We start from the raw sequence: 576,716 nt of genomic DNA on the forward strand, positions 1-576,716 counted from the left end.
ATAAGTTGACTAATTTTTTTTTTTTTAATTTATGTGCCATGTGTATTAACGGCTGCACGTTTAACATCTGAGATCATATGCCCAGCCGGTTTCATACAAATTATTATTAAAATTAATTTTATTAATAAAATATATTATATTTAATTTATTAAAATATAGTATATTTCCCCAAAAAATCCAAGAATTTGATCGAAAACACGGTCTACGCAAATTTTAAATACATGTAGTATCTACTAAAAACACAATAATTTATGTTAAATAATATTTTGATAAAGCAAACACCTAATGCAAATTTATTTAATCCCCTATTGTTTAAGCCATAAACTTTAATAAGTAGGCGTTTATTAAAATAAATAATTTTTTTATTTTTACAAAAGATAATGCAATATTTACAATTATAAATCCCTAAATATTTAATTATAATAATTAAAAGATAATTATACAACAAACGTTTAAAATAATATTTAATGATATCAACCAGTTATTTTACGGAAAGTTGATAGTTATTACCAAGATTTTATTAACTCGGTCTCTTGTATACCAATATCTGTGTGTTCAGTACCTACTGTTAATCTTTTATCTAAAAATTAAGGATAAGGTAGATACGGTAATATTTACGTTTTTAAAACGGACAAAAAAATATCAAATAAAAATTACGTTTAATATACCTCGTTCTTAAACGGATTAAAGTAAAATTAAATTAAATTTAACAGGAATCAAATAACCCTTACAATTTAACATACTTACATATTTCTAAAACTATTTAATTATGGTATTCTTTTTAGTCCGTATTAAGGTAATTTCTATCTCGTGTTTATTTTGATTAAATTTTTTTTGTGGATAAATTTAAAATTTAAAAATGGGTAATTTTTAAGTACAGTTAAAATTTTATACTTCAAAATCGAGTCTTGAAAAAGAATGATTTTTATCAGTATGACTAAAAATTCATGTCGATTTCGAGTAGACTGTCGATTTTACCATATATTCAGCTCAAAGTAATTTTAAAAATGTTGCATATTATATTACTATCCTTAATAATATAAATAATTAAAGTATTGATATTCAAGCACAGAGCTTATTATATCACATAAGCTATTTTAGTTAATTGATACTAGTGGGCTAAAAGCGTTATTAACGTACGCATGCGAAATTTGCACAATTGTTCGTCACTCGCAGAAGTACGTTAATAAAGCGTTATCACAGCGCTAAAATATAAAAATAGAAGATAATTATTATTTATTTGTCATGACTTATTGAGAAAAATAGAAAAATTAAAAAAGTTACTATCGTAACTAGTTATTAGTTTACATTTTGACAGTAATTTGGAGTGTGATAATGAATTCGTTACGATACTAGTGCTACTAATAATTCATTGCGACACTAGTGCGGTATGAACTATTTTTCCGACGCATGGTCAGTGATAAAAGCAGTTCTTATCTCACGGACGTAGATAAAAAAAATTAACATTTAATAAATAATGTGTTGATACGAATTAACAGCATGTGATTAATTACGTCAGATAATATGTAAACAAAACGTTTTAAAAGAAAACACCAAATATTTTGAAAATGGAATGAAAAAAAGCTTATCTATATTAGGTCTTTAGGTCTTCAATAATTGCTTTGAATATTGGCAGATTATTAAAACTTTTACAAATGTATGTTATTTAAACTTTCAAACAACATTTGTAATGTATCCCTCTAATTTTCATTCACGTTTATTTGAAATATAGCCTCTGGCCGATAGTATGGTCACTTGATCTTGAATTTGAAAAGCATTTAAAAAATGTTAGGATCTATAAAATAATCTTGTTTAACAGTTTATTTCGCGCTTAAATACCTAAAAATTTGTACGCCATTTATCAATTTTGTTTTTGTTTCGCATTTTCTTATCGTCGATGGACGATAGAAATCAGATTCAATATCAATAAAAAATGAATCGTTCAATCGCGTTTTTTTCAATGGATCATTATTGATAAATAGGAGAGAAAATTATCAAAGGATGGTGCTATTGTAATTTGAAAAAATCCAGATTACTGGAAAGCAATCCATGAACAAATTCTATTAAAACAAATGAAAACAAACAATTGACTAAAATTGTTGAAATATCCTGTATAGAAACTGTTGAATGGGAGTGCTTGCATTATTTTTATAAATTTGAAGAGATTAAAAACCAACAAAATTATGACGGCCATTCGGCTGACATTTATTTGGTTTTCAAAAATTTGGAAAAGTATTTTCTAGAGCTTTTTTCGTTTTTTCGAGAATGCCAGGTGTACCATTTTGCATAGTACATCGGTATATTATCTGATTTTAGAATAAGACATTAATCAAATTTTTTCTAGAAAGAGTGTAGCAAGTTGTACATTTATTTAATTTCGATCTTAAAATAGTCAATTTTAACTATGCAAGCAAGTTCAACTTTTATTAAAAATGAATTTCCTCATTTCTCATTTAAAAGGATATTCTTTTATAACATTTTTGGGATGACTCAAATTTAATTTCTTGCATGTATATATAAATTTGTTCCCTTTAACCTGATATGATCTCGTTTTTCCACAAACTCAACAGTATGAAAACTGTCTTTTTGTTATTAAAATATTATCAAAAGCTAATATTGCGAAAGCTTTTTTAAAATGAGTAAAAAAGTTCATTTTAATCCCATTTAAATAGCTTCACGGTTTGTCATTTCACCGCTGTACATAAGCTTTTCTGAATATTCCTATAGTACAAGAACAACCAAAACTAACAATTTTTTGTTATTTCCTGCTGAGTTAGAGGGTATTTGTTCCCGAGCTAAATTGCTATAAAGTAGCAGCAGGTTAGTCTTATCAAAAAACTTTAAATTAAATAATTTATTTTTCTGTTAAAATTAAAAATAATATTTAATGAACTTAATATTATGATATTAAAAAGTAAATTAGTGATGCTTAAACACACTGACATAATAAGATTATGGATTATAATTAATAATATTTTTCATGTAATTAGTATAATTTTGATAATAACAACAAAAATAAATAAAAAATATTCCATGTTACTAACTATAATTAATTGCTTACTAAATTGTTACTATAAGCTTTAAATATTAAATTACAGGACAGTTTACATTTTAAAATTTCATATTTATAATCATTGCTTTCATCATGGAATAAAAAATATTTTGTATTTTTTATAAGCGAGAAAAATACAAACATTTTCTTTGATTTAGAATACAAATAAAAATTATTTATAAATGATTTTTAAATTGTAAATACGTTCAATACAAAGTTGTTTTTATGTCTTGTTATTTATTTTCATTCAGGTTTTCATTTTTAATTTAACTATTTAAATATTTCATTTTTGGCTTTATGGCAGTCTATGAATTTTTCGTTCTTGTGAATGAAAAGTGATAGCGATCTCAGATTTTCGCAATCATTGCGTAATAACATCAAGATAAATTGAAAAGAATGCAAAGGAAGGTGCGTAGAAATTGGGACACTGAAAAGGGGGAGAAAAATATAACTAGAAATTTTTCTGTCAATACTAAAAAAATGGAAATTTTGAAAATGAGTAAAGTTGTAAAAAATTCTTTAAACAATAATTTACTCCGCGATTATTTTTCTGTAAAACTAATATTTGCGGTAATACTTACGGTAATTGATTTTAGGAAATTAAAAATTTCAAATAACTAGAAAAGCGAGTACCTCTTAGCCACTCTGTTACAACAGAATATTTAATATTGAAGTATTTTAGGCAGTTATAGAAAGAAAGTTAAGTAATAAGTTCACAAAAAAGGTTAAATTTTTGACTGTATTTTATGTTTGTCATTGTCCCAGACAATATGTAAAAAATTATAAGCTTATAAATTTAACCGATGCATCCTTTATCAGACTATCCTGTATATTCAAGTCGAATATATACGATCAATTCAACAACAATGATATTTTTAGAAAAAAGCAAGTTTGCCCTTTTTAGAAAATTCAAGAATTAACAATCCATTTAATATCTATCTATTCTAGAACATTTATAATCCAAAACGGTCGTTAGCCCATTTAAGTATCCCGCCCTCCACAAATGACAACTCTGGGCGGCAATTTATTTGTTTACTACTTGAAAGTTTCCTTTCCTATTTTAGTGAATCCCTGCATTATCCTGATTGCTCAGTTCCTCGATGCACGTATGCTGCAAGAATATTGAACTCAAAAACTGTTGAATAAAGTTCAAATGATTCTGTATTACACGTGCTGTTGTTCAGTTGGCAATTTGTTTCGAAAGCATTTGAACTATTAAAGAGTAAGAGAGAGACGAAGTATAGTAGAAACATAAATTGAGTTGTTATATATTCTTGACCCACATATAAGTATAATAATAATAATAATAATAATACAAGTATTTAGTGTAAAGAAAACATAGTGCATTTGCCAACTGCATAAACATAAATAAACTACGTAATTTTATACGATGTGAATAAAGTTAAGTCTTCAATTTTTCTTAAAGTTATAAATATATGTAATAAGCGTATCGTCAATATATCGCCGTTTACATACCCTTGTGCACCAAATTTGTACTCACAACCTTCAATTTCCAATTTTCGGAAAATGATTGGGGCTGTAGCAAAAAACAAATATGAAAACAAAAAAATTTGCACATTTAAAAAGGCTGATTTGACTTATAACCGAACCGAGTAGGAATCCATTTCGGCTAAAATTTTTCTAGAAATACCTCTTAAAGAAACAAACAAATCCGGTAACACAAGAATACCGTCAACCATGCGAATTTCCTTTCAACAAAAGTGCGTAATCCAATAATTAAAAAAGGATTTGTATTCAATTGGATTGCTTAGGTCTAATCCATTGTAGATTCGTAAGAAAAATGCAAAGTGATACGTGATAAGTATTTTTTTAAGTCAGAAAAGAAAAAGCTCAATGAAATTTTGTGATATGAAAATTTTACATTCAATGTATGTTTTTTTTTATAAATGTCCCTACATTCTTTTGATAAATGTCCTTGCTATAACCGAAAGGGGTGCAACAACGTCCCCTAACCCCAGACTCAGTAGAAGAAAATTGGTGAACAATTATTGTTATTGTTAAAGTATAGTTTGCAAGTACATATTACCAGCACTTAAGTTTTCCATCACTTTTAGTTTGTTTTAAGATTTGGAAGGCGAATAACTGTAGTCTGAAGCTACCATTTTGCTATTTCTTGGGTTGAGGATATTTTTCAATATGCAAACAATACACAATATATTTATCAAAAGAGTGATACAAAAATTTGATTTTTTGTTTCAACATCAACAGCATTAAATATTAAATTTCATAAAAATGTCGTGAATATTGTAATATCAGCGAAAAATTTTTCTTGTCATCAAGTAAGATGTTTTTTCATTCAACACTTTATAAAAAAGGTGTTTATTTTGTCAGTAGCATGTGTCTTAAGTTATAACTTACAACCAAGACAGATGCATTAAAATTATCACAAACTCATGGCAAAAAATCTTTCAATATATAACTTATTCTGCGGAAGCTATGTTTCTTAGATAATTTAAATAGATAAAGTATGAAGCAAATATTCCAAAAAATTTCGGGAAAGGATCCTAGGCGATACTTTACAGGCAAAAACCCACTAGTCACGTCATACGTAAGTACCGCCATAGAGATTACATATAAAACTTTGTTTTGCTAAAAGGAGATGTGCAACCTTTTAATGCAATCTTTGATTGCTTAAAATTTCTTCGTTTTTAATCAATTTTGATTTCACTTTCAAATTTTGTCATGGTATCAAGTCCAGTTTTACATTTTTACGGGTAATATGGCTAATTCGACATCAGGACTTTCCCTCTATTAGATTTTACGTAGAATATTAATGATACTACATCCTATATATAGCACACGGTCTTCACCCCGCGCTCGATCAAGTTTGTCAACCTAATTTTCGTATAGTTCATTCATTAAGCGAAATTTACTAGCTAGTTTGTAAATAATAAAAGTTAAACTTAATCTGGATTATCAAAATTTCTTATATTGAAGAAGCATTTTATTATAATTTTAAGCATGTTTATAAAATAATGTAAATAAATTATAAATTTTTAAATACTAAATTTTCACTTGTTGGTCCTGATTAATGTCAGGGCCAAGTTAACACACACACATAAACAAAATTGTCTTTTATAGCATGTGTTACAAATACATAAAATCCAAAAATAAATGTTTTCTTCCGTATCATATGAACTGTGCGTCTAAGTATATGTCTACCACGTTCATACGTGCGATCAGTTTGTTCATTTATATTTTTTGTGTCTGAAATTAATAAAACTTTGTAGTCTCATTTTCAATTTAAACATTTAAATTAAACCCTACATATATGTAATATATGGTGAAAATATTAAATTAACGCTTAGAAATATTGATTGTACAAATATAATTTTCGTACAAGTGGTAAATAAGTTATCCATTTCTACTTGGCTGCTCGTTAACATGGTAACTTAAGCCTTATGTGCGCAAGCAACTACTCTTGCGTTGATGCACATTTGGGGGACCTGGATTCCCACCTCCAATATTAGTAAATTGATTTAAGTATTTGAGTAATCACAATTAAAAAGTAATTAAGATGTATGTGCGTTCAAAAGTAGCACCCTGAATTTTTACTTTTTTTAAATAACTGCTGGCTGTCGTTTCACCTTACTTTTATCAAACAAAAAGATTATATACAGTTTCTGTGGAAAGGAAGCAGGTATACAAAACTTGGAGTAGTAGGGATTCTGGTAACATCCGAAATATATATATCTATAAGATTTTCTGTAAAAGCTACAATTGACAAAGTGCGGTACAAAAATTTTGCAAAATCAAATACCTCTGGCTTCTGGTATATGAAGAGCTGTTGTTTTCTGAGAATAACAATCGAAAAAATGAGATAATTTGATAATTAAATAAAGACAACAGCTTATACCAATTAAATCAGTTTATAGTTTTCTTCATATCGTTAAATGACACCTACTACTTTAAATGAGTATCATTGGCAATTTTAATGAGTATTATAAACAAATTTTTCAATTTTTTCCAAAACCATTTCTTCTAAACTAGGCCTCAGATCGGAAATTGGTAAATAACTTTTTCCTTTGTCTTTATGACCTTATCCAAGAAGTCCAACGTTTTGTAATCAATTGTAGAACATCTTGTGTACGGTTAATAAAATTACAATCAGTATACAGAGTGATTCAAGTTATAGAAGAAGGACACATCAAATGGACATCAAGACACATCTTCTCAACTCACTGTCAAAAATTGAAAATTTATCCAAGTTTTCTAAGCATTTGTTTTAGCAAATATAATTCACAAAAATATTCTTTTTTTCAAAAATTCCAAGACCTTGTATCTAAAAAAGTACGGGTAGGTATTGACTTCCTGAAATGTGATTGATGAAATTCTTTGCTACTAGAATACAGAACTCGTAAATATGATAGTGGCAGTTACCTATTACATAAATGCAATCCTTTAAATTTTCTGTTTTCTGAAATAATTTGCTAAGTGTAGCTTATTTAAGGTAGTAGGCACTATCGGTAATAGACTTTACATTCAGAATTAAATGAAACTTGGTATAATTGTCCATTATTATATCATAATTAACCAGTTAAATTTTAAGGGGCCCTCAGAGAACTGAAAATCTGAACGTCCAGTTTTGTGAAATAAAATAAAATCAATGATTTCCCATAAGGATCCATGTTAAAATATTTTTTTTTCAGTTCTCTGAAGGCCCCTAAAAACTGGTTAATTATGATATAATAACGGACAACTATGCCAAGTTTCATTAAATTCTGAATGCAAAGTCTATTACCGATGGTACTGCCTTAAAGAGTGTACATTCTTAACTTCTTAATTTTACTGTGAGCATGGAGATGCTTTATTTGTTGCTTTTATATATGTTGACTTGTTACAAATAAAAATGTTTGCTGAAATTGTCAACGGGTTTTTCCTCGAGAACAATAACAATAACAAAGCAAAAAAACCGTAAAATAAATAATTTTATGTCTTCTCCTGAGATAGTCTTGTCTAAGTTTTCACTCTTCTTAATATTGTAGGCGTACCTGCATTTTTTCACTTTCTAACATTTATAAAGATAATTCGATTTATTTAGGTTGAAGATATTATAGACATTCGAGTTTTTATTTTATGTTATCGATAACAATAAACCAATTATTTACTAATTCGAACATCATTTTGGTATCAAAATTAAGGCCATAATAAATTACTATGACAAAGTTCAGAGGTTAGTGATCAAAAATTAAAAAATAAATAAAGACCATATTATGTTTCTTTGTTGTTTATAATAAAATAAATTATAATCATCTTTTCATATACTTCATAAATTACTCATTTTTTTGTGATAAAATTCTCGTTAGTTTTATGGATATATGATTCATGTTATTTACAAATTATATTTATATTACACTATGTTTGATTAAAATATTAAAATACGCCCACCAAAAGAAGAATTAGTGCAATTTCAAAATTGTCAAATTTACTACAAATTTTAAGAAATAATGTTTTTGTGATCCGAATGAAAAATAACGGATTTAAAAGAGGTTTTGTAATTGATATCTGATTTAAAAGACGATAGTAATATTTAGCGTTGCAATAGCATAGTTTAGCCTGATATTCCTCTGTAGAGTTGCCTACAAGCCCTCACAAAAGTTATAACTTATAGAGGAGGAGTAGGTGTATGTTATAAATTCGTTTCATAACCTGTAGAAGACACAGAGTTTTGGAAATTATATTTGTTTTTCGCTTCTTTCAGGCATCCCTAGATTAGAAATTTCTATGACTTTGAACTACAGTACGGTCTCCCTAAGTTGAGCTAGAGGGTTGAAATTGGTGATGAAGACTCTTCATTCTCTTTGGGATAAGGGGTTTTATGTGGATTGAAGTGTAGGATTAGTACTCACTAAAGATTAGATGCCCATTGTGATATTCTATATGTGTGTTACCACCTTTTAGATGAAAATTTCAGCATAGTGGTACACCGCCTTCATACATATAGCCATGCTTTACACCAGGAGATACACCCACCAATAACAGCTATTAAATAAATTACTTTTAGCTTTGATGCACGGTAAAGGAACCCGAGAACCTAGACATATCGCGTACTGTATTTTTAACGCTTTAACAAACTGATCCAACTAGGAGTTACTTGGCCTAATAAAATAAGATTTTTGAAATTAATATTATTTCCAGACTAAATATTTTAATATTGATAATAATTAAGGGTAATAAAAGCTGTTAATTTAAGTTTTATGTAAATTAATATAATAAAAATGAATAATTATTTTGTTAACAAAATGCTATTACTTATTACGAACCTATTTTTTTGTTATTCAAAGTATATTGATTATACGAATATTTATTGATGTGATGCTAGCACAAGTTGGGGTAGAGAACCGGGCTATTCATAATGCTGTAAAACAAAAACCCATCTATTTTTCAAATTATTATTTTTTAAATTATCTTAAGGACGACAACCAACGCAATTTCAAATAAAAAGCTTGCTTTTTTTAATATAAAGTTGGACTAAGTCTAAATCAATTCCTCAAATTTTTTAAAGGCTTGCCCGATTATTTAAATAAATAAATGGCTTCAAAAGTAGGCATATTTAACATTGGTTTTTTTATGGTAAAACGGTAGATGGGTGAAATGTTTTTATAGTTTTCTCCAAAACTAATCGGTAGAAATTAAAAAAGAAAAAAAATATTTGAATTAGAGTCTAACTTTAATAAATTATTGGAAAAAAGTAAAAAAAAAACCGTTGTGCCCGACTACTTAAGGATGTATGAGTACGGTGTTGGGGACACAAATTGAAAAAATATATATTTTCAATTTTGATGGTGAATTATGTTATAACTATACAATAATATAAGACGAAAAGTAATAATAAAATTTTTCGATATCTGGAGTAATTTTCAAAATATCGAAAATTGGAAATTTAGTTGAATTATGTAACTTCCAATATTTCAAAAACCATGGCAGATATCGAAAAATTTTAATCTTATTTTTCGTCTATATTCAAGAAGTTTAGTAAATTTTATAATTCTATTGATAATTTGTTTATAAATACAAGGTAACTAATTTTCATATCTTCTATAAGTGTAAAAACTTAAACCCAAGATTAGTGTAGAGTTGGTTACACTACGATTATCCACTCACAAAATAACATGAATTGATTTCAATTAAACTATATATAAGAATTGAAATGTTTACTTACTTATAATATGTATCATAAATGATGCAAATACAACCACCCATCCCCATCCACCGTCGGGAGCTTTAGGACCATCATTAATACTGTCTTCTTCATCATCAATTGTATTATTCTTGTGGCGTTTTGTTGTAGCACCGTGTGACATTTTTAATTTTATATTAATTCTAATTTAAAGTTACAATAATAAAACTTTTGTTTTGAAAATATTGATTGTCGTTTTTAAAAAAAACTATTTTCTTCAATTTTCATTTTTTACTAAGTAAAAATAATGCACTTTTATTTCATATTGAAGTGTTTTTTTGATTAATGTAGAAAAATTCTGGAATCTATAATGTCGTTAAATGTATGTTTTAAAAAGCTTAACATCACAATTGATAAAACTTATATTAAAAATTTTACACTTTACACTTTTAAAATTTAGTCAAATGAAATATCTGACGTTAATTGTTGCTTTGATGTTGGATGAAACAAATTGTAAGTTGAATCTTGATTTTGATTTATATTTATTCTGAAATTAAAAAAAAAATTTATCTTAAAATGAGATGAATTTTGTGTATAAAACAAACATAAAATTAATAGATAAGAGTCAGTATTTTTTTTTAAATTTTTTGGAAGAGATTAACATTATTTGTATAAGTATGATTTATTCTGTTATAGTAACTGATAAGTAGATCTATGTCAAAATTATTGTATTATTTTTAACCCCCCACGACGTTATTTAAATTACTCGATATCAGCCTTTTTCAATAAAAGTTTCAAAAAATTTTAGGAACTTTCTTTTTAAAAATTGCAGAGTTGTTTTATTTTAAATAGCTTATTTTTATTTTTATAAGCTTTATTTTAATTTAGGAGAATATAAGTTATTTTCATAACTGATAAGAAATAGATCAAGATGATAATTTTAACTACAAAGTTTTTGGCCACAAAAAACTTGTAATCTTTCCTTGGAAATATTTTCGTCAGTCATCTGAGCATGTTAAAAGACAATCAAATACATCTTACTGAACCACACTGCATGTCTAGTTTTTATATGACCCAGGAAATTTTCTTAAATTAAATTTTAGCTATATTCATAAAAATGATTAATTAAACAAAAGTATCTGGGCTAAGATCTGTATTTAATAGAGGTACTCGCAGAAATTCTGTGGACGCTGAATGATTTACTCGACATATAGATAGTGTTATCTCCAAACATTGACCTTTATGATCGACTTTTGATAATTTATATGAGCTTTTGTTTAATAACCATAAAAAATCGATACAACATGTCAAAAAAATAGAAAAAATTCTCAAGGTCGAGAAAACAGAATTAAATAGTTTTTAACATTTGCCCGAAACATATAGACATAATGAGAAAATAGTATCAAACTCGTTACTTTTTTATTTGAGGTTGAAATAAAAGAGCATGTGAAATCAAATCTTAGGTACTGACGAAGAAGAATTAACTCAGCTGGTGTCTGATTTATTTTATTTGTATAAAATTGCTTTGCAACGTAAAATTTGTTTTCTTTCAAATATTCAAAAGCGGATGCTATGGATTCATCATTATACGTAGTCGGTAATATTACTTAATTTTTTTTTTTTAAATAGGGAAGTTATTGTTTTCACCCCGTTTTGCCAAAATCGACTTTTCATCAGATCTCGACGTTTTAAGGTAGCTTCCCTGACTACTTCCGCGAGGGTGTCTGTATGGCTGTATGTATGTATGTATGAGTGTGTGTGTGTGTGTGTGTGTGTGTGTGTGTGTGTGTGTGTGTGTGTGTGTGTGTGTGTGTGTGTGTGTGTGTGTGTGTGGATGTATGTAAACCTCTCATAACTTTTGAACGGCTTGTCCGATTTGATCGTAGTTGGTGCCCTTCGAAAGGGCTTGGACCGATTCGAACCGATAGATTTCGAGAAATCTCAAAAAAACTGCAAAAAAAAATTTTTTTTTAATAACTTTTAAACGGCTGTATCGATCAATTCCAAAAACTAAGCAGCTCTCAACATCAAAAAACCACGTCGATCACCACCAGTCCGGTCAAAATCGGTTGATTCGCTCGTGAGTTATCGTTGACGAACGAAAACTCAAAAAAGCGTTTTTTCGGAATAACCTATAAATTTTTTGTTCTATCAATTGAAACTTAAAGATTCTTCATGAAGCTTCAAAAACTGCGTCGAATGTCACCAACCGCGTGAAAATCGGTTTATTCATTCTAAAGTTATCGCGATTTGAAAATTTAAAAAATAGTGTTTTATCAAACGTCTATGAAATTTTTGATCAGTCAATACTTAGCGGGAAGTTACAGGAATGACCTGCAGGGTCAACCGTTTTCCAAATTTTTTCTCCAAAATTCAGGAGGGTTTCGACATTTTGAACACTAAATATATGGCTATATATCTCACACACACGTACGTCGAGACCATCTACACACGCATTCACATTTATTGGTTTTCTACGTTATTAATCAACACATTATTCCTATGCGTACACGCAATTTAACTTACAATCGTAAATTCGTACAGCTTGTTTATTAAGAAAAGTCAAGTTTCCTGGATTCCGACACGACCTATGTGTAAACCCCACGTATAGACGTGATTGACCAACAAAGAATTTCTATTATTTGGTCAGGGTCAAATTTTCAACAACAACGTTTATTTAATTAAAATTATACTTTTCATAAAAGTCATGGACAAGGCTACGCACAGGTCACTTATAATAATGTGAATTCATTGATTGATTTTATTATTTAATTAAACTAAAACAATAATGAATATTCATGAATGTGTCAAATAATTAGTGTCATTAATTATTTAATACTAAGATTTGACCATGAATGTATTTCAATGATAAATGAAAATATTAGTAATATTGTTTTCTTATTATGGAAATAAACTGAAAAAAGTTATAAATGAAAAAACAAAGAATGGATGATTTATCAGATTACTGTATATTTGTCACCATAAATTGAAAATTTATTTAAAAACATTTGAACTAATAAATTGCTGATGTTGAAATTGATGAGTTAATTTTACAGTTTTCATAGTTATTGAAATAATATTAAATAGGCAGTGCTGTGCTATGAGATTTTTAACAAGGGACTCGCTAGTAAAATTTTTGTTCATTATAAAATTTTATATTAATGAATCCAAAATAATATTAATAAGGCTCATTTCGTATATTTTGACAAATACTTTTTTCATATTGCATATGTAATCTAAAGCGTCATAGCATATAAGGCAATAATTTCGGGAAGGTAAAAGCTCTAGGATAAAATCTACTGTCGACGTCATGGCGACGAAGAAGTAACGAAGAGAGCCTGCAGATGAAAATTTTTAAGGAAATAATGTTTTATTTAGTTTCTTAAAATAAAAGTATCGTAAAAATTTTGTAGTGTTTTATTATTAATTTTTGTGTATCCAATACCGTTTTCGAATAGGGCATATCTCACAAATGTAAATTATCCTTAAATGTGTACATGTGATCTTTGCTATATGTTTATGCATAGATGGGATTTTTTTGGATTTCTTAGATGCGAAACGATTGCTGAGTTCAAACTTTAAACACAATCTGTTTTTATTAAAAAAAAAACCAAGAAATAAATTGTTCTTAAAAAACAGCATTCTTGAGAAAATTTAATATATAATTTTCTAAAATGTGTTCTGAAAAAAATTTGCAACAATGCATATTTTCTTTTTGCTTGAACTGAATTTATTTTGAATGAATAGAAATGAACAATTCTTTGTTCATATTTTATTTATGTTTTTCTTAAATCCACCAACTTTCTGGCATTTTTGGATTTGTTGTGGAAGTTTTCGATAGCTTAAGCTATCAGTGGAGAAAACCATGATTTAATAATTAAGTATATTACTAAGCAATAATATTTTACCTCAATTTTGAAAAGTGTGCAAAATGATCATCTTGTACACCAGGCGGGGTGAGTAAAGGAAATGTAGAAAATCTACATTAAATATTTAATACAGAAAACAATCAAGATCAAGCAAGGCCAAACAAAAATAAGTATTATCAAGGGTAGGTAAGAAAACATTTTGTTTTTATGCGTAGTTTTGTATTAGAATCAGTGAAAATACTTTCCAAACTCGAATGTGCTTACAGAAATCCATTTTATTGCTGCTGTCAGCCTAAGACATTGTTTATACGCAAGATGAAACGATGAGCGACACCACCTGTAGCGCATTCCTTGCTTTCGAGTATGCAAAGCATGGTCACCGATACTAAAGTGCAACTTTGAAAATGTTTTCCTACCTACCCTTGATAATACTTTTTTTTGTTTGGTTTTGTTTGTTTTCTGTATTAAATATTTCATGTATAGGTTTTCTAAAATCCAGATTTAAATGAGGTATTTGCCAAATCTACCAAAAGCCTCTATAAAATTGAGGCTTTAAAAAGTTTAACTGAAAATCTTTGCTCTACTCAAAACCCTGCCAGTATATGCGCAGTTTGTGTATGTAGAGTGGTAAGGGATGAATTGATCCGAGGTATTATCTTGTACAAAAGGTTAATCCCTAAGATTACTATGTTATGAACAATATTTTAATCAGCTTACGCCATGAGATCATTTTTACTTCCCATAATTTATAATTTTTTTTAATGTTCTGCAAAATCATCCCTGATGACGTGAGGTTAGATTTGTTAGTGTCATTTGTCAGCGAATTCATTGTCGTGTGATCAATTCTCTTAGAATCAAAGGTTGCGGCATATAAAGCTATTTAAAAATCTCAATGTAATCGTTTAAGATCGTTTCTGGTAAGGCATATAATACAATAAATTCAATAGCCTCCAAATAGCAAATAAATTAAGATAAAAAAAACTTTTACCAAAAAGAAAACCGACTTCAAAAGAAAACCTTTTCCAAAACAAATTAATATGTACTTAAAAATAAAAAAATAACGATAATATAATGTAGTAAAAATTATTGTTATTTTTGCAGTAAGCTAATGTAGCAAACTGCCCTGTCAGAGTTGTTATCTTGGCTGACACCGACTGCAACTCTTGTTGTGTATACTTAATACAAATTTAAGACATTTATGGTTTTTCATTAATGCCGTTGTGAGAACTTTACCAAAATGAAATGGGGCCACACGAGAAACACCAGCTTTCAAATAGATAAAGAAGCATTAAAATCGGTTCACCAAGTCGAAAGTTCTGAGGTAACACACATAAAAAACTTACAGTCGAATTGATAACCTCCTCCTTTTTTGTTTAAAGTCGGTTAAAAACAAATTCAAATTTTTTGTATAGAATATGGCACTACTTGCTCAAATTACGTGTGTGCATACTAACAAAAACTATACATAAAAATATTTACCTTCACAATGTTGATTTAAGAAATATCCTCTTGCTTTGAAATAATTTAAAAAATGTTTCTAACCGTTCTGACAAAATATTTACATTGACTTTAAAACAATTGCGCAAAAAATTGATCACATATAAACATTTATATACACAGTACATGAATTATATTAAATATTTTTATCAAATAAACCACATTCAAATGATTAGAAACACACTATTTTATTAAACAATATTGAACCAGATTTGATTTTAAAAGAACTATATCACACAAAGTCACTTATTGATTCATTAAAATATTATTGTAATTAAAAAACAACGCGTATTTTACTCAATTACTTAAGTTTTGATAAAAGTCAACTGACTTCTATATCAATAATAATGTTTTAAACAACAATAGAGTAGCGTCCTTTTTAAATAATATAATCGACGTCGTTTTTGTTGTCTTTGTTAATAGTACATGTGGCGATGACGTTCTTTTCACATTGTTTTGAATATTAACGTCGTTTTCTTGGTGCCGTTGTTCAGTATGTTGTTTTATACTATCATCGTTTACGATGTTTAAAATAAGACTGCTGCTTCTAAAACATAATAAAATATATTTATATATAATATAAAAAAATTTTTAATAAAAGTCGTATGTATATATAGATAATGAATGTTTATTAAATACAGTGTGTTAATTAGTACATACTGCTAATTGATAATAGAGAACTTGCACTAATTTTTTGTTGTCACATTCATGTATAATAAACAAAATAATAATTCATCTAAAGTATATTTAAGTAGTTTTTTTAAAAATTAATAATTAATTTTTTTTTATTAATTAAAAATTGCTATATTTTTGAATAAAAAAAACGTAGTGACGTATTACGCCGGTTGAGGCATCGAGCCAATCGGAGTCATATTAAATTCACATTTTCAGTTTGTTTCTATGGAAAATTACGTTATAATATATTGAAAGCAACTTTTTGAAACAAAATATTTATTATTCTGCATGTTATTTTATTATTTTTCCGTGCGGTGGCGTTGCTAAAACGATGTGTTGACGTCATTGACGTTTGAATTTATAGTTTCGATAAACCATTTTCAATTGTAAAATTTTTTTTATTTTTCTTAGGAATTTTTAGTAAACTTTCGAAAAGAATTGAAATTAAAATACATGCAAGTTCTCTATTGTTTTGGTTTATAATTTTTTTTAACTTTAACATTGTATAGGGTTTCCTAATGAGAATGATAGAATTGTAAAATGTTATGCTAGTGAATTTAAAAAATACTAGATTATAACTTAAAAAATACTTTCAGTGGATTTTGTCGGTACTGTTTGACATGCTTGACAAAATGTACCATTAAATGGGAGTAGACATGAATTACTCGGTTTTTAATTGGTAGTAGGACATGTCCATTATCCTCAACTTTGGACACATTTCCCACTTCAATTCAAATCGTTTGGTTTTTTCTGCAATTCTAGATAATCTCCTACTTTTTTATTGCAAAAATTAAGCTCATTATGCATATATAATTGTATGAATAATTTATGAACTTTATCGGAGAACAAGGCTATGTTGTGTTCCTTTGATCAACTACCCTTGCCTTTCTTTGTTTATAGACTTAAATACAAACTGTGATAAAATTTTATTAAATAACTAAGATTCAACACTTTTTATCTGTATAAGACAAAAAAACAGCGAACTTTAATTCCGTGCAGTCTGGCTATAAAGTTTATTTATATTTTCAATTTGCAATCACCCAAGTTATTTTCCTAAAAAATTCGTTCAATTTTTAATGTTTTCTTTTTAATGAACTTTTTATTATTTCCTTTATTAGAAAAACTTAATATGCAAATTATTTGACACACGGTATACAAATTCTTTTATAAAGTGAAAAATTTCATAGAATAGTTGCTTTGTACAGTGTTCATACTTATTTATTTTCTTTTTTGTGTATATTTTAACATTTACTAATTTTAAGGAATATCTCAATATTAAAACAAAATTTTTTTTTCTGTAATTAATCTTTCGCAATCAAAATAAAATTTTTATTAAAAATAACTCTTATCTCGTATGTACTACATTGAACATATAAACAAATAAAAAAATTTTATTTCACAAAAAAACATCGGGGTTAAATAAAGCATTGATTTTCAATGTCACTAATGTGCATTTTAAAAAAAAATTATTAATAAGCATTTTATCGGAAGTATTCGACTAACATGTGTGTCATGCTTTATTTTGTAAATCATTTTTAATTCCTTTTGTTTCTTAACAACAAAAGACTCATAAGTGTGATCCAATTATCTGATTTTTGTTCCTAAATGGATTTTTTAATCCTAAATGTTCCTAAATTTTTTTAAAAATTTGATTGTGTTTGGATAAATTTAAATTTGATACTGTAATTCGTAAAGCCATTCTTTGTAATTTATAATTTTGTGATCTTTAAGGTAGTTCCTCCGCGACCGTCCAGTCAAAAAGTTTTGGACTAATACTATCATTCAGTGCATTAACTGTGCTATGACTATTATACATATACCATATATTATTTTCACAAGACTGTAGTTCCTCACTACTGTTTCTAGTATACATATAAACACACACACTATGACATATGCCTTTAACATTAGTCTTCATATCTTTTCCACAAAAATCATCGCTAAAACGAGTTATTTATTTAAGTTTTTTATCGAAACTATATGGTAAATAATTTTTATTTTTTTTTATATATTTTCTAAATATAGTATTCTACATTATATTAGTTTTTCATAGAGATGGTGGACGTCATTCATTGGTAAATAAATATAATATTTGTAAATTTGTGTATTTTTATACACTTCTCCCATGTACACGTACAAATTGCGTCACTTTTAATTGCTAATATCTCATGTATGGCATGGTAAATCATCTTCTAATTTTAACAGCAAGTGTATTATGAATTAAATATTTTATATTCTGAGTTTTGAGAAATTCTTGGAATATCACTTTCGTGTAGGTACTACCTTAAGTACCTATAGCTAGATATGTAGGTACCACTAGTTTTATCGATATACCTACACTAATTAAATTAGTTCAGCACACGATCGAAATTTGGTAGAATTGGCTCTAAAACATCAAAATTTCATCATTCTCTGTGTACATATAAATATTGTTTGCAGATTAAGAGTCGACTAAAGCCGCTAATTATATAATTTGTGAATACGTTTTGTTATCAATAATAAAAACTTACGAACTATTATTATTAGCCAATAATTAAAAAAAATTCAAGGTTACTTAAATTATCATTTTCAAAGGAATGAAACAAATGTATATCGATATACTATTTTTTTAAAATTATTAAAAAATGATTATAAAAATAATTTTTGGTAATCAATATTTGTTTATCTATATTTCCATCGCATTTATACGATATAGAAATACGAATTCTACAAAAACTATACATTACGTAAAATTGTGCCATCCACTATATCAAAATTTGCCTCTAGCTTATAATATGAAAAAAAAGAAGAGGTGTAGACCCATGCACGTAAGATAAAACGTGAGACAGATTGGGTGCTATTTTAAACTATTAATTCACACTGGAAACTTCGTGAATGGTTTCCTTTTGGTGAATCTAATAACTTCTCTCTTAAATATGCCGTTATCATGCTTACTTGAACATGCAGCACTTTCGAAAAAAGTCGTAGAGACAAAATTTGTAGACTCGCCAACAAGAAACCACTCACGAAATGTCAAGTATTTATTAATAATTTAACACAAATCACCCTTTCTGTCCTACGGTCTATAAGGAAGTTATAGTTATTTCAAGTTATTTGACATAATATATAAAAACTCAAAATAGCTATGAAATTTTATTTCTATCGATATAAAACACTTGCTGTGCATATTGAAACTGTAATGTGTCCACTTTACCGTTAACCCTTATTAAGTAAGGATCTTTTTTCTTTCAATTCTCTACAATTGCCTTCCATTTTTTGAAAACAAGCTGTAGAGCAACAAAAGTATAGGTATAATCTTATATATTATTTCTTTAGCCTGATTTCTGCCGGTCCGCGAGATGTTCCTTATTCCTATATCAAATTCCGTGGTTTACCCCTCTTTTTAAAGCTTATTAGGCCGGCTATTGTCGAATAATAAACCCGTGGACTAAAAATATACTGTACTGATTTGGTGTGATCTGCGGAATTCCCCACGGGTCGACTAGTATGTTTATTAAAACGCTTATCAATATTCAATAATGAGGCATAGATTACATATTTTTGACTAAAATCACGATTTGGTAAATCGGTTAAATTTATAGTTGTAATGATAATGAAAATGTTAATCTTTGTTTTTTGATTACCTTATTTTACAAAATAAGTAATTTTTACGATAAAATAATGTTAGAGTCAGAAATGATTTTATATTTAATTAAAATATGCAAATTTTAACCAATGTTTTATAAATATTCGAATATAAATTCCATAACAGATTGAGGCCAGGCTTGTAGAAGGATAACTGTATTTTTTAGTTTATCGATCATCATACTTGTTTCTTTTGCAAAAAATTGGAATCTGCTGATTTTGTGTGTAGTTGATAGATTGACTTTATTTGAGTTTTCAAGTACTTTAAATAATACTAGTTCAGAAGAGTTAAAGACCTCCGAAACTATTTAAAATAGAAAAGTTATTATATAATTATTTAGCTAACATAATATTTTCTTATAAGAATGTTTGTATTTTAAATCTAGGTTCTTTAAGATTCAAATAAACGTTATTCAACGATATTGAAAATTAGAAAGGTAATGGAAGAATTGCTGACCCAAGTATATCAATCTTTTCAAAGCAAAAGCTCATGGAAAATAGAGAGAAAGTCAGTCATTGTTTTCGTTTCATTTCTTTCGCATTGTGGCATGACATTTGTGGCTTTCTCATGTTGGCTTATTGTATTTGTGATCTAGTCAGTGCCCCTTTTATAACTGCAAAGGCGTTATTTATGCAGACTCTTTGAATGAAATGTTATGTCTCGGAATGTTCTCGACCTGCGTATATTTTTCAGTATCAGAATTCCGTTCTTCTCGCCATTTAAAAGCAGCCTTTTTAAGTAACTTACGGCTAGTTATTTAATAGTAGCCCTTTTAAGTAACTATATAGTGGTCTATATTTTATAAAAACTTTGGGTATAAGAAAGCAAATTCTCTTAAGATGTTTTTCTTTCAACGGAACCCTTTTTCTATATCACACTTCGTGTAAAATGAATAATTAAATGATCTTTATGTTGCCGTACTTTAATTAGATATATTACTATGCATAGAAAGATATTCTTCCTTCAAAGTAATTAAAAGTTATTAATTATGCAAGAACTTTTAACTATTAATATAATTAAGTTAAAATCCTCATCAAAGGTAAATATTTTTATTAAAAACAGTGTCAATAATATTTGAACATATATAAAAATAATTAAAAGTAGTTCAATTAAAAAATGTTTGTGTAAATGGTAAAGTTTTCTTGTAAAAAAACAAGTAGTTTTCCAAATGGTTTATTTTCACTTATATATACCCTTAGAGGAGATTTATTGAAAAGAGTAAAGAGTTGAACCTTTCGCATAAATGATAAAATAAGATAATAAAAAATCCAAGTCGACTAAAAGAAATTTTGTAAGCTTTTTTTTTTTTTTTTTTTTTTTTGAAAATATCATAGGTTGGACTCTAAATAATCGCAAACACTCTTTCTGGCTGACTATTGTTGGTTCGCACATTGATAAAATAGTGTCTCATTTATTATTTTAAATTGCCTAAAAAACTTTTAAATTGGACCAATAAATGGGCCTAGCTAGGGCATATCACTCGTATCAATGATGTAGGAAGTTAATGAATTGCTCATGCTTATAGATAGAGCTGACGCTTCCAATATGGGTGTAAAAATTTGTTCGTGCTTTTCCATTTTTGACTGATTGGAAATTATTATTTCCATTTATTAAATATATAACTAAAGTTTTAACCATTGTGATCATTTCGAGCAAGATCTTTTTAAAAATTTAACCAAAATTACAGGATTGGCTGACAATGTAATGAAAATTAGACACAGTAGAACCTCGAAGGACCTGATGGTAGGTGTAGGTATTGTGTGCTCATTTTCAATATTACCGAAGAACTAATATCAAAGACAGTCATTGTTTTTAATGATACATACAAGGAATTAAAAAAGCAAGACAAATAAAACTGTTGAAGATAAAAAATGATTTATCAGTATATAAGCAAAAATTAATCAGCTTCACAATTAATTAAAATAACAATCCATAAAATTTTTTTAAATAAATCTTTTTAAATTATGTGAATAGGTATGATAACTATTATCAAGTGAAATTACTGGATTAACTTGAAATTTACTCTTTACAAAATTCTTAAAATCAATGAAGGCCGTATCAAATGAAGGGTTTTTCAAACTATTTCGAATGTTGGAAAAAACGTTGACATAAGTGCATTGTATTGGGCGATTAAATGATAATTACTTTGGATGTGATAATAATTTATTTGGAAATATAAATGAATATTTTTTAATTTTTAAACAAATTCATTTTATTTTTAGAGCACACAGCACCGCGGAGTTTTCTAAAAACAAATAATTATGTGAAATTTGATGACCAATTTATGCTAAATGGTAAAGCTGTTATATAAAATTAAACTGCGGTTCGAATGCGGTTAAATATGAAAAATAAAGATGTGAAAAGGTCAATTTTTTATAATATTTTTACATGCTGATATATATTTTCCAGAACTTAACTATCTCGAGTTTCCTAGCTCATCACCAATAGCAATACTACTTAAAATAATTGACAACGACAATGCTCAAACAATCCATCAAAATTGAAGTAAGGTTATTTGTTCAGTGCTTATGAGAGCTATTCACTAAATAAAAATACCTTGGAATTTTCCATTCAATCAAAACACACCTGTGTAGGTAAAGCTGCCTATTCAAGTTATATGATAAAATGGGCAAACATAAATCAATTTATTATTTTATATTTTTTTAATAACGATAATCGATAGTACCACATACAGAGAGATAACGTAAATATTTTTGTTTCATATATATTTATACTAGCTATTATCCGCCTATTTCGCTCGAAAATTAGCTTTTTCCCGAATAATGCGGAACGAAATAATAAATCTTAGCTATTAAAAACTATATGTAACTTTATATTCAACAGAAAATTATTCATTTCTTCAAACACAAAGTATTCACTTTAAAATATGACGTTTTCATACAATAAAAGTCCATTTCTTTGTTAAAAATGCCACGATTTTCAGAAAACTTGCGAGATTCTGTATAATTTGACATCAAATTTATATATTCACCAACCAAAAATAGCTACTATAGACCACGCTTTGGACTCTAAATAAATGAGCTTTATAATCTACAGAAAATTATACATCTCGTTAAGCACAAAAAGTATTCATCTTAAATTATGGTTGTGTCATGGTGTCATGGTGTGACTTTAGACAATCAATATTTTATAAGTTTTTTGTCAGAAAACATGCCAGATTCCATATAATCTGACATCAAATTTATATTCACCGACAAAAATACCTACAACAGCAGACTTTGACTCTGCTTGATAAATAAATGATCCTTATTAACTTAACAATCAATATCATCAATATTTCTAAGCGTCTTTATATTATATTTCTTACTTAAGATTAAACTTAGTATACTGCTGATGTTACTTCGATGTCAGTTATAGTAACTTGCGAAGTAAGTCGAGAGTGTGACACTCCGCCAAAGTGTTGCAACAAATTTTATAATAATATACCAAAGATAATTAAGTATTTGAAGGAAGCAATCCGAGGGAAATAGAGCATCAAACTATTAAAATGTTCCCAAAATTGGATTATTAGGATAGACTACTGCATATCCAACCGAAGAAATTATTTGAATGAAATGCTATTAATAACTCTTGAAAATAAAGTAGATATTCACCAGCAAATTCTTGTTACTTTTTTTGGTGCACCGGCCTTTATGAATTTGTACACAACTATATACTTTATTACAGAAGAATAGTAGGCGTGATTTGATAAAAGTAATGAATTGAAACAATTAAGAAAATTGTATTAGTCAATCAAAAAGAAAAAAACGATTCCTTCCATTAATTTCTAATTAATTTATCTAAAACGGATGTTTTGTTCATATAAAATATATAATTAGTTGTAATGAAAGCTTTTTAAATAGGCTCTTTGAAGAAAAATTTTTTATCACTTAAATAAAATTAAATGTTAAAAAAATTAAATTAAAATTATTAAAGAATCTTTCTCAGACGCTTTTATTAAAATTAAGCATCTACAAAAGCAAAAACTTAGTAATGTGTTGTGAAAGCTAAGAAAGCGTATCTGTTCCTAAGAATACAATATGATACAATAGATATTGTGTGCATAATTAAATGTGAACAACAATAATAAGTAATGATACAATAGATGTTTGTATTTTTTTCACATAAAAATAAAAATATTGTATTTGCGAATTTAATTCAAAAATTCGGTAAATAATATTTCTTTTTCTTAATCTACGAAAATGTACATACCGAAACCACGAGAAAAGCACCACAGCTGCCGCGCGTTGCAATGAAAAATGCTTTTTTTAAGTACATATTGAAGTTTACCTGAGGTAAACTCAATATATTGTTTCCTTTTTACAAACTTTTATTTAAATTTTATTATTTTCGTCCGAGTGAAATCTTGCAACTCAATTTTGAAGAAGTTAAAATAATAATCTATAGCAAAAATCTTAAAATACTTGGGATTCATTCAATATTTATCCAATTTGTAACTCAAGCAGTCTAGGTGATTTATTCCACTCTCTGTTTAAATGCCCACATTATATGGGTGTAAGAAATAACTCACGCTTCGTAAAATATATTCCAAGCTCGACCACATTGACTTGTACGGGCTTTTTATTGTAGAATATAAAGTGCAAATAAAAGAATGTGCCAAAAATCAAAACACTTATTTTAATGGAAAAATTAAAATGAAAATCGAATCAACAAGAACCTTTGTAAAATCTTTTTTGATTGAAACAAATAAACTTATTATTATTTACTCGAGAACTGTAGCAAATTTCAAAAGATTTCTGTGCTTATTTGGATCATAGTATCACGCAAACGCTGCTCACCCAATTTCATCCCATTTCAAAGTTTGTAAAATTTAGAATTATCAAGCAAAAAATAGGTTTTTTAAACCTTGGGGTGAGATTTTAGAAACTTTTGACTTTAGTGGCAAGAATAACGTTAAACTATCCCTAAAAATTGTGGAGCTAGTCTGACCATTTTCGAATCAGGCCACATAAATTTTGCACAGTCTAGTTTAGCCAGCACCTGCTTTAATTGTACTACTATTTATATTACACTTGAGTTTATAAATAAATAAAATTAAAATCAATGTATCGAGTGAAAAAAAAATTATATACACCCAATTGGGTACCCAATTGATCAATTTAACGGAAAATTAGAAATCCATTCACTGCGTTTTTTACAATATAATCATAAAAGAGAAAAAAATTCAAAACTGACATTATTATTATAAAATGTCTCTATTTCTAGTCTATATTTCTAAGAATTTCCGTATAAAGACAGCTTTCACTACTTTCTTCAGACCGTCTTCACTGCTTTTACTTACATCGTAATCATTAGCCCAAAAAATGGAAATGGCTACATTTATAACAATTTCCCTACAATCAAGAAAATAATGAAAATCGTAAATCATTTGAGCGCCTTTATGAGGCGTTAAATTTATCAACGTGCCTATTATTTTATAGGCTTCTATTTATATTTCCACAAATCTTAATATCTTATTTCGAAAAAACGCTTCGAAATGTGGTAACACGGACACGATTAAGTATATTAAACAAAAACAAGCAAGGTAAATTTTTCCCCACTCTTAACTAATTCATCCTGTATGCAACTACAAATAAAATCACTGCAAATGGTTCCAAACAAACTTCCTTCCCCATTTTGCATCTTCTTATAGAAATTTAGTAATTTCGATTTTTTATCAGAAAGGTCAAACCTAGCCTTAAAGCATTTATATTCAAAAGAAACAAATCCACAAATTAAGCTTTTTTAGTTCTTTCACTTAAAATTTCGAATATGGTAGAATTTTATATGCAAATACAAGTGAAAACAAACAATTGACTGAGTAATTTGTCGAAATACTCTGTATAATCTAAAATGTTGAATATCAGCATTATTTTTTATAAATTAGAATATTTTAAAAATCCAAGTTTTTTGAGAATGATTTACAAAACCAGTAATTGAAGCTACTTGGTATTTTCCAACCCGATTTTTTTAATAGTTTTGGAGAAAATGGACACCAAAGTTTTGATCTAAGATGGCTAGACAGTGATGTTTTGACATTAAACTTTTTGTCCTATCTTTAACGGTTTACTTAAGATTTACTCCCACCACTCAGAACGCCAATTTATCAAACCCAAATACCAATTTCAGCTTATCTGAACAAATTGAACAAAATAAAGCTACTGAGATGCCTAAAAGTAGCGGCAAAAATCCAAATCGTGGGCGTGGAAACATGCAACTGATGTATTACACTCCACCGTCCTTCTCCGTTAACCTTAGATATTATAAGTCTTTATTTTTGGAGGAAATATGAAAAACAATAATTGTAAATATAAATAAAATAAAAAAATTATCTAGATACGTTGGTATTAAATTTCATTATTAAAGTGCTCTAAAAGCTTTTTAACATTAAAAAGTATAAATTACCTATTATGTAAATGACAGCTTGTAAATTTATGCACTTATTATCAATGCAAAAATTCCTTGTAGGTACGTATCGCACATTTTCAGTTTTGTAGGAAAGTAGCGCACGTTTCCAACACTTTGGGTAGCATCTGCATGACAAGACGGAAAAATTCACCAATTTTCGAGTTCAAGAAATTTCAAAGATAGATACTTAAACTTTTCAAATAATATGGCCATGGTTTGTATACAAGTATTTTATATCTACCATCAGTAGATAGAAAAGGGAAACCGAAAATCACTCCAACTTTAGCGCTAACTCAACACCAATTAATGAAAATCAACCCATAACGATTGGCCCTTTTTTGGAAGCTAAATTTACAATTTTACTTGAGTATGTTGTAGGTTACTCAGTCAGGTAAACATATTCTGCCATACAATCCTTAGAAATAGTCCGACATTCAATCTAAGCAGGTATATTCTATTCTAAATTTTGCAAATTAACAAACAAAAATATTGTTTTAAACTTTGAAAGTAATATTTTTTTTTTTAAATTTTGGAGTTCAATGTCTCTTTTGATTTGGAAACCCACTAAAATTCGAATCGGGTAAAAACGAGTATTTTGAATATAGTTATATGGGTTTGTAGTTTCCAGGAATATAGAAATCCTGGGATCTTCTATATGCGAATCTGTTTGAACTGATCTAGTTTTTCATATTTTGCATACAAAACTCTCTTCTAAATGTCCTCAAAAAATATTAATTTCTGATATTTCATTTAATAAGGTCTTTATGGTTCATAAATACATGTTCATATGTACGTGCATTATAGGTGACAACAGTAATGTAAATGTGCAAAATACTTAGACGTTGTGCATACATATACTCCTCAATACACACAATTTCATATTTATAAGTTTTTATATCGAAATATTATGTTTTTTCATGGTTTTTGTGGCTTTAATCATCAGGATAGCTTTTCCAAATTGAGCTAAGGAGTTAAAAATCAGTATGTTGGTTAGAGTAAGTATAAGAGTCTTAAATATCAATGTACCTGTGGAGGTATAAGTGGAAAGGGAATGGAAAATCTCATTTCAATAAAAATATATTTAAATAAGAAATATACCTAAATGAAAGGAGAATTATGACTTTGTGATGGATCTCTCCTGCTTACGATTTTTTTAATGGTATGAAATAAAGCATATATCACAGTGATATAGTTACTCGACAATAATTTTGGGGCTAATTTGTATAGTAACGTCCTTATATAATATAGATTTTCCGGACCACTTTTAACAATTAAATCAAATTTTTTTCTTGTTGCACTGAACAATTTTTACTTCAAATCAATTACAGATGAGAAATAATTTTGTATTTTGGTGAAACTCTAAGCTTGTGAAGTGTTTTAAAATTTGCATGCCGCTTGAATAAGAGTGTCGCACTCATGAGAATTTTCGTAGAGAAAAAATCATTGCGACTAGCATAAGAGGTCACACAATAATTTCTAGAGGTTTGCATGTCAATGGCATCAAATTCTGAGAGGTACCGAAACAACTGGTGAACTAAGTAAAGAATATATACCAAAATGTTTGGTTTTATATTTGGTTTTTTCTCGGACTGTCAATGTACATCAATACTCCGGTTGGAAAAATTCAGAACTAGTTAGGTAGGAAAATGACGAATATGTAGGAGTTTTTATGAGACATGAATTCAGAAAATAAATGCTGTCATGAAGTAGACGATAACCACCAGACTGCGAATCCGACTCATTAGCTTTGTCGGACTATTTTATTTCTTCTTTTTCTTTCTTCCTATGTTTAGAGTAGGGACCATCAAAATGGTTGCTGATTGGAATCCAACCTTCTTTTTTTTGTTGATAGATTAGCTCAAAGTCCGTTATAGCAATTTTGAAAAATGTATTATAAAAGTTTATAATTTATGCAATAAGTGAAAATAGAATTATCTTGATAATTATTACAAATAATATGAATATACTCGATTGAAAATAAACCAAGAAAACTAGCCAATGTATGCGGCAATGAGGCAATGTTGATTGCCGTCGAGATTGAATCATTTTTGTAAAAACGATTGCCTCATCAATTTTCGATGTGTAAAAATATCGCTCACATTAAAGTATGATTAAAAACCATGTATGCACATGATAGCAAAAAATAAGCACCAGGTTAAAAATTGTAAGTGTTGTTAACATTTAAGATTAACAACACTTAGAATGTATTCCCTGGTGCATATTTTATGATATCACGTATACATACTTACAGTCATTTTTATTTATTTCCAAAAAGAATTTACAAAATTATTTTCAACTTAAATGGTGTCTTCCTATACAACAACCTGCCTCAACATTATTGAAACACATATGTTGAAAATATGAACTAATTTTTCATAATAAAATGCCTATGATTGCTTTTACTGCCCCAACATTATTGTATCACATATGTTATGAAAATATGAATTAATTTTTCATAATAAAATACGTACGGTTGTTTATAATTTTTACATCAATCATGTTAATTTAATACTGTAAAGAAGAATTATTAAAAATACGAATGTTTTAAATCGAATGAAACATCCAAAATAAATGCAATTAACATCAATGTTGCTTATTTAAATTAAATAAATAAAAATTTATCTATATATAAAAATAAGGACAAAATATTATTATAAAACAAGGATAGAAAATAATTATAGCAATACCAATTGAATTAACATTTAAAATATTAAATAAATAATGAAGGAAAACATTCAACTTACCTATTCTTAATACATAAATATTTTACGAATAAAATAAATATTATATAAAAATAATGCCATATTTTTATATTTTTTATTAATATGAAAAATAAATAATTATGTACAATAATTATCAAATAATAACCATCAGACACGGCAGCCATGCCTCTAAACGTATAAACTATCGAAAAAACCGAATATTATGTACAAAAACTACGTCATTAATGAAGCAACACTAGATTTCGAATAACCCGGAATATAGCCAAACGAGAATTGCAGGTTATATTATGACATCATCATGATGATTTTCAACAACATTTTAATATGTGAATGTTGTGTGAGTTCGACGTCATTTCTCATTTCACATGAAACGATAACAGTAGAGAGTAACATAACATTCTGATGGTCGTCGTGTTTTTCGTGTTGTTCTATTCCGCTTCGTTCGTAGCATTACCGATCATTTCGTTTATATAACGTGATTCAATGATAATGCGGTATATTGTTGCTTTATGTAATGTGCAGTCAATTAAAAGCTGTTCAGGTATACTAAACATTCTTCATGGATCAACACACAGAATGAATCGTTGGCTATGGACAACTGCCGAAATATGAGAATTGATTCAACGGAAAATTAAACCTTGGCGGATTGAGAGCAAGCAATATTTTTAATTAATTTTCTTCTATGAAGCGTTGTTAATTTTATTCGAAAAAACTAAAAGTTAAATCATCACTGTAAAAGTGATGAAATATTATTGGACGAGTGAAATAATATAAATAAAACCCAATAGATACAAGCAAAAATATATGAATTGAGCTTTTTTCTGCTGAAGAAAGTTTTCGATATAAATACCTCTGAAAAAGTTGACTCTGATATTCTGATATTATGACTTTCTCTCCAAAGATATTACATTCTAACAGATATCCAGTAAAAAAAGTGTGTTCGTAAGTATTTTCAAATGTTTTTACCCGACTGTGAAGGAGAGCTTATGTATGTTTGTGTATTTGTTTGTAAATTTCATTATTACCACATATTGTACAAACTACTCGAGGGATTTCGACATTTTAGGTATCGTTACATTCTTTATAAAAACACAAATGTCCTCAGGTAGGTGTAAAAAAAAAAGGAAAAAGGAAATGGCGGGTTTTTGGCGCGAAATGCGTAGTCATGGTAGGGACAATAAAATCGGTGCCAGTGCTTAAGGTGAAAAATTTTGGCGATAAAGGACGCTGTTATGACTAATTTGCAATTCTTTACATGTTAATGTTATAGAAAATGTCAAATAAAAATTATTGAAAAACACTAATTAATTAAACTTAATGCATTAAAAATTGTGAAAATAAGAAATCAAATTGCACAAATATTATTTTTCAAATGTAAATTATCATAATTATTTATTTAAATTTGTGAGACAATACTATTAAATTTTCAATGTAAGTTATAAATGCAATCCATACAATTCTATAATAAAGTAGTGTATCGTTATCATGAAAACGCCTTCAATAAAACTCACGCACGGTGCGAATAGGAATGATAAATTTGATTACAAAGTTTAATATATTGTAAAAAGATGGTTTTTAATACCGAGATACTAAAAAGTCTAAAATAACATAAATAATAAAAAAATTAAAAAATCCGACTATGTTTCATAAAATCTGAAAAGAAAGAAACAAGTCCAGGACTTACATAGCGACTTTAACAGTCGGTTCCGATTATTGGGAAGATTTGAGTCGGTCCAGAATTTTCACGAGCCCCAACTGCCAAAGTCGAAATGAAAACTACTGTGCTTGTTTTTTCAAAATTTTGTTTAAGACAGTTGCGTTTTTGATTTTTTTATTTATTATTTTTATTTAATAAAATTTTACGAGCATTACTATAGCAAAAGTACTTACGAAAATCCATTTATATTATAAAATACATCAAGTTGGAAAATTTAAAAAAAATGAATGCAGAGCATTAATTAAACTGATTCCAAAATCTGGTTGGGTTTGAGAGTGTTTGAAAATAATCCGTTAAAAAAAATTTATAAGTTCAACTGAAACTGAAAATAAATTGAATTTAGCATACCTAAACTAAAACGACATTTAAAGGCATTGCTGTATACCAACATCAAATACCAAGGTATTACATGTACATGTAATATACATACATCATCCAGCATAGGAAATTCGTTCTCTGCCTAGTTAAAAACTAGGTATGCCTTTTGTTTTAGGCTGTCAATTTTATTTTATTTACTTTGTAAGTTTAAAACACAAGTATAAATTAAAAGAGCAAAGTGGATGGATAAAAATGCATACAGTTATAATAAGTTCTATTTTCTTTATCACTAGTTATTGAGATTAACGCGTTTTGCTTTTCTTAGTTCTTAAATAAAGAAATTTGAAAAAACTTCTAGTGATTTTCATGGCTATCTACTATTTGAAAGGACTATTCCATTTTACCAAAAATCTGGGAAAAACAAATTTTACAAGGTACTGATCAGTATCAGTATTAAAGTATTAATGTACACGACTTTCAAAAATTAAGTTTACGAAATCAAGGACATCACCGCAAAAAAATTTTTGTTTTGGAATTTGATGAAACTCGGTGGATGGCGTAATTTTGATCCAAAAAGTATAAAAATCAGGTTTATTTAATGATCAGATGCAGAGTTTCTAAGATATCGCAATATTTGGATCGATTTTAGTCCGTATAACAAAAACTATTCGACCAGTCATCAAATGCACCCGATTTTTGTACTTTTGGGGTCAAACTTACCTTATATACAGAGTTTTATCGAAATTGGAGATTTTATCGTCTTCTTGGTGAAATGTAAATACTTTAAAGCAGGTCCCGAAAATTGAGGTGTAGAAAAATAATTTTCAATCAAAGGGGGCTTTTTTCAACCAAGAATGAATCCTTACAGAAAAAAATGTGAAAGAAAAATTATTGACCACAAAATATTAGTAGTATTATCATCATTCCCCGCAAAATAAAGCAAATACCTGTTTTTCCAATGTTCAATTTTCCATTCCGTTTCCAAAATATTAAGTTGCAATCTTTTATAAAACCTGAAATAGCATGTCGAAGTTCAAATAACATGTCAAATAACATGGCGAAGTTACTGTCATATGGAGGTATTGGAAAATTGGGAAATGGAAAATGAAAATAAGAAACCAGCAACTTTTGCTAGAAAAAGTTAAATGTTAAAGTTGTAGCTAATGTTATTTTGCCATTTTATATTCGACTTTCTTGGATCCAAATTGGCTGAAATATACTGCTTTTTTTCATGGTTTTTATTATATAAGTTGATATTTGCTAAACAACAAATTTTTCGCGGCATATTTTTAAGCGGAACATTCAGTCGAGTTGACGTACCTAATGACTCATGAATGGGCTATTGCAAAACATTAAGGTATTTACAATGAAGTCAGTGACGCTACATATTTTATAACATGAAAAACTAACACTCTTGGCTTTTCCTCTTTGGAGCTATACATATAAATATGCAATATATAAATTTACTTGTGATTAGGAAGCGTTAAATATTTATATGCCAAATACTCCCAGTCAAACAGTTTCTTTTCTAATCATACTTATCCCTACATCATAATAATATATACCTACCTTAATATATAACAAAATATTCCTATTCGTAGCGCATGTGTGTAATGAATATAAAATGTGTTATTTGCGTGTGTATACCTTTTTAGAGCGATCCTTATCTAAACATCAATTTTTAAATGATCCTTTAGACGAAGGCAATACAATGGAAATCTTATAATACTGCAAAACACACAGATTTTTTTCTATTTATTTTGCACACACCAGCTGATATTAAACGAACATAAATTATATATCTTAAACAATAATACAATAAGATAAATATTATTCATCTTTTCTTTTTATTGACTATTTAGTCGCATCAATGAATGTTTTTAGTCGGGAGTCCTCAATGGCAGCTCCGATTTTGATTTTTTTTTTCAAATTATTATTTTTGTATATTATTTAAAATCAGAAACATTTCAGATGAGGGAATAGGCAATGTCGCGACTGATAAATCAACGCCCAGCTTGAATCGCTAATAATAGAAGTTTGCAATTTCAAGAAGATATTGATTTTATACTGTAGGTGTCACATAAAAAAGACTTTTTCGAAATTCATACCCTAAAAGGGTGAAATAGGGGATGAAAGTTTGTATGAAAATATATATAAACCGTCATTTTTGAGTTCACTTATACTTAACTGATTTTAAAAATTCTTTCATCTATAGCATGCTTTACAAGCTTCTATCATTAGCGATTCAGTCTGGGCGTCGATATTTTAGTCGTGTCATTGTCTATTCCCCTTACAGATTATTTCCCCTATCTGAAATGTTTCCGATTTTAAATTATATACAAAAAAAATCATTTTTTGATTTAAAAAGGCAATTTTAATCTAAATTTTTATTTTGATAAGAAAGCTGCTCAACCCCTTAACTTCCAGGCCTATTTTAAGGCCATTAGCTTCCTGCGGTGCTAGTATGATTGATTGATCTCAAATACCATTTAACTCTCACAAAAAATGTTTTGATCCAAACTCTTCTCGAATCTGTATATAATTACGTGAAGATTTGAATTTACTGAGTAAGTTGAAATTGAAAAATTGACTGGGTTTTGAATATATGTTTGAATTATTTTCATAAATTATTAAACTTTATAAATGGTTCTGGCTACCATTTCGAAATTTTGAAAAAGTATTTTCAAGAAACATGTGAGTAATTTTTTATAATTTTGGAATGGAAATGAAATTCTTTGACCGTTTATATTATCCGTTCCATTGGGTATTAAATAAATACTAATATACTCAATATTTGAAGCTGGATAAAGTTTGGCTATAATTTGTGCCCTAGCTTATGCAAAGACGAAAAAATATTTCAAACAAAAGATATTCGCTAAAAGAAAATACTTGTTTCAAGACTATTATTCTATTTTTATTAGTGTAAAAGATGACCCAATTGGCCTATGTTGGTCTTTTACAAACTCAAAGTCACTTTTTACGTCCTGATTACACTATAAAATCAACGGACGGACAAATGGAAACGGATTAATCCGGGGATTTTATGAATACCCATTCCAACTTTTTTTTTTGTCGCATAAATATTTCTAAGCGTTGCAAAATTGAGATTAAACTTAGTATTCTCTGATATACTTCAAACAAAGAGGGTATAAAAATGGTTCGTGTATACATGTAAAGAGTATCGTCGTATATTAACAAAAATCAAATTAACAAATTTTTTGTTGTTGTAATATGCTATATGAGCAAATTTTGTATATCATTAAAATAATTAAAACGTCAATCGTAAAAAGAATTATTTTAAAAGAATTATATTAAAGTACTCAAAAGAGTACATTTTAAAACATATTATAATAGGTCTCAAGAATGTGTTGTTCAGGTACCGCAAATAATTGATAGCTAGCGAAAAACTGACATAACAGCTGAAAAGAATGACTCAAAATTCGTGGGTTTCGAAAAAAAATTCCAATAAGATCGGATCAAATTTGCTTGTGTTATCAAAAAAATAACAAATTTTTAACTTTATGACGTCATCAGAATCCAAAAAAAAAAAAAAAAATTTTGCGTATCACATCCAAACTTTAACCAATTTTGATAAACCTAGTATGTAGTCCTACTAAATTTGGATCATGCTTTCCAAATTTGTGATCAAAATTAATCTAGCGCTAATAAGTTTCAGGAATGTGGTGTCTTGGTCCCGGAATTAAGCAAATAAGCGATTGCTAGCGAAAACTGACATCACAGCAGAAAAGAATGACCCAAAATTCGTGGGTTCCGAAAAAAATCCCAAGAATATCGGATCAAATTTGCCTGTGTTATCAAAAAAATCGAATTTTTAACTTTATGACGTCATCAGAATCCAAAAAAAATAATTTTGCATCACATCCTAATTTTATATAATTTTGATATACCAAGTATGTTATCCTACTAAATTTGGATCATACTTTTCAAATTTGTGCTCAAAATAAACCTAGCTCAAATAGTTTTCAAGGATGTGGTGTCCTGGTCCCGGAATTAGCAGTTAAGGGATAACTAGCGAAAAACTGACATCACATCTGAACATAATTTTTTTTTTCCGCAATTTCTGCAATCTGTTAATAATAAACCAATTTCAAAAAACTATTCTATATTCTATAAAGTTGTTCATCATTCAAGTTGTTAACAGTATTTTTTCAATTCAAAAGTTGATATGTTAAGGTTGAATATCCATCCTTTATCATGAACTGAAAATATTAGTCTGAAATCTAACCATACTAAGTTGCGAAACATGGAAATATATTATCCTGTTAGAAGACGACAGCCAGCAACAGATGACGTATTTTCTAATTCAGTCGTTTAAGAGAAAAAGTTTACTTGATCGAAGTAAGTGAAATTAAAATTTCGAGATTTTGATGTGATAAAATAATCGTTCATCTTAAAATCTTTTTTCAAATATGATTTTCCTGTACGAAATTCTATACTACGATATTTTGTTCAGCCACCTATTATTATTGCAACGATTTAAAGTACATCCAAGTTTCGAACCATTTGATACCAAAGTGCAAAATTATACGAATGAAAAACAGATGTTATTTTATTGTACAAATTTAAAATAGAAAATTATACAAATATTTAATATTTTAATCAAAATTTATGAAGAATTCATTTTGTATTATTAATTATTATAACATATTCTATTATTGTTGAAATTGTTATTATTTTCAAATTAATTTCCTTTATTATTATTTATAACAATAACAAGTTTGTTATTGTGTTTAGTTAGTTATTTTATTATTTTGGTCATAGCACATAGTACAGTCGTATAAGTATGTATTGCATAAATGTTTTTCTATAATATCCAATACCCAATATCTAACGTCCAATGTCTAATGTCAATTCAAAATTTAAAAAACTTTGAATTGATCTACAACGATCTGCTAACCTATCGAAATTGGAAACCGAAAAAAGGTAATTTAATAAAGAAAATTATGGTACAGGCTTGCCGTAAAAAATCGTTCCTGGAAAAAATTGATTAAAATTAATTTAATAGCCATGAACACTTTTCGATAGAAAACTATGATAGGAGTGTTAAAAAATCAATAAAATTTCATAAAAAATATGTCTAATCTGGTTATAAGACGGGTGAAGTTCGAGCTTATATTGTCTCTTGTACTATACGTACATATATTATAATGGAATAGCAAAATATCTTTTTCTGCCACCATCGATGGCGGCGCTTTCTACACAGAAAAAAGGAAGCGCACAAACTCTTACATTTTGAGAAAAGTTCGAAGACTCCGGAGATGTTGGCAAATTCTAAATAACTATTTTGGTATTATCCAAGTTCTTAATGGTACAATTTCAACTGAGGTTCATGTTTCACAGCATCAAAAAAAGAAAAATTCAAAAAAATATCAACAAAAAAAGTAAATTAACTTTTTGTTGTTGAAATCAATCGGAATTCAGTTTCGAATACCAGTGATATCTTGTGAAACTTGTTTATAATTGAAAATGTATCCGTAACTTTCAACGATTTTCATCTTGAAAACAAAATACAATGACACAATGTCATATACAAATTAACATTTATTATGCATATGCTGCGTTGTTGGTTGTGTTATGTTCTGTTACATAATTCCTGCTTGTTCCTTGTTCACAAGTTAATTGGTGTGTTATATTATATGCTGTACGTTATATACTTTATATAACATATTGTTTCCAAAATATTGTTATTGTTGTTTATATTTCAGTATATAGAGTGTTAAGAAAGCGTATTTGATGTCTTTAATGACCACTGGTAAGTAAATAACAAACATGTTTTAGTTTAAACTTTTAATATTTACGAAAAAACGATTTCCATTTGACATGTATTTTATAGGCATAATTATCCAGACAAATTACACTTTGAAAGTTACAAAAATTCCCATAGAGCTAAAAATTGGTAGGAATGTTCGGAATACTATTATAAATGAATTGTGAAAAGTCCCCATCAATCCCCCTTGTGCAAAAAATTTTATTAAGGGGGGAAGTTTGCAAAAATAGGTTTTTCGCGTTTTTAAGCAAAACGGTGAGTTTAACAGCAAAAATAGTATTTTGAACATTCATACCAATTTTTAGCTCTAAGGGAATTTTTGTAACTTTACTTATATTTTATGAACTAATTTGACTGGATAATAATGTCGGGAAAATACAGTAAAAAGATATTTGCCGTAATTTATCCATTAAACGCAGGCATTTGCCTCGAATCTGAGAGAAAAAAAATTGCGAGGACTGCAAACAACTTCCTAGTGCTGTAAAAGTAAGGAAAAATCTAATACCCGATGCATACGATGGTTACGATGGTTACGTTACTCGTTACTTTTTATACATATTCCCTAATATTTATTTTAATTCATGCACCTTCTGTTTCAATTGGTAAGATTTTATGTCAGTTATAGTTCAACTGCCTAGTCAAAGTGTATATATTCTAATTTAAAATTTTCAGTTACGAAAAATGGGTGTAACGAGATAAATTCGTGAGTAACGTTTCAGCACTCAGTACTAGATGGCGTACCCGTTACTCAGTATTCGGTAAATACGGTTTGTTATATCTCTACAAATTACCCGTGAAATTTTGACATATATTGCGACTCTGTATGACGCCGACATAGGTGTCTTGGAAACTATACTTGAATTTGTTTTATCCAGCATAGAAAGACACTTACAAAACTCAAAATGAGATTAAATTTTGTCGTCAAATATCCGTGATATAAATAAATTACCCGTGATAAACATAAACATTTGCCTATTCGTTTATATAATGTCAAAGATATAATAAAGAAGTGAAAACAAACAATTTCCTGAGTTAATTGTTGAAATAACCTGTACAGTTAGATGTTAAATGCCAGAAAATCGAAAATTTTTGATAGTATTTTACACGAAACTACCAGTTGAACCTACCAGCATATTTTGAACTGTCTATCATTTACTGTTTTGGTGGAAATGGAGATCAAAGTTTTGTCCTAATTTGCGCCCTCAAGGATAAACAGTGAAATTTACAAACAAATGTTTCAAACCAAAGTTGTTTATTTTTTTATAAGGAACCTTTTTACCTTTAAAATTTTGTTCTTTCTCTAACGGTTTACAAGATGGATGGATGGAGGTCAACACCTATGATGGTCATTTATGAACTTTTTTCGACCAGAGCGCGCTGTAAAAATTTCAGCTTAATATCTATATCTCTTTTAGTTTTTGAGTTATCGTGATCACAGACGGATAGACGGACAGATAGACGGAGAACCGCCGTTTAGGCGTTACAAACATGGGACTAATCTTGTATACCTTGATACATATTACATATATACGGGGTATAAAAAAATGATGGAAATGCAAGTAACTTATGTAGTTTTTTCATAGTGCAAATATTCATAGGTGGATATTCATAGTCATAGTAAATGTTTCAACATCACGGATACACATTTAACATATTATATTTTACGGATGTTTTAAACATGCTGCGAGTCTTGTATGTACATTTTGGTACTACTATTTGATTTACACATTTCCAGCGATTTTCAGTTCTCCATGCCATCACGAACTATCTTAATTTACAAAACTTGATTTTAACACTCGATACAATTGTGAAAACCTTACATTAGATTAGTGTGTTGAAAATAAATAATTATCTATATTATGACTTTAACTACCAAGTTGTTTGTTGTGACATATTTGGTTCATATCCATTTATTTCAAAAACAATTTTCACTTCTATATTTAATTCTACTGCTGTAGAGGAAGAACGGATTCTTGGTAATAAAAAGATGCATAAAATACGAGACAGTAAAAAATTTATGAAAAATTGTGGACAATTGGTGAACAGTTGAATAGTTGCCTTTACAATGAGCAAAAGGAGTTACTAATAAACACCAAACTTTTTCTAATACTTTCTCTTAGGAATGAGTTTTCATTTAAGCCAAATTAATAAACACCAATTGTGACTGGCTGCTGCAAGTCAACCTCTTCACATTAGATTCCATTTATTGAAGATCACTGATTCTTTTGTAATACTGGTCAGGTAGGTGAAATTAAATTACCCTTTTAGTTATCGTTTGGATTATGTTGACAAAAGCAATAAAGCATTTTGGTATGAACGTATTTATAATAATGGGTTATTTTCTACATCAAAATTTATTAGTGGAGCGCCGTAACCTTTATTTATCGGAATCCAAGACCAGTCAATGAATCTTATTAAAAACTGTTTGACTGCATGGTTTAAAGGTGTTATAAAGAAGCTAAAAAAATTTTTTGTGCCATATTGGGTCTTGCGTCCGTAGGACCCATCTTGAAAGTCGTAAAGGATACAACAAATATTTAATAATAATAAATGTTCCTTAGCGGAAGATACTTGTTCTTCTGAATATATTTATTAGAATATTCTCTGATAAAACCTTATTGTTGCCACTAATACGCCTTTGCATACAGTAGCGAATTAACCTCTACTGCTAATGAGAGTATACTATACTCTAAATATGATTGTGTTTAAACACTAATATAAATGTTTTGTTAAATGGTTTTTCAGATTTAATAATTAACTTTTATTAAAAACAAACACTCTGCTATAAGAAATATATTGTGGGTATAAACACAAATAAAACTAAATTGAGAACTGGAACAAATCGTATTTCTATCTTAATATATATATTTCTTGTGAGCGTGTGTATGTAATTGAACTCCTCCTAGACGGCTGGACCGATTTTGATGAAATTTTTTGTGTGTGTTCGTGGAGATTGGAGAATGGTTTAGATTTACAATTTGGTCCAGTACAACTGTTTTTGAGGGCTCCATACCAAAAAAATGAAATTTCATTAAATGGTGGGAGCGCATATAAATCATATCACATTATGTATACTATGTGTACTATGTATTTTTAATAGTATTCAGGTATTGTCAATAGGCATTTATTAGAGCCATATGCGAGCGCAGCGAGCTCTACTATCAAAGGTCAGGCCAAAGGTCGAAGGTCAGGCCACTCCAATAAATAGGAGTTAAATTGGGGTTATCGGGATGGGTTTAGCGGACAGGCTAAACGTAGTATAGGTATTCATGAATTGGAGTTACGTTTTTACGGGACAACGTCCGTCGGGGCCGCTAGTATAAATGTAAAATTGTAAACATGTTGCATATTATTATTACTACTATGTATGTATGGAATGTGGCGGATAAACACAGATAAACATTCGTTTAGTAATCATACAGTACCAAAAATGTATGAGAGTTCAGTTGGCTATTACAACATATATACAAATGTCATAGCATGTTCGATGTTAATGTACCCAATCGCCCAAATTTCCAAAAATAAATCCAAGAAATTGAGTGTCTGAGAATAGATTTTATGTTAAAAAAATGAATTTTAATACAATAAAAGATTATCCTATAATTGCGTATTTTGTCAAATTGGAAACACAGGCGGGAATCTAAAAGGAATGTAAAAATTTAAGAAGATTATAGAAGAATTTATTCATAACATTTTTCTGCTATCTTTTTCGTCGTTCTGACGGTGTGTCGAAACTAGATGGGTAGCTAAATAGTCAAGAATTAACATAAGAAGAATAATGCCAATTGAACAATCAAAATTAAACGAAGTATACTTTTTTGAAGTAACTATTCAGTAAAAAATCTCGATATGTACGAATCGCAGTGATTATCCAATGGGTTTCAGCTAGTATACATAAATAAATATCAGTAAACTTACAACCAAATTGGCTTATATGATCAAGGATTTGTTTTGTACTTGTTTTCTTTAAAATTTCAATCTGTTTCTATCTATAATAAAATCTTCATGTTTCCTTTAGAATGCAATTTATTGTGCGTAAAATCTTGATGACATAAAACTTAAAATAAATTAAATAAAATCATATTTTCCTTCAATTTATAAGTTATTATTAACCATATTTTAATACCTAGTATACAATTTGGATAAAATATCTATCTGAAGAACAATTTAGAAAAATCTGAGGAACATTTTTTGAGCAAGTTGAAAAAGTTTCACAGAAAGACATTCCTAATTGTATACTATAACTGTAATATATGCGTAGTTTTGATCGTCTGTAGCTCGAAAGATACTCCTTAAAACATTTTGTAGCAATGAAAGCTTTTGATCAGAAAAATCCGAAGACATTTTGGTGGCGGTTGTAAAAAGTTTCACAGAAAGTGCGGGATCCTTTAGTCTATAAATTTTAAAAAGTGTATTTTTATAACCTGTTTTAAAAAAATATATCAAGGTATACTAATTTTTATACCTTAGTTCATTCCCCATTTTCCGTCTGTCTGTCAACACGATAACTCAAGAAAAAAATAATAATAATTTGAAATTTTTAAAGCGTGCTCAGGTAAACCTTTGGTGTCCATTTTCTCCAAAAATACAAAAGATAGGGAATTCAAAATTTGCAGGTAGCTTCAACTAGTGGTCTTGTGAAAGACTCTCAAAAAATAAAACATTTAAGAAAATACTTAATACGAGTGAACTGGCTTCAAGGCTTCTTTTTTTGACAATTCATAATGCACTTTTCCTGCGTGAAAATTAATTTCGAAGTACTGGTGAATAACTTTTCCTCATAAAACTACTCGTATTGAAGTATAAACAGACCTACCTAGCTATTTATGTTTATAGAAATACATTATTAGAAATGCATTTTACTTAAGATATTTATGAAAATTGGGTTTTGGTATTTTCTCATGTATTGAATATTGAATATATCATTTATTTAAGCACGAAATATGTACAATTTTCAAAATTCTTATACAGATAAATATCATAACAAACTCTGTTTACAAAAAAGTAATTTTGTTTAGTGTGGAAAGATAATCATTGACAACTTGTGTGATTCTTCGAAGTAGTTTATACTTTGATACTAAATATCAATCAATACTCTTATTAGTTGCCGCTCTTATTCACTCACTTAATATGTCAATAAAGGATCTTGTCTCGAATGTTTTGACTACTAACGAGGAGCAATATCAGTTATTGATACTATCTATATTAATAAGTTATTGATAATTACTATATAAAAACTATTTTTATGCATTCAAAATAATTAACAGCTTTGAATTAATGATGTACACAGAAACTGCTTAAATGATGGTTTAGTTCATTATATTTATAAAACAATAATGCTAAAGCTTTTCATAATTATTATTAAATTTCAATAGACTTGCTATTTGTGGAATATTTTGGATAATTATTACATTAAAATTTTAATTATTGTATCATTATACTTTATTAATGAGTTTATATTTTAGATAAATGAAAACCATTACAATTAGTTACAAAATTTATTGACGGCAAGCGACTAAAAATTTTTTTTAATGAACAATGTATATTATTCCTAACTAGACGAGTGTAAATTTTTCAAAAAAACATTCAGCCATGCGAGGAATGAATTTGTTGGTATAAAAGAACACCGCACTGGTTATTTTACTACTTCCCACAATATCTTTCCTTTTATCACCGGGCATGTAAACTATCATGTTTATAATTTTTTCTTAAATATCTCGTATTAAAAAATTTTCTGATTACTTTAATGTTTTCATTTGGGTATGATTTAGGATCTTTAGAGTTTTGCTGAAACAACAGTCTTTAAACAATATTTAGCAGTTTGGGTTTCTTCGAAATGTAGAAATAGGTTTGATTAGAAGTTTCTCAATTCAAACCGTTTAATTATTGAGCGAGAATTATTTGAATTTTGTAATTTAAAGTTAAAGAATAGGATTCGCGATTTTGAAAGGAATTTTTTTTAAATTTGGTTAGGTTTTTTATGTTTTGCATTGTATAATCATTTAACAAATTGAACAACCTCAATATCAGCTGTTTGATGACTCTCTTTTCCTTGCTATCTGGGTTGATGATTTGTTGATTCGTTAGGAGGGTCCCTCATAGGGGACTTAAACTCTAATTTACTTTTTTATTTGAGGTACAATTTCATTAAATACATAGCTAGTCTGACAGGAAGCAGTCAGTATATACGTGTTGTTTTCTGTTAACACCAGATTGAAAGAAAGAAGAATACACAATAAAAAAGATTAAAAGAAATAGGGTAATGTGTAGTAAGCTGGATACATTGTCCCACTATAGTCTACTCACCAAAGATTACTATTTTTAGGAGATAGTTTACTTTCTTCAAGGTAAACAGTCGAGAGAAAGATTATATATTCATGAAACAAATTTAAAATAAAATAATTAAAGACTTTTATTTTTCAAAGCAAAATTTTGCTTTTACATTACCTCATTTAGTTGCAAGTTGACCATTGTGTTTTTTTGTTTATCTGAATCGTTGTTTATTGGTGAGTATTTTTAAATACAACGTAAAATGTTGAGAAGATAATGTTTAAATTTTCTCATTTGGTATAAATTACCATGTTTTGATTAGTCGTGGTATATTTGGAGAATGAATATTTCACTTACCCCGAAAAAATTCTAGTTGAAATTGTTTTTGAACAATCAGAGAAGAGCATGCTTGTTAAAACTTGTATAGTCGTCATTGTTTCAATAACAAGCATTATATGCTGCCGTTTCTTATAGTGAACCATTAAGATTACACGGTGAAGAAAGCGCTTTAAGGTTTAATCGGAGGGGGAAGAACTAGATACATAAGGAGGTGATAATGTTCCATGGACTAAAAGATTTTTACTAAAGCTGTTAAATATTTAAGATTAAAAAAATACATAGTGTGTGGGAATAACAGTGAAATAAGAGAGACTCTTTCCACTTGTCGTTCTTAACACTAAGACTGCATCGCCACGAGTAAAAAAAATGTTAGTCTTACTTTAAACACTCAGCTGATTTTTTCATAGAATAAAAAGACTAAAGATGCCTACTTCATTATACATCTTAATGTGCTTTTATAAAAAACATTTACATTTTAAAACGTGATTACATTTTGTTTCGGACAGTTTACTAAAAAACTAATACGATAAAATGAATAATAAATATCTTTTATCGTTGTCCAACTTATTACTGTTTGTCCGAAACAATAATGAATTGTAATTGAAATGAAAAGGTCTATTGTCACTTATATAAACTTTGTAATCTATGTTGTTAAATATTTTACATATAACTTTTTCATACAAATTTATGACCTAAAATTTTATAATTTTTCAATTTACATTTTGAACTCAGCTTAAATGTTTTCATATACATTTTTTGTTTTAATTTCATAGTTGTGTGTAAAATTTTTATTTCCTGACTACAATTTGGATATTTATGAAAAATTAACTCGATCTTTACTTTTTTAACCGACATAATAACCCAAATGAAAATAAAAACAATTATTTTAATGTTTTATGTAATTCTTGAACAAAATTAATGTTGTAAAAATCGTTTAACCTCTTTTATATGTGGATGGTATGTATGTATGGTTTGCATGATTTTAGACAACATTTCCGTTGAATATTATATATCTATGGAGCTATATAACTAAAGTTCTATTTTCTATCGCCAGATAGAGTCTTTATTAGTATTAAAATCTAATAATACTTTTATCAAACTCATAAATCTAAATTTTGATCCCTGGTACTACACTCTTAATTACTCTTTGTGCAAACACCAACAATGTTTTTATTATAAAATATAAATGGAAATTATATTTTATATAAAATGTTTGAGTATAACGATGATGATATAATATTGTGATATTTGTACCCTTTGTTTACATTCGAACGACAATGTGGCATAGGTCATACGATGGTTATTATAAATATTATCATTATATTCTTGTAGTCTAGTCGACAAATTGAAAATGGGGTGAAATATAGAGATACTGATCTTAAAAATATGAGGTCGTTAGATTCGGAATGATGTCTAAAAAAATATACCGTATAGTTTTTGAACGCATAAAAAACACACAAAAATTATAAACAATTAAAAATGAAAAAAGAGGTAGGTATATGGTTTTTCCCCAATATTACATAAACTTTTCCGGAAGTTTATCTCCATTTTAATTTTGATTTAAAGCTAAAAATTCGTCTCCGCACGTCATTTTAACTAAAAATTTGTGAAACACTTTAAAGAAACTTGAAAGAATTTATAGGTAACCGTTGGTATATATTTAAGTTAATTTTCCAACAAGTTAGATAATTGTTTATTAACAAGATTTTTTTCGGATTTTCGCCTTCATTGTAAACTAAAAACATGTTTAAATAATTGACGTAAAATTTGTTGTCTTCATGCAACCCTACTTACCCTATATATATAATTCAAAAGATCACGTCAAAAGAGTCTAAAAGATTTGAATACTTTGTTTATAATAATTTTTTTAACTCTTTTAACGTGATCTTGTGAAGTATATGTTTTAAGAAGGACTCCAAATTATTTTAACAATTTTTTTAGTTTACAATGAAGACGAAAACTCGAAAAAGTTTTCTTAATTTAAAAATTGTCTAACTTGTTGAAAAATTAACTTAAATATAAATTTCCAACGGTAATAAATTTTTTAAAGTGTTCAGAATACACGATAATTTTTACAAACTTTTTAATTAACACTTAATATTTTAAGAAATTTGTCTAGTGTGGGATACTCGTTTTTAACGCTGCTACAAAAACTTAAAAATGAAGCGCTGAGATCTATTTTCACCGTTAAATTAAAATTATAAATATTCCTTGTTTTATTCTTTGTTTCCTCCTCTTTAGGGATTCAAAATTTTTTAAAATATTAGTAGTTTATGAAATATTGGCGAAAAACTATTTATCTTTTTTTTCATTTTTAATTGTTTATTACTTTTGCAATTTTTTGTCTGCTAAATAATACTTTCGGTACATTTTTCTAGATATAATTCCATATCCAACGAACAATCGCTCATTTGTTTAAGAGTACTATCTTTCTTATTGACCATTTTCATTTTGTCGACTAGACTACTGTGGTAGGAACTAGTAGAGTAGCAGCCACTCATATAGAAATACTTTTGTAGTTAGTTTGTCTAATATGTAAAGAGGTGTGCGGTGCATATAGCAAATATCGATCCTATTTTGTACATAATATCAGCGAATATCAAACATAACGATAATATATCAGAAATATAAACATTATCAGAGATGGTGATATCTAATAAGCAGATACTAAGGAAAATTGTTTAGAATATGAAAAATTTTAACAAAGAAAAATATTTAGGAGTTTTTGGTAATCTGTGAACGTGCAGACGTTAGCGCTAGCGTGTGTATTTAAACTTTTGTTCTAACATCAATTAAGGTTTGTGTTCATTTAATGGTAGCTGATAAAGTGGCAGCAACCATGTTTATCATTTTAATTCAGTCCAAAAAGGTGTAAAGCAACTATTTTTTGTCATATTTTTGACTCTCAGTCTATATTATAAAGACCAGGGGCGACAAATACGACAAGATATAGATATCGATTTGGCAAACTATGTTATTAAGGGGTGTCGATTGTCATTTGGGCTGGAGCCGCCGACGACAACAAGTTTTTCGAGTTATTTTGACGGCTAGCATTTTTTGTTTATAAATCACTGTTATATAATAAAATGTCCAATGGCGCCATCCAAACGTCCATTTATGAACTACTACTAGGGATAAAATTGTTCATTGGTTCAACAAATAATATAATAAATATTATGTGTATAGTAGTCAGGTTAAAGTCTAATATAAACTTCACATGTATGGTTTAATATACATATATTTATGTTGTACATATATGGAAAGAAAATTCTACGTAATAGTTTTCATTGAACTGGCATGCGCAATGAACGTCAAATGTATAAAATATATGTACAGGGAGTGTTTCCTACGTTATCATAGAATAAGAATATTGTTTGATTATTTCTCTCTAGGTATTACTAGTAACGTTCGTATATATAGAGGTTAAGTGGTTTAATACCATAGAATATTGTACATAGAGAACGCGAGGGATATGATGGCCTGTAAGTATATGAATTAGACCAAGATACAGGGGAACTTACTGGCAGTCTTCTCTCTCGCTTCGCATATCGCATATACTTACAGGCTAGAGTTCTCTATCTTCATATCTCTATGTTTAATACCACTACAGTCATTTAAAACAGATAATTCCACCACCCTCTCATTTTTTCCAAACAAGGTAAACTTTCGATGGCATGCAGGATTTGATGAGTAAAGTTCAATACAGAAAATGGCATATCTCTAACAGGAGTCCAGTTTTGAACCTTTTCGGTCCAGCAACTTTGGTTGCAAACTACTTAAAATGGAATTTAGTTTACGCCTGTATGTAGCATATTACATAAAAAATACTCGAATAGACCATGATGTAAATATCGTATGCATAATTATAACAACAATAATAAGTAATAAAAATATATGTATTACCAAATTAAAGCATATACAATTTTCTATAAAAAATTTTCATCAAAAATATATCATATCATATTTTTCTTTTTATTTGATACCTTACACGGTATCATTAAATTACAAATTTGTTTTTAATTAATGACTTTTCTCTAGAGGGCGCCATATAACCTACCTATTTCGAGTGAATGATCAAGACACTTTCAACGAAATCTCGTTTACCAAATTGTGATAAGTAATTAAGAAGTTATGAGGGAACATTTGAACATACATGCATATATGCCGATAAAAAATACATGATGCCACCAAATAAAAGTTATGGAACTGAAGTAACGTTAATTTTTTTTACCCATGGTGTTTTAAGAAAAAAGTAAACTTAGTTAGGGATCAGAAGTGTAAAATAGTTACATGATTTTCTTAAAGGTTTCTACATCTACCATATTTAAGACCTGGCTTTCACTGGAACTATCCTACTAGTAGCACGTTCACTCATTTTCAGAAATAAAATTTGTTAGTATTATCGAGAGGACTAAAATTCAATCAGATCTCTTGGACCATATTTTATTCATATCTAAACATCATGTCTAAACATCATGTGAGTAAACATCAATGTGTTTGCTCACTATTGGAAGCATTTTTATAATAGGAGTAAGGTTCTGCAATATGAGTGCGTTATTGGTAGAAATGCAAGTGAATACAGAAATTGGGGGAGAAAAGTGGAACAGATAGGAAACCAAATTGACGTGTGGAACGATGGAGAAATTACGGCAAATGTTGAATTGTCTGCGCAAATTAAAATAAAAAGAGCTCTTAAAGAGTGGGGATACTTTAAGTTACTGAGTGAAATTCATGAAAAATCAAATTTGAAGTATTTTTCACAATTGGCACATTATGAACAATGAGCTAAATACTTACTTTATAGTGATTTAAAACATAGGAGAGAATTGGCTGGATTTAGACTAGGCACCTGGAAGTATATCAACAGAAAAGATGCATATGGTAATAAAATATGTGTCATTTGTGAACAGGCTGAAGAGAGTGAAAAACATATTTTATTTGACTGTATTGGTTTGAATGAATTGCGAGCTTCCGTCTCTGCAAAAGTAGATTTAAGTACGATGGACAATGGCTTGCTTAACGACAAAGACGCTCAGAATATTTTAGCAGTTTATATAGGAAAAATAAGACATATATGGAAGGAAAGAGTTTAAAAAAGAAAAATGTTTAGTTTTGTGCTTTACTATATTTTATTTTATTTTTTTACAGTATTGGACGATTTTATTATTCGGTTATTATTTTTGTCAATTCCAATGCATATGTGTCAATTCCTGTGTATTGTGTATGTATTATGTGTATTTTATATTATTATAATTGTATATTATGTAAATTTTATGTAACTTGAAAAGCCCATAAGGGTAAATCAATAAATGAATACTAATAATAATCTAAACATCATCAGTATTCAATATTAGTCTAACGTTAACTATTTTTTAAATTATTTATTCACATACTCGCCAAAGTTAGCCGAAGTAAAGCACTTTAGCCACTGCATACTCGTCTTACTACGCAAGTAGTCTCATTGCTATGGCTGATATCGAAGTGGCATCAACAGCTGTGGCAGCTCTTTGTGCATTATAAAAAACTCTTGAAATGGACTGCTCAAGTAATCACGAGAATATGGAGATGATATTCGCTCGTACATACTCGTTAATACTTCTTAATGCCTTTGACTCGGGTACAAAAAGTACTGTAAGTAGGGTAAGTAGAAAGTCAGGTAAAGCGAGGCGTGTTACTTTTCCTGTTTATTATTCTTAAAAACAAATTTTGTAAGCAATTAATTGCAATACAATTTCGAGAAACATATCTTGGTTTTCGGCTATATAGGCTCGTGGCATCTTTATATTGTAAAATTTGAATTTCAAGAAACGAGGCAATCTATGTCTACGACCGGCGGGAAATCTCGATGCCAATCTTGAAAACATTTGAATATGGGCGTCTCTCTGTGAAAGCATAAATATATATTATGTATAAGTTCGACTACAGCGTCGCCGCATTTCTGAAATCTATTTTTGTTATAAAGTTATACAACCCGTAATACAGTAATGCTATACATGTTGTCAAACGGTATACAGTAATCAGTTATAGAATACCAACAGCACGTTTCATATATTCGTGAGCTATTCGTGTGAATACATCGTTTTTTCGACGTGACCACCAAGTATATGAGCTATATGTATTAATATTGCTAACGAGTGAATTTATATACATAACCGCATTGTTAATTATATTATATGTATATACCTATAAAAACCATTAATAATTAAGTAGACGTCATAAAGCAGAAACTTTTTCGAGTGCTCGAATTTTCAGTAAAAATTTATTTTAATAATGTTTTCGTTTACTTTAAATAATATTCGTATTGTGTTTTATGCGGCAATTATTGTATTTGGTATGGCATTTTCATTCGATCCAGTTTCATCACGTGCGGTAAGTTTTGACAGTTAAATATTCTCTTACATTTCAATTTAAGCATTATTTATTTTCGTTTTCCGGTGATACTCTAAAAATGATATCATTTTATAGTAAAATAATACATATTTCACCAATTTTTTGGACTATGTTTTCGAAATTTTCATGTTTGTGAGATTTAAATTGAGTTGAGACTTAGTTTTTTTGATTAAAAAAAGTTTTAACGTGATCAAAACATCAAATATATGGCTGAAACGATGACTGATGTTCTTCTACGCTTGTTCCACGGTTAAAATCGTTTAAAAATGGGTAACTTTGAGCTTGTCTCGAAATTACTCTTTGGTTTGTAACAAAAGCATTTTGATTTGGTGAAATTATTACCGTGATTGTTCTACCTTTTAATGATTTCCGACTAGTTGCTGCATAAACGGCAAACGGCAAAATAAAAGGCAAACGAATAATTTATTTAGAAATGGAGGAAACTCTTTAACACATTTTCCTGCAAATCTGTTAACATGAATCATATTAATTTAAAAACAAGTGATAACAAACAATTGACTAAGTTTATTGTTGAAATATCATGTATAGACAATGAATACGCAAGGGTTTGTTTTTTTCATGTAAGAAAAGACAGATAGCCACGCTTATACCCAAAGTTTTAAGAGTAGCTTCCTCTCATTTCTTCAGTATACAGGTGCCTATATACAAGAGGTGCCTACCTGTATACATACTATATAATGTTTCTTAACTTAAATTGTGCCCTAACGGGTAAACAATGATGTTTACAAAAAAATGTTTCAGACAAAAGTTGTTTATTTTTTTATAAGGAATATTTTTAACATTTTTAAATTTTTGTTCTATCTCTAACGGTTTACAAGATGGGTCGTACGGACCCAAAACCCAATTGATCTATGTTGCTCATTTTCAAACTCGATCTCACTTTTTATGTCCTAATCAAGCTTATTAAATTTCAGCTCGATATCTTTTTGCGTTTTTGAGTTCCCGTGTTGTCAGACAGATTGATGGGCAGACAACCGAAAATGGACTAATTAAGTGATTTTATGAACACATACCATTATTTTTGTAGTATCAATATTTTTACATACTTAGGACTAAATTTAGTATACCTTGATATATTTAATATATTCATGGTATAAAAAAGCATATGAGATATTAATGTAGGATGTGAGTGTACTTTTGGCGGCGGGCTTGTTTTTCTTGTTAAATGTATATTGCTGAATTCAAAAGTGAAATTCTACCGATCTGCTAGCGGGACATGTTTCCTGGGGATCTGGAGAGATATATTCGAACATGTTAGAACTTACAAAATCGTTACCTGTTAATCAAAAATAATATTTCTCATTCTAGTCAAAATTGGTATATTTGTAGTCCACTTTGAGGCAGAGGCGAGAAAATGATGCACTTTGATCCGGCATCAGCTTCAGTTGAGTTTGAGAGCGTGAAGCAGCTTATCTGCTTAGTTAGGCATTAAATAATTAATGTGTTTTCTTTCCTTTAAATGAACCTTTTAAACTATACCAAATACGAAACATTATTATGTAATTTTCTAATAGTTCTTGTGGATAACTTCATGGGTGTTATATTGCTGCGTTGAAATTCCGGATTCTTGTATACTATATTAATGCATCTCCTCGATTAATGACCATTTTTCATTTACATCTATATATATATATATATATATATATATATATATATATATATATATATATATATATATATATATATATATATATATATATATATATATATATTATGTTATGCTACTGTATTTTATTCTATTGTATCGGAAACAAAGTTGTCTTTTTTCCACGAAGTTCAAGTTTAATTAACTAATCGAACTTGTTTAGTAAACAGACAGACAACAATAAAAGTAAAAGTGAACGTCTTTATTAAATATGGACTCGAAGTTTTTTAACTCCTTATTAAAATTTTGCATTAAAAAATATTATCTACCATGTAATTTATATTTAGGTCTATACCTTATGCTATTGTATGCACCAATATTGTCTCCTACAAGTACTTGCTTTGACCTTGATCTTGGTAAAATCTGAAAAAGTCGCGTGCATTATGAAATTCCAAAAAATTTTATGCTTTTGGTGAGATTGTGATATTTGATTAATATGGGAGCCGAAAGTCTAAATATATCTGATTGTGATAAATATTTTTTTAGCGCCATCTTGGAAAAACTATTACAAGTTTGAAATTTTAAAATATGGCGACTTAAAACGCATTTATTATGATTTTTCTGAACATTTAGGCACTATTTTATTATTCGGAACTATACATGACTGTATATGATTTTTTAAATTATCTATGGCAAGTAAAACATGCATTTATCACAATCAGATGTACATACATCTTTGATCTCGGGTCTAAAATAATATTATAAGCTTCTTCTCAAAAAAATTTTCTGTTAAGAAGTGGCACAAAAAACGTATTTGTTAGACATTTTTCCGCCATTTGATACGATATTCAGCCTCTTGAAAAATTTTCTATTATTTGATACCAAACTTGATATTTTGGAAACTTTTTATATTTTTCCAAGTTGCAGTGCTGGATTTACACTAGGGTCAGTCGGGGCTAGTGCCCAGGGCGGCAAATTTTCTAGGGCGGCAAAATTTTGAAAGTGAGAAAACATTTTCTATACAATATATAATTAACTAATTCTTTTAAATAAACATTTTATCTTTCAAGAAATATAATTTATTTATCAAATTAAAATTTTGTATATTATAATATATTAAATTTAAGTGAAAACTATTAAAATAAAATTAATTTATTTCCATAAAGGTTTGAACAAATAAAATTTGATACTTTTTTTTTTCTGGAATTGATAAATTAATATAGTTTTTTTTGAAGAATTTAAAAAAAAATTTTTTCTCATGTTTATCGAGAACTGTAGACATAAAGCTGAAGATTTGCTAGTTACTGTATTATCTGTTCTTCAGTTTTTTGATCTTGATCTCTCAGATTGTCGAAGTCAGTCATATGATAACGCGAATAATGTATCAGGGATTTATTCGGGCTTACAGGCAAGAATTCATGAAATTACATCTTGCAGAACATGCTCCTTGTGCTGCTCATTCTATGAATTTAGTTGGAGTTGCGTCATTCTTTCATACAGTACAAATATAAATATTATCGAAGATAATAAATGAGAACTCTAGGATATGTCGAAATAACTGATCTAGGAATTGGGGCAAAAATCGAAATTTATTTATACAGTACAAACTTTATACAACTTTTTTACTGCATCGACGCATCGCTGGGAAGTCTTACAATCTCATACTGAAAAAAGAATTGCGTTAAAAATTTTATCTGCAACTAGATGGTCAGCTCGTTATGAAGCGGTTCTTTTTTCTGCAATTAATTAGTTATTCTAATTCTTAAAAAATAAGATATCAAAACTATTAAAATAAAATTTCAGTCATAGGGCGGCATTTTCTTCAGTGCCCCAGGGCGGCAGTAATTTAAATCCGGCCCTGCCAAGTTGGCGTACCTATTATTCATTTCTCATACTTCGATTTGTCTAAACTTTTAATATGCTAAAAAGAGACTAAAAGGAACTAAAAATTTAAACTCCGCCTCTGTTTCAATTAGTTTTGTAAAATCTTTATTGGCTAGTATACATGTTATATAATGTAAAAAATATTGATTGAAGAGTTATTATAAAATAAAAATATAATAATAAAAATCTATATTTATATGCTGGAATAATTATAAAAAGGAAAACTTGGTGTGAGGTTTATCATATTTTATTTTACAGTTAATTAAGCAAACGACACATGCCAATTATAAATTGAGTTGTTAAAAGCAATCTATTGGTTTTTTATTTTTACATTATTAATTTTATGAAAAAACTTTTAAACAAAAAATAAAAAATAACCTACTTAAAAAAAATTATTAATGAAACACTCTTATCAATCATTAACTTCTTTACAATAATATTTGAAATAATTAGCTCTTATATATGTTGTATATTCATCGCAATTTCATTTTTTTTTCAAATTTAATCATTTTATAATATCAAATGGAAAATTTAAAGAAATCCCCATTATAAATTAGGTTTGATCTATTCGTTTATGGCATCCAAACTCTTAAACCGATGAACCGACTTTGATTCATTTGTTTGTTTGAAAGTTAATTTCATCGAGAGTGTTTTTGGCTATGTTTCAAGAAAATTTACTCAGCCGTTTGAAGATCATCACCTCTTTTCTAGTTGTTTCGGGTACGAAGCTCTAAACTTGCACTTGAAACATGGGTAAGAACACTCTCAATCAAAGTACTTTTCAAACAAAGAAAATCAAAAGTAGTTCATTCGTTAAAAATCGACAATGCGACAGACAGGCAATCGCGGTTTACCCACCCCGTATTACAAAACCGTATTGAGTCTCCGTTTTGAAGTCGGTTTAAAAAAGGAGAAATTATTATGTTTTTAATTGGAAGTACTTACCTGATTCTTTCTCCCTTTTCTTTTTAATTAATAACTAATACTCAACTTATTAATCGGTAGGTACCTTATTAACGTTTCTTGAAAATCATTGTTATATCCTATTACTAACATAGATATTTGTAGCAGGTTACATTACCTATGTTTTCTTTTATATGTATCAATGGGGATATATATGGGCTGTTAATGATCCTGATTGCGGCCCTAAAAAAACACACACACAAATAAACAATTTATTAGGTAAAGGAGTTTTTGGAAATTTTTAAGCACTCGTAAAACTAGGCTTACATTTTTTTTTTTTATTAAGAAGCCTTTGATTAATATCTGAAATCATTTTGACGAGTTGTGACGTTCTTCTGTACATATATATATATACACGTTTGTACTCTTGTAACCAGAAAATGCTAAAATTTTGGAATTAGGATTGTTGTATCATTTAGCTGAATATTCTTATCAAAATCAAAAAATAGAGAATGTACTGAAACGAGAGATATACCTTTAATCGAAAACGAGAGATGTAAATTTAATCTGTCTTCAATATCCTATTAAAAATTGGGAGATGCAACTTGCCAACTGGCGATAATAATTTTACTAATTAAAATCAGAAGAAGACCCAAATTCGGTAGTTACAATTTCGATTACCACATGGCATTGCTTGTACTTATATGGCACGCCATTTTACTATTTAATAGGCTAATTTTTATCGAGAAAAAAATTAATTAATTATTTTTTTTCAATCAGAAATTTTATATTTTATATTTTATATTTTATATTTTGTAAAATAAATCTTAGTAAAAGAGAGATTGATATAAGATAAGGTGAGAAAAGAGAGATGAGAATTAAAATTATGATGATAACATAATAAAAATGTATTATTATTATGTATCATCATAATAATAATGTATTATTATTATGATGATGCATAATAATAATACATTTTTATTATGTTATCATCATAATAAAAATGTATTATTATTATGATGATACATAATAATAAATCAGTTAATTTTATTTGAATTAGATTAAAAAAAAATGATTGAATTAAAATTATGTACATAATGGAAATAGAGAATTAAAATTATGTATATAATAAAAATGATTGAATTAAAATTATGTACATAATGGAAATAGAGAATTAAAATTATGTACATAATAAAAATGATTGAATTAAAATTATGTACATAATGGAAATATATGGCACGCCGTTTTACTATTTAATATGAATTAAAATTATGTACATAATAAAAATGATTGAATTAAAATTATGTACATAATAAAAATGATTGAATTAAAATTATGTACATAATGAAAATGATTATTATTATGATGATAACATAATAATAATGTATTATTATTACGATCATTTTTTTTCGGACATTAAATAGTAAAATGGCGTGCCATATACTTACGATTTTTTAAGACCAATAAAAATATCCAAATTCAAATCAGAAAAATCCCGCCTACTGTCGATAAAACAGTTGTCTATTTTGTCCTATTAAACAGGAAATCAACCGCTTTTTCAGAAGTTCCAATTCAGACCACCTGATTTCTTACCATTTATCAATAAACAAAATTTTCCAATTAATACATCATGTTTCTTATCATACAAGTTTTGTATTTTCGTATTTTTCATGTTAATATATTGAACGACGAAATTTAAGTCCTGTATTGTATTAAGGTGACATTCATGTTAATATAACTACCATTTAGCATAAAATGACTATTTGCAACGCTTGCTTTATGCTAAAGTATTCGCATGTTTCCGGACTTTCATCCAATCTTGTAAACGTAAACAACCATTTATTTTTATCAAACATTCGGTTAGTGTTGAATATTTGAATTAATAATTTGAAACAAGAAAATAATTAGGGTATAAACTAGTAATTAGTATATTTAATGTTAATTCAGAAAAAGGATTTTAATTTGTAATACATTTACACATTTATTTTATTTTTCATTACATACAGCATATTAGCACCAATTTAAATACATCCATGTTGTAATTATTATTTTATGATAATAATTATACCTACTGAAAAAAAAACACTCATGAGCAACATAGCTCTATCATTGAGGCCATATTTTCCCTCATTTGATACTTTTTATTGACATTTATTATTTTTTGTTTTTGAAAATATACAATATCTACACGAAAAGGCGGTGAGAAGGATTGGGAAGGTAATTTACCAAAAGAAACTTTCTCAACATTAACCCCATTCATAAACAAATTTTCAATTTTCTAACTTAATTTGGTGGAGCTGTAAATGTGCCCAAAGTATGAGAAACCTTGAAAAAATTTGCTATTTTGACATAAAAGGACACTAGCTTAATTTACACACAAATTCTTCACATTTTTTGAATGAATTCGGACGTGCGCAGTGCCTTTAAAACAAAAAAAGTATGATATTTTAAAAAGGGGATAGTGACACTGAAAAGTCCACTCCCAAAAAGGCACTTTTTTGAAACTAATTCAATCTGAGTAAAAATTTTTAAACCACTAGCTCAATATAGAAAGTCACGTTCAAGAGATTGTATTGCTTAGCATTTAAGCTCATTTGAGCTAAAGAAATCGCTGGAGATGTTGAACTGTAGTGGGGAATCAAATATACCCAAAAAACAACAAATCGAGTTATAGGGATTATGAAACGGATTTTTTACACACATCAGCCCCTCCCGGTTAACCGTCCTTTCAGAGCATAAGTCTACATTTCCAGGGGAACAAAAATACAAGCAAAACATACATCATGAAAAATATGTTATTTTTTTTACATAATTTTAATAGATTTTTGTATTATGAATAATTAAAATGTATGTCAGTATTATTAAATACAAAATATACATAATCATAACTATAACATAGTAAAAACTGTTTTTAGTTCCAGATCCAATGATTCAAAATCATAATATTCCCATGTCAGTCGATAATTTTGTCGAAAAACAATTTTCACGTTCATGTAATTTTGTTCAGTATATTATAAATTATGTTGAATTGTAAGCCAAAATATGTTCCCGGGAAATTATTTCAGGCATACATCATAAACGGTATTAGTTTTGAATTAGTTTATATTTTTTTGAAAACACATTGTGTCTTGAATTTTCATAAGCTGTATGTATAAGTATTTATTATTTAAGGTAGGTGTCTACATTCTCATGTAATAATTATTTTTAAAGTATTTTTATTTATAAAGTTGATTTTAAAATGATATTATTTTTCGTCAGGTGAAGAACGATGATAATTACTAGCTATTGTTAAATATTGCCATTTTTCATCTATAAAATAAAAATATAACTAATGCACATTTATCAAAAAACATAGACAATGACATATTACATGAGTCATTTGGCTTTTGTATAGACACTTTTTATAATTAGAAAGTTTGAGCCGACAAACATACTTGGCTTTTGTATAGACACTTTTTATATTTAGAAAGTTTGAGCCGTTTGAACATACTGCAGCAATTGATTGTTTTATACCATGTATATATGAAATATAGCAAGGTATACCAAGTTAATCCCTAGTTTGTGTCCATAAAATAACCTAATTAGTCCATTTCCGGTTGTCGGTCTGTCTGACAACACGATAACTCAAAAACAAAAAAGGATATCAGGCTAAAATTATTACAGCATGTTCAAGACGTAAAAAGTGAGGTCGAGTTCGTAAATGAGCAACATAAGTCAATTGGAACTTGAATCAGCAGGACCCATCTTGTAAACTGTTGGAGATAGAACAAAAGTATAAATGTAAAAAATTTTCCTTATAAAAAAATAAAAAACTTTTGTTCGAAATATTTTTTCGTAAACAACACTGTTTACCCATGAGGGCGCAAATTAGGTATTATATAGTATGTGTGTATTTTATTAACTATACTCACATTTATTGTATGTTACGTGTTTGTTTATTTTATAGCTAATAATATGTTTCACTGAAGAAGTGAAAGGAAAGATACTGTTTTTAATTTGTGTGTCAGAGTGGCTATCTTGCCTTAGCAACACTGCCTATACCATGGTATTTCAACAATTAACTCAGTCAATTGCTTGTTTTCATATGAGCTAATTCCGATCTAAACACCCCCAAAATTACAATAAAAAGAAAATTTACGTACTCTACTGAAAAATAGAAGAAGCTATCGCACTAAAATCAGCATTTATTTCTATACAAATTTCAACTTTTTTCGTTTGAAGAAAAAATGTTTTGGCAGGTCGATAGACAGACAAGCAGAAAAACATAATTGAGAGCAATTCTCGAAGGGTTGCTATAAAGGAAAAAAAAACTAAATACATAAAGCTTAAAATGATCTCATGACCGCACTCTATAAAAGTAGTTAAGGTAAAATGAAGTTATTTTAATATTTTAATTAATAATTACCATTTATATGTATTATGCATATAATATTTACGGATCCCACCCACATTGGTAGGTACATATATTCGTTTAATAAAGTGTTTTGGTACATGCTTCACGAATCGTAATATATTCATAATTTGCTGACCTGTAAAATAAGGATTTTAATTTTACACATTATACTTTTACTCACACGTGTGCTAATACATTTTCACATTCGTAGTTGGTTATTCATATTCATAGTATTCTCATAGTACTTTACGAAAGTACGTTTACATATGTGCTTTTAAAGTAAATTAACGTGAAGAGTAAGCATTAAATTCAGAAATGATGAATCTATGACGTTGTGTGTTTTTTCTAATTGATGACATGCGTCATGTTGTTGTGAAATAATGGCGAGGCTAGTTTATTTACAGGTTTCTATGCAAATTCTTTAATCATACAATAAGTTTTCCCACTCCCAAAGCCCAACAATGATTTCCGAGGTCACTGATTATGAATTCGAGGTTAAAAAACAACTGAAGATGGTTTCAACCCCATTAAAATCACCCCAAGAAGTAATAGATATAAAATTAATTTATTAAACTCAAAATTTCACATCGAAAATCGTCTCTTTGAGGTTTTCGGAGTAGCTAATCACAACTTCGAGATCAAAAGACAACTAAAAATGATTGCATTCCCATTAAAACCACTCCTAGTAACTCCGAAAACTGCCAAGAGACGATTTCCGAGCTGAGATTGTTATTTTAAAAATTTTTTATGTTGTCACTTCTAGGGGTAATTTTAATGGAGGTGCAACCATCTTGAGATGTTTTTGGATTCATAATTAGCAACCCCAAAAGACCATTTTCAGAGTGAAATTTAGAATTTTTTTAAGTTTTTTATCACTTTTACCTTTGGAGGGGAAAAATTACCCTCATTTTCTCATTTTCTCATTTTGTGGCTGAATGTTTGTGAGAGTCTAAGAAACACGCATTTTTCCACATTTTCCGGTTTATAAAGTGTACTATTTGAAGCTAAAAAGTCACAATTACTTCAAAATGTGTAAAATTACTTCATCTAGAACTTTTCTTCTATTTATATATATTTTGTTTTTATTTGGTGCTGAAGTGTTTTCTTATTTGTAAAAATCTGAAAACATTAATCAAATTTCGTATTTATTTTTGTCCCAAATGTTAGACTTCCTGCGATTGGTCATACTCGGATTACAAGCATTTAAACCAAATACAGAAAATAAAACGATTTCCAGCTTGCTGGTAGATAACTCAAAACCTTTTTTTATAGATTCCATTTGATTTGCTTAAAAATTGAAAATAATTTTTTGTGTATTTATTTTTATTTTTTTAACCCAAACACGAATTATGAAATATTAAATATTTGAGTATTAGATATTTGGAAAATATAATCCATATACACGTATTATACATCATATATTATTATCGTCTTCAATTTGATAAAAGTCAAGTGGTAGTTTTGAATTATTATTATCAAAATGAACACAACATGGTTTATTTACCTGCAGTTGACGATTTTATAAAATAAAATGAATATTGTAAAAATTGTGATATTAACTTGTACCACATCTTAACTTATGAAGCATGTACTACATCTTGACTTGAATAAAAAATTACTTCTAAATATAATATGAAAAGAAAATTATATGATATTTTAAGGTACAATCCTAGGTTAGGCTAGGCTAGAGTGGCTGTCTAGCAGTACTCCATTAACTATTTGGAGCTATTTAAGAACAGCAGTAGTACTTTGACGTCGACAGACTTTAGGTTGGAGAGGTCATCAAAGAAAGTCTGGCTCAAGCAAGTCCATCTCCTCATGGCAAGAGCTGGACAGTGATAGAGCAGATGAGACATAGACTCCTTCTTCTCGCTACTGCGTTAACATTAAGCTACTACACAAAGCTAACGTTTCTTTCGCGGAATAAACCTTACTGAAAAAACCCAAGTTTTAATTTATTTCTCCTGATTTGTTCATTATTTTTGATTGAATGTTTCTAATTTTATTTTTAAGATATCTGAAACGAAATAAAAATTTATTTTATTTACCTATTTTGGAAGTTTTGACAACATCATCAATTTTCAAATTCCATTAATTTTTTGTCTTCGTATTAAAAAATATTTTTCTTCATTCATTCATTTATTATTCAGATAATAAATAACATTGCTATATTTAAAATTTAAATGTTATTATCTGAGTTTGAAACTTTGTTAGCCGCGGCGTCAGAATGATGCAGCGTTATGAAACTTTAGAGACACTCGGTTTAAAAAAAAAAACATATGCAAATTAATAAGTTTAAAAAAATTTAATATATTTTTTTTTTCTGTATAAAAATATATGCACCTATCCACTACAAACAATTAATATATGTACTGAAAAATAAACTACTAAATGAACGAACAATGTTTTGAAAAAAACTTGTTTGCAAATATTTCATGCTTTTATACATTTTAAATTATTTTTAATATTTGTTTGATAGTTAAATGAAGTAGTTGGGAATATTGTAGAAAATATAATATTAAAAATGCGGAAGTACTTAACAATACTTAACTGGTCTACATTGAAGCTTGACTGTAACATCCCAATAATAAAGCATAAGGATGCCCAATTATACTTACAACTAGTACAAGTAAGCCCACCTAATCGTGCATACAACAGTCGTCGAGTGCATACCGTTTAACATACCGATTCGTACCCCATATTTTTTACGAAAAGGTACGTTAAACGGCATTTGTTATAATGTAAGAGACTTGATTCTTACGCCACTCTTATAGAAAGTTTGCAACAACTTTTATTTTTTGTTTGAATTTGTCCTTAATTCAATATTTGGGCAGCAGTTTTAGCGTTTTTTATTTAATCATTCTTAATCATTCCCAATCAAATGAGGAAAAAGTACAATAGAACGTCTCGTGGGACACTAGGTAGGAACTATGTCCTTTTTTATAACACTTATGTAACACTTTTCTTGGTATTACCTTCCAACCCGCTAACAAGTCGATAACGTGCAAAAGAAACATAATTCCAATGTGTTTGAATAACAGTGTGTTTGAATTTAAAATAAAAAGGGAATGGCAAAAATTTTGAAATCTTTAGCAGGTTTCTTTTATAAATGGAATTTTGTTTTTCATTGTTGGGTGATTGTTTGATTATAGTATACAATATTTTAAATACAATGTAAAATGCTAATGTATCTGTCTGGCATATCTGCAATTTTAAACTACATGTCATATGACTTTCTGATTGAAAATTACTGTTTAAAGCCAGAAAATCACATTAAAAGTATTTATGTTTGATGTTCTTACAATGTTTAACGCCAGTTAAATAAAGTTATGTTTATTATCTGAAAGTTATCTCATGAGAAAAATTATATCTTCAATTTTGTGTTATGTTTGAGAGTGGGATTCTATATAGATTTGTTATCATAATCAATATATTTTTTTCAAATAACAATCAAATTCCGTAGAACAAAATAACTTTGTAATATAAATAACTCTTATATTTGTTATCATTTTAGAAGAGTTGTATTTTCAACGAATCCGAAAGTCTAGATGAAATCTTCGTAAAACGACACTCACCAGGTAGAAAAACTTTTGCTTGGGTCATTTTTATCGAAAAAAGGTACAATGTTGAATAAATATTTAACTGGAGATAAATAAACGGAACATTCTATTGTATAATAACTAAAGTTAAATATATAAATATCACAAATATATTAGCGATTTAAGTGAAATACACATTTTTGAATTACGTTAAATAACTGTTAGTAAAATGACAAAATTTTTATTATCAGCAAAGTTGTAGAAGGAAAATTATACATAATTTATAAATTAATATAATTAGAAGTGTATTGATCGAACCTCTGGAAGTCAATTACACCAGAGAGAATATCGTGCACAATCAAGTCCGTGTAACCACTATAATCGATTCAACCAAATGTCAAATAAACTTTTTTAAATTTTATATAAATATTAATATTATTTAATAAACACATTAGTAGAGACCGTTGAAATATATTTTTACAATATAAAATGTCAAAATGCTAACTTTATTAATATATTCAAGTTTTAATTTAATTAATTAAAAATTTTATTTTAATACATAATTTGTTTAAGAGATATTCACTCTCATAAATAATGCAGACCCGCAGATTTGCTGATTTATTTTGAAAAGTGTTGCAATTCAATTGTTCGATTTCAATATAATTAAAACTAAATTGAAAAAGTGAAATTAAATATGTACCTAAATAATATTTCCAGAACACTTGTGAATAAGTATGTATGTCAGACTTCAGTGATTGAAATTTAAACCAACATAAGCGACCATTTAAAAGTGTGTGAAACGTTTTTTGTGTGAAATGCTTTTATAAAAAAAATGTATCAAACCCTGAGTGTAAAACTCCCAATAAATAATAGTACGTATTCTGTATAAAAGTTCTGTCCAAATATTTTGACCATGATCATGACTGATCGGCGCAAGATTGTAGGATACATCATATATTATATAGGATACATAATTGTAGGATACATAATATTATAGGGTGCCCTATTTTAGCCTCTCAAATTTTTCCACCAAAGTGCTTTTGCAGAAAGTAATTTGAGCAAAAGTTGTTCTACTATGGGCTGGTATATCTTAGGGATGTAGGGTTTTCAATATTTCAATCATACACATTGTATGATGCTGTTCCTTAAAGTGAACTTTAACGATAACATATTGAAGAGAGTGGCGTTCAAGTACAAATACTAGGGGTGTTTTTTGGTACATTAATATATGAGCCCTGGTAAAGATGATGTAGTACCGTGGTTCAGATGTTTTGTCGATAGTTGTTCAATATTTAAACTTTCAAAAAAATACCCGACGAAAAAGAATATCAGTGCTATAAAAAAAACAATTCCCATTGATTGTAATGCATGGCTTTAACAAACACATTATTTCAGTACAAATAAAGTTTGTACAAATAGTTATACAAGACAAAGGCGTGATTATGAAAAACCCTGTTACGGTGACAAATGTGTCGATTGAGCACCTCGAAGTCAGCCATCTTTATAATAAATTTATAAGTTGTAAAACAATTAATTCTATAATGGAGATAGATGAGAGAAATCTAGTTTTGTAACCGCGGTAAAAAAGTATTTATTGAATATTTGTCCATATTTTCTAGGCGAAGGGTTGCTTTGAGCCTTAGATAAAATTTTTATTTTATTTGTAAATTATAGATACAGGCACTTTTGTTATTAAGTAACTTACACATTGTTTAGCAATTTGTATTATGAATGAATTTTGTTCCTTAAATATTTGACTTCTCAGTTGAATGGATGATAATAAATAATACTGAATATAAATCAATAGTATTGAAGTTTAAATTATATTGGTTTCATTTTTAAAAATGAATTTTTGTCTTTTTTATTATTTTTTTGTTATCATGTATCTATTCAACTGAGAAAATGTTTTAATTTGACTTACGTGGTAATTTACAGTTTTTGATTTTATGTACTTTATCTGAGTGCCATTTTATGCTACATCTTAAACCGAATTACACTAGGAGTTTTATTTGGGAGGCAAGTGATTTTATGTATCAGGTGCTGGCTATCCTACCAATGATTTTCCATTAGGTTTCCACAAAGATGAATAACGGGATAGTTCCTAACTAAGCCAACGATAGCTGCATACGTCCGGCTTTCCTGCATTTTCCTTATCTCTTTTTATGACATGTTCTGTACACTGTTTGTATAGTTTGAAGAAAGAATGACTAAATTGAATTGAATTTAATAAGTTTTGATTCTAGGTACTAAGCCCTCCCCTACTATTAAAAACTTACAATGAATTTTTAAATATGTTTCTCTCTATCTCTCTTTTTGTCTGTCGTTAAACTGATAAAACCATGTCCATTCGTTTTTATAAAATATACTAGGTACGTAATGCATGAATGATTTTTATTTGATAAATAAATTGTTTTTATAAAAAGTAATTTAATTAAAAAATATATACATACAACAACAATATAATATAAAATTTATATGGATGGCTATGTAATTAGATATTTTAATAACTCATCTCTTTAGTACCTACTACCTACTATACAGTTACTACTTTTAGTACCGCTACTAACTGGATGGATCTGGATAGAAAGTTTAAAAGTAAAGTTTAAGGTTAATAGTGGTTTAAATGTATTAAATACATACTACTTAAGTAATAATAACAATATAAGGTTTTGTGTATGTTGGTAAGTGCACGGTTGGTTCACTTTTATTACATTTACTTATACAGGGATGATTTTTTAAAAAGTTTCTAGCTGATTTTTTTTTTTTTTTTGAATGGATTGGAATGTTATAAACCGGTAAAATCCGGAGATTCCTTCCGGGTCAAGTTTTTAAAACGTGATTAATTTTATGATTTGCTTATATTTTTATAATAATACTTCATAAGAAAACGTTTATTTTTATAACATAAACAAAAACTTGAAAAAAAATTATTAAATGCAAATTTATTAACATTCTTTCATTGTGCTTGTTACTCAATTATACATAATTTATAACGAAAGGGGCATAGTTCTTTACCAGGTGCCCCATGACACCTCTTGTTCTTCTTTTTTATACAAAAACAAGTAACTTATGCCTACAGAAATTTTTTAGACAAAAGTATTTGGGATCCTTTTTTCGGGTCAAAGAATCAGATGATGGTATAAGAAATAGGTAGTTTATTTAAAAAAGGAAAGTTACCCATTGATTGATGCGGAAGGCGTCCTAGGAAAATGAAACTAGTCACTTTTTTCATTCTCTCCAAAAATAAGAAGACCCAGATTTTACCGTTTATTGACGTTTCAATCTTTTTTTTTTGGAAAAATTAGCTGTAAAGTTCAAAATAAAAAATAAAAAAAATTCACCTGTATATTATGTTTAAACATACTACAGTTACAGAATATAACAAAAACTTGTGTCTGCTTTCATCAAAAGTTCATGCTACTTTTTTAAACAAACAAACCACTTCAATTTGAAGCTTTTTTCGTTAATTCAAAACATTGTTATTTCTTTTACATTGTGTTTGTATTTGCTATCAAATAATTAATGCTTGTAAAGGGTGTTCAGAAATTACCACATTCGGACAATATAATAACTGATAAACATAACAAAACACTAAGTAAGAAAATTCTAGGGAACTTGATGTGCATGTACGGATGTTGAAGGCATGTCTTGATTCACGAGGCAAGCATTCATGAACTTTAAGTAGCTACACCAATTATTTCATTTTAGCAGTTTTATAGGAGTGATATGTTTCCATAAAAAAAATTTGATAATGGTAATGTTCTAGTTGATTAAACTATTTTAACTCAAACCCTTTTGCGGAGATTTTATTGTACACTTTCTAATTAAACATTTGCGCATTTATATTTATACGTTTCTAAGTCGGAGAGAGTCAAAATTTTACTAACCGTCTCTAAGAAGAAAAAAATGAATAATAAGAAATTCAAAGTAAATTGTGGTTTTTTTTTTGGTAGCCTAGAAGTTATGTTACGCACAACATATCATTCCAATGTCAGTTTTGCACTAAAACTAGGTATATTAAAACGTAACACTCATTAAAAATTAAAACGTAACTGTATTTAAGTTCTTTTTGGACAATGTATTTCTCTAATTTAAAAGATAGCATCTTTTTTAGTCGGATAAACGAATACATAAAATAGTCATTCTTAGGGAGTCCTCATTGGCAGCTCCAATTGATGATTTTTTTTCAAAATAATTCTTTTTGTGTATTATTTAAAATCAGAAACATTTCAGATGGGGGAAATAATCTGGAGGGAATAGGCAATGTCGCGACTGATATATCGACGCCCAGCCTGAATCGCTAATGATAGAAGTTTGGATTTTCGAGAAGATATTGATTTTATAGTGTAGGTGTCCCATAAGAAAGGTTTTTTTGAAATTACTTTTGGTGCGGGACCTTAATTTTTTTGAAAATAAAATACAGCTCATTTTATTTGCTGATAATGTAGTATTTTATGTGTGAAAGAACTTTTAAAATTGGTTAAATAGTGAACTCAAAAATGACGGTTTATATATATTCTCATACAAATTTTCATCTCCTATGTCATCCTTTCAGGGGATGAATTTCGAAAAACCCTTTCTTATGGGACACCTCTTCTCGAAATTTCAAATTTCCATCATTAGCGATTCAGGCTGGGCGTCGATATATCAGTCGTGACATTGCCTATTCCCCCTCCAGATTATCTCCCCCATCTGAAATGTTTTTGATTTGAAATAATATACAAAAGAGGGCATTTTGAAAAAAAAAAACATCAAAATTGGAGCTGTCATTGAAGACTCCTGACTAAAAACATTGTTGCGACTATTTTTACAATATGTTTCTCCTATTTACTTGGTAGTATTCTATTGAATAACCCTGTATTTTGCATTCTCAACTCCTTACAAAATCTGATATAAAGCCAAGCACAGATTAGCACTTTATTACTCCCAGTATATAACAAATGATACTTAGTAAGAGAGTTTATTTTAAAATTTAATGCAAGATTATACACAAATGTGTCTATTTTGTTTTAAAACGTATAGCCTTCCTTGACTAATATTATGTGTATAATCATATTTCTCGACTAAAAGCTCTTTCACGAAACTTTGACAGCATTACGTTTGTGTCTTTTTTACTATGTACAGAGTTATTTATTCATGGCAGGATATAAAATTTAGTAATAAAAACTACTACAGATTAATCCTCGAACTCTTTAGATTAAAAAAAAATCCTCAAAACAGTAATTAATTGTTAATAAACATACGTTCATCTCTCTATTGGAATATTTTCACTTTTACGCTAATACAAAATTATTTTTAAATGGCTACTTTCAGTCATACTAACAAGATGGTCCAAGTTAAAACAGTCAGACTTCACTAAATGGTCGATGTTTAAATAATGACAAAGGGGAGCTATAAGTTTGACCGCTCTGTGTATCTGTCTATCTGTCTGTGGCATCGTAGCGCTTAAACAGATGAACCGATTTGGATTTTTTTTGGCTTTGTTTGAAAAGTAATTTAAAAGAGAGTATTTTAAGCTATGTGTCAAATGCGAGTTTAAAGTTCCGGGTGTGCTCTCACTCTGTTTCGAGAAAAAATCTCTAGTAGGTACCACTGACTTTATTGGAAATTAAATAGCGTTATAAAATATCCCTTGCTTTGGGCATTGTGTGCCAAATATCCAAATTTTTTAACCAGCAATTTTTTTTTCTTTTTTTTTTCCGCTAAAATTTCAACGGCTTAGATCTGGAAAAAGGACGCTTTTCTGGGGTATTATGGTGTTAAAAGAAACGGTCATTATTTTAACGTTATCTGCTATTTGATGTAGTTTGACCATTTGCTGTTTGACCTTCCTGTACAGTTGTACTTAAAAATGCTTCAAATGATTCCACAAGAACTATCAATCCCACCTTGCATGTGTCATCCTTTCACTAATGTCGCTTCAAAGTACCTACATAGATTACAAAATAATTTTTTATGAACTTGATCGGTGTATTATTTTGTTCAATATGAACGAACTGTTCTGTATAAAAAGTAAATTTAACAACTTTTATGATTGCGTAAAGCTTTTTATCTGATTATCTGCCTACCAATAAATTTTGACAACACTATAATAAATTTTCTAATATTATACATGAATAATGCTGTATATTCAAAATCTGTTATTTTTCGTTTATATAGTAATAATATGGTCGTAACTTTACACATAGCTCAGTACAATACCTATATATAATGTGATACGTATATAGATAATTGGGGTACGAATGACTGACCCATACCTATATATTAGTTAGCTAAAAGCTTACTTTAAACTTTAGTACCTAAATGAAGGAATTATTTGTAATAATTACAGCTTGTTGTCATGTCAAATTCAAATATTGGCGTTTAGGAATATAACCAATTAATGAAAAATCGATAACAAACAATTATTTGACTAAAAAACACATGATTTAATAAATTGATCAATAATTAGTGAAAAATTCTTGTATTTCTGGTAAATTTTATGTGATTTTATGCATTTTTAACATTTAATTTCTAGGAAGTCTTTGGTTACTGGTTTAATTTTGAAGTAGTCTTTGGTTAGTGAAAGTTCTTTTACTTTTGCCCCAGATTCAAATCACTGCCTGTTTTGTACAAGTTAGAAGTACATTCCTGTATCTAAATATTTATATATTTACAAGAAAATCCATAAAAGAAGTGTTAATGAGCGAAACCAAGATCAAGAGCAAAACCCAAACTGTATTTGACCACCTTTGTTAAACGAATTTAGTGTAATGGATTTAGCTTAAAATGATTTATATTTATAATTGAGTAAATTGAGACACTCTTGCAAACGAGACGAAGACCTTAATGTGCAAAACCAATAGGAGGAGCTCTTGTATATAATAGATTAGGGACTTTATTGGCGGTTGAAACAAGAATCCATCTACTTACTCGAATAGACCTACCATTATAGTTTGACTAAAATGCATACATACCAGGGGAAAAACAAATATTGTATATAAATTTAAGCTACCAACGTATAGTAAATGTTAAAGTAATAAAATCTACCTTCTGCATACCAACCTAGTGAACTGATTCATTGCTTTTGTATTTCACTCTATCAAAAATAAATTTTAGAATACCTCAGTTTAGACGAAGAAACGAAGGAAAAATGTTCGAAAAATTTGAGCAGTAAATCGGATTTGAATGAGGTTTTCGGCATTCGATTCGTTAGAGCGTTAGGAAATTTTGTGATTTGTCCTAGTCTGATTTATAAGAAATTAAAAATATGCATAAAATTAAAAATATAATTGCATTTAAAATTGACCGTTAATATTAAATTCACAATTCAGTTAATAGTGATGAAAATGATTTCAAACTTGTTACACGGGGGTTTTGGGGTCGCTGAACCCGAATATTGTGACAGAATTGGTCTCAGAGGTACCTGGTGTAACGGTACCTCCGCCGCATCCTGGAGTTTTCCAAAAATTCTTCATGTAATTAGTCCAAACTCGTTACTCGGGGGTTTATGTTGTAGCTGAGCAAGAGAATTGTGGCGGAAGAGGTATCTGGGGTGCTCAGCGACCCCAAAAATCCCCGAGTAACGAGTTTGGACTTATTATATGACGAAATTCTTGAAAACTTGACGATGCGACGGAGATACCGTTTCACCAGGTACCTCTGACACCAATTTTACCACGATACTCCAGCGACCCCAAAATCCTTCGTATAACGAGTTTGGACCGATATATAACAAATTTCCCGAAAACTCCCCTAGACGACGAGAAACCGTTTACCCTGAGCACCAGGTACCTCTGAGATCAATTATGTTACAATAGTCATGTTCAGCGATCCCAAAAACCTCCGTATACCGAATTGTGAATTAAATTTTAACGGTCAATTTAAAATGCAATTATAAAATGCATATTAATTGTGCTAATTCCATATTTTTAATTTTAATAAATCAGAACAGGACACAAAATTTTCTGAAGCTCTAGCGAATCGAATGCCGAACACCGCATTCAAATCCGACTTACTGCTCAAATAGTTCGAATTTTGATCATATTTTGTGCTCCGTTTCTTCGTCTAGATGGATTCCAACCATACAGTGTGCTGTACTGTATTAGTATAAGAGATAGCTAGGATAATATTATTATATACTAGTGTATATACTTTTTGAATAGTAGTGATATGTTATTAACGTCTCACCTACTTTCAATTCTATTTTAAAATAAGTTTTCAGTTGCATTTATCCTATCGCATACACATATCACAATATATACCCCACATCTTTCACATCACTCATTCACTATTCTATCCAGGTATTTTCTTTACTTATCTATATCGAGTGTGTCCGAATTATTGGCAACTATGTATAATCTTCTTGGGACGAAAATTCCAAGCAAAGTACTGCCCACGAAAAGCTAGGTGTTCATAAAATTACCTAAAACGTTCATTTTCGGTTATTCGCCCGTCTGTTCTCAGGAGATAAAAAGTTAGGTTCAAAAATGACAACGGAGGTCAAAGTCTTGGGTCCATAGGACCCATTATGTAAGCCGTTTGAGATAAAACAAATATGTAAAAATTGTTTCTTATAAAAAAATAAACAACTTTTGTTTGAAACATTTTTTCGTAAACATCACTGTTTACCCGTGAGGGGGGCCAATTAGCTTAGAAACATTATATAGTATGTATATACAGGTACCTATTGTTTATATTTTTAATTTATACGTTACATATATTATGTATATGTTTGTGTGTTTATCTTTTTTTACTTACATGACGTCAAAAAATAAAATAATGCGTAATCAACACTGTCTATACATGGTATTTCAACAATTTATTCGTGCAATTGTTTGTTTTCACTTGTTTATTGTAAAATTCAATGTTTACATTACAATTTTTACAATATTGTCACCTTACTATTTTAACAAAAGTTATCTTTTTGAGTAGTAAAAATTATTTTAGACACTAATTTTGAGATGTAAAAAACTGGAAAATTAAAAACAATATGATTTTGGGGCAACCTGTATACAGCATAACTATCGAATTTATTGTAATTAACATTAATCAATAAATTATTAAAATTTTAAATGAAAACAAGTGAAAACAAACAATTGACTGAGTTAATTGTTGAAATACCATGCATAGTCAGTGTTGATTTCTTTATCACATTACACATACAAACATGTGACACATACATAACTGATAATCAAGTATAGTACATATTATAAAATTTCCGCCTAATTGGCGCCCTCACGGGTAAACAGTGATGTTTACGAAAAAATGTTTCAAACAAAAGTTTAATCTCAATTTTTGATAAGGAACATTTTATACATTTAAACTTTTGTTCTATCTCTAACGGTTTACAAGACCCAATTGATATGATGCTCATTTACGAACTTGACCTCACTTTTTACGTCCTGAGTACGCTGTAAAAATTTAATCTCGATATCATTTTTCGTTTTTGAGTTATAGTGTCCACAGACGGACGGACGGACGGACGGACGGACAACCGGAAATGGACTAATTAGGTGATTTAGTGACAACCTATGAGAAAATTTTTTTCCTAGCATCAATATTTTTAAGCGTTACAAACTTGGGAATAAACTTAATATACTATGTATATTTCATATAAACATGGTATAATTAGCGATGCTTTTCCTATTAATGATGTTCAGAATTTCAGATTCAAAAACATTAAAGGACTTTTTTTTTTGTTTTAGAATTATATCATCTTTTTACGTTTGTTTTCCGCTATTTATGACCTTTGGTATTCCCTGTATACCAAATGTTAGTGCTAAAAAAATTAAGGTCATTAAATAAACATAAAAATCAATCAATTGCAAGTTGCTTAACATACCTAGGTAAAAAAGTAATAGGTACTTACACACATTCAAGCATGCACACGCTTACACACTCATACGCAAACAAACATACCCAAATCCCCTATTAGGGGGGCTATTCAGAATTAAGGTAGTACCAGCATGAAATCACTTTTCGACAGATTTGGCCGAATTTTTTTTCTCGGGTTTATAATAGCTTTATTTATGAATTCCTAAAATTTCATAATTTTTGACCGTTTAGATCGCGAGATATTTAAAGACAAAGTTCGCGATTTTGAGGTTCATGTCCCATTTAAAGCATGTAAAATGTCCGGTCTCTCCAACTATTTTTTATGATATTATTATATATTGAAGAAAAAGTAGAAACAAATGTTTATACAATACAATTCTAAAAAAAAAAAATTAGAAATTAATTTTCACTTTCGAGATATTAATTTTGACGTAAATTGATCGAAATTGGGACGTTGGCATAATTATTTCCCATTTTAAACGGTCAAAATTTCTGAAACTTTGGGAATTAATAGTAAGCATTATTAAATTCTTAAATTTAATTTTTCGTTAAATTCTGTCGAAAAAAAAATTGTACCATTGCTTTAACATAGAAACTGCAAATACCATGCTGGAACATCGTTAAGATTGGTATTCATCATTGTTTAGAATCAAGCAAATTAGCATCGAACAATAACATCGTTGCAGCCTTTGGGATCATTAATTAGCCAAAAGCAGGTGCAAGAAATAAATTTAACTTTACGTTCTTTTAGCGCCAGGTGATGTTTTACCTCGATCGACACAAATATTACTCATTTATTACCGTGTATTGTATACTTGTTGTGCATAGTATGCCATATTATATATTTATTAGGTGGTATATTTAATAAATAGCTTTGCCACAATCCGGATTTGAACCAGTATATGCGCGCTTATTATAAGTTAAACAATACCATTGTAAAATGCTTTATTCGCACCGTATAAACCTCTTTTATAAAAGCAGGGGAAACTAAAATAAAGTGCTTTGCCAATTTTGTTTACGCTGGCGAACCAAGTTTCGATAAACAAATAGTGGCCCAATCTCGATTTCATCATTAAGCACTTCCTACATTGGTATATTCCCAAACATAAAGTTAAAATGACACGTGATGTATTCGTTGTGTGCGTAGTCATGGTAGGGATAATAAAATCGATGCCAGCGCTTTAAGTGAAAAATTTTGGAGATAAAGTGGGCTGTTATGACTAATTTGCAATTCTTTACATGTTAATGATATAGAAACTGTCAAATTAAAATGATTGAAAAACACTAATTAATTAAACTTAATGCATTAAAAATTGTGAAAATAAGAAATCAAATTGTACAAATATTATTTTTCAAATGTTAATTATCGTAATTATTTATTTAAATTTGTGAAACAAGAATATTAAATTTTAAATGTAAGTTTTCAATGCAATCCACACAATTATATATGCATCCATTAATTCTATAATTAAAGTAGTGTATCGTTGTCATGGAAACGAAATTCACGCTCGGAGCGAATATTTATTTTTGGCTCAACATATATATAGATTTAGACAGGTATATATATAGGCATAGTTTTAGCAAATATATACATTTATAATGATTTATATGAGAATAATATGATAATCTGTATTGTTTGTTCATGTGATGATAAAATTATAAATATTTTGTGGTTTATTTGATGGTGTTTTATAATATTCATCTTTGATCCTTTAAAATTGGAATACCTGCCTATACAAGGTATCATCATTTATATATAATTTTATGGTTTACTTGATATACATATATGTAGTATATTATTTATTATTTTTAGTACGGGAAGGTGTAGGATCAGGAAAATAAATTTACACATTTGTGTTTTCCAAAACCAACTTTTAATGTCTCACCATCAAAATAGTATCAGTTTATAAACAACACTGTACACTGTTATATCTCAAAATACTGGAACTAATGCATCAGGGTGCTATATTCTAGTGTTACATGGGTCACATCCTAATGTACCTAACTTCAACCCCACCGATTGTATCTGAAAGTGCACTCTAGAATTTATTACAGTTCACTCTAGGAAATACAGTTAAGCAGGCCCATCCAGACATGATAATGTATAACACAGGAGAAAATCATTGTAAAATTTAGAATCATGCATTCGTGGTACGTTGTTTCTTTTCAGGTACATCACAGCGCGTTTTTTTGAAGGCAAAACAAAATAACCATGCTAATAAGTCCTGGTCCAAGTGGGAGCACCTGAGCGATCTGAGTGGGAGTATTTGAGCGATGCTCGGTTTGTGACCTAGAAAAGAAACTTTATGTTAAAAAATCAAATAAAAGTAAAATGTGAGAAATGATAGCTGCTACTTTTGTTTGAAGTAGATAGCTGCAACTTTTGTTTGTTTTCGCATAGTTTTCAACTTCAAGAGCCTTGTACCAAAGTTAGTCCGATTGATCCCTTAGGATAAAAGAGCATACCCCTGTTATCGTCAGAAATTTTATAAACAGCCCGAACAACACATTACTAGGTTTTCTTGAAACTCCGACATGTATCAATTTCTGGAGGTTAATTTTCTTCCAGCTTAGTAGCTATATTTTTCGCATAATTGCTTCTCTTGTAGACATTAAATACTCTCGAAAAATTAGAGATTGAACTGTAAAGGTACACTGAACTTTTGGTACCTACTCCTCCATACCCTACCATAAAATTCACCTACATTTTGATTTATTTATTATTTTATATTTAAATCCTAAAAACCTTAATTTTAGTACAACAGTTATAGGCCAGTCCTTAGTCCAAAAAAGGGATCATGACGCAGTTTACATCAACTGCTGTAATTTCTTCAAAGAAAACATTTCTAGCGTTCTCCGATAGTTTTCATACACGTTTGTTTCAAATTGTAACAAAGATTAACATTTGTTTTGAAATTTTTTCGCTATTTATATCAATACAAAACGGAAAGTACTTTTTTAAAAATGCGCGGCGCGATACATGGGTTAGTCACTTTTCCGTGAATTTCGAACGGATTTTAAAAATGATTTCTTTTATAATATATACAAATTCAGTCGTCATTACCTATTCATGTACTTCTTTTCGAAGTAAACATGAATAAAAATTGTTGGAGTAGCCTCGAAATGTGCTTTAAATAAAATTTCAGCAATTTCTGTATGATCAGAGTCTCGACTCATTTTTCGGGTTAAAGACTAGTCTATTAATAACAATATATATTGAAATTACCGTGGTATGAAATCCCAATAATAGTATCCGATGTACTAAAATTAATTAAAATAGAAATAATTTATCTACAGCAAAAATATACAGTGATGCTAAATTGGCGAATATATGATAATGTTGTGTTTTAAAGCTTAAGCTATCGGCATTTACCTTCCACTCATCGAAAAACATTTTTCTTACGATACTCTTACGTCTCGTTGACTTAGCACTACACATAACGATGGGTAAAAATTTGTGAATTACTTGCTTTTTGTCGAATAAACTTTTAAAACAAAGGTAATCACTAGAAAAAATAAATTATTCTCTCTTAAAGTCCATTTTTATATGGCCGGAAACAAAATTTTATACCTATTTCATAAACTGAGCACCACTTTTTAAATTATCCATAATAGGATATGCTGTAGAAACCGGACTTTTCAGGCAACATTTTTCGGTGTTTTAAAATAAAAACAAATTTTTCTTGAATATTTCATTCATTTATATCTTCACTATTTTAACTTGTGCTCTTTACATTCTAGTGTAAAACGTAACGATAATGTTGAGAAGGTTAACCTTGGAAAGGCGTAGTTTTGATGTTAACACAAAGTTTACATTCTAGAGAGCAAGTCACGTACTTTGATTCTGACAACATAATGTACCATTGATGCAAAGGGTAATACATCAGCAATAAATTGCATAGTTATTTTCTTCTTTGCTTGATTTGATACTTTCATTTGGTTATATGATGTTATTTTTATACCATGAATACATGAAATATATCATAGTATATTAAGTTTAGTCCCAAGTTTGTAACGTTTAAAAATATTAATGCTACAAATAAATTCTGGCATAGGTGTTAATAAAATCACCAAATTAGTCTATTATATAAAATATGTTCCTTATATAAAAATCAGCAACTTCTGTTTTGAAACATTTTTTTTTGTAAACATCACTGTTTACCCACCAGAGCGCAAATTAGGTTTAAATTTTATAGTATGCTATATGGGTATATCAGTTATGATATTATGTGATGCTATCTAAGAAAGATCGAAGAGATTCTTTGCTTACGTGACGTCAAAAAACGATTGCGTCATCAACACTGTCTATACATGGTATTTCAACAATTAACTCAGGCAATTTGTTTTTTGTATAAAACGCTTTCACAATCAAGCAGTGCTGGTGATCTAAGATACAAAATGGTGTATCTTATTCTTATCCATGACACATTATGTTCTTATGGGATGGATCCCATATCTTGGTACCTATATACCGATTTAGATATCTGAATTACTACACTGTGTATAAACACACACGTGTTGTACAAATAGATTTATAGATATTTGAATTATTACACTCTGTATAAACAATTAATTACTAATATTTATTTATGCTTACAAAATATTAATCATATATTTGTAATATATTGGAATATAATGTCAAAGGTATTTATTATCAATACTATTTATTAAAATTATTGATAATCATAATAATAATAAAATTAATAATATATCAATTAAACAATGTGTATAATGGTATTATCTGTGTACTATTTTTGATCATAATAATTCTACTTGTAAGAGATTACATAATCATATTATTTAAGCTTCTATTTTAATCCATTGACAATCAATCAATTTAGTTAGTATTCATACTGTCAAAATACCTATGTTCATGTCAAAATAAAACCTTATTCGCAATTAGATAGATAAATTTTTCTATACAGGTTGACCAATCAAGGATAGCTAGTAGGATTATTGATCATAGAAATGATAGTTGTCATAAACACATAATGAATTAATCCAAAAAAAGGTTTAATTTAAAAAGATTTTATTAATTTAGTTAAGACCAGTAAAATAATGAGGCTTTTCACTGAAAAATCAAAACCGTTGAAACTTGTTTTAATTTTATTCAGGTTTAAAAACTGCTATAAAATTATTCTTAATTTTTATATATTCACTAGCAGATACCCGCCCGCTTTGCTGGGCAATTCCTCCTTTAAAAACAAAGACTATCACGCTATAGCCCTCACTTATCCTCCCTTGTGTTTCAATTTTATGGATTTTTTGCCTATGATACTCGCTGACACTGTAACTTTCTATAGGTCCAATCATTAGATTTTTATACTTTTTGTATCAAAATTACCCATTACACTGAGTTTCTTTCGTTGAATTCCAAACCAAAATTTTTTTTGCTATTTTCGCGATTTTATCAAAGGGATAACCCTTAAAATAATTGCAAAAAATCAAGAAATTTTTTATCTCCAATTTCGATACAACTCAGTGTATAAAGTAATTTTGGCCCAAAAAGTACAAAAATCGGGAGCAATTGATGACTGGTCGAACTGCTTTTGAGATACATACTAAAATCAATCATTAAATTAACCCGATTTTTATACTTTTTGGATCAAAATTACCCCCATTCACTGAGTTTCATCAAATTTCAAAACAAAAATTTATTTTTAGTTTTTATTGATTTTTTCAAAAGGGTACGTTCTCCTTAAAAAAATTGCAAAAAATCGAGAAATTTTTTTAATCTCCAATTTCGATAAAACTCTGTATATAAGGTAATTTTGACCCAAAAAGTACAAAAATGGGGTGCATTTGATGGCTGGTCGAATAGTTTTTGAGATATGGACTAAAATCGATCGAAATATTTCATATCTCAGAAACTCTGCATCCTATCATTAAATTAACCTGATTTTTATACTTTTTGGATCAAAATTACCTTATCCACAGAGTTTCACCAAATTCCAAAGAACCCTGTCACTAAGATCTTTCTGGTTTTAAGATATTAATAGTGTAGTTTGTCTTAAATAAGCGGACGAATTGCGCTAACAAAAGAATAAATTTTATGAAAATATATCGAGATAATTTAAAAATATATCTAACATCATAATGAAATGCTTACTTACTTTGAGATCATTTGCGATAATCTGATAATGATTCACTAAATAAACATTTTTATTTTGACTATAATTTTTATTTTATCTACGGACCATAATTACAAATATCTATATGTTAGAGTTTGGATTAGAGTAAACCATCTGAATAAGTATAATAAATGAATCGTGACTTGAATTATGAATTCATTTTTTTCTACGTTTACATTAGCTATTTTTTTTTCTATATTAAAGTGATGAATACCATATTATGAAAAGTTTTCTTTTTTGTAACTTGTTTTTAAGGTTACATATTCATCATATTTCATCGCGAAGGAAGATACACGTTTACGTATTTCTTTTAAAAAATGGAAAGAAAAAAAAAAGTTTAAATCAACGAAGTTCCAACATATTTCATTTTTCGCGTATTGATAATAAGCACAGTCTGTGTGTCTATCAATAGATTTTAAATTTTTATTTGATGATAAAAAGATATCAATTGTATGTAGATATTTTTAACCGACTTCAAACAAAAAAGAGGAGGTTCTCAATTCGACTGTATTTTTTTTATGTTGTTACTTCAGAACTTTTGACTGGGTGAACCGATTTTAATGATTCTTTATATATTTGAAAGCTGGTGCTGTGGTCCCATTTCAATTTGGTCCAGTTCTGACAATGGCAATAATGTGAAAATCATATAAGTCTTAAATTTGCATTAAGTATGTGCGCGACAAATGGACGAATAAGTCAGTATCACGTCAATAGATTTCGATGAAAAAAGAAACTTTTAACCAAAAAAAACCGTTTAACTTGAAAGATTATAAAATAATAGGATACATTTTCAAGATCAAAATCAATTTCATAATTAAATTTGTCTTTTTAAAATTTAACTGCTATAAAGGTCATTTTTTGATTCCTTGCCACAATATTCATAAAATTGGGAAATACAGTACTTGTAGGACGCTCTCTGTACCTACATAAAAAATAAGTTTTTATTATTTAATAATTTCCATAACATGTCTATATGGCTATGTTTACTCAAATTATAAAATAATAGACAGTGTTTTCGACATTAAAAACAAATTTATTAACATTTAGTTTTTATTAGGCATTGCGTATTTGAACCGTTTTTAAACTGTATTTTATTGTGTTTTTATTTTTATTTATGTCATTAATTTAATTAAAATTAGCTCCGAAGAGAGATGGGCGATATACGTAAAAATCACAACGCTAGTGTTATTATAAATAAACTGAATATGAACAACTGTATATTAATATTAAACTGTCCGTTTCATGGCGTTTAAGTGACTATAAAATATCATAAATCAACTTTCGTAAATTTCTGAAAGTGATGACTAATAAAAATTTTTATGATTTTCTTTCGCCAGTTGAAACAAGGGCTTAGTAATGATATTAATAATATCGTATTAAGTAGAGTACTACTGTGCGATCCGAATTTCGAATGATTATATTATCGTAGTGAATCAAGATAATTCTAGGTCAATTTTGTTTGGACTCACAGTTTTTCATACTTGCCTTTCAAAAGATCTTTCAAACTCTAGAAGAGGGTTAAAGGTGTGGAAAAAAGGCCACTTCCGACAAAAATGATTAAGTTAATGGTTTTAATGCTAATACCATCACAATAACGAACTAAATCAGTTCTAACAAAAAAATTGTGTGCTCTTAATGTGCTCATTAATTGGTCTATTCGCGTTTGAGAAACAAAATCGACAAAAGAGAAATTTTCAACTCTCTATCTTTTATAGTTTTGTAGAAAATGAACACCAAAATTTTGTCCTAATTTGCGCCTTCACGGATAAACAGTGACATAGGCAAAAAAATGTTTCAATAAAAAGTTGTTTAGTTTTTTATAAGGTACATTTTTTTATTTAAACTTTTGTTCTATCTCTAACGGTTTACAAGATGGGTTCTGCAGATCCAAGACCTAATTGACTTATGTTGCTCATTTTTGTACTCAACCTCACTGAGCACGTCGTAAAAATTTCAGCTTGATATATTTTTTCGTTTTTGAGTTCTATGTCCACAGACAGACGAGCAGACAGGCAGATAGACAAGCGAAAATAAACTAATAAGGTGATTTAAGAACACCTATACCAAAACTTAGCATTGATTTAATATTAACAAGCGTTTCAAACTTGGGACTACACTTAATATACCTTGATATATTTCATATATACATGGTATAAAAATGATATTTAATGTTATCAGGGAGAGTTAACTATGCTCAGCTTTCCTTATTAAAATTCATACATCGCCCCTGAAACTTTGAATGATTGAAATGATAATAAAAAGTGGAAGTTTGAAATAATATGCTTATATCTATAAGAATTTAAATTATTTACGTAGCATAACATTTCTGGATTTATGTTGTTCATCTTAATTGCTTAAGAAAACCCATTAAAATTGTCTTTGCAATTATAAAGATTGTATCGGCTAATCTATGTTAGAAACGTGCAAATAAATACTCGTTCGAAGGACATTCGTCTTTAGAGACCAATAAAGTTCAATTGTAAAATGGTTGACAAAATAACATCACAATCTATGGTTGCTATGCTATAACTTAAAAATTTTCAATCACATATTTTTAAATAAAAGAACCAAAGTACAACTGGTACGGTTTTGTTCCAGTTTATATTGAAAGAAAATCATATTGACAAAACCGACTAAACACAAATGGAGATACATCCAATTTATAACCAACCACAAAAAAAAAAAAAAAAAAGAATAAAAGGCCTACGTGCGACATACTAAAAAGGATGAAAAAGAAATTTGTTTTCTTTCAAATATGCTTCACACATAACCTTTTTTTATTTACCCAACATACATACCATGCGGTTCAAATAAATCTTTTATAAGTGAAATTTACAAAATTTAAAAACCCTCGATAAATTCGATTTATTCCTTATAAAATGTTCTGAAATCATTATCAAAGTGATGGTCAAGGACATCAGATGAAATGAAAAGGATACTTAGAGAACTATCATTTTTTGGGACAAATTTTTGAAAATATTTTAATTGAAATTTGAATTTTTAATTATTGTATTACTTAATTATTTTACCATTTCAATTTTCGAAGTGAATGGATCCAGGTTTATTTGACCATTCATTTCCATAGTAATTATTTATATGTTAAAATTATATGTCATACCTTTTCCAAACTGAATCGATCTTGAAGATCATCGCCAATTTTTTTTTATGTTTTTCGGGTACGGAACACGAATCTCGAACTTGAAACATAGCTAAGAACACTCTTCGTTAAATTACCTTTAAAATGAAACCAAGAAAATTAAAATAGGTTCAGCTGTTTAAGCGCTACGACAGACATACACATAGCGGTATAACTTATAACACCCCTTTTTTTAGTTCGGGGGGGGGGGGGGTTAAAATAAAAACATTCTTCTTAAGGTACCTCTAAACTCTTATCGCCAAGAACTTCACGAAATTCCTGATGAATGAATTTTCAGAAATCAGTTATATTTTTTGTAGAATTTATCACCATGACGTTCTTGAGCAAATCGTTACGAAAGTTGGGGAAATTTAACATGCACCTCCATAACCATCGTGAAATAAAATCCACAATTTACTTCAAAATCTCTCAATATACTCATGGTTGTTCACTTTGGCGCATAATTTTCTCGAACTCTGGGAAAATGACCATCATTTCTTTCTGTTCCAACCGATAGATATATTCTTTTTTTGTTCCAACTATACCGATTTTTATTGACGAAAGTGTAAGTTTATAATACAATTTTCTTGAGACGTTCGGTTTAACAAATATACGTTTTATCTCAGTTACACACTTTCTAAATAAATGTTCATGCCTTTGTCAAAATGTTCATTACACACTTGTTTTGTTGTAAAATACGATGAAATGGCCATATTAGAAAATTCCTTCAGGTTCTTATGTACAATATAATCCATTTTTGTTTTATCATAAGTGTAAAGATAAAATAAAAAAAACATGAACATTACAAGGTTATTCTATTTTATTTTAATAAAAGTAACATAATCTGATTGTTTTTAACAGATGTTGGCCATGATATTAATTTTTACTAGACTTAGGTTGGACAGTTTCATAATCAGAGTATTTGTTGGTTGGTCAAAAAGCTTTCTATTCCTGTAAAACCCGACATTAGCGTTTTCAAATTTTAGAACGATGAACATGATAAAAAACCGGGAAAAAACGAAAATGAAACTAAAAAAAGATCGAAAGAAGTTGTGGGACACTCGGTAGGAATTATTTTCCTTTCGTACCATGGTACATTAGAAATGTAGCGCTTCAGAAGTCAAATATTTATTTAAAGCTTTAAAGAATTTAATTTTATAGCTTCTTTTAGTCTTAATTGTATGAAATAATTGTAGTATTTGTTTAAAAATGACATACTTCTGATTTAGTAGTCAACCCAATGTGTGAGTACATTACGTTTGGTTTGATAAGGATATTTAATATGACATTACATAAAACTTGCATTGTACTTATCTATTTTAAATTATCTGTTTTCTTTAACTTCTGATAACTTTCACAACTCAATTTTTTTTAAATAATAAAACATAAAATTACTGTTATAAAAAGATTTTTTGTATTTTCGCAAAATTCATGGTCCATACAACATTGACTTCATTATGAGCTCAAAATATATGTCTAATATGCAATAATTTTCAGATTAAATAACATTAATCATTATTCAGCTCCGTACGCGTATAATAATAGTAATATCTGCACGACCTACTTTAACACGTAATTAACTCTACCAGGTAATCACAAGTGCTTATATGTGCTTATGAATGCTATCTATATAACATATTATATTCTCTGAAGATGATGAATTTGGCATAATAAAACTTTGAATATCTTGGGATTAGGAAAATCAATTATTTTCTTGCTTTCAATAAAACTTTTGATTTTCTATAAAAACAGAAAGTATAATAATAAAACAATGAAGTTATTTTTCGTAAATTGATCAGATGAGATTTAAAAAAATTAGATACAACTTTTCAAGAACATACAAAATATTTTCAATTCATTTGAAAGTATGTTATTGACACAAAAAGTCAATATTCTAAATTTTTAAAAGCTTTTACAATAAACTGACGTTCCTAAAAACTTTCAAGATAGAAATTAAATAAATGTATTGTAGACAAGCTGAGAAATTGTTTTCGCTGATAGAGATACGGGCAAGTAATAGTATCTCTCACTTATGTTCAGGGATACCATTTGAACAGGTAAAAATCAATATAGGTACCTACATCGATCTGTTAACCAATCCAATAGGTATCATAAAAACGATAATTTAATTACAAAAATATAGACTTGCCTGTAAAAAATAATTGGTTAAAATTAATTTAATTAAAAATAGTCATGAACACTTTTCGATAGAAAACTATAATAGGAGTATTTAAAAATCAATAAAATTTCGAAAAAATATGTGTCAACTGGTTATCAGATGAGTGAAGATCGACATTATACCGTCTAAGTGCTTCTAGACCACTTCTAAGTGCACACATACGTCATTTAAGAAATGTTTGTGTAAAATTTCCTGTAACGTTTCTATAAAATTCAGTACATATTTAAACGTAACTCTATTAGTAGTTCTGTATAAAATTTTCTTTCTAAGATATTTGATTTTTTAAGAATTATTATACTGTTTTTCATACGTCCGTATATATCGACTTTCTTGGAATGTTGAATGGAGCTTATTAACGGTAATGTGATCCGAAAATTATTTCATAATATTCGGTTGAGTTGTTTCGATTCGATCGAGCTATTATTATTTTTTACACTATTTAATATGGTGGGAAGTTATTTGTGTGGACCTTAAGAGTCGCACCAGACCCTATCCACGGCTTGTTGTTGTTATTATTATTATTATTATCCTTATTATTAGATAAAAAATCTTATGGAAATATACTACTACTACTAATGTAAGTAGTAGTAGTATAGAAACGTCTCTTAGACTCCGTAGTACTTGCGTGTCAAATTTTTAAAAATTTTATTTTAAAACTCTTATTTTGACTGTATTATATGTGTAGAATCATACTGATTAAAATCAAATTTATTAGGTGCTTAACCATTACACATTGTGTTTTAATATGTAAATTACTGTTAAACAACCATTAGGTATATCAATAAAAACTTGTACAAAAAATAAAAGCGTAAACGAAAAATTTGAAAACCACAAATTAATGGATTATATTATACCTAATATTTTAATCATTAACCACACTGAATATTATCCAATAGCACATGAAAATATAGAGAGAAAACTTTTAGTTATCGTAAATTTAAATTTTCTTGTAAAAAGTGAATTCGTGTACATTCATGTTACAGTTAAAGAATAGTTAAATGAAGTCTGTATAGATAAGATAAAGTTAGATAAGATAAATTAACCTTTGAAAAGTCTTATGGCTTGGAAGTGGGCATTAATGTTGACCTTCATTTTTAACTTCAAGATCGTTTAACAGTTAAATTAAGTAGAAACAAGTTGTTCACGTGAATGTGACCATTTTGGTTCACATCATCGAGTTCTCATATAATAAATATTAATTATCTTGTTATAATGAACGTCTATAGCTAAGAGACTAAACACATTCTTTGCAAACAAGAAGACCTGGGTACAACACCCGTGACTTGGCATGTAATTGGCGTTTTCCAAGGTTTAAGCAAACAATGGGAAACCAAGTCTTGGATTTATTATTAGTCAAGGCTTGCCCAAACAATTGCAAACAGAGCCAAGCTAACGACTGAGAAGCCACAATCCAAATCTCTGGGCTTCCAACTCAAATATTGGAATTACAAAACTGTATTTATTGAGAAAGACATCGAAAAGAGAGCTGGTAAACTAAAGCCTGCTGAACCAATGATAACGCAGCCTTGATCCCGTCTTCGGCAATGGCAGATTTGATATGAGTTGAAAGTCTGTTGTTAAATATTCCCCGTCAATAATTAGGCGGGTAGGTATTTGTTGTAAATAAGAAAGATGCACAGTTTTGGATACGTTAAACTTCTATACAATGATTAAAAAAATTTCAGGAATTCCGATTATCGAAAAGACCAACCTTCCAAATCCATTTACTTTGTTTAACGGTGTCACTCTTCTCTGGGTTCAACTGAATATAGAAAGCCTTAAATTATAAATCCTCCTTATAATGTTGTTATATTTTGTGCATTTTTTTTTATGCGCCTATAATTCTGTACCATACAATGTTCATCTAAAGTATGTTCATTTGAGTGCTTTACTGTACAATTTGTTTTCACATAAATAAGACTTAGTGCCTCCATAAAATCTCTTGATAATAATTACTTTATTTTTATAGTGATAGTAGTTATTATTACATGTTTATCAAGGGATATTTTGTTGTTGAATCAAAGTTTGCTTTCTTTAAAAGTTTTATAATTTTAAACGAATATTCTCCTTTGCCAACTCCAATTTAATTTGTAAAAATCATAGACTTATAAAATCGTAAAAAATTGTATTAATAATTCGTTAAGATATATTAATATAATTGTTGTATATACTCGAAGGAACCAATTACAATTACATTTTAAAGCATAAAAAGTGAATTCGGCATGCTTAGGTATGGATAAGATTAGTTGTAAAAACGAATGCAAATTAGCAAGTTCTTTGATACTAGCAAAAAAGTTGGATGCTATCAAAACATTGGTAGGAACCCAACTTTGAAAGATCGATACTTGGATGAAATCACACTAGCTACTAATTTTACATTTATTAACTATTAAAAAAATTTGGTTATTAGGTAAAAAAAAAAGTTTCCAACGTTAAAAAAACAAAATTTCCATCATTGTACACTTATTTCAATATATTTTAAGCACAATATAAAGATAAAATAAAATATCATTATTTTTATTTTTTATTTTTATTGGAAATGGAATATACTGCCAAAGGTATCCACGTTGTACAAACTTATTCCATCAAGGATTTGACAAAATACTTTGTGCATTTGAAAACATGTGTTACAAATTTTTTTTTAATTATTCAAAATAAAAACGAGTTTCAAAATTTACATTTTACCAGCGCTCCCGCTGGTAAAATGTAAATAAAAATCGAGTATATTTCTTTACACTACCTCCACAATGTTTTTAACTACGTATTACGTATGTTCGTAACTCAGAATCTCATTATTATTGGTTAAGATGGTACCAAAATCTTGTATTATTTAAGTGTAGATTAAGTATATTTTTGTTCAACGTTGACAACAGCTATGGAATAAGAAATTTTTAAATTTTATTAGGTCTACAACCTTATTTTCTACCTTGCGTTATCTTATACGGGAATCTTATCCAGAAGCTATGTCAAATCTCATGGATCAATTCATTTTCATATTCCATGCAATCATTGGAGTATCCTTTCCTCTGCTCCAAATCTTTAACATGCAGTTTTACAATGTAACTGATACATTTTTGCCTGCGAATTGTTACGATTGGCTTGTTATCGGTGGTTTTCTTTATAAGAAGTTTCAAAACTTCAATATTTCGAGAACTTATCAAATGAGGCGACAAATCGTTTGAATTGAAAAACGTAGATCATCTAATAATAATTTTGTAATTTTTTACTTTACAAAGTAGGTATATCTAATATACATTTATAGAAAATTGGAATACTTTAAATAAAAACAATGTTTTAAAAATTTCAAACTAGAATTCCATGGTTGTTTAAATGGCAGGGGTAAAATGTTAACGTATAGAATGTACTATATTCTTAGGATATTCATTGAATAAGTCAAAGCTATTTTCTGTGCATCACAATTTTTCTACTTTCGTGTTTTTACAGTTTGTTTTTATTTCTTGTTTGACAAATATGTTTTCTTTTGTGTGTATCTAAAAAAAAATTGGCTGACCCAAACCTAGCTGGAGCAACTATAAATACTCTAAAAAAAGATTTGTTTCAAGATTGTGTTATCTCTTTTCTTCTTTAAGTATAATCCAGCAGAAAGTAAAATTAGGTGTTCTCACAGACATTATTTTTTATTAAGGATAAACTTTATGAAGCCATAACAAAAAGTAATATTTCTGGTTCCTTACGGCGGTTGGAAAATAATGCCACAGTACAGCTTGAAGTCGGTTATAACTGAAATCGAATAAAAATCAATAAAAGAAATTCAACCTAAGATTGGAGGCAGGAAATTTTCCGACTCTTTTATTTGGTCCAGTTAGATTTCACTCTCAGATCAATGGCATTGAATTATATTTTATTGGCAAGGATTTAAATAATTAACCTACTAGTAAACTTATTATTTATTAGCAAGGATCTTAATATAAATGAAAGTATGAAAATCTTCGGGGGTAAAAGTAAATAATCATAGCTTCTTTAAATTAAAATGTAAGTAATCATAGTTTCTTTGACTGAAGAAGTAAGTATTTTATAAGTTGAAACTATTTGTTGCGTCACTTAAGCTTTATTGCCATTTTTTCGTCATATCCTCTCTAAATAAGATTTGTCGCCCATTTCCCGTGCAAGTAATTTCTTTACACTGAATATGTTGCATTTAAAATTTGTATCAATATAACTTGTATAGGGCTATTCATTAAGATCTTTAGCGGTTAATTAAGCAAAAGTTAGCACCTTGCTTAAAAAGTATATGTTCTAGAAAATAGTTCTAAAAATATTAAGTTTGCTACATGTGGAGCAGACATATAAGTAAGCTAGTAGCATTGAAGCATTTTATTTCTTTCCAAACAACTAAAGTTTTATTTTATTTCATTATATAATTTTCTTCATAAAAACTACAAGATTTTATGAAGTTTCTATTCATTTTCTTCCAATCTTGAGAGGATTTTTTTTATTTTTACTCTGTGTTTGTCGTTTCTTATGTTGCTAACTAGCAACTCTATCTGAAGGACATATTCAATAAGATGAAGAAAGATAGCAAAAAAAAAAAAAGGAATTGAATATTAAAATAGTTAATACTTGTTCTCTACTTAAATATTACTTTAACTTAACTTTTGCTAACTATTTTCTGATGAAACTTTTTTTACTATAGTGGGTGTATTAGAATAAATGGTCAATATTCAAGAAGGTGCAGGGTATGCCGAAAGAAGCCTTTTGGTATTACTAACATGTGGTGCTCAGAGTTTCGAGATTTATCTTAAATTTGTATCGAATTTGTTCCGCTTTGGAAAATTTCGAGCAAAAGTTATTGGTATTTTTATAATAATTTTTGTAATTGAAAGTTTTAATCTATCTCTCACTGTTTGTTAAAGATGCAGCATTTTGTCCGAAATCTATTAAGAGACATGGCAAATTATTCAAAAATCGTTACGATGTACCAAGATTTTGATTAATGTGGTTTCGAACACTATAGTTTCATATTCAAATGCTTTGTTGTTCACAATTACCTGCTATAATCAGGAAAATTTTATCGGAAATGTCTCCATTTAGATTCATAAACTTCGCTTTTTAGTTTTAAATTTAGTGAAAAAGTATAGTCTTCCGGATACCTGTTTACTTTGCCAAAAAAAATTGTTTTGGCATTTCCTTTTAGTTCCTTTAATGTTAACCATTTATTCTGATACACTCGGTAGGTATATCGTTTAAAATAAATACAAATATGAGTATGTTGAGATAATGAAAATAATTTTTCTAAATATTGTTAAATTAAATATTAATTTTTTTACTTTAATCTTACTTACGAAGCACTTTTTATTTCTCCTTCACATTTTCTCTGAAAATATACTTATGTGCTGTACGAGGGTCAACGTGAAAGTGTTGGAAGAGGTAACAAATATTTACGATAATTGATTTTATAAATTTGTATAACATTAAAAAAATACTTTCCCCAATGGCGGACAGTACTTCTTGCATAGACAGCGCATGTTTAGCCTCTTAGCTACGCTTCTCTCCAATATAATTATTTAAAAAAGCACTATTTTTGGCAGTTAGAGAGAATTAGTTTCATCATCTGGGAAGTTGTGTGGCAATAAGATTTGCGCTCATACAAACATCTTGTTATTTATTGAAAGAATCATCACTAAAGCAACTTGCTAAAAAATTAATTAAAAATCAATAATTTTCACTTTTTGAATATTGGTGTTAAAGTGGTACCTTTTGGGAGTATCAATTTCCCCTTTGCCCTTTTATATAAATCTAAATATATGTAAGCGAAATATCACTAAATGACTGATTGATTCGAAAAAAAGGTTTTTTTTAAATTTTCCTCGATAATTTTGAGATTATGGTCAATAATGTTTAATCAGAAAGTTTAAAATTTTTTTAACATCACAACTATTGCATTTAATATTTTTTCTAACAGCATTGGTTCTGGGCTACGAGTAATATGGGCTATTTTTAGAAAAATTAGGATTCCGTACCAAATGCAATGAACGTTTGTACCACAAAAATCTTTGTATTTAAAATTGAAGTTTCCCAGCAAAGTGGGAGGTTTGTTGGGAAAACAGATAGCATTTGATATCGGCAACACTCACCCTAACCGATAAAAGAGTTTTTGATGATAGTTCTTTAATGCATTTATTTTCGATTAACTATGAATAATTTTTTTATACAAAGGTGTTATTTTTATATAAATTTTTGTATCGTTAATTTTTAAAACACGTAGAGACAGTAAAATATGATGAGAAAAACGTGAAACAAAATATGAAAATACATTTCATTTGTTAGTATTTTTTATTAATATTTACTGTCTCTGTATTTATGTGTATGTTTTATATATATTTATTAAGGATAGGAGAATGTATAGCAAAAGCAAACCCCTAATATTTATTCATGAATATTTTTTCCTCTATATACATATATTCATTGTAGACAGACAGAGGTACTTCCTAGTACAGGGTTGTCCGTTAAAATTAAAACGAAATGACTCTTAGTATCTACAATTATTCTAAGTATATACATCGTAGGCATACTGGAATGTCAGTAACATTCCAATACAAGTTGCTAAAAAATAAAAATGGTTAAGCCATCACGTTCCTACTCAATATGCACTGAGTTTACTATACACAACATGGTTAATTTGAGCCAATACAGGTTGGTTTTTATACCATGTATATATGAAATATGTCATAGTATATTAAGTGATTATATTAAGTTTAGTCCCAAGTTTGTAAAGATTAAAAATATTGATGATACGAAAAAAATTTTGGTATAGGTGTTCATAGAATCACCTAATTAGTCTATTTCCGGTTGTCTATGCGTCTATCTACCCGTAAGTACAATAACTCAAAAACGAAAAGAGATATCAAGATGAAATTTATAGCGTGCTGAGGACTTAAAAAGTGAGGTCGAGTTCGTAAATGAGCAATATAGGCCAATCTTGTAAGCCGTTAGAGATATATGCTGTCATATAACAGACAATAAAACAGACAATAATTTGTCATATTGCAAAACATTTTGTACATTATATAACTTCTACTAAAGTTCACTTTGAAGATATTTTTATAATAATGGGAAGATCTTTTTACGAACTTAAAAAATGTCGTGTTAAAATTTGTCGAATAAAAATGAAAATGTGCAGAATAACTCCAGCTAAAATATTTATCTATTTTACAGTTAATGTATCGTTTTCAAGTTGTTGGAGGAAAACTATTTTTCGTTTCTTAATATTCCAAAAACAACGTGTGACAGAAACTGACAAGTTATTGTACGTCCATGGAACTACCTAAAACAAAATTTTCAACGAAATTTTTGTGCCCAACATCTGTATTAGTTATAGCAATAATGAAATTCATTCCGGGTATCACTCGGTTTATGTATACTCGATACATTACAAACAAAATGGAAAAATAAAAAAATAAAAAAAACGGAAAAAGATAATTTACAACCTTAATTCAATATAATTTATGCTCATTTTCTCATATATTTAAACCTTTTCTGTATATACTGGTAATAATAATGAATTTAAATATATATTTTACAGTTAGTGGTTTACTAATCTATTTTTTCCTCTACATAAATTTTTGCACATATTTTTATTTTCACAATATATACATACAATGCGTGTACAATAGATTATATATATAAACCTTGTATTATATACGCGTAAGCTATAATAAAATTTTGTTCTTCGCACAGTGACATTCATCAATTATTCCTATCGTTTTACAGCGTGTTCCAAATGGACTTAAGGCCAAATACTGTAAGTATTGTAAATCCGAAACAGTTTTAGAGGGCTTTAAGCGTTTGAACTTTTGACCTAGATAATAATAACGTCCTAATTGAAAAGTTGAAGAAAATGATTTTAATTTTTATCTTTTTATAATAATTTTCAAGTTATTTTTAAGAAACTTTTAAAATAAGTAACGGAAACGTCCCTAGGAAAACTTTTCCTATAAAATCGTGTAATTAATCATTCCAAGTTAGAACTGAAATTTTTATCTTGTTATGTGAAATTATGAAAAATTTGTAATTTTCAATTAAAAATAATTATCCTTTTTTGTTTTATTTCAATTAGTTATACTATTGAAAAGCAAATCTACAATATCGTATTTTTAAAATTGTATGTTATTAAATACAAATAAAAATGAAATAGATGCACTTACATTGTCATGGTGACTAAGAGTACATCAATTTAGATCCATATTTAGATCCAATTTAGATTCAATTTAGATTGATATTTTTATAGTATGTTTAAAGTAAATTTACTTTACAAACATGGCAAACTATGTGATATTATTTTATATATTTTAATAAAATTATATTAAGAAGTACATAGCTTTTTAAAAAAACTTTTGTTGGCGAATTCAAAATGACGAATATCTGGTTTTTATTTTGTTATTCTTATATGAAGATTTATCTAAAACAAATGAAAAAATTCGGAAGAAATATTTTTGTTCAACTCCCGAAAAAAGTGATGCTGATAATGTGAAGCTCTGAATTGTAAACGTCTTACCATGGACATGCTCCTTTGTTTTTTTGTACGGAACCCTAAAATTTCACTTGAAACATATCTATAAACACTCTCCATTAAATTACCTTTTTCCTTAAAGTATTTTCCAAGCTGAGTCGATTTTGAAGATCATTGCCAATGTTTTAGTTTTTTTCGCGTACAGAACCCTAAACTCGCACTTGAGCTGAGACACACTCTCCATTAAATCACCTTTCAAACGAAATGAAAAAAAATCAAATCGGTTCATCCGTTTAGGCGCTACGATGTCACAGACAGACACACACACGCATAGCGGTCATAGTTATAACACTCCTTTTTTTAGGTCGGGGGTAAAAAATGGAATTTCTTACCCAGTGTAACTGATGATTCCAATGACATTTGTTATAATATGGACGCATATCGAGGTATCAAACAAGAAATGTTTTGCCAATATACAATTTAAATGTTAATTAATAAATTTTTGTGTAAATATTTTTTAAGAATAAAAGTAATATAAAATATGTACGTAATAATATGAAACGTGAAACTTTATACTTTTCATTCTTATTATTTGTTAAAATATTTTTTAAAATAGCAAAAAATTATAATTAATTATAACATATAAAAAATATTAAAACAAAAGAAGAATATGAAAAAATACATTTAAAAAAAAGTCTTTTACAAGGCTATTCAACAGCAGCGAATAAAGAACGAATAATGGCTATAGGTTCGGGGGCCTGTGTTTTTTGGGTGTGAGATATGTAGTCAAGTGTATAGTCTTGTGAAAATGTTTTGTTTTGTCTGTACAATACTTGGTATAATTTTAATATTACACAAAAGAAGGGATTACAATGAAAATTGTAATGTAAAAAAATCATCTCAATGATCACTCAAATTAAAAGTTATTCTTTTTCACTTTCATATGCTTCATATTTCAAATGTATGTATGCGAAGAATTTAAAAATTTAGAAAAATTAATAAAAATTTTTCAAACAACTGTATTTCAATTTTATCAATTATTTGTGGTTAGTTATTAAGAAACGTGATGACGCTTGTGATTTAAGGTCATTGAGATCTTCAAAATTAATCAGAACCATGAAAATACATCGAAGAGGTGTCGTGGGACACTCGGTGGGAACTATATTCTTTTTGTATGCGTATGCATTATAAATGTAGCGCATACTTTTTTTTATTAACTAGATATTTTTCTGAAAATTTAAGGTATTTATTTTAGAAGTCAAATACTTCTCTGATTCTTTAAAAGAATTTAATTTTATAGTTACTTTTAGAATTTATTGTATGGAATAATTGTAGTATTAGTTTAAAAAAGATATACTTCTGATTTAGTACCCAACTCAATATGTGTATACATTACACTTGGTTTGATTATGATATTTATTATGACACATAAAAATTGCATTTCTTTCCTTTAAACTTTCTCTGTTTTATTTAACTTCTGATCACTTTCACAACTCAATTTTTTTCAATGATAAAACATAAAATTTTGACAATTATAAAAATGTTTTTGCATTTTCTCAAAATTGATGGCAATTTGTATAAGTAGTTTAGAAGCTAGGTGGGAACAGACGATAATACATACACTTTAAACTATTTTGCGGTTATAATTTCATGAAAAAAGTATAACAATATATATGTTTTTGAAATGTGCTAATTACGACCTTTAATTTAATACCAAACACGCTATCATTAAATCAAAGTTTGTTTTTCGATTATAACTTTATGTCCTCGAGAGGCGCAATATTTAATTTAATGTGATGCCACATAGCCTATAACCAGTGGGCGATCAAAACTCAACTATACCTCATTTGTAACTATACCTCATTTGTCAAATTATGATAACTAACTATAACTATAAACTCATTTGTCAAATTATAATAAGTAGTTTAGATGGTAAGTCAGAACAGATGAACATATGGGTCATACACATAGCCCTCGCCTAGTCGGAGTAAAAATAGTGTTAGCATCATAAGTATCGCACTCAGCTTAACGGTTGAATGGGCATATCTTAATCTCTAAAAGGCAGCTTTTAATCTAGAAGGCCATACAATATTATTTGAACTTGAATACCTTCAATTTATTCAATTCATAAAAAAACAATATTGTGAAATAAACATTTTTATTTAAATATAGAATGCCTTTCAATACTTTAATATACTTACTTACACAATTGTGTGATTCTGATACTCTTATTAAATTTTCCATAGAATTGTCTTCTTAATAACCATTTGACTCGATATAAGTATATAAAAGAAAATACTTATACTTATATTCAAGTGGATTTCATTAGGAAATTAAATATTTTTTTATTTTTTAAATAAGTCTCGAAGGATACTTCCTGAATATGAGACAAAAGAATCATGTAATACACCAAGGTGGATAATATTTCTAGATAAAAATTATATTTTTTTTAATTGTTCGACACAAATGTTGAATATTTGGTCTAGCAGACAAAATAAATAGTTAAAAGGTTTATTTTCGACCGTCAATGAAAAAAAGTTTGTGGGTTAAAAATTTGTTTGCACCTCAATTTTAATTACTACCGTTCCACGAGAGAACTGTTAATCAATCCGGTGAATTTTTCAATAGACAAGACATCTTTTTTTGGGGAGGGGGCACTAAGAAAGAAGTTCCTTATTATTACTTTTACTTAACTTTTACTTTTTTGATATAGTTTAGTTATTCTAGATATGTACTTAATGATATTGCCGAAGTGTATAAATGATAAAATTGAATTCTCGAAGAACTCAATTGGGCTGGAAACAAATCAGTGCAACATCAAATTGGTACAAAAATTGGCATAATACCTTCCACAAGCTGTCACTTAGTTTTCCCAGGCACAGAATTACATTGTATTAATCACATGACAAAATAAAATTAATCGAATTTGGTTCTGCACGCAACGCAAATGTTCAACTTAATAACATAATTGACTTGTTTTTTTAACCCCCGAACTAAAAAAAAGGGGTGTTATAAGTTTGAGCGCTAAGTGTGTGTGTCTGTATGTTTGTCTGTCTGTGGCATCGTAGCGCCTAAACGGATGAACCGATTTTAAGTTTTTTGGTTTCATTTGAAAGATAATTTAACGGAGAGTGTTCTTAACTATGTTTCAAGTACGAGCTTCCGTACCCGAAAAAAACTAAAAAATTGATGTAACTTAAAACAATAATTCTAAAGAACAAAGTCAACTCAAATATTTCAATTTCAATTAAAATATTTCCAAAAATTTGTCCCAAAAAATGATATCTCTCTAAGTATCCTTTTCATCTCATCTGATGTCCTTGATCATCACTTTCATATTGATTTAGGAAGGAGTGTTATAAGTTTAAAGTGTTTATCTGTGCGTCAGTGTGTTTCTCAGTAGCATCGTAGCCCATAAACGAACCGACTCGATTGAGAACATTTTATAGCAAGGTTACCAAAAATCGGTTTACAAGGAATAAATCCCATTTGTCGGTGGTTTTGTAGATTTCACTTTTTAAATGTGCATCACAGCGAGAGTAAATTCAACACTAAAGACTTTTTATTTTACACCGACGCAGAATTAACTCCTATAATATTGTGTATTTACTGTCAATAGAACTTGTTTCTGTTACCTATATTTGGATGTTTCAGCTACCCAGTTGCATGGATGATTATAGGTTATTTTTAATTTCCATGAACTGGATGATAATGTGTTCCAATAAATTATTAAAATTAAAGAAAAATTAGAAACAATTTAGTGGAATAATTGCTATTTTTTTAATGATATTTAAATATATAAGTAATTTTTCTTTTTTTCAAATAAGTTAGTTGATGGAAAAGTTTCCGATTGAAATATTATAGAGAAGTAATTCAACAAGAGATATATATCACAGTTCTTTTTTGCATGGAACTAACAGCCGGAAAATTATGTGGCTTATTATGTTGTGTATGCTTCAAATAAAATACAGAGATTATGATCTTCAAACTTAGTTTTGTATTATAACTTTTTCCATAGTTTCTTTGTGGTATTTTTTATCCAGTTATATACCATGTAAATATTTCCATCGTTTTTAATTATCACTTCGTAAGTTCATACATTATATCCTGTATATATGTAATATATATCAAGGTATAATAAGTCTCAAGTTTGTATCGCTTAAAAATATTGATGTGTTCATAGCATTCAAATTTTGGTATAGTTGTTCACAAAATCACCTAATTAGCCCACGATAACACACAAACGAAAAGGGATACTAAGCTGAAATTTTATAGCGTGCTCAAGACGTAAAAGTGTGCTCATCTTGTAAACTGTTATAGATAGAACAAAAGTAACTTAAAAAATGTTCCTTATATAAAAATAATCAACTTTTAAGTGAAACATTTTCGAAAAACAAAAAAAAAAATTCTAGAAAATAATTTCGAAAATTTTCGAAAACCGAATAAATGGCAGCCTTTCGGTGTTTTAATTGTAATTTGTCCTATCAAAACTTTCTGTCAAATAATAAAGGATGGTATCTTTTTGATAATTTTCGTTATATTGATAATTGGCACATGTTACCAATCTGGGATGGTAATTCTATAAACATAGAGATTGGTTTCTAACCTTTTGTAAAAAAAATTCTTGGCCGGCTAATATTTTGTTTTTATCTCAATTAAAAATCAATATAAAAAAAGGAATCTAATAAACCGGAAATATGACCTCAGAGATTGAAGGAAAGTCACAAATGTTTTGAGACATTTATGCATCTATCCTATAGAAACACAGAAACCATAAAAATTTTTGTATTAAATCAAACAAAAGTTCACTATGAATAAACAAGCCTTACATGTTTATTAAGAAAGCATGGTCGAATGGAATATACATACTATAAAGAAAGAAATACAATATTTTATTAATGAAATATCGTCATTTTAACAAACATAACTCAAGAAGTACAGAAGATGTAAGATGTGTCATAAATTGTTAAAATTACCTATCTCTTCTACGGCTTGTACAAAATGTCGCGATATAAAATGAATGCATGTTTATACTACAACGTATTCTCGACACAGCCTGGGAACTTTGCCAAGTAGAACAGAATATATGCCACTTTATACAATAACAGTGGTATATTTTTACTTCATTCTATTGACATCTTCGAAGCAGCAATACAATTATAGGGTGTCACAAGTTAACCGACAAATAGAAAGATTACTATTTTGCAAATATTTCTCTTCACAAGTCTGTTGGGCTAAGTAGTTTCTAGGGAATTAACTTTCTTGCACTACTAGCAGTGTAGTTATATGTCGGATTCCGACAAGCCAATGAACTAGAACAGCTACAATACAGATAAGTAGAATATCCTTACACTGTGGTAGGATATAATCCACTCCATTTTATAGTTACGCAACTATGCTTTAACACAACATTTTTACGCAACTTTGCTTTGATTTTTCACATTGAATCTTTAAATCTATAAGTTACTATGTTTCAAATGCCAGTTGTGAACTTTGTATAGAATTTATCAATTTTTTATTGATTTCTAACTCGAATGTTTATGATTTCTAATTAAGATAATTAAAAAAAAAAAAAATAAATAACCGAAAAACCGAAAAACGGTTGGTAAAATTTGGCTTGCGTATTCTCCTCTATTGGGCTTTATAGATTAAATAATACATAATAACTGAACAAACAATTAGATATTGATAACTATGTCATAGTCATGATGAATACTTCGGTTAGAAATGGAAATTCTAGCTGCCGATTTCTATTTGTATAGGGTTGAACTTACGAGACATTTTAGATGATTAGTCATTTTCCCTCGAATCACTTCAAAATCTTGCCATGTTTTTGAGATTGACGACTGAATTTTTTTTCGAAATCGGTACCAATGATATTTTGGAAAAAACATGGATTTTATTAAATAATTATTTTAAATATAGTATATTTCCAAAATCCTGATAATAATATGTTAAGATCAAGAAGTAAAGTTAATTAAATAATCTTGAAATGATATCAACATGAATCTTCCGTTCCTGAGTCATTTGTAAAAGTTGAGAATAGTAAGCCTTCGGGATATCATTTATAATACTAAATCGACATGTTGTACCACAATATCCAGCTGCTTATTCCATCCAACGCACCAATATCTATAAAAGGATTACTGTCTGGATACCATTTCATAGTTGGAAAAAAAATCGGTCAAAGTTCAATTTCACCATTTCTACCCTTTCAAAATTTTCTCTCAGTCGGGTCATTTATATATCTAGACATTTTATGTGACATCCTGTATAAAAATGATAAAGAATATACCATAAATCGCAACGCATGAATAAAACGAATGATTTAAATTTTCCTCTAAAAATTCTACTATTATATTACACGTCAGTCAGGCAAAAGCGTTGTAGAAATTCAAAGATTACGCTATGTATTTAGTATCAAGAAGTATTATTGCTATGGAAAACAACAAAGAAAATTTGTGCTGGGATGAAAGATTATGAAGTCACTTTGAATACTTTTTTCAGTCACGAAATGAATAAAAATGATTATTTTCTCGATTTTTTGCAACAAATATTAATGTTACTACCGGTAATTTTATTGAGGCTACTCATAAAGTTCACCAAGTGACAGAATTATCATGTGCTTTCAGCAGCCAGTTTAGCTGTTTCATTGAAATCAATACAGGTAATAATCTATTTTCCTTATTCTTTCAAAGAAACCCTACAACTTAGTTAACTGCCTTGGGGATGAGACTTATACCATCATCTATCCCTATCAGTCAAGAAAATACTACTATAAAAGTTTCTAAGAATATTGTAGAATTGGAAACTTTTCACAAGTGCGATTTTATATTTTGGCAGTGAATAATTAATTATAGGGTACTAATTTAATTCTATAAAAGTCTCATCCCGAAATCAATTAAAGAGGTATTAAAAAGGATATCTTATATCCTTGGCGAACGCCATACTGATTTTATCATTGAGGAAATAGTAATAGTAGCAATAGTTATGTTTTACGAGTCCATGCAGTATGGGTTCTAACTCTTGACTTGGGCTCTTGACTATGGGCTCTTATTCTTGACTTGATGTGATTATTGTTTTGAGGGAAAGCACATCGATTTAGATATCGAGGGTGAAGTTCAAAAATGGTAGCTCAAGAATTTTAGGTTTCATTTCTTATCCTCTAGACACCACAACTTTGAAATTTCAAATGGCCCTCCTTACTTTTTTTACACCTTATTTGAAAGGGCATAACATTCTCTATCCAATCATGATAAAGAATTAAATAGATCGATTTGATTCATTTTTGGGCAAAATTGCGTAAAGTACAGGGTTTTAGTAGTAATTTAATCACCTACTAAATGCAAATAAGTATTTTCCATGAAAAATTATTGTCGATTAAAATTTCGTCTTAAAAATGCAAGTTATAAATTTCAAAAGATTTGTGTCATAAACCTGCCTTTTTCAATAAGTAAATCGTCATAGTCGTATAAGTCATAAACGGTTATTGATATAAAAAAAAATTGTTTTACAAAAAAAGGTAGGTAATTTAATTATCTTTAACAAAGGTTATTACCATTTTTGGTCTAAAGTATACGGTTATGGAGATATAGCCTAAAACGGTTTTCATTAAAATTGAGGCACTTCCCCCGCCTATTTTTGTAAGGATTTTGTGCATTTACATTCAGTACGTGATATTGAACCTATTTAAATAATAAAATAAATCCTGTAATTGCATTATGGACAAGAGTAGTTAGTTTCTATATAGCCTGTATTATAAACGAATTATGAATATTGACTATCTATATATTTCGTGAAAATGTTGTTACCCTTTGTGGGTTTACCTCGTAATAACAATAAATAATTGTAGAAAAAATGTTAATGTATTTATGTTGTTAAATTGTATTTTTACTATTATTTACCCTGTTATATATGTTTGACAAACCTAATAATAATGTACAGCGTATGAGCATGGATATATACGTCATACGTATATAATAGCCAGAGGTCATTACACTTGGACTGTGTTAATATTATCAGTTCATAATAAGTTGTTCATCTATATAAAATATGCTGTTAGGGTATTTAAAGTTTAATGGTATTTACCATAATCAATTTTGAATAACATGCTAGTAATTTCAAATACCAAAAATGTTTTAATTAGTTTCACATGTAATCACTTTTCCAAACCATGTTAAATTTGTAAGTGTAGGTTATTTGAAAAAGTACATGAGTCTAGATAAATGCAAATACAGGAAGGGTCATCTTCGATATATGCTTTAAAAACAGCGGATTAATTCTAAAAATTTATTGAAAACTCAATATCGATTGTTTGTAAAATCCTGTACTACCATTTAACTTATTATTTATACATAATGCTCAAAAAACAAAAAAAAGCTTTATTATTTTCAAGTTACAATTTATATTAATTATGCAACTTCAATGTATTTCATTTTAATGTAAATTTTTGAAATTTTTATCTCTTGAAATCGAAATTTCTGGAGGGATTTAAATTTTCCGAGGAAAGCATTCGTTTATTTAAATTTTTTCCTATTTTTAGATTCTTAATATAAGTAAAGAGAGAAACTGAAATATAAATTTTTCTATTTGTATTAGCACTTTATAGTAAAATCATAGAAAGACAGGTCTGTTTTGCATGAAAGCCTGTATGGCGCTCTTAGAAAGTATTGACCCTTGAGTATAGTTACAATAGGCCTTTTCATCATGTCATAAGCGCAAGTGCAGAGTTTATTTTTTCGTACTGACAGCAATAAGTAGGACTAAGATAGAAGATATTTGTTATTCATTTTATCACATTGGTTATAAATCATTTAGTACGAAACAAATGTGACTCGTGATTTTAAAATGAAAAGCCCTATTGCGTAATTTTGCATGTCAAATAATTCAATTTGTATAAATATTGCTTCTGAAAATTCACAGTTTGTAACACAAAAATTCTTAACCTCCGACGCACAAAGGGGGGGGGAGGAGTTTATAAGTTTGGCCGTTTGTCTATTTGCGTGTCCGTCCGAGGCATCGTAGCTTCTACAATGATGGATCGATAACGTGCCCAAAGTGTCTGTGTATTTGTGTGTCTGTCTGTATTTTGTCTGAAAGCTAATTTAGGTTATGTTAGGTTAGAGTGGCTGTCCTGGGATGAGACACACTTAGACCATAGGGTAAAGGTAATATGATCGAGAGTATTTTTAGCCATATTTCAAGTTCGAGTTTCAAAAGGTTCCGAAGATTTTCCTGAAACATGCCTAAGAACTCAATCGACCAAATTACCTTTCAAACTTTTGGAGCTACGATGTCACAAACGAATCTATCAGACTTGGCTTTATGTGGCATCGTACCTCCTATACGGATGATTTTTTTTGAAAATTTTTGTTTCTTAGGTAATTTGATCGCAATATGATTTTAGTCATATTTCAAACGCGAGTTTAGCATTCCGTATTTGATAACAACTATAAAAAAGGTGATGATATTCAAATGGATGAGAAGATTTCCTTGTTTTTTTAAAATATACCAAAGCTCTCAAAAAAAAGTCAAAATCGTTTCATCCGTTTAGGAGCTACAATGCCACAAACGGAGGGCGGCTACACCATTTTTAATTTAATAATATTTTACATAAGAGTGCAGATATATTATCTAAAAACAACATTTTTGTCAAGGGAATTCTTATATTTTATTGAAGTGTATGGCTACCCATATGAATGGTTGTTTCATATAGTCATAACTCTTGTGTGTGAATTTTAAGGGAGAGAAAATTTTGATGAGATACTTTTTTTCAAGCTAAAAGCTGTTAAATGAAAACTTTATTCAAACAGTCCAATTAAATAAACTTTTTTACGTGTTTTTTTTTTTTTTTTGGTAAATTTGAAATCAAGACAATAGCAAAGTTGACTAGTTTTTTCATTTCCGTTATTATTTGTTCTCTCTTATCTACACATTTTCTGCAATGCTTGCCATTTTTTCTTTTACTTCTTTCAATTTCCAGGCGCACAAATCGAGCTATGACAGTTTTATCTCGATCCTTCTACATTTTTGTTTGTGCATTGAAAGAACTTTGGTGCAGGAGTTTATCTCAATTAACCTTTTTCCTCTGATGATTAAAAAAAATCCTCTGGGTGGCAAGATATATTTGTACACCCCCCCTCCCTAGTGTTGCCATCTAGCGGATCTTTTTTTAATCTTCTGAGTAAAAAGGCTAATTAACAAGCGAATCAATGGCCGAGAAATCAATCCTTAGGAATTCTACTTAACTAGATAATAAAAGTAATATCAAAATTTTTCACATATTGAAATGATAATGCATTTTAAATTCTATTACTAATATAAACCAATATAGACTAACATTTTAATAATATTGTTCTTTCAATAGCATATCATCTTTACAAAATAACTTCTCAATAAATCAGAATGTTGTGAATATAAATAAAACCAGCCAATCCTTAGCAATAAATGATTATTATATGTGGCATGCCAAATAAACATTACGATATTTACTGTCGTACACATGGAAATAAATTGCATTAGAATTGTTTACTACGATATTGTAACGTATTATAGAAATTATGAATGAAACAATTTTTATGGCTATTATTATCATTATTAAATCTTGCTGTAATAACCCAAAAATATTTTAGTTAGTTTAATTCGATGGGCTCGTATAACAGTGATGATATTCACTCACAGAAATGTGACCGATTGCACTTTTGTGTATTATAAGCCCATACTTCTGAATCCTTCGCTTTGGACAACTATATATCGAAAATTTAAAGTCTCCGATCATACACTTACAATTACCTTTTTTCTTATTTTTCCATAAGGTTATCATAAAATACGTAACATTATTCCAGTACTAGTTTTAATATATTTCTTTCGACTGTAAGTTTATTTAAATTTTTATCCTGTATATATGTAATATTATTGATGCTACCAACGAAATTTTGGTATAGATGTTCATAAAATCACATAAAGAGTCCATTATCGGTTGCTTGTCTGTCTGCCCGTCTGTGAACACGATAATTCAAAAACGAAAAGAGGTATCAAGCTGAAATTTTTACAGCGTGCTAAGGACGTAAAAAGGGAGGCTAGGTTCGTAAATTCATCTTATAAACCGATAGAAATAGAAACAAAAGTTTAAGTGTAAAAAATTGTCCTTATAAAGAAATAAATAACTTTTATTTGAAACTTTTTTTTGTAAACGTCCATTTTGGTGTCCATTTTCTCCAAAACGATAAAAGATAGGGATTTTAAAATTTAGAGGTAGCTTCAACTCGTCCGAATACCAAATAAATGGTGACCAAAAAGCCGCCATAATTGTTTTGGTTTTTTAAACGCTTCTAATTTATAAAAAAAATAATGCACTGATATTCAAGACATTCTATAGACGATATTTCAACAATTAACTCAGTCAATTGATTGTTTCACTTGTTTTATTATTGATATTATCATTTTTTTAAATAAACTTTTTTCGATCTTGTAGAAAATTACACTAGTTGACTGGTATCGAATTTGCTACATTACCCATCTTAATATATATATTTCTTGTGTGCGTGTGTATGTGACTGAACTCCTCCTACACGGCTGGACCGATTCGATGAAATTTTTTGTGTGAGTTCAAGGGGATTGGAGGATGGTTTAGATTTACAATTTGGTCCAGTACAACTGTTTTTGAGGGCTCCGTACCAAAAAAATGAAATTTCATTAAATGGTGGGAGCGCATATAAATCATATCACATTATGTATACTATGTGTACTATGTATTTTTAATAGTATTCAGGTATTGTCAATAGGCATTTATTAGAGCCATATGCGAGCGCAGCGAGCTCTACTATCAAAGGTCAGGCCAAAGGTCGAAGGTCAGGCCACTCCAATAAATAGGAGTTAAATTGGGGTTTAGCGGGATGGGTTTAGCGGACAGGCTAAACGTAGTATAGGTATTCATGAATTGGAGTTACGTTTTTACGGGACAACGTCCGTCGGGGCCGCTAGTAAGAATGTAAAATTAGACTTGCTACCATAACAAATTTTGAAAGTAAAGTTAAATTTGATTAAAAAACTAAGAAGCATTCAAAGATTGTTACCCGTCTCATTCAGTCAAAATAGAGTTTTATATAAAATTTCTATGGTGATACCGTTCAATGACGTCAGTATTCTACGTCTTCTTCGTTGTTTTATTAGGAGTTTAAAACTTCATATTTTGCAAACTTCTAACAATTTTCTAAAAACTACTTCACTTTTCTGTCCATGAAGTGAGAATTCTGCACCTGAAGTGATAAAAAAAAATTTATTCATCATCCCCATTACTTAAAAATAACTTAAACTATTTCACATTTCTAAGCTTTTCAATCAATATTTTTTCCGCTTCAATATTACCCTCTCAACTACTCAAGAGAAGGATATTTGCTTTTTCTTTCGTGTATCTTGAGGCTGAAAGAAATATCAATAAAATTCATCAGATTTTTAAGAAGCAGACATATCAATTTTAGTTTGCTTAAAATACATAATTATTAAAATAATAACCGTCGTTTGCAATACTTGTTAATTTTCATAAATTACTTGTCTAATTTTATGCTAAATTCAACTACTTAGAAATAGATATTACAATATTTGTAATAACTGACATAATGTGTTCCGTACATTATATTGAGTTGTATTTTAATGTAAAACACATTTATAAGTACATCCATCCAAGTTATAAGATACATACAGATTGTATCAAATGTGAAAGACCTAGTTATATAAGTGCAAAATATGTTAATATTAAATGAGGTGAATATATGGCCATTAGAGGCCAAACTAATATCTGGCTGATAAATCTGGTTATACTTTTATCTCGCTGATTATTTTATTACTTTCGAATCAATTGTTAAATAAATTTTTTTTCAACAAGAGGGAGTGTTGATTCAAATCAAAGAGCAGATTAAGGTGGGGGGGGGGTGAATGACCTCCTCTCCAAGTAGAATTTTTCGTATAACTTTTTAATCAAAAAAGTATTAAACTCACTAATACCCCTGTAAAAGTAATAAATTTGAAAAGAATGACCCAAATTTAGAAGGATTACATACTTGGTTTGTCTAAATTGGATAAAATTTCGATGTGATAGAGCAAAATTAAATTTTTTGGATTCTGATGACGTCATGAAGTTAAAAAATTTGATTTTTTTGATAATACAGGCAAATTTGATCCGATCTACTTTTTTTTGAAATCCACTAGCTATCACTTATGTGCTTTATTCCGGGACCAGGACTCCACATTCTTTAAACCCATTAAAACTAGGTTAATTTTGATCACAAATTTGAAAAGTATGGTCCAAATTAAGTAGAATTACATACTTGGTTTATCAAAATTGGATAAAATTTCGATGTGATAGAGCAAAATTAAATTTTTTGGATTCTGATGACGTCATGAAGTTAAAAATTTGAATTTTTACATAACACAGGCAAATTTGGTCCGATCTAATGGGATTTTTTTTTGAAAACCACTAACTTTGGGTCATTCTTTTCAGCTGTGATGTCAGTTTTTCGCTAGCTATCACTTTTATGCTGAATTCCGGAACCAGGATTCCACATTCTGGAAACCTATTGGAGCTAAGTTAATTTTGATCACAAATTTGAAAAGTATAGCCCAAATTAAGTAGGAGAACATACTTGGTTTATCAAAATTGGTTAAAATTTGGATGTGATAGAGCAAAATTGAATTTTTTGGATTTTGATGACGTCATAAAGTTAAAAAATTTGATTTTTTTGATAACACAGGCAAATTTGATCCCATCGTATAGAAATTTTTTTGAAACCCACTTATTTTGGGTCATTCTTTTCAGCTGCGATGTCAGTTTATCGCTGGCTATCACTTTCATGCTTAATTCCGGGACCAGTACTCCAAATTCTTGAAAAGTATGACCCATATTTAGTAGGATTACATACTTGGTTTATGAAAATTGCCAATATGGTACTTTTGATACCTTTACATGAACAACGAATATATTAATAATAATTACAAGTTTAATCCAATTTTGTTTGTATTACTCTCTATTATTTACTTTATTTATTATCAACAAAATTTCGATTTGGAGGTTTGGCAAATCCGACAATCATACGTAAGTTTAGTCCAAGATAGATTTAGGCTGGAAAATGAAACAATTTTTGAATACCTATAGACTCACTGTATAAAATTTATAAATGACATGACTATGTGTATCACATTATATATTATATCTCATTTCAATTTAAATAATTTACATATATATCTATTCTTATTTAGATCATATTTCATTTAAATCCCCTAAAGGGTTATACAGGAATAATATTCTTTTTTCATATCCTCCATAATAACATTTTCTATTTTGTGTCTTTCTCTAAATATATTCGTAAATGTTTTGTATTAAATGTGTATGTGTACTACATATTATGTTTTATATTTGTATATATTTGGTTTTAGGTGCTTTTTTTCTGGTTTCTAGAAAAATAATGCGGAAAAAAAATTATGAGAGGATTACTTAAATTAATAAAATATTTAATTGTTTTATTTTTTTTTATATTTTGTCTGTATATTTGCGTTTTTTTATCATGCCATGTTTTTTTCTCTGTTTGTGTGTATGTATTTTTTACAAATATATGTTAATCTATAGGGAGTTTGTATGGAAAAAATTCTTATCAACAGACACCATATTAATCTTGCGCTATTGATCTCCTTTTTTTCAATGTACGTATATTCAACAATTATATAAATATTTTTCACAATTTGTTTGGATAAACTAGTAACACCTCTTGAATTCATCCCCATTTTAGAGCCCAAACCATTACGATGAAAACAAACTAAAATTTAATGAATATTTTTCCTTTGTTCTTTTTCGTCAAACATTCTTGAATATAAAAATGGATAAACCAACAAAGAAAGAACGATTTTCTTGGTGACAATACGCCTGCAATTTTTTCTATACCGTCCTGTACAGTTTTCTTCATTTCCCATGTATCCATCCAATGGCCAGTTGGGCAAATGAGTGGTGGCCATTATTTTCAATAGTTATGTCATTATATCTACTAAGAAATATATATAATGCATAATTTCGTATCAACTCGATCTGATAATATTAAAAGGGTACGTGAAAGTAGTTGATTTTTAACCGACTTCAAACAAAAAAGGAGGAGGTTATCTTTGAAAGCTGATGCTTCCCGTTTAGTCCCATTTCATTTTGGTCTAGTTTTGACAACCTTATCCATGAGAAAACCAAAAAAGTCTTAAATTTGCATTAAGTATGCACGAAAAAAGGGCGAAAAACTCAATATCAAGCCAACCGATTTCGATGATTCTTTTTTTAGTGACAAATTAGTTAGTGTACTTCAGATTCACTAAAAATCACAAAATAAAAAAAACTTTTAACAAAAAGAAAACCGATTTCAAAAGAAAAACTTTCAAAAAAAAAAAAATTTATATGCACTAAAAAGTAAAAAAATTACGATAATATAATGTAGTTAAAATTATTGTTATTGTTGGAGTCGGTGTCAGTCAAGCTAGTGTAGCAAACTGTTCTGTCAGAGTTGTTTCTTTAGCTGACACCGACTCCAAAAATAACAATTTTAATAATTTTAACTACCTTATATTATCGTTATTTTTTTACTTTTTTATGCATATTAATTTGTTTTGGAAAAGTTTTTCTTTTGAAGTCGGATTTTTTTTTCTGAAAAGTTTTTTTTATCACAAGTATAGTTCCCACAGGTATTGACCGAAGCAATTGAAGGTAGATGGTTCCAAATTTGTGGGATGCTACGAATAGTAGCTTAACTGTATTTATCACTCAAAATATCTCAGTTGTTTTCAATAAAATTATAATGAGCCTTCTTATGGCTGTAGCGTTTATCAGCAAATGGTTTGTGACTATTTATTAAAGTTGATAAGTATAAAGATTTAACTTATCAAGATCTTGTAATTAATACACTTCTTTGTGAATAAATGAATTGTTTTTAATTAACACAGTCATTGCATAAAATAAGTACATTAAATAGACATACCATATATCTAAACATAAATACTTGGGTACAGACATTTTTTATTCATAAAATTCAAGTTTATTAATTTGATCAGTGGAAAATTGAATTTTCCACTCTAACTATTTCTAATTTATAGTAATGTACAAAATATTATTTCATCATAAAATATGTGTTGTACTAACGTGTTAGCAGTTAGTTGGTTTAGTTGATGCATCAAGAATAAATTAATCACAACTCCTCAGAACAACTCAGAAAAAAGAATATTTACATACAAATTTATGCTTGAATAAATTTATATAGGTTATATCTTTAAATAAGACTCCAAAAGTTTTCAAGTAGCGCATGCAACTTAAAAAATTTCCTGTAAATAACTCTCGAAACTATGCTTCATTTTGCCTATTTTTGTAAAATAATTTATTTTTAAGCACTAGTTGTTGTTATTTTTGGAGTCGGTGTCAGCCCAGTAGCAAACTGTCCTGTCATAGTTGTTTCCTTGGCTGACACCGACTGGAAAAATAACAATAAATGTAACTACGTTATATTATCGTTATTTTTTTTACTTTTTAGTGCATATTATTTGTTTTGGAATAGTTTTTTTTTTAAGTCGGTTTTTTTTTGTTAAAAGTTCTTTTATTATTTGATTTGATGTTTATTTAATTTCATTGGCAATACGTAAAATTATGTTTTACATAATGCTGATCTTTTTATACCATGTAACAGAATTTTGGTATAGGTGTTCATAAAATCATCTAATTAATCCATTTCCGGTTGTCTAATACAGACGCCATACAGACGTCTGTCTGTCTGTCTGTTACCTGTCTGTCCGTCTGTCTGTCCGTCTGTCACGATTACTCAGAAACGAAAAGATATATCAAGATGAAAGTTTTATAGCGTGCCTAGGACGTAAAAAGTGAGGTCAAGTTCGTAAATGAGCAACATAGAATCCATTGGTCATTAGAGATAGAACAAAAGTTTAATTCTAAAAAATGTTCCTTATAAAAAAATAAACAACTTTTGTTTGAAACATTTTTTCGTAAACATCACTGTTACCCGTAAGAGCGCAAATTATGCGCAAATTGTATAATATCTATTATATGGGTATATCAGTTATATGTGTGACATGTATGTATGTGTAATCTGACAGAGTAGTCAACACTGTCTATACATGGTATTTCAACAAATAACTTAGTCAATTGTTTGTTTTCACTTGTTACAACGTTATTTAAAAAATTTTATTTAAAATTATAAATGCAATTGAAAAATTTATTCGTAATAACAAACGAGAAAAATTTATAAAAGTTAACAAGCTTTCATATAGACAATAAGAAATTTTATCTAAAATCCTTGATTATAACACTAAGCTAATTAAACAAAAAGGTCATGAATGCGATTCCCTACAGGTACGTTATCTTTTATATACCCATTCTTTTTTGAATGAGATTGCATTAATTCCATATAGACTTTATCAAAACAAAATGCAAATTTAATCTAATAAACTCACGTATTTGTGAAGGTATCTACTAAAGCAGAAGTTATACCTACACCAATAATGCAGTATGCTCAATATTATATCAACTGCCATCACCTGACAAACTAAAAGATTATATAACAATAGCTGTCTGCAATATGTATTATATAATATACAAATGTCCCATGAGTACATGATGGTTATCTGGTTGTTCATGTTATAAAATTAGTCCCCTCTGACATGCTACAGAAAAAAATTCCAAATTATGACCATTTTTCATAAAATTTACCGAAAAATATCTCATTCGTATGGTACATTCAAAAGTTGAATAAATTCGAGCGATACATTAGGTTAGACATTAAGTAGGTTATATTTATATTTGAAAGTATTTTTTGTCCGAGAATAGTTTCTCTGTAAATGGAGCAATTAGTTGCCTCGGGACAAGTTTATACAGGCAAGTCTAAAAGTACGAGAACAGTCCAAGAACTTGAGAAAGGAACATAGTATTTCGTTTCTTTCAAAAATATTTTTCAAAAAATTAAAACTTTTGGCAACTAATGCTAGTCAAAAACCGCTTCAAATAAGCATCTGTATGATAATTTCATGAGAATGGATTGAATTTTTTTCATAACTCTCTTCAAAAATTTTGAAAAAGAAATATTTTCGAGAAAAATTAAGTAATTTTAAACGAAATTTTGTTTTAATTGATGAATTATCTTTATTCTTCTCGGCAATTTTTGTCTAAAGAACAGACAGACTAACGGATAACAGGAAACAGACTCTTTACAACCGGAAAACTATGATTATATGAACCGTTATACCAAAATTTTGTTCATAGTATCAATATTTTTAAGCGTTACAAACTGGGGACTAAACTTAGTATACCTTGATATATTTCGTATATACATGGTTTCGTATAAAAATGGGGGTTTCCATTTAAGATTTTAAAGTTTATCTCAGCTCCAGCCCAAGAATTTTTTTTTTAAAATATAAGATACCTATTTTGTTTCGTTTCGTTTCTAAAACAAATTTTCTTTCTGAAATTCTTCGGCTGTTCTCATAGTTTTTGAATGCCCTATTCAAGACGGTATATACTATTCTTTATATTTCATAATTAACATTCAAAGGTAGTTAATTATTAAAAGGTTAGTTAATCTAAATTTATTCAGCTTCGAGTAATCTATAAAATAATATTTATAATTTTAATAAGTTATTATGTTCAAAAACTTGAGAAAAAAAGTTTTTGACTTTCGTGTCGATTATAAACTATAGTTGAGTTATTATACCCAGGCCAACCTTCGTAACTTCAAAGTTTGATGCGGGCCTAATAGTACAATTTAATTTATTCGAATTTATATTGTTGCTAAATTAAAGTTATTTTGAAGCATAATTAAAAGATCGAACCACTTAAATTAAACTGTGTGCTTAAATTAAAAACATGCTTTGTTTTTTTTCAAGGTTGGCCTTGGTAAAATAACTCAGGTAAAGTAAAAAAGGAGTTAATCAGAATGAATATTTCTATTGAAATCTTAAGAACTCAAAACATAATAAAAAAAATTTCAACGGCTAATGAATATAGCTATTTTTTCTAAGATGTTTTCTAAGAATGAATATATCCGTTGAAAGCTTAACAGCAAATGTTATCGTAATTAAAATCTATACTTACTAGGAAGAAGTAAAAATGTGGACTAATTAAAACAAGCAATGAAATATTACCACTTCTATAAATCAAATTGTAAGAGTAAATTACAATAATCTATTATGTATATTATCATTTTTCAAACACAGATACTGGAAAAATTAACAAGTTATTAATTCCACTTGACAAAAACTTTATACATTATAGAGCAAGATCCAATTCTATTATAGTTTGTAGTGGGAAAGCATTATCACCTACGACAAACATCATTGGCATGATCAGTGTGAAACTTTATGATTTTTTAAAGAATCCTCTTAAATATTCATTTCTGGAAAAAAAATTTATAAAGAAAAGCATTTTTCCACATAAATATGGTTAAAGTTACAATTGAATATCAGGCCCTGCGACTATACCCTTTACTATCGATATGAAATTTGGATATGTTATAGGTGTTCATATTCTACCTGCCTTAGGTATTTTTCGAAAATCCTGACAATTTTCCCAATTTTCATTGTTCAAACCCAGGTACTTTTTCTTATTCCACTGTACCTGGATGTGAACAATAAAAATTGGAAAAATTAACAGGATTTTTGAAAAATAAAAGTATCCAAAGCAGATTCTACCTCTAACATATCCATATATCAATTTCAAATGGATAGAGTAAAGGGTATAATCGTAGTGCTTGAAATTCAATTGTAACTTTAATCATTCTTATCTGAAAAACCGCTTTCTTTATAAATTTTTTTAAAGAGAATTCTTAAAAAAATTGTAAATTTTCATGCCAATCGAATAATGATTTTACGCTAATCCAAAATATGTAAAGAACAGTCTTAACTGTAATTTCTATATTTTTATAAAGCTCCTCATTACATATTATTTAAAATTACGTATTCGCACTGGCAGGAGTACATAACAACTTCGAGAACTGTCTGGCTGTCTGAAAACTGTCTGGATTTTGAGTTTTGCACATATAAGATTTGAGTTTTTGTACCTATATACAATTGACGACAAATTTTAATATAATTCTTACAAGCGGCTCTCGGTCTAAAAATCGTAATATTTTATTTTAATTTATGAAAATTAATCACTTAAGTATCAAGTGAAAATTCTTTTTTGAATAAATAAATATTATTTAAATACTTACCATGTAGTAAAAAAATCGATATTTTAAACTTAGATAGCAAAAAAGAAAATTACGATAAAATATATTATAATAATTATATTTTAATTTATGAACATGTTTTTATGAGCAGTCACGGAGTCAGTAAATCTAGGGCATAGACAATCTTTAAGAAAATATATTGTCGTTATGGTAGCAATTCATTATTATTATATCTTTATATATAAAAGCCAGATATTGTTATAAACATTAATAATTTTCTAAGCTTCTTATATGTTCAGCTCCTAATAGTTTGTTATCCTATACTGCAACCATAACTGAGTTGAATAATGTAAGACGTACTGTGATATATTCACACAGCCTCCATTTAGCAATGCAGTCCAATTATGAAGATGGATTGAGATAACAACACCGTTGTTGAGTGACCCCGGGGTTGTTTATGGTTCCTTACCTTGGACAACAGAGGTTGTTCTTAAACAAAAGTAAAAGCCCTATATATAGGGTGTCCTAGAATCACCAAAAAAAAGTTATGTGTTCTTTAAGAAATTCTAAGAAAAAACTTCATTTGACGTTCTTTTATCCGGCGCATCGTTAACGATTTAAGCCTCATGTTATTCGCCAAGCTACTGAAGAAAACATATGGATGAGTTGTTTGTATACAGAATGCTCCTTTTAATTTATCACCTGCACAATATTTTTCCCTGGATACAAAAATGACCTTGATGAAATTTGTTGAATTTTGAAGGGAAAGGGTGGGGGGGGGTAAAGAGATAAAGATACTCACGCGTTAAAAGTTATATTGATTAAAATAGAGGGACGGTTATATTCCAGTTGTACGATGAATGTATTACTGGAAATTATCGCCTTTGAGGCTAGAGTCTCTTATATTTTGGAAAAAATGATTCAAACAAAATGTATTTTTATTAAAAAAAATGAGCTTATGTCTCTCATGGGTTGTGTATCAAGACACATGTACCTTATACCAAAATGGTTGTTTCAGAGTACCCTATGATTTTCGTTATTAATTACCATTTGGTCAGATAAGCCCTGTAGATCGTTTGAGTAAATGCGAATTATTTAACTCACATGCCTACATTTCGTCTAATTTCATCGAGTTCTAATAGAATTAATTATCTAAGTTCATAATTTGAAATTTTCTTTTAGGAACTACTGGTCTAATAACTAATAATCATTCATTATTTTTAAATGTTATTACGTAATAATAATATAGCAATTAAAAAAATTCATCGGAATCAGTGTTTAGAAATTTTTTTTTTTCGGTAAATGTAGAGGGTGTAAAATCATATTCGTTTTATATTTACAAAGATTTTCGTTCAATTTTCTAAAATTTAAATAGATCCTGCAGTAAATTTGGTGAATTATTTAACATGGCAATCAAAAGAGTTCTGAATTTTAAATAATAACATTAGTTTGAAATTTTTCATCAATACTTACAGGGCTATATAATATACTTATTTAAAGAAATTGAAAACTTAAAAAAATTCACTTAAATATATTTTAGGAACTAGCCTTTTACCCATGCGTTGCAAATTTTTTCATTTTATAAATATCAGCTTTGTTTATGCGAGACGTAATTAGTTTGAAAATATGTCTTATCGAATTTTTCTTTCCCAATGTGGTGTGTTGAGTGTAAACTACCCTTTTGATAATTAAAACTGACAAAATAATTAATTTGAAATTAGAAGTTCCAACACATTTATTTGGTAATAAGCGAAACAGTTATAATTTAATATGGTATTATATTTTAACCTAATTAAATTTAAATAAATTTTGGGGATGTGAAAATCCCTAAGGATATGTATAATTTTTTGAGGGTATTAACTAGGTTACAGTGTGTATACACTCCACTTGTCACTACCTGTATTACAATAAAGGTTTATTAGATTTATGTGCAAGCCAGCGAAACACAAAAAAGAATAATCATTCCTTTTCACGATCCAAGGAAACAACATAATATGGCTTCATTTTTTCAGAAAAAGTAAATATTGAATTGTACTAGTGATTGAATTTAGCAAATACTTTACAAAATGTCTATCAATCCTAACGTGATGTCTAGGCGGTTCAAGTGTATTCAAAATAAAATATTGCAACATTGGGTTTATTATTAAAATACGGGTATATACATATAATTCCTTGAACAATAACTTAAGTCTAAACTTTATCCCACTTGAAAATAAGCAGTGTGAAAAATAAACAATAAAATGTATCAAAGTTGAAAATAAGTTACAAATAATTACCACCACAACTTTCCTTGGCGCTCGTACTGCCTGAACTGAAATATTGCTCCACAAAAAAGCTCCTTAGCTATTGAAAAAAAAACACTAATTACAAAGTATAAGGAAAGAAACTACACCACCAATTCCATGGTAACGATCTACATATGACTTACTGGCAATGCTAAGTAACAATTGTTTCGTTGGTTGACTCTTTCGTTGATTCATTTTGTTGTTGAAATATTAACTGCGTAGTAGCTTATTTATAATTACTATAATTACCATAATGAATATTATAGAAAGCATAAATAAGCTCTGGCTCCGACGGTTTTTACGTAATCACTACATAGTATAAAACAAAGTCGCTTTCTCTGTCCCTATGTCCCTATGTCCCTTTGTATGCTTAAATCTTTGAAACTACGTAACGGATTTTGATGCGGTTTTTTTAATAGATAGAGTGATTCAAGAGGAAGGTTTATATGTATAATAACATCCATTAAATAGTGGAGAAGTACTGCTATTTTTGAGGTTAATAGTTAAAAATGTAAAAAGTAAATAAGTAAAAATGTAGTGTATGAATTTAGATATTCCAAAGATAGCAGGAAATCTTCATGGTATAGGGAAAGGGGGATTGTTTTACTCCAAATTTAACGCGTGCGGGCCACGAGCAGTAATGAATAAATCAAAAAAACTGGATCGATTTTAATCACATAGGCTATATATTTTATACCCGTGCGAAGCCAGAGCGGGCCGCTATGTTTTTATATACAACGTTCACAGTTTTTCTGTAGTGTATTTAGTATCAGCATTGCACCCGTGCGAAGCGGGGGAGGGTCGCTAGTTTTGAATAAACCAAGAGAGTAATGTAGTTGTATAACTGCAACAATAAGTACAAATTGTCCGGAAATATGGTTTTATCGCTCAAGTTTTCAACTCAAAAATTTTGAAAAATTAATTTTTGTGTGACGTTTTAACATATACACAAAGACAGACAACGTATTATAATAGTTCACAATTATTTTTAAGTGTTCAACTTTCCACCTGTTTATAAATTTGTGTTCTCCTGTAATTTTGTCGGAATATGTATAATATAATATAGAGTATAATTTTTAGCATAGTGTTTCATAAATGTATATTTTATTTTCATCGCAGGTAAATATCAGTAACACATGGATACTGCCGGAGGAAGGATTTCCAGTATTCTATCGTTATTTTCGGGATCGCATATCATGGTATGAGGCCGATGCTGTATGTCAATTTCATCATGCAAATCTTGTTACAGGTATGTTAGTCAGTTTTACATTTATGTTATACCTAACACCAAACTATATCCATCATATTATGTACTTGGGGTAAACTAGGTTCGTTTATATTAACTTGATACATTATTAGGAATGGGTAGGTTATAATACAGCAGTGGCAGTCAAACGGATAAAGTGACAGACTCACTCTTTTTGTAAATCACTGTTATTATAGTAGAATAAACAGAGGCTACAAATATGTAATATTTCGGAATAATTAAGGATATCTTCGATTTTTCTAAAACTTTTGATAGAACTTTTACACACTTTAAAATAAAAAGTTTTGTTTCAGAACATTAAAGCAAAAAATTTCTCTGAAAAAGTAATCCATTATTATTATGCTATTTATCAACAAATGGCAGAGCTACAAGAATTTGAAGGTTTTTAATTAATTATAAGGAAATTATTTTTTAAGTTTGAAGGTGGAACCCTCGAAATGACCATCTACTTTATTTTAAATACCTATAGTTTCGGAGATATAAGCAATAGTAATTTATTTAAAATTACCTACTATTCGATAAAAATTTTATTTATAAAAAAGACAAAACTTGATAAATTTTAGGCAAAATGTGCTCGGATTAAGTCTGTTTTTAATTAAATCGCTGAAATATATTATGATAATTGGAGACCAGAAAAATGAAAATTATTATACGAAAAAGTACGCATTACGTATGGAATTTTATTTGCTTCATTTATTTGAATTGTTTTCGAAATTTTAACAAGATAAAAATTTAGAAAAATCACTATCACCAAGTTAATTTACTGAAAAATTTGATTTTATCAATATTTCGAAAAAAGTTATAAGCCCCCGAACTAAAAAAAGGGGTGTATAAGTTCGACCGCTATGTGTGCGTGTCCGCCTGTCTGTGGCATCGTAGCGTCTGAACGGATGAACCGATTTTGAATTTTTTTTTGTTTCATTTGAAAGGTAATTTAACGGAAATTGTTGTAACGGAAGATATGTTTCTAGTGCGAGTTTAGGGTTCTGTGTCCAAAAAATTGGTCGGGTTTTTTTTAAATTTTTTAAACTTCATCTTGCTATTTTAAAATCTTACTATAAACCTTATATTGGATAAATACCTGAAAATTCTTATTTTAAATATTCTTAACGTTTATTTCATAATTTAATTTTTAAGGCAAATTCAATTGAATTACCTAAAACCTTCCGTTTCAAGCTAGAAAGATAAGTGTCACTTGATAATTTTATCAAATTTTTCCTCACTTCCAAATTCTTTAATCTTGAAGGATGATATTTTTTGTAATTTTTTTATTTTTTGACTCATCGCAAGCTTTTAATGTGACCAGTTTTTCTTTATGCTTACGAAAATTATAATTTGAAATCAAATATAATAAAAAAAATAGATACCTTTGAAATGTGATGATATAGAAGAGTAGTGAAAATTTCCTGGAAAAATTAATACATTGACCATAGTGATTATTTCGGTCCAATAAATATCAAAAAATCAAAGGAGCTATATTTAGTAAAATTCCAGCAAATAGAACTATTGGATAAAAAAATTACCAGGAAAGCGAAAAATATGGACAAAAGTTGTCTCCAAAGAATCCTCCATTCATTCATAAAAAATTCGTATACAAATTTATTACTTAATGAAAATCGTAAATTATATTGATATCATATGTAATTATTCATCATATATCAGTATTCATATCGTATATAACTATTATATACATTACAGACTGTACGTTTAGCATTGTAAAGAGTTTCTAAGTAATAAATGGAATAATATTATACTGGGTGTTCCAAACCACCCGTCCAGGCTGATTATTCTGAATAGTTTTCAAAAAAAATTGAAACGAAAAAACACGTATCAAATATTTTTTGAAACTCTATCTAACCATACCAAAAACACTCTCCACCCTCAACCCCTGTTAGGGGTAGGGGGTGTAACTTGAAAAAATCAAATGGTAACCCCTATTTTTTTCTGCAGATTTGAATTCTTCAGAAGAAAAGACAAACATTTTGTCTAAGAAATTTTTCCCAATTTTCGGTAGATCACGCTACAATCGACAAAAATCGTTCTTTTAGATTTGGCATTAGAATTGCAGTTCAAGTGAAGGCGAGAAAAGTTTTTTGAGTCGAGAATAGTTATTTTCAATTTTGTTTTTGTTTTTTTGAAGAAAAGACTATTCTGTTTTGTTTTTCATATTTTATTATGATTTAGAAAAATTATTTTTGTAAAAATGTTTTTTTTTTTTATTTTGGAAAGTCTGAAAAAAAATTAAATCTAAAATGATTCATATCTAATTCTTTCTAAGAGCTTTATTTAGTATCCTCCCAATTCGACATTTTCGCTTCTCTTTTATTTTCGTTGAATTTCTAACTTTTGTGTTGCTTTTGTTTTGTTTTTGTTTTGGTTCTGTGTGTTTGTGTTTTTATTTTTTTTTACTTTTTCGTTTTGATTTTTGAAATTGAACGGCGCAATTCTTATGCCAAATCTAAAAGAACGATTTTTGTCGATTGTAGCGCGATCTACCGAAAATCGGGAAAAATTTCTTAGACAAAATGTTTGTCTTTTCTTCTGAAGAATCCAAATCTGCAGAAAAAAATAGGGGTTTCCATTTGATTTTTTCAAGTTACACCCCCTACCCCTAACAGGGGTTGAGGGTGGAGGGTGTTTTTGGTATGGTTAGATAGAGTTTCAAAAAATATTTGATACGTGTTTTTTCGTTTCAATTTTTTTTAAAAACTATTCAGAATAATCAGCCTGGACGGGTGGTTTGGAACACCCAGTATAATAAAACTAGCAACGGAATTTCTAACTGCACACAAGATCGGAGTTCGAAGTACGAATGAAGTGACTAACTTTTTCTACGTACAAGTTGTATACGACGCCATTCTATAGGAATGCAGGATAAGTTTCCCCTTTTGGAACAATGTGCAATGGCAAACAGGTAATTATATACTGCGCAAACCAAACTTGTCGTACATTCACGAAAAAAAAAGATGATTTAAAATTTGCCCCACAAATGATGTAAAAATTTGATTGTACAAGTGATGTTAGTTTCAGATTGAGGTGATACAAATATTGTATCACCGTGATGTGGATTTTACTTCACTGTGAAGTAAATTATGCGTGCCCTTAACGCATGCGTATGCGACTACCGGCGATCCACATATAGTATGTTTTGCTTTGCCCGCCTGAATATTGTTTAGGTTGTATTTATTGTTGACAGTTCGTGTTGTATGTATGTTTATTTATTAAAAGTTTATTATAAAAATTAATTAAAAAATATATATTCATGCTAATTTTAGGTTATACATTGACATCTGATACTACTGACTTGTGACAGCCACTGAGTAAACTATAGCATCTATAGTTTAGTCATGCCAAGTTAGTCCCCGTTTAAAATACATTAGATACAAAAATTGTATCATCAGGTGATACAATTTTTGTATCACCTGATGAGATTTTTAAGTCACTTTTTTTTCCGTGTTTATAGTAAACTACAGTGATACCCACCCGCTTCGCTGGGTTTAAAAGTAAAGATTGATAAAGATTGCTCTCGCTTATCCCCTTTCTATAACACTGGAAATAATGGTAAGGATTGTTTTACACAGGTAAAATTTATGTATGGTTTTCTATTTTTTTAAATGTATAATAGTATTTATTCATTGAGTATATCAGAAAGATGGCCGTGAAATATTTTATATTGACTATTTTTACAGAAATCTGTAATTTATGGTAATGTCAAATTAAATGAATTTAATTTTTTTTAATTAATATATTTTTATAAATTATATCTCATGTGTTATTCTGAAGTATGAGCTATATTGCAGTACAGTTTCATGAAAATCCAATCGCCAGTTTTAGCTTGAAAGCGTAACAAACAAACAAACATGCTTACTTTCGCTTTTATAATATATAGAGATAACGAAGGTATAGTAATCTCTAAGGATTCTTTAAAATCTGTTATTATTTACATTAACAAAATTTGTAGCGAATGTTGTATGTCAAATACCGAACAGCCATGCGATGCTCGTGATGTGATATCTTGCATACAGGAAACATTTCATTATATTGTGTAATATCTGCAACATATGTGTACATGCATTAAGAATAAAAGTAGATAATTAAATAAATATTCCGCATGATAAGTTTTTGAATAGAATTGTTTTTTAACTAACTCTAATGCATTATTTATAAATTATTAAAACAATAATAATTAAAAATTATAACCAAACAACACATATAAATATTCTCAAAATATCGTACGTTCTACTGAAAAGTTTTCATTTATAGCCAGAAAAGTTATCATTCAAAATGCATTGTGCATTTAAAATTAAAATATACCAACAATTTAGTTCAGGATGTGTTGTATAAAAACATAACACGGGATGAATGAATGAGTTTTAGAAGTTGAAAAAGAGAAACTTTATAAAAACACAAGAAAAAGATATGAAAATAAATTATAGTCGCTTAGAGAACATACAAATAAATATGTTTTACAGGATGTGACTTAAATTGTATGAATGGTATTGTTTATTTTATTTTAGCACACACAGTAACATTGCGTACACATACAATCAAATTAATTGAATCCAATCAAGTTAAAAATTGCTTATGACTCATATCTTATAGTACTCTCGAAAGCATAAGAGTGAAGATCTTTGTCTTCTGAAATCATATCACTCTTTAGCTGAGCTGTAAAAAAAATTTGCAAGCAGCAATAATCAAGAAATTTTTTTTTGAATTTTATATGAGAATCTTTCAACATTTCTTTTATCTCCAAAATGACTACACATTTATAAGAACTTCCTTTCTTATTGCTCTGAAAGGAATCATACAACAAATTTTTCAATTAATTAATTTGTTTTTTTAGAAACTTTATCCTTGTATACCTCAAAACTGGAAAGACTTCTAACCAATGTTCAATTCAAACTTTTCTCCTTATTATTTTGGTCTTAAATTTTTTTTGAAGCTAAGTTATTTCTTGAATTTATTACTTGTTTTATATCTGTTTGTTGAATAAATCTTTGAGGGTATAAAATTATTTTGGAGTAGAAAAATATCCTTACTTAGTACTTTTTTTTGTTTGGTAGTATTATTTTGGAGTAAGTATAATTAAATTAACCTATATTTATTAAAAACTAGATATTATTTTAATGCAAAATCAGCAATTAGATAAACAGTATATTTCTTTTTATGGCTTCGGCTGGACACGGCCTTATTACTTTGCAACAAATCTTGAACTATTTATTACTAAGTAACGGTTGAAAAGTAAAAGGTTACATCTTATCCACATTTTTATAAAATTAGGTTTACAACAAAGTTTTTGAGTCATTAGCCAACCGACAAACCGGTAAAAGGTTGGAAATCTTAATTGTTTTAAACTGTGAAGCTGATCACTTTAGATTTGGCAGGTATATCTGTCAACTCTGTCCAGTCAGGCTAAATTTGTTGTAATTAATCGTGAAAAATCGCATTTAATTCTGCAGTAATTTACCTTTATAGTTAAATTAATGTGTTTGAAATCCCTCCTACGTCAGTTTTTGATGGATTAAACCGTTAATCGATAAATACATATCTAGTTGTATTTTATCTGTGGGAAGGTAGGGTAGATACTTCGAAATTTTAGAAGTATGAAATCCACCTTGTACATACATATATACATATGAAAATAAAGCCAGATTTACACATGCTATGAAATTTGGGCTTAAGATTGTATGTCAAAAATGAAAATGGTAATTAATGCAATCTGAGACAAGTTTTCATAACTGAAAAACATGGAAAGAATTCCAGTCCAATAAATTAATTGTAATATTGTATATCGATATCGAACAAAAACAAAGAAATATATAGAAACGGTTATAGAAACTATTTCAGAACGCTTCCTGAAAGATTTGACGAATTGCTCATATACGAAGGTTATTTCCAGCAAGAACTACATTAGAAATAATGATTTTACTGAGCAATATTTGTTAAATAAATAGCCTTTACTACATTGGTATGCCTGTAACTGACATGTGCGTTCACACAGGCCTTCTGGAAGTGATTTACCGCCCCCATCACCTTACTATTACTTATTTTGTGCTATCGTCTTCCATACCAGTGGGAGGTATGCCATTTAACAGAATAATTATGCAAGTAGCTGGAATGTACAAAGGAGCTGGTATCCAGTTGTGCAAAGAACTGATATATGTAAAGCCAGCTTTATGCATGTTTTGTACGGTATGTATATGTATATGTATTAGGATAGTTTTACGTTTTTGTATCTTGTTTTTGTTTATAAAATATGAATTATTTATCACTGACATTAGTGACTGTTTTTGTATACAGTTTAGAGAGATGTAACATTGCACTATGAATATAAATAAATTAATGGTCGGATAGTTTTACTTACTGTGTGTGTCTGATAATAGTTCTGCAATAATTACATCGGAAGAATAGAAAGGTTATCAATTTATACAAATTATTATATATTATATTCGTTTTTTCTAAATAAACACTGTAAAATCTAGTTCAGAATTATTTTGGAAAATTTGTAACCTGTTATATTAGGTAACTGCCAGCAGTGATTTAAGTTCTCAATTTTTTTTAATTCAGTTTTAAACGTTACAATAAACCGTAAGTCTTATTTTTTATGCCAATTAACTTTTCTGTGCTACTTTAAAACTCTAAACTATTTTATGTTAACAAGTAAGCTTTTGATATCGTCAATTTGTTTGTTTTGCAAAACCAACTGTGGAAATAAACAAACCTTTTACAATTTATCCACACGCAATGTCGTAATATCAATTAATTATCCAAAATAATTTTCAAAGAATTTCATGTCAAACGTAACCGTTTCTAGCTTTTATTTACAGCTACAAAATAGTAACTAAAAATTGTATCTTCTAATTTTTGTTCATTTCAAATTATTTTCTGGATCATTTGAATAAATAAAAGCCACTCTTAATTTTTTTTTTAAATATTCTTAAGACTTAAAATTTTAACAATTTCATATTTTTCCCATTCTATTTTTAGATTATCGGCTAATTGAAAAACCGCACAAGTTAAAGAATAGGTCTGAAATATCTATACAAGTTATTATAGCACTAAAATTATAAAATAAACTTTTGCCCCGACTCACCCAAGTGTTATATGTGAAGCCCTAAGGCAGTTGATTCAATGACGTGTAATTTCATCCTCATGGCATGTAGGTCTCAAGCTTTTACTTATTGAGTTTTCCAGCTAACAGACAATCTATCTAGCGTTTATAATCCACATCATCGCTCACAAACTGTTGCTCACATCAACCAACATTAGTAGTTTTTTATGTTTCAAGGAGTGCTTTATGATTCGATTAAAAGTATTTTTTCAGTGTTTATATTTTTTGTTAACAGTTTTTTAAATTTTCTTAATTTTTGTCCAAATTTTTCAAAAAAATAGTTACTTATTTGGCATAAATTAATAATCATTTCCATTTTGTAATTATTTTTTATGGTGTTAATAATATGTCTTAAAACTAGTAATATGTCTTAAAAACTAGTTCTTATTGTAAATCAGTTATGAACAGCTGATTCGTTGACGATATTCGTGTTAGGATGGCTCCAAAATGTTAATTAAAAAGTTCAAGGCAATTACGGACGACATATTAGGAAAAAATTATTTGTAATTTTTAGTAAAATAAAAGCACACTTTATATTTTCACAAGCAATAATTTTCTTACTGTTGTATTTAAAATTCAACTCTTTGTATGACCGGAAATTCATAGGAAGCTTTATTGCCAAAAACAAGATTTGTACTGAAAAAACAAACAGACAGGCAGATATATAAAAGAGAATTCACAAGAAACTCTTAATAAGAAAAGTTTAACTTTCACAATGAAAATATTAGTAAGTTAATTGTTTTCCTTATATTCAATAAGCTTTGTAACATAAACTTTTCATGTAATCTGGAGAAAAAACATGCCGTGGGATGGGTCTGGTACGACCCTTGATGTCCACACGAATAACTTCCCACTAAAACAAAGAGTCAAAACTTTCATTTTATTAATTTGGAGTCTAACTTATATTAAGATCCTAAAATATGTTTACCAATGGTAGGAAGTTAAAAAAGCCATAACAAAACCACACAGGTAACATTTTCTGTCATTACTCGTACTCATTGCAGTGTTTTGAAATTGTATAATTATTAATGTGAAAATGTTTGAAATAACAGTCACGTAAAACATCTTCAATGTAACTTACTTGTAAACGTTAAGTAATTACTACAATACTTTTGTACTTTTGTTTGTATTATCATATGGAAAGTAAATTTTCGCATCAAGTCAGTTTTTGTATCGACTTTTTCTAGCGCATGGCTTTTTCCTGCTAAATCAATACCTAAAACACTATCTTAAAAGGAATATCTATGTGTATAATAAATAGCTTCATAGATATTTGATAATACAATTTGATACCTAAATTATTTTAATATACTTAATTATAAGCTTCCGAAGACGTGTAAGGCTTCAAGACAAGGAAAGCAATTCCTAATAAGAAATAGAATTCCTTACATGTCCTGTAATGATCCACAAACAAGTTCATCAATAGCTTCGTTTTATTCTTTTATTGAGCTTAATTTTATGACTATCTGGTCCAATCACCAATAGAGTTGCTCGATGCGAAGGAGGAGACTTGTTCAAGAATTATCTTATGGTAACGAAAAATATCATTTCGGTACCATCCACCTTTCAATTCACCTAGGTCTTATAAATTATAATCCATGCAAAAAGCCAGAATGGGAAAAAAATTCTACAGCAATATTTTAATTGACATGTGGTACATAAGATATATTGTATACTGCATTCTGCATCATCCATATTGCAACCATAGTAGATATATAGATCTATTTTACTTACTATAACTACAACTATCTATTTTCTAGAATACGTTGTTGTTTAAAAATATAAGTTATATATTATATCTTTCTGGTAGAAAGTTATTGTTAATATCCTGAAAAATGCAATCAAAATATTACTTTTGAGTTGTTCATGTTGTTGTAATTATATTTTTGAAATGCTTACACTATTAAAATAACATTTAGACTAAAAACACACAAAAGGCGACTTGCTAGGTTTTATATAGGCAACAAGTAACTATGATTATTAAATTCGCAACCTACATATAAATTAGTATCCAGAATTAAACTTTTTCTAAAAGATCTGAGAATTTATTCTTTAGGTAAGTAAAGGTATTTTTTTACACTCCTACATTTTGTAATATCTAAGACCGCATAAAATTTCTTATTCCGCATAAAAATTTTCATCCGCATTAAGAACTTTCTTTTTTAGAGTTTTCCAACAGACAAATTTTATTATTTTCTTACATTTTCTGTAAAAGTCGTCCGATCTAATACTTGCAAAATATATAATATGACGTTACTCTGTGACATTCATATTTTTGCCTGTACTTCCCGTGCAAAAAAGGCGCTTGGTGCTTAGACTTTTACATATAGAAGAATCTTTTTCAACATGATTCCTGGTGGATGATAATTTCAGCCGTAGCATAGGCTTGTAGTCTATAAACAAAGTTTTAGAGAAAATCTTTTAATATAACTAATCAAAAGATTTCAACTGTTGACTGAACTAGAAAGCTAACAGGGTGAATTCCAAAGGCGATAGCTATGACGAAGGCTTGTATTTTATGTTTTCTATTTTAAAAATGTATAATAATAAGGGTAATAATATTACTAACAATAGTGGCTGCTGCAAACTTATATAACTAATTTTTCATTTTGATATATTATATCATTTAAATTTCAATTAGAAAACTGCGCTATACAGTTTTGAAAGTTTTAATGTGATTTTTTTATTTAACAAATCTTTAAATTTTCCATAGCCAAAACTATTCGATCTAAAAACAAGAAAACAAAAGGAACCTAAGCACACACTTAGAAAGTCTTTACAGGTTAAGTATAGTAATCATGCAAAAAATAATTTGCGTGTTTTCCCCAATATTGCATGTCAGAGGTCCGGATCTAATTTTTCTGTTTTAAGTAAGATATGATTTTCACGAAATAGCAATTACAAATTTTATAAGATAACAGCGCTGTCCTATGATTTACATTCACTATCAATACTCCTTGCCGCCCAGCTCTACATTTTTATGATACCCATTCCATAAAAATTATAATTAATTAGTTTTATATTCATTGCGATGATCAGATAAACGTTTGAACGTGAAAGGAAAATATATCCTCCACTATTTAAATTTCTCTTACATATCTTGAAATTTCGAAATGCAACTACTCCTTTAAATCCCAGCTCCTGCTCCAAGTTTTGTAAAAAAATTATTATAATTTGCAGTAGAATGTAAAAAATTTGTAGGTAAATTGAATTATTTTCAAGGAAGTACTTTTTGGTAGTAAGAACTCCAGAATCCCATTTCACCTCTTTATATCAGTGTTTTATCAGTCCTATTATTGATCCTTGAGCTTCCTCGTTATTACGAAGAAAAGCAGTCAAAACTACACTTTCTCGTAGGTACCTTCTACAACATTGCACGTGGTATAATTTACTAAACTTAAAAGTTTCAGTTTTTTTGGTATCAATTTGTAAATTTTATTTAACTTTCAAGAAATATTTAGGCACAACATAAAATAAAGGTACAAATTCAACTTAAGCAATACAATATTGACATTAGATACAACTAGCATCCATAATATCTACACTTGGGGCTCCTTTTCGATATAAGTTTATATTTCAAAATAAACAATTTTCAATTATTAATTAATATCTGGTAATAAATTACGTAAACAATAATCTCTTAATTATGGTTATTATTGTTTTCAATTTGTGTTATTATAGTAATCTAATATTTATCAACAAATTGCTTACATATTCAGGAAATTCCAGGTGTATATACTAAAAGTTATTTGTATTGTGGAGGATTTGTAATCACTAATAGTATAAGAAAAGTACTTGCAGAAATGAAACACTAAAAACAAGTGTGAAAAATTTGAATAGTAAGAAACTTTGTGACCTAAATTGATTTGTAAGAAATTAAAAATGTGGATTTTCCAGAAATTATATGCATTTTATAATTATAATTTAAATACTAAATTTGCAATTCGATTAATAGGGATGAATATTATTGAAAAATTTGTAACTCGGGTTTTTAGGATCGCTGAACACGAATATTGCTACAGAATTATTCTATGTAGTACCTGGTGCCCAGGGCGAACGAATGCACCCGTGTAACTTGAAAATACTCGATTATAGTTCACCCGAAGAAAGGCACCGATGACCGCCAATATCTCGAAAAACTGTTAAATTTTGGACCCATTGACACTTGTGATCAATTTACTGTGCAACTATTCCTCACTTAAAATAGGCTGTAAATTATAGCCAACAAAATGAGTTATTACTTTTATTTCACCAATTTTAGCAACTTCACCAAAATTTATACATATATCATTGCTTTATTTGCATAACTTTCAATATTTAGAAAATACAATTTTAATCCATCAATTAATTGATTGAATATTCAATTTTACTGACAGTTTGAGATACTATTCGAATAAATAAATAATGAACATAATATTTGTATGCGAATTACTGGTAGTCAGTCGTCACGTCACGGCTGTCGGTACTTATGGTAGATACTCAAATGAATGTCAATGAAATGATATATGTATACATATACATATATTATTTATAAATGCACTTAGAGTTGCAATAACTAGATTATTATGAGTAGTATTAGAGTAGATGGTTATTAATATTCTAATAATTGTATAATAAATGTTTGCAAATGCACCTAACTTAACAGATACATACTAGAGATCGGATTTTATAAGATCAAATGCTGAGTAACGGAATTCTGTTTCCTCTTAATTATACATGTTGTTTTCATTAAGTCTATTGAACTTTCATTTGTTATTAGGAGAAATTCTAAAATTAACTTTAATACAAGAAAATTGAAAATATAAACATATACTAGAAGGCACCGGGGTAGTCAAACCGAGGTTTATTTCAGGATTTCTCGGATCTATGTCTTAGCCAACTAGCCTATAGATATAGCCTATAGATGTAACTAGCCTATAGATATAGCCAACTAGCCTATAGATGCTGTTAAGGCACTTGCCTGACTTGGCATGAATATACAATTAAGCACTATTTTTAATGAGGTTCTCTCTCTATTACTGGCGCTTCCAATCAAATTTCGAACTATTAACTTTTTTCTTAATATCACTCGATCTCTCTAGACTTTTCATTATACAGAATCGGTCCTCTTTACCTACTACCTGCCAGATACTATACGTTCAATGAAGAAAACAAATTGTACCTTCAAATTGAGATCTGGCAGCATTCACTAGCATGAAAATCAATGAAGGTAAAATTGATCGAATTGATGAATTGAATTAGATAGAATTTCTGAAAAATAATATTATTTTAACAGCTTCGTTTATTTTAAAACTATTACTTCAAAAATCATTATGCCTGAAATTTCCCGGGTGTAGAGCTTTTATATTTTTGAAGTCGAAGAGTCAGAGAAAATATTGTAAAAACTTTTTGGTTTTGTGACCTTAAACCCATTTCACACCTGTTGTTCAGACTAGATATCGGACAGTGAATAGTGAACGTTGAACATTTGTGATGGTTCAACGGGTTACCTCATTATGTGTGTTGTTCAAAATAGTTTGTATTTGGTCTAGGTTGAACATACTCGCTCCTGTGCGTGTAGTACAATTAAGTATTAGAAGTTGTGTTGTAGCAGTCATAACGCACAGACGTGCAATCAATCAATTAGGATTGAAATGACTACTAACAAAAATACTAATGTAACAAGAATTTATGTAATTAAATCGTAATGAATATTTTCCAATTTGAATAAAGTGTAATTGTTAATTTGAATCAACAAAAGTGAATTAAAGAATTATTTTCTACAAGAATAATTAAATCAACATCACGTGTTTCAATTGTGCAACCCATAGCAAATTATCCATCAATTTCCATATTAGTTGAATCCAAACAATCCTATACAGTGCACAAACCCCCCTTCAAGTAGCTGTGCCGCTACACCTGTTAAAAAAAATATGTTTCCGGCACAGACTGTGAAGTATTTATTTTCAAAATCAAACAGGATAAACAATTGCACGAAATCCGCTCTTTAGATGTATTATGTTTATAGGTTACTTCTTGTAGGTAATATTAATGTGAATTTATAGTATCAACATATATTTGCCGAAGCTCAATTCACACTTATTTGAAACATTTTGGTTTCGAAAACCTCTTGAAGCTTGTTTTTAAAGTAAATGGTTTCAGCTCCCTCATTTGAAGTTTTGTATAGCTTCAAAATAATTGAATCTGTTTGTTTGTTCCAATGAAAAATAGAAAGTGCTTATTTTAATTTTTATGTTATTAAAAGTTTCTTGATGATAAACTAGGTAACCAGAAGAAAACAAATTTTGTGTGTGTTGTAGTACAAGAAAACTGACTGTTGTAATTGCTTAATCTGGTCGCCTGTTTTTCTCGGCTCCTTCGAGCTTTTTATGGTAGATTGGATGTTGTAAGTTGTGTCATCTTCAAATACATTATTATACTGTGAAAGATAAAATATATTAGATAAATATAGATATTGTTATTAGTTTTGCAAACAGATAATCCACCTGGTAATTCCTTAGGTACTTGAAAAAGCAAAAACAAATTTGAAAATGTTTTTGAGTTATTGGTAAAAACAAGTGGATTTTATACTTTTACTATTGCTACTATAAGTTTTCAAAATGTGGTCAGTCTTTTGCAGTACGTACTCTGTATTTTGTAGCGGCTAAACTATTTTGCCGATTTTTAACAAATGTAATTTTTAGGGAATCTAATGGAAACCTTATAGAAAATCTACCTACCCTATCTTCTTCTCAGGTGTTCAAAATATCATTGGCCATTTTTTTTCAAACAGCGGTACAGATACGCTTTAACCTCTAGACAGTTGTCGAAATACCGAAGCGAAAATGTTACACGATTTGCAAAGTCACGTTTGTGATATTGAACTTTGTGTAAAATAAATTTCGTTCTCTTGACTTGAATGTATATCCAATACAGTAAAGACGAAAATTTTTGCAGGGCTTGTCCGTCATAATAATCTTGATATATACATTTTGATCAACTTTCTTGCATATGGGAACATATTCATAGTGAATTAGGCTTTATAATTATAATTTAACAAACATGAAGGTGCAGATACAAAAACAGGCTCGTCATAATAAACACACGAGTTTCAATGGTGTATTAAGTAGCGTTCGTACAGATATTGGAATATTCATTTGTGTTTGTGCATTCGACATCCTTTTTATACTATGTATATGAAATATACCAAGGTATACTAAGTTTAGTCCCAAGTTTGTAACGCTTAAAAATATTAATGCTATGAACCAAATTTTGGTATAGGTGTTTATAAAATGACCTAATTAGTCCATTTTCGGTTGTCTGTCTGTCTGTCCGTATATCTGCCAAACGATAACTAAAAAACGAAAAAAAATAACAAGCTAAAATTTTTACAGCGCACTCAGGACGTAAAAAGTGGGGTCAAGTTCGTAAACGAGCAACATAGGTTAATTGGGTTTTGACCTATGGGTCCGTAGGATCCATTTTGTAAACCGTTAGAGATAGAACAAAAGTTTAAATGTAAAAAATCTTCCTTATCAAAAAATAAATAACTTTTGTCTGAAACATTTTTTCGTAAACATCACTGTTTACCCGTGAGAGCGCAAATTAGGCGTAAATTGTATAATATGTATTATATATGGGGACATCAGTTACGTATGTGTGACATGTATGTGTGAGTAATGTGATAGAGGAATCAACACTGTCTATGCATGGTATTTCAACAATTAACTCAGTCAATTGTTTGTTTTCACTTGTTTATACTTGTATTTATATTTGCTAAAAATTTTTGAACATGTTAAAGAAAAACATTTGCTCTACCCATTTTATAAATTAAAGAGTCCTTAATTCCTTCTGCCTTATATAATCTTATGCTGAATAATTTTGAGGATATATTTAAGCAACGAACGCCCAATCATCGAACGCCCAAGTGTTTGTTGCTCTATCACTCGCAAGCTATGAGAATAATTGAAATGAAAAGAGTTGCAGTGTACTCCAGGAAAGAGAAGATAGTTGGCATTTTGAAATGTCAATAAATGGTGAAAAATAATGATTTGTCATAAGCTAATATTTTTCAAAAATTGTGTGCATGCAATATTTCAGCTCAATCGGAAACTGGAAATTGGATCAAATTTCACGATTTTAATATTAATCAAATATCAATAAAAATATTTGAGCTTTGGTATATGATGTATGAACAATGGTGTAACGTCACAAATACAATGGCTCTCATTCTAATGCTTCCAAGAATACTTCACTAAGTTACTAATAGCTATGTTTAAGAAATATTTTAGCAAACTCATCTTCACTGACTTAAAATTAAACACTGACTTAAAATTAAAAGTGTTGTATACTTTCGAGGTACTCATCTAGAAAAATAGAAGAGTTTTATCGATAATTTCCTTTAATAGATTGCCTTGTTAAACATTTTTTTCTTGTCAACAGTCGAAGTTTACTCTTTTTAAGTTTTTTATTTGCAACGGAACCGATACAAAATAGTCTTTCGTAGAAACCTTACTTAATAAATATAAAATCCCATTAAAATCCTTAGTTGTATCCCTGTAAAATGCATATTTTATGTTAAGTGTATAATACTTGCACTTATAATATAAGTGTATTGTATATATCGTTTAGATCAAATTTGCAAGATAAAGATGATATTATTGTTTATAGTACAAGATCCGAATTAGGGTCGACCTTCACCCATCTGTTTACCGAATGAAAGTTACTTTTTATGAAATGTAAAATATTAACAAATATTCCTGTAACGGGTTGCCTTTAAAAATATGGTCCAGACCATTTTTAATATAAATATCAAAACTTGGAAAGCTTGTAAACATTATTTTTGACCAATATTTTGTGGCCAATCATATGCCACCGTAATTGTAACAAAATTATCTTTATTTAGATATGCGAGTCAATGAATTAACAGATGCACGTAATTACTATTTTCAACTTGTATAAATGCGATAATAGTGAACGAAAAAAGGCAGACAACATAGCTGCTGCATATTCTTTATGGCTTTTACTTTCGAGTAGATCAAAATTCGTAAGATATGCAAGTCAGTGAAAAATTTCTAAAAATTTTACTCTTGATATTTTCACTAAAAGTAGTCTGGACCACATTTTTTTAGGTAACCCATTGCAGGGATATTTGTTAACATTTTACATTTCATAAAAAATAACTTTCATGCGGTAAACAGATGGGTGAAGATCGATCCTAATTGGGATCTTAGACTATTATTTTTGATTTATTTTAATTAAATTGGTCATATCATAACTATGTATGTATCTATGTATGTATGTTTGCATATTGTTTATTATTTGCAAATTAATAAAATATATATCGATACCCAAAATAAAATCATCAATATACGCCATAAATTATTTGTGGTTTATCATTATTAGTACCTACCTATTTGATTAATTGCTTTTTATATTAAGTTTATTCGGTTAATATAAAATATACAAAAATTTCTTATTTGAAATTCAATGTGCGAAAAATTGAGTGCGACCATCAATATAAATGCATTAAACGTGTACGCTCCAAATTCGAAAGAGAATCCATAAAAATAAATTTTAAACTGTGTTAGTAAAAAAAACAGTAAGTTTTTATTAAAATATTCAAAGAAAAGTTGAAATTCGAAAGTGTTCAATTTTCTTTAACGTGAAGGTTGTACGAAAATTCGTAAAAACATATTCTACAGAGCATAGAAAATGTTTTAGCATAATTTTTGCGCCCCGTGAACGCTTTTCAAGTTCATAGAAAACTAACAGATAGCTCCTTAATTCTTAGGATAATAGGATTCTTCCAATCCTCTACACAAAGAGGTAGGTAAATATGATAAACCAAATTTTCAGCACCATCTTCAAAAACTGAAGAGTTTGGGATTTCGAATGACATGTATAAGAAATTTCGAAAACAATCTAATATCTAGCGACAATTGTGATTTAGTAATCGAATTTATTTTACTGATTAAATATTTTTATGAAAAACTTTAATTAATTATAACAAAAACGAAAATGTTAAAGTTATTGTTTTTTAACTCGTTTTAATTTTTTCTTATGTTTTTTAAATTTTCTTAAAATAAAAATTATATAAAGTGTTTGGTCAATTATTTTTATTAATTTTAAAAATGGTTACTATACTCATATAAAAATCGTAACAGAATCCGTCGATTATTCAGGGCAGTCCAGGATCAGCTTAAATTCACAAAATAATATTACGCATATAGTATTTCGGATTTTTATACAATAGTGGGATACTTCCATCTTTAAATCTCCAATTATATACAATAAAGCTTTAGTTCTCTAAATGAAAAATGAATTGTGTCTTCTTGTATGGATCCTTAATTTAACAAATGGCTTTTATAATTTTATGCAATTCGCACCAAGCGTGAAATTTTTTGGAGGCGTTTTAATGGTAACGAAACACTACTATAATCATAGAATTTTATGGATGCATATATAATTGTATGGATTGCATTTATGACTTACATTGAAAATTTAATATTATTGTCTCACAAATTTAAATAAATAATTATGATAATTTACATTTGAGAAATAATATTTGTGCAAATTGTATGGATGCATATATAATTGTATGGATTGCATTTATGACTTACATTGAAAATTTAATATTATTGTCTCACAAATTTAAATAAATAATTATGATAATTTACATTTGAAAAATAATATTTGTGAAATTTCATTTATTATTTTCACAATTATTAATGCATTAAGTTTAATTACATGCAAAGAACTGCAAATTAGTCATACAGCCAAAATTTTTCACGGGAAGCGCTGTCGTCGATTTTATTGTCCCTACTATGAGTACGCACACAACGAATAGCTGATTCGAATGATTCATACTCTAAGTAATTATTAGATTCACTACAGTTTGTTGAAATAAAATATGCCATGCATAAAGTAACTTAGATATTATATTAAAACTTTTTTTTAGAAAAATAAATAAATTACAGAGTAAATCGAAACTTTTATAAGCACTCAAAGCCATTGAAAAGCTTATGGTAAAAAATTCTAATTAGTGTTGATAAACAATATTTTGTTGATCACAAGTTTTAGAACAAATGAATGAAATTGACGTTATTGATAACTGTTATGCAGTTCAATCATTAATTGCTTTCATGTGTTGTATTATAATGTTTTTATTAATTATAATTTTATTTCATAATGTTCTTCAGAACGCCATAAATTAACGTCAAAAACAAACGATATTTTATAGAGTAGATTGGTATTACCTATATTATTTATATATAATAAAATATAGTTTGTTTTGAAAAGTTCTATTATGTTAATGTTATAAAATTCAGGGAAAATTCGACGTAACTTTTTGTATTCAGACTTAATACATCATCGAGCATTATATTCAGATGCTGTCATTCAGTTTAGGTTAGGTTAGGTTAGAGTGGCTGTCCTGGGGTGGGACACACTTAGACCATAGGGTCTAAGTGTGAATCATTTGTAGATGTGTCTCCATGAACCATTTGTAGATGTTTAAGAACAGCAAAAGAGCTTTGACGTCGATGGCATTTAAGACAGAGAGCTCGTCAAAGGGAGGCTGGCTCAAGTCCATCTCCTCATGAAAAGAGCGGGGCAGTGACAATCGCAGTGAAAAGAGCTGAAGAGACATTGTCTCCTCTCTCCCCCACTGTGACAGCTCCTGCAGTAGTCGTGATACACTGCCAGGCCCAGGCGTTCAGCATGCTTGCCGCCCAACCAGTGTCCTGTAATAACCGCAACAACTATGCGAACAGAGGCCCTTGGAAGTGATATAAGATCTGCGGAACGCCTGCGATTGTACTCAGATCATATCTGTCTTGTAGTACCACAAGTACGTCTCTCCCTCCATCTAAGACTGGCCCTTTTTAAGATATCACCTTTGAGGAGCAACTTGCAGTTCGCAAATGGAACTCCCAGTTCGCAAACTCGTTGGCGAAATTTCCAGGAATGTCCCTGTATCCTGGTACCCATACCAGGTTTACATTCATTTGTTCCGCCAGCTCATTTAAGGACATACGGCAGTCCTGTGCTACCTTTGGCGTTAGATAGACTGAGCTAAAGGATTTAAGAGCTGCTTCGCTGTTGGTGAAGTTTGTAATGTTCCTGTACCTAAGGGTGTTCAGTCTTATATATTCACATACCTCATGAATAGCCATCTCTTCCATTTGATACACGCTACAGTGATCCGGCAGCCGAAATGTGTCTTTAAGTTTCATAAGTCTACTTTTGAGTGCTTTCCATTCTTCTATATAGTGATTTAAAGCTTTATTGTACATAATCGATAAATATGGAATTACCCGAGTAATATATAAAAATCCGAAATACCGAAATACTATATGCGTAATATATGCGATCCTGAAAGAGGGAAAAAACAAAATTTCAATGAACTGAAAAGAACATAAACTTTATGAAAAAGTCCTAATAGGAGTAGTTAGTCTATAATACAATGATACATTCTTGGCAGGGATTATATTGCATGAACACGATATTAGTCTCTGATTCTTATTAGCAAAAAATGTAAAACGAATGGAAAATATATAACGTATAATGAGGAGTTTTTTAATCTTTCGAGCAAATAAGGATAATAAAATGAGGTGTTTTTTAACAGATTGACTATCAGCAATTTGTAACTCATAAATAAAAGCATTACCTCTTGATAAAGTAACCTCATTGTAGATTAATAATCATATTTTATAGCACAAATAAAGCATAGAATAAAAGCATTCTAAATAATAATTAGATATAATTCAAATAATAAATGCAACTACGATTAGCTTGCGTGCCTGACAACGGTGTACTGGAAATCTACTACCTGACTTTGGTTGCGTAATGGACAGAGCGCCGTATTTGTGACGTCCCAGGAAATTTAAATTAAATATCTAATTCCGAGATATAATATAATTATAATAAAATTTGTTTTAATAAATACAAAAATATTTAAAATATATATATCCTACATTTATTGTGAGCTTCTAACGTTCATATTTATTTCATAATTAAAAAAATAAATAAATACACACTTTTAAATGCAGCACCACGATTATACTGTTTAATAGTACAGTAAAATATGTTAAAAAATTGATAAATAAAGGAAATTGAAAGAAATCGCTTGCTTTTTGCTAAAACTTTATAGAATGTGCTTCTTAGGTTTCAAATATCATTAGTAACGCATGATTTAGTGACAAAATTGTTTCTTTTTGTTAATAAACAATAAATTGTTAAGTCAATGGAACGGTTAATGTTTAAGTTGGTTTAATAAATAGGCAACTTGAATTACGTATACTTTATATATGTATAATAGTTTTCGACTGTTTGACAAACACTTAACATTTACTTTATACAAGCTGGCCTGCTTACTATTCGTTAAGTGAACTTTGACATTAATCATTTCATTGATATTTGACACCTAAGAAACACATTTCATGAGGTTTTCATCAAAATGCGAGCGGTTTCTTTCATTTTCCTATATTTGTAACTGTACTCTTTAACTGTACTGAAAGGGCACATACTTTATTCGAAATTCAAATATAACCATTATCGACAAATATTCACGTATTTGTTTAAATTATATTTTGTACATTATTTTGTATACAACAACTGAATTATGAATTCTCTCTATTCTCAAGTAAATCAGAACACCATTCAAGCAATCGTTCATGATTTTAGTATTTTGGGCTACCAATAATGCTATTGTTGGTAACATTGTGTACATCCACTGTGCAAATTGTAATATGAAAGTTTGTAAATAAATAAAGTAATCGGTAGTAAGGATTGTAAAATACTGATCACGGCGTTTTCTGGTTTTCTGTAAAATGTTAAGAATGAACTTATTTAGGTTTTCTTTTAAGGATAGTGTCAGTTAAATTTCCCGTTGCAATAATTTGAAGAATGACAGGGATGTCCGTCATTTTAATTTTTCCTTTCGAGTTTACGAAAGCATTGTGAATCTGTAAGGTGCATTTATAAGGTTCATGTTAAAAACGTACCAATGAGATAATTTAATCATGGTTGAATGGTTTTGGAAGTTCACGAAGTTTTTTAGGAAAACTTAAATGTATCTAAAATTTACTGTTCTAATTCAACTGTTCCCTAATAGCAGCCACATTTAATAATAATACAGATAACCATAATATGTTAATTGCAAAATTTTGGAAAATATTCACCCTTATTTTTCAAATGAATGCAATAAGAATAATATTATTTATATCATACATTAAATATTAGATCGTTTATTGCAGATAAAGAAAAAATGCAGCTTTTAATAAAATGATAATGACGCAATCTTTAATGTTCAAACCCATATTTTCAGGAACAATGTGTATGCAAGTTATTATTAAACACAGTGTTCTACGTTTCTGTTAAATAAACTGTCTAAAAGTTACATAAAATTACGTTTGATACATTACTAATGTTCTTATGAAGAACGAATAACAATCGACTTTAAAGCTCAGCATTATTATATTATACCGTACTACCCTCCCCCTTTCCGTAGTCTTGACACAATAAAAGACCTCTAGATGAATGATTGGAAAATTTGCGATACTATGTTTATCACAAAGGTGCATTAAATATTCACACAAAGTAAACTACTTGTAGCACTGCACTGCGATAGCATCCGTTCACAATGACTATTCATAGAGGACTATTTTGTTATTTTCACAGCATCCATACATTTTCGCATAAGCCGTTTACATGGAAACCACGTTCTATGTTTGTGATATTCGCACAGCTACCTTTGATGTTCAAATTAAAACCTTTGTCAATTGGAAAAGACCCTTCCACATCCAGCTACGATATCAAAATCGTTACACTATCTCCTTCTTAAAGAGTTTTCGTTCCGAAAGAAATGCCAATAGTCGATTGAAATGGACCATTCGAGAATTTTTCTTCCATATTTAACGTAAGAAATGCAATTTTATGTAGGTTGTAACTATATTTTTAGCCTTATGCTTCTATTGCAATAAATAAATTAAATATTTTTTCAAATTTCTTTATTTAAAATTTTTTTATCAAGATCGTATAGACCAAAATATCCTTGAAAAAAAATAAGCCAGGTTCATTTATAAATTTAAAATTATACTTATAGTGCATAATTTCAACTGTCACAAAAATCAGTTTACCTAATTCAATATTTTTCTACAAATGGCACCATTAGAGGAACATTTCTGTGATAGGTGGAGCTGTATGGAGTCATATCTCGCATCCGTTTTAATTGCAAGTTATTGCGATTATTGCTTATGCGATTATTGACTACTTATCATCAGATTTTACTTTAGCTTAACGTTTATACTCTTAGCACAAAACAATATACTTTATTTCATGAAATAAATAACATATTACAAAGTTTTCCATAATGCAGTCAAGTTAAGTTCTATATTTGTATTTATTTACAAGAATTATTTATGGAAAATCAATAAATTGGTATTAGTGGTTTCAAATATGGACCAACATATTAACCAACTAGTTGAGGTATTGAAAATGATGCTTTTATTTAGTTTCTAACTACTCCAACATATACATCTGATGAATAATGTAATAAAATTCAACATGCATTTTATATTAAGCTTGTTTTACTTATTTATGATTGGGTAAATGCATTAAAAGCTTATAATTATTTGTTGTTCTTAAATGATTGAACATACATTCACATTTGGACCAGGAAAATAAAGGTTTTTCTTAAAGTAAAAATTCTTAAGTGAAGTTTTGTCACCGGGTTTACTTTTATTCGAATGCAAGAAATGACCTATTCAAGGTCAAAGGTCGCGAAATCGATTTTTTCATATATCTCGCAAATTATTAAGCTTATCGCTGTTTTAGCTGTTATAAAATTTGTTTGCGAGTAATTTTACACAAAAAAATATTATTTTGAAAATTTCCGTAGAAGCAATAGTTTTCGAAATATTTAACTGAGAAAAGTTAAAGTAAGTCGTATACTTCGACACGAAAAATATCAAAAATATTTCACAAATTAAAAATATTAAAAAAATAAAAATAGTTTTTTTTATTCTTTTAAATATTATAAATTAGGTATTTTTAAAAATATTTTATTTTTTAATAGGACATTATTTTGCAATGGACTTTTCAAAGGCGATTTCTTGCATCCTAATAAAGATAAACTTCACTTGGATTTTTTAAGAAGATCGACTTTTTTATTGTCTTATTTCTCGGGGCTAATTTTCGACATTCATTTTTATTATTTAGCTATTTAATCATTTAATTTAATTTAAGGTCCAAGTTTGTAAGCCTTAGAAATATTGAAGATACGAACAAAATTTGGTTATAGGTTTTATATATATATATATATATATATATATATCTACAAAATCACGTAATTAGTTCATTTCCGTTTTTCCGCCCCGGCCGTTATCACGATCACTCAAAACCGATAGAAATCAAGCTTCCTAAAAATAACTCTGACATTCAACATTTTCTTTACAGGGTATTTCAATAATTAACTCAGTCAAGTTTGTTTTTACTTGTTTGTTTGTTTAAGTCTTGTCAATCAGAAACCACTTTCCTCCGATGGCAACTTAGGAATTTACGAGCTATAATATATACAGATACAAAATTTATTCCGACTATTACTTTCATCTTGTTCTTCAAAATAAAATTAACGTTTTTCAGTCAAAAGTTATGGTCTATCAGAATAGAACTGAACATTTTATTGGAAATTGTGATAGGCTGCTCATCTTTCTCCAATTTTCTAAGAATGGAAAATGAATACATACGCTAAGTCATTTAAAATAAATTTAAAAAGGAATCTCTCTTATATGATCAATTTCTATTTCTAGGGTTTGCAATAAAAACTACTAATCAATTTCAATAAAAATAAGTTATTGTTAACCCACTTTTCATTAAATTATAAAATTTAATAAGCTTTGGAGTGTTAAATTTTATTCAAATTACTGCTACTTGTGAAAAAATATTAAAACAGAAAATTTCCGACACGAAGTATCCCTGTAGTAAAATATTCCAATATAGAAACCAACGATTACAATTTATTTGTATATAATTAAATCATTTCAAAATTTCTATTTTCCCAATTTCTTTCTCAAAGTTTTCACTTCAATCATCGTAAATTAAATTTGCAGAAATCGATAAAATGCTACTGTATTATAGGTTTACAAGGAATAAAAATGAAAATTCTATATCATAATTATCTATCTTTCTGGGAAAATATAGGTAGTTTAGTTTATTTTTCTTATGTTACAAACTTTTTCATCTTCGTATATATAATATGATGAACAGAAGTTGAGAAGATGAAGGAGAGAAACCTTTCGTGTAGGAACACGTATTTCGTAAACTAATAATAAATATCTAATAATATATAGACTGGTTCGTTTACTTACTTTGATTCAAATTAAAGGTTCTTCAAGTAAAAGGACTGGCTTATTAAAATATACAACTAAGATGGGGATATAAATTATCGACTGGTTCAGAAAAATATTTAATTCTTTAATGAAACATCCCTAAAGCCCGTCATTTAAGACGCAGAAAAATAAATGCTAGTTTCAAAGTGACCTTTTTTAATTTTCTATCTAGTAAAAAAAAATAATCTTTAAATGAAAATTTTACATTTACCGTGTTAAAAACGTAGATGAAAAAAATTATTTTAGATTTAAAAACTTGAACTATCAGAGAGGAAAGAAAATAAATAAGATCCGGTCGTACATTTCTTGATTGCTTCAGACTCCAAAACTGATCAAAATTTAGCCTAATCAAACTTTTTATGTTAGTCGTTGGTACTGTTGACGTCTGAACTAAAGTTCAACCCATATATATTACTTAAACAACGAGTTTTCAAGTTTGAAACTCAGCGAACGCTCAATTTCAATAAATATGAATTCAATTTGATTACGAAATCCAAAAAAATTCATATGAGAACTAGAAATTTCTTATGAGCCACGATGTAAATGTATGATTATTTAAACAGGTAAGTATCTGTTTCATTTTAGTTTACAAAATGTAATAAATTCGTAGAATATCTCAAAGATGTGTATTTGTACATAGTGTAAAAGATATCACAGTAACAAGAAGGTTTTTGATATATATGTATAGATGGGTATAAAAAGTTCGTAAAATATGGAAATTTATATTTCTTTCTAAAATTTAAATTGAATATTTAACTAGCTAATATAATATTATTAAATTTCGATGAATTTTTAGAACAGTTTTGGATTTGGTTTGACTCCAAATTTTGAATAGAAAAAATCTTCCTTCTAACTCATTTTGAACCTCCGGACCAAAAAAGAGGGGTGTGATAAGTTTGACCGCCTGACAGGTATAGTGGACAGTGCACTATGTGACAAGAAAATCCATTCAGTTGGGAGGGAGCTACAAAAAAAATCCATTTATTGGGGATTTTTCAATTTTATTTGTTAAATAAATGTCAATTTCTACTGATGTACCAAATGAGCTTTGATCTTTTTCTCGCATTACGTGCACTACAGGTAAATTTTGATATTTCCATACCAAGGCCGAGAACAAAATCAAGACCAAAACAATACGCTCAGTTCTGCAAGATTCTTGAAGGACATGCTAATATTTTATTTATCAAATTTGTTTTCCGAATTTTATGAAAATTTGATAAAAGTGAATGCTGAAGAAAATACAAAGAAATGGATAAAAACTCTATAAGTGACAAATAGAAAGAGAGATTATCCTTCGCTAGCCTCCATTAGTGCCGCTGTTACTTGCCTGTATATGTATAAGCACTTCTGTTACCTCTGTATATCAATAAGCAACAGAGGATCGATTATAACATCTGCTATAAATGATCCATTATTAATTAAATAACAAGTTAACTTGATTAGTATTGAATACTGAAAAATGTATACCGAAATGTGAAAACTACAGTTTTTATGGTACAAAATGTATTGAAGACGGTCGATTCAAATGTAAATTTCACGGCTGATTGTAAAGTTCAATTGTTTTCGTAAAGTTAGTGATAATTATTAAATAATATTTTCCAAAACATTGTAATAATTGAACGTGCTGGTTAAGATCTCAATATTTTACAAACTTTTTGTACGAAACAGTGGTTAGAGGGCTAGAATGCGAGGCATAAAACATGCACAAACCAAGTAAGTTGACTTTTATAGCATCGTTCTGGTATATAATATATTATTGATAAGATCCCCGAGTTTTATTCACCGACAATATTTCCTTCCGTTTTTCATTATTTATCCAACAAGCCAGCATCACCAAACAGTGTACATATTATACCAACCACCCAACCAAGTTCAAGCCAATATTTTTTATAAGATTTTATTACCTATCGATACGTTTCGATATCTATTGCAAGAATAATAACGTGTATATACATATAAATATTATGAGTTTGACTTGTATACAAAAAACGTAAAAGAAAACACTATTTTTTATTTTTATTATAAATATTTTTGTATTGATTTCCGTGGTATATTTCTTGGGTTTTTACGTTTTTATAAAAAAAAAATTATTGCGACCGGATATTTACACTTGAAAGATTTTTTTGAATAAATATTGATTGAAAAGGTATCATTTTTATAAATATGAATTTTAAGGTAGATTACCCGCTTCACTTGTTTTCGAAAATATTGTATACTTGCATGGTTAATAAAAGTTCAATTTTTTTAAACTATATTGAACAAACTGTTAACAAATTATATGTATATTAAAACTGATTGATGAAATTTCATCAACTTTTGGCTTAAAACAATTTTTTATAAATGGTTTTTTGCCGATTTCATGAAGTATATTTTATCATAAAATCGTGAAGAATTTTGACAAAATTATATATTGATTTGTTTTCATATTAATTTTTGATGGAATGAAAAATTGAATATCATGAAATTTTTGTATAAAAAGAACTTAACTTATAAGTTTGAAAAGAATAATACTAATATAAATTGGATTTTTGGGGCACATCTCATAAATTCATAAATCTCATAAACCTTATGAAAAATTTCAAAATAAATTCATATTAAATAATGATTTATATTGAATAATGCTACAAGCAGTATTGAAAAAGATAGTTTTATTTATTGTAGATATACAGTGTTTGTTGTGCAAGAGTTCAAAATGTTGAATACATGCACACTTAGGGCATGCAAAAGGTTATTAAGATGTTTTTGTAAAGCTTAAAGAAAAAATATTATTTTTAAGACCAGTTGTTATTATACTAAAAAGTAAGAAAATGTTTTTTTGGGAGTCATTCATACATGAATATTTGTAAAAGCTTGAAGCTCTAAATAAAAAAAATGAGTTGCAAGATTCCAGCCAAACCAATATGTTTACTTATATACATGGAGGTGTTCCAGATTAATGTTGATATTTTAAATTTAGCGTCTCAAACTTTTACAAATAGGTATGTATGAGTAACTACTAAATAATTATTTTCTACTTTTTAGTACAATAAAAGCTTGCCTCTAAAAAGTTTGTTTTATTTAAATTTTTTATTTAAGATAAACAAAGGATGTATATAAAATGTAGTGGAAGCGATGGGAAAATAAGGACGCTACTTTAACATGCATTGTCGTTCAAACTAAGCGTGGATACAAAATTTCAGCTCAATCGGTTCAGGATAACTTATAAAAATGAGACACTTATTAGGTAAAATTATCTGTAAAAATTAAATTTTTTATTTAAGCCTCAAAAAGTCGTAACGTGATAGAATGGTGTATTTAAATATTTTGATAAAAGTGCTTTTTGAGTACAAATTTGATGATCTTGTCCTGATTTAAGTGCCCAAACTATTTAGCATGAAATCGCGATTTGTAATGGGAGTGCATTGAGAAAGCTAGCGCACCCCCTTTTATATCGCTATTTCTTGCTAAACGGCTTGAGAATGGTACGGCTAAATGGTAAGAACCTAAATTTTATTTAATTTTTTAAATTGAGCTTTCTTTACAAAAGTAAATTATTTAATAAACATTAAATCAATATAATTGATACTAAAACCGATTTTGAATATTCTGTTTTGCAATTTCCTAACACAATATTTTAACGAAAAAAAATTTAATAAACTTAATGACACCCTTCTTAATATAAACCAATAAATTCTTTATATTATTCCTCGAAAGATGTATATTCGGTCCAGAAATAAATTTACAGAATAACACAGATGTTACTTCTAGGTATAAATTATATAAGGCCATTCCCAAATTATTCCTCTATCTTTTCTCTATTCACATAAACTACGATGAATTTTCTACGAAACGATATCTTTGTAGGTATGTTTGTATATAAAAATGTATGTTGTGTTCAATGACCGAAAACACGTAACATCAACGAAAACGTCCAGAACGAGATGTAATGTTTTTATATTGTTTCATTAAGAAAACTTTGTGAATTCTGTTTATAATGGCAATTATTTTTGTGGAATTGCTTATGCATTCTTGTCACGTCATGCTGTGGCAAAGGACTTATCTTGCAATATCGTATTTCTTGTGATAATCAAAAACGTTCTTCGAAAGGAGAAACAAGGCAAGCGTAGCGGTAGCGAAGTTGTAGCAACTTACAATTAATTCATTGATCCATTGTTTTTTCGTTCATCCAAGTGTTTTACTTTTTAACTTTTTTATTATTAAGTCGTATCTTCTTTTATCGTATGCAAGTCGTTAAGATCAAAATTGTTTACAAGGTTCTTGATCATGCCCCTTTGGTTATTCAACTTGAAATTGAAAAGTGAACAAAAATATTTATTTATTTATTACTAGCAGACACCCGCAAGCTTTGCTGGGCAATTTCTCCTTTAAAAACAAAGACTATCACATTATAGCCCTTATTTATACTCGCTTTTGTTCACAATTTTATGGATTTTAATTTTTTGGTGGGGAACTAACTTTTTTGAAAATGAAGTTTTGCCCATGATACTCGCTGACATTGTAACATTCTATAGGTCCAATCATTAAATTAACCTAATTTTTATACTTTTTGGATAAAAATTACCTCATCCACCGAGTTTCATCAAATTCCAAAACAAATTGCAAAAAATCGAGAAAATTTTTTTTATCTCCAATTTCGATAAATCTCAGGGTGCATTTGATGACTGGTTAAAAAATCGATACAAATGTGGTCGGGTATAACTTACCCGGGTGGTTTTATCAGACGTGCAAACTCCACCGTAATCGCAGCAACACAAATAATTACAAATACGTTCACAGAGGCCAACTACCGCAGCTACTGTGAGCGACAAGTACCCCATGTATTTTGTTTTACAGGTATTTGGATTTTACAAATCGTATTGTTTTAGATACCTGGCAAGAGTGACACATCGGGTTAAACTAAAACCTAATACGTATTTTACCAAATGTGGCTACAAAACGATACAATAATGAGAAAGCGTTATTTAGCATATAACGCATGTATAATAGTGACGTATTACAAATTTATCAGTAATAAACAATAGTTTAGTAAGTAGACACAAGATTAACGATTAGTAAAGCCAGAACACCATGAAATCGGAAATTTTGTTTTATTGTGAAGGCGTCTTTTTTCTTGAATGATTGTTTTCCGGTTCTGAGTGTAATTTCAACAACATCTTAACGTATATTATTTTCGAACAAAATTTTGTGCAACATATGTGAAGTGGTACAGAAAAAAAAACTGAGCAAAAAATCATTAAAAATTGTATATTATTCCTTCAGGACTCAATTTTCTTGTTTATTTTTCTCTATTGAATTAAATGTTATAAATATATGGCTTCATAAGATAAAAATTGCTATACTCTCTAGATACGGTTCATAATAAAAATTTGGTCAGATACTTTATAAGTTGGCAATATTTCAAACTACAAAGTATATTATATTATATTAAAAATATTTGAAAATTTTATCTGAATCACAAATATCCTACATCAAAATATATGAGTAAAATTGTTAAAATGGATTTTGTTGATACGGAAAGGCATAAAGTTGTTATGCAATAGCTGTTATTTGGAGGCTGGCATCAATATTTTATATAGTTATTATCATATTTATGTTTCCAACTAATATAAAAATTAATATCAAAGCCAAATATTTAATGATTTTGAAAATTTTATAAAACAATATGGCCAAAATATATATCGGATGTTCATTCTAAATAAACCTGACATTTTCTTTTCAAATTCATACAAAAGTTGATTCGTTGAAGGAAATTAAGCAAATCAGTTTTTTATTATCGAAGGCATTTAATATGAACTCAGTAGAGACGTAATTTTTTTTTAATGGAAATTTACATTTATTGTAGGGCAGACGCGTTTTGTGTAGCAGTAACAACCACAGTTTTGTTTGAATCAAATTTTTGGCAAGAGAAAGCTAAAAGTAATTTAATTTATTAAAAAATTTTGAATTAGATACGGATCAAAACAAAGGTATCATATTTTTGGGGAAAACATTGAATCTTGAACCGGCCTTCTATTGAAAAACTAATATACAACCTAGTCTAGTTAACTAAGTTCAAATTGGTGAAATGTAGAAATAATTTTTGGATTCCAAATGATGTCTAGAAAAGTGATCCACAAGCATTTTTCAGCAGATATAAATTGAAAAAGTTATATTTCTTAAATGTTTTATGAAATATTGGTGAAAAACGATATACCTTTTTGTTATAATTGTTTATAACTTTTACAATTTTTTATGGCAATTTTTTATGTGCTAACTATTACCACAAGTATTTGAACGATCAGTATTTCTTTATTTCAAATATTTGAACTTGTTAACTAGACTAATAAAATAAATCAAGTTTCGAACGAAATTTTTTTTCAAAAATGTATCATTGAGAAGAATATTGCTTTCTTGTAGTTTAAATTGAAATTCTAACATGATAAGTCCCCGGTCTAACAAAGAAAAACACATTTTTTTGTCAAAATTCGTTTTTATTATTCAACATAGTTCCCTTCAAGAGCGATACAACGATTATAACGACCTTCCAATTTTTTGATACCATTTTGGTAGTACTCCTTCGGTTTTGCCTCAAAATAGGCCTCAGTTTCGGCGATCACCTCTTCATTGCAGCCAAATTTTTTCCCTGCGAGCATCCTTTTGAGGTCTGAGAACAAGAAAAAGTCGCTGGGGGCCAGATCTGGAGAATACGGTGGGTGGGGAAGCAATTCGAAGCCCAATTCATGAATTTTTGCCATCGTTCTCAATGACTTGTGGCACGGTGCGTTGTCTTGGTGGAACAACACTTTTTTCTTCTTCATATGGGGCCGTTTTGCCGCGATTTCGACCTTCAAACGCTCCAATAACGCCATATAATAGTCACTGTTGATGGTTTTTCCCTTCTCAAGATAATCGATAAAAATTATTCCATGCGCATCCCAAAAAACAGAGGCCATTACTTTGCCAGCGGACTTTTGAGTCTTTCCACGCTTCGGAGACGGTTCACCGGTCGCTGTCCACTCAGCCGACTGTCGATTGGACTCAGGAGTGTAGTGATGGAGCCATGTTTCATCCATTGTCACATATCGACGCAAAAACTCGGGTGTATTACGAGTTAACAGCTGCAAACACCGCTCAGAATCATCAACACGTTGTTGTTTTTGGTCAAATGTGAGCTCGCGCGGCACCCATTTTGCACAGAGCTTCCGCATATCCAAATATTGATGAATGATATGACCAACACGTTCCTTTGATATCTTTAAGGCCTCTGCTATCTCGATCAACTTCATTTTACGGTCATTCAAAATCATTTTGTGGATTTTTTTGATGTTTTCGTCGGTAACCACCTCTTTCGGGCGTCCACTGCGTTCACCGTCCTCCGTGCTCATTTCACCACGCTTGAATTTTGCATACCAATCAATTATTGTTGATTTCCCTGGGGCAGAGTCCGGAAACTCATTATCAAGCCAAGTTTTTGCTTCCACTGTATTTTTTCCCTTCAGAAAACAGTATTTTATCAAAACACGAAATTCCTTTTTTTCCATTTTTTTCACAATAACAAAAGTTGCTTCACAAAAGACGCTCTATCTCACAAACTAATTGACTTACAGACGTCAAATTTTGACACGAATCATTTGAAGGTTGGTACTATATAAAAATAATATGCATTTAATACTAGCGACGCCATCTATGTGTCAGACCGGGGACTTATCAGCCAACCTATTATCTATATAGACGCACGTAATGTATATATAAACACAAGTAAAAGATCTCGTGATCTCGTGATCAGTCAGTCAGTTTGTCAGTGAGTGGTATTTCGCGTAAATATATTGATTATAAATTTCAATTTTGATATTAAAATAAGTATTAGGTTAACGCTAAGACATTTCCACAGTTAAAATGCCAATACCAATGATGCTCGAATATTGTTGAGCAATCAAGGTTATTATTGAATATACTATTATAAGATGTCCCAAATAAACTCTATTAGTGGTAATAAATTTCGATTTTTGCCCCAATTCTTAGATCAGTTTTTTGTATTTTTAAAATACGTATTTTCGACTACCAAGTAGTCATCATCAGTAAGAATTAGCTAGTGAATGTTACTCTTTGCTAATTTGGTGGCGGACTGCACACTGTTACATTCGTGTTTTTACAATTTAAAAAACACGAATGTAACAGTGTGCAGTCCGCCACCAAATTAGCAAAGAGTAACATTCACTAGCTAATTCTTACTGATGATGACTACTTGGTAGTCGAAAATACGTATTTAAAAATACAAAAAACTGATCTAGGAATTGGGGCAAAAATCGAAATTTATTTCGACATATCCTAGAGTTCTCATTTATTATCTTCGATAATATTTATATCTATTAGTGGTGTAGAATGATATATAGGACTTAATTTTAAGAAGAAAGCTTTGTCTTTAACACGCTTTTATTATTATTAGCTTCATACGTATGTTAGTATATTAGTGTTAAGTTGTGAAAAATTTTGAACATGAATTTGACCCCATTCAAAACGTTGGATTCATTCAAAATTTGGCACCAATCAAAGACCGATGACAAAACAATAATTTAATAAAGTTATTATTTGATTATCCTGACCTGTATCCATTTTTCTTCTTCGTTAAGGCTGCGATTTTGAAGTACCAGATTGATTGATCGGTTTGGATAGATTGATAGATATGAAATAATTCATGAGCTTAGTAAAAAATAATTTTGACACTCATAGCTTTATCCAACGAATAAAAAAATGGTATGGTTCCTTTTTCAATAAGCAAGCTAGGGTCATTTTCAGAAAAACCTTAATCGTTTTGCAATTGTTTTTTATTGAAAGAAATGCGTTTTAATTAACTACAGCACCAACCCTGAAAATGAAACTTTTTAATAATTAACAAATTAGCCAATTTGCCATGAATGCAAAGTCACCCGGTATATACTATAAAATCAGCTGACAAAAACACTTACTGTTGTGAAGCATGATAGAATCGAACTTTTTAAAAATTATTCCAGACAACATTTTTTTTTCAAATTTTATGTAAAGAGATATAAATTTTTAAATTATAGCTAAAAAGCAATAAAAAATCAATACCTGATCAAATTTTAAAACTGAAATCAACTTTGTAAATATAATAGTACGAAATGTTTCAATTTCGTATTAAAAACAAATAAAATGAAACGAAAAACCAAATACCTAGAGGCAAAATACTGTTAGCAACTATATACCAGGTTAGCTTCTGTTAGCTAGGTTAGCGAACATAGAGATACTATTGTAATGTTATTGTGAACGATGGATATGTTTTTCCTCATTTCGAGGAAAATGTTCGTAATCGTGTGTGTGTATATGTGTGTGGTAGGTATATACACATATTCTCGTAACGAATTGAGTGTTGTAAATAATTTAGTTAGATATCGTTGAATATTGTACATAGTGTATATGTAGAAAGACATAGAAAGATGTAGTAGAGGGTATGTAATCAGTTTGTAGTGGTAGTATCTAAAACCAATTGAAGCGTTAAAAACAGATATAGAAATCTAATATCAATTCTACGGTCAAAGCACATTTTAAAATATAGTATAACACAATTCATTCTCTAAACAGTTTAGTACAATGTGATTCATGAAGTATTGTGTTAATGAATTATTAAAAAGTTTAACTATAGTTTAAAAATACAATAGGGAGCAAACAGCAGAGAAAAATTATTTTTCCAATTATTATAAAAGTTTTTGTCTTTTTTTCAATGTTTGTATCTAAAACATAGTATCTTGTCGCTCCCAAATACTATATCCGATCCGCCTGCCTAATATCTGTTTAATTAGTTTTACATTTTACGCGACTGGTGGCGCAAGGACATTAATAAATGTTTTTATTAGTCTGTATGGCTATGTATGTAAGGTTGTTTCTTTGCAGCATAATAGACACCAGCGTAGCCCGATTTTGATGATTCTTACGTCTGTCGATTTGTCTTAATCTTGAGAGTGTCATTAAAGGAATGGTAAGAATGTTAATGCAATGTATACCACTCTGTGGCATCATAGCTCCTAAACAGATGAAGATGTTTCAAGAAAATTGTTTCAGTTAGAATAAAGCTACATGGAAAAAACCGCATTTGTGGAGTTTATTTTAAAATTTGTAAAGGACCCCGCAAGATTTGATGGGAAAATGACTTTCTGTGAATACACGGCCACACTGGCTTTTTCACGGCCACAAAATTTTATAACGGGTATCTATCGAGCTACGGGTGATTATAGCTACACATACATTATAGTTATATAGCTCGTAGTTCGAAAATAACCCGTTAAAAATCATTGTGGCTGTGAAAGCTTTTGATAAGAACGATTCAAAGAACATTTTGAGGACGGTCAGAAAAATTTTAACAGGGATCCATTTTTCTAGTCATATGCCAAACCTATTATATATCCGTAGCTTTGATCATCCCTAGCTCGAAAATTACTCGTTTTAAATTTTATATGACCGTGAGAGCTCAGCATGATCCAAATCCTTTGGATTAGAAAGATCCAAAGAATATTTTAGGGTGGGTTAGAAAAAGTTTCACAGGAAGCCATTTTCTATCTAATCTTGCGGGGTCTTGTTTCATTTTTCTTTAAAAGTATTTCAGTTTTATTATTGTAGGAAGCAATCTTTTAAAAACATCGTTAAATGAGAACTTAAGTATAAAATATATAGGTCATAGTGTTATTATTATTATTATTATTATTACATGAACAATAAAATTTTCATGTGTATGGAAAAGAATTTCAATTTCCAAATTATATGATATGACACCTATATATAGACGGCGACAAAGCAGTAAAATAAAAATTAATGGTCTCATGATATCCAAACATAATCGATTTATAAATATACAGTATGTTTTATTTATATTTACCATGTAGCTAAAAAAACGCCTTTTTGACTTTGATAATGTAAAATATGAAAAGGATAAAGATATTTTTACAGCCTATTTTGGATCTACAATGTTAAATATAGAAGAAGAGTTTAAATACAAAAAATCGCCAATTATTCTTTAAATTTTTTTCATTAACTCTATAAATGATCTTTAATTTTTGTGATTTTACCCGGTACAGTACTAATAGTTAAGCCGAAAATTATCATGAGAATTTGGGGATAAAGAATAGTTACCTATATGTTCATGTGAAAATATTGAATAAATTTTTCTCAGTAGACAGTTAAAAATTGTTCTTGGAATAAATTATTGTATGCATTATGAAAATCGCATATACAAATCGTATATTGTATACAAACAGACAAACGACACAATTCTTATCTCATGCACTCATAAATGATTTTACTGGAAAAACAAGTGGTTCTTGCTTTAGCATGTTCTACATACGTATGGTTGCTTGTATGATCTATCCAACCAAAATATACAGCAAACTCATCTAAAATACATGGAGCATCAAGTATAACGTTAATATCTAAATAAAAAAGTACACACGTCATACGAAGAAAATGTTACGATATACTTTTTTAAAATAAAAACATAAAACTTCAAATGGCATGCCTTTTAAAGTTAGATTTATAATATAGAGTTTGAAATGTTGAATGGAAAATTAAATGTGATAATCAAAGGTAAACAAAACTTTTACCATCTTTTTTAAATTTGTTTCAAAGATTGCAGTCAAAGGATAATGCATCTAATAATATTTAACCTATATATATATATATATATATATATATATATATATATATAGCTGCATGATATTGATTTGATGTTATGATGTTATTCATTTATATATTTTGCGCAGTAAAAACACAACGAAATATGGCAAAGACTTAGTAATGTTAGTAATGTCTATAAGTCTGAGAAATATGTCTCATCGGGTGAGCTTCGGGGGGGGGGAGGTTGTTCATAAAAGGATTCGTTTGTCTTAATAAGGTCCACAATTAATCCAAAGAAGTAAGATCCCTTAGTAGAAGACAGTCGCCCTATTAGCTCAGTTGGTTAAGGCGTAACCAATCCCGTCCATGGTATGCTTAGGGTAGGGGGCTCGATTCCCGCCGTCGCAACAAAAAAAATTGATAGTTGTGATGGGTTGGCGTGGTGCATGGTATATGCATGAAGGAGGTGCACTGAGCCTTTGAAAATGAGGAGTTGATAAATGAAATTATCAGCGGAAAGGTGGTAAAACATATATATGGTATCACAATGGGATCTATAGCCTATGTGTGTCCTTCCTTATTCGGCAAATTTTTGAACTTTGAACTGTTGTAGCAACTTCTTGTTTACTTCCCCTTTTTCATTTCACGTTTTGTTTCACGAACAATAATTTCACGTACCAAGTGTCCACACAATAAAATTTTAAAGAATAATTGGGTGTTACAAAATAAATTATAGCTACACCAGGTAGTAGAAACGTAATAAAATAAACTCATACCTAATGTTTCTTCTTTTCTTCACACTTCACAGTTTTCATCAGTCGAGAAACAATGGTAATTTAGCATTTTGGATTCGTGATTTCAACGTTTAAACGGATCCCAAACTTCAATTAGCAATAAAACTGCAACCAGAATTTACCTTGAAAATTACTTGTAAAAATGTTATTTAACATGATTTATTCTCAAATGCCTCATGTTTATTTTCACCAACAAAAGATTAAAGTCATTTTTGAGAGTTAATAATAAAAGAAAAGTTTTCTTTTAGAATTTTTCATCTATATATATAAAAATGAACCCTTATTTTTTCAGATAATCGAATCACTAGTGAACGGATGGAACAATTCCACTAATTATTTTGTTATTTGTTAATTATTGTCAGGTTCTTAGGAAAGAAAAAAATTAAGGAAGTTGAGCGGAACATTCAGATTAAGAGAAAATATTAAATGCAATAAATGGTGGAAACGCAGATAAATTATGAATTACATTACATCTTCCTATCTACTTTGTATTTTTTTGCGCTCCCACCATGTTTATGTAGAAGAATAATAATATCTAATAGTTTTGAGGTATTATTTATTACTATTCAGGTTTTCTGAATAGGTTTTTATTAGAGCTACATACTAGCTCAATGAGCTCCACTGTCGAAGCATTCAGCTTGGCCGAAGACCTGTCTAACAGATGGTAAAATTTGTGTTTAGCGGGCGGGCTTAGCAGGGGGCGAGCTTGCGGTTGAACTGACTTATTGGGCAAACAAAGTATAGCTATAAATGAATTGGAGCTGCTGGTTAGTTAAGACTAATAATCGCTTATCAATAGTTAAAATACAATAAATTGTAGGTGAAACGTAGGAGCTATATGCAAGCGTGGCGTGCTCCACTTCCAAAGGCTTCACCCAGGCCGAATGCCTATCTAAGAGAAAATAGTAAAAATTATGTTTAGTGGGTGGGCTAAGCTGTAGTATATCTGTGAATGAATTGGAGCTGCAGATTAGTTAAGATTAATAATCGCTTATAAATAGTTACAATTAAATAATTTGTAGGTAAAACGAAGTTTACCGGGTCATCTAGCATTTACAATGTCGATAAATAAATCGCAAGGGCAGTAGATAAGTGTTTGTGGTATCAATCTTGAAAATTCATGCTTTTTACAATTGTAAGTCGCCTTTTCCTGTGTTGGCATACCAACAAATCTATTCATATACGCACAAGAAAATAAAAACAAGAATTTTGTGTATTGTAGAGCAATACAATAATAAACACTATGTTTTTGAATATTAATTTTGTTAATTAACTATACCAATTCGAATTCTATATTTATAGTTATTAGTCAGCTAGTAGTTAATGAATTTGAAATTTGAAAAAGTATTAATACCAACTATCTTAGTATATACAGGATATTTAATAAATCAACTTTGTTATTTTCAGTTGTTTTATTTAATTTTACATTTACGAATTATTATTTGTGTAATAATGATTTCGAAATAATACTAATACTATGTAGAGCTGGCTAGAGGTTGTAAAGTCAAATAGAAATTGTCTAACAGAATGTTATTGTCGATTTAATTTTGTACCATATAAATTTCATGTGCAGATACTCTTCAGTTGAATAACAACAATGTTGTCTGTATCTATTAAGTAATATGTGAACAGATTACATTCAGCATACGCAAATTAAATTCAGCAGAAGCTATTTAAAATGACTTCTGGAAATTCTGTCTCGGTTATAAATTGTGTAAATGTAAATTGTGAATGCTATCTATATATGGTGTTTGGTAAAAATAAATTCAACCAAAAATTGTATTGCCTTTTTAAAAAGATAACTTTGCGGCTTAAAGTTTTTGCTCGCTTTGGGTACAAAGTAAAAGTAATAAAAATTGGTCTAATTTTTGAACAAGCAGGCTCATTGATAATACTTAAAATAACAATTCCTTAAAAATGATGTTGATATTAAAAAGTTTATAAATCGATTTTTTGTTTGTTTTTGTTTTTGTTTAGGCATTTGTTTCTAACCAGAGTTCGTGTTTTATAAGCAGTTGTATTTATACAAAAAAAAAGACAAGAAGTTGACCTTCCTGAGGCCGTCTATATTTATTTCGAGTTCACAGTAGTATGTACTTTGTTTGAAATCTTTTTCAAAAGAAATACTTCTCTGGAAAGTCCATTCCGCTACTTTTCTGAACGTTTATTTTGTTTTTAGGCAATTTTTTCGGTTTATTGAAAAGTTGTAAATAGCAATTTGTTTGTGTGTCGATATCTCTATTTGGTAATTGTTAATTGAGATCGATATAATTTTGAAAATGTTCTCTCTCGTTGTATCAAATAATGTATTGTAGCGCTATAATTTTGCGAAATATATGTAAATTCTCATTTAATGTCTTTAGTTTAAATGTCTTTAGATAGTCAATCTGTCATTGACTATCATTATACAAAAGTCTATAACGTCTTTTTTAATTTAAAAAAATTTCCACTGAAAATAAATGAAAAAATTAATGCAAGTTTTCAATATGTAGGGACAACAAAAGTAGGCACAACGTCAAAGAACACATATATTTTTTTATATTTGCTACCTTAATTCAGCCATGTTTATTAACCCCTGTCGATTGGAAATAGCAGCGATGTATGTTTAGAAATTTTATCTAGCGAGCTAGTTGAAAATGAATGTAGACACATACTTATAAGAAACAACATGTTAGTATATAATTTCACATGATATAACTATTTTTTTTTTTAAGTTTATATATTATTTGAGAAGTTCTCTAACTTCAAAGATCTATTTAATTTTAGACAACGCATTTATGAATTGAATTTACACATAAGAATAAAAAACAAGATGGCCATGAAAAAGATGCTGGATATTTTTTTTATTTATAAAATTTTACAAAACTTTATGCATATTCCTGAAAATAGTTTTGTACAATGTTTATTGGTTTTGATACTCGCTACATTTGTTGAAAATTTTGTGAAAAAATTTTCCTCTATGGAAACATTCTAATAAAAAGTCTCAGTCGGTGCAAAGGCCGACTATAAACCATTTCGGAGTAATTTGAGTCCCAGTCTCTCATACTTAACATTTAAATCTTTGATATGGATATTTAAAATTTTGGTGAATTATACACATACTCTACGGAATCACAGGCACTAAATTAATCGAGTTTGTAGGAACTCCATGTATGAATCACAGAAACAGATTTTAGATTTACGCCTAGGTATATATTAGATTTAGTTTACGCCTATAAATCTTATTGATAAAAAAGCACTCAGCATGTTTTATTTAGTATTTGTGGACATATATGACAGTTTTGGTAAGTCGATTAAATTTAATAATGACATATTATTAAATCGTATTTCCTTCGAAAGCTAAAGTTTTTCGAAAAAATATTTTAAACAAAAATTGTAAATTTTTTTTTAATGAGGATTTTATTGCCATTTCAGAATATTAAATTGATGCCTAGAATTTCATGAAAACGGCCCACTAATATTAGAGCATAATGAGATTGAATTGAGATTTGATCGAAATGTAAAAAAAATTGACAGTCATAGGGACTGCCGATAGCAGTGAAAACTTAGAACTTTTAGTATAAAAATCTGAAATTTCATAATATTTGAATTAAAATTATCAACATCAATCAGGGTTTTACATCTATTGACACAACGAGCAACAATTATATGCATGTTTGTATGACAAAATATAAATACAATTCAATTGAAATAACAATTAATATACAATCATATGATTTGTGGATAGTATTTGTATTTACATAAATTCCAATGTACTTGTTTTATAAGCAGCACTAATGTTACACAATACGTCAGCTGTATAGCTACAGATATACTGCTATAAGCATGTCGGCGCGCGCAGAGTATGTCGGTAACGCGAACCCATAACATTTTAGGTAGGAAACTCATAATCTTTGTGTATGCAATATCTATTTGACCGTATGTGTGCGAAGCTCTAGTAAAAATTATTTTTCTTGTAAAAAAGACTAAATAGTTGTAAATGTTCTTTGAACCATACAGTAAAACTACACCAATGTTATTGCATAACGAAACATAATCTCGTATATGCTATGTATCTGCTGCACGATGTACATAAGCTACTAGTATTTTATTTCCTTTCTTCATCGTACAGTTTTCCTATATCTTTTGGGTTTCTTTACCAAAACACAAACCATTCTATAAAATAATAGTTTTATGTAGTGTTCTCGACTTTAACTTTGGTATTACACACATTGGTCCTGTTATGTTCAGTTGTTGTATTTCTAAATGTGTGTTGTACTGCTTGCTACTTACAGAATGAACATACAATCTTTTCATGGATATATATAAACTTGACATAATATGTATGTTTGGGTATCTAGAACATATTCGAAAATCCCACTTTAAAATTAGTTTTCTCTAGATAAATATTGTATTGTTGAGACAATATTATTTGATAGTTTATATGTACCGAGTGTAATAAGAAATGTGACAATTTTTAGTCATTAGAAGTGACTGGTAAGAACTAAGAAACTTTTTTGCATTGAGAAAAAAACTGCAGTCACAACACGACTGTAGAAGACTGTAAGCTGTCTTAGTGTTAAAAGAGGGTTATGCAGGAAGGACATTTTTGAATACTTACTTAAAAAATAATAAAAAAAACACTTAAAAAGTCACTATATTTCACACATAATTTGTGCTATGATATAGTAATTTTATTTTAATAAACTGTAATTGTAATTGATTAAATAAAAATATGAATGGAGGAAATATACAGACACCAAGATTCGACCCGGGGCCGCTCAGATTTATGCCAAGCGTTTTACCAGAACGACCATACCTATATGCTGCTACCATTATGATTTTTTTCACTTTATGACGAATTTATTTTGATTGTTTGTCAACATTCACCAATTTTTAAACAATCTTTCGATTTTTAATAATGTTCCTGATACAATGGGTGTACATTATAACTAATAAATTTAGTACACAATCAAAAATAATAAGTTTAAAAATTAATTAATATTGAAAAACAAACAAAATAATTTCGCCATTCAGTTTAACAAATGGGACTTAGGAAAAATAGACCGCAAAAAATAGACCAAAACAATTTCTCATGCAAAAATTTTTGAACAAGCATATTTCTAAACTTGTCTTAGACACCATTTTTCTATTGATCAAAAATCACCGTAGGTAACGCACGTTCTAAGTAAGACTTTATTTACAGCTACTTTATTTCATAATTGAGGAATGGAAATCCAAAGTAAATCCCAGTGGGTGTTACAAGAAATGGTATAAATATGTAAAATAATATCGTTAATTGTAACATACAGTATGGGTTTTCTAAATAGAATCGTCTATATAATATTTAATACAAGTTTATAGAAGTTTTTGGTGTTTATTGTAACGTAATTAGTTTTAATATAGCTTAGATTTAGTAATTAAACAGAATTTTGAAAATTTATTTGTCTTGTTCATTGAAACTTCATGGAGTTAGAATAAAATAAGATGTTTCCACAAATGGTGTTATATATTTTACGCCAAAAAAGCCCATGACACAAAAATTTATTTTAAAGTACAGCCATCACGATTTATTTTATTTGAAATTTATCCGAATACTCGGCAACTCTCAAACGAAACTTTAATAAATAAAATATATCAAACTGTTTCGCTGTTACGTGGTATTAAATAGTATTCTATACATGCAGAGACGAGTGTGAAAAACATCACACTTTTCGATTCAGACACATGATAAAATTATCTACTGTAGAGAAATACCACCATAAACTAAATATGAAATATTACCCAAAATTATAAATAGTAGTAGCAATAACATTATATTGCAAAATTTTCAAGACAATATATTATAAATTTTTGAAGGTTATTGGATACATTTTCGAATATAGAAGAAATTTGATATTTTATGTAAAAACATTAAATAGAATATCCATGACATCACTACGTCGTACGTAGTTATTATGTGTACAGGGTAACCAATATTTGACGAAACCCCTCTCTTTTTTCGAAGTGAAAAATACTTTTTTCGGTCCATAATCTTAGTTGAGATTTTTTTTCCGTATTTTAAAAGTACTAGACTTGCTGAAACAAGCCCATGCTGAAATTTTTTGGGTGAAATCACCCACTAGAAATCATGAAGTAAAAGATGCTACTATATGTAAAAGTAAGTTTAAGAACCATGTATGTACCGAGCTAGTGGATACTAACTCTGTATGAGTATTCGAAGCGAACTACATAAATGACGTACAGAAATGTTTCTGCTGATGAATTAAAAGATATTTTCCCACTTAAAATAAAATGAATAAAAAGTGATTAAATAATTATATTTGGTTTTTTCCAAAATTTCGTACCCTAAGAAAAAAGGGGGTTAAGCGTTGAAAGCTTGTAACATTATGTATTTTGTATAAAATTCAAGTTCAGAAGAATCGATTATTGATAATATAATTATTTTGAAATTGTAGTATTTGACAACATTGCTACTACCAAAGCCACAAAACTATAAAACAGTTTCAAATATAACCAATATAATAGATTCGGTATTCTTCTGCATAATCGTCTTATAGGCCCTGAATTACAAATTGTAGGACGTCCAAAAATTATTTATGAGTGTAATATATCTGAACAACCTTTTAATCCAAAACCTTTTTAATTAAACCAGTATTTGTATTGAATCAGGAAATAGCAAATAGCATAATTTAAAATTATTATTCATCTTGACACTCTCTCTACTGCACCACAAGTCACTTTAAAACCCATATGTCCAGAGTATTCTAAGAACTTCAAAATATTAAAGCTGCAATAGAAAATTATATTACCATCAAAAATAAAATAATTCTTATCCTGTGTTTATGTTGATACATTTACAACATTTGTTTCTTTTTTAATTACTTTTCTAGTGCTTTCAGATTATACGTAACTAGAAAAGCTTTTCAGTAAATAATATAATTAATACCACATAAATACATTTGAAAACGTATTAGTATATGAAAATGTGTTATAATAACATATAACTAGCTCGACTCGCGTCCCATTCTGTAATGGGGTGTCCATGGAAAACACGCGTTGATTGCTAAAGTTAATATTGGTGGAAAATGTTATACAATTATTTCAATTTGAAATATATTCTCCTAATAAACATGATTCTTTAATTTGTTAGTTGTTGCATTCCATCGCAGCTTCATACAACTCCATCCTGCGATAAGGGTCCACAGCCAAAATATCTTGGTGTTTCGTATGTTACTTTGAAACTAAGGTGCGGTTTTTCACCAACTTCTCTTATTGATTTTTCTTGTCATTTGGTACTAAACTACAAACTGCTATATTTCTCTCTTCACTTTTTAGTGGGTCTTCCTCATTTTTTTGTGGCAACTTTTACAATCCGATAAAAAATCATATTTCTCAAAACAGTGAATATTATTTACAACTGTTTGAGGGGTTGGCGATCATCAATCTTCATAAAATGCCATTTAACCATTTGAATTTTTTGCATTGTTGTATAGTAGCCCATTTTTGAAATATCGTAATAAAACACACAAGTAAAAAAATTACAACACACATTGAATGAATGAATATAATCGATCCAAGTAGTGTAAGATCAAAATCCCTACCACTGTCAAGCCTGATCAAATGGATAATTGCGCGCCTCTATCTCTCTATTTCTTTGTTATATACATTGATGTCCTTAAAAACGCGCGCATCTTTTACTTTGTCTTTTACACAAGAACGTTCTTAAAATTACATCATATATTTTAAATGGCTTAATAAGACTTCATGCATATACACATATATTGCATTGGCAGGTGTGTATATTATATGTGATCAATATTGCTACTAACCCCGACAAATCTCTGTGTACCATTCACTATCAGATTTGTACATAGTACATAGTTCAAATATAGTTCACAGTCTCTATAAAAAATTTTATATTTCTGAACATAACCTTTTATTATCTTTTTTTTGATTTTGACAAGATTTGAATTGAGCGAGGGATACAACCGAGACAAGTTATAGTTTAAATTTACTTTAAGAATTTGAATTCTTTGCGTTTACCGAAAAAAAAAAAAAGAAAAAAAAATTTCCTATTAATACCAAACGGTCATTTCATAATCTATATCTTTGCAATTAAGTATTTCTCTCTTTTAAAAGTTTAAAAACAGTTCCACTTGGAACGAGATCCATATTGTCCTAAGCAATTTTATCGTTTTCAACAATTTTCACGTACCTAAAAAAATACCTACAGAGATAATTCAAGATGCTATATACAAAATATTGATGATACACTGTAAATATACTCGAATTCTGATATCTCCTTAGCGCCTCCAACTGAACAAAAGTTATTATTGCTCCCGTTGTTCTGTAAAATTTTGACTGAATATTATTCCTTCAGAGACTTATACATTCGATGGAAGCTTATAGAAGTTTAATTTACATTCTTGACCAGTAATTGTTTCTGGTCCATACGGTAAATATATATTCGACGTACATATTTAGGTACAAAATACGATCACAAAGAAAAACAGTTTTGCATGCATTTAAATTCAAAGCATGTTCACTATTTTATATCTGTAGATATAAATAATATGTACATTAACTATTGAGTGACTCGCTAAAGCAATTGATGAGAGTGAAAAAGTTTTTCAAGATATGTTAGAATTCTGCTAATATTTTGCCGAAACATTTTCGAATCAAATATTTTCGTAATCTTTTATTTTTATTTTTATTATATTCAATTATCTTTTTCCTTGCCCTGTAAAAGAAAATATTGATATTTCTTGTTTAAGGTAAAAATTTTCGCATTTGACGTTCAATTAATGAAGAAATACAAAGCCAGTGTTTGAAGAAGTTTGAGAACGCTGTTTACTTCAATCAGTTAATATTTTTTACATACAATTATTCCAAAATTCAGGGTGCTTGAAATATGTCCCCTTTTAGCCCCATATTTTTTGTTTGAAATATTTCTAGATTTTTACTTATCGATTAAAATGTACCATCCTATACATATTCGTTTTATATATTCGATACTATCACACATAAAAATAGACGTAAGTAAATTAGCAATTATCTCCCGACTTCAGGGAGAATAACCTTTGAGGTCATAACTCTCTAATAATATAATTAAGAAAATTAATGATATTTCTTATTAGATCGTTTTAAAAATCGCATAAAGCTCTGTACTTTTTTCGTTATTTGTATGCAAGGAAACTAGCCAAAATTTTTTTGCAGTAACTATGACACAGCCTATAAACAATTTGTTTTCACTGCCCACCAGTGTAACTTACGCTCAATAAAAATGCAACACTATATATCAGATAGGTATATTTGTTGTTTGAAAAATGCTCATTTTTTAATTTGTGTAGTGCTACCAAATAAATCTGATAATAGATAGTGTTGCGTTTTTATTGAACGCAAGTATACATACATTTAAAAACAAAATATAAAGTAATTTAATATCCTTGAACAAATAACACACTTTGTTCACAAATAAAATGTAAAACAGATATTGCAGAGTAGTTAGATACTTTATTATATAACACATTTAAACATAAAAGTAAATAACATATTATATTATTTGTATACTATTTTATACCATGTATATGAGTTTATAGTAGTCAGTCAGTCACCAACCAAATTTACATCGGCTGGCTCTAGTAGTTTACACCCTCAATATTACACAGGTTACAGGTTGATATACAGCAAATCATATGAAAAGCTGCAAAACTTTGACAATCAATAAATCACTATATCTATTGATAGAATTAGTTGTCTAAATATATTGCAAATTTTTGAATATCTATCATTGTTTGAACTGTCTAAACAAGGTATTGATAATACCTAAATAGCAGAAAAACATCAAGAGGTGACGTAAGACATTCGGTAGGAGCTATATCCCTTTCGTACCTATAAATGTAGCGTTTACTTTTTTTATTTACAAGATATTTTTCAAGTCAAATTCTTTAAGAAATTTAATTTTATTGCTACTTTTAATTTTTACTGTATGAAATAATTGTAGCATTAGTTTAAAAAAGAAATACTTCTGATTTAGTAGTCAATCCAAAATGTAAGTTTTAATTTAATTTTTGAAACTTTGTTCATTTCAAACTTATTTGAACATAGTTGCATTGAAGACTTCATTCTATACATTTTTGGTTGTATAAGACTCTTGAAGTTCAGAAACATAACTTCAAAATATTGAACCATTTTCTACAGTTTAAGAAAAATTTTTGGTTCGTAGAGGAAAATATACACAAGGATGTAACCTCATGTTTCAAAGAAGAAATCGTTAATGCCCTTTGCAACACTCTACGTTGCATTTTATCAAGCAAAGAAATTTTTTCAAATAGCTTCACCTTAATAATTGACCTTTGCAAAGTTTTCATTGACACAGAGTTTACAGTTCCACAGACAGTCTATAGCCGTAAAATGGTTTATAGTTCCACGGCTCGCAATATTTGGAATGATAAATTCATTAAAATCTTAATGGAGGATAGTATAAATTTTCATTGAAAACCTTGTACATTGGATTCACCAGATATACATAGAAGAAATTATAATGAAAATTTAACGTTCAATGAATATGTTTGAAAACATTGGACTTTAATGTCCGATTCATATGTTCACTGGTTTTATTACGCTATAATAACATAATATCTTTGAAAGATAATTCAAATATTTGTGGTTTGTTTGTAATGTAATAAAAGTTCGGCAATAAAAACCTAAAGTCTAGATGTGTACCTAAAATATTTGTTTTGTGTAGCAAAGCTTCTGTCAAGTTCTTGCAGATAAAGTAGGTATAAAAACATAACTCAAAAAATAAAAGCTTGTACTAGACTAGAGATCGAAATCATTGAAGACAATGTTTCCTTTCCCCAACTTCAATCAATGTAAATTTTATTTTTCGATATCAAATATAGTAATTCTTTTTACACTTCGCCTGGTAATCTGCGTAGCAAAGCTTTAGTGTTTAACGACCAATAATGGAAACTAGTTGTAAATGATGTTATTCTTACTTCCTTCGGTCAATACAAAATAGATCCATTTCGTAGTACATTTGCTCGTAGAATTCTTAAAAAATAAATAATAATCGGGAATAAAACCGCGAAGTTTTTATGTTGCTTGCTTTTGCTTATAAGGGTGATCTTAACAAATTTTGATGTGATTTGCGGATAAAAGTAAAGCCCACGGAGAGTGTACTTGAATTGAATTTTGTTAAATCTGCGTGTTTAATTAATCGATTATTCTATAAATGAATAATATTTAAAATTTGTGTATTTATGCCCATGTATAGATAGGTAACGGTATGGAACAGGTATTATGAAGTCCTACACTCATTTGCGATGTGATGTTTATTTTGACTGTACACAGGCTGTCCAAAAGGATTGCACAAGACTCATTTCTTTAATTAAATCGCTACTCGTATGTCATAAGTAAAATTATTACAGATATATTAAATAGAAGATACGTGGATACAGGAAAACTTAACGTTAGCTTTTCGACGAGTTTCCTATAACGTATATATAAATTCATTTCAAATTACAAAACTTAATCAACAAAATATCAAGGCCATGCCATTTAAATTAATACTTGAATATTATAGAATAGTCTATAGAGTATATTTAATAGAATTGATTGTTCAAATATTTACAAAATTGCGTTCTAACTAAATAATATTTAATTAATATTTGAAAATTTAATATTTTATAATGTTTTTGATATGGATATTAAGTGGAAGTAAACATAATAAATATAAGATACGATGTTAATTATTAAAAAATTTGTAATATATATAAGAGTTGATAATATCCAGGTACTTAAATTTACCTAAAGCAAACAGTTCTGTAATAAATATTGTTAAAGAATTTATAATGAATAAAATATATTCCATTCTATTCTATTCTATCCTAGTCGGTGTATTAACTCTTCCAATTTTTTCTATACTTGAAAGTCGGAATAAATATCAAAATGATGCTTAAAGGAGACCTATAACGAAAGTCCGCTTAGGGACATGAATGGATAAAGTAGATTCGAATTGATATATCAACAATAAGGGAGGTAATGTATGTTTTGTGCGGACAGGAGTAATCATCAGGGCAATTTTTCTCTACTTGTAAGGTTAGGACGAAAGCAACAAACCTGATAGGGCTTGATGAGCCATGTGATTTGATAACCTTGTTGAACGCAATTCCAATATTGAAACTCTGCGAAAATTAAGTTATTCAGTTGATGATAAAATTGACTTATTGGTAGAAGTAAAATTTAAAACTCGATATTTGTGTGGGAAGGACGATGTCATGGTAAGGGCAAAAGAAAAAGGATAAAATATAAAACACAGTTACTACGGTACTACATACATTCACAGAAATAAGAGACATGGTTCGAACTTTTTCTCATGAACGTTGACGCTAAACATTACCAAAATAAATAATGACACATTTTCAATAGACCTGAACATAGAACAGAGAATATTAGACAGAAGATGGTACATAGTAATTATAGATAAAAATAATTATTACTTTATTGAAACATTTTACGTATCATTAACTCACAATCAGGTAACCATTATAAATACATTTATAGAACTATATGAGGATTCTAGTATTAGGATAATTAAACATTATTTAAACATTAAGTTGTTAGATTATTATTTACCATCGCAATCGTCTACTTTGTTTACATTATCATTGTTATTTTATATTACGTTAGTTGTATGAATATTGATAATAAATGTAGAGGGTCGTTTATCCATTTGTTAAGGTAATTTAAAAATATTTTAAGCTTTTTATACCATGTATATGAAATACATCAAGGTATACTAGGTTAACTCCCAAGTTTGTAATGCTTAAAAATATTGATGCTTCGAATAAAATTTTGATATAGGTATTCATTAAATCACCTAAAGAAGATGATCAATTTGTTTTAACATTCATTTTAGTCTGTCCGACTGTCGTAAAAAGTGAGCTCGAGTTCGTTAATGACCAACATTGGTCAATTGGGTCTTGGATTCGTATAACCCATCTAAACCGTTAGTGATGGAACAAAAGTTTAAACGTAAAAAATGTTCTTTATAAAAAAATAAACAACTTTTTCTGAAATATTTTTTCGTAAACATCACAAAAACAAACGATTGCGTAATCAACATTGTCTATATATGGACTTTTAACAATTAACTCAGTCAATTGTTTGTTTCCACTTGTTTATATTTTAATTAGTTTTAGAGACCGAATTTATAATTAAGCGGAATTTCTACGATTCTTCTTTGATACTATTTAGACGATTGATAAAGGTTCGTTGAGCAATACAGAAAAATGTATATGGACGTTTTTATTTTGTATACCGATTTTGTGGATATACAGTCATTGATAACACACTCAAAAAGCTTATCTATATAAACAAACAGCATTTTTCTTTTGTTTGTTTATACAGATAAGCTTTTTGAAAATGGATCTACGAAAATCGATCTTGAAAAATCGAGAACCTCCATTTTTATAAATGCGGTACTCGTGCTACGCTTAAATCCCCGAAATGGCAGAAAAGAATCATAGAATTTCATTTCACGGTCTATTTACTTGTAGACTTGGCAAGGGTAACTTCTAATTGAAAAGTGTTCTGTTTTCAATTAATCTATTTCATTTTAAACCTCGCATATATAATTTGGACTGCTATTTTCCATATTTTCCTCCAAATAACAATTTTGTGTCGTTTGTGAAAGGGCTTCTATTGTAAAATTTTCTTTCTTCAAAATGTTAATTTTTAGGTGATATTCTCTTCTACCTACTAAAACCTTCACTCAAGCCTTCAAATGACTTAGAATATTGCACCGGATACCCTGTTTTATTGAATGTCGGTCAAAATAATTTTTCCATTTGTTAATCAATGGTTATCCTGTTAGATTGGCAAAACAACGTATATCAATTTCAGTTGTTAGTAAATATGTAAGAGTAAAATCTCCCCTGATGTTATCAGTAAACTTTGGATTTGGAGAGAATCCATTATACGGATTAAGAAGTTGTGTGGTATTAATATTTTTATTTTTAATTCAAAAACTAGTTATGCTTTAATAAATTGATCGAATATCTAGACATTTATAGCTGTATATACATTTTTAAAAATTCTTCAGTTTTTATGATTGGTATACAGAACTTTTCTTCATAATTCCAGTGATAAACACAAATAAACAAAAAACAAAAAACAACCAAGCTGCAACATATGTGACATGAAAACATGTATGACAGACAAATAAAGTAACTATTTTGACTTGACTTCGAAGACAACTCAAGTGGTTTACATTTCTCGTAACATTTCAGTCATAAAAATATTATTTATTACAATAAAAAAAAGCATGTTTATAGCTGAAGTATGGAACTGAGGTCGCCTATAAACTATCTGGTATATTTTATTGGTCTACATTTTATCATCGTATAACAACTTCCATGTATTAACATTTAACTATGTAAGACTTACGTGAAAATTTATTTAAACAGATTGAATCAATAAATAAATTCTGGTATTCTGTATCTAAAATGGATATAGACTCAAGATACTAAAACAACAAAACTCAAAGCCTTTGTCCTCAAATGAGAGAACAATATCAGGAAAGAAAATTATTGGGTGACTGAAAGATGATTTAACCTGCTATTTCTGAAATACCGTTTTCCATATTTAAATAATATCGTAGGGTCTCTGATTAACTGTATTGTATAAAACTAATTATTTTGCGACTTTTGTTTTTCAAAAACGCTACAATACAAATTTTTAATGATAATATTTTTGTGATATTTGGGCCTTAAAAAATGGTATTTTGACATTTACAGGAAAAAATTGTTACTCTGCCTGACAATGTTCAAATTCGATTTCTGTAAAAAACTCGAATAGGCAACATAAGTTTTGTAAGCAATATTATTTATATCGATGTTCTTTCTATATTATTTAACATGATGGAAGACAATCGGTAAATTTTTAGCCTTACAAAATTTGAAGTAATTTTTTAAATTATATTGAAATCTAGATATTCTGGAAAACTAGTTTTTCTTTAACGGTATACCCAAGAACTTGATAATTGTTCTTAATATACAATTTAAAGCAACGGAACAAATGTTTTTTCAAAAATTTTTTGATAATTTTTATAGAGTTGTGATACATTTTAGATATAAGTCTGAAACTCTTTGATATATAAAATACTTTTGTAGACGAATAAAAAAATCGCTCAATGCATAACTATATTACTTCTACAACTTAGGCAAACTTAAAAATTGCTAGAATCCAACCACTTGTATAGTGTATACAAGATGGTTTAATGTTTAACTCCAAATGGTAGATAATGTTAAAGTAATGACCATTTCTCAATACAAATATAGTCGGGTAAGAGAGGGACTTATCTAAGGTACATATACATGGTGTTGAATTTATAGAAGAAAAAGAAATTATTTTGAACGCGATCAACACGTCTGCTTAGAAAAGTTTGAAATTTGGCAGGTTATGTTAATAACCAGAGGTAGAGGTATGAGATGTGAGTGTGTCATCACCTCGTTTCGATAATGAATGCCTAGTGACGCTGATGTTTTGTAAATAAATAACGCTATGTATACTTGGCTATGTATGCATTTTGTCATAAAATTTTAATATTTACTAAGTAGCCACTCTGGCAATATTTACAATAATATCCTATTTCTCTAAAATTTCAACACCAGGATTGTAGAAAAGAGTGCTTTCCCGGCCATAAGGTTATTGTCATCATCAAAAATCATCATTATTTTAAGGTTATCTATCATTTGCTGAAATTTGATGTTATATACCATTTGAAGAAAACCTGTATGTCTGTGCAAACTTTCAAATCAACGTTTCTATAAATAACGAAAATATGACGGTTTCTGCATCTTAAATGTGACACACTGTGTAGGTGTCCCTGTATAGGTGGCCCATTTTTTGACAATATGAGAGTCTAATAGGAATTGCTACTGCCATCCTATCTATAGGCCGTTATTACTACGTTATAACGTGGTAGTGTATAGAAAATAAAAAAATGTCATATTACAATAGATATATAAGTATGTACATCTACATAGTTATGGTTTTATTACTACAAAATACGTATTATTCATTTCAGTTTGCTAACATGTTTTGTATTTACATTCAGTCAGTAACATTAAGTTACATTGGTGTAAGTTAACGCCCTTTCTGTCTCTTATACAAATACTTCAGTTACTTGTTTCAACTTCATTTATTCTCAAGACGTTATTAAATATATATATTTTTATAATAAAAATACAAATCCATACAAAAGTCACTTTAAAAAGATAGAAACAAACCATAATATACAGAATGTAACAAAAGTACTGCAATGAAAATTGATTATATGTAGGAGATTGATAGATCTCCACCAAATATTTTACATGTATATTTTTAATTTAGTCGGGAATATGTAATTTAATTAAGTAAGGATCGCGGGTGGTGGCAGAAGTAAATTATATGATAATAATAATAATGGGGTTTAACCTCCGTTTTTCTGACATATATGTCTATAATAGGCGCCACCCACAGCATTATTTGTTAATCTTTATTTATTTAATTAAATTCATATATGGAATTACATTTATGATGTGGGTGGATTCGGTTACTTCCTTTTTATCCCAGCGCAAACAATGTGATCAATTCTACCGCCCCATTAATTTAATTTTAATTGCACACACTGCCGCTGCCTGGATTTGAACCCGCAACCTAAGTCTAAGTAAACAAATGGTTAAAGTCTATCGCCTTAGACCGCTCGGCCACTTCGACTCTCTCTACTAATTAATATTCCCATCGAATTAAAAACATTTTTGATTTTGGAGTCAGTTTATCAAAAAAGACTGTATATGCTATGAACGTTCACCCTAATCAGATCTTCGTGAGAAAATGATCTAAGCGATCTCTCAAACGGGTTATTAATAGCTCACCCTTCGAACATTTTCAACAATTAAATTATGACTTGTATTAGTAAAGTGGATGGATAATTGAATTAGTGTGTTTATGAACAAGTGAACAAGTTTAGTGACATTCTAACATTATTACAAGAATTTTGCAAGATCATGAAAATGAATATTTTATATCAAATATCTATTATATTAAGATGATATAATAAATTAAAATTTTATTAGATTTATTTTTTACGATCTCAAATACTTTTTCTAAAAACCTTATTATATTTAAAATTTTAATGGTTTTTTTGTTTGTTTCAGGTATATATTTGTTTCATTATATAAAACTTATTGGAAATATGTAAGTAATTTTTTATGAATTTCTATTTTAATGTGGGTAATATATATTGAATAATATCAATTCACCTTATAAGTAGAAATATTATTTATCAATGAATTTAATAACTAGCACAATCATACTTGAGAAGATTTCCACTTGTTTTAATTAATACGTAGATCTTTGGCTATACTGATGTAAAATTTTTAGCGAAATTTTTGCGATTTCTTTCGCCAATTAGAGATTTAGAAAAGCCAGTTAATTTCGAAAATTTTTAAAAGTTGTTGTACGGACTGAAATAAGGCGATTTTTCTGACACAAAAAATGACCTTCATTTTAATAATATTTTGCAGAACTAAAAATAATTTTTCTCAGTTCAAGAAATTTTTCTTATGAGCCACTCGTCCGTAATAATTTTAAAAGCTGCGCGCGCTAAATTCAATATATAAAGGATGATTTGGAGCGCTTGAAGCTTTTAAAAAGTCATTTATGACTGGCTTATTTATTATTACTATTATTTAAAATTTGTCATGGCTGGTTGAGAAAAATAGAAAATTAAAAAAGTTACTATTGAACCTGAATTCATTACAGCCCTAGTGAGGGAATGAATTCATTATCACACTAGAGCGGCAATGAACTATTTTTCTCGCGCATACTGAGTGATAAACGTACTTCGTTCCTCACGGGTGCGGGCGTAGATAAATAGAATTGCATAAATATCATAAACCGTGTGAAGTTCAAAATATTCTAGAGCAAACTCTTCCATATACATAATTGCATTATCTATTTTCCACCTTGCAAGTTATTCGGAAGGAAACAACCTGTATATTATTTTATGAATTCTTATAAAAGTGTACAGTAATAGCAACATGATGAAAATATAAGTTTAATGCGTTACATGTTAAGTGTGACATTAAAATATTTTAATAATATGAAAAAGTTTTGTTAAATAATAAAACTTTTAATAAACAACAAAATAACTGCCTTCAAAAAGTGAAATAAGTACAATAGAAACCATCTCAACGAAATCATGATTAACTTTTAGCTTTTTAGCAGCGAACATGGAGATGTTGTCGTCAAATAAATTAAAGTTAAGAGTCGTTTTAGAGTTTAGTGACACTTTCCTTCGATTTTTATTTTTGATATATACATTTTTATCACGTTTTTATTAGCTTCATTCTTATGTTAGTATGTTAGTATGTAAGAATGTAACGGAAACTTTGAACATGACTTTGACCTTTTTCAAGGCGTCGGAATAACTCGAAATATGGCATACTTATCAAGGACCGATCAAAATACAATAATTCAATTAGTTTTATTTGTTTATCCTGATTGAGGATTTTCAGGAATAACGATTTCCATATCTGAAAATATATTTATTTATTTGCGCTCCCATCATATTGGTACTGTATTTTGATAAATAAATAATAGTCTAAAAACTAAAAAACACAAAATAATTAATAATTTAAAAAAACTAGAAATACGCTTTTGTAACTAGCTGAACTAAAAGGTAGAGAATAATTTCTATTAATTCAAAAAATCATTTTATCGTAAAAAAGCATGGGATTCTTTTTAAGATATTTTATAATGACTTGACTTTTACCAATATCTGTCTATAAAATATTTACAATTGAAATTTAGCACCCCACGCTTATTTACGATAAAATGATTTTTTTGAATTTGTAGAAACTATTTTCTACCTTTTATTTCAGCAAGGTACTCAAGCGTAGTTTTATTTTTTTTAAACATTTATTTGTATACCCTTAAATAAGTAGGGTCCATCAATAACTCTGATATTTCAATCCCATTCTACCTCCATCTAACAAGTTTGGAATCATTTTTATTACTATAAACCTATTTGTGAATCTAGTATATTTACGGTTAATTTAAAATACAATTATAACATGCATATTATTTATGCAAATTGCATATTTTTAATTTCTTATAAATTACTAGCCGGCAACCCGTCCGTTTCACTGGACTTAAACGTAAAAAACACCGCATTATAGCCTCCACCTCTCTTGATGTGCACATTTTTCAATTTTGTTAAATGTAAAATAGTCATAATTCATTAAGTATATAAGAAAAGTTGGCCATGAATGGTTTGACATTTACTATTTTAAATTTTAACAGAATACTTTAATTTATGGTTCAAAATGATGATTATAGATCGGCTCCATCTATAATCATCGTTTTGAACCATAAATTACAGATTTCTGTAAAATTTAAAATAGTAAATGTCAGAGTAAATTGTTTTTTTTTTTTTTAAATATAACTTTATAAATTATAGCTCATGTGTTATTCTGAAGTATGAGTTATACTGCTGTACAGTTTAATTAAAAACCATTCGCAAGTTTTAGTGGGAAAGCCTAACAAACAAACAAACATTCTTACTTTCACATTTATAATAATAGAGATGTCTCAAAATTTCCTGACGCTCTAACAAATCGAATGGCATTCAAAACCGACTTACTGTTCAAATTTTTTGAACTTCAATACTTCGTTTCTTCGACAACTTTTCGAATTGTCGGTTAATAATAAAATAAAGTTATTGAAAAAATAAAAATAATAATACAAAATAATAATACAAAATAATATGTTAATTAAACAATGTAAGATATATTTATGACAATTATGAGTTTTTTATATATATAAATAACTTTCTTGAATAATTTTCACAAAACTTTTGTACATTGTTATGTGTTTTTATTATGAATTGTGTGTTATATTATCCCTAAGAACATAGTTAAAGGGTTGTAGATAAAAATCAATAACCTTTGTAAGCTTTAAGACGTTATTATACTTATAATAATAGGTACTTTATACAGGAATATCTATGTCTCGAGGGTACATTGTTATATTTTAATCTTTCGTATACATTGTTCTTGTATAATTGTTGGGATAATTATAATAATCGGTTAAAATCCATCAGCTAGTTAACATTTTATTTACAACCCTAATTCTAACCATGCACATTACGAACCTTCGCCGAATTCACTACGTCCCAAAAAAGCGTTTATTCGTCTTTTATTTGTCTTTATAAAACTACCTTACTAATAAAATAAAAAATTTCACTAAGGAAAACCTTCTGAGAAGAATGAAAAATAAATCATACTGTTGATCGTAAAATCCCAAATATTTTTTTGAGTAGTGTTATCAGCTCATCAATTTGTCTCTTAATGAAAAACTGTGAGGCAGATTTTTGAATTTAATCAATCTGTAAAAAACTGGGATGCTAAATTTGAATTTTGAAAATAGAAAGTTAATTTTTCTGCTTATAAATTGTAAATATAACATTTTCGTAATTTATCCCCGGATTAAAATTAGAGTAAATAAAATTACCTCCAAACAACATTAATGAGGTTTTTTCTTCTAACAAACCATTTTCGCTATCTAAAAATTGCTGTTCCACTTCCAAAGTATAATTTTTTTAAAGACTGTTATTTAGATAAAAACTTTGATACCACGCCGTTTTTTGTCCCTAAGGAGATCTTAGAGTTGAATCATTTCACTTCCCATCTCTATCATATCTATTACAAAAAGTTTTTGTTTATGAATAGTTGAAATTTTTAGTAATAAGTAAAACAGGCAAAGATTTTCAATTTTCAATGTTCCACTACAAAACAATATTAAGTTTGGAAGAAAACAAAACTACCCAAATTGGCGTATATAATTAGTTGTTTATAAATTTCCGTTTTGCACTCAACATATAAGATTTTTTGAGAATATCAAATTCTTTTCTACCTCATTTTCGGAATGGTAAGTATTCCAAATCCATAATAAATATATATAGTTGCTAAATCTGAAGAATTTTTTTTTTTTTTTTAAATTTAAAGTTTGTATGTTACTGAAGGTCAAAGTGAAATTGCAATCAATATAAGAACCTTTGAACCTTACGACTTTACATGATAAAGTACTGTAAAGGTGTTAGTGCGTATTACTTGCAAAACGAAAAACATTTCGTTATTACTTATGAGGACTCTGGATATGAAAATTATAAGAATAGAATTGTCGTTGTGTCTTATTATTTTCACACACACACACACATATATAAGTGCGTTGTATATTTTACCACAAGACAAACCTTAATTTATACCATTGCAGAGGATGAAATACACAACTTAATACAGTATGAATAACAGATGTGAAAAAAGTATTCTTCTCAAGAACATTCAATTTAAATAATTCATTATGAAATTTTTTGTCATGAATGGACCCCATATTATATGGTTTGAATACACGGCTAACGAATTTCACGTATATATACAGTTGAATAAGGTGTAATAAGCACAAAAGTAAGTCTTATTTAAAAATCAGCTGTGAACATCACACAACTTCTATATGCAACTACAATGTCATCCTAGTCATGTGACAATCGTAGTCAGTCTAAATTATTTTTATTGATAAAAAATTCTAGAACGAAATAACAGGACTATAAACCAAACCATTCCAAATTATACACAATATATCCTTTTAAATCAGGAAACATAAAAACGATTAAATTTTTTTATATTCCTGAACCATTACATAGCTCGCCATCATTCTCAAGATAGTAAAAAAAAAGAATTTACCTTCAAGATAACAATTTGAATCAGTCCAGGTAACATAGATATTCCTAACAAACCCATCTTTTTTTTAAATTGCCTCAAAGCCTTTTAAGCACCTAATTTTTAATTAACTCTCCTAAATTGTCCCTAATCGTGAACATATTTTTTTTAAACTTCGAAATGATAGGTCAGCCAGGAGGATTTCAATTAAAAAATCTATTAACTATTCAAATATCTTTTCAAAATTCTAAATAAATATGGTGGGAGCGCAAAGAAATACATAATTACATAGTAGGTAATACAAATGCATTATTTATATGCATTTCCAACATTTATTGTATTTCATATTGTATTGTCTCAAATTTTTTAATGTTCCTTAATTTTTTCTTCCATATGACTCCTTTCAAATGTATCCTAATAATAATGAACACAACAAAAAAAGAGTTTGTTCCTTTCTCAAGTTAAGCGTGAGGAGAAATATGGGTTCATTTGTATATATTATTATTTCATCACAATGATAGCCAATCCAAACTGTTTGAAATCGCGTGACAACAGTTTTCGTACAAATTCAGATTTTAAAAATTAAACACATATTGTGTAATTGCTTTAGGTTTTAATAAATAAAACCGGACATTCATTTAATTTAATGGAGAAACCACAATGTATTAAGCGTCAGACTATATAAGATACCTATGTGGTCGAATCGTTTCTCTTCAATATATGAATAAACGAAAGCCTTTGACTTGATGCTATCGTTTCAGAATTTACTATACTAAATTCATGAGTAAATATCACTCCTTTTAGTTCATATTTTGGATTCATATATTCATGGAGTAGTTAGGTTTTCTGGTGTTTTAATTTTAATTTTTTCTGTACAAATAATATATTTTGGTATTAAACTTTTTTTATGCAATGTTTCAATCTCATTAGTATATCTGCTTTCCTGATTTTTTCTGCCAAAATTCCTATAGATCTATTGAAAAGAGAAAGAAAGTACGATTAGTTTAACAAATTTTTCTATTTAGATCCATAATGACGATTAAAAATAATTGTTGCCACAGAACGAAGAATTTCCTAGAAACAAAATGTATTTATAATATAAAAGATAAGCTTTTGTCATGTAATCATTTTTCCTTTATTTACTGGATATTCGAAATATCTTTAGTTTTGTTAATTTATTGATAAATATTTTTATAGTGGCTTAGATCATTCTAGATCTAAAAAGATCTGGAATGGGAACCGTGCTCTGACTTGCTAGTTCTGTTTCTATTTAGGGAACTTGCTTCAGTTGCTCCATGAATAAATACCATGCATTTATATCTATATAGAAGTAAAATATATCGTACAATACGTACAATACGTGGTAAATAAAACAGGAAAAGACTACTGTATGTATATGATACAATTTCCAGCGACCCTCACTGTAAATATGGTAAAAGTTAGTTGGCAATGTTTTTTAAATATGAATTTATTTTGCATATATGATATTTACTTTTTTTTACTAAGGGAAAAGTCTTTTGTTTTTTATTTATTTGGTATTTTTTTTCTGTTAAGTTAAATAAAACATGATTTTCTTTTATGTGTTTAGATAATCTAAAAAGTTTATAAATATCATCCTTACTTGGAAAAGTATGTGGGTAGGATTATGTTGTCTTTTCTGTGTTTTTTTGTACTTTACAGTAGAGTTTATCGTGACAATTGACAAGCGAATAGAAATATTTCTTAAAGATGCTGGTTTAGTTAAACTTATGTTTTGTAAGCCTTTGCAAACTAGGACTCATCAATATGCAAGAAAAATCTTTAATATTTTCTTACCGTTGTGGTCTTATTTAGTTTTCCGTTTCAAAAATAATCGAGTGTATCTGCTTTAAATATTGTAAGCAGAGCAATTGATGAAGGATCATTATTGCATGATAAATCAAGCCGTGGATAGAGTCTAGTGTGACCCTTGAGACCACACAAATAACTTCCCAGCATAATAAAAAATAAAAAATAATGAAAAGTCGACCGGTTCGAAACGACTTGACCGAATGTTATGAAATTCCTTTCAAATCATATTGTCGTTAATATGCTTCTATCGACACCTCAACGAAGTCGATATCACTTTTTGACCGCGCGATATCGATGACGAAAAAAATTACCACGCACACAATACTTCACCCAATTGGTGTTACTGCCTTGTCCTAACCATGAAACGTAAAGATATGTTGAAAATTTCGATTTCGAAAATCGGAACCATTACAATAACTTCCTATAGTAGGAAGTTAAAAAACTCTTTTAACATTATACTATATATACTACGCAGTTAATCCGTATAAATCTGGTATTTATTTTGAATTTGTATATTATTATGGAGGTTGCGGGTTTGAGTCCAGGCAGCGGCAGTGTGAACAATTATAATTAATGGGGGTGCAAAATTAATCACCTTGTCGTCGCTTCGATAAGAACGAAGTAACCGATTCCATCCACATCATAAAATGTAATTGTATATATACGAATGTAGTTATATAAAGAAAGATTAACAAATAATGATGTGGGTGGCCTTCGATAAGGCACATGTCAGAGAAACGGAGGTTAAACCCCAGTATTATTATTATTATTATTACTTCCTTTTCTCAGTTCTAAATACGAACAATGCTCTATTTTACATAATTAATAGACTGCGTGTTCCTTTTGTGATTTTCTCATCAATTGGTAGTAAAATTTATTGTCCTAAAACTAAAAGTAACATTTCGATTTCTTTGTGAATATTAAAAGATCATCATCGGAAGTTGGGTGTAATTTATCAATTTGTAAAAAAAAAAAAGTAAATATATGACCTGAAATGAATCAAGGTTGTATTTTTACTTTCAATAAATCAATAATCAATAATCTTAATATGGAGGTGGTATGGAAAGTACAGGCGAATGCACATACCTACTTATAAATCAAACACCAAATATGCACTGAGTACAACTTTAGCTACATACTGAGAGACGAATGTTTGTTTAATTGCTAAAAACTGAATCTTTTTTTACGAAATAAAAAATACTGATCTATTCAAAAAACAAAAAACACGCATTTTTTAAGAGAAATAATGTGAAAATCAAAACGACTCCTAACAATCAAATGAAGATTCTTCCATTCCGAAGATGACTGGACTATTTCTGTTACTTTATATTCGCAGCATATCTGAATCATTAATCAAACATATGACATAACAACTTCTATTACGAAAATTTTTTAAATACAAAATATCATTTTTCAATATTATTGACATCATGTCGTGAGGTTGTTAAAAATCGTCGTTATTTCTAACATATTAGACTTTTTATTATAATAATTGACTTATTTTCTTAAATAATAATAATTTCCGCAGATACTTCCTAGTTTTTTTACAACGTTGTATCGTACACAATTTGACACGAGGCGTCTTTTAACCACATATTAAAAAATTAATTTTAATTAAATCTTTTAAGTGTTTACAAGAAGATCCCGCCCACTTTTATTCTTAAAAAGGTTAGAGTACGCGTAGTTGGATATTTGAAAAGAATTCTTAAATTAACATATCAGAAAGTTAGAAGCAATTAATTTTAATTTAAACATAAACTGGTTTTTTAAATTATCAAAACTGACAAAGGTGGATTAATCTGTTTGTATGTATGTACACAAAAATCAGATAAAAGTAAAGAGCTTCTTAATTAAAGCTACATAGAACAGAATAATCATTTTCTAAATCGTACTTATTTCACGGTTTAGTAAAAATTTTCGAAAGTAACGAAGAAATATGTCCTTGTATCAATCAGTGACTGTCATAATCATTAAGTTTGAAATTTGAGCCTAAAAATAAGGTTTTTGCAAAGGAAATTTCTACAATCTTATAATATAATTAACTATGAACATTCTTCGATCCACCTTTCAAATTAAAGAAAACTAAATCAAATCGGTCCAACCGTTCGGAAGCTACGATGTCACAGGAAGATTCATAAAGAATATATTTATTGCTTTATGTCAAAATGATTACACTCTACCAATACCTTCTGAAAAAAGTATTGGAGATATTGATGAGAAATTGCCTTCTCTAAACTTATTTAATTTAACTGATACTCTACAAGGATATACTCAATATGGAACTTCACTATCAATAATCGTACTCACTAACAGGAAATACGTTTATATATGGCGGAACCCGAACATATTCGTCCCAACTCAATAACATCGAACACATAGTGAGCTCGAAATTATTGTACTATATGTTTGTATTTACTGCAAAAAGTATTCATGACGTCAAGGCAATATATCATTTTACAGTGGTCTTAATTTTATTAATTAAAATTTCAGTACCTTGCATAGATTATATTTTCTCACTGTTTACGTCCTCAGCACGCTATAAAAATTTCAGCTTGATATCTCTTTTCGTTTTTGAGTAATCGTGATGACAGACGGACAGACAGACAGACAACCGGAAATGGACTAATTTGGTATTTTTATGAACACCTATACGAAAATTTTGTTCATAGCATCAATATTTTTAAGCGTTACAAACTTGAGACTTACCTTAGTATACCTTGGTATATTTCATATACATGGTATGAAAATTATCTCTCTCTTTAGCCATTCTACAGTGAATGATAAACATAGCAAAAACAGCTTGTAGTTTGGTTTTTAAGACTTCTTCATATTTTCACAGTAGATAAAATCGTTGTTATCCCGTAAAAAACTTATTACCACATTCTGGGTCGACTCCTCGACTGCAGTCACTATTTAAAAAAAGTAAGTTGATAATAGTTCAAGGGTTTTCGTAATAAGATCTTCTCTTCAAGCTCTTTAATACATAAAAATAACACATAAACAAAAAATTTAAAGAAAACCCCGACCAAAATCGATTTGTGGCATCGTAGCTCTTTAACCAATTCACCAGTCTGGTTTTTGTTTTTGGTTCAAAGGTAATTAGCCTTTTGAAGTTCATCACCTCTTTTCTAGTTGTTTTCCGGTACAGAACCCTAATCTTGAACTTGACTCATAGCTAAGAACACTCCAGATCAAATAACCTTTCGAACAAAACAAAAAATCAAAATTGATTCATCCGTTTAGAAGCTACAATGCCATAAATAAATCGAAACACAAGTACATAAACACGTTAGACTTAAAACAACCCTCCTGTTAGTCGGGAGTTAATAACAAGCACAGTTTGACCAACACTACATGGGGTTAATAAAGTTTCAAGAACAAAGTAAAGTTTCCAAATTATGTTGTGTTTTTCATTAAAAACACTTCAATAAATAAAAGCTAAACAGGTATAAAAAAATTTTTTTCATTATTAATGCTTAAGGTTGTGTATCCTGTGAACATTTTCATATATATCTTTTGTAGGTATATATCTATTTCATGACGAATAAGGAAATTGACGAAACTTTCTTTATATTTTTTCCTTAAGACATTATTTATACACTGTACGCATAGTAAAGTTCTGCAATCTACCACTAACTAAGGTTTTCACTTCACTATCATATTTATACACCGCGTTTATAGTGAAAGATGTTTGTGGCGAACAAAACGTTATGTGTTGTGTATGTGGCGAGAACTTTTTTAAGTAAATATGAAAGTGTTTTTTATTTAAAAATGAAATCATTGAGTAATTTTTCAAATTTATTTCACACATTTTTTTCAAAAGTTAAAAAAAAGACACCCTGTATATACGCATTGTAAAAAGTGATCAAAACTGAATCATCAGAAACAATAACTTTGAGATGCTTAAGCAATATTTATATCTAGAAATTGAGATGCAAATTTGCTCAAATGTTTATATGTGAATCTCAATTTAATTAAATTTAATTAGCTCCAAATTGTCAAACCAAGAACCTAGGATTTTCCGTACCATCAACAGTATTTATTTGGGTATTGATCGATCTCCACAAATAAACTGGTAATATCGTTGTTTTAGCTTGGCTAAATATGATGCCATCTGTGTAGTACAGTATTTATCTAGTATTGTGATCATTTCCAATATCCAAGAAAGGGTACTTGAAACTTTGTGAGTGGCTTCCTTTTGGCGAGTCTACCAAATTTCTCTCTACGACTTTTTTCCAAAGCGCTGCGTTCTCAAATGAGCACGATAACGTCGTATTTAAGCTCAGTTTGAGAAAATGCGGCAGAGAATTTGTCGGACATTAATGATTTGACCACTTGTTAACATTAATAATTATTAAATGATAAAATATTTTGTCCGACAAAAATACTGCTCCGATGAGCTAGCCTACAATGTACCAGTGTTTTTGCCTTTCAATACTTACATAGTTAATTTTTGCTTTATTGTTATTAATATTATCAAGTTGTCATAGTGTTAAACAAATTCTCTGCTGCATTTTATCAGATATGGTAGACTCGCTAAAAGGAAGGCACTCACAAAGTTTCAAGTATGTATTAATCATTTTAGAAAGCACCCTTTTTGAAGGAACACCTGCGGGACATAATAAATAATTTGGTAGGCTAAGTAAGTCTGGTTAACCATCTTTCTATCCAGTTGGATGGTACACCACGGATGCACCATTCTTTCCAGCTTATAAACTGATAATAATTAGATTTATCAAAAAATTATTGATCTGCCATTAAATATCCTCACACCTTATTCATCTTGTTATCTTCGATAATTAACCTACATGTGCTCTTATAAAGGACACCCACGTCCAGTTACATATTATATTCATAGGATTTTCACTGTACATGATGGTATCACCATGGTGTTATATGTGTTGATTCACATTTTCTATCATCGTTTCATTTGCGCTTACCTACATGAAACTAGTTCTACTTGCGTTGCTGCTGCTTCCATTGTTGTTGTTGTTGTTGTTAATAAATGAAAACAGTTATTTATATCGTAGGCGTTATGTGTAAATATTCAAACAGCAGGTGTTGTACTATGTTATATATGATGTATGAACTTCGTAATGATTTCTGGTACAATATTATACAATATATGTATTCTTGTGAATATTATATAATACTTAGCAAGAGTATACTAACTTTAGAAGTTTGTGATTAGGCTAGTATACCAATGTTTGTACTCAAACAGATTTCATCGACAGTAAGTAGGCATACACCTGCCAAAGTGGTGTTTAAAATTTTACGCAAAAATTATACTAATTCACTTTATAGTTTGAAGGCCTTTATTTGCAGTTATTCTAGAAGATGCTTAAGAAAACGAATTAAAGGTATCACGAATTTTCAAAGTCTGTAAATATATATATATATATATATATATATATATATATATATATATATATATTTAGCGGGTATGTTCTAGACTTGACACACTAGTCCGAGCCCCGCACCGTGCCGGATGTCCCCTGAGAAGGAGACTTCCCGGTCAGTGCAGCCATGCATTTCCCCCTCTTGATATAAAAAAAAAAAAAAAAAAAATATATATATATATATTAACTAAATACTTTTGAATTACAACGATATCGTTTTCGAATAATTATTCTGCGTTCTTATTTTATAAATATGCATTTTGTTAATCATCTTACAAAAAATTTCTTTAAAATCAAAAAATGATTTTCTTGAATTTAGAGAAATTATTTTCTACTTTTTAGTCCAGCTAGCTACAACAGCGTACTTTTTAGTTTTTTTAAACTATTATTTATTTTGTGTTTTATAGTTTTTTAGATTATTTATTAATCAAAAATTCAGGATGAATATGGTGGAAGCGCAAATAAATGTATATATTTTCAGATTTCAAATTCGTTATTCCTGAAAATCCTAATCAGGTTAATCAAATTAACTTATTAAATTATTGTATTGTCGACTGTCCTTGATAAGTATGGCAAATTTTATTCCGACGTTTGGAAAGGGGTCAAAATCATGTTCCAAGTTTCCGTTACATACTAACATGCTAAGATACAAACTTGCTAACATATTTAAGACGATACCATAATTGACGAAGCCCATCGAGCCGTTTGGAAGATACGAAGTAATAAAGAAATTTACGAACAAATATACATACAAGAAAACCACTCCTTGACAGACGGGTTATAAAAACAAAAGTTTTACTGTTTTGAAACGTTGAAAGCAAAAATTATTACAATATTCAAGATTGAGAATATTCTTGTATTCCTACTCGTAAATACATTAACCTTGATATATTATTATTGTAACAGTCGAGAACAGATGTATCTTTGTCAACATCAGTCTCATATACGAATTAGTTTGTACGCACACATTTATCTAAAGAAAACCTCTTTTCATTTTCATGAAAACAGTATGATCCGGGAGATGAACGGGAAAAATCCGTAGGAGATCTTTACTTTGAAATTTTAATACCAGTCAAATCTTGTTTCTTAACTATTGTTTTGACTCAAGATTGAATATTTTAACTTAAATTGGGAGAGGAGATATAGAACACACAAAGTTGAAATAATTTCAGGAGAAATTTTTCAACACTCAAGCGTCACGAATCATGGACAAATCCCAACAAGATCTATCAATATGTCACATTGCAACAAATTCCGCTCACATATACTCTGTATCACAAAGAACGCACATTATGTAGTATATTCTCTATGTAAAGCTGTACGCTTTTTTTTGACACAGACCTTCTTAAACTCAAGATTTTTGGAATAGAGGTGGTTGGAAATGTCACTGTTTAAGCAAGTGGGAGAATTGTCTCTCGTTACAAATCTGCTTAATTTTGCGATGCTGCCTCTTAAGAATTAGTCTTTCTCTGATTGAATATTAAAATTTAATTGCAACTTCCTCGCATGGATTTTTTGGGTACATCTCCCGGCTCAATGTGAAAATACATATTTATTTATGTACAATATATTTACTCTAACTGTATACCACAAATCTTGATTTAATAATGAGAAAAATGATTGATTATATTTGGTATATTTTTTTTAAAACTTTTCAACCTAATTTGTAAAATAAACAAAATGCGGTAATGTTTTTGACAAGCAAATGGTTTTCTACGTAATATGAAGAATATGGAAAAACTAATAATAATCATTGACATGACACTATATGTCTACATATAAAAGATATTTTAGTCTACGAATTTGTGCCAAGATTTTGTTCCTTAAGAACCTGCTGCGGTATTTTATCGGCACATGAAGAAAAATATATTCAATTGTTTCCAAAATTCTGTTGTTTTCAAAAAACTGTCTGATTTTTGCAGTAAAACAATGTTTTTTTTGTATCTCCTTGCTGAATGTACGTACTTTCTGGCCGCATTCGACTCCAGAAAGAACGAGTTTTGTATCTTATTATTTTAATAGCATAGCAACAATTTATAAAATTATAGATCGATTTTTAAAAAATTCCGAAAATGTGTTACTTGTGAAGTATTGGAACTAACTTTTAAAGCTCCCCCTTATTACAAAAGAAAAACGTAGTACACAAGCTGGGTTAGCTAAGCGAATTCTCTCAGAGATTGAAAAAATAACACATTTTTCCAAAAATTTAATATTGCATTTTTATTTTTCCACAGTTTTTCAAATTTTGTACTTTGCGGACCCCTCCCACCCCTTGTTTATTTGTCGACTTTCTTCATTAACGAACTTGACCTTTCAAATTCAAAAACCCTTCTTGATACCAAATTTTATTCAAATCGGTCTTAAATTGCGGCGGCTAGAGAGTTTACAGACACAAAAACGTAAATAGATATGAAAAAATGATTCATGTATTTGTTATACCTAGATTTTAACTATTTTGAACTACCATGCCATTGTAACAAAATTATTTTTCGAAAATTTTTTGATCCTTTTTATAAATTTCATAATCTACTTAACATTTTCCAAATCTCATAAGTATTTTGGCAAATATAAACTCTGACTTTTATCAAACAAGCAATGGACAATTCATTAACATCGCATACTACAAAAAAACTGAATAATTTGGAAAACCACCGTTGTTATTTATGTATTCATAAATATTTATTTGCATTTTATAATATGTACAGATGTCAAAATATGCATTTTTTATATGCATGTACATCACTGTGATTATACAACAACTGCCAACACACAGCAAATAAAAAAATCAATGATATTAAAATAAAATGGTTTTTGTTGAAAATGTTTGATCAGTCATTTCAGAATTAGTTTGTCTAAAGCGCGGTCAGGTATATTGAAGTATCAAACCGAAGTTTTCGTTTTGAAATTCCGCTAGCTTCAGCCAAAGAACTAGTTTCGGACCAAAGACGGCTCTGAACAGTATTAAAATGAAACGATTATCTTAATTTCTGAAAACAACAACCAAATTCAAAGTGTAAAGTGATAGGAATAACAAGGAACACTGCGGATGCAAATATTCGTCACATTTTAACTTAAAACTAAGAACTAACAAGAGAAAATTCTCGAAATATTAATCGCTTAGATTTATGCTGCTTACAAATATACTTTATTCACGTCCAAATCCTAAATGGATAATCGATATAAACAAAAATAGTATCAAATTTGAATCATGTAGCCCGACTATTCAAAACTATTCAGGCGATTTAAATGCAACAACGAGACTCGACTCCCCTTTGAGATTCAATTATATCTATTAAAATTATATCAAATTTTCATAAACAAATTAAAATAGATGTTTAATCAAAAAACCAGTAAATTTTGCAATCTTTTTTTTGCGTTTTCTACCAAGGTGTTGGGTAGAAACCAAAACCTTTTGATAGTTGAGTAATTAAAACCATTTGCAGGCAAAGTGTTATTATATAATTAATACAATTTTTGTAAGTTAAAACTCTAATGATATAATTTAAAGAATCATAGATTTATTTTCTTATCACGATAAAAAATTTATAAACTGAAACATTTTATTTGCATAGATGTCGTAGCTGAGAATTTTTATTTGGCTCTATGCGCAATACTTATAAATATACAAACAGTTGAATTCATAAAGAACATCACTTGACCTGAAAACATCATAAAAAAAAAAACTTGTATATAAAAATAAAACTAGATAGTATTTTGTTTTTAAATAAAAAGTAAACATTCATACCAAAATAAATATGAGGGTGGATAAGATAGGTTTATGAATACAAACCGTACCCTGCTTGTTTAGGGTTTTTCATATTTTTAGTATATTTGTGCCTTTAATTTTAGATGCTTCATAAATTTTCTTACCAAATTGTAAAGTTCGCCATTCTTTTGAATTTTGAATATTCTACTTATTTCAATTTAAGATGAAATTTGCAAATGTTGGTAATTGATTGAGTGAAAAATGAAAAAATTGAAAATCTAAAAGCCATCTGGGCTGCTTGTCGTTGTACGGGTTATAAAATGAAAAGTCGAATTTATTGTATTTTAGGTACTGTTCCAAAATTAAAAATTTTATATTCGGAAAAATAGTTACTACTTACGATGGTCTTCTTATTCCGAAGACACCTTCACGAAACTTCAGCCTTAAGTGGCTCGTGGCAGCTGGTAAGTATCGTAGGTTTCTAATTTAATTACGGTCCCAACAATATGAGTGAAATTTAACACAAAAACACAGCACGAGCATGGGTTTGCGTTTACTTTCAAAAATTTGCGAAAAATTCGAAACTTTTGCATGTATTTTCTGGATTTTTTTCTTTTTCTAGATTGTTTCACAAAACCACTAGTTGAAGTTAACCTGAAAAAAATCAATACACTTTTTTATAATGTTTTGGGGAAAATGGATACCAAAGTTTTTACCTAATTTGCGCCCTCACGGGTAAACAGTGATGTTTTATTAATTAGTAAATTTAATTTTATAAAGCTAAATTTCATAAAAAGTCTTTTTTTATTAATTTTTTCCAGCGAAACTTTTTCTGCGAATTTGGAATTATTAAACTTTATGTGTATAATTGTTAAACAGCATAGCCCAAGACTATTTATGTTTATATTTAATTGTTTTATAATGAACTTATCTCAAATGTATACCTACTGAATTCATATTAAACGTTTTATTCATATTATTATTTTTTTCTTTTCAGGTAAATGATCATTCGTCTAATTAAGCTTTGCCGAATATCCGTAAGTGCTTTCCTATTTCATATTAATCACAAACTAATGCTTTCATTATGTATATTGGTATGATTCTATTTTACCAAGGAAGTATAAAAAACTTGTCGAATCTGGAATTAAAATTGCAAATAAAAATTAATGAAACCATATTCAAATTTTATCCACTTCATATCACAAAAGCTCCTCTATAGTGGATTATGAGAGTTTAAAATTTGAAATAAGCAAAATTAAAATTCGACAAAAGTAATTTATGGCACTTTTTGAAAGTTTATTTATATTGATTTATACGTCTAGACAAAATAAGTAAAATTTTTGTAAAATAAATAAAAGTTATACTTTTATACGGACCTGTTTTTTCAATGTTTCCATTTCACTTATCTATTTACATGCTATTGTGCGATAAAGTTTCAATTTTGAGGTAAAATAACACATATCTGGCATATTTTTTGGATAGAAAAAATCTTAATTAGTCAGTTTTTTTAACAGATTCAGATTTTTTCTTTTGTGTTTGCAAGCGTTTTCACTAACAAAACATTTTATTGTTAAAGCGGTTGTAAATTGTAGGGAAAGTATGCACGAAAAAATTTTGCACCCAAAATTTATTTATTCTTCGACAAAGAATAAGTTAATTTGTAAAACAAAAGTGTTCTTTTGAGTAACTTTTGAAACTTTACTGTCTTAAAATGTTTTCTTATAAAAGACTCATGATAATTAACGAAGCTGCAGCTGATCAGATCGAAAAACGCTTAATGACTGTCATTCTTTTTTTTCTCTGTTCTAAATTTAGAATCATATCGTTCGCGTTTAAAATATATTAAAAAACTACAACGTGTAAATGGTAACAATTCTTTTCGTTACTTGTTAGATTTGCTCTATTGTTAACGATATTATTATTCCTTTAGAGCTTTTACACAGTGGAATTGAAATCTGTTTATCTATGTGTTATTGGTGGTGATATCCTTATCTACTTGAATATATTGTTTTCTAAATTATTTATTCCAATAAAATTGTTGATTTATATTCTTGGTAAATACGAGAAGAATTCATCTTGAATACAAAAAAAGTGTGAAATAATCAAAATATATCCATCGTACGAAGAATTTTTTATTAACAATATAAAAATTTCTATTGGTTGAATTTTTGAAATTATTATTTATCTGACTGAATATTATTTGCATTTTGGAATAAATAAAATAAAATTGATTTGATACAAAATAATAAGAAATGTTTTGTGGAATTTTACTTCTATGGCTGTTACCATCAAAATCTTGTATACAGAGTTAGAAATATCAGCTTCAAAATTTTATTTTCAATATATTGATGGATTCTGCTAGTTGTTTCCTTTTGATTGGTTTTAAATAGTAATCTTTTTGCTAACCACATTCTCTAGGAGGCATTGAATAATTTTTTTACATTGCTGGATTTGCAAGTACACTTTTTTAATATGTTGGTTTGCTGCCTCTTCTGTCAGTGATCACGGACACTTTTATTTTTTGAAACTAATACATACAAGATTGTTCACGCTATATATGATACGGAAGATTATGGCTAAATGGTTTGATTTCAACAAAATTTTCTTTCGGGAATAGCGGTAAATTTTAAAATTATTTTCGTAATATACAGCGTTGCCGGAAACGCGGAGTGTATCAAAGTTTAATTTTTTTTTTAAAAAACACCGTGTTTACGATCAAAATAAAGGAGTTTTTTAATGAGGTCTACCTCACCTTAACATCACGGTTTTCAAAATATTTTATATTTTCTGAAATTATAGTAGCAATTTTAACGTATAATTTCTCAAAGCTTATATCAGTTTTTCAAACCAAATTTAACTTGAAGTCTACTAATCGATTGAGTTTCTTGTCGCAACTGTGAATAATTGAATTACGTTTATCGGTTTTCCCAAAATTACGACTAAAGAATTACAAGTTTAAAACATTGATAACTTGTTTAACTTAAAAACAACACGGGATATTTGCATATTCAGGACTATTTGACCCTAAATGAAATGTTTTCATTTGTGAATATTAATAAGTTATTTTTTTAATCATAACTATGAATTGAATATCATTTTCAGTTTCCTAGAATATGACATATCTATGTTATCTAAACATGTTAGAAAACAAATTGATTCATTAAAAATAAATTTTAATGATGATTTAACAATTTTATTTAAATTTAATATTATGGAGAGCAGATCATGTCAGTCATTCACTTGTTCATAATGTTTCAAACTTTTTATAAACTGCCAAAAATGTATTGTTAGAAACATTTAATAATTTCCTAAATGATAAAGATATTTAATTAAAACATTCTATAATATTAAAGCAAATACATTTACAATATTACATTACATTAATATGAAATTATGTCGTTTATTAGGTATTTTGAATAATTTCCAACATAGCTACAGAATGTATTTGTGATATTGGAGTTGAGAGCAAAATTGTAAGTGTATTTTTTTAATGAAGTTTTTTAGATCACGACCTTAAAAAAAACGGAACTCATATCGTTGACCAAGAGATGGTGGCGGGTTTGATTTATTTTGTCGCTTTATGCCTCCGTGAATATATTTCAGATAGAAAGCTTAATAAAGTAGTTTCGCGACTCCAAATATGAAATGGCGAGGAGTGTGTAAACAACCTAGAGCATATAATTAAATAACAAAAAAGCGAATTTCTACTCATTGATTTATTAACACTTAGTTGTAAATGACATGAATTAAATAATACGTTCGATGGTTTTGTTTATTCCGTAGAAATAGATGCTTATATTCTCTGCAACCACAATGACAGTGCCACTCATAGTTTTTTGAACTTGCGAATATGACATTTAGAGTAACTGTTACTGTAGATACGCAATAAGCCATAGAATTTCACGAACCCCACAGGCAATTAGCTAACGGCCATAAATTGGCAGTTCATGGTGACCATTTACAAATCCAGAGACAGCATTAATATGAAAGTTTTGATCATAAATAATTATTATAATTTTTAATTATTTGATTATTCTACGATGAATTAAAATTATAAAAACATAATGCATTTTTTAAACATATGCTTGAAGTAGGTTCTCCAGTTTGGTAGTTATTATTATCAGTCTTTACTGTCCAGTTTTGGGAATCGTCCCAAAACAGCCAAGTAACGTTTTTGGATTAATATTTTCAAAAAAAATTTAGAGATAATTTGAGCTCTAACATCAGGACGTCCTGGTCCTCAAATTCATCCAAGTGGCTTATTTGTGTACCATATTTGATATCAACGACTTTGAAATCTTCCTGCGCTGATTTTCAATGTTTTTAAAATCAAAATCCTACCGATATTTAACGTGGTAGAATATAAAAATGTATTAACAATTTTGTCTACGCCCTGCGCGACGAATTCTTATTTAAAAGCGAATGAATAAATAAAATTGAATAAAAAAAATAATCAAATCTACTTTCTCTGAATTTTTAAGTTACAGCCTGTATCATCACGTATTTACAACCATCGTATAAGAAAATATAATTAAATATTTTTCATGATAATATTGATGAAAATTTAATAACATAACGTAACATTTTATGAACTTATTCATGTATTAAGGTACATAAAATCGAAATATTTATTATAGCGAAATATTAATAAATTTTATCGTTTTGACGAAGAATGTGCTATACCTACTTACTTTATGTTGAATTAGGGAAGTTTGATTATATTTTTGTTTTCAATATATCTGTGTAAAATGGTGTGATATGCCGAGAGGTATAAAAAACATCATCAAATATTATTGATTTTTTAAATAATACAAAAAAATTAATTTATTGGTTCATTTTTCTACTTTAGGAGGAAAAAAACGGTCTTATTATACGAAAAAAATTTATTGAAACTGACAGATGCTTGTTCTGTTAATATATCATATATGAAAATAACTATAAAAATACGGTTTTGTAACAAGCTGAACTAAAAAGTGGAAAACAATTTTTATTATTAAGTTCAATAGTAAATTTACAAGTTAAATTTACAAAATTTAAAAAACTCCGACAAATATTTCGGATGTGGAACCCTAAACTCGCACTTGAAACACAGCTACGAATACTCTCCATTAAATTACCTCTTTTCTTTTAAATTTTTCAAACAGTAACCAGCTTTGAAGATCATCGCCTCTTTTTTAGTTGTTTCGGATACGAAACTCTAAGCTCCCACTGGAAACATAGCTAAAACGGTCTTAAATTATCTTTCAAACAAAGCAAAAAATATCAAAATCGGTTCATCAGTTTAGGAGCTATGATACCACAGACAGGCAGGTTGACAGATGCACATAAGGATCAAACTTATAACACCCCTCTGTTTGTTTCGGGAATTAAAAAATAGAGTGCTTAAGAAAAAAACCATTTTATCATAAAAAAACCTGGGGTGATAGATTTCAATTATTGTAAACAATATACAGATATTGATAAAAATGAAATCGAAATATTTTAAAATGCACCCCACTTTTTTACGATAAAATGATCTTTTTAACTTATAGAAATTATTTTCTAACTAGATACAAAAGCGATTTTTTAAATTTTTTACAATCTATCTTTATTTTCTGCTTTTTAGTTCAGCTAGTTAAGCTCAGATTTTGGAAGAAAATTTCTCCAATTACCAAACACTGCTTTCCTTGTACAATTTGCAAGGATTACTAAAATCAAAAACCTTACTAATAACTAAGTACCTACATAAGCAACAAAACTCAAATAAACCTAGAAATATTTTTTTAATAAAATATAATAATAAATTTTCGTTGAATTATTTTGAGTAATTTTCTATATAAATTGCCAGTCTAAAAAGAATAAGACAAAAAATAATGTTTACCTTTCAAATAAAATAATTTTGATTGAAGATTTATAAAAATTTGTTGAACTGTAAAATAATTCGTTATAAATTACGTCAAGGAATTGTTTCTTTTAAAAAAAAATTGTCTGAATGATAATTTACAAAATTTGATAAACAAATTTAATATCTTTTTTGAAGCAATTTAAATACCGTTTAAGTCCTGGAACTGGTTTTTCATGTACAATAAATAAATTCTAAACTAAATACATAATAATGAAAACAAATTCAAATTGTACGGGTGAAGAATATAGGTTGAAATAATAATATTTGAAAATATTTCATGTGGAATTGATACCAATTTCAGGTGTACTTTAATTAACAACTCTGCATATATGTCTATGTATATGAACGAACATTATTATTAAATTTGCAAACTGAAACCCGTTAAAATTAAAATATATAATTTTGTTGGCTCTAGAATGATTTTAGTATTGTAAGTAATCTATACTTTAAAATTTATTTCTTTTATATTCTTATAGAAAATGCCGGTGCTTGCTGCCTATCAATGACATTTTATGTGTACTAGAGACACAACCATAATAAACAGTTATAAAAAAATGAATAAATAAAATATAAAAAATTCGATGAAATCGAAACGATTCGACCAAATATTATAAAACTCTTTTCGGATCATATTTCCTTTAATACGCTTCGATCGACCCCTCCTTCGCCCGATATCGATCAGGAAAAGAAATGACCACGGATGTACGTACACAATAACACACACAAACGCATACACCAATACTTCTTTTACAAATTGGTTTATAATAGTTCTTCTCCGGAGTCATTACAACCATTACAATAACTTCTTGAACCGGACTAAAAAGCGTAAGTGAGTCGACGAAAAGAAACAAGCAGCGCTTCTGCAATATTTAAATTCCTTCTTTTTAATAATTTTTTACTGTGACTGAATACATCAGTCCAGAGAAATGCAGTTCTCTATGACATCGAGTTACACTAATTTTCGAGTTATACAAATTTTTCCCCGAAAAGACAAGAAAGCAATTTAATAAATTTAGGGTATTATCAGCAAGGATTTACGAAAGTTTTATGTACCTACATGTGCTTAAATATAGGTTCAAGTTTCCATATAATGTCGTCATTTTTCTTATCGGGATAAAAGACAGGGGACAGAGGACAGGACATATATTTATTTATATAGATCTTGAAAATGTCTGTAAATTTTCTTTGCTTATAAAATATCTTAAAAGAAAAATATTTGTATAAACATATTAAAGATGCTTTTACGGTTGAAAAAATTTAATATTAAAAAATATATTTTTAACAAAGTTTGTTTATTTTAAATGGGTAGGTATTTATTTTATTAACTTAACGAAATTAGATATTTATATACAATGTACACGGTAAGAAATGTATGGTGTTTTCTACAATGCTGGTATGTTATAGGGACAGATACCATAGTAGCTATTGCCCAGGCTCATACTGCATTCACTCGTCTGCCATAACTATTGTTAATGTTAAATTACAAATTTTTAAACTTTTTGGAGGCCATATTTTTTGCTTCCAGGTTGCTTAGTTATTTTAACCGGTACTTTATACTTTTAAGTATTTGTGGGCCCTATATAAACTAATGCACTACTTTCATATGTATATAATTTCATATACAAAGAGGTCCAAGATATAAAGCAGGACTTTATCAAATTGAAGATAAAGGGGTAAAATTCCAACATCTTGCATCTAGAAAGAGACGCTTTCACGGCTTTTTGAGTGATTTGAGAAATTATAGTTATATTATAATGTGCACCATTTTGTGAAGTCCAGTTTTTATAACTTCATCATCCAGTATAAAAATACACCCTTTTCGAATTACATGATAATAATAATTAGTAAAATGAAAACAAATGATAAAATCCCTTTTTCCTTTTCATATCATAACAAAGTGTAATAATAATAACAATAATACATACACATACGGATATTGAGTGCACACTTCTGCCTCACTCGTCCCTTCTGCCTCTTTTACTCAAATAATAATAGTAGGAAAATGTTTATTTTCGAAGTAAAAAAGGATCCAAATAATATTATAGTTAAGTTGACATTCCTATACCCAGAAAGCAGTAGCCTTTTTAAGTTGTGGAGGACAAACCATTAACTTTCATGTAAAGCATATTATTGTATTATCCGATAAAGTTATTGTAAAATTTTCAACATTCCCGTTGTTAAAAATAATACTAGGGTACTATCTGACACATGCGGAATTCGGCTAAAAATAGGCTGGAGAAATAATAAATATGTGATGCAAAATATCAGCAGTAATTAACTATATTTTTATTTTGTACTAGATGAGCCGGTGAACTTCGTTTCACCATCAATTTATATAATTGTAACTATTGATTAAACGATCGGCGATTATTAATATTAATTAATCAGCAGCTCCAATTCATTATAAGCCATACCCACAAACCTGCCGGTTAAACACAAATTTTAGTGCTTAAGTATCTCTTGGACTAGCCTGCGGCTCCTGGCTTGACTAACGGCTTTCGGCAGTGCAGCTTTCTGCGCTTGCATATAGCTCTAATAAACACCTATTCACAGTATATATGAATTATAATAAATTATAGCTCAATACTATTCAAATACAATTTTAGATAAATATGGTGGGAACGCAAATAAATAAATAAGTATATAGTAACATAATATAATGCACTGTTTATATGCGTTTCCACCATTTAGTGCACTTAATATTTTCTCTTAAAATTTCTAATGTTCCGCTCATTTTCTTTAATTTTTTTTTCATACTTACCTTCTCCTAATAATAATAGAAGAAATAAGAAGTTCATTTTTATATATTTATAGATAGGAAATTGTATTACAGATATGATATACAAATTACATAATGAACCAATTCGGTTATATCTTAATAACCAAATTGGTGCGGTATATTTCTAGACAATAAAAATAACTATTAGAAAAATCGTAAAAGACCATTTCCAACATGATTTGTTTATTTTTATTTTCGGTGGGAATACAGATGCATTTCTTTTAGAAAGTGAGCAATAAATTTAGATATAACACATGCAAGGATACATGTAGGCAAGGACTGTATAAAATAGGTACAATTACAGTACATTAAAAGTAAATTAAATTAAATTATTATACAAATATTATGAAAACATATACCTTTTGTTTTGGAAACATTTGCATTTGAAACCTTTTTTTTGTACCTCTATCTACGCCTTGTACTAATAGTAAATAACCTCTATGTAACTGATAGTGAAGATATATATATAAAAGAGGCATGTAAAATTACCTCTATATGTAACTGATAATGAAGAGTATTCAGATTTTAACCATGGTCTTTTAAAACAAAGTCGAAGGTATCTGTATTTTGCGTCGTTTCAAAACTATAGCTTGTTAGCCTGATAAAAATGTCAGAAGATTGGCTAAGCGGTTTGGTCTCGCTCAATATACATCGCGTTGAAGAGGTCGATACGCATGGAGTTTTGGAAAAGTTTGTTGTCTGTATCTCGCAAAATTAACTTATTGAAAAATAGTGACCAAATATTTTGACCTAGTAAAATTTTCTTTAACTCAAAAAAAAAAAGTTTCTTGTTTTAATTGACTTTATAACTTTTTATGATGAAAAAAAGTTCTCTCTCGTTTGACGATTCTTGTGCACGCTCCTGAAAATTAATATTATTATTACAAATATATGGTGTTTTCTATTTCCATCATTGACCTCAAATTAAATTAAAAAATTATTAATTAAAATCATTATTTTGACAAATGTAGGTATTCTAGTGGGTTCAAGTAGTGAATATGCTTAAAAGTTTGAATTATTTAGTCTGACTTGTTTTTGGTAGATCTATTATCGTACTTATAATATTTGACAATTAGCTCTTAACCTTTTCGAAATAGTACGATAAATATTTTCAAATACTTAATCTATATATATAAAAAGAGAGTGTTTGTTTGTATGTCCCGATTTTCCCTAAAACTTACCATTGACCTTCGGTAGGGGATTATGTCATTGGGTAGCCCTTAGGCTCCCATTGTGAATAAGGGAGTTTGGTGGGGGTGCATTGTGAATAAGGGAGTTTGGTGAGGGTGGAATTAAAAATGATCTAGGAATTCATAGAAAATAGATTAAAAAAATAGTTCTAATAATTTTCAATAGATGGTGCCACTGTCAATAGTACAATTTTCACTAGATGGCGCTACTGGCGCAAATGTCTTTCGATTTTTCTCGAAAATTCTGGAATGTTCCATGGATTTCTATCGAATTTTCTAGAATTTTCTCGAACATTCTGGAATGTTCTATGGATTTCTATCGAATTTTCTAGAACTTTCTCGAATATTTTCGAATGTTGTATGGATTTTTATTGAATTTTATCAAACTTTCTCGAACAATCTGGAATGTTCCATGGGTTTCTGTCGAATTTTCTCGAACATTATGGAATGTTCTATGGATTTCTATCGAATTTTCTAGAACTTTCTCGAATATTTTCGAATGTTGTATGGATTTTTATTGAATTTTATCAAACTTTCTCGAACAATCTGGAATGTTCCATGGGTTTCTGTCGAATTTTCTCGAACATTATGGAATGTTCTATGGATTTCTATCGAATTTTCTAGAATTTTCTCGAACATTCTGGAATGTTCTATGGATTTCTATCGAATTTTCTAGAACTTTCTCGAATATTCTGGAATGTTCCATGGGTTTCTATCGATCTTTCCCTTACTTTTCCGTACACACAGAGAGTGTAGACATAATATTGGGATCGGCCAAAAAAATCTTACTGTTCCGTACACACAGAGAGAATTAAATAAAAAGTCTTTCATTTAACAATTTTGATATTTAAATGTGCAAAAACAACCCAGCGAAGCGGGTTTAACAGCTAGTATCTCAATAAAACTTTTAATATGATTAATCTACGGGATTTTTAACTAAATGTTTCGTAAAAGTTTTGACAGTTTTTTCTTGTTTTATAATATAAATATAAATATAAATATAAATATAAATATAAATATAAATATAAATATAAATATAAATATAAATATAAATATAAATATAAATATAAATATAAATATAAATATAAATATAAATATAAATATAAATATAAATATAAATATAAATATAAATATAAATATAAATATAAATATAAATATAAATATAAATATAAATATAAATATAAATATAAATATAAATATAAATATAAATATAAATATAAATATAAATATAAATATAAATATAAATATAAATATAAATATAAATATAAATATAAATATAAATATAAATATAAATATAAATATAAATATAAATATAAATATAAATATAAATATAAATATAAATATAAATATAAATATAAATATAAATATAAATATAAATATAAATATAAATATAAATATAAATATAAATATAAATATAAATATAAATATAAATATAAATATAAATATAAATTTTACAATTTGAAGTTCTCATCACACGCGAGTCCAATTTTCAATGGCTTTGAATGTTAAAATCCAATTCATTGGCTTTTTATAGTGAAAAAACTCCACAGCTTTTGTTTCAATATATTTCTGTGTGTAGTTTACTCAATAAGATACGTATCATTATATATCTTGAAGGATGGCCAAGGATTTATGAAATATGCTGTATATATACTGTCAGATGTGTCAGACAGACTGTAGCTAAATTCGATTGACGTAATGTGTAGCAGCTACATTCGATAAACTTTTGCACTACGTGACGAATTATATTAATGTTTATTTCAATTTTACATTATTTGGTATTATTATTAGTCTTTACACTTTATATTATATTTTTATCATTAATACTCGATCTTCTGATTTATTTTACTCGAAATATTTTCGAATTGCTTTTATATAAAGGGTGTCAAATCTAAGACACGAGGTACGAAAAAAAAGTTTTTAACAGCTAGAAATTTTTGTATGACGAGCGATTATATTTTCGTTTCATTGAAACTAAATAAAATGTTAAAGATTGTTTTTTGTACAAAAAAGCAAACGTCCTATCTCGTAACGTCATTTGCGGATATGCGCGGAAAACATTTTAATTTTAAACAATTTGCTGATTAATTAGAACATTTACTTTTGATTATTATCAAATACTTTGGGGTTTAATTAAAATAACTTAACAAATTTCACTATTTCGCCATTTTAACCCCTTAAGTTATTTTCTTAATGTTTACATACCTAAATTCCGAATTTCAATTTTCTATTAAGAGTAGTTTAGGTTCTGATTCTTTATCAGTCAGGACTAAGCCGTCTTTATATAGACATATTAGGACGTATGTTTAACCCCCGAGCTAAAATTTTGGTGTTATAAGTTTGACCGCTTTGCGTGTTTGTCTGTCTGTGAGTCTGTCTGTGTATTTCGTTTGAAAGGTACTTTAACGGAAAGTGTTCTTACCTATGCTTCAAGTGCGAGTTAAGGGTTCCGTTCCCAAAAAAACAAAAAAATTGGCGACGATCTTCAAAATTCTTTAAGGAAAAAGGTTATTTAATAGAGAATGTTCGCATAAATGTTTCAAGAGCGTGTTTAGGGTTCCATACCCGAAAAATTTGTCGGGGATTTTTTAAATTTTACAATTTTCACTTCTTTAGAAAAATTATCGGGGTAAAGTTATGCTTGAGAGAGGAACACATTTCGTTATAAGATGTGTGCTAATGTTCGATATCCTGAAATAGACTAAAGAATTGAATTATATTGAATTGTTTTTGAAGTTATTGATTTCAATAATACACAACATTGCATTAATTTATTACCTCAAATTCGTGTACTTCTTTTCGATGGTGAAAAAATAAAAGCTATTAGTGAACGAACAGTAAGTATAAACACATTTCTGTTTTATCAGTATGAAAACTTTGTTGAAATTAGTTTACCAAACTTTTGTATATTAGTGTAGTTTTACTTTTTGCATTTTAATAGATTGCTTGTATACGATAAACCAATTATACTATAAGATAAAAAACAGATCCAAATCTCTGAAATACACTAAAAAGTCTCCAAACAATAACAAGAAAAAAAAGAGAAATTTACAAAAAAATAAAAATGTGACTTAAAAGGAAAACAAAACATCCCTTAGGGAAAATACTAAGAATAAAATATATGGATATATATGTTAAAATAAATTCTTTTCGAATCATTTTCCTTCGAAAACCAAACGATATAAAAGAAAAAGCTTCCAGATAAAGAAAATATTTATATATGCTAATTTTATTTATCAAAGATTTTGATTTTTTTAGACAGGGACTATCAGCGTTAGGTAGATGTAGGTTTAGATTGTTAATTTTATATTTTTGAAGACGTTACTATTTTAAAATAGTTTTCTGCTCAGTTAAAAAAAATTACTTGATTGAAAAAAGCGTGTTTACTTGGTTGGTAATATTCTCATAACCAATTATTATTTCTAGAGTTCACTTATTGAGATACTTAATTCAACAAAGTAGTTAGAAGTTATCAACAAGTGATCGATTTGTTAAGAAGAAAACTTTTTAATGAAATCATCGTTATTCTGATAAGAATTAATTTTAATGAAATTAAATAATAATTAATGTGTTCTACAGCATATTATATGAGTAGATGTAACAAAATTTTGTTTGTAAATCAACTATGATAAAATTGATTATTATTTAATCGATTTTTTTTTAAGAAACAAACGCAAAAATATTGATTTATTAGATTTATAAGTACATTATCAAGAACTATTTTTAATAATTGATTTTGTTCACATACCTTAAAGGTGGTGGTGGGTATAGGCCGTCCATGAAACGACCAATAAGATTCGTTTAATGATTACCTCTAGTATAAACTAGAGGTAATCCATAGAAGATCTTGACACGAATATTAATAAGGTAAAAAAGTAGCAAATCCTTTTTCCAAAGTAATACTTATTTTCCCTGGTGTATTGTTTCCAAAATTATGTGTCCACGTTTTTAGAAAATTTTCTAATAGATGACTCAGTTGATGGAAATATTTTTTACTCAAATTTTTTTCTGATTGTTTGTTCTTTCACACTGTTAAACCAAGTGTCTCGCATTCGAACCACGCAGTGACATACTGCCTTTTATTAAATTTATGTAGGAAAGTTCTTTAAAGTTTTAGAATCCAATGTACCATAAACGAGGTACCGTTAATTATCTTTTTTTTAATTTTGATAATTTATCGTTTAATACTGGATGAAGTATAACTTTTACTCGGTAAGAAATGTATGGCGTTTATTACAATGCCGGTATGGTAAAAAGATACATGCTATAGTATCTGTGTTAGCATTAGTAATATAATAGAATTGAAAAGGGCTATCAACCAGAAGTATTGTAATATCGCCAACCAGTACGGTCTTCAGGCCATAACCATTGCTAATATTACTACTCCCTCAGTGATCAAATCAGTATGGCGTTCATCGGTGATACTGACATACTGACAAAGTGAAATCCACAAAAAATTCTTTTGCGTGTACTTGTTCATTAGGAAAGAAGCGAATATGTTTCACACCTCACCTTTACGCTAGGTTTTTTATTTTCAGTTGTCGTAGTGGAGTTGATATTGTCATTATTGTGAACGTAAGGAAATGGCCAGGGTTCACGCCCGAGATACAATCTAGCGTTGTTCTAATAATCTTTGGTTCAATTATATTGAAAAAAAAATCTGTTATTTTATTATTCTGTTTTGTTCGTAAAATATTAACTCATCGTGAAATTGTGACTCACGAAAGCATCTTACGCAATTCACCTGATACCACCTTAACTCGTCACACCTCCGCAATATTCTAAAATGCTAAGATTTTTTATCAAGAAGTTTTAATGATTGTATTTTTTCCTACATTGAAAGTTATATTAAGATAACTGAGACTTCAAAAATTAAGATTTTAAAACCATTAACATTTAGTTTTAGCAGTCAGTGCACGCTCAAAGGCTATCTTCACAAGCACACTTATTCCTTACAACTAATAATGGATGTTTTATAGTTCAAAAGAAATCATAAAAATCAAATATAAAAATTGAATATGAAAAACAATAAATGAAAATGTAAGTTATATAATAAAAATAAATTCTTATAAAATACCAAGATAGAAGATTAATAAAATATAACATTTATTATGTGCTCTTAAAAAATGTAATTAATTATAGAGTAGAAAAATCTATAATGTATATATATATATATATATATATATATATAATATTATTTTGTCCGCATTCATTCTCTATTAAAGAAGAGTATTTAAACCATTTAAATAATTTGTAATTATCATAATAATAATCCATTTTATGTACGATCTCTCAATTTATTACACATAAACGTGGAAAAAAAATTTTTATATTCAAAGTTTGTTGAAGTCATTTTTTTATTTTGTATTATAATCATTATTATTACTTATTATTAAAATAGTCACATAATAAAAGAAAATTTCTTTGTGTTCGGATATTTATGGTAATAATCTGCAGTCCAGTATCTTTAGGCTTTAATCCTGATTGGAACAACGGCAGTATTTTTGTTGCTCTTAGAGAAAAAGATCCACGTTTACCGATGGATACCGTTTGTCGTTCTGTTTTTCAAAAAAACAGAACGTACGTTTATAAGTATCGCAATTGATTCTTTTTTAAATATAGCATTTTGATAAATACAAGGTGGTTTTTAAAAGTTGCAGACCTTATATTTTAAAAACAGAATGAGAAATCTACACACCCAAAAAGATGAAAACATACTTTTGATCATAAATTAAAGAAAAAATCCAATAATTAATTTTTAAATATATTTTGAAATGCAAAAACATCTTGAAAATATTTATCTACTTAGAAGACAAGTGAATTTTACAAAATTTAATTTCTACTACGGAACCCTAAACATGCACTTGAAACATTTATAAGAACACTCTCCATTAAATACCTTTTTTCCTTAAAAAACGGTGCATGTTTTTAGCCTGCCTGACTTGGATAATTTTAATATACCTACACTATAGAAGGCATGATTGAAGTACCCTGCCTTGCCCGGATAAACTGACCTTAATTTGATACTTCCGTTTACATGCTAAACGATTTGTCTGAAAAAAATAAAATACTTCTTCTCAGAAGCTTTTTTTTTATTAAAATAAATTAATTGCTTATGTAAATTATAAAAAGGGTAATAGTTTAGGAGTTGACATGCATCTTGACAAATCTTAATGTATTATGATTGATTAGGTGGAAGTTAGGGACAAGACAAAACTTTTCTTTCCTATGAAAACTTTTCTTTCCTAGGTCCAGAATGAGGTATCAGTTTTCCCGAGATATTGGGCCTGGAAAATCATGAATAAATTTTTGGATTTGCTTGGTTCAATGTTTTCCAATATGATATTGGGTCTGGTCCTTGGGGAAAGAAATTTCGTTTTGTCACCAACCACCATTAAAAAAACTTTCAGGCACTTCGAATTTTTTTCTCAAGCACATTAGCTCCTAAACTATAAATAACAATTTTTTATAATGCTAGTAGTAATGCTAGCGATACTATGCATTCTAGGAATAGTGAAAAAAAGATCAGTTGAAAAAAATGCACAATAAATAAAAACACAATAACATAACATTGTCATTGTGTACTTCTGTACGCTGCAGAAGTAGCAACAAACACCAGTGAAAGAAAACAAAAGACAAAAACGTATATTGTTTTCGTTAAAACAAAAGAGTGTTGTGTCGTAAGAGACATTATGTTTTCTATGTATAAAAGTACACATGAACTATTTAATGCATAAATATACAAAGTGTAACAACAACAGCTTGCATCACGTTTCTAGTCCAATCAGTGGAGATTTTTTCTTTACAAACACTTGGGCCTGAGACTCCTGACCATCTGCTGGTTGGTAAATTGGCAGTTGGTGATAAAACTTTCTGATCTACACCAAGATTTTCAACATCAAAATCTTAAGATTTTCTGATATACATGGCAACTGTGTTCGAGAAATTGGAATAACACACTGGAATCGCATATTTTGTAATAAATTTTCTACACAATAAAACACAAATGAATTTCAGGCTAATGAATTATAGTAGAGTATTAAACTAATCCAAAATACTTACCGAAAAATTATCAGGCACCAATTTTTACTAACAGTAAGAATAATAATAACTATAATAATAATGAGGTTTAACCTCCGTTCCTCACATAGATATATACGTTTATAACAGAGGCCACCCACATCATTATAAATATATATATATATATATATAATGATGTGGGTGACACCTCTGTTATAAACTTATAAACGTATATATGTAATTGTGGATGGAGTCGGTTACTTCGTTCTTATCCACGCGAAGACAGTGTAATCACTTCAACTTACATCCAGCCTGACATAAGCCCAACTACCATTGATAATTACTTTTTGGTGCTAAAGTTACATAATTTCATCATTTCTACCACTACACCTAGTTTTTAGCTTATGTGTAAATTTCAAAATTCGTCTACTTTATAAAAAACCTCATCTTTATTGCACTTATCCGGGTTGGCACTACATGCTTAAGATTTTTGATTTCTGTACGGACTCCACTGTACCTACTCTCTTCAAGTTTAGACCATTTGTTGTCGAATTGAATAGAGTTTAATCTGAATTATTTTATATTTTAGAAACGAGTGTTTTAATATTAATTTTGACAAGATGGAAAATTTTGTTGAAATTTCATTATGGGAATAATTCCACTAACTTAATCATCTCCTGGCAAATCGTCGAAACAATAACTAATTTTAAACAGTGTAGAGTTATTCTTTGTGCACGTAAAACCAAAATACGTCGGTTTTGAAATTCAATCAATGTCCAAACATTTTATTATTATTCATTACAACGAGAATAAGAACAAAAGCAGTTTTCAGATTTCCTATATTTCTAATATATAACTACTATATTTCTAATATATTCTACATGTATAACAATCGTAAAAGATATTCTACTTGTATGACTGTACACATATTATCGTTTTTGCATTTTCTCTTTGAAAAACGTAAAATCGAAAAATGAATATACATTTATTGAAGTTTTTCACGAACAAAACGAACGATATTCGTTGTATGGTGTGGATGTTGTTCCGTGGGTGATGTTGTTCTGTATTCTCTAGAATAATACGTTTTGATGGTATTACGTGACTTGGACTACAAATTTCTTGTATATTATTATTGTTTTTTTGTTTTTGTCTGTAGTCTTTTCTTTAAAGGTTGTATTCAGTATTAAACCTAAATGGACTCATACATTTTTTAAATGAGAACACCAGGCATGATTACGAATGATTGTTCCTTTAAATATTGGAATGAATACAACCGAACAATTATAGTACAAGAAAAAATATAGGTCGTAGAATGTAAATTAGTTCTAGAAAAACAAAATAAATGATTTGAAAAAATTCAGTATAACGTTATTCAATCTAGGTTGCGAGAGACCAATGGAATAAGAATAAACTCCATCTAATTAAGGTGTTTGTCTCCGTACAATATTGTAAAAATGTTGTACTATATTAACAGGAATAGCACACGCATGCAAATTATACATACATAGTCAAATGAAGTATTCCCTTTAACTCTTATGTACAAAATTTAAGGCTGCTGTGAGATGTTCCTCTCCAATTATAACACCTTTTACTGGCAGTCATTTTTTCGAAAAACTCTTAGATAAAGAATTTTTAGTTGGATTTTTTAAAATTGGACATCTGGTACGTGCCACTTGTAATTTTAAATGCGAACCAGAAATGAAAACAAATTAGGTAATACTTATTTTCGATCCAAAAAAAAAATGCATATGTAATAAAAAAAGGATAGAGATACTTCGAAAAAGATATGATATAATAATTTACATTTTTATTTGATATATTTTTCAAATAAATTGAAAAAATAATTGATATTTTACACGTGTGAAATTAATGAAATATTTTCACATATTTTTCTTATTGAATATTTTTTCATCGAGCATTAAATATTTCATGATAACAAAATTCCAAAGTATAGAGTGATTGATTACAAACAAATTTTGATTCTTTAAAGATTTATTTTGTATCCAAGCTCTGAGTTTTCTCAGTGAGGTTTTTTTTAGAACACTAAGAAACTATCTACTATTCTACTATTTTTTAATATTTATATGTCTAATAGAAAAAATATAACCTATAAAAAATAAATTCAATAAATAGGTACTTAGATAGTAGGTCTACTCAGGTAGTAGGTACTTAGATAGTATGTATCATGAAGCTTATAAGAAGGAGAACGATCGCTATAGAAAATATTGTCCCCGAAATATGGATAAAATAAGTGAGGCGCTGCGACCGCTAAGAAGTATCAATAAAGGCGGGCTGTTGTGCGCTAATTTGAAATGATATATCAATTTGTACATTTTGCAACTAACTTCATCCACTTCGCAGATACTACTTCTTGATGACAGCGCGGCTGGTGGCTTAAAAATTAACTATAAAATCTTCAAATTTTCAGGGACAGGTGGGCTAATGCTTTAGTACATAGAGATCTTTCTCCTTCTTTATAACCTTCATGGTATGTATACTCACAGTTATGAAAATGTCTATGTTAGACGAAACATGTCAAAATATTTTAAATTATTAAAATATTAAATAAATAAAAGTGGACTAAGCAAAGAAATTAGAAATTTTATTTCTTCCATTCTAATAGGTACTTGTTCTAATCTCAATTAATGTCTGCTATTACTTGTTGTCTACAGTTTTACTTTTTAAGAGAAAAAGTTATGGCAAGAACATATATATTTTGAACGTAAAACTAGTGGAGAAAGTAGCAGGAAACAGGAAAAAGCTCTTATCTGGGCGAATCGGTCGTTGCGTACTTTGTACTGCGTATCAGGTTTTCTTTTGTTTTTAATTTTTTGTCTTTTTCTTAACAATTTCAATTGTTTTCAATCACTTACACAGCCTGATGCACATTACAAAGTACGCAACGACCGATGAGTTCAGACACGGATGCTTATAACATGGTATATTAGGTTTCATGTCCTTAATAGTTATATCGAGCCGTTAACGCGACACTTTTGTCAAAAAACCGTTTTTTATCGACACTAGTATTTCAAACCGTAACGGACCCATCCCTGTTGGTGTTTCCCGCAAAAAAAAAACCGTTACAAAGTTATAGCAAGTGCTAAAATTATGAATATGAATACACATTTTTTCTAAAACTTAACGTAAGCGACACATTATTGTTATTATTATTATTCTTGTTATTAGCACACTTCTGATTAAAAATATTTAAAAAAAAACCTTCTCCTGTAAAATTTGGTTTTTGTCGGTTGCGCTAAAAATGGCGGTAAAGGCTCGAATTATAAATATCCTTGTATTTGTCTTTCAGTTATAGTCTAAGTCTCTATTTTTTACCAAATTAAAACTAGTAATTAATATTTCTATAAAAACAATGCAATCGTTAAAAAGATATGCTATATCTAAAAAAAATTTTACTCAGCAATGTCAAAGACTGTTAGAACAGTCCCCCCCCCTTAACAACATTATTTTTTACATTAAACAAAAATATCTTCTTTATAACTTTGATATAAAAATTTGACATTCAAGAGCAGATTTTCACAGAAAAAATGAAATAGCTCCGTTCAGATTTCCCTCGAATAAAACCGAAAATTGAGCTAATTTGGAATGTAGAATGCTAAATTTTATGCTATCGTTGGTCTTATATAGCTTAAGGTGACTCAAACGTGATCCATTAATACATATTTACCAAGAAATAGTTTACCAAGAATTTAAACTTCAATCAAGAAGTTAGGTTAAACGTTTTCCAAGTATCTCATTTCTTCCCTATATAAATTACACGGCTAGTAATTACCTTCTTTTCGATCCAAACTGTTTATTTACATTTACAAAATATATAATATTTACCTAAATTTTCAATATCGATGGATAATGGAAAATAAGCAATATGGCTGCCAATAATAATTTTTTTAACATGCAAATTTGATATTTTAAAATCAATACCTTCCAGCAATGTTTCATTTTAGCATCAAATAACATCATTGATATTATATGATATACCTTTAACAAGATATACATTTTATTCAATTTAAAAATGGTACGATATGAGATAATTTAATAATTTTATGAATAAAGTTCGATTTACACCTACAGATGTCCGAAATAAATAATGGTACAATGTAGACATTACGAAAATTGTTCTCTATAAAAATTAAAAATTCCTACTAACCGACAAAGTTTTTTTTGGAAAATTTTTTAACTAGACAAAAGAGAGGTTAGAAACAACTCAAAAGTTAAAATGGTTAAGGAACAACTTCAAAATCGATAGTTGTTTACCAAAAAAAAAAATTTAATGTTCTGTAAAATTTACAAGCGTAGATACTATTTTTTTTTAAACACGTTAATCTTTCCAATAAGCCCTGGATTTGAGTTTTAAATGCGAAACCACTATTATCATCATTAACAAAGGAACGCCATGGAAAATTAATTCTTGGCATAGTATTATTTTTGTTTTCTGTACAGATTTGATATTCTGTGCTGCGGATATGCCGATTGTAAAACTTACTTAAGAGTCAATTAGAAATTTACGAGTCTAAGCTGTGGACGTGAGAATCAAACCTACTATGCAAATACTGGCTCTGAATTTGACGTTAAAACGTAGATATAGAAGGGGAAATCCAAAAAAAAGAGAATGATTTAAAATTATTGAATAGTCAAAAAATTTTTATGAAAAGTATTTATGACCCCCTTCAAAAAATTGTCTTGGCTCTTGGTTTGCGCTGCAAGATCAGAATTTCTATTGATACTGCGTATTTTGTCAATACGTCAGAGCGTACTTTTTCAAGATGGATTTTTTACAGCTAAATGATTTTTTATAATTTTCTATTAAATGCGAATTTTTGCCACTAGTTGCCACAATTAGGCACACAAAGTTTAGAAGTATAGTCATATAATCGATCCTTAACAACATAATTATTTTAAACAGGCTTGAATAAGGCGTGAGAATAAACTTTATACTTAAATTGGTAACCTTTAACACCAAAAAACCGACTAATACTGCAGATCTTTTATATAAATTAAGAGTAATTAAATTAAGTAATAAAATAAATTTCATTAAAACAAGTGTAACAGAGTATTCAAATTAAACAAAAATAAAAAAATATCGTAAAGAATAACACAAACACATACAATTCCTTTGAAATAAAAATCTCTTTTCATCTGTAATTTCCTTTCATTTCTCATCAATTTATTTCGCCAGCAAACTTTTTGCTTTATATACAGTATGTCCACGAATCGATTTACTAAAAGGAAAAACGACTTTTTATTTATTTAACCACAAAAAGTCATTAAAAGTGGTAAGCTTACGACAAACCAACCGAGTTCAGGCTAAAGTGTCAATAATTTACAAAAAACGATAATAATCAAAACAATTTGATCAACACTACAATCAATATTTGTCTAAAAGATAATAATACCACAGTACTTTCATTCATTAATTGACAGATAATTTCTAACCAATATTTTTAAAATAACTTCGTCATTTTATTGAAGTTACTCGTCTCACTTAAAAAAATTTATTTTGGTTACAGACAACCACGAGTCTCACAAATCTTGCGGCATTAAAATATGCCTCACGAAATAACGTGATTTTTGCCCAAAAGCAGTTCCCCGTTTTAGACATATGTGTAGGACAAAACGGCTTTTTTGATAGCTTTGTTATTTTTACAATAAATAAATCAATCAACCCACCATATACTACGAATTTTACAGTTTCTTTAACATTCATCCTTAGCTTAGTTTTGAGCTACCTTACCCTAGCTCTATTTTATTTTAAATCTATTGATATTTAAACGTGCATGGTTTATAATTTGAAATTCCAAAATTGTAATCAGAATTTATTTTGAATAAATTTTATCCTTAAAAATGTAAAACAATTAATATTAGTACTTTTCGAAAGTCTGATCAACGATTTGTAGTAAATATTATGGATGATTTTCGTTTTTCGTTAAATATAGAATTTCCTGTAGTCTGATTACAGTTTGGTTTACAGCCAATTACTTTTGAATTAAGAGCCAGGCTAAAAAACTTCTCTGATTTTACTAAAGCTGATCATTTGATGATGAGTTATATTAGTTGTGTACACACACAAACTGCATATAAATAACAGTTATGCCAGTCCTCAGGTAAATTTGAGAACAGAGCTGGTCAGTCAGCCCTAATGTATGTACAATCAATAAATATGATGCAATTAATTTTCTCAACTTGAAAATTTTGTTAGAGGTACTTAATTGTATATTAACTATAAATAAAATGGCCAGCCAACCATAATATGGGACAACTCCATCCAAAAAATATTAATAACTTTTTGTTTTCACTGACTAAACGGAAGTTGTTCCACACTATGGTAAGCTGACTATTTTATTTATGATTAATTAATTAAGTACCTCTAAAAAAATTTTCAAGTTTAACAAATTAATTACATCTTATTTATTTATTGTACATACATTAGGGTTGACAAACCAGCTCTATTCTTATATTGAACTGACTAACTATCATAACTGTTATTTATATGCAATATACGATGTACGTAACAATTTTCAGCTTTAGTAACTTCATTTAAATACCCCTCCAATCATAACAGTTTTGATAGCATATATGTGACACCTGTTCTACCGTTTGTTTGACTACGCAGTATTTGTGTGTACACAACTACTATAACCAATCCTCAAATTATCATCTTTAGTAAATTTAGATAATTTTTTTTTTGGCCTGACTCTCCCATTTTTCTCGACAAGCAGATATTTTTATGAAGAATGACTTTGTTGTTAAAAATTTTTTTAATATGTCTTCTTGCTTGGTCGATCGATGGACATACTGTATATTATATGCAGCAGTAGAAGAACAGTCTTTTTATTTGTAGGGTAGTAAGTTACGCGAATGATTATCCCAAAAAAAGAACCTTTTTTATACCAAATTCAAACATAAAATTCAAAGTATGTTATACATCAGCCTAGTCCCTCACATCGAGAATAAAAAAAGACAATAAAAAAGAAATGAATATATTATTAGAGAAAGATAAAACATTTGTTGGATTATCTATATGAATATGAAAAAAAATCCATTTAACTTTACCATTTACAATTGTTAATTTTATACCATGATGGTGTAGATTTTTGTGATGATAATCTACTGAAGTTAGCTCTACATACCTATTTCGTTTTTTTTCGGTGGGGAAAGCATCTTCTTTTCTCACTTTGAATAGTATAAATATTCTTTTCACACAAATTTCTTCTTCTCTGTTGTAGAGTTTTCTAAATCATTACGAAAAGAAAATTGCAATGTTGGCGAAATTAAATCTTTTAACACTTTTTTTTTACCATTTCATATCACATTTTTTTATACAGAATTAGAAGAATATTTAAGCTTTCCTACACTTTTTAATTTACATCGTGTAAATTATTTGCTATATTGAAAATTCTAATTATAAAGAAAAAAAATGTACGTGTAAGATATATTAATAATCTATTTTAAAACCAACTAATTGAAATCAGTATTCATAAATCTGAGACTTTCGCGAGCAATCTACTTCCGTAAAGAATGGAAATTCGCTCACAAAGTTGGACAACCTACTTTTAAAATAAAAAAATGTGGGATATTTAACATTTTTGTGATAGTCTACAAGATAGTGGCTTGAGATCGTTAGTAAAAAAACTAATAATTTGGAGAAGAAGAGGGTGATTAAGATAACCAGATGATTAAAATAATGCTAATCAGATAAAATCAGCAAACTGATGACAAACAACGGTAAAGTCAGCATAAATGAATTTTTTATAAACTACAAACTTTTTTATTTTAAAAGTAGTTTGGTACTGTGACTAGTTTGATCTTTTGTACTTCATGTAGTTCAAAAGTGCTCCTGAAGTCCTACAGGTAATAAACTTTAGAATATTTCTGAGTAAACCTAAGTTCACTTGAGTTACGATCCATCGCAAGTAATGATGTCGTTTGGAAGATTTTTTTGCCTGTTTCTTAAACGCTTGTTAACAATGATGCTACAAAGAAAAGACACCTTAATAGTCAATTTCCATCTCTCTGCCTATCATCGCACATGCCTGCTTGAAGAAACATCAGTCTAGCTTAGGGGTGAAAACTCCTTTAACAATGACATCATAATACAGTTTACCAAACGTTTTTTGGCGTATTTGCATTTAGGTAGGAAACATTCTGTACATAGATGCTTTCATGATAAAGGTAACGTAAATTAAAATCTTCCTCATCTGATAGTATTTTCCTTAGTTTAAATATAAATAAAAACAGAAAGTATATTTTGTATTTTTATCACCTAATAAAAAAAAACTTCTTAATTTTAAGAGGTGGAAAGGTTATGGGTATATCTGGATACTTCTTCACTGTTCATGTCCTATATAAAAAATTAAATGAATTTTGTCTGGCATAGTATTAAATATTTCATTATTTTTTCTTGTTATATAAGTCTTGTTTGCTTTTAAATTATTTTTTCTTTTCATACAATGTTATTCAGTTAATATTATAAAGCAAAAACTTGTCAATTACATACAACTGACTTAAACGCGTCGCCTCCAAGCAAGAGATACTTCACTACAAAATGAATTGTCTAATCACCGCATTTTGAAGAGATAATTACAATTTTTTGATTTTTAGTTTTGAATTTTGAGGATGTATAATATTGCCTCCATGTTTAAATATAAAATAGTAACTTTTAAAATAAAATAATATGAAACAAACAGGGTGTAGGAGACATAATTTTTGGACATCTGTTCAACCAAGGTTATCACGAACATCTCACAAGAAAATTAATTTGTTTAGAAACATATTAACTATAGCATAAAAAATGAAAATTAATAAAGAGAAAAAAGAATTCAAACTCACCGTAAAACATTTTTTTTTTAAATTTTGTAAAAGTGATTATTTCTTTTAAACTATTTCCTTATCATGAATATGCAATAATCAAAAGTACAATTCTTCGATTGCTTTGGACAGATAAAAGTTCATGTTTCAAATAATCAGTTTTCAATTTTTTTTTTTTTTTTAGTAAGAAGTAAGAAGTATGTTTGATAACCTTGGTTTGACAGATGTCCATAAATTGCATCTCTTTCACCCTCTTTTATGAAATGTCAAAACAATAAATATAATTTTTTCAGTATATCTTAATAAATTATAGCTCATGTGTTATTCTGATGTATGAGCAATATTATTGTCAAGTTTCATTTAAATCCACTGAGTAGTTTTGGCATTACAAACAAACAAACAAACAAACATCATTACCTTCACATTTATAATATAATAGATATTTCTTTTTTAAATATATATAAATAAAAGCTATTGAAGAGATATAGAAGTTATAAATATTGTCGAATATATATAATATCGTCGTATTCGAAGAAAATATTGGACAAAACTTTTCTGAGAAATTTTGACTTAAAACGCAAATTATCTTATAATTTAACATGTATTACGCTGGCGGCAGACAAATTAGCATCAGGTAACTTACATGGCTGCTAAGTGTGTGGTCTACAATGGGTTACCAAAATCACAGTGTAGTATGGAATTACAGCGTAGTAATGTTGTTATAAATGAATTTACCAGTTTTTATTTTATATATTAAGATAGTACCAGGAATCACCTTTTTTTTCTATTTTCGTTTTTGTTTAATTTAACAAAACATTTTTCATTTCATTCATATTAAATATTCTAGACTTAGGTTTTTAGTACGGCTGTACCTTTAATTGCATACTGAAATAAAACACCTATAAATATTAATACTATATTCATTTTATTTATTTTGTGTTTCAGTTATAATTCATCTATAATAAGTTACGATGCAGAGTTTCCGAGATATCGCAATGTTCGGTTCGATTTAAGTCCGTATCTCAAAAACTATTCGACCAGTCGTCAAACACAACCGATTTTTGTACTTTTTGGGTAAAATTTACTTTACATACTGAGTTTTGTAAAAATTGAAAATACAAAAAAATTCTCGATTTTTTGCAATTTTTTTAAGGGAAAAAACCCTTTGAAAAAATCGAAAAAATCGTAAAAAAATATTTTTGTTTTTTAATTTGATGAAACTCGGTGGATGGGGTTATTTTGATCCAAAAAGTATAAAAATCGGATTTATTTAATGATTGGATGCAGAGTTTCTGAGATATCGCAATATTTGAATCGATTTTAGTCTGTATCTCAAAAACTATTCAACCAGTCATCAAATCCACCCGATTTTTCTACTTTTTGGGTTAAAATTATCTTATATACTGAGTTTTATCGAAATTGGAGATTAAAAATATTTCTCGATTGGGTACCCCTTTGAAAAAATCGCAAAAAAAATTTTTGTTTTGGAATTTGATGAAACTCGGTGGATGAAGTAATTTTCTTGAGGGTCTCCCTTTGAAAAAATCAAAAAAACGCAAACAAAATTTTGTTTTGAAATTTTATGAAACTCAGTGGATGGGGTAATTTAGATCCAAAAAGTATAAAAATCAGGTTAATTTAATGATTGGACCTATAGAAAGTTACAATGTCAGCGAGTATCACGGGCAAAACTTCATTTTCAAAAAACTAATTAATTAGTTAAATAATTTTAGCCTTGTTCTAGTATTATTTAATTTTGTAGAGAGGAAATTGTAGTAGGAACGCGTTGAATATATGATCTACATATTTAGTATGACCGTGTGTAAAACTTTTCAATCTTTCAATTCTAAGATTACTTACCTATCACTTTCAAACTAACATATCTATTCGTGTATATGGAAAAACAAACTAACCATTGGTTGAAAAAGAGGACCAGAATATATATATATTAGTTGAAAATCGATTTTTGAGAAAGAAAACATTTGTTATAGTCTACTAATTAAAGTATACGTAGAGGTATAAATATAAATGTACGGAAGCCTGAATGGCTCACAATCAATTTATGAGAAAATGGCGCTGCACTAGTTTAGTTTTTAAATGTGTACAAGTATAAAACCAGTGTAGCGCCACTTTCTCATAAATTGATTCTGAGCCATTCAGGCTTCCGTATAAATGCACTGAAAATATTCATTTGACAAAAAGTTTTTAATTAACTCATTTATTTACTAGTAGTTAACGAGTTGTGTAGACATTTACATCGTTACCAACATTCACGAGAGAGTTTATAATTAAAATTTCAAATATTTAAAATAAACGAAAAATTATAATTAACCATTTGATAAAAAATTTTTAAACGCATAAACATTTTTTATTTGGTTACATTTACAAGGATACTATCTAGTTGCAAATGTAATCAAACCTTGATTGATATTTGAACAAAATTCAACAAGTAATTCGAATGAAATATCAAACATATATTTGTTGAAATATAATTCAAGGAATGCCTAAATCAGAACGTACTCAAAAAGTACGTATGATTATTGTTTATGACATTTATTATGACGTTTTAAAATTCAGCTTGGTTATTGAAATTTTAACTAAATTTATAAAGCACTAACATTTTCACTACCAATTTTGGGAACGTTTGATCTGAAGACGAACTTATTATCACCTAAATAAAACTTTGCTTATTGAATGGAAATGTATACATGATTTAGATGTAGTTGAAAAATAATCGATCTGAATTTAAACAGCTATTCAGGTAATCCCCAAAAACATTCGTCACAAGTTGACAAATTTAAAAATTCGTTAAAATTTTTCTGGGTGTTGAAAATTTTTACCGTGTATGAGGATTTTTTAATATATATAAACGATTTAGTTTTCAGATAAAACTAAAGTAGAGGGAGGGGGGCTCGTATTTTAGACAATATGGGCTCATAATGAGAAACTATAGAACTTAATGTACCTACACACTTTGACCATAATTTTTTTATTTTTTACATAAAAATTTAAAACAAAAGGCATCAATAGAAAAGTTTTAATGTATTTTCAACTGTTGAGCATAAAAACTTTTACGGCAAAGACGTGAAGATGATTCAAATACACGTAGCGACTTAGTAGCCTGTGTTCTGTTAATAAAGACATATATTCTTCAATTCGTTTCAATTAGAAATTAACAAATTTTTACTTTTTTCAATTCTCTCAAGGAAGAAATTAATTAAATGCTTTATTCCTTCGGTTTGCGTTAAGACTGAAGCCACCGTGACACTTTACTTTTATGAAGCTCACTAAAGATACACTGCTTAAATTTTACTTTTTTAACGCTAGCCAGACTATCCCTTGCTTCAGCAAAATATAGCTACAGTGTATACGGGCCTTTAGTGTCTTTTGGCAATAAAAATTCATTATTGAATTCATAGAAAAACAATAATATTACGTTTATTGAACTTAACTCTCGAGCTTAACTTGGCATATTGAATGCTCATCTATACTTCTGCCAAAAAGAACTATTTAAAAATTTATATAAAATATTATACAACAATGCAATAACATTGTTAAACAATAAAATTTTATTGTAATGAAAAACTAAAATTACACTTTTATGTATTTATAAATGTTTAAATAAAATATTTGATGCTTACTTTAAATGTAGTACCTATATGTGTGTAATGAAACTTGAATGTTTGCTTAGATAATATTAATTTTACTCTGGGCTTGTTACTTTTCTGTATAGTTCAAATGAATAAATATGGATAAAATTGCTAGAAAATTATATAATACAATATTAAAATAGGGGTCAAATAAATATTTTTATATGATTTTATAAAATCAATGAAATGACGTCAAAGTGAGAGAGATGATACTTAAAATAATCAAAAATTTGGAAGCCATTAAAAATGAGTTAAAAATTTGTTCTCATCTTGTAATGTGTATAAAGTAACAAAAATTCAAAATAAATAATGAATTAATTTATAGTTCAATCTACAAAGCATTAGGAAGGCTTCTTGAACAAACCCTTTGCACTGTGGCATTGCAATATCAAAATAAAAAATATGCGAAAAATAATTTGATTTATAAGTTAATATTTTTACGCTAGGAGTAATAATAACAAATAAATGTTCAATTGATTTATAATATGGTTTGGCAAACTCGTAGCCGAATATAAAACATTAGTTTAATAAACATAAATAATCGGCAATATACATAAGAAATAATTAATATTTATTTCTATAAAACAACAAAAATTAATACAAACAAAATTGTAGTACAATTTTAACAGGTATATGTAAGCTGGGCTCCAAAATATTATCTCCGAGATTTTTATTTCATGAGATTATGACTACGTGGGCTAATTGAATTGACGTCTATCCGTCTATGTCTTATGATTCGGAAAAATAAAATTTACCCCATTTTTCTCTCTATCTTCTTCCTTCTGTCATAAGCTCTTAACACTCTGCACTCTGCTCTGTAGACATACTCTCAATAAATAAAAATAAAAATAAGTGAAAGCAGTTGACTGAGTTAATATTGTCACACATATAAGACTGATATTCCTATATATACAAACTATACAATTTGCGCATAATTTGCGCGCTCACGGGTAAACAATGATGTTTACGAAAAACTGTTTCAAACAAAAGTTGTTTATTTTTTTATAAGAAACATTGTTTACGTTTAAACTTTTATTCTATCTCTATCGGTTTACAAGATGGGTGTTACTGACCCAAGACCCAATTGACCTATCTTTTCTACCTCACTTTTAACGTCCTCAGCACGCTATAAGAATTTCAGCTTGATATCTCTTTTCTTATTTGAGTAATCGTGATGACAGACGGACAGACGGACAGACGATAGACAGACAACCGGAAATGGACTAATTAAGTTAATTTATGAACACCTATACCAAAATTTTGTTCCTAGTATCAATATTTTTAAGCGTTACAAACTTGGGACTAAACTTAGTATACCTTGGTATATTTCATATACATTGTATAAAAAGTCTGCACCACATAACCAGAAAAACCAAACAAAAAATGTTCGAAATCCAGTCCTTTTTTGTCAACTCTCCAGTTTCTCTTTCACGACCTTTTATGAAGATATTTAATGTTTTCGAAGATATGAAATACAAAAATTCCATTGCAAATTAAAGAATCTTTTAATCAGAAACATTTTTGTACAAATATGTACAAAGTAGCTGATGTTTCTATAGAAAACTCTTACTAGAACGTAGAGAGTATTAACCATTAGTTATAGCGGGAACAACAGAGATCTCTGCAACTTTAAAGGACTTCTAGTTAGACCAGTCTACAGCTCTGGCTAGTTAGATCCACATTTCACCCATACAACAATTTTTTCTTGGATAAAGGATAGGTATTTCAATACTCCAATAATACATTGCGCATTCGACATCATCCAACCCATAAATAAAATAATAAATCCAAATAAACACTCACAAAATATTATTACTTTTGTTTTTTGTACAGATTTGTATATTTCATAAATTTAAATCAAAATAATAAAAAATAAATAAAAAATAATTTTGTTTACTTCTCTTATGATGTTGCTGTTGTTCGAAATATGTTCAAAATAAATGAAAATATAATAACAATAAAAAAAAATCATAATAATTATTATTTTACTCGTTTTTCAACTAAGTGGGGTTTTTGTTTCCATGTTACGAAAAAGACAAAGATAATAGATATCACTACTGCAATATGTACAAGTATCATCAGTAGAAGGGAGACATGTACAAAATTGTATTTCAAAATGGTTCACTAAGATTATCCACATTCAGTTGTGGGAGAGAATCATCACAAATTTTCATAGTCATAGAAAGATGCATTTTATAACTGTCACATTAATCGAATGTCAATCTTCAACTACATAGTTTAAATTACAAATTTGATAAAGCAGCTGTGAATTCGCATTGATATAAAAGTCTATAATGAACAAGTTGAACCCCAGAGTATGTACCCCAGTTCCAATTGGAAGGATTGGAAATCATATTGGAAAGTGTATTTCTGGTCTGATGTGCAAAGCGTATTTCTGGTCTGATGTCAACAGAACGTTTATGGAAACTGACAACAATAATGTGTTACTAAATAGATATTACTGGCTAAAAATTTTAAAAAGATTTAACGAAGTTGAATAAAATACGATATTATAGTTAGTTTTAACAGTCGAACGAATGAACGGATTTGGAAGGTGAATTTATTTTGTTTAGATGACAAGCATACTTGAGTCAGTTTTGAGTAGTTATGGTGTGATATCTGGATTCGGAAAATTTGTTATCCGAATCGTATAGAATTGAATTCAGGGCTTCTTAAACCCAGACTGAATAGAAAGGTGTTCCAAATTTGACGTATCGCATAGCTGAGATTGCTCTTATTTATGTTTCCAGTACGAGCTTAGAGCTTAGTACCCAATAATAAGATGCAATCGATTTGGTTTATAAGTGGTTAACGGAAGTCCTCGAAAATTCGGTAAAAGGTACATGTCAGCATTATAGACTGTGGGACATAGTGTCTACTCGGTCTGAAAAAACGCAACAGGAAATTTGTCGGACACTATGACCACTTGACAACATTCATCAATATTAAACAACTCACATCAAGAAAGATGAAGAAAAATGAACCATGTATGTATTCAAACCAAAAATACTTCAATTCGGCATGTTCGAAGTGGTAGACAAGCTCATCGGTGCAGTATTTTTGTCGTACAAATTATTTTATTGTGTCCTAATTATGAATGTTATCAAGTAGTCATGGTGTCCGAAAAATTCCCTGCTGCTTTGTTTCCGATCGATACCTTTAATATGACAATATCATCCTCATTCGAAAATACAGCGCTATCGAAAAAAGTCATAGTGAGAAGTTTTGCAGACTCGACAAAAGGAAGGCAGCCACGAAGTTTCAAGTATGTATTGCGGGTGCATTTAACAAAGAACCCTTTCTGTCTCACGGTCTATCAAGTGCATGAATTTCAAAATTCAGATTTTTCCCTTTGCTTAGTGAACTTCCTATTCGAGAATTCATATGGATAATTTTATACTCACTTTAAATTATCTTCACTTCACTTCACTTTAAATTTAGACAGTCTCACTTTTGGTTGGAAATAAAGAGTTAATCTGCGAACCACTTTGTGGTATTTATACTACATGTTTAAGCTATTCGTTATATAAACAGAGACAAAAAACTAACAAGATTTATTTCTATTCTAGATGCAAGATTTGACCTAGTGGACGGTAATAACGGGATAATTTATTTGTTCTATGTCATTTTTATATAGCATTTGTATATATACTCGTTTAGTATTTGGTAACAGTATCCAAGTACCCATTCATTGTAATATTAAAAAATATTAAAACATGCTATAAAAATATAATAATAAAAGCAAGTTTTGGTTTAAATAAATACATTTATTTATTTTTTATGTCTTACTTAAACAAACAAAAAAAACTTAATTATGTAATAAAGTGTAATATATCTGAGACATTACGTTGCGTCTGAATCTTTTCCATGTGATTATAAAAATTGGTCGATTTTGACAATTTTCAAAATTAATTTTGCAGCACAACGCCATGACGCGATCAACTCTGTGCGGAGCATTGACGCTACGGACGAAGGGTTAATAAGAATATAAAAACTGCATAAGGGGTTGCATCCAAATTTTTCCGCTCTTAATTTTTTTTTTTTTTTTTTTTTGTTCTATACGCCATTCAACTTAAACAATCGACAAACATCAAAACAATGAAAATTGCGAATAAAAATAGTATTAAAAAAATTAAGCCTTGGTTTTACAAATTTTTTTTATCACCATCGTATTTAGCGCTTATTTCAATAGCCAATAAGCTCTTCAATTTTCTAATGTAAAAAAAGTTTATCCGACTCGCCTATTAATATGTAAATATACAATTTATATTGGATATAATATTATTATACACACACTCTGCGTGACAAAATCAGCACTGAGAAAATGTAAAAAAAGTGCCATACTTTTTTTCTCTAAAATATTTTTGGTGATATACGTGTGATATACACGTGTCATAACTATTTGATGATATACCTATCAACTAAACCTATCTTCTGTTTTATCCGCATCTAGCTGTTTCCACGCTTTTTTAAGACAAAATAATTTTTTTCTTAAGCACTCTATTTCTGTTTTTGTCTAGTTTTTAGTTCAGCTAGTTACTTAAGTTCGATTTTTAGTTTTGTTAAACTATTATTTATTTTCTTCTTTGTAGTTCAGTTAGCTGCAAAAACGAGTATTGAATGTTATATGCGCTTCCACCATTAAATATTTTTAAATAAGTTAATCTTGAAGATTTTTATCTGGAAAATCTGAAAAACTTATTCAATTATTGTAATGTCCTCGTATTGCAAAACCAATTGCCTAGAATAATTGAAAATTTGGCACGCAACTTCCCAAACAATAAGGAGTTGGATAATAATAACGATATTTTATTTGCAATGAAGCCAGTGTCCCTAGGGATTTACTATCTCAACGGAGTGACTCATCCATATCCTTACAAGCTGCTAGTTTTCGTAATTCGTTATTATATAATTTTATCGTTTTTCAGTAGGTGTTTTGGCAATATTCATAGAAGTGTCCTTATTCTTCCAGAATTTCAATACCGTGTATAATCTAGAAAAGGACTTTTTCCCATCCGTAAATGTGATGAGAATTGGTCTTTACTTTTACATTATATTTAATGAAGTCCTGCTGTTATAACTTAGACTATACTGTGCACACCATTTTATTCGATATATTGAAAAATCTTTTAGGGTGGTTTTAACAAAAATTATTGGACTCAAAGGACGGCAGCTCGTATACACTTTAAACTTGACCTTGACCTTTATATTCAACTAAAAGTCATCACGCACTCTCTTATGGTAAGAGATAGAAAATCACTTTGAATTAGATAGTCGTTCCGCATCAAAAAGCAACCTTAAAGCAATCATTTGTTTCGGAATTAAATACTTACGGCAGAAATTCAATGCCGTAAAATAAATTGATAGTCCAAGGCAATTGTTTCTAGTCTACATCTTTGTAGTATCAGAAATTGTAAAAAAATATATACTTTCTTTGATTTTTACAATAAATTTTTGCCTAATATATTAGATTTACGGAAAATGTTTAGTACAAAAGATGTTTGCTTTTGATGGAGAAAATATCTAATGTTAAGTATTTGTTATATTTCTTATTAATAACGAACCTTTAATCACTTTTGATGACACCCTGAAGAACAAAATACCCTTTTGGTGTCTAAAGCTTGTCAATATTAGAGTTCAACATTGTATTGTTAACAACGCCCTGACAAATGTTTCCGCTTAACTATTAAAATTGTCCACTCTGTATACAAACAAAATAAAAACCTTTACCGTTGAAAAATTAATATGAAGCTCTGGGGTCCGGTATTAAAACATATTTCAAAAGTATTTCATTTTGAATAATTTATGTATAAAAATAACCTTATTATTCCATAAATGCAAAGTGGGCACTCTTCATGTAATAGACAAAATCCTAAGTAGGATAGAAGAACTCCAGTTTGTAGACTAGAGTTATGTATGTTATTATTATGAACTAAGCTTCTACGTTGTGTGTATTGATCGATACAGGAGATATGTAGGTACTCCACTCACACGTATACCTAGAGTAGTATAGGCTTTAGGATATATCTCCTGTGTCTAATATTTTATTCAATATAACAATTCTCCGAATAGAAAATAAATCTCATATGTGTACACAAAAGGTATACTTTTACTGTTACATATATTTGTTATCGAAACAGTCCGCATATTAGTAAAACAAAAGAGTTTGTTTACGAAAAGCGTCAACTCATGTATATTCATAAGAACAAGTGAAATTTACAAAATTTAAAAATACCCTGGCAAAGGCGATTTATTCCTTGTAAACCGATTTTTGGAAACTTTGCTATAAAATGTTCTCAATCGAGTCGGTTCGACAGTTTAAGGGCTACGATGCCACGGAGAAACACACAGACGCACAGATAAACACTTTATACTTATAGCACTCCATCTTAAATCAATATCAAAGTGATGGTCAAGGACATCAGATGAAATGAAAAAGATACTTAGAGAGCTATAATTTTTTGGGACAAATTTTTGGAAATATTTTAATTGAAATTGAAATATTTGAGTCGACTTTGTTCTTTTGAATTATTGTTTTAAATTACCTAATTATTTTACCATTTCACTTTTCGAAAAATTAAACCAGGTTTATTTTACCATTCATTTCCATAGTAATTATTAATATGTCATGCCTTTTCCAAACTGAATCAATTTTGAAGTTCATTGCCAATTTTTTTATTTTTCAGGCGTTACAATGCCACAGACAGACAAACACACAGACACACACACATAGCGGTCAAGCTTATAACACCCCTTTTTTTAGTTCGGGGGTTAAAAAACCCCTTTTTTTAGTTTGGGGGCTAAAAATGAAACTTTACTCATTACAAATCACTATTATCAAATTGCGCAAGTGCAGCCACCGTGTTGAAATAGTGGTACTTTAAAAATTACGTACAATAATGGCTGGAAAAGTAGTATAATCTCCAGAAAAAGTATATTTATACCTATAGGTTAAAATATACCTATTTTTATTATAAATTCCATATCTTAGATACATAAAAAGAATATTGTTATTCTTTTGTTTTAATAGAGTAAATATTTATTATTTTTAACATAATTATAAAAGGTTTATCGATGTTGATGAATATTTTTATTGTTATTTCTATATACAAATGTTTTAAATTTCTTAAAACCATAATTTTCCTTTTTATTTTTTTAAATCAGTACAAAAAAGATGGCTGATGTTGACAAATGTGCAAAAAAAAATTGTGTTGAAAAGGTCTATGACGAGTATCATCATGCCACCGGTGCAAACCTAGATTGCTTCCTATCGCGAGAAATTTAATTAAAGGCGTATAACACTCGCATTTATGCGTCGTTTTGTTTCTAATTTTATCAGTTTTGAAATAACATTGCTCCCAACAAAGAGTGACATTATGCGCATGTGAAATTCCCAAGTTGCCTACCTTAAATTCAAAATTGTACATTTCTCAAGAGACTCGGTCAAGAAGATTAAAAGTTTATGCCTATATTTATTCTTTTTCCCGATATCTAACTCAGCTTTTATAGAACCTAACAAAATTAAATACAAATACACATTATAGGTTTTAAATTGTCAAACTATATAGTCTGACATTTCTTTATTATATGGTACACAGAATGTAAATTATATTTTTAAGAATAGAAACTATTTTGTTTAAATTGCAGTATTGCCTCCGGTTGTTTGGTTGTGTTGAGAATAAGTATTATGAAATGTAAGTGATGTGATTATAAGGACATTGCCACGATGTATATTATATTCTTCCATTAAATTAGATAAGTTTCATATGGTTGGAGACAGAAATGCCATTTTTTAGCTTTCTACCTATAAAAAAATTGTTTTTCTATGCGAAGAACCCAAAGGGAACGAAAATTTGTCCACTTTTTTCCACAATTTTGCTCAAGAAGGAATTTTAAAGAAAAAAAGGTCCGCCTATAATTATTGGGCATACAATTTCTGATCTATTTGTCTATATGAACTTTTTCTTGTCTTTCATATTTTCTGAAACATCTACATCAATTTCATATCGGCATTTTTTAATTTTTCTTAAAAACTGCATTGTAGGGAAACAATACTTCTGATAAAAGTTGTTCACCAAAAAATAACCAACCGATCTATATATTTTACTTGTTCTCAAACTTTTGCATGTTTCAAAAATAGATTTAAAAAAAAATTTTTCCTCAATTTCGACAAGAAAAAGTTTATATATACAAATAGATCGAAAATTTTACACTCGATAATTTTGGAGTTTTCTATTTTTTCTCAAATCTGCATGGTTTTTTGACTTAATTGCAAAAATATTGTGGAAAAGCGTAGATAAATAATTATTGATTTTTCCGAAATCACTCTTTTTTTAACCTCGGAACTAAAAAAAAAAAGAGGCGTTATAAGTTTGACCGCTATATGCGTGATTGTGTGTGTCTGTCTCTCTGCGGCATCATGGATCCTAAACGGATGAACCGATTTTTGATTTCTTTGTTTTATTTGAAATATTTATTGATTTAATGCAAGCTTAAAGTAGGATCGGTATTGAAAAGGCTTTAAAGAAAAAAGTAAATTAATGGAGAGTGTTCTTAGATATGTTTCAGGGACGAGTTTAGGGTTCCGTACCCGACAAATTTGTCGAGATTTTGTAAATTTGGATAATTTTCATGTAAGTTCTTTTAACTTTGCCGGATGGCCCAGAGCCACTTTTGTGATACATTTTTCACATTTTTTTAAATTTTCAATGTTTGAATGCTTAATAAAAATAAATGGACAAAGAATTTATGGCGTTTTGAAGTTCAGTGGGTCCTACGAGGCTCCAGGACTATACATATAGACTTGAGACGCTCTGAAATTTACAATGTGTAAGGCAGAACCATTAGTCTCTCGGTTGCTTGTGTACTAGTAAACTTTGTCTTGAAATAGTTTATTTCTCATAGATACCAATATCTGTCGACAAATCATTGAGTGACTCAAGAAACATTGTTTTTATGGGACTGCACATTACCCTACATTATAATTTACTGAATCAGAATATAAAATCGTCTCTCTCTCTATGTGTAAACCAATTTACTGAACATAAAACGTATAACTTAAATGCACATACCTGCCTACATTAGGTAGTAAGTAATACATCATACATTATTCAAGTATTCTGTTTGAACAAAGAGCAATCTATTTCCTTACAATCCTAAGTCATCATGACTTGATCAAATTCTTGATATATACCTAATGCAAGTAATAGCACATAGAAATTTCAAAATATAATATAAATTGAATTTCACAGAAAAATCTTCATACATTTCATTAAGACCGACATGGAATCAAGACCAATTGAATCTCTGTTTCCTCCTGAAGTATAATTACGCTAGTCAAATTATATATTCAAATCGCAAAACGCGGAGTAAAAATGCTTTTTAGTATAATATTTGGAAAGTTGAGCTCCTGATCTTCGGACTTTTTTCAGTTGAGCTCCAGATCTTCGGACTTTTTTCAAGAAAATTATTTTTTGATTTTTGCAATGATTTTTCATAAGGTTCACTAGGTTAGGCTAGCTGCAAATGTTTATATCTGTATCTTTTATAGTTTTGGAGAAAATAGACACCAAAATTTTGCCTTAATTCTCCCCTTCTGGAGAAAACAATGATGTTTACAAAAAATTGTTTCAAACAAAAGTTCTTTATTTTTTTATACGGAACTTTTATTATATTTAAACTTTTGTTCTATCCCTTATTGTTTAACATAAGTAAGACTCAAATTTTAACTGCTTTGAAAACCATGTAAATTTTTCAAGAATCATATCTCAAAAACTATTCCGACATACGGAGCTATGGGTTGGCTTCAATTGTTCCAAAAATATACTTTCAAAATAATAGTAGGAACTAATGTCAAGAGCTCACAGTTTTTGATGTAAACTTCAAAAATTGAAAAAAGTCCGAAAAATTTTTTCTCGGATAACGCAGGTAGCACAACTTTTTTTGCTTACAAAACGTAGTTTTTCACTCCCCTAAGGGGTGTTAATCTCAGTTTTAGTTATTTATTATTGAAAATTAAGTGCCACTACTATATTTTATTTATTCAATTTTAACGAAAAGATGTTCATGTTATAATATGTTCATACAAAGTTAACAAATACATACAATTATTTTATTTAGAATTTTGATGAAATTTCATATAAAGAATATATAAATTTTATTAACAGATTGTTTTGTTACAGGTAAATTTTATCTGACGTCTATCTGATATGTAAGTATGTAAAAAAAATGCTCTTGTCTCGTCGTCATATAAGAAAAGCTTTGGTCCCGTTGAAGGTTGATACAATGAATCTGTACTTTTTGTCCGTTGTCCGTAGGAAAAGTTTCCGTAGGACAAAACATTTATCCTAAGTAGCGATACAAACAACGATACAAACTATTTCATTAAATACGTAGTGTTAGGGCTGAAGGTTTTTTAGTGTCAAAAAATACTCCACAGAAAGGACAAAATATAAAGAAACGCAAAAAACATAATTTTAAGTACATTTTTATCCTTCATTGAAGTAACCATTTTTTATTTTTACAATCAATTTAATAATATGCATTCAAATATTTTAGTTGGTGATATTTATTTATCTAAGACTTTTAACGCTATGAATTATTTTGGTCCCTCACGTTTCCATATTAATAGTATGATGATACTCAGTATTGCTACTTCGTAATTTGAAAAGAAAACACACACTACCACCGTTAATACTATTATCACTAAGTAAATACCAATTCAAGTTTAACATTCAAAATATAAGGTATAGATTTATTTCATTCTTAATAATTCACAAAATATTATTTTTTGATGTTAGAAATTGTTACGGAGAGAATTTTCTGTAGGACCTACCAGTAAGCAATCCACCAAAGACTACTTTAACTCTTCAATATTTTTAATGGCATCGTTTAAAAATTACCAGTGTCAAAAAAATAGAAGACTAAGAAGTAGCACATATAAATAGCATCCGAATTCCAAATTTTTCACTTTCTTTAACTGACGGCCTTTGTAGATTTCAAAGTAAAATCATGACGGGTTTCTTAGTCATGAATTTTGACGGGTTTCTTAGTCATGAATTTTGACGGGTTTCTTAGTCATGAATTTTGACGGGTTTCTTAGTTACCAAATATACATTAACTAAAAAATATAACATGATTACATTGACACCCTTTCCTGTGTTCATTCACGCAAACAAAATTCTTCATGAATTTGATAGGTGTACACAGGTTTAAAGGACATTCGCCGCTTCTACAAATATATTTTGAACACAAATAAGGTATGTCTGTCATAAACGAGATTAGCTTTGTTCTTCTTCTGACTACTGTGATGGGTATGAACGTACTACTTAAGGTGGGACTAAAGTTGATAGTATTAGATAAGATTTTCTTGAAGTATTATTAAATGTAGTTTTAAGACTACCTCACTTGTTTTTAATTGTCTGTTTAATTTTTTCACAAAACAATTTCAAATTTGGCCACTGCATTAGCCCATATGCAAGAAACATTTTATTTAGTATACAGTGTGTTAATTTCAAATTGACCCACTATAAATAACTCTTCACCTGACGTGATTGTTGTTTTGAGTGAAAATACGTTGATTTACATATCGAAAGGGAAGTTCAAAAATGGTGTTTTGCGAATTTTATGTTTCATCCCTTCACCTCCCCACTCCAGCATTTTGAAATTTAAAATCGCACCCGATTGGTTCTTAAGATAGACTACACAGGAAATACATTATTATTAGCAAACATTGCGGTAGATACACTGTTGAATTAAATTACAGTCATAAAATAATTTTTTATGTTCGAAATGGCGACTATTAGTTTGCTAATCAAAACTACACTCTGTTTCGAAAACTGAATTATATATTCTATCTTGCTAATAGTAATGGATTTCATACCCTCCATTTTCTGTGTAGTCTATCTTAAGAACCAATGAATTAAATTCAATTTTTTATCATCGTTCAATAGAAAAATTTATACTCTTTCAAATGTTGTATCACAAGATAGGGGATGCCATTTAAAGTTTCAAAATGCTGGAGGGCGGGAGTGAAGGAATGAAACTTAAAATTCTATCTCAAGAATAAATCAATCGACGAGCTAATGCATAAGTGGCGAACTTTGTCATTGTTTTGTGCCAAAAGTAAACTGACGATTTAAAAAAAATTCAAGATATTTCACCCTCAAACTTTAATCCCACCTTAATACTATGAATTGGACTGATCTATCTAAATTATAACAACTATATCGTACACATGTCAACTATCCAGAATATTATCATTTTCAGGTTATGCCATTTGGGAATTAAAATAACATGATATATAACTATTATGCTTCCATGCATCACAAAAATTGTAGGCTAGATACTGGCGCCTACTTGCGTTGTAGCGAAATCAAAAACAGTAATCGTATACTCCAAATAAAAAATATGAAATCGACGTAAATATAAAACAATATTTTTTAACACCATAATCCAATAAACTAAAATAAAAAATTTTATATACCAATACTTTCAAATCCAAAGTAGATAATGGGTATAAGAAATAAAATTTGGCAAATAAAAACTTATTGAGGCCCACCATTAGCAGATTAATTTTCAGTGAAAGTTGTATTTTCGATGGGAATCAAAAAAAGTTAATTTTTTAAACACCCACGACTTATTTAGATAAATACTGACCAAGGGACAATTTTTTGAATTTTAATATGATAAGTTTTAGTATTTTGTGGGTACTATGTAAAAAGCCTTTTTTGAAACTTATAAAAAGCCTTTTTTGACACATTGAATGCATGTAAAAATACCTGTCAAGCATAAAATATCCGAATCAAAGAGGGTATCTCATAAACACCATGGTTTGAACCTTAACCTTAAAGGTCTGTTATAGGTGAGTTCTTTTTCGATTCACGTAAGAGATAGAACTTCACTTCGGGGTTTTGGGTAGTTTTAGAAGAAACTTACTTTAGTATTTCCAAGGAATTTTTGTGCATAGAAATATTTATGGATTTAATTTCTATCGAAACTTTTCATATTTCAAATAAACAGTTACAAACACAAGTTTATCTTTAACTGATCTTCAAGGTCAAGTACCAACCCAAGGTGTCTATTGACTACTTCTTTGATACGAACAATTTTCTGTATCTGACTTACCTTAGCAGAAAAATCACCCTTAGAACTCGGCCTAGGACTTCTGGGAAGTATTTTATATTGATTTTTAGGTGCATTTTTTTTGTAGATATATGTCAAGGATGAAATAGTTTTTATGAACAACTTGAGCTTTTTAAATGAATAGAAAAAAAACCTGATGAGAGTGATTTACAAGTTCTCTATTAAGTTGACTGGAAGTCTAAATGGGAAATACTGAAAACGGGTTCACTTCGTGTTTCAGTTAGTACGAATCGAGTTATTATCGCCAGCTTGTGGGGGTTGTAACTCTCAGGTATCAAAATTGAATATACAGGGTTACCTAAAATCATAGACTTTGTAAAAACTTTTTTGAATTCGTTTCAAATGAAATACGCTGTTTATATTTGATATTCTAAAAAAAGTGAGAGTCGTTATTATCAAATCTTTCAGGTGAACCTTTTTTTTAAAACTTGAATGTATTGACTTAGTGATGGTGAATTATTGAATTGATGTCTTGAGAATACGATATGTATGTTATAAATTATCTCCATAGAAAATATTATATACCCTTATTTACCAGCTTTTACCTACTAACGATAGAAAACCTTTTTTAGTAACGATCATCATAACTGTTTGTTTACTACATCTTATACAGGCGTTATATCTACTGAAGGGATCTTTACAGTACCTTTACCAAATTGGATTATTTTGTAATAAGGATATTGTTAGGAATGAAAAATTTTTCCCGGACAAGATTAATTGTATTTTTCATTGTACTATATAGGTATATATATACAAACTGTTTTCATACTTTATTGTAAGGCTATCTCAATTCTAATTCTTAATAAATTATTATTTTTTAAAATGTATTTCAGTGAAAAAGTTGTCCTCTTCAGTATGATTAATATATCAAAATAGTTCCTACGTCATCATATATATTTTTGTACCCTTTCCTGATAGTAGATACCTTGTCTCACATTTAATTATAATACAGGGTTTATGTTGTTAAAACCCAATAGAAAATTTTCTCTGCGATACAAAATCGTTTCTTCTCTATGTGGGACATATAATTATTGAAGATGATTTCTAGTTTTTTCGCATAATAAAATCTACGTCCTTAAATTGTTAACATTCAAACATCAATGTAAGTAATTAAATGAAATGCTAGAAAATCCAACAATATCAATACATTGTCAAATGTTTCGGGGGATCACATACATGGCTCCTTAGGTCGATATCAACTTCAATCCTCCGAAGTATCTCGGTACAAAAAATTAATAGGCACAATTTGATCCTATAGAAAATACACAAACATTGATGTAGTCATTAACACCATACCCATACTACGCACTATATGCACTATATCCGAGATGTCTTTAGCCACCCGTTAAAAAGGTATTTTGTCTAAGATAGGTTGGGTATAGAAAAAATGTTTCTAGCATAAGTTGTTTATATCAAACGTGGCCATCTTTCAGGCGGCTTGGCTTACGCATTTTAACTGAATTTCTTTTGGGCGTTTTAGAAATTGAATATTTACTCGTACTACTTAGATTATGAAATTCAAACAAGTTATTTTTAAAAACATCAATGTTGATCAAAAATATCTATAACCTAATTATAAGAGATGTTAGTTCAGGCGACCTTACCTTTAAGGCAATCATAGTCACTAAAGTGTGTTTAATTTAAATAAAACAAAATATATTCAGAAAATGAGAATTAGTATTTGATATTGAGCCGAATTGAAATGATAATTCTGAATAAATACAACAAATTATTATACTCGTATAGTTAGTAAATTAAAGATTTTGTTATGATTTAAAGGATTAAGTAAATGGTTTTATACAAATCTGTATCTTTACAACTATTCTTAGTGTACCATAAATTGTGTTTATCCTATTGTGTAATGTGGTGATACATTTATAAATAAACATTTAAGGTCGATTTTGCAACTATTTGTGTTTGGGTAGTTGATATGTTGCAGTTACAGTCCTAAAAAAAATTACATTGTAGATAGATGAATGTTATACTGGAAATCAAATTTCAAAAGTGAAATGCTATAAACCTTAAAAATTCTTCCAATCTTTTCCCATTTGCTTTGAAATAAATTAACTATTATTGATTACGTTTTAGTCGATAAATTATGAAAAAATGTAACAAGAATAAAGATTGACTCAATTTCAATGCCTCTCACATATTATGGTACTTAAAAAGAATATTAAATTATTCTGAAATAAATGTTTCATTTATCCAATTTATTGTTACTAAATTTGTATGTTCTTTCCATGCATAATCTAAATTAAATTATATTTTATTTATATAAAATATATATATTATTATACATAATGGGTCATAAAAAAGTATCCCACAAAACAATTAAAATTTTAGTAAGGAAGTTCTTAGATCTGTGAGAATATAGCGATTCTCGTTCCTCTTGATTTAAGTGACCGAATTTGTTTTTTTTTTTGCCATAGTGTAGCGAAAGAACATTTTTTATAGTTCTGGCAGTGACGAGTTTTTTTAATTAATGTTATGCTAATAAAGGTGAAAATCCGTATGCTAATAGGTACAATGTAACTTACCTTTATTTAAAATCAACATCAACAACACTCGTTTGTCATTATTTTTCACAAGTCAAAATTGACTTACTAAAAAACCACCCTAATATTTCAACATAATCAACAGCAGGTTTACATTATTTTTAGTCAAAATTGGATGCACATAAAAATGAACCCAAATTTTTGAAATGGCTACTTTAGACGGGATACTAGAAATAAATTACTATAAAGGAAAGAATCAATTAAGGACTTGTATGGTAACATTTTTCTTCAACAATTTGTGTACTTTTATTTTAGTAGGCATTATCGAAAATATCAAACGACATACAAAAATTCAATAACTGGATACCACTGACATTATTATTTTCATTTCGGTGAATTGTATCAAATTATATATTTGGCATTTTCTTCTTTATTATCCTTTATTCATTTAAACATACTGCTTACATACATACATACATACAAACAATTCCATACATATATTGTCAGGATATAATAGCCAGAGCTGCCTGTAAACATATATTGATGGTAATTCAATTAAGTAATTTTATTATGAAATTTTATTTTAGACAATGAACAAAATTCTGTTTTGAGTGTATAGAATGTTTTACGTAAATACATTTTATATTGTTAAAATTACTTGTAAATAATTAAATAAATGATCCTGTACATAAATTTTTATTTTTGTGATATACTTGGGATCTTCTGAGAGTTCAGTGTGTACCTACCCAAGTTATCTTTTTAAATAAAAAATTTAAAAGCTTTCTAATATACACAAATTCAAGTGAAACAATCCAATCGAAATCCTGAAAAAAATAATTGTTCAAAAATATTCGATATTACTAATTTTACACGTCCACCTCATAAGAAAAATAGCCTAAGAAATGTTATTAATGTGTTTCTGAGATTATTGCGAAAATACATGCAGGTGGTGAATTAGGCATATTTAATATGGTATAAGGTCAATACTATTTTCATATACTCTCATATAGTGGCAAATACTCAACGAGTAAGTTTCTTATCTATTAAAATTGTTCCTGAACTGAGATTTAGTTGAAAGTTTATTCGGAACATAAATCTTATTTTATGCTAGGCATGCCGGCATGTCAATGGGAGGGAGAGTAACTGGGAAATTTAAATTTTTTGATAACCTCACTTATGTGAAGTAGAAGAAATCTAAATATAGAATTCAAATTCAAGTCTTTTTCAAAACTGTTACTCATAGTATATTCGGTTTTCGATGAATGCTTGCGGGTAGCCTTTTTGGCAAGAATTCTTGCTCGCCACAAACTGAATATAAAACATTTATTGAAAGACAGCAACTTTAAAAAACCAGGTGTAGTAGAAGACTCTATAGGAATTCAAATTTTGAATATGTGCTACAAAGGCGCAATCGGCTGCCAAGTTGTCTAAATTTACGCAAAACGTGAATGCCTGCTATTGCGATAAGAATGATGAAATTCTTTATCCAAATCGCCAAAAATAGACCAATTCTATGGGACGTGAAGTACGTGAAAGACTAGTTTCAAAGTGATGGAAATAAACGAAAAATAAAAAACAATGTGTAGAAATAAAAATGTTTCCAAGCGGTATAAAACTTTCTAAAACCAAGAGAAACGAAAACTTTGGTCAGGTAAAAAATCCTGGCAGATCAGTTAAATATTTGGATATCACATATGGCAATCGATAGGGCATAGATCTGAGATGATGAAATTATGTAGAGCTCAAAAAAATAACGTCAGACCGGTTGCAAATTGATAAAAATTGAAAAAACTAGGTGTAATCATAAAAGTATAAAAATTTCAAGCGGTAACCTAAGTTCAAGTCAGTAACTTTGATTTTTTATTTCATCCTTATTGCATATAATGGCCAGGCTAGATTTGTAATTGGTTTTAGGGCGTATTCGACTCTATCGATTGCAAAATGTTCTACTACTGCACCTAATATTTGTACTTTACTAATTACCTCGCAATTTGTTAATTTTTTTTATTTTTATTTTACAACTTTATTTTCTTTTTGAAAAATGAGAAAATTGCTAATCAAAATTCTAACCTTATTTCGATTACTCAATAATAAGAAAAACATAATTTTATTCGAATATATTTGATATTTTTCGATATATTTGTTATACTGTCATTGAACTATTGTTAATCAACTGGAAACACAAAAATTTCCAGTTCATTGACGAGTGTATTTTTTATTTATTCTGTAATCCTATCATGGTGTGTCTATTATATCACGACGCCTTCCTAACTTTATGTAATATGTGTTGTTTAGTGTTCCGAAATTAATGACTTTATTTGGGGGAAAAAATGCCCAAAAAATACTAGTGATGTGATTGCTTAATGCCTATCAACTCTCTAGTATAATCTTACTCGTCCGTATAACAAAAATGATAAGGAATACTATATGTTATTTATATTTTGTATATTTACCCATCAACGATTCAGTAAGGAAACTAGTTCAATAATCGAACTTGTTGGTTTTTAGTGCAAGAAAAAAACTTAGTAAGTCTTTATTATACAGTTTTATTTATAAACTACTCTATGTTTATTTCTTGCAAATTATAAGAGAATTTGTTTTTTTTTTCGCAAAACAACGTCCAGTTGCAGTGACTACCATTCACCTAGAGTCAGTGTAAGTCAGAGTCAATCCTGAATTAATGAAATAAGCAGTTAAATATATTTCTTTTAATCACATACCTTCTCCTATGAAGGTAATCCTTCAAGAAATCTGTATAGATAACATTTCAAGGAGAGCGCTCACAGATATATAGATGAGTGGATATGATTCCACCGTTCCGGGTAAACTAGTATACGTAGTACATTAAACACGATATTGGAGAGACAGTTTCCCTTGTAGTCTTCCCATTATTTCTACACTCAAAATCTTTTTAATCTATATTTATATTTTATTAATGTATGGTCTGTTGTAAAATATAATTGTACTTGAATCATCTTGTTATATTTTAAACAATGTATTAAAAAAAATAAATAAATAAAATAAGTAGTGATTCAAGGTATAACACTCTCAGAAATATATTATATTTTTATAATGTAAGATGTGGAGAAATATATATACACCTGAACAGAAGTCGTCCCCATTTCTTCCGACACTGCAATCCAGTGTTCTAACCAGGTAACTACTATTAACTATTGCCACTTCGTAGATTATTCTTGATCAGTGGATGATTTCTGTGTCCATTTCTGTGTTTATTTACTCTCATTTTGTTAATCATACTTCTATTCATTCATTGTTAATAAGTGGTTGCTGACTAGCATTTACTTATTTTGTATGGAGATATATACCTTAGCGGGGTTTGATTTGAATAGGGGACCATTGCTAGGCTACCAGGTGAATGAAGGTCATATTTATTACATTTCTCTATGATATATGCCCTCTGACAAAAAAGTAGATTTCATATCATTTTGCCTGTTGGACTGTCAATTGTGGGAGCTTTAGAAATTGAATACTCAAAATTGTGGCTATTTCCTTTGAAAATCGAGAAATACTTTTATATGAACACATTTATCGTATATTGTAGTGTATAAAGTTTAAAATTTATATTTAATCCCACCGATTTCAACAGACCCGATACCGCCCTCACACTTGACGAATTATTTCTGGAAAAAATTAGGTAAGAAGGTTTTTCAAAATAAAAGTTGGGTAATTGTTGATGTGCTTTTATTTGATTTTTATAATTAAAAATGAAATCCTCGTTCCTAGCTATTTTCTTCGCTACCTGTAGAGCTTGTTCAGTATCTCAAATTTGATCATGCTGTATAAAAGTACCTTGAAATGTAAATAATAAACATATCTTAAATAATATGTTTAGTCCAGTTTAAAAAACATTCATTGCATGTTACTAACAAACAGGTTGACATTAATGATAAACTAACAAAACATAGTGACACTTAATAAAATTAAATTGGACACAAGAAATGTTTAAACTATAAAATACAAAACATAAAATTTATGTTGTTCTATGGTACAAAAGTAAATTGTTTGCTAGTTTCTTTTCATGTTACCTATTTTGTACCCGTGCAGATGAATTTTGTAAGAAAAACAAGAATAACAAATAAAGATTTCATGTTGTGGTGTAATAATATTGTAGGAAAACTATTACTATATATAATTTATTGAATATCCTCTGCCTTTATTGTATGCCCATTCATATCCAAATAGACCTTTTTCACGAAAAACAGAAATGCTTTTTGTTAGTTTTTTATGAAAATATAGGTCGAGTAGAGCCTGTAACTCGAAAATTTCACATTTTTAACTTTAAAAACACTATGAAAGAGAGACACAATATTTGAAATAATTTAAAATGAGTTTTTTTGGCTCCACCGCACACGTGATCTGTAACGTAAATTCAACAAGCAATGACAATAAAACAGTGTCAACAGTCGTATTTATATATCGTTAATATCAACTTGAAAGGAGTATTGTCTATATTATATCATTTCTGAAAGTGAAGAATAAAATGCCACCAAAAATCGACCCAGAATTTTCAAAGGCAGATCAAGGAAATCTACCGAAAATAACTATTTTTATGATATGGGAGTTTTAAGTGCAAGATGGCAGGTTCAATGCACACGAAGTTCCTGAAGTAAAAGCAACTTTATGAGTACTAATTTTAATAAGAAAATGCGTAACATTCTAGAAAAAAAAGTGATTAATAAAATTTCATAAAAAACTTGTTAGTCTTCGAGGAAGAGCTATGAGGACTTTTGAAACATTTTTTATTTTTATGGTAAATTTCATCATGTATAAAAAAAGACAATTTTCATCATGGCAATGATAATATTCGTACTGTACTTACTATAAAATGATCTTCGCACGATCAAACCACTTTTTTCTAATGGCCATATCCATTGGAAACGGAAAAATAAAGTTTTTCTGGCTGTTTGAAGTACTAGTTTTTGGGCACAGAGGCACAAAACACACGATATATTTTTTATCGATTTTTCATCGTCAATATTGACCGATTTATCTGTCATTGCCGGTTTATTTCATTCGCAATTCGTATATTTATGAAAATTAATGAAAGTCAACTGACGAACGGACGTCACAGCGCCATTTGCATAACTTCGTGTGTTTCCAAATCGAAAAATTTCTCCCACATATATGACTCCCAAAAAAATCGGGGGGAAAAATTAGCCCATTTATCAAAACATTTACTTTCATATAAAAAAAAAAAAAAAAATGGGAAAAAGGTCTGTGTTTCATGAATCAGATTGCAATTTTTACGGCTTGGTTCGTAGGTAACGTCTCCTGTTTGATGAAGAAAGTAACTAAGTTGCTAAATTCCCACAGAATATCAAAATATTGCTTAAGAATAATAATTGATAAACTTCAAATCTGTATTTTGTTAACGATTGAATATATACAGACGCTTCAGGGCAAATGGGGTAAATGAGGTAAATTTACTCTAATTCTGTAGTTATTGCATTGGCTCGAGATCGCAACTATATAAACAATTCAGTAAAATAAAATCACAGTGACCCGAACCATTATTCCAGTATGACTTTTCAACTATTTTCATTTAGTTTCTACACATTTATTTTATTTCTTTTTCTAACAAATCAATATATAAAAGTGTCGTTCCCATTACTAATTTGTAGATAAAGCCTTGGTATTTATTTTATTGAAGTTGAGTTTTTTTTTGTATTTACCTACAAACTTTGATAATATGTTCTGCCATTCAAAGATTCTATAAAATTAAAGTTCATTAAAAGTACTATTAAACAAAGATTGCGATAGTATTCCATGAACTGTGATCGAGGATCTGAAGAAGACACAAATAATTTCAAAATTAGTTTGAATTAAAAATTAAGTAAGAAACAATTGTTCAATTATTTATTAACACAATAGGTCAGAGAGTAAGTTTTTAATTACTAGAAAAAATAGATTTCTATAAATACAAAATCCTCACGGTTCCATCACCATTTATCACCGCATTATATGCAAGATGGGGGAAGGGTTGTTAATAAATTGATTATATTACGGTTCTAGACCAGAAAGTTGGATTTTCTGAAACAAAAGGTATTACATTGAGAAAACGAACCATATTTTCTATTACAAATTGTCGACCAGAGAGCTAAACAATGAGAAATTGGAGTTATACATGTTACCATATTTCAAAAATAATTCGATAGGAGGGGGTAATATAGTTTTTAACAATTCTATTTTGCTTTGATATTCATTATTTCTGTCATGTTCTTTCTGTCAGGAATAAATTTAATCACATTTTGAAGAGGAATGAAGAAGCTTTTGCGCCATTCTATTTGATTTCTTGTAAGCAATTTGTTGCATTTCTTGTAAGCTTCCAAAGTTCAATAAAAAAAATGAATAATTTCTATCTCATTTTCAATCTTCGGTACACAGCGCGAGCGGTACAGGATGGTATACTTTGAATGAGAGAAAATCCATAGGAGGGCCAAATTTAAAAAATCTGGCCCCTTCATGTTGGCTACCTTATTTTAACAGATGAACTTTTTCTATCAGCTATAAAAGAAAATTTGTTGCCTCACAGCTGATTATTGTTTTTTTTTTTTTGGGTAAAGAATGAATACTAGAATGTCCTACATATCTCAAACGTATTATCAAGTATAGTTTTAATCATAACATCTCGCAGTAAAATTTTTAACTTTATTGAAATATATTATAAGCTTTAAAGCCAAGTTATTGAACAGTTTGGACATCGTGACATAAAAATCCATAGGAATAAGGTGTGGCCTGCAAGTTTACATTCAGAAAATGGCAACAAAGATATTCACATCACGGCTACTATAATATTTTATTTATAATTAAATTCCATTAATTATACCTTTGTTTAGAAAACACCACACCTAAATAATATATACTACTACACTGCAAAACTATACGTACAAACTTCACCTCCATGTACAAGCTGAAATGAAATACATATTTTAATAAACCTAGTTGTGTTCAATGTCGGAAATATATATCCTTTACTTTTTTTTTAAATATTTGTTTTTCCACTATGTCGATAAGGTGAAATATGACCAGGTTAGCGTGATTTCCCAAATGTGTTGTAGTAAGCTCGTAGGACTCAAAATTAATGTTCAGAAAACCCAATGGACATCAAATGCAAATCAAGATAGTCTAAATCCTAGACTTACTTTAGAGCATTAGATAATAGAGCGAGTAAATAGTTTTAAATAACTTGGAAAAATAATCTCGTTCCAGGATCAAAACCGCATTAAAATCCAAAAAAAGAATAATGAAAGCCTGGAAAAATATTTGGTCCTTAAATAAATATTTCTTTAGAAATAAAAGCTTGGAGTGCGTGTATTCTTCCGATCTTAACTTATAGCACTTAAACATCTGTTCTGACCATTTCAAATTATAAATTAGAAACTTACCAGAATAATGTTAAGTATGGAAAGATCTATGATTAACCACAAGCTTACATCCAACACTATTAGATCAATAACAAAGATCAAAGATGCAGCTGTCAGTATTAAAAAATTGAAAGGGAACTTTGCCGAGCATATTGCCAAACTAAAAGATGATAGATGGCCGCCCAGATGTACTTCATGGGTACCATTAAATTTCAAGCGTAAAAGGGTCGGTCACCAACAAACGAATGGTTTTGGAAACGAATGGTTTGACATCATCGAGGTTATGGGAGCTTTGAGTATGAGATTTTGTTGTACTAATCAAACTTATAAATAGTTTTTCTATAAAATACATAAAGCTTAATATTTTTTTTAAACTTTATTGAAAAACTTCATAGAAAATTTTCTTTTTAAAAACTTTAAAATTATTGACGTTTCATATTAATATATTAATACAAAAAATATATCGTTACTACAAAATTTTGAGAAAACGAAAAATAACACATCTTCATACCTTAAAACGAATAAGAAAAAAAAAAAAGAAAATTATTGGAAACGATAATATAAAATGAAAAATACGAAAACTAATTTATATCACTCTGAGGAGATGATGATAAAAGTGAGATGAATAGATATAAAAATATAGAAGAATAAATTGATGTAGTTTTTATTTCTTTAGTAGTTAGTATAGTACTTCTATGAACATAAATCGTCATCATAGACTTACAATTAGAAAGCAGTAATTATGAAATACGGCAACCTTAACAAACCACCGTGGAGATAATTTATAAATGTGAAACAGGTTACAAATTTTTGCATTCACAAACAAATTATAAAACATATTTTCTACAACTCTGACTATGAAATGTAAAGACACATATTCAAATCGGAATCAAATAAAACTGTATATGATACCAATATGACTTTTTATAATTTTAGAAATTGGATCAGGGCATTTTTCATTAAAAAAGATTTTATGAAAATATCCACCTCTTAGCTATACAATAATTTTCTTTTTCAAATATACGATTAAATTACTCCACTCCTCCATACCAAAAACACCCACCAAAGTGTAAGTTAATATAATTCATGAACAAATGGGTCTTTTGCAGAAAGCCATTTGGTTGTTTTTAATTAATTTCAAAACCGATAATTTCTGTACTCAAGAAGTTTCAATATTTTATTAAAAAATCGATAAAGTTCTATAGAGTTTTGGTATAAAAGTGTAAATGGGCCATTAGCTTTTTCAAAATAAAAAAGTAATTTTGAAACGAAATTGACTTGAAAAGAAGTTGCTTTCAAAACAAATAACTCCATTTAAGAAGGGACAAAAAATTTGTCAATTTAAAAAGTTCTCCCATTCACGTTACTTTGAATCGGCCAACGAGGTATATAGTGTAGCAGGCAGGTTTCAAATAAAATAAACTTTTTTATCACAATTTCTTCTCAGCATGACAACAAATAATGATTAATGAAAAATCATGAAGTATGATTTTAAACTTAAAATTATTAAAATAGATATTTGAAATAAATCATTATTTGAAACATAAAGTTAATATCCTTTAATTTTCAAAAATAACATTTCACGCATTACACTTTGAATTTTGTAAGGCGGCATGACAATAAATACGGTTAGAATTTTAATAGGATTTTTTAATCCTATAAGCAGCAGGATAACATCGAAAATAACAACAAAAAGTCGATTTTCTTTTATTAGAAATGGTATAACTGATATTCAAAGGGATGTATTTTATATTGACACCGGATATTTATCAATGTTTATCATAGAAGAAAATTCATTATAAAAAGAAACGGTAAAATTTCTTTATGAAGTTATTTCAATATTAACAAAATTTTTATTGTATAAAGAAGAAAAATTTCATTTCAATCTGTTCATAAAAATTATTTTCATCTATAAACTTGCATTAGATTTAAAGTAATGGCCTTAGACTTTCACAATTGTTGAAAATTTGTGTTTAATACATGTTCAAAATAAACCAAAAATTGATAAATTTTGTTTGAAAGTTGAAGATGTTGCACAATTTATTTGTACAGATGCATGTCTTGTATTCCCTAGCTCTACAGTCTCTTTCAAATATATCATTCTTTATTTGTTTGTCTATAAATTCCTCCATTGCCGCCCGAAGTCAGAATTCAGACAGATTTTGCCAGAACATTTTTTATCAGAAGATGAAATGGAGACGGCTTCTTTTACTGATTTACATTGCTTGACAAGCAACCGATCTACATATTTAAAATCATATGACAATGTATGTATGTAATTAATTATATACTGAAATTTTAAGACCTAAAGTGTTGTTTTTTAAAGCATTTAAATATAAGAATATATCGTCAGAAAAAACATACCATGTTCCAAGGATATCCTTCCTCATTTTTTGAATAGTGAAAATCCGAAAGAAACATTCTGTTAGAAGTCAAGCTAGGAGAGTTCAGAAAAAATGTGAAAGATAAACAAAACGACTTTTGCTACCTGATATCAAACATTTTCACTAGATAACATTGCGAAGTTTTTCTCAATCATATATTTATTTCAATTTCAACTATAAGTCTATGATTTCTGTATAATATTGCACCACTCATTCACTACTACATACAGTAAATATATTTAAAAGAAAAGAGTTGTATGTTGATTGATGTAATCGATTTGCTCTGCTGTTCGATATCGTTAAATTGTCCATCTCTTCGGTTCGTATTGTAGGTGGTTTGGTTAGTTGGTACGATGTTTAGTGTAACGTTTAATGTATAATAAATGTATAGAAGAAATACCTATCCTTATTATATAATAACATATATATTTTGAAATCATTAATGTCTTAGTCTATTCATCACCATTTACTTAAACTATTTTAATAGCTACTTTTTTTGTTCTTCGGTTTGCACAGATCATAAATCATATACATATTATTAATGTTATACAATATATTTCTTCATTTATTTTATCTTTTTAATCATTACGTTGTCTTTTCTTTTTGCAATTGGCTATTGATAGGTAATGGAAATATTTATATTTTTTATTATATTATATATATTGACCAGCAGATCCCAGTCCGCTTAGCTGGGCAATTTCACCTTAAAAAAAATTACCGTGTTATAGCCCTCACTTTGCTAGACCTCACTTATCCTCCCTTTTGTTCACAATTTTGGATTTTGTTCACAATTTTTTGAGACGGAAACCTAATTTTTTGAAAATAAAATTTAGCCCATGATACTCTATGATGATGTAACTTTCTACAGGTGAAATTATTTTTAAAATCGGTTAAGTATTCAACCCAAAATGACGAATATCAACCTTAATGCAAATCACTTCCAAAATAACTTTCTACCCTTTTTTAACCACGTTAGGCGATGAGTTTCAACAAAATACGAGACACATCTTCGATCAATTCGTTTAAAAAATGTTTATGCAAAATTTGAAAGTAGATTGGACCAAGGAATCACGTTGTCTTATACAAACTTTGCCCCGTTTTTCACCCCCTTAGGGCTAGAAGATACCTACGTCATACAAAGAACACACAACATTCAGGACAAAGCATTTTGTTGTATACAGTATCAAAGTGACCATAAGAAATATCTTGAAAAAAACGTTACCTTTTGATGGGTTGGTTTTCTATACCAAATTTGACACGCAGGAGCCATTTCGATACAGGTTTCAGGTCTCTACGATCAGCGGTTTAGGCTCTGCAATGATCCGTCAGTCATTCATTCAGGACAAAGCATTTTATATGTATAGATAGATATATGTATAGTAAAATTACATTTGTAACATCATTAAAATATCTTGTTTTGACAAAGCGGTTTGATTAAATATGACCCAACTGCCTTAATAAGCTCATCTTACCTGATTAATTAATAATTTATTGTTTCATGTTTTTCATTAATTTGCGCAGATCTTTGGGAATTATTTAACACTTTATCTTTTCTTATGATAATCATAATACTCATAACATCATAAATTTTTCTGGAAATGAGACATCACAGAAAATTATGTACTCTAGGACTATGCAGAAGTCTGAACCCTTTGAGTTCAAAGTGACCAGGCCTCTGTAATTCAATCATGATTACTATAAAAATTTCAAAATAAACAAAGTTTCCGTTAAATAGAATCTATAAACAGAACTCAAATCAAAATAAGAATAATACTGATAAAATAAGTAATAATAAACCATTTGACAAATAGATGACCTATGACATAAAAGGGTGCTACTGATTTAGAACTCTAATTTATATAAGCTGTATGTAATTTATTATTACCTATTTCTTTTATCATTTTCACAACTAAAGAAGAATAAAAGAACATACAAAAAATAAAATGAATACTGCCAAGTTTCTTCATTTAATACGACACAACTTGTTTCAGCTACATCAACGTGAAATAAGTATATTTCACACAATTTTAGGCTTTTTAAATTATTTAAGAAGAGAACTTTTTGTACATGCTATAATGTATACGTTTTTTTTAAAGAAAGTTTTTTACAGAAATAAATAACTTTTTTGTACTTACTTGCTCTGTACGACAAGACAGACGTTGAAATATATTTTCGATTTCATTTTTCTTATTGATTTTACAAAAAATTTTATATTTTTTCGTTCCATTAATTTTTGTTTGGATTACTTTATGTTATTTATATTCTATTACCTTAAAAAAGTAATTCTGCTACATGGTTTATTTATTAACAATTTGTATTCCTGTCAGATGAAAATTCAAGCTTTAAAAGAATTTTCTTTTAAAGTAATTTACAAATGGTTAAATGTGAGTTAAAATATTTGTGTGTCACTTCCAAAGTATTGATATGGAAGACTTTTTTACCTTGAATAAATGTTATTTAATACCATTTGAATTTCCTGACAGAAGATTCTGATTGTGGAACGTGAGTTACCACCCCTGATAGTACACAGGATCGCTTTATTTGACATAAAAAATCACTTCAAATCACAGGACATTGAAAGCTCTACAAGTTTCTGCTATATAGGCATCCTCTTTCTAGAGCATTTTCCTGTGTTTTCATTTACCTCTAAGAGACGAATATTTTAAAATATGACATTAATAATAGAAATTCTTTTGTTTTAAATGTGGAAAACATACAACAATTTTTTTCCATTGTCACTCCATTACTCATTACTGGCATTACTGGAAATATTGCTCCATTGTTAACTGGTTAATTAGTTCAGCGATCGACAGCGCGAGTTTATTTATTAAGTTTTTTAAGATAAACAAACAAATTAGACCCATGCTTATCGATAATGCTCCTTTAAAAGACCTCTAAAAAAATGCAGCCAAAAATATCGTTTTTGTCTGTGATGTGACTATTAAAATTGAAGGTATTTATTTAGGAATCGCTTAGCTCCCTTTTGTTTTGGGTATAGTGGATTAAAAACGAGTTAAAATGTCGATACTATTTTAATATTTGTTTGTACATTGAGATGAAAACAATTTTATTATTTCAGTCTCTGTAGTCTAAACTGTCAATACACTTTAAACAGATCCTGTAATGTTACTAAAACCAGCCACTATGTAGCAGCCATCATCTATACTACTACACCTCAAATACTTATAAAAGTATCTAGTTATTTTGTTTAGACAATGGAAGAACCAACCGTCACTAGAGTCATGTACAAATATTTGGATATTTATTTGTCTCGCAAAAACAGTTCAAATAGACGTTATTACAGTCAAATGAAGGTTTTTGCATACAGGATGGCTCGATTTATTTGTCTGAAAAACTGATCATAGAGACACTGAAAAATGACCAGCATACAACTTATTGAGGTAGTGGTTTAAAGAACAGACCGCAATTTTGAAAATATTATTCGAAATTTCGAATTCTTACTTTGTTTTTTTCATTAAAAAAAATCAAATAATTGATAAAAGCTTAGAAAGAAACAAGCCATATTAATCTCGAAGTTGTTACAAAAAACTACGATTTTCCATACATAAACATGCATTTTGTTCTAATTTGTTTACTTTGAAAATGGTTTGACGATTAACAATCGTATCTATTCGTTTGAGCATCCTGTATAGAGTATAGTTGAGTTTTAAATTAAATATATTTGCATAAAGTCTGTAATATAATATTTTACTTTATATTATTTACAATTACCCACTCTTGCCAATATGTGGGTTATTGCTATAGAGTGGATTTAAGCCACTATCGATTAACATTGCAGGCATCCTTCATTCAGTTTATGTATGTATTATAAAAGCACAGTAGAGAAGGTATACACCTAGATATGTTACATTAGTATAAAATTTCAACATTGCATAGATCTAATAGTCTACTTTTTAAGTTATGCCTATAGATACATTTATACTACGTATACAAAGTGTTTTATAATTGGTTGCAGATCTCAATATTAATATAATCAATAACCAATAATACTTATATTCACTTCCTGAATAAGTTTATAAAGACAAACGAAAAAGCTCTTTAACAAATTTCGATTTGAGGCCTACTTTTTGAGATAATTAACCAAATAAATTAATAAAAAATCAATAAATTTACCCAACGAGAAAGCACTTAGAAATAGTAGGATGTCTTTATCGTGGCATTTAATTACCATATTATCTCTCTCAGTTTCTAAAATTTTTATGTATCCCCACACAGTAGTTTATGTGTATTATTACATAACATGGTAATTATTGGGCGAGGTTTAATAAAAATTTAAAAAATGAGATAGATAATATAATAATTAAAGGCAACGATAAAAACATCCTTCTATTCTTGAGTGATATTTCATTGGATAAATTTAATGATTTTTTATTAATTTATTTAGTTAATTATCTCTGATATTAGTCTTAAAACCGAAATTTGGTAAATAACTTTTTCGTTTGTCTTTATAAGCTTATTCAGAAGTAAAGAGATCTGCAGTCAATTATAAACCACCGTGTATACAAACGTCATTAGTAAAAAGGTATTTACTCAAAATCGATGGACTTGAGTCATAAGTAATGCTTTTTTCCATAAAAAAGAATTTTTTTAAATAAAATAATTGTTGAAATGATAGAAGGACAAAAGAAGAACAAAAACTCATGAAGAAGGGCCTATTCTACCTTTGTTGCTCATTTTCGAGCTCTACCACACTTTTTACGTCCTAAGCATTCTATAAAATTTAATCTGGATATCTCTTGAAGAAGAAGATGCACTTTTAAGAAACTACTAGCAAAAAACCGCCACAAAAAGAAACTTACGAATCCAACGACACCAAAGTCATCAAATTTTAATAGATACAACGCAAGAAATGAGCCATAACCCAAAAAAACTTATTTCCAAGAAGGCGACGTAAAAATTAATTTCGCAAAAGCGCAAAATCAGATTTAAGGCTTCCAAACAACCCCCTATCGAATGAATGAATAAAAAAATCTTGAGTCAAAAACTTTTGGGTTACGCCTCTACGATTTTCGTAAATGCACTGGACTAATAAAATAAATACGAATATGAAGTGTGATTTTGTTTTATCCCAATGTATTCTACACAAAGTCTTTTTAAGTTTGTTTGTACAATATCAACACATACGTTACGATGTCTGAGTCTACAACGAATCCAGATCGGAAATAGAACCGGATAACACAGTGTTTGTTAACTGAACTGTAATTACAAAGCATAGAAAATTGATCGAACTATGAATAATTAATTAATGCTTTATTTTTATACAGGCAAAGATGTGTTGTATGTGTGTGTGTGTCTTTGAGATATAATTATTTCCAACGAATTGAAAGTTAGTACAGTAAAAGATGTTACAAAAAATGGCTAATAAAGGAAAATGAAAGAAACCGCATGAATTTTGCTAAAACCTCATGGAATGTGTTTCTTAGGTGTCAAATATCATTAGTAATGCATGAGCTAGTGGTGCAAATGATTCTTTTTGTTAATAAACAATAAATTTTTAATTCATTGAAACGATCAATGTTAAAGTTCACTTCAAAAATTAGTAAATAGGCAACTTGTTTGACGTAAATGTGTTTGTCAGTGTTTGTCAAATTATCGAAATCTATTATTATACATATATAACATATACGAAATTCAAGTTGCCTATTTAGTAATTTTGTGAGTCAACTTTAACATTGATCGTTTCATTGAATTAAAAATTTATTGTTTATTAACAAATAGAAACATTTGCATCACTAACTCATGCCTAAGTAATGATATTTGAGACCCAAGAAACACAAATTCCACGAGGTTTAAGCAACATGCAAGCGGTTTCTTTCATTTTCCTTTATTTGTAACATCTTTAACTGTACTAGATCATTTTTTTCTTCAAACGATTTCTAACAAGAAAGAGAGGAAGTTGGAGCACTCATATTTTGTATAATATTATTTACTTTTGAAGGTTTAATTTTATATAAATACGGTATACCATTATTATTGCTACAGAATTAAACTTTAATATTTTGGGTTTTTTTCCCACTAATATGTTAAAAGCATTACAAGCCATTGACTACCCAATAAATAAAAACAATGGCAATACGTTTGCGACAAAAGAGTTGTGAAATGAAATGCTGTCTTTATAAAAAAAAAAAATTTTCAATCCTTTCGAAAGCTGTCATTTTATGTACAATTTCAACTTTACTCATTTTATATAATATTTCGGTAATAGGCCGATATTTTTCACAGTACCCAGGGACTTCGGTAATTTTAAATCCGGCCCTGCCCATAGTCAAAAACACATTTATGTAGATAACATAAAATGGCTTTTATTGTGGAGTTTTATTAACCATAACTAGTATTACAATTTTAGATTATTCAAATAATATTTTGTCGCATATACTAAAAGTTTTGTAGTATTATTCTTGTTTAGTTTTTGATACTTTCAAAGTAAAACATGAAGCCAATATTAAATAGGTTAAATATCGATTATGTGCAGTGGTTATTTTACTGGGTGTTTAAAACCATCCGTTCACCTATACTAGAATCCCATAAATGAAAGATACAAAACTGGATATAAGTATTATCAAAGATAATAAATGAGTTTTTTCGATTTTTCGAAATAAATTTTGATTCGGCCCCAATTTCTTAGATCCATTTTTATATATAAACGTACAATTAGCTAATTCATACTGACAATGACTACTTGGTACTCGAAATACGCCATTATATAATACAAAAATGGATCTAGTAAATTGAGGCAAATATCAAAAAATTTACTACAAAAACTGAAATTAAATATTATCTGTTAATTATAAAATAGCAGTACCGATTTGATTGTGGAAGTTTTCTGATTTTTGTTACCGCATGCCAAACCGTTTATTTAGAGTAGTGGTTTCCTAAATTTTTGTTCTTTTGTTTGGTTTGTAGACCACTTGCTAATTCTTATTGTCGCAGGTGGATCCTTGTCACGTTCGTAGGAATATGTATCACAAGTAGAGGGGTTCGGAAAACAACACCCGTGATATTTTTGTTTTCTCCACACTCCATCGCAACACTATATCCGCATTTATACTATTTTTGATACATTCGATCTTCCAATTATCTGGAAACCTTTTATACTTTACCTTACCTCACCTATTTGCTTCTCATCGACCTTATTTTAATTTTCGCCAGTGCAAACCCCTTGCCTAGGAGTCGATACAAATCACTTTCAAAATGAGTGCCTGATTAAGAGTTTTATTTATAATTAATAAGAGATAGATGCGAAAACGACCCATTATGACGCCAACTTACTATTAAGTTATTAGAAATTATTTTCCGTATTTAACGAACTAGTCTGGTGTTTAGAAAAAATGGGCGCATGGTATTGTATTTGGTATGTAATATGCCATATAAATGCATAGATTTTATTTCTACATGCCAATAAATTAATTATGTGTTTATACATTTTATCTATAGTTACTTATCACAGTTACAATGCTCGAAAGATTTTGCTTGACACTTCCTAATACAATATTCAAACACAGCAAAGACTTTATTTTTTTATTAAAACAAAGCTCTAAACTTTGTGATTATAAATACTTTTAATACATTTTTTATAGCAAACAAACAAACTTATAGCAAATTTCTCTGTTGCAGCTGCTTGATGATAAAAGTTACCCCAGCGAACAGGCAGGATTAAAAAAATTATAACTTCGTTAGCCCACCTTATAAACCTTTCTCTATGACACAGTGTAGAAAAAAACATATCCTTAAAGCCTCCTTTTATTAGACTAATATAAAATGTATATAATTTTACTATGTTTACGTATAGGGTAAGATGAAGTACCCCTGTTACGTTTAACTGGAATCAATATATAGTTTCACTACAGAGATATCATTACCCATGAGACCAATATAAAGTTTACTTACTTAAAGGAATCAAGGGAATGTTTGATTTATGTGAATTTGTTTTGAAGTAAAATATAAATAACATTTTTTAGTGTTTCAAAGCATAAAATTTTGCTTTTACTCTACATCTATTGACAAGTGTTGGGTTTGAATTATTATTTAAACAAATGTGGCGCCACATTAAATTGAATATGGCGCTTTCTAGAGGACATAAAATTATGATCGAAAAACAAATTTCAATTTAAGCGTGTTTGGTATCAAATTAAAGGGCGTAATTAGCACTTTTCAAAAATAAATATATTGCTATACTTAATTACTAAATTATAACCACAAAATTGTTTAAAATATATGTATTTTCGTCTGTTCTCCTAGATTCTACACTACTTATCATAATTTGACAAATGAGGTATCGCTAAAATTGTCAAATTAAATTGAATACGGCGACCTCTTGAGGCAATGATAGCACTTTTCAAATATATATATGTTGTTATACTTTCTCACGAAATAATTACCCCAAAATAGTTTAAACAAAATAAAGTTCGAAAACTTAAACTGCGACAATATCAGAATCGCGCTCTTCAAACGAAAACATGAAAATATTTTCATTTGAAATTATTATGATAACTAAAATCCTCATTCCAGTCGTGGGACCTCTAATATTAAACAGTCTTCCACAGGACCGAAAAGAGGTCCCCCGACTCTAATAACGATTTTACTTATCATAACAATTTCAGATGAAAATAATTTCTTGTTTTCATACTTTTAAGAGCGCGATTCTGTAATTGTCGGGGTTTAAGTTTTCAAACTTTATTTTATATAAACCATTTTGGGGTTATAATTTCTCGTTTTCATACATTTAGAAGCGCGATTCTGTAATTATTGGGGTTCTAGTTTTCGGACTTTATTGGTAATATACTCTCCCCTACTATTTATATTCAAAAACACTAGCATATTCAAATTGAAAACAATCCGTAACCAAGACTTGATATCTGGTTAGCTAGCGTACCCTTTTTGATCGTATTTATTCAAAATAATAAATAAATTTGTAACGTCTGAATATTTATTATACATAAAACCTAGCTCATAAGTTTAATTACAAACTAAACAAAGTATACCTCTTTACCAGAAGCAGTGAGTAAACTAACCACCTAGTCTGTGCCTGGTTGCCTATAATATAAGACACCATCAGTAGATAACATATTAAACAAATTATTATCCTTTACTTCAGGATTATTAACACGGTATGTTGTTTAATAGTAATATATAAACTTTATGTTATAAAGTTTATCTGAAACATATATACAGTGTATCATAAAGTGTATCTAAACTTACACGGAGTTTTTATTCTCGAAAGTATAGTTTATATAAAATACTGAAGACATACTAACGCATATCCTGTTCATGCAGGTCACAATTTAATTCATTTGAAAGATATTGGTTAATGATTAAGATACATGAATCGTGTCTAAAGACGTGGCACGAACAGTACAATATTTCTAACTATGAATTGAATCGCCTATGTCATGCACCTTAAATGAATGTTTTCAAATGTAAGGTGCAAAATCTTTAATATTTATGTAGAGTGGATCTATGAGACTGAAAGCGATTCATATATTTGTAAGAAAATTTTTAAAAAGGGCTCGCTTTAAAACATTTATATTGAGCGTAATAAATACCCCAGGTTTTTATTATTATTATTATTATTATTATATAAAATGCCATAAAAAACTCAATTTCTGATGCTGAGAACCAAAGGATAAAGAAATCCAAATATTAAAAAAACTCTGAAAAGGCAATACATCCTGAAACGCACAAACCATGAGGTTGTATTCAGAATTAGAGTCCTAAGACTTGCAGGCCACCGCATGACTTATTTTCATTAATTTAGTATTTTTTAAAATTTTTCAATTTCATCGGTTTTTAGAAGCTGGAATAAAAATGAAATTGATATGACATTAAGAATGTGAATTGCAACATTCAATCTACAATCTAATCCCTAGAAAAAAGTAAGTTGTTTATACGATGGATTTATGAAACTGAAAATTAATATTTTTTTAAACATTATCGAAAATCCTACTTCTATCTCGAAAAACCAAAATTTTTGGTTATACCTACCGACCATAAAACGCCGTTCCAAAGATAAAGCTTTTCAAATAAGTAAGACACCTTTGTTTAAAAAATCATTTTGAATTCAAAAGTGTAAGTAAAAAATCCCTTTTCACTGGATTAAAATAATTTCAGAACAAAATGAATGTGCAAAAATGTTTTGAAATAGCATTTGACGAATTTTGAAGATAAATGAGTCATCTAATACTAGAAAGTCATTTCATAGTAAAAAATTGTGTACTTCAATAATCCTTCTAAAATTAAATACTTATTCTGAAACATTTTGTAAATACTACTGCACCTCTGATATTATACATATACAGTGTGACCATTTTAAATGCCCTTGATAACTCTTGCCCTGATGTGATTAGTGTTTTGAGAGAAAAAAACGCCCTTAGATGCCTAGAAGGAAGGTAAAAAATGGTAGTTAGGGAATTTTAGGTTTCATAGCTTCACCCCCAGCCACCCCAACTTCTGTGTAGTCTATCTTAAGAACTAATCGTTTGATTTCAATTTTTTATCATATTTCAAAAGAGAATTTTATGCCCTTTGAAATGAGGCATCACAAAGTAGAGGGTGCCGTTTGAAATTTTAAGGATAGAGTGGCTAAGAGTGAAGGAATGAAACCTAAATTTCTCTTGGTACCATTTTTGAACTTTCCTCTCGATATCTAAATCGACGTGTTTTCACTCAAAACAATAATCATATCAGGTCCAAATTTGTTAAGGGTTGATATTTTTGAAATGAACACACTATATAAATAACATTTCTATTATAAGTCTTGCTAGGGATGTCTCATAACTGGAAACGCTTTAGGATAGATACTTTTAGTATCTTGTGTGTTGTTATATAATATTTGAAATTTATTTATGTATATTGATGTTTTAAGTAATGAACGTTTTCGAAATCTTAATAAAAATAAATATACGACCAATTTGCTTATTAAATAAGTTAGAAACTTATAAATCTTTAAATATTTTTAAATATTTGTTAAATAAAATGTGAACAAATTATTTATATGAGCACGATAAGCTAGTTCCTTAAAAAATACCCTTTTTATTTAATATGTTTCAAATATATCGGTTTATATAAAAGGGTAAAATTCACGCCCACCTGAAAAGAGCTCTGATCGAGGCTTGTTTGATAAAATAAACCAGCTGCGTTTTTTGTTTATTGTTCCCAATGAAGAAAATGTGAAGGTTTCCACATGTCAAAACATAGATCTGAAAAGGATACACCAGAATGAGTTACAAGAAAAACTATTGTTTAATTCAAAAGAAATTCGCCTTTCACGTGATGTTAAAAAATAGATTTTAAATTCTTTATATAATAAAGAAATATGTATTCTTCTCGATCAGAGCTACCTTAAGATAATTACAATTTGTCGTCCATTTGGAACCGGTTTAATGCGTAATTGTAAAAAGCCATCCTCAGCAACAGTTACTTTAAACCTCGTTCCATTTTTTATGACTATTCCTATCAAAAAAATGCCAAATTCGATTTGCATAAATTTGAAACTTCAGCTACTATTAAAATTTTAAATTTCTTTATTACAAAACTTACCTATTATCAAAACTCAAAGAGATAGAGAGAAAGAATTATGATAATTTTGCTTCATTATTCGATCAAAGGAATCATATTGAATACGTTTTTGTCTAGTATCGACTTCTTATAAAACTGAATGAATGAACTTTGTTTTAAAATATACCTACCTATATATGAATTAATAAAATTATATAATTAATTATAAAATATTATATTGGTTGCTCGTATTATTAAATACCATGTTTCTGATGTTTGTTTATAATTATATTTATTATGTATACCTAATTATATAAACTTTATAAAACATCGTCTTATTATTAAGTAAATATTGATATAGAAATTATTTTCATTAAAGATATAATATAGTTTCTAAAATTATAATATTAAGGTTGTTGAGAAGAAAAGGTCACGGCAGATTCTTTCAAAAGTTCACCGTATGTTATAACGATGAAAAGTTCTTGGGAAATTTAAAGTGAATTCTATTTTTACCCGACTATCGAGGAGTGGTTACGGTTTTCGCGCGTATCTTGTATTTATATATGCATGTATGTATATTTGTTTGTAAATTTCTTTATTACCTCGTATCTTCCACACGGCTCAATGGATTTCCACATTTAAGGTATCTTCTAATTTTGTGTTCTTAGATAAGTGTTTAAAAAAATTACAAAACCTATCGATTAGGGTATAGAAATAAAGAAATTTAAAGGAGGTTATAAAACTATATATAAGGTATATATTAAAATTCAATTAAGAATAAAAATTGATTGAAAAGTTTTAATATAATAAAAAAGAGGGTTTTTTTAGTGCTGGGAAGGTTTTCATGACATTGAAAGTAAAGTTGTGCAAATAAGCCCTGAATATTAAAACATAATTAACCTACACTACAAGTCATATTGAAAACATTTTTAAGTGGGAAAAATAGGTTTCATAGGTTTCAATAATAATTTGAAAATAATTAGTTCAGAACAAATTATTTAAAAATAAGTAGGTACCATCATAAACTCCTGCTTAACAACCTTAAACTTAATAAATTTCAAACTTATATTTCCATTCAATAAGTAAGTATACCTACCTATTTTGTTTATGGTTTATGTTTTTTATGTGGAGTAGGGAATATGTTCGAGTAACGTAGATATTTATTATAAAATACACAAATTAATTTCAAAGCACTTATAGTAATTTACTAAATATGTTGTTAGTTTTCGTAAAATATAAAGTTTTTTACTATCGACACATTAAAAATAAATTAGTGAAGTGATCCATTCAAAAAACTTTGATGTTTCAAAAGGTGACAGATTTCACAGAATCATTCAAATAATGATGATATTTACTGAAACTAGAATGTTTTGCGATATTTTTATTAAAAATAATTCGAAATTTGATTTTAAATATTCTCTTATTTTATTTATTAAACGGTTTAGAAGAATATAAACAGTGCAGATATAATAGTCATTACAATTAAAATGAAATCGACTAGTTCAATGGAAAATTATACCTAGATGTTACTACGAAGATCCTTGATAATGAAGTCGCAAGTTATAATTTTGTGGTTATAAACGAATTAACATTACCTATAAGCTAATTATAACTTGTTTGCGTTTATTTGAAAGAGGGTAAAATTAAAGTTAAAAAGTCGTTTGCTTTGCGTTAATTTGTGGAAAGCTGGAAGTGCTTTTAGTCATTTTGCTTTACATCTAACTGAAGGTATTTTATCAAGTAAGCTTTAGGCATGGGAGTGAAAAATTTAACAATTGTTCTCAAATGGCTTAAATGCGGTTTATTCTACAAAAAAAATCTACGTGTTTTTATATATAATAAAGATAACTTCTTCTCTCGTCAAGTAGTGAGAAAAGGAAGAATTGCACGTTAAAGTCTTTGAATTCAATAAAAATTTATTTATTCTTCAATACAATGTTGCCGATATCTCTTTTATAAAACATGCTTTTTACGATGATGTGAATATATTGTTATCCACTACTGAGCTATGGTTTAAATTTAAAGTTTCTAGCTAAACGGGAATTTAGTTTAAAATGACTTTCAAAAATTCCACCCCGGATAAAAGAGTTAATAAAAACATATTAAAATTTAGAAAAACTGTCGTAAGTTGAGCACAGCACAATAAACTGTATAATGAAGAAGGTATCTTTTGCCTCTTCATTCAATGACAAAATGAGCTAAAAAGTTTGGTTGATATTTTTTACTCGTGACGCTGACATCTAAGTGTTAAAATCGAATAATTTTGTTCCAATAAGATGACAAAATGATACAAGCAGTAAAACTTTATTCGTATACAAGTTTTAACTTAAGCGTATATGTTACAATAATAACAACATATAAACAAGTAATTGTCATTCCTTATCTGCAATCTTCCGCAGAGAAGTTCCGCCATAAGTATCTATACATTAAAAATTATATGTATATTGTTATTATAGGTACAATATCAATGTCATTAAAGTGTGTCAAGTTTATTTTCAAAACATTATAATGATTATTTTCATTTGTTAGGTAAATATAATGTGTAGGTAACATAAATCGATATATTTATTGAACTTTAAATACATTTGTGTCAATAATATTCAATGGAAGAGGTTATATATAATTACCTAATTAATGTCACTATAAATATACAGATATTATTCGCTCATTAAAAATTGGTTACTTTTATTCCTTTACGTGTTATTTATTTATTATTCATTGAAATAATTAAATTACATTTTTCACATCTGCATAGTATCAATTACCGGCAATGCTATTATGGAAATTATTTATAGAGACGATAATTATTATCGGTATACAAAACACAAAATTTACAAGAGACAATTGTATACAGATTGGGGCGGATATACAGTTTTTATTTTCTATTTTTATTTGTCGTTATGTGTATCACGTATTGGTTAAATCGATAATGTGTAACATAAATTATTTGAATGTGGACCCGGAGATTTATATGACGTTTGGACTGAACAACTGAAAACAAACAATTGAATGAGTTAGTTGTTGAAATACCATGTATAGACAGTGTTCATTTAACTGTCACACTACACATATACCTATTATACATGTCACACATACATAACTGATAATCTCATATTAATACATACTATAAAATTTGAATCTGAGCTGTGCCCTCGTGAGTAAAGATGACTTACGAGGGAACAGCTCAGATGCTTACTGATGCTTACAAAAAAATGTTTCAAACAAAAGTTGTTTATTTTTTTATAAGGAACATTTTTTTAATTTGAACTTTTGTTCTATCTCTGACGGCTTACAAGATTGGTTCTACGGACCCAAGACCCAATTGACCTATGTTGCTCATTTACTTGACCTCACTTTTTACATCCTAAGCACGTTTTAAAATTTTCAGCTTGATATCTTTTTTCGTTTTTGAGTTATCGTGATGACAGACGGGCAGACAGACAGACAATCGGAAATGGACTAATTAGGTGATTTTATGAACACCTATACCAAAATTTAGTTTATAGCATCAATATTTTTAAGCGTTACAAAATTGGGACTAAACTTAGTATACCTTGGTATATTTCATATACATGGTATAATAATAATATTTCTGGTGTTGGTGCAAAGAAAGTAACTTTGAAAGTACAATAATATACCTAAATACAATAATATTTTATTCCTAAAAATCCCACACGAAAATTGATAGTAAATATGATTTAGGAGACCTGTCATCTTGAAAAAGTGCCATATTTAGTAGAGTTGTTACAAACCGTATGTACCAAATACTGAATAACGAGTACGCCATCTAGTACCGAGTACTGAAACGTTATTCACGAATTTATCTCGTTATTCGCATTTTTCGTTACTCAACTTTTTTTATTTAGAATATATGGCTTTAATTGAAAAAGAGCAAAATTAGAGTTCATTTTGAAACTTTTGTGTAGGCCACTTTAGGCAAAATAAAATACCCATAAATTTTTGTATCGATTGGAAATGGTTATAAGCGCTGACTCTTCATGTAAAGATATAGTTTTCTTCTCGGGTGCAAATAATCACAGTCAGTGCCGGTAAACATAGCTTCATACATTTATTGATTTGGAAGGAAATATTATCAATAAAATGGTACTGATACCAATACTTGCGATTCTGTTCCCAGGCACCGGATGTTCTGTAATTTCTGAGGCACATAATAGAAAATGTCTTGTACAGCAGGTAACAAAAGTTGTTTAATTGAAAGAGGATATTTTAAAATGCCATTCAATTTGACTTAGACTTGACTTGACCTTCAATCTCATTTAAAAGTCAACTAGGAGTTAAATCATTTTATTAGAATCAGTTTTCATTGACAAATCTACTTACCTAACAAATTTTGTTGCAAGGTTTTTGTCAAAAAATTAAATGAAAGCACAGCTAGAAAAATAATTTTAGGTTTATATTCTGCCTAATTAAGAAATATCTCTGGAGATCAAAGTCCCACTGAAAGTTATATTAAGATTAAGTTTTCATTTGAACGTAACATCTTTTATCTAAAACTACTTATTGAAGGTCTAAGAACTTTTGAAATATACTATATTTTATAATAATGAAATGAAAATTCATTTTAATGGTTATATGATTGATGATCCTAACCAGCTGATTGAGCTTTTCCTGTTTTCCTTACGGCACAGAAGACTACTACTACACTACTGCCGTATGATATGCGTCCAATATCCGACATTTATAATATATAATATATTTTATATAAGGAAATTGAGTTTTTTTTTATTATAAAATACACTATTAAAGTATAATTTATTGATATAAGTCGGTCGATAATGGCGTTAAAACCTTTTTTTGTAAATATCATAATATGAAAAGTTTATGTTAGTGAAATTCAAATATTCTTATTTCATAATTTTTAAATTAATGATTCCTGTGGATAATCGTATTGGAAAATTTTTATGGTTACAGGGATTTTAGTAAAGCATGTACAAGATGTACCAAAACGTATGTCCATTGTAACAAGAAGGTGTAAAAAGAATTTGTTAGTTTTTTGACAATCTAAACACAGGTTAAATAGTTATACTAAGTTATTCGAACACTCCTTTTTTATTCACTGTATTATGAAGTTTGATTGAAATTTTAGCCCATATTGTTAATAGTTCATTAAAATTTCATACTGGCGTACTATACGAATTTTAACTATACGTACAATTAAAATATTACTTTCATTTTAAAAACAACTAAACATCGGGAAAGACCTGGATCTTAATATTCAAATACTGAAATCTTGATTGAAATTATGTGACTCACTCCTCGTATCATAAAAATGATTCTGGTACATAATAACTTAATATTTTTAACCAATGGGCTGCGTATTTTATATTTCCATCCACTAGTGAATAATTATTAATAGAATTATGTAGGATGTGTAGGAAATCGATTAAGTTAGTTAAACGACCCAAAGAACTCCGTCAGATTAGATAAGAAAATGGCTTTATGTGAAACTTTTTAAAACCGCCCCCAAAATGTTCTTCAAATCATTCAGATCAAAATCTCTCATCCCCACAAAATTTGTGAACGAGTGATTTTCGAGCTACGAGCTATATAGCTATAATGTATGTAAAACCTACTTCGTTATAAAAAAAAAAAACTACTTCGCATTTTCCTGCTACACTCCTAAGTGGGCTGCATAAATTGAATTGCAATAAACGACTAGTACCATAATCAGCTAGAAGTCATATTCATTTGAGCTCTTTATTCTGAACCGTTTTAAAATAATTTTTAGTTCTGCCGAACTTTATTCCAATAAAGTATACAATAAAAGATACGACGGTCCAAGAATTCCAGAGTAGCATTTTGTTGAAAAACGTTTCATTTAAAAGCTATAAGAATAAAGAAAAAATTTTGGCCTTGAGAGTATTATAGAAGGTCCTATGAAAGCCACAATAATAATTGCAATGTTAAATAAAAGCCCACATTTTTATTGCCGATTCGCGTAGAAGACATAAAATAAAACACATTTATTTCGAAGAAAAGTATACCAGTTGCATTCATAAAGTGGAGGAACTTCCCAAAAAGTTCCAATTGTTTTATTTTTGACATAACCATTATTTTATTATTTTGCCATAACCATAATAGGGTATTATCGTTAGTCAAAAATAAATCATGAAAGTTGAAAAAAGTTAAAATTTATGTACAAATTTACTTAAATATCCTGATTTCGAGTCAAAAAAGCACATTTTTCTTTAAAAAAATTAAAATTCGTAATTTTTAAACTGTATATCACGTGACCTAAAACGCGGGTAAGCCCTGCTGTGATATCATAGCGGTATGAGTCATAGACCATCAATTAGTACAGTGTAGACAGCTGGGTATAATATATACAGATAATAAGTATTTATATTTATTATAATCAGATGTCTATGAGTATATCTTTCAAAGTTATTTGTGTTATTTCATATAATGATACCGATATTACGTCATCAAATTGGATGCCCGCGTTTTTGACAGTTTAAAAAAGCTTTAAAATTTAATTTAAGTTTTTGGCAAGAAAGCGTGTGTATTTTTCCGAAATAAATTTTTGGTGGCTTTTTATTAGCAAAATCAACATTTTGAAGTACTCGAAGTACTTCAAAAATAGCGGAATACCCTATTTTATACGTAATTTATTTTTAAAATTGTCATTTTTTAAATTATATTTTCGTGATTGAATATTTTATATAATTTTTTTCTTTATTCTTTACACGAAAAAATTGAAATTTTTACTTGAACAAAAGAATAATAAAAAAACTGAGCTACCTAAGTCTCATATATAAGCAATAATATAAATATATATATATATATACGAAAAGAAGAAAAGAACGTGAAAATTTGTGAAAGAATTTTTCACATTTTTATTCTTAGGTATTATTATAAATTTTCATATTTCCTTTTTTCCTTACATAGATTTTCACGTGTGAAAAAGAGTAATAATATGATTTATATATGTTATTTATAGAGAATTTTTACGATATGCGAAATATATAGGAAATGTCATCATAACCGGTGAATTCCGGAGCTCATGATTTTATTGGTTACTGTTCGTATTCGTTTATAATCACTTTAAATTATACGAAAGCTTTTTTATATTCAATTTTGAGAATTCCTTCACGTTATTAAATTTATTTAGTTTTATTAATTATAAGCCTAAAAAAAATAAACTTAATTAATTTACAATAACTTTCAGTGATTTTAATTTTCTAATATATTAATAAATTATAAAAGAGTAAAATGTGATTTACTTAGCAAAAAATTAGGTCGAAACAAAATTGAATTTTGTTTTTTAAATGTTTTTTACTCTGACAAGTCAAAAATATACAAAATTTAAAAAACCCTACCAAATTCTCTACCAAATTTTCAGGTACGGAACCCTAAACTCTTACTTGAAACATATCTATGAAGACTCTCCATTAAATTACTTAAATAAATTATTTTCCTTAAAGCATTTTCCAAATTGAACCAATTTTGAAGATCATCACCAATTTTTTAATTTTTTTTCGGGTACGGAATCCTAAACACGTACTTGAAACCAAACTAATAACACTCTACATTAAATTCCTTTTAAAAGAAACCAAAGAAATCAAAATCGGTTCCTCCGTTTAGGCGCTACGATGCCACAGACAGACGCACACACGCACAGACACACACACATAGCGGTCCAACCTATAACACCCCTTTTTTTTTAGTTCGGGAGTTAAAAACCGGTACAGGTATTTATACTTAAAAAATAATTTCTCAGGATTAATATTTGAGGCTAAATATTAGATGGCAGCGGTGACGGAGGCACTTCCAAAATTTATATATTTATAGTATACATAATATCAATCATATTTTAATATCGCCCCATCCTCCCCAATACGCTACTATGGAATAATATCCTAAATACATGTTATGATGGGCATCGGCAAAGATATGTGGCGTAAATAGTAACATTTTATATATTTTGTTTCAGGTATGGTTGGATATATTATATCTGAATATGATTTTATCTTCTGTATAGATTACCCAACTACCAAAGTCGTTGTGAGAATATCGTATTGGAATCACTGTTATAAGCAGAAAAGGTACCATTCGTATTAGAAAATTGTATTAATAATATTGTTTACGATTTTAAAAAATATGGAGTGTTTAAAACTAGGCGTTCAGTAACGTTCATTCTTTATAAAATAGGCTACTTACAAAAAAAGAGACTAGAAAGTAACAATTGAATATTTCAGTTTATCACCAAAGTATTCTTGACAAAACTTCGGGCATCAAGCCTCGTAAAAAAATTTGATTAAAAGCCCTAAATTATCTTCGTATAAATCCATAATAATATTATATCATAATTAAACAGAATTGAAAAAAATACACTCGCAACCGGACTCGAACCCGGACCTCTTGGATTCAATCCAACCCATACTTAGCTAATTGACCCATACTAGCTCTAGATACAGAGTGCACACTAATAAACGAAAATAAAAGTTCGATGAGTTAAAAAAAATTGCACTGAAAATTGTGTCTAGAGCTTGGATGGCTCAATTAGCTAAGACATTTGGCATGAATTCAAGAGGTCCGAGTTCGAGTCCTGGTATAAATGTTTTTTTTTTGTGAACATCGTTAAAAAAAGAGGGAAACTCTACTAAAAGTGAGGCTCTGGGTTACTTTTTTGTGGTATCATTTAATATCCAAATGCCATAAAGTATTCTTTCGAATAAAAAGAAAAAATTTATGAGATATCATAGATTTATGAGATATCATTGCTTAATTTAAGTCTAAAGTTCTATCATTTAAAATGGAACTGCTTTTACAAAAAAAATTTTCCAAACAGTATATTCATAATTTTGAATATACCTTTAATTTTAAATGGCTGTGTACAAAAGTATAAATAATTTAACAGGAATTTTCCATTTAAGAGTGTGATTTATTTAACACACATAATTTTTATTGTGAAAAACTTTCCTTTGTACTAATTAATATCTTTGTTTAAAATTTTTCAACCATTTGCACAAATATAATAAATTATTAAAATCTGTTCTTACGTTTTAATCAATTTAGTTTCACAAAATTAAATTTTACGCTTTATAACCTTACTCGATTTTATTTTGAATTATAAATAAAATTATATACAAAAAAAAAAGTTCAAAGAAATAAAACCTCAACGACCACAAAATCAAGTTCTTAACAAGTGAAAACAAGCAATTAACTGAGTTTTATTGCTGAAAAACCCATGCATAGAGTGTTGATTACTCTATCGCATTACACACACATACATATACAATTCACGCCTAATTTGCGCCCTCGCGGGTAAACAGTGATGTTTACGAAAAAATGTTTCAAACAAAAGTAATTTATTTTATTTTTTGATAAGAAAGATTTTTAACATTCAAATTATTTTTGGATCATATTAAATTGCAGGTGACGCCCTCTAGAGTCATTTGAAAAGTCAAAATTACGCCCCCTTTCATTTAATATCCATCACGGTATCAATAAATATAAATTTGTCTTTAGTTCATGACTCTAGAGGGCGCCATCTTCAATTTAATATGATCCCAAAATAATTGCAATAAAAAATATTAGGTTCATACTGGTTGGCGATACCCAACAATATTTATCTATACCTCATAGCAGCATTGTCGTAATCGCCATGAATTTCTTACCGTGCGGTTTCACTAAGCACGCCAAATTTTTTTTCGCCAAATACTTATTTATTAATAGTATACATTGATTTGCAATAACCATTTGCATCATTGTAAAGACACATTACATAGTTAGAATAAAAATTATAGTACCTACCATATTTTACACACCTAACTTATAAAAAATTGACACGATCATTTTAAATTACCAGTTTGAAAAATGAATACGAATCAATCGACTCTATGCGGGATAAATAAGATAGAGATAGATACAGTATACAGTTTTATAAAAAGTTTGAGTATTTTCAATTTAACAAAATTAAAAATGTCACTCAACCGATTCACCAACCAACACTAAGGCAAACCAATACACCCATATAAACGAAATGAGAAACATAAGCTTACAACTCAATTGAACTGACATACAGAGAATTTACAGGGAGCTTCATAAATATTAGACCAAGATCAGAATCAGCAAATTTTCAAATTCAACTACTCGCTTGTGGTATGTTGTGACTACTTTATTTATATAGAGGTTGATAAGTGCTTAAATAATGTGTAAATCTATAGTAAGCAATATGTAAAACTGTTTAGTTTACAAAATAGTTATTAGTTAATAAGATAATTTACTTCTATTAATAACAATTTTCTTAAAAACAAATATTGTATATCATATTATATTCATGATATATCAAAAATTTATCATGAGTGCGAATTTATTATTATTTTCAAATCCGCTAAAACTACAATTTTCTTGATCCCCTTATCCAGAAGTACTGTTTACAATATTTTATCAATGTTCCGGCGGTAATATTTTATCCTATATTACCGCCGTTTCATTAATGTAAGGGCTCAGATCATGAATATAAAGGATGCTGTAAAAATTAGCCTCAATAAGTGAGAAGTTACAATCCGAATTCTTTAACAATCGATCTTATGCAAACTGTTCCTATGGTACCAAAATAACAATCTATAAAAGTCGCTCTTTCATAATTGAGAGGGTCATACTTTCGGCTAAGAAATAAAGGAAAAACATTTCTTGTCAGAAACAGTTAACCTGGAACACTTTATACGTACAGTATAGTAATGTACAGTCGATCGATAGGGTATCCTGTTGGTACATCTCATTAAAAATATTACAATTAAAAATGAATATATTATCCAGAAATATTTTTCTTGTCATTGAAATGTGACACGTTCAATTATAAATTTGTTTGTTTTATCCGATTTTTCCGTTGACACGATGACTAAATATCAATTGTTGTTTAGTTTTTTTTTGGTTTTTTTCTTTTTTGTTCCAACCATTCGCTTTATATCCAAGCTACGATTGTTTCTCAGGAAGGTATAAAAGTTTTTAATTATGTTTGTAATCTAACGATGAACATAAAGCTTGATTCACACGAAAGTATAATGATATATTAATAAAAATACTAAAAGCTGCTTACTTACAGAAAACTTTTAAACCGAATTAAACCAATATCTTAAATCAAAGTATCATCCTAAAAATGTAAAGTAAAAATTATCTTTGCAATACATTGCGTTTTTATATTAAATTTAAATTATAAAACTAGTGATGAGCATTGGTAATGTGGATCATCTAATATGGTTCATATTGATCTTGTAGACCCAGACCTTACATACAAGAATTGACCAAAAAAACCTTAAGCTCTTCACTTAAAAATATAACTTTCCTTGTATTCCGGGAGGTTTTTCGGGTGTTTTTCAGTATCACTTGTACCTTCCTGTTTATCTGGCATTTTAGTCGGGCCATTTGATTTTTTTTTCTGTTACCACTGCGGCTCCAGATACTTCGTGATTGTTGCAATTATTTCCATGACAAAATTTACATGCATGCGAGTAATACACTTCATTTTTTCAACAATCAGAAAATCCCGAATGTCAAACTTCGTCCAAAAATTGAGTGTTTTGTCATAAAAAAGGCATGAATATACGAACGTCTGGTAACATTTAATTTAGATCCCGAATTTGTAAAAGACTGAGTTTTTTTGGGGTGGTTGGAACTCTCCAAAGTACAGAAATAGGTTAGCGGTGATGAATGTTCCTGAAGTACTAAGGAATAAGAAGAATAAAGAAATTTTTGAATCAGTGCTGCCTGGTAGACTTTCAACAATTGATACTTTTTAGGGCTTTTTAATTCGATTATTCGATTATTAATCAACAAAACTAATAAGGAAAACCTTTTTCCATTTTCTGTTTGTTCCATTTTCAATCGTTCTTGTGCTTCAAAAATAAAATAAACACAAATAAATATGGCAAATTTATACAGGGCAAACTCAATTTAATTTAACTGAACACATTACGTACATTTACATTGAAGAGTGACATACATATACAAATTTTTTTCTATCAAAAATATTAAATTCAGAACAATTCATTTTGTTGTACGTACATAGACAAAAGTATAATACTCACTCATTCAACCTCATCTTGACAGATTGTTTGGAACAATGATTTTGAACAAAACTCTTTATCTTATACAATACAATGAATGTATAGTAGTAGACAACAATATATGTTTTGTATGTGTTTTGTATACATATTTATACAACAATACAAAATAAATAGTCTTGAATTAGGCCGGGTGTGCGTTTGTCAATCTTCATATTACTGGATCATTCACGTGTATGGATCTTCTAATATGAAATCTACGAATGAGTCAAATTTCATTATTATCCTAGATCAATTTCTGTATTATATAAATACGTATTTCTACTACCATGTAGTCATCATAAGCATGTATTTCTTAATTTAATAATATTGTATATTATTGCTAATTTGGTAACGGTCTTCACACTGGTGATTATGTGCCCAATTTATACTGTTCCAACTATCTTACAACTTGTTACGTCGGCCAATCAGCTCCGATCAGGTGTCTAATGAGTTGACAATGAGCGCGACCCTTACAGGCCAAGGACATTCGCCAAAGTTATATTTTATACGAATAAAATTACATTTTCACAACACTAAAAAGCATCAAATTGGTAAATATCTGAGGTTATAAAATAATTCTAATGCGATTAATTCTAATGCGATTCTAATGCGATTAATAAAATAAGATTGATAATAAAAGTTCAAATATCTAAGACAATTTACGACTCAATAATATATCATTAACAAGATAGGCCTCAATTTATCTATAAAATAAAAGGTATAACACAAGTTGCATAGAAAATAAATTATACTAAAATTTAAAACACTGAAATTTGGGAAAAGTTATTCTCGATATAATTTTGAGAGAAATACACACGCAATCATTACTGTTCACTTTATAACTTTACGGGCAAATAGTGCATGGTATCATTGATAAAGTATCGAAATAGTTTAGACTGTCCTTTTCGAGGTTCTCCATTAACTGAAGTGAAAACTTCTTTAGGCACGCTGAGCACTTTTTTGTGAACAAAAATAATGGAACTCGCGTCATCGTCACGCTCCATACACACCACATTGAAAACAAACGAACTTGCAACTTGAAACTTGCACAAGATCACGGAAATTAAGCAGCATTGAGCACTCTTAGTTCTAGGATAGGTTGACCGCTTGAAAACACTGTGTGTTGTTGTTGATTTTTTTAAATTATATATAATAGTTATTTATACATACGTTAGTAAATTCAATTTACAAACCATTAAATTTTAATTATTTATTCTATAATTAATTAAAAAATTTAAAAAACAAAAATAAACACGGTTTTCAGTTTTTACTTCCGTCGAACGTCCCCATGACTGACTATATATTTTCTGTTGTTTTTGTTTTATCTACAGAAACTTCTCACCGGCTTAGTTTGTTTACTATTCGAATTCAACAAAATATAATTTATAATTATTTTACTACTGCATTTAAAAAAACATTAAAATTTTTGTGAAAGAGAAATTTTTATTTGAATTATGAATAGCCTACTCAATGAATTCACTTTACTCAGTGAATAATTCACAATTTTAATCGCCCTAGAACTATATTATGCTTGGTAACTTTTTTCGTATAACAGTTGGCTATGAAGCATCATTTTGAACAAAATAAAATTGTTCAAAGTGAATTATCCTGTATTTTTTTCAAATTTCGAAATATATACAAATAATGCAGAAACCTATTTTAAAACAAAATGATGAAAGTATTAGAAGATAAAAACCTAGTACGGAGAAAATTGGTAAGACTAGCTGAGCTACTGAGAAATATGAAAAGTAATGTGAACACAAATAAAGAAAAACAACATAGATTTTAATATTTATGTAAAAGTCGCTGTGTTAGGTATTGAAAAGTAAAATAAACACAATGAGAGTAAAAAAGAAAAGAAGGCGTTCCATTTTTATTACTCTGGCACTATATACAAGAAAATGTTCTTCCATTGGAATTAAAATCTCTGATTACAAAAAACAATGGTTTAATCTTAATAGTTTTTATTGTTATTTATATAGAGTAGATCGAAAACTTTAATAAGATCGAAAAAAAAAATAAACATTCCCCTGTAAACAACGTTGCAGGCGGAGAAGTTTCAATAAAAACCAATAGTCCTTAATGCAGTACTAGCATGAAAGCCGCTTGCTTTACAGGACAATTTCCCTTTTAAAAGTAAATACCAGCACTTTAAAGCCTTCATTTCCCCTGCCCTCACTTATTCCTCTTCCATAAAACTCGAAATAATTTCTATTATCAAATTACTTAAGCTATATAGTTTTTGTTTTTAAAATAGAAATTTTCCGGTGAAGCAGGCGGGTAACTGCCAGTATTTCTGTAGATTTTAAGTTATGTGTTATTCTGAAGTATGAGCTATATTTTTGAAGTTTCATTCAAATCCATCCAGTAGTTTTTGAAATCGTTCAGTGCATCTTTATAAATTACAGTCTATATGTTATTATTTTGTATGAGCTATATATTATTGTAAAGCTCTATTCGAAACCAATCCATTCAGTAGTTTTTGCGTAAAAGCGTAACAAACAAGCAAAGTCACTTTCGTTTTTATAATATATAGAATTGAAACATTTATTGAAGTGAAAACTTATTTAGGCACGTAAAGAAGCTTTACGTTTTTACGTTTTTTTCGTTAAAGCGCAAGAAACAAGCCAAGTCACTTTCGCTTTATAATATATAGGATAAAAACATTATTCTAATGTAAGAGGAAAGCATAAAAAGCAAACAAACATTACAAGTCATTTTCGCATTGATATAAAGGGAGCTACGGAGATAGGGATATTGTTTAAAATTTATTATTTTTATAAAATGACAAAAATTACGGGTGCAACAAAAGTGTAGCTTATTATCCACAAATATATTAGTCTTCAAGGCGCTTCCACATTTTTACCATTCCTCACACTTTACTTGACTTTACAAAAAAAACATGATTATTAAACAGATGATCAGGATTCTTACTCAGACTTCATCGTTTTCAATGGTTCAATTGTTTTTTTTTCATCCTTCTTCAATTTTTAAATACACTACTATGATGTTTATTTTAATTTCAAGATATTTGTAGAATCTTCGTATATCTAAGTCAAGTTTTAGACCATTCAAAACATTATGTTTAGAAATATAATGCAACCGGTTAAGTTTATAATTAAATGTGTGTTTGTGATTTTGGTTAAAAGTTTTAAGAAACAAAACAAGATACACATCTGTAATTATCGCATACGGTAGTTGATCAACTTCGCAATACTATCATATCTTTTAGTAAGTAAGATCTGATTTTCAAAAGTAGCAAACATTCATTAAAACCCATCTCCTTCGATTCAACGGTTTTATAAACCTAGTCGTTTTGAATTATACGAAATATGTATGTTCAATAGATACAGGTATCATAAAAATATATATCACCTAAAATTTCACGCGAACTTTGTTATAATATGAAATTATATTTTACAAACATTCAGATACATATAAAGCAAGAATTAAAGATTTTATTTCGATTTTCGGAATGCAAACAATAACAATTGATCAGATAGTAAAAAACTGGCATGTATTTCAAGACCACTTAGTATGCAGCCACTATACAGAAGGTTCGATTTACATCTAGGCCTATAAATATCATGAGTATGACAGAATACATGCGTTAAGCAATGCATCTAAGTGAGAGGTATTATATACATGTGTTGAAACTTCGATATGCGTTGAGATAGTTGTAAGACTCTTGGATAGTGGGAGTTTCTTAGTTGAATAGATGAACTACAACAGATAAACCACGATACAAGTCATTTTTGGAATTTCATATAACACCTATAATACCCTCTTACTTAAATTCATTGCTTAACGCATGTACTCTGTCATACTTGTGATATTTATATGCCTAGATGTAAATCGAACATTCTGTATAACCGTAGTACGTATCCAAGTATATCCTATACATATATTTGAAAAGCTAAGCAATTTGTTGAAAATTTAAGGAGTTGTACTTACATACAGCTAAAGGTATATAAACGTGAACTTTTCGTACTTGGTATATTCTGAAGTGATAAATACTTTTTACATCAAATTGTGATTTATTTGAGTACATACCGTTTCGTTTGTTATATTGATCATCTTTTTCTAAAAAGGAACCTTGAAATATTAGTTGTTTTTTTCACTACAATTAATAAAAATTCTGAAATGAACAAACAAAATATAATTTAAATATTAGGAAAAGAAATAGGTTTATATTCACAACTAAGAAATTCAATTTTGGCACATTCCCAAGATTACCATGAATAATATCGCGATACATGATTGAATTCCATAATATACAAAAAATCTATTATCTTTATAGACGGGATCTTTATATACAGACCTTAAGACTCTAAATAATCATATCTAAAAATAATAGAATATAATTACAAGTAATTGAGCCGACCAAGACAATTGAATCAATATTGAGAATCAATTTTTTATTTTTGTTCGTTTTTACCGAAACGATAAACGAATTGAACACAGTTCGCTAATCTTATCTAAAATTATAAGAACTAATGTAACTCTACCCGTTTGATTTTTTCTTCAAGCTTTCATAAATCTCTGTCTGATCGTATTATATTCAGATAGAAAAGGGTACCATCTGTAGTGTGGACCAAACTTCCATGTCTGCATTTTTAACAGAATGTAAAAATCTTTCTGTATACATAAACGGCAGCATAAAATAATCGAAAATATGAAAAGCGAAAATTCGATTTACAAAAAAACCTATAAAAAGAATCATAAACTTTTCATTTTTTTCTATATTTGTATAAAAACGTTTTGAAATATTTTATTAATTTGTGTGTTCCATCAAAAGCATAAAACGCATGATACAACATAGTGACATTTTGACTTTACAAGCAACAAGCTTTCGTAAAGCTTTCGTACAAGTGTAATCCTTCATTTAATTCCAGTGGGTTTTCTACAATACGGGTAAAAATTCTGTAACATTTATATAAAAAAAAAAGGTGAATGTAAGCCAGCACTCACACCATTACTACATTTACATTCTTTTAAGCATTCCGTACCAAAAATATGTAATTTTAAATCTGGGCGTGCCAAAATTCAATTCAATTTAATATCAATTTAGGTCTCAATTTAATTACAAGTATATTATAATAGCAGGACTATGTAGCCTTAATAAAAAAAATTGAATATCCAGTGACCAGTTTTGAACATCCTACTTTCGATTTTCCAACGGACCCCTATATTTTATTGCAAATTATAAGTACTTGAGAAGGACTGTAAACAACAACAATTACAAAATCCCTTATGTTTTTCGAACTTTATGGTGTTTTAAAATATGAAAATACAGTAATTTTTAATATTTATTTTCACATTTAAAATAGCTCTCCATCTTTCGAGAAATATGGTGAATTTAAAAACAATTATTGTTGTTTAAGGAAGTCCGAAAACTTTTAAATGCTCAAAAAACATGTTGTGTCGTGGTCTTTTCGTTTAAAATAAACAAGATAAAAAAATAGTATACGTATATTTTATTTTTTAAGACTTTCGCACCGTAAAAATCAGTCCCTTTGTACCCCAATAGTGTGATTTTTTTGTACCCCAGTTTCAAAATATTTATACTGAATGAAAGTAGAAAAAGATTTAAGTCTTAATAGCTCCATTCTTTTCAACTTACACTCAGTACAGTAAAAACAAAAATATAATAAAAATATAAAAAGTGGGATAATTTGACCAAATCCAATGAAATAATTTTATACTTTTTTTAAATCCCTTCCATTATTAAGTGAAATTTACTCACATCCAAGCCTCAGAGCCAAATTTGGAAAAAAGTTTTTTTTGTTGCTCTTGATGAGCTTATTTTGCTAAGCTGGATTTCTGCAGTCAATAACAGAACACGGTGTAAACGGGATAAATAAAGTTCTATCAGATATAAATATAATATAAAATATAAAACAAAATACTATCCAGAAGCCGAGTATCGAAAAAAATTAAAATTTTTCAAACATTTTTATATAATTGAGGAAACTAAAACTGATCTATTTTGTTTCTTTTAATTTTAAATAAGCAAATATGACTGCCCCGTGACAGGCAGAATCGTTAAACTTTATTTACAAGAGGTCGCATTGGAAACCACAAAGCCAAAGGTTGGTGAACGAAGGAAACGATTTTTGGTATGTAACTGTATAATAATATATAAATTCCCGAAACTGAACATGCTCAATTTGAAGATTTCTGCACATAAATTGGCATAAAAATTAACATACGCAGTTAGTCTTATTCTGTTTGCTGATTGTATAATTTTACTGTGATAAAAATGTTCGAAAAATCTATCAAGAATGTTTTCTCCCCCGCTACATATATAAAACATTGAAACCGTAATGGGTGTTATTTGAAAATAAATAGTATGATTCAAGTTTTATGGTATAAATATAAAAAAATTTTTGTTAATGTAATGGCAGCATATTCAGGTAAACTTTTCATACTTGACCGCTTTTTTACTCTCTCATTCAAATCCCATATACCACGACCGGATTTTCCTTTAAGTATTTTCCGTTTCTAACAAGAATTTCCTTTTTTCTTTATTTGTAAGTGTATATCTACATATAAATACTTACCTTGTATGTATGTACTTATGAATGGAATGAATATGTGTGTACCTGTTTGTATATTTTTTTTCTAATAAACTGAACCATATTAAACCATAAGTATTTAAAAAAAAAAAAAAGACGTATAGGCAATTTGTCTGTTATCGTTGATTTCTTTCTAAACTATACCCGAAATTTAGCAATTGTGTACTACGGTTCTTATTAGCTGTATCTACTTGCAACCATCTCAGTTGAAAACTTCTTACCAATACCAGTGGTTTTATCCAAAAGATTTTTCAACTACTGCATCAAACATTATAAACTACTTACAAATCCATTTTTCCATAAATCATCCAAAATACATAAAACTTCTTTGAGTAAAGTTTTACTCGCAAACTACGTACTATAATTTTTCGAGTGGAAAAATTGAAGATTTTCAATTAGACCTTCTGTGCATTATCACCTTCTGCACTGTATAGTATTTACTTCTAGCCACATTTTTAATTTTATCATCTTCTATGATAAAAATTAAAAGTAAGTTATATTAGTAATAAATATTAAGGTCTAGACAATAATTCAATTAGTAAGAATTATAATTTTCACCTGAAATCCAAATATATTTTTTCATGGCGAAAATATTTATACCAGAGTATTCATTTTTTCGTATTTCTTAACATTATATGAAAATACCGTTAAAGAGATTAAATATACAGAATAGATAAAAAGTGAAATTAAAATTAAAATCGATCAAGAAATACAGAAGTATATTTTAAACTAATAATTAGCCAGATCGGACTTTACTATTATTTGACGTCATATACTATGTTCGCCATAAGAACTTTATGGTAAATTCGTTTTTGCTAAAAAAGGATACGAACAAATCTTTCACTTTAATATTAGTTGTTTTTATAGTTATCTGAAAAATATTGTTTGTTACATGAATGAGCTTTTATTAAACCAAAAAAATGAATATTCCCTATTAATCAATACGTGAATATTCCCTTTTAATCAATAGGTACTAAAAAATAAACGACTGAATCAATACCACAAAATTGTTTTTATTATATATTATTGCACAGAATATTAATTAAAAATATTATACAGTGCGATTATCTCTAAAGTATCCACTCTTAATATCTCTTGACCTAATGTGATTATTGTTTTGAGTGAAAACACGTCGATTTAGATATCGAGGGGGAAGTTCAAAAATGGTACCAAGAAAATTTTAGGTTTCATCTATTCAACCCACTCACTCCAATTTCAAATAGCACCTCCTACCTTGTCATACCTCGTTTAACAGACCATACAATTCGTTCTTTAACCATGATAAAAAGAAATCGATCAATTGGGATCAAAAAACAATACCCACAAGATGGAACGCATGAATTCCAACTACTAGGTAAACTATTTTAAGAACCAAAGGAAAGGATAAATTTTTTTAATCATGGTTGAAGAATTGTATGCCCTTTCAAATGAGGTACCACAGATAGGAGTGTTCCATTTGAAATTTCAAAGTTGGGGAGGGTGGAGATGAAGGGACGAAAACTAAAATTTCCTAGGTACCATTTTTTAACTTCCCTATCGATATCTAAATCAACTCGCCGCTTCATTCGAAACAATAATCATATCAGATCAAGAGTTATTAAGGGTGGATACCTTTCATCTTCTATGTAGTATATCTTGAGAAACAAACGATCGATATATATATATATATATATATATTTTTTTTTTTTTTATCAAGGTTGATGTAAGAATTCTATGCCTTTCCAAGTGATGTTTAACAAGGAAGGGGGAGCATTTGAAATTTGGGTGGGCTAGAGGTGAAGGGGTGACACCAAAAATTATCTAGGTACCCTTTTTAACCCCTAATATGAAAATCGACGTGTTTTGTCTCAAAACAATTATCACATTAGATAAAGAAATACTTGGAGTGGATGGATACTTTTGAAATGATCGCACTATATATCCTATAAATATTGTATTATTAATAATGTATAGGTAAAGCTTATTTGTATAAAGCAATGACTGTTGCGGTGACCACTCATTGGAACACCATGATACCTGTATGCCATTTAGATTTCATCACAAGCTTTATAGCTTGCATGTAAATCCCAACAATAATTGATACATTTCGAATTATAACGCATCAAAGCCAAGAAGGGAAACTTAAATTATTTTCATAATCATCAGTATTCTACAAAAAAACTACGAAATTTCTAACTGCGTCTTTCTGATCGAGACGCCATTTCTCACTTCAATTAAGAAAATAATATAAAAAATGTCATTTTAAGAGCAAGTCGTAGCATAAAATAGCAGACCTAATCTACCATATTTGTTTGAGTAAATTTAAAAAAAATTACAAATGGAAATGTATTATATCTTTCCGTTGTATGTATATTAGAGGAAGAATGTCAGGCTTCAGGAGTGTAAATTGTTTCGGTTTTTTTTGTTCATTTAACCTGAAAAACACTAAGTTATAAATATATGTTTTTAACGTTCTGTAACATACTCAACATGAAACCCATTAACTATTTCTGGAAGACATATTATTTACCAGTGTCTTAGATGCAAACATTTGAAGAAAAAAATACCTCACGAACCGATAATTGACGAACAAATAATTTTTTTCCGGTTTCACTACCGTTATTATGTTTTATCCTTTTTTTACTCTTTAATAGTAACAAAAAATCACATAAATTTTTCATCAAAATAAATTAAATAAAAATAAATGCCATGAAACTTTTGACCTTTGGTATATTGAGTGTTTCAGAATTTATTTTAGGAAATATGCAGTTTTTTTTTATTTTAATTTGTTCGAGAAATAAGTTTTTCATTGGTTTAATGTTTCAAACAATAGGTATTGATAAACCTATTTAATAGAAATATTTATAGAACGTTTGCAAAAATAAAACAATTTCTAAAATAAATCCATACTATTTACATGCAAACAAACATAAAAGAAAAGATAAACTACAAAGTTTTATCGAAATGTCTTTTTAAAAAGCGATTAACTTCCGGAGGTTTACAAAGAAACAATCGAAAACAGGCAATCGACTGAGTTAATTGTTTAAATACCCTGTATAGACAGTGCTGAATATCAGTGCTTGAAATATTTTACGTGCTTTGAAAGGACTTTTTAAATAATAAAAACTTTCCGCGGAGACCCTATTAATATTATCTGAAAGTTTAGTATGAAATTTAAATGAACAGACTAGCTATTTGAAGGTACCTAAAAATGTTCAATCATCTATCTGGTATAATTTTGGAGAGAATGGAAATTAATTATAATGAATTTTCATTTTAATATAATTATAATCTTAATTTGCTATCTTACAAACCAAAGTTGTTCATTTTATGAAAAAACATATTCTGTATTTAAACTTAAAGAAATTCTTTAAGTTAGGAATTGACCTTTATTGCTTGAATTGTAATAATGGCAAATGATTTTATTTTATTTTATTTTATTTTTTTTTAAATAATAATAATAATATATACTTCACTAATACATCACTTACCTGTACTTGTATACTTGTATACTTACCCAGCAATAACAAATTATTTACGTTGAAAACAATTTATAAAACATTTTGCAAATAGTAGCTTGTAAAGCAGTCAGAAGAATCAACCTTCAGCCTTCATTTCATTACAGATGCTGTCTAATAAATGGGAACATTTTAAGTCATACCTCCATACACTATCCTTCCAACACACTCTGTACATCTGCTTACTTATTAAAAAGTTAATAATGAACTAAAAAAGGTCCTTAAGTACGAAACTTTTCCATGTTGTAAAAAAAAAAGTTTTTATTGATTCATTTAACTATATGACCCTCAGCCAGTCAAACTAGAAAATAAACTTTTAGGAAAAAGTGCCTTTTTTAAATTTATATAGTAAAATATTATATTAAATGAAAATACATTTTTTTAAATTTACTCTCACAATGGCTCACAAAATACAACTGTACATAATAGTGGTTCTGTCACTTCCCAAAAAGTTAAAGTTGTTATTCATTAAACACCGCAATGAAGTACTTTTTGAACATCAGTCGCAAGTATTTTGCGGTCTCAGCAGTCGCATTTAATAAAAAATTTTTGACGAACAAAAAAACCTAGCAGGTCTGCAGAGGAAAAAAAACATCAGGAGTGAAATGTTTTAGCAAATAATTTTTCCACCTTCATCAGCAAAAATTTATCCTGCTCCAAAATTTTTAATTCTTTTAAGGAATGTATTTTCATTTTGATGACTAATAAAATTTACAGAGATAAATTTCGGAAAATTAATTATAACTCACATTCATATTCAGATTTAACCACTCCCATCAATAGTCAGATTAATTCTAGTCGATAAAACTTTCAGACAGTGAATCGTTACAACCATAGAGATATACAGAGTGAACCATTTTAATATATTGTTGCTAATAGGTTTTTTTGTAACTAACTAATAATAAAAATTGCTTAAGCAAAAGTTGCAGAGTTTGGTGGGGGACATCATGTTTTAACATCATATTACATTGTTCTCCGGATTGCTTTAATAGTCAATTTAGGTTCCAAAAGGTATGCTATAGAATAACACTTTTAATAAGAAAGTTGATTCTCATAAAAAAAACTAACAATTTTTATCTACAAAGGTTAGCCACAAAACGATTTCTTAACCATAATAAATTAAAAAGTTCCACCCTGTATAAGTAAAAAGCAAACTTTTTCTTTAATTAAAACTTCTCAACTAGATAGACCAACGCTGTACATTTCACTTATTTGTGTTATCCAAAAGTTAATAAAAATAGCTCTTTTTATTTTTACGCACACGCAATTTTAGTTTAACAATTAAATAAAATGTTTGTCTGCTGACATTTTAAAATTATTTTATGGAACAAATCTGTAACTGATGTTGTAGAACCTTTTTTGTGAAAATAAAAGAAAAGCACAACAAAAGTTTTTATGTTTAACTTACATTCCAAGCGAATAATAGAAATGTTATTCGCATACTTACGTCTTCTGTGTGAATTAAAAAAGTAAAAGCGTTCGTTCTGTATCTATCTTCTGAATGTTCTTTTGCTTACTGACAAATTGAGTTTTTTTGTGGCTTTGACTCATTCAAATTTTTTTTTCGGTGCATTTAAAAGTATTCTATTTTATTCTTAATTTATGATATCATCATATTAATAGAAAATAGATGTACAGTACAAGCAAGTCATATCGAGGCTCTGAAAAACTCACTTTGATATACAATAATTTTACTCTTAGAGGTTACAGTTATTTGTACTGACCAGTAGGCTAAACTCTTAAAAAAATAACACGTTACTTAAATTAATGTAAGCGTTTGATTCCAAGTCCTTGAAAAATCATAAACATTATTAACATATTCATGTATATTCACTTACACTAACACTTTGCTTATAGTCCGCGTAACAGCATCCTTTTCAGACGATGTCCCTCTACGACTTTTTTCGAAAGTGTTGCGTTTTCAAATGAGCATGATAACGTCACATTTAAGCAATCGGTTTTAAAAAAACGTAGCAGGAAATTTGTCGTACACTACGGTCGCTTAATAAATTAACTATAATTGTCACTGTCGAACCTACCTGATTTCTTTAATTCTTTAAGAAAGACAGGACCTCGACATCAATTATATAAATCGAGTTGAATGATAGATATCTATTCGGGGTTTTCCTAAGACATTATGCCAAAAAATTCAGGCTTATCATCGGCCTCGTCACAATTCTATGAGAGATGGATACCTTTTTAGTCTGACCGGTAAGCAAGTGAATTTGGAACTTGATGTTTTTTCGGTTTTTTCCAACGACCCCGTGCCTTAAGTTAGTGAATTTTTAATATTTATATAACCCGTTAGCACTTACATCACCGGTTGGTCTATATTAATTAATTTTTTAATGCACCACTAACTAATTAAAAATAGTTTGATTACATACGTAATTTTTTAGGTTTTTTTAAGTTACTAAGTACGACTTATATTAAACGAACGAAATTACACGAACAGTCCCGAAAATGTCCGAAATTAAAATTTTTTTGCTTACACCTTTACTTTCGTGATAAGAGAAATTCGCACAATTTCTGAAGGACTTTGCACAATTTCTTGAAGGAAAAAATATACTTACAAAAACTGTAGATAGGTCGAAAAAATCTTTGAAATTCATAATTCGAAAATAGATAAAGTTATATGAGCTAGAAAATTTTTCAACCACATATATCATTTGAAAAATAAAAATTATTTTAGATTTAAATCGAGCGTGAGCAAAATGCTCAGAGTGCTGACGTAATGAAAGCACTTATTTCATGCAATCTCTCAGATAGTTTAATTCAGATAAATGAGTATGCATTCAGCATTAAAGTGAAAGGCAATATAAAGGTATTACAAGGCCTCACTTGTAATATTTATAATTGTTTCTGTGTGTAAAATGATTTGACATAAACAAATTATGGTTGACAGGGAAGTTTGTCCTAGTCTATCTAATCCAGGTACATTTTAATCACTTAATGTATACATTAGGTTTTAGATGGTTGAATAGTTGGATGTTGTCTGTTTCTGTTTTCAGCCTTTTAATGATAAAATCGATTTATAATAATCAACGTAAGTGGATGTCACATATAATATAGCTACTTTAATGACTCGCTGCTCTGACGCTATTGAAGAAAAACACGTACTACTCACATAATATACGAAATACTATGATTAAACAGGAAAACTGAATATAAACAATATGTTCACAAAATTTACTGAATGTTCTAAGTTTGTTATTTGCATTATTATTTTCTTTCTAAGCATGCATAGTTTTTTTACCTGTTTCATATCCATGCAACACGTCTTAAAACTGTTGTTTTACCTTTAGTATTATCTACGACCAAGTCACAACGAAGCCGATTAGATAAATGACTTGTAATTAGACCAACCCCATCAAGGCAAATCAGTTGAAAAAAAATTCATTAAACGTAATCTTAGCATATTTTCTAAGCTCGATTTTTATGGAAAAATTACGTTGAATGATTTAAAAATTTGATGTTTTGTCAAAAAATTTAACGAAAATACTTCCATAACCTTTAAACTTGGTCAAAGAGAAAAAACGTCAAGTGCGTGAATAGCAACATTTATTTTCTACGAATTTGACCAAAAAATAAATTACTTTGATTAATGTTATTTACTTGACAAATTCTCTTAAAAATTTAAGCTCTTATACTGCTTTTCTTCTAATTCAAGAGTTGTCTCAAAATATAAGTACCTATAATAAAAAAGTTCTCTTAACAAATAGATATTGTATATTAATTATTCTCCTTATTTTGTTACATTCTGTAATCAACACCATCACCAACCACTATTTGAAGGTATATCATGTTATTAGTTAATAAAAGATCTTAACGGTAGATGACAGACTGAAGACACTTTGTGTGATAGTTACTTTGTCTATGAAAAGTTTTATTATATTCTATTACTTTTTTTGTGCTGTTGTTTTATTCCCCGGTATTATTATTACATAAATAAATAAGGTACAAATGTAGTAAAGCAGATATTGGAAAAAATTTTACAAAAATCCAATTGGCATCATCTTTAGTGGTTTTGTAATATTTTGCTTCAAAGTTAGAAATAGCTCAAAATTTCATATGTTAGTTGTGTTAGCAGTGCCTAAGTTATATCGACTTGAACCCGGACTTCTTGGATTCATCTCAAGCGCCCTACCAATTAGGCTATTCGAGTTCTAGACAGGAATGCAATTTTTTCAACTCAATGAATTTTTTAATTGGTTTATCCACTTATTTATTATTATAACTTATGGTTGTTATTTACATTTAATCATGCATACGATATTTACACCATGGTCTATTCGATTATTTTTGATGTAATACGATACATACAGGCGTAAACTTAATATTGACAAATATCTTGTCTAGTAATCTTAACTAAAGAGAATTAAAAAAAATACACTCGAACCCGGACTTCTTGGATTCATGTCAAGCGCCCTACCAATTAGGCTATTCGAGTTCTAGACACGAATGCAATTTTTTCAACGCAATGAATTTTTTAATTTGTTTATCCACTTATTTATTATTATTACTTATTGTTGTTGTTTACATTTAATCATACATACGATAAGTAATTATATCGAACACTTGTAATCTCAAATTCCGAAGAACTATGAAATTGAATTTAATCTCCCAAATTGGTTATAAATGTGTTTTTACTACCGCAAAACAATAATCGATCCAGAAAATTGTTTTATTTCATTTTACTTTGTTTTAATTTAGTTAAGGTTTATTCTATTTTTATTTTCTGCAGAATTTAGGAGGATTTAGAGTTAACTGAAAGTTTGCTACCTTTGTAGTAATTCATTTGTTTGCTTAATTATTTCAACAACAAAAAAAAAATTGAAACTCACCGTAAGCTTTGGAGTGAAAACAGTAAATTTCATTATTTTGCATCACAGATTGTAAGACATTTCAAGTAGTCCTACCTGTAGGCATATTTTAGCTACCGATAAATTTAAAACTTCTCTGAAAACTTCTTAGAACCTTAACATATAATAATTCTTGACTTTTTCTTTCATACTCATTCGTCTTGCATGAAAGATTTTTACAGAGATTCTACAAAATCATGAAACTATATTCACAATTGGTTTTGAAAGACTTTTTTATGTAATTTTCATTGATTAATATTGGAATTATTTATTTGACTTAGTAAAGCAAGGGGCACAGTGATACAAAAGGGATATTTGTATTCTAAGAAAGTTGTTATTCTAAGAAAATTTGGAAACAAATTACACAATTATTAAGTGTTCATAACTAAGTAATTATGTGTAATTCGTTTCTAAATTTGCTTAAAATAAGACATAAATATTACGCCTGTTTACTGTGCCTCATGTTTGCCTACTTACCAAACTTTTTCGAGGGCTAAAAAGCCAAATTATGTCGTTGCTATGAGATGGCGGATATTTGGATCCGCGATGACATAAAAGATTTTCGTGGACTTTTTGGAATAAGTTCGATTAAGCAAGATAGCGCAGTAACCAGCGCTATTGCCATCATTTTTCGTCAAAATTAAGTAATTCGGCCTTTAATTATTGAATAATAATGAAAGGTTGCTTTAAGAAATTTATTAAAAAATATTTAATAAAAATTAATTAATTAATAAAAATGTTCATTACAATTGTTTTGAAATATTAAAATTAGAGAAACTTATACATTTTATTATTTCTATTTTTAAAATTCCAAGTTGCCAAAGAGACATCTTTAGCGCAATAGCCTAATAACCGCAAACGCTCTTGTACAAAGTACATATTAGGGGTTAATTATAACTTCCGTAGAGCACAAAGTTGCAGAAATGACATAATCATGTCATATAAATACATGTAGGTAATTAAATGTTTCTAGGAAGTTCGAATGAACTTCCTAGAATACGCACATACGCCCAGCATGTATAAGATTATTATTCTTAATAAATAATTAGCGTCCAGTTAATGTTTCTTATTCTCTCAGCAGTCAATATTTTACAAAGTCTCTATTTTATATCACAGATGAACTAAACTTTATACATATTGTAATAAAAGTTCAAAGTCAGCAGAATTTATGATGAATATTTTTTTTCTCCATATAATATAATGCTTTTCTTTTTATATTATAGATAATAGTATAGATAGTAATGTATGTATACTCTACGTACATCTACGGTTATAACGTATGTTTATCAAGTTAACGTATCCAAATCAGAGGGCTCAATACCTATACTGTATTGTCTGTATTGTCGTAGGAAAAAGGCAGTGAACTTCACGCACTGCCTTTTATTAGTTTTTATGTTGTATGAGGTTGCTCATACATTTTAATGCCGAAATATGGAGAAGAAATAACAACGACTAATTGATGTCTTTAAATCCACTTACTGAGAGCAATTGGTTGTTTAATAAGAAATAATCATCACCAACCCCTTACTCCCGCTATACTCCCCCCCTCCGTAATAGAAAAAAAGGGAAAATTTAACATCGTCCAAAATATAAAATCCAATAGTTTTTTTAGATGTTAAATAAAGAGATTGTGGTGTCCGGAAATAGGGAACTTCTACCCTATCGTATGGGCGTAAATCGAAAATGCACTAGCTCGCATGAATATGATTTTATTGAGGACACTCAGACAAGCATTTTTCACCAGCTCTCATAAAAATCAACCGAATCGCAGATTTTTCCTTAGTCAAATTCTTCGTTTCCTACAGTATAAAGAGTTCTTAAAAATATTTTTGGCTAATTCTTACATGTTTGAACTGGGCGTTATACACCCGCTATATTGGTTTTTTGTCAATTCAACTACCCTATGCCATTGGAACCGTCATAAAACTTTAACGGCACCTAAACAGCTTAAATCTGTGAAGATGTTTGTATCGCGTAGTGTGAACATTAAAGAGGATATTATGATATATAACGCTCGGATTAATCATGTTTAAAAAAAAAGTCGATTTCCTACAGTTTCTGGATGCTTCTCGTTATCGGTGTAAAATCGTTAATGGTATTTCAGCTTCATATAACGACGTTACAACCAAATAAATAAATGGGGTCTCATGCTCCCTGAATATTCGTTTTTTGTTGAATATTGATGAGATGTTTGGGCTCCACAGTGGAACAGCAAAAATGAAAATATTACAATTTTGTTTATGTGTTAGCTAAATTTGGTAATTAAAATACTTAAAAGTATATATTTTCGGAATCTCCGTGAACTAAACTTTTTTATTTTTAATATGAGATATCGTTATTAGTCACATTTATTTTTTAAAGGATTCTGTGGATACGCTATCTTGATAGACATTCATAATTTGTAATATTACACTATTGACGACTGACTATTGATAAAACCAATAGAGTAATATCTATCTTCTTATTCTTTTGTCTATCCAGGCTATTGTTTGATTTGGTTTTGATTTTGATAATGTGGTTCCATTTGTTAATAACATCTTCAATGGATTCTAACTGACTACATATTATATTGTCTGTATTTAATTAAGATTAATTAAATTATATACAGTATTGTCAATCAATATCGACTTGTTGAATCAAATATTTTTGTTATGAAATAAAGTAAAGGTTAACTTCTTGCTTGGAAAGTAATTATTTCATGAAATTTTTGTAGTCATATCATTAAAATTTTTGTTTGTCAATTCATGACTTGTTCTTTACTTTGATTATGAAAGCAAACAGAGAAATCTCGATGATATTTTGAGTAACAGCATTACGTCAATGATCAAAGAATTAAAAAAATTTTTGTATAGGTTTTCATAAAATCATCTAAGTAGTCCATTTCCGCTTGTCTGTCTGTCTATCCGTCTGCACACCCGTTAACACGATAACTCAAAAATGAAAAGAGTTATTATTCTAAAAGTTTTAAAGTGTGCTCAGGACGTAAAAAGTGATGTTGAGCTTGTAAATCAGCAACATAGATCCATTAGGTTTTGGGACCCATCTTTAAACCGTTAGAGATAGAACAAAAGTTTAAATCTAACAAATTTTGGTTTTATTCCATGAGAAAGTACTATAATAGGGTACCTTTAGTGCTTTTTGTGTAAAAAATGGATGTCGGTATTTTTGGATTGGAATTTATGCATTTTTGATATGTTGAAAAAATGATGTCAAAGTATTTATTTACATGTCATATAGGTACTCTTAAAAATCCATAATATTTTTATAAGTGTTGGTTCTTTAACAACACATCATTTTTTGAAAAACATCACACGAGGGGGTTCCCATAGCTATAAATCACAAATATTGGAAAAGTTTATTGGTATAGCATTTAAAATTCTAATCATATCAGCAAATTAATAATTCTAAACGATTGGCTTAAAATAGAGATTTGGGATTTCCATAAAAGAAAACGACACTATTTAATTTCAGAAAACATTTTAAAGAAAGCAAAATCAATAATAATATTTATCGACTTATCTAAGCATAATTTTTATTTTATTCACAATACAAAATAAATGTGTACTTCGTCAATCCGTAGGTATATTGAATATTATTGAAGCCTTATTATATAATCGAAATGTAAAACCAAGGTGACATTTACACAAGAAGATACAAGGATATTCACTAATTGATAAAGCATAAGCTGCCACTTACTATAACGACTGACTATATACATAACATAGAAACATACCAGCTACTCAATTCTATTCAACTTAAATGGTGGTAGTAGGTATTAAATGTAAGATATAGATAGGTATATTATATATTGTATATATTAATATCAGTCTAAGATTTCAGGCAAGCTTTTAGGTTATGTCAACATATTATTTTGTATAGAAAATTATTTATACACAGTGTCTATATATTATTTATTTTAACTAAAATAACCTGCGTGATACTTCCTCAAGAAACCATGGTAAAATTAGACAAGGTATGCTCTAGCGCAGGTTCAGGTAGGATGGGGCATTTTCTCACACGGTACCCAGTCACATCTTGATTATTTATTTACGTTCGAGCTGTCAAGTTATCTTTTACAAGTCCTATACCAACTGCTTATGATTTATCTTTCATGGCTTATGCAACCAAACAAAAAATCCATTGTAAGGAACGATTTTTTCATTACTAAAATCAAGGATTGTTTACACAAATGTATTCACATTTTTAACAACTTTTGAATCAGGAAGCGGGAACTAGCTAAGATGGCGTCAATGGTATACGTGTGGAAGTGAACCAAAACTCGCCCTCTATTGAACATACCTTGTCTAATTCTACCATGCAACAAACCAGCAAGATATCTGTCTTTCTTTAGAATAATTCTAGTCGAGTATAAGTAAAATGTATTCGCACCGTGCATGAGTTTAATTTTAGGAGCTTCCAGGGTAATGACAAATTACTTTATAGACCTAAATTTATAGATGGGCATATAAGTCTATAGTTTGTATATATGGTTTACATTGCAAATTTAATACTATTTTCTAACATATATAAATATGTTTTTATAATAATTAAAATTAAAATTTTAAGTCGCGGTCATTAAACAGCAAGTTTTTTGTGCTTTAAGGTATTAAATTGCACGTACCCAGTAGCTCAACTTAAGCTCGAATTAATCCCGCTAGAATCAATTCTATGAAACTTATTTAACTTTTTACTCCTGTCAAACGTCTTAGCTATAGTTGCAGAGATCTCTACTTAGAGCTTAGAAAGCTACAGATGTAAGGCTCTGTATCTGGAGCGTATTGTGCTCTTATTACAACTGTGAAGTTCATATTACAACTGGAGTGCATTTTGCAAATCGAATCTTAGAGTAAATCTGGGAATTGGTTTGCTAAAGATATATACAAACATGGCTCTGAATCAAGTTAGAAAAACTCTAGCTTAAGTTAGCACACTGTATATTGGATATGTATTTCGTTCTGTTTAAACTGATTGTGTGTAAAACATATTGATAAGTTAATGTAGAACATCTCAACATAACACAGATTTACGGAAGCCAGAATAGCTCACTGTCAATTTATGAGAAGTGGCGCTCCACTAGCTTATTTTTTAAATGTGCACTACCCACAAGTATAAAACCAACTTTTAAAAAATTTACTAGTTCACTTTCAACAAGTTCACTTGTGACTTGTGGCATTATGGAAACGAAAATGTCAGTCGGTGATAACTATCCTATAATTAGGCACTATCGAAACTGTCTGGAATTATTAATAATTATATATCCGGATTTAATAATAATATTGTAACGCTTATAATTTGTCTTATGCAGTTATTTTAAAATTATTTAAAAAATATAATGCTTTAATTGTTCATGTTTTTCTTTTGCATCTAGAAATCTGCACATGACAAAATACCGACATGACATCTTCAAAAGGATTCGTTTCCATAATGCCACAAGTCACAAGTGCACTTGTTGAAAGTGAACTAGTGGCTTTTTTAAAAGTTGGTTTTATACTTGTGAGTAGTGCACATTTAAAAAATAAGCTAGTTTAGCGCCACTTTCTCATAACACAGTGAGCCATTCAGGCTTCCGTACAGATTTCATCTTCGTATAATGTTTATAGTAGATGTTTTCTTTAAGAGATGTGTATTATTGCTTCACACAATTGTTAGTGTTACTTTAATTAATTGATAGATTTTTTTTAGATTCACTATATGTGTAGAGAAACACCATTGAAATACATGTTTTTGAATGTTAGTGAAAAACTTGTTCGTATTTGTCAATATCACACTTTATACTGGAAAATAGGTTCCAGTGAAAAAAATAAATATATTTTCTTTAATAAATCATAATATCAAACTTAATAAATATGCTTTCAAACTTAAATTTATAAGAAAATTTGTATTTCACTGTGCCCTAAATCTGAGCTACATACAACGAAGGTTACGGTACAGTGGAACTATTTATATATACAGACTAATGAGCAATATTTTAGAAACAAAATTACAATATAAAATGCAGAGAAGTAGTTAGTGAGCTGTTACTAATTAAAACTAATTATATTAAAATAATAATTATATACAGGGTGCTCTTTTAACTTGAAATATGCATGAAACTCGAAAAATAGATTCGATCGAGAAAAATGCTTGAAACTAAAAATATTAATTTCCAAGGTGCACATCTTATACGGGTATTGAATTCAATTTAAGTTTTCCGGTTCAATTAAAACCCACTCTAATTCATAACTGGCTAAAATTAGACATTTTAAATTTAGAAAATTGGTCTTTATAAAAAGGCAAACATTTTTTTGTAAACCGAATATTTAAGACAGTAATTGATAGCAAAAATACCCTTTAAGGCCCTATAAGAAACTACATATCATAGCTTTTTACGCGTTTCTTCATTCAATTTAGACAAAAATGGTCTTTATAGAAAAACAAACCACTCTTATTGGAATTTTTTTTCGATGATTTGCCTAGATTCCAGAAGTGCAGAAAACACATTAAAAAATAATTTTGGGTAAAACTTTTCAGTTCGTTTTTTACCTAAACTGTATGGTTTGGGGAAAAATGCTTCGAACAAAAAATGTTTTACCTTTTTAATCGATAACAACTTTCTAATTTAAAAGTGTTCAGCTATCTATTACCACGTATTGAATAGAGTGAGCTTTGCATGTAATCCTCTAGACCCAACATTTTTTGCTTGCATTTTTATAGATAAAACTTATTTTTCGAGTTTTAAGTATATATCAACTTAAAAAAGCCGCACCCTGTATACATATAGACTTCCCCTTAAAATAATTTCAGTAGTCTAACAATACATGTACAAAAACATTGGTTTTGATAGTGTACATAGGAAATCTAATACAATAATTATACTAAGCCAATAATAATTTTAAAGAATAAAGTTTAGATTAATTAGATTCTGCAAATACTATCGAAATCGAGTTTTTTGTATATGAACTGGTGACTTTGGTCTGAGATCCAGTATATATCATAAACATACAAAATCAATATGTTTTAAAAATGATCGTTATGTTTCCAATAAATTATTTTTGACATGTTTATACAAATTATCTATCAACCATGATATTTTAGACTGATTAATGAGTTTGTACCTACTGACAAATTTATAAGCATACTTTTTAATTTAATTATTAACAATGATTTTCAAAAAAGTAATAATAATTTCTTTATATAAAGAAACCCTCACTTAACTTACAAAAATTTCTTTTATCTAAATATGGATTTTGAAGTGTTAAATAAAGCCTCCTCATCAATTTTAACGAATGTGCTGTCGTTTAGAAAATAATTTTTACCACTTAAAACAAAAAAAAATCAAAAATTATTGTTTTCAAAACAAATAATACAAAAAATTAAAAATTAAATGGGACCTACTTGCATCTTTTAACACATTTGAGTAAAAAAGTTGCCTTTTAAAATCGCGTGACTACTTGGATTTTACACTTATCAAGTAGCTACAATATAATACATAAAGAAAGCAAGTATCTTACAATTCATAAATTGGTTTTGATTTACAAATTACCTTAAAGGTTACTTACCTTAAAGCTCTATCCCTGAATCTAATATGACGACACTATAACCTACATATGATTTTCAGAGTAGTAGTAAAGAAAATCAATTCAGAAAAGGGGTTCAAATTCTTAAATCTGTCATGTTGAATAAAATTAAGGAAACCTTTTCCTCTCCCTACAATTTTGAACCAATAAATTCTTCTAAGCTTTAAACTTACTAACTTGTTCAAAAAAAGTCACACATATTTACGAGCCGGCAGACTTTGCCGAAAATATACAACCTAACCGAAAATGTCACTCGTAACCGAAAATATCACACCAGTGAAATATGGAAGTCTTTAATTAATAGGGATGTTTTCTGCATTTATGTCTGTATATCGCCCACAATTGCGGTGAAATATAGAAATCTTCAATTAATAGGGATGTTTTACACATATTCCTCACTATATCGACTACTAAAAAGACCGCACGACACACTATAATTTGTGGCGCAATGCCTCAGTAGAAACTAACCTTAAATATGCCACAAACGAAGTTTCTCTGTAATATATAGAATAGACTCGTCAATATTAATATTATTTGAACGATTTATAACGATGTAACCGTAATGTATATTCCACAAGCTATACATATCCAACAACAACAATAACAATAACAATGCTTGATTGAACAAATTGTTTGTTTGCATTAAAATTATTATTTTCTTGCTTGTTTGTTTCGCAAATGACAGCATTTATATCAATAAAATAAGTAGGTGTAGACGTAGGTATATATTGTTTGTTTATTCAGATGAAAGAAAAATAATTTTTTGACAAGGTTTAAATTTATATCAATATGTGTCGTGTCTCTTATGTGTAATACGATCTTCATCCCAATAATTTATGATGGAATAAATTCTCAAGGTAGCATGTCCAGATGGGATATTTGCAAAAGATTATTTTGTATTGTACCGATTGGACTTTTGGACCACCTTATCCTAAGATAGCTTTTACTGATTTTAACAAACGCCCCTTGCCAGTGACATTATCAAAATAGAGCCAGGTTAGAAATATCCCCACACCTTATAAAAACTAGTCTTTCCTTTCTAATTCAAAGAGGTGCAAAATTTAAAATATGAAAAAACAGATAAGGTAGCACCAGAATGACGAGTGGCAGAGACGATTTTATTTTTCTAAAACATATCCTCATTTGTTTTCGATTCCTGAACTCCCTAGAGTGTGAGAGAAAGGCCGTAAAGTTACGAACAAAAAAATTTGTATGAACTGATAGTTTATTAGCTAATGATTTCTCTTAAAAGTGCTTCATTTTTGAACAAGGTACAAAATGGTAACATAATTCAATCGCCACTATGGGTAAGAAATGAGACTCATTTATGGTATTTGCAGTTCCTATGCTAAAACGTAAAATCCATTTTTCGGCAGAATTCATCGAATATTTTTCTCACAGAGTAAGAGTACGGCTTACTATTACATCCCAAAGTTTCAGTAATTTTTACCATTTAAAACACGAGATAATAAATGCTTAAGTTCTCAATCTTGACAATTTACGTCAAAATTAATAGCTCGAAAACAAAACAATTTGTTTTTTTTCCTAATAACATTCCATTTAATTCTAAAACTTTTTTTTCAATTCTGTCGAAATAATTTTTTACTATCGTAAAAAATAGCTTTGGTCGTAAAAACTAACTGCAGTTGAATAACTCGCGATCTAAACGACCAAAAATTTTAAACTGCGAGTCTGCGAAAAAATAGGCCAAGTCGGTCGACAAATGCTTTCATGTTAAAACTATTCTAGAATGAAAATTAAAAATGTCTGCCCCAAATCCACTTCCATACCGCTCTTTTCTAGATAAAAGAGTATAATCTTCAAAATACTACTGTGTAATTTTACAACACCATCAAATGGTTGGCATAATTTATATAATCTGAGTGCCCGTGGACTAATTTTCACAGTATTATCTTTTTGTATGTAAAATTTATTTTTCGAAACCAATTTTTAATCTGATTGGAGTATTGAGTTACTAAAAGCATTTAAACATAAATGTCATGTTAGCATTTTACCACTCTGTTATTTGTGAATATTATGGAGCTGTAATTAAAACATTTTTAACTATTCAATTACCTTCTGCCAGTAACAAAATATAGTAAAACTTCGATGGCTCGAATCCAAGAGAAATGCAACAAATTTCGATTTAATGAGTTTTCGGCTTGAGAAGTAGTTAGAGATACAGAGGATTTAATTGCTTTCACTAACTACGACTTGCGGAGTTTGCTTTTTGAAATTCGAGTTATAGAGTTTAAATATGCACTATCTCGCAGGAAAATTATATTTTGTTCGAGTTATAAAGTTTTAATAATTCGAGATACCGCATAGTAAGGGGTTCAGCGGAAGGGAATGACATTTTTTGTTCGATTTACTGAGGATTACGACTAAACGTGGTTTGAGTTTTCGAGGTTCCACTGTATAATATAAAAACTCTACTTTCTATTTATTATTGTGTGAATAACGAACAGTGCAAACTTATCAAGAGTAATTATTGTTGCATTGTGAAATAAAAAAATATAAAATTTGGCTTGAAAAATGTTCTACCTTTACATGTAACAGGTATGCTTATTTGATATTCGATTGATTGAAAAGTCACTTACTAATTTGATATGGCATTGCTCACCCTAAAAATGGCCCCGTATCGTAATTTGTAATTTTGCTAATAATATTGTAAAGTGCAATGTAAAATTATAAAACAGGATTTATGACAACTCTAGATATTTGAAATGAAGTTTCAAAGTCCCCAATTCCTAGATCAATTTTTGTATTATAAATACGTATTTCGACTACAATATAGTCATCGTCAATATGAATCAGCTATTCGTATGATGTCGTAATCGTCTTTTGTTTTTTTTCCGAACTTATGTCGATATTTATTTGGCTATTGGGACTTAGAAGATAAGTTATAGTGAAAAATCACCTTCTTTCTGAGTTTATGATGTAAAAATTCGTACAGTACCATAGAATGCAGTCTAATAATCTAATTCAATTTAATTAAACAAAGAGAAATTTTACAACTGTACCTGCATAATAAAATATTTTACAGAGGCACTGATAGAATGAAAATAAAACTATTTTAGAACAGTTACAATTTCGTTTAGGAATTTCAAAATTATATTACACAAGTCATAAATTTTATTGTTATGCTGATTCAAAACTGCACAAGCTCTGTTTTTTAATAACCAAAGTAATAATATAAATAGTTTAGCAATATGCACTTTTTCGTTTACATATTACTGTTAAATAAATACTGCACAAGTCCGATATCACCAACTTTAACCGTGAATAAAGTGTAGAACCAGAGCCATGTTTCATTTAATTATAAGTCAAACTGTATGTTTAAACTGTATATAGATTTGTTTAAAATTATGTTAAAAAATAATAATCATGACCTAAGAAATCACATCGATTCAAAGATTAACACAATATTGACAAAAAAAACGGCAAACTATTGACAGCAACCAAAATAAACTTCGTGCAATAAAAAAGGAAATAATACCTTGGGAAAAATCTAAACAAAGTGATCGAAAGTTTGAAATGACATTATCACGTACTAACATATTCATTTATAATGAAAAAAAGAAGATCCACCTATCTGCAAAAAATATTGTACACAGTTAAGAGTGAAGCATTCTTTCAAAAAATCGGCTTTGAATGTGAAAGTGGAAATACATGTGTTTCTTTGATTCTCGTTTATTGGATTACTAACGCCTATCAAATTATTAATAGGGCTACTATTTTCATTTCAAAACCAAAAAGGTTAGAGAAATAGGGAATGATTGATTGTTCTACCACAGAATTTTCAGCTGCGAACCGATTCTTATGTATATTCACCGACCTCTCCGCCAGTTGTTAATAAAATTTGAAAATTTTTTGTTGGAAAGGAAATACTCTCCAGGTACCCACAAAATTGTTTTATCAAAACTGATTCAGTAGTTCTTTTAAGATATGGAATAATACGTGTAACTTTAGAATGTAGACCCAAACTCACTAAAAAGGTCATAATCCAATTTTTTTTAAATAATAAAACAGATGAAAAATGCACTAAAAAGTCAACAATTATTTTTTCAAGTAGGTTCCTACTCTAATCAATAATTTCCTTGTGGTCAACGCTAACCACACTTTAGCTAAAAATCAATTTATTTCCGTCTTTTTCCAAACTTACAAAGAAATTATTGAGTGGAGTCGATACTTTAAAAGATTTTTTTACTTTTGTATAGCTAACATTGTGTATATTGCAGCATATAGAGAGGATACGTGAAGTAAAGGTCGGATCTATCAATGAATCAATGATTCACCACTAAATGAATCATAATCACAAGTGAATGAAAGGAAAGTATACTGTATCACTTTATCATTTTCTTCTTTAAAGAAGCACAGCGAACTCCAAGGTCGAATTTCGCGTTATTTTCCGAACGGGTGTAAGTAAAGTTGGTGTTTAAAGGGTGGAATAAGGGCGGAAAAGCGGGTTGAAGGATAGCATATGAGTCTCTAAAATTGTGTATCTAAAAAATCTCTAAATGAATCAACGACTCGTTTAATGAATTATTTATGGAATACATTAAAATAAATCATTATCACGAGCGAAGCCGTGGGAAAAAGCTAGTCGTATATATAATACGTCCAAGAACTATAAGAGAAAGCCATCAATCATCACTTTCACAACAATACGGACTTTTACAGTACAGTATACAAAAATCTATAATAAAGCTTTAAATAATATATATGTCTCTCGCTTTCTGGCAATACAATATGATTATTATTATTATTACAATAATAGTGTTACTACAATTTTGCATTTGTAGCATTTTTATTGTTAGTTACAATCAAAATATTGTGCAATAAAAAATAATGACAAAATTGTTAGCAGTCTATACAATAACAATGGTACATACATCGCAAAAATCTGATGTTTCCAAGTCTCAAACGAAATTTATATACCAGCATAATCAAAAAGCAATATATTGTACATTCAGGTTTAAAAAATACTACTTTTTAAGTTATAATACCAAAAGCATTGTGATTCATTTAATTTTTTGTGGAGAGCTTTGATTTGTGAAAATTCAGTATTAAAAAATATAGTCGCATCAATGAATGTTTTTAGTCAGGATTCCTCAATGACAGCTCCGATTTTTAATGAATTTTTTTACAAAATGATTCTGTTTGTATATTATTTAAAATAAGGAACATTTTAGATAGCGGAAATAATCTGGAGGAGGAATCGACAATGTCGCGACTGATATATCGACGCCCAGCCTGAATTGCTAATGATAGAAGTTTGGAATTTCGAGAAGATATTGATTTTATAATGTAGGTGTCACATAAGAAAGGTTTTTTCGAAATTCAACCCCTAAACGGTTATAGAGATAAAAGTTTGTATGAAAATATATATAAACCATCCTTATTGAGTTCACTACGTAACCGACTTTAAAAATTCTTTCATCTATAGAATACTACATTATCAGCAAGTGATATGGCCGTTTTTTCTTTTCAAAATTATTAGGGATTCGCACTAAAAGTTACAATCTGTTAAATAGTGAACAAAAGGGAAGTTAAGAGTAATTTTGGCTATAACGTGGAAAACTGCTAGTTATTTACATTGTTTAAACAATATTTGTGCAATATAAAAAATTCGTTCTTGCGTGATTTTTTTCCACGTATTTTATTTAACTAAATAGCAATAAAAATTGATTTTAACTTGGTACAGAATCCTACCTTTTTTGAAAATAAAATTCAATCCATATTAATTGGTGATAATGTAGCATTCTATAAGTGAAAGAATTTTTTAAATCGTTTTATTAGTGAACTCAAAAATGAAGGTTTCAATTTTAAATGGATTTTTACTTTTGGTGCGGAACCTTAATTTTTTTGAAAATTAAATATAATGTTCAATATTTTAACGTTATTTATCACTTGTTAACGTTATCTATCACAAGTCCTGTTGTTAACACCCTGTATAGACAACTATTAAATTTGAACAAAATAAGTACCAAATGTCAGTTATTCGAATAAACAACAACAAAAGATATCCCAATTTTCCAAGTAACAAATAATTTCTAATTAATTAGTTTTCCATTAATTTTTTTAAATTGATATTATGACTAAAAGCAATAAACAAATTATTTTTTCTAATAAAAACTGTATTAACCATTATAACAAAATTTCCTAAATGAAAAAAGTAACGGAACAAAGGTGCATTCCGGTAGACGCCAACCATTACAAAAAAAATCAAAACGAGTATGATTTATTTACAAAATACCCACCAACCATTATGTTTAAACATCAATTTATTTTAAAATTACCTGCATTGAAGATAAAATTTTCCTGTGTTGCTTTGTTGCCTCCAATTGTTTGCCTTCACAAGTTGCCTTCAATTGTTTGTTATAAAGCTAAAGCTAAACCACATTAATATAAATGTAAAAATAAATAGAAATGAAATCATTGTTTTTCATTGAATAATAAAAACCTTCATTAACTGCGGCAACCGAATTGCCAACCAGCGTCTCTTTGAAATTTTTTTGTTTTGTTTATTTTAATGTTGAAATGAATAACTTTGATTCACAAAATGATATTGACAGGTCAGCTAAATTTACTATCTAGCAGTTCAAAAATCAAGTACCGATTTAGACGCCTGAGCTTTAGCTTGTTTATATAAAAAAATGTAAAGTGATACGTGACAAGTATTTTTTTAAGTAAAAAAGTGAAAAAGTTGACGTGAAATCACGATGTTTTATGTAAAACATTTTGTGATATGAAAATTTGACTTTCAATGTATGTGTTTTTGATAAATGTCCCTATATTCAATGTATATTTTTTTGATAAATTTCCCTATATTCTTTTGGTAAATGTAATTATAAATTTCCCAAGCTGACCTAAGCAATTACCTCAGATGCTGGCACGCTTCTCACTGTACGGAAAGATAGGCGATGCTTAGTCTATATAAAACTAAAAAGTCGAAGATTATATTACCTTATTATGTCCTTATGTATTTATTTGCGCTCCCACCATATTTATCAAGAATTGTGAACAGGTATCTCAATAGTATTGAGGTATTATTTATTACTATTCAAGTATTATGAATAGGTATCTTTTAGAGCTATATACGAGCGTAGCGACCTCTACTGCCGAAGGTTTCAACTAGGCCGAAGGCCGAAGGCCTATCCACGAGTAGTAACTTAACTAAAATTTGTATCCTTGTTCAACTGTCTAATTCTATATAAGTCCTGTCGCTTTTGTTAATTGGTTATCTTCTTATTTGAGTAGCGTCTATGTACATTGTCTTCCATTTTCAATTTGCCCCAGGTTCCTTGAAAAAAAAAGACCTTGGCTACGAGAATTTTCAAATTTCTGTCCTTGTCAAATGAGTCACTAAAATATTCTCTACTTTTATTAGACTTAAGTAATATATATGTTCGGTTTCGATTAACAATCCTATGTTAGAATCAACATTCCTATGTTAAACTAGTCAATGACATATCTATTTTCGAATCAAACAACACCAGTCTTGCACTATTTCAATTAGCTATATGTTTTAAACAATAATTTTTTTTAAATAAATAGAAATCTACACAAAAGTTATTGTTTTATTTGCCACAAACATACAAATACTAGTTTTGCCCCATGGTTGTAAAAATTTCATTTTTTTTATTAACATGCTTATATTGTTATGATTGTTTTTGTTATAATATAAATTTTTAAATAATTTTAATTGATTTTTTTATAAATAGATTTTTTTTGTTTTTAGTGGTTGCTAACGCTATATTAACACAAATTATTAACACTTGTGACTTACGATCTTTTGATCTTTTCTATTTGTTGTTTTACACCTTTTTTTTTCCGATATACTTGCAAGGTGTGCGAAATCAGTGTACAATTTTCGCACAGTCTATCCATTGCAACAAGCAAGTTATCTTGTTTAAAATTAAATATGCAATACATACGCCAGTGAATCGTTTTGTTTTTAAGGTAATTTCATGGAGAGTGTTCTTAGCTATGTTTCAAGTGCGAATTTAGGGTTTCGTACCCGCAAAAACTAAAAATTGGCGATAGTCTTCCGGATCGGCTATAAGGAAAAAGGTAAGGTTTACGAACCCGAAAAATTAGTCGGCAGCATTTTGAAATTTAGTAAATTTCACTTGTTCATGTTATTTGGATCCCTTAGGGGAGCGTAATAATAAGTTTTACAAGCACAAAAAAGTTGTGTTTCATTTTTTGTAAGATTTTAATAGCGTTACATTGAAAATTAACAATTTTAAAAGCAGTAATCATGCTCTGCAGGGAAAAACATTTCCTTTCCGTATTAATGGGGGGGGGGTCTATGGAAAATGGCACATATAAATAACAATGTTTATAATAATTTAGCGTTTTTTTTTTTATTACAAAAAAATTTCAGTTGTAAAATATTTTAAATAATCATTAATTTATAATGTAATAAATAATATTATCTACATATATAAATTATTACCATCCTTTTCCCCCTCAGCCACGTATATAGCTCTCATTGAATATAATACAAAGTACAAAAGTATTCCCTGATATAACAACAACAACGACAACAACAAAACAACACGACTAATACATTGTTAAAATGTCATTTTATATTTAAACAACAACAATAGAAGCACATATCATCGTTTGGATGTTGATAACCAATAAATAACTTCAAAATTTTCACATACCAATAAATATAAATAACGATAAATATAATGTAGGATACAGAATTGTAAAAAAACGGATTTGTAGCATTAGTGCGACTTCAATATATCAGATAATCGGGTTCTGTGAAATGAACAGAGCTCAAAATAACGAATTGAAGAGAAATATTTAACTTCCCAGTAGAATTTAATGTAATGGGGCCGATTTTGAAAATCTTCAGTTTTACATACTTCCGCGGTTTCAAGACCGCAATATCCGAATCAAACCATTTCTATGTGATGTCTGAGTGTGTGTGTGTGTGTGTGTGTGTACGTATGTGCCCATATTTGTATGTTCGTTCGGATTCTTTCACCTCGATTATCTCGCTAACCAGTTATAACATTAACACGTGACACGTGACTGGGCTTATTCGACGCGTATCGCTTATTTAAGAACTGAAAGATTTAGTTGAGCCCAGGGCCGGATTGAAACTTCTGCCGCCTCATCATTGAAACATCACTAAAAGTTTTATAGTTTTGATATCTTATTTAAAAAAAATTAAAATATCTAATATATTGCAAATAATTTATTATATATTATATTCTTTAATATGACATAAAAAAATATTTGTTTTTATTCTTAGAGTTATACATTTTGCACTCAGCTTGACTCATAATTAGATTATAATAATTTTTTGCAAATACGCCTGACTTTTTGAATTACGAATATGTTGATTAAATCTTAATATAACTCAAAATCGTTCTTAATCTTTCCAAAAAAAAAAAAAAAATTAATGATTCCAGCAAATTAAAAAATCAAATATTACCATTTCAAATCTTCTAAGAAATGAATTAATTAAATTATTTCGATTTGAAAAATATTGTATGAGTCGAATTTCTTCAATTATCTATTAAATGATGTATGATTAATAAAAAGAATAAAAATTTCTAGAAAAATTTTGATGACAATAAAAAATTTTTTTCCACTTTTCAAATTTTTGCCGCCCTGGGCACTAGCCCCGACTGCCTCTAGTGTAAATCCACCGCTGGTTGAGCCGTTTTTTAATGGTAATAAAAAAACTAGAAAAAACTTTAAGAAATCAAACATTAGTTAATATATACAGTACTATAGAATTGTTTGTATATGGAAGTAATACTGTATGGAGACAATGCATGTATACGTACAATCGAATGTAATATATTAGAAACAGAAACTTACATTCTATGCGTCCTGTTTGCATAGAGTTTGCAGCTTTTCTCCTAATTCACATTTTTTGATCTTGAGTGTCTACAGCAATTATTTGTTATTGTTATGTTCCTACAACAATTATTATTTGTCTATATTCAATGTTTTGATATGGAAATGGAATGCCCACAATATTAAAAATAGGTTACTGGTATATATCGAAAAATTTACCATATCACATTATTTTCTTGATCTATGTAATGTTTTGGATAAAAAAGCAGACAAACAGGCTATGAAAACCCCTAAAGACTTACATTTAGAGGTATATAGACGATATCTATAAAATCGACGAAAAGTGTGTCTCTAGAAGATAATGTATTGGGTGTTTGATATAATTGCTTATTCCTCACCTTCACAGTGCGAATTCTTGATCTTGTTGGTTACAAATTTGACTATATAATTCCCCCAAAAACACCCTCCAACTTTGCTGTTGGGAAATACGCTTATTTTATATTCCTTATAACCCATTCATCCTTCACCATTTCCAATCGTTAAACTGCTGTTTGCAATTTATCTTTTTGTAAAATTATGCTCAAATATCTGGTCTATACTTACAGTAAAAAAAACTATTAAAATTCTAACATTAAATTGACTATTTGCTGATGAGTTGATGCCTCCATTAAAATAGAATGGCGCCTGAAATCATCATAACCGAAGAATATATAGCAAATCCTACACGAAAAACTCGAAAATCCAAAAATTCGATTTCTATATATTCACCACTGGTGCCTTGATTAAAACCATAATTTTGATTATTACCACACTTACTTTTATCAATTCTGAAAAAGGCAGACAAAACGAATCAGGGAAATTACTTTTAAGAAATGCGATTGTAGTACGCCAAAAAATTCCCACATGATGCCTACCTGTGTACCATTTCAAATAAACAGTTTAGCAATTAATCAAATAGAGAGATACAAAAAACCTTTATGACAAAAGAACACCAACACATCAGCTGGAAAAGCGACCACCTACATATCGGCTAGAAAAGCATTCATATTGTATGTACGTTCTAATCAATGATGAACACGTTTTTAAATTAGAAGTATGATATGGAATACACTTTGATCATTATAAAATAGAATTTCTATGTATAATAGAATTTGATGCAATACAATGAAGTTTTTATCTTTTATACAAGATTATTAATAATTTTGCCAAATTCGTAACTCTAGTCAGTCATTATAAAAGATCACAACATTTTAACATCAGTTCATCTCACAAACATAGTCATGTTCTAAAAAAAGTTTAATAAAAAATACTTTTTAAAGGACAAGCTTTTATTGTACTCAAAAGTAGAAAATAATTTTATCTATAAGTCACTCATACCCGACTATTTGTAAAAAGACACAATATATTATGAGAATATCATAAAATTTCTAACATTTTTCCGTACATGATCCTTGACCAGTCGTGGATCCAACTTTCTTGAATAACCTAATACTGTAACTCGTAAAATACATGCAAAAATTTTCTTCAAGGATATGATAGCTGTGCGCGACACTCATATCACTATGTAATTTTTTCAAACAAATTAAAATAAACGATGAAGAATATTGTTTTTGTTTGATTTACGGAATATTGATGCCCATATAAATGGACGTGTATGGTTGATTAAATTTTTTATTTTGAAACAAAACATACTGTTTTTCTTGTTTATTGATACAAATTGTTTTTTTTTCACTTACGTAATTGTTATATTACTACACGAATTAATATAATACTTATTTAGGTTAGGTTATATTGGCTGTCCACGAAAGACACACTTAGGCTATAGAGTCTATTGTGATACCATATATGTGTTTTACCACCTTTCCGCTGATAATTTCATTTATCAGCTCCTCAATTTCAGAGGCTGAGTGCACCTCCTTCATGCATATACCATGCACTACACGAGCCCATCACCACTATTAATTACATTAATTTTCTTGTGACGGCGGGAATCAAACCCTAAGCATACCGCAGACGGAACTGCTTACGTGTTAACCAACTGAGCTAATAGGGCGAATACTTATTTCATCGAGACTGAAATTTCATCAACGCATATTTAATAAAATTCAAAATAAAAATTATTTAAATTTTGTAATACCTTTTTAATTTGATACCCTACTCGATTAGTCTCGTTAATTTTGATGCCCTACTCGATTAATTTGGATAATTTTTTTTATTAGCATATTATACGATTTTGGGTAAAAAATTCGTCATTTTATCTTGTATTACAAATACCTATCTTTATTACGAGGTAATAAGGCAATTTTTATATATAAAAATTACCTACATACCTACATACCTACAACATACTCACGAAATATATAACTACTCCCTGACAGTCGGGTAATAATAAATTGGAATTTAATGTTTCTTATTCCAAAAAAGTTTTAATCACGCTTTTAGACTACTTGCACATTTCTGCAACAGGTTTTTTACTGTACATTACAATTCCATTATAAATATTGTCTTTATCAATAAGATCGAGTTAATCGAAACTAACAACTGAAGAAATGAAAGATTTTGATGTCTAACAAGATCACAATTTATTTTTAGTTTTTAGAACACAAGAAGGAGTAGCAAAATTATTCCAATAGGTATAAATTTATTATCTTCATATTCAATGAAAATAGTCAGCGGAGCAACCTGATCAAGAGTTCATTTCAATGCTTTCCATGGCGCTAAGATCTTAACTTCATTCTCAAATAGTTAGTTGTGTATTATTGGTTTGGCTACTGCCCATCTTTTATATCTACATAACACAAATCCACCTCATCCAGAATAATGTTAACAGCAGGAGTTTAAAATATTTGATAGATTATTTGTTGATAAATACAATACTTCAGCTATACAATTGAACAACATCACAAACACAACATTGATGATGATTATATTGGAAAATAACGGATATGGAAAATTGATTGACAGTTTAATTATTGATTATGTATGTAGGAGAGAAGGTGACAATGTTTTTTAAAATTTTTTGTTTTACCTCTATATAAAGAAAATTTATGCGTCCAGAAAAGGACACTTTAAAATTTTACCATACCGAATACTCCGATGAAAACGGGTTCTTTAGACCAACCTAATTATAAAAACAAAAACCATATCAAGGTCCTTATTCATAACTACAGACGGCTTGCAGATCCAAATTCAGTAGGTTGAAAGCATACATTAAACTTTTCGGAACCAGTAATTGACTTAAGTCCAGTATAAAATTTGAAGAGTTTTGAAAAACCTACACAAAAACGGTATCAGAAGTTAAATGGGTTTATGCCTTGATTGTAAAATTACGAAATACGGTTAAAAAAAAAGCATTGTTTTTCAATTTGCAATAAATTTTGCAATAGTTAAGAGACTAAAAATGTAGCCGAAACTTGTCGAATGTTGACAAATTAACAGTTATCGAGATATTCAATTGTCAAATTAAATGGGCACTTGTTTAAAAATTAATTTGTTCAGCTTCTAATGGTCCATGTGAATTTTCAAAAAATAATGTGCTTTAATTTTCTCATTTATTTTATAGTCAGATAATGGCATAAATTGCCTTAAAATTGACATTAGAAGATTTTTCGAAACTCTACTACTCTTGTAAAAAACCGTAAATAAACGTTTTTTCTCGCATTATACCGGCCACAATTTTGTTATTTTGGTCCATTCTTTACATATGACCAAATATAGGAACATTATGCCCACATATTTCGATCCTACATACAATACAATGCTGACCTCCCTCCCCCGTCGATCCTATCCATTTTTTAGTTTAGCCAGGAGCTCAATTGTACTGTTTTGGTTTTATTTGTTTTATTTTTTGTAACGATTACGTTGGAAATGTCGTTTTTTAAATAATTCCACGTGGCAGCAGTAAGAACCCAAATTTTTACTGGAATTTGTGTAGATTTTGCCGGACTTTATACCATCCAACAAATACTCTTTGAATCGAGTTTGGGGATTCGCTCCATGGAACAAACGTTTCAGAGAATTGTTTTCTGAATCGAAAAGACAAAAGATTTTATATAACAGCTTTTTTTCAGGGGCAAATGTTTTTATTAGATCAATCAATTATCCATCACAATAAAGTTTGTATTTCGTGAGAAGTGAAAAGTCAGAATGAAATAAATGAGAGCAATACAATTCTACATGACTTGAAACTTTTCACCAACATACAGAGGTATATTGCGTTCACATGAAACATTGTGTGTATGATTTTTAGCTACTAATATAAAATTTATTAATTATTAATACAGACAAATATTTGATTTGATTTTTTTTTTTATTTGGAGGGTAGGTAATGCGTCTGTCATTGTTGAATTATCATTAATGTACGTTTATTATTTGTTTATTGATAATGTTTATCTTTGTATTCCATTCTCTTGTTTATGGATTAATGATAAGCTATGGTAGTATTTGTTTTAGAAACAAAAAAGTGAAAAAGGTACATTCTGCAGTCAAATTTTTATAAAAAAGAGTATTATGAAAGTTCCAGAATAGTCGATTTTTCCAAAAATCATAATCTTAAAAAAGTTACATTTCAAAAGACGAACGCAACGCTGATGTTGCTCTTCAACATTACTTTGCCTCGAATCCTATTTTGAAATAAAAGTTGGAATTTTCCCTTTTGCCCATAAATTGAAGAGCTTCAAATTTTATGTTCAAATATGTACTCGCGTCTTACATCAAGGGTCAAAGTATACCTGTGCGAAGTGAAAACTTAAAGGACATATCTTATTTAAAAATTTATATGAAATTCGAAGCTTTGCAAGCTTTACATTAAATTCATAAAAAAATATTATAAACAAAAGGCAAACAAATAAAGGAAAATAATTTTTAAATAAGAGAATCTCACCAGGGTAAATATAGAGCTATTTTGTTTTACATATAAAATCAATTAACTTTGCAAAGAGGTTGTATTATGACCATTACAGAATATTTACCTTGAGAGTAGTTATTTAAAAATCTTATATGGAAGCACACAACTTCCTTGTACGGATAAATTATTTTGCATAGTGAAAAGCTCGACAAAATGCTCAAACTATTCACTTAAAGAAAGATAGAAAATTCCAATTTTTCAACATTGAAATTATATAGACATTTCATTGTATACACTTTTTTTGACAAAATTTCGAAAAGCGGAGCTATACAGCTCTAAAAGTAGAAATTTTGAAATCGATTTCTGTAACTTAAACTCCAAGTAGAAAATGCTATTTTGATAGAATTTAGTATATTGGCATTTGTTTATAAGGAAAAAAAGGCCACATCAAAATTAAGTTTGTCATCAATTCGTAGGCGTGATGAACATGAAATTTCAAAAACCAGACCCCCCTCACTCCGCATTTTTTTGCCCATGGAGGCAATGGATTGGAGGTGTTGAATTTAGAATCCCCGTAAATTTTTTACTACAAAAAAGGTACACGGAAGTGAAAATGATTTAAATTGGAATTAATTACTGTAGAAACAAAATAATATCAATGATTTGCATTTCTGCTTTTGTATTTACAGTAAACACTCTTAACATTTTTATACTTTACTTTTTATTTAAAGTCTTTGATCTATTTAACATTTTTGTATCAATACGTATTTAACGTACCTCCCATGAAAGTTTAACATATCTTTTGTAGTATATAAATTCGAATTGTAATGGCTGGCTGCTGGATCTCTATCTCTCACGGTTTACAAGATGGATCCTACGGACCAAAGACCTAATTCAACTATGTTTCAGACAAGCATCCCGAAATGGACTAATTAGACGATTTTATGAACACCTATACCATAATTTTGTTCGCAGCATCAATATTTTTATAAACTTGGGACAAAACTTAGTAGTGATATATATTACATATATACAGGGTATAAAAAAAAACTTTGTATAATGTAATTGCGATGCGGCTTTATCAGGAACTTGGACAGTAAATAAAATTTTTAAATATCATGGAGAATTTTCACTGCAACATTATTTTTCATATTCATTATCTTTGAACATTCTATAATTTATATAAATAATAATTAAATACTGTAAGAATTGTCTTCAATTATACTTTTTTATAATCGAACACTGTATTTAAAACAAAACTTGGAAATAAGAGAATATACCATAGATCTATAAATATGATATTCAATATTATAAACATCAAATATTCCATTAAAAAAAGTTATTGTCCAACGCGTTTCTTAAATATTTGTATGATGCAAATTACAAATACATTAGGTACCATACTAGCGGGTTGCAATGAAACTTTCTTACCACTTCGAAGATGGACCCTTCTACAGTGTGGGTATACAACGTATCCAGGTACCCCGTTTTTTTAACATCTATCTTGTTATAACAATTACTAACAATCTATTGTGTTTCGTACAAAATATCAATATTTCATCAAAAGAAAAAAACTTTGTTTTTTTTTTTTTAGTTACGATTATACTGCATGTATAATTGCTAAGGTCATATAAATACGCAATGTCAACAGGTTAAGAGTTTCTTCAGTATTCTATCGAACTGTATTAATCGAAGATTTTCTATAGAAAACATCGCTAACTGATTGAACATGTAAAATATGTAAATAAATTTAATTTCAGTTTATTTGCACAGATTTGAATGCACAAATCGATTTGTGCAAATTACCGGAGCATGCAAATCTAATACCTTATTCGCGCATAGTGTGGTAATATCTCGGTCGACATATATGCATACTTTCATCACAAGTATTAAAGGAAAATTTTTACCAATTTATTTGTATCATTTTATTTGCTAGTTGGATTCTATTTCTCAAAAATTTTTATCATCATGCGGCGCTTTGTACTGAGATTTGAAAGATAAGAAATGTTATTCCTAAATTTTATATAAGATTAAAGCTAAGACTATATAGTTTGTTTATTTTTATTGAAAATGGATTATTAAAAGTTCCCATACTTTTGGAACAAGATATTCGCTTTCCAATCAAAATTGACCCGGGATTTAAAATCCTTATAATCGCACTGATATTTGTATATTAGACCGATTCGATTTCGGTACTACTACACTTGTTTTGCCAGCCCGCTGTCTCGTTTTGCCTCCATGCCAAGATTCAAATTTGAGTGCATTTGGTGATCGCCTAAGTTGTTTTAACAGGCTTCGTTAAAATTTGAAAATGTGCGAGAATAAATGACAAGGTCTGAAATCAATATTAAAATCGATTGATAAAGATAAGATATATAAGCAATTAAATAATTTTTTCTATCTCATTCTTGCAAAACAACTATTGATATGTAGTCTCTATGGCAATTGCAGGTTATGACGTCACCAAGTGTTATTTTCCTATCTTTCTTTTTGTACATTTAAATCCTTCATATTTTCGTAGTTGACGTTATCCAAAAATTGATTTCACACGATGTGAAAACGCTTACGAACGTCTTTTGAAGCAACAAAAATTTTTTTAGACAAAGGAACATTGTGAATTACGGAAAAAAAATTTTATTACAATATATATAATATATATAAGTCAATGTTTTTTAACAAAAGATATGAAAAAACTAATTGAAAATAATCAAACCATAAAAACAAGTTGCTGAACGAACACATAAATGTGTGTAACAGTTAAACTAACTGTATATGAACTGAGGCGATGAACAACATCGAATAAGTACACTCAAATTTATAAAAATATAACAAATCGAAAATAATTTGTTATCTAGAATCTTACACTTTTCACGGAATTCAAAAATAATATGACTCAATTTATTAGAGCTTTTAATAATAATAAATAATAACAAGGGAGGCAATAACAAAATTTTCTGAATTCGGAAGAACTTTTTTTCAGTTAACGAAAAGCTTGCAATAACGCATTATGAAGTATGGGACTAAAACGAACGGAGTCAATCAAAATAGCGGAATAAACAGTGGAAAATTCAGGAGTAAAATTTTGGAAAAACTTGAAGAATGATACTCTTCAACATATTTTTCATGGAATTAACTAAAATCACACGTAGAGATAAAGAAGCCGAAGTAAATTAACTTTGTTTAATTTCGTGTAATCTGCATTATTTTTTCGAGTCATTCTAGAAGTTCAGAACAATCCTACAACTGGTCGAAATTAACATTATTTTCGACATTTTTTTTCGAATGAATCTTACGATTAAGGTATTTCTTCTAATAATGTGACTAAGCGAGTTCCCACTTAATCGTATTAAAGTAATCATTATCAACTTGATAATCAAATCCAATGATACTTAACATAAAGGCGATTATCCAATAAATCGTTTCTTATAAATGCCTACTTAATAATACCTAACTTAAAGTAGTTCGGCCGTCACAAAACTAGTCAAGTTAGCAACTAATTTATATTCGTGGAACTTAAATAAGTTATGAATAAAAATAATATTTGTATCACGTAAATGTTTTTCAATGCTTTAATAATATAGTAAAAGATAAAGTGAATTTGACTAGTTAAACGTCAAAAACCAAAGTTTTTTATGTTTGCTTTTTGGGAAGCGCCGTGAAAACTGTATTTATTGTGATCAAAGCACTTGGAACTATCATTTACCGCCAAAAAAATGAACATTCACTGTACTTGCTCAAACAGCCGAACTACTTTAAGAATCATACTTCTAAGGGTTTAGATTAAACATTCAAAACTTTTTGATAAGTAAAAGTTGGAAAGTTTAAAATTGATTCAACTACAGAAGCAAAAGGAGAAAGTTTCTGAAAAGTTTTTAACTTACATTTTAGTATATCTAATTTGGACTGGATACGAAAATTGAACATATGAGAAAGCAAAGATTTTAGTTTCAGAATATATTTTTGATATTTTTCGAAAACTAGTAAAATCTAAAGCAAGCTTTTAATATTATTTATTTGAGTTAAAATTTGGAAGGGTTTTCAATAATTTAAAATTTGCATTTTTTATGTCAGCTCTAAAAAGAAAAATACTATTGTCACCCATATCCAAAAAATATCTGAATAAAACTTAATGAAAAGTTAGGTTTGCTGCTAGTTTTGTAAAAATAGGCTTTATTACTAAGTGAAGTTTTAATTTTCTTTTTTTTTTACAGTAAAATGAAATATTATCTCTAAAAATAGAATTAATTTTTTTTCTGTATTTATTTGCAACAATTTTTTTTGAACAATTATATAACTGAATGCAACGAACATATACAATATTGAATGGAAATGGCAGATAGGACGTTATTAGATGAATTCGTATTTAAACTCAGTATATGTATGTTGCTTTTTTTAAAGCTGTGTGTGAACTTCAATGTTTTTATTTCAATATTTTCTATTATTTAATTGGTATAGAATTTTCACAAAGTTTTTCTTCCTACTTAAAACATAAAAAAAAAAACTGAATAATAACTAAATATTTGTTTTCATTTTTGTTTCGTCGTTTTCAAATTACATTCTCTCAGCTTTTTTTCAAATTAAAATGAAAATATAAATACTTGTTTTTTGCACTACATTGTCCGTTTCATATTTTATTAAACAAATAATGAAATTGGTTCACTAGAAATTGGAATATAGATTTTACCTATAGTGATATTACCGTTGATAGACTTTTGGCAATAAAGTTTATTTATTCTTACCCAAGTTTTTGTTTTTTTTGATAGTTTTTAATCTCTAATTGATTTCAAATCCTCCTCTCAAAATAGAAAAAATAGATGAAAAGCTGCATTTTTACTCATGCCATTACGCTCGACAGGACTTTTAGGACTTTTTTCCCAAAATTATGAAAAGTGTTGGTCCAAACGATCGACTACTTTCTTTCACTTTCGATGCCGAAAAAATGATTGCTACTAACTTCTAGAAAACTATCTCCAAACATGAGATATTAATATTAATAGGAATGTCCTCCTTATCAAAGTTTTCATTTTTAGCTCAACCCATTATGAACAAATTCTTGTCTGCCATTTATTGAACGTACAGAAAATCTGAACACATATTTTTGTAGGAAGTTGAACGTTATACAAAAGAAGTGTCTGACACTTTTCCACTAATCTAACCATTTAAAAGATATTGAAAGACAAAGTTTATAAAACGGGAAAACATATGGTCAAGAGGCGTGTCACTCTCGCAAAAGTAGCTTTTAATAAATTCAAGTCGTTATTGGCAAACAAAAACATTTCTAAAAGATAAAAACTTGGGTGCTAAATTGTTATGTATGGTCAGTTCTTTCCTGGACTGTGACAAAAAGAATAGAAAACTTCGGAAAGCAGTGGAGATGAGATTTTATTTGACGAATTGAGCGTATTTACTGTAAGTTTACTTAATGGTGTCATGAATATTTTCATATGCGACTAAGATGGAAAAGAGTAGAGGAGGACAATGAATTTTTAATCTATTTTTATGTATTTTCGTTCAAGGCAAATTGCAAGTGTAACCCCTTGCAGCCCCCTCCCTGCGTGCATGGTTTCTTCCAAAATATGAAAATTATATGTATTCGTCTCTTATACCTTATACCGTTTCTTATACTATTATTAGGCTTTGGAAAAATTTTTAAGGCTTTTAAAGCTTCAAATTACTTAAAAAATAGCCCTTAAAGTTTGACCGTCCTTAAAGATATTCGTCTTTTTTAGAAAATCATCTATATGAAAACCTTCATGGTTTGTTTCGTTTATATCCATGCACTCGTTCGTAATCCACTATTTATTATTTAAATTCAATTTTAATGAACTTTTTTTGTTTCTGTTGTTACAGTTGATACCACTGCACAGTATGATGCAACGCGTGCATATTTGAAAGAGCTGGATATTGTGAATAACGTTTGGATTGGTTTAATTAAGAGTAAACCAGATGGTGATTTTACTTGGACGTAAGTGAATATATACGCTTTATTAATTTGTTACTACTTTTTATTGTATGTTTTGTGTAAAGCTTTATTAAAGCTTTTTTTATAAATGGATATATCGCCGGTCCGGTCGAACATTATCGTATAACTGCAAAAAACTATATCTTTTTCTTGTTTTTTACTCTCATGAAATCAGTTTTGTTTAGCAGTTCTATAGTTAACCTGTTAAACCAAGTAAACCAAGTGGTACTTTTTATTCCATCAGAACAAAAATACTTAAAACAACATGTTTTCAGACTGCAAAAACTGTCATTCCGGAGAACCAGATATAATGAAAATTTGAAAGTTGTTATTCCACCATAACTGGCTTGGGATATATCCGCCTATAATATTTTCAGATTTGTGACACTTCCGGTTATACCGAAAGTTGACCCTAAAATCGTTATTTCAAATGGAATGACCTATTTATTTTTACATAACTCGTTATGTAAACACAGTTATGGTGGAATATCAATTTTCAGATTTCTATTATGTCTGGTCCTCTGGTTCCAGAAATTTCTAATGGGCGGTCACCATGGACACCCTGTATATGAAATATATCAGGGTATAGTAAGGTTAGTCCCAAGTTTGTAACCATTAGAAATATTGATGCTACAAACAAAATTGTGTAGCATCATATGGTACCAAAAGTGAAAACCAAACCCTAAAAAAAATCAAATACAAAAAACGTTGAAAAAATAAATAACTGTTAATTGAAAAAATAACGCAAATTAGGGTAAAACTGTAGTTTATATTTTCTCCAAAATCATACAAGATACAAGATTGAAAATTTGTAGATTGTGAGCCTGTAGATTTTAATTTCAAACCAAATGCAAAGGGTAATATTAAGGGGGTAATATTAATTTTCAGGGAAAATTGTTGTTTTAAAGCACATAAAATTCAAAAGACGAAAAAAATTTCTAGAATATGTTCAATTGCGTTTATTTTATTCCGGAAAATAAAAAGTAATTGTCCGTACGTTGATGGGTAACAGCATTGTTTTTCTGGTTAGTTAGGAATTTGCACTTTTTTGTGACCTTGCTCTATTCATAAGCTAATTTTATTTCTGCAACGTTAAAAAAACGTTAAAAGAGAATTGACTAAAATACACTCGAACCCCGACTTCTTGGATTCGTTTTGGTTTTTACTAGTTATTTTATTTGTTTTATATAAAAAAATCACCTAACTTTTAATATAAATTGCGAATTTATTCTCTACAGAGAACGTCGGGAATATCGTCCATTAAGTCATGATGGTTTTTGGGATGAACAAATTTCACAATCAACAACACCGATTTGTGTATCAACTGATCCAGCCGCAGATTTCCGTTGGCATGGACATCATTGTGGTGGTCCTGAAGTGGCATCATTCATTTGTGAATTGCCAGGTTCGTAACAAAAATATACATTTTTATTAACATTGTTTTATATCATTTTAAATTTTATAAATTTATTTAATTCAAATATATTTTATTTATTCAGCTCTCAATAAAAATAATTAATTTGTTTAATTGATTTTAATGAAGGATACATGAATATTATAATTTTTTATTATACTGCACGCTCTAGAAGAGAATCTATTTGCAAAATGTAAAGATAGTTAACTATGCTTGGATATTATAACTCAAACCTCAAACCATGAGCAAACTAATATTGCTTGAATCAATGTTCAACAATATTCTTCATCGGATCAATTTTGTATACAAAGCCATGTTGTTCCAGTAATAATATAAAAGTCGTGCCCTCTTTTTCTAAATTGAACCAAACTTTTCTTAGTTTTACTTAAAGCGATGTCTATGCAATTTTTAAGAGAATGAAATTTAATAAATAATATGCAATTTTAGAGAAATTTTTTAGAAAAACACCAGTTTACAAAACCTATTTTGGAAATGTTTTCGACTATGAATCGATGGTCTTCTATAGGAAAATGTGATATTTAAAGTATATGTGTAAAATAATCAGCCATTTATATTTTTGAATCAATTTAAAATTTTTGGCTGTTAGGTACCGAAATATTTCATCTACAAGACATCGACCAATGTATCTTCGACATTTGTCGCGAGTATAACTTAGAGAGAGAAAATATCGTAAGAGAGAAAAATCTTAGTTGATTATAGTAAATATTCAATAGCGTGAGTTACAATCCATCCTAGCAACCGCCGGCAACATTTTTTCCTCATTGCCTGGGGTTTTAGTAATAAGAATCCAGGTATTCTTAATAGTATTTATATTTTGAATACAAAATTTCTTTTAATGTCAGTGAGTATTTTCACTTTTCTTAAAATATTTATTTTTGATAATTAGTATCTCAAGTACCAAAAAGCAGTTGAAATGAAGTTTATTTAAGTTTAAAATTTATAATTGACAACATTCCCCAATATACAAAAAATTTACAACATTTGTTTTTGGATCATGCCTTTCTTTGGCTTGATTTAAAGAAGTCTACTATGCTATCAATTCATGGGCATAGTAAATTTTTTTTCATATTTATATTAATAACTAAATGACTCGGCGAACTTCGTACCGTGATAAATATTGACATTAATAGTTATACGATACTAACATCACTCAATTGTTTTGATTTCCCGGAACCCCTCTACTAACACTTAAACCTTATGGTATGGTATTAAAGTTCAAATTGACTTTTAATAATTATTACGAATCTTCTGTATGGGAATATAGAAAAGTGTTGTTTTTAGACTTTTTCAGGCAATTTTTTTTATTTTTCTCTTCGTAAGAACCATCCTCGTACTTCAAAGATTATTATAAAAAAAGAACTAGCGAAAGCGGTTCAGCTGTTCTCGAGATTTGGGCTTAGCAACACATTCAGCGATTCATTTTTATATTATAGATCTATGACACTCTAAAATAATTCTTACTTACCGTATACATTTTTTAATTAAAATATTATATGCATATTTATTATTTTATTTATTAAATTTTTTACCCCTTTGTTTAATTTAAATTTATAATTCAATTTATAATTAATTTTAACTGATTATTTCAAATATATATCTAATTTTACTATTGCTTTTACAAAATGAAATTCATTATAAATATCTATGAAATAAAAATTAAAATGTCTAAATAGTCAGTAGAACATCAAATATATGAAGGTTCAATATTAAAGGTCATTTCTTAAAATCCAAATCTTATATCCATTGCTTATTATAAAAAAAAAAATACTTCGAAAGCACATTTTAAAAAAAAATTGTAATTATTGTTAATTAAAGAAAACAACACACCTTTCTCTGAAAATAAAATTAATTTTCTTGCCTGACATAAAAAAAGAAACAAGTATAAGTTTCTTTGAACTTTATTTGGAGTTACGGAATCATAAAAAAGTAAAATGTGTCTTTTTCATAAAAATAGTACAAGTACTTGAATTAATTGTTAAAAACTTATTCACCCTTTTATCTTTTGTACATCCTACGACGGTTGTATTCCTCTTTAATTAAATCTTAAAATTATATAACATCATTCTTATTTATTCATCAAATAATTACAAATTACAAACTCTATCAATTAGACACAATTTTTTTTTTTATATTTAAAACGTTTACACTGTCTTCCAAAATTATATTTCATACTGAGACATATATATTCTATATACGTAGTTACTGGTCTTTTAATGGTTTTGTAGTTACTGGATTCCATTCTCAACAAATTAAACGGAAAAAATTTCAGCCGTAGAGTTATTTATAAAAATAGTCTACGAATTAAACCACAGCGGTTCACGTCAGGTCACACAATAATTTCTTTCGGTATTGGACAAATGTTTTACTTAAGTAAGATGTGATCCTTCCCAATCATTTCCCGATATTACTTGTGTCTGTATCCAAATCAATTTATTTGGCAAGAAATAACTCAAGGCAAGCGAATATCACAGTTGGTGTTTGAAAAACTTGAAGTGGTCTCTTTCAATTATATCGTCAAGGTACATGAAGCTAGTCCTGCCAACACTGCCTCTATTAGACGTTCAAACCAACTATGAAAGCAATTTCCTAACCGTCTCCATTTCCCTATAGCTTCCTCGATTTTTTGATCATATGTGAAGAAACTATCTGATACGACTAGAATGCCTAAAGTATCATCAATCCTGGGCATAGAATTGATGTCCTTTTCTATGACACTAAATCATATTTTTGCGTTTTTTAAGATCCCCACGAATGGAACTGGAGGGTCGAAAACAGATATGTGAGTTGAGTTAATGACAACGATGTACCTTTTGAGAATAAAACTTCTCAGCTCCCTTTCCTTCTAGTTTATAAAACAAAAATATGTTTTAAGGTTTTTTGTTTAAAGACATTTTATGTTTTTGGCAAAACGAAAAAATCTAATTTCAATAAAAAGCATCTAACAGGAGGAATCATTAGACTAAGGAAAGTATGACTTTGTTGATGGTGAGAACCGCAGTTTATATACCGTCACTTTGTATGCAGCCTTAATAAAACTTGTAAAAATATAATTAATTATAAACAGAAATGTCTAAAAGAAATTAAAAAGGAATAATAAAACAGCAATATTTACTCATATACAAAATAATGAAAAAAAATCCTTACACAGTTTCTTTGAAATTATTAAAAAAAGTAACAACAATAGTGCCTACGAACAATAATTGTTCGAGTTGTATATACCGGAAGCTATGAAAGTATTACACCTGAGGCAAATTTTACTAGTATTAAAAAGATAAATTTTATTTTGTGGCTGGATTTATATTTTTCCATTGTAATAAATGTTTCAAATTGGAGCCTATCAAGTTTTTTGAAGGATAGGTCTTTTTTGAACATATCATAATTCAAGATTTTGTTTCAAAATGACTGAACTGTGGTCATTTTTAAAAATTGAAAATGTGTGTACAGGATATCTGTCGGTGTTATTTTAATAAAGTAACTCAGAATTCTAAATTTACTGCCCCATTTTTAAATCACATTTTCACAAAATTTAAAATAGAAAGTGATGTAAATCCAAGATAGGCTTATTATACTTGTAATCTAACTGCATTTATAGAGAGAAAATATTAATATTTTCAAAAAAAAAATAGAAAATTGAAGTAGCTCTAAAACGATCTTCCTTAAAATGCAGGGACTTATCCCTTTTTTTATGTAGGGATTTTGAGCATTTATACGTGATACTGAACCAAGTTAAATAAAAAAATAACCCCCGTAATTTACTGAATTATGGACAAGAGTAACGAGCTTCTGTATTACAACCTGTATTACAAGAGATGACGGGAAATGTGTCAAAATTTTATCAAAAATTTTGATGGAACAAAATTTTGAATGGATAATTTTTTATTCACACATGTTCATCGAATAAATGTTTCGTTATTATTGCTAACCGAAATATTTTCACTTGGCATATGTTTACAAGTCATGATGTTCTAATACATACCAACAAAATAAAATAAAGTTCAAAAACTAAAATCCCGTCGGCTATAAAATCAAGCTTTAAAATTAAAAAGTTTTTAGAGAACGGTTTTTTAATCAAATTATTCCGGGTTTTTCTACATGGTACTTAGATTTACATACATTCTTACATTATTGTGAATAATTACAAATATCATAAATGTTAATCAAAGTACTATGTAAAAAACACGTATAAATTAAACAGTATATTAGGTAATTCTAATTTATTTAGTTTCAGAGTATATTGTCTATAACTTTTTAAGCTAATAATCAGCGCACAATCACGTGGTTTTTCAAAGATACCTCATTTGTCAAATTCCGATAAGTAGTTCACATACATACCGGTCAAACACATAACTGTCGTCGAGGTACTAATAACATTATATTTAAAAGAACATCCAAAATTGAACATCTTTTATAAGACACCCGTTAAACTACATTTTAGTTCAAACATTCAGTTAGTTAGATAAATACTACATCTAAAATTCTGTAAAGAGCTTCATATACCTTATTTTCTACAAACAGTGAAAATTGTTTATAAAGTTAAAACCTATAATTCAGGAACCAACTGTGATGATTATGACGTTTTCCAGTAGGATGAAGAACACTATATTATTTAAAATCCCAGTAACTTTAATTTTATTGAATAATTCATTTTAAATAATTAATTATTAATAAATTAAATAACTTATTTTAATTACCACTAAATAGTAAAAAAAACCATCATTAACTCTAGGCAAAAAAAATTCGACAAAAACAAACTGACTTCAAAACTCTGACTGATTCAAGATTAATACTTTTTCATTGTTTTGCGTTAAATGTTTGCCACAGCTTCGACGACCCGCGTCCACTTGTTGGCTGAAAAACGTCAAATCACACCATTTAGATGGCCAGTTGACCAAACTATTTCAACCTGTAAACGAGAGATTATGGAACCTGGAAACTTCTCATTCAATTTAACAAGTTTTCTTGTCTGTGTGGCAATGTGGTTTTATCCTGTTGAAACCATATTCGATAAATAAACCAATATCAATAGCAGCTAATTCAGGTCAAAGAAGTGGGTATCATGACACGAAAACACTCATGATTTACAGTAACAAAATTTACGGAAAAATTACGAAAATTTCAATAATATTATATTTCATTAACAACTGTAAAAAATTGCATATTTTGATTATTGCTTTCCTTTTCAATGCTATTCCTGACTGCATAAATTCGGGAGTTTTCGATTGATAAAAATAAAACCTTTAAAATATTTCGATCTTCGGATTGCAAACAAGATATTCAATTAGAAAAGAGGAAAATAGAAATTTGTCAATTAGGCAAAAAATGTGTTTTGCATCATGGATTACATTTTCTTCGCACAATTTTTGATAAATCTTAAATTAGATTTAAGAATCTTAGCCAACGTTGCAGATAATTATAACAAATAAACCAATTAATAATGGCTTATAAACAGGTTAGATTGTTATTTGCATATTTTTAGAATATTCTGAATATCTCCATTCATATATAAACACTACCTGCTATTATTATTATTATTTGTTATGGAAGGGAAATAAAAATGTATATGTAAAACGAGGAACACAGAACACGAATTGTTTTTGATAAACAAAAGATATCTTCTATTTATGTTCTAAGTTACCTTTTAACATACGTAAATAGAAAATATTCATAAAATGTTGCTTATTTTACAAAGTATATCAAAATTGATTGATCAAACGTTTAAATAAAATTATAGACTGTTTTTGCTTTATCTGGTAACAGCTTAAAAACTATTGAAGTAAGAGAGAGACGATTTTTAATTTTATTGTAATAATTCTCTATTCACTTGAAAATAAAACACGGAAAATTACTTAAAGTACCCCGTAGGATCCATATGGGAAATGGTTCTCGGTAAATGTTCTGGAAATTTAGCAAATAAATTTAGAAATTTAGAAAAAGTGGAAAAACATTCATTTTATCGAAAAACAGAACTCATAAAAAAAAAATTAATGGGTATTTCGTTCCGGTAAAAGTAATACTTACGAAGTTGTAAGGGCTACAGTAACATTTTGTTGGCTGATAACACTAAGGATATCAGCCAACAAAACAAACGATAGACAAATGACCCTAAAGCTCATAAATCAGTCCCAGCAGAGACACGAAATCCAAAGTATTTAAGTGGAAATTAAAACCAATTGACTTCATTTTATAATTAACTAATGGATGTACTCATACATTATGTCCAATAGAACCTAAAATTAATTTTAGGATTTGCATTTAATTAGCATTTTTACAAAAACAGCATATATAAATAATGCTATTGTTCAATCACAAAATGAAAGGATAGATTCGTTATCTCTCTACTAAAACTGTTTGCTCTGCAGGGACTGATCAGTAACCAATTTCGTTCGCGATATATCTAGACTAGCGCCTTAAATTTTCTACTACAAGGTAAAGAGTATTTTCTATTCATATAACTGTAATAGTCCAGTGCACTTACATAAATCCAGTGCAGTTACAAAAAGAAACTCACGAAAAAAATTTTGGCTTTGAACACGAATAACTTTTTTGTTATCAATCGTAGCGTGTGCTTTGACATAAAAAGATTTGAAGATAAAACGCAAGCCAGTCCAACGACATAGACATCATCAGATTTGAATTAATAGAACGCAAGATATAGGCCAAAACGAAAAAAAAGTCATTTCCCAAGATGGCAGCGAAATGATTAATTTCCCGAATACGAAAATCAGATTTAAGATCTGAAAACAACCCTATATTGAATGAATAAATAAAAAAATCTAGTGTCAAAACTTTTGGGTGAATTCGTAAGTGCACTGGAGTATAAATATTTTTTTTAAAACATTTTCCTTAAAAATATCTATTACAATAATACGTTTTATTGCAAACAACAATAGGCACCTCTAGAAGAGTAAACACAAGAAGTACATTACTTTGTTCATTTAAGTGAAAAATTGACAAAACAATTTTTCTATGTTTCTCTATATGCTGTGAGTCAGGAGGAACAAACATTAAAAAGTCATTATTGCACAAATATACAAGTAATCAAAATTTTAGTTAGTTCTAATTGACCTAGAGCTATGAAATGCTGAAAGTTTAAATTTGATGACATTTTTAAACTATTTTATCGTTTACTTAAGTGCAGAATTGTGTACACTATGTAATATAATTACTATAGTAGTTATTACTGGCAGCGACCAAACATCATACAGTGTGGATTTTATACTGATTTCCATTATCGTATTTGTAGTAAGAAGAGCTTTTATGGAATTCTTATTTATAAACAAGGAAAGACTCTTCAGACAATTAAAAATTGATGTGTAAGCAAGGTTAATAAAAATTGATTGGCGTTAGAATCATCAAAGACGATCCACGCGTTTAGCCTTAGAGTGCCACATAGGAACACACATTTTCACAATATGGCGGCTGGTGGTCACCATATTGAATTTTCATTGCTGCCATATTTTCAGTAGCACTTGTGCAAGGTTAAAACAAATCGATTGAAGCCAAAACTATCAAAATCGGCCGACGTATTTTTCCTCTAGTGCGCCACATAGGAACACACATACATATATAGAGTTTAGTGCATTTAAGATATAAAGACACCCTCACACTTTCGTCATTTATAGGAATATCGATTTGAAAATTTGCATAGTCATAGAGGGGGGTGGGTCACATTTTTTAAGATATGTAACCGAAACCTGAATCTTAAACTCAGCCTACTACAAATTGACAAATAGACGCACATTACCACTCCTTTGCGTTGCTCAGTCGAGTAAAAAGCACAAATAAAATTTGGGTTTTTGTCCGGGTTTTACTGAAGCATTTGTTTTATTATTTAGAGTTTAAACGACTAATTTTATTTAAACTTTTTAATAAAATACTTCACAAAACTCATATCTCTTACTTTTAGCTCGTTTCTTCCGTGTCACCATATATATTTCAGTATATACTTTCCCTTCACTCGTTTTCATAATGCTATTTTTTTTTCTACCTTGGAAACATAAAAATATGGCACATCACAATAATAATCATAATAATCGCAAAGTCTACATTCTTTTCCAAAACGATATTATCCACTCATAAAATTTATGACAAAAAATCTGATATTGTAAAAACACTAACATATCCTCTATATAGAGACTTTAATACAAAAAAATGAGTAGCAGAGCTCCTAAACTACTAAAAAAAATTACTACTAAATTAGGTAATAACTTTAGATCATAATTAAAAAAACATATCATTTTTAATTTACCGTGTACATAGTACATTAGTAGAAGGCGGATTAAGAGTCGAGAGCGCGTTAGACAAGCAATTTTATCCGACTATACTAGGTTTTGTATTTTGTGACCGGTATGCATGAATGTTCATCTGTTCCATCGTATCTTCTAAACTTCTTATCATAATTTGACAATTGAGATATCGTTAAAAAGGGTCTTAATCGTCCGCTAAAACTCGGAAGCTCTTAAAAACTTGGATTCTTAAAAGTATGAAAACAAGAAAATATTTTCATCTGAAATTTTTGCCTCTGACAATGGTAAAGTATAGTAATTTTCGTCAATATTTCGTAATTTATATATGGAGGTTAAAAAGACACTTTCCTTTTTAAAATAAAATGCAAAGAAAAAAAACTGTGTTTATGAAATGAATACACATTACACTTGGAATCTTCAACATTTTTCTAACGGCTCACATATGAGATATCTTTAATCTTTCCTGAGAATCACTGTCCCACTTTTATGCGTTCTCACTCTAAGCTACCAAATAGTATACATGCATTTATGCTTGAATGGAAAAGTTACAAAGCTTTTTATCTACCGTTTTGACATTTTTGTTTTTCTCTGAACAGTAGCTGCATCACCCATGGTGTGATTTTGATATGATACAATTTCGCTTGTCGATAAAATGTTACGAAAATATATTGAAAAAAACAATTTTTTAATAAAAAATCCGACTGCGTTAAATAAAATCTGAAGGGAAGATGTGAGTCGGTCTAGTTTTTTATTTATTTACTTTATTTTAAATTTTTTAGTGTCCTTTTTGAAGGTATATACTTAAAATTTGTACAAATGTTCCTTTAGTTACGTTAGTGTGCACTAAGAAAGGATTTTCGGAAATTAATCCCTCAATGAGTTAAAATGAGTGTCGGAAGTTTGTATGAAACTTGGTCAACTTTGAAGTTGCAAATGTAAAAAATGATATATGAGAATGGTTCACTACAAAAGTTTTCAAAAAATTACATTCTTCATGAGGGTGAAAGTTTATAGGAAAAACTATGTCATTTTTGAAGTTAGAAATATAAAACTTGATATATGAGTTAATGTTTGAAAGTTTATTTTACTTTTTCATAAAAATTCATTCTTTAAGAGGGTCAAATTGGAGATGAAAGTTTATATGAAACTGTGTAATTTGTATGAAAATTCGTCATTTTTGAATTTCCTACTTAACCGATTTTTAAAATTATTCCACTTATATAATAAAATACAATGCAGAGTTTTTGAGATATCGCAATGTTTGGTTCGATTTTAGTCCGTATCTCAAAAACTATTCGTCCAGTGATCAAATGCCGATTTTTGGGTCAAAATTACCTTATATACTGAGTTTTATCGAAATTGGAGATTACAAAAATTTCTCGATTTTTTGCAATTTTTTTTAAGGGAAAAAAATTGAGAAAATTTTTGAAAAAATCGAGAAAATCGCAAAAAAAAATTTGTTTTGGAATTTGATAGAACTCGGTGGGTGGGGTAATTTGGATCCAAAAAGTATAAAAACCAGGTTAATTTAATGATTGGATTGGGAAGATTCTTTTACTTCATAACTTTATTAAAAAAAATGTCTCACCTACCTCCAAGTAAATAAAAATTCACACACGAATGTATAGCCAAATAAATAAATTTTTTAATTGAATTTAATTTCAGGAAAATCTCTGAGGATTTCATTTTTCGTGTTTGTATAATATTTTTTTTTTTAATAGCATTGCTTATTATAAAGCAGACCTAAGTCATATGTCACACAAGTGATAGATTGGGAATAGAGAAAATATATAAAAAAATTGACCTATTTATATTGTTTTACAAACTATGACATTTTTTTTTTTTTTTTTTTTTTGTGATCTGATGTTTATGTTGGAAACTAGCAATCAAAACTACTTTATTTTAATAACAGCAGCAATAACTTTAATCTTACACAAATGAGTTGTTGATTATAAAGTAATTATGAATTTTTATATTTTTTCTCCGCATCACGCAGACGATACGGGGAATTGGCAACGAGTAACATACACAATATTAGACAACAAGCCCATGTTAAAATTTTTCGGGTGAAATTATCGACCTGGAATTATGTTGAAAAAACTACTTCATATCTACGATCAAATTCACGAATATTTTGGCATTTCGATCAATAGGAAATATTCATGTATTTTTTTATATTTTTAATTCATTGTTTACACCGTTATAACAAAGTAAAAAATATTAATACTGTTTAAAAATGCTGTATTAAAGTGTAAAAAATATTTAAAATTATAATTTTGAGATATTTAAACGCAGTTTTTTGCGCTCTCTGTTGATGACGTATAAGTGCGTGATCTATACAATGAATTGGAGAATTGGTGACAGTTCAATGTATAATTTACACTTTAAAAAAATGAATTTACAACACAGAATTTACACTCGTTATTATTAAGTTTTCTAATAAAAAGCCGTAGAATAGTATAATTTAATGAAATACCATATAAAATGTAAGTAATAAATATCAAACAGTATGTCAACAAATTTGACAAGCCCGTACTATGATATCACGTCCGTATAAAAAATTGAATTTCCGTTTTAGAAATTTTTAAATGCCCTCACTAAATTTGTACTTTAATTTATCAATTTTAAGTAATTAAAAAGATATTAATTACTAAAATAATGGTTTAGTGTAAATGCCCAGTCATTAAAGTTACGGAAGAAAAATATTTGAACCAAATTTAAATTTCATGAATATTCCCTATTTGCCACCCCCAATATTTGCCACCTAGGGTGATGACACAATTCCGAATATGTAAATCTAGGCCTGGTTATCATACCAAACTAAAAATAGTTTGAACAAGTAACTTGATATTAAAATATGTAAACTTTATTAGATAATTAAAATCCAATTAAAAACCAACACATATGATATGATATTGCAATTATAATGATATGGAGAGTCATTATCGACCGAATTATTCCCAAAAACAGTATTAAAATATAAATTTAGATAAATAATATTATAATGAAGGTAAATTATTGAACGAAAACCAGATTGGACGTTGGACGTACGTTTGAGTTTATAGCATAAGCGATAATGTAATATAACAAATATTATTTGTTATATGTATACATCACGGTTCAAAATAAAGTTTACGTCATAAATTAAAATTTAACTTTTTGGCATTGTATGTTCCCTTGAAGGCACCATCATGAAGCTTTAACCAAAGCGAAGTCATTTTGAGGTTGAAAATGATTTCTAATTCATCTAATAAAATTTCAATTCAAATCAGAAATTTTGGTGCAAAAATTACAAAATTATTTTAACAGCATTTTGGTATAAATACAATTTGAACCAAAAAAATACATGGTAAGTTCAGGTCCAGGGGAAATAGCTCTCCCTATCCTATTTAAAAAATCTCTGACGACAGCTATTAAACACCCGAACACAAATAAATCTCTGAATACGTTAAAATCTATATAGGAAACGAAGAAGGCTTAAACCGGAGAAAATGCGCTACGATATAGGAATTAATTATGTTTTATCATCGCATGCTTCTCAAAATCTCTGAATATGAGCAAATTTTCATATGAAACTGTATAGAGCCTCGTTGTCCTGCTACACCTAAAAAGTTTCTTACGTTCTAATTACAGATGGGACATTACTTCGATCTCAACAATATTTATCTACATACAAAACAAACACTTTGGAAAGAATACAAACAACCAAAAATACAAAACAAATAACATTTATTATTGAAAGAAATAACAATAAATTAAAGTTAACAGCATAAAACTAACTAACTCTAAAACGAGCCAACCTACTAAAATACTGAAATCCAATTGTATTGCAACAAGAACAATAACTACAACAACAATAACATCCACTATAGCAGCGTAAATGGACATTTCGGTTATTCATAAACAGAATGCTTCAAAATTACAAAATCATTTATTCCAAACAAAAAACATCGTTTTTTAAATGTACATTTCATACCGTTAATACGTTTTTCTATAATTTCAACAACATTTTATTAGTCCTCCTAATACTGTAAAAAATAAATTTTTTTGTCACGAGCTATCAGTCCAGAACTGACTTTAATTTATACGACAAATTCATACGACGGGGGAGAGCAATGTTTGGCACGGTAAAAAAATTAATACCTACAGACTCAGCGACAGTAAGAACAGTATTTTACCACCGGTTACATGGAAAACCAATTTTTTTTTATAAAGAGGAAGATTTTATCTTCCATTTGAACGTAAATTGCAGTATATACCGGTTGCCCCATTTCAAACAATCCACTTAAAAATTTTTAAAGTCATTTTTTCGTCAACCATGGATGGATATATGATGGATATGTAGTTTGAAGTTTTGTTTTTTTACTATTTCCAAAAATTTAGCGTATCAAACATCCTTAAGTGTGGTGTTCCTCTCCAAAAAAGAACAACTTTAAGAGGGTTATTGGACATTCTTTTTAATAACCCTTTGATGAAATTTCTAGCTAGATTGTTTAATATGGGACATCTGGTATATGTATGATGCGCTGGATTAAGTGATCCGTAAAAAATTATCCTTAAATAAATGAATAAGACTTAATCGATTGGGACAGGTAGGCAAAATTTTATATAAACTACTATTGGTTATAAACTAAAACTTAATATTTTGATATAAGATCTGAACTGAATATATATGAGTTAATTAAGACACTTAAATTTAGTGGAAGTAAATTTTTTTTTATTTTGCCAACATTTCCATTAGGCAATCAACGGCATTTCTATTTAATTTTTAATATTAAATCTTACGATGTATGTCTCTATGGCGGTTACTATTTGAGGAACGTCTAATTTTCGTAGCTTCGAATGTTCGCCAACTTTTTTACAACCTGGTATATATTTGTATAATGTAGATAAATACCAGTTGTATACATTGTCGTCTTGTTTTGTATTGAGAAAACAAGTGGTCTACCCGGATCATGATGATCATTATTAGATACTACTTGCTACCAGTAAATACGTACTATGGTATACAAACACCTTTATCTACCTATCTTAGTTAATTTCAACTAGTATAATATAATATATGTGTAATGAATCATTCGGAAAAGACGCTCGATTAAAATACGGACGTTTATAATATGTATATGTATACATTTACAGGGTTTCAGCCAAAACTAACGCATTAGAAGCCAGAAAATTCAACCAAAACCAACGCATTAGTTAATTATTCTCTAAGTGATCTAAAGAATAAAATATTAAGTAGAAAAATTCATGGACATTTTTCTGTCCAAGGCACTATTTACAAGGTAGGCTGCGATCTTTTTAAATTATAAAATTTTTCGAAAAACAAAAATCTTGTTATAACCTGTATATGATGTATATATCAAGGTATACTACTTTAGTCCCAAGTTTGTAACGCTTATAAATATTGATGATACGAACAAAATTTTGATATAGGTATTCATAAAATCACCAAATTACTTCATTTTCGTTTGTTCGTCCTGCCAATACGATAACTAAAAAACGAAATGAAATATCGAGTTGAAATTCTTAGTGCGATGCTCAAGGTATAAAAGTTTGAAAATGATCAACATAAGTTAGTTGGGTTTTGGATCCAATGGACCCATCTTGTTAACCGTAAGAGATAGAACAAAATTTCAAATGTAAAAAATGTTTCTTATGTAAAAGTTAACAAGTTTCTTTGAAATATTTTTTTGTGAACATCATAGCAAGAGCGCAAATGAGGGTAATATTTTCTTCAAAACTATAGAAGATGGAGGGTTGAAAACTTATAGATAGCTTCAAATAGGGAATTTATTTATTATAATTTCATACAAAACTCATCAGATAATATTAAAAGTATCAAATCAAACAGATTTTGTTTTCGAATGTATAAATGCAAAAAAACTAAATCTGATATTCAACACTATTTATACAGAGTATTTCAACAATTAACTCAATTGGTTATTTCCACTTATTTTTCCACAACTTTGCCATGTTATGAAGATTTAACTAAAATAAATCGAGAAAATATCAAAATAACAATAAATAAAGAGGCCTTATTTCGTTAATAGTACATCGAATCATCAAACTCCAAAAGAACATTCTGCTTAGAATTTTATTATCTCTTCGATCTTTTGATGCAGTACACCCAATACATACAGAGATACCTATTATACAGAATGTATTATTATCTATCTATATTTAAATACAATGTGGTTTTTAATGGAAAACCCCGTGAAAAACGGTCGAGTTTTTATCCTAGTACAGTGCAACCTCGATATAACAAATCTGAAGGGAACCAGTAAATATTCGTTATATCAAGTAATTCATTAAACTGAGGTTTGTAATATTGAGGTTAAGTTGGTCTAAAATTCGTTATAAAGAGGAAAAAAGTGTCGGAACCTCTCGCGACAGGAATGACATACTATGGAGCATACTAACTGTCATATATTGGTGGGACTTTATATGTTATATAAAGGTTTTGAATTGACGAATTTCGTTATTTAGAGGTATTTAAATTTTTTATTATAGTTGAAAATTCGTTATAAAGAGACTGTTCGCAAAAAATATTCGAAATGTAGAGGTATATTTTATATTGACTCTTATGGGCAATTCAAGGGGATTGCGAAAAATTTGTTAAATCGAGGAATTCGTTATATTGAGGTTCGTTATATTAAGGTTGCACTGTAGTAATAAAATTCCGATTTCCGAATAGAGTGGAGACATTATATAACGGCCAATTTCATCTTATTTAAGCTTCCTTTTCCTAGTAATTTATAGTCAATAGCTTAAAAAATATAAATAAATTGTTTGATTTTTTAACCTCCCAACTAAAAAAAGTGGTGTTATAAGTTTGACAGCTATGTGTGCGTGTGTCTGTCTGTGGCATCGTAGCGCCAGATGAACCAATTTTGATTTTTCTCTCGTTTGAAAGGTAATTTAATGGAGGATGTTCTTTCAAGTGCGCGTTAAGGGTTCCGTACCCGAAAAAACTAAAAAATTGTGTAAATTTCACTAGTTTAAGAATAACAAAAAGGGTAGTTTGCTTTTTAATTGAAGGACAAATATCTCTTAAGACCTACATAATGAGCCTATTTAAGTAGAAACCAGTATTCGGTTTAGTTAGAGCGTGGCGTAGCCCCTTGTTTTAAGCCGTATGGTATTTAATCTAATATATCACAAACACGTATAAATTACACCTACACCGATTTCCCTCCCTGTTTTCTCCCCCCAATATTAACTAAAATAGGCAGTAAATAAAATTGCTATTTTCAAATATTGCGTTGTTTTCAAGTAAATATACCTACTTTTTGAAGCAAAATTTTAATAGACCATAATAATGAAAGGATAACTCTAAACAAAAGACGTTTATATTACATTTCATTCACATTGAATGCAAAATGCGATATATGAATGACCTAAAAATAAATGTAACTAACCCAAAAAAATTTATTCCAATACTCCTGTATTGTTAAGTTCATACATCCTAGTCACAGAGTTTACTTTTAGATATAAAATTTGGATTAAATAATGTTTAACGTAATGTAAAAAATACTAATTATAATTACATAATCACACATAATCCTTAATTATTTAAAATGACATAAATAATGAAAACAAGAATAATAATTCACATTTCATAAATTTTAATAGAATTTCACATCATTGTGACTACCCTTTCTCAATCCACTTGTACCAGTTCTGAATACAAAATGTCTCAAAATGTAGTTGGATACAAAAAAATGTGTCGTTTTTATTATAGCTTATGCCTGTTTGTCTTTCCGAAAGTCAAAAATACTTTTAAGTATATCTAAGCTTCTATTGTACTTAATATTTGGCAAACCTTTCTTATTCCAAAAATTCTTGCCCATAAGTTCTTCTTGCCGTATCCCATCCTGTTGTCCTGAACTCGCGAGTACGGTGTAAACAATGTCTTGGAACATATATTTAATCATAAGTGAATGATTGTATATGGGTATATAAGTAATGCTCTTTGTGTGGCGTCAAATTGACGAAATCGCTAATAAGCCCATAAAAAACAGAATACACATAGACAACTAACAATACGATACAGTAATTCCCTATTTTGAAATTTATATTTTTGAATGTTTCCTACAGCCGATTTCGAATAATTTTAAATATGTTCTTAAGTAATGGTTGTCGCTAATCCTAGTGGCTCAATGGGTTAACGGATTCCCACCGTCACAAAAATAAATGAATTTAAATAATTGTGAGAGCTAGATAAATATGGTTCTTAATTAATCAGTGAAATGTAAGTAAATATAATATATAAGTGGTAATAGTTGGAAACATTATTTACTTCAGGCCTCCGAATAAATATCGCCGTTTTCGAAGGAGTCCTTCAACCTAACCTCTTAAAATGCCATAATATCAATGGTTCAATTCCAATTGATATTCCGAGATTTATGTATATATACTGAGAAATACTTAGTTGAATGAAAAAACTTTGTATGTACATGCACCATGTTTTGGCTTGTATTTTTGTTAATTTGTAAATATCGACTACTGAAAATTGAACTCGACTAAAGAAACAAGATTCTGTTGTAACTTTTCCAGACTATTTTTAGTTTAGTTTGCTTAAGCTAATGGGATTTTAACTTATTATATGAATTGTATTTAATTGGTAGTAGAAACCTGTTTCTCATTTATAGAATTTCTGTTTATCATGTGAATTAATTCTATACTGATATGCATTTCCTTAATAAATTATTTAATCAGTAACAAACAATTAACTTCAAATGAACAATTTCATTTACAGTATCGATGACATGCTATAATCACAAGGATGTATACCTATTATTGCTAACAAGCATGATAGATATGCTAAATCAACTTGGTAGACAATATAGGTATGATTTATGTCACGCTGTTCGTATTACATAAGGTCTTCAAGTCAATACAGTTGGCAAGAATTCCATTATGGAATTTATATTGAATTTTGACTATAAAGTTCTGCTCAAAAACTCTCACGGACACAAAAAATTTTAACGAGTAGTTTTCGAGCTATGGGCGACCAAAACTACACATTTATTTACACTACCTATATGATTAGGACAATGGCTATCTGTGGAACTTTTTCTAGCCCCCCCCCCTTTAAATGTTCTGTTGATCATACTGGTCAAAGGTCTCACGCCCACAAAAATTTTTAACGATTAATTTTCGAGCTACGGTCGATCAAAGCTAAACATTTATTATAGTTATATAGCCCTTAGTTCGAAAACTACTCGTTAAAAAATTTTGTGGCCGCGAGAGCTTTTGATCAGAACAAGCCGAAGAAAGCTTTTTTCCTAGTCATATAGGTACTATAAAATAAAAAATGTGCAGCTTTCATATATTTCAAAAATTAAAAAAATTTGGGTTCGCTGTACGCACCTTCTATCTTTTAGAGTTTCAGGAGAAAGTTCTGGAAACCTTAGAGCACTAAATTGTAAATTTATTTTTAAGACGTTTTCTCCTACACTAAAAAAGCTATAATAATGCCAATTGGTAAGTGGATTTCTTGTTAGTCTGTTAATGTTAAGGGGAGATAGGGGGTGATTTTTCTAAGTTTAGTTTCATTGATTTTTTTACGAAACTACATACAAGAAAACAAGTATACAAGAAAAAATTTGTAGGTAGCTTTCAAAAACAGGTCTATTGACTCTACGTCATACGAACTCTCATGGTTTAAAATTCGTTTAAACATTTACGTTTATTTATTTTGGAATAAATTTTAACTTCCCAATGGAGCCGATTTTGAAAATCTCCAGTACATATTTCCGTGGTTTCAAGGCCGCAATATCCGAATCAAACCTTTTGAATGCGATGTCTGTGTGTGTGTGTGTGTGTACGTATGTGCGTATGTTCGTTCAGATTCTTTCGCCTCGATTATCTCGCAAACCAGTTATGACATTAACACGTGATTCGAAGCGTAATCGCGTATTTGAGAACTGAAATAGTTTTCACTAGAATAAGTTGAGTCGTTTTTTAATGTTAATGAAAGACTGGAAAAACCTGAATAAACAGAATCTGAGAAGTGAATAAAACACATCACTTATCTATGGACATAATGATCGTTCCAGCATAAGCTGCAGTAAATGTTCGAAAAATAATCTATGAAGGCTAACAAGACCTTTTTTTTAATGTTTTTTCCCCCTCTGGTAAGTTAGTCGCGTGGACTACAGGGGGCGCACTCACACGACTTCAGTACCACACCGGCTATGTACTGCCAATTTATTATGTTATTTATTTACTATATTGATCGTTAATATAAAAAAATGAAACCTTCAAGTGTTCAAACATGAATGTAGGTATTTTATAAATATTTTAATGAGGTAAATTTCAAATTATATAATTATTATACGTACATAGTTAAAATATGTTATATATAATATTTGCGTTATATGTAAGTTTAGTATACATATACCTTTACATTTTCTGGAATTTTTAAAATGTATAATATAAACAAAATTCATAATTATGTAGGTTATTTTAACTTTATAAATACCCTATTTATTTAACTCAATACACAATATTAAAAGCTCTCATAGATTTTACATTCTCTAGGTAGGTACAAGCAGTTTAATAGGTATATCTAAATAAATGAAATTTTGTATTTATAACGAAAATATTTATTTAAATTACAAGAGAATACCGAAAATTTATTCCGTTAACTAGATGTAAGAAAATTATATTTAATTTTATATCATAATTAAACTCACTAACACAATTAGACGAGGCAATTTAACACAAAAAACGTCAAAACTGCGAAAATTCTAAATACTGCGAAAATTTATTTTTTCTATCAGGTTCTAGATGATATTTATAAACTTTATGAACATTATCGGGAAATACTTTTCCTCGTTTGTGCATTAAAAAATGCAGTTTTTTGTGATGCAATTTTATCCCGTCAATAATGTACCAAATAGATTGAAAATGGTTCCTCTGGTGTTTTTGGGGTCGCTGAACACGAATCCGATTTCAAATCTTTGAAGTAGCTGGGAATCTGGGCATCCCGATTTTAGATTTACGTTGTGTACCAGCGGCAGATTTACGCTCTGGGCAAACTAAAATTTCCGCCCCTTTACGGAGAAAACTTTTTAATTCCACACAATGTATACCTTCACTCTGATTCTCGATAATTTGCATTACTATGGGATTTTCAGGTGATGATTTATCCGAAGTAATTTCTTGCGTATCTGTAACATAAGCCCATTTTACAAATTGATTTCGGAAAAGCAATCAGATATGTTAGACTTTAGAATAACATGCAAGTAATTTATATATACAAGTCAACTTCGAATTCGGCGAGATATTTTTCACAGTCGTAGAAGAACGACTTTTGTCTGGTTCTTTGTGGAAAAATGTGTGTTTTTTTCATTTTCACTTTGAGACTTTTCAGCAGCTCGTTTTCTGAATTCAGACCTACACAATTTTATCCGATCATCACTCATTTTTATCCGTGATGTATTTAACAACTTGTTACACAGATGGCAGAAATTACATAAGTTACACAGATGGCATCAAGTTGCTCAGCTCGTTCAGGAAAAAATTCGCTCACCTTTTCGAGATTGATAGACATGAACATAAGTTAGTTAAACTAATAAAAGTAAATATGTTTAAAAAATAGCAATAAAAAAAGTTTTTTTTAAAAGCTATAAAAAAAAAGTTTTATTTCTCCATAATCTTCCGCTCTGGGCAATAGCCATTGTTGCCCATGCCTAAATCCGCCCTGTGTTTATGGTTGCAAGCATGTGCCGTCTCTAATAATGTACTGTTAATAAATTCGAACTGCGAATAAATAAAACTTGTTTTTTCCATTGTTATTGTTGATTATAAGATAGATTATTGAGTTCAATGTACGGTATCAAAACCAATAATTTCACTAATTTCACAATAATGTCTAAAAACAGAAAAAATAGGAACAATTTACTTTAAATAATAATTTATTTATCCATATTGTAGAATTACAGTTGTTGTAGTACAGGCATAACCAAGTAAGATATTTAGGAATGAGAGCGAAAGTATCTGCCAATTCGCGCATAAGATTTATAGAAAACTCAGATTATAAATTTATTATATAAAAAAGAAAATTATAATATGTGACTCTGAATAACCACTGAATATAACCACTAAATTGTTCAATTTATGTAAATTTTGTGGTTTCAAACATTTATCAAAACCAAGAAGATGATACATTTAAAACCCCATTCATATGTACTATACATTTATACAATTTATATACATTTTATAGGCACGACAAATACACATTTACAATCTCTGTAATTGAGATCTAATTTATGGTTCAAAACGATGTCTTACTAAAGGATAAGAAAGAACATGGTACATTGATAGATGATGGGCTGAATAGGCTGTGTTAAATATTATATGAGTAGAAATACATTCTATAAAATATTCTCACACGACATTCGTCTCTTTATATCACTAACAATAAGTCTACTATATTAATCGTTCAGTTTACATCTAGGCATAGGCGTCTACCACGAGTATGACAGAGTACATGCGATAATCAATGCATCTAAGTAAGAGGTATTGTAGATGTTATATGAAATTGCAAAAGTATGTCTTACAACTCCAAGCGTCGTACAACCAACTCTTTTCTTACAACTAACTCAACGCGTATCGAAGCTTCAACACATGTCTATAACACCTCTTTCTTAGATACATTGCTTAACGCATGTATTCTGTCATACTCGTAGTAGTCCGATGCCTAGATGTGAACTGAACACTGGGTATATTACTTACTGTCTTCTGGTCTATATTATTCAATCAAACCTAAGTGACTAAGAAAGTTCCATTATAACTGCGAATTAATTAAGTTTTTTCCATCTCTAAGACTCGCTAAGTCGTCACCAACTCTTCTCTTGGTGAACTTGTATTTCCGGAGGAAGAAGTTCTGTAATATTTTTAAACTGACATTGGCAGTAACAAGACTACCTGAATAATGAAATTTGGTAGAAAGTATGAATATTTAGCAGAAAGAATGCGATAAACAAGAAATTAAAAAGAGCTGCCATAAAATCACCGGTAACAATGAATTGGAACTTATTTAATGAATATTTGCGTGCATATATCAAATCAAACTCTGATTTATTAATATTTAATTTTTTTAATTTTGATACAGAAACCTAGCCCAAAACATGTCTTTCTGAAAGTTATTTAAAAAAAAAGGGAGCGAATAATAACTTCAGCCGTCTTTCCATAAGAAAGTAATAATCAATATAAATTCGGTTTACCATTGTACCGAAGACAATGTGTAACCGAATGATCTTAAGTGGTCAAGCGGTTTCATAAAAATATAATCTCATATATAAATATAAGAATAATGGACACACAAATCGCAACAAAAATATTTCTACAAGAATAGTATATTCTTGTAGGGAGCAAAAGTGAAGAATGTCTCAGATCTCAAAGATGAGATCTGAAACGTTCTTTACAGCGGGAGGAAAATTGACTCAATTCGCTCGTAGGAGAGAAAGATTTTCTTTTAAGTGAATCCATTGCTTTTTATCCCAGTCTTTTAAAATTAAAAAAATTTTGTATTTGCAGTATTTGATAGTTACACGATTACCGTTAACATTAACTTGTTCACGAATCAATCGATTATAATAGACAAATCAATACCGATATTAGAATTTGAATCAGTAACCACCTGTCCGAATTGTGCCAAATGGTTGATATCATATCAATAAAAAACATGTAACTTTCATGAAATAGCTCAATTTTCTCTCACTCTTCCTGAAATAACAATGCAGTGCCTATCAATACAAACAAATATTAACTCAAACAAGTACCTATATTAGCTCAAAAGTAATTTTTTTAAATCAAATCATTCTTTTTTTTAAACATAGAACATATTAAACATATTTTTGAACGCACTGTTTTTAGTAAATTGTGTTTCACAAACCTAAAAGTAGGTGTAGACTTCTACAATATTAGTAAAAACATTAGAGAGGCAGTAAGAGATTTAAAGGAAGAATTAAGTAAAGTTGAGGGAAAATATTCTTATGAATATTTGCATGAAAATACAAATACAGTAAATTGAACATTATGGTTCGCGAAAAATTACTCACATATGGTGACTTCAATTTTTAGGTTTGCCCGAAAAAAACTAAAATTACAAAACTCGTGAGCTCAATCACTAAGGTCGTATTTCTCCTTCATTAAATGTTTCTTCTTTTTTAATGTTTTCTACTGAAATGAGATTTTAGTCTTTTCTTGATTTCTACCTCATGAATTATTTATATAAAAGGGCGGGAAGACACTACCAAAAAATCAGACTTCTCTACCTATATCAGTTTAGAGGAGCTTTGGAGGTGCACAAAGCGTTAAAACTTTATGATTTTTTGACATAAGGGAGAAACACCTTCAAAAGACTCTTCCTTGATATTAATTAAATCAACATACTGATTTTCAATCCTGTAGGTTATTTTGTATGGATTGTACAGACGCACAAAATCACAAAAAAGAGTTTTGTCTAGGAAGCCCCACCCCCCCAGTAACTAAAACGACCGTTTTTATACATCGTTCTGCTCTGTTACTATCCCTACATATCAAACTAAAGGGACTTTCCCAGCTTCTTTTGAGTTCCTTTTTTTCGAGCATGCCGCTGCACATGCTGGAAAAATTTTTTTATAGAAATTTGATACAGTGCATGTCTATATTATAAAATACTCGTATTTCGCTACTAGAAAGTAAACCTAACCTCTGGATTAAATTTTTTTCTGGTATTTATGAAAAGTTTGTGAAATTTTTCCCCACAATTTTTTATAATTAGGAAGTTTTTTTTTTCAAATTTCTATTTCCACCGCTCGAAAAACCAATGATTCTTACTAAGTTTGGCAAAAAATGAGTCATTAAGATTAGTTAACTATCCAGAATTTTTTTTGATTTACATGAAGATCAGCAGACAAGAAGAACATGCAAAATTGACACGTAAGTACGAGTCCCCCCAAAAATTTTGCTGATACGAAATTTTTATGCAGCACATTGTATATGAATGTTGAGTAACGTTATTTAGATATTTAATACGATTTCGATTGTCAAGTTCGTACAGTATCGTTTTCAAACCAAAATTTATTTTATATAGCTTCGAAAAGTTGTAACTTCGTATATATATACTGAATACATTCGTAAATGTAATACAGTTCTAGCCAGAAAAATTGAAGCTGTGGATTAGACCAACTATAGCATTGAAAAATTTCCAACAAGACGTTTGACGATTTTATGTAAGGAAAACAGTTTTTATTCAATTGTGTGGCTATTTAATTAAACAATATTAATGACAAAGATATTTTGCAGACATTAACAAATATGTATTTTTACAAAATAAAATCGTGTCTATTGGAGACGATGGAGAAAATGCGATTTCATTTTTTCTGCAATATCTTACTGCTTGTGGCTTTTTTTGATATAAGGATTCACACACTACTGACACTATTGAAAATGGTTTAAACGAAACGGTACTTACAAGCCAACACCAAAAATTTTGCTAAACTTGTTCCATTCCTTGAATGAAATATCTATAGTTTAAATATTTAACACGCAGTTTTTTAACTGCATTTTCTCTTTTCTGCTTAAGAAGTGGCTGAAAAGTGTATCAATTTTGACCAGAATAATGAAAAATTGTCGAAATTCCACGTGCCTAACATATTGCAAAATTTATTTTACATTTCTCGAAAATCACGATTTTGTCGACTCTAGCTAGGCGATCTAGCATAAGGATGGAAAATCATAAAGAGAGCAAATAGCAAAAGGGTTAAAATAAGAATATGACTTTTTAAGGCTCACAAAAAATATTGGCGAAAAGTCGATTAAGATTAAGGACCTGAACAATGCAAAATAAATTTTTCTACATGTTATCATCGGGGAAAGCTAGAGAAAGCAAGACCCTTTTAAAGTCAACAGCTTTAGCGTGAAATGTGAATAGTACTATTTCTTTTAACAACTCCAACCGTGTTATAAATAAAGTACATGAGTTGTTTCCAAAAGTGTCGGGTTAATGGAAATTTATGTTTTTTTTTTACATTTATTGAAAAATAATTTCTTTTATCAATTTTTTATTTTTTTTTTTTTTTTTTTGAAGTATTTCAGTTATTTTTTAACGGAACAATACTTAAATGTTTCTACTTTCTATCCTTCTAACATACTGTGTAGATAGATAGGTGTACTAGTATAGTAGGTATATAGTTAGTTATTTGTTACTAGCTCAGTATAAATGTTTTAAAACCACTGTAAATTAAACCATGTAACAATTTAGAGCACAATAATTAACATAATTTAATTTTCATTACTGGAATTATCAATTTTATACACAGTTAAAACATTTAAAATTGTGTTTCTTGCATTTCTATACAGATACGCTTAGTTTTAATTTAATATTTAGAAACTTACAGATCAAATTTGATTTCAAAAATAACTCACTGAAAATCCGCACTTTTAATAAAACACAATACTTTCATGGTTTCAATATAGTGTGTGCGCTAGAAACAGGGACCAAAAACAAGAAATTTGAACACGGAGTTTTCTCTTAAATTTTTCTTTAGAGAGTATAGAAGAATAAAAAACATATTACCAATTAAAAAAAAAGCGTTTCTGTTTTAAATTAGATTTTAATTTTCTGAAACTTTATACATTTTGAATTGACACTTTTCCCTGAAAAAACCAACAAACTTGAACAATTTTACCAAATATATACAAAGAACCTATCAAAAGATCAATAAAAATTTGTTATTTTTTATTTGTGCATAATATGAAATGTGTGATCTTCATAGTCAATCAGAAGTTAGGTCAATTTATGTCAAGGTATACTAATTTTAGTCCCATATTGATGATACGAACAAAAATTTAGTATAGGTGTACATAAAATCACCTAATTAAGCCATTTCTGTTTGTCTATCCGTTTGTCCGTGAATACGATAACTAAAAAACGAAAAGAGATATCAAGCTGAAATTTTTATAGCGTGTTCAAGGAGTAAAAAATGAATCAATTGGGTCTTAGGTCCGTAGGACCCATCTTAATAAGCGTGAAGCATAGAAGAAAAGTTTAATAGTAAAAATGTTCTTTAGAAAAACATAAACAACTTTTGTTTGAAACAATTTTTTCGTAAATAACTTTTTTCGGATATTTAGTTCAAAATGGAATTGTGCAAAAACTATTAGGCCGAATGAAACGTTCCAAAGCTAATTTTGTACGTTGAGGTTTCAACTACATTCCAATTTTATTATAAACAATTATTTGCAAATAAAGTCAATGAATTTTTTTTGCTGTCGTATTGTGGCATATTTCAAACAATTGGAACTTCTACGAACCTACACAAGCAAACTTAAGAAAAAAAGTCATTTGAAACTTAAGATTTTATGAAAAAACTAAATTATTATTATTGAAGAAATCTCAAGATTTATCGAGGCAGGCAACTTTGAAAACCTCACAGTATATGAAAATATAGGGTTTGTTAATTCTTAGGCCAATAATGATAATATCAACACAAATAAAATGGTATTTTTTTAAATGCTATGCTTCTTTACAAAACTCTTGTTTCAAAATACACCAAGGAAATTTTAATTTCACTTAGTAAATTCAAAATAATATGGATTCTTTGTTAAAATGTATTTTTTTAATTTTATTAATTATGGAAATATGATTTTAATTACGAAGTGCCTATTTCCACGTTAACGTATAATTAATTTTTAATATTTAAACGTGAAAAATCTTATATGAGTGTGTGTACCATAAATCGTTAGACATCCTTGTTGGGTAAAATAGATGCAACAAATTATTTCGAAAATAAATATAACGTACTTGTTCGGGATATCTTAAAACTACATTTTATTCAACAGCCACCTTCAGAGGCAGGACCGAAACTACAATAGGGCAACAATAGTGCAAGTATATCATGATTATCATGCTTATCATAACGCCAAAATAATGTTATTTTTGCTTTAGAAATTCCACAGTATTACTATAACAAGTGATTTTTGTATGGGACTATCCAAATTTCCTAATTTGCTTCTATCCCAGGACCTTTTCCACTCTTCTTTCGGTCCTGTTCAGGGGCATTCTAAATTCAAATCGTTCCAAAATGTTCCTTATAGTCCGGGAGCATAGTAATAAGAGAAATGCCGTGCCGAATTTTTAGTTTTTAAACTATGCAATACTTGTAAAACTATTCTTATAATGATTATTGAAGGTTATCTTTTTATACCATGTATATAAAATATAACAAGGTATACTAAGTTTAGTCCCAAGTTTGTAACGCTTAAAAATATTGATACTATGAACAAAATTTGGGTATAGGTGTTCATAAAATCACCTAATTAGTCCATTTCCGGTTGTCTGTCTGTCTGTCTGTCTGTCTGTCGTCTGTCTGTCGTCTGTTTATCCGTCTTTCTGGCGTCTGTCTGTCCGTCTGTCATCACGATTACCCAAAAACAAAAATCAAGCTGATATCAAGCTGAAATTTTTATAGCGTGCTTAGGACGTAAAAAGTGAGGTCGTGAACCCATCTTGTAAACCGTTAGAGATAGAACAAAAATTTAAATGTAAAATATGTTCCTTATAAAAAAATAAACAACTTTTGTTTATTTTAACAACAGTTTTTCGTTAACATCAATGTTTACCCGTGAGGGCGCAATTTATGCACAAATTGTATAATTCTATGGGAAAATCAGTTATATATGTGACATGTATGTATGTGTAATGTGACAGAGTAATCTACACTGTCTATACGTGCTATTTCAACAATTAACTCAGTCAATTGTTTGTTTTCACTTTTTTTTGTTTTAAATCCAAGAGATGCAACTTAATGTAATAAATGTGTTCATTGCTCTATACTATATATCTAAACTTTGATTTAGAAGCTTCTTGGTGGCATTGTTCATATACCAACAAATGGTGCACTATTTTACGTTAGCGTGTAAATAGCAGGAACCGCCTTTAATTATCAGACACAAGGTTTTGTCATATACGGTATTTATAGAAGTTTTTCTTTCATAGTAATGAGAGGAAAGTTTTATTCATATTAAAATTCATTATGCAAATTTATATGTGGGAAGATAAATATTACGTCGTATGAAGCTTTAAGCTATGAAAAATATACGTAAAATTTTCTTTTTTTTTTGTCGTTTAAAGACAATTGAATGTTATTTAAGTTTTTATGTGGTGTAAAGTTCTGTTTTAAAATATTAAGTTATAACTAAAAATAAACTTTTTAAAGTTGACATTATTAGAGATGATAATAATAGTTAATTAAGTAGTTCTATTAAAACAGTCAAAAGTGGTAAAATAGTTTTTACTATGTTACATCGTTAGTTAAAACTTATTAATTATATTTATACACACAAAAAAACGAGCGCCAGTTTTTTTTTAACTATATAGATAGTATTAAAAATTATTCGATAACTAATTGTCGAAATTTTTGAATGATTTTATTTTGTAAATGAAGTAGAAAACAATGCAGGGAAAGGAGACATAGTAAAAAACCACTACAGCTATTATACCTACCCTCCGTGGTTTCCTACTTGATAACCAACCGTAAAGATTACTCTTGCATTAATGCAAAGTGCAAAGTAAAGTCAACTTGTTAAAATTTTAATGTTCTTTAATAACATATCTAGATTTTTAATGCGAGTACACGTATTTTAGTTTTGCACATGAAATAAATATTAATCTCACTCAAAAAATTAAACGAGCAAAACAATTTGAAAGATTTTACGTTCTTCGTGAATAAATGTCGTGGAACAAAAAATATCGTTTGATGATCCCAGCATTGATAAATCCAAGAAAGGCAGTCCCTGGACACTTTAAAAATATTACAAAAAATAGAAAACTTTTGCTTCTGCTATTTTTTTTTTTTTATAACGCCGAGAACCTTGCCCAATTTTTTGCATTTCAAGTTTCTAAAACTAGGCATTACAAGCTTAGATTTAGACCTATAGAACCGGTTTTGAGATCTCTAGATCAAATCGTTTGAAATTCGGAGTATTTAACGTCAAATAACTGTAAAATTTCACGTTTTTTGAAAAAAACATATCGTACACTTGGTGGTTATCAGCCTCCGGGCAAATGCATCACTCGGGACCATTTTTGTTTCTTGAGATTTTATCTACTTACTGTCAAATTTTCTAGACAACCGGAACTATAAGAAATAATTTAGAGGTTTAATCCTCGTTTACCTATACTGGAGTAATAAATATAATTTCAAATCCACCTCAATACCCATTAAAATAAAAACCAATCATATTTTTAAAGTTATTTTTTACCATCCCAAAATACATTTATTTTGTTTTACATTTAGATAATTACATAAAAAGTATTTCCAATTGAATTATAAATTGTATTTTAACATAATTAAAAATTATATTTTAACAAATTAAGATGTTTAATTACATAAAACAGTATTCAAGAAAATTAATGTAGGTACCGGTGTTAAATAAAAAACTTTAATAAGATGACGTCTATTCAGCCGTACACCTTCGTCCAGGTTCACCCTGTATGACTTTGCAAAATTTCAAATCGATATTCCTCTGAATATCGAAAATAGAAGTGTCTTCATCAAAAATGCGACACACTGTATATTATTTAACAAGATCCTAAAAATTTATAAATATTATTTAAAAAGTATCGATTTAGAACTTTCTAACAATAACTAAACAGAGCTAAGCCTTCGTATAAGCAACTTACTTATCAAAACGCAAAAATCATTTTATAATATATTACCAGTATTTTGAGAACTCGATTGATTACAACGCGACCTTAACTGTGCCAGGGAGGCAAAACGCTAAATGAAAAAATATTGTTGATATTCGCTTGTTTTACATTGAACAATTTCTGAGAAGGAATTTTTTAATAAAGTTTTGGGAAAATAATATAATAATAATGCTTCCCAACCAATAAAACATAATGGCCTTAACCTCGTAGTAAATAAATCACATTACACTTTTGACTAGGTTTGTACGAGGGACACTGCAGGTTCCTGAGAATTTGGCACTTTGAGTAGTAATAACTTCAAGAAAATAATTTGAATTCTTAATTATTTTTAGGGCCCAACTAGAAAAAGGTGAAAATAACAGTACGCTGCACAAATAAATTTGTTGTAACATATTTCCCATAATATTTTAGCTGAGACGCCGAAAATTCTTTAGTTTGTAGAACTACCTATATACAAAATATTCATTTTCGTAATGGTTTTTTATGTAGATTAAGATGGTAAAAATAATATGACAAAAATAAAATTGACAAAAATCTATGGTGTTTTGTTCTACAGCGTTTTTAAAATCGTATACTTGCAATCCACCCTGTAATAATAAATTTTATAAAATCTTTTAAGACATTTTTTCATACTTTCTAGTTCTATTTATAAACCATAACATGCAAATGGTCCTTATCTTCAAGATTGATACTTTTAAATACTTACAAACTTAGTGCTAGGGAAGAAATGTTTACAGAAAATCGTGATCTTAAGTTCTATGAAATTTTACAGATAAACTTTATAAATTAGTATTACTAATTATTATCTAAAAAGTTTATTTAAATTGATATAAATGTTGTTCAGATCTATTTTTATAAGCAGTTGCCCTTTCTCTAATCAATTCCTAGAATTATCTTCTAACTAATCAAAATTTCATTAATATAACACACAAGCATTTACAAACGTCCGAAGGGGTCTTATACAAATAAGTCTGTTATATTATACATATATTGAATATCAATTAGTCAAACTTCTCAACCTCAAATAACATAATCAAATTGACATATCTTACATTCAAATACAGGATGCGATTCATTAAAATTTGAACTGAAATAAAAGACTGCCGCCTGGATAAACGTAAGAAAAGTAACCTTATAACACATAATCGAATCTCAGTCAATTAGAATCAACAGTTGTATTTTAATCACGTCAGTCTAATACACAATATTTTAAAAACAAGTGAAAACAAACAATAGGCTGAGTTAATTGTTGAAATACCATGTATATACAGTGTTGATGATGCAATCGTTTGCTTTTTTATGTTACGTAAGTAAAGAAAGATATCCACTCATAGATAGCCGCACACACATTACTGATATTCCTATAAAATACATACATAAAATTTGCACCTTATTTGGGCCCTAGCAGGTACCTAAACAGTGATGTTTACGAAAAAATGTTTCAAACAAATGTAATTTTAATATGATTTAGTTTTATAATTAAAAATTTGTAATTTTAATTTTCCAAACAAAAGTTCGTTTTCTTACTAGCACACAGCCCCGCCTTAATTAACGTGACAACTCTCAGATTCAAAACGCATTTCATTCCTAGCCTAGTTTAATAAAGAAAAGTATACGCGAAACTCACCCGTCTTAAAATAAACTCTTAAACTAAAATGTTGCCAACTCGAGCACAAAACGATCAAAAAAGAACTATAAAGATCATAGAAAATTTTTAACTCGATTTCTATTAATTAGTTAAGTAACTGAATCTACTGATAGGTAGATTTTTTTTACCTATAAGACTAATTTTTTACAATATTTCTTACATTTATTTAGTTGGTTATTTTTGGAAGGAATATTTTTAATATTCGACGTAATAATTGCTATTTAATTAAATACCAGTAGATATTCTCAACACTCCTTACCAGGTTGTTTTTCTGTAGGTTCTAAATCTGAGTTTATACCCTGTACAATAAGTTTTCAGCATGATTTAGTATATAATAATGAATAATTATAAACTTTATCAAACTAATACATATTTAAATTAACGTTATAGCAAATTTTAATATCATTCGATTATTCTTCGACATGTTCTTTTATTATCTACATATAACTAAATGATTTTATGAGCGAAATATTTCGATAGGTAATGATGTATTGGTCATATTTCCCTCAAAAATTAAGACTTGTGCAAGGGGAGAGAGATGAGGATATATTATAAATCTGTATCATGACCTTCCGAACACAATGACTCAGTATCTTTTAAAATACAATCCAAGCTTCTTATTATTGCACGGTGGAAAATGTATAGCATTAAATCATACGAATGAAACATAAAACTTCTAGTTAGAAAAATAGGGAATTTGGCTCATAGAAAAATTCAAACATCAAAATCAAGTCATTTGTAAATATGTATTATGTACCTAAATAAATGGTAATTATAATACAATCTAGTTAATTTTAAAGTTATTCAGTTTAATAGTTAAAGTCTAATCTTTATTTAATTTATCAATTTTTTTTGCATCCATCGTAGCGTTGGTCTTCCTATTTGTCGTGAATCCATGAGCTCCAGACCATTTTATGTTACTTTAGAAAGATTGTAATTCTTATTTTTCATGCCTTTAATTCGGTGACTGAAAAGACACTTTATGGGAGCTCAACATCTCCAGAAAGATTGTCTGTAAAATATGAAATGCAAGCAATACAAAATTTTCTGATACAAACTGATACAACGGAAATAAATTCTTTTATTTTCCATTTTCCTATTTTATTTTCTAAATTATCCAATTATACTAACACATTTATCATTTACAATATATAACTACTACATTTTCGTTTTATTTTTATCTAATAAGCATTTCGTGTTCACTATATTAAAAGGGAAAACGTAATCGTTGTAATTTGTACGGTAGCAATATATTAATTGATTTCTCATAATTAAATATGAAGTGCTTTTATTATTCACCTGTGTGTTATAAATTATTTCTTAATAAATATTTGACGCTTATTTTTTAACTTCGATACATTTTTGACAGTTGAATTGTGATCAAAATTAATTTTCAAATTTGTGATCATAATTAACCTAGCTCTAATAGATTTCAAGGATGTGGAGTCCTGGTCTCGGAATTAATCATATAAGTGATAGCTAGCGAGAAATTGACATCACAGCTGAAAAGAATGACCCAAAATTAGTGGGTTTCAAAAAAAATTCCAATAAGATCGGATCAACTTTGCCTGTGTTATCAAAAAAACAAATTTTTTAACTTTATGACGTCATCAAAATCCAAAAAATTTAATTTTGCTCCATCACTTTCAAATTTTATCCCATTTTGATAAACCAAGTATGTAATCCCACTAAATTTGGGTCATACTTTTCAAATTTGTAATCAAAATTAACTTAGCTCAAATAGGTTTCAAGAATGTGGAGTCCTGGTCCAGGAATTAATCATATAAGTGATAGCTAGCGAGAAATTGACATCACAGCTGAAAAGAATGACCCAAAATTAGTGGGTTTCAAAAAAAATTCCAATAAGATCGGATCAACTTTGCCTGTGTTATCAAAAAATCAAATTTTTTAACTTTATGACGTCATCAAAATCCAAAAAATTTAATTTTGATCAATCACATTCAAATTTTATCCAATTTTGATAAACCAAGTATGTAATCCTAGTAAATTTGGGTCATACTTTTCAAATTTGTGATCTAAATTAACCTAGCTCTAAGAGGTTTCAAGAATGTGGCGTCCTGGTACCAGAATTAAGCATATAGTCATTCTAGAATAAATTCCATTAATTATTTAACATAATTAATTATGATATTTTCTTCTTTGCAGTACCATCATGGGCAAGTCAACCAAATGGGTGTATGTTAACATCTTTACCATCATTAACAGTATTATATTTACCAGAACAAGCAGCTGTTGAATTGACATCTGATTGCGGTTTAGGTGGTACAAAGAGCATCGTTTGTAAAGGACAAGCGGTTAGTATTACATCGTAGCATTACTAAATGTACCAAATCAAAATTTAACACATTCAAAACCACAACCAATATGTCCTAATATTTATTTTATATTTTGTATATAAAAATTCAAATAGATAAAAAGAGATCTGATTTAAATTTTAGTCAAATCTACCTACATATTTCTTGCAATGAAAAATAACCAAAAAACATCTTCTGATGGGTTTTACATTAAGAGTGACCGATCTTTTAATTTAAATTAAAGCAAGTTGTGCAATAGATTTTTTTTTACTTAAAATACTGTTTTACACGCGTGTGTGTCAGCCACTGCAGGCAAACCTGTGCAGGCGTAGTGACCTGTGCAGGTGACTGGAGAAGAATCGAAATTCGATTCTTACTACCGGCACAAATGAAGACTAGCCGTGTGTGTGAATGATCCAGCATAAATGCACAGACATAAGTTTAGCTGTGGCGAGTTGCCAGCAAGTAACAGAGTCACGCCGTTTTTGTATTATTTCTAAACTGTGTAGAAATCTTCCGGTTTACCGTAGCGTGTGTGTGCTTTAGCCTGCACAGATATACCTGCTCCGTATACCTGTGTAGGTTTTCTGCACAGATATTCCGTTTTTCCATTTGTCTTGATAAGCTTAATTTACTAGCACCATTTGCTGCTATCAATAACAAAACGCCCAGTATATCCAATAAATAAATATAATAATAATAATAATTAAACTTCTAGTTCCACTAAATTCCAATTTTTTAAGTTTTTGCAATATTCCAATACTGTCAGTGTAACATTTTAAGAAACGGAATATCATTCTGCGCAAAACATCTCTTTTGTTACAATCTCCTCATGTTATAAAAGTTAATTAGACATGTTATTTTTTGTTCGAAACAATCGCACGATTCAATGCATAAAGTTTTAACTCTAGGTATTAATTAAATCATTTTATACAATACAAAACTTTTTCAATTAAATCATGAATATAATATTAAATTAAAATGTGTTCCAAATAATAATGGTCATAATTGATATTTTATTCTTTCACAGGACCGTGACGAAATGATTAAACAACTGTCATGTGGTATATCACCAGAGGACTTTGATGATAAAAATGTATCAAGATTAGCACCATTGAACAGTTCTCCAATCACATCACAAATTACAATTGATTCTGACTCAATTTCAACAAGTGCAATATCAACATCTAATGGCATTGATGTTACAACACACAAAAGTATTGACGCTACTAAAAATTGGTTATGGAGTTCAAATACGGTTGATGTTGAAGGTTATGATGCACCAACACGCCATCGAAGAGAAACTGATCACACCGATCTACCAGCAACCCTATCTACTTTATATGCCAGCACACTAATCAGTTCAACGAGCACTATGACTGCTGTCACGCCTAGTAATAATATAGAAGCTATCGAACCTGTACAGAATATAAATGAAGGAAAGATGTTACTCCCATCAAGTAATATTGAAGTTCATGAGTCCGATATTATGATGGACACACCATCAAAAATATTAGTTCGAAATGAAAATTTTGATGATGTAGAAACGTTTAACCCACGGGTGGGGCCAGAATTATCAAAACCGTTTGAAGAATTTATACAATCAGATACAATTAATATTGATGATAATGTTAAGAATTCATTAGATGAAAAAGATATCGATAAGCATGATAATTTCTTTGCAGCAGCTGAAATGCCAATAGAATTATCAACAATTGAGAATCTAAGCCCCGCAAGTGATAATACAATTCGAATAAGTACAACAACACATAATCCAATCACAACTGAAGATTTAATGACACGTGCAGCAATTGTAGTTACATCGACAACGGATGAAACAACAAATGAACCACAAATTAAATATGCAAATGCTGAACCAGATTTTATGTCAATAAATCAAGGACAGCTATTTGGTGGTGAGAATGGTACACATTTTGACATTGAAACTGAACCAAGCAATGATACCACAGAAATAACAATATCATTAACAACTCCATCTGAAAATCATCCTGTTAAATCTGTACCACCCTCAAACAAAGAAGTGCTGCAACCAACTGATAAATCACAACAGCATCCAACTGCACCGCCATCTATGACACAACCACGTGATACATTAAATACAACGAATGTGGTTGATAGTCAGCAATATGTTCAAACTACAACTCAAAAAGATACATCCGATAGTATAAAACTATTAGAGTTAGACACTGATTTTGTAGCGACACGTAAACAAGAAAATAACAATAGTAAATTCATAGAAATTGATGATTCATTTACTATTGGTGGAGATCCACATGAACATAAAATCATCGAAATTAATATTATCGATCGGAAGACAAAAAATTCATTACCGTCAAAACTAATTATCACAACAAAAGTAAATAATAAGTCAAAAATACCACCAAAACCGTTGTTTTCAAATCAAAAATTCACTTCAAGTGTTAAGAAAGATGGTAAAAATATTAAACCTCCAACTGTAATGCAACAAATTAATAAGTCCACTTTAAATGAGACAACACATGATATTATAAATGTTACAAACATAGTAACTACATCCCCTGATTTATTTGCCATTGATTCAAAAATAAACAGCTTAAATAATATTTCACCGGTGTTCAATAATGAATCTGAAACCATTCCAAGTACAACGCAAGCAGCATCGAAAACTGACATAGTTATTCCAGAAAGAATTAAAGAACAAGAAATTGAAGTTCAAAAGCAACAAGAAGAAAATTTTCGCCGAGAATTCCAATCAATGAATCCAATTAAAATTAATGACCAATTTATAAACGAAGCAAGTATTGAGGACGGTTCGGCTCAAAATAACGACGAATTAAATTCTGATATACCACCAACGCATAAACATAGAGGTCGTTTATTACCACGATCGCCACACCGTAGTAATTATTATCCCTATTTCTTCAGTCGAGTTTTGGGGTAAATTTTGACGAAAAGTTTTTTGTAGATTATTTATTGAAAGATTGAGGGACATGAAATATGCAAATTTAGCTGTGTATGATGTCATTAAAATAGAATAATGCTGGACATTCCTAAAATACATGGGATAGTGGGATATTGTATTTATTATATTCATAGAATTAACAAATTATTCCGTTTTTTACCTTGTTAAATTTGTATAGGTAATTTTTTTAAAAAAAGGACTAGTTATTCTTATTTTAACCTGTTTAATCGAATGGATCAGTTCATAGTTTTTGTTAAGTTTAAAACAAGCAAGTTTTCTCTCGATTTAGGTAATAAGACACACTGACAGAAAATTCATATAACTACATAATAGAAATTAGGTTAGAAAATACACGTTTGCTAGGTTAGTTTAATCACATTAACTAAATCTTTTTGTAATTATTAGGAAAAATAAATTAACAATTTATCACACACTGTTTATTCGGATTCGAAATTTTAAATTCGGAAATACCAGATATACCTACATGGAAGTATAATTTGATAAAATTTAAAAAAAACAAACTCTTGCTAAAACATTTTAACTTTTTAATAGCTGTTTGTCCACGGTCTTTTGTTAGGACTCCATGTATTTTTCGGAAACAGAATTTTTATAACATGTATGGATTCTTAAAATAAATTAAAAACCTCTTACTGGACAATTCACGATTGATGATTTACTATAAGACTCACGAATAATTAGTATTGATGTGAACTGATTCATTAAAATTTGTTCACACTTGTATACTTCACGAAGATATGTATCCGTATTAACAAAAGTAAATTAGATATTTATTATTTAGAAAATTAAAAGAATGGAAGAACTACTTTTGAACAGTACTAGGAACTTAACTAACAAAAATAAATATAGTTCTGAATTGCCAAACTATTTTTAGTGATTAAACAAAACAAAAATTAGTATTTACTTAGTTTAAGTTTAATGTTTGTAATTTTTCCAAAATTAATAATATTCAAAGATCAGATGCATAAGAGTTTATCATTTAAAAATAATTATATAATTATATAAAAATGTAAGCTATACTGAACAATTTCTAAACATTTAATGTTTAAACAAAAATTATATATGTAAGGTCTTAAAACATGCGGCGATGCGGCAGATACTTAACCTTACATGACATTCTAGAATATTCGGAAAACGGAATCTATATGTTTCCATCTATAAAACATAATAGGTACCTACTATTATGTTGGTATTTATATGTACAAAACGATCACGTCTAATCAAAATTAGTTTAAAAATAAATCTAAATTCTAAAGCAAAGGTTGTATTTTTAATTGGAATAATTTTTGTTCGAAAAACCTTTCATCGAATAAATTTGACAATAGTTAATTATAAAAATATGAACAATGTATTAGCAGTATTAGACAGTCTGACAAATATCTATCACCATTCGTTAGATCAGTTTTAAAGAAATCTTGTTTATGAATCAGAGTTGCCAAATTAAAAAAAAGTGTTTTGTACAGAAAAGCTGATAAACATATTTTTAAATGATAAATATCTCATATTTAATTACATTTATTAAATTAATTAATAGATTTAAAAAGGAAGACACATTAATTCACCAATCACACTACACACACCATACGTTAAGTAATAAAAATCACGATGTAGGTATATAAATTTATTGCTAGATATTTGAAAAAGATAACTTCAGCATTTCACTTGCACTTTATGTAGAGCATTTTTTTTTGTCTAATTATTATATAAAGCCTAATATTATTTCGTCAAATACAATCCTTGATCGATTTTGAAAAATGAATTTTTTAATTCTGTTTTTAATTTAAAAGATTCGAGGTCAATTATTAAAATTAAGAAAAAAATTTCAAATAAATAAAGTAAAAAAGATTATTTATTTTTTTAAATAAATAATAAACGATACTTATTTCAAATTTCATTTGTTAAAATCGAAAAAAAAAGTTCAATTACGCTACAACAAAAATAATAAATGAATTTTAACAAATTTCAAAATGAGCACAAATATTCTGCAGGTACATTTTTTTTTTGAACATTTGATGTATGCTTTACGGTATGCCACTCTTAATAAAATATGGCTTCGAAGTTAAAATAATTGTTCAAAAATGCCTAAAAAATATATTTGTTGTATTCTTTACTCTTTACACTGCATTGAAGATTTTTGTAAAGCTCTATTTAAGAACACCGTCCTAGCTCACCCGTCCTTATCTAAAAATTTGCACGCGCCTTTTGCCATTCAAAAAATAAACATTTATTAATCAAACACGATAAAATATTGATTGTATGTTTCCAAAATAACAATTCAATCTTTATTAGTTTAATAACTATTATAGGTTAAAGGAAGAGGTACCCCTAGACAGATAAACAAGGAGTCGATGCCCACGTAAAACAAAATTAATAATGGAAAGAAGTCGCAAGGATATAAATACAATCAGAAAAATTGGTGTGTTTTTACAAGCCAAAAGATAGCCGTAGCAATAACTCAGAAATTCAGCCAGTTTTAAAAGAATTTTTCAAAAGAGAAACGAAAACGCCCGACAAAAAAAATGGTCGTAAAAGATCATGTAACGTCAAAATGTCAATTAATAATTGTATACGGTGTATACTATTCAATTAACATTATTACGTCACTACGATGTTTTATGAACTTTTTTTTTTCGGACGTTTTCGTTTCTCTTTTGAAAAGTTCTTTTAGTCTGTAACTTTAAAATTATCATGAAAAAATAAAAACAGTTTTGTCATAAAATATCTTTCCATTTTTGTCAAAAAAAAATTGGTTCAAAATCCCAATTAATAAAAGCAATCATTTTGTAGGCAAATATTGAATAACAATTTAATGAAATGGACAGAAAAATTAACTTTTCATTTGAAAATGATTAGCTGATAGTCAAATCGATTGAAATCACTTTTCCATAAGATTTACGTGGGCCTTCAATGGGGTGCATCGGTACTATATTAATAAATTATAAGAAATATACATTGCACAAAATAATTTTGTTAACGAATGATGTATTAATATTATATTAATCGTCTTTAATTTTATTAAATAAATGATAAATTCGTTGATAAGTAAATACTTACAAAATAATAATGACCCATTTATAAAATTTATGTAAATAATAAAGAAAATAAAATAGAAAGTATTGTTGTTTTAATTTCTCATTCGGTTTCTTTGGATATTACTGGTAAGAGCAAACATCGTTCAGTGGAAACTCTTTGAATTTTTGAAAATATGAAAAATTTTGTTCAATTGTTCCCGATGTAGGCCACTTTCTCTATTTGGAGACGAACTTTTTTGAGGTACACACTTTGCGATCATGGGGGATTGGTATAAGAGCCCATAACATAATTGTTTTCTGAACGAAGGTTTGACCTTTATCTTCACGAGCGTAGAAATGCGAAAAATTTGAAATCTAAAAACCCCACGTTCTACGCCAATGGATTGATAATAATAAACCTTACTTTTTGCGAACTTTTTAGTCCTATAAAATGTCAACATACTCAATTTTAGGAGAATATCATTTCACGTTTGGGGTTGTTTTACAGAAAACGATTTCCAAATATCAAATTTAGGACCGCCAAACAAACAACTTAGTACTAAGGTAAGTTAAGAAAAAAAGATTTATTATAAAAAAGCTGAAGAAGAAAATTCTGTATATTGAAACATTTCAGTAAGAAAGTTTTAAAGGATAGCCGAAAACAAAACTGGAACCTTATTTTAAAGACACGAAAGACGTACGGAGGACTTACGACATAAATTTGATCAATTTTAAGTGTCAGTTTTAAGTGTTAGGTATATGATTTAAAACGATCTATAATTTTTATTATCATGTAATTTCAAGAGTCAACGTAAATGAAAGAAAAATGAAGATTTATCTGAAGACGAAAACGTTTTAATAAAAAAGTATGTTACACCAGAAAGAGAATCGAAATAGAGAAAACGTCACTCAAAAATTGAATAAAGGAACGCAATCAGATACTTTTGATTAAAATAAAATGATTTCCAAGACAATAATGAAAAATGATCTTTTGGAATTTATCAGGCATTAATAATTATATAATGCTTCTCCTAATTACGAAAAAATATTATCGGGATCTAATATTACTGGCTTAGTAGAAACTTGATTACCTTCTCTGAATTTTCTAAGTAATTAAGTGTAACAACAGAAGAAAAATCAATGAGCTGTGCTAGCAGAGGTCTTTTACTGCTAATAAAGAAAGCATCTGACTTCACTTATGAGATATTGAACTTCTACACTTTATTTATTTTCATTAAAATTCCGCTTTAGAGTCCACCATTGTGGGTGCTGTGTACTTAAGATGATATGTAAACTCACAATATTGCATTCGTTTGCTTACTGAAAGAAATATACAACGAAATTTGTCCACTTGTAGTGGCTATCTAATACTAGCCTTTTCTCGCTTGCTTCGCTGAATGATTTTAAGTTTTCAGATGTAAAAAAAAATCGGAGTGAATTCTTTCTTCAAGATATATCATTGATATCGCTGGGAGATTTCCTTGATTTTTGTTTTGAAGAATTTGATATTACAACATTTCTCCTGACTATCTATGTTCCTTTTTTGAGTTTTTTTCTCCCATGGGATGTTTTTATATATTATTTGAAGAGTAATCCGTAAAATTTTATGTAGAAGACCGTTAATGTACTGATCGTTAATCTTCGACTGATTGTGAGACAAATTGCCGTCGACCAATAAGACAGCTTTCAAGGCAGTTATAGGCCACACCACAGATACCCATTATTCTATCCAGTTTGTGTAGTTTATGTCACTCAGTATCTGAAGAATCTTAAGATACGAAAATGGCGGACTGATTTAAACAACACATATTAATCCAACCCAAACGATAGAGTAATAATACAAACCTATTCTACACAAATTTTGCTTATAAGAATTTCCTTTTTCTCTTATGTGAATTTGATTCGAATAATTAAAATAAAAAGCAAATCAAATGTGAATAAAAATCAAACAAACAAAATTTCTTTAACGTTTTTATTCAAACAAAATATGTTCTTTATTTCGATTTAAAAAATCATTAAGTAATAAATATAATTGTTATTTTACTTTTCGTTTCTAAATGTTTTAATTTATAATACAAAAAAAATAATAATAATTAAATCAAGAATAAATATGAGTGGAAGGGAAACATACACCACACCAATTATTATTTTATTTTGCTAATCATTATTATTATAATTAGTTAACTAATGACGGGTGTTTTTTTAAAGCTATAAACTTTAAATCTAAATTAAAATCATCAAAATAATGTCAATTGCCATGAGATTGGTTTCTTTAGAAAGCTTATTTTATGCTAAATGTGTTTAAATATAATTTTGGGCTTAAAGTACCGTAACTGACTCGCATGAAGCATTATTTAGAAGTATTAATTTAACAAGCAGCTAGCGATGTATACCGGTAATGTCACACTAAATGTTGGATTCCTTCACATATCCCACCAAACAATGTGTGTAATTTTTCACTTTTCTTGGATTTCAAGTGTATTTAGGCTAAAATAACAAGACATGTTATGCATAAATAATCCTTCAGCTTCCAAATTAACTCTCACTAAGCATAGTGTATCATAATTTATCGTTTTCACATCTTGCACAATTTACGTTTCATTCGAGGCAATTACAGTGTTCTTAGTCCCAAAATTATAATTTATAAAAATGGTACAAAATTAACTTCCCATTGAACAGTGTTTAATTTTGGTTTAAAATTTATTCCTACAAAAACACACTCTTTACTTATGATACAGCTGATACTAAAAAAATAATATCGTTATAATATAAACAGAGTGTAAAAGTAGTATTATCAAAGAGATTCCTATTATATCTCAATATCATAAAATTGTATGTTTTTTTGTGCTTCAGTATATATTAACGAGTAATTAACCGTTCAGTTAACAATAACAGACTTGCCAAAGCCTATCTCAAAGAAATTGGACTTTTCAACATTGTTGCTTGTCGACGCCAAATTGACAATGTATAGGTTTCAGTGCCAGGTGACAGAAAATGGAGCTAAATTTAAATGACTATGCTAGGCAAGAATTTAATCGTTATCGACCCAAGCCTTTTTTCAGCTGTTTGATGATTAACCTAATATCGTTCAGTTCAAACGCTTTAGTAAAAAGGGTAGACTGTTAATTGAACGGCTAATTAAGCTAATTGGCTGAGACATATACACTATTTGCACTCATTGATGCGAAAAGAACTATGTTTTGAGTGCGAGTATATGGTTCCATACCCGAAACAACCAAAAAATAGGCGATGATATTCAAATTCGTTCAGTTTGGAAAACGCTCTAAAGAAAAAGGTAATTTAACGGAGAATGTTCTTAGATATGTTTTAAGTGCGAGTTTAGGGTTCCGTACACGGGGGTTTTTTAAATTTTGTAAATATCACTTGTTCTGTTTTAAGTGAAGGTAAAAATAAAAAAGAGTTTTATTCAAAACTTTTTTATTTTGCACAGAATTTTTTAAATGCCATTAGAAATGTATATTTGACTGATCTAAACATCCTAAACTATACATCAATTTTATCGAAAGAACGGAAATATTATACAGGATGAAAAAAATACCGATAATCAAAAATAACTTACAATTACATTTTAGAAAAAAAAAAGTTGAAAGGTTAATACAAAAGTTGAAAGATTCAAAGTGTTGTACTATGTGACACCTTGAAGTTGTATTTTGTATTCAATTTGAGAATTTAAAATGGAAATACCGACTTTTCACATCGGAAATGAATCGAGCATAAAATTTTACATCGAAACATGTGTATACATATCCCGTAGTAACTAAGTGTAAAATATTTCTCGATTCATTACCTATGCCAAAAAACAGCTACTTGAATCCTTCAGCATTTATAATCAGTTTTCTTATCTAAAAAAGTAATAACATTTCATACATATGTACATCAAACCCCAAAATCAATCTTAAGAGGTAGTGCTCACCTATTAACACTTAGGCAGCAGTATGAAAGTCTTTTTTTACCTAAAAGATAAGGTTTTTTCACAAAATTGTAAATCAAACATTAACTGAACTTATTTCAAACAGTTATAGTTGATATGATTTTGAGCATTTTGTTTTTTATTCGGCTTTCTAGCATATAAACTGTAGTGGAGAGGCAAACAACTTCGGCCTATATTTCAAAGTCAATTTTATAATGTGTTGCCCATCGATTAAAAATAGCATATCTTGACCAGTTTTGCTAAAAGGTCGTGCAAAAAAACAGAATATGCAGAATTATTTTATTTACAAATTTTGTTTGAAACTTTTTTCAATTAATGCAGCATTTTATGTGAGTTTTAGACAATAAAAAAACGTAACGTACCAACCCCTCTGCATAGACTGATTATTTGGCGTTACATAAAAAAATTGATTTTGGGGTCTGATGAACATATACAGTAGAATCTCGATAAGTTAAAGTCCAAGGGAAACACAAAATATTTTAAGTTATAGAGGTTTTAAGTTATCAAGAGTCTATGTTAGGTAAAGGTTAATATAGAGGTATGTACATGTTTCTATGTACCCTAGTTAATATAGAGGTATGTACATGTTTCTATGTAGTTACTGAGGGCCTATACAGAGATTATTTATTTAAGTTATAGAGGTTGCGTATTTTAAGCTATAGAGGTTTTGGGCTCTGATGGGAAGGGAACATAGTATTTTTTGAAGTAACAGAGGTTTTTATGTTACCGAGGTTTAAGTTATCGAGATGCTACTGTATACGAAATGCCATTCATGACTTCAGGATGAAAGGTTACAAGAAAAAATGTTTCCAGACTAGTGGCCAAGACTACGCTAAGCTAGTGGGTACGTACGGTACGCTAAGATACGGTAGTATCTTTTATGTGTAGATTTCGGATGATAAATAGTTTTGGCGAAAAAATTTTATTGAAAAACATGTCGTGACGAAAAATAAAGATTATACAAAAATAAAAAAACAGTAAGACTGGGACGTCAAGTAGTAAGATTTAAAAAAAAATTCCAATTTTAAAACAAGAAGTTTATCTGACAGATATGATCACAAATAAAATCATTTATCATTAAGTATAAAAACAAACGCTTTGTTGCCGGTTATTGTAGTTCCAAAAGTGGGAAGCCAATATATTAAAAAAAAAAAAATCATTATTACCTCAATCAAAACTATGGGAAGTCAATGCATTAAAAAAAAAATAATCATCATTATTAGCTCAATCGTAATAGTTGCTTTCATTGTAAACTGTAATTTTCCCGCCTTGAAAAGAATCACCGGCTTTCGATTAACGATATGAGCGAATAATTAAACATTATACAGAACCTGCTGAAATAACGTAACTCAGCTAGCTACTGACATAAATCAATTAGCAAAAAGGATATAAAATTTTGTGAATGTATCGCGAAAAACTTTGCCCACTATTTCACGAATCATTTGCTTAAAGCTTTTGCTATTATTTATTAATGAAAATAAAAATTTTGGATTTTCTAGTTATCATACCAAATCAAATGGGTCGTCATCCATTATTTAACTATATTTACTGCTGCTATTGATCTAGTATTCGTAATAATTTATTTGAAGTTTTTATAATGAAGTACAATTAAAAATAACGATAATTTAAATAATTATATTTATAAATTATAATGGTAGTACACTTGACACCTCTGACTGTCAGGTTTGGCAAAGCTTATTACCGTTGAAAGCAATGAATCAATTTATTTTAAAATATACTCTGTCCAATACAACTAAAATCACTCACACTTTATTTTCCTGTTTGGACAGTGTCATTTTCCATGTAGTAAAATATCTTTCCTAACTTCAATTACACTCTGTATATGTATGTACACATTTTGCGAAAATCAATATTATAAAAATAAATCCATTGAAGGTAGAAAACTGACTTTTAAAATCACTTATTTTATAGCTGTGAAATAATTTCCGACACTAGTACACAAAATAACAGTTTTGTTTTTCTTTTCGAAAAGAAACAATAGTCGTCACCACAATTCAATCCATAATGAGACTAATTCATTAATAATTTTCCAGAAATAATTTCATAAACCATTTTTCGTCGTAAATATGGCATATTTTCTTGGGAAAAATTAAACTTAGCATCTCTTGCATAAAATTCAGCGAAAGTACAGGAAAACATTCCACAATCGCTTCCATTCATTTGCTGTGGTATGTTGTTTTTAGCTTCTGGCATTTTCCACCCAGTCGTATCAAATTTTTCCTTTTTTTTGTCCCAGCGTTCCTCTACTAAATAAGTTAAGAACGCCTCAACTGCTCGATGATTATGTCCACCCATTGAATCTAGGTATCTAATTGTTTTATCACGAAAATCTATTATGGTCATACACCAATGAACATCTAAATGCACAGGAATTAACATAATATCGTGGGCGAATACATCGACTTTTTTGGTCCATCTTCTTAAAGATTGATGACCTCCTTGCATTAATTTTGGGTAAAAGAATGTGTTTGTAGCGTATACTTTTAATTTGCCTTCTTGCTTTCCTCTTTCCATAATCAAGTTCATGTAGAAGTTAATAACTTCATCATTAAGCCAATTTAATCCGGATAAAGATTGAAGATCACGACGAGTAATATTCATATTGAATTTTTGAGCTAGTACTTGAGAGCCAGGCCCTGGACCTAAGGCGCGATTTATTTGCTCTTCTTGTTCAGAGGTTAATACGGGGAAAGACACTTCAGAAGTATCTTCTATAATTTCGATTGGATCACTTATAATCAAACTACGACGAATACGCTCTTCTAAATTTGCACCAAAAATCTTCTTGTTATGTTCCGAAGTAATATCTTTTAAACGTTTTTGTTGTTCTATCCTACTTTGTTTCTCTTTTATAGCTAAATTATGTTTTTCTTTCCTATAAAAAATATATAATAATTTTGATTATGTTATAAAATGCAAGCAAAAATTTATTGAAAAATATGGAATACCTTATTAAAATTATCCAAATTTTAATAGCACTTACGATAAAATACACAAATGGAATAAAAACAACACATATTATAATTAACATGATTATCTGTTTTAACATTCATTAAAATTGATAAAATAAAATAAAATTGAAGTTAAAAAAATTCAAATAAACGTCATTTTTTTATAAATAAAAATGAAAAATAAATTACTACCATGGAAATGAATCTCAATAATAAAAGTAAATTCTTAATTTAATTTTAAATCTTGTCAAAAACCGAAACACCATGAACTTTTGTGCAATATCAACAATTAAAGGTCGCAACTACCACAGTTTGATTCATGAACTATACACATAAACTCGACAGCGATAAGTATATGGAAGTACCCGCCAGTTTGCGTAATTGGAATTATTTTTCCAAGTGCATTTCTTTTATTAAAGATTATGATATTATTTAATGGCTAATTTTCATGCGTGTAACTAAAACAGATTTTAAAATGTAAATCTTGGGGCGTATCTTTCTGCCTTAATCTCGTATTGACTTTTATTATTTTTATTACTATTATTTGAATGACAACGCTTTATGAAAGAGTATATAGCCGCATGTAAAAACCCGGTCTTAAAGGCATAAAATTTAAAACGCAATGAAATTATACAAATAATATAAATAGCCATGATATTGAGTTCATCGGAAAAATAATTTTATGGTATTTGTGTTTAAATATGATTTTGGCCCTAAAGGGTACTGTGACTGGTTCTCATGAAGCATAATTTGGAGGTCAACTTTCCGACCCCTTTTAACGAGCAGTTAGGAATGTATAGAGCAGAGAAAAGTCGGTATGTGTGTAACAAATTCCATTAAAATCGTAGCTGTTCTTGAGAAAAAACTTTCATTCACCAGTTGAAAAATTTGACAACTTCAATTGGATGATTCTGTGACAATAATATTATCATTGGTTTCCTCAAATATTCAAATATATAAAATTCAAAAATTTAGTTCCATTTTACAAATTTAAATTTAATTTTTTATGATTGCATTATCATTTTTTTGCAAAAAATTATAATGGAATCTATTGTCATAAGGCCCGAAAAAGTTTTTCATTGCACTAAATTTGACTGGCTCATTGCTTGTTACTAACTAAATTATAATAATATGGAACTATATATGTGTACGTTCCGCATTACAAAATTTAGCTTATTTTCGCAAACTAATAACTTGTAATAAGATATACCTACAGATCTAAACCATTCACATTCATATTGTATTCTCTTCCATATTTTTCAATATTTTTTATGAATTATAATACTTACAACTCTCTTATCCATTTCTCGGTACAAAACGGTGAAGTTTCTACTGCAGATTTCAATGAGTTAGATTTGGAAAATGAATAATTTGAAGAAGGGGATGCAGGTTCTGCTGCGACACATTCAATTTCTGAATCAGACGAATCTTTAACAGTTAACGGAGATGATTCCTTTGGCGTACTTTCTAATGATGTTTGGGCATCTCCATTATTCTTTATGCTTTTAGACACCTCAAAATTATTTGTTTCAATTGTGGGTTTTGAAAATAATGACGAATTATGTGATATATCTGCCTTGAATTTGCTAAAAGATGTACTTAATCGTCTTGATTCTAAATCGTTTTCCGTTGAATCGAATCGTTTTGATTCCAAATTACCAGTGGTTAAATCGATTAATGGCGTGTCCCTTTTGGTAAGCACTGAATCGACTAATTTTCTAGATCGATTACGACTGTCAATATTCGATAACGGTATATCCCACAAGGTAGAATTACGTGTGGAAGAAGTTTTAGTAATATTACCAAAACATGATGATGACATTTTTCGCAATAATTCTTGATACTTCAGTTTGTCATCTAAACGATACGATTCATTTCTAGATCGTAAAGTGTTTTTAGCTATTTTATATCTATTAAAATTAGGTCGTAATAAGGAATCTGATTTTATAACTATAGGACTTTTATTACAATCCTTCGATTTAAAGAATTTGAATCCAAGTCTTTTAGCTTTGGCTTCATTTGATTCTATACAGGTTACGTATAAGACATCATCATCATCATCTTCAATGGATGCCGCATCTTTTTGATTTCTATCGTGATCAAGAAAACGGTTTTCATTCCGTGACTTATTATAAAAGGACTGTGGTGATATATGATCATCGTCAATTCGAATAACATCTTCTTCATCGTCAGAAATTTCAATACAATTTTCTTTTGTATCCCAACGAGCTGGTGGGCGAGGTTTCTCGGTTCGCCTAAACCGCGTTTTATCACGAGAAGCAGACATTTGTATAGGAATAATGCGTTCTGAAAAAAAAAATTATCAAAATAATTGACTGATTTCAGAAATAGCAAATAGAGGCTGGAAGAGTTCCGAAAGCGATCCTTCTCTTATACAGTCGGACTGGTCTCACAATTCGTATAGCCATATAAATAAGTTAAAATCCTGCTGAATTAAAATCGCGAGAAATTGGATAAAATGACTTTTAATTTTCTTTCCACAGAAAATCGAATCTGTCATAATTTTTACTCGACATCTCCGGCAAAAATCGAAAAACGTGAAAGAAGTGTATTTTTATATTTTCTTGAAAATGGTGGTAAATATAAAAAAATTTCAGGCAAGAGTTTAGAGAGCAGTAGCAGGTTTAATTTTATTAACAAGTTAAATATATATTTTTCGTATTTCCAATAGGAAATATAGGCACTGTCAAAATTTTACTAAAATAGAATAATTATGGAATCTGGGTACCATTACTAAATACCAAAAATATGTATGACTTTTAAAAAAGATTAATTTCAGTTTCTTTATTTTCGAGAAAATTATTTATCGCAATTTTTAAAAAAATTGGAAAATAAACTTTTTACCATGATTATTCATAAAAGTAGGATAATCTGGCCACTAAATGATTCTATCTTAACAAGATTTTAACGGTTCTGCAAATTACTTCCCACTACTAATAGAAAAAAAATTACAGACAATTGATTCTTTTTATCCAAATTTTGAGAATGTTGTGATCTTGTTCCTTTTAAAATTACGAAAAATATGTAGAAATTTAACTTTTATTCAATAAAATTGAATTTGTTACAACCCTTATCTCAAACTTTTTTCATTTATCTACATTTTCAAGAAAAGTAGAAAATTCAACTTTTTCACGATTTTATGCACTTGTCGTACATCCTCGACACAGTAAAAAATTAAATTTTTTTGTTAAATTCGGAAAATTTAGATAATAATTTTTAACTAGTAAAAGTTTCAAGTATAATTGCCGAAGTTATTATTTTAGTTCCATATAGCAAATACTATTATATTTAGTATTTAACTACATCCAAAGTACCCTGAAATGTTTCCCTCATACCTTTTTTTCGATCTCTTTTCTTAAATACTGAATGAAAAACACCAAACATAAACAAAAATTTATAAACAAATGCCATCTTAAATCTATATATTTATCACTATCCGAAGAGAAAAACATTTAAAACTGTATCGTTAAGTTTAAAATCATATTTTCTTTTTAATATTTATTGGCATTTTATACTGATAAGACAATCTTGGCACGGTTACAGATAAGATATTGATAATTAGCATTGAATATCAAACGCAGACTCAGGGGCATACAACTCTCCCAAAGTGGATACTTTAGTTTTCCAACCAAATCTTACATTGAGATGAAAGAAGGTTTCGTATAAAAACCAGAATTGTAAGTAATTATAAGTTAGTGAACCCAAAATTTTAATTCTTAATACGATATTGTAAACCTTATTGAACAATTCTTTTTAACTAATTAAATTTTCCAACTTTACAGGGTGTGTGACGTCGTATTTTTATTAATTAGAATAAAGTCTCATAAAGATCAAGTTGACATATGAAATAAATGAGATGGTTTCTATCGAATGAAATGTCAAATTTTGATTTGAAATAGAATTTGATATGAAATGCTAAGAATGATATAAACAAATATTAAAATATAAATAAAAACATTTTTTTAATTAATAACTATAACATTTCTAAAACAAAACCTATTTACTAAACCGGCTAATCAATTATTATTTGCCACAAAGGTGTTTTAAAAATTTACCATGAAATTGACTTGGACTTCTCAATTCTTCAGTTCTTCGAAATTTATGCAAATAAGTTGAATCATATTCGAAATCAGCTCTAAACATAAAATAACAAATAAATTTTAGTAAAAATTTATATTTATAGGTTAAATTTTTATTAGCTTTAGAAGTTAACCTGCGTTTTCGTGGTTGTTCGTCTACACCAGCCCAGCTAAATAAATTTCTTATATAATTCAATATATCCATAATTTAAACTATAAATTCAGACTTTGTGATGATCTTTTAAGAAATACATTCTATCACGTTAATGAATATCACCCAAATACATTTCATAAACATATATTTTCAGAAAATGGGCGGCATTTAATGTTGATTTTTATTACATACACAAACTAACTTTCAGCATGCAAGCAACCGACTGAGAAATGAAAAAGTAGATCAGTGTTTTTTGTTTTCACCAAAGAAGCAAGCCATTAGTACATTAAACTGTTCACAGATGGCAATACATTAAATTCTCTTTATTACCAATTGGTTTATCTCTAACTATTATAAATGCGAAAGTAAGCATGTTTGTTTGTTACGCTTTCACGCTTAAAGTAGCGAATGGTTTTTAATGAAACTGTACAGCAATATAGCTCATATATCAGAATAACACATGAACTATAATTTATAAAAATATATTTAAAAAAATAAAAAAATTTTAAATTAAAATTAGTCAATATAAAATATTTCAAGGCCATCTTCTCTGATATACTCAATGAATAATTACTACTATACATTTAAAAAAATAATACTTTACCTGTGTAAAACAATCCCCACCATTATATCGAGTGTTATAGAAAAGGGATAAGCGGGAGCAATCTTTACCAATCTTTACTTTTAAACCCAGCGAAACGGGTGGGTATAACTCTAGTTTTTGTTAGAATTAAAAGCTTAAAAAACTTTACAAACTCCTTACGAATTCTTAAAATATTGAACTTAGGTAATATTTATAATAACTATTCTTATATAAACGATAAGTTCGGGGCCATATTTCTCGTGCTTGCGTTTCCTGCAAATTGAATGTGAAAATTATAGTTGTATCTTTGTTACTCTTGCATAACCTGATGGAAGAATTTTGAAGTCAAAACTGTTTTACTTTTTTTATAAAGAAAAAAACTTGGGACGAAACTTAATATACTATGTATATTTCATATATACATGGTATAAAAAGCGTTCAGCTTTTTTCAAAAAACTCATTGTACATAAGAAATAAAGAATTATTTGACCTTACTTGTATTAAATTTTTAATTTTTAGTTGAAAGTTAGTTAGTTTAGTTGAAACAATCAAAAAAGTATTCACACATATAAATATTTATTTTTACGCACAAATTCGTATAAATGTGACTATATGCACACAAACATTTCTTTTTACTTACATTACCGAGTAAGATTCAATGTACTAAATTTGGAAAATGAATAATTTGACGAAGGAAATGCAGGTTTTGCTGGAACACATTCAATTTCTGAATCAGATCGACAAATCTTTAACAGCTCACGAAGATGATTCTTTTGTTGTAAAGGTCTTTTCTAATGATTTTTGTACCTACATCTCCTTTATTCACAGCTTAAAATTATTTGATTAAATATTATTTGAATTGCTTTAATTCTGCTTTATTTTAAAATTAATACATTACAATTACAATATTTCACTAAAATTACAACACATGATTAAAAGTAGATATTCATTTATCGAATTGAACGGCATGGGATAAGTTTATACTTAAGAGATTTGCGTTCAATCATATCTAATGGAATATATAGAGTGTGCCCTGAAATCTATTCAGCTTGCTACCAGCATGAAAACGCTGTTCGTTGATTGGTAAATAAGACGCGTTGTCATTAAAACTTAAATTGGTCAGCATGCTGAATTGAATTTTATAAGTTAAAACACACGAATAATGTATTTTGACTACATAATATATCACTCAAGAACATGTATATTAAGGACGTAAAACTAGAGTGGGGAGGGTAGCAGGAAAAAAGGTACCTATCAGGGCGAATCGGTCGTTGCCTACTTTGTACTGCGCATCAGCCTGTCATTTGTTTCAATCAATTGAACAATTTTAGTTGTTTTCAATCACTTAGACAGCCTGACGCAGTACAAAGTACGCAACGATCGATGACTAGAACACGCCCACATAAGCTTGTAGCTCGGTAAGGGAGTTTGTAGCTCGGTAAGGGAGCTTGTAGCTCGGCATAGGAGGTTTCATATCCTTAATATATTTTCTTGACATTAGTGTTATTTATTATTTTACATCGTATAGGTTATGTTATAAGTATTATAAGTAATGCGCTTAAATATCATGATACGAAAAAATACAAAATTACTATCAAATTAGAAGGAATACAAAAGTTTCAGGAACTTTAATGTAGGGGGAGTTGGGGCACAGTGGAACCCAGGATACCATGGAGCAACCGTAATATTTATACCTAATTAATGAAAAATTATTAAGTCTGGTTAACTTAATAATTCTATGTAATTTGTTCTTAAATTTTCTTTAAATAAGGTACAAATATTACGGTTGTCCTATTGTGCCCTGTATTCCACTATACCTCACCTCTCTATACTTACAACTAACTTGGATTTTTTCTTTAAATCGTAATAATAAATAGGTAATCTGTATCTTTCAAACTGTTCTTTCCCAACGGAATCACTTATTTCGAGAAAATACCGTGCAAAGAACTAATACCTTTTGGTTTTGAACTAAGAACTTACGGCTTTAATTTGGTTTATATTAAGCTGTAGCCATTTAATTTAGCTGATTCCGTTAGGGGATGCAGTTTATCTTCCGTTGAAGTTTTTTTAAATAAATTTGTTACCAACTTAATTTAATTTTAAATTGTTCTTCATGAGAATACAAACAGAAAATGAACAAGAATGATCGTGTTCAGCAGACAACGCGTGCTTTTTAAAAACAGAGGAGCTTTCTTAGTAAATTTAACACTACCATACGTTATCTTTATCTTTCTTATCACAGAAAAATATATATAGCGGGTGCTAAATTTACAAAGAAACCAGAACGACTTTTATTTGCTGAATACGCTCAATATTATCAATTTGAACATATACTACATAAATCGGTATTATTTCAAATTATGGAATGTTTTTAAAGCATATTTTCTAAAATTACAATTACCATCTATATTCGTGTAAAATTATTTACAAAGTGTGGTACATATAGCTTGCTCAAAAAGTTTATTTGGTTCGTAAAACGAAGACTCAAAAAAATAAAATAAAATAAAATAAAATGAAGAATTTTAGCTGTCTATTCACGAAACTTTTCCAAACGTCATAAATTTATATTCATAATAATTCATTAATGTATTTTGTCTACGCTCGTAAGTTACTACTTTTCTCACTCAATTTGTGTGCAAAAAATAGTTCATTATCACACTCATTTTCAATTAATCAAATTAGTTTAAAAAGGAGTTACATCATTTTCCACCAATAAAATTAGCCCAATTACTGTCAAACTCCAAACTAATAACTTTAATGTTCTATTTTTCGCAATAACTCATGACTTTGTAATTATAATTATCGTTTATTTTCACATTTTAGAGGCGTAGATAAAATTTTGTACGATATACGTGTGATAACGTGCATTATTCACGTACTTCTGCAATTACCGACCCCGTACTACGCACTCGTTGTACAAATGGCCTCGATAAAACGCATCAGAGAACTTAAAATCCCAAGACCAGTTTTAATTGAGCGATAAAAATACTATGACATAAAATCATAGAATTAATAACATAGAACCTTAATGCGAAACAGAGAGACTCGTTATAGAGAGGGACCTAAAAAAAGTACGCATATAGCTGCCTTCGTCTGTCTTATTTTACCTTTATGAAATACACAGACATGCATTGGAGACAGATAGACATGCAAAGAGGGAAGATGGCCTCTTTTCGGTCTATTTTTTAACGGTCAATAATTCACTCATTGCGTTTCCAATGCTTTTAAGCCTGTTATATATAACCTCTTTGCATAAAATGTAATAGAAATTTGGTGCGACCGTTGTAAAACTAAATTGAATTGTTATTTCCTTCAACATATTTTGATATTTTTTAAAAACTCTGCATTTATAGAATTGATCAAAAAATCTGTCATGTTTCTTTAGAGTAAATCTGGCATATTTTTATTTTCACCTTTTTTAACTCCCCACTATCGAAACTATCGTTAATTCAGTCTATTTCAATTTTTAATTTCGATGCCAAAAAAGAATCCGGTCTCATATCAAAATAAATTTACTCTACATTTATACCAAAAGGTAAATAATTTGACACATTTTATAGTAATAAAGGACATCAAATTACAGAGTAGTATTTATAAATGAACTAGAAGTAAAAGCATTTGTTTAAAAACTTAGTATATAATTCTACGAATTATTTAAGACATAGTTACAAATAATCATGATTATTTTACATATTTAATTGTGGTGGTGCTAAACGAGCACTAATCGCTTCAACTTTAAACTTAAATAAAGCTAATATATCACTTGATAAAGTTTCTACACTACTGAAATTACATTTTTCAAAGCTGAACATATCAATAATAAATCCATTTATCTCTTCTTTAAAAGACATACACATTGCACGTAAATCTTCATCCGGTCCCAAGAATCCCCATGCTAATAATGGTGATATATGCTCAGAAATTGCATAAAAGTGTGCCAAAAATCCTTTTGGATCTTTTAACCGACGTCGTTTTGCCTTCAATACAGACCATACAGCTGTTGTTAATGCAGTCTCTTTAAAACCATTTGATAACCACCGATTATGTATTACTGCCATCACGGATGATGGTGGATGATCAAGATCATCAAATGCATCCAAAAGTATTAAGTCTAAGACAACATCAAAAAATGTAATCGCTTTCACATTACGTGACGCCAATTCTTCTTCAACAGATGACCATATTGATGCGTCGGATAAAAATTCAAACATATTTTCATATGCTATTAAAAAATCCTTTGGATCCTAAAACAAATTTTTTATCGTTAGTGTTTAATCGGTAGATCTACATTTGAATAATTGTTTGCTTGATCCAAAACACTGAGCTTAGATATTATTTACTATGGTGATCAAATTGCATTTGCATAGGCCTTTTCATCGATTTGCTTTTGTTTCGGACAGTTGTCAAAAAACTATTCAACCTAAGTAAATCTAATATATTTTTTCTATATCAAACAGCGCTTTTTGACTAGGATAGAAGATATGTGATATGTCTTTACTTGAATGAAATCTGCCCGAAACAAAAAAGAATCGTTTTGTAAATGAAAAGTCCTATTGATAATGACATTTTTATTTTATGAAAATAAATGTTTTTTGAAGTTGCTGTCTCAGTAATGTATGTATTACCGTGTACTAATGTATTACCGATACTCTAATTATAGTCATTTAAGTTCAACAATAAAATTGATAAACTTTGAGTTATTATATCTCATAATAATTCAAACGGTCTATCACATCCAAATTTTATCCAATTTTGAAAAACCAAATATGTAATCCTACTAAATTCGGGTCATGCTTTTCAAATTTGTCTAAAAATTAACCTAGCTTTCTTAGGTTTCAAGAATGTGAAGTCCTGGTATCGGAATCAAACATATAAGTGATACCTAGGGATAAACTGATATCACAGCTGAAAAGAATGACCCAAAATTAGAGGGTTTCAAAAAAAAATTCAATAAGGTCGAATCAAATTTGCCAGTGTTATTAAAAAAAAAAATCGATTTTTTTAACTTTATGACGTCATCAGAATCAAAAAAATTTAATTTTTCTCTATCATATCCAAATTTTATCCTATTTTGCTAAAGCAAGTATGTAATCCTACTAAATTTGGGGCATACTTTTCAAATTTGTGATGAAAATTAACCTAGCTTCCTTAGGATTCAAGAATGTGGAGCTCTGGTTGCGGAATTAAGCACATTAGTTATACCTAGCGAAAAACTAACATGACAGCTGAAAAGAATGACCCAAAATTAGTGGGTTTAAAAAAAAATTCCAATAAGATCGGATCAAATTTGCCAGTGTTACCAAAAATCGATTTTTTTAACTTTATGACGTCATTAGAATCAAAAAATTTTTATTTTGATCTATCACATCCAAATTTTATCCAATTTTGGTAAACTAAGTATGTAATCCTACTAAATTTGGGGCATAATTTTCAAATTTGTGACCAAAATTAACCTAGCTCTAATAGTTTTCAAGAAAGTGAAGTCCTGGTTCCAGAATTAAGCACATAAGTGATACCTAGCGAAAAACTGATCCAAAATTAGTGGGTTTCAAAAAAAAGTTTTCATTTCTGTGGATTCATCACGTGATTAATGAAAAAAAATCTCAAATTAAAGTGACAATTTTGTTCATTCTTGAATTCATTTTACCAAAAATTTTTGAACCTGCGATAAACCCACATTTTTAGGTCACCGGAAAATTCACAAAACGAATAGTTTGGTGTGTGTTTGTAACATGTAAATGTAATTGAATCGTATATTCGAAAATGAAACTAGCCTATTTTAATGTCTAAGTGACTGATTTTACTTTAAGGATACTCAAAGTCAAATGTGGGAAAATTTTTGTCAACAATTATTAAACAAAAATATTAAAAAAAAAAAAAAAAAATTTACCCGTTCAGCAAAAAGCAGCAGATCTGTTAAAATTTGCCTCCCATTATTGATAAACCAATATTTAACTGATGCATCCAAAAATATATATTGAAATGCTAATCGAATACAATGCATTTTACATAAAAATTCCACATCGGATCCACATCTTACATTTTCAGTTCGTATTTTTCGATAAGGTATACCAGTCTCTTCTAGTTGTTTCAGTGCACTTTGATACAGTGGTAATTTATCAATGTCTGGAAATACTTCATTGAATTCCTCAAATTCACGTAAGTCTGCAACCTAGAATTTGAAAACAATTTTATAACAACGAATAGCAAGTTTCACTCATTAATGTCCCAGGATAAATTTTCTTTCAGAAAATGGCGACACTCCCACGGTTCCTAATTGCGTTTTTGTAACAGGCAAATTACAACCAGGGAGATGGGCGTTCAATAGATTTTTAAATTAAGGGATCATGTTTTCATACGATTGATTGAAAATAATTTTGGCTGTTTTTATTTTGGCGCAGTATATGTATTTAGAAATTTTTAAGGGGGAGGGGGGCACGTAATTTAACATTAAAAAGTGTTTCTTTAAATTTTTCATTTTAAATTTTATAAACCAATTTTGAATAACTTAGTACCAACCTGGTCTTGAGCGGATGCAAATGATTCCACGCTAGAACGATTCGATGCTTCACGTTCTGTGTGAACGCTACTCACTTTTTGAATATCCGATTCACGATTAGTTACATTACTTTCTGGTCTGAATAAAACTGAGCGTTGATCTAAGAACAACAATTCGCAGTTTTCTTGTAATGCATAGCCAATATCTAAAATCTGTTGTAACGATTGACAAAATTTTGCGTCTTCAGCATCTAACAATGCCATTGCATGTTCTGATTCTTGATTTGTTATTTGTGTAGTGTATTTATGTAATGCATCTTCCCAAAAATTGATGGCCGTTTCCAACGCTTCCATTCCTGTAAATTTAAAGTAAAAATTATAATAATTAATTATTGATTCACTAATATCATTGAATTTATTGTATAATCTAGGTTTTTAATTTTTATCCGTAGCATTTGTAGCCAATACTTTATCAAGAAAATCCCTCCCTGAGAAGATTTAAAATTTAATTTTTATTTTATTTCATATTTGTTATATCGAATTTAGCGCCTACTTTCTCCGAAAATATTAGAATATTTTTTCTGCACTGTCTATAATTTTAAGGATGATAACATTTCTATAATAGGGATCAAAAAGTCCAAAACAAGAAATATAAAATTGTATGACCTAAAATTCGTTTTCGGATAAAAAAATTTAAGATTTTAAAAGTTATAAGTTTTGGACAGTAAATTTTTTGGACGGTTTATCTTTTTGACAATAAAGAGTTTAAAATTCACTTTTGAAAAAATTCCCGCCAACTCTCGTACCATTATCATTTCGAGAGTGAATTGCAAGACGGTTGAATTTTTGATATTTTTAATTAATGGGTGCGTTTGGCAGAAAAAAGCGCTTGAGAGCGCTTACTAGCGCTGAAAAACAAACTGTACAGTTTTCGGCCAGGACATGTTTGCTAACTTCAGTTGCGCTGACACAATCCGCCATTTTGCTTATTTATTTTGCAAACATTTATTTAAATAATAGCTTTATACTCCTTAAGTTGTTTGTAAAATTATATAATTAGTATATTTGTACATTATTTAATATATTATTCATTATTGGTAAATTTTTAATATGAATAATTTACAAACATATATTTAAATTAGGTTAGGTTCCCCGGTTAAAGCTAACTTAGCGTCCTAGAGGAAAATAGCATTTACTATTTGACAGCGCTTACCGTTTAACAATCGCCATTTTGATTACAAGCGCTTCCTAGTGCTTTTTTCTGCCAAACGCAGCCAATATTATTAATCAGGGATGAAGTGCGTCTTGCACCTTGCGCAGTTACACTGACGCGAGATGAGTGTTATAAGAGAAAACAAATTTTCTGTCTGCTAAATTCAAATTTCGTTTATTCATATAAAAATTAAATAATTTTAATTAACATGCTTCTAAAGTCTGTACTATTTAATATCTCGAAAATTCACTCGTTCTCCTTAAATAATCTGCACGTCTACGTCTGCTTGATTATTTTGACAAAAGTAATCAATTGTCATTATAATTTACCTACTTGCATGAGACATGCGGGGGCAGATTGATAATTACATTCAATGTTAGGCAGAACTACAAATGGAGTTTTTGATAAACGATCATCGCCCAAACGTATAATGAGAGTCATTAATTTATTATTTATATTTATATATGTGTATACTTAATATTAATAATGGCATCATGACCTTGGCCGAAATTTCGAGATCAAAACATTAAACTATAATAACAATGAAATGATGAACAATATTATTATCAAGCTAAATACTTATGTACTCAGATGATTATTACATATTACTAGAGTAAATAAATTAATAAAATTTTACAGGACATTTATACATGAAATCATATCATTAACAAATTCTTTTCAATTTGCGTTTCTCGGATAAGAAAACTTTTTTAATTTTGCTACCAATAAAATTTACATTAACAATGCAAAAGTTTTTTTTTTTAATTTGGTGCACATAAAAAATGGTTTTAACGCTACACGATCTTTACAGATATGATAACGGACTCGATAGACGTTGTTCTGTGGAAACGTACCTCCAATCCATAATACCTTTACTATGCTTAGCTAGCTAGCTAAACCCATCTCCCTTAGCCTAATCCGCTAAACCCATTCCGAGTCACCCGTTCCGCTAAACTCCATTCTATCCTGCTAAACCTAAATTTTACTCCTATCTATTGGACAGGCCACGACCTGACCTTCGACTTTTAGCTTGGCCCTCAGCCTGACAACAATACCTGAATGATAATAAATAATACCTCAATACTATTAAAACTACGTAGAGCATATGATGTTGTAATATAAAGTTATAAATGATTTATATGCGCTTCCACCATTTAATGAAATTTAATTTTTTTCGTGTGGAACTTTCACAAATAGTTTTAGTGGACCGAATGGTTAATCTAAAACCATTATCGGATCCACTTGAATACACACAAGAATTTAATCAAAATCGGTCCCTACATTTGAGAGGGGTACAGTCACTAACATCTACACACTCGAAATATATATAATAGTTATGTCATAGATGAATTGCCGAACAGGGGCGTAGCTACCGCCGTATTTGCCGTATCAATTATACGGGGCCCCCGGGCCACGGGGGCCCCCAAAGTATGTAAGGAAAAAGAATAAAAACTTTCTAATTTATTTTATTTTACAAATGACAAAATTCTATAATAATTTAATAATCTAATTTAATTATAATAATTTAATAATCTAATATTTAATAGTTTGCTAAATGAATCCAAAGATTTATCAAAAAAGTGGGGGGTAACAACTGTTTTTAAAAACAGTAGGCGAAAGATAACGAAGCGTTTTTTTGATGAGTTATCACAAGATGAGAGAATTTCCGACCCGGAATCCTATTTCAAAGTCAATGTATACTATTGCTGTTTAGATATATTAATTTCTCAAACTAAAGAAAGATTTCAGAGCCTTTGCAACCTGAGTAGTATATTCGAAATATTACAACCGGAGAAACTCCTATCTTCTTCAAGCGAAGAGATATTAAACGCTTCCGGAAAACTGTCTGCTATATACAGTAAAGACATCTCACTTAATCTTTGTGACCAATTAAAGGCTCTAAAAACATGCTTAAATTCTGAAATTAAAAAAATTTATTCCATTAAAGAACTCATTGAATTATTGCTAGTAAAATTCAATAGTCTTGCATCCAGGTTTCCCGAGGTAATCACAGCATGCTTTTTATTCTTGACCCTTCCAGTTACAACCGCAACGGCAGAAAGAAGTTTTTCAAAATTAAAACTAATAAAAAATTACTTAAGAACTTCGATGGGACAAGAACGGCTGTCAGACATCTCACTATTGTCCATAGAGGCAGAAACTTTAGAAAAACTAAAATCATCATCAGCCATAAATGATTTAATAAATCAGTTTGCCGATAAAAAGGCAAGGAGAGTGAATATTTAAAATTCGATTTTTATTTGTAAAATGGGTAAATTATGTGATAAATAAATGTTACTTCTCACAATTTTTTTTTCTTTTGTGAAAAATCTTTACCTCCATATAAGGGCCTCAAAAAAAATTTTTATATGGGGCCCCGACAAGGCACGCTACGCCACTGTTGCCGAATCAGCTGTTTTTGTTCATAACTATTAGTTGTTTGACAAAACAGTTCCGTTATGCAAAACAGCTGAAAGAGATTGGTTTTTCAGAATTACTGAAATTTAACATGCAAAATTGCATAAATATTTTGAATTTATCAATGTAGCGGGTCATCGGTTAGAAGTTATGTAAAACATTCAAAATGATATCAGGTAAGATATAGTTTGTCATAGTGATTCTTATTTTTTATTGTTCGTATGCAAGATCAATGAGATCCATGGTTACCATCCCGTATATATTACTTTGCTTACAAAAACAGCCAATTGCCCTCAGAAAGTAGATTTAAACGCGTCAATTAGTCGTTGTCATTTCTTCTCCATATTTCAACATTAAAATATATGACCAACCTCATACAAGTTTAAAGTTGCGGATTGAAGGGTTAGAATTCAAGACTATCCCGCTAAAGATAAGACAAATGGTTACTTATTTCATTTGTACATCGATTTACGATATGTAATTAGAATACATTAATAAAAAAAGCCTTATTTCCTTAAATAACAATTATTCAATTGTGCAAAAAACGAAATTTTCAAATCAAAAACAACTATCTTAATAAATTTCACTAATAACATAATGATGTAATAATTTATTTTTTATCCATTAATTTGATGCACCCAAATAATGACACTATTTATAGAAAATGTTGTATAAGGTCAAATAACTTTATTATGTATTAGTTTAGTTTAATTACATGGCAACCATACTTTATATTTAGTTATTTCATTTCATTGATTACCTTTTGTGATGTGAAGTGAATCAATCAAATAAACAATTATATTGATTTGAATTTTAGTAGATAATTCTAGAATTGATAAAAACCGTGAAAAGATAGCTGGCAAAAGGATCTCGCATGATTAGATAGGAAAATGAGTTTCTGTGAAACTTTTCAAATCATCCTCAAAGTTTTCATCGGATCGTCCTGATCAAGAGCTCTTACGGCCACAAAATTTTGTAATGAGTCGTTTTCGAGCTACGGCTGATCAAAGCTACTCAAATATTATAGTTATGGATACGTAATTGAAACATCAAAGAATCTGCACCTTTTATGTTCAGGGAAAATAATTTCAAATACCTTTGAAAAAAACCCCTACATGTTCCGGCATACATACTATTTTCAACCTCCTACTCGAAAAAAGTCATTAAAAAAAACTGTAAAATTGGGCATAAAGGGCTATATTTGGGCCCCACGACCTTTTAATTAACCTTTAGTTAACGGAAAATTGTGCTTAAGTACTTTACCTACAACTTTTGTCTGAAGACTTTTTGGATCTCATTTGGTATAATTTAATTTCTGCCCTTTGTGTTTAATAAAAGATCCTTTGAAAAGTATTTTTTGTTTTAAAAGTGCTTCAATTTTTACAACTATGATGATTAATTGTATAAAAGTCATTCCCAACTTCTTACACTCTCACCTTTAAACTATATAAAATTTTTAATTAAAAGATTCTATAAATATTGATTACCTTATATGAATGAATAAATATTTAAATGACGTCATTTTAAACAAGTGAGTAAAACATCTAAATTACATCATAGCATAGCAGTATTTATCATGATCTGTGTGCATTTAAGCGTTAGCATTATTACCATTTATTTAAAATATGCATTGAACAGGCTCGATATAACACACATAGCAAATTCTAACAGTCTATTTATTTATATTGACTGAGTTTAGAAATATGTAAGATATATCAGATATTATTATCCTTTTCTACTTCTGTATTTTTTGTTGTTGAAAGTATCACTATAGTAGGGGAGCCGAAGAGGGGATTTCCTTAGTACCTCCACCATATCTTAACCTGACGCGCTTGAGTTAATTCACCTATCGCAATTTTGTTTTTACTAATCTGACCGTCTGCCCTACGCGGGTCCCCCCATATTTAGGGTACTACCATTTGGTTGAGGTACTAAGGAAGGTCCAAGGAACCTCCCCATATCGAGTTGGAGTCAGTTTTGGTATCCAAATTCTAACAATTAAATACATTTAGACATAGAGAAAAATTTTAAATTACAGTGCTGGTATAAAAGAAAATTTATTGATAGGTACTTCTTTTTCCAAAATTGGCCAGATTTCACAAAATTGAATGCAAAAACAATTAGTGATGGAACATCGAAATCAATTTCTAATGAATGTATACAAACAACTTTCTAGTTTATTTAAAAATTTGCATCAAGCTCCGATCACTGTAGATTTTGGACCGACACTCACCAAAGCTGGTGTCAGTAGACTGATATTTTGAAAATGGAAAATTTCATAAAAATAAATTAGCTGGATCCATAACCCTGGAAAGGGCAGCTCTCTAAATATTGCTGTTATTCAGTATTATATTTAGACCGTGGGACACCATAGGTTTTTTTAAATGATAAATACTTGAAACTTCGTGAGTGGCTTCTTTTTGACGGGTCTATCAAACAAACTTTTCTCTACGATTTTTTTCGAAAAGGCTGCGTTTTCAAATGAGCATGATCACGTCATATTTGAATTATCGTTCTGGAAAACGCAGCAGGGGATTTGTCGGACACTATAACCACATTATTACAATAATAATATTCTACCCAAAAATTTCCCCAAAACAAATTTTTGGTTAACCAAAAACCAGAAAATGTATGATGATTATAAAAAATGAGCACTATAAAATCCAATTTATGATTTTGAAAATTAAATTGATAGCTTTTTTTTTCAGATGCAGAATCTTCGTGTACCTAAATATTCATTAAACAGAGTTGATAGATCTAAGCATTTCACAAAATAAATTACTAACGAAATTTTTTAGTTACCTAATCTCCGGTCGCATATTCAAATTACCAATTGATTGAACATAGTAAAGAGGTGTATATTTTATTTTGACCGGACATCATAAATTTAATGAAAATATATACGTTTTTTATTGAAATAAATTACACGTTTAAAAATACAAATTAGAAAGTAAATAATTTATAGGTATTTATGGATTAAATAAAACTTTGATTGTTTTTTTGTATAAAAATATGATTTGTTATCACCTTGATATATATGTTTACACCTTGAATTTTTTTAGAAAATAATGGCCTTATTGAATATTACGTGTAATAATTTTATTATAGAAAATATAAATGGCATACGTATTTTATTAAGGTTAAAACACTTTTCTATTTCAATTATATTGAAGAGAAGACGATTTCTTAGATGCCATAATATTAGTCATGCCACAAGAGACGAAAGAAACAAGATGATAATAGGAATCGTGATTTTCGATAATTATGCGATAGACAGATAGCAGATATTCGAAAGACAGACGATAAATATTCGCAAAAAATTATCCTTCTTAAGGCTTAGAATCAAATACGAAAGTTTTATCATGAATTCAATTGTTTTTGGAGTCGATAGTTTGATATACAGGGTTGTTAAATGAGATATTACCAAGTAAATGGTAAATATTTTGTTCAAAAAGCTGTTACCACTTAAATGTGTAAGACATCTGTGTATTTCAAAAACATAATACACGATAAGAGTCTACCCATTGAAGTGGTAACATATTTTCAGAAATGAGATTTAGCTTTTGGTAGAAAATAAAGAATTTCAATTGTTCACAGGGCTCAGAAGCTAAAACAAAAGGGTTTCTGTGGCAAGTCCATTGTTGTTGTCAACTCTGAAAATCTTGTTTGGGAATCAAGCTTTAATCGTAATATTATAAGCCAATGACGTTAAATGCAATATAAAATTTCCTCAAATTGCTTGCCTTAAAGTCTGGATATATTTTATAACCGTGAAAGTTTGAATGGATGGATGGATGAATGTTTGTTACTCTTTCATGAAAGAACTAGAGAACAAATTTGGATGAAATTTTGCACAGGGACAGTTTATAGTCTGGAATAACACGTACGCTATACAGGCTTTTTATCCCGGTAAAATGTATGGTTCCGGTTGGATAGATTTGTTTGAATTTTTCGTAGGGGTCAGAAAATGACATAGGCTAATTTTTATCTCGGAAAAATATACGGTTTCTATAAGATAGCAATTTACACAGTAACGATAGAAACTCTCAAAATCTCTTTCAATCGCGGGTAGCCACTCACATTTAATCTCGGGTAACACCGCGGAGCGCAGCTAGTAAATAATATATATGTATAAAGAAATTTCACAAGTCATCACCAAAAAAATTAATTTAGTAGCTCTATATACATGTGTTGTATGAAGAATCTGTTTCATTTACAAATTCATATCATAATTTATATTTTATCTTGATAAAAAAAAAATTTAATGGAAACATAAATAAAATAGTCACGTTCATCCTATTTTCGTTACAATAAACTCTGGCACAGTAAGTAATAGTCATGGTACAATTTTTGTTTGTAGTTTATAAATTATATTAAATATGCATAACCCAGTTTGATACGGCAAAGGTCTTGTAGGCTCGCTCCATTACATAATACTTATTCAAGAATGATTCATGTCAAATTAAGGATGTAAGTACACAAAGATGGACCATTTTCATCGATCAGAGTAAAAATTCTAACTGAGTACCTAAATTAAATTCAAAATATTAAAAAAAAAAAATGGATTTAAAGTGTGTCCAAAAAATGCCGCTCTTGAAGCAAAATAGTTGTATTCGAGAAATTTCTGTATATTTTAATGCTCCCTAAAATATTTGTTCACTTATTGATTACAATAGTCCACTCTGTAGAAGAATAAGAAGACTAAACTTATTTTGACGGTATTTTTGTCTAAAGGTACAAAAACAGTTTCCAAGAAAGAATATGTAAAAAAAGGTGATTCCATTAAAAAAAAAATAACAAAGTTGGCATCTATTTGACCATGAAAACGGGAACTATAAAAAACCAAATACATACTGTATTTTCATTTCTCTCGAAAATGAGCAGATATCTGATTTTTCGTTTTATGAATTAAAATTTTCCACTTCGTTTTGTAAATACGAGGGCAGATACTTTTTGAAAAATTATCGAGTATAGGTAAAAAGACAAAAATTAAAACATTTTATTGATTCGTATGTTAAGCTCGTTTCATACTACACTATAATACAATGCCTTTTATATATTCCATTACAACATTTTTACTTAAATTGACAACAATTATCAGAATTACATAATTAAAACATTCTATAAATATAAAATTGATTCATGCAACGACTAATTTGGTTAATTAGATATTTGCACACATAAATTATTTACATTTAGATTTTAGATTACATCATTAGTACAAAAAACACTTTATAGATGGAGAGTAGTTAGTTTTTTGGTATTAACAATTAGTTGGTTTATCTGCCAAATCGTTTAGGCCATTTTTATATTTTTATTAAAAAGGGGATATATGCGTACACCCGAAGCATGCGCACATTTAGTTAATAAAAAAGTAACTAGCTGTAACTCGGAAAAAAAGGATTTTACTTAAAAAGATATAAACTAAAATTGAAGAACTCAAAAGAGATAAATGATAGATACTTTAAGTTTGAATGTTGTTCCAAAACCGGATACATTCGGCACAAATCTGAATAAAAATACTTTATATTATGATTAGAGCAGTAACTTATGGTACTAGCTTCTTTTACTAAATGTTATTTTTAAAGGAATATAGCGCAGGCTTTTCTATTTTAACAGGAAAGTCATTGAGATTAGTAACACATAAAAATATCAATTTTTGACTTAAGTAGAAAATGTTTAGTGCAATAAAAGCACGGTGTTTTGAATAGTATATTACACTGCAAAAGAGCAGACATCATTTTATATTTACAAGAATATCAAGTGTTGCAAGCAGCTAGTCGATGTTGTTTCTACTTAGCTACATACATTTGAAAATTCTCAAATCCATTTACATTCCAGTGCCTGGTAAATATTTTCTTTAATTTAATATTAGGGTCGATCATAATCCTAATAAAAGTTACGAAATCTAAGTACAATAAATTTGCAGTAACCTTATCAGTTCAAATGAATCAAAATATGCAAAAAATAAAATGAAGTAATTATAAGTTTACTATTCTACTACATGAACCATTAACCTTAATAACATAAACATACATCCATGTAAAAAAAGATTTAATAAAATTTTTAATGATAAAATAACATAATATTAATTTAAATCTGTCAATTGGTTTTTCCGATTTAACAAAACCTTGACACATTTCATTAAAAAGACATATGAAAGAAGAAGCATGAAAAGATTTACCGGATGTATTAACCCTTTTTTCCTAATTGTTTCCAAATTAATGCTTATCTGTTGACATTTAAACTAATTAAAATTGAGTCTGTTCTTTAATTAAAATCATAGAGTAGCTAGTAAATTTATTAAGAAAGACTATTAAAATTCGTAATTTCATTTTCTACTATTGAGATTAAAGTGGCATTTTCAAAAATATAAACGATTGTGTAAAAAAATTAAATCTCGTGAGTCCTCATTTAACATTTCTTACTTTCTTTCATTTTTTCTTAGAACCTGTAAAATCAAGTTGGTTGTACGGAGTAGTTCTCCAGTCCAAGCTATCGTTGTAAAATAAGAACCCAGATAGATACATTCATTAAAAAAATCGCTTTTCTAAACCGCCAAAATACATCGTTACTAACAAACATACTTGCTCTAATTTGAACTTCTTGAGTGTTTAAATTTATCAAATTGCCTTAAAAACGAAAATTTACTGTAAAATTGCTGTACAATTCTCGCCTCTTTTGAAATTCAACCAAAGCCCTGTCCATAATTACTAGATACTGCCACTTGAAATGTTTCCCGACCAGATAATAAAGTAGTAATACTTTTGGCAGATTCATCTGCTGTTAGCCTTCTCTTCCGTATCCTCTTTGTATCCCTTTCATATTCTTTGACAATTGCGAGTTCCAAGGCTGTTCATTTATATTAAAATTTCCTTTTCTACTGAAATTATGTGAATTCGACTGTCATGCATTTAAATGGCTGCACATATCAATGTCAATATCAACGGATTGTAATTTTTTGCATACTTACACAATAATTAATTTTATGTGTGCCTAATGGATAATCTGCCTTTGCCGATAACTTCCTCACAACTGAGCTTTAACCAAGAGAGTAAAAGATATTTTTAACTTCAAATTGATCAAGGAATATGCGCTTTAAATTTGTGTATGTACTCACGACACCCTATATAGAAAATTCAATTAATAATAGTTAATGTTTTAAGACGGGAAAAATTAATTGATTGGCATGTGATATTATCACGTTCATATTCAAGAGATGAACAACAGTTGATTTGTTTACGAAATAACAACGGAGTACTTAAACTGTTTATTATAAATTATAAAAAAAAATAATATTAATTATTTATAATAATAATTAATTGTTCATACAAACTATTATTTATATAAATATTTGTTTAGTGTATGTGGTGTATTCATGAACATAATTTGGCCATTTTCGACCACCGCCTAGGAAAGTCAAATGGATTAGGAAAAATTAAACTTTTTTGTTTATATTTAAACAAAACATCATATTTATTGAGGATCCGTCTATATATTGAGCGGCGGCGTGATGACCCATTAGCCTACTGTTTTCTAAGCAGGTGCTGTCTTAGCAAATTATGTGATTATTTGACCAGAATTTTACCATATGATATTGATTCAATAGTCTTATTTTAGTATTTTTCATAAAATTAATGTGAAAAAGTTTAAAACTTCTATATAATTACACCTATAAACTATGACTACCCCAATACACCTACAACGTCAGTAGAATGTAGGTCAGGTCGCATAGTATTAGTTAAAATAAAATGAGATAAAACAATATATATAACGTAAACGTGTTTGTTAGCTATACGATGTTGAAATATATTCTCCATATTACCAGGGCATTCCAGAAAAATTTATTTACACCAACAAACAGTGTGAACAGGAGCTAATCGAGAATTTCATATAGGTGGGCAACCCTTAGCTCTTTTTGCGCACATTGTAAAAAAACTAAACTACTAAAATCGATTTCTTTAAAATTATTTTAAGTCCGCGGAAAAAGTCCCCCTCTGCCTCCCCCTAAAGGGGCTGCATGAGCGTTATTGTAGCAAAATGTTTCGTATCATAGTCCTCTTGCATTTATTAAAATTTCAATTTCCCTTCTTTTTCTGAACCGTTTAATTCTATTCTGTCTAAATAAAATTTTCGTACGTATCTTTTTTGCTGACTTAAATTTTAACTAGCTTCTGTACTATAATTACAGACATAAATATTTATCTTCTATTTAAATATTAAACCATAATTTTTACGAAAATATAGACTTATACACTTTATCGAAGGTCAACCGGGAGGTAGTATTTTTGAAGTATCCGTCTTTTAGTTCCTATAGAACACTATTTAAATGCTAAGGTTTGGTAACCGGTTTGTTCAAGAGTTTTTCCTCACGAATACAACGGAAAACGCGCTAAGACTTTTTTCGCAGACTTACAATTATTTAAAAGTTATCGCGCTTATTTCCAAAAACTTTCCAAATTAAGTTTGAGAAATCTGAAAATCTAGGAATATCCGGAATTTAATTGGTTTTTTTAGAATTAATGTCAAGAAAATGCTTGTTCGAGTTACAACTTCCCAGTTCCACATCTTTCTAGTTATTGATGAATGTTACAATAAAACATATCGGCGTGAACAATGAAATATCAGGGATTTTAGTGGTTGTTTAAACTTCTCTGCACCTGTACACTCCCACAAAATATGAAAGAATAACAATCTCATTGCAATAAAAATCATCTTACAATAACCAGGACTTGATGAGAGGCAAATATGACCTAATTGATGTTCGCGAGTTTTTTTATTAAATAAATGACATAACTTCTTTAAAAAAAAATAATAGTATCCAGTGCCAGAGTGATTATCAAAGTACGACATGACTCTTCGTATGACCTGCATTGATTGATATAATATAATTATTTATTAAACAAGACACATTCTTTAAATTCACGAACTAATTATATTAAATATTTTTAATCATTTTTTAAAATTACTTCGATAAAAATTTCCATAATAATTGATAAATTAATAAAAATGATTAAATGTTGATTAGTCGTAATAGTCACATCTATTTTAGTACTCTGTAGTAATTGTAAAGCCGTTACAGCTACAATTAAACGTTTTTTAGATATTCGAACTTTGAAAAAAAAGTACTTGAACCCGATTGCAGTGCCATCACTCGGATCGAATTTTGAATCGTATCTCTCCAGAGACCCACCTAAACACATACAGAAAATTTCACCAAAATCGATCAAGTTCATAATAAATGATTCACCGTCCACGGAAATGTTAATATAGAGTTCTTCATGAATGAATCAGTAGTTATAACCTTGATAGTTTTTAAGACATTATACAGCATACCTATTACTATACCGATAAAATTCATCATTATTCGGAGAAAAAATTTTACGCACACATTTTTAACAAGAAAATGCGTATTTTAATTACACACATCCAGATACTCATTATAAGAAACACAATGGTGTGAATTCTGATTATACCTAACAATCAGTAAGCTACAATACATAGCCAGGTAATGGAGTAAATAAGGGTGCTTCAACATTAACGGCATAATTTATTACTAGTTAAAAGTAAAGAAATTTGGGGGATTAAGAAATTTCATATATTAATTATTAAAAAATTAAACGTAAAAATCAAATCTATTAAAAAGGACTTTAGCTCAAAGCATTTGTTCCCAAACTAAAATCCTTTTCCATCGAATTTATTAAAATTATGAAAAAGTTATTTCTTATAAAGCATTTTCCAGATGAACAAACAGGTCAAATTTGAGGAAATTGTTATTGTTATTTTTTTCCGGATCAGTCCTTCTATTTATCTAAATGGACTGGCGTATTACAATATTATAACGGGCAAATTTTAACTTGTCAACCTACTAAAAGCGTGTTTAAAAGAGGAATCTTCTTAACCTTTTCGGTATAACGAACATTAATTCGAACTATGTATATTATGTATTACTTTTACTAAAAGCTAAATATATTAAACCACCCAGTACGTAAATATTATATATTAATATTAAATTTAAAAATAAAAATAAAACTTACTAGTACATAAAATTAGATTTACCACAAATAGTTTATCTACGAAAAACCGCAATGGTTCTGAATAAATGTAATAATGATATTGATTCACTGTTATGTCGTAGTGACATCAAAGAGTAATCGTATTAATATTCATACTATGAATTGGATTATCAAAGACCTTGGTAGTATTTTTATTTCAATTATAACTAATACTATCAAATTTTAAGGGCAATTATTGTTTATTGGAGCAACAATTTTGGTATCTGCTTTTGAATTGTTTTTCGTAGTAGGAAAAGATTGTGACTAGATATGCTAATCGTCCCGAATTTTGAGGAAATATTCCGGACTCGAAAACATTTTATCTCATTTCTTAAAGAGGTCATTTCTCGGAGTGAATTTCTAAAGGAAAAACAGTTACGTTTCTATAAAATATCTACTAAATTCTTTCTTTCCTCTCATGAACACAATGTTCCATTTATATTTTAAGTATTAAAATTGGTATCCAATTTCTGTTCATAAAAATAAATATTGTACACTAATCAATAAAGGAAAATCAACCAAACAAATTTTTTCCAAGCAAAGCAAACGTTGATCTTAAGGGTGCGAACTAAGCGAAAATAAGCGGGTTGAAGGATAGCATGTGGGTCTCTAAAATTGGCTCTCTAAATGAATCAACGATTCACTAAATGGAATAATAAATTTATGGAATACATTGAAATGAATCATTACCACAAGCGAAGTCGTGGACAAAAGCTTATAATTTATATACGTACAAATTTACTTAAAAATATATTGCTGTGTTTTTTCGCCCAAAATAGGTTTATGCATAAACATTCCAAAAAACATAATTTTTTTAAGGTTTTTTTTCTTCAAAATTCTATGATATAATATATTATGAGCAAAATATTTTTTTATAATTTTCATGGCGGCCTGTTTTAAGTTCGTTCTTTCATATAATATGTTGTTATAACAGCAATAACAATACATACTCTGTCAAAAATTTCAACTGTCTTACTATTGCGGTCTTATGAGATAAAGTCCGCTGACATGCAGATGGACAGCCGAACCTTAGTAATAGACAGCGTTCCCCTTGGCTACTCTTCCGGTACGGAACCCTAAAAAGGACTCTTTGACAGTACTATTACTATAATTTGTATGTTAAGAAATTTTCAGAGTTTTACTCCTGATATTCGAAACATTCTATTTCCCTATAATCTTATAGCAAAGATAATGGCAGCTTAAGCAAATACAAAATATATTTTAACTCTTTCTAATTATGAACAGAATGCTATTATGAACAGAATGTTTCAATTTCTAATGGTAATACATAAATTAAAACGGATATGACATCAATTTAAATTGAATTATTAATTTAATTCATTTTTGTTTTTCTTATTAATTTCTTGATTAAAATATTACATGTAATTTGTCATACTTCTGCTTGTTCTTCTTTGCTTGTATATAAAATATAAGTTGAGCTGATAGAACCCTGTATTACCATTATGAATGTATATTTCATTCATTAATAAACGCTACGTTTTTGATTAAGATATATACACAAGACTCAAGAGCATCGTATTTGTTAATTAATGTTAATTGGACAAAGTTATTTAGTTAATTTTGTGTTGGAGATTATTTACTTTTTTAAATTAAGTTTGCATTTTATTAATTAAATGTTTTTTACCCTTGCATTCATGATGCGTCTTTTTGTCATAAAGTATAATAGTCTCTTGTTGTATGTTCTGTTTATTGAAGTGCGTTTTGATACAAAATCTTTTTGGGTTTTCCGTTAATCCACACACTTGTAGTGATTGTCCCTGTTTCTTGCTGACGAACATTTCAAATGCGAATTGCACCGAAAACTGCAAGCGCTTAAATTCGAATGGCAAGTCCACAGGAACTAAATTTATTAAAACTAATTTTCCAATTTAATTATAACAGTTTTTGACAATTAATTGTTCAATGGGTATGTGTACATGATAACGTCAAGTGCAAACCCGCTCAAGGTTTCATAAGACCCTCAAAAGACGTCAAAAGATCCTATCAAAGTTTATCAAAATTTGATCAATAGTTAGGAACGAATAGAGGGCATATAAACATATTAATTTAAAACTCCCATTTTTTTCACTTCCAACTGGTCGATTCTGGTAGCTGACAACAGTTTTTAAATCAAAACTTACTATTACTACTAACTTTTCCGTTTTTTCATATTTTTGCCAACGCTGCTGTAAATTATAGATTTGGAAAATTATTACTTTAAAAAAATGTTAATTTTCATTAAAACTAGTATTTACGTTCGTTAAAAGTCAAAATATTAAAGAAATTTTCCAATTTCGTATTGGACATTTATTTATCTGTTACTAGTTGCAATAATTCTGTAATTTAAAGAATTTAATTTAATTACACGATGGATAACGAAAAATTTTATGAATACTTGAATGAAGAATATTGCAGCTGTGTGTGTGTATTGAGAATATGTATGGATTAAATGTCTAAGTATTGTGCACAATTGTCACAAGAGTTTGTTTTTATGGAGTGATCTACCTTAACAAATAAACTATAGCCGACAAACCAACTGTATATCTAGCTTAAATGCAAATTTATAGATCTGATATGTATATTTAAAAAAAGTATAAAATACTACAATCATAATATGCGAATCATACTAACTCAATACCGGCTAATCGATCTACATAAATATTTTATATTGATGAGTCTGTAGATAAAAATAAACAATTTAATGCCATTTACAATTTTACAACATCTTACGTTTAATTCTAAAATATGTAGATACAGGTGATTCAGTGATACACACAATTTATTTCAGTAATCTTAATTATACGTACAAGTAGCTTGGTTAAAATTCGAGCCTTGTAATTTCAAGAGAAAAATTCGTAATAGTATATGAGTTAGAAAAATTATATAAGTTTGCACCCTCACGGGTAAACAGTGATGTTTACGAAAAAATGTTTCAAACAAAAGTTGTTTATTTTTTTATAAAGAACATTTTTTACATTTAAACTTTTGTTCTATTTCTAACGGTTTACAAGATGGGCTCTACGGATCCAAAACCCAATTGACTTATGATGCCCATTTACGAACTCGGCCTCATTTTTGATGTCTTGAACACGCTGTTTTCAGCTTGATAACATTTTTCGTTTTTGAGTTATTGTGTTGACAGGCAGACGGACAGACAACCGGAAATAGACTAATTAGGTGATTTTATAAACACCTTTACCAAATTTTTTTTCGTAGCATCAATATTTTTAAGCGTTACAAACTTGGGGCTAAACTTAATATAGGTACTATGGCATATTTCATATATATACATGGTACATATACAACAGACAGAAACGCAACTTTTTGTGTAGCCCAGATCACTTAAAAATGAATGAATTCTTGGTATTTTTGAATGAACTACATTTATCGGTGTAATACTCGTACATGTGCCAGGTCATTCGTGTACTCATTTTACAACATTACTGGTTGTGTAATATTTATTCTGTCTATCATGTAAAAGGATAGGTAACAACTATACAATTGAATGCAATTACATCCAGGTATGTTACCATTATACCCAGTAAAATTCAGTTACATAAAATGCATTTAGTGTACCTACTCTTGTAGTTGTATGTGGATCTCGTTCCATAATTTTTATTTCATTTCTTATTTCATGTTTTATGAAATAAATATGAATAAACAAACAACCCTATGGATATAGTGCATACATAGATGTTTTACAGGATGTTTTAAAATAGTTTAAGAATATCATATAGCTAAACTAGTTATACCCCCGAGTGGTATTATTATTAATCAAACCGATTTAAAACTGTAGGTAAGGTAGGTACTAACTGTTTTTAAAAGTATAAGTGCATATAATAATATGAATATGATTTAGTGATTAGATTTAGTTAGAATTTTCATTTTATAGTGTGATAACTGGTAAAGTACGAAGAAAGAATATATATAGCTTCCAGTACAAAAATTTACGAAAATATATTTTGAAAAATGGAAAATAAGAGTCTGGGAAAATCGGATTCACTTAGAATCAGAATATTTTTAATTTTAAATACTTTCTTAAAGTAACACCAAAGCAATTCGGTTCAAAGCTACGGTTAAAGACTTGCGTAGACGGATTACAATTCAACAACACAGACGCAGGATACTTTAGCCGCCATTAGCTGGTGAAATCAGTATTTCAGTTAACTTTCAGTATTGTTTTCTATTAAAAAAATCGTAAGTTTAACTCCCTATATCTGTTGTAACAAACGATTAGAACAAGTTTCCTTTAGTACGTCCAGATAACGCGAAAAATTTCTAGCCGTAGTGATCAAATGATATCGATTGTGGTAAAATCAAAATATACCGGTTTTTGAGCATTTGCATATCGAATTAAAGCTATGCTTGGAAGTTTTTCGATTCAAAACTTGGCCAATTTTTGTGTGTACATTGAATTACTTATTTAAATTTGTTAGAAAATAGTATTAAATTTTCAATGTAAAGCATATAGGCAATTATATTAAAATAGCTTGTCGTAACCATGGTAACTCCCTGAGATAAAAATCATGCACGGAGTGAATATGCAGTTATCAAGGATGCCAACTATAATTTCAATGCTTTCTAGAAAAGACTTTTCGTTATAACTAGTTCGAAAGTCTTTCAAATATTACAAATATTATTTTTCTACCGCTAAAGGTCATCGTTTGATCTGGCCAAAAATTCTGTCCAAGCATATATACACACGCAAAACAAGCTTTGACGTTAAAAGATTTGGTTTTCTTGTGAAACTTTCGAAACTTGTGAAACAGCGTAGTTTGTACCTTCTTAATATGTTTATATTATTTGGTACACATAGTATTTAAATATAAAATTATTGTATATAATATTTCATAGCTTTAATATATTTTAAAACATGATAAATGAAATTATTGTAATTGAATTTGAAAATATAAATGATAAATATTAACAAGTCCATTTATTTGTATGCATGAATGATTAATTTGAAAATTTGCAAAAAAAAAGAAGATATTGTATTCAATATTTTATTTTCAAAACTGTCTTGATCAATGAATTAAATTAAACGAACTTTATTCAGTTCATAATTCAATAGTGTGATTTTCAATAAGCACGGAGCCTGAGGGGCCAGACAGTGCTGAAGACAACCTCCCCCAGAAATTCAAAGAATCTAGTAGAAACCCCATGGAAAACTCGTAAAAATGTCAATGATTCATGTGCGTAATTAAAAACAAGTTTTCTATTTGATTTATCAGAGTAGATATATAAATGTTGTAAACTTCACTTTTGGAACTTGGGTAATTAATTTCAAGTAACACCTCAGCCCTACTTCCTACTCCCATTTAAATTTTAGACTACGTGTTTGTCACTTATAATTTTTAAATTAAAATTATAGTTACATAAGAGAGCTTTAATGAAATGTGGACTAAAAAGTACAAAATTATGTTACTAACTGTAGAATTAAATAAAAAATAATAATAATTAAAAAAAATATTTAATAAAAAATACTTTTTAAGGAACAAGCTTTTATTGTACTCAAAAGTAGAAAATAATTTTAACTATGAGTCACTCATACCCGACTATATGTAAAAGCTTGAGGCGCTTAATATTAAGAATGAATCGAAAAGTAATTAGGCATGTGGAGTAGATGAGGCTCATAGATAAAATTATTTTCTACTTTTTAGTACAATAAAAACTTGTCCCTTAAAAATTATTTTTCATTAAAATTTTTAATTTAAGACTAAAAAAATGTATATATATCAAATATGGTGGAAGCGATGGGAAAATCAGGACGCCATAACCTTACCATGCATTGTCATCTAAACTAAATGTGCATGCAAAATTTCATCTCAATCAGAAACCGGGAAGTGGATCAAAGATTTGCAAAATTTGATTACAGACAGACAACGGGACAGGTGAAACTAAATAAAAGTTTGTAAAAAGCGAAGAGTGCTCGGTAGAGTAATTAAAAATATGAATGCAAAGAGCATTCTTTCACAGTTTTTAATATTTATATCATGATAACAAAAATTATTTCATATACATAGTGTTGTGAAGGGCAAAATTCGTTAAATTGAGTTAGGTTATATTGGCTGTCCACAAAGGACACACTTAGGCTATAGAGCCCATTGTGATACCATATATGTGTTTTACCAGCTTTCCGCAGATAATTTCATTTATCAGCTCCAAAAAATCCGTTAATTATGGAAACAAAAAAAACTTGATAGTTAATACCTAGTAAGCAAGGCGAAAGGGATATAATATCTTGAAAAGTTTTCAATATATTAAGATTTTGTAACAAAATCATTTGAATATAATCTCAGTAAAAATATAAAAACAATTCCATTACAATTTTTCACTTTCGTTGTACAATTATATTTACGATATGTGCAGAGAGATGAGAGAGTATGATAAAACCAGCCGGTTTTTCGCACAACGCCACACAATGTTATTAGTACAATACCTTCTTAATAAGGAAAAAGTTAGATTCCATATTTTACCACTAGAGGAGCATCAAGAGCATAGAAGACTGTTTTGTAAGGATATAGTAAAAGTAAAGCAGCAGCATTATCAACTAAACTCTATACCATAATATAAAACATTCATGCATATTGTATAGTAAGTAATCCAGTGAATGTGCGTCAGTCAGTTACTACTAGCACCACCGGTGAGCAGCAGGCAGCAGCAACTTGAGAGTGGTTATATCACAAAACTGGAATCAACGGAGAATCATTCGCGCCGTGACTTTAAAAGTGTAAACACGTTTGAATTATTAACGAATATCAACGCGAATAATTTTATATTCTAAGTGATTTTAGTATTTCTTCTGAAATTTATTGTGTTTTAACACAAAAAAGTGAGTTTATCAAAATTTTTCATTGAGAAAAATTTCAGTGAGTTTTCTTTCAGTGAAAAGTGTGTTGTGAATTTTTGTAAAAGTGATTTAATTTTGAAAATTTCTTGTGGATTTTTTATTTAATATAAAAAAATACTTTTTAAAAATAAAACCAAAAGGTATGTTTTTTTTTTATGTTTTTCAGGATACAACGAATGATTTTCAAAAGTTTTCTCTATATACCTTTTTAACCAATTTTCCTGTTATTTTTTTTCTCGTATAAATAAAAAAAGTGGAATTGTGATTTATTTCTGTTGGTGTACCTATTGTTTTTCTTTTTGGTTTCGAAAAATAAACAATAAAATGATATCAAAATCCTTGATCAAAATTTACAACAATAAAATAATTAATTACAAGGATTTACATAAATTTATTATTAATTATTGAAACGTGTTCGAATCTAAACCTTTAAAATGACTCATTTTTTTATGTACCATATTTATAAAGTAAAGGAATTTAGCGCGCTGAAAGATGAATGGAATAAATTAATTAAAAGATAAGATTATCGACTTCTTTCTTATTTAGGAGACTGTTTATGACTAATCAAATCATAAGAAGTAGTCAGTGTTTATAGTAAAAAAATAATAGTAACATAATTTTTTTAAATATTATGAAATACTTAAAGGTTTCTTGTGTTAAACACACCTGTGCGAATTTAAAAAACAAAACTGTGTGCTGTTTCTTGTTTGTTGACTTTTTTTTTTTAAAACCAGAGTTGCCAGATTACCCAATCTGATAATGTTTTTATTATTTTTAAATTTTTAGAATTTAATAGTTTATTATTTTAACTGCTTTGGCGCTTTAAAAAATAAGTAAACAAACAATTCGGAAATGCAATCATGTTTTAGTAAATATAAAATGTTACTAGCATAATTTGTGCTCTCTAAAATTAAATTTGGATTTTTAGTTGTATTATGATTTTTTTTTTACTTAAAGCTTAAGGAATGTTAGTAAAGCTTAAGGATTTCATCTTTTTTCACGCATTATAATTTTAATTGACATAATTGAAAACCGAAAAATTCATTTTTAAATTAAAACACATTAAAAATTAAAACACATTAAAATAACGAATTTGCCTACTTCTGTCCCATTTTTTTTAGTAGAGTTTAAATTTTGATTTGTTTTCCACGATTTTTTTGTGTTTCACGTATTTATATCGTAAAACAATTGAGAGAATTACCAATTTTATGGAGTTATTTTATGATTTAGTAGCGCAGCGTAACGAGAAGTTGAAAGAAATGTGAAAAATCATTCAATAAAGAACCAGTAAAATAATTTTGAATCTGAGGCTGTATTAATTAATCATTAATTATAAATAAAATTTAAATTTTTATGACAAACAACCCAATTTTGTCCATTTCCTTGTAAGAAAAATATTAATGACAGTCAATATTAAAATTTCGCTATCAAGGTAATATTTAATAATTATTACTGGTTGCTTTCATTTATTTATACATTGGCATCAGCGGAAATATTATTTTACCAGATAATAATTTTTCAATGTCAATGTCATATTGCTTTTTTTTTTTAAATTTTTATTTATTTATTTTTTAATTTTTAATAAAAAAAGAGGATATTAATGAGATTATTTATTACGTAATTATTATTATTATTAATTTCCATATCCAAATTAAAAGTTTAATCAGTAAATAATTAAGTTTTTTTATATTTATTTTTTAAATTAATTTGAATATATTTGGGTTATTTTTGAAAGTGAAATCATCATCTTTAACATTTCTGTTTGTTGTTTTGAAATATCGAAGTTGTTTTATTATTATAATTTTACGAAGTATGAATTATTATTATTACACAATATTTTTTGATGATCTGATGTTTTAAAATACCTTTTTTTTTTTTTTAATATATAAGAGGTTAAAATTTAACATAAAACGGCTGTATCTTTACTCAAAATGGATCAGGAAATAATAGTGAATGGTAATATATCCTGCATGAATATAGAAACATCAAAAAATAAGCGAGAATGATTTATTTTCTGGACATAAAATAAAAAATTTATTTGAATTTTTTTATAGTCTGCATTTTATTTTATTTTATTTATTTTTTTTAATTTACGACACAGAAACGATATTTTCTCTTCATTTTTTTTTTTAAATATCTGCGAATAAATTTAAAGAGTAGTAATACAGTACTTTTTTGTACGTTTACCTTTTTTTGGGTACCTACATCCAAATTTCAAATTTTGGAGTTAAATCTTAACAAAAGGCAAAAAATCTTTCAGAAAGTGATTGTTTTCCTTGTATTTTAAGACGAGTCAGTTTCTTCCCAGTCAGAAAGTGATAGTTTATCTAAAATGATCTATTTTTTGAAAGAGGAATGAAGCAATGTTAGCGCAATTTTGAAACTATTCAAAGATGTCGTGCCATGAAAATATGATTGGTATTATAATTCTTTTGAAATTAATTCAAAGATGTCACTCGTTGAAATTTATTGCATATTAGTAAATAATTTAACGCAAGTCTGATAAATTTCAATGCAGAATACACTTTGTAAAGGTCGATAATTTTCTTTGAAGAAAAATAGTAACAATACTAGAGATTATCATCTTAGTCGATCGTGAATCTGGTAGCCACTCGCGATTTTTCATATATTTAGCGAACTTGCGATTTTATAATATTATAAAATGAAATTTGTGTATAAAATGTGTGGTTTTTCATGTTTCACTTGCCTGCCTAAGAATGCCGGAGAAGCAAAGCATTCCAAATTTACGTTAATGCACACTGCTTAAAATTCTAAATAAATTTGTAGCCATTTAGATATCAGGACATAATTATACCAAAAATATACAAATTTCAAAACAAAAATTTTATATTAACTGTTACCTACTTAATTTATTAAAATACAAACCAACTGTTTAAATCAATGGACGCATAACCAAACAAATAATAGGTTTGATTTTTCGCATGTTTAATATACATTAAATTTTAATTACATTGAAAGGTAATTTTATTGAAAGATCCATGTATAATGTCCAAAGTACTAAAATACTAACAAATGAAATATACAAAATTTAAAAAACCCCCGACAAATGCGATTTATTCCTTGTAAACCGATTTTTGGAAACTTTGCTATAAAATGTTCTCAACCGAGGCGGTTCGACCGTTTAGGGGCTACGATGCTACTGAGAAACACACAGACGCACAGATAAACACTTTACACTTATAACATTTCTTCTTAAATCAATATCGAAGTGATAATCAAGGACATCAGATGAGATAAAAAGAATACTTAGAGAGCTGTCATTTTTTGGGACAAATTTTTGGAAATATTTTAATTGAAATTGAAATATTTGAGTTGACATTGTTCTTTTGAATTATTGTTTTAAATTACCTAATTATTTCACTTTTCGAAATGAATTGAACCAGGTTTATTTGACCATTCATTTCCATAGTAATTATTTATACGTCATGCCTTTTCCAAACTAAATCGATTTTGGAGATCATCGCCAATATTTAGTTATTTCGGTGCCACAGACAGACAAACACATAGACACACACACATAGCTGTCTAACTTATAACACCCCTTCTTTTTTTAGTTCGGGGGTTAAAAGAAACTGTAAAATATTTCAGATTTGGCAGGAAAGTAAATATCTTTTATATGAATTAATTAGATATTTCCCAGGGCTTTATTTTTATATTGTTCTAGGTTGAATTCTATCAATGGGCTCCAATTAACTACCAATTAATTTTATAAGTAAAATGAAACTAGGACAATATTATCATCTCTACTCTTTATTTGATTTATCAACTCTATGGATATCTATTCTTTTTTGAAGTATAAAGTGTATTTTAATTTCATTTGTTTTCATAAATTTGTAATTATTTTGTAATTTCAACGTCCCATCCATTTTTCGTAAAAAATAACTACAAGGACATATATTTAACAACGGAGGTGAATAGTTCACATTATTTATACCAAATTTACACACGCTTAAAAATATTAGGTTTGTTTGTTGCAAAATATTATATTGCATATTCTTTCACTTTCATTGTTATATCTCGTACGGAACCCTTCGCGTGCGAGCCCGACTTGCACTTGACGGAATTTTGAATTTATGGATCTTCCGTCCCATTATATAATTATTTGACAAAATATTTGATAATTAGTGATTACCTCTCCGAAATAATACACAGCTACCAACCTTGACAAAATAATTTCAGTAGTCCTTTATTAAAATGGAAGCAGAAATCATTTTGAATAAATAATTATAACTCACAAATATGCAACATATAATTTTGTAATTTATTTTTTTGGTGGGATAAAATATTACTAGTTGAAATTTTGTTTAGGTGTATAATAAATAGCATTCATTATACTAAAACATAGCAAAATTTGGTACAACCTTTAATTTAAAAACTATGTAACGATTAATAAAATACTAAACGACATGCTGTGTTCATATACAATTAATCAAAAATTATATTTTAAAGGTCTTGGTCAATACTATACAATATATACGAAATCGTAACTCAGTAAAAATTTTGGGTGTGGTACGACAAATCATCTCTAATTATACAAAGATTAAATTATAAATAAGAAAAAAAGTTTCTAAGCGAAAATAACGGTTCAATTGTTTAAATACTGTGAGCCGCATATTAAATCGGAAATAAAACTTTATAAACAGAAAAATTGACCGTAAATATATTAAAAATGTATTTTCTATAACTTTGCTAGTGATAAGTTTTTCCAACGGAAATAATCGACAAATTCCTTTGTTTTGTGTCCTTGCATTCTCTAAAATCTGCTCCCATTCCCTACTAATTTTATGTAAGAGCTGAGTTAGTTAGATTTTCAAAAAATATACGTTTACGGTAACGCCGTCCTTCCTACCTATCTTATTGGCCCAGCTTTCTTTAGATCTTCCTTTAGGAGAGTTTGGAATTGCAATCTGTAGGTATATGGAAGTGTCCATTGCAAATCTCTATAAACAAATCAATGAGACGTTATACAACAAAACGTGTTTATTCTCTTAGCACATTAGAGAGACCCCAAAATGTTGCAGAATATTAAAAGCTTTTATTTAACTTCACTTGTATATATATGTCCTGGAATTTGCAAAAAATATTTCACCCATTTCCACTGTAGCTATCGAACTGACATTTGACGCATACATTTGGTTCTCATGACAATGCACGTTTATGGTAAGTATCACCTTATTTTTCCATCGCTTTCACCATATTTGATATACATATTTTTTCTTAGTTTTGAATTAAAAATTTAAATAAAAAATTATTTTAAGGGACAAGCTTTTCTTTTTTCTCTTTTCTCTTTATTGTACAAAAAAATAGAGAATAATTTTTCTAATGGGTCCGTAAAACATGAATACAGGTAAAAGCCTGGGTTGCTCCGAATCATCCTTGGTATTTAAATTGAGCGCTTCCAGCTTTTACAACTTGTCATGTATGAGTGACTCATAAGATAAAGTATTTTCTCCTTTTTAGTAAAACAAAACTTGTCTTAAGAAAAGTATGTTTTATTTTAATTTGAATTTCTTTTATATTAAACTCTAGGTATAACGTCAAGCAAAGTTCATTAGCGAGCATAACAAAATGACAGATACAGATACAACCGTTTCTTGGTAGTTTTTGAATTTATTTGGCAAATATAAATCGGAGAGACTGAAATATGATGGAAAATAACAATTTTCGTATAAAAATATAATTAATATAAAAATGAAAATATTCATGTAACTGGTAAATTTTTTCTATCGGTGATTTGTGTTGTAAATATCTGCAGGGGTTACTAAGCAAGTAATTTAATCAATGGTAAAAAATTTGTATCATAATTAATTATGTTTAAAACAATACATAAAGAATTTGTTTTTTGTTTTTAATCGTAAAAATTTTATTGTAAAACCTATACAATAAAATGTTTATAGCTAGTCCTTGAAGAGAATACACAAAGTAATGAAAGTGATACTACTTGCATATCGCAGAGAATAATTACAAAATTATGCACATTTATGCAAAAAAAAGCTATTTCTTTACAATTAAAATCTAATGTTTCACTGTTTATTTGCACCGGTTTACACATAAAAGTATTTCCAACCTAACTTCCAATTAGTATTATTATGTTAAAGTCAATTTGCAATCATTATGTTGAAGACAAGTTTGTATTCGTGTACGCCACCTCTTCTACCTCTTTTTCAACTTAATACTGCCTCGGCTTTTGTGGTAGACAAAGCCATCTAATTTGAAAATCTGAAAAAAAGTTCTGATATAATTTCGGGTCTCATTTCACACAAGGGGGTCTTTACACTTTATTGCTATATCGATCTTGAGAAATCCAATGACAGCTTACGAAATTTTATGTGTAAAGGACGAAACTTGTAATTTCAACGCCTTTTTTTGTGCGATAACGTTACATCGAATAAAAAGCGTACGAAATAACACATAAATAAAAAATTTTAAGCTACCCTAGACACAAAATTACGTCTGATCGATTCGTATGTGGCATCGTAGCTACTAACCGGATGAACCGATTTCTATACTATTTATTGTTAAGAAGGTTTGATCGAGAGTGTTTTACTTATGTTTCAAGAATCTGCTCAGCTGTTTGAAGGTCATCATCTCTTTTCTAGTTGTTATCCTGTACGGAACCCTAAACTCGCACTTGAACATAATTAGTACTATAATCGGTTCCACCGAAGTGCGATATCACAGACAGGCACATATATACACAGATAAACAGACAGGCATGTTAAACTTATAATACCCCTCTTTGGTAGTCGGGGGTTAAACAGAATAAAAAATGACATTTTGAAAATATTTAACAATACAAGTTTTAGTTTAGTTTTAATTGAGTCCCTTGTGTTTTTGATTCTCTACACTCTACAGGATGGTGATACGTTATTGACGAAAACTTTTTTTGTGTCTACGACTGTGATATCTATAAAAAATATCCAGTTTTATATTCCAGAAATTTTATATGTAGATTGTAACTTCACATATTACACTATTATCATCTTTCTCTGTTGTTTTTCAAAAAAATAAAAATAAAAATGTTTTGGTATCTGAACCGCGAACGTTATTTTTATATAAAATCAAAAAGCGTTACAAAATAAACATCCTATGGGCATTATTGTACAGTACAAACAACAATAATATCTGAACACTCATATTAAAATAAAAAAAATTAATCGAGTTTTTGAATCAACGATAGTGTTAATTACAACTGTAAATAATAAATACTAATACAGTATAATTTTGTCTGCAATGATAAGTATCAGTAAGTGTACTTCGTTCAAATGGAGGGCCAGCCATCGGCCTATTGTAATATGGGTAATTTATGTATATTTATAATTTTAATGTCTGTTTAAAGTGTTAATTATTGCAGATTGAAATTATTAAAATCGCAAAATAGTGATAAATTTGAGTGCCTCATATTCACCCGCGAGAGGTGAAAAATATTTCAGTGTTGATCAAAATCAGAGGACAATTGTGAGTGAACTTCGCATATTAGAAAATTTGTTTTCCATTTTTCTTAAATATTTGAGCTTTTGCAATCTTTGTATCCATATTTTTAATGGGCCTCAATCTATTTCCATACATTCGATTGGCAGATCCTAAAACTCAGAATATTTCTTTGTTCTTTTGAAAAACCACGTCGTTTTTTCAAGCTTTGTGTCATTTGCCTAATATTTTGCGTTTTCCGAAGCTAATTCTATCATATAATTTCATTTAGGATGCATTACATTGTTGGGAAATTCGACTTTGGGATTCTTGGCTTAAGGGCACTTTGTTTGTTAGAATGAAGCGTAAACTAGCGTAAAGTAAGCGTGATTTGAAAACTAAAAATGAGACACAGTATTTCCGGTGGGAACCAATTTGAAATCTGACAGATAATTTTTGCTTAATATGTTTTTTTGTTACACCGTTAGTAAACTCACACAAGAAGAACTTTCAAATTGAAAAATTGCACCATTTGTCTTATATCACATCTCTGAATTATTTTTGTGAGGATATGTGAAGTCGCTAGAATGCGCAGATAAAGCACACAAATTTTTAATAATTTATTTAGGTATCAAATTGCAACTTAAAACTCAAAAGGAGCAACTTTAAAGGTATGTTTTGCTATAAATCGACTTATTTTTAGTCACGACCCACAGTGTATAAGTAATTTTAATAAAAGTATGTAAATAAATTAAATTGGTCAACCTTTTGCTATTTTCAAAAAATTATTAAAATTTTATTTTGTTCTTGTAAAAAAAAAAAAAAATTAGTGATTAAGTACTCAAACGTCAATTTTTAAGAAAGAACAACAAATAATCACCATTAAAATATCATAAATTATATCCGGTTTGTATGTATGAAACCGTTAATTTGAAAATGAATGACACGGTAATATGACTTGACATTGAAAAAATGATTATATAGACAATTAATATATAAAAAAAAACTTTCTTCAAAAAAACTATAATTTTATTCCTACTTGTAACAATTTCAAGTGCGACTTAGATGCATACATTGAGTGTTCGTAGCCAAAAGGTAAAAGACTCCAGATTTGGTAATTATATAAAAGAAATTGAACTGTGGAGTACTTCTTTTTAAGTAAAATAGCTGCTTTTAAATGGTTTCTTTGAAATTTATACTATTTTGTGTCTTCGTTAAGGTAAAAATTTGTATAAACGTTTTCTTTTTCCACTATTATTGATAGACGGTAATTTTTTTAATTAAACTTAAAAATTTTGTTTCATTAATATATCTTTGTGAATTACAATCTAGGGCTTTAACCCATACAGCTTTGTTCGTTTGCTACGATTTCAAACTGATCGAGGATAATCGATTGGTAAAAGGATCACAAACTAGTAAATGAGGGAAATATATTGACATTGGAATTCCACAAAACAAATTTATTTCCTACGCTTCTGTTAAACAATCCTAACTATAAATTTTGGTTAAATTCGGCATCGTTTAAAAAATGTTTTTTTGACAATTGAAAAAATTTGAACTAGGTTATGATTAAGTTCATCTTACTATGGTACGGAACACGAATTAAAATAAAAAAACCAAGATTAGATACATAAATTTAGAATGACAGGAAGTAATTTAAACTATTGAAATTATTATTTATTTCGTGATATAATAACAGAAAAAATCTCTCATGTATGAATTAAAATACATATATACTGGGTGTATCAGAATAAATGGTCAATTTTGAAGGGGCCAATAGAGTAAGCCAAAACATTTTGGTATTATAAACAAGTATTTTTATCGTCCTGGAAGAAGCAATTTGGACCAAATAAGTTAATAAGGTAAAAAAAGTATTATGTAATGTGTTCGTAAACACCCCTACTCGGAGCTACGTGAATCAGAAACTTTGGGTTTTCGAAAAAAGTGTTTCGAACAAAAGTTTTGATGACAATTTAATGTAATGGTCTATCTCTAATGATTTTCGAATAATTTACCATATTCCGTAAAAAATGTCAGATTAAGAGCAAAAATGCTCTGTCCATAACAACAAGTTAGAGGTAGAGCAAAACGCTAAATTGCAGAAATGTTCTACATTTAAAAATGCCAATTCTGAGGTCTGTAGTTCCGAAGGAGGTCGTTTCCTAACACATATTAATTATACCAAAATGTTTGTTTTAGCATATCTTTTTAGCCCCATGAATATTACCGTTTTACTCTGATACACACAGTAGATACAATTTTTTTGAAATAAAAATTAAACGGAAGAGAAAGACGTAAACCGAATTCAGTGAAAGTTCTTGTTGGAAAATATATTTGTTTTTAAATTAAAAGTTCTATTTAATTACGTAGGTACGACGTACAATGAAGGTTTTCTTACAAATTATATATAAATCCTGCTGTATTGTTATCTTAATATATTGTTCTTTCTTTTTATATTTCTTTCTTATAATTCATATCAACTGGTAATTTTTTTAAGTAAATCCATTTTCACAGAGATATTTGCGAATTATTATCGTAATAAATATATAAAATAGATTCGATATTTTTCTCTTAAACGATCAAAGGTTTTAACAAAAATTGATTTATGAGTAAATAAAAATTATAATCGGAAATTTCTTTCAATCAAAATAATTTATTGGCAGACAATTTGAGTTAATTTAACAAACAAGTCATTTAATCAAATTTGTTTAACTAAAAAAAAAAAACATCAATTCTCTAACAAATTCATTTCAAATTGTGTATGATTGACTCCCCATAGAGATTGATAAAATTAAATCACGACTTCAATGAACATCAACAACGATCATGCAAAACATTATAGGTACCTATGTTAGATTATAGGATTCCGTATATTAAGAGAGTCGTATGGTGCAGATGTGCCGACACTCAGCTTGGTTACAGAAAATTCCTTGCTAAATCTGTCACTATTAAATTTAATTCATTCTTTGTTTCAAATATATTAATTCATCTGCCCATCAATTTTTTGAAATTAGAACTTGCCATTTTTACGGTTAAAAGGTCTGAAAGTCTTATGCATTCAGTTTTAGTAATAGTAACAGATAGAAAAAAACTTTAGTTAAAGGCTAATCTTAATAAAAAAAAGGTAAGTGTCGTGGGACACTGGGTAGGAAATATATTTTTTTCGTACCTTAAAAATGTAGCGTTTTTTTATTTACAAGATATGGTATTAATTATAACACTTACATTGTTTTACTGGTGCATAATTTTTGCTACCATGTATATTTCGGGATCAGATGTTTTTTTTTTTTTTAATTTCTTCAAGGAATCATCGAAACGTAAACAAAGAAAGGTTAGGAGGGAGTAAACATAATACTTGGGTTTTCACAATTAATATTGTAAAAATGGAATATTTAAAGAAACTTAAAAGTAGATTATAATTTAACTAATATTTATCATCTTTTTTTGTGCTTTTTATCATCTCTTTTTGTAAGATTTTAATTAGACAAATAACAAGTGAAAACAAACAATTGACTCAGTTAATTGTTGAAATACCATGTATAGACAGTGTGGATTGCATTACACATACATACATGTCACATTACACATACATACATGTCACACATATATAATTGATATACCCATATAATACATACTATACAATTTGCGCTCTCACGGGTAAACAGTGATGTTTACGAAAAAATATTTCAAACGAAAGTTGTTCCTTTAAAATTTTTGTTCTATCTCTAACGATTTACAAGATAGGTTCTACGTATCCAAGACCCAATTGACTTATGTTGCTCATTTACAAACTCGAACTCACTTTTTACGTCCTCAGCACGCTATAAAAATTTCAGCTTGATATCTCTCTTCGTTTTTTAGTAATCGTGATGACAGACGGGCAGACAACAACAAATGGACTAATTAAGTGATTTTATGAACACACCTATACCAAAATTTGGTTCATAGCATCAATAGTTTTAAGCTTTACAAACTTGAGACTAAACTTAGTATACCTTGGTATATTTCAAATATATGGTATAAAAAGTATGTGTTTTGTAAGTTTTTAGTACTAAAATTTTTACTGGTCGCATGACCTTTTCAAATATCCGTTTATGAGTGGCATGTATTTTTTAAGCAGGCATACTTTTTTGGGGTTAAGTAAAGTGTTCATATTTTAGTTTGACAGCAAATGAAACAGTATAAATATGCAGTATCAATAATTTATCAGTGTTATATATTTTGTTTATGACACGAAACTCTTTTTACAAGCGTCAAATTCATACTTTCCTAATCATTCAGTGTGAATTTATACTGTCAGAACATAATTATTTGTAAACTAAAAATCATTCAACAATGAGAGAGAATAGAAAATTGATGAAATGTCATGACAGAAGAGTAGATATAGATAGAAATTAATTTCATGTTATTGATCATTATATACGTAATCGATACTATATTAAACAATTATCAGACCATAAATATTATTTTTATTTATATTAAAAAAAAAATCAATTTTAACGGATATAATAAAAATAATTAACATCTAACTGTTAATTGATTTACAGTGAAATGTTTTTTTTTTTTTTTTTCAATTCATATGAAATATAATCGAAACTATGGATTAAGTCAAATTTTTTAATTAAAAAATAATTCTAGTTTTATTTAAAGTTATTCGTTTAAAAAAATAATGAAGGTAGTATAATCCTTATACTCAAAACTTGAAAATTTTATTTGATTGTGTGTTTTTCGATTTAAATTTTCTTCTGTTTTAAAAATCAATAATTTTTGACTCTTCTAAATGGTTTTAGTAAGATGAAAATAAAAATTATAAGTATGGGTGTTTATAATTATTTTAATATAAGTAATCGTGTATAGAATGCTTTCTGTAATTTTTTTTCGATTCGATTCGATACGATTTTTCGTAATTTTTTTTTTCGAATTGTGCAGATATCGTAAACGTTTTATTTATATGGAGGCTAGGTATATAGTATTCTCATCATATTTTTTTAATTTGTCTTATTTTATAACTTTTCTTTTTTAATTATTTGACTAAAACTTTCACATGAAAATACACGTAAGTATATCTGAAAATAACAATACTAAAGTGATTGTTTTATTAACTTTGATTAATGAACGTTTGATCCAACATAACAAACAAACACACATACTGGTAACAATTCACAATTGTTATCTGATATAAAAATGTTTGGATAAAAGACGGACGCCACACTAATGATCGTGATCTGATTGTTTAAAACTCTTCAATAGAAGTAAAACAATGAAGATCAAATACCTTTTCTATACATGGATGTGGTAAAATTATTCTAAATTTGGTAAAGAGATCTTTCATATAAGAACCGCAACTGATTTTTTTTTGTCATTTTCTATTTATTCGAATATATAAACCAATTTTTTTTATACACCCACACCAGTTTCATCATTTTTCATTGTATAAGAAGTGAAATTTATAAAATTTAAAAAACCCCCGACAAATGCGATTTATTCCTTATAAACCGATTTTTGGAAACTTTGCTATGAAATGTTGTCAATCGAGTAGGTTCGACCGTTTAGGGGCTATAATGCCACTGAGAAACACACAGACGTACAGATAAACACTTTAAACTTATAACACTCCTTCTTAAATGAATATCAAAGTGATGGTCAAGGATATCAGATGAGATGAAAAGGATACTTAGAGAGCTATCATTTTTTGGGACAAATTTTTGGAAATATTTTGAAATATTTGAGTTGACTTTGTTCTTTTCAATTATTGTTTTAAATTACTTTCGTAAGTTTGAGATGGCAATGACAATATTTATGGGATTTTTTCCTCCAAACTGTTATTTACAGTGTTAAATAAAGAAGAGATAAATTAAATTTATTAGGTCTTATGAAAATGCATATCATTTTTTGCCATGAAATACGATGTATTATTTATTTAATCTTACAAACTAGTAAAGAAATTTTTCACCGTTAGAATTACAATTAACCATATTCCCACAAAAATCGTGACATGTAATAATCTATAAATTCCACTATACTATAGTCAAGTGTCTTAATAAAACAGTTTTATACTAATTGATATTATAGACCAGGCTTTATATAATAATATAATTACATCTACAGTTTTTAAATGAAAAGGAATGTCACCAAAAGCATGCAATATCTCTTGTGAAGTTTACACTTCAATAACTACATTGAACCTGCTTGTGCTTCAAAATAAGGTTTACATTTAATAATAATTGTAATTACATTTAAAAACATCGAAGAGGACGTACGTCTCATAATTACGTGTACCGTATGTACTATGTACGTACAGAAGACTAGAATAGGACATATGTACAACCGATAAAAAGGTTAACTTAATGATATCGATTTACTTCACTATAAATGGCAAACTAATAATATAATAGCAATAAGGCTTCTACAGAAAGTTTCTAAAAGCTGAGAGGGTTTCATTATTGTTACTCTATCGGATTGTTTATTGGAATTATGTACCTTATCGCACGATATTTGTTTGCTGGTTGGGAGTTAAAACCAAAAAACTGCAACAGACATCAAAAACCGAGATCTAGGTTACTTAGGAGAGTAAAACTTTTTTCAATCGATTCAGGTTGCCATGAATTTTGAGAAAATGTAAAAATCTTTTTATAACTGTTATTTTGTATTTTTAACCGACCTCAAACAAAAAAGTAGAAGGTTATCAATTGGACTGTATTTTTTTAAGTGTGTTACCTCGGAATTTTCGACAGGGTGAATCGATTTTGATTATCTATTTGCAAGCTGATGCTTGCCCGTGTGGTCCCATTTCATTTTGGCCCAGGTCTGGCAACGGAATCCATGAGAAAACCATAAAAGTCGTAAATTTGCATTAATTATGCACGGCAAGAGGATGATAAACTCAATATCACGCCAACCGACTACGATAATTTTTTTTAGTGACAAATTAGTTAGTGTACTTCAGATTCACTAAACATCACAAAATAAAAAAAACAAAAAGAAACCAACAAAAGAAAACCGCCTTCAAAAGAAAAACTTTTCCAAAACAAATTAATATGCACTAAAAAGTAAAAAAGTAACGATAATATAATATAGTAAAAATTATTGTTATTTTAGGAGTCGGTGTCAGCCAAGGAAACAACTCTGACAGAACAGTTTGTTACTTTAGCTTGGCTGACACCGACTCCAAAAATAACAAAAATTTTAAATATATTAAATTATCGAAATTTTTTTACTTTTTAGCGCATATTAATTTGTTTTGGACAAGTTTTTCTTTTTGTTAAAAGTTTTTTTATTTTGTGATTTTTAGTGAATCTGATGTCAAAATTTTATGTTTTATCATTACCGAAACCAAAAATCAATATCTTATGTAAGCATCACCTTTGAAGGGTTGTAGGTCAAAAGGAATGAGTTTTTGAGGATTGATCCCATGAGAAATTTTGATCACCATAGTTAAAACTACTTTATCCCATAGTTTTCAAAAAATTTTAGCCAAAGCCAAAAATCAATGATTTTTAATTTTTGCTATTTTCTTTCTATGTTGTCAAAAATATATTTTGATAAAAAAGTGATATTTGTTTTTAAATCAAATGAATTCCATTAGAATGATTTTGCCAGACCCACAAAATTTTGTAAACAAAAACACCTGTTCTAGGTATGATAGTTGATATTTGTGGCATTATGGCATATCCAATATCCATGAATGCCAACAACTGATCATGGAGAAACCTTCTGTACAACTTTAATGGATATACATTCCTATAATATGATACCTATATGTGTTTTATCACATACAGGCAACAATATCGAATTTAATAAGACGGCAGGTTGGTTGGTTGGGTTGGTAGGGTATTGCTAAAGTCTTTCTATACAAGCAACAAACTACACGTTATATTGATACAAACTATTTATATAATAAGCCTATCGTAATGAAAACATTCCATTGTCAAGTTCATTACAAGTTATCAATGCTTGAATGAAATTATATTGTGTTCAGTTTGTTATGTTAGTCCATCACAAAATTATTGATTTGGAACTGTTTAAAGACGTTTTTAATTTAAATGTATTTCGTGAATATAATGTAGCATTTTGGGTGATTCCATGAAAAAGTGAACCATGAATTATTTATGTTTATACTAGAGTGATACCCACTCGCTTCCCTGGATTTAAAAGAAAAGATTGCTCTCGCTTATCCCCTTTCTATAACATTCGAAATAATGATAAGGATTGTTTTATACAGGTAAAATATATGTATAGTTTTCTATTTTTTTTTAAATATAATAGTCGTAATTATTCATTGAGTATATCAGAAAAGATTGCCGTGAAATATTTTATATTGACTATTTTTATAGAAATCTGTAATTTATGGTAATGTCAAATTAAATAAATGAAAAATTTTTTTGTTTTTTTTTTTGTTTTTTGTATTTTTTTAATTGATATATCTTTATAAAGTATATCTCATGTGTTATTCTGAAGAATGAGCTATATTGCTGTACAGTTTCATTAAAAACCATTCGCTAGTTTTAGAGTGAAAGCGTAACAAACAAACAAACAAACAAACAAACATGCTTACTTTCGCATTTATAATATATAGAGATAGAGATAGAGAATAGAGAAGAACGTTAGAATTATTAACGTTAAGTTTTATTAGTGACTTTTTGTTTCTTATTAATTGTACTCAAAAGTAACATTTCTTATATTTTTCAGTACATTCTTTATTTTCAAGTTGTTAGATAATGGACATCGCATTTTCTTTATATTTCGACTATATTTCAATTATATTTATGCCTTTGTTATTTATATTTCCTAACTAGATTGGCAGAACTGTCAAGAGAATGTCGTATCTATATCTGACATTCTGTCATGTTTGTACAGTGTCTCGCCAAAGAATACACTTTGCTTCACAGTTCGACTTAGAGTATAATAAATAAATTTTAATTTATTTAATAATAAATTATAAACATTTAATTATTGTTATTGTGTGAAAAATCATCAACAACCACATGACTCCCACAACAAGTCATATTTTGAATATGAAAAATTTAATAATAAACATTTTAATCATTTTTCAATGCAAATCAATTTCTGTTTACAAATTTTATGAATAATAACTATTGTCAATAAATTATTTTACCGGTAGGAGCTCATATAAATTAATTATTGTTTTTTATGATTATGAATTATTGTAAATAATAATTATCAGTTTATTAAAAAAGTTAGCTTATTCTTTAAAAATAATATTTTTGCCTCTATATATAGAATAGCTACAGACTATTTTGGTAAGGAATACAGAAGATAATAATCAGTGTTGGGCTTTAGAGCTACGTTAATTATCGGGCGTTTCGTTATCGCAGAAGGAGACTAGATAGAAAAAACCCAAAATTTTTCTATAGAATATTATCTTGAAAGATAATAGTAGTAGAATTCACTACTTCTATATGGAGGTTCGTTATTGTTCCTGAAATATTTTCTTTTAAAATACAAAGAAATAATTATTTGTTTCATGGTGACAATGCTCATTGAAAAGAAAATAAATTAATAATTAACTAATTTTTTAAATATAAAATTTAATTAGAGCAGAACATCAAATTAAAAATATTTTGACTGATAAAATTTCAAGTTGAATAAAAAAAAATTAAAAAAAAAAAACTATACTATTGGAATTTAAAATTGATAACATTTTTCTTAAATTTTATTTTCTAAAAGGTTTTTATTTAATAATAACTTCATTATGATTAATACGCAAATAATTTATGCCAAGGTCATTCAAATTTTTTGTTTTCCTTGTGCAGAATAAAATTACTCAGCTTGTATAAGATATTGTTTACACAAAAAATGCAATTTTATAAATATTCGCAATCTTCAAACACATCCATATTATTTTTAGTTTAATTGCACAAGGGTCACTTTTTAACAGATTATCTTTATATTACATATACAGGATGTTTTTTTAACTTGATATTTGCAAAAAGATTAAATCATTGAGAATTTTATTAAATTTGTTGATACATTTTTTTTGAAAATGTCAAGTTAAAAAAGCTACCAGGATACAACACGTTATAGCCCTCACTTATCCTCCCTTTTCTTCACAATTTCATGGACAACTGTAACTTTTTTGAAAATGAGGTTTTGCCCATGATACTCGCTGAGATTGTAAATTTCTATAGATCCAATCATTAATTTAACCTGATTTTTATACTTTTGGATCAAAATTACCCCACTCACCGAGTTTCATATTATTCCAAAATTAATTTTTTTTTTTGCGATTTTCTCGATTTATTGAAAGGGTACCCTTAAAAAAATGGCAAAAATTCAAAAAATTTATATTATCTCCAATTTCGATAAAACTCCAGTATATAAGGTAATTTTGACCTAAAAATTGGGTGCATTTGATGACTGGTCGAATAGTTTTTGAGATACGGGGTAAAATCGATCCTACGATTAGCGGTTTAGGCTGTACAATGATCCATCAGTCATTCAGGACAAAGCATTTTATATATATAGATTAGGAATTATCATTTTTTCGTTGGAAAACATTTTCAAACAATATTTCTTCCTTGTAACGGTCGACGAAAATTGTTTATTAAAAAGGAAAAAATGAATGAATTTCCAACATATGATTATTCCATTAAAAACTAAAAATTTAATAATTTACTTAAAATTTTGAGAAATTGTTCTTAAACATGATAAGAAGTCACAATTAAATTTTTAAAAAGAATGTCTGAAAATTATACTGGTTTTTAGAAAAATAATAAAAAGTTAATAAATATTAGTTTTTGAGTTTTCTTTGTAACGCCTCAACAACCTTAATAAAAAGCTGACAAATTATGCCTTTAAAAAATTTGGATAATATCCAGGAACTAAAGTATTTCAAGTTGAATGAATAATTTTTTATGTATGTATTTGGTATAAATAATTTATAATAACTTGCAAAATCATTGTTTCGATTTGTTTAATAAAATATTCGTGGTGGTCTTTTAATAACAATCAACAACGGTCATTGATTTGTACCGACCCAAATGTAATTTTTGTATGTGCTAACTGAATTGATTTTTAATTATAAAGTAACGACCGCGTTCTATATATTATTAATATTATATCAATATTTAAATAATAATTATGTATAATATGACCTAAAGTCCTTGAGTTTTTAATTATTATTTTGAAAGAAAACGAAAACCTGTTGAAAAATGAATAATGGAGATACGATATATCGTCATCAATTTTCTGTATTTCAATTTAAAAAGATAAAAATTTTCTTTACCCAGATGATCAAATTGACACAGTGATGACCTGTCAGTACACAGTCTTAAAAAATATTTTCGAAGAAATTGTGCCTTATAGAATGACTTCATCCCCGTTTATTTCGAAATCACATAAAGAAATATTTTACTTAGTTAGTTCCGTTGCAATCGAGTCAGGAAAAACAAATCTTAGCTCTACTTCTTTTTAACTCCGCATTTAAATATAACTCCGATTAGGATGGTAAAAAAGAAGATTAAAGAGGTTAATGTTAGGAAGACAAATTTACGAAAAAAATGTTTTTGGTTATACATGCATTTCAAACATATAGTTTCCAGAATATAAAAAATAAAATCCATCAAGAAGAATGATTATTAATAAATTTAAAATAACTAAAAAATTAACCAGGTTAAAAAAAATGCGAAGGAAATAACATGCGAATTATTCTTGGGAATTGTTTGCATCATCGTATTTTTAGAAGGTACTAATTTTAGAGAACGAATGATGTCGCATCCTTTTAGATTAAATGCTATCGGTATAGTTGAGGTTGTACATTAACTCTTAAGCTCAAAATAATATTTTTCTTCAAGCTACAGTCTTGATTTCCTTATTTATTGAACTATAATGATAAATCGTAGAAATACTCCAAATCAAGAGCTTCCATAATACCTTAGAAATACTGCAAATCAAGAGCACATAATCGCGCACATGGACGTGGTTTCTAAATGAACCATACAAATCAAAATAGTAAATATTATTCTTTATTGTTTATTAAAAACAATTAAACATTGTAAGTAAGTGTATGTAAAGATATTTCATTAGTCACAACAATTTTGCAGTATTAGTAACGGGTGATTCATTTTTGGAAGTACTTTTTTCACAAATAAAAAAATTACAAATTAATCAATTATCTCTGTTACCATATAAAAGAATCATTCTTTACATTTATTTTTTAAAGATTATTTCTTTTAAATGTTAAATGTCGAATAATGCGAGTAATGTTTTGGCTTTCAATTGCTCAGTAGAGTTGTAGACTTTGGACATAGCCCCAAAAAAAGTCTAGAGATGTGATATCACTGGATCAAGGCGACTAACTCACCGGTCCGAAGTGCGAAAATAACTGCTCATCAAATTGATCTCGGAATAAAATCATGATTTCACGTGACGTGCGGCAAGTGGCGTCATCTTGCTGGTACTAAATGCCCACGAGATCACGGGCTTCAATTTAAGGAAAGAAACAGTCCATTATCAAGACGCAAAAACGGTTGCCATTGACAGTTATTTTATAACTCTTCTCTTGTCTGGCCGGGATACTTTCAGATCAAATACAGCAATTTAGTTTCCTCCTCGAAAATTGTAACTGCAAAATGTACCCTGTTTTGTTTTTTGTTTTTTTTTTTTTTATAATTTTGTTTTTTTTAGTTTTGAAAAAAAAAACCTCCAAATGAATCACCCGTTAGTAGTTATTATATATAAGAAACAAAATCTAAGCAAACACTTGTATGTCTTCTTTTAAAAGTAAAATAATAATAATAAATCTGTAATAAATATGCATAAAATGTATGCTAATTACGTGTGTAAATGTCAATGTTATTATATTATTAATTGTGTGAAAAAAAACGTGTGCATTAAATGTGCTGTGAAACCAAAAAAGAAAATATTATTTTTTATTTGATATTTTACTTTTATTAATATTTGTATTGGCTATTTATAATTACATGTGATTTTTATGTAATATTTGTGTGTATACATCAATTGTTCATGAACGTGTTAACTTTAAATTAGAAGCGCATATGGCATGTTTGTTCTGCAGCAACAATACGTATTTGCAGAATAACATACCCAAAAATTTTATTCTGCTATTATTTTGAGTTAAATTTGATACAAGAAATATGAAAACTTTGAATTTTGTGAAAGAGTTACTTTAAAAATTTTTTTACCATTTCAGTAAGCTGGCAAAAATAAGAGGAAAAAATCCTTTTTGTGATTCCACGTAGAAAGAGATGGCGTGTTCTTTTTTTTGGGGGGGGGGTTATCGTGGTACTACTCTTAACTTTCCTGGAAAGTAAATTTAGATTTAGTATTTAATTAAATTAAATTATTTTTAAGTTATTTTCTGTCGTATTATGTTCTTTTTAATTTATCTTATTCGCAGATTAAATTTGTTCACATAAAAACGATTAGAAGAATTTACGTTAAAGACTCTTTTAAAAATTAAAAGTAAAAAAAGTATCCCTATTTAAGCATAAAAACCATGTTCTTCTTATCAATTTATAAAAACTTTAAATCTAAATATACAATAGTACATACATTATTAAATAGTGTCTCCGTTGCCGCACCAGCAACGACTACTTAGAAACAATTTTGCCGACAATAAAATTTATTTTAAAATATCACGAATATGTATATGTATAAGTATCAAAAATGAAATAATTAAAATCATATGAAATTTTTTCCACTTGGTAATTTGTATTTTTGAAAAGTTGGATACAAAATGGCAACATATTGCTATTTTTACATTGAAAGTTCCACAGGACATGATTGGAATTTAATATGAATTCTATATTTCGGTATGGCAACCGAGCTACTGCTTTACAATATAGGTTTAAAATTATAATTTCAATATAAAAAAACTTAGTTTTACCGTATCCAATTATTTGATAAAAAAAGAAGTAATTTTTATTTTAAACGTTTGGAAACGCGTTTAGCATTATATATTAAAATGGGTGTTTCTTAACTGATTGAAATGTTTTACTTTTAAATATAGAGAAAACTGTTAGGAAATACAAGCGCAGTTTACTTTAAGTATCTATTGAATATAAAAAGACGCCACATATTAACACAAACGTGAAGATGAATATAATTATTTTAATCTGTAGTATCTTTTTGCATTGTGTATAGAATATATTTCAAATAAATTGAACAATACTTAAGAAAAATACTAAAGCCCTAACTATCTGAAGGACTAAACATATTAAAACTTTAAAAAAACATGAATAGTTTTAATTTTCTAACATATTCCATCCCACCAATACTGGTATTCAATTTAGAATTTATGGTATGGAATATCTGGCAATTATGACTTTTGTGCCCCAATCAAAGAGGCTGTGGTGATTTTGTACGCCAGAATTTGGCCTATTCATCCCTTAAAAATGTAAGATCTTGGGAAAATTTTTGGCGTAGTTGCACTTTAAGTGTTTGATTGTTAATTGTTAAAAAACGTCTCGAAAAACCACCCAAAAATAGCAATTGTCTGTTCTATACATGCTAGAAAGATGGTATTTTGACCAATCGATTTGAAATAAAGTCAAATTAACAGAAAATCGATTTTCTGGACAGTTGCGATGTAGATAATGGAATTTTTCTGTTAATTTGACTTTATTCCGAATCGATTGGTGAAAATCCCATCTTTTTAGCATGTATAGAGAACAGAAAATCGTTATTTTTGGATGATTTTTCGCGCTCTTTCTTAACAACTAACAATCAAGCACTTAAAATGCAATTAGGCCAACAATTTTTGCAGGCTCTACACTACAAATAAAAATTTTATACATATTAAAAATCTGATTTTTTCATACATTTTTTGAGGGATTAAAATGTAAAAATCGCCTTTTAAATTTTTACTTTTTCATTCGAAAACTGGAGGGTTTAGAGGAAAATAGCTAAGCACATTTTTTGTTAATTTTGACTCCGAAGTGATTCGGTCCGAAGTGATTCGGTCAATAATATTTATTTGTAAAAAAAAATTTGTTTAAACAATAGCATACGGGGTTACTCACCGACAACCTGCACTTTAACGTTCAGAAGCATTTTTTAAACGGGATTCTGCAAAAAATTTGCATCTGAAAATTATTGCTCAATAACGGACTTTACCTTGTCTAATACATGGACAAAAAAATCAGCATATACGGTACAGTACCCAAACATTTGTTGTATATTAAGTCACAAATTCCTACATTAAACCACAAGTTATCTAATTATCATTTTGATTGCAACTGCAATGAATGTATAATTAATTGATTTGGCTTTAAGTTATCATTTGTTTAAGTAACTTCTATCCATAGAATAATAATTTATATCGGAATAAAGATATATCATACATGATATTTTAATGTAAATTATTTTGTGCAACCATTCACAAAACAGCTATAGGCATAATATTTTATGTCTGCTAAAGATAAAACTCGATTAATTATCTCTTACAGTTGTCATAATCAGTATAAGTGGTTGTACTTGTTTCATTTGATTTAATTCTGTAAGAAAATGCGAAATTAGAAGTTTTTTTCTAAACTGTAAATGACTTAAACCATATTTTAAAAAAAAAATTAATCTTATAAATCTTGAAAATTTTGTAATTGAAAGAAAGTAGTGCTCTATTCGAAGGAAAATTCACCGGAATAATTTTTTTGAAACATGTTCCTTATCGCACAATATTTGTTTGCTGGTCGGGAGTTAAAATCAAAAAAACTGCAACAGACATCCAAAAACCGACATCTAGGTTACCTAGGAAACTAAAACTTTTCTAATCAATTCAGGTTGCCATGAATTTTGAGAATATGCAAATATATTTTTATAACTGTCAATTTGTATTTTTTGTCAAAATTTTATGTTTTATCATTGAAAAAATTGAGATGGGAAAGTTATTAAAAGTTAATGAAAACAGAGACAGTTTAAAGCACAATACAATTTTTATGTTCTGTCATAATAATATCCTAATCAAACCAAACGTAATGTACTCACATATTGGGTTGACTACTAAATCAGAAGTATGTCTTTTTACTAATACTACAATTATTTCTTACAGCAAAAATTAAAAGTAGCTTTAAAATTAAATTCTGTAAAGAATCAAACAAGTATTTGGCTTCTTAAATGAATACTTTAAATTTTCAGAAAAATATCTTGTAAATAAAAAAAGTAAGCGCTACATGTATAATGTACCAAGAGACGTAAGGAATATAATTCCTACCGGGTAACCACGATACCTGTCGGTCTTTTTTTGTTTATTTTTGGCTTATATTGCGAAAATAGAGTTAGTTAAAAGCAAAGCGCTTATTGTTGTAAGGCAAACTTTTACGTCTATCTATGTATTGACTGCTAAGTAGGGTGCCTATAAGGTTACGTTAACAAAGGCAACTCACATAAAATTCCCCTAAAATTCGTATAAAGCGTAAATTTCATATGATTATAAGTGAATACAGCTATGATTATAGTATTTTCAATTACAATATAGTCATTTAAATTTGATTTAACCAAATCAATGGGCATAATTAGCTATAGATAATAAATAATATGTCTATAAATTATATATAAAACGGAATATTAAGTACCCACAAATGTTAAAATGTAGTTTATTACAAAATAATACAATCAGTAATAATATAAATCTAACATTTAACAATAATTCACACATAATATAACTAAGAATCATACTGCCTTAACAGGGGACCTGAGTGAACTACAAAATAAATCATTGTAATTATTATACATGAATTATTTTGGACACAATGTGATAATTATTGTAGTTATTGATTATCAACCATACTGGAAAACAATTACTGGATCGAAGTAAACATAGTTCTTGAAGTTCTTTTAACAAGTAAATATTTCTTGAGTCAATGATTTCAATACTTAATTCAAGAAAATATGTATTTCACTTATACACTAAGTCCACATCTTTCTGTATATCTAACCATCGATACTTATAACAAGTAAACAACTTCCTCAAATATCATTACGAAACAACCAAGTATATTAACTTCGACGGAGAAATTATTATTATGGTTTAATAAAACAAGTGAAAACAAAATTTTAAAAATCCCCAAAAAAGTTTTCGGGTACAGAACCCTAAACTTGAACTGGAAATAGCTAAGAACACTCTCCATTAAATTAAATTTAAAACGAAAAAAAATCAAAATCGGTTCATACGTTAAGGCGCTACAGACAGACAGACACACACACATACCGGTCAAACTTATAACAACCCTTTTTTGTTTCGGGGGTTAATCATGTTTCACAATCAATAATTTTACAGGGAAGATATAACATTGAATACAAGTATCAGTCTCTCCCTCTTTCATGCTACACTTTAATGACCCCTCTACCCCTGTGACGTGACTACTAGTGCATGAAATTTTTTTTAGCAGATTCATAATTCGAAATAGCCTTAAGTAAATTGTAAAATCTGGGAAAATTTTGGTAAAAGTTTCCCCAAACAAAAGTGATAAGTTCCATTCTTTTACTTTTTATGTATATTCAAAAGGGAGAGATGCATTCCCTGTTGTTTTCAGATTTAAGGCTGTCATATTCTGTCAATTTCCACATCGTATGTCCTTTGACAAAATCGCTTGCACACTATCTTTCCGAAAATCAACTCTATACATTATACTTTATACATTATATGTAATATTTTTGTGATAAAGGTTCTTTTCCTGCACGGTTTTGCAATCAATGGGCAATTAGCTATTTGTCATTACATTACGTGGAAAATCGTACACAAAGAGAGAACCCGGATTTGTAAAACATAGTACAAGCAATTCGTGCGAGTTGTTAATTCCTTACTCCTACAGTAAAAACATCTACTTCGTTTGTACTTTTAGTTTGTTTTTCTTCTTGACTTTTTTTATTAAGAATATAGACTAAATCCAAAATTAGATAAAATTAAAAACAATGTCATCTTTGTGGTGCCAAAAAAATAGTGACCTAGTTCTAGTCTTTAAGTGGATATAAGTTAGCAAGATACCCTCTCTACGACAGAGGTATAAATATGATTTAAAAAATGATAATTAAATTTTTTACCATCTATAATAAATAATTTTATTTGATATTTATCATAATTATTAAATTCAAACATACAATATATAACATGGTAGCTTCTATAAATGAACCTAATGACGTCATTCAGAAATAGAATACGTTTCACAGAGATAGATATGTATGAACAACAGCTGGAATTATAGCCTTGAACTTGTACAACAACGATAATTTCTGGGACAAAGTGGAGACGAAGGAAGACAAGCAGGCGGGAATATGGTGGAATATTCATATACGTATAGGTAGTTATAAAACCGTATATGATATAACCTTATTCAGGCCTCATGGTTATCCACTTACCGCCCCTCGAACGGCCTATATTTCATACAATATACATTCATTCTCATTGATCACGTTACAAACATTATTCATCTTAGAATTTGTTAGATACCGCAATAGCTGGCACATTCTAATGCTGTTGTGTTGTACACAGTATGGAGCTACTGTTTTGCTCATATCACTTTATTCGAGAAAAATAGAACTCGGTCAAATATGAATTAATTTGTTCTAGAGCAGCCGTTGTTAATAAATAATTTCATTTGTTTTCACATCAGTTGTTTATGATTTCATGTTTTTAAAATAATAAATAAATGTCATAAATTGGTGCAAAATTTAATTTTTGTCAGTGTAAAAATTTTTTGGCTAAAGCTGCACCTACTGACACGTTTACGCCAAATATATTTTGTTTATTCATTTTATAATGTGGTGTCTAAGTACTTTATCTAATTTGAAAATTCTTGTTAGTCTGGAGGGTGCTTTTTCAGAGTACTGGAAAACTGTCAGTTCCAATTTTCAAGGCGTCGAACTTTCTTATTTGATTTGACAAAAATGGATATTTATCAAATTTTAAAAGGATTCTTTCTACCTCATTGACATAAGATTTGGGTCTTCAATTCTTGGTGGTTGTGTAAGACGTAATTATTTACGATAAAAGGTGTATCCTGCTTTCAAGCAGAATTGTGAAAGGCCAATAATGCAAAAAAAATTTCCCAAATCGTAGGAATATGGCAGATCACCTTATTTCTATAGCATGCAACTTTTATTGCTCCATTAATTAATAACAATTCAGATACTAATGGGACTTAACCTCTGTTCCTCAGACATACACGTCTATAACAAAAGTCACCCACATCATTATTTTTACAATTAAATTTATGATGTGAATCGAGTCGGTTACTTCGTTTTTATTCAATCGACGAAAGTGTAATCAATTTACTGCCCCATTAATTGTAATAGCACAGACAGCCGCAGTCTGGATTCGTAAGCGCAACCTCCCAGTCTAAGTAATCAAACGAGTAAAGACAATTACGCCTTTACTCGCCCGCCCACTTGTCACATATAGACATTTATTAAGGCTTTTCCTTTTTGAATAAAAAAAGAGAGATAGTCTGATTTGTGAATAACTATCAAGCAGAACCACAAGCCATTTTGGTACGGAATTCTTTTCGACGCAAAACCTCTCGTGTTTCTTCTTAAGAAAGAAAAACAACTTCTGCTGTCAAAATATTTGTTATCATCTTCTTCCGACTGTATTTATTTTCTCTGTTGTTTTCAACACAAAAAAATTATGACGTACTTATGTTAAAGTTCCAAAAAACAGAAAAAGAAATATATTCTTGACTTTATCATACACATAAAGGATATGGGTAGTTTTTAGTTTCATTTTATTTCCATTCAAATACAAACATCATATATATTTATCTCACTAACTAGTGCCTCTTTTCACCAAGTATTGATTTTCACAACGGCTGTTCGAGTTGTGTACCTACAGTGTTGTAATACATACATGCTACATACCCGTAGTACTGGATAAATGTATTTAGCCTTCAAATGATTTTCCATGCCAACAACATTATAGTAGGACTAGGAATAATACGTAAATGGTCTGATTTTTAGAAGGTTCGTATGTCATTATTGTGTTTGTGTTTATTTTATCTATCCTCCGGTGATACTATCAACATTGAATATTGACATTAAAATAACATGTGCTTTTAAATTTCTATTATTGGATAGTTTCCAGATTTATTGAAATTAAAATATCGGTTTAAAATTTAATAAAACTAAAATGCATTTTGTTAAAATATCCCCTTGTTTATATACACCCATAATAAACATATTTAGCTAGATTTATAAAATTATTATCAATTAGCTAGCTAGACCGGTTTCGATTGCTTTGGCAATCCTCTTGACTAGCATTACTTAAACTCTTTAAAATAAATATAAAAATCATATGAAATTCCCAAAATAAGATAAAAATAAAATAAAATAGATCTGCAACGCCCTAAAACAACCAATAAAACATTAAAATTAAATCTAGGTAGAATTACTATCATTAAAATTAAAATCAAAATAAATACCAGAATAAGATATATAAATAAACTGAAATGGATAAAGAGATATAATTTTATTTTACCACATCCATCATGGTATCCTGATCTATTCTAATATCAGGTAGATATTAGATATCAATCTCTTCCGATTTGATCGGGAATCTCCAGATTCATTGTGATAGTATTCATTTTTACCTGTTGTCTATTTCGACATAAAATAAAGTAAATACATCAAAAATACATGAACGTTAATCCTTGAGTTTTTGGAGTTTTATTTTATATTTATACCTACCTACCAAAAGTATGTTTTTCTCGACTTTCTCAAACTTTTAGATGGGTTATCTAACTACGGAATCATCCTGATGCTGTCTTTGTAATGATATTGTTTTTCACGATTATCGGAAAAAAAAGACTGAAAATTTTATGGACCCGAAGTATTGTTGTAATTACGAGTTGATTAGGTTGAATTTGTCGACTATAGAGGAGTTGGTTGGGTTCTGATGTTTTTAGCCCTTGCTTTCAAAATGGGACACTATTACAGAAAATTTTCGGTCTATATTTTCTAAACCCGCTTCTTACATATCATTCTTCGCACTTAAGGTTACAAATACACGAGACATTAAAATAAGTGACGGAAATACCAATTGCTATAGGATTTTTTTTTCTCATTTTGTTGTAATCATGTTTTAACACGTTACTGTCTTTGACCTTTGTAAATTTTATCGTATTTCTTGCACGGAATTTCGTATATCACTTCCAATTGTAGCAAAATGTTTTCCATTTTTACAAGTTTTGAAAAATACTTTTCGCCCTTCAAGTTATAGAAAATAGATTTCGATTTGTATCCTCAAAATATTATATAAATCAAAAGTCTAAATCCTTCGATTTGTGATCATATAACAGCCAGAGAAATTTTATTTAAACTAAAAAATATTGATAAAGAAATTTTAACCTTGACAATGATGAAAAAACTAGTTCATCGAAGTAAATACTTCTATTGAGTACTTTTTTTCTTAGTATATTGTTAGGCCCTGGACGGCGTTATCCTTAAAAACGTGGTTTTAACACACAAATCAATCAAATTATTATTATTAAGTAATAATATTTTAATAATGTTATAACCTAAATTGTAATAGTAACATGGTTTGATTTATTTATTGGTCAGCAAAATTAGTATTTAATATTTAAAATTTACGTCACAATATTTCATGTTTTGACCTAAATGTTTTATATTTAAAGGCAAGCCAATTATTCAAAAAACCATACAGTGATCATTACAACTTTCGAGTTACAACTTCAACTTAATTAGTAATCGAACAAAACAAGTGATAAATTAAATATAGAATATCTTATAACATCGCATAAATTAAAATAAAGAAATACCGAAAGAAAATATCTGTGTTTAATTGGTAAAGACATCGTATTCATCTCAAAAGGATTCACAAAGTCTCTCCTTTTAAAATATTAAGACTTTTGGTGGCAGCCTAGTTACTTGGTACACAACAATATACGCACTTTTTTAGAACGTTGAATAAATAATAATCACATTAAAATACTAACATATTTCACAAATTATTACTTTTAATGATCATAATGAATATAATTAACTTTGTAGGAAAAACATCATAGAATTATTATTTTTATATTATTAGTTTGTGGTTTTCTTTAATTCTATTTGATTGAAAAGAAATAATAGGTTAGAAATTAATACACATCATACATAACCTCCATATCGTATTCTAGGAAATTCAACACTGAAAACTGAATATTATTTAAATTTAGGTTATGAACATGTTTTGTTATTTTATCTCTAAACATGAATAAAGTTTTTTATTGAGTTTTGTTTACATTTTGAAAAGTTTGGATAGATATTTTATCATTATATGACAAAAGTAAGGTTAAAACAAATAAACTTTATCGTTTAATTAACTACAGCTTTTAATATTACCTAGTATTTAACGTGAATTGGACATTAAACTATAAACCATAAATTTAACATAGGAAAAAGTTTTTGTTTATAATAAACTAGAATTAATTTTTAATTAGGGTGCGCACTAGAGAAATATATAATTTTCTTTGTTTTTTTCACTATTTTTTTTTTAAATGCATTAATTCGTATAAAAGGTGACCGTGGGATTTTTCAAAATGATTACTGAAGGCAAACTCTTTGTTATTTTCAAAAATTACCGTTACTTTTCCCTTTTTTTTTTAATGAAAGTGATAATCGAACTGTGCTATTTTTTTTTTAATTTTAATAAAATTTGCAAAGTACGTTGCACTAAATCAAGTTAGTCTAAATATTGAATTTTTAGTATGAAATATATTATATAGAGCAGTTTAGTCCCAAAATATAGGTGATAATAAAATTACCTTTCAAACATTTTACCTTAAAGCAAACAAATTTTTAATAACGTTTGTCTTGTTGTCTTTTTAAGCACTTTTATCAAAAATATATCAATGTTTTGGCGCTTAATTATTCATTTTTGTTTTTCATACTTATCTTATTTAGTTGATATTTAAAAAAAAGCCTGTGCTTTAGACCACACGACAGTAGTAAAACTTCATTAGCTCCATCTTTTGATGTAAATACATGTTACAAATAGAAAAAATATTATTTATCAGATTATTGTTTGTTCATTAGCTTGTTTTCAAACGCTGGTATCCGGTATCGGAGTCTAGAATTCTGCCACTAAGCTACTGGGTCTCTGTGCAAATGTATAATATTTTGTATACTTATAGTATAACATGGATGTTGTAATGTTATTGAAAAATAACTACCTTTTCTATCTTCATTAACTTATATCTCCCTCTCAACTTGATCACACTTTTTGTAACAAGCTTGATCTCTTTCTATCTTCACTAACTTATATCTCCCTCTCAGCTTGATCAAACTTTTCTTAACAAACTTGATCACACATTTTTGTAACATTCTGATCATATATTCTCCAGTTTACTTCTCAAGCTAAGCGTGCCTAGAGAAGTTTTACCTAAAAAAACAGTTCCCCATACATGGGAATGTATAACTGCAATACAATAATACAATCTAATCTAGAAACGAACATAATCATTTTTCTCTCGCGAAATTGTTTAATTCAAACAACTTTTGTTTTAAATTGATTAACTTTAGAAACCTTGACAATGGAAGTAAAGAAAGAAACCAAAAAATTAAACATCCTCATTAACCCTGATATTTTATAATAACATAGACTATAATTTCAAAGATAATTAGATACATTAATTTATATATATTTTTTAAAACGGCCAGTAAGTCAACTTGTGGTTGAATAATATACCGGTATGTAATATACCGCTGCGGTATTTTATTTAAAATAAAAAATATTGAACGCTGCGCTTGTATAGTGATTGTATGGTGTTATTTTGTGTGTGCAATAAGATTGCATTAACCAAGTGAACCACTATATTATAACACTCGGGTTCACTTTAACAATAGTTCAATAAACCCAATTGTTTTGTTATTTTATTTTAATATATTATTTGTTTTTGTTATTGTTATTGTTATTCCTAACTAGGAACACAATTAATTTAATGCAGTGTTGGTTGTGTGGGTTCTTTTATTAAAATGCCATGATTTTATATTAATTAATAATAATTTTCATAGAACATGCAATGCAAATTTGAAATTAAATGAAATTAAAAAGCATTTATTTCTTTATTTATTTTTTATAACATTTTACTGTTATATTAATTTAAAATAGTAAAATGTATTAATTAGTATAAATAATTATACTTTCTCTTTTTCCATTATAATCTTATTTTATCCTGTTTCTATACCCTGTGTAAATAAAATAAATAAATTCTATAGGTATAGAGTGATCGAATTGGATATCATTTTTCAGTTATCAAAAAAATTTAATTTTTTAACTTTGTGATGTCATCAGAATTCAAAAAATTTAATTTTGCTCTATCACATCCAAATTTTATCCAATTTTGATAATCTAAGTATGTAATTCTACTAAATTTGGGTCATACTATTCAAACTTGTGATCAAAATCAACCTAGCTCTAAAAGATTTCAACAAAGTGGAGTCCTGATCCCGGAATTAAGCACAAGTGACAGCTAGCGAAAAATTGACATCACACCTGAAAAGAATGACCCAAAATTAGTGTGTTTCAAAAAAATTCCAATAAGATCGGATGACATTTGACTGCGTTATCAAAAAAATTGAATTTTTTTACCTTGTGACGTCATCAGAATCCAAAAAATTTTATTTTGCTCTATCACAATTTTATCCAATTTTGATAAATTAAGTATGTAATCCTACTAAATTTGGGTCATACTCTTCAAATTTGTGATCAAAATTAGCCTTAATCTAATATATTTCAAGAATGTGGAGTCCTGTGTTCGAATTAAGCTTAAAATTTATGTTCGTTTTTCGATTCAATAATGTTAAACATTAAATCGAAAAACGAATATAAATGGTTTTATAACTCCCCCAATAATATTTATTTAATATCATAATCTTGAAAAAAATTTTAAGCTTATTTCTAGAACAAATTGAAAATTTATTAAATGTAAGAATCATTTCAAGCGGAAATCAATTTCTGGATTTATTTATACATTTACATTAAATTTTTTCCGTATTATCTATATATCTTTTCAATGTTCAGTTTTTTTCTCATTTTTTGATCATTAATATCCCTTGACATTTTAAATCCCTTCCTTGTTATATATAAGAGATTGTAAAAAGCTCTTTTATTCCATCAAACTTTCATGTAATACCCATATATGGTAGAAGATTACGTATACTTTTCATTTGAGTTTTCATTTTTCATTATTGACTTTATTAGAAGGTAAACATAAAACTTTTTATTTTATTGTATATTTGCTATTTTCTCTGCCAATTTCTTTGCATCATCATATTATTTTGGCAGAATTGAGAACCAAATAACAAACCAGAGTTTATCTTCGTCGTTAGTAAATCAATTACATTATACACTGTTTGTTATGCAGAGAGAGACCAAGACCAACTGGAGTTAAAAGTACTTTTCACTATTAAAAAACCCTAAACCGTATTCGTTATTATATAACACTTAAAAAACGTACAAATTATTTGTAACAAGAAGTATCTATTTGATCATAAGTAATGGTAGTCCGGGGTAGCTAGCTTATATATGGGGTATAGAATTGGACCTTGAAATGCAAGTCAAATTCTTCTCTCAAACTTTACATTATGATCAGTCGAGTGAATAGAAATGCTAAGGTGCTTAATTTCCTCATTCGAAACTCAAAATTAACGGGGGCTCATTCCAGTCGCAGTTTTCGGCTTACATTAATTTACGTAAATATTTAATAGTATGGTTGTTTATGGTAATATTTTATTTTTTACGTTTATAGACTGACTAGCTTGATACTCGCTCGTTTCGCTGGGTTAAACCCTTCACTTATCCCCCTTTCATAACACTTAAAAAAGAGAAAGGGATTGTTTTACACCGGTAATAGATATGTACAGATTTCAATTTTTTTTTTGTAAATTTTATATAGTCTTGAGTGTATTAGAACAGATGGCCATGAATTGTATCACGTTCACCATTTTTACAGAAATCTTTAATTTATGGTTCAAAATGGTGCTTATAGATGTAACAAATGTGATCAACTAAATTTAATTTTTTAATTTTACTTATTTTTAATATATCTTTATAAATTATAGCTCATGTGCTATTCTGATGTATGAGCTTTATAATTGTGCAGTTGCATTTAAATCCATTGAGTAGTTTTTGTGTGAAAGCGTAAAAAAACCTTACTTTCACATTTAAAATATAAAGGGATGCATTGTATCTGTATCTGATAAACTGTTACTAAAGGTGATACGCACTGTATAATATAAAAACAAAAACGAATGATAATGCAAGTAGGAACTGGAAAGTTTCTATAATGTATACATCAGAACATCAAACATACAAGAAGGATATCAAACATTTTTACATTCTAATTTAATAGCCTTGTGAAGAAGGGAGAAAGTCAAGTGTTCTTTACAGAATAAAGATTTTAAAAAAACAACCCGAATCATATTCTTCAACAAATTTTATTCCATTTCTTTCGAGGTTGTACATAACTTTTCTATTCTAATTTATTCCTATAAATTTCCATTAAAAAAGTTGTAAATTCGAGAAAATTATTAAATATTTATTTAAAAAACGAAAAAAACGTGCTCTTATACACTTTGTCTTTCCTCTAAAACAGAGAAGTTTAATACAATTTTAAAGTATACCTTCTTTCCGTACAAACCAATTAATTTGTTATTACAGCTCTTATAAAGTTAACACACAGGCAAGGAATTACTGAAATATCACAACGGTAACAGTTTTTAATTAATTAATTTTTACCCTAAATTGTTTTTTCCCTAAATTATAGAATTAATGGCGTGATATTTCAACCAATATAAAGAAATTGCGGTGGATAAATCGATAAAGTTTAGACCTTTTACGAAGTTTTTGAATCAAAATCAAACATTCCTTTTTTCAGAACCTAACATAGGAATATGATAAATGTAAGAGTTGCAAGTGGCAAAAAGTATGAAATATTGAGCTAACATGATATTGAATGAAATTTTTCTACTTTAAAATTTTTCTATTATTTCTTTTGGTTAATTTTAAAAAAACAGTTGTGCAAAATTTATAAATAACACTATTTTCTAACTTAAATTTAAGGGGTCTAGAGAACGAACATCTGAATATATTGATAAATGGTTATTAATTAATCTTTCATTTTAATATTTCCCTCTTTTGGAAACATATACTTGGGTTCTGAGAAATTATTGTTTGAATGACTGACAACATCAATCTTGTCATTTTGAATTACATTTTATAAAGATATTTTATAGTACAAGAATTATTTGATTACTTTCCAGAAAGTTTAAATACCCACAAACACTTATTTATCAATATGCAACATAAATAAGTAATTGTGTTTATATTTTGGATTATTTTGCCAAAGATAATATTGTCTCACCAACTTTATAAAGGTAACTCTATTGTGTAAATGTGAACAGATGTTTGTATAAAGGCTACAAGCTGAGTTCACTAAAAACGTATCAATTCCAAATTATAATATAAAAAAAGTATTTAACCCGTGAGAAGAATAAATAAAATACTCTAAGAATACTTTATACAGTTTCCTAATTTATTGGTTTATTGTAGACTGTCATTCATCTTTAAAATCAAAGTCTTTACTTTCCTGGCGTTCACTTCCCTCTTTTTGTTCAGAAGTCTATGTATTACTTATTATCCAATAATGTGCCATAAGACACATCTATACCAAATAAAACCATAATGGATTCAAAAATGGCGGATTTTTAATACAAACTATCATCCCCTTTTTCATCACCTTAGGACGTAAATTTAAACAAAAATTACCTGCCTTATAGTGCTCCCTTACAGTGTCTAAGAAATGCGCATTCAAATTTTCACGATAGCCCAGGAGTTTGAGCTGCGCGTTGATATGTCAGTCAGTCAGCCAGTTATTCTTTTGTATATACAGAAGAAGAAACAAAAGACAGAAGAAGAGAAATGAAGGAGATGAAGAAGACATAAGAATATTCAGGTTGGTCTCAATCTATAAGATTAAGAAAATTGTATCTGAGATTCTGATTCCAAGACTTTTATTCTTTTAAAAATATACATTTCGATCAAAAGCGTTATGAGGACACCGACATACCCAACTCAATGAAAAACAAAAACAAAAACACACAATCTAAGAATCAAATATTGCATATTTTCAACCAAGGGACGAATTTATTTTATAGTCTGTCATTAACAAATTTTTTAAACGTCTAAATTTTTTTAACAAACAGCGTAAATTTTATCAATAAAACAACAAAATATGTACCAATGATTGAATCGGAAGGTTTGTTCATATAACTGTATTCAAAGTGTAGAACCTATGTACCTAAACAAAAATTTAAAAAAAAGTTTGTTTATAATAAAGTTTTATTTAATTGCTGAAGTGACACAACTTTATAAAAAAATTGTTGAAATCTAATTGCAGACAAATATGAGACACCGTACAAACTTTTAAACTTCTGGGAAGTATTTTTACATTATTCTTTTGTATTTTAGACGCACACTCTGTATTTTAATGAAAGTAAATGTTATTCATCAAACAATAACAGATAGTAATGCCCTTCTTGGCTAGGTATTTCCTACCTTTGAACAACAGGCATACTAGCATGCACATGTACTAAGGATTTAAGGAAACAGCTGGCCTTTTTTTTTTTAAAGTGCATTTTTATTTTGTTATTGCATTATTTTTATGGATCATAAAATTTGATAATATTCTAGAATTTTGAACTGTTTTATTTTTGTTATCTTTTTGTGCTATTTTTTGACCTAAATTATAAGAAATTGACATATTTTAACGGTTTTTCTGTGCTTGTAAACAAATTAGATATTCAGTTATAGTTAATAGTACTATTATAGTGTGTGGTTTGATAACTGAGATTAAATTATGTAGAAACATATTTGTGTGTTTATTCTATTTTGGTATGTACTAAAACCATTTATGTTTTTATTAAAAAAATACCACAGAGAAATATTTACCCTAAATAATTCATTGAGAATATTTTCTTGCCCTAAATGAAAATCAAGTAAAAAATTTCTCTGTGTAAATATTTTTGCATCATAGGAGTTTGATATAATATGCTAATTTATGAATAAAATATCAACAAGTTAAAGTTAAAAATTGACTGAGACAAATATTTTAATACCCTGTATATGAAAGTGTTGCAAATCAAACAATAGCAGCCTTTCGGTCGCCATTTTTAGCCGACTGTGAAGGAGTGGTTATGTTTATTTGTAAATTTCTGTATTACCTCATATCTTTTAAGCGGCTCAATGGATTTCGACATTTAGGGTATCGTTATATTCGTCTTAAAACCCAAGTGTTCTTAGATAGGTGTTTTTAGATTTAAATGGACCCCGACTGTTATTAAAGTCGATATTTTAACTACAGGAATTGTTTCATTAATTTCAAATTTTATTTAACGCAGTCGGATTTTTGACTTTTTAAACTTATATTTTGTTGTTGGTATTTTTGAATCTTGAAGCTTTGAACGAACTCTCAAACAACTTTGGACCCCATGAATATTATCGGATAGGTTTTGCAATTAGAAACAAAAGACTCGTTATCGCGGAAAGGGGAGCCAATAATTAACAAATTATTTCAAAATTAAGAGCATTTTTAAGCTCTATAAAAGAATTCTACCCCATTTACACTGAAAAAATTACTATTTCCACTAAAGGCTTTCAAAATGGAATTAAGTGCCATTATACCTAAGTAAACTAATATACCAATTTAATTAAAGATATTAATTGATTCGGCACACTCAAAACAAAATTTACATAAAATGAAATCTTTAAAACGATGAACCTAAATAAATATTTTAAAATATATATAAATGTAATTGGTTAAGTACATTATACATTTGATTGAATTTATAAAAGCTATTCATTCATCCAAACAATGTGTCAAATGGATTGGCATAATAAGATCTTTTCTATAAAATTAACATATTTGCGGTTTTAAACATTCAAGTTTAGTTTACAAATTGTTGGTTGGCTCTCTATGAATGTCATTTAACCACAAAAGTATACTCTAATTTATAAAAATTGAACTTATTCGAGAAATAATTCCTGGATGACACTTTTATAACAACGTTACGGCAAGTAAAATTTGTTTAGAACAATGTTCCTTATCGTTTTCGTTCTGATTTGTTTGTTGGTTTGGGAGGTAAAAAGTTCAACAAAAAAACAAAGAAACGACACAAAAAATCGACCATTTTCATCTAGGTTACCTAGGAAACTAATACTTTTTCAATCGATTCAGCTTGCCAGGAATTTTGGGAAAAATATTTTTATAATTTGTCAATTTGTATTTTTTGTCAAAATTTTATGTTTTATGATTAAAAAAAATTGAGTAGTGAAAATTATCAGATGTTAAATGTAACAGAAAGTAAGTACAAGGGAATTTTTATGCTATGCCATAATAAATATCCTGATCAAATCCAACGAAATGTATAGTTCTATCAAATCAAAGTGGCACTGAGCAAGAGAGAGTGTGGATATGAGTGCACATACATATGTATCTCTTACTCAGTGCCATTTTGGTTTGATACAACTCTACGCAGATATTGGGTTGACTACTAAATCCGAAGTCTTTTTTAAACTAATATTACAAATAATTCATACAATAAAAACTGTAAGTAGCTATAAAATTAAATTCTTTAAAGAATCGAGAAGTATTTGTGTGTGTATCTATATTTAAAGATAACACAAGCCTGAAGCAAAAATTTATTACTTATACATGGACGACTATTACTTATAAATTCGAAGAATTGGAAGAGGTCATTAAAGCAAGGCAATGTAATATGAAAATGCCTTAAAATTTACACTAGATTTGAAAAGCTATTCCAATAATTACGGTTGATGAGCCCATGTCGCTTAGTTACAGACAGACCTTAAAAAACTTAAAGAATATTAGTTACTTTTTCAATGCTTGTAACGGAGACAAGTACAATTTTTTTGATCAAATGTATGTATATATTTAAATAAAAATAAGTCAATGTTTCCAACATTGAATGTTGTATCAATTACAAATTATCTATCAATTTAGCCACATATCATAAATCAAATCAATTCATATTAATAATGAAAGAACAAACACTTGATTATTATTTAATCGGTCATGGTTTCGAAGATTATTATTTTAATATTTTTAGTTTTGCGAAGGCTGTTTTTTATCAAGTATAAAATATTTTAAATTTATTATAATATAAAAAATCTTATATACTGCCAACGATTATTGTAGGCTTATGAATTTCGTCGTTTATTTCTGAATTTTGACTCCTCCTTCCACTGAGTAACTTTTTCGAAGTGTTTCAAATTTTGTAAAAAAATATAAAAAACTATAAAAGCACAAAATTTTCAATATTAACAGACATTCACGTTAGAGTGCAAACATTTAAATATAACCATAAAAAGTATTTAAAGGAAGTAATTAAAAACGCCAAATTTAACCAAAATTTTGAACAAAATATATTTTAACCAAATTTTAAATAATTTTTGTTACAAATTTTGTTTTCTGCAAAAATCCATCGAATTTTGAACCACAATAGCTCATTTGAAAATTTGAGCTTCTTTCTAGCTTTTGTATCTATTGCTGCAATATTTTCACTACTCCCTGACACATTGTACTGAAAAGTTTTGATGACTGTTTATTATTATTATCTAATACTTTTGTTGAAAATGCAATCAATCTATAAAAATTTAGAGTTTCAATCAAATCCATTCAGTAGCTTTTGCGTGAAAGAGATAATATGGGTATAAGGATAAGGGATTGATTATATATTTTTTTATATTTCAAGTTTAGCGAATCAAACTATTGTCTATAATTTAAAAACAAATTAAATTCTTTTAAAAATAAATTAATAAAAAAATACTAACCATAATACAACCAACTCATTTGATAACGATAGCAAACAGCTGCTGTTCGTTTTAAACCCCACAGGTATAAGCTGTAAGAGTTGAATTAACACCCTTATGCAGTCAGTACATTTGTTAACCAAACCATACAATGGTCAAAATATATTATTTTTAAAAGTATTCATTTAGCACGAACTATACAGATAAATTAAATTAATAGGATCTTTGAAATAGGGATACTTGATATTTGTGGTTATAAGGGCACGTTCATGTTGATATCTATTGTGTAATAATCATAAATGTCTTTTTTTTATATTCATACATTCTATTAACGAGTTGTGTTATTTCTGAAGTGCTTGAATCTTTTTAGTTTGGAAGCTGCGTATCAAAATTAACAAGCTAATAAGTGCAATTCACAAAATTTAAGAGCCGCGACAAATTTTTCAGCTAGGGAATCCTAAACTCGCATTTGAAACATATCTAAGAACACTCTCTATTAAATTACCTTTCAAACAAAACCGAAAAAATCAAAATCGGTTTATCCATTTTGGCGCTACGGTGCCACAGACAGACAGGCAGAAACACATAGTGGTCAAACTTATATGTAACACCCCCTTTTTTTAGTTCGAGTGTTAAAAAATAAAAAGGATAATTTGGCAACCGTTTAAATTACACATTCATTTGTTTAGTTTTTCTATGAATTACGAAACAAACTAAACAATCAAATCTTCGTTAAAGTTTAATTATAGATACTCAAAACATATTTAATAAATAATTAGCTGATCTGGCCATATTTACCTGTTGTTCGGTTATAATACAATCAATTAATATTATACTAAATTATTTAACGCAATTTAATGACTATATACACAGGGAGGCCCATTTTAAACTATTGCGGAAACTACTTCGTTTTAACCAATCAAAAATTTTGTTGAGGGATGGGAGAAGGATATCATATTCTGACATCAGATTGGACCTAATTCTCCGGGTTGTTTTAATAATCAACTTAGAAAAGGTTGCTTAAAATATTTCATTATACCCGTCATACGACTTAAGAGATAGAGCTGAGCTTTGCTCGTGATCTGTAGTACTTCCAAAGTAGTTGTTATTATCTAAAGGGGCTGCGGGGAAGGGGACTTTTTTCGGTAATGGCGGATAAAACTCTTTATGCGACGGTGGGAAGTGCGATGGTGAAAATAAAAGTCTGCTCGTGATATGTAATAGATAGGTATATCCATCTTTTTGTCAATATAATTTACGTCACCTAAGAAGTGAAAATTGAAGTGGGCTGATAACTTGATCTTGTATAAGGAGTTAAAAAAAAAAATTGAAAAAAATAAATTTATTGTTTTATTTTGATATTTGGCGGATAAAATCCCACCTCGTATCAGGGGTTTTATCCGCCATTACCGAAAATTTTTAATAATTTTTTTCGAGCTCTCTTACGCGAATCAAAATACTGAGAATCTGCTCTATTTGTCAATTTGTAGTATGCTGAGTTTTAATTTAAATTTCAGTTAAGTAGATATTTTTAAAAATGTGACCCATCACCCTGTATGACTGTACAAACATTCAAATCAGTATTCCTCTTAATTAAAATATTTTAATATTTATGAATAGTATCATTGTGCCCATAACTATAGATAATTTGATGAAAATATTATAAATTGTTAATAAGCGGACATTAGTTTACTTTAGGCACGTTCAGAAACTATTAGCAATTATATTGATTAGTATTACTAAACACTACCAACCTTTTATAACATATAATAGTCTAACAAGTAAATAAAATAACCGATTGCTGAAAATCCCTTGAAGAACGAGTAATTCTATTCAAAATGTTCCCAAATTCCATGCATGCACTTGATTTATAGGGGATTTATAGGGGAACAAGTCAACTTAGACACTATATAAATTTTTAAAACTCCGTTGTTGTTATGTTTTATATGTTTTGTTAGCCGTATGTAAGGACCTTAAAATAATAAATTCCGCATTGCGACTGTGAAACAATAGACTACATACCGTATGTTTATTTACACTGTTACATATTTTACAAGATATTATACACCAAGTAAAGAACATAGATATTACACCATATATGATACAAATTTTAATCACTGGGTGTTATAAATTTTAAAAACAGTTGAGTGATGATTATTTCCTAAAGTTGAAAATGTTTTGATATTATTAGTTCGTACATTTTTAGCATATATTTGTAAGAAAACAAAACAACAAAATTTGTATATTCAACTAATTCAAGAAATCGAAGTCTGTAAAATGGTATAATTTTCTAATTAAAAATAGGTGAATGCCTCAAAAATCACTATTCGAGTTATCTGTACTAATAGTTGTTGGAATGCTTAATATGATTAAGAATTGATATTTAGAGAAATGCAATATACACACGGTAAGAAATTTTTGTGTGGATATCACTATGTCAGTATCGGTGCGAACGCCATACTGGGCAGTATACTTCTTACCCACAATACTTCTGATGAATCTTCTCATTGCTGCTCTGAAGATTAAGGATAATGTTTTACAGAGCCTTCGGCGTAGGTCCTTTAGCCACGAATTCTGCCTTCTTCCTGAATATTTCCCTCAATGATCAACCGAATTATTTCATACCTATCTCCTCTCATTATATGTCCAATATGCCTTAGTTTGTGCTCTTTGATTGTTAGCATAAGCTCCTTGTTTTTCTGCAGCCTATTGAAAACTTCGGTGTATCTTACTCTTTCGATCCACGCCTCAATGCGTTTTTCTAGCGAGCGGTTGAGGGTCTAGTTATCGCAGCCGTACGGGAGGATGAAGAATACGTAATAGGGTAGCATTCTGATCCCAAGACCTAAGTCTAGGTCACGGTTAATAAAGAAATTCTTCATGTCGATAAACGTCCTCCTGATCTGTTCAAATCTTATCGGATATAAGCACATATCGGCTGTAGCAACCATTTTTCATTGGAATTATAAGTCGACGTATCAGCTATAATTCTTGACAGTACCTCTTTTGTCGAATTGTAACTATTACACTTTAGTGATTATAGATATCTGAAGGATAGTACTTGTTCAACGATTTTCTTATGTATACGGAGGGCAGCTTGTGTTTGCACCTTCGAGAAAACTTTAAGTTTCGTTTATGCGATGTGTTTATGTAGCTCTTTTGGTGGATGTCTTTATGCCATACCAGCATTGTAGTAAACGCCATACATTTCCTACCGTTTAGTAGTTATTGATAAGTAGATCAAAAGTTTTCCCAAGTTATAAAGTTTTAAAACGGTTGAATTTCACCATCATTTCGAAAATTCAATTGAGTAACCAAAGCGTTGAAATGATGCAAGAATTTTCCATCTTTTAAACTGCATATTTTGTCACTTTCAGGCTTTATGCTATCGGTTTCCGCCGCCCGTTTGTATCGATAAAATCCAAAAACTATACAATTTTTGGTGAAACATTGAAATGGTGAAACAGCGCCGGTCGATTCGATACGATATGCTTATTTACAGATGATGTTCTTCGTCAGCAGGTTTAAATTTGAATTTTCCGATTTAATTTTTGTTGTTATATGTTAAACGGTATACGAGTGCCTATCAACACATTTTTCCATTTGTTTTATTCATTGTATTATTCTACCCTAACCAAACATTGCCCTATATCGTTTCATTCAACAAATAATGTAAATCATTGAATACACCTATACATAAATCGAAAATATATTGCTTTTAATTTTTTGAACACATTTTTACTTAACGGCACAATACAACTCAGCATGTTTGTTTATTACACCCTAGGTGGTGCATAAAATCACATCGCATCAAATAAATGTTAACAGTAAAGATTGTTCAACTATACCAACGCAGCAATGTTTAAAAAATTATATGTTATTATTATAATTTTAACATGCAAATAAGATGACTTTAGAACGATTATATATGTCGCAGTAAGAAAGTATATTCAGCCAGATAATAATTCGGCTAACCAGGCAATAATTTCTCTTCAAAACAAGTTTGAAAAATCATACTACTCTGTAATAAATTAACCCGTTGTAGTTTATTCATCAACCCGTTCATTGTTACCTGTAGGTACACTGAAAAAAAAAATTATTAATATCAACCGATATGAGTTTGTCTCAACCTCATCGCGAGAGCAAATATGGCGAATAGGGCCACGAATGTGATACAACTACCGTGGGAGATTGAGTGGTGAAGTTGCCAAACCGCATGAGCATATTATAACAAAATAACGATGTGATTGACACAACTGCATGAGCAGACTTATATTGTCTTAAGTCCACCACTGTACCAACTAGACTACTGATGGTTGTTATATATTTATAAAAATATATTATGTATTATAAAGATGATTATTTAGTTTATTTCTCTCTTTAAAATTAGTCACAACAATCTTCATGGAGTTGAGATAACCGCATATCGGCTAGACATGATCGGTATGGGTTCGTAGTAACCAAATCCTTTATTTAAAGCCAACAAATGTTCTTTTAATTCATCGATTCGCTTTATTTACATCTTTCTATATTCCAACTAAAGACAATTTTATTTTCCATCAATAAAATGCATGAATTGATCTCTTTCATAGAAGTAATGATTTGGTTTATTTAGCTTCTGTGATTTTTATTTCTGTATCAATGAATTTATATTTTAATTTCATCCATTTTCAAAATGGTAAATGTTTATACCTAATAAAACAATTCAAATACTGTAAGCAAACACATCGATTCAACAAATTATATTTACACATATAACATATATTAAAATTTGAATAATACTGAAATGCTAATCCATTAAATAAACCATTAAAATAAAATCATTCAGAGGTTGTCTCAGTCCCACCATATTTACTAAAATTGACGTAATTTTGTACATTATATAATTTACATAATCTGTATTTATAAATACTTTTATCTTATTTTTGCTAAGGAGATAAGACACGGTGTATTGTGGGTAGTCTGCAGAAGAAGATTCTACAATACAATTCAAAAGCTGACAAAGAAAGGTCTTTGAACATGTTTTGAGAGATATAGTAGCATTAAACAGCTGCTGTGAGTCTTCCAAGGAAAAAATCGTGTGATAATTTTAGACTTACCACTATCTCTGATGAAATAGTTAAATGATATATTTGCAAAATTACAGAGTAGAAGCAAGATAAAATATGGTAGTCTCAAATCGAGAGGATTGTGCCATTGTTTCAAACTGTGCTCTCAGGATTAACTCAAAAAATGCTGGTCTCAAATGAGTAGTGTAGGGAATGCGATGAAAGAAGAAACGAACATCTGCTATGTTGATGTTTGGTAATAGAAAACCCGTGTTCTAAAATATGGGAAATAAAATTTTCAAAATTGATCCGGAGAAGGCAGAGAAAATAATCAATTTTACTAAAAGTTGGAAATGAGTCAAGAAATGTTTAATGCAATTTCCCTATTAGAAAACCATTTTTGAACTTGACCAGTTGTTTTATAATGTTAAAAATTTAACATTGTTCGGTTTGAATAAAAATATTACCATCCGTGACGTATAGATTACATACAAATAAGTAAAAAAAAAAGCATTCGAGAATTTGTTTGTACACTAGGAAAGATGTAAAGTAACAACATTTTATTAATACATAATAAGTATCATCGTATGTATCGTTCGTGTCTCTTATGGCTCTTTGGTTGGAATGGTTCTTTGGTATGCATTGAATAAAATAACAATTCATATGTTGATGATATTGCTTTAATAATATATTTATTGTATCTTAATATTTTTCGATTAAAGAGAGATGATGCTATACATAATATAAATGGATAATAAAACTTAAAATATATGTATTAAAATATATGGTATATTGAGTGTACAAGGAATTGCACACCCAGCTGAACATCATCATCAAGTATTAATTTTTTTGTAAGCGTTATTAATGTTCAAAATATCGTATTTTAATAAAAAATGTTTATGTTGATTAAATTTCACATTGCATTAAAAAACTTATATATAAAAAAAATAATCTTAAAACTTTGGAATAACTGGCCTTCGGTCTAGTCAGAGCTTTCGGCAGTGAAGCTCGCTGTGCTTTGAATACATCATTATTCAAATAGGTGTTCACAATTCTAGATAAATATGGTGGGAGCGTAAATAAGTACATTTGAATAGGAAGATGTAATGTAACATATTATTTATATGCGTTTCCACCATTTATTTCTTGGGTTTTAATTTTTTGGTGCAGAACCCTCAAAAACATATTGAAGTGGAACGAATTGTAAATCTAAAACATCCTCGCAAAATCACTGCGAGCAAGTGATCACTGCAAAACCACTTACAAACACTGATGACGTGAGTTCCATGATTTATCTGCACCCAAAAAGTGCTCAACACGCCAAAAGAAGTTTTCACTTCAATAAGCATACAAGCATGTTTTTATTTTTTTATTAAGCACTACTAAAATCTTCCTTAACTAACCCGAGTTGAAATTTTTTCTCTCAACGATCTTATATTGAAAAATTGTTTTTGTACACAATATTATTGGTCTTTGACATGAAATGCTATTGAAAAATTAACAATTTTTTAGGAAAAAAACCGAGCCCATACTGTCCTCGAAAATAGTGTCATGTCAGCTATGTCAAAATTCGAATTTAACCTTAAAGATAACGTATTGAAGAACATTTCAAATATCTTTGAGATTTGAAAAACATCAATTGACATGATTTCGAACTTCTTTTAACACAGTACAAAAACTCATTATTCTGATTCACGAAGACAAAATGCTTATCATTTATAAATCCTGTTATATAAATATTACATTATAGAACGAATAAATAAATATATTTTTTTATTTACCATAGTATCTGATTCTTAGAATTTCAGTAAACAACAATATGATCGCTGGTGTATCTATTATTTACAATTATTAAAAAAAAACTTTAAATTGTATAATTTTTTTAAAGTAACACTATTTTGCGATTATCTAAGTTTTTGTTAAAACTGATCATTTTACCGCCCTATTAGCTCAGTTGGTTAAGGCGTAACCAATTCCGTCCGCGGTATGCTTAGGGTAGCGGGTTCGATTCCCGCCGTCGCAAGAAAATTAATTTAATTAATAGTTGTGATGGGCTGGTGTAGTGCATGGTATATGCATGAAGGAGTAGCACTCAGCCTCTGAAATTGAGGAGCTGATAAATGCAATTATCAGCGGAAAGGTGGTAAAACAAATATATGGTATCACAATGGGCTCTATAGCCTAAGTGTGTCCTTCGTGGACAGTCAATATAACCTAAATTAACCCATCATTTTATATTTTGGCTATTCAAATTTCGAAATTGCGATTAGCTTTAATTGAAATATATAATTTCTCAAAAAATTTAACATGAGATATGCTTTTCAAATTAATGACATTAAAAATATAATTTTTATATAGCATGATAAATAAAATTTTAATTTGTAATATTCTTTGAAACAATTAATTTTTAAACTCGAATATTAATTCGTAACTTAAATTCAATTGACGGACAATTAAATAAATATATTACACAATGGTCATTAAAAACAACATTTTTAAAAGTGATTTATTTTTCGTGTATAAATAATAATTCAATCAATATAAATATTAAAATAAATTAATGATCTTGTCGTCATCAATAGAATATGTATCAATTTAAAAAAAAAGTATATTGAACTCTTATTTTGTTCGTTAACTGTAAAAACTTGTCAACGAATGCATTATATTATATTCTTCAATAATTGTAATTTTATCGATTCTTGACAGTCATGATATGACAACATATAAATATTTATAACATACAAAAAAAAACTGTTTAAAATTTTTAAATAATAAAATAATGATACCCATAAACTAGTTTTTGATAATAAAGCATGGTCGCCCGCTTACCAAAAATGTAGATTCCGAATATGTCTTTTAATCAATAATTAACAGTACATGCATATTAAGTATGGGCAAAGTTTATAAAAGAGAATTTGTTGAAAACATGAATTTAAACTTGGAAATATTTTCCAGGTTCAAGTTTATAACAGTAGCTCGACCCGTACGAAGTTCTAAGTCAGTAGATGAACGATTTAAAGACGATTTATATCGCACGACAACTAAGCCGGTTAATATTGGACATAGAATGAAGTTTTATCATTAATTAACCGTCGTTTATAATGATTTAGCCTATGTTATAACAATAAATAAACAAGTGAAAACAAAATTTAAAAAAATCCCCCATAAGTAAGAACACTTTCCATTAAATTCTTCAATAAAAAAAGTCAGTTCATTCGTTTAGGAGCTACGATACCACAGACAGACATACACATACACACATAACGGTCAAACTCCCCTCTTTTTGATTCAGAAATTAATAAAAATATTTACAAAAATAAAAATTTTTGAATTTTCTTCGTTGAGTTAAAATTTTAAAATTATAACACTATTTCAATTTGTTGATCGTCTTCAGTAGAATTATCACAAGATTTACATATATGCAACTTGTATGTGAAATTAATGTACCACAAAAAATAATGTACGAAGTTGCTTCGGTACATATATTCGTTGCCACATACACACAAATATTTCTTAATATTTTTTAACTTGGTTCAAAATGTACTTGACCTCTTCAAATCCTTGTTGTCTTATGATTTAAATTTAATTTAAAATTTGTACACTTCTCACGAAAATTATAAAAGACATGTTTAACAAAATATCCAATTTATGACCATATTTTATGATTAAAAACTGAAACCACGTTCGTTTTATATTTCTAAACTTATTTATTTATGACTCATTAAAAACTTTCAAAAAAATAAAACATGAAGCCTTTACAAATTGTAAAAGAAAAAACTAATTAAGTGTGAGTTATGATATTCAATTATTAAGTAAGAACTATTTTTAAAAGCAAGCTTTTATTTAATTGTATTTGAATATAGTATCGTTATAAATCGTGAATGAACTTGTTTAAGGCGTTTTGTTCAATAGTGCCTCTAATATATCGGACTAATAGTTCAATAGTCGAACCTCTTAAGGATTTCACATTCATTTCTTTTAGGGTTGTGTGTTAGCTATTTACATTTATATGAAGTAAGAAAGATCTTATGGATGTTCTTATGCATAAAACAAAGAGGGATTGTATATGTGTATACATGAACTCATCAGTCAGACTCATTACTTGAAGTTGTACACATACAAAACCAATCAATGCCAATCACACACAGTAACACGTAACCATAACACACAGTACACATTCCCTCTTTGTTTAATACATAAGAACGTTCATAAAAATTCTTCTTACTTCATATATTTTATATGGCTAACGAAATAGCTTACAATCGGTATATGTATGTTTTGCCCATTATTATATTTCTAACACATTGGACAGATAAGTGCAGAACGTTCTTATTTCAAGTGATAAAGGAGCCTATTTAAATCTCTAATAAACAAAGAACTTTACTTTAAAAAATGGGCAATATTCAAGAAAAACATACTGGATAGTTTAACGATTATGTGTTGCTATTGCCTGTAGACCAGAAGCTTCCATTGGTAGCTTCATACTTATAGTTTTACAAGTTCATTAAGGCACCAACCCGCAACCTGCAGTGCTGAGTAAAAATTCTGATTAATATCAGTCCCAGTACCAGTTAGTACTGCAAAAAATCCGATAATTTGTAAAGTATTTACAAATACTTTCAACAGTAATTAAATGAATGTGAATAATTGCCAGTAGTTAAGAATTTCAATAAAATTTTTGTTCTAATAGATTTAATTAATTTAATAACTTGTTTATAAATTAATACAAAAAAAATCATAAATAATAATCATATAATACCTAAGTATGTATACTTGGCGATATAATAAATTAGTTAAATAATTACTAATTATTATCTTATAAAAAAAAATTAAAGTTAATTTTTCCACAGCTCGAGGGTGTATCGGTTTACCTTTATGAAATTTTAACAACTTTTAAATTACTCTAAAATATAAATCTTGAGATATTGAATATTCGTGTTTTATTTTATTTTCTGAGTATTGGCAGTTATGATAAGCGAACACCCGAAAGGCTGGCCAACAAACTTTTTGTTATTTTAATTTTTTTTTTTAAATTATGGATAGATTGGAAAAAAATATATACCAAAGTAAACAACACAAAAAAATTAATATTTTATTTCTCCAACAGAAGCATCATACATTTGAGCCCATTTATCGTCAAATAGTATATTTTACCTTCATAAACAAGACTTTCTAGAAAATTTTATGTTAAAAACAAATTTTTTTCCATTTTGGTACATAAGAACACCTGCTTGTTTGTATAATCTATAAAAATTAAACATTTCTCTCGGTTATGGTTTGTTCATATATTTTTCAAATAAGGAAACTAATACTTCTTAAATATTTCAAAACAAAAAATATCTTACCCACAAGAAATGCCTACAAATAAAATTTCGTGATAATTTCGGTATAAACTGGAATTACAGCTCTTAAAACTGGAATTGCAGCATTCGCTTACTATTAAAATTGGTAAAATTCGATAGTATTAGTGAAGGTTCAAGTTGTATATCTTCAAGTTGTCGCTGTATCATTTTTCAAGTGTTTGGTGGTCCTTTAAGCCACAAATTTGATAAAAACCTACGTTAATAATTAACAACGCACTTACACTATACTTGTAAACATGAAAATAAAATTATTATTTTAAAATATTCCAGATCATGTTAATATTTTTATCACGTATAAACAAGGGAGTATTTTCATCCCCAAATTACATGGTATTAATTAAGAGTTCTAATAAACAAGCTTTTATACTATAGAACAACACTTCCTCTATATTAAATATTTTCCTGTACGTCAAAACAAAACTTATATAATAATCATAACAAAAGTTTGTTACTAACGAACAAGTATTGAATACTAATTTCAACAATAATATTAATACGCGTATTAATGATAATTGTTCACCATGTTAGATAATAAAGTAGATATTAAGGTTATTCGAGTACCACATACTCAACAACACAAAAACTTAAGTAAATTATATTAAACATGTTGAAAATTTACACGTTTACTTTTGATTTTGTTATCGAAATGAGACTGCAAAAACACTTAAAACGTTAATAATTCGAATTTCTTAAATAATCCAGGAGTTGTTTGATTGGGAACGTGAAAACATGCAATTTATATCCGATGATTATTTTCACAATTTGAAATTGGACATTGATTGAGGTTAGTTTTTTATTAATAATAGGACACAATAAGTTTTGAACCTTTTCTAAACAGAAATCAATTGATTGCAAACAACTGCGATAAATAATTTCCGAAAAAGAAATTGTAATATTGCATTAGTGATCGAATACCCTTAAATGCAATAAAAAATTATAATCAATATTATTGAGAATGAAATGAATGACCACCTAAAGGCAAATAATAAAATCAAATGTTTATATTAAGTAACTTATAGTCGCCATTAATTAAAGCCATATTTTCAGTGCTGCAAAACTATAAAATACAATATTAATTACTGAAGTTATTTATTTCTTCGAAATTTACTTTCTGTTTTATTTCAATTGCGGAATTTATTTTTTGTATTTGTTTTTTCATATACAAAAATTAAACATCTGTGTCCATGTATATTTTTTGACGATTTCACATTACAATAAATTTTTGGAGTAAAGTATTTTATTTGGATTCAATTCAAGACCACTTATGTATGTCAATAGTACGTATATACAATGATAAAACCACTGATTACATAACAGAATGTAAATTTTAAATAATTTCCTGTTTCTTTGTATATGGCAATACGATATAAACACCTTTAACGATTTTCTTCAAGTTTTAGATGGTTCAGCTAAGATTATAAATTAAATAATAAAATTTATTTATCAATTTACCTAATACTGCAAAACTACAGATAGGTATTATTCTAGTTTTGAATTTGTACCCATTCCATTGAGTTTCAAAAATGTGTCGAACAAGTTAGGGTGAATGAGATAAATATGATTATAGAGAGTCCGATCGCTTTTTATGTTTGCAACTCTGTAAATTAGAACGCTGTGAATACTTTCATTTGTTTCAAATGGTAGTTTGAAACATTCCATTTACCAAGTGAATCGTTTAACTAACGCTCAACGTTCAAATTTTTACTTGTTCTACAGAAATAACAATTCTGTAAGGACTGTATGTAGACTTTTACGGGAAGATTATGATCAATATAATCGCCCAATTGTGCAAAAATTCGAGGAAATTCGTTAGAGAAAGGTAGAGCGAATTGTAATCGTTAGAGAAAGGGTAGAGCGTGCGCATCATCGTTGCGACCGTTCAGCCCTAAATACTTACTGGATTTCTTTTTTGAGGTTTTTAAAAGTCGCATCTACATCAACCAGTTATATCCGAAATAACCCCCCAAAAACTTGTAAAAAGTCATAGAAAATTATCCCGAATAAAAAAACTGTAGAAGGTTGCAGAAGATTTAGAGGCGACCATTTCTGAAATCTTTTCATATTAAATGGAGTATACTTTATATTCGATTACTCAAAATATAACTAAAATAATATTAAATTTTGTTTTTGTTTTGTTTTTTTTTTAATTTTAAGTAAGGAAACTCTTTTTAAATCTAAACTTGAGATGGATTACATTTACCACAGTTTATTTTCCATGTGGATAATGATTTGTTTTACTTCAAAATAAATCTGAAAACTAAAAGTATGTACAACCTAAACGAACATTTTATCGTAATTTACACTAAAACCGAATGAAAGCTTTAATGAATATTATTTTACAGCGAGATTTTCTCTTTTGAATTTATGTATAATGTAAATTTGTAAAATGTTTTTCCATATTAATTTCAAGTTGAAGTAGCTACTTTTAATCTAAATGCTACTAACTTCACCGACAAACAAAAGAGTGCACTAACGAATATAATATATTCAACGATGTCGATATTTAAATTAAATTCAACAAATTTATACTTACTTAAGAATCTTAAGTTTACGGAGGTTGATGGTAAAGAAATCTTAATTAAAACTAACATCGACATTTACTTGAGTATGTATAATACAACAATAGGCAAAGAAAACGGGACGATCTTCGAAAGTACTAAAATGCTGCCTACTTTAGTTTCAAAGAAGGTTTATAAACGTTTAAACAATTTCTTGAGAAGCCCTCTCAAACTTTCGTTGGTGACATATCATTTGAAACAGTGACCATGATTTTCTCCAACGATGGGTTTGAAATTGTACAGGAGAAAAACCTATACTTCTATTTTGCGAATACTATCCGATACTAAGGTAAAAAGAAAATTATAATAGACAAGCTGAACCCCGTACCACATGGTGTAAAAAAGTGTTGGTTGTATATTATGTTTGTTGTATTATTGGTTTTTTAAACGAAAATTTATTTTTTAACACGCTTTTATTAGCTGCATACGTATGTTTGTATGTGAGTATGAAACGGAAACTTTTAACATGATTTTGAAATCCTTCCAAAATGTCGAATTCACTTAAAATTTGGCATACTTATCAAGTATTGATGACACTACAATAATTTAATAAGTTTATTTGATCATCCTAATCAGGACTTTCAGGATTAACGATTTCCATATCTGAAAATATATACATTTATTTGCGTTCCCACCATATTTTTACTGAATTTTTGATAAATAGTCTAAAAAACTAAAAAAACACAAAATAAACCATAGTTTAAATAACTTAAAAAACACGCTTTAATAACTAGCTGAACTAAAAAGACTTTGAATTTAAAGGAATAATTTCTTTAAATTCAAAAGTCATTTAATTGTAAGAAAGCGTGAGGTGAACAATAATTGAAATCTAGCACTCCACGCTTTTTTAAGATAAAATTATTTTTATGAATTTAAAAGAATTATTATTTATCTTTAACCTTACCTAACCTAGATGTTCGGCCCTCGGCAACGAAGCTCGCTGCACTATAATTTGCAGCCTTCGATTACAAAGTCCCTTGTTCTCGCAACATAGTGTATGCGTTGGTTTAGAATAAACAAGCATAGCTCACACCAGATATTATATTTTATTTTATTTTTGGGCCAGAAACGCTCTGATCAATGGTTTATGAACGGTAAAAAACTTTCATTTTTAAGTATATATACATGATATCACTTATTCTAATAGAAGTTATTTGATAAATTATTTACTGTCCCAGATTTTTTGGCCTATTCTATACGTATACATACTTGTAACTACCAATATAATAATCTCCTTTTAAATAGAATTACATGAAAATGCAATTAAAATATTTTTTCCTATTCTTGAACAAGACCGCGCACTATATATCTTCTATATCTCAATTCAAGCAAAACCATCACCCTATTAAAATAATAAAACTTTTATTTTTATTTGCGTTTAATACAGCAAGCAGTAGCGAGCGCATTTATTTATGTAGGGAGATTAAAACTCATTCAAGATGAAATGGCTTAATACCAAACGTGGTTAGACAACAATATTTGTATGTATTTGTGCCAATCAATAAGTCTTTTGTTTTTGAATTTTTTTTTCTTGTAGTAGAATTACACAGATATGATGTCTGTCTGTCTTCAATTATGACGTTTGTTGATTTTTTTTCACAGTTGGATACGTAATTAAATATTGTTTAACGAATCAAAAAATAATAATTGATATGAATGTGATTGACATGGAAAAAATAAGTTTTTCGATTAAAATAACGACCACAAATGAAATATAAAATCAACAGTACTGAAATGTAAAATCCAGTAAATAGTAGTGGCAGTAAAAATTTACTATTCAAACTATTTGAAACTTCGTATTTCAAGAATTTACTTTAACGCTTGTGCTTTGTTTATTTAATCACGTCACAAACTTAAATGTTTAAATTTTTAATCAGGTTTGTTTTGTATCATTTCAGGAATATCAACATATAGAAGAACACTCAACGGATAAGTCGACTTCGCCACGAAACAGGATTAGTGGAAAAAAGTAAGAAATGTTTTGTTAATCAAAGTTTTCGTATTCTCTTTAAAGGTTAAGATAAAAGTGAGTTTGATCTATAACTAAAATTGTTATAGTGTAATAGGACTGATGTCGATTTCAATGCATCTTTCGTTAAAATTTATAAATGTGTGAGAATAGATGACAAGATCTGAAATCAAAATTAAAATCGATTGATTAGCATAAAAAATATAAACAATTATGTAATTTTTATCCTTGCAAAATAATTTTTGATATTTAGTCTCTACGACAATTGCAGGATATGACATCACCAAGTGTTATTTTCCTTTCTTTCTATTTGAAAATTAAAACCTTCATATTTTCGTACTTATTTATGTTATCCAAAAATTGATTTCACACGTTGTTTTGGCTCGTTAACGTACGTCTTTTGAAGCCATAAAAAAATTTTAGGACAAAGGTTCGGTGTATCTCATTTTAGGTATACATATTATGTTGAAATATAATTCAAAATATCAGTTAAGGACTATTATATTTTTCCCTCATTATATATCCACCATTATAGTTCTTCCTGTTCCGTATACTAAACCATTTCGTACATTACAAATGCATAGATTATTGTTTTAATTCAAAACCTACTATAGGTTTCAATCATTTAAGAATAAAAGTAAAAAATATTCCATATTGTGAAAAACAGATTTAACCTATTTTTATTAGCATATACAGGCTGTTTTTTAATTGTTCCTGGAAAACTAGACCGCGAGATTTATCGATTCAAAATCCTGATTCTAAGTGCTCTGTGATTCGATGTATTTATTGATATTTAAATTAACAATATCTCGGAATGTACACATCAGATCTAAATTTGCTATTAAATTCATCTTGATGAGCTTAATCTCGTAGTATAATTATTTAGAATCAATAAAAGAACTTCCTGTATACATAAAACAAAAACATGGAATCATGGTAAATATTGTAATGAGTGTGTTTAGACGTCGAAATACGCCAATGATTATTCAGTTCCATAACGGTTTTCGTTGTGGTGTGGATTAAAAAGAAATTACCAATTATCATCAGGATTGGACCATTTAGGTAGCTCAATTCTTTGCTACGCAATATTGGCAATTTTATGGATATTTCGTAACGAGCAACCAACCGTGTTAGTTATCGTAAACTTGACGAATAGCAAAGTGTAAAATCGAACTTTTTGCACATTTTTTTATCAGATTAAAAAAGTAAAACGTTTGTTTCGAAAATAAAAATAATATTTTAAAATTCAATATTTCAAATTTTTTTATAAAGTTTTTTTTTTACAGTCAAAAATCAAGTTATTAAATTACAAGCAAATGTAGTTGGTAATTGATATATACATAAACTTTTTAAACATGTAAACTTTTTAAATATTTTGTCCTTTGTACTTCATATAAAATTAAATACAAAACGATACAACATAAAGTATAAAAATTTACACAACAAAAATTTTCAAGTTCAAGATCATATCCATTATAATTATTATATTTATTATAAAATCAGTGTATAATGACATTCGTCAATGCCATGTGTTGTTTAATTTGATTTGTTTGAAATATAATATTATTATTGACGCACCCTCTAACTTAATACAAGTTCATTTATTTGTTACTTAGATATTATTATATAAAGGAACTCTTCTTAATAAAACAATGATTTTAAATCAGGTGGACTGACAACACTAATATCAATTGTTTAAAATTAACGATTGTAAAATTGGTTTGCAAGTGTTATGTTGTTTAGAAAATAGTTAAACTTTTTTTATAACAAATTCTTTTTAAATGACGATATCACGTTTATTTAATGTGCTATTTAGCGGCAGTGTTAGGTATTCTGTCTATTCTACAGTTACAGAAATTTATAACTTATAATATTGTTTTAATTTCGCTCAACTCGACTTCATAGCATTGTGGTATACAAAATCATTTTTGATTTTCAAACATGATGGATGCAATTTAAGTTTCTAGTTTTTCGACCTTTTTTATTCTCGTGGCACGATAATTCTCGACCAGGACTTCTATTTTATTTTGAAAGATAATATTTCTACCTGGAAAGAAAATCAATATGTGAGTGGTATAAGACGATTAATGAGGGACCTCCTTGTTATTTCAAATATCCAGGATTGTCTGCATCCAATGTTATCAATAAAGTTAAAACATTTTTTTAAAAAGAGTTAATTTTTTTTTCAAAAGAGCATCGCTTCAACGAACATATAATTGAATATACCAACAGTACGTATATTATGAGTATATACGTGTGGGTAGTGCCCAAAACCAACACTCTATATTTATACCAAAAACAACAATGTTAATAAACCGAAAAACCGGACTGGACGCATATATATTATTTTATGTACATATAATAATGTATACACGTGCTAAACGTATACTCCGTATGTGTATCTGCTGTTAAAAATAACTGGTTAATAATCTTGTTATGTAAACCGTAGTCACCTCACCCAAAAATAAAAAAATAAAAATATAGGTATATTATAATATAATTATGCGATGCTCTAACTATATCATCCAAGAGTTCATTTAAACAAAAAATTCTTTTATAGATGCAAAAAAGAAGATTGTGTATGTAAGTGTGTGTAGCAGTAACCAACGATAGCAAAAAAAAAAAAAAAAAATAAATAAATAAATAAATTTTGCAAAATATATGCTTGTCGGGTTTAATAGAATATTGCTTAAATATCTAATAGAGCGAAATATTAGTAGAGGCAAATTTTCGTTAGATCGATTCGAAGAAATTTTAATGGACAGAGTTTGCCTCTCCAGAACACTCCATTTCTCGTTCGTAGTTTATGAAGGTCGATTGCTATCTCGATTTTCATAAATGAATTCAATTAGTTCCCATGGGACAAATTATTATGATAGTCGGTGATAGTCGGCTGTGAATAAAGTTGCAATCTTAAAATCAAACAATCCTTCCAAAGGCTTAATTTGAAAAAAATCAAAATTAGAACCGACTTTAATGTTTTGAACATGTAAATGACATTTGGTGGAAACTACGATTAATTTATGTATAGCCTGGCATGTTGTTGTATTGAAGAAGGTTGAAGGTTTTTGAAATTAAAATCACTGTTTCAAAGACAATTGATTAAAATCAATTTTAAATTTAACCAGCAATTTGTAAATTATTATTCAACATATAATTGATTTTTATTTCTATGGATATTAGGTGATAATAAATAAATTTTTCACCATTATAGCCTGAAGCGAGATTCTTTGAAGAAACATAATGTAATAAACATATTCATCTTATTTGCTTTGTCAAAAAGTAAACACGTTGATCAAATAGTATAAAATCCGAATGCTAGTCTAGGTACTTATTTCAGAAAATAAAGCCACAAGTATCGTGGACATAAAACATCCAGACTGATAATTTCAAAACTAATTGTATACGGCAATTAAAAATTTTCATTATCAAGCAGGGTATTAGTTTTTTATTTCCACTATGATTGATTAAAAGATGTAAAAATTGATTTTAAAACTATTGCCTATAATAGGGGAGCCCACGAAGCTAAATGGGAGTTCACTCGAACGTCGTAGACACCTATTGGATCTTGGAGTATGAAAAGGAGGTATGCTAATCTGCCGGTTTCTATGATAGGGGTGGCCGTATGGGATAGTAGAAAATGTAAAAAAAATATATTTGAACGCGTCAATTTTTTATCGAGGATGTTAAGGGAAACTGAAAGATGATAAAATTCAAAAAGCGATCCAAACGGTGTGCAAGTTCCCGGAAAAATTCGAGCGCGTGAGATTATCATATACGTGGTTCACCTTGATGTCCTAGACGTACTGACCTTTTTTCTGACAATTATCTGAAAGAATTTTCTTAATTTATGCATGATTCTTCTTTTTAACATTAACGCATAGCCGAAGCCACTGGATATTAGTCTGAAATTTTGAGAGGATATTGAATTTCATATATTATAGGTGCCACTAAAGAATGGATTTTTTGAATTATATCTGCTAAAAGGGTGAAATAGGGGATGAAAGTTTATATTGAAATTCACAGTTTTAGGGTAGCTTAAAATAAAAAGTTAGAGAGAAAACCAAATTTCTAGGCCCTGCCTACTGGAGGGTTAAAAAGCCAAAATTTTTGTGTTCGTGTAGTTAAATAATGAAAAAAATTCACCCTAAATTTTATCCAAAATGAATGAGAACTGAACCCTAACATTATACTTGACTTTTTTTAAAGTTGTTTTAATAAATAACTACACCTACAATCTCAACTTTTTTTAAAATGAAAAAAAAAAAAAACATAAATGCATTTACGTGAATAAATCAAATATTAAAATAAAGTGGTTATGTCCATGACCTGTGACGGTGGTGTTTGCTGCCAGCCAGCCATGATTCAACACACTCAGAGACCTAATGACAAGAATATAAGGTACACAAAAATATAATTTATTGAATAAGCAAATGAAAATTTACATATTTGTACAAAAAATAAAATAAAAAAAACAAAAAAAACAAAAGATTCGTATGTTATGATTATTATAAACTTTAATCTACATAAAATATGTAATAAATAATTTCACACGAGAATTTACTTGGAAGTTTTTGATTAATCAACATGAAATGTTAGTTAAGCAACAAGTGTTTAGAAAATGAAATTAATATTTTATTTGTGTTGATTTCAATGTAAGATTATTAAAATAAGTTTGAACACTTTAAAGACATGGAAGATCAAAACACACATCATTTTACAAATCAAATATTACATAGATAGTGAAAAAACTATCTAAGATTAAACAATTATTGTTGGAAACAACTTTGATTGGAAACTTTTTTTCGTAAACATTACGTCAGAAATTAAAAGCTAAAATCACTTTATACTCATATGAAAATCAATGTAAGACGCTTAATTTTGGGAAATCGTAAGAGATTGAAGAAAACTTCAAATAACAAAGTCTTTATAAAAAAAATTCTACAAATTTGCTTGGAAAATTGTTTGGGACGAAATTCCTTAAAACGGGGGTTGCCATGGTGAGCTAACTGGTGGAAATCGTCACGTAACCGTGTGTGATATGCTGTGTGTGTGTGTGTGCCATATCCATGGAAACCAATATATGTTCATCTACTTGACACTAACCAAATTCATTACTATTCTGCTAGCTGTCAAACGAATAACAATTTATAAACGTTAATTATTTAATAAATTATTATAACTAATTAGTTTATATCTTTATTTGGGTGAGCAAACAAAAACATAATATATGTATAATACAGATTTAGAAAATTAAGTTAATAAAATTGAATATAAGTATTTATTTAACGTTCACATTTGTTTTTGTTCAGGTTTCGTAAGGAACTTCGTAATAACGTTAGTCCCACAACCGCACTCTTTTAAATTAAATTTTTGAATTCAAGTTCCACCGAAATTATAAGATTGGAGAAAAAATGTTTCTAATAAAAGTTATTTATTATTTTATATAGAAAATTTTCTATTTAAAAATTTTTCTCCTTCTCTTGTTAATTATAAACTTTAAATTATTTTCAATCAACCTTGTAAGCCTAGATCAAATTTAAGGCATCTATAAAATGTCCTCCTTCAAATAAGACAACTTTTATTTGGGTCTTTTCATTTATAAACCCTTCGTTGAAACAATTTTCAGCTGGAATGTTTATAATGTACACCCGGTATTTACGTTTACCTGATAATAAAATGAAAATCCTGTGACAGATATCATATACAAATTATGAACTACATGCCACATATATTTGATTCCAATAATATTAATATTAAAAAATCCGGTTTTATCATTATAAAAATTTATATCTATGAATAAAAAATAATTGTATTGTATTATAGTAAATAAAAAATAGTATTTTATTATAATTACAAATTTGAACGAACAAAAAATATATATATAAATGGATATTGTTTTAAAGAGCAAAATTTTTTTATACAAAAGTAGTTGACCTTCAGAACACAACACAACATATTTAAATTTTTTACAGTCTACTGGTGTAATAATCATATAATAATCATAATGATATTAAATAATATGTAATAATAGTTGCTGATTTATTTAAATGTCAAATACTTGAACATGATTACCTTTTTTATGAATCAGAGAATGAGCATTTTTTATTACAATTTGTTTTAATATTAAGTTATTTTTTTTTACAGTTGAGGAGGTCATTTTAACTCACATTATCACACATGTAAAATTATTAGCCATTAGTAGAGAATGGCATGAATTACTAAGGATATAAATTGGCAGTACATAGTCGGTGTGGTACTGAGGTCGTGTGAGTGCGACCCCTGTAGTCCACACGACTAACTTCCCAGAGTGGGAAAAAACATTTAAAAAAAGTTCTTGTTAGCCTTCATAGATTATTCTTCGAACATGTACTGCAGCTTATGCTGGAACGATCATTATCTCCATAGATGTGTTTTATCCACTTTTCAGATTTTGTTTATTCAGTTTTTTCCAGTTTTTTTATTACCATTAAAAAACGGCTCAACTAATTCTGCTGAACTCTTTCAGTTCTTAAATACGCGATTACGCACGGTTCGATAATCGAGGCGAAAGAATCCGAACGAACATACGCACACACACACACACACACACTTCTTCTCCAAATTGTTGTTAAAGCCTTGTCCTGACCATGAAACGTAAACAAATGTTGAAAATTTTGATTTAGAAAATCGGACCCATCACAATATCTTCCGATACTGAGAAGATTAAATTTCCTATACTGGGAAGTTTATACTTCCTATACCTACTGGGAAGTTTATACTTCCTATACTGGGAAGTTTACAATTAATTGAAATAATCTTGCAATAAAAATAATGATAAAATCAACGTAATCAATCAATCAATGTCTAATCAACCAATGCAATGCTTTTGAAGATATTAAAATGATATTCAACAGATAAAAATATTGATGCAACATAAACATTGAAACATGGATGTATGTAGGCGTAAATGATTTTATAATTTTACTTGATTACAAAAAACTAACTACTCATTATTAAGTTCAATGATTTACACAGAAAAGGTTATAACAACTAATTACATAACATACAAGATTTGTATACAAACATTCATTCATAACAGACAGCTAACATAATAATGTTTATTTTATAATATGATGGCATCCACATCCATGATTGTGGGAATTTATGTGATACCTATGCAATAATGGACCCCTATTATATAATTTGTAATAATATTGATAATAATAAATCCTAATCACATATACTGCAAGAGACTATCGATTAATTATTGAATAACATCAAATATTTTGGAGGAAACAATTAGCAAATTCAATTTTAACGCCAATTCTTGATTATCGTTACGCTGTCCTGGGGTGGGACACATTTAGACCATAGGGTTCGTTGTGATACCGAAAAAGGGTTGGCCCATCCCCGACCACTACTCCATGAACCATTTTTTTTCGTTCTAAAAACATTCCTTTCGACTCTCCCATTTTTTTTTTCAATTCTGCCGAGATAATTTTTTAGTATCGTAAAAAATAGCTTGATCAAGTCTCAAACTTTGCAGCTGAATATCTCGCGATCTAAACGAACAAAAATTCTGCAACTTCGGGATCTCACAGCTAACATTATTCTAAGTCTGTGAAAAAAAGTCAAATCTCTCAACATGTGCTTTATCTTTTAGTGCTTTGTCCGTGTATTGCATAGAAAATTTCCAAGTTTCCATTAGAAAGAGAGCCGATTCCCGATGACACAGAATTTGTTAAGTTGAATATAAATCACTTAGTTTACTATATTTAATGTCATACAATCTATTAAACCCACACAAATCGTGGTTTAATAATTTTTTGAAAATTTCAGTTGATTAGGTTGTCAAACAATTTTCCCGACCATCCATCAAGCAAATGTTCGGTTATCGTTTTTGGTCCTTAAAAGTACTACCCATTACTAGAAAAATCTCGGGTAATTTCAAATTTTCAAAATATAGTACCAATGACATTTGGAAAACTCCAAACATTATTGAAACGATTAGATTTTGGTTATATGATGGCATAATTTTCAAACCCTCGAAAATTTGCGGAAATTTAATTAAGTGTAGGGTATGTTTATTGACTACTCTGTTACTATGAATTAATGCCAGAAGTCCAGTTGACGATCAAAATTTGGCAGGCTTGATATATAAGTGTGATATGGTCAGATTTCATTTTTAAGGGCATTGTGATGCTGTATTTTAATAACAACAAAATCTATATGCACTTATCAACAAATATTATGGTAGAACGAAATATTCAATAAGAGGCGTTCATTCATTCGAGTACTATATATTCAACATCAACACTTATGATATGCATACTTGATTGAAAATAGGTTAAGTATGCATTTATATTGAATTGGATATTTTTATTGGGGCTAAGTTCATAACACTTTATCGTTACAAAAGTTAAAAATCGAAAAATGGTCTACATTTGATATTCACATGCATACAGGATGGTGCAAAAATATTCCAAATATATCGACAAATCAATTATTTATTAGAAAATATTCGCGGAAACAAAACGGGTTAAAATATTTCAAGTTGAAACAGAGTTTCAAAAATTCGACAAAAAAAAAGTTTGAGGTGTTATAGGTTTGACCGCTACGTGTGTTCCGTACCCGAAAAGACTAAAAAATTGGCGATGATATTCAAAATCGATTCATTTTGGAAAAGGCATGACATATAATTTTAACATATAAATAATTACTATGGAAATAAATGATCAAATAAACCTGGCTCCATTCATTTCGAAAAGTGAAATGGTAAAATAATTAAGTAATTCAAAACAATAATTCAAAAGAACAAAATCAACTCAAATATTTCAATTTCAATTAAAATATTTCCAAAAGTTTGTCCCAAAAAATGATAGTTCTCTTAGGTATTCTTTTCATCTCATCAGATGTCCTTTACCATCATTTTGATATTGATTTCAGGAGTGTTATTAAGTTTAAAGTGTTTATCTGTGCGTCAGTGTGTTTTTCAGTGGCATCGTAGCCACTAAACGGTCGAACCGACTCGATTCAGAACATTTTATAGCTAAGTTTCCAAAAATCGGTTTACAATGAATAAATCGCATTTGTCAGGGGGTTTTTTAAATTTTGTAAATTTCACTTGTTAAAATTTATAATGTTTTGAAAGAAACCTGATATGGGTTCACAATAATAAATAAAGATTAACGAAAACGATTTTTTTTAAATAAATAAATAATATTTAGTTACCCTAAAAGTAAATAATAATTTTTATCTAGTCAAGTTAATAAAATAATTATTATTTATAATAACTTTGTGTAAATATCATAAATTATTCTATTATACGAAATCAGAAAACATTTACGAGTCTAATAAATTTATTATTTAATAGTCTTTTTTGTTTCTTTTGAGCTAATTAAATTAATTATTGATGGTTTCTTCAATCAAAATTTATGTATTACAATGCCATTGATTTTATTATTGTTGTAGGCCATAAAATATTAATATGAAATAGGGCTGCGCTACAAAAAAACGGTATACGCTTATCGTATAAATCACATGCAAATATAGATTTATTGAATATAACGTGTTCAATTACAAAAACTTATTTAGGGTTATTGACTGCAATGACAGCTACTTTTACAAGATTTTTATATTATATGTTATTTTGATTAGAAATTATTGGATAATATTTTCATCACTAGAGAAAATAAATTTAATTTGGTGCGTTTTTACAAGACAAAGATTTTTTACAAAAACTTGAATATCTTTGTAAGTAAGGTAAGGTTTTTACAAAGGAGCAAATTCATAATTTGATATCATTTCAATGGGTTTCCAAACCCTTTTAAGAATGATTTTTCTTTATTTATATGTGTCAAAAATGTTTTCATAACCTGCCAAATAATTTATGATTTTCATTTATGACAAATATTTTTTGAAGAGCACCACTTTGATTTGCGAAGACTATGGCGTGGACCTAGAATGCCATTACCGTCAAATCCGACATTGTAAATTAATAACTTGATTGGTAATTTATTAGTCGAGTAAATTAATATAAAACAGAGACATTTAAAGATTCTTAATATTTGTTATTTTTATTTAATCTAATGTATATTTATCGATCGCTTCCATACAATTTTTCTACGGAACAAATAATGTTATACAGAACGACCGTTATTTCAATTGTTATAATAAATGATATATAAACTCGAGAAATGTATCTCTTTACAAATGAAAACAGCGTTAAGTATGTGTCAGATTCACTCTTTGTAGGGTTCTCCTTTTCTTTGTTTTATTGATGAAAAATGTAAGTTTGTGAGAAAAAGAGAACTATTATTACTTATTATTAGCTTTTCATCAAACATATATTATTTATTTTACTCTTCTAATCGTACAGCGTTTTTCGAAAAAACGCTGTTTTGCTTGGATAAAAAATTATTTTTCTGAACTGAGTATAAGGCATACTTTTGCCAGTAAGCAATGAAATGTCCATTAAAGAGTTTAACATTTTAAAGAAAACTGAATTGACCCACTTTTAAACTGTCGTATTGATTTGGAAAAATGCAGCTATTATGAAAACATGTGTAACTTTCATGGCAATACGATCTTATGGTATCTGCCACATAGGTTATGAAATTTGAAAATATACTAGGAAATAGAAATTTGAGGGAAGAGTTAGATAAAGTGTATTGCACATCTACGGACTACTTTTGTAAAGAATGTCTTAGATCTCATATGGTGTGAAACATGACATCTGAGACATTATTTTCTTGTTTCCGTGGTATGTTTGGAGGGAAAAATAAATGTATAATTGTAGTAGCTCTTACAAATGAGTGGCTCTTACATAATAATTCTATCTAATGAATATCAAAATTTCTCGATTTTAACTGCACCACTTCGAGTGTAATTCTCTTCTTGTATGAGAAAAAGTCTACATTTGTCACACTCTTCTTTCGAGGCGCAAATATTTGTGTAATCGCACATCTCGTTGAAGTTTGGTACGGTATACTCATCAAAATCAATGTCGACTGCACAGAGTACAGTCAACAGACACTATATAAGACCATTTATAGACTATGTTCAGATACGTATAATAAGAGCGACGTTTTGAAAAAGATTGAAGATGTAGAAAACTTTAAAAACTAAAAGAAGAATCATTCATGTTTGTATGAGTATTTATACAAAACCTCATACACCCACACATTCAAACAAACACATAGACTTAAAGTTTATTCAATGATGATGACTCAACCTTAAATACATACGTACATCTATCTATTCATACTCCGTAGATAGTACAAGCATCTTGGGTTTTCACTTCCTAAAAAATGCAACTAAAGCAAAATTTGTGAAAACTTATATACTGTTTGATAAATAGAATCAAACAAGTGAAATTTGCAAAATTAAAAAACCCCCGACAAATATTTCGCGTACGGGACCTTGAGCTCACACTTAAAACATATCTAATAACACTCTCCATTAAATAACCTTTTTTCTTAAAGTCTTTTCCAAACTAAGCCGATTTTGAAGTTCGGAATCCTAAATTCACACTTGAAACATAGCTAAACATAACTCTCCATGAAATGACCTTTCAGGCGAAACCAAAAAAATCAAAATAAGTTCATCCGTTTAGACGCTACGATGCCACAGACAGACAGACAGACAGACGCATATAGCGATCAAACTTAACACCTCTTTTTCTTAATTCGGGTGTTAATAAAATATCAATCAAAGATTATATTATTTATAAAAAAAAAGTCAATAGTAGTCCCAGAAACGAAACACTAAAAATGGTCAAAGTTCGAAAAATTTGAACAGTAAGTCGGATTTGAAAGCGGTTTTCGGCATTCGAATCATTAGATCGTCAGAAAATTTTGTGACCGAAATTGATGTGTAAAAAAATAAAAATATGCAATTAGCATAATTAATATGCATTTTAAATTAACTGTAAATGTACTAAATTCACAATTCGGTTGATAGTGATGAATATGGTTCCAAACTCATTTCTAGTGGGTTTTGGCACCAGTTATCTAGTGACCGAGGTACCCTGGGTACCAGGAACTTCGGAGAAAATTTTGTTTCAATATTCATGCTCTACTTTTCAGAAGTTTTGTGAAATAAACTGTTTTAATGGACTGTATTAAAAGTAGACATAAAAATATAATAAATCACTTTGCTATATGCTACTACCAACCACTACACTACCGATAGAATAAAGAAACTATACCTATGAATTGTTTTAATATTAAACACCTTAAGGGCATTTTATTTTATTTTTGTATGTGATATCTTTCAAGTTCATATTCTTCTATACAATTTTTATATATCTGATCTAAAAATAAATATATAAATTTTTCTAGAGCAATACACTCACTTAGCGTACGTAGTATACTATTGATTAAAATGCATCAAAAAAAGTATTGCTTTTAAATTTATTATTTGATTTCATTAGAAATACAAAAAAATTGTTTGGTACTCCTCCGAAAGATTCAGATAATAAAACCTTCACAAAAAGTTTTTTTAATGATTGGTTTTATATCATTTCACAATATGGCTGTCTAACGACAAAAGCATTATAATATTTTATCACAACGAAACCTGTGGTCCCTGTTATCTTTCTATGTATGCCCCTAAGTATGCTCCTATTACCTTTCTATGGCCTAATACTAACTTGACATGCCGACAACCTTTTTGGAGAAGATCTTTGATTTTAGTTAATTTTTAGAATTGCCAACTAGCTTGTGATACTTTTGAGAAATATTGATTTACAAAAATTCGTAGCGCATGAAAGCTAAGCGAATTTCCTCAGACATAGAAGAATATTGCATTTTTATTTTGAAAACTAAGCGTCGAGAAGAAAAATAACAGGAGTACTTTTTTGTTTAAAACTCATTAAAAAAAACACAAAAATATTTTAGTTTAGTAGAAACATATTAAGAGTTATTTTTTAAAAATGTATTTTTATTTAAAAACTGAGGGGCATAGTAATCACACAGTGGGACTATAATTTATTGAGTTTAGAAATTTTAGTTATTCATTAGACATTTAAAATGTATATTTACTTCATTTGATAATAATCAATACTGAAATTTGATCAGATCTTTGTGTATCTAATTGCGCTTACATAATGGCATGTTTCACTTTTGAAACGTAGTTAAACTTTATTACAAAAAATATTATGTTGCAATAAATTAATTTTTTACCATGCTGAAAAAAGAAATTTTATGTGATAATAAAATTTTTATTGTAAACTGGCATTGAGTTATATCACACGATCTCAGATGCAATTACAGTTGACGTTAGCAAATTACAGCAATGTACCCTACAATCATAATTTGGATTTTGTGGCCGCAATTAGCTGGTATAGAACCGAAAGATGTGTGGTTTTCGCAGAATGGTGTATTTTTCACCACAATTATGCGATTTCATTCCATACGTTGCCATGGTTGTTTTATTAAGGTTTAAACTTTAAAAAAGGATTTCTTGTGATATATTGTACAGAAGACCATAACATTTTTTCCATTATAATTCGATGAAAATATTAACCAATTTATTAGAAAGATTACTTTTTACTCAAAATTTATTAATATTGTATTTATTTTCGAGCGCTCTTCGAAAATAAAAACTCTAAAACCATTAGTTTTTGATAACAGACAAAATTGAAAAAAATTCATTAATTTAATTATTTTTTGAATCCAAACCATACTTTTTTAATCAAGAGTTCTTTTCATCTCTGATCTTCCTTTAAAACAAATCCAAAGAACATAATAGTTGAGCATCGAAATTATAAGCAAGAAATTATTTTCGGAATAGCTTTAGTTTCTTAATAACTCGCAGAAGAATGATATTTGCCATAACTAGATGTTTGTTAAACTGTGAAAGCGCTATTTTTCTCATATTTGAAAACAAATTTTGCTTCAATGAATTTTTTTTGTCGGGAGATATTTTTTCTAAGATCTTTTCCGGAGCGACTTACTTTGAACTCTTTTTCCTAAGATATATTTAAGTATATTAAAGGATATTAGCTTTGTTTCTACTGGCAATACAATGATAAAAATTCAATTAAAAACCTATAAAAAACTATACCTATACGATTAACTATAAGATAACTATATAAGATTCCCTAAAAAGGATTAGCTTTAAAAGCTCGACTTGTGCGATAAGAATCTCATTAAATAGTTTAGTAGTAATAAATGTGTTATAGAGTAATGAATCTTAAATAAAATCTTGATAAATTTCGAACCATCTATAAGTATCTAAAATAAAGTATCTATAAAATTCGTTACATTTTGGCATTTTATTGATATTTACAGAAAATTAATAGAAAAAATATTAATATACTACAAAGAGAAAATGTCACAATTGACTGTTAAGTAATCTTGAAAACAAGTGTTCAGTAATTATAATGACGGGGAATCAAATCCACCCACGTCTTCTTTATTACATTGTAATGCCCAAACGTAATTTGTTTATTATAAAAAGAATGATTGTCATGTATAAATTAACTTTTTACACTTATTGACATAGACGAGGAGAAATTGGCGCCTAATCATTAACACGCTTTTATGAACTTCATACGTATGTTAGTATTGTGGTATGTTAGTATGTTAGTAATAAAATATTTACAATAATTGAAATTTAACACCCCAGGCTATTTTACAATAAAATGATTTTTTTGAATTTAAAGAAATTATTTTCTACCTTTTAGTTTAGTTAGTTACAAAAGTGTGTTTTTTAGTTTTATTAAACTATTATTTATTTTTTGTCTTTATTTATTAATCCTCTAAATGAAAGACAATAACAATAATACAAATTTCAATAATACAAGTTCTAAGGATTTTTCTTGCCATTCCTTTGAGTGTTGCGGGGGCTTTAGAACTACTTTTGTTATTCCAATACTGATACTATACTGATTATATTCCAATACTGATTATATATTTTACATACATGATTAAATACTTGCAAATCTATATTACGTGATGTCAATGCTAATCTATCTTAGATTTAGTATGTTTACATCTAATATTATGTTGCAGTCTCTGACAAAATGCAGGTACTGCATTCTGATAAATATAAAAACATTAAAACTATAACACAAGACGTATAATATTTAAGAGCTGAATGGTTTTCTATTTCACTTTTTTTAAATTAACTATTGATTTTATTAACATTTGCCGTTCGATCGCTTATGGTAACGAGTTATTTCGATGAACAAAATTAAACTTAAATTTAAAATGGTAGGTTCCTAGAAGACTGACCCCTCTGTCTTAAAAGGATACTTGTTGAAACAATTATACCAATCCAAATTAGCTTTAGTATTACTTATTTTATAGATGGCAATACTAGAGTGCGTGTTTTTTCCAATTTCAGTGTGTTTACACTTTATTACACGTTGATTTCGTTCTGTGCTGTATTTTTTTTTTTGCTATTGCTAATCCTTAACATTGTTTCTTGGTGTTAGTTGTATGTCGAAATTCATTTATAAAAAGACATGTATATATTCATTTCTACAAAGACATATAAATGTTACAACTTATAGTAACAAATAAAAATCTAAGAATGTGTTAAAAAATGTTACAGACTGAAATGATTAATTATTTTTCTCGTCAGGACTAGTAAGCACGCTATGTTCTAGATAGAATTGAATTAAAAAGAAAATGATTAAATTCTCGAAAGCATTTACTTAGTCTGAAATTATTTTTACGACATGCTTATCACAAGTCCACTAGTTGAATGACGTTCGCAGCTTTTGTTTTTTAATTTAGTTAAACCAGTTTGATGCTTCTACAGAATAATTTGAGTTTTATTGAAATTATCAAAATATTAAAAATAAAACTTATGTTATTTTGGCAAGGTTGAGTATATTTCAGATCGAATTCTATAGTTAAGCAAACAAGAAAATTTTAACTGGTTTTTTGTTAACAAACCCAAAAGTGAAATATTTTTAAAAATAGTTAACTATATTTACATGACCGTTAGATATAGAGCAAATTTTACAAACTTGTTTCATGATATTTTTTTATTAACATTTAACCTTCAGATCTAGAATACCTGTCATAAAATTTTTAAAATTAAAAAAAATATTAACTGTAAAATAAAATCCCATAGGATGTACAATAAATTGTATTATATGTTTGAATACAATTCGACAACAAGAGTTTACTGAATACCCACATCACATTGTTACGAAACATGTAACTAGTTACAAATCCCAAGTTTATCATTATTTGTACCAAACAAATTTATTATTTATTTCGAAAATGTTGAACAAAGTTGTCAAACATAACTCGAGAAAAAGTTTACTTTCAATTTTTCTTTTACAATTCTATTGAATTAGATTATTGAATGAATCTGATAAGAAAGGTGAAAAAACTATTGCAGGTTGAATTTTAAAATAAAACAGGGTTTCGGTATTTTTTGGCTCTTATAAAAGAAAAGCTACAAAGTCTTTCTTCTCTACCCCTCCTCCTTTACTACTCCAAAAATTCAAGCGTTTCAAACATCGTATCCCATAAAATAAAGCTTATACTACAGCGTGTGAATAACAAATTAGAATTTTACCCGCAATTTTTAAGCAAGCTAAGAAATAATAATATGCAAGGTGTTCCATTTAACTTGAGACTGAGCTCTAAATCGAGAAACAGTTTTGAACAAAAATTGTAGAGCATAAAAAGGTGTACTGAATCAGGACTTCCAGGTTGATCTAAACTAACGAGGTATTCTAAAAGTCAATCTTTCTTCATTTCTAGTAAAAGATAGAAGGCTTAGTTTTAATTTGAAAGTTGTTCGATCTTTTATCAATAATAAGCAAGAGTTGACTTTTAAAGGACCTTATTAATCCATACCAGCTCTTTTAATTTTTTATCGTAAAACTTGTCTTTTTAAATTAAATAAATACAGCTCAATCTAAATTGAGCTGTATTTATCAAGTTAAATTGGTACACACTTTATATGATTTCTGAATCAGAAGTAAATATTCCGGGCCACATTTTTTGGAAGACTTCGTTAGCTATATTGGCGCGAATAACACGATTTAAAAAAAAGTTTTCATTTCTAAAGAATCGTGATTCTATGTTTTATAAAATATAAGTTTTCTAAAGCCTAAAAACGATATCCATGAAACTATGTCTTTTTAAAATATTTTATCGGCGTGCTGCATATGAATTATGTGTACTTTAATTATAGATATTCCGGTTAACAATGAATTGAAAAATTTAACAAATTCTTAAGAAAAGTGTGTTTACGGCCAAACCTAATTCTAAAATAATAAATAATTCTAAAAAGATTTTTATATTGTGCATTTAAACACTTACATACATAGTTTTAAGATTCTTCGTACGACGTATCAGTAAAATATCGCACTTACCTAGAAAAAAAAAAAAAAAAAAAGTTATTAAAATATTAAAATAATTATGAATATCTATTCTCTTATTTAAAAAAATAAATGTTGATATTCGCTCTAACATCAAAAATTAAATTAATTTTTAAAAACAAAACTAATCAGTTTGACTTGAAACTCAATCTATCCGATTTCTTTAATAAGTGATAATGATATTACACGCTCTAACACAGACTAATTCCCGTTTTGACTTTCAACGAGACCTCCGGAGCTCCCAATACAATCTAGATATTTAGATTTATAACACTTTCCCTTAAGAAATTTTAAATTACATCGACTTGACCTTGAAATGGTCTTCATAGCCAAGGTTAAGGTCAAATTCAAGGTCACCATTAGATAGATTGCACGAGCAAAAACCTAGAACTTTTGTCTTGGTTATTTTATTCAGTCATTATTTTCTAAAATTCAGGAGGAGGGGGTGAATGCATTAAAAACATAAGTACGGATTATTTTTAAAAATCTACTTTAATTATTCCATTAGGCTTAGTGTTAATTTGTTAACTAATTATAATTTATTATTTTTCTAAATATTTTAATAATTTATTTGATTTTTTTTTTGTTACAGATATCAACACATAAATCATTTTTAAAAAGTGTAAGGAAGTTATTTTATATTTTTATTTAACTTATACTATTAATACATGAAATTCCATATGTAAATTTGATTTTATAATGTGGGATGCCTTTAATAGCTCGAATATGTATATGTGTAAGTTATTGTGTATATGTATGAACTATTCTGTAGTAATATTGATTATTAGCTAGGATGTATGTACTACACACATATACGGTATATCTTACTTACTATGGAATAAATAAATTGAATTTGATTATAAAATTTATTACTTAATTAAAAAGAATTTTATTTATTATTTTTAATTTTTAGATAAGTATACCTTGTGTTCATTTTTAATTGTATTAATAATCAAAAAACACAATTTTATTTTATAACTATTACCAAAATTTATAGATATTAAAACAGCAACCTATTTATGTAGAAGAAAGGTATTCAACTTCTAGCCCGAACCGTTAGGTATTCCGCAGTGCGGTACTCCTGGCTAAAAACAGGCTAGAGAAATAATATATAGTGAGTATTTTAACTTCTTTTATAGGCAATTTTATTACAGATATAATATACAAATTACATAATGAACAAAATTAATCTTAATTTCTCTAACGTATCTTTTCCTAAGCGGTTCAGTTTTAGACCGTTAGTATACCGTGGTTAAAAGAAGGGATAAATCATGGAATTAAATAAAGGAATAGAAAGATATCGCATTGGTTCCGCATCACTCGCATTTTACTAGCTTGTAAGGAAGAAAAAAGTTAGTTTTAGGGGAATTTCTTCTATTTTTCGGAGAGTTGCGATGTGGGTAGTGAAAGTATTCTGGTAATTTTACTTCGATTTCGAGTCAATTAGTAAAAATCCCATCCTTCTAGCATACAGAAAATCGCTATTTTGGGGGAGAAAAGGTGTTCCAATTTTTCGGGTGGTTGCAAAGAAAAGGGTGAAGTTTTTCGATTTTCCCGTATGTTTCGAGAAATAGACATACTTTAGTAAAATACGATTTTGTAGGAACTTTTTACCGACAATGAAAAGATAGACAAACAGACAGACATACGTCAATTTGTTTAAAATTAATGAAGTAAGAACTTCTTACATGTATTATACTGTGAATTACACCAGTCCATCACATATTACTTTTAATTAAAATTTTCTTGTGTGGCGGTGACTGAACACCCCATACTAGGCATACCGCGAACGGAAATGGTAAAGCCAAGATGTAAAGCATCTGAACTGAGATTAGCTGTAAAAAATTAACACACTGTATATAAGATTATTCAAAGTAGAAAAAAATCAATTAATGGATTAATTATTTATTATAATTTCCGAGAGTCGTTTCAACTACCGGTAAATTAAAATTTACAATTTAATCAACATAAATAAATTATTTTCTCATGATTTGACTACTGGTGTTCATACTGCGATATAATATAATCAGAAATTTATACATGCAGCCGCCGCGGCCGTTTGATAAAAACATCATTGAAATTAATAAAAATAAGTCATACAAACATTCATTTAACTTCTTATTCATTTTCTTCCGCAATAGCAAACTGAACCAGTTTTTCGATATAATAAAATGAACATTAAAAAAATAGAAAATAATTAATTTTCTATAGAAAAATCTGTTATAAGTTTTAAAATTTTCTTGTACAACCATGGCTTTCAGTACAGGAAATCGTAATTTTTATGAAATAATCAATTCGAAATTAAACTTAAATTGGGGGAGAAACTGAGCCTTATGATTAATACGCTTAAAGGAATATTTTGCCAAATTTAATAAAACTGCCACGAAAGTAATTTTTAACATGACCCTCAACAACTGTAGGTGTTAGTTTTTTGTTAACTTTCTAAAAGTAATGAGCGAATAACCTTAATGTATTTCATTTATTAAAAAAAATTCAAATATAAGCTATTCTTTCGCTCTTATTGATTAAAAAAACTGAATTACAATATTATAATTAATATTTTTTTTTTTAAATATTGAAAAAATACATTTTTTTAGTTAATATGAAGTATTATAATTTTCTATAATTTAAATAATTAGAGGCCGTCAAAATCAAATTCACGAAATGCTTCTAGCAATTAGTTTAAATATTTCAATTCGTAATATTTAAATAAAACTAGTTAAAAACAAAAATTAAAATTACATTTGTAATGAATAATTGTGAAATTTTCTTAAATTTATTTTAAAGTTTTAATACAACATCAATTAATGAATAAATTAAGGTTGGGTCAATTGGAGGGCATTTTACAAATGCCAATCATATAAAATTGTAAACATTAGTAAATCTGGAACAAAATCATTCAAGTTACGTTTTTAATTTTTATTTATTCAGAGTTTCATTAAAATTGTTATTTAATGAATAATGATTTCAATTTGAAATGATAAATTTAAGTGAAAACTAACTTCCGAATCGAATACACACAATTTTAAATTTGATAGTAAAAGAATGTGAGCAAAATCTATTTTTTGTGTGCGTAGTCATGGTAGGGACAATAAAATCGATGCCAGCGCTGCCAGTGAAAATTTTGGCGATAAAGGAGGCTGTTATGACTAATTAGCAATTCTTTACATGTTAATGTTATAGAAAATGTCAAATTATAATTATTGAAAAACACTAATTAATTAAACTTAATGCATTAACAAGAGAAAACAAACAATTGACTGAGTTAATTGTTGAAATACCATGTATAGGCAGTGTTGATAACTCATTTCACATACATAACTCATTTCTCATGATAACATTTCACATACATACATATCTGACATATTTAACTGATATTCTCATATAATGCGCAAGTGTTGATGCGCAATCGTTTGTTTTTTGACGTCACGTAAATAACAAAAGATATTCACTTTGATATTCCTATATTAATACATACTATAAAATTTGCACCTAATTAACGCCCTCGTGGGTAAACAGTGATGTTTACAAAAAAATGTTTCAAACAAAAGTTTTATATTTTTTTATAAGCAACATTTTTACATTTAAACTTTTGTTCTATCTCTAACGGTTTACAAGATGGGTCCTACGGACCCATGATCCAATTGACCCATGTTGCTCATTTACGAACTTGACCTCACTTTTTACATCCTAAGCACGCTGTAAAAACTTCAGCTTGATATCTCTTTTCGTTTTTGAGTAATCGTGACCACAGACGGACGGACGGACGGACAACCGGAAATGGATTAATTAGGTGATTTTATGAACACCTATACCAATTTTTTTTTTGTAGCATCAATATTTTTAGGCGTTACAAACTTGGGACTAAACTTATAATACTATGTATATTTCATATATACATGGTATAAAAATTGTGAAAATAAGAAATCAAATTGCACAAATATTATTTTTCAAATGAAAATTATCATAATTATTTATTTAAATTTGTGAGACAATGATATTAAATTTTCAATTTAAGTCATAAATGCAATCCATACAATTATATATGCATTCATACAATTCTATAATTAAAGTAGTGTATCGTTACCATGGAAACGCCTCCAATAAAAGCCACGCATGGTGCGAATAGGTATACATTCCGTCGTATCAATCAACTTTTATAATCTAAGATCTCTTAAAATTTTCTTTGAAAATAAAAAAATTAACTTTTGATATCGTAAATTAACAAATATAAATAAAATTTATGCAAAAATAAAACATTCAAAAATATTATTACCAAAACATTTATTTATTCTGATTAATGGTTAAATTTATGTGATTTGAAGAGGGTTCATTTATTATTATTTTCATGAAGGGTGTTGGTTCTTTAGTCTAATCATTTTGAAATATCAACACCCACTTATGTTTAATTTGATTACGAAAATAATATTTATTGCAATTTAACAACTTGTTAACATATTTATATTTACATATAAAAATATTATCACCAAAGATTGAAAAAAAACTTAAATAGGGAATATAGTGTTATTCTAATTATTATCTTTGTTTAGTAGATAATTAGTTAGAGTACATCGAAATATATTTCGAGTCGAATTCGAGTTATTTTCATTATTGTTTTAGTATGGGACTTGTATTTTTGTTTTATATGTGGCACACGATTTTAATTTGGTTTCGTTTTACAATCAAATAATGTAATTTTCATTTGCCAGGCAGCTACATTATATACTTCATCCCGACCCAGTTTCAAAAAGAAAAGTTTTCTTAAAATTCGCTTTCGAAACCAACTCTCGCAATATAATCGAAGGGCTCTTAAAATTTTCTTTGAAATTTAAAAATAAAATTTTGTATGATTGACAGTTTGATATTTTTAAACCGTTAACAGCAAAAAATTATCAAAAAGAACTTTTTATCGATATACAAAATGTATGAGTCACTACTCTGAAAATTGATTAAATCCAATTGTAAAATAATTTGTAAGCTAATAATAATGATTCATAGTGCGGCGATAAGAGATTTATAACAAGAGTAACTTTTGTAATTCTGTTATTTTGTGATTCATGTCTTGGACATTTTGGGAAACACACCAAAATTTTGATTCCCGTTTTAATTTTTTTATAAAAAGAAACAATAAATATTCAATTTTTGCATCAGAAATGGATTATTATTGTTATAATTTATAAGGAGAAAATGATTTTAATTAAAAAATAAAATTTTCTTCCGAACAATATTGAAATATATAATTACCTTTCAACTTATTTTCTAACTCCACTTACTTTAAAATTAACTATCTTAAAATTAGTAAATTTAAAAAGGGTAAGTCAAATAAAAAATAATACCTAAAGAAATATATGGGACTTTTCGCAGGTGATTTCTATCAAGACGATACTATGTTCGTGGCTTCATTTTGGTAAACCTTAAACAGTTTTTATTTGGGAAAAAGGAAATTTTTTGGGGAGAACACGAAAAATTTTCGGAAACCTCAAAGAAAGTCGCCCATATTTAAGAACCATCTATTAGGTTTTGAACTTCCATTCTATATATGGGGTAGTTCTAAGAGAATACCTCAGCATAGCATAAACTCATAACATATTTTTAGATGAAGTTCGTTTAGTATTTTAATAAAAAAACGCGAATTTACTTCTGTTATATATGAATACAAAACGTTTTACCATGAAACATGTTTGTGTAGGTGGTCGTTTTGATAAAAATTTTTATTTATAAGAACATATATTTACTTATTTCAAGATCATATTAAGCAATATTTTGTTTGTAGATTTCTTTAGCCAATGTGTTCGTGTGTACATATATTTAAATAATACGTTATTTTATTGTTCAATATTTTTTTTAAGATGTGATATCATCATAATTTTTAGACATAAAATATATTATTAACAATTTCACAATACGACATTATTAACTGGTTTTAAAAAATATGTTTTTTTTTCTTTTGGTTCAGGTTATTCGATTAGTTAATGCTAATGTTCTGAAAATTATATGTTTTATTCATCAATCACAAACTGCGTGGTTCTTTCTTTAACAAATAATCATCAGCCAATAACAACACATGTGTATAATCTGGTTTCATTCATATATAAGTCACCGTAAGATTGTACTTTCCTTTTAGATTGAAATGGTTTACCGAAAACATAACTTTGCGTTGAGTTACTTCGAGTTCGAGCGCGGGTTGGGGTGATTTTTGGACCTTTGTAAATTTACACTATAACATTTATATTTCTTGAGTTTAGAGTTAGTTTAGAGCGGTTTAAAAAAGGAGCAAAATTTTTTCTTGTATAACGAATCTTTCTTGTTTTTTATAGAATTAATTTGTACGTTTGTATAGAAACACTTATTTCGAGTTTACACCACTGAAGATTTTAAAATTAAGCATATTAAAATTAAAACTAGTTTTAAATCTTTACTTTGATCGAATAACCTTAAATTATCGTATGCAAAGTAACTTACCTATAGAAAAAAATATAACTTAGTCAGACTTCAAAATCTACAAATATTTTTTGCTTTTACAATATGAATAGTTTTTTTTAATATTAAGACCATATTTAGGCATTTAAATCTTTTTAAATTACTATACGAGACTGTCACAATTTAAGAGTTGTTTAAGAGTTTAATGTTTAACCTGTATCAAGAGAATAATCAATTGCAATAAATGAATATCAATTTGTATGAAACGAAATTTTGATCGCTTATGGATGATTGTTAGTTTAAGTCGGCTGAATCAATTAAATTTCTATATCATACTTAAAAATACATAAATTTCCCTTATTAAAACCGATAAAAATTGGCGCCGTATCGTTTAGATTTACACTTTCACATAATCAACAATACACATTGTTGTATTTCCAATGATGAAAAATTAATCAAAGTTTATATATAAATATTACCATATATTAACAAAACGCCACTACTTGAATGCCCATTTTCTTGCAGTACAAATGACCATTTTTGAACTATTGTATACGGTGACATGGTGACCAATTATAAACAATCTTGTTTGTTGTTGCAGTTGTTCTAACTGACTTCTGAGTCATCATTAAAGGTAAAATAAACAAAAAATTGATTGATTTTATGTTGAGTTGTATTTATTTATAGATGTGTGTTTTGACTTTCAACTAAGTGGTTCTAATAAATATGTCCCGACAACCGAATAGTCTAAAAGCCCTATATTTTCATTTACTCTCTTGTACAAGATTTACATAATGTGGATACTCATCATTCTGTGCAGTTGCTATAGTGGGTTAAGTGCCAATCCAAATAAAAATTTTTGAATTTTATTACAGCTGATCATTTGAGAATTGGTTATAGTGGCTGTGTACACACACATACTGCGGTCAGATATACGCTATTGAAACGGTTATAATTGCCATGGTATTTAAATGAATTTACTAAAGCTGAAAATTGTTATAAAGGTTGTATATTGCATATAAATAACAGTTATGTCAGCCAGTCAGTTGAATGTGAGAACAGAGCTGGTCAGTCAGAACATACATTAGGGCTGACTTACTAGCTCTGTCCTCACATTTAACTAACTGACTGACATAACTGTTATTTATATGCAATATACAATCTGTATATAACAATGTTTAGCTTGAGTAAATTCATTTAAATACCACGTCAATCATAACTGAATCTTATTTATTTATTGTGCATACATTAGGACTGACTGACCAGCCCGGTTCTAACATTTAGCTGACTGACTTTTATTGCTATTATTTACAACCTGATTCTTCGCGATACCAAACTGTCATCAATTATGAAATTTTAAGTGATAATCCATAAGTGTTGGGGCTAGAATTTCTTTGATATCTAGTAGTAGATAGGACACAAAATTTAATCGTTTAATAAAATCAACAACCGATTTTAGAAGTTCAATAGAATATAGCGTGAAGCACTGGAAAATTTAACCAAAATTTTCATCACAATGCAACCAAATGATTTTAAGTTAAATCCCTCATTCCAAAAAAACAAACTGTGAACCAATAAAACTTGGCATTCATTCCTTTCATGTGTAGGGCACATCTTTTGAAGACATAGATTCATTTTATGATTCATACATTGTTGCAATAACAAACTAGCCAGTCACACAATTATTGATATATACAGGTTCTTAATTTTATAACTTTTTTGTTTGTTATAAAAATAGTTTACTACAAATGGCTATAAGTGAAGTTTATCTACCTATCTATAACTACAGAGCATTAACATGAGTACGAATTATAGTTTTATTTATTATATAAGACAAAGATCTAAATATATATTTATCATAACAGTAATATTGTTGAGTTTAATAATAATAAAAGATGCGTTTTGTATGATTAAAAGATTAACTTGTTGAAATGCTTGGCTAGTTTGTATGTATTTTTATGTAAGGTATTTTCAAGTAATACGGAATTATGATTTTTAAAGTATAATGATATTTTTAAATTTTGAACCATTTGTCTGTCAAGTGACTTAATAATTATTTAAAGGCACCTTTTAGAACTAAATATTTAATCAATCACCAACTTTGATAGACGTGGTTTTCAACAATGTGTTTTTGCATCATATATTTACACTTTGTTATATGGAGCTGTTTATTATAATGCATATCTAGACTGCAGCGTATGAGTATGATCCCAGTAAAATTGCTTGTTACTCACTACATGCATGGAAATTAATAAACATACAGTTGACTCAGTATTCAACCCAATATGTGTGTACATTACGTTTGGTTTTTGTACTTTAACTCTGTTTTCTTTCACTTTTAAAAACTTTCACAACTAAATTTTTTTTAATGATAAAACATAAAATTTTGACAACAAATACAAATTGGCAATTACAAAAAGATTTTTACATTTTCTCAAAAAACATGGCAACCTGAATAAAGAATGTTTTAGTTTTAATCTAGATATTGATTTTTGGTGTCTGTTGCAGTTTTTTGGTTTTAGCTCCCAAACAGCAAACAAATATCGTTCGCTAAGGAACATAATTCCAATAACATTAATTTTGTTCAAATTTTGTTTTGGCAACGCATGATTTTATGGCTTCAATGGCTGCCTTAGCTCATGAAAATTTCTCCTAATTCAATATTATTGCATTTATAAAATGTTAAATTTAGTGTTTACCATTCTCGAAGAAGTAGTCAAAATTGAGTTGGAAATTGATTAGATTTTATATTTACACCTTTCATATTATATGAAACATTCATTAAAGGAAAATTTTGACCAAAAAACTTGGCCTTTCGGAATTTGCCGGATAAATAAATAAATATTATACGGCGTCGTTCAATGTTATAAATAACTGGCGCTTAAAAACCACTTTAAATTATAGCCTATGCACAAAAAATTTTCTTGTCATTAGAGTTTTGTTGCAATTGATATCGTTGAACAGGTTTTCAAAAACTTGCAATGACTTTTCTCGTTACGTTAATATTGAACGAGATATATTCGCTCTCATGATAAAACTAAGAATGTTATACAATGTCGTGAATATTTGAATATCACTGTACACCTACCTGCATGTAAGGTTGCATTTTATACGGTGTAAGCTGTAAACCTATTATTATTACATCTCAATTATAAGTAACGTTATCGTAACGTCCACAGTATAAATATTTGAATTGCACAACAACGTAATGTAATAGAACATGTAATCATAATAATAATCTCATATAGACAGGTTAGGTACAATTTATTCAATAGTTTAGTTTTAGTCGTAATGTTAACAGTGTTTTCTGTACATAAATAATAAATTCCTATCATATTCAAGTCCACCATCATAAATCGATCGATATAAAATGTTCTTGTTGTCAGATCAAAAATATTCGCACAGAGTTTTAGTACAGGTGCATCGACATACATTGTCACCTAGGATAAATACACTTCTACTAATTGGTGTGTGGTTTAATTATGCTTAGTCTAACAACATTGTTTTTAACCCCTGCAATAAGAAAAGAAGTGTTATAAGTTTGACCGCTATGTGAAAGTGTCTGACTGTCTGTCTGTCTGTCTGTGGCATCGTACCGAATAAACGGATGAACCTATTTACCCGGAGAAGGCTATATGGCAGATACACATAGCGGTCAAACTTATAACACTCCTTTTTTTTTGGTTCAGGGTTTAAAAATTGTTGTAGGTGGGGCGTTCTCCTTCACGCGGCTTCAATAATAAATGCAGAAATCCTAGGAGATTATCCGATAACAATCATTTACAGTTTTGGGCAATACAATTTTTGTATTAATTATTAAATTATCTTCCCATTAGATATCCCATAAGTCGGATATGATATCCCATCAAGGTGAAGATTGATCAAAAAATTTTCAAGCAACGTGAATTTCGCATTTAAAAAGAATGTAAGGCTGAATATAATTAAGCAACATGTCAATTTCTAGAGATGTATCTATAAATGGCAATGTATAATACAGTTTGGCAATTATCTCGTTTGCCATTTAAAATATATGAATTAAGAAGACTTTTTATGCACGTTCCTATGTAAAAGACAAGGAAAGAGTTTTCAGGCAAGGTATTGTGTGTGATGCGTGCGTATTTATATCATTTGGTCTGTAGTTGTATATTTGTATACATAAACACAGCCGGTCAGTCACATCACTTGAAGTTATACACATACGATACAGAGTGCATCACACACAGTACATTTTCTTCTTTGTTTTATACATAAGAACGTCCATAAAAACTCTCCTTACTTCATATATTTTAAATAGCTAACGAGATGGTTGCAAAACTGAATACATTAAGTATTAGGTATTGATTGATAAAGTATAAAGGGGGATTTTTCGTACTGTCAGTAAAACCTTTAAAAAATAATATATGCAGATACTGTATTACTTTTTTTGTAAATATATTATTAAAAAGCTTTTTCATAATGAATTTAACAAAAATTTTTTGTGAAATCCACAAATCAAATAGGAAAAACCAGCGTGTATCCATTATTCATTCATCCTATTGATGTTTATTAATGTCAATCATTGTGTTAGTATCTTTTTGTAATTTAAATGTATAGAATAGAGAAAAAATTATCCATTCAGTGAAGGATAAGCTACAAGATAAAAAAGTGAAATCAAACAATTGACTGAATTAATTGTAGAAATACCATGTATAGACAGTGTTGATTACTCTGTCACATTATACTCATAAATACATGTCACACACATATAACTGATATACCCACATACTATACAATTTGTGCATAATTTGCGCTTTCGTGGGTAAACAGTGATGTTAACAAAAAAAATGTTTCAAACCAAAGTTGTTTATTTTTTTATAAGGAACTTTTTTACATTTAAACTTTTGTTCTATCTCTAACGGTTTACAAGATTGGTTCTACGGACCCAAGAACCAATTGATCTATGTTGCTTATTTACGAACTTGACCTCACTTTTTACGTCCTCAGCACGCTATAAAAATTTCAGCTTGATATCTCTTTTCGATTTTGAGTAGTCGTGATGACAGACGGACAGACAGACAATCGGAAATGGACTAATTAGTTGATTTTATGAACACCATCAAAATTATGTTCATAGTATCAATATTTTTAAGCGTAACAAACTTGGGACTAAACTTAGTATAGCTTTGTATATTTCATATACATGGTATAAAAATACGAATTAATAAACATTTTAAGTAAGGTATTTCTTTCAAAATAATTAAAAAAGGTACCTCATACAATTGTTTTAAAATTTTAATTACTTGAGAAATTTTTAAAAACAACATAATGTAAATTTCAATTAAATATATTGAAATACAAACAAAATCCCCAAATGAACAATTAATCTACATATTTAATTAATTTACCTGTATAGTATTTACTACCGACTGGTTACAACATAGCAATCCGGTGCACAAAAAACCATTAGAGTAAAAGTACCGACCGAGAGACAGCTTTTAAATGTAATACATACATTAGTTTGTTTATTTGAAAAGGTTTTATGTATAAAATTACATTCGTTATCATATATAAATATAAACCCTTGGTGTTGTGCGGTAAGATCAAATTTAACATGGAGGTAAAGTTAACATTTTCATTATAAATAATAAATATGAGTTTAGATAATTTACAAAGCAAAACCGGGTTTCCATTTTCCTGCATAAATATTTAATACAAAACTAGTATTATAGTTTTTTTGTCTTTTTAAGTATAAACGAATACTTGCTATTAAAAAATTCCCATTGAATTCCCAACAGTAGATGTTTAAGAATATTTCAGATAACGATTTAAAATTTTGATAACATAGTATACAAAGATAAACAAAATTAAAAACCCGATTGCGTTAAATAAAATCTAAAAAGGAACAAGTCCAGTAGTTTACATAGAAACTTTAACAGTCAGGGTCCATTATTGGGAAAATTTAAGTCGGTCTAGATTTTAATGGACCCCGACTGTTACAGTTTCTGTATGTAAACTACTGGACTTGTTTCTTTCTTTTCAGATTTTATTTCAGATTCTATTAATTATCATACTCTCTTAAAACTTTAAAATCATTTTATTATTCTTAATAAAAACATATAGCTTGTATATATCTTTGTAATCATCTTTAAATTTTCTTTATATCAGATCTTATTATTTCACGAAGTTAAGGTTTTTGAAATTTCGGGAAAAAATTATAATTTTTTTTAAGGGTAATACCTTTCTTGATGTATTTTTCCCATTGATATTATCGATTAAGTTGGTATGTTGTTCTTTAAATCATCGACCGATAAAATAAGCAATATTCTACACAATTTATGTCTCAGACAAATACAGTTAATATTTGTGCCTTCACTAATATAATTATTTTGGTCTCATTTACAAGAAGCAACTGATTATAAAAAATAAATCCGTGTCTACGTTGTTAACATAATCGCCAACCAGCAAAAAAAAAATACAATAAAGTGTGAGTTGAACCATACCACGAAAGATTATATACTATATTAATCAAAACAGCATTTTTGAAAAAAATTATTGATTATTGGATGTACTTTTATCATTTCGAAAAACGAATAAAAAAATGTTTACTTTCTTCGATGCTTACCAAGAAAAGTGTTGACCTATCTTTTAGATCTGTATTAAGACTGTTCTTGAGTTAATTTACTTATTATTTATAATCGTTAATTTACTTATTATTTATAGTAAACCTCGCAAATCGGTTTTATCGATGCTATATGCTTAAGAACTTAAATTATTTCAGAAACCGTATATGATTCAGGATTTCAAAATTATAGATTTGTTTGAAAATATGTTTGTGAAATTCAAAAGTATAAAATTTTTTCGACATATAACATTTTTTGTCATGTCTAAGATAAAATTCACATGTACGCAAAAATATTTTGACCTTTCAAAACTTGCCGCCTAGGACCATGGCCCGTGTGGTTCAATATGTAAATCCAGGCCTGCAATAGCATATCACAACTCAAGATTTTGTTTCAAATTGTTAGAACTGGAGCTCTTTTTTAAAGTAAATTTTCACCTTGGAATCAGAACTTGGAATTGATATTCCGAAAACCAATACAGATATCGAAAAATTTTATTCTTATTTTCCTACTACATTCATGCAGTTATAACAAAATTCATCATCAAAATTGAAAATAAGGTACAAATAATTTCAACTACAAGTCTAAAATTGTCTTGGCACTCCTAGAAATATTGTGTTTTAATAGATTTGTACACTTTTTGGTTACGGATCCGAAAGAATACAACTAGAAAATAACATAAAAAAATTAATAAAATATAAGATATTAAATCAAAAACTAAATGTACAGAATACTAATTAGTCAGTCACTATAACAAGTGATTTGTAACAAATACAAGTATTTGAAATAAATTATTAATTAAATATAATGCAACTCGATTATCTAGTCTGGATGGTACGGGTAAAGAGAGGTAGGTGATTGCTGTAATACGTCGTTATTGATTGTCACTTCAACAGCAAAAAAAAAAGTGTTTATGTTTAGAAAAATTATAAAATATGTTTGGTGATAATATTTTATTATAAATAAACATTATAACAGTTAAAAGATGTCACACATGATTATTATTATTATTATTATTGTAGATAGATAAGTGGTGCAAGTTTTGAAAATAATTATAGTTTATTGGTGTGGCTGTACAAGTAATTTTTATCACCTGTATTATATTAATCACATAAATAATTTTATTATTGGTCAAGTCAATTAAATATACAGGGAGTGTTAATATTAACACTCAGGGGTACTCAAATATACAGGGAAAGTTTCATACTTTCAAAGTTATTTATTTTGTTGAATTTTTACCGCTATGTACATAGTTGCATACACTGAAAAAAAATTCTTAATTCCAACCTATATAAGGTTGTCTCAACATCAATGCGAGATCAAATATGGAGACCGTTGCCACGAATGTGATACAACTACTGTACAAGGTTCAGTGGTGAAGTTGACACAAACGCATCAGTAGTTTGTACGAAAGTAATATATAGTCTAACAAATTTCAAGTATTGTTATTTTGAAATGCAACATAGTTTAAAACAATGTTTTTTTGATTGGTTCTTTCACTTATAAGTATTATAACAAAACACGTGATTGTCACAACTACATAAGCAGGTAAATAAATAAAAGATTTATACTTGCTAATAGGTTTATTTTTAATAAAAAAACTTGATTTCTTCGAACCAGCAAAATATGGATTACTATTGATCTTAGTGTCCTAAGTCTACAGCTTAATCTACTGCGCCACCGATGCTTGTTATTTATGTACCAAAAAATAGTAAATATCATAAAAATATCAATAAGTTTATTTCAAACTTTCTGTTAGTAACAACAATCTTCATGTAGTTGGCTCAATCACATATGGACTAGGCATGATAAATAGGCGATCATAATAACCAAATCCTCTATTTAAGCAAAGAAATTTTCTTTTAATTCATCGATTCGCTTTATTTACACGATTATATATTCCAACTAAGTACCTTAATTTTTAAGCAAAACTGGAACTACGTTCTAGAAACGATATAATTGCAGTTGCTTTGTAATTGGAATTAATTTTAATTTTTAAACAGATTATATTATTTTATCTCAATTCATCTAATATGTAACTGTAAAATTGCATTTAGCTAGTAATATCGGCTTTGATTATTTCTTATTAAAAATTAAGAAACAAACAATAAGACTGAGCTATCTTTTTGATTAATTTATCAATTAGAATTTCTTTTAAACGATTTAATAATAACGATTCCTATTAAACTAAACAAACGCATTTATTTAATCATAAAATAAATTAGAAAATAATTTCCTGTTTATCAATTTAAAACAATAATAAGTTGTGCTCTATTAAAAGGAATACATCATATTCATAATATGCTGTTTGCCTGCCATTCATAATCAACAATATTTTCAATCCATTTAAAAAAGTTGATATATGCAAATTGATAATGCCTAAGTACATATAGTATTGTATAGGTATAAATGCGCATATTATTCTGTGAAAAAAAGTTGTGTAGACGAGGAATTAAAGTGTGCTTTTGTTGTAATTGTAAATAGGAATTTGTCGAAAGCTTGATATGCATCAGCTAGCATATGCAAACAAACAAAAAAACCGCACGCATTTTTTGTTAAAGATAAAAATGGTTCAATTTAAGGTGCCACTGTCAGTTCTAAATGATATGAATTAAGTCACTATAAAATGTTCTCAATCAAGTCGGTTCGACCGTTTAAGGGCTTCGATGTCACTGAGAAACACACGGACGCATAGATAAACACTTTAAACTTATAATATTCCTTCTTTAATCAATATCAAAGAGATGGTCAAGGACATCAGATGAGATGAAAAGGATACTAAGAGAGTTATCATTTTTTGAGACAAAATTTTGGAAATATTTTAATTGGAATTGAAATATTTGAGTTGACTTTGTTTTTTTGAATTATTGTTTTGAATTACCTAATTATTTTACCATTTTACTTTTCGAAATGAATTGAGCCATGTTTATTTGACCATTCATTTCCATAGTAATTATTTACATGTTAAAATTACATATCATGCCTTTTCTAGACGGAATTAATTTCGAAGATCATCCCCAATTTTTTAGTTTTTTCCGGGTGCAAAGCTTTAAGCTCGGACATGAGAACTCTCTCCGTTAAATAACCTTTTCAATGAAACTAAAAAATTAAAATCGGTTCATCCGTTTAGGCGCTTCGATGCCACAGACAGACTAACACACAGACACACACACATAGCGGTGAAACCAACACCCTTTTTTTTAGTTCGGTGGTTCAAAAAATAAGAAGAAAGGTTTATAGTGTGGTCTAGCCATAAGAAAAGGTTTTGAATACTTATGTGAATAATCAAAATCATACAATGTAGCCACAAGAAGATCAAGCGACCGCATCTTTTAAACTACGGACAGTTGAAAAGTTAAAAAATTCGTCTTTGTTCAAGATATTTTTTCAAAAACTAAATTCATCATAATTTAAGCTCGGTAAATCAAAGTAGATTAGCACACATAATACATATCAACAATATTTGTGTATCAAAAATTCAAATATGGATAATATTCCACCATAAACAGAATATATTTCTACAATTAATTGTGTTTTCCGCCAAAATTTTTCTGAATAAAATGAGATTAAAAGATTATCAGTAAATTCATACCATTCTGTTTTTGGTTTTGTTTGTTTCTTTTTCGCCAGTTCCACAATAAAAACATAAAATACCGCTATCTCATTTCAAATGAATAGCGTAAACAAGTAGTAGGCATATACAGATAGGAGGATATAGTTCTTTTGTTCTTTTACATACATATCATGTCTATTCTACTCGTATGTGTTGCAGCCAGATTTACTACTGAATATCACGAAGCGATGGTTACGTTATAACTCTACTATTGTTTTCATGTGTTTTTTTTTTTATTTTTCGTCAAAGAGGAGTGCTTAAGAAGAGTGTCTATGGAGAAAGGATGATGATGACAACAACAATGATTATTCTTTGTCTGTTATGTGGTATTCTGGTATTTGCTTTTTAAATCTGTGGGTTGTTATGGTTCCGTAAACAGTTCGTACAGTTTTCCTTATTAGGTTTGGTATCTTGTTAGACTTAATTGGTAGATTTTCAAACCGTTTGACTACTACTGACTCAATATTTCAACAGAGTTCGCACATTTGACTTTATATTTGGCTTTTGATTTAAATTTCTTGAAACTCTAGATACAGATCGATCTTTTCATATTGATCAGAAGTTTAAATGGGCGAAACCCTAGAAACTAATTATAGTTGAATTCATGCAGCTATAGGCATTTAATGTAATGAACCAAACATGGTGGAAGCGATGGGAAAGTCACGACTTGAGTATCACAAAAATTCATTGACATCCAACTTACATATGTTATTCGTATTTTGCTCAGCAAACCCTTCCATTTGATACCCATATCCATATCTAACTTAGCTACCTTCAAACGTGTCTGTAAAAATTCTTTCAATCAGTTGCGAATCCATACAAACATTGCAAGTTAAATAAAAGAAACAATAAAAAACTCAATAATTTCCTTACGGAAATGAGAAATTGAAAAAGAGATGAATTTTATAAGCAATATTGAAAAAAAGAATAAGTAAAAGTCAATTTGTATACTGCAATGGAATCTGGGCTACCAATATGGGGGCATCTTTCAGTTTTGGTTGTGATTTACTTGATTTCATTTTCAGATCATACAATGTTTGGAACTAAAATTTTCTGACAATGAGTGAGCAGGAAAGGCCTTTCACAAATACAAAATTATTCGTTACTTGAATTTGAAATGCAAAATAATATCGTTCGACTTCCACGATAAGTATTATTTTAGGTATTTCCTAAAAAGATAACAAATTGAAAAAAAAATTTTATTTAAAAATGCTCGCACTTTTAAAAAAATTGAATGGATTTTGGAACAACATAACCTCATATGACACTTCATTGTAAACCAACACAAACTTATTAAATTGTTTAAGCACATATTATTTAATATACCTAAGTACAAATATCCTATTCTCTTTTCTTTGTTTACTATATTACACTATTATCAGTGGTAAAGTAGTAAAGATATGTAAGAATGATAAAATGATTAAAAACAAAGTGAGTTAAGTGTATGCAATAAGGTACTCAGCTATAACATTGTGATTATTTCTATCAAGTGTGAGATGGTAAAGATTTCATATGAATTGAATTGATTATTTTGCTTATAGTACAAAAATTATGGTTAATTTTAACTATGGTCGTAATGGCAATTTTATATATTTAGAAAAACTTTAGAAATTTACTTATTAGAATGCCTTCAATAAAAGTCCATAGCTTATTCACTTAACTTCCAAAAACACAAATTTACCGATTAATTTTGTTTTGTTACGCAAATTTAATCTTGAAGCTGTTTATACTAGATGAAAGATGCAAAACTGTAAAATTTAGGGCAAGAAAGACTATTCAGCAAATGTATGCATACAACAAACTTTTGGCACTTTTTCGAATCCGTTTTAAATTTAATGTCGTCCCAAAATGGTTATGTTGTCCCAAAATCCATTTAATTTTCCTAAAAATGCAAGCATTTTCTAATAAAAAAATTTTCTCAATTTGTTATCATTTTAGAAAATACTTAAAATAATTATTATCCTAGAAGCCGAATGATATTATTTTACATTTCAAAATCAAGTAACGAATTATTTTGCATTTGTGAAGTGCCTTTTCTGCTCACTCATTCTCAGAAAATTTTAATTCCAAACATTGTATTATCAGAAAATGAAATCAAGTAAATCACGATCGAAGAGTTAAATAACTAGCCATACATGATTCAAATACTTTCAGTTTTGTATTGACATAAATAACACTTGACTTAAGAAACAAACTTTTAAATCGTTATATTTGAAAGTTTCGTTTAAAAACGTTTTAGCATTGTTAAAAAGTCAACTGTAAAGTTAACATACAGAAGATTAATTGCTTTCAAAGAGTTCAAATTACTGAACAAAAATTTACAGAGCAAAACATTTCTATAGTCTAATTAGCATATTATAGATATGTTAATGCCTATTATTCTAATATGATGTTATAACTCAGTAATTACATCATCAGATTACATAACGCCTTCTATAGATGTATAAAAAAGAAAAGTTTATGTTTCATACGAAACCATCTTTTGTCGAAAGATTACATGTCCAGAGAGCCTAATTCAAATGAAAAATTGATAACACATCAAAAAACAGCATAGGCTTTGTAAATTATATGTGAGATTTAGCTTCCTTGACTTATTTCGCTTCATCGAATCTACTAATACTCAAATTATAAGAAGACGTTAGTGGAATTAGGTATTGCAAAATTTGCCTTTTTTTTTACCTGCCCTGTAGAGTATCTCACAATGACGGATTTAGCGATATCTTTCGTTAAATTAATCTTAAAATATCTATGCGAATTTCTGGAATGATAGTCAAAAGTTTTCATAGATAACAAAATTGAACTATTTTCAAAAATATTGCATCTAAAAGTGAAGCACTCTAAGCATTTGGAATGAGATGAAAGTAAAAGCAATTTTTAAAGGACTATGTACAGAAGTTATCGATTAATAGCAAAGTTTAATAAACGACATCTTAAAATGTAAACTTGAAAAACAAAAAAAGCTTTTGTAAGTTTTTTAAGTAAAGCTCCATTAAGGTGTAATCTTTTAAAGTTAAAATTCTTCCACTTTTTAATTTGGCAGCATGAGTTTTTGTTCTTGGATAGCTCTAAATGTCTGAAAAACATCGTTACTCGAACCAGTATTTAGATAAAACTAGCGCGTGCTCATTCAAAATTGTAAAAGATAGCTGTTTTAAAGTTGACAAATCTATTAAAGTTTACAAATTTATCAAATTCTTTCCTCTTTTCTAGTTAAGTTATTAATATTGAAACTCAAATAAGCTTTATAATAAATAAAGCATTCAAAAAGATTAATCACTTAGAGTGGTTTTAAAGACTTGAGCAGTATAAGAATCCTTCTTCTTTCCTGTTTGTATAGTAGCTAGACTAGGCTGTATATACTACATACGTATATATTTTATTATTATCAATATACCAAAGTGACATATAAAACTTGACTATATGTTAAAACAGACGTTCTAAACGTGTTTTACAATTTATACAAACAACTTTATTTTTTACTTTTTTGTTAAATTTACAATAAAAATAAATTTCAAACGGAAATGTGAAATAGTCAGAAATGTAATCTCATTAAATCCAGTAGTTAACCGTTTCTAATCGAAATAATTCTTTCAACGACTTTTAATTTTAAAACTATTCGATAATAAATAATTGTAGATTAAAAAGTTATTCACTTCTAAAAAAAATTCTTCTTAAAGCGTCTGTTGTAAATACTTTAAAAGTAGAAAACTGTAGAGTAATTGTGACTTATTTATAATTTTCTAAACTTTAAAAGCATCAACTAGATATCTTTTTTTAAATGTATCTCAGAAAACAAAAACAAAAATTACTGTTTTTAAGAGAAGACAATATCGTACTGTAATTGTCTTAAAAATTGTCTATGTCTTAAAAATTTCCACGATCACAGGATAAAATACATCATCTAAATTCATTAAATAAAATCTGAAAATATTCACACGTCATAAAAGTGTTTGTAAAACTTGGAAAATAAGAGATTATTGCAAATATCGTGATTTTATATGAATATGAAAAGCGAAGAAAACTTAAGCTATTCATTATTACTATTGCTGCACGACATTGAATTGTAAATTGTTAAGTGAGTGGAAAATTCAAACAAACTGTAAGGGTGATTTTTCCACCGAAACATGCAAATCACATGATTGTATACATACGTATATGCATTCATATACAGTGTGTCGCATTTAAGATGAAGACATCCTCATATTTTCCTTATTTATGGGAATATCGATTTGAAATTTTGCACAGCCAAACAGAGTAATAGTTCACACTTTTTAAGATACTCAACCAAAATAAAAATTTTAAACTTAGCCTCCTACAAACTAGCCAATAGGGTTTATTCTTAATATTTTGTCTAGCCTCAGAGATGGTTAGAGATATCGATAAAAACTATTTGAAAAATTTTTTTTTTCATGACATACACCGTTTATTGAAATATTTGAGTATATAGCATTAAATTATCAATTTATCCACTTTTTACATTCCATAGCTTACTAGTAATAAAATAAAAAATTAAATTTTTGTAACTAGTGTGTTATGAAATGTAAAAGCGAGACAAATTGATAATTTAACAGTGTTTTCAAATATTTCAATAAACTTGTAATAATTTTGAGTTTATAAACCAAAATAATGAAAAAATTAATTATACGAAAATTGGAATATGGGTATAAAAAAATATTCTACGCAAGTTTTTCTAATAGTTTTCTCTCAAACCATCTCTGACGCTAGACAAAATATTAAGAATCGAGCCTATTTGTCAATTTATACTAAGTTTAAAGTTCTGATTTCGGTTCAGTATCTTAAAAAATGTGATCCATCACCCTGTATGACTGTGCAAAATTTCAAATCGGCATTCCTATAAACAACGAAAATATGAGGGTGTCTTCATCTTAAATGCGACACACTGTATATATAGGTATGTATGTCTCTTGCGTTATTTTATTTATTAGAGACAGTCTACTGATTGTATGTACAACCCTCAACAATTTTACATAGTTCACCTTACTCCTCTAGTTTTTCACTATCCACACAATCACAACATAAATTATTTTAAAATACCCTACACACAATTTTACTTTTTATTAATATTTGCTATTTTATATGAATTTTTCGTTTGAAGTTGTTTTTCAAATATAAACTTTACAATATATACCTACATATGAAAATATTAAATTTTTTTCAATTTATTAAATTGAAAATGAACGATAGTTTATTTGAATGATTTGAAAAAAGGACCATAGTTTGTAAACATTCGCCTGGACACCATTCCTCAGGGTTATTGCTAATATTTGTAAAAAATAAACTCTGCAACTATAATATATATAACCGAAGATCGCTCTAAAGTTTAAAAAAAACACTCATTTAAATTTTACATTTTGAACCATCCATTATTTGAATTGACTCTACCTTTAGGGAACTCTGAAAGAACATACAAAGAGTTTATGAATTTTGAACAAAAACCTTAGGAACTTTCATTAAAATTTCTGTCATTAACAAAATGAGTTTCCACATATATAGACTCTAGATCTGTTACTTTAACTTACGGAAAATACAACCGAGGTCGTTTAAATAAAGGTTAAAACTCAACAAGTCTCGATAAAATATCGATATAATTAATAATTTTCTAATTTGTTGTATAAGTTTCTTATTTGTTGTGTTTAAGGAAATACCCTAAAACTGATAACTGATCCTAGGAAAATTTTTTTTGCACCCGAGAAGATTCAATTATTTTGTATTTCGCATATCAAATAATATATAGCAATTGAAATAAAGCGATTTCTATCGAGAGATAAGGTTGGTATCGACTAAAAAATGTCTATTAATAAAAACTATTAATAGAGACATTTTATAAAAGTACTTTTCTATCAAATTATTCGTAATTGATCTAACGAACAAGCGTGTTTAATCAATTAAGTAGATTCCCAAAAGATAATACTAAATTTATTTATTAAATTATTATCCAAAAGCAAATTTTCAAACTAATTGAATTTGACATAGTCTAATCTGTGCCATACGTGAAGTTGTAGCAGTATAATATTCTCAGATTGCATAATTATTATGTAAGAGATATTTACATATATTACACTAGCTTCTAAGTATTTTAAGTATATAATAATAAAAGACTATTATTATTATTATAGTTTACAAAGTAGTGATGTTTAAAACAAAACAAACGTTCACTATAATTAATTGTATACTAATTTACATAATTTACCATATTTATTTATTATCATTATAATAATATATGTAACATGAATACAATATTTAACTACATAGGGTAAGAAGTAGCCTAGAAGTACCTTTAGTCAAATGTTCCTTGAACAATCTGCGTTTCTCGGCTGATATAGATATTAATAGATATTAATTCTCAAAACTAATTAAGAAATATACAATCTTGAGTATTTACATTGCTATAAACTGACAAAATTTCTATTATGATATTTTAATGCATTGCGTAAAAAACACAAATGTAAATTTTGATCTTGGGTATTACATCTTCCCTTACAGCTAGTGATATATTAAGAGTCATTACACTATTATTTTTTCTACAAAAGCTAAACAAAAACTACCTATGAGCAAAAAAATAACATCACACAGGAACTGCATACATTAAGCATATTCTGTCTTACGACTGCGTCAACCATTTGCAGGATCATAGTTTATAATTAGATTCTATATTGACTTATAAAAACACGAAAAAGTTTTTATATTTACCAACTTCGTTCACTTATGCATCAAAATATGGCATTTGTGAAATATGCACCTGTGAAATGACTCCCTATTAAAACAAAAAGATGGACGTATCAAAAATTAAACTATAATAAAATGTATTATAACTGATATTTTGTATCTATTATTACATAAACCAAGCCAGGAGTTTATAATGAAATAAACATGGTAAACTAAAACACATTTCGATAGCGATAACATATAAACGACATTCATTAATTTTATTCAATGCTTTATCAATCAGGTGAATGACAGTCGACAGACCCTTTTTTAAACGTAATTAATTTTGTTGTATTTAATTGATAACTACAATTTTAATCCACAATGTTTTAAAATTGTAGAAATGGAGTTAAAGAAAAAAAAAACAATAAAAAATATAATGTTTTAATTAGTAGTTTTATGTTGCTGTTATGTACATTAGGTCTGTGTCTTGCCTCGAAAAGTCAGCTTTAAGACCGTTTTTAATGTAAATAAAGGTACTTTTGGTAAAATATATAATGTGCGTACTACAATGGTATAGAGACAGATACTGTAGTATCTATGTTAGCATAAGTAATATGACAGTATTGAATAGAGCTATCCACCAGCAGTATTGTGATATCTTCAGCCAGTATGGACCTGACGTCCATACCACACTAATACGTCCGCCATGACTATTACTAATGTTACTACTCCCTCAATGGTCAAATCAGTATGGCGTTCACATCGATACTGAAATGGTGAAAAATTTCTTACCGTGTAATTTACTCGAAATTTGAAATTTTAATAATCGAGAGCAGTTTTTAAAAAAAATTGCACTATAAAATATTCCATACAATTGTTTGAAATGTTTCGTTTGGAGTTTCATTTTGGACTTTTTTAGCGAATTTTGGAAAACTTTAATCATTTAGTTAGTACTTCATTAATATCATGCTTTTGGTTAAATTTGGTGTAGATATTTTATCTTCATAGAGGATCCTATGGACATAATAGTTTCCAACTAGAAACGCATACATAAAGGTCTGGTTTAATATTCACCCGGTATTTTAAACATCATTTTTCCAGTAAATCACTATGAAACTTCTATTTTCCGGCAAATCAACCATTTGAGTTATTATAACTATAGGTATAATAGCACAATGTAAATACCTTATGACCCGTTACACACATTGTATATTCAAAACATCTATATTATGCAACAACAACAATAAATATATATTACATAAGCAAATCAGCTGTCTCTAGTCTATGTTGGTTGTGTTTTGTTGTGTTGTTTGTTAATGAAACAAGAAAATATTTCATTCATTTAATAAATAATGACAAAGATAAAGTATTTTCTATATTCTGTACCTATCTATATGTCTGTTTTTATGTTTGTCTATCGTTACACTACCATCATCATTATGAGCATGCAATAATGTTATGTAGTAAGTACATACACTCTTGATGGCAAAAATTTGATGCATTCAACTTAAAAGAAACAAGTGAAAACAAACAATTGAATGAGTTAATTATTGTAATACCATGTATAGACAGTGTTGAATACTCTGCCACATTACACATACATACATGTCACACATATATAACTGATATTGCCATATAATACATACTATACAATTTACGCTCTAACGGGTAAACAGTGATGTTTATGAAAAAATGTTTCAAACAAAAGTTTTTTTATAAGAAACATTTTTTAAATTTAAACTTTTGTTCTATCTCTAACGGTTAACAAGATAGGCCCTTCGAACCCAAGACCCAATTGACCTATGTTGCTGACTTACGACCTCGACCTCTCTTTTTCCCTCCTGAGTACGCTGTAAAATAGATATCTTTTTTCGTTTTTGAGTTATCGTGTTCACAGTCGTACGGACAGCGGACAAATGGAAATGAACTAATTAGGTGATTTTATGAACACCAAAATTTTGTTCGTAGCATCAATACTTTTAAACTTGAGACTAAACTTAGTATACATTGATATATATATATATATATTAAATAACACAGTCCTGTACCTTAGATAATTTTCTAAGCTTAAGAGCTTGTTAAATTTAGGAAATTATAAGGATTCTTTGGTATCTGATTTGATGAAAATACTGGCAATTACTAACAGAAATTTTGTTTCAATCTAAGTATACCGATCAAAATTTGTATTGTTGGGTAGGTAGTGAAGAATGGGGTTATATTAAATCGCAATGTTGGAGTCAATTGTATTTTCCGATTTCAATGTATTTAATTTTTTGTCTGCTATATATGTTAAAAAGAAAGAAAGTCATTGTCAAAGAAATGCATGAAGAAAATTGCTTGACCTCTCGAAAGAGTTGAAAAATCTTTCTTTATTCTTAAAGGTTGTGATTTTATATACTGTAATCATTATTCAAAGTTTTGATGATTTACACGATTCGACTGACACAAATTTTCTACAAGTAACTTTCCATAACTATGCGGATTGTTTTGACTTTACAAAATAAAAGTACCGAAAAAAAAAAACAGTGGAACTTCTGTTAGAGTATTCGTTATAATGCTAAGGTCTTTCGTCTAAAAGCACTTTATGCTATACGTTTTAATTTTTTTATGTTTAAAGTGTACTGCATGCAATACAACAACGATGTTTTAAAGTGTATTACATTGCCAGTACCAGAACCACACAAAACTATTTTCCTCTTGAAACAAAACAAAATAATAATAAAATAAATTGTTTATTTTGCATTAAGTGAGTGAAGTATTATATATTTTTATTTTATTTATCTGTTCAGTTTGTTTATTAAAAAACAAAAGTAAACGAACAACAAACATTTTGAAGCAAAACTTAAATAAATACCATTTTGTACGAGTATTATTTATTATATAGTGCATAGAGTGAAGTACATAGAGGCACATCCGTTAGCAAAACAAATCGGACTTTATATAATAACGATCAAGAGTTTATCAAAGTGCATAATTAATCCATTTTCTTTTAAATTAACCCTCTTTTTGATAACTACTGTCAAGAGTAAACTTTTCGGACCAAATACAACTATTCTGTTTTTTTGGGTCATTTTACGTCAAAACAATATCTTGTGATTTTTTCGTATTTTTTTTTTTAAATTGGACCAAATTTTCGCGTGACAAACTCTTGATCTTTAGTAACACAATCTTTTGACCGAGAATATGTAAATCGAATATGAAATTTTCTCCTGACGAATGTGCCCGTATTTACTTTACTAATACGATCAACTAAACAAACAATAGATGATATATTGATGTAGTTCTTTACATTTAAAATATATATTTATGTGTTATTAATGTTTTTATTTACATAGTTAATTTATTATAACATTTTTATATATTCAAATATTGCAAGTATAATTCATTCAAATTTACCTTGGAATTATAATTTATTGATCAATTATACATTGAAAAATATAGGTTTTACAATTTTATTCAGCTGTTGAATATATATGTTCAACATTTGATAAATTAATCCAATCAATATTGTTTTTATTAGCAAATAGAAAGTTTTAGTAATATCAAAAATATTTACAGGAAAGTGAGCTTTTATACTTCTTAAATCATATTTAAGTATACAATTTTAAACACGCTTTTATTTTAAATTGAATTCGAACAATATTTATATCTTTCCACAATTTTTATAATCAAACAAGGGAAACAAAACAATTAACTGAGTTAACTTTTGAAATACCATGTATAGACAGTGTTGATTAATCACATTACACATACGCCTTCGTGAGTAAACAATGATGTTTACAAAAAATGTTTCAAACGAAAGATGTTTATTTTTTGATAAGGAACATTTTTTACATTTAGCCTTTCGTTCTATCTCTCACGGTTTACAAGATTGGTCCTACGGACCCAAGACCCAATTGACCTATGTTGCTCATTTACGAACTTTCCCTCACTTTTTACGTCGTGAGTGCGCTGTAAAAATTTCAGGTTGATATCTTTTTTCGTTTTTGAGTTATCGTGTTCACAAACGTACGGACGGACGAATGGACAACCGAAAATGAACTAATTAGATGATTCTATGAAGACCTATAGCAAATTTTTTTTTTCGTAGCATCAATATTTTTAAGCGTTACAAACTTGGGACTAAACTTAATATACTATGTATATTTCATATATACATGATATAAAAATTTAAATGTATAGATAGATACTTTATTAAAGAGGTAACCTATTTCCTATGTAATTTTAATATAAAATAAATTTATAATAAAAGTGATGATTCAAAACACCAAATTAATTAATCCATAAAAACATTTTAATATACTTTTTATTTTTTATTTAATCACATAAATTTCAAGAAACCAAACGCAATTAAGAAAATGACAAAACACAAAGAAAGATTATCATTATTTATATACGTCGTTTTCAATTCATCAAAGAAACAAAAAATACTAGATATATTATATTTTTACAAAATTCAATTACATTATTACACAGTACAACAAACAGTAAATAAAATAAACTAATGTTTTCCGTTTTCTTAAACGAACTTTCTTCCGCATCTTCATCATTAGTTTGAAAAAATCTTTATAACAAAAAATTTTGATATAAGTTCAAACAAAAAGTATTTACTTACTACTTATGAACGCTAAAATCGGGCAAGTATATAAAAATACAGCTGGATTCCGTAGGGATACTTTTATTGGCTCTTATGTTTTATGCATTACTTAAATAATTTCTTGTTTTTGAAAACTGGAATTTCACGTTTTTCACGTACATATAATAAAAGTATTTAAATGTGAGCAATAATTACTTTTATTAAAAATACATAGAATGAAAAATATGACAGGTATATTAAATTCAGTCTAAAATTTGTAACGCTAAGAAACACTTATTGCCCTATTTTCGTCTACCAATTTGTCCGTCTGTTCGAGAGTTATAAGCAAAAGATCTCCTCCAAGACTCCAACTATACTTGACTATTTTTGCCTTGCACAGTTAAATTAGTACTTTGGTCTTGCCTTTACACATTCATTTTTCCCACCTTCAAGATTTTTCAAAGCTGAATGTTTAAAATCAAGACTAAAGTACAATACTAGCCGTGTAAGAAAAAAGTGATATTTAAAAAAAAAAAGGTAAGTCTTAAGATTGATCGGACATTAAAGCAATGTAAGAATAAAAATCTGAAAATGTCAAAAAAAATTTTTATCTTTTGATTAAGTATAAGTATCCTCAGAATATGAGGTTTTTATAGTTACGGAATCTTAAAAATTATAACATGCAATTTGTAATGTTTAAAAAAAATTAAACATAATTAATTCTTTAAGGAAATGTCATATTATTATTCATTTTTTGTCGGTAATAATTATTGTAAGTGAAGTTGCACTTTAGTGTAATGTTTACAAGCAAGGGTACCTACGAAGTAATAAATATGGTATAAAAACACACAATCATTAATTAGAATTGTGTTTGTATCTTTTAATATATCATTAACCTCTTGGTTTGTAACGTGTGATTAATTACAATTAAAGTTGCATGTAGCAATCTGCATAATTAATAAAAATGTAAACTCAAATTTTAATAAAAGATACGTTTTACCGCATGTTAATACTTTCTTTACTTGTCAACTTTATAGGATATCTATTATATACATTGATTTATTTAACCGAAGTAAGTTAGTTATAACTAATTTTATATATAAAATAAGAAGTTCTCGTTTGGAACGTTTTCTAATCTCAAAATCGAAAAAATGTTTCCAAAAAACTTTACCTAATATATAAATCAATGATCAAAAGATTGTATTTAATGATTATATTGCACTTAAAGCTCACATTTAAACCATATTTTTATCAATAAGTACTTCAAAATTTTATTATTTTCTAAAAAAACTATTATTTTCTAAAACAAAATCAATATAATTTTACCAGTGGAATACCATAAATATGCCTAACAAACGTAGCATTTGTTAAAAAATTAGAAGGGATTTTAGAATTTTTAGTATGTTTTCTGTATGTTTTTTAGTTTTACAAGATTTTGCTACAGTTTTTTGTTAGCAACATTTGAATAAAGGTTGTATGAAATAATTTCAATCCTTGATTTGCTTCTTCATCGTTTTAATAGATAAGGATGTAGAATTTTAAAACGTTTAACTCCTTACACAATAATCATACTGTAAAAGTGTTTTGATTATAATAAAATGATATTTATATTCATCACATATTTATTAAATAGAATGTCTTTTAAATTATATATTAGTGTAAGTCACAAGAGACATAATATATTAATAGTAGCATGTGCCTAGTAGTAAGTATTTATAGTATATTATGGTATAGTAACCAATATAACAAGAGTTTTTTTAAATGCTTGCACCATCACTCATTTAATAAATTAATGTTTCCTGATCACGTAGTAGACCCTTTCAAAAATGTAAATGATATTAATATTGATCATATTTGTATTAATAATAATATGTAAAATTATAGCTTTTATGGTATATTTCTGATAAATTGAACAAATTTTTCAGCGATAATAGGCTAAGCAGGCCTAAAATAACTAAACCTTATTATTCGGGTTCGAAATAATTTATGGTATATTAAAAAAACCACCAAATTTCAGCTTTCGGTATCTCAAAAAATAAGCTTGGATGTTTTTTTTTTCTATCTTGCTGGATATACAAGCACAAAATCCAATAACATTACAGTTAAAAACTAAGACTCGGCGCCCATCACAACTATTAATTAAATTAATTTTGTTGCGACGGCGGGAATCGAACCCGCTGCCCTAAGCATACCACGGCCGGAATTGGTTACGCCTTAACCAACTTAGCTACTAGGGCGACGAAAACAACCATAAAATACAGAGAAACATCCATTTCAGATATTTTGAATCATAAATATTTGTTGTAAGCCCAAAAATTAACGAACGATGAAAGAACGTTTCTTACTACAACTATTTTTTTATCAAGGTAATGTTGAGTAAAGAATTCCATTCCCGGCAACTTGATTTATTGTTTTTTTAATCTTAAGCGTAGTCGGGTTTTAGTTTTATATGACGAACCCTTAAAATATCTTCAATTTGATATTAAAATAGCATTTCAATACCTTGAGATGCTATGTTCTAGATGTATCTTGCGTTTTAAGAGAACCTTGAATAAAAAAACTTCGTAATTGATAAGAACTAGAAATTAGAAAAATGTTTCTTATACACACTTTAAATTAGAAAGTTTTTTCTTATACAAATGAGTTTTTTTTTTTTTTAAATTTTCGAAAAACAAGTTTTTGCATTAATTTTCTAACAAAAAAAAATTGCTTTTTTAAAGTGTAATAACTTTCCAATTGAATGTGTTCTTATTAGTAATAAATTACAGAAAACATCTATTTTTCGAGTTATTTGCTTGCCTCAATTTTAATGTACAAAAAAGATCTTGTTTATTTTAATGGTTTTTTGTTTATATTTTAATAGCTCTCAAAGATAGCTCTTGTCAATCGAATGAAATTACTTTCTAAATAAATCATTTTTTATGAAAACTACTATAACACTCAATAAAAAAACAATTATCTCCAGACTGACTGGCCATTTCTTAAATACATGTCTCATAATTTAATCATATTTCAATTATAAATATGAATAATAATTAAAAATTATGAATATGAACAGTTAATTTATATTTTCTTTTCAAAAGGCCTATAGGCAGCATGTTACGTCCATAAAAATCAATAATTAAAAACAAAAAAAGTCTTTTACATTTATAACACACAACGTATTAAATTCCCCTACATGGAGTTAAAAAAAACTATAGAAAACCTTTGACCCTTTTAGGGTAAGATAACACATATTTCTAATTGTATCCTATAACTATTTATACACGAACTTGACGTATAAAATAGAGTTATGAATATTATATTTTATAGAAATTATGATATTTATTCCCCTTTTTGTAAATATTTTTTTATATTTAAAAAATCTTGACATTTGGAATTGTTTAATAGCTTCTACTTGTTATGATCTATTGTATAATGTAACGTAATTTTCATTACCTATGAGTGTTTCCAAAAATTGTCAAATAGATTTATGTAGGAAAACTTACGGACCAAATTAACCTAATCAAAGCATTCTAGTCAAATTTTGGTTCAGACCTGACGAACAAGTAGACGCATTTATGAGATTAGACCAATCTCAGGGCAGAGACATTTTTACAATTTAATTTTTCTGTTAATTAAAAGAAGCCTTTGAAAAAAAACCCGTATAGGAAGAAGCAGTCAGTGATGACAATAGAAACAAAGCTGGGTCAGCCAAATTTTCCAGTCCTGACCAAGACTTCTAAATCGAATCAGCCCTTACCTAAGCATTGGCCAAGACCATGCACTAATGATTGTGTAGAAATTTGAAAATGTTTTTTAATAAAGGGCGGTATTAAGGCTTTATAATAATGAAATAAAGTCGAAAAGCAGCAAAATCATAAGCCGTGCTTTAATGAAAATAACTTATTTCATTACCAAAATGCTCTTGTAATTATACGTTTGTTTCTGTATCATTAAATATACAATGACTTTACTTTGACGCCTATCTAAATTTAAGTTTCACTCGTTAACAATAAGTAAAGTTTTAACAAATTCTCTTTGCAACAGTAAGGAAAGATATTGAAACTAGACAGCGATTACGAGTATTATAGTTTCATATTGCGTCGATAACATTTGTTTTACAACCTCTGGTTTTGATGAAATAAATATGTATAAAAATAACATTATTTCAAAATGTTATTAAAACGAAAATAAAATTTACTTTTTGTACATTTATATTTTATGGGATATTACCGTGACTACATTGAATGAAAATGTACTTTCGATTTTCATGAAAAATAAATATAATACACAGATGAAAATAGTACTCCATTCCTCATGTCAATTTCATCAATTTACGATTTATAAGAAAAAAAATAACTGTTAAGGGATTCGTTCGTTGTCATTTCAAGTAGTGAATTACGTTTTCTAGTACTCTTGTCAATAGATAACAAGTACTTGTAAAGAAATATTTGTAAAGTGTGTGTATATAAGTTGATGTCCATTTTATGCTTCCCCAATTTAGTTTGATTGCTCCGCCAAGGTTAACCACCACACAACACTTGAGACAAAACTTATGAATAGATTTTCGAAGCTGTTTAAAATTAATGCATTATCTTGTATATAAGGTGCTTCATTTTAATTTCCCCAGCTAAATATTTCGTTTTTTTGGTAAAAAAAAAACATTATTTAAGTGGTTTTACTAGTAGAGGTTTCCTTCGTATTTAGGCGAAGTTTAACATAGGTAATATAACATATATTAAGTAGGAACAAGATGGCAAACTATAGAATTTGGTACAGAAACAATTTTTAACATCTAAAGTGTTCGAAATTTTTTTTAAAATTGTTTTTGACTCTGATTATAGGAGATATTTCGTAAAAAATCTTAATGCAAAGAATGAAGAACCTACGTTATAGATTCATTAATTCCTACTTCAACTTTAATGATGTGTGATTTTATGTTAAATTAACGTTGTATTTCATTAAATAAACGTATCATCTACGAGTATACCCAATATTATAATAATGCTTAGGTATATATAAACATTATACTTTTATTACCTAGAATACTAAGAAAGATATCACTTTTACGAACAACCATTTGCTGTAATCTATTTTGTATATAATTTAATGTTATTAAGGGTTTTACTAAAAAAATTAGTTTATTAAATATTGCTGTCTACAGTTTTTTATAAGAAGCGTGAAATCATAAGAAACGAGCTTGAACAAACGCATATAATCATTTGATATATTTTTATCCCTAATATAATCACACTTTCTGTATATAATTCTCGAACTAATTTAAGTAATAATAATCTGTAGCAGAGCCACATTAAACCACCACGGTAAGTAGAGCGAATTTTACTCTATCTTCACAAACTGATGACAAAAGACTAATTAGACAAAGTTGAACAGGTTACTGTCAAAAACATAAAAAAACTAAAACAAAACATATCTAATAACAATGATCCCCTTGAATAATGACCATGAAAAATCAGAGCTTTGATAGGTTTTTAAACGACTAAACGGGTGCAATTTTAACGAATTCTAAACTCAATGTTTAACTGAACAACTATATTACGTGAAAATGGCAAAATTTTATTATATTTCTTATTGGAATGGGCTAAAAATTAGCTTTAAATAAACTTTTTAATCAGATATCTCCTTAATTTTCACTGAAATAAACATGGAACATTCAAGATTAAAATATTCAGCTTTATTTAATAGACTCTAAAATTTGGAATTATAAATTTCCATAGCCCAAGTTCATTAAATAAACTCTTTGATTTAATTGATTTAAGATTATACTAATACAATTTTTGACCCTAGTAAATTAATCAATAATCAATAGCAGGAATGAAAATGAATAATTATCAAATTAACATTTGTAATTACAATAAATTGACAATAAAAAGATAATAAACCTATCTGTTACATCTAATTTTACGATTCACAACAAATACACATATGTTAAAATTCACAATGATCTCCCTAATTTAACGACAATAAAACACAAATCATTAAACCCCCAACGTTGCTTCTCTGCACTACATTCAAACCAGGAAAATAGAGTTTTAATATACCTACTCTCAGCCAACAAAAAAAACTATCAGTGTTTTATCACGTGTTGTAAAACCACCATGTAATCACCAATAGTTACTACATTTTAAATAATATTATGTATAAGTATAGAAAGAATTTATGGAGGGAAATATTTTTTCTATGAATCGTATTATCTTAGTGTAGTTTATAGTTATAGACGGGAAAATGCGACCCGTTGTCTAAATAATCAAAATTTTTGAAAGTTTGGAAATAGTTAACTGATTTTTGGAATTTTTAATCACCTGTAAATAAAAAATATTGTTTCCTTCTTTAGTAATTCTTTAGTTATCTGGTCATAGATTCTTGTCTAAGAATTTTTTTTTCAAAGTATAAAAAATGAATTGATTCGCTACTAAAAATTTAATGGTTACAATTTCTGATTCTTCTTACCTAAAAGTATAAAATCATTATAAAAACTTGAGCCTTGAATAAATATTTCAAATTTTGAAATGAAAAAAAAAACTGCACCTGTTTTATTATAGAAAGCTGCTTTCAAACATCATAACAATGTTTTGTCGCTAATAAAATCGGTTAAGTGAGAATGATAATAGGGATAAATATTAGAGGTCAAGTAAATCAATAAATTCTAATGACTTAAAAGTTCAAAAAATAAGAGAAATGTGTAAAGATTCCGTGAATAGTAATCTAGCAAAGAGAGTGGCCGAATAACGAAAATTTCTAGATCGAATTAAGCACTCTAACGTAACATACACTAACGTATGTATGTAACAAACTATAACCTGTGTCATTTCGAACCATGATGGGCGGCGAGACAAGCCGAGAGTATTTCATCTCTAATGCCAAAAGGTAATGTAGATCAGAAGCAAGTATCAAGTATTGAAGTAATATAATTACTTAGTGAAATAGATACGTAGTATTCAGTCGAATACTGAATATTAAAAAAAGCCTTAAAAATACGTTCGAATGAAAGTAAATTAAATGATTTTTTTAGTCTCAAATATAAATTTAATAATAAATTGTTTAACTCAATGTAAGTGCTAGCTGAAAATGCGTTCTCGCAAAACTCAGCTTTTAAAAAATTATACATCTCAAACATGGCCGATAAATAATTAAATTTAATCTTTCCAAATATGAAAAACTAAAATACTTGTTTTCATTGTATGACATTAATAAAAATGTCAAATTAAATGATTTTTCTGATAAGAATTTTTTCCCGCTTTTCTATAAACGAAACAGAATCCTTAAACGTACATATATCTCTATACTACACAAATATGTACAGCTCATTTTCCCTTCTATAACAGTAAAATTTTCCCGAATTACACACCGGCTACGAGTAGTATCTATCACAATAAATGTGTTACAATGTGTACTTGTTGCCATGACAACACCCCTTATTATTGGTAGAGTGTACAACCATAAACACTCATGGTGGAGCACCTCCACCATACCACGACAAAAATAATCGAGTATATGTATGTAATAGCACAAGCTAAGCAGGTCTTTTCCGCATTTATATATACATACCCTATACCCAATTGTGTATATATTATGGTGCATTGGTTCTTCTAACAACCACGTGCTTCTTCCTATTTTTCTTGTATCATAATGTTTGGATGGTAGCTTTATTTTATTTCATTTAAAGGTTATTACTAGAGTTCTCCACACGGCTATAGGTTGCTACCTCCATGCGCGTAGTAATAACATTGTCGTTATATTTTTTAATTTAAAAATCGAGCTAAATTTACAATAAATTCTTTACTTTTTTATTTAAACAAATATATTTTTGAAGTATTAGCCAAGGTGTGTGTGTACAGAGTGGGCCATTTTAATCTATACACCTAAATATCTCGTTTTGTAGCTAAATAATTCAACAACAAAAAAAAACTTTTAAAAAAGGTGCTGAGTTTGAAGCATTGTCATTATTACATTTAATCGAAAGAAAATACGCTTAAAGTTAATCGATAATTGTAGATCAAAGTCATGGACACAGATGAATGTTGTCTATTGCTCTTGACAACTTTTGGCTAAAGAATTTTTTCGTAATAAACGTGTTTTATTTCAATTAAACGCAAAAATGACATATTGCATTTCCTCCGAAAGCTGACGATTTCCGAAAAAATGGTTTGGATGAAAAATGTTTGTTTTTTAAAAGGATGAACTTTCTAGTTTAAAGTGTTATTCTATCTCTTACCGTTGAGTATCTAAATTGGCTAATAAAGAAACCCGAAGAACTAGGTCCAATTTGATGTCAGATCATTTTGTCGTCCATCAAACTCTGCAACTTTTGTTTAAGTTATTTTTGATTGGTTAATATCTAGAAATTAATTTTTTAGTTATTAAAATTATATTTGAGCCGGCTTATTGCCTATATTTTAAACATTTAACTATCTATTCAAATCCTGGATTCTTCAGCAGATTTTCTTTGTTTTTAATCTTTTCTTTGTTTAAAAATATGGCACGCCATTTTACTATTTAATAGGCTAATTTTTATCGACAAAAAAATTAATTAATTATTTTTTTTCAATCAGAAATTTTATATTTTATTTTTTATATTTTGTAAAATAAATCTTAGTAAAAGAGAGATTGATATAAGATAAGATGAGAAAAGAGAGATGAGAATTAAAATTATGATGATAACATAATAAAAATGTATTATTATTATGTATCATCATAATAATAATGTATTATTATTATGATGATACATAATAATAATACATTTTTATTATGTTATCATCATAATAAAAATGTATTATTATTATGATGATACATAATAATAAATCAGTTAATTTTATTTGAATTAGATTAAAAAAAAATGATTGAATTACAATGATGTACATAATGGAAATAGAGAATTAAAATTATGTACATAATAAAAATGATTGAATTAAAATTATGTACATAATGGAAATAGAGAATTAAAATTATGTACATAATAAAAATGATTGAATTAAAATTATGTACATAATGGAAATATATCGCACGCCGTTTTACTATTTAATATGAATTAAAATTATGTACATAATAAAAATGATTGAATTAAAATTATGTACATAATAAAAATGATTGAATTAAAATTATGTACATAATGAAAATGATTATTATTATGATGATAACATAATAATAATGTATTATTATTACGATTATTTTTTTTCGAACATTAAATAGTAAAATGGCGTGCCATATAAAAATCAAGTATTTGTTTTGTATTTAAAGTTAAATGGGAAATTGGAAAACATAATATAGAGACAAATTCTAATCTTGTATACGCATACAGAAGTTGTGTGGCGTCGCTACGTGATTTTTGTATATGTTTTTATTACTCGTGCAAGAAAATAAAATTAAGACCTACATACGAATAGGTTTTCTGTGCAGTAAATAGAAGCTTGTAGAATGGACAAATGGTCAGGAGTCATGTACCATGGCAAAAACATTTTTTTTATATTTATTATATTAATGTTTTGTTAATTAAGTGGAATAGCATATTTAAAGATATGGACCTTTTCTTATTGTCTAAACGATTTATTGTTATAAGTAACTAAATAATTGTTTCTTTTGTCTGCAGTGATCTTTGTTGATTGAATTGGAATTAATAAATACTTTTAGCAACAAGCTGAAAGAATTATCTAAAAAAAGATGGATGGGATAGACTTTTGGAGTCGTTTCCCTTCTTCTTCCCAAACTAAAGAATCAAATTTAGTTCACTGTTATTATAAACACTTTGTTTTTTGTTTTGAAAAATGAAGTATGTTCCATGGGCCACCACCTAATGTACCTAGAATCACCTCACTAAGTGTACCTAAAGTTGCTCTCTTCAACAAGTAATCGTCACACTTCACTCTAGGGATCTCTAAAAGTTTTTTAATTTTTCGAAAAAAAAAATTTTATTTTAAATGTATTCGAAAACCTCAACCAATCTTCAGCCAAATTTTGTTCAGTAACTAGCAATATCTGCTAAGGTACTACAAAATGTTTCAAGTAACACTGTCTCTAGGCGCGACATTATACCCTAGTAATTTGACACGAGGAAGGTCACGCCATGGCACGGCATAAAACAATTTTAAACCAAATCGAAAAAATTCTTTTAACAATGACACTTACAGCTCTATACAAAATTAAAGTGTTAAAAAAGTTAATTAAAAAAGATTCACAAAGATAAGCTTCATTAAACAAAATATTTATTAATAATACTTTATTAAGTTGAAAAAAATCGATCATGTATAACAAAATAAATTCATTAAATTAATGAATGATTGCTTTTTGATCAAATCAATATAAAATTACTTCAACCAAAAATGTTTATTATTTATATTTAAAATTGGCTTGTATCTCATGTTATTGAAATTTTAATAATAATTTTTTCGGATGTGTCAGTTGACAGAAAACAAGCTTATAGTCTGATGCTCTGTGTCATATGATGCAGCGATAAAACAACATGCAGTTACAACATACAAAATGTAACAGGAGGTAGTATGGACAACATGGAAGTTCATAAATGTTCCTAAAGTTTGTGTTAGTATTTTGACCCTCTGGTTACGAAATCAGAAAGAGGCTTGTTTAAAACTGGTAGCATCAGTTGTTTATAAAACATGTTGTGTAAACAAATAATAGTAATAGAGTTAACGTACATTTCCGGAAGGTAAAGCAGTTTCTAATGCAAAACAGAATGAAGAAATGAGAACTGGGAGTTTGTTAAATATCTTAAAAAACCTTTGAGCATTCTTTAACGAAATCTTGAAGAGTAACTACAAAATTTTTAAGCTTTAATTTTTAATAAAAATCTGGTCCAAACTTTTTTAATAACTAATAACTAATTTTTTATTTATTAAATTTAAAAAATTACTTTTTTGTCAATTTAAGAAGAAATGTGTATTTGTTAACTTCCCAGTATACGAAGTTAATGTTAATGGGTCCTATTTTCGAAATCGAAATTTTCCACATGTCTTTACGTTTCATGGTCAGGACAAGGTATTAACACCAATTTGGAGAAGAAGTTTGTGTGTGTACGAAAATTCGTTCGTGAACATTTTTGCTTGATCGATATCGCGCGAACAAAAAATAGTATCGACTTTTTTCAAAAATTATGAAATTATGAAAAATTTCATAACGTTCAGTCATGTCGTTTCACATCGGTCCAATTTTTTAAATTTTTTTTTATAACTCTTGATTATACTGGGAAGTTATTCATGTGGACCTCAAGAATCGCACCAGACCCACTCCACGGTTTGTTAATTTAAGATATTGTGACTTCTATTACACCTGGTATATATAATTTTATTCTGGATGGATATTAATTAACGTTTCAAATTTAAAATAACATGTCACACACAGATTTTTTATGGAAAATATAAACCAATATACCCGCAGTAGTTAAAAAAACCACATTTTTTATAGTGCAGTTTATAGAATGCTTTTAGAGATTGCGACTATAAACATATGAAATGTTCAATATTCATTAGAAAAAATAACAACAAAAACTGAAAAGAGCCTATGATTTTTTCATTAAATTTTAAATAAAATTCAAAGCCATATTTTAAAAAAGTATATTTTTTTAGTTTTGGAAACTAAAGTTAGTTTTAATTAAAAATAGAGAAACTATTGTTCGTGTTTTATTGAGCGACCTATATATTACTAGTACAGTGGAATCGCAGTAATTCAAAAAACTTTCTACAAGGAGGTGTTGAATTAACGAATATTTATCAAACTATAGAGTACTACCATAGACCCCCTATACTTTTGACCAGAACTCACTTTCTCCGGAACTTTTTTAAAAAGAGTACCTAGTATTTCGACAAATAGCATTTTAAAAAGATAAGATTTGTTCCATTTTTTAACTTCAGTCACGAAGCATTCATGTATTTATAATAAATCTACATTGTAATTACTGTTATAAGAAAGTCGGATTACAAGGGGTGTTGAATTAGACATGGGTCGGATTACTGCGGTTCTACTATATAATATACTATTTGTTGCCTCTGCCATTGCTCATAATTCTATTTTGTATTTCGAATTTCGCTATGATATTGTAAAAATAAAAATAAAAACTTACAAAATATTATTAATTCTAAGTTTTGCTTATGGTTTAACAAGGTATAAAGTTTGAATAAATTTGATCGTTTATATGCAGATGAAAACTCTAATTAATGCGTCGGTACAAAACTCATTTTTCTTTCTCTAATGCAAACGAACCCTAACTCAAAATGAGAAGTGAGATTGAAGGATTTAGCAAACAAAAACAACAGACCATCGAAATCATAGAAACAAGCTACATAACTAAATAACTTTTACAATTCGTTACACACAAATACGTTTTATCCAATAATACTCCTTCCGAATTGTGTGTCGCTTGTGTCAAATGTGCATGTACATATTTTAAAACACATTCAAAATATGGTACAGAACAATTGAATCGAAACCACATGGAGACACCAACCGTAAACTAATTTGCCAATTATTCTAGTATATTTCAAGTACATTGCACACCATCAAAGTGTACTCTGTGCTGTGTTTCATAATAATAGAATTTATAAAATCCAAAGAAAAACATGTCTAGGTCAATGACATTTTAAAAAAATAAAAACTTTGTATTAGAAAATTTTAGTACATGTTTATGTTTTTTATTACTTGTAATGTAGTCATGTTTAAACAAAAATTGTTTTGTTGATTTTATATTCTACTAATAAAATGCAGAAAAAGAGATTTGAAATTTGAAATACAATTTTTTAAGAACGAACATTCTCTCCTATATTCTCAATTTTTCATTATTTACTTCTGTCGATGTATTTCTTGTCAAACTTCTCCACACGATATAGCTAGGTTAGGTTAGGTTATATTAGCTGTCCACGAAGGACACACTTAGGCTATAGAGCCCATTGTTATACCATATATGTGTTTTACCACCTTTCCTCTGATAATTTCATTTATATCAGCTCAGTTTGTAAAAGTACTCATCAACTAAATGAATGTAATCGACAAAGAAATGAAAAACATAAAAGCTTTCCAAATAAAATAACAAAAATAAAAATAAAATTCACAAACACTATATCGGAAAATACGTAAATTGAAATTATTATTTCCTTTAAAGTATTGAAATTATAAAAATTTTCAAATAATTTTTGCTACAAAATACAGATTAATTGATAACGTGCCTGGACTATTCGTTGAATAAAAAATTAAGCTTTTACGAAATCCTTGCTAATTTTTGTCAAATTTCTCATAAATATTTTTTTTTAAATGACAACCATAAGTAAGGTTAAAAATGTCAAAATATAAAAAATGCTTAGAATAGTCGACATATAAAATCGAATGGGTTTCATTTTAAATATTTGATCGAACCACACAAAAAACGTTAATTTCGACAGTATCAAAATTTCATCAAAATAAGAATTTTTTTAAATTCTTATTTTGTATCTCAAAAACTGATTCTTGATTTGTAAGAGAAAAAAAAATAGAATGGTCCAATATACCTACTGTTCAGTTTACATCTATGCATAGGCCTACCACGAGTATGACAGAATACATGCGTTAAGCAATGCATCTAAGAAAGAGTTATTATAGAGATGTGTTGAAGCTTTGATACGTGTTGAGTCAGTTGTATGAAAAGAGTTGGTTGTAAGACGCTTGGAGTTCTAAGACATACTTTTGCAATTTCAATTAACATGCCTCATTACTTAGTTTTTTTATTGCTTAACGCATGTACTCTGTCATACTCGTGGTAGACGTCTATGCCTAGGTGTAAACTGAACAATTAGTATAAGATACAATGGTTGTTTTCCCAAATTTCATGATTTTTCGCGATGGCATAATTTCAAATCAATATGATTTTATTCTAAACATGCATACCAACTTTTTGTGCCGAATACTATCAAAAATCATAGCATACCTACTTTTTGATTCAATTAATAAACATAAATTAAAAAAAAGCTTTATTTCAAATAGTAAACAAAATAGTATACCGCAACAGAAACATTATTTTTTACTCGCATATAAAACAATAAATAAATAATCATTTAATCTAATTATTGTTTAAAAAAATTCATTTGGAATTTTACAATATTATTTAGAATGAATGACATTGAAATAAATTCATATTTAATTGTACATATGTTTGTTTTTTTATTATAAATAATGTAAACATGTGTACATAAAAATATGAAAAAATTTTATTTGTTACATTTTGTATAGTCAGCAACACTAAGTAATTTGTAAGGAAATATAAAACAATTCTTTGTATTTGGTGTACGTTCAAGGTTAACCAAGTTGATACTTTATTTTTAAGTATTGAAATTTAATTGATAATTATTTTATTTAAAAAATAAAACTAACACGGTTTTCATCATTAGGTGTTACAATGCAATTGTAACAAGGTTTGTAGAGAAAAACTTAAAAACCAGGCCGCGAATGTTCATGTCAAATTCTACAATGCTTCAAATTTTAAAATCGATTAAGTAGTATAAGCAGTTAAAATCATAACTCACGTTTTTGCTTTACCCTAGTTGTGTGAAAATTAATTGATCCTTTGTTTTGACACTAGAAGAAAATTTGAAACAGGATCGTATTCTAATTTGAAAAAAAAAATTGGGTTGCTACTAACAGCTTTATAAGTAATCGGGTCATTTTTTTATTTATTACAATAAAACAGCCATATGACTTTGCCAAAAAATTTTGTGTTCAGAATTCTATTTTTTAACCCCCCAGCAAAAAAGGGACTTTATAAGTTGGACCGCTATGTGTGTACGTCTGTGGCATCGAAGCGCCTAAACAATTTTTTTTTGTTTTGTTATAAGGTAATTTAGTAAAGAGTGTACGCGGAACAACTATAAAAAAGCGATGATCTTCAAAATCGGTTTAGTTTGGAGAAGGCTCTAAGGAAAAAATGAAGGTAATTTAATGGAGATTGTTCTTAGATATATTTCAAGTGCGATTTTAGGGTTCCGTACCCAAACAATTTGTCGAGAACAAGGATAATTTCTGGGACATTGAATATAAGTACAACTCAACCAAACTTTGTCTTTGGGTACCATTTGTCTTGTTAAATCGATTAAGAAGAATCGCTCTCGAGATAAGAACTAGTTATGCTACTCATTTTGCGAATAATAAATAGTTTATTACCGCACGCATTATCAACAAATCAAATTAGCCAAATTACTGCCAAAATCATAAGCAATAACAAGTTGTTATAGTAACTTTTTAATATTTTAGTTTTCACAATTACCTGTTATTTTCACATTTTAACGTCGTAAATAAAGTTTTGTTGCGATATATGTGTCCGTAACGCATTATTAACGAATTTCAGTGATTTCCCAGCTCGTGCTACGCACTCGTTATGCAAATTTCTCATGCGTACGTTAATGAAGCTCTTGACCCATTTAACTATAAAAAGATGTAAAATTGTGCTCATGAATATATTTCACTAATATACAATTTTATTTTAGAATCAAGCATTAAATAAAATAAAAGCTTTGTGTGTTATTTTAAAGTATTGTGCTAAATATGGAATATAATTTGATTATTTTATGTTTTATAATTAAGTCACGCGTGCGAATATTTATATTGTTTGTATTTTATTATAAACATAAACCTACACAATGTTTATATTAATCATACACAATACGTTTTCAAAACTACCTAATTGAAATGTATTAGTATAAGTGAGTAATCTGTATAGTGGTATGAATTTGATGAAGTGAATACGTAATTCGAAATGAATTAATAATAATTATACACCAAATGGTATAAAAGTATTAAAAAATAAAAACACACGTTTTGAAATTTTATGAAATTAAAATCAACCAAAACAAGTGGTATGTAATAGATCCGCTATAGTTGGAATTTTAAAACAGGGTGGCACAGAGAAGTGTGTCATTTTAATAGCGACGTAAAACAAAAACTCGTTAATTGTTTAGCATTCTAATATGCATAAAAAATATTTAAGAAAGTTAGTTAGAATATCTTTGTATTTTTTTAATTCTATTTTTAACCAAAGAATGTTAATTTATAATAAATTAGTCGGATTTAACAACAACTTACGACTTTTTCTTGTAAATTTAAAACCAAAAGTATCAGGAGGAAGCACTCATAAAACGAAACTGACAAAAAGTGGTTCAAAACCGGCAGAAGGAGATCAAAAAATTTATCGTCTGGAAGAAAGTGTACACCTAATTCGGTATCATTTTACTAGAATTATTTTTAGAAGTCAGTTACATTTAGCTAATTTTCTTGAATGCTTTTAATGTAAAGTAACAATTTAAATTATTAAAAATACAATTTTCGTAATTTTGTTCAAACTACAAAAATGTAATTTTCTTAAATAATGTTATCTATTATAGGATGGAAAACAAATAATTTAGAAAAGTTGATGATGGGTTTTTGTTTTACAAAATTCGCACACTTCTCTGTCTCTCCCTGGCCTGAAGAATCATGTGCAAGATTGTGAGCCCATTATTAAAGTGCAATTTCTATGGATTTTTTATCCGCAAATTTGATTTGATTGCCTTTTATATCAATGATGTGAAAAGAAAATTTATGCGTGTGCGAGAGATTTTTAGATGTTCCAGAGCGAAACGAACTATTAACCAAATTCTATGTAGATCGGATATTCGAATCTTTCTCGAAATACAGGAACTCGAGGCAAAGTAACCAATATTTTCAGTTTTCTATTGATGATAAATGTCCGAAAAATTTGAAAAAACAAATCATTTTGAAGGAAATGTGAATAAAAGTATTCGAAGTATGCTAGAACGAATTCCAACAAGTAATAGGTACAAAAAAATTTAAATGCAGTCTTGAACCAATTTTATGAATAAAGTTCATAAGAACATATGTCCGCTAGGTTTATTATTAAAGATAAAAAATATTAACGAACTGAACTACGGAAACAAATTACGAATATTTTATTCTGCAAGAATAAAAGCTCGTTTCAACAAAAAAAAATTGAATATTTATAAGTCTATAAATAATTATACATTATACATCTTCAATACTTTTACGATAAGATAGTTATTATATGCACTTTTGTATGCATTGAATATATTTACTTATCACAATTATTATTTGTTTAGAGTGGACAACGATTCTATGTATCGATAAGAATTAACATATGCAAATATTATACATATATGATGTTTATATTTGTATGTGTGTAAATGTTGTAATATACGTAAGTTTTATCAACAAAAAAATAACGGTTATACGTATATTATATTACGTATGGTCTAAAATATTTTAAATAAACATTAGGATAAAAATAAAAATATAGTCAAGTATTTTGGTTTGAATGGGAAAAAAATTTTAAGTGATTTACTTAGGAATTTATAAATTACTTCAAGCTTCATTGAAATAGTCATAATATAAATACAGGAAATTTCGCTTGGAAGGAAGAAAGAGCTAAAAATATAAGAGATTTTTTGTCTATTATAAACTAAAGACGATTTCAATAAATTTTCACAGAGCTTTGACGTATAAAATTGTATATCAAATCTATAGTAAACAAAACATAATATATAATAAAAGTTAATGTTAACAAACAAACAAAAATAATAAAATTTGATGGGTTGAAAGAATTACACTCTGCGCCTAGAGCTCTTATGGCCAAACTGGCTAAGGCGCTTGGCATAAATACAAAAGGTCCGAAATCGAGTCCTGGTGTGAGTGTATTTTTTTCAATTATCTTTAATTAAAGACGAATATTTTTTTCAAGTTGGCTGTTAAAGAAACTTGAAACTTTAAACACACTGTTAAAGAAACTGACCTATAAAAATTAATACTTGATTGCGCAAAATATATAAAATATAGAGAAAGATTAAAATTTGTGAAAGGAGGGTCTCGGCTACTTTTTTACTTTTAAACTACATTAATGAACAATCACATGTTTTTGAAATACGATAAAAATCATTAAATTTTTGAAATACGTTCTCTCCACGTTCATAGCTTTATCGCTTTTTAACGGGCTTTATAACTGTTTTTTTTTTCAAAAACCTGGAACCTGGCAACTGAACAAAATTGAACGATGACCCACTTGTTGAAGTCAACTAAAAAAGCATTTTACTTAGTGTGAAAATTTAAACTAGTAAATGAATTTTCATAAAAGATCAATAAAATCTTCATAATAATGTTTTTGAAACTAAAAATCATTTAGCTTTTTCATCGAGTATTGAACAGATTTCAACGAATATTCAATACTAGATAGTAGACGTTTCAACCAAGGCAAGATAAATAAATAAAAGGGAATAACCGATTCCTGAATCATTTCTTTTTGGTGGTTTATGATATTATTAATAAAACATGATTCATATTCAAAAACAAGAAAATGATAAAGAATATTTGATTCAATTTTATGTGAATCATAATATAACTATGATTGTTCACAGCTTCCTTCTTCATTGAAAAGACCACACCATATAATCACATTATCAAAATAAAATAAATTACTTATAATAAAAATTAATTTAGTCCATTTAATACCATGAATTTTATACACAAATCCAATTTAAGAAGTGCATTAAAATGAAATGGACAAAGGTCTAATTAAGGTCTTCGTAAGGTTCAATTCAATATAATCGATATTTTTTAAATTAATTATGATTTAATCATATTTAATTAATTCACATGTGATCTTTCTTGTATTCTGTAATTTGTTTATTATAATGTTATTTATAACACATGAAATGCCTTCACCTTTAAGTAACGTATGTAAAGACATTCAAATTTTTAGGATCATTCAAATATATTGTATGCAAAATTTCAATAAACATTTTATCAATTATTGTAAATATTTTATTGACAGATATTGGTAAAAGCAAAGTCTTTATAAAATATCTTAAAAAGCACTCCACGCTTTTTTACGATTAAATGATTTTTCTTTTTAATGTTTAAGGATGTTCCAGCATGGTATTTGCAGTTTCTATGTTAAAGCAATGGTACAATTTTTTTTTCGACAGAATTTAACGAAAAATTAAATTTAAGAATTTAATAATGCTTACTATTAATTCCCAAAGTTTCAGAAATTTTGACCGTTTAAAATGGGAAATAATTATGCCAACGTCCCAATTTCGATCAATTTACGTCAAAATTAATATCTCGAAAGTGAAAATTAATTTCTAAATTTTTTTTTTAGAATTGTATTGTATAAACATTTTTTTCTACTTTTTCTTCAAAATATAATAATATCATAAAAAATAGTTGGAGAGACCGGACATTTTACATGCTTTAAATGGGACATGAACCTCAAAATCGCGAACTTTGTCTTTAAATATCTCGCGATCTAAACGGTCAAAAATTATGAAATTTTAGGAATTCATAAATAAAGCTATTATAAACCCGAGAAAAAAAATTCGGCCAAATCTGTCGAAAAGTGATTTCATGCTGGTACTACCTTAAATGATAGATGGTAATGGTAAGATTTGGTTGTAAGACCACACTATATATACATTATACACATTTTTATCTAAGTTTATTTTTACAGTAATATATGTATAGAAAAAAAAATGAAAGTATTTACAATAACATAACATTAACAACAAAGGAACGTTATATCCAGTTCTAAAATATTCCTTTCAGATTCGTTACTTGCACAAAAAACAATATATAACTGCAATTTACTAGTGCCTACATTTTGTAAATTTAACACATCATAAATTTTTACAATACTCAATTAATTTCAAGGTGGTTTGTGTTTTGAAAATTTCACAAAAGTCATTAAATGTTATCACATAATTATTTAGTAATTTTCTTGAAAGAAGTTTCCATAATTTTTTTTTTCTTTTGTTACAGAGTGAAAATGAAGTATACAAATAAATATAAATCCAGAAACTTTCTAGCACTGTTTACGATTCTCTTCACCATCTGTCAACAATCCAAAGTAATAAATGCCGATAATGGAGTTGGAGTTGCTATTCTAACAAGTAACGATCAGATTGTCACATCAAGTACCTTATTATGGGTACAAAATAATCGTGGAAATTTAACGTATGCTGTAATTGGATCTGTTGATAAAGTTGCTGGTAAGTTTTAAAGGAAATAATTAATCTTGAAATTAAAAAGTCGAGAGGAAATTTGATTACCAACATAAGTAGGTAATCAAATTGTTTCTAAATTAGTATCAAGCGGAAATGAATGAATATTAACAAGGTATAAGAATGGCTTAGATTGGAAACTCATTCGCGCAACGATATTACTATTCTAATAACCAAATGGCGACTGAAATTGGTTTGTCATGCTTCTGAGGTGGTAAAGGACTGTCGCTGAACCTCTTAAAAAGGTATCGGCAAGTATCAATATATACTTTATATGGATGCCGTGTCATAAAGACATAGTAGTGGAATCGTCGAATTCGCTAAAAATAATTTAATGTCATCGGGCACAGGCATTATATACTTACAGAAACTGAGTAGTAGTGTTCTATCAAACCAAAGTGGCACTGCGCAAGAGATATTTATGTATGTGCACTCATATTTACACACTCTCTTGCTCAGTGCCACTTTGGTTTGATTTAACTATAAGTTAAAATTTTTTATTACCCACCGGTATCTATAAAACTTATTCTTAAAAATATTGTTAAACAAAGACGTTCTTTCTTAAATATACAATTTCTTTGAACAAACCAATATTTATCAATAAAACTTTTCCCTTAGAAAAATTACATTTACATAATCAAATTTGTATAAATTTACTATGTACACACTATATAAGAGCACGTGAAGATATGGTAAAATGTTGACTTTTGCTTTACATAATACATAGATCTATAAGAACTGTGTAAATAGTTTATATTCATCTTATAAACAAAGATTAACTTGACTAATTTACAACCAACCCTATTGACGATTTTTTTTTTGAAGTATTACTCACATAGTCTTTTACACATATGAAAACCAATCCAAGATAAGAAGTAGTTTTAGCTAGACTCTAAGTCTCTAGGTAGAGCTCCAAGTCTTCAAGTTACACTTATGGCAGAATTTTAAACTTCAATTGGTTTTCAAACCTAATGAAAATTGAGAGTTAAAACCATTAATTTTACGTAAACCATTTAAAATAATACTTATCGAAGAAGTAAGAAAATATTTTACGCTAAGATTAATATCCATAATTCAATCTAAGAAAGACATTCCAGAAAAGTATTTTTCTATTATCAAAATGTTAAGTAGTCGAGAAATGTTTGTTTTCAAGACCAAATAAAAAAAGTAATTTATCGTTAAAAATTATTATTTAAAAAAAAATTTAAATTCTTATAATGAATATTCTTGAATTAATAATTAATTTTTCATTTTGGAAATTTTAATTCATCTTTATTCGTGTTAATGTCAACAATCTTATATACATACACCTGTAAATAAGAAGAAAAGTGTTTTTATCAGACGAGAAAATAGATTTTCCCAAATTTCGATTGTAATAATTCGAAAACATTAATTTGTTTCAAACTAACTTGAAATATACACCACTTCCGGTATGGTAACACAAAAAACATGTATTTTAAAGGGAACCAACCCTTAAATAAATAAATACGTCTGCCACCATATTAATTATTCATTGAGGCACTTTTTTAGAAACCAAAAAATATTTTCCCCCAATTTTCATTTCAAATTATTATTGTAATTGTCACGAAGCTTATTTAATAATAATTTTATTCGACTAAAAGTATATTAGTGTAACTAAACTAAAAATATATAAATTCGGTCTGTCGATTCAAAATAAAAGTATGAACAATTCAATGTTAATCTTCTAATGTTTCCTTCGAAAATTAAATCAATGAAAATCAGACCTAATTTTTAGAATACTTAACAGAAAAGAAAATTTGTAAAACTTAGATTGTAAACGGAATTTGCAAAATTATAAAAATCGACGACGTAAAGCACTTTTATGATATCAAGTGTCAACAATTATTATATTTTTTAGTTATTTTGATTACTACTAGCATTTATTTACCATGACAATAAGGCCCGACAAACACTCAGCAAAACATTAGTAGAGAAAACGTTTTGTCACTCTCAAAAACATAATGTATTAACCTAGTAGACTATGATTTTCACTTAGAAAAATAGATGAAAGTTTTCACACATAAAATATATTTTTGGTAAGTAATTTCAATTTTTTTTTTTCACAGAATCCAACAATGACGAAGACGCAGAACCAAATGATAATGAAGCTACAATCAAGTCCCGAAATATTTATGTATGTCGTGCTCGCAGTGATGGAATTTACATACCTGGCAAAATCGACCCAGAGAATAAAGAGTGTGTAATATCATTACATGGACGTATTCATTCCAAAAAAGAATATCATTTCTTGGAAAATGTTGAAGATCGTGCTCGTCTTTCCTGGCAAAAATGGAATAAATTTACAAATTTACCAATCGGTACAGTGATGGCGTACAGCCAAGTAGTATCTTCTCGTTACTATGTGGCTCGCGTAAAGAAACCTGATGGTGATGACGACGAATATTTCCTTGGAAAATTAGATCCATCAGTTAATTTTGGAAAAATATATGCAATCAACGACGCTAATGAAGAATTTTCAACAACAGAAGGTGAAATTTTGGTAGAAACCGAACCAATTAGCTATGAATTAACTAAAATTCAAATGACTAAAAAAAGTCGCAAAATTAAGGTGACACCCAAAATTTTAGCTGAAAAAGTTTTAATCAATGATGAAGACGATAGTCCTATGCGTGTTCAAACTGTCTTAGAATTTAATCATACGCATAGAATGTATTGGGGTCAAGGTCATGGTGTGTTAACTGGATTGCCTGTTAAGATTCGATATGCAAATGGAACCGATGGCGAAGATATTATTTGGAGTGTCTCACAACAAAGTGTACGCAATGTTTTCCAAACAGTGGCATCGCCTGTTTTGTTGGAAAAAGGAACGGCAATGAATGTCACTCTACACGGTAATGATACAGACACTGATACACATTTTACAGCTCGATTAATTGCTCACTACGAGGATGGTGTGAAACGAGAACGGTTATTCAAAGGAATTCGTACTGAAATGACAATGTTGGATATTACACCCGAATTTGGACCAGTTTATTACATTCATAACAATAGTTTTGTACCAACAACCACGACTACGACAACTACAACGACAACAACTACCACCCCTTCCACTACAACTACAGATGAACCAAAACCTATACCAGAATCGCCACCAGTTGATGATTCAACTCGCAAACCAACACGTAAAAAAGACACAGACAATGATCCTATTAAGAAAGGAGAGAACAATAGCATGATGGGTGATGAAGCTTCTGCTTTACAAAAGAAAGAAGGTGGTAATGAGATTAAGCAAAGCGCTGTTGAACATAAAAATGCTGCTGGTAATGCAGATCGTTTACGAGGTGAACAATCACTGTTGACAGGCATCATAGTATTCGTTTCAATTTTAAGTATATTAAGGCATTAAGTTATTCTCACTTCACTTTTTTTGGTACATTCGCCCTGGTATATACCTAACCTATAAAAAATTAGTAGTCAGCTGAAAATTTAGATTCAAGTAGTTTTCGGTATCTAGGATAAATATGTGTACGATTATAAAGGCTGGAGAAAGATCAATGCTCCAGCAAAACACAATTTAATAATGATTTGCTCTTCTTGAACATTGATTTAACCCTGGCCTTTATCCGTAGAATAACGTGAAAAATTGAATAATCGGAATATTCTTACAAAAATCCACTAAAACTTCAACTTACTAACAATTTTTTAGAGGTTATAATGATAATTATCCGGAGCGATTGCGCTACTTGAAAAACCAAAAATATTTAATTTGTTTCTTAGAACATTTTTGTTAAAATACTTTTTTTTCACCTCTCAAAAAAATAACAAAAAATATTTTAATAAAACTCGTAATGAACAAAAATAATTGAAGACAATTTTTTGTGATGAAATAAAAAATTATGTTATTAGCTTTGCTATTCGGGCTGTGCCCTTAATACTTCTATTATAATTATCTATCATTAAAATATTGCTTTTATTATTGAAGACAAAGATGTGGGGCGATGATAAATAAGGATAAATATGTTGTGAATGAATGACTGTATTATGTGTGCGAGTGAGATATTAATAATGTGCAACAAATGCAACGAGTATTTAAAAAAAACATATGAATGCTAGTGATTTTGTAACAAAAATAATGATGAACGTTTTTAATAAAGAGGCTTGAAATATATTTTCATTTCAAAAGTATTTTAAAGCTCATTTTTTGTTAGAAAAAAAGGAAGTATTCAAGTGTTACACAAGTTTTTCTTGGATATTCTCAAGTATATTTTTAATCAATATCGAGTAGTTCATTCAGAAGACTGTGAACATATAAAAATAATGATTGATCGAATGCCATTTTACTAATGATCTTGCAAAATCTATCAATCATGCCATTTTTCTAATGATGTTGAAAAATCAATCAAATACCATTAGTATCAGTAATCATGTTTAATATGCTCGTGTATCGTGGAAAAGGCAAGTGTCCAATTAAAAAAAAATCAAAAATGCTACCAGAAAAGTCAGATTGCAAAACAATTAATAATTCATAAATGTTGTTTCTCACCTCCGTGCATTCTTTACTTTTGGCCCCTAGGTGTGTAATATATTCTTTCATTTCAATTAGTCAGCGATTACTGATACTAAATGTCGTCTGAATGCATTTGAACTAAAATCCTAGGGTTTGATTACAGTTTCAGTGGCAGCTAAAGTCAAGAGATGGATTTTAATAAATTTCGACGAAATATTGATATTATGATGAGATTTTTCATAATTTCGACATAACAACTCGTACAACTTTAGAAGTATCAAATCCTGGACTTCCAAGAAATACACTAGTTATACGGCAAAAACAATTAAATATCAATTTGAATATCTCAATCAGTTTTATAAAAATTCATTGCATTAGATGTTTACTAAATTAATTCCAACCATTGTACAAAGTTTGTAAAAAAAGCACTTTAAAACTACTTAGGGTCATACTTGAATAATTCATTTAAAAATTAAAAAAAGAAAAAAAGATGATAAAAATAGTATTGAAAAGGTTTTAGTTTGCCATTACAGTTTACAAACAAACAAAAATTATATGTGTAAATTAAAAAACCTTGTAAGTTAATAAATTTACTCTTATACGCAGTGTCGTAGATTGTAAATAATAAAAATTATAATTACTATTACAAGAAAATAATATATTATCGCTTAATATATAATATAAATATATATAAATATAAATATATTGCCCTCTTTGTTTATTTTATTGAAGTTACATTTCAATTTTTTGATTATAGTTTTTAAAAATTCAAGTGAACACACATTCCAGTGACTAAAAACTAAAAATGTGAATTTAGTGGTATGCCAGGTCAGATTATTAATTTTTATGAGAACATTAATTGCTAAATATAGAGAATATAAAGGCAAAAGTATCAGTCCTAACAAGAGCGGTTTTTAAGGTGCGGATTTTTAAAGTGAACAAAAAAAATTAAACAGTTATCCATGGATTGGAAATTCGTTTATCTCGATGGTTGAACCAGTTGTGGAACATCGTCACCGCAAATATATTTCCAAACGTCTAGAAGCCAAAGGTGTTCCATTACTACAAAATCGATTAAATCAAATTGATGAAACTTACGTTTGTTTGTACTAGGTTAGGTTAGGTTAGGTTAGAGTGGTTGTCCTGGAGTGGGACACACTTAGACCATAGGGTCCGTTGTGATACCGAAAAAGGGTTGGCCCATCCCCGGCCACTTCTTCATGAACTATTTGGAGCTGTTTAAGATCAGCAGGAGTGCTTTGACGTCGACGGACTTTAGTTATCTGTACTAGTTATACTGGCCAAGTAATGATGTGCACGTGTTTCGAATACGAGCAGGCGCTGACGATTTACTAGCACGAGAAAAATAATTATATCATTAAAACTGTAACAGTCGTCTCGACTTTTGACCATTTTCTTTCGTCTCGTTTCAAAATTCACTTAAAAAATTAGTAAATTTCTCTTTTAATCGATAAAAAATATGGAATTAATATTCCAGAAATAAATTCAGAATTTAGATACCTTGGCACACCACTAAATTTGAACTGACATTTATTTAATAATTTTATTGTATTTAATTCTCAATTTTTTAATTTTTAAAAGTTTGTGTTTTTGTTTAAAAAAAAAAAAAATTGTGTTGTCTTTTTGTAAATAAATTATGTAAATATTATTAAAAAAAACATTTTCTTGAAATTCTCATCTTAATTCTAAAACAAAACAAAAAAAAAACGATATAGCTACAAAAATACAGTGATTGAAAAACAAAATAAATAGTGATAATCGAAGTCCACATAAAAGAATAATATGTTTGTACGTCCATAAAACAATCAGGTTAAACAAAAACAAAAATTACAAAAACAAATTATCAAGTAAAACTAAAATTCTACGCCACTGATTATTAAAATAGTAATGCAGTATTAATACAGCTTATTCTACAATGCGTGAAAAAAAGTCGGGTAATATTGGAACCTCTCTGTAATATTGGAACCCCAAGCAACTTTCAATTTTATGGAATACTCAGTTTTACTTTAAATTGAATGTTTGAAAAGTCTGAGGGAAAACTAAAATTTTATAACTTTGGAGGCGCATTTCTGCGTCATTTTGATTTTATTTTTGATCTGTTCAACAGAATCAATTGCATCAGAATCGAACAAATGGACTGACGGGCATATAAATCTTTTTGATGTAAAATCTATCTTGGGCGTGGGCTTAAAGTGAGAATCTTGATCTACATAGTGCTTAAATCTGAGAAAACTTGTAGGTTCTGATAAAATTGAACCTATAATATTAGAGTACTAAAATCAATGAATGACGAAATTTTAAAATTACATAAGAAAATAAATTTTTCCCTCATAACTGCAATGATTTTTCCTCCCAAAGACATGGGGTTTCTAATAACTGTCTACGTCATACGACCTAAATTGTATAATAAGCTTAAACATGGTCAACTGATTTTTACAAAAACTGATAACTGTTTTTCATAGTGAAATGTTTCGTATAGTAATATAGCTTAGAAAACGTTAAGAAAATATTTTTGCAAATTGAAAATTGTAGTAAGAAAAAAGAAATATGTAGCAAGAAAAAAATGTATTTTCTGATTATTGAAAATTGACATACAAAAATAAAAAAGAATTATTCTTATAGATATATTGTTGAGCTGGTAATAAGCAATGCATATTTAATAGACTGGTTTTTTATATAAATTATAATGTAAAACTTTAATATTCAATTTATATACAGTAGAACCTCCTTTTAATTTTTAGGATGTCGAAGTTGTAAAAAAGAACCTTGACTATTTTCAGTTTCATGTCTCAAATTTGTATCACGATATAGAAATATACTCTTCCAAACTATTAACTGCCATAAAAATGCACCTATGTATCCTAAATGGGGCACAATTTCTTAATTCTATTTTATTTGAACAAACATTCAGATATTCGAATGTACACTATCAAAAATTTGATACGGGGAATCCCAAAAATTACATGCTCCGCTTCTATGATTCTTGTGGCAGCGCCCCGAAAGTGGCAAAAAATAAGTAGAACTCCGGTATAAAACTGGCATTGTCTAGTGGTCAGATGGCAGATTTTCCCTACAAGATCCCTTCTATTCCCGTGGATATTCGTATTAAATACAATAAGATTTCAAGCGCGAAAAAAATTCAGTTTTCATTTTAATTTCAAGAAGAATACAGTTTGCCCTTAATTTATGCACCGTGAATTGTAAATAAAAATACAATCAATATAATAATAAAGTTGTTTTATTTAAAAATTTAATTTTACTCAAAGTTTCAAGACTGTTGTTTGATAATAAAAATAATGAGTAAACAAATAAAAGAGGTTCTACTGTTTTCCACCTGAATTTCATTTAAAAATTGTTTCTTTATGTTAAGATAAGTTCACATAGGTAAAGCAGATTTTATCTGCACAGAAATATCCGTAACTTGAAACCTATATTGTGTGAATTGATCTTTAAGAAATAATATTAACGCCAAGGTAAATTACACAAACCAGGAGAATAAATTAAATACAATGCGCAATATTATTCAAAATGTTAAGCTTCAATGGCTAAATGCTTTAGCTACGTAATGCATTAAACGAAAGGTAAAATTAACGTTCCAAGTTTGTGTATTTTCGAAATAATTTTCAATATCAAAATTTTCAAACTACTAAACTTTGAACATCTATTTAACTAAAGTTTTCAATAATTTTACCAAGGCGTTAATATCCGCCTATAACAGTATTTCGCCACAGAGTTGAAAAACAGAGACGCATTCATGATAAAAATAAGATAAATATCCAATGGGAAAGTTACTGTGACTTAACTACTTTTATAGTCTATTTTTATTTAAGATTTAGTTGAAAGATACAGGCAACAAATAAAAACTCAGTCAAAATAAAACACACTTTGTGTAAGACGGTGCAGCAACTAAACAAATGTTGACAATCAACGATCATAGTGGCGTCAATTTGAACTAATAGTGATAAATAATAGTTTGTGAAGTAAGAATGATTTGACTTGAGCACAATTTACAAAATAGTAAAGATTTTAATTGATTTTAAATATTGGTAATTGTTTAAATTTAAAATTATTTTAACAATTAATTACCTTAAGGATGATGTTACTACACGAAAATGAACGCTTTCTTACGTTTTCAGTATAAAATGACATCGATAACTGTTTGCCTGAACCTTTCAATTAGAAAATTTTTATGGCCTATATAAAGTCTCTGTTAACTAAAATTCTATCCAAAAAGTACATTTCAATCATTCCAAAAATAAAACAATCAAAATAGATAATGTTTTTCAAATAACTTGATGTTACAAAAAAATAGATAGTCGAAAAAAAAACTACCTTCCAAGAATAGGCATAAAATAATTAAATGTTTTAGCTATTTGAATCAGATACTAATCACTGTAAAAGAAAAACTACCTATTGAGAACAAAAAAAAAATTGATGTAAGATATAAAATTCTGTTACAAAAACCTGTTACAATTACTGTGTAATGAATATTTAAAAATATATGAAAACAAAAATCAATAATGTAAATAAGTAAACATGTTGCCAATATCCCTATTTGATCCTCATTCATAAATATAAGAGATGTCCTCAGTGTTGAGGGCAAAATTTCGAGCAAAACTCCATCAATACTCCAAAGCTGGCGTCTATGAATCTAATAATACTGATGAAACTAATTATTTTAGCGGTTTTATTTTATTTATACCACGTCGTGTCAAGCACAAAAAAGCCAAAGTCAATCAATCAGCTACCAAGTCCTATGACAGGGACGCGTTTCAAAAACCCCAAAAGTGTAAAATTGTTCTTAAAATTGTCTATGTATTAAAATCATCATAAGATATTCTATGATGGTAATGCTTAGCCATCAACAGACACTATATCCATATAAACGTCGCAAAAACTATGTCGGACAACACGATCGACAAATTATACAAATATTTATTAAACGTTTCCGTAAACGTCATATGGTCATCAATAATCAATACCCGTTAATTTTAAGTGTCACAGGCATTGGACTAAACCAACGCTGGGTTACATTTATCGGACGAAAATTATCTTAATATATAGATCACATATCTTTAAGCTCAAAACCCAGCATTTATGTAAATCGTCACGATATAAAGTATGATAGACTCGTCAAAACGAAGCCACTCACGAAATTTGGAACATGTGGTAACAACTGATGAGTTTACGTAATATACTGAGGACTATTATAGTTTTTATATAAAGTTTTGGCATCTACAAATGTTGATTGTCATGTTTAATAGTTTCCTTCCAGAATTAGATCCACCGAATTCTAAAATGGTTCAAAAACTGACCCTTAAATCTTTTAGTACTAATTTTGGAGATGTTACACAGAGATGTTGTAGAAGAAACTGTTAAATGTTAGAAACTGTAAAAATACGTTTGTATCCGAATCTCTTGAGTAGTTTTGATTTCATAAAAATCAAATTCTTATACTAAAAATCAATGAATCACCTTGCGTTATATTATGCTATTCCCCCTTCTTAACAAGTTTGATGCTTTAAGTTAAATGTCCAATCATTGATTTTCATCAATGATATTAAAATGTCAGGAGATCTGTATTATATTGTAATTTTTAATTGAAAACTGTGTTGTTTGATCGTAATTTCATCGGAAACTGTATGGTACAATAAAAAATCATCTTTGCTTGGTCGTTTAGAATGACAATATTTGTGTGATTTGAAGCAATAATATTAGTCCAAGGGTTAACCAAATCTTCAATCAAAATTCAAATTCAAAAATCAAAAGTGGCATTAAGGATGTATGAGCATGGTAGTGGGGGCACAAATTTAAAAATAGATATTTTCAATTTTGATGATAAATTTATATTATTACTTGACGATATAAGACGAAAAGTAAGAATAAAATTTTTCGATATCTGGCTTAGTTTTCAAAATATCGAAAATTGAAAATTTTGTTTAATTATTTAGCTTTCGATATTTCGAAAACCAAGACACATATCGAAAAATTTTATTCTTATTTTTCGTCTACATTCATGAAGTTATAACAAAATTCATCATCAAAGTTGAAAATAAGATAAAAATAATTTCAACCCTTAATCTACCCTGCTCTTACATCCCTTAAATGGATGGAGACACTTAGTTTTTTTCTTTTCTAATTCATTGCTTATATGTTTACTTTCTATTAAAAAGTTTTTTTTAAAATTTGTTTTCATTCATTCCAAATGAAAATTATCAAAAACTTCCAAAATATGTCGTTTTTTGAGATTCCTCCATAAGAGCCAATGTATTTTATATCGATTTTTAATGACTTTTTTCTTAAAAATTTGCAAGGATACCTAAGCTGAAATTTTAACCACATATTCTTTGAGGAAAAGACTACCTACAAACAAATTTTGAGCCTTTAAATCAAACATTGTTGTCATGCTCATACATCCTTAAGTGACGCAAGCCGAATAATTTTCAAATACAAATTATTTTTTATATTTTGTAACACTTTGAGATATAACGAATATGATAAAAGTCATGAACCTTGTGGTTCCTCTGCTAGCAACAATTTGATGAAAGTTGTCTTTGTTCGAAAAGAGGTTGAGGACTAAACCTAATTATTGAAGTTGAGATGTTTACATCAGATTTATTTTACCATTTCTTAGCTACGTTATAATTACAATAAATTATAAAATATAATACATAATTGAACTGAAATAGCGTTTTATTTTTTTTATTATACATGATTATAACAATATCATTTGAAACTAAACTCATATTTAAAAAAAAAATTACATAAAAGAATTACAAGGATATTCAAACACTGAACAATTGTAGAATCAATCAGAGATTGTCTATATAACCTTATTTAAAAACATGAAAACTTGAAATTCCAAACCTTCCATACAAATACGAAACCTTAGATTTGCTTTTTGTATCTATATAAAAATTGAATTGAATTAATACCTCGAAAACGAAAATTAATACGTAAAATTTTTTTTTAATTCTAAAAACATTCCCATAAACTCTCTTACTTTTTTTTTAATCTGTCGAGAGAATTTTTTAATATCGTTTACATGCTTTGAATGGGGAAATCGCGAACTTCGTAGCTGCTTATTTCGCGATCTAAACGACAAAAAATTGCGCGAATACTTATGCAACTTTTCTAGGCATCTCTTCGTCCACATTGAACTGAATGATTTTCAAACAAGAAACTTAAAACATAATTATAATTTGTAAATTCTTTAATAACATTGTACATTTCAAACAATAATGTTGCTAATGCAAATTGTAGATATTTACTAAGAAATTTTCATAATTTTTATCAAATGCTGAATAACAGAAAAAAATATTTTAAATATTTAAACAATATAAAGCACACACAGGTGTTCATATTTTATAAAATTATAAAACAAAGCCAACCTTAATAATAAGCATCACATTACTTTCATAAACAAAATTAACAAGTTTCCAATTTTCTAAAATATTAGTTCTACTTAACAAGAGTAATTTTGATATTCTTAATCCTACGTAAAATCATAATTTTTCATTTTTGGGGCAATAGCTGATTGGGTTTGAGAGGCCGAGGCCTGGTGAAAAGTGACAGATGGGACAGAATCTTTGACTGGTATTAAATATCTCGACGCAGTCACCTCGTACGGATTTTCTCCCTATAGTTCGCGAGCTATAATTTCTGTCATTCTGCATGCACATGAAAGTAAATATAAATAATTTATACAGCTTATACTAATAATTACTTTCAGCAAAATTTTTCGATTACATAAAATAAAATTTTCCACAGAATATGAAATATTCTTGCTATTTTTATAATTACAGCGACAATTATAAGAATTACACAGAAAGGTTCACAAAAGTGTACATAATCATTTTTTAAAACAACATATGATCAGAAAATTGAATGATACTTTTTAACATTGAATAAAATATCTGTATTAAGTAAAGCCTTTTTCATGTTAACTTCTGTTTTGCTAACATTGGCGAAGAAATTTCCCTCGATCATATGTTGTGTAGATGTAGAGGGAAGGGAGCAGATACTTGATTCGTCTATGTCAGTGTGCACAAAAATATGGCTAAAAATTGAAAAAGCCCAAATTTAAACTGCATGGTCGAGCAGGATTACTTCCTCCGGCTTAGAAACTTAGAGGATGTACATCCGTCATGGGATTTTAAAATTTATTTCAAGTCATAGAGTAAAGTTTTCATAAAACGAAGTTACAGTGGGCTCACATCATCAAATATCTATATAAAAATTGTTATATATTCGAGTATTTCTACCGTAGGTCATACCACGTTTTTTGTATTCAGCGTTAAGTATTTAACAAGAAGAAGAAAAGCAAAGTCACAAAGATGCTCACATTCTACGTCTAAAGTTTCACTGGCCAACATATTGAATGAGTTCTGTTCATAACATTAAAACGAATAATAAATTTCCCCGACAAAAAATAAAGACTACTGACTGAAAGAGTGAAAGTTTCATGTGGTATATAGAAATTCAATAAACAAAACTTATCCAATCATTTATTCTTATTTTGTCTATACAGTTTTTTTGTCTATGTAGTTTCGTGTTGGTTTATAAGCTTTTTAAAATAACATGAAGTGGGTGACTTTATCAAGATAAAAATAAGTTAAATAACATGTAAGGCTTTAAGGTAGTACGAGCGCCAAGGCAAGTTTAGACTTGTGGTTGAAATTATTTTTGTACCTCATTATCAACTTTGTTGATGAATTTTGTATAAGTTCATGAATGTAGACGAAAAGTAAGAATACAATTTTTCGATATCTGCCTTAGTTTTTGAAATATCGAAAGCTAAATAATTAAACAAAATTTTTAATTTTCGATATTTTGAAAATTACTCCAGATATCGAATACACTTTTCGTCTTATATTGTCAAGCTAGAGTTACAATGGGTTTTATTTGTTTTCAATAATTTAGTAAGGTTTTAACTTTTATTAAAATTTTTTTATTTTTTATTTCCACAGGCTAGTTTTGGAGAAATCTATGAAAAATATCATCCATCTACCGTTTTACCATGAGAAAAATGTTAAATATGCCTACTTTTCAAGCCATTTATGTATTTAAATAATCGGGGAATCCCTCTGAAATTTTCAGAATTGATTTCGACTTAGTCTAACTTCATATAAAAAAAAAATCAAGCCTCTTATCCAAAATTATCCTGGCGCTCGTACATTCTTAAGACAACGATAAAATATTCTCAATACACTTATTGTAGGGTGTAAAAATTTTGAGGAAAAAAGCATTTTTAATAGTATTACCAGAACAAGTGCTTCAAAAAGTTGATATTTTGGCCCAAAATATGACCGAAGGGTCTTTTATCAAGTCCAGACTCCAGAGCTTGTGAAGTTTTCCTCTTATCCATCATTGATGTAGAAAATTTAAAATGTTTGTTAGTCTAACATAATTTTTTTTTATTTCAAATGCACAAAATATAAAATTAATTGAATAATAATTCAAAGTATACACAATACCGAATTAAATTAACGGATGAATATCACAGCAAATCAGAAAATCAATTTCACATTCCAACTAAGCACAGACGTTTATAATCTTCATTAACAGTGTGGTCACTAATATAGGGCTTTTAATGATAAATTATATAATCGAATACAGCCGGCGGTATGTAACCAGTAGTACGTATGCAGAAAACCAGGAGTCGGCAACCTTTTTGGCCGCGGGTCAAAATTAACCAAAATGCGAGTATTAAGGAGACGTTTGGGTCAGAGATATTTTCGTTTTATAAAATTGTGTGGTTATTTCCTTGGAGTCGTACAAATCATTATGATAGTTCATTGAAATCATTATGATAGTTCATTATGCCTATTAACAACAAAAGCCTTAAATATCATTGTTTATCATTGAGTTCGAGATCATTTTAACCGATTTCGTGAAGAAATATTAATTTGTATATCATAAAAACACTCTACAAAACCACATTTTACTCGTTATTATTAGCCACATGGTTAGTGAATGTTGCAACGATGGTTATGTGATCGTGGTCATAGGTTTAACTACTGGAATTCATCAAGAATTTCATTTAAATGGATATTACACCAATCAAATTGGATAATAATCAACTTTGCCAATGCGTTTTATGTATTAGTTTTAAATCGATACACATTAATTCAAATTTATATACAGAGTGTTGAAAAGACAGCTAAACTCAGAAAACAATGGTTTTTGAAAATATTCGATACAAAAGCTGTAGAGCTAATAGAGTTGTATAAGTTCTTATCTTAATAATAGGCCTGACTTAACACAAAGTCATTGCAAAAAAAACTATTTTAACTAGATAAATCTATAGGAAAACTTTAACAGATTTTGCCTCATGTGGCCCAGTTTTTCTTATTTAGCACCATTGGTTCGTTAAAGAACTCAATGTTCTAAGTAACTCAAGTCATTTTTCCGAATAATTTGAATATGTTTTCTTGAACGATTGCTATTTTTATATCATGTATATATCTAATATATATCAAGGTATACTAAATTTAGTCCCAAGTTTGTAACGCTTAAAAATGTTGATGCTACAAACAAAATTTTGGTATAGGTGTTCATAAAATCACCTATTTAGTCCATTTCCGGTTGTCTTTCTGTCTGTTTGTCTGTCGTCTGTCTGTCCGCCTGCCACAACGAAAACTCAAAAGAGATATCAAATTAAAATTTTTATAGCGGCCTTAGTACGTAAAAAGTTAGGTCGAGTTTGTAGGACTCATCTTGTAAACCGTCAGAGATAGAACACAAGTATAAATAAAAAAAATGTTTCTCATAAAAAAATACCTTTTGTTTGAAACATTTTTTCATAAAAATTACTGTTTACTCGTGAGTGCGCAAATTATGCGCAAATTGTGTAGTATGTATTATTTGGAAATATCAGTTATGTATGTGTGACATGTATGTATGTGTATTTTAATAAATATTTTGTATTTTTAGATCTATAAAATTAAAAATCAATTTCCTTATACCTATATGACTGATCGCCACTTGAGTCGAACGGCTCGAACGCTTTGAATGGGTGAAAGTGAGGTATAAATCTATTTCACAGCCCCCAGAACACAATTTATGTGGGTTTGAAATTAATATTGAAAGAGGATTTTTGTCTTTTGTGAAAAACATGAAATTTATAAAAAAACTACCTAAAAGCATGATTTCATAAAAGAGGAGATGCAAAAATGATAAATGCAATAAAAAGCATCTAATAGTAAGAAATATTACTTGAGGGGGAAATCGCGAGTTTTTATTTTTAAACTTACATAACAAACTTATTATACCTGCGTCGTTAATTTCATAATTTAACGGCTATTAACTCAATATATAACTAAATTTTATTACCATAAATAGGTAGCACTTTTATATATTGTTTGATAAAACTATTACTAAATACTTAAATCTAATTATGAAAAATAATTTATAGTCGTAAAACTATGTATATTCGCTAAGATATAACAAACTTGGCAAAAAAGCGCAAATGTTCATCTTTATTTTTAGCATGGCGGTGCTTACGAAGTTTTAAAAGTATGTTAATCGATGAAAACTATTGATGTATAAATGTGGTATAAAACAAAATATTATGATTTTGAATTACCACAGAGATGCAGTGAAAACATCTAAAAATAATGATTGCATAAAAATTGACAATTATTAAATAGTTTTTAAAAAAAAGAAGCACTAATTATCAAATAATTAATTAATCAAAAATAAAAATATTCGTTTGACCGACTTGTTATTGCAAATATTTTTAGTGTATAAAAGATATAGTCCAATGAATAGCAGCTATTTGACTAGAAAAATAATCCTCTACAATTTAATTTAGTAAAATATTAAGTCATTTACTGAGAAAGGTAAAATGCTTGAAAATACAAACTTAAAAATCGTTAAAAAACAAAAAGTGAAAAAATAGGAACTATTCATGAATTCTTTTTCGCATTTCTTAACAAAGTACGAAAATATCGTACAAGAGATGACAAAAACTGAAATTAAAATTAAAATCGGCTAAGAAATACGAATGATATAATCATTTTAAACTACTAATAAGACAGACATTAGGAAATAATATTTGACGTCATATACCATGTTTGCCGTTTCAACTCCATTTTAAATTCTGTTTTGCAAGAAAGAGATACAAACAAATCTTTGATAGATTTTATGTTGGTTATTTTTGTAGTTATTCAAAAAATAATTTTTCCCTATTGACGGAATTAATTTTTGGAATACCCTGTATAGACATATTTATTATCAGTGTCATTATTTTTTAAAAATTGGAAAAGTTTAAAAAGCCAAAGCGACCCTTTTATTCTAGTTTTCGAAAATTTTAAAAGTATCATATATGTTTCGAAATTGCATAAACAGCTGATCCTTTTAACTTTTTAGGGCAATGAAATCTTATACTTAATCGTACTTCGTTTTCTGGTTACATGTACTAAAAAAATTGCGTTCACTTAGCTTTAAGCTTCAAATTTATTGGACTAATATGATTTGTCATTTTAGTTAAGAGAATCGTGTAAAATTTATTTGAAATTTAAAATGGTATGAATATCTTTTATTAATGACAATAATTATAATTAATACAAGGTTATCATGTAATTAAAATCAAGTGCTCACAACTCTTTAAATATATTTTATTAATTTAATGTGCATACAGGGTGTTCAAAAAATTCGACGCCCTCTCCCTTGAATTTTAAAAAATAATGACTGAAAAATATGACCAGAGCAAAATTTATAAATTTCGTACGTACAATTTCTTGGTGACCTTGAATTTGACCTTAAACTGGGCTATGAAGGTCACTTGAAGGACAAGATTATTTTTTAATATGATTATTTATTCAGTTCTTGGTTGATTATTTTTTAATATGATTTTTTATTCAGTTCTTGGTTATAAAAGTTTTCACAGAATTTTGTATCAAATTAATCAAATAAGAAGGAATGCTCTAGAACAAAAGTTGAATGTATGCAGTGACGTGAAATCGTCTAATTGATAAGTGTAATGACTTTGAAGTGACCTTCCTAATCAAGGTTAATGTAAAATTCAAGTTCATCATTTCATTGCACGAGCAAAATCCTACAACTCTTGCCCTAGTCATGATTTTTCAAACATGATTTTCTAAAATTCGGGGAAGGAGTTTTGAGCTTCTTGAACACCCAGTATAATATTATTGTTAATATAGTGTTTTATTAATTTGTGAAATAAATATCATTTTAATTTAAAATAAATTATTAAACTAAATAACATGTGTAAAAATAATTTATGTACACATTTATTTATTATTTATTTATTCATTTATTGCATTTATTATGCAGTTTTATTCATTCTCTGATAACATAATTAGATACGGCGATAACTTTAAATTCGCCGGCAAAAATACATACGCTGCTAGGTATTTGATTTTTCGTACATTTTTGTTCGCATTATTCTTCGATAAGGAATCATTAATTTGCATAAATGGCGAAAATAGGTTTCCAGCATTGTTCCATAATTTTATCTCTCTTTTAAATTATTTTTCAAACAAAAACCAAAAATTAAATTCGGTTCATCCGTTTAGCAGTTACGGTGCGACATACAGACAGAGAGCTTTCCTGTCCTCAGACAGACAGAGAGTCTGTCTTTCCACAGACAGGCTGAGAGTCTGTCTGTCCACAGACAGATATTCCATGTGTCCACAGACCGACAGAAAGTCTGTTAAGTCCGAGAATTAAAAATGTACCATATTTTCTCCCCTATTCTTTTATAATTTAGCGATAGTTTTCAAACTGCACAGAAGATGGAAGTTATGAATTCCAACTTCTCTGTGGTCTGTCTTAAGAACCAATCCATCGATTTCATTTTTTTGGTTGAAGAGAGAATTTTATGCCCTTTCAAATGAGGTATAACAAAATAGTGGGTGCCATTTGAAATTTCAAAGTTGAGCTTCCTAGGTGGGAAGGGGTGAAACCTAAAATTCTCTAGGTATCATTTTTGAACTTCTCCCTCGATATCTAAATCGACATTTTTTCACTCAAAACAAGAATCACATTAGGTCGAGAGTTATTAAGGGTGGACTTTTGAAATGAACACTCTGTATGTACAGAAACATAAATTAAATGACAATAAAAGAAATAAGAAAAATGTAATCTATTACAAAAATTATATTTACTTTTTAATTTTTCCATGCTGAATGTTGAGATATTGAATTTTAAAATGTCGGTCATGAGATAAGTATTAATTAACAGATAATTATTATTAGTCTATAAAAGGTGAACCAACAATAATTAATACTACCTTTATGAAAATTCTAGTGCTACCGCTAATTGAATTAGTATCTAATTAAATATAACCCAATATGATTATCGTAATGAAAGGACTTGATATACAAAAAGGAGTAATATAAGATTTCAGATATCTTAAGTTGTTGCATGCGTAGTTTCAGAGCTGTATACCCAGAAGTCCAGTATCAAAAAGCAAACCAACCTGACTAAAAAGATCCCATAGATATTTTTATCTGAAATAATGTTTCTAAAAAATTATACTTGACAGGGCTAATAAAATAATGTAAAATGTTAAGCAAAATTTTTTAATCTTTCGATCCACAGACTTAAGAATTTAATTTTTTATTGGGGAATTTTTTTAAATAATTTTTTATTATAAATTTATAAAAACAATGAGATTAACTTGTTATTAATTGTTATGAGATCAATTAATTATTTATGACATAAATCGCTTAAGGAAACTTATCACCTTAGATTGACATAAGACAAATTAAATAACAGAATTTTTCACCTTGAATCAGTAATTGCTGTAGTTTTTCTTTAATTATTTCATATAAATTGTTTTTTCTTGTCTATCCATACGAAATTTTAGAGAAAAAGTATTTATTAAGTGGACGTGGCAACAAAATATGATGTACTAATGTGATTATTAATGTAGGTACTTAATATTAGTTCCGTAATTGTTGTAGCCACACACAATATAGGTTCAATGGTAATTACAAGAAAAATGAAAATAAAATTTCATTCAACTACACAAGTGAAGTAAGTTTCTCAGAATATTTTATAGAACAATTGTAATTCTAAAGTTTAGAAATTAAAAAATGATTTTTGGAGAAGGAGATAAACTCATGAAGAAGTTCATAAAGAAATGTTTTAAAATCCATCCGAATGAAAGTACAATTATAAAAAAATAAAGGATATTTACGCACAAATCATAGAACTGTCTAGATTTTGGTAATTAAGAAATAATTTTGAACACTTCTTAAGTACTCACAAAATGGTCAATTTTAGTAAGTTTACTTGATTTACGAAGGGCGAGGAATGGAGAGGGAAACTTTATAAAACAAACTTTTTTTGTTAGGTTTGGTTAAATGACTTTAAAAAGCAGACTTTTAACTTTTTAAATGAAAATCTAAATTATTTTCCATGCGAGCCTTTCAAAACCAAATTATAAAATAAATCCCAGATGGACAATTTTTTGAGCTATGAAAGGTTAGTAAGAGATAGTTAAAAAATTGTAACTCGCCTCAACCCAAGAACCCAATAACAATTTTTTTTCTACCAGCCAACGTAAAAATTTTTGACACCGTCGTTAGCGAAAACTATTCTTATTTTTCGACAGAATTTTTGTCCAAGTCTATATATTCTCTCGCTTAACCAAAGTTTCAGTCGGTTCAATGTCAAATTAATCGAGAATTTCAATTAATTTTAAGTTATCGATTCGAGACAATATAAAATCATGTCAAACTATCAAAGTTATACTTCAGTTTGTTAGTTCCCATGTGCCAGGCAGACGGTTCTATATGTTATTACTCATGACCTGTAACCAGGCCTCTGTAACCCCTAAAAAAACCAGACCTCTATAACCCGGTATAATTGTCCGTACCCGATCATTGTATAACGACGTGAAAATTTAAGATCATAGAAAAATATATACTGCGCCATTCTAAATTTAGATCAAGGGAATATAAAAATTGCGTATCACTTTTACCCACACCAAAAACTAATTAAATATTGAAATTTACTCATCAATTTACTTCATGGAAAGAATTATCGAAAGTAGAACAAAACATAAAAATTGAATAAACATTTAAAAATATATCTCTCTTGGTCAACATTGAAATAATTTCAATGACTAAAGAAAAAGACAATACAGTATTAAATAACAATATGTATAAATTTCCATGCGTTCTAAACTTCTAGATATCGTTGTTTCTCTTAATATTCAATAAATATTGCATATATATTACTCTTTCTACTTAATATATATTTTACATATAAAAATAAAATTGAAATATTTTGAACTTTTAACGTGTATTGAATATTAAATTGTAGAAATGATGGCGCCCGACGTATATAAGTCGATGATAATAATACAACTTTTTTTTATTACGTATTTTCGAAGTGGTGTGAGTTCGTAAGGGGGTAACTTTGGAAAGCTAACATCCTAGTTATACTACATAATACATTATATATAAAATACAGACATTGAGACACTATGTCGCCTAAATGGAGTTGTTATTCAGCCTAGCCTATACAAATATCGGACAAAATGCAACAATATATGGATTTTACGGCTATTTAAAAACTTTTGTTTACATTTTGTAGCGCTCCTACAATTTCATAGACAATGAGTTCGATGAATTTCATGAAAAATTGATTTAATATATTTTCTTATTAATCTTGATTTTCAGGCAAATTTATTTAAGGTACTATTTCTATTGACACAGTTTGATTCTATTACATTCTATCGCGAAAGTTTTCCACTTATACTTCATTGTGTCACCAATCACACATGGTTAAATAAAATATATCGATCAAGGAAGTCATTTGCCAGAAGGATTCTTTGAAATGGTTCATGAAATGCAAACATTTGAAATATAATAGTACTTGCGCAAAACCCTTCTCAATGGCCAAATTTATTATTTGGGTCCACGCAAAAATTTTTGTTTTTCTTTTCGCTCTTCTGAACACAAATTTTTTAGACGGACTCTCGACTGGCTTCTATTTTAAAAACAAAATTTAAAAAAATAATGTATTTTCATATATTTTGACCAATTAACCGAAAATGTAATTTTTTCGAGATAAAAAGAGGTAAAATTGAAAATACTTCTGTCCAAAGAATTAAAAATTAGTAGAGTTCCACTTCAAATTAGAAAGAGAGTCACTTCCACTTCAAATTAGAAAGAGAGTCACTTCCACTTCAAATTAGAAAGAGAGTCACTTCCGAGAAAGATCAAAGTTTAAGAGTCACTTCCGAGAAAACCAAAGTCGATATTCAATTTTTTTGTAACATATTTTGTTGTTTTTATAAATAAGTTTTTATAAGTACAACTCCAATCCGGAAATGAATTTTCTATTTTAATTACGAACAGAATTAGCCTATGGACAATGAATTCATAGCGTCCGGTATACAAGATTGAACTATTTTAAAGTAATTTAACTTCTATCAAAAAATATTGTATTTTTTCCATCGTTTCTTGGTAAATTGATTCGCATTTCTTTACATAAAGAACTTTTATTATATCTATATTTAAGAACAAAATAATCTTATTGATTAACTATTAATACAAACATGCTATAAATACATAAATAAGATTTGCGATTCGTTTGAAGCTAATAAAAGCATTTTCATCAAACGGCAGTCACCACAAATTAAAAAGGAAACATTTAGATAAGAGTAAAAAAACACTTAAAAAGATAAAATGATGAAACCTCGCAAAAAATTAAAGCCTGTCTCAAGTCGTTGAATGGTAGAAAAAATAAATGAAGATTGCAAAGATGTTTTGAAATGTCTAACGTCTACTAAATAATACGATTCTATTCTGCTTCATATTAAAATACATATCATCTTCATATATAACTAACCCCTCTTCTTCTGATGTGATGACTATACTTCAACGAAGAAACCCTTAATATCACACACCTGCAGCCAACTATCTCTGTTATCATCTGCAGGTACATCTTCAATATAATAATGTGTAAGAACTTAGTACACATGACATGTTGATGATTGCATTTTCTAGGATGTCATACCTCAAAGAACACAAGAGAAATGTCGGACGTCGTTTCAAGAAATACTAAGCGTACCCGATAATTTTGTTTTTACAAGTTATGTATTAATTCTGTTTCTAGCATAGACATAAAGAATAGATCCCGCAGTAATGGAGATATCATGTAAGTGGACGCGACACCTTGATAAAAAGAGACTGCGTTCTAAGGTACGAGGCTGTTTTTGTCTTTTATGTGGTGTTATATCTTTGCTTTTTTGTTCTAGCTTTTATGCGCTGCCTGTTAGTTGTTCATATTGTATTTGAAAAGTAATGTAAGTACTTTCCGCCGAAATAGAGAGATAAAAATTGCAGATCTTTTGTACAGCAGATGGCAATATAATATTTCGACTCTAAGCATATTATAAGCTAGCAGTAACCCTCCCGTGTCGCTGGACGATCTCCCTTATCCTTTTTGATTGAACGATTGTTATACAATTTTAAGCATATTTTAATTAGTTTTATAACATTCTCTCATCTTTTTCATGATAGTATCTAGAGTCCTTAAATGTCAACTTTACTTAGTATTTATTCTAACACGAGTTCTTATAAAAAATACCTAAAGCCGGTACCTAAACACTTGCTTTGACTACAAAACTCGACTAGACTACAAAATATCATTCTCCTTAAAAAATAGTTAATTGAAATTGTAAAGTTTATATAAAACTCTTTTAAAAATAAAACAAAAAAGAAACAGAATTATACAGTAGATAAGGAATGGAATATTGGCGCAATAAGGTGGTTGGAAAGTCAGTTGTTAAGGAGTTAGGGAAAACGTTGGTGTAAGAAACTACGATAGAAGAATAACCAAAGTCATGTATAGATATCGTTGTACGAGTAAAACAAGCAGATATCTATCTTCAATCATAATTGTTTTTAGCGTCAAAGCTTTAAATCCATTGGAAAGTTACATTTGTACATTTGGGGTCGCATTTGTCAGAGTACGAAACTTAACCTAGCTCTAATAGACATCAAGACTGTGGAATCCTAGTCTCGGAATTAAGCACATAAGTAGTAGCTAGCGAAAAATTGACATCACAGCTGAAAAGAATGGCCCAAAATTAGTGGGTTTAAAAAAAAATTCCAATCAGATCGGATCAAATTTGCCTGTGTTATCAAAAAAATCAAATTTTTTAACCTTAATGACGTCATCAGAATCCAAAAAATTTAATTCTGCTTTTTCACATTCAAATTTTATCCTGCAATTTTGATAAACCAAGTATGTAATCCTACTAAATTTGGCTGATACTTTTCAAATTTATGATCAAAATTAACCTAGCTATAATAGATTTCAAGAATCTGCAGTTCTGGTCCCGGAATTAAGCACATAAGTTTTGACTTTATGTAAATTAATGAGAGCCTTTTACATAATTCTTTACTAACTTTTTGTTTTGCAAATAAAACATACGTATTGTTTTGCGCTTCTATTTTTTATGCGCCGGTGGCGGTAGCCATTCCCTATTTACGGACCTTCTGATATTTATAAACTTTTTAAAAATTGCGTTTATGGGTATCTCTAATCTGAAAACTTAGAAGGGTTTTACTATATTTACCACACAAAAAGAAGTAGTTTACAAGATATCTGAATATTATCGATCGTAGGTATATATAATATTACAAATACAATATCTATATATTTTAACAACCGTACAAAATGTGTCGAATAGATAAACGTTATGCATTAGTGCATTATATATTCAATTTAATTGTACCACTTTTTTTCATTGAAAGTCACAAAATTTGACCTACCTTTCATTTTATAGATAATAAAACTTAACTAGATTTTCAATGTAAGTTGTCCAGCTAAAATGGATTTCTAATTTCAATTACCTATATGTATGGTGTTTTAACTTGGCCAACTAAAGGAAGTATATAGATAGAGAAAGTAGCTATTTAGGGGTCAAAAAATTAATTCATAATTGATTTCGACATAGAATTACACTTTCTAGAACGTATTCTATGTTCCAGAAAATCCCTCTATAGCATATCTAAAGACTCACGAAATGCCGCTATTGGTCCTCTTATTTTTGAGCTTTTAATCAATTTACATTGCTTGTCTCTCTGAAGCAACAATAGTTAATTTATAATATAGTCTTGAGACAGTGGCACGAGGCCTGAGGAGAACAGGATAGGGCCATGTTCATTATATCAAAAATTATGTTGTCATCTTGCCTACTATTGTGTACTATATCTCAGATTTTATGTTTAACTGTAAAAATAGAGAGTCCAGTTTAAGGTGGGAAAACTTCGTGCTACGGCGTTATTTTGAAATCGAGTTCAAGTCATAGCTCCCATAGCCCATAGCTCCACCATGATTTAAATTCCATGATACTTACCTCGAAACAAATAGGGATTGTAGCCGATCTTCTACTGATTCAGATATTTTAGAGACTTGTTCTCTAAACCATCTCTTACATAATACATTCTTATACGGTAAATTTTTATGTAATATATAATGTTATATAGTTAAAGAGCGTCATGGCGCCATTTCAACAATTCAACGTCGCTTGTTTGAGTCTACTAGCGGTAGTATATCTGTGTTAAACAAACATACATACAGTTTATACTTTACTCGAAAGCTAACTAACGATCTTGCCAACGTAACATTATATATACGTATGTATGTTCAACGAATAAAATTCGATCGATATTCTCGAACAAATGTGGACCAAAGACCTCGGGAAAACAGGGCGTCGCTTTTACATTATTATTATTAAAATGTATCTATTCGTTGTGTGCGTAGTCATGGTAGGGATAATAAAATCGATGCCAGCGCTTTAAGTGAAAAATTTTGGAGATAAAGTGGGCTGTTATGACTTATTGCAATTATTTACATGTTAATGATATAGAAACTGTCAAATTAAAATGATTGAAAAACACTAATTAATTAAACTTAATGCATTAAAAATTGTGAAAATAAGAAATCAAATTGTACAAATATTATTTTTCAAATGTTAATTATCGTAATTATTTATTTAAATTTGTGAAACAAGAATATTAAATTTTAAATGTAAGTTTTCAATGCAATCCACACAATTATATATGCATCCATTAATTCTATAATTAAAGTAGTGTATCGTTGTCATGGAAACGAAATTCACGCTCGGAGCGAATATAGAAATAGTACTAACTATAATCAGTTGGTCTGCAACAACATTCTAAAGATGCATAAAGCTAGAGCTAATACATACAATAGCTATACAGAGCTACGATACTAGTTAGAAATTCAAGTAACATGAGACAATACTCGGATTAGAATGACATTGCCCGTATATTTAAATTGTAGTACATGTGGGATTATTTATGATTATGTCATTCCAATTATTTTTATTCTTTCTTTCAAGTCGTTGCACGAAAATTTATATTATATATTATAGAGATACTAAAAACCAAAACATAACGCAAACAACCTGAATAGGGTATTCTACTATTTTTGAAAAAGTACTTCAAAATGTTGATTTTGCTAATAAAAAGCCACCAAAATTTATTTCGGAAAAATGCCATGCTCTCTTGCCAAAAACTTAAATTAATTTTAACCTTTTTTTAAACTGTCATAAACGCGGGCATCCAATTTGGTGACGTAATATCAGTATCATTATACGAAATAACACAGATAAGTTTGACAGATATATTCATAGACAACTGATTTTAATATATATAAATACTTATTATTATGGATATATTATACCCAGCTGTCTATATTGAACTAGCTGATGGTCTATGGTTCATACCGATATGACATCACATCAGGGTTCGCCCGCGTTTTAGGTCACGTGATATACAGTTTAACGATTTTTAATTTTAATATTATAAAAGAAAAATATGCTTTTATGACTCAAAGTCAGAATATTTAAGTATATTTTTACATAAATTTTAACTTTTTTCAAATTTCATAATTTATTTTTGACTAACGATAATACCCTATTCAATTTCGAATTTTAATAGTCGGACGCTGTTGCAAGAGCGAAGAAAAACCTTATACCTGCGTTAAAAAGGACCGAAAAGGTTGCAAAATTCAAAGGGTTAAAAATTAACGATCATGAATCTACGAGCAACAAACAATCCAGCGGAAACAGGCTAATTGTTAACAGTAACAACGACGAGACGGTTTACCAGTTCGAGATTCTGTAGAGGTTTAATTATCTTGGCGTTACTATATATAGGCATCAGTGTGAAGAAATGTTAGATAATCGAAAAAAAAATTATTTAAGATTCAAGAAGCGTTGGAGCACTGAGGCAATTTTTAATATTCAAAATCATGTCAACGAACACAAAGATAAAGATATACAAAGCAATAATCCACCCAACAATAATGTAAAAAAACGAATTTAATATTCCAATTATGAAAATTAGAAATTCCTTAAAAAAGATATTATAAAACTCCTCTCAGTTTTACAAGACATGACGCTGGAATTAGTATCACACTCTACAGCCCATTATTTTTTATTCATGACATTTAGACTTGGTAGTACATACATGTATATCACCAAAACCATATTCTCACTTGTTGAAACTTTTTTCTCCTTTCAAATGAAACAAAATTCTACATATAGAGTGGTTCGATATGCCACACTCGTATGGAAATCTTTGTAGATCTTTGTAGTTCTAGTTCTGGTACCGGTTTGCATAGAGTGAAAATTTCGAAAATTTTTCGTTTTTCAATAATCTTTCACAATATCACTGGTTAAAGCTACCTGGAAATTTTCAACTGCCTAACTTTTATAGTTTTGAAGAAAATGGACACGAAAGTTTTGTCCTAATTTGCGCACTCACAGGCCAACAACGATGTTTACGAAAAAAGGTTTCAAGCAAAAGCCTCATTGTTTCAAATAAAATCCAAGACTCAATTGACCTATATATTGCTCATTTACGTATCTCAAACTCACTTTTTACGTCATGATCACGCTATAAATGTAAATATTTCAGCTTGATGTCTCTTTTCGTTTTTAAGTTTTATTGTTTATGGACGGACAGACGGATGGACGGACAAACGGACTAATTTAGTGATTATAGAATATTTTTAAGATCTCAGTGTATCGGTAGTGAACAAATGAACCTTTTATCAGGTCACCGATCAGGTCAGCTGATCATTTTCATTGAATAAAAAGATTATAGAACGATTATAAAATGCGTTGATATATTTATTTATTTTGTAGAAATTTTGTATTATTATGTTCAAAGTGTGCTTTTAACAGCTTATTCGTTTCGTTATTTAAAAAGATTGCTCTGGTGTGTTGTTGATATTTGTAATTTGTTTTATAAAATGGATTGAACACTCTCATTTTGATGTCTCATTTTAATTATCATCAGATAGGAAGAATGTTGAAAAAGAAGAAGAGTGTTCTTTTTTTTTTAAATTATAATAAAACTTCTTCTATTAATAATCTAAAACTTTTGAGAAGGAATTACGTCCTTTTATTGTTAATAGTTTTACATTTTTCAAACGTAAACCTATGGAAACTTTTGATCAGTACGTAAAGAAATTTGATAATCGAACACTTATTTATTAAAACAAAATTAAATTATTCGGTAAATAATTCTATTCAGGACACATACAAATTATTATATTAACTAATAACAATTCACGAGGGGAGCGCAATGCAGTTCATTTGTAACTGATGCAATTGTCTCATCATAGAATGATATTTAAATTACTAATAGGTGTGTTATTATTATCATTGGAAATTGACACCATTATGAATGGAAAATTCACTATCTATAAATAGAATTCATTCACTACCTTCCATGGTTGAATTACAAATTTACATAAAACAATGAAGGTCACTTCAAAATTGTGTCAAAGCTTAAGACTCGTTTAACCTTAGGAGAGTACACATTTAAAAACTATTGAGAATTCCCTTGTCAGAACCAGTTAAGGATTAAATTTTTTAAAATTAATTTTTCTACTATGATTAATTTCTTGATCAAATTTTCAGAATTTATTTAAAAGTATTTTAGGGGAAATATTTATTACCTTGAGATTTTTATACAATGTATAATATGCAATATATTAAAGTATACTAAGCTTAGTCCCAAGTTTGTAACGCTTAAAAATATTGCTGCTATGAACAAAATTTTGGTATAGATGTTCCTAAATTAGCTTATGAGTCTATTTCCGGTTGTCCGTCGTTTTTTGATAGCACAGGCAAATTTAATCCGATCTTAATGGAATTTATTTGAAACCCACTATTTTTGGGTCATTCATTTCAGCTGTGATGTCAGTTTTTCGCTAGCTATCACAACTGTGCTTATTTCTGGCACCAGGACTCCACATTCTTGAAACTTAATAGAGCTAGGTTAAATTTGATCACAAATTTGGAAAGTATGACCCAAATTTAGTAGAATTACATACTTGGTTCATCAAAATTGGATAAAATTTGAATGTGATAGAGCAAAATTAAATTTTTTGGATTCTGATGACGTCATAAAGTTCAAAAATTTGATTTTTTTGATAACAAAAGCAAATTTGATCCGATCTTAATGGAATTTTTTTGAAACCCACTAATTTTGGGTCATTCTTTTCAGCTGTGATGTCAGTTTTTCGATAGCGATCACAACTGTGCTTATTTCCGGCACCAGGACTCCACATTCTTGAAACTTAATAGAGCTAGGTTAAATTTGATCACAAATTTGGAAAGTATGACCCAAATTTAGTAGAATTACATACTTGGTTCATCAAAATTGGATAAAATTTGAATGTGATAGAGCAAAATTAAATTTTTTGGATTCTGATGACGTCATAAAGTTCAAAAATTTGATTTTTTTGATAAAACAAGCAAATTTGATCCGATCTTAATGGAATTTTTTTTGAAACACACTAATTTTGGGTCATTCTTTTCAGCTGTGATGTCAGTTTTTCGATAGCTATCACAACTGTGCTTATTTCCGCCACCAGGACTCCACATTCTTGAAACTTAATAGAGCTAGGATAAATTTGATCACAAATTTGGAAAGTATGACTCAAATTTAGTAGAATTACATACTTGGTTCATCAAAATTGGATAAAATTTGAAAGTGATAGAGCAAAATTAAATTTTTTGGATTCTGATGACGTCATAAAGTTCAAAAATTTGATTTTTTTCATAACACAAGCAAATTTGATCCGATCTTAATGGAATTTTTTTTGAAACCCACTAATTTTGGGTCATTCTTTTCAGCTGTGATGTCAGTTTTTCGATAGCTATCACAACTGTGCTTATTTCCGGCACCAGGACTCCACATTCTCGAAACTTAATAGAGCTAGGTTAAATTTGATCACAAATTTGGAAATTATGACCCAAATTTAGTAGAATTACATACTTGGTTTATCAAAATTGGATAAAACTTGAATGTGATAGAGCAAAATTAAATTTTTTGGATTCTGATGACGTCATAAAGTTCAAAAATTTGATTTTTTTCATAACACAAGCAAATTTGATCCGATCTTAATGGAATTTTTTTTGAAACCCACTAATTTTGGATCATTCTTTTCAGCTGTGATGTCAGTTTTTCGATAGCTATCACAACTGTGCTTATTTCCGCCACCAGGACTCCACATTCTTGAAACTTAATAGAGCTAGGATAAATTTGATCACAAATTTGGAAAGTATGACTCAAATTTAGTAGAATTACATACTTGGTTCATCAAAATTGGATAAAATTTGAATGTGATAGAGCAAAATTAAATTTTTTGGATTCTGATGACGTCATAAAGTTCAAAAATTTGATTTTTTTCATAACACAAGCAAATTTGATCCGATCTTAATGGAATTTTTTTTGAAACCCACTAATTTTGGGTCATTCTTTTCAGCTGTGATGTCAGTTTTTCGCTAGCTATATCAAATGTGCTTATTTCGCTTGATAAACTAAGTGAATTTTCATCAAAATCGTTACAAGCCATCCCGATATATTTAAAGCGCAACCTAAATACTTGCCATCGGCGCTGTGTACAGCCCTGGCTTTTTGATGTTATTAGTGAAAACACGTCGATTAGATATCAAGGGGAAGTTCAAAAATGGTACTTAGAGAATTTTAAATGTCATCCCTAGCCACCCCTATCTTGTAATACATCATTTGGGTATAAAGGGTAAAAAATTCTCAATTCAACCATTATAAAAAAAATGAAATCAATCGATGGGTTCTTAAGATAGATTGCCTAGAAGAAGGGGGACACAAGACTTTTTCCCTGGCTCGTTTACAATAATTAATAACTTCTTTCAAATGCGAATAGAAATTAAAATACCAATTATATCATCGAAGCTATTAGGTATGCGGTCAAAGCAAAAACATTTTTATTTCTTAGCATACTCGTCTTGCATTTTTAAATTATTTGTACATATAAATGTTTATATCTGTATGCAGAACTTTTAAATATGAGTAATACGAAAAAGGTCAAATGTTAAGAGGTTAACATGATTTTTATTGTAGTGTCAATATTCAATCTATTTATAATCTAGGCGCCAAGTCGGTTTTTGGCAGCCACGGCTGCCTCACTAAAGTTTTAACGGTAGTATTAAAGCTGTTGTCTCTCTACAGTATTGTCAAAAAAGTTTTGGTTTATTTGCACGGTACATGCAACCAAATACATGCTTGTGATCAAATAATGTGTTACCTTTAACTTTACAATACCACGCAACTATTTCTCACACAGATATCTCTCTTTAACCACCAATACTCTAACTAGAGTCGTTTTTGTTGAACAATAAAATTGATTAACTTTGTGTTATTATGTATCTTAACAATCAAACGATCAATAATTTTGTTTTTTTTTTAAACTCAGAACAAATAAATTCATCAATTCGTTAGGTTTTTGAAAATTTCTGACTCTTTTTTTTCTAGAGTTAAAAACACGACCTCTCTGATGCCCTTCAAGTTAATTATAAAAACTTTAAATTTATCTCTAATTAGAGATGGTCAAAATCGACTTCAAATTTGGATGGTTATTGTATAATAATATCGGTAATAAGTATAAAAAATTTAGAACTTTCTGACAACATGCACACAGCGAGACTAGAGCCTTAATTAAATGACCCTCGTATTTCGAAGGAAAAAATATCCCCGTAAGTCAAGCAAAAACTGTTTTCGTGAATTTCCTTCTAGTTATTATTATAGACAAAATTACCGATTTAAACCGAACGAGGGTCTTAATAACGAAAGCGGAAAATCACTTTAGTATATCATTATTCTAAACATTGCATATTATCTCGAAAATAAAAAGACCAATAGCAGAATTTTGTTGGACTTTAGATATGTTGTTAAGCATGAAATTTTGCTTCGAAACGAATCATAACATCTTTCTAGATTTTGTTATTGCAATCACGTCCTGTTTTACGTGACTAACTAGAAAATTATTTTGTACTGGATGATCACATCAAAACACATATCGAAGAAAACGATATATGTTTTTGATGAGATAATTCAGTACAAAATAAGCAATTTGAATCATTATATGGATAGAATACTGATAAAAACAGAAAATCGGATCCAATACCAGGTAGATTCCCAGATTTTGGCTACGTTGTAGAGGGTGAAATTATAAAGTTTATAAATTATTATCTTAAAAAAATTATAATTATTGCAAGTGTTATAAGATTAATTTTGTTGCGTGCTTTATAATAAAACTAATGAAATAAGACTTAGATTTTATGTTAACTTCCTAGAGTATTTAACGTGTTTTATAAATGGTACCTAAATACACGAAGACGTTAATGATATTTTAATGAGGTGTTTATTTATTAACAATAACAAAACTAAATTTAATGAATTTTATAGGAAGCTATAATTAAAACATGGCCACAAATAATCACTGTAAATTCTATGTTAAATAATATGTTATTCAAATTTCTGGAATATTCTTTCCTTACCTCCGTATATAAGCTACAACTTAATGTAATAATGAAGGATGTTCTATAAATACACAGGCTGTCTTTTTTAAGCTGACATATGCTTGAAACTTGAAAAAATAACTTTTATCGATAAAAATTCAAGCGAAAAATGTTGGCTGTACACATCTTACGCAGACATTAAACTTGACCTAGATTTTTAAGCTCAATGAAATGCTCACTCTACTTCATAACTGACAATCAATAAAAGAACACTTTAAATTAGAAAATTGTTATTAATTAAAAAAGTAACATTTTTGATTCGAACATTTTTGCGCAAATTCTATAGATTAGACAAAAACGGACTGAAAAGTTTTACCCAAAATTATTATTTCGTATAATTGTTTCTGCGAAATCTAGGCATTCTTCGAAAAAAATTTTCAACAAATTCAATAAAAGTGGTTTCTTTTTCTATAAAGGCCATTTTTGTTCAAATTGAATGAACAAACGCACAAACACCTAGATTTTTGCTATCAATTACTGTCTAAACTATTCGGTTTAAAAAAATGTGTTTACATATTTATAAAGAACAACTTACTAATTTACAGCGTTCATCTAATGTTTGTCAGTTATGAATGAGGTTTTATTTGAACTAACATTTTTCGTTTGAAGCATTTTCCTCGATTAAATTTATTCGTCGAGTTTCAAGCATATGTCAACTTAAAAAACACCCCGTATATCACAACAAATTAAGAATGGTATGGAAAATCAAGACAAACATGTTTGTCTTTTGATTATATGCCCGAGCACGTGTTCCTTTTTCGATATACAGCGTGTTGAAATTTGCAAAAAAAAATTAATTTAAAAATTGTTTTTATATTAATAGTATTTGAATGCGTTCGGTGTTTGTTAGATAAACAAAACTTTTTTTCAAATTTCAACACTCTTTATCTAAAAAACGAAACGTCCCTTAGGTACTCTCTTAACGTTATTTTTAACCCGTTTTAATTTTTTTTCTGGCATTAGGTATTTTGGTACCGGCCATTTTTAACATAATTTATTTCGTCCTGGGTATTTTGCCACTGATCATTTATTTAGTGGTAACCATTGTGTTTATATTGAAGTTGTGTAGCGTTAATGTCAGACATTTTAATGATACATTTAATTAATTTTGAAATTATAAAGAACCTGTTATTTTTCTTTTTTATGCAATTCCATGAACATATAGCATTTGTATTTTGTATATAGACTTTCCAGAATAAGTTACACGGTCAGTAACAGGAAACACTCCCTATTAGTTTGAAAGAAACACTTTAGTTAGTCACTGCCTTGAAATATAATCTACTGCCATAACGCAACTGAGATCAGACAACAGAAATAGTGATAAAAAGCACATTCAAGTTCTATCCTAATATACATGAATACTGTTCAATCAAATGAAAAACTTCACATAAAAACAACGGGTTCAACTACCCCCCCCCCCTCGTACGGATTATCGATTTATCATTTTATATCATTTAACTTCAAAATAAATGGTTAAAAATCACAAAAATCGGGAAAAAAAGAGGAAGATGATAAAATAAGCCCCTCCTCTGGGCGGAGAAATCCTGTATCCGCCACTGATCTTAACAATGAAATAAAAGGGCGGGTATCTGTCAAATTGAAGCCTATGCGAATGATTAAAATTATCCAGATTCGCGTTAAAGAGACTTCCTGGCGCCCCACTTACAAGAATCGAATACACCGAATCCTAGAGTTATATTTATAAACGACAATATTTACCAATGGCCACCGAGCTGCCGAGGCTATAATTAAGAAGAGGCATTTTCAAAACTTAATCAATCACATTTATTAACACTTTAAAAGATCTAAGGTGAAATCCTAAAGGAAAATGAATCCGAGTAGATTTCAAATTTTTAACCTTAGGTGCACTTTCTTAGAGTTACTTTGTACTAAGGCAAATTTAGGAAAATCTGAATTTTTTTCAGTTAAACTTTGTTTTATAGCTCGAAAACGGTCCATGAGATACAGTTTCCCTCAAAGAAATTTTTAATGTAAATGCTGTAAAGTTTGCGTTTCAATTTTCGAGATTTTGTCAAAATCATCCCTGGCTATCATTTCGGAAGGTTTGAGCGGATTACTTTTTCAATGAATGACGTAATCTAGTAAATATTCAATAAATCTATGAATAAAACTAAATTAAAATTCATCTTTGCAACGGTAAACTGTAGTATGCCTACAGAATGAACTAATGATGATGATATGTTATTAGCGACAATTTTTTGTCAACATTTTTAATTAGATTTGAGTTGTTGATATGAAATATCTCATCTATTCTCAACATCTCTCACCACCAGGAGTTACAGGTTAGTTACATAGTGCATATATAATGTACTGTACGCTGTACCCATAATATATACCTACTAAGAGTTTATATATTTCTTTTTGTGTAATTAGATGTACTAATTGGATATAGGTACTACATACAACATACCTTCATTCTACATGGAGACTTTAGTACTTATTGCATCCATTCATGTGCGATACTCTCAGTCAATATACATTCTCGATCAAATAATTGGAGCTAGTGATGCGACTCGAATGATTCGAATGAAGTTGTCAAACTCATACTTATATGAAATGAATTTCGAGTTCGTTTACACATGCATTACTAAGTCATTTCGCTGCGACCGAGTAGATTTGATGACAAAAATAAATAATCAAAATATCTATTAATAATTAATATTGCTTATTGAATGAAGGTATTTAAAAATGGATATATCCACAATTTTTTCTACCTGTAGGAATATTGTGAAGTTAGTTCTCAATATTCCTTTTTCTTTTGTCAATCTTTTCAGCACATCTAGATGTCATTACTAGAACAACAAAACAACGACAAAAAGGCCCATGAACGAACGGACAGATATGCTAAATAATGATGCATATCTGTTTCTTTTTTTGCGATGAGCGACTTTTTTTACTTTATAGCAAATAGAAGACAATAAAAACTAAATTCACAAAAACTTACAATAAATAAACCGTTTTAAATTATGCCAGTACATTAATAAATAAATAAAGAAGGGGATTAAAAAAGACATACTTATGAGTAAGTTGTCAATCCAATATGTGCGTACATTACGTTTGGTTTTATCAGAGTATTTATTATGAGAAAACATAAAATTTTCATTGTTCTTACTTTAAATTATCCTTGTTAGCTTTAACGTCTGATAACTTTCACAACTCAATTTTTTTAAATGATAAAACATAAAATTTTGACAAAAAATACAAATTGACAATCACAAAAATATTTGGACATTTTTCAAAATTCATGGCAAGCTGAATCGATTGAAAAAGTTTTAGTTTCCCTTTGTCGATTTTTGGTTTTTCGTTTTTATTTTTTTTTTTTTTTTTGGTTTTACCTCCCAACCAGCACACAAATCAAAACGTGCCACAAGGAACATAGTTCCACATACCCCACGCAACACAGCGTTCCTATCGGATGCTGTGATGCGGATCTTCCTAACATATTTTAAACACGCATCAATTGGAAATTACAGCTATAAATCGAAGTACCCCATCTGTATCCGTATTCGTGAATCTTGACTTTGATAATCCGTATCCGTACATCTACATTTTTACCGATCCGCAGATCACTATTTGAATACTCACATACATCAATCTGAAAGTAGTGTTAATTTGTTCTGATATATGCAACGTATGTTGAAAATATCGATTTGGATTTTTGAATCCTTTATAATTATTGATAAAACTAAAACTGTACACCTCTTATCTATGCTTATAAAACATTCAATGACGACTCGTAACAACTCCAGCGCAATCAGCTTACACAGAATATTTCCATACACTTCTTTATTTGCACAGCTAAACATTATATTTAATTTGGTTCAATTTTTTTTCAATTGAAGTGTACTAAACCGCAAACTAACATCATTATGTTGAGTTAAGATGTGTGGCTTACCTGTGTCGCCACATTAATTTACTACACATTTTGAATTAAACATGTCTCAAGAACAAACAACAACAAACAATATAATTACAATAATATTCAGAATATTGATTTTTTTGCTGCTTTTTAATTTTATTATCATCCTAACAAATGTCTAATTGTCTACTTGCATATATCATCTATACATATAAAATGCTTTGTCCTGTATGACTGACTGACGGATCATTGCACAGCCTAAACCGCTGATCGTAGGCGCCTGAAACTTGGAGAGTGTGTTCTTTGTATGTCGTAGGCACTCGATTTTCCAAAATTCTACCCCTAAGGGTGTAAAAAGGGGGTGCGAATTTTGTATATAGAAAACCCATGTTAATAATTTTATAGACAAATGTAGATCAACGTTTGCATGTTTGTCATGTTACTATAGTTTTTTTTAATTTCATGTAGTTTATTTATATTTACACAGAATTTTAATTATTATTCTTCGCACAAGCGGTATGTAAACTGAAATTATATAGTTTCATTTATAAACTGAAAGTGCACTAAGAAAGTATTTTCGGGAATTAATCCCTCAAGGAGACAATAAGTATTGGAAGTTTGTATGAAACTTGGTCAATTTTGAAATTGCAAATGTAAAAAATGATATATGAGCATGGTTCACTACAAAAGTTTCCTGTATTACTATTTTCAAAAAATTCATTCTTCAAGGGAGTGAAAGTTTATATGAAATATGTCATTTTTGAAGTTAGAAATATAAAACTTGATATATGAGCTCATGGTTTGAGACAAAAGTTTACTTTACTTTTTTCATAAAAATTCATTTTTTAAGAGGATCAAATTGGAGATGAAAGTTTATATGAAACTCTGTAATATTGTTAATACTATATTTCACCAATATATAATGAGTTACAATGTCCGTACCTCAAACTGAGTTTTATCGTAATTGGAAATTTAAAATATTTCTCGTTTTTCTGCAATTTTTTTAAGGGCCCTTTGATAAAATCGAGAAAACGCAAAAAAAATTTTTGTTTTGGAATTTGATGAAACTCGGTGGATGGGGTAATTTTGATCCAAAAAGTATAAAAATCAGGTTAATTTAATGATTGAATGCATAGTTTCTGAGATATCACAATATTTGGATCGATTTTAGTCCGTATCTCAAAAATTATTCGACCAGTCATCAAATGCACCCGATTTTTGTACTTTTTGGGTCAAAATTACCTTATATACTGAATAAATTTCGATTTTTGCCCCAATTCCTAGATCAGTTTTTTGTATTTTTAAAATACGTATTTTCGACTACCAAGTAGTCATCATCAGCTAGTGAATGTTACTCTTTGCTAATTTGGTGGCGGACTGCAAAAATCGAAATTTATTTCGACATATCCTAGAGTTCTCATTTATTATCTTCGATAATATTTATATTATATACTGAGTTTTATCGTAATTTGAGATTTAAAATATTTCTCGATTTTCTGCAATTTTTTTAAGGTATGATAAAATCGAGAAAAAAAAGAAAAAAATTTTGTTTTGGAACTTGATGAAAGTCAGTGGATGGGGTAATTTTGATCCAAAAAGTATAAAAATCAGGTTAATTTAATGATTAGACCTATAGAAAGTTACAATGTCAGCGAGTATCATGGACAAAACTTCATTTTCAAAAAAGTTTCCCAGAAAAAAATTAAAATCCATAAAATTGTGAACAAAAAGGAGGATAAGTGTGAGTTGTAACGTGATAGTCTTTGTTTTTAAAAGAGAAATTGCTCTGCAAAGTATATCCTGTGTTTATTATAGCCTATATACCGTATATCTCCCTTCTGCTGATTTTACGATTTGTAAACACTGAATATGTATTAAATTTAAATTTCGATTTTTTTCTACACAGATCGTCACCAAATTAGCAACGTCACTATTTATAAGAGTAATTACGATTAGTTAACTCATATTGATGGTCATTACATGGTAATCGAAATATGTTTTAATGTACCAAATACAAAATCGATCTAGAAAATTAGAGGAAAAATTGATATTTAATTTGAAATATTCTAGAGTTCTTATTTATTTATCTTTGATAAAACTTGTATTGTTTTTAATGAAACTTAACATAATCTCTACTAACATTATAAGAGAGTTTTCCATTAAGAACGTTCGTATTAAACAAGTTATATATGAGATTGATAAGTTTGTCAAAAGTTTTACATAACATTCATTCTATGTCATCTATTACACCAGTCTATTATCGCATAAATCGAGTTCAATATCATCGATGACATTGGTTATGTTGATTTTTAATGATGATGAATCCTCTCTTTATAAATTATCTTTTATTCTTTTAATTATACATGAAAAAAATTAAGGAAATTTTTTTGTTCATTTAAATATCCGGAATATTTAACCTATTTTTGTTAGTGTGAATTTGGTATTTGGTAAAATTTGCCACCTTTAGTATTAGCTTTATTCTACACCCAAAGATCTATTTTTATCCATTATATTTTTAATGTTGTGTGAGTTTAGTTAGCTCGTCATTATAACGTCATTACAAAAATTTTTATGTGGTTTCTTCATTGAAACCTTTATATTGATAGCGTGTAGATTTTAATTTAAAAAGTTGGTATGAGGCTATTATATTATCATCTAAGCAGAAAAATAAATGATTATAAAAAAAAGATGTTAGAAAAATAAGAATATATTTTGAATTTTATTACATCATTTCTAACAAAATACAGGATAACTGAAATCACAATAGTACACTTAAGGAAAAATTAAAAAAACTAATAATTTTGTTGAATTTTAACGTCCCAAAAAAAGATTTACGTGGCAACAAACAAGTACGTGACTAATTTTTTGTCAAAATGTTAACAGGGACGTTAAAAACACTTTGGCAATACATCAGCCAGGTAGCCAGGGACCGTAAGTCTGAGTAAAAAGCCAAACATGTAAAAAAAAATTTTTTTGCAACGAACAGGTATGATGTTTGGTCAGAATGTTAACAGATGTTTTTTAATCAGCCAGGTAGGCGGGGACCGTAAATCGGGGAGAAAAAAAAATTGGATGAAAGTTTAAAGACTTTTATATTGCCGTAATAACAGTTATAATGGCTATAACTACATATATTTCTTTACACATAAGGCGGAAATTTCACTTGTTCTCTGACAAATTTATAGGGGTGCAATAAAAAAATGTTACAATCGAAGATTGAGTACTATTTCTGATTTGGGTTTATTTTTTTACTTTTTGATTCTTTTACTAGTTTGTTTTAGTAGAGCGCAGAGGAGGGTATAAATTTTCATTTCCAACGTACCTATAATAATACAAAGACCCAATTGACCTAAGTTGCTCATTTACGAACTCGACCTGACTTTTTACGTCCTGAGTACTCTGTATTTCCGCTTGATATCTTCTTTCGTTTTTGAGTTATCGTGTTCACAGACGGGCGGGCGGACAACCGTAAATGGACTAATTAGGTGAATTTATGAACACCTATACCAAAATTTTGTTCGTAGCATCAATATTTTTAAGCGTTAGAAACTTGGGACCAAACTTAATATACCTTGATATATATTGCATATATACATGGTATAAATATAAATATAACAGGATTTAAAGAGCCGTATATTAAAAAATATATTGGCCAAGGAGATTACAACAGCAACAGTTGTAATTAAGTGAAATTTCTCACAATTTAATCAAAACCGGATGACGTAATAAATGTTATAGTAAAGCATAAATAAATAAATAAAAAAGTGATATATGTTTTATAATCTCATTAGGACAGGACGCACCTACAATTTGCTTCTAGCTACAAAGAAACACTTAATCAAGAACCTGCTCCAATGTAAATTGTAAATTATATATTAAAAGCAGTGGTTTGACTGTGAATTAATTGTTATTTATATTTCACTTACATCATCTATGTAATACAACATTGATGTACAAACTAACTTACTGAAAGTCTGTTTACCTAACATCATCTGTCAGTTCATTATGAAGTTAACAAACAATATTTAATCAATTTGAATATACACAGTGGGATACAACCAAGATATACGATTTGTACACAAAAACACTAAACATAGGATTTATTAACATAGGTGCATAATTGTTGTCAGTAGGAACGGTTAGGTTAGGTTACACTGGCTATCCAGGTGTGAGCACTTAGACGGAAAGACCTAGCGTAATACCTGGAAGAAGGGGTCATCACACTAGGATCCACTTTTTCTTGAAGCATTTAGAGCTGTTGAAAAAAAGCAGTAAAATCCTTAATCTTTTCAACGCCAAAATGTCGTCACAGAAGGCTAACCAAAATGTGCCAGTCTTTTCGAAGCAAAAGCTTGGTAAAGGCAAAGAAATTGGGCCGTCTTTTCTTATTTTTCATTATAGCAGCTCCAGCAGTAGACGTACTGCACTATTCGACCTAGGAGCTCACCATGCTTGCCTGCCAGCCAACGTTCTGTAGCATCCTTAATGTCTAAACTATTCGGTTTACAAAAAAATGATTAAAACAAAAAATGCTTGCGTATTTATAAAGAATAACTTTCTAATTTAAAGCGTTCATCTATTGTTTATCAGTTATGAATCAGAGTGAGATATTCCTCGCTTAAATTTATCGAGTTTCAAGCATATGTCAACTTAAAAAAAGCACCCTGTATACGGTGTGAGTATAAAGAGCGGCAAATATTATTTTTAAGCTAGAGCGGCTTTTAAAACTATTTAACCTAGACCGGCTACATAGCCAAATCGGGCCCTAGATCATATCTGTATCTTCCAGTACTACAAGTAAATTTCTCCACTTAATACTGATATTTCTTAAGATGTTTTCATAAACAATTGTCAAATATACCAAGCTGGAAAATTTGATATTTTATTTGAGAAGACAGGGTAGGGTACATCTTGACTGGATACGAATAGCTTAAAATGTGTCCCCTCACTGCTGATAATAATCGAACAAGTAGTTCTCTAAACAGTATCTGTTTCTATGAGTTTTCTAGTAATTATTATATCCTTAAAAATAATACATAATATCACCACTTCTGGACTATTACCACTATTGAGTCAAACAAAAGCGAATAAGGCATAATCGACTTAAAATTATTAATAAAATACGTTCTTTAAATAGGTATGCACGTCGAGTGAAGGACAGCCTGTATATCATAATTATTAATGAAGCCATATATCAGATAAATCAGATGATGTTGCTACGCGTCGTGATGAAACAAATGATAACATTAAATTTCGACATACGACTTTTAATATTGAAACCCAATAGGCTTTAATCTAAAAACGTAAACTTTTAATAAATTTAATAAATGGCATATAAATCTGAAAACATATTTACTTAAAAAATTGATTTGCTTAATTCTTTAAAAAAAATTCCCAATTTTAATACAAGATGCTTAACAAACTAGACAACCCAGAAAAGTCCTTTGGCGTTTACGCCAACGAACTTTTTTCAAATTGCATTCATAAGAAATATTATTGAATTTCAATGGGATTTTCACTAAAATAGCGAATGAGTTTCTTGAAGTGACTACCAAAGTTATTTACTTTGACTGCGCAATAGACAGAAACATTCTTAGGGAGTAGCTTCGTCGTTTATTGACAGCTAAAACGCAAATCGATCGATGATAATTCAGTTGAAGTTTTTACAACCTAATAAAATTTCAAAGATTTCATTGTACTATTTGTAACCACGATATTTGTATTCAGCAACCCAAAAAACATCGGTAACAAAACAGTACCGAAATGATCCTTAGATTTTTCCCTTATGCTTAGATTACCGAAATTGAAAATTATTAATATTTATTTTGATTTAAAAAAAAAATAAATTCACTTACCCATTACGCCTAACTGTTGTGGTGACATATTCTCCAAAGTATTTTGCTGACTGCTGTCAGTGAATCCTTGTGGTATTGGTGTATTTGAATATTCGGATGCTAGCGATATACGATCACTAAGTTGCATGGCTGCACTATTTCGATACATTGCTGTCCTACGACCCGGACTATCACTTCTACGAGCCGATGTGTGTGACATAAGATCCGATAGTAAAACTAAAAAAAAAAATTGTCTAGTTTTTATTACTGTTCCAAGTAAAAATAAATTTTAAATGAAAATCAAAAATTACATCTGATAGAATTAATTGTTTAAATACCCTGCTATACTAGGATATTAATGATTGAAGCCGTTTTCTATCTTTAACTATCAAAATTACAGTTCATCCTGTAAAAATCAATTATCAAATCATTGACACAGATTTGCCCTTTCATATTTTGAATATCGATAAATTTATTCTTTTCCGAAGAAAGTCTTTGGTAACAAAATTACACAATATATGCATTTTTAATTTTTTTACCGACTTTAAACAAAAAAGGAGTAGGTTATCAATTCGACTGTATTTGTTTTTTTTTTATGTGTTTTACCTCAGAACTTTTGACTGGGTGAACCGATTTTGATGATTCTTTATCGATTTGAAAGCTGATGCTTCCCGTGTGATCCCATTCATTATTTTTTAGTAGAGTTCTGACATCGGCATCCATGACATAAAAGCATTAAAGTCTTAAATTTGCATTAAGTATGCACGACAAGAGAACGAATAGCTCAATATCACGCCAACCGATTTCGATGATGCTTTTTTTAGTGAGAAATAAGTTAGTGTACTTCAGATTCACTAATAATCACAAAATAAATAAAAAAATTTAACAAAAAGAAAACCGACTTCAAAAGATAAACTTTTCCAAAACAAATTAATATTCACTAAAAAGTAAAAAAATAACGATAATATAATGTAGTTAAAATTATTATTATTTTTGGAGTCGGTGTCAGCCAAGCTAATGTAGCAAACTGTTCTGTCAGAGTTGTTTCGTTGGCTGACACCGACTCCAAAAATGACAATAATTTTAACTACATTATATTATCGTTTTTTTTTTTTACTTTTTAGTGCGTATTAATTTGTTTTGGAAAAGTTTATCTTTTGAAGTCGGTTTTCTTTTTGTTAAAAGTTTTTTTATTCATTATTTTGGTCTGAAGTCAAAATTATTACAAGTTTATTTTTGCATTTTATAGCTAGTGTGCTATGGAATGTAAAAACTTGACAAATTAAGAATTTAAAAGTGTCATGTATTCAAATATTTTTTAAAAAATTGTAATAATTTTGAGTGTCAACCAAAATAATGAACAAATTAAAAATGCTAATTTTGTCAAGAAAATCGGTATATGGGTATAAAAACAATATTCTTTTAGCAACTTTTTTTAAATAATTTTTTCGATATCTCTACCGCGAAACAAAATATTAATGATCGACCCTATTTTTCAATTTGTAAAAGGCTGAGTTTAAAGTTCGGATTTCGCTTAAGTGTCTTAAAAAATGTATTTCATCACCCTGTAGGACTGTATGACACAAACATTCAAAATGGTATTCCGGTATACCGGTATTCCTTTAAATAAAGAAAATATGGGTGTTTTTTCTTCACTTTGAATGCGAAATGATGTATATAAAGTACATTGGTCAGAAAAATCCCACGAGCCGTTTAAGCAGAAGAAGAATAAGTGATATAAATGTTGACAAGCAACCGGACCAAGTTGGAGGAAATTGGAATTTCTTCAGCAGTTTTCTAAGACTATCATATTTTTCAAATTTAAAAAATTATCCTTTCCCTTCTCGTTAACCATTGTTAAAAAGAAAAAAATATTATGACCATCCGTTTCTAGTTTCAGTGTATGTCCACAGGGCAGAAAATGTCTTAGTCAGATATGTTTGGAAGAAGGGAATGGTAAATAAAGCAAAAAATATTTAACTAACCTCTTCCAAGCTAGAAATGTGGAAAAAAATAGGCAATGAGGTGTATACCGTCTAAATCCTTGTGTTATCGTAATATCGTATTCTTATTTATATATAAAAATACTTTGGTCAAAAAAATCTCACGAACGGTTTACACGGATAAAGTTTTAAGTGAGTCTTTAAAATGTTGATAAGCCATCAAGTTGAAAAGGGTCTAGAACAGTGAAATGTTGCCAATAAAGAAGAAATTCTTTTTTTACTGTATTTTTCAATAACCAGAGGTCAGGCAGTAAGCATCTATACATCCAGCTTGGTTCCACTGCCCAGACTAATAAGTTTCCACCAAAAATACAATAAGTGCAATGAATAACGAACTAAAAAAGTATTTTATTTTCACAGGCTTTCATGTATGTAATAAAAAATAATATTCCTCAGTCAATAGAAGTAACAGAGATACTAACTAATTACACTGCAACTAAAATCGAACGGATCTATTTATCATTTGTTCATATACACTAGCTCAAGGTTGCAAGCGCAATTATATAAACTATTTAATAGGCCAACAATTGAATATACGTACACCTAAAGTTAAATTCATCTTGATTAACCGCAATTGAATCAATATTAAAATTACAGAGTTCCTTTTCGATTTTAATTGTTGAAGTGAATTTAAATTTAAAACAATCATTAATCAAAACTACGCATGTGCATACAATTATTAATGAAAAATACGCAAGCGTATGTAAAGTTTATTTTAAAAAATTTCAAAAATTCGTACCTCCATTTGGACTGCGAATTCCGGAACCCCGAACTCTTTTTCCGCCAAGTTTTCGATATAAACCTTGATAAGCCGGACCACGCCGCCGACGTAAATATCGTGCAAGTAATGCAAAAATTGCTACGCCAGCAGTGAATGACCAAAACATAAACTGCAAATGTAAAATTTTGGAGTACTTATTAAGATTTCCACTTACCGCAAAATAAAAATTTATCTTTACCTTTTGATTTTTTGTTAATATAATACTAGGCATCGCAAATAGTTTACTAACACTGGGGAAAGTAGTGATAGTCGAAAATTTCGGTAATGGTTTAGATAGAGACATTTTTCTAGTTTATTTTTTAAATTACAAGAATTATTATTTTATTGAAACACAAGTACACAAATCACATAATATGAAAAACTTAGGTTATGTTTTTAAAATAATTATATACAAAGGGATAATAAAAGTTTTAAGGCATTGAAAGGAATTTTTTATTTGCAAAAAAATGTATCCCTATAATAAAACCGCAATTCAAATAAAATTATTATCATTTGAATTTTTTTTATAAATTCATCATAAATTCACGAACGCCACTGACTTCTTAGTTCATATGTCAGTCAGTTTTGTTTACATTTCGGCAGCACCTGTCAATATAATCGAAACTTTTCATTCGTTATAAATATGGATTTAATTTTTCAAAATTAATACAATGGCAATTATTATATTATAAAATTTATTAATATTCAAAATTTACTTAGTAATCTCAATTTTAAGTGAATATCAAAAGAAAATACATTTTTCATATTCGTGACATGCGCAGTGTTTAAAATCATGTTGTCAAACATAACCCAAATAAGCAGCTGATTTTCTGTGTACACTTATGGCTGTCATAATAAGATAAATTGCTTAAAAACTTGTCTTTAGCTTAGACAATATGACACCAACATTGTTTACAATCGACGATTTACCTGATGAAATTTTAGAATTTATTCTATCATATCTCCCGCCTTATAAAGATTTAGAAGAATGTATGAGTGTGAATAAACGATGGTATCGTAGTGTACAAAGTTAGTATATTAAAACAGACTTGCATGATTTCACAGTTATTTGTTTATAATAATTATATTCATTTCAAATAATTCTATTTAGATGTAATGCGAACAACTAAGAATAATTTAAATCGTGCCATATCTGATTTTAATATACAATGGAACAGTTTGCGTCCAGTCGAAATGGCACCAACAATAACAAAACGTTACTGCCACTCAGCTTGCGTTCATGGTAATTCAATGTACGTATTTGGAGGTTGTACGTCATCATCCACTACATTTAATGATCTCTGGCGATTAGATTTATCAAAACGACAATGGGTTCGACCACTCACAATGGGCACATATCCGTCCCCTAAGGCATGTGCAACTCTAGCCTGTTACAAAGATTCACTGATACTATTCGGGGGTTGGACTCATCCATCTCCATATCCTTTACATCAAGCATGGCGCCTATTTAACGAATTACATGTTTACAATATTACATCAAATCGATGGACTTGTATAAATAGTCCAAATCATCCACCCCCAATTGCTGGCCATTCAGTAACAATACATGGTAATCTGATGATCTTGTTTGGTGGATTGCAAAGAACAACAATACCTGGACAATATTCAACATCAAATGATTTATGGTGTTTGAATTTAGAAACATTTACGTGGTATAAACAGACAACATCGAATTTAAAACCGGTGCCACGATATGGCCATTCTCAAATCATTTTAGATGAAAAACATATTCTAATTATTGGTGGCTGCGGAGGTCCTAATAGTATGTATCACGATGTGTGGATATTGGAAATAAACGATCATATTTGGAATTGGAGTAAATTACCTGTTCGGAACAAAGAATGGGCTCCAACACAACTTTGGTGTAATCCGGCCTGCCAGGTATTTATTATTATCTGTAAATTAAGGTATCTGCGCCCACGACTACATTGCGTAGTTTACGGAATCATAGCTCTTAAAATATAAAATTCGTTCCTAAATACAAGCCGTTTTACTGTTCATTTCGGTTTGTCTTTGTCATTCTTATATATTTAACATAAGTATGGCAAAACCTAGATGGGCAGCATAATTTCCTCTATTTAGGTACAGACTGATTAGACAATATATTTTAAAGTGAACAATGCTATTGACTTATTACTCTTACTCTTTTCGTCACTGTTTATTCGTGAAATCATGTCTACTAAAACTTGACCAACGAATAGATTTTTGAAGAAAATTATACTTAAATCGGATAATTTATTCTTTAATTATAACCACACTAGAAACAAACTGCCTTTTAAGACAGAAAGGTAGTCTCAAAGACTGTATTTTAAATTATAAGGAAGAAAAAATTCAGTTATCAAAAATTTGAATCACAAAAAAAAACTGAAAATTTTTATAATTTACTCTTAAAATGTCTATTGTAAATAAATTTTTTTCTAAATCTTCGAACCGTCCATAGTAGGCTTTTAAAAATCTATTTTGCAGTTTTCTTTGATTTTTTTGAGAAGAATAAATATTTATTTTCTTATTTCCTTAAAGTTTGAATGTTTTCACACTAAAACTTTTATCCTTCCCAGAGCTTTCACATTTTTTAATTAAAATTATCCGTCATTGAAAATTTCATAAAACTCAAGCTACAAGCACACGGTTAAATATTAAAGAATGTAAATTATTTGGAATATAATTTTAGATTGGTAACAAAATAGTGGTTTTAAGTCGAAGTGCCGAATCGGTAGGGTGTACACCATCCTATTCAGCAAAATGGAATGTTCCTGCTCAATTGAGACCAAATGTTTGGGTTCCGCCTCCTCCTCAAGATATGCCTGATATACCTGTAAGACGTAATGAGCCAGTAATCCCGGATCGAGATGAAAATGTGAATGGTCGTCGTGGAAGATTTAATAATCGAGATAATGTACCCAGTTCGAGTAGTGATGAAGATATGGAACCTATTGCTGGACCTTCAGGGCTTAATAGAAGTGCTAAACCAGAATTGCAAAGAGGTAAAATTTTTGACTTTTTTAATCTTACATCAATTTTTTTTATTTTGGAAATGATCAAGTATGTTAATTAGACTTAAAAAGTAGCATGTTGAATAGAATTAACAAGCAAAACCACAGCTGATAGTTTCAAAGGTTTCCTAAGAAAAAAAGCAAAATAAATAAATTTGTCGATACATTTTTTGAAATTTACATGCTTTGAAACGAATAGTGGCATATACATATTTTGGTAAAAAGAATTAATTTGTCAATATGCAAACGTATAATCGCGATCTATACTAGACTCTACATGGAAAATAGAAAAGAGGAAAACAAACTTATATTGCAATTAAACTGAAAAAATGGAACTTTTAATTACAAGTGTAACTGAACTTAAGCCTTTACAAGTACAGTGGAACCTTCGAGTCTCAACCCTCAGTAAGTCGAAAAAATTTCCTTCCACAGAACTCCTAGACACGTGGTATCTCGAATTATTTAGACTTTATAACTGGAACAAAATGTTTTCCCCCTTCGGTATTGGTACATATTTGCAACTCGAATTTCAAAAAGTAGACTCTGTAAGACGTAGTTAGTAAAATATAATGGCGTAATTTGTTTCAATAAATATATACTTGAAAATAGCACCCTTCTAAGTCCAAATTTTAGCAATTAAATCCTCTGTATCTCGAACTACTGGTTAAGTTGAAAACTCATTAACTCGAAATTAACTCGTGTTATCAAGGTTCCACTGTATATATAAGAGATATTAATAATATCGTTAAATGAAACAAACCATTGTTAATGGTTTAAGAATAAAAAATTCGTGAGCAATGAAGCTCTAATACTAAGGTTATATGTGGTCATAGCAAATACAAACCGATAACGCAGAAGCAGCATCAACTAAACAAATTACCTCTCAGTAAGATTTAATCGAATTTCGCTAAGAAGCGAATTTTTTTCCCCTGACAATTCCCTCAAATCACTGAAACCAACCAAATAACCTCATTATACTTAAAGATACATATAGATATATATTTTTTAGCGAATTTCCATAGATGTCAAAAATGGTTATCGTTAAAATTTTTATATACGTATAAAATTCAGCACCGTTACGAGAGTACATAGCGCCGGTGGCAAGTATTTAGGTTGTGCCTTATATATATATCGCGATCAGCCTATCGATTTTGATGAAAATTTGTATACTGATTGTATTTACCTTAAAGAGTCTGTACATTTAACTAATAAACTTTCTAAATTTATTCAAATGGCAGAGTATCTTATTAAAGTATTGATTTCTCTCTACGTTTCCGAGCAAAACAAGGAACTCATTACTCTCCTAAATGATGCTGGGATATTTTGCATAAGAAACTGATTAACCTACAAAATCGAAATTTTATTGATAATAAATAAAGTAAATAATAAAGAGTAATACAAACAAAATTGAATTAAAATTGTAATTATTATTAATATATTCGCTGTTCAATAAAGGTGTCAAAAAGTACCATATTGGCAATTTTGATAAATCAAGTATGTAATCCTACTAAATTTTGGTCGTACTTTTCAAATTTGTGTTCAAAATTAACCTAGCTCTAATAGGTTTCAAGAATTTGGAGTCCTGATCCCGTAATTAAGCACATAAGTGATAGCTAGCGAAAAATTGACTTCAAAGTTGAAAAGATTTACCCAAAATTAATGGGTTTCAAAAAAAATTCCACTAAGATCGAATCAAATTAACCTGTGTTATCAAAAAAATCGAATTTTTTAACTTTATGACGTCATCAGAATGTAAAAAAATTTAATTTTGCTCTATCATATCCAAATTTTATCCAATTTTAATAAACCAAGTATGTAATCCTACTAAATTTGAGTCATACTTTTCAAATTTGTGAACAAAATTAACCTAGCTCTAATAGGTTTCAAGAATGTGGAGTCCTGGTCCCGTAATTAAGCACATAAGTGATAGCTAGCGAAAAACTAACATCATAGCTGAAAAGAATGACCTAAAATTAGTGGGTTTCAAAAAAAATTCCAATAAGATCGGATCAAATTAGCCTGTGTTATCAAAAAAATCGAATTTTTTAACTTTATGACGTCATCAGAATCCAAAAAATTTAATTTTGCTCTATCATATCCAAATTTTATCCAATTTTAATAAACCAAGTATGTAATCCTACTAAATTTAAGTCATACTTTTCAAATTTGTGAACAAAATTAACCTAGCTCTAATAGGTTTCAAGAATGTGGAGTCCTGGTCCCGTAATTAAGCACATAAGTGATAGCTAGCGAAAAACTAACATCATAGCTGAAAAGAATGACCTAAAATTAGTGGGTTTCAAAAAAAATTCCAATAAGATCGGATCAAATTAGCCTGTGTTATCAAAAAAATCGAATTTTTTAACTTTATGACGTCATCAGAATCCAAAAAATTTAATTTTGCTCTATCATATCCAAATTTTATCCAATTTTAATAAACCAAGTATGTAATCCTACTAAATTTGGGTCATACTTTTCAAATTTGTGATCAAAATTAACCTAGCTCTAATAGGTTTCAAGAATGTGGAGTCCTGGTCTCGTAATTAAGCACATAAGTGATAGATAGCGAAAAACTGACATCACAAGTATGTAATCCTACTAAATTTGGGTCATACTTTTCAAATTTGAAATTATTCGAACATCGTTACAGATAGAGCAAAACTTTAAATTGTAACAATGTTTCTCATTAAAATACTAAAAACTAGTTCGAAGTTTTTGATTCATGTAATTCCAATAAGAGTGTTTTCGAATATAAGGTCTTCATACGAAAATGCTTTTTATTGGCTCAACACATAGCTTCTTGAGCCAAGACTTGATTAATTAAATACAATACTTATTACGGTTTAGGTGTTAAAATATTTTCAAAAAAAATTCAACCTTCAAATTTTCTCTAAACTTACATGACCTTGGCATAACCCCCACAAAATAAAAGAAATAACATCTTGTTGAGGATTATTCTGAGAGGAGGTGGGTAAACCAACTTATTCCACGCACTGATGCCTCTATGCTTCTAACAAAATTACAAACACCATTTTTTCGAAGAAGGGGCAGATTCGGTATAAATTTTATAAATTCTGATGTCTGCCGCTCTAAGGGGGGCGTTTTAGAATACTCTATTACAGTAAATGTATTACCCCTCTTGACCATTAAACGTTTATTCTAAAACAATCGGTATAGTATGTAATTATTAACTATGTAATTATTTTCAACATGAATTTTATGCATATCATTTGATGCATGCATACACGAGTTCTTCTATATTAAATTAATACATTAATATACTTTGTTGATTATTATGAAAAATATTATGATGATGCATACAATTTTTGTTTCAGAACCTTTATCACCTCCACAAAAACTAAAAATTCCCAGAACCTATGATTCACCATTAAATTTAGCAGCATTTCTACCAACAGTTGAACGTAGAAATCGTGAAAGACAATTAGCATTATTACGTAAAATGGAAAAACGTTTAGCATTATTACGTAAAATGGAAGAAAATCCAGAACAAGAAAAAAAAGACAAATCAGATACTCAAAATGATCAACCTTCTAAACCAAAAAAACAACGAAAACATGTATTGGGAATGTATGTTTTAGATATTTCACAAGCACTTGCCGATGATCCTTATGCTACTTGGTTACCATGGAAAAGTACTGAATTATCATCGTATGGTCCTGAAGAAACTATTCTATATACATTAGTCCCCGGTAAAGGGGAATTAATAATGTTTGGTGGCATTCAAAAAGATGGCAATGTTTTAAATTGCTTAAATTGTTTGTCAAATTGTATTTCGAATGTTTCAAATCAAGTTTCAAATTCGTTACACTTTATTACAGCGCCACGAATGCAAATTTAATAAAAAGAAGAAAAAAAACAATATTTTTCATTAATTTAATAAATAAAATACATTCTAGATTTAACTAGATAACTAATCTAGTGTGTGAATCAATGATTTTGTACACGTTTTTTGGAAAAGTGTATTTTTTTACATGGTGGAGTTTTAGTTTAAAACATAATTTGTTCTAGTCTAAAGTCCATTTTCAAGTATTTTGTTTTGCCAGAACAATAGTAATTAGTTTAAGACATTTTTTTGTGACTTGTGTAATCTTTTACCTGCATATTTTCGTTTTGACATACATATTCGTGTCATATTGATTTCATTTCAATGATTTTTGTTGATTTTAACTTGAACTCAATAAAATATTTTTTAATAATTATTTTGTTTTTAAATTTATTTACAAAAATATCATTTATCAAATCTAACGTCCAAGTTGTTAGTCCCTCAGTATGACACAAAGTAATAAAAATTTATTATGTAAATATTAGAATTCAAAAGGTCCAACATTAAGTAGTTCAGTAAAGACAGTATGAAAATATATTGTAAGTAATACATTTCAGGAATGACCAAATGCAAATGAAGCTGCGCGAAAATAGCCGTAGTCAACTGAATTAATACCAGTGTTTGTGCTGCAGGTTTGGAGGTGGCAAGATTGGTGGTTTCCAAATATTCACGATCATTTTAAACGTATCACACTATAACCATGTACTGTGTGTTTTTTAAATCATTTCCTTTAGTACATCAATGAGCGTGTATATAAGAAAGATACTATTAGATATTTCCTGGTACGCTTCTGAACAGTAGCAGTATAAAAGTATCAATACAAGCATCTATGTTTCTTATACACATTGTTTTGTGATACATTAGTATTGCTATTTAGTACAATAAAATTTAATATCTATAAGGAAAAAAGTATTGCTTGTTTGAAATTTAGCACAGTTGTTAATTAGGTTGTAACAATTTCGTACCGAAAAATTAAATACTCAAGGGAGGGGAATGGGTTTGTACTTTTCGGTCGATTTGTTTATATAAACGTGTTCTTATCTTTCATATTTTCTCAAGAATCTACATCAATGTACAATTTTCCGTGTTTTAGATGGTTTTTTTTATTTTTTCTTTAGAAAATTAACAAAAAATTATTTTTTCTTAAAAATATATTTAAAAAAATAATAATAATTACTTTAGTATTCTTAATTTTTTTATTATTGATCAACATTTTCTGTTACAAGTTTTTCATTCGATACCTCAACATTTTCTGATACTTCAATATTTTTTGAAGGTAGTTTTCCATTTTCATTAGCTTCAATAGCTTTAGCGTGCAATTCTTCTAACATTGAAACAGTAAAACGTTCAAAATATATAAGGAGTTCACAATGCTTCGTATGAGGAAACAAATCTACAGTTACTGCTTTAATTGGTACAAATGGTTCGTTGTGTAACGTTTTTGATGGTGGTCTACCCATGTCGACAAAATTTTTTAATGCTGCATTTGAATCACATGAAATGTACAGTAATTTTTTCAATTTTGTTGTTTGTCTTAGTTGAATAACTGCTTTTTGATCTAAAAAATTAAATTAAGCATTACTCTACTACCTATCTTGTCACAAAGAAAGATAAGTATGCAATAGCACGGCTCCATCAAAACACTCTGTATAAATATAGTGTTTAGGCTATAAAACACTCAAAAAATAACCTATTTGCTATCTGTATTCCACAACTGAGTATCGCAAATACATAGTTCGACTATGAAAATATATTAATTTTTCGAAATGTAAGTTTCAAATTATGCTTTCATAATTCACATTTTTTTAAAAGAATTTACTTTTTTAATTAATAGTTCTATTCAATATCAGATTATCGAAAAAACATAATACGCTCTGAAAAAAACGTAAGCAAAGTTGAAAAATTATATTTTTAAACCATTCATTACAACTCAATCTAGTTTAAAAAAACGCCCCTAGCGAAAATTTCAATATAAATGTGATGAAATAAGCTGAGGATAACAATTTTTTTAAATCAGATTGAAAAAATATTAATTTTTTATTATTGTATAGCCAAAAATAGATTGAACCCTGCGCTTGACCAAATAATGTATCTTCAAATGTAAAAATACTAACGTAAACCAGCTCTAGGTGGGTCAACAACTGCAATCACATCATCAAATTGTGCCTTTCTTATTACTGATAATAATATTTCTTCAGCCTTTCCTTGATAAAATTCTGCATTTTTAATGTTGTTTATATCAGCATTCGCTTTTGCATCAACTACTGCATCGGCTACTATTTCTAAGCCTAATACTTGCCCACAATGCTAAAAATTAAATGAAATGCTTTATTCTCTTGTTCTCTAAGATAGTATTGAACGGAGTCAAAACGGGAAGGGCGAGTATTATGGGATTATATTTTTTTGTAGTTTCCAACCAACTAAGCTACTAGGGTTAACTTTGAGTTACTATAAAGTACTTTTTTTTATATACTTTTAGCTAAGCTTATAATATCCATATATATTACATTTAAAATAAAGCTTTATTCAGTATTTATTGCACTTAAGCATCTGTCTCATACAGGGTATAAAATTGCTTACTTTAGAAAAACATAATCCAATAGTTCCTGTACCGCAGCAAATATCAACTATAGATGTTTCATTTGTTGGTTTCGCTATTTCAATGGCAGACGAGTATAAAACTTCAGCAGCATCAGTATTCACTTGAAAAAAGGCATCTGGAGATATACGAAATGTAAGATCCAAAAGCTTCTCTTGAATATAAGTTGTGCCATAAAGATGTTCCGGTGTAGGTATTGGTTCGCCCGCATTACTATATTTTAAATAAGATATATTAGAAATTACTGAATCATCAACTGTCGTCCCTCCCCTGTTTTATGTAAATATTCCAGTATTTTTAGCTGTTTTAAGGCTAACTGGAAGTACGCACCTCCACTTCTACTCTAAATCGAGTTTTAAATTGAAAATTTTGTGTTCGTTAAGTTGGTACTGGAAAATAACTTGTAAAAGGTAAACTAACCTTCTTCCCCCTACCGCTATTTTTGTAGAAAAATTTCTCGTTTTGCGATTTTTAACTTTGTGCTTTTCTATTTAAATTATTTCATAACTAACATTAGTATCACAAAATTTGGGATAAAATCCCACGTCAATAACATATAACGATAAGACTAAGGAGAGAGTTGCGCAAAAATTTATTTAGTGTTGTAAACTATTTTTTCTACAACAAATTCCAATAATTTCTTTCGTTGATAATATTAATTACATTGTAATAAAATATCATAGAATGCTGGGTAGCATACTGCCATTAAAAATCGGTTCATCCGTTTAGGTGCTACGATTTCATAGACAGACATGTAGTCACGTTAAACTTTTAACAACCTTCTTTAAATCAGAGGCTAAACATAAAGGGCGTTAGCTTAATCATGATTCTCCTCAAAGAAATTTTAACTTTCAAATGTATTGACGCAAGTGTAGTGACTTGGGCCCTTATAAATAGTTCTTATAAAAGAAATTGCATACCGTTTTTGAATTACTTTAATAAACAAAGACGTAAGTTTAGCTTCGGATCCATCACCGTTAGTAAACCATTCAATTAAATCTTTTTTAAGTTTATTTACAGTATCTTCATCGATTTCCTTGGTTTGAATTCCAATAATGAGCATGAGTTCGTCAGTTGTGGTCGACCATCTTGTAGTTAACTGTCTAAATTCACCACTTTGAAATTCTGGATTGAAAATGCGTAATTGAGTATAATTACGTACAAAATTTTCAAAAGTCTGCAATCAAAATTATAATCCTTTATGACGAATTACGATCTAAGGTATTTTTTAGTTAAAAAGACACTTTTATCACTAATATAAGAACCGTTTAAAATGTCTCCACACAAATACCAATTTGAATGTCCTGGTAATGTACTTTATTTCGTTAACTTGACGTTGTGATATACGTATATATCACAACAGCTATCTATCAACCAAAATTGACAAAGCCACTCGGACTTCACATTATACAATACATACGAAGCGAACCACGAACAATATATATACTCGCTAATAGATGTCAGGAAGAGTCATATTTTATTTAATATCTTCAAGCAAAATTTGAATTCTTTTTTACCGAAATTTAAGATACTCTTTGAGATATACTTGCGGCTCTACTTTAATGAGCAACTGTACACTGAAAATTCTTGCTATTGGCGAGTGAGTATTAATAATTATTTTAACGGTAAGCCTATTCGGACACTATGGTATATCTAACGGCTATCTAACGTCAACGCTTTCTTTAGCGCCTTTTCTTTAAAAAGTTCCGAGAACGTCTGGTAAAAAACCAAATTAAAGCATTATTACGTCGATTACGAATCAGTTGTCGGAGCTGTTCAAAAATTAATAGTTTTTTCCTGTGATTAGGTTCATTCACTGATCCACGGGTTGAGTATGCCTTTAATGTGATCGAGTTAGCACGAATCTGCAGATTTTTTAGTTAACCCTGTGATTGCCTTCATTCACTAATCCTCAGAAAATCTAAGAAAAGCTCAAAAAACTTAGATAATATTATGCCAATCATCTACTTTAATTTATCTTAACGTGATACTCACGTTTAACACACGATAGGGTCCGAATAGCCTAAGCTTCCTTGTTTTAAATATTTCGAATTTTTCTTAGATGATTATAAATAATACTTACTTTAACAGCAACTTTTATGCGTTTTGGAATATGAATTAAATCATCTATTGGAGCAACTCCGGTAAAACCATCGACATAAGCTCCTAACCGAAATCCAACCGTTGGTAGTTTCGTTTCATGATCCATCCCCACAGTAAATTCGCATTTGTTTCTATATTCGTTATATTTTTTTGCAGAACGAATATTCATCAATTCACAAGGCAGTCCATTATATTTTTCACGTTGTTTTTCTATCCAAGGGCGTAAAACTTGATTATGTTTCCACAATTCATTTCCCAATTTCAATAAAACTTGATGTATGTCGCTTTGTTTCATTTCTAACTGTTTATCGTAAGAAAACTCAGCATATGGTATGGTTGTCGACTGTAATCGCTCTTTTTGAGTTCCTTCAATTTTGAATCTTTTACTATTTTCGCCAGATTGAAATTCTTTTCGTTTCTTCACTAGTGGATCAGGTGCAGCAGTTGCTTCAATAGCAGATAGAACTTTACCCTTCCATTGATATCCATTTAAAATTTTTAGTCCATTTTGTTTGTCCTCTTCACTTCGAAAACATACATAAGCAAAGTGACTACCTTTCCTTGGTGTTTTGACTTTATTGCAATCCAATTTTAGTTTATCTTTAATTAATCTTTTTAATTCACTAATACCGTAAAACTTTGGTAAACCATTAATTTCAAGTTTGAATTTTTCGGATGTAAAGTCAGAACGATTTAAGTATGCGTATACATTATTTGGATCAGTTTCAGAAGAGGCATTATTTTCTGTTTTAATTTCCTTGTTTTCGCTTAAAGTTTCTTTATTTTCTTTTAAAATATCTTTAGTTTCATTTAGCAAATTGTCGGCATCTTCTTTTACTACCTCAGTCATTGTTAATAATAATTTTTACGGCATATACAATTTATTTAAAAAATAAGAAATCTGTAAAGATGAATTTTATTCAGGTTTCCTCAGATTAACTTTTATAACTTAATTATAATTAATAGCGTTTTTTCACAAAATTATGGCAATATTTAATAATATAACCTAGACTGTTTTATAGTTTCAAAATACACAAATATTACCCACGTGTTGACAATAAACGTCACAAACCATAGAATAATATAACTATGGAAGGTAGAGGTAAGGAGGACAATCTTAAATAGGAGTCATCGTCGTAGTAAAAAGTGTCCAACAACAGTAAAATAACAGTTCTAATATTGACCAGTATGGTGCTTGTTTTGCAAAAGGTGTTTGATTTAAACTTCTTTATCTTTCTCTTACAACTTGTTTAGATCTTTATCTTGCTTTTATTACTCTCTTTTAAAACTAATACACTTTTGTTACAGCAGCGCTACCAATTTTTCTGCTTTTCGGGAACACTTTTTATATACAGAGACGATTCTCCTTATCTCTACCCTCCATAAATATAACCTAACGCCCGGATCACATACTTATTAAAGCTATAGACTGTCAACTAGGGACGGAAGAAAATAAACAATTTTTTACAGCCTGTCAATCATAAGGTACATTTATGGTATATTTTATCTATGACTTATGGAGGGTAGAGGTAAGGAGAACCATCTTAAATAGGAGTTAAAGTAAAAAAGTGTCCATCTGAAAAAAGCAAATAACAGATATAAAATTAACCAGAATAGCGCTTGTGTAGCAGATGGTGTTTGATGTGAAATTCTCTGTCCTTCTCTAACAACTTGTTTAGATCTTTATCTTACTCTTATTACTTTGAACTTCTTTTAAAACTTACACTTTTGCTACAGCAGCGCCACTCTTATTTGCTGCTTTTCGATGGACACTTTTTATATATGGAGATGGTTCTCCTTTATCTTTACCCTTCATACTATGACTCCGCTATACGGACTCCATTATTAGCCCCTTTATTTAATGATATTTTGTGGCCACTTTTTGAGTCAAACAGCCATAAAAGATTGTGTATCTTTACCTCTACTCTACTCTCTATAGCTAATAAGTACACGAACAGACCGCGTACATACGGAAAGAGGCTAAATGATTTTAGGAATCAGAATTAATTGAATAAACCCCCCATACATTACATTTATATAGGGCGTAAATTAGTTAAAATGAAAAATCAGCGATTTTATTAACTTATATTTTTAAAGAAATTCCCGCTACATATTCGGTTGGCAATCAGGGAGTGCTTTGTTATAACAAACAAAATAAAAACTCACTACTTAATATTTTTATTGAACATCAACATGAAAATTGCATGAAATTGACGCATCACACGAAAATAATCGAAGCCTTCTTTACAATTATAATTTTTGTGCGTTATTTACTTATTTATGCACGATTTGATTGATAAGGTAATGGTAAAATTGTGCATACGAATAAAGTGCATTTCTATAAGTTTTCTTAATTTGGCAATGCGTAATTATTGTCAAAAGTGGGAAAAATGGCGAGTTCATCAAGGTGTGTAAATAGTCTTTCTTTGTAATAATTATTATTTTGTCATATAAGTTACGTGTTTTGTGATGTTATAATAATTTTCATGGTTTTTTTGTTAGATATGAGTCAAATAATATATGCTGTTATGCTCATCCAGAAGCCCCCTTAATTGAAGATTATCGTGCTGGTGATCAAATATGTTCCGAATGTGGATTAGTAGTTGGTGACAGGTAATGTATTTATTTACCAAATTTTAATTTAAAAGATATTATGTTTTCATAAAGAGGTAAATTCTTATTTAGGAGCTAATAACAATATTTCATTCTTCTAAGTATCCAATAAACATATGGATTAACGTAAAAAAACTATTAATTCAATTTGCATGGACATAAAATTGTTGACAACAAAACAATAATGCGTCAATGTGTATTTAGATTTCGAAATTAAAACTGATAATTTGAACTTAAGTTCAGTAACGTTTAAATTATTGTAAATGATAGTTTATGTATTTAATTTTCGTAATTAGTTTTTTTAATTTTTCGTAATTTAAGTTTCGATTTTCCTAAAAACTTTTGATATCAATTTTTCCAAAGCTTAAGTTAAAAAAAAAAATTGTATCAAATGATGCTATTTATTTCTTAACATCTCGTCACTTTTCAATTTGTGAAATTTAACTTATGCTACATTTTTAAATGTGCGATTATTTATGGTTTTCATTTTAATCAGAAAACTAATAATAACATTTTAGAGTTATAGATGTTGGATCTGAGTGGCGAACGTTTAGTAATGAAAAATCAGGCGTAGATCCTTCTCGTGTTGGTGGACCAGAAAATCCCCTTTTAAATGGGTCAGATTTATCGACAATGATTGGTCCTGGTAGAGGAGATGCATCTTTTGATGCTTTAGGGGTGTCTAAATATCAAAATAGGCGATCGATGAGTAGTTCAGATAGAGCGCTGATAAATGCATTTAGAGAGATAAATGCAATGGCTGACAGAATTAATTTACCAAAAACCATTGTAGATAGAGCAAATAATCTTTTTAAACAAGTACATGATGGTAAAAATTTAAAAGGTCTGTTTGATTAAAGAAATATTTTCTATTAATAATTCAGAATTAAAATTTAAAACTTAATTTTTTAGGTCGTGCAAATGACGCTATTGCCTCCGCTTGTTTGTACATTGCATGTCGCCAAGAAGGAGTACCTCGCACATTTAAAGAAATTTGTGCTGTTAGTAAAATAAGCAAAAAAGAAATTGGACGATGTTTTAAATTAATATTAAAAGCGTTGGAGACGTCAGTTGATTTGATTACAACTGGAGATTTTATGTCAAGATTTTGTTCGAATTTGGCATTGCGTAATGTTGTACAACGTGCCGCAACACATATTGCACGCCGTGCTGTTGAAATGGATATTGTACCGGGACGTTCACCCATATCTGTGGCAGCAGCAGCTATTTATATGGCATCACAAGCATCAGATGAGAAGCGAAGTCAAAAAGAAATTGGAGACATTGCTGGAGTTGCTGATGTCACAATTCGACAGTCATATAAATTAATGTACCCTCATGCCAACAAATTGTTTCCAGAAGATTTTGAATTTGCTACGCCTATTGATAGTTTACCAGTTATGTAAATTGATTTTTATTTGGGTGAACTATTTAGTGATCAATTGAATCCTGAATAATTAGATCTACGATTAAATAAAAACATATTAGATTTTATACAGAGCGATTTAGTATGATTCACAGTATAGAATTCTTAAATGTTTCGATAAAGGTGTTTTTAAATGATTTTTAATTCGAAAAATGAATTTTTTTCAATCGTATTCAAAAACATTCACAGAAATCGTAATCAACTATTATTTTTTATTTAGCAGATTCATTAAATATACACTAGATTGATGTAAATCAGGACCAAAAATCTACTAAATTTGTCTTATTTATGTTCCGATTATAGAATTTGTTATTAATATCACCACATAATCGGCTGTAAAGTTAATAATTACACTGTGACATTGAACTTCTTACGAAAAAGAATAAACGATTGTTTCCCTTTCCATTAAGTTATTAGTTAAAGAAGTCAAGAAATCAAGAAAATTTAAGATACGAGTTGTTAAAAAATTTAAAAGTGTCTTGACAAAATTTTTTTCCATTACTGTATACTTGTATAATTTTTTTAAACGATGATATTTGTATCTCAGAATAAATATTATATTTTAATTACAAATTGTATTTTATTAAAACTCTTGAATCTTTGTTTTAATCTTATTAGGTCATGGTGTAAGATGTAAGATTCAAAAGCGACTGAAAACTACATCAGCTTTGACTAGAATGACGAAAAATTTGTTGGTTTCCACATGGTTAATTAACATCGATAAAAAAAAAATTTTATTTTTCGTAACAATCACGGTTTTGTTGGCTCTACCTAGCTAGCATTGAAAAGGTAAAAGAGTTTCAAGTAACAAAAATGTGGAAATAAAGATTCGAATTTCTCTTAAACATTATTCTGCCAATCGAAAATATGAAAGTAGACACTGCATCCGAAATGTTAATATGCGATTTACGAATGGCTTGGTAAAAAGAGCGTATAAAATTGAAAGAGTAGTTTTCTGCATACTATCGCTGAAATTTCCGAAATTTTTCCTATTTCTAGTCAACATTGAAAAACTGACTTGCAGTTAATTATGGGTACTGAACCCTAGGAGTACAGGGTTCAAGGTAATCAAGCGGCGATAACTTTAAAAATTGATCACTTACGGCTTGAATATGAGTACCCGAATGCTTGGGTAAAAAGTTCACCACTTGGCAGACAGGCACCCCACGTTTTTTTTTATTATCACATCTTAGCTATTAATATAAATTATAGACCAATATTTCATGATTATGAATTGTCAGTCTACTCTTCTTTTTGTAAAATGGAAGTGTGAATGTATACGTTATTCCATTTCTTAGGTTTTACGTTACGAATGACTTACACCCCATAACAAAAAAACCTACGATAGGTTAACTACTGTTGAAAAGGTAAACAGTTAAGAAGGTATGAGTTTTAATAGCACGTGTATACGTGAGCAGAATTTTGGTATCAAGATGAACCCTTCCGTCGAGTTTCTCTTACAAAATTAAATTTATGCTATCTTTTTGAGAGAAATTGGATTTTTAGTGGTTCAACTAAGCAGAAATCGGAAAAAAATACAAAGCATTTTTATTTAATTTGATAAAAGATATAAATTTTAAATCTTTATAATAAAATTTATGATCTGTATTCTCTACAAATAATTCTTTTAAAAATTGTCGCTGAAATTATTCAAAAATAGTTTCAATAATGCCGGTTTAAAAAAATGAAACTTTTTAGAGAATCTATAAATTCTATTAATAAAATTTTAGCAAAAATACATAAAACTATTGTACAACTATCATGCGAAAATAGTTTTTAGTAAAAATGTCAATCAGAATCAGAAGCTGCACCACTATCGGCTTCCCATTCTCCATCCTCTTCATCTTCATCATCGTCAATCACTAATTCAGTATCGGCTCTCTTTTTTAACTCTTTGCGAATCAATTCATGTAAAATTTCCCGACATCGTTCATCAAAACCAGCTGGCAACCATCCGGTACGTTCGTTGCAAACTGCATCTGGACCTAGTTCTGGTAACCGTGCAACCATTGCTTGAATTTCAGGAACATGTAAATCACAAAATGCATAAAACATTTGCCTTGTCTCGGGTAAACTTCCAGGTTTAAATATATAATTTTTAAATGCTCTTCTCTTTTTTATTACAGATCGTTTTAGTGAAACTGTTTTATCCAACAGTACTGTTTTCTTTCGGACAATATGTGATGCCTTGGATGCAATGTTTGTACGTTTAGATGCTGCTGCTGGTCCTAAGAAATATTTTATTTTAATATTGTTTCTAATTATAACTCAAATGGTTGTTAATTTATAAATTCATCCACCGAACACGATATTCATATTTGGGATCTTAATCTCTCATAAGTAGTACTCAGTACTGACAACATCGCTGAATAATCAAGTATACAGCTTCGGTAAAAATATATGCATACTAGATTTAAACTACCTAATTAATAAAGATGGAAGCGATGGATCGTTAAATTTTAAATTATAATTATAAAATTTATTTACCTATCGCTTCCGCTTTATTACATGATTGCGCATAAAAACCTCTGAAACATCTGAAATTGTCGACTTGATATTAGAGTATAACCTATGTGTTTCAATATTAGTAATGATGTGGCAATATGTCCAAAAAAATCGTACGTTCATAATTGCAAAGCTGCGATTATTCTATGTAAATTTGGAAATTCCTTGCAACAAAATTTTCGACACCAAGCAACGAATAAGAGATAAAATTTCAACGATTTTATCTTCAAAAGATCAAATATAACGCGATAACACTATTGACCGATTTTATTAGGCTACTGAACTCGTATTTTATTATTTTAAGTTTTTCTTCAATATTGTTTCAACTGTGAAATGCAATAAAAAAAAAATTGCAATTAGAGTGTTATCTAATCCAAATGGAAAACAAATGTTTCGAAAAAAAGTAACTTGGTTTTAGGGTTTTACGTTTAAGATTTCAAAGTCGTCACTCTCTAACTCGCTCAAAAAGGAACCTTCTTAAATTCTCTTCCTTTCTTCTCTTTAATTTAGTACCATTAGTGATTATTTCAAGTATAGAAATTTTTCCAGATATTAAAAAAACATTTGTTTGCGATTAACCGTTAACTAACGCGAATCCAGAAAAAAGTTACGAGAAAAATTGATTTTAACATCATGATAACTTTAGTCCCATATATGGGACAAAATATTTTACAACCGTTGATCCTAATTGACAGATGGAAAAACAATTTTTTTCTAAAAGAAATTTTGATTTGAATATTATTGATAACTGGGAGTTGCAACTCACCAACTGGCGATAATAATTCGTACTAATGCAACAGGAAGAGGACCCGATTTCGTCAGTACAAATTTAGACTAACAGATGGCAATACTTGTACTTATCATCGTCATCGTAATTCAACTTACCTACTTTAACTCGAAAATCTAAAGTTTGATAAATACGTGATGAAGGTTCTTTCCGTGGATTATATCCATAGCGAACCCACATGGTACGCCATGGACCATTTACAAAATAGTACGCCACTGCTGGTAAAATATGTTTACAATGATCATTTGTAAAGCCTGTTCTCGCCAATATACCGTTTCGAGGCCATATAGGCCTTTCTTCGAACAACTAAAAAACAGATAATTAAATCAACGTAATTTCTTCAGAGGGCTGATTCAGAGTACGATTTGAATTGTAACCATTTATTTTCGCATTTAGCAAACTTAAGAAAGGATATGATAATTAAAGTTGTATTATTTCTTATTTCAGAAAATCAAACAAGTAAAGTTTATTGGACTATTTTTTAAAAATATTATACTTTTATTTTATTTATCGTAATAAACTGCTTAGTCTAAGGCAGCTTGCATCTACTTAGTTTTCTTAGAGTTCAAATTCCCTCCGAATCTTTTGGGATTGAGCTGAACCTTGTATTTTCGAGTCAGAATGCAAATATATCCAATCCAAATTGCTACGATCTATTTACCTTTTTCAAAATATTTAAATTATGTTCTCCCACCATTTTTATTCGTAGTACGTTATATGCACCTTTGAATGGTTTTTCAGGAATTTCGGTGTCTTGGAATGTACATAATTTTGTATACCCAGATCGAGGTTGACGTGTTCGTCCAATAATATTACGTTCTAAGTTTGAATCTTTTTTTGAAATTGAGTATTTATACCCTTCAGTTGTATCGATACGACTAAATGATGGAGGAGGAAAAAAGTATGGCATATCATTTTTCCTACAATAAAAAAAATTTTTTAGAGTCGGCACATTTCTTGAATGTATCAATATATTTCAATCAAATCAATGTGCATGCTAATCTATATATCACAGGCTAAGTTTAGTATTACCAGTATGGTGTAGTATCTGAACTTCGAAAGTTGACGTTTTCAAAAAATGTTAACTTTGTTATTAGGATCAACTTTCTAATTTAGAGTGTTATTCTCTTACCTTTTAGGATCTAAATTGGCTATTAAAAAAATTCGAAGAACTAGGTCAAATCTGATGTCAGAACATAATGCCTCCCATCAAACTCTACAAATTTTGTTGAGGTCATTTTTAATAGGTGGCGCCTCTGGTCAGATATTAGAAAATATCTTCGAAAATATTTTAAAAAAATTATAAATAATCGATTTGGAATACAGAAATTCGGAACTTAGACTGTGTTACAATGATTAATAGTTATTTACGATACTAGTGGCATAACAGCATTATTTACTTACGTATACGAGTGCGTAGCGTTAGTTAGTTAATAATGCGTTAACACACGTATATCATATAAAAATTTATCTACGCCTCTAAATTGTGAAAATAAACGATAATTATTATTTAAAATTTGTCTTGACTTATTAAAAAAAAAATAGAACCTTAAAAAAGTTAATACTATACTAACTTATTAGTTAAAATTTTGACAGTAATTTGGAGAATGATAATGAATTCATTACCGCTCTAGGGCGGTAATGAATTATTTTTACCACGCACACTGAGTGAGAAAAGTAGTTCTTATCTCACGGGCGTACGTAAATTTTATTATTTTTGTCTATACAAATTGAATTTCTTACTCAAGCCATGATCCATCAGGAAATCCATTCGGTATAATACTATCGTAAACATTTTTTAAAACACCGGAGTCATTATGAACTGGTAAGTATTGGAAGTCAGTAAAATCTAGATGTAAAAACAATTATCTCTGACGTCATACGTATAAAATAGAAGTTTTTGTAAAGAACACCTTAAAATAATTGAAAATGAAATGAATGTTTACAAATATTCAAATATACAGTGATTTGTTTTCGAGATTAAAAACTTTGCTCTGCTGTGAAGCAGCAGATAAATGGGGATGAAAAGGGGATGGAGAGTTGACGCAACCAAAAGACATCTCCTTACCCTCAATTCAAATACAAACTATTCAACCTCTAGCTCCATTTAGTCACTATTAAAAAGTGCGAGAAGCCTTAAAAACAAAATAATAATATTTTACATAAAAAGACGAATATTATTTACCCTCTATTATCAACCCTCTAGGTCAATTTAAAGAGATTGTACAGGTATTCTAAGCCATAAATTTACTGGGAATCCTCTCTAAATTGCTGAAATGAGGTCCCGTTTTTATAACACCCATTCGCCTAATAACCAACCCTTTACATCGAATATAAATAACAGAATTTTTTGTCGCAATAATTACTGCTTGAGAAGGCGCATTAATACAATTTTTAAACTTTTAAAAATTGGTTTTTTGATTATTTTAATGTGTTCTGTACAAAAAATTTTTATATGGAGTTTAGGTAGATGCATAATAGCTTACAATCGAATCTGAAAACCTGATGACATAGTCCTAAAACATCCATTGAAACTACGGAATTTTCTGTAGGTGGTGGTTTTTCTGATTTCGTTACTTTCTTTCTCCGACGTTTTATTCTTACTTTTAATAATATACCCAAAGTCTGCTCCTTATCTCCACATGTTGGTTTAGAGTAAATGTCACTTGGTCGAAAATTTAATTCTAATCTCCTGGGAACTTCGGAACTAAATACCTAAGTTAAAAAATTATTAAAATTGCATTTTATTATTATAGACTGAAACTTACTTCTGAAACTGATTGAATTCCTCCAAGTGTTTGTAACATCTTATCAACATTTTTAACTACTCCGGGATATTCGATACCGATAAATGTTTTATGACATTTTAAAATATCGTTTGAATTCGTTTCCCCATTATCTTGATATTCTGTTTCCCAATTATCTTCATCAACATCCATGGGTTCCTCTTTAATCGTTTGTATCGAATTTGTTTCCATTTTTAATTATAAATTTACTTCACTAATAATACAACTATTACAACAATATTCAATTTTTAACCTCAATTAAATCGAGTTTATATTCTATAGAACTTTTTGGATAGTTAGAAATTAATTTGTAACTTAGCCAAAATCGAAATAAGAATATCGAATACTTTTCGAAACTACATTAGAAAACAAATCAAATCTTTTATCGAATTTTTGGTAATATTTAGCTATGTACATAGAGTATAGTGACGCGGCGAGTCTACTCAATTCGTACTTAAATTAAATATTTAAAAATCAAAATGTGAATAAATTATTTCTAAAATTTTTATTATCTGTAAATATTTCCATTTTGCTAATATTAAGTGAGATTTATTAAGATAGAATATTAAAATCATTAATATATGTAAACAGGATACTTTACGCAAACCTTTAAAAAAATTAAAGGGTAATAAATTTTTTGGCTCCCCAATTTTAATATATATAATTAAAATAAAATTTATGGCTCGATTACGTAAATTAAGAATACTATTTTTGAGATTTTTATTGAGTTGATTGAAATTGAAATTTTTTATCGCGTTTATCTGAGTTCTGAGTGTATCCAAAAAAATCATATTCATGCGAACAACAGTTTTTTCGATTTACGTCCACCAATGAGACAATTACTTTATTCGGTCACGTTTATTTTTGATAACATGATAACTTTGTCTCAGGCAATTACTTTCACTTCACTAATTAAAATGAATTCATAGCAAGAAAATCAAAAATTTGCACTTTAGCGACACTTCTTAAAAATACTCCTAAAACACCAGGAAAAAACAAATTAAACCATTTTTTTACGTAAATTACGAGCCCGTTGTCGGGGCTGATGAAAAATTAACAGTTTTTCTTTAATAAACGAAACTACGGTATTTTCTCCTAGTTTTTAAACATTAATAAATAAATTCGTTGGTCACTGGGTGAACTTAAGAGCTAAGAACACGCAGACCTGTGCTAACTTGACCCATTAGAGGCATATAGATCAGAGAAGTCAAAGTGCTTTAAAAGTAGACTTCATAACCACAAATTTGGAATTTCCTTTTTTCGCGATTAACATCATTTTTTGTACATTTTAAGCATATTTAATGCTAAATAAGGTGATAATGACCTATTTTAATTAATTTAATCCATTTATTCATTGTTGAATATATAATAAATTGGTCATTTCGTGAAATAAAGAAAAACCAACTTTTTCACTAGCCTCGACAACGGATTCGTAATTTACGTAAAAAATGCATTAATTTCGTTTTTTCCCAAGTGTTCTATGAGCGTTTTTAAGAAGAATCGCTAAAGTGCAAATTTAATAATACAATTTAGAGTTACCATTTACCAGCTGATTTTCATTTTAAAAATACCAAAAAAAATTTTTTAATAATGGTCACTCTCGGTATTTACTAAGTAAATTTTAAATTTTCACTATCGTGATCGGTATTCGGTATTTTTTGATCATGATGAATATTTTTTGGCCATCATTTAAAACCCACCAAAATTAACTCGTAGCATCACTATATATAGCATATTTCAAAAACATTAAAGGGTCAATAATGTGAGATGACTTATTGAAAAAACACGTGGTTTTTCAGATTTTTATGGGTTCAAGTGTATGTCATAATAAAATATGAGATAGAAAATAGTGCAGTAATAAAGTCAAAGTTGACAAATTTTATGAATAAATAATATAAAACAATTTAAATAAAACATACAAATTACATAAGCTAAAATTTTTGAAGCCACAGAATTCATAGTTATTTACTTTATGATTGTGATAATAAAATAACAAAATTTGGATAAAGTATGATTTATGTTTGGCATTACACCTAAGTTTATCTTTTTAAGATAAAATCCTAAAAATTTCTACAATTGTAGTACGACTGCCATATACATGTGATACCTTAACCATAACAAAAAAATCATTATCTCGTTTATCAATGTTGTTATAAATTGTAAATAAATATAGTAATTACAATGATATTTTATCAAAATGTTTATTTCAATTAGTAATTAGATAATTTAATACTCTTCTATCTTTGCGTTGAGAAACAATGAATAATATTTGTAGTAAAGTAATTAAGTTCTTGCCGATTGAGATACGGCGAAACATTTCCACATCACAAACAAAATGTAAAATTGAACATGAGCACCCGTTCAATCGGACGGGACGGATTTTAGGAAATGATATGAAAACGGTTAAGAGTTGGTTTTCTGGAAAAAAGCCAAATTACAAAGGTCATGATGGTTTTCCATCGCATTGTGATGTATGTATCATTGGAGGTGGTGCTATTGGATCATCCATTGCTTTCTGGTTAAAAAGAAGAGCGAAACATGGTGTTAGTGTGGTTGTGGTTGAAAAGGATTGTACGGTAAGTTTCAATTCCTTAAATCAAATCTATAATTAAATTGCATCTTTTGTACAACAATGAAAATCTCGTGTTTTTCATTGTTGAAAACAGTTAAGTTCATAATAATAAATTTGTGCTAACCCTGTGGTTTCGCCAAATCCTGATTCGCGGGTGTGCCATACCTTTTATGTGGTTGATTTAGAACGATTCCATTAAGTTCAAAAATAAACTGGAACTAAAAGATACTACGTACTTGGAAATGACAGTAAAATATTTTATATTTGGCTAGAAATTATTCTATAAGAATAGTTATCAAGTTATGATTCTTGGCTTGTTTCAAAAAGCAGTTTCACGTTGGTATACCGAAAATAAAGTATTTCTCGAACATTTAAAGTTCTTCGTGCTTCACCTCATTCTTCGGAAAATTATCAATTTTTAAAAAAATATTTGACTCAAATTGAATATACTTTGTAGAAATTATAATTATTACTAAGCTTCGTTGTTCCTTTCGATGATTCAACAAAGATTCATATCCATTCTAATTTTAGGACTGTTGTAATTTTATAGAATTTGCAATTAAACTTGAATTTTTGAAAAATTCTGTTTTCGAAAAGAAATACTTAAAAAAATAATTTGGTTTCAGTATAAAGAAGCGTCTACTGTATTATCTGTCGGTGGGATCCGTCAACAATTTTCTTTAGCCGAAAGTATATCTATGTCATTATTTGGAGCGGAATTTTTACGGAATATTAAAAAATATTGTAATGACGATAGTATTGATGTTTCATATACACCAAATGGATATTTATCGTTAGCTTCGTCGTTGGGAGTGGAACAGTTAAAAGAAAATTATAAACTCGGTATAGAACTAGGAGCGAAGCATTTACTACTTACTCGTCGGCAGTTAAAAGAAAAGTACGTTATGCTTAAGTATTGTTGTATACTTAAATATTGTCAAAATTAGTTTTTGGCAGTGGTGTGCTCTGTGAAATTTTTTAAAAAAGGACATAGCTAATATAATTCAAAAAAATTAATGGGTTCAAATAAATAAAAATCACTAAAACACATAGAAAAGTGAAAGATAATTTAAAATCTTGCTGGTAAATAGGCACGATTCCTTTTTAAAAAATTGAGTAATGATTTTGGGATATTTTATCGGGTTACCATCTCAAAGTTATGGGAAGTCGGGAGGCAGTTAAATTAATATAATTATATTACCAAATCAAAATATTGTACCATATTTTTTATTTTTGTATACCCAGTTTCATAATTAAAATTTTAAATAAATATTCTTTAAATAATTAAAAATAAAAGCTGCTCAAAACTTTCGATTTTATCTGAATAAAAAACAAATAATGAAAAAATCTCTTTATTTACTGAACTCTGGAGGATTTATATTTATATTGGGAGTCTGAAGAAACTACACGATTTCTGGAGTCACCCAATCAAATTTAGACAAATGGTAACTTTAATATTTTATATTTGAAGAATTATTTGATAAAAAGAACATGGTGCTCGCAAATTACAGAATAAATTTCACGGGCACGGACACGAGCGAACCCTTATGATGCACTCATAGCACCAGTGCTGGATTTACACTAGGGGCAGTCGGGGCTAGCGCCCAGGGCGGCAAATTTTCTAGGGCGGCAAAATTTGGAAAGTGAGAAAACATTTTCTATACAATATATAAATAACTAATTCTTTTAAATAAACATTTGATCTTTCAAGAAATATAATTGCATTATGTATCAAATTAAAATTTTGTATATTATAATATATTAAATTTAAGTGAAAACTATATTAAAATAAAATTAATTTATTTCCATAAAGGTTTGAAAAAATAAAATCTGATATTTTTTTTTCTGGAATTGATAAATATAGTTTTTTTTTTCAAGAATTAAAAAAATTTTTTTTTCTCATGTTTATTGAGAACTCTAGACATAAAGTTGAAGATTTGCTAGTTGCTGTATTATCTGTTCTTGAGTTTTTTTATCTTGATCTCTCAGATTGTCAAAGTCAGTCATATGATAACGCGAATAATGTATCAGGGATTTATTCGGGCTTACAGGCAAGAATTCATGAAATTATATCTTGCAGAACATGCTCCTTGTGCTGCTCATTCTATGAATTTAGTTGGAGTTCACGCAGTAGAATGCGCCCCAGAAGCTGCTTCATTCTTTCATACAGTACAAACTTTATACAACTTTTTTACTGCATCGACGCATCGCTGGGAAGTCTTACAGTTTCATACTGAAAAAAGAATTGCGTTAAAATCTTTATCTGCAACCAGATAGTCAGCTCGTTATGAAGCGGTTCTTTTTTCTGCAATTAATTAGTTATTCTAATTCTTAAAAAATAAGATATGAAAACTATTAAAATAAAATTTCAGTCATAGGGCGGCATTTTCTTCAGTGCCCCAGGGCGGC

At 28.7% G+C, this 576,716-nt stretch overlaps 10 protein-coding genes across 12 annotated transcripts in view; 5 read left to right on the plus strand and 5 right to left on the minus strand.

Moving 5' to 3' along the window:
• Window positions 1–10,422, minus strand: part of LOC123297681 — a 22,883-nt gene extending 12,461 nt beyond the window's left edge. Inside the window, exon 1 of the mRNA XM_044879434.1 lies at window positions 10,236–10,422. Within this exon, the coding sequence (XP_044735369.1) occupies window positions 10,236–10,377 (142 nt within the window). The 5' untranslated portion in view covers window positions 10,378–10,422. The remainder of the gene's footprint in view (window positions 1–10,235) is intronic.
• Window positions 10,423–49,443: 39,021 nt separating this feature from the next.
• On the plus strand, window positions 49,444–344,478 carry LOC123305130. The gene is made up of 6 exons (XM_044886757.1): window positions 49,444–49,791; window positions 115,463–115,592; window positions 306,528–306,642; window positions 307,878–308,044; window positions 340,845–340,993; window positions 342,024–344,478. Exons 1-6 carry the CDS (start codon window positions 49,693–49,695, stop codon window positions 343,932–343,934), a joined length of 2,571 nt encoding a protein of 856 aa, XP_044742692.1. The 5' UTR covers window positions 49,444–49,692; the 3' UTR covers window positions 343,935–344,478.
• Window positions 344,479–352,557: 8,079 nt separating this feature from the next.
• LOC123301708 (sentrin-specific protease 1-like) lies at window positions 352,558–358,333 on the minus strand. Its single transcript, XM_044884577.1, has 4 exons — window positions 358,143–358,333; window positions 357,985–358,064; window positions 355,198–356,215; window positions 352,558–353,832 (listed from the first exon to the last, which is right to left on the minus strand). The coding sequence occupies exons 1-4, from the start codon at window positions 358,211–358,213 to the stop codon at window positions 352,968–352,970; spliced, it is 2,034 nt and encodes a 677-aa protein (XP_044740512.1). The 5' UTR covers window positions 358,214–358,333; the 3' UTR covers window positions 352,558–352,967.
• Window positions 358,334–362,431: 4,098 nt separating this feature from the next.
• Window positions 362,432–550,355, minus strand: LOC123290623 (mitoguardin). Its single transcript, XM_044870878.1, has 6 exons — window positions 550,258–550,355; window positions 550,038–550,188; window positions 547,317–547,532; window positions 365,265–365,599; window positions 364,636–364,917; window positions 362,432–362,989 (listed from the first exon to the last, which is right to left on the minus strand). Exons 1-6 carry the CDS (start codon window positions 550,288–550,290, stop codon window positions 362,432–362,434), a joined length of 1,575 nt encoding a protein of 524 aa, XP_044726813.1. The 5' UTR covers window positions 550,291–550,355.
• On the plus strand, window positions 484,163–510,308 carry LOC123290624 (protein unzipped). 2 transcript variants are annotated; one of them, XM_044870879.1, is made up of 4 exons: window positions 484,163–484,176; window positions 501,329–501,333; window positions 504,953–505,182; window positions 507,282–510,308. In XM_044870879.1, exons 3-4 carry the CDS (start codon window positions 504,960–504,962, stop codon window positions 508,580–508,582), a joined length of 1,524 nt encoding a protein of 507 aa, XP_044726814.1. In that variant the 5' UTR covers window positions 484,163–484,176; window positions 501,329–501,333; window positions 504,953–504,959; the 3' UTR covers window positions 508,583–510,308. The 2 variants fall into 2 exon arrangements, with proteins under 2 accessions (XP_044726814.1, XP_044726815.1); XM_044870880.1 differs by lacking the exons at window positions 484,163–484,176; window positions 501,329–501,333 and adding an exon at window positions 496,947–496,958.
• A 518-nt stretch (window positions 550,356–550,873) lies between the features above and the next one.
• LOC123303389 (F-box only protein 42) lies at window positions 550,874–557,125 on the plus strand. Its single transcript, XM_044886276.1, has 4 exons — window positions 550,874–551,087; window positions 551,170–551,960; window positions 552,751–553,063; window positions 556,408–557,125. Exons 1-4 carry the CDS (start codon window positions 550,955–550,957, stop codon window positions 556,929–556,931), a joined length of 1,761 nt encoding a protein of 586 aa, XP_044742211.1. The 5' UTR covers window positions 550,874–550,954; the 3' UTR covers window positions 556,932–557,125.
• Window positions 557,126–558,115: 990 nt separating this feature from the next.
• LOC123292384 (tRNA (uracil-5-)-methyltransferase homolog A) lies at window positions 558,116–562,596 on the minus strand. The gene is made up of 5 exons (XM_044873022.1): window positions 561,599–562,596; window positions 560,436–560,692; window positions 559,497–559,728; window positions 559,031–559,223; window positions 558,116–558,474 (listed from the first exon to the last, which is right to left on the minus strand). Exons 1-5 carry the CDS (start codon window positions 562,466–562,468, stop codon window positions 558,116–558,118), a joined length of 1,911 nt encoding a protein of 636 aa, XP_044728957.1. The 5' UTR covers window positions 562,469–562,596.
• A 1,211-nt stretch (window positions 562,597–563,807) lies between these two features.
• Window positions 563,808–566,074, plus strand: LOC123305026 (transcription initiation factor IIB). Its single transcript, XM_044886624.1, has 4 exons — window positions 563,808–564,025; window positions 564,121–564,231; window positions 564,750–565,075; window positions 565,144–566,074. Exons 1-4 carry the CDS (start codon window positions 564,009–564,011, stop codon window positions 565,635–565,637), a joined length of 948 nt encoding a protein of 315 aa, XP_044742559.1. The 5' UTR covers window positions 563,808–564,008; the 3' UTR covers window positions 565,638–566,074.
• Window positions 566,075–567,333: 1,259 nt separating this feature from the next.
• LOC123304987 (general transcription factor 3C polypeptide 5) lies at window positions 567,334–572,097 on the minus strand. The gene is made up of 6 exons (XM_044886566.1): window positions 571,718–572,097; window positions 571,436–571,664; window positions 570,693–570,798; window positions 569,611–569,869; window positions 569,048–569,255; window positions 567,334–567,885 (listed from the first exon to the last, which is right to left on the minus strand). The coding sequence occupies exons 1-6, from the start codon at window positions 571,925–571,927 to the stop codon at window positions 567,446–567,448; spliced, it is 1,452 nt and encodes a 483-aa protein (XP_044742501.1). The 5' UTR covers window positions 571,928–572,097; the 3' UTR covers window positions 567,334–567,445.
• Window positions 572,098–573,909: 1,812 nt separating this feature from the next.
• Window positions 573,910–576,716, plus strand: part of LOC123291093 (FAD-dependent oxidoreductase domain-containing protein 1-like) — a 6,011-nt gene continuing 3,204 nt past the window's right edge. The window contains exons 1-2 of one of the 2 annotated variants that reach the window (XM_044871547.1): window positions 573,910–574,311; window positions 574,934–575,205. In XM_044871547.1, coding sequence (XP_044727482.1) covers window positions 573,994–574,311; window positions 574,934–575,205 — 590 coding nt within the window. In that variant the 5' untranslated portion in view covers window positions 573,910–573,993. The remainder of the gene's footprint in view (window positions 574,312–574,933; window positions 575,206–576,716) is intronic. The other variant, XM_044871546.1, reaches the window with a different exon arrangement.

This window comes from Chrysoperla carnea, chromosome 1 (genome assembly GCF_905475395.1).
Source record: "Chrysoperla carnea chromosome 1, inChrCarn1.1, whole genome shotgun sequence".
In the NCBI taxonomy this organism is placed as follows: Eukaryota; Metazoa; Arthropoda; class Insecta; order Neuroptera; family Chrysopidae; genus Chrysoperla; species Chrysoperla carnea.

What these genes read in the sequence shown, in the direction of transcription:
- LOC123305026 (XM_044886624.1), top strand. An exon ending in GGATTAGTAGTTGGTGACAG is followed by an intron (nt 564,232 to 564,749) that starts GTAATGTATTTA and finishes ATAACATTTTAG; the next exon opens with AGTTATAGATGTTGGATCTG. An exon ending in TGATGGTAAAAATTTAAAAG is followed by an intron (nt 565,076 to 565,143) that starts GTCTGTTTGATT and finishes TTAATTTTTTAG; the next exon opens with GTCGTGCAAATGACGCTATT.
- LOC123290624 (XM_044870879.1), top strand. Translation starts at nt 504,960, where the DNA reads ATGAAGTATACAAATAAATATAAATCCAGAAACTTTCTAGCACTGTTT. An exon ending in ATCTGTTGATAAAGTTGCTG is followed by an intron (nt 505,183 to 507,281) that starts GTAAGTTTTAAA and finishes TTTTTTTCACAG; the next exon opens with AATCCAACAATGACGAAGAC.
- LOC123290623 (XM_044870878.1), bottom strand. Translation starts at nt 550,290, where the DNA reads ATGCCTAGTATTATATTAACAAAAAATCAAAAG. An exon ending in TTGCATCCGCTCAAGACCAG is followed by an intron (nt 364,918 to 365,264) that starts GTTGGTACTAAG and finishes TTCAAATTCTAG; the next exon opens with GTTGCAGACTTACGTGAATT. An exon ending in TGCTGCTTTTTGCTGAACGG is followed by an intron (nt 362,990 to 364,635) that starts GTAAATTTTTTT and finishes AATTTGTTTTAG; the next exon opens with GATCCAAAGGATTTTTTAAT.
- LOC123304987 (XM_044886566.1), bottom strand. Translation starts at nt 571,927, where the DNA reads ATGGAAACAAATTCGATACAAACGATTAAAGAGGAACCCATGGATGTT. An exon ending in ATTTAAATATTTTGAAAAAG is followed by an intron (nt 569,256 to 569,610) that starts GTAAATAGATCG and finishes TCTGTTTTTTAG; the next exon opens with TTGTTCGAAGAAAGGCCTAT. An exon ending in AGATTTTCGAGTTAAAGTAG is followed by an intron (nt 567,886 to 569,047) that starts GTAAGTTGAATT and finishes AATATTTCTTAG; the next exon opens with GACCAGCAGCAGCATCTAAA.
- LOC123292384 (XM_044873022.1), bottom strand. Translation starts at nt 562,468, where the DNA reads ATGACTGAGGTAGTAAAAGAAGATGCCGACAATTTGCTAAATGAAACT. An exon ending in ATTAAAGTAATTCAAAAACG is followed by an intron (nt 559,729 to 560,435) that starts GTATGCAATTTC and finishes TTTAAAATATAG; the next exon opens with TAATGCGGGCGAACCAATAC. An exon ending in TTGGATTATGTTTTTCTAAA is followed by an intron (nt 559,224 to 559,496) that starts GTAAGCAATTTT and finishes TTTAATTTTTAG; the next exon opens with CATTGTGGGCAAGTATTAGG.
- LOC123303389 (XM_044886276.1), top strand. Translation starts at nt 550,955, where the DNA reads ATGACACCAACATTGTTTACAATCGACGATTTACCTGATGAAATTTTA. An exon ending in ATGGTATCGTAGTGTACAAA is followed by an intron (nt 551,088 to 551,169) that starts GTTAGTATATTA and finishes AATTCTATTTAG; the next exon opens with ATGTAATGCGAACAACTAAG. An exon ending in TAAACCAGAATTGCAAAGAG is followed by an intron (nt 553,064 to 556,407) that starts GTAAAATTTTTG and finishes TTTTTGTTTCAG; the next exon opens with AACCTTTATCACCTCCACAA.
- LOC123301708 (XM_044884577.1), bottom strand. Translation starts at nt 358,213, where the DNA reads ATGGATATATTGAATTATATAAGAAATTTATTTAGCTGGGCTGGTGTA. An exon ending in GAACAACCACGAAAACGCAG is followed by an intron (nt 358,065 to 358,142) that starts GTTAACTTCTAA and finishes TTTTATGTTTAG; the next exon opens with AGCTGATTTCGAATATGATT. An exon ending in AAGTCCAAGTCAATTTCATG is followed by an intron (nt 356,216 to 357,984) that starts GTAAATTTTTAA and finishes TTTTTTTTTCAG; the next exon opens with AACGCATTATTCCTATACAA.
- LOC123305130 (XM_044886757.1), top strand. Translation starts at nt 49,693, where the DNA reads ATGTTTTCGTTTACTTTAAATAATATTCGTATTGTGTTTTATGCGGCA. An exon ending in ATCCAGTTTCATCACGTGCG is followed by an intron (nt 49,792 to 115,462) that starts GTAAGTTTTGAC and finishes TTTTCATCGCAG; the next exon opens with GTAAATATCAGTAACACATG. An exon ending in ATTCATTTGTGAATTGCCAG is followed by an intron (nt 308,045 to 340,844) that starts GTTCGTAACAAA and finishes TCTTCTTTGCAG; the next exon opens with TACCATCATGGGCAAGTCAA.